Source organism: Anolis sagrei, chromosome 12 (assembly GCF_037176765.1).
Source record: "Anolis sagrei isolate rAnoSag1 chromosome 12, rAnoSag1.mat, whole genome shotgun sequence".
Lineage (NCBI taxonomy): Eukaryota > Metazoa > Chordata > Lepidosauria > Squamata > Dactyloidae > Anolis > Anolis sagrei.
The window spans coordinates 7,722,883-8,292,702 of NC_090032.1; the positions used below are offsets into that span (position 1 = coordinate 7,722,883).

At 44.1% G+C, this 569,820-nt stretch overlaps 18 protein-coding genes across 30 annotated transcripts; 6 read left to right on the forward strand and 12 right to left on the reverse strand.

Moving 5' to 3' along the window:
* Window positions 1-9,043: 9,043 nt before the first annotated feature.
* On the reverse strand, window positions 9,044-13,828 carry LOC137097751 (trichohyalin-like). Its single transcript, XM_067472668.1, has 4 exons — window positions 13,460-13,828; window positions 12,115-13,185; window positions 10,587-11,837; window positions 9,044-10,309 (listed from the first exon to the last, which is right to left on the reverse strand). The coding sequence occupies exons 1-4, from the start codon at window positions 13,826-13,828 to the stop codon at window positions 9,044-9,046; spliced, it is 3,957 nt and encodes a 1,318-aa protein (XP_067328769.1).
* An 8,810-nt stretch (window positions 13,829-22,638) lies between these two features.
* On the reverse strand, window positions 22,639-33,579 carry LOC132764236 (complexin-3-like). The gene is made up of 4 exons (XM_060758137.2): window positions 33,338-33,579; window positions 28,726-28,878; window positions 26,705-26,792; window positions 22,639-23,355 (listed from the first exon to the last, which is right to left on the reverse strand). The coding sequence occupies exons 2-4, from the start codon at window positions 28,863-28,865 to the stop codon at window positions 23,149-23,151; spliced, it is 435 nt and encodes a 144-aa protein (XP_060614120.1). The 5' UTR covers window positions 28,866-28,878; window positions 33,338-33,579; the 3' UTR covers window positions 22,639-23,148.
* Window positions 33,580-36,387: 2,808 nt separating this feature from the next.
* On the reverse strand, window positions 36,388-60,506 carry CLK2 (CDC like kinase 2). Of its 3 annotated transcripts, none has more exons than XM_060758140.2 (13): window positions 60,411-60,506; window positions 57,454-57,617; window positions 54,674-54,902; window positions 52,082-52,172; window positions 51,646-51,712; window positions 49,103-49,219; window positions 48,599-48,765; window positions 46,209-46,303; window positions 44,715-44,844; window positions 44,536-44,618; window positions 41,669-41,748; window positions 40,774-40,864; window positions 36,388-37,034 (listed from the first exon to the last, which is right to left on the reverse strand). In XM_060758140.2, the coding sequence occupies exons 2-13, from the start codon at window positions 57,615-57,617 to the stop codon at window positions 36,846-36,848; spliced, it is 1,503 nt and encodes a 500-aa protein (XP_060614123.1). In that variant the 5' UTR covers window positions 60,411-60,506; the 3' UTR covers window positions 36,388-36,845. The 3 variants fall into 3 exon arrangements, with proteins under 3 accessions (XP_060614123.1, XP_060614122.1, XP_060614121.1); XM_060758139.2 differs by having other exon boundaries at window positions 44,715-44,841; window positions 52,082-52,175; XM_060758138.2 differs by having other exon boundaries at window positions 52,082-52,175.
* A 9,022-nt stretch (window positions 60,507-69,528) lies between these two features.
* On the forward strand, window positions 69,529-93,112 carry HCN3 (hyperpolarization activated cyclic nucleotide gated potassium channel 3). Of its 2 annotated transcripts, XM_067472386.1 has the most exons (9): window positions 69,941-69,977; window positions 77,362-77,402; window positions 80,609-81,038; window positions 82,682-82,843; window positions 83,183-83,401; window positions 85,233-85,379; window positions 85,479-85,719; window positions 87,516-87,680; window positions 91,219-93,112. In XM_067472386.1, the coding sequence occupies exons 3-9, from the start codon at window positions 80,628-80,630 to the stop codon at window positions 92,313-92,315; spliced, it is 2,442 nt and encodes an 813-aa protein (XP_067328487.1). In that variant the 5' UTR covers window positions 69,941-69,977; window positions 77,362-77,402; window positions 80,609-80,627; the 3' UTR covers window positions 92,316-93,112. The 2 variants fall into 2 exon arrangements, with proteins under 2 accessions (XP_067328486.1, XP_067328487.1); XM_067472385.1 differs by lacking the exon at window positions 77,362-77,402 and having other exon boundaries at window positions 69,529-69,977.
* A 22,456-nt stretch (window positions 93,113-115,568) lies between these two features.
* Window positions 115,569-137,915, forward strand: PKLR (pyruvate kinase L/R). Of its 3 annotated transcripts, none has more exons than XM_067472387.1 (11): window positions 115,569-115,734; window positions 122,455-122,637; window positions 127,561-127,652; window positions 128,010-128,141; window positions 129,559-129,745; window positions 129,924-130,194; window positions 131,678-131,828; window positions 131,962-132,114; window positions 135,177-135,343; window positions 135,534-135,715; window positions 137,654-137,915. In XM_067472387.1, exons 1-11 carry the CDS (start codon window positions 115,593-115,595, stop codon window positions 137,758-137,760), a joined length of 1,767 nt encoding a protein of 588 aa, XP_067328488.1. In that variant the 5' UTR covers window positions 115,569-115,592; the 3' UTR covers window positions 137,761-137,915. The 3 variants fall into 3 exon arrangements, with proteins under 3 accessions (XP_067328488.1, XP_067328489.1, XP_060614132.2); XM_067472388.1 differs by having other exon boundaries at window positions 115,643-115,730; window positions 137,654-137,914; XM_060758149.2 differs by lacking the exon at window positions 115,569-115,734 and adding an exon at window positions 121,185-121,250.
* A 5,964-nt stretch (window positions 137,916-143,879) lies between these two features.
* On the forward strand, window positions 143,880-164,571 carry FDPS (farnesyl diphosphate synthase). Its single transcript, XM_060758147.2, has 10 exons — window positions 143,880-143,987; window positions 148,692-148,857; window positions 150,275-150,415; window positions 152,362-152,442; window positions 153,481-153,603; window positions 155,234-155,316; window positions 156,562-156,634; window positions 158,870-158,947; window positions 160,692-160,826; window positions 161,575-164,571. The coding sequence occupies exons 2-10, from the start codon at window positions 148,717-148,719 to the stop codon at window positions 161,773-161,775; spliced, it is 1,056 nt and encodes a 351-aa protein (XP_060614130.2). The 5' UTR covers window positions 143,880-143,987; window positions 148,692-148,716; the 3' UTR covers window positions 161,776-164,571.
* A 1,971-nt stretch (window positions 164,572-166,542) lies between these two features.
* Window positions 166,543-205,549, forward strand: RUSC1 (RUN and SH3 domain containing 1). 4 transcript variants are annotated; one of them, XM_067472389.1, is made up of 11 exons: window positions 166,543-166,667; window positions 175,119-176,705; window positions 182,795-183,331; window positions 185,668-185,766; window positions 186,371-186,447; window positions 187,696-187,870; window positions 189,825-189,930; window positions 192,962-193,008; window positions 196,028-196,892; window positions 198,836-198,967; window positions 201,752-205,549. In XM_067472389.1, exons 2-11 carry the CDS (start codon window positions 175,190-175,192, stop codon window positions 201,918-201,920), a joined length of 3,723 nt encoding a protein of 1,240 aa, XP_067328490.1. In that variant the 5' UTR covers window positions 166,543-166,667; window positions 175,119-175,189; the 3' UTR covers window positions 201,921-205,549. The 4 variants fall into 4 exon arrangements, with proteins under 4 accessions (XP_067328490.1, XP_067328492.1, XP_067328491.1 ...); XM_067472391.1 differs by having other exon boundaries at window positions 198,839-198,967; XM_067472390.1 differs by having other exon boundaries at window positions 182,798-183,331.
* A 7,865-nt stretch (window positions 205,550-213,414) lies between these two features.
* ASH1L (ASH1 like histone lysine methyltransferase) lies at window positions 213,415-308,690 on the reverse strand. 2 transcript variants are annotated; one of them, XM_060758152.2, is made up of 29 exons: window positions 308,431-308,690; window positions 296,765-297,286; window positions 279,593-284,405; window positions 273,063-273,167; window positions 267,788-268,475; window positions 266,309-266,392; window positions 264,384-264,563; window positions 259,613-259,707; window positions 250,937-251,010; window positions 246,148-246,193; window positions 245,768-245,876; window positions 243,395-243,601; window positions 241,833-241,979; window positions 238,765-238,873; window positions 235,540-235,701; window positions 235,159-235,253; window positions 233,936-234,093; window positions 231,541-231,693; window positions 229,689-229,743; window positions 229,437-229,569; window positions 227,923-228,171; window positions 226,700-226,786; window positions 224,030-224,120; window positions 221,807-221,945; window positions 221,487-221,659; window positions 219,211-219,377; window positions 219,077-219,117; window positions 215,523-215,827; window positions 213,415-215,226 (listed from the first exon to the last, which is right to left on the reverse strand). In XM_060758152.2, the coding sequence occupies exons 2-29, from the start codon at window positions 297,179-297,181 to the stop codon at window positions 215,135-215,137; spliced, it is 9,174 nt and encodes a 3,057-aa protein (XP_060614135.2). In that variant the 5' UTR covers window positions 297,182-297,286; window positions 308,431-308,690; the 3' UTR covers window positions 213,415-215,134. The 2 variants fall into 2 exon arrangements, with proteins under 2 accessions (XP_060614135.2, XP_060614136.2); XM_060758153.2 differs by lacking the exon at window positions 266,309-266,392.
* A 140-nt stretch (window positions 308,691-308,830) lies between these two features.
* On the forward strand, window positions 308,831-339,508 carry DAP3 (death associated protein 3). Of its 2 annotated transcripts, none has more exons than XM_060758155.2 (13): window positions 308,831-309,005; window positions 313,178-313,224; window positions 315,067-315,177; window positions 324,992-325,093; window positions 326,968-327,076; window positions 329,541-329,633; window positions 331,204-331,334; window positions 331,962-332,042; window positions 333,593-333,751; window positions 335,148-335,207; window positions 336,978-337,067; window positions 337,608-337,725; window positions 339,349-339,508. In XM_060758155.2, exons 2-13 carry the CDS (start codon window positions 313,180-313,182, stop codon window positions 339,432-339,434), a joined length of 1,185 nt encoding a protein of 394 aa, XP_060614138.2. In that variant the 5' UTR covers window positions 308,831-309,005; window positions 313,178-313,179; the 3' UTR covers window positions 339,435-339,508. The 2 variants fall into 2 exon arrangements, with proteins under 2 accessions (XP_060614138.2, XP_060614137.2); XM_060758154.2 differs by having other exon boundaries at window positions 308,837-309,178.
* Window positions 339,509-344,847: 5,339 nt separating this feature from the next.
* Window positions 344,848-362,066, forward strand: MSTO1 (misato mitochondrial distribution and morphology regulator 1). Its single transcript, XM_067472392.1, has 14 exons — window positions 344,848-345,021; window positions 346,537-346,672; window positions 349,128-349,197; window positions 350,526-350,601; window positions 350,804-350,852; window positions 352,951-353,080; window positions 353,166-353,283; window positions 354,853-354,984; window positions 357,137-357,289; window positions 357,549-357,680; window positions 358,891-359,075; window positions 359,985-360,089; window positions 360,172-360,287; window positions 361,774-362,066. The coding sequence occupies exons 1-14, from the start codon at window positions 344,941-344,943 to the stop codon at window positions 362,004-362,006; spliced, it is 1,716 nt and encodes a 571-aa protein (XP_067328493.1). The 5' UTR covers window positions 344,848-344,940; the 3' UTR covers window positions 362,007-362,066.
* A 2,659-nt stretch (window positions 362,067-364,725) lies between these two features.
* Window positions 364,726-418,332, reverse strand: GON4L (gon-4 like). The gene is made up of 32 exons (XM_060758158.2): window positions 418,226-418,332; window positions 416,158-416,370; window positions 414,309-414,452; window positions 410,634-410,830; window positions 410,201-410,275; window positions 410,018-410,068; window positions 407,478-407,528; window positions 406,957-407,055; window positions 404,136-404,255; window positions 403,796-403,969; window positions 401,543-401,735; window positions 401,326-401,427; window positions 400,917-400,957; window positions 399,576-399,679; window positions 397,173-397,371; window positions 395,116-395,202; window positions 392,757-392,928; window positions 390,800-390,944; window positions 388,435-388,585; window positions 386,917-387,033; window positions 383,962-385,524; window positions 382,112-382,376; window positions 379,293-379,474; window positions 374,568-374,765; window positions 374,333-374,476; window positions 372,456-372,599; window positions 372,161-372,280; window positions 370,994-371,107; window positions 369,676-369,865; window positions 367,804-368,449; window positions 365,733-365,835; window positions 364,726-365,075 (listed from the first exon to the last, which is right to left on the reverse strand). Exons 2-32 carry the CDS (start codon window positions 416,318-416,320, stop codon window positions 364,917-364,919), a joined length of 6,213 nt encoding a protein of 2,070 aa, XP_060614141.2. The 5' UTR covers window positions 416,321-416,370; window positions 418,226-418,332; the 3' UTR covers window positions 364,726-364,916.
* Window positions 418,333-451,452: 33,120 nt separating this feature from the next.
* Window positions 451,453-458,991, reverse strand: LOC137097712 (C-reactive protein-like). 2 transcript variants are annotated; one of them, XM_067472394.1, is made up of 3 exons: window positions 458,905-458,991; window positions 456,005-456,730; window positions 451,453-452,151 (listed from the first exon to the last, which is right to left on the reverse strand). In XM_067472394.1, exons 2-3 carry the CDS (start codon window positions 456,066-456,068, stop codon window positions 451,514-451,516), a joined length of 702 nt encoding a protein of 233 aa, XP_067328495.1. In that variant the 5' UTR covers window positions 456,069-456,730; window positions 458,905-458,991; the 3' UTR covers window positions 451,453-451,513. The 2 variants fall into 2 exon arrangements, with proteins under 2 accessions (XP_067328495.1, XP_067328494.1); XM_067472393.1 differs by having other exon boundaries at window positions 456,005-456,738.
* Window positions 458,992-499,416: 40,425 nt separating this feature from the next.
* Window positions 499,417-504,996, reverse strand: LOC132764251 (C-reactive protein-like). The gene is made up of 2 exons (XM_067472395.1): window positions 504,844-504,996; window positions 499,417-501,859 (listed from the first exon to the last, which is right to left on the reverse strand). Exons 1-2 carry the CDS (start codon window positions 504,905-504,907, stop codon window positions 501,222-501,224), a joined length of 702 nt encoding a protein of 233 aa, XP_067328496.1. The 5' UTR covers window positions 504,908-504,996; the 3' UTR covers window positions 499,417-501,221.
* A 2,988-nt stretch (window positions 504,997-507,984) lies between these two features.
* LOC137097713 (mucosal pentraxin-like) lies at window positions 507,985-510,586 on the reverse strand. The gene is made up of 2 exons (XM_067472396.1): window positions 510,408-510,586; window positions 507,985-508,749 (listed from the first exon to the last, which is right to left on the reverse strand). The coding sequence occupies exons 1-2, from the start codon at window positions 510,469-510,471 to the stop codon at window positions 508,139-508,141; spliced, it is 675 nt and encodes a 224-aa protein (XP_067328497.1). The 5' UTR covers window positions 510,472-510,586; the 3' UTR covers window positions 507,985-508,138.
* A 1,549-nt stretch (window positions 510,587-512,135) lies between these two features.
* Window positions 512,136-521,429, reverse strand: LOC132764252 (C-reactive protein-like). 2 transcript variants are annotated; one of them, XM_060758163.2, is made up of 2 exons: window positions 521,194-521,429; window positions 512,136-512,900 (listed from the first exon to the last, which is right to left on the reverse strand). In XM_060758163.2, the coding sequence occupies exons 1-2, from the start codon at window positions 521,261-521,263 to the stop codon at window positions 512,290-512,292; spliced, it is 681 nt and encodes a 226-aa protein (XP_060614146.2). In that variant the 5' UTR covers window positions 521,264-521,429; the 3' UTR covers window positions 512,136-512,289. The 2 variants fall into 2 exon arrangements, with proteins under 2 accessions (XP_060614146.2, XP_060614145.2); XM_060758162.2 differs by lacking the exon at window positions 512,136-512,900 and adding an exon at window positions 516,656-517,638 and having other exon boundaries at window positions 521,194-521,419.
* A 3,839-nt stretch (window positions 521,430-525,268) lies between these two features.
* Window positions 525,269-530,611, reverse strand: LOC137097752 (C-reactive protein-like). The gene is made up of 2 exons (XM_067472669.1): window positions 530,551-530,611; window positions 525,269-525,894 (listed from the first exon to the last, which is right to left on the reverse strand). Exons 1-2 carry the CDS (start codon window positions 530,609-530,611, stop codon window positions 525,269-525,271), a joined length of 687 nt encoding a protein of 228 aa, XP_067328770.1.
* A 7,047-nt stretch (window positions 530,612-537,658) lies between these two features.
* On the reverse strand, window positions 537,659-539,967 carry LOC132764599 (serum amyloid P-component-like). The gene is made up of 2 exons (XM_060758624.2): window positions 539,904-539,967; window positions 537,659-538,362 (listed from the first exon to the last, which is right to left on the reverse strand). Exons 1-2 carry the CDS (start codon window positions 539,965-539,967, stop codon window positions 537,731-537,733), a joined length of 696 nt encoding a protein of 231 aa, XP_060614607.2. The 3' UTR covers window positions 537,659-537,730.
* A 7,487-nt stretch (window positions 539,968-547,454) lies between these two features.
* On the reverse strand, window positions 547,455-551,796 carry LOC132764504 (serum amyloid P-component-like). The gene is made up of 2 exons (XM_060758532.2): window positions 551,649-551,796; window positions 547,455-548,869 (listed from the first exon to the last, which is right to left on the reverse strand). Exons 1-2 carry the CDS (start codon window positions 551,710-551,712, stop codon window positions 548,265-548,267), a joined length of 669 nt encoding a protein of 222 aa, XP_060614515.2. The 5' UTR covers window positions 551,713-551,796; the 3' UTR covers window positions 547,455-548,264.
* Between the last annotated feature and the right edge of the window lie 18,024 nt (window positions 551,797-569,820).

The window sequence follows — 569,820 nt, forward strand, 5'->3', positions numbered from 1 at the left end:
CAAATGTACCTTTTGAATATGCCCGAGGAAGAATTAAAAAGAAAATTTGGAAAAATGTTGTTTTACACAGCAGTGGCGGCTAGAATAGTATATGCTAGATATTGGAAAAAAACCCAGAGATACCTCCTTTAGAAGAATGGGAAAAATATATTATAGATATGTTGATAATGGACAAAATAACTGTATTATTAAGAAGAGAAATATTAGACAACTTCGTTAATGAATGGCAACCAATGGCAACCAAGGAGGGCGACTAAAATGATCAAGGGTCTGGAGAACAAGCCCTATGAGGAGCGGCTTAGGGAACTGGGCATGTTTAGCCTGAAGAAGAGAAGGCTGAGAGGAGATATGATAGCCATGTATAAATATGTGAGAGGAAGCCACAGGGAGGAGGGAGCAAGCTTGTTTTCTGCTTCCTTGGAGACTAGGACGCGGAACAATGGCTTCAAACCACAAGAAAGGAGATTCCACTTGAACATGAGGAAGAACTTCCTGACTGTGAGAGCCGTTCAGCAGTGGAACTCTCTGCCCCGGAGTGTGGTGGAGGCTCCTTCTTTGGAAGCTTTTAAGCAGAGGCTGGATGGCCATCTGTCAGGGGTGATTTGAATGCAATATTCCTGCTTCTTGGCAGAATGGGGTTGGACTGGATGGCCCATGAGGTCTCTTCCAACTCTTTGATTCTATGATTCTATGATTCAACACCTTAATGTAAAGTTAAACTAAAAATGTATATAGAGGATCCTATAAGACTGTAGACAAGGAAGAAGTGGATGTAAAGTAAAAATCTATGGTATCTTTCTATGTATTATTTAGGTAGTAGACTGTGACCCCTTAATAGAAATATATTATGAGATAAATGATTATAGAAGATTAATAGATAGAAAGTATTGCACGATATGCAACAAACACTTGCAAATGTTTGTTTACTTAAATAAAATAAAAATAAAATTCAAAAAAAATTCCAAAAATTCCAAAAAAATGTAAAGATTTTCCCCTGACATTAAGTCCCGTTGTAGCGAATTTGTTACTCTATGTGAAATTTTAATGCATAGCTCTATGTTTGCAGGGGGCAGATAGGGAAGATTAGAGACAAGTAGGATAGCAACAGCGGACAAGATCATTTGCATATGGAGGCCGATTGGTCCTATGCAGATCAGTGCAGACAGTTGGGAAGAGCAGAGCTGAACATTCCAAAGGGGCGGAGTTAAGTTCAAAAAGGGAGTGAGAGGGAGAGTTTAAAAAATGACAGTTGGTTAGGGACTGCCGTTTGTGAAGTACAGTTAAATGTATTTATTTATTTATTTACTGCACTTGTAGACCGCCGTTCTCAGCCCTAGGGCGACTCACGGCGGTGTACAACATATAAAAACAAATTACAATAAAGGCAATATCATAAACAACAATAACAACATCACTATCAATAATACAATTTCACTAAATCATTCGCGACGTCTCATCCTAGAATCACAATCCAATCTCGTTATCCATGTTCCGTTCCAATCGTCATTGCCAATTGTTGTAGCACTTAGTCAAACGCCTTCTCAAACAACCACATCTTTAGTCTCTTGTGGAATGTCATAAGGGAGGGCGCCTGTCTGATGTCTACAGGGAGGGTGTTCCACAGCCGGGGGGCCACCACCGAGAAGGCCCTATCCCTCGTCCCCGCCAGGCGTGCCTGTGAGGCAGGCGGGATCGAGAGAAGGGCCTCCCCAGACGATCTCAAAGTCCTCGTGGGCTCATAGGCCGAGATGCTGTCAGACAGGTATTTTGGGCCGGAACCGTTTAGGGCTTTGTAGGCCAACACCAGCACCTTGAATTGGGCCCGGAAGCAGATCGGCAGCCAGTGGAGCTGGAACAACAAGGGCGTTGTATGCTCCCTGCGTCCTGCTCCCGTTAGTAACATGGCTGCCGCACGCTGGACTAGCTGGAGCTTCCGGGCCGTCTTCAAGGGCAGCCCCACGTAGAGAGCATTGCAGTAGTCAAGGCGGGATGTGACCAGAGCGTGTACTACCGTGGCCAAGTCAGACTTCCCGAGGTACGGGCGCAGCTGGCGCACGAGCCTGAGCTGTGCAAATGCTCCCCTGGTCACCGCTGAAACCTGGGGATCCAGGCTCAACGATGAATCCAGGATCACACCCAAGCTGCGAACCTGCACCTTCAAGGGGAGTGCGACCCCATCCAGCACAGGCTGTAACCCTATGCCCTGTTCGGCCTTGCGACTGACCAGGAGGACCTCTGTCTTGTCTGGATTCAATTTCAATTTGTTCGCCCTCATCCAGACCGTTACAGCGGCCAGGGACCGGTTCAGGACCTCGACAGCCTCCTTAGTAGCAGGTGGGAAGGAGTGACAGAGTTGGAAAAAGAATTGGAAACAGAGTCTGTCAGGAATAAGTACTTAAAGAAGAAGTTTTAGGAACTGCTGTTAGTGAAAAGCAGCTAGATAAATAGATCTTGAGTCTTAAGAAAAGTAAAAAAGGCCCGTGTTGCCTATTTTCTTTTCTTTTTTTGATAATTTTTATTGCTTTATAATGTGAGTACATAGAAAGTGGGGAAATAATTGTGGGGGAGATAGGAAAGAAGGAAATAATAATAAGCAAGAAATGGTCGGTGAAGGGAAAAGGGAGAGAAAAAGGAAAATTATCCAGAAAAATCGAAGAGTCCAATCAAGGAGAGAAGAAGAAAAAAAAAAACAAATCAAAAATCAAAATAATAATGAAAGTAAAAAATAAAAATTTGGGTGGACTTCCATCTGTTCTTTGAAGATCTTCTATATTTGTTTAAAAAACAAAAAAGGTGTGAAGTTAAAAAAGAGATAGTGAGAGCCGGGTAGGAAAAAACCAGCTTGCATTCTCAGTATTTTAGACTGCATTCCTGTGACACTGTTATTTGTCTTCTGACTTGTTACATATCAAGAAATGACCTCATAGAATCATAGAATCAAAGAGTTGGAAGAGACCTCATGGGCCATCCAGTCCAACCCCATTCTGCCGAAAACTGGGCGACTTGGAAGGCTCTGAACAGACTGCGCTCTGGCACCACGAGATGCAGAGCCAATCTTAAGAAATGGGGCTACAAAGTTGAATCCACGACATGCAAGTGTGGAGAAGAGCAAACCACTGACCACCTGCTGCAATGCACCCTGAGCCCTGCCACATGCACAATGGAGGACCTTCTTGCGGCAACACCAGAGGCACTCCAAGTGGCCAGATACAGGTCAAAGGACATTTAATAGAATACCAAGTATGCAAAATTTGTGTTTTTTTAATCTGTTTGTTTTGTTCTGTTAGAAATGTAATACAATGGTCTGGTTGCGGATGACACGATAAATAAAAGTACAATTAGAAACAATGGGCAAGAATCTACCATGCTTGTTTACATTGTTATAAATGCTTTGATTTGACATCTTCTTTGGACTCCTGATATCTTCTGAGATATCTTGGTTGGGAAGGCCTTCGATGGTGCCTTCCAGCATGGTAGAATGGAGTTGGACTGGATGACCTTTGTGGTCTCTTCCAACTCTATGATTCCCATAAACCCAGCCTTGGCCAACACAGCGACCCAAGTTAACTTTGCATTCATGCATTTACCTTCTGATTTCATGTCCACTGTCAATGCCTCCGACCTGCCACTGGCTACTTCGTGCAACTGTGAAGTAGGAGAATGAACAAATGCCCGCACCACACATTGGTACGTGCCCACATCCCCTGGCTGGGCCGCCTCTATTCGCAGCTGATAAAAGCCAGCAGGAGACTCCAACTTTTGTAAAGACACATGTCGGTTGCCCACGTTGCGGTTGGCATAGCTCTCGCCCAAGATGACCGCTCCGTCTACGCCAAGCTGGGCCACGAGACGTCCTTCCTCCGCAGGTCCCTTGCCCAGATGCCAGCTGACTGAGAGGGTAACATGAGGTAAAAGGACAGCCTCAATTCCTGAGATGTTGCAAAGGAGTTCCAGGGCTTCTCCGGAGCTGATCCCAACTCTGGGAGGGCTTGCGGACACTGCTAGCCGGCTAGCTGGAAGCAGAAAACAAAAGGACAGACAATGGCAATATTAAATGGAGATTCATAGAATCATAGAATCAAAGAGTTGGAAGAGACCTCATGGGCCATCCAGTCCAACCCCTTGCCAAGAAGCAGGAATATTGCATTCAAATCACCCCTGACAAATGGCCATCAAGCCTCTGCTTAAAAGCTTCCAAAGAAGGAGCCTCCACCACAGCTCCTGTAATCTGCTGCCATGCCATGCAGGAAAGTACAACCAAAGAACAACGATTCTGTGATCTGAACTGGTGTGTCTGTCTGTCTTTCTTCTGTCTTTGCCATCTGCTTCTCTGACCCTGGAACTCTACAAAAAAGCTCCTGAGAGAAGCTGCCACGCAGAATAGTAACACATCTGGGCAACGTCTTTGTAGACAGCCGATTCTCTCACATCAGAAGCGACTTGCAGTATTTAATATTACTATTATTATATTACATTATTGTTATATATTCTATTGTATTATTATTGCATTACATTATAACCTTATTGTCAATATTATATCTATATCTATATATAAATGCTCATAAATGTGTACCTTAAAATATAAATGTGTACCTTAAAAACAAAAGAACCAATGAACAAATGAACAATGAACCAATGAACAAAATCACACCAAATTTGGCAACAAAACGTCTCACAACACAAGGAGTGACCATTACTCAAAAAATTACAATTTTGTCATTTGGGAGTTGTAATTTCTGGGATTTATAGTTCACCCATAATCAAAGAGCATTCTGAACTCCACCAACGATGGAATTGAACCAAACTTGGGTCACAGAGCTCCCATGACCAACAGAAAATACTAGAAGGGTTTGGTGGGCATTGACCTTGGGTTTTGGAGTTGTAGTGGACCTACATCTAGAGAGCACTGATGTATCTGGACCAAACTTGGCATGAATACTCAATATGCCTAAATGTGGACACTGGTGCAGTTTGGGGAAGATAGAAATTGACATTTGGGAGTTGTAGTGGCTGGGATTTATAGTTCACCTACAATATCAAAGAGCATTCTGAACTCCACCAACGATGGAATTGAACCAAACTTGGGTCACAGAGCTCCCATGACCAACAGAAAATACTAAAAGGGTTTGGTGGGCATTGACCTTGGGTTTTGGAGTTGTAGTTGACCTACATCTAGAGAGCCCTGATGTATCTGGACCAAACTTGGCATGAATACTCAATATGCCTAAATGTGGACACTGGTGCAGTTTGGGGAGGATAGAAATTGACATTTGGGAGTTGTAGTGGCTGGGATTTATAGTTCACCTATAATCAAAGAGCATTCTGAACTCCACCAGTGATAGAATTGGGCCAAACTTCCCACATGGAACCCCCATGACCAACAGAAAATACTGTGTTTTCTGACTGTTTTTGGCGACCCCTCTGACACCCCCAGGGGTCCCGACCCCCAGGTTGAGAAACACTGTAATAGAAGAATTCAAATCTTATTATATGCTGATGATATGGTCCTCTTGTCAACTACACAAATAGGGCTCAGGAGACTCTTGAGGACACTAAGTAGAATCTATGATCAAGAGACGTTGAGCATTAACTATTCTAAAACCAAAGTGATGGTATTCTCCAAGAGGAAGCAGATACATAAATAACAACTTGATGGCCACTCAATAGAACAGTGTCACAGTTTTAAATGCTGGTTGCTACAAATGCGGCTACAAAGTGGAATCCACAACATGCGAGTGTGGAGAAGAGCAAACCACTGACCACCTGCTGCAATACACCCTGAGCCCTGCCACATGCACAAGCGAGGACCTTCTTGCAGCAACACCAAAGGCACTCCAAGTGGCCAGATACTGCTCAAAGGACATTTAATCAACTACCAGATTCATAAATTTTGTATTTTGTCTGTTTGTTTGCTTTGTTCTGTTAGAAATGTAATATAATCGACTGGTTGCCCAGACACGACAAATAAATAAACAGCTTTAAATATCTGGGCATCCACTTCTCATACAATGGTAACTGGAAAAGTCATATAGAGGCAGCCAAACTATCTGCCTGGAGGTCAGGAAAATCAGTCCTAGCCTTTGGGAAAACAAAGGGGGGTTCCTTGGTATGTCCCACAATTAAGATCTTTGCTGCTAAAATTCTACCACAATTTTTATATAGAGCAGAAATATGGGGACAGGGCAACACAAAGCAGATTGAATATATCCAGAATAAGTTTGTAAGAGCCCTCTTAGCCCTTCCCCCTGGAACACCACCTGCCTTGTTAAGGCTTGAATTGGATCTTCCCTCACTTTTTTTTATTTTTATTAACCACAAAAGAAATGCTATATACATAGAATCATAGAATCATAGAATCAAAGAGTTGGAAGAGACCTCATGGGCCATCCAGTCCAACCCCCTGCCAAGAAACAGGAATATTGCATTCAAATCACCCCTGACAGATGGCCATCCAGCCTCTGCTTAAAAGCTTCCAAAGAAGGAGCCTCCACCACACTCCGGGGCAGAGAGTTCCACTGCTGAACGGCTCTCACAGTCAGGAAGTTCTTCCTAATGTTCAGATGGAATCTCCTCTCTTGTAGTTTGAAGCCATTGTTCCATTGCGTCCTAGTCTCCAAGGAAGCAGAACACAAGCTTGCTCCCTCCTCCCTGTGGCTTCCTCTCACATATTTATACATGGCTATCATATCTCCTCTCAGCCTTCTCTTCTTCAGGCTAAACATGCCCAGTTCCCTAAGCCGCTCCTCATAGGGCTTGTTCTCCAGACCCTTGATCATTTTAGTCGCCCTCCTCTGGACACATTCCAGCTTGTCAATATCTCTCTTGAATTGTGGTGCCCAAAATTGGACACAATATTCCAGATGTGGTCTAACCAAAGCAGAATAGAGGGGTAGCATTACTTCCTTAGATCTAGACACTATGCTCCTATTGATGCAGGCCAAAATCCCATTGGTTTTTTTTGCCGCCACATCACATTGTTGGCTCATGTTTAACTTGTTGTCCACGAGGACTCCAAGATCTTTTTCACACGTACTGCTCTCGAGCCAGGCGTCCCCCATTCTGTATCTTTGCATTTCATTTTTTCTGCCAAAGTGGAGTATCTTGCATTTGTCACTGTTGAACTTCATTTTGTTAGTTTTGGCCCATCTCTCTAATCTGTCAAGAGGTGGAACAATATAGTGAAAGAAAAGTAGGAAATAAAGATGTATAAGTCTTAACAAAAACTACTTCATTCTTTTCTTTAAGCCAGATTCTTTACAGCGATTCAACTTGTTCTCTTTTTTTTTTTTCTAAACACCTAATAATTTTTGTTGCATTTATATTCATTTCATTACAAAAACAATCTCTATAATTCATAGAATTACTTTTTTCCCTTTCCCCAGTTGTGCTACCCCTTGTGCTCCCCATCTCCGGAGTTCTTCTTTTCTTTATACTCCCACCAGAACCTCATTTCTTCTGGTGGGGGTTGGCTCCCATCTTCTTCCTTTCTGCTTTGTTGGTTCTCTTCGTGGAAGCTTGGCTTCCTCGACGCGATTGGTCCTCCGGAATTGGCAGCCTCGCAGGAGGTACAAGGAAACAGACATGACCTAAGCCTCTTCCATATTCCTTTCCGCTTTGTGGGTGCTCTTCGTGGAAGCTTGGCTTCCTCGACGCGGTTGGTCCTCCGGAAGCGGAGCTTCCATCGCTACAAGGCTGTAAGAACAACAAGAACCGACATAGCAAGTGTTATATGGTGTATGAATTAAAACAAAGAACGATTTCCAAATCTATTTTTGTCTTCTTCTCTACCCAATGCCCAAAGGCGAGGCTCCATTTGTTAACACACCCCTCATCGTTCCTTCCCCTTAAAAACAATAGAACCATAAGACACAAATCCCTCCACAATATATAGACAAACTCCTATTCCTCACTACAACAGCAGCAAGAATATGCTATGCCAGAAACTGGAGGAAAGAAGAGACACCCAGCATACTCATCTATATTATAATCTGTCGGAGGAGATCGTCAAGTTCCTCCACTGTCACTTCCTCCTTCTTTTCCTCTTCTTCCTCCTCTTTCTCCTCTTATTCCTCCTCTTCCTCTAACTGTCGGAGGATATCGTCAAGTTCCTCCTCCAATGTCACTTCTTCTTTTCCTCTTCTTCCTCCTCTTTCTCCTCTTTCTTCTCCTCTTCCTCCTCTTCCTCTAACTGTCGGAGGAGATAGTCAAGTTCCTCCTCCTCTGTCATTTCCTCCTCGTTTTCCTCTTCCTCCACCTCCTCTTCCTCCTCTATGTCTACCTCCTCTTCTACCTCCTTCTCTTCCTCCTCCCTGATGGTGGGGAGGGACAGAGGAAGACTGGCCAGCTCCCTCTTTGGGCTGGATCCGGTGGGCTCTTCCAGGATCCCTTCTTCCTCCCTGATGGTTGGGAGGGACGGAGGCTGACTGGCCCACGTTCTCCTCCGGCGCCTCGGAGGGGCCACCACATCCCTCCTCCTTGGCCAAGAAAGGACACTCCTCAGCCTCTTCCAGATGGTTCTCCTTTCTCGTTGGGGACTTCTTCGAATGTTCTCCTCCTCAACTCTTTCTTTCCAGCTGGCCATCCGCCTCCTCCGGTGCCTGGAGGGGGGCACCACATCCTTCCTGGTGGGACTTTCAGGACTGGCAGCCTCGCAGGAGGTACATGGAAACAGACATGATCGAAGCCTCTTCCATATTCCTTTCCACTTCGTTGATGTCTGTGGAAGCTTGGCCTCCTTGATGCGGTTAGTCCTCCAGAAGGGGAGCCTCCATCGCGGCATGGCTGTAAGAACAACAAGAACAGAGTTAGCAAGTGTTATATGGTATATGAATTAAAACAAAGAACGATTTCCAAATCTATTTTTGTCTTCTTCTCTACCCAATGCCCAAAGGCGAGGCTCCATTTGTTAACACACCCCTCATCGTTCCTTCCCCTTAAAAACAATAGAACCACAAGACACAAATCCCTAAGGCCATCCAGCTCCCCCTTAAATAATAATAATAGGACACCATCTAATCCCTCCCAACAGATGGCCATCCAGACCTTATCTTATCTCCTCTTGCGGCTGGCGGATCTTCTTCTTAGTCCTTGTGCTTGGCTCTTCCTTTTGGGCACGTGTAGGCTCATCCTCTTCAAGTTCCTCCTCCACTGTCATTTCCTCCTCCTTTTCCTCTTCTTTGGTTGGGAGGGACGGAGGCCGACTAGCCAGCCTCCTCCTCTGGCACTTCGGACGGGCCACCACATCCCTCCTCCTTGGGCTTTCAGCATTGGCGAAGATGCAAGAAAATACATTCCTCAGCCTCTTCCAGGTGGTTCTCCTTTCTGGTGGCGCACTTCCTAGAATGTTCTCCTCCTCACCTTTCATGTCTCCTTCTTCCCAACTGGCCAGCCACCTCCTCCGGTGCCTGGAAGGGGGCACCACATCCCTCCACCTTGGGCTTTCAGCATTGGCGAAGATACAAGAAAATACACTCCTCAACCTCTTCCAGGTGGTTCTCCTTTCTGGTGGCGCACTTCCTAGAATGTTCTCCTCCTCAACTTTCATGTCTCCTTCTTCCATACTGGCCAGATGCCTCCTCCGGTGCCTGGAAGGGGCCACCACATCCCTCCTCCTTGGGCTTTCAGCATGGGCAAAGATGCAAGAAAATACACTCCTCAGCCTCTTCCAGGTGGTTCTCCTTTCTGGTGGCGCACTTCCTAGAATGTTCTCCTCCTCACCTTTCATGTCTCCTTCTTCCCAACTGGCCAGCCACCTCCTCCGGTGCCTGGAAGGGGGCACCACATCCCTCCACCTTGGGCTTTCAGCATTGGCGAAGATACAAGAAAATACACTCCTCAACCTCTTCCAGGTGGTTCTCCTTTCTGGTGGCGCACTTCCTAGAATGTTCTCCTCCTCAACTTTCATGTCTCCTTCTTCCATACTGGCCAGATGCCTCCTCCGGTGCCTGGAAGGGGCCACCACATCCCTCCTCCTTGGGCTTTCAGCATGGGCAAAGATGCAAGAAAATACACTCCTCAGCCTCTTCCAGGTGGTTCTCCTTTCTGGTGGCGCACTTCCTAGAATGTTCTCCTCCTCAACTTTCATGTCTCCTTCTTCCCAACTGGCCAGCCGCCTCCTCCGGCGCCTGGAGGGGGGCACCACGTCCTTCCTGGTGGCGCTTTCCACATTGTCCCTCGCAGGAGGTACAAGGAAACAGACATGACCTAAGCCTCTTCCATATTCCTTTCCGCTTTGTTGGTGGTCTTTGTGGAAGCTTGGCTTCCTCGACGCGGTTGGTCCTCCAGAAGGGGAGCTTCCATCGCGACAAGGCTGTAAGAACAACAAGAACCGACATAGCAAGTGTTATATGGTGTATGAATTAAAACAAAGAACGATTTTCTAATCTATTTTTGTCTTCTTCTCTACCCAATGCCCAAAGGCGAGGCTCCATTTGTTAACCCACCCCACATCGTTCCTTCCCCTTAAAAACAATAGAACCAGAAGACACAAATCCTTAAGTCCATCCAGCTCCCCCTTAAATAATAATAATAGGACACCATCCAAGCCCTCCCAACAGATGGCCATCCAGACCTTATCTTATCGCCACTTTCGGCTTTCGGAACATCTTCTTAGTCCTTGTACTTGGCTCTTCCTTTTGGGCATGTGTAGGCTCACCCTCTTCAAGTTCCTCCTCCACTGTCATTTCCTCCTCCTTTTCCTCTTCTTTGGTTGGGAGGGACGGAGGCCGACTAGCCAGCCTCCTCCTCTGGCACTTCAGACGGGCCACCACATCCCTCCTCCTTGGGCTTTCAGCATTGGCGAAGATGCAAGAAAATACATTCCTCAGCCTCTTCCAGGTGGTTCTCCTTTCTGGTGGCGCACTTCCTAGAATGTTCTCCTCCTCACCTTTCATGTCTCCTTCTTCCCAACTGGCCAGCCACCTCCTCCGGTGCCTGGAAGGGGGCACCACATCCCTCCACCTTGGGCTTTCAGCATTGGCGAAGATACAAGAAAATACACTCCTCAACCTCTTCCAGGTGGTTCTCCTTTCTGGTGGCGCACTTCCTAGAATGTTCTCCTCCTCAACTTTCATGTCTCCTTCTTCCATACTGGCCAGATGCCTCCTCCGGTGCCTGGAAGGGGCCACCACATCCCTCCTCCTTGGGCTTTCAGCATGGGCAAAGATGCAAGAAAATACACTCCTCAGCCTCTTCCAGGTGGTTCTCCTTTCTGGTGGCGCACTTCCTAGAATGTTCTCCTCCTCACCTTTCATGTCTCCTTCTTCCCAACTGGCCAGCCACCTCCTCCGGTGCCTGGAAGGGGGCACCACATCCCTCCACCTTGGGCTTTCAGCATTGGCGAAGATACAAGAAAATACACTCCTCAACCTCTTCCAGGTGGTTCTCCTTTCTGGTGGCGCACTTCCTAGAATGTTCTCCTCCTCAACTTTCATGTCTCCTTCTTCCATACTGGCCAGATGCCTCCTCCGGTGCCTGGAAGGGGCCACCACATCCCTCCTCCTTGGGCTTTCAGCATGGGCAAAGATGCAAGAAAATACACTCCTCAGCCTCTTCCAGGTGGTTCTCCTTTCTGGTGGCGCACTTCCTAGAATGTTCTCCTCCTCAACTTTCATGTCTCCTTCTTCCCAACTGGCCAGCCGCCTCCTCCGGCGCCTGGAGGGGGGCACCACGTCCTTCCTGGTGGCGCTTTCCACATTGTCCCTCGCAGGAGGTACAAGGAAACAGACATGACCTAAGCCTCTTCCATATTCCTTTCCGCTTTGTTGGTGGTCTTTGTGGAAGCTTGGCTTCCTCGACGCGGTTGGTCCTCCAGAAGGGGAGCTTCCATCGCGACAAGGCTGTAAGAACAACAAGAACCGACATAGCAAGTGTTATATGGTGTATGAATTAAAACAAAGAACGATTTCCTAATCTATTTTTGTCTTCTTCTCTACCCAATGCCCAAAGGCGAGGCTCCATTTGTTAACCCACCCCACATCGTTCCTTCCCCTTAAAAACAATAGAACCAGAAGACACAAATCCTTAAGGCCATCCAGCTCCCCCTTAAATAATAATAATAGGACACCATCCAAGCCCTCCCAACAGATGGCCATCCAGACCTTATCTTATCGCCACTTTCGGCTTTCGGAACATCTTCTTAGTCCTTGTACTTGGCTCTTCCTTTTGGGCATGTGTAGGCTCACCCTCTTCAAGTTCCTCCTCCACTGTCATTTCCTCCTCCTTTTCCTCTTCTTTGGTTGGGAGGGACGGAGGCCGACTAGCCAGCCTCCTCCTCTGGCACTTCAGACGGGCCACCACATCCCTCCTCCTTGGGCTTTCAGCATTGGCGAAGATGCAAGAAAATACATTCCTCAGCCTCTTCCAGGTGGTTCTCCTTTCTGGTGGCGCACTTCCTAGAATGTTCTCCTCCTCAACTTTCATGTCTCCTTCTTCCCAACTGGCCAGCCACCTCCTCCGGTGCCTGGAGGGGGGCATGACATCCCTCCTCCTTGGGTTTTCAGCATTGGCGAAGATGCAAGAAAATACACTCCTCAGCCTCTTCCAGGTGGTTCTCCTTTCTGGTGGCGCACTTCCTAGAATGTTCTCCTCCTCAACTTTCATGTCCCCTTCTTCCCAACTGGCCAGCCACCTCCTCCGGTGCCTGGAGGGGGGCATGACATCCCTCCTCCTTGGGCTTTCAGCATTGGCGAAGATGCAAGAAAATACACTCCTCAACCTCTTCCAGGTGGTTCTCCTTTCTGGTGGCGCACTTCCTAGAATGTTCTCCTCCTCAACTTTCATGTCTCCTTCTTCCATACTGGCCAGCTGCCTCCTCCGGTGCCTGGAAGGGGCCACCACATCCCTCCTCCTTGGGCTTTCAGCATGGGCAAAGATGCAAGAAAATACACTCCTCAGCCTCTTCCAGGTGGTTCTCCTTTCTGGTGGCGCACTTCCTAGAATGTTCTCCTCCTCAACTTTCATGTCTCCTTCTTCCCAACTGGCCAGCCGCCTCCTCCGGCGCCTGGAGGGGGGCACCACGTCCTTCCTGGTGGCGCTTTCCACATTGTCCCTCGCAGGAGGTACAAGGAAACAGACATGACCTAAGTCTCTTCCATATTCCTTTCCGCTTTGTTGGTGGTCTTTGTGGAAGCTTGGCTTCCTCGACGCGGTTGGTCCTCCAGAAGGGGAGCTTCCATCGCGACAAGGCTGTAAGAACAACAAGAACCGACATAGCAAGTGTTATATGGTGTATGAATTAAAACAAAGAACGATTTCCTAATCTATTTTTGTCTTCTTCTCTACCCAATGCCCAAAGGCGAGGCTCCATTTGTTAACCCACCCCACATCGTTCCTTCCCCTTAAAAACAATAGAACCAGAAGACACAAATCCTTAAGGCCATCCAGCTCCCCCTTAAATAATAATAATAGGACACCATCCAATCCCTCCCAACAGATGGCCATCCAGACCTTATCTTATCGCCGCTTTCGGCTTTCGGAACATCTTCTTAGTCCTTGTACTTGGCTCTTCCTTTTGGGCATGTGTAGGCTCATCCTCTTCAAGTTCCTCCTCCACTGTCATTTCCTCCTCCTTTTCCTCTTCTTTGGTTGGGAGGGACGGAGGCCGACTAGCCAGCCTCCTCCTCTGGCACTTCGGACGGGCCACCACATCCCTCCTCCTTGGGCTTTCAGCATTGGCGAAGATGCAAGAAAATACATTCCTCAGCCTCTTCCAGGTGGTTCTCCTTTCTGGTGGCGCACTTCCTAGAATGTTCTCCTCCTCAACTTTCATGTCTCCTTCTTCCAAACTGGCCAGCCGTCTCCTCCGGCGCCTTGAGATGGAAGACCACATTCTTCCTGGTGGGGCTTTCAGCATTGGCGAAGATGCAAGAAAATACACTCCTCAGCCTCTTCCAGGTGGTTCTCCTTTCTGGTGGCGCACTTCCTAGAATGTTCTCCTCCTCAACTTTCATGTCTCCTTCTTCCCAACTGGCCAGCCACCTCCTCCGGTGCCTGGAGGGAGGCACCACATCCCTCCACCTTGGGCTTTCAGCATTGGCGAAAATGCAAAAAAATACACTCCTCAACCTCTTCCAGGTGGTTCTCCTTTCTGGTGGCGCACTTCCTAGAATGCTCTCCTCCTCAACTTTCATGTATCCTTCTTCCAAACTGGCCAGCCGCCTCCTCCGGTGTCTGGAAGGGGCCACCACATCCCTCCTCCTTGGGCTTTCAGCATTGACGAAGATGCAAGAAAATACATTCCTCAACCTCTTCCAGGTGGTTCTCCTTTCTGTTGGCGCACTTCCTAGAATGCTCTTCTCCTCAACTTTCAGGTCTCCTTCTTCCCAACTGGCCAGCCGCTTCCTCCGGTGCCTGGAGGGGGGCACCACATCCCTTCTCCTTGGGCTTTCCACATTGTACCTCGCAGGAGGTACAAGGAAACAGACATGACCTAAGCCTCTTCCATATTCCTTTCCGCTTTGTTGGTGGTCTTTGTGGAAGCTTGGCTTCCTCGACGCGGTTGGTCCTCCAGAAGGGGAGCTTCCATCGCGACATGGCTATAAAACAACAAGCACAGACTTAGCAAGTGTTATATGGTATATGAATTAAAACAAAGAACAATTTCCAAATCTATTTTTGTCTTCTTCTCTACCCAATGCCCAAAGGCAAGGCTCCATTTGTTAACACACCCCTCATCGTTCCTTCCCCTTAAAAACAATAGAACCATAAGAAGAGACACCCAGCATACTCATCTATATTATAATCTGTCGGAGGAGATCGTCAAGTTCCTCCACTGTCACTTCCTCCTTCTTTTCCTCTTCTTCCTCCTCTTTCTCCTCCTATTCCTCCTCTTCCTCTAACTGTCGGAGGATATCGTCAAGTTCCTCCTCCAATGTCACTTCCTCCTTCTTTTCCTCTTCTTCCTCCTCTTTCTCCTCTTTCTTCTCCTCTTCCTCCTCTTCCTCTAACTGTCGGAGGAGATAGTCAAGTTCCTCCTCCTCTGTCATTTCCTCCTCGTTTTCCTCTTCCTCTTCTTCCTCCTCTTTCTCCTCCTCTATGTCTACCTCCTCTTCTACCTCCTTCTCTTCCTCCTCCCTGATGGTGGGGAGGGACAGAGGAAGACTGGCCAGCTCCCTCTTTGGGCTGGATCCGGTGGGCTCTTCCAGGATCCCTTCTTCCTCCCTGATGGTTGGGAGGGACGGAGGCTGACTGGCCCACGTTCTCCTCCGGCGCCTCGGAGAGGCCACCACATCCCTCCTCCTTGGCCAAGAAAGGACACTCTTCAGCCTCTTCCAGATGGTTCTCCTTTCTCGTTGGGCACTTCTTCGAATGTTCTCCTCCTCAACTCTTTCTTTCCAGCTGGCCATCCGCCTCCTCCGGCGCCTGGAGGGGGGCACCACATCCTTTCTGGTGGGATTTTCAGGACTGGCAGCCTCGCAGGAGGTACATGGAAACAGACATGATCGAAGCCTCTTCCATATTCCTTTCCACTTCATTGATGTCTGTGGAAGCTTGGCCTCCTCGATGCGGTTAGTCCTCCAGAAGGGGAGCCTCCATCGCGGCATGGCTGTAAGAACAACAAGAACAGAGTTAGCAAGTGTTATATGGTATATGAATTAAAACAAAGAACGATTTCCAAATCTATTTTTGTCTTCTTCTCTACCCAATGCCCAAAGGCGAGGCTCCATTTGTTAACACACGCCTCATCGTTCCTTCCCCTTAAAAACAATAGAACCATAAGACACAAATCCCTAAGGCCATCCAGCTCCCCCTTAAATAATAATAATAGGACACCATCTAATCCCTCCCAACAGATGGCCATCCAGACCTTATCTTATCTCCTCTTGCGGCTGGCGGATCTTCTTCTTAGTCCTTGTGCTTGGCTCTTCCTTTTGGGCACGTGTAGGCTCATCCTCTTCAAGTTCCTCCTCCACTGTCATTTCCTCCTCCTTTTCCTCTTCTTCCTCCTCTTCCTCCTCTTTCTCCTCCTCTTCCTCCTCTACGTCTTCCTCCTCTTTGTCCTCCTCCCTGATGGTGGGGAGGGACAGAAGAAGACTGGCTAGCTCCCTCTTTGGGCTGGATCTGGTGGGTTATTCCAGGATCCTTTACTCCTCCCTGATGGTTGGGAGGGACGGAGGCCGACTGGCCAGCTTCCTCCTCTGGCGCCTCGGAGGGGCCACCACATCCCTCCTCCTTGGGCTTTCAGCATTGGCAAAGATGCAAGAATACACTCCTCAGCCTCTTCCAGGTTGTTCTCCTTTCTGGTGGCGCACTTCCTAGAATGTTCTCCTCCTCAACTTTCATGTCTCCTTCTTCCAAACTGGCCAGCCGCCTCCTCCAGCGCCTGGAGGGGGGCACCACATCCTTCCTGGTGGGGCTTTCCACATTGTACCACGCAGGAGGTACAAGGAGACAGACATGACCTAAGCCTCTTCCATATTCCTTTCCGCTTTGTTGGTGCTCTTCGTGGAAGCTTGGCTTCCTCGACGCGGTTGGTCCCCCGGAAGCGGAGCTTCCATCGCGACAAGGCTGTAAGAACAACAAGAACCGACTTAGCAAGTGTTATATGGTATATGAATTAAAACAAAGAACGATTTCCAAATCTATTTTTGTCTTCTTCTCTACCCAATGCCCAAAGGCGAGGCTCCATTTGTTAACACACCCCACATCGTTCCTTCCCCTTAAAAACAATAGAACCACAAGACACAAGTCCTCAGCGTCTCATTACTAAAATCATTTTTCCGTCGCATCGTCCAATCGTTCCGTTGATCTAAATTAGTTAATCTGTTACACCCTTGTTCATGCATGATGCATCAGAACATGCCCACAAGACTCATTCAAAAACCAAGGAACATTTTCAGCTGAATCAACCTCTGAGACCTAATTTCAACAGCAACACCGCATGTCTCCTTCTTCTCAACTGGCCAGCCGCCTCCTCCGGCGCCTGGAGGGGGGCACCACATCCCTCCTCCTTGGGCTTTCAGCATTGGCGAAGATGCAAGAAAATACACTCCTCAGCCTCTTCCAGGTGGTTCTCTTATCTGGTAGCGCACTTCCTAGAATGTTCTCCTCCTCAATTCTCATGTCTCCTTCCACCCAACTGGCCAGCCGCCTCCTCCGGCGCCTGGAGGGGGACGCCACATCCTTCCTCCTTGGGCTTTCAGCATTGGCAAAGATGCAAGAAAATACACTCCTCAGCCTCTTCCAGGTGGTTCTCCTTTCTGGTGGTGCACTTCCTAGAGTGTTCTCCTCCTCAGCTTTCATGTCTCCTTCTTCCCACTGGCCAGCCGCCTCCTCCGGCGCCTGGAGGGGGACGCCACATCCTTCCTCCTTGGGCTTTCAGCATTGGCGAAGATGCAAGAAAATACAATCCTCAGCCTCTTCCAGGTGGTTCTCCTTTCTGGTGGCGCACTTCCCAGAATGTTCTCCTCCTCAACTTTCATGTCTCCTTCTTCCCAACTGGCCAGCCGCCTCTTCCGGCGCCTGGAGGGGAGCACCACATACTTCCTGGTGGGGCTTTCCACATTGGCAGCCTCGCAGGAGGTACAAGGAATCAGACATGACCTAAACCTCTTCCATATTCCTTTCCGCTTTGTTGGTGCTCTTCGTGGAAGCTTGGCCAATTTATTTACTAGCCGCCCTCTGCCATGCGTTGCTGTGGCCCACTCTGGTGGTCATGTTGGTTCTGTGTGGGAGGTTTGGCCCAATTCTATCGTTGGTGTGGTTCAGAATGCTCTTTGATTGTAGGTGAACTATAAATCCCAGCAACTACAACTCCCAAATGACAAAATCAATTTTTTTGAGTGAAGGACATACATTGGGTTATTAGGTGTGTCCAAATTTGATGTTAATTCGTCCAGTGGTTTTGGAGTTCTATTAATCCCACAAACGAACGTTACATTTTTATTTATATAGATTATTATTATTACCGCTCCAGCGGGAAGGTAACGGCGCTCCTTGCAGACATGCTGGCCACATGCGGCCTCACAGCAAACACCATTCAGTGCCATCATAATGATAAGAACAATTAACAAATTCATTAAAACAAAACATGAAATAAACAGTTGTTAAAACACGCCAATTAAAATCCGGGTCCGGGTCAATTCATTGTCACTTCGAAATTGCTTATGTCTTCTTCATACAAGCCGCTGTTCAATGGTCAAATGCAAGGTCCCACAGCCAAGTCTTGAGTTTCCTTCTAAAGGACAGGAGGGAGGGGGCCACTCTGATGTCTTTGGGGAGGGAATTCCACAGACGGGGGAAACCACTGTTGAGAAGGCCCTGTCTCTTGTCTCCACCAATCACGTTTGCGACGGTGGTGGGATCGAGAGCAGGGCCTCTCCAGATGATCTTAAACTTCGTGATGATTCGTAGTAGGAGATACGTTTAGACATGTAGTCTGGGCCAGAACCGTTTAGAGCTTTAAAGGTTAAAACCAGCACTTTGAATTGTGCTCGGAAACAGATCAGCAACCAGTGGAGCTGGCGTAAGAGAGGAGTTGTATGCTTCCTGTACGCCACTCCGGTGAGCAACCTGGCTGCTGATCATTGGACTAATTGAAGCTTCCGGGCAGTCTTCAAAGGCAGCCCCACGTAGAGCGCATTGCAGTAGTCTAATCGGGATGTAACAAGAGCGTGGACCACCGTGGCCAAGTCAGACTTCCCAAGGTACAGGTGCAGCTGGTGCACAAGTTTGAATTGTGCAAAAGCCCGCCTGGCCGCCCTCGAGACCTGGGCCTCCAGGCTCAGCGATGAGTCCAGGATCACTCCCAAGCGAACCTGCGTCTTCAGCAGGAGTGTCACCCCATCCAACACAGGCTGCAACCCTATGCCCTGCTCAGCCTTGCAACTGACCAGGAGGACCTCTGTCTTGTTTGGATGCAGTTTCAATTTGTTCGCCCTCATATATGTTCCACCATGTCTCCTATGTTATCACTTGGGAGCCCCTCCCCCAGGAACAATATACTAATACATAATATTAATATTGGGTTGTGCTAATAATATAATACACATTTTAGACACATTAATCTGCTGTGCTAAAGCCAACCTTATAAAAGGTAAAAGTTTCCCCTGACATTACGTCTAAGCCGGCGCTGTCCGTAGACGCCTTCAAGGTCATGAGGCCAGCATGACTGGATGGCACGCCATTACCTCCCCGCAGAAGCAGTCCCTATTGATCTACTCACATATGCATGTTTTTGAACTGCTAGGTTGAAAGGAGCTGAGCCTAAATAGCAGGAGCTCACCCCACTCCCTGGATTTGAACCACCATACTTTTCTTAAACTTTTTATTCTCAATAGCTCCCGCTATTAAGCCCAGCTCCTGCCAACCTAGCAGTTTAAAAACATGCAAATATGAGTAGATCAATAGAGACCGCTTCTGTTGGAAGGTAATGGCGTACCATCCAGTCATGCTGGCCTCATGACCTTGAAGGTGTCTATGGACAGCGCCGGCTCTTCGGTTTAGAAATGGAGATGAGCACCACCCCCCAGAGTCAGACACAATTGGACCTAATATCAGGGGGAAACCTTTACACACACACAAACACACACACACGCCTTCTGGTGGCACAGTGGGTTAAGATCAATGCCCACCAAACCCTTCCAGTATTTTCTGTTGGTCATGGGAGTTCTGTGTGCCAAGTTTGGTTCAATTCCATCATTAATGGAGTTCAGAGTGCTCTTTGATTATAGGTGAACTATAAATCCCAGCAACTACAACTCCCAAATGACAAAATCATAATTTTTTGAGTGATGGTCACTCCTTGTGTTGTGAGACGTTTTGTTGCCAAGTTTGGTGTGATTTTGTTCATTGGTTCTTTTGTTTTTAAGGTACTCATTATGCACTGAGCATTTATATATATATAGACTAGCGGTCCCCTGCCACGCGTTGCTGTGGCCCAGTCTGGTGATCTGGAAAATAAAGTAATGAGAAAGTGTTGGTTTCTAATATATGTAAAGTCTTTATGCTTGTGGGTAAACAGTATTTCTTGCTGTTTCTTTGCCAGTGTTGATGTGGAGATTGTCAGATTTGCCCACTCTGGAACATGCAATATATAATTGTCCTTCTTTAGGGGTCCCTTTCAAATCTTTGATACTACATCTGTCATATACATGTGTGTGTGTGTGTGTGTGTGTGTGAATGGCTGGATGGCCCTTTGTCAGGAGAGCTTTGATTATGTTTTCTTGTCCCGGTGAAGGGAGTTGGACTGGATGGCCTTCAGTCACCAAAGAGCACCAGAGAATAGTATTTTCTGTTGGTCATGAGGGTTCTGTGTGGGAAGTTTACCTCAATTCTGTCGTTGGTGGGGTTCAGAATGCTCCTTGATTGTAGGGGAACTATAAGTCCCAGTAACTACAACTCTCAAATGTCAAGGTTTATTTCCCCCAAACTCCATCTGTGTTTATATTTGGGTATATTGAGTAATCGTGCCAAGTTTGATCCAGATCCAGCATTATTTGAGTCCACAGTACTCTCTGGATGTAGGTGAACTACAACTCCCAAACTCAAGGTCAATGCCCACCAAACCCTTCTAGTGTTTTCTGTTGGTCAAGGGAGTCCTGTGTGGCAACTTTGGTTCAATTCCATCATTGGTGGAGTTCAGAATGCTCTTTGATTATGGGTGAACTATAAATCCCAGAAACTACAACTCCCAAATGACAAAATCGTAATTTTTTGAGTGATGGTCACTCCTTGTGTTCTGAGACGTTTGTTGCCAAATTTGGTGTGATTTTGTTCATTGGTTCTTTGGTTTTTAAGGTACTCATTATGCACTGAGCATTTATATATATATATATATATATATATATATATATATATAATATTGACAATAATGTTATAATGTAATGCAATAATAATACAATAGAATATATAACAATAATGTAATATAATAATACTAATATTAAATACTGCAAGTCGCTTCTGATGTGAGAGAATCGGCTGTCTACAAAGACGTTGCCCAGATGTGTTACTATTCTGCGTGGCAGCTTCTCTCAGGAGCTTTTCCAGGGTCAGAGAAGCAGATGGCAAAGACAGTAGAATGACAGACACACCAGTTCAGTTCACAGAATCGTTGTTCTTTGGTTGTACTTTCCTGCATGGCATGGCAGCAGATTACAGGAGCTGTCATCAGTTTACAATACTCTAAATCATTGCCTTCTCCTGAGAAAAAAATTATAATATCACAAAGGAATACCACCTCACCCGCTTCACATAGGAAACCTGCTACAAAACAGGAGCTTTTTTGTTGAGTTCCAGGGCCAGAGAAGCAGATGGCGGAAACAGAAGAACGGCCTGCCTCAGGGGAGCATGCTTGCTCCATCCATGTTTAACATTTACACAAATGACCAGCCACTGCCAGAAGGGACAGGGAGTTTCATCTATGATGACGATTGTGCCATCACTGCTCAATCAGGGAGCTTTGAGATGGTTGAACAGCAGCTTTCCGAAGCTCTAGGTGCTCTTACTGCCTATTACAGGGAAAACCAGCTGATCCCTCATCCATCTAAAACACAGACATGTGCTTTTCACCTTAAGGACAGACAAGCATCCCGAGCTCTGAGGATGACCTGGGAAGGAATCCCACTGGAGCATTGCAGCGCACCCAAAGACCTCGGAGTCACTCTGGACCATGCTCTGTCTCACAAGAAGCACTGCCTGAATATCAAGCAAAAAGTGGGCGCTAGAAGTAATATCATATGAAAGCTGACTGGCACAACCTGGGGATCACAACCAGACACAGTGAAGACATCTGTCCTTGTGCTATGCTACTCTGCTGCTGAGTATGCATTCCCAGTGTGGAACACATTTCACCACGCTAAAACAGTGGATGTGGCTCTTAATGAGACATGCCACATTATCAAGAGGTGTATGCGTCCTACACCACTGGAGAAATTACACTGTTTAGCTGGCATTGCACCACGTGACATCTGCCGGGAAGTAGCAACCAATAGTGAAAGGACCAAGGCAGTGACATCTCTGGCCCATCCCCTGTTTGGGTATCAGCCAGCACGTCAACGACTTAAATCAATAAATAGTTTTCTAAGATCTACAGAGACACTCGCTGGAACACTTCAGCAAGCAAGAGACCAAAATTGGCAGGCTCAAACCCAGAATCTCAATCAATGGCTGATACCCAATGAGAGACTCCCCCCCTGGGCACACAGAAAACTGGGCGACTTGGAAGGCGCTGAACAGAGATGCAGAGCCAACCTTAAGAAATGGGGCCACAAAGTGGAATCCACAACATGTGAGTGTGGAGAGGAGCAAACCACAGACCACCTGCTGCAATGCAACCTGAGCCCTGCTACATGCACAATGGAGGACCTCCTTGCGGCAACACCAGAGGCACTCCAAGTGGCCAGATACTGGTCAAAGGACATTTAATCAATTACCAAGCTTGCAAACTCTGTGTCTTTTGTATATGTGTTTGTTTGTTATGCCAAAAATGTAATACAACTGTTCGGTTGCCTGACACGATAAATAAAAATACTTCTGACACGATAGATAGATAAATAAATAAATAAATACATTTCTTGGAATTTTTTTGCCAGTTGCTTGAGTTCTGGATAACAGAGAGTCTGCTGTGATACTATCCCCCCATGCGATACTATTCCATAATGATTTGTAATGAAATGCAGTCATTAAAGACAAAAGACAAAGTTAATGTAACACGATTTTAGTATATTATAAAATCAGTTTTGTGATTTCAGGATTAGTTCTTGGATTTTCTGCTAGTGGCTGAAATGCCCCCCAGCTCCCTAAACCGCTCCTCCTAGGTCTTGGCTTCCAGACCTTTGGCCATTTTGCTTGCCTTTCTCTGGACACTGTCCATCTTGTCCATCTCGTCCTTGTGTTTTGGTGCCCAGATTCCAGGTGAGGTCTCACCCAAGCAGAAGAGAGTGGGATTATGATTCCCCTCCATTTCTAGACCATATTTTCCTATTGATGCAGCTTAGAATCGCATTGGCCTTTGTTGCTGCTGCATCCCACTGTTGGCTCATGTTCAGTTTGACTTCTAAATCCCTTTCACAACTTGGTCAAGACTTCGAGAACCAGGGCAGCGTGGAGGGCATTGTCAACCGCTTGGCCTGCTGAACTCAACCTTCATCACACTGAAAAACTGTTATTTTATTCTGCAATCAGAGAAGTTTGTATCTCGGGACGGATCTTTCACATCACAGGGCATTGCACAGGCCGCTTGAGGGACTCCACTGCGCTTTCTGCCGTGATCCTCAAGGAGCTGAAATCCAACCCGGCCCAAGCAGAGAAGATGGAGCCGGGCTCCGAAGTGTCCTTAGGCTTCACAATTGCCAGGAGGTCTTGGGGGAGTTTCGTCTTTCCCCCGGCCGCTTCCAGTTGCTTCCTATCTGTCCGGTTCTGTGGGGAGGAAAGCAAGAGGAACAAGAACAGAATTAATATTGAGAAAAGATTGTGTCAACAGGACACAAGACTGGTCTCAACAGGAACGTTGTGTAGTTTAAGTTTCCTCACCATTATATATCCCCACAGGCCAGAAGCAATCCTTTCTATCTTTATCCTACCATCCTGTGATTGCATCTGAGCACTGCGTACCTACATCATTAGAGGCCAGTAGCTGACCCTTTCTATATACAGTCCTTTTGTGCTTGCATCTGAACAATGCACACATAATTAGAGGCCAGCAGCTAAATCTATTTATGTATCTACTGCCCTCTTGTGGCTGTATCTGAGTGCTGCATTGCATACATACATAGAAAAGATTAGCCACGCCGCCTTCTTGTGGTTGCATCTGGGCACTGCATACATACATGCCTATAGGGCAGCAACTAATCCTTTCTATCTATATGCTTCCCTCTTGTGGTTGCATCCGAGCACTGCATACAGACATACCTATAGACCAGTGTTTCTCAACCTGGGGGTCGGGACCCCTGGAGGGGTCGCGAGGGAGTGTCAGAGGGGTCACCAAAGACCACCAGAAAACACAGTATGTTCTGTTGGTCATGGGGGTTCTGTGTGGGAAGTTTGGCCCAGTTCAATCGTTGGTGGGGTTCAGAATGCTCTTTGATTGTAGGTGAACTATAAATCCCAGTAACTACAACTCCCAAATGTCAAGGTCTATTTTCCCCAAACTCTACCAGTGTTCATATTTGGACATATTGAGAATTCGTGCCAAGTTTGGTCCAGATCCATCATTGTTAGAGTCCACAGCGCTCTCTGGATGTAGGTGAACGACAGCTCCCAAACTCAAGGTCAATGCTCACCAAATCCTTCTAGTGTTTTCCGTTGGTCATGGGAGTTCTGTGTGGCAAGTTTGGTCCTGCAACTGGGCACCTATCCTCCTGCTTCTACTCTAGAGAAAGGAGCCCCTGGTGGCGCAATGGGTTAAACCCCTGTGCCGGCAGGACTGAAGACCGACAGGTCGCAGGTTCGAATTGGGAGTTGGACTGGATGGCCTTAAGTATTTTTTGTTGGTCATGGGGGTTCTGTGTGGGAAGTTTGCCCCAAATCTGTTGTTTGTGGGGTTCAGAATGCTCTTTGATTGTAGGTGAACTGTGAATCCCAGTGACTACAACTCCCAAATGTCAAGGTCTATTTCCCCCAAACTCCACCAGTTCATATTTGGGCATATTGAGAATTCGTGCCAAGTTTGGTCCAGATCCATCATTGTTTGAGTCCACAGTGCTCTCTGGATGTAGGTGAACTACAACTCCCAAAACTCAAGGTCAATGCCCACCAAACCCTTCCAGTATTTTTTGTTGGTCATGGGAGTTATGTGTGCCAAGTTTGATTCAATTCCATTGTTGGTGGAATTCAGAATGCTCTTTGATTGTAGGTGAACTATAAATCCCAGCAACTACAACTCCCACAGGACAAAATCAATACCCCCCCCCCCCCCAATCCCACCGGTATTCAAATTTGGGCATATTGGGTATTTGTGCCAAATTTGGTCCAGTGTATGAAAATACACCCTGCATATCAGATATTTACATTACTATTCATAACAGCAGCAAAATGACAGTTATGAAGTAGCCACGAAACTAATTGTATGGTTGGGGGTCACCATAACATGAGGAAGCGTATTACAGGGCCGTGGCATTAGGAAGGTTGAGAACCACTGCTATAGACCAATAGCTAATCCTTTCTATATACTCCCCTCTTGTGGTTGCATCCGAGCACTGCATATGGACATACATAGACCAATAGCTAATAATAATAATAATAAACCTTTATTTATACCCCGCTACCATCTCCCACAGGACTCGGTGCAGCTTACAAAAGGCCGGGCCCAAATACATCATAAAACAAACAATAACAAAACAACAATACATAACTCATAAAAAGCAAAACAATACAATAATATGACACATTTTAAAAACGTGGCAGGGCCAAATGTAACGAATTAAAAAATTTAAAATGCTGAGCAAGTCCAAGGGAAATAGGAGGAATGTTTTGGGATAGGTGGACGTGCAGACAGTTCTAAGTCTCTCATAAAGTGCATTAAGGACATATTGCTTAGGATTCCTTATTCTGGGAAGGCACACTGGAACATCCACATTAAGCTCCTCCTAAAGACTGCCAACGTTGGGGCCTGCCTGATGTCCTTGGGGAGGGAGTTCCAGTCGTGGGGCCACCACCGAGAAGGCCCTTTCTATATACTCCCCTCTTGTGGTTGCATCTGAGCACTGCATGCATACATGCCTTTAGGACAGCTGCTAATCTTTTCTATTTATATGCTGCCCTCTTGTGGTTGTATTTGAGCACTGCATTCCAACATGCCTATAGGGCACCAACTAATCCAGTGGTTCTCAACCTGGGGTCCCCAGATGTTTTTGGCCTTCAACTCCCAGAAACCCCAACAGCTGGTAAACTGGCTGGGATTTCTGGGAGTTGTAGGCCAAAAACATCTGGGGACCCCAGGTTGAGAACCACTGAACTAATCCTTTCTATCTATATACTGCCCTCTTGTGGTTGCATCTGAGTATTGAATACAGACAAAACTATATAGACCAATAGCTAATCCTTTCTATCTATATACTCCCCTCTTGTGGTTGCATCTTAGCACTGCATACATACATACATGCCTATAGAGCAGCAGCGAATATTTTCTATCTATATGCTGCCCTCTTGTGGTTGTATTTGAGCACTGCATACCAACATGCTTATAGGGCACGAGCTAATCCTTTCTATCTATATGCTTCCCTCTTGTGGTTGCATCTGAGCACTGCATACAGACATACCTATAGACCAATAGCTAATCCTTTCTATCTATATACTCCCCTCTTATAGTTGCATCTGAGCATTGCATACAGACATACCTATATAGACCAATAGCTAATCCTTTCTATCTTTATGCTGCCCTCTTGTGGTTTCATTTGAATACTGCATACCTGTAACCTAGAGGCCAGTAGCTGATCCTTTCTATCATATACTCCCCTCTCGTGGTTGCATCTGAGTACTGCATACCTATAGGCCAATAGCTAATCCTTTCTATATACTGTCATTTTTATTCTTTTGGGGGTCCTTGCCTTCAAATTTTGTAGTTGAAACCCTGCCATTAGTTGAAGTTGGGCAACGAAAGGCCTGTGTGCGAGTTTGCTCCAGATCCATCAAGCCTTGTAGGAGCCTTCTTGATACAAACCAACAAACCAACATAAATACTTTGATGTTCATATATACAGGTATATGTGTGTGTGTGTGTGTGTTTATATATACAGGTACATATTCATTGGGGAGAAGGGAGTCCCACCTTGGGTAGCTGATATTTCTCCCGGAGGTGAGCCCTCATGGAGGCACGCTCGGCTTTCCGTTGAGCAAAGGCAGATTCCCGTTTGGTCCTGCAATCGGGAGGTAAGAACAGTGTATGGGAAATGAGACACTTATGGGATTGAAATGTCCATAATCAATCAAGCCAATAACTGTAAATAAAGAACAACACTCAAACACAGGGGAACTCCAGACAAGAAACAATCAGGGCCAGCTAATCACCTCTCAAAAAAAGATTCTCCCTAAAAACTGTCAGGCCATGAAATGGTAATCAAGGTGGCCAATTGAAACATTCATACCTACCTCCAAAAGACAAGAGTTCTTTCTCCCACCCTGGATCTTCCACAATTATCCTAGTGGAGCCAGTGTTGTCCATAGACACCTCCAAGGTCATGTGACTGCATGGAGCGCCGGGGAAGCCTCACTTGGCTGGCTCAAGCTGCCCATCGGGCATGAGAGAGAGAGTGAGCCAGCCAAGGGAGGAGCACACCGCGTGACCTACCCTCGTGTAAAGCACCTCACAAGGTGCTTTATGCGAGAGTAGACCGCACGAAGCAACTGCCCTTGGCTGGCTCATGCTGCTCATCGGGCTGATGGGCAGTGTGAGCCAGCCAGGGAAGGGGCACTGTGGGGGGGGGGGCGCTCCTCCTCCACGGGCCGGATAAGTGCCCTTGGTGGGCCAGAAGTGGCCCGCGGGCCTTAGTTTGGGGACACCTGCTGTAAAAGATAGTTCAAAATTAGGGAATTAATAGTTTTGCTAAGGACATCAGGCTGGAATGATCCCATAATCCCCTATCTCTCCCCAATGTGGGAACCTAAGGCTTCTTCCATGGCCCCACATGGCAACGCCCCTGTAATCCAAACTAGTATCTAACCAATTTGGCTATTATTTATTTATTGGATTCCTTTTTTTATTGAATGAAACTCCTGTTTTATGAATGGACTCTGGCTACTCAGTGCTCCTAGGGCAGTGATGGGCAACCTTTTGAGCTTGGTGTGTCAAAGTTCGCCAAAAAGCAAGCATTACTTGGGTGGGGTGTCACTTCAAGGGAAAAAAAACTATAATTTTGCGATATTTATAGTTTAAATAACAAAAATGTATAATAATAATAATAATAATAATAATAATAATAATATATGGCAGGAAATTGCACCCGTAACTCAGACTCTCGCCTCTCCCAGCTTGTGAAAATCTTCATCTTTACTTTTACATTGTTGTTCATTCGTTCAGTCGTCTCCGACTCTTCGTGACCTCATGGACCAGCCCACACCAGAGCTCCCTATCGGCAGTTACCACCCCCAGCTCCCTCAAGGTCAGTCCAGTCACTTCAAGGATGCCATCCATCCATCTTGCCCTTGGTCGGCCCCTCTTCCTTTTGCCTTCCACTTTCCCCAGCATAATTGTCTTCTCTAGGCTTTCCTGTCTCCTCATGATGTGGCCAAAGTACTTCAACTTTGTCTCTAGTATCTTTCCCTCCAGTGAGCAGTCGGGCTTTATTTCCTGGAGGATGGACTGGTTGGATCTTCTCGCAGTCCAAGGCACTCTCAGCACTTTCCTCCAACACCACAGCTCAAAAGCATCGATCTTCCTTCGCTCAGCCTTCCCTAAGGTCCAGCTCTCACATCCGTAGGTTACTACAGGGAATACCATGGCTTTGACTATGCGGATCTTTGTTGCCAGTCTGATGTCTCTACTCTTGACTATTTTATCGAGATTGGACATTGCTCTCCTCCCAAGAAGTAAGCGTCTTTTACTTTTACATAGGAACCACTATACCATGCAGCAGTGTCCAAGTCTACATAGGGACCACCAAACGCAGCACCCAAACACAAATCAAGGAACAAGAATGCAGGTGAAACGTCAGGAGAGAATGCTTCTGGAACATGGCCATACAGCTCGGAAAACTCACAGCAACCCTGTTAAGAAGTGCTTTGCTCACCCGAAGCTTAATATTTCATGATTTTCTGACCAACGTTTCCAAAAATAAACCAAGGGGCTCTTACTGCTGTTTCTGGGATCCCTGGAACGTTCGGTTACAGCTAAAGTATTTTGGCGCATCCGTCTCTCTCTCTCTGGGAACGTCTTTTGAGATGCAACACAGCAGTTGCTTGGCAGGAGCTCCGAATTTCACTGTCGATCCCATTATTGCAAGAAATCTGGAACACACAACATGCAACGATAAGAAAGGTGACAAAACGGCCTTAAATTTGAACAAGAATACAATACAATCTCTCCAAAATGTTTTGAAATATTTTTAATAATAATAATAATAATAATAATAATAATAACTAGAAAGCATTACTTGTCAGACCAACAAAGCAACTTTGTTCCCTGTGGTTAATTACACCAGTTAATTACAACTGAGACAATGGTGGCGAAATGGATTAAACCCTTGTGTCAGCAGGACTGAAGACCGACAGGTCGTAGGTTCAAATCTGGGGACAGCGCAGATGAGCTCCTTCTGTCAGCTCCAGCTCCCCATGAGGAGACATGAGAGAAGCCTCCCAACAAGGATGGTAAAGCATCAAAAATATCCAGGCGTCCTCTGGGTAACATCCTTGCAGACAGCCAATTCTCTCACACCAAAAGCGACTTGCAGTTTCTCAAGTCGCTCCTGACACACACAAAAACACAATGTAACACACTTTACATTGTCTGGAGAACAAGCCCTATGAGGAGCGGCTTAAAGAGCTGGGCATGTTTAGCCTGAAGAAGAGAAGGCTGAGAGGAGATATGATAGCCATGTATAAATATGTGAGAGGAAGTCACAGGGAGGAGGGAGCAAGCTTGTTTTCTGCTTCCCTGGAGACTAGGACGCAAGGGAACAATGGCTTCAAACTACAAGAGAGGAGATTCCATCTGAACATGAGGAAGAACTTCCCGACTGTGAGAGCCGTTCAGCAGTGGAACTCTCTGCCCCGGCGTGTGGTGGAGGCTCTTTCTTTAGAAGCTTTTGAACAGGAGCTGGATGGCCATCTGTCAGGGGTGATTTGAATGCAATATTCCTGCTTCTTGGCAGAATGGGGTTGGACTGGATGGCCCATGAGGTATCTTCCAACTCTTTGATTCTATGATTCTATGAATTTTGGTTCCTGGGTTATAAATGTCATTTCCTAATTGGGTCTGTCATAAAAAACATGGAAAAACTTTAGTAAACTGCTGAAACTTTGCTGCAGTTTGCACATCAAAAGGTTAAACATTGCATATTTTCATTAAGGAAAATTACTTATTATTGTTATTATTAATATTAATGCTTATTTATGCTTTATTGTAATGTTGGTTTTATTGTTTATGATCAATTTGTATTGTTTTAAGATGTTGTGAGCTGCTTTGGGTCCCGTTTAGGGAGAAAAGTGGGATACAAATAAAGAATTATTATTATTATTATTATTATAAGTTGAAACACAACAAGATGAGTCCACAGCAGAGACTCTGCTGGCTGTTGAATTGGATCACTCATCGGACACTTCCCAAGTGTCTAGGACTGTGTAATGTCTTATTATTATTAATATTATTATTATTTATTTGAAACACAAGATGAGTCCACAGCAGACACTCTGCTGGCTGTTGTATTAGATCTCACGTCGGACACTTCCCAAGCATCTAGGACTGTGTAATGTATTATTATTATTATTATTATTATTATTATTATTATTATTATTATTTGAAACACAACAAGATGAGTCCACAGCAGACACTCTGCTGGCTGTTGTATTGGATCACACAACGGACACTTCCCAAGCATCTTGGACTGTGTGATGTATCAGCGAATAATGTGTGCAGATCCCAGTAAAGCACCCTTCTGTAGCTGGCAGGTGGTGATTTGGTCAGCGCCGATTGTGTTTAAGTCCAGGCCAAGGTCTTTAGGCACTGCACCCAGTGTGCCGATCACCACTGGGACCACCTTGACTGGCTTGTGCCAGAGTCTTTGCACTTCAGTCCTTAAATCCTCATATCGTTCCAGCTTTTCCAATTGTGTTATTATTATTATTAGTATTATTATTATCATTATTATTATTATTCAAAACGAAGTGCCGAGATCAAAGAAAATAATACTACTACCCTCCACCACCATATATATATATATATATATATATATATATATATATATATATACATACATACACACACACACACACACACACACACACACACACACGCTCGTTTCAAAGTAAGTATTGCACAATTTAACAGGAAATAACACTTTCAAACCAGGAACAGAATTTTTTCAACTCTTTTCAACTGTTTTTCAACATAGTGTTATTAGTACTAATAGTAGTATTTATACCCCACTTTTTCTCTGGCAAAGGAGTCTCAAGGCAACTAATATTCAAAACCATAGCAATCTAAGACCTAACACATATAAACATCAACACAGAATTAAACTATTACTCTCTCTTGAAGTCAATAAGGCATAATATCATTACACAAAACTCAGGTGCTGCTTTTAAACTCCCCAAATCCCATGTCAGTTGGCAGGGAATGATGGGAGTTGCATTCTAAAAGGAAATCACAGTTTCTGAGCCCTGAAATGTTGAATCAATACTGTGTTTCCTTGATTATAAGACACACGTTTCTCTCATATAAACATCTGTAAAAATAGAATGCGTCAGAATCGTGGGTTCTCTCTCTCTATATATATATATATCCCATCAATTTTCCTCCTCCATCGCCTGCTAGTCTCTTCCCCTTTTCTAAATAGTTAGCCTTCAACATACCCCTGTTTTCTAGCCTTTTAGATTTCAATGTACAACACTTTAATGAGACTATAACCCTCTCTCCTTATGCTGGTTTATGACCGTAATAAATATTTGTTTGTGTATTTATTTATTTATGTATGCATGCATATGTGTGTGTGTGTGTGTGTGTGTGCGTGCAGCCCTTAAGGGTCTTTTTTCAGGCCCTCCTTTCTCTCACCATTGTATTCTTCCTTCATTCCCTTTTTCCTCCCTCCTTCCTTTCTTCCCTTTTGTCTTTCCTTCTGTCTCTCCTTCCTCCATCCCTTCCTTCCCTCCCTCTTTCTCCCTCCCTCCATTCCTTTCCATCTTTTTGTCCTTTCTTCCTTCTCTCTTTCCTTCCTCCTTCTTACCATCCTTCTCTTCCTCCTTTTCTTCCTTCCTTCTCTTCTCCCTTCCTCCTTCCCTTCCACCCCTTTGTCCTTCCTTCTTCTCTCTTTGCTTCCTCCTTACCTCTCTCCTTCCTTTCTTCTTTCTTCTTCCATTCTTCTCTTCTTCCCTTTTTTCCTTCTCCTTCCCCTTCCACCCTTTTGTCCTTCCTTCCTTCCTTCCTTCCTTCCTTCCTTCCTTCCTTCCTTCCTTCTTGTCTTTTACTTCCTTCTCTTTTTCCTTCCTCCTTACCTCCTTTCCTCCTTCCCTTCCCTCTCTTCCTCTTTCTCCTTCCATCTTTCCCTTCCTCCCTTTTGTCTTTCCTTCCTCCTTCCCTTCTTGCTTCTCTTCCCTCTCTTTTTCCTTCCATCTTTCCTTTCTTCCCTTTTGTCTTTCCTTTCTCCTTCCCTTCCTCCTTCCCTTTCCTCTCTTCCTCTTTCTCCTTCCATCTTTCCCTTCCACCCTTTTGTCCTTCCTTCCTTCCTTCCTTCCTTCCTTCCTTCCTTCTTGTCTTTTACTTCCTTCTCTTTTTCCTTCCTCCTTACCTCCCTTCCTCCTTCCCTTCCTTCTCTTCCTCTTTCTCCTTCCATCTTTCCCTTCCTCCCTTTTGTCTTTCCTTCCTCCTTCCCTTCCTCCTTCCCTTCCCTTCCCTCTCCTCCTCTTTCTCCTTCCATCATTCCCTTCCTCCCTTTTGTCTTTCCTTCCTCCTTCCCTTGCTCCTTCCCTTCCCTTTCTTCCTCTTTCTCCTTCCATCATTTCCTTCCTCCCTTTTGTCTTCCCTTCCTCCTTCCCTTCCTCCTTCCCTTCCTTCTCTTCCTCTTTCTTCTTCCATCTTTCCCTTTCACCCGTTTGTCCTTCCTTCCTTCCTTCCTTCCTTCCCTTCCCTTCCCTTCCCTTCCCTTCCCTTCCCTTCCCTTCCCTTCCCTTCCCTTCCCTTCCCTTCCCTTCCCTCTCTTCCTCTTTCTCCTTTCATCTTTCCCTTCCTCCCTTTTGTCCTACCTTCTTTCTCTCTTTCCTTCTTCCTTCCCTTTCCTTCCTTCCATCACCGGGAAGCCAGTCCTCTTAGCAGGGAGTGCTAGCATGTGGCCCCCAAGTTAGAAAGTTTGCCCATGCCTGATCTATCTATCTATCTATCTATCTATCTATCTATCTATCTATCTATCTATCTATCTGTGGCATTGAAATGAGCGTGCAACTTGCAATCGATGCCATCGAACAATTGATTCAATTTAATCATGACAAAAGAGGGAAAGCCAACATAATCTCCATTCAGATTAACTTCAGATTCAAGCGGAAACATAGAACAGGAAAGCTTTGTGATATAGTGGAGAGAGAGAAAAAACCACAAAAATGGTCCCATCTTAGGAAAGAATACAAGAAAAGCCAATGTATTCTCTACTTTATCCCATTGCCATTCCAGAGGGAATTGTACACCAATATATAATGTCTAGAAGAGAGACTAAACTTTCTGCCCAAGGAATCGGAAACAACCAGAGCCCGTTCTACTCACCTGTGTGGGAACCTTTGGGTTTTCGGCCTCTTCCGTGGGCAGACGTGGCCCGTGTGCTCCCTTCGAATGTCCCGTGAGGATGATTAAGGCTCTTGCCAGCTCAAGGTCTTTAAAGTCAGATCAGGAGCAGCGCAGACTCCTGGGGTGACCCCGGGCTTTCCTTGATCCCGATGGGCGACAGCTGGGCAGATGGCACCTTGTGCGAGGGATGACACCCATCTGCCCGTCATTGGGACGTGCTGCTCACCTGAGACACATTGCCCCAGTTGTAAGGGAACTCGAGGCTCTTGGAACAAAAATAGCAAACTCCTTGTCCTCGGGATTTATTCCAAACACATGCGGTGCCCGTGTTGTGCATTTTTAACTACAAATACTCATTGTTAGTGTTATGCTTTTACTAGCGTATTTACCCAGCGTTGCCTTTATCTTCCTTCCTTTCCTACCTTCCCTGCTTTCTTCCCCATATCTTCTTTCTTCCCTTCATTCCTCTTTCCTTCTTTTTTTCCTCCCCTCAAACCTTTTCCCTTTCTCTTTTTCAGTAAGGCCTTCGACAAGGTCCCCCATGACCTTCTGGAAAACAAACTAGTCCAATATGGGCTAGGCAAAACTACGGTAAGGTGGATCTGTAATTGGTTAAATGGACGAACCCAGAGGGTGCTCACCAATGCTTCCTCTTCATCCTGGAAAGAAGTGACGAGTGGAGTGCCATCACGAGGGTTCCGTCCTGATCAGGATCTTCATTCATGGCTAGATGAAGGGTTAGAAGGCAGGATCATCAAGTTTGCAGACAGGACCAAATTGGGAGGGAGAGCCAATACTCCAGAGGACAGGAGCAGAATTCAAAATGATCTTGTCAGATTAGAGAGATGGGCCAAAACTAACAAAATGAAGTTCAACAGGGACAAATGCAAGAGACTCCACTCTGGCAGGAAAAACGAAATGCAAAGATACAGAATGGGGGACAATGCCTGGCTCGAGAGCAGGACATGTGAAAAAAATCTTGGAGTCCTCGTGGACAACAAGCTAAACATGAGCCAACAATGTGATGTGGCGGCAAAAAAAGCCAATGGGATTTTGGCCTGCGTCAATAGGAGCCTAGTGTCTAGATCTAGGGAAGTCATGCTCCCCATGCTCTATTCCGCTTTGGTTAAGACCACACCTGGAATATTGTGTCCAATTCTGGGCACCACAATTCAAGAGAGATATTGATAAGCTGGAATGTGTCCAGAGGAGGGTGTCTAAAATGATCTTGTAAGCCACTCTGAGTCCCCTTCGGGGTGAGAAGGGCGGCATATAAATGTCATGAATAAATAATAAATAAATACAAATAAATGTCCCCATTCAGCCATTCTCTACCCACCTACTCCCAATATATAGGCCATGTCTAGTATTGTCTCCCACGAATTGGAGCATTTACCAAGGATTTTGCTGTCCAAAGCAATCGATCACAGGAGCGCTTCAGAGGGGCTTAGAGAGGGCTTAGATGGCCGTAAGCGTGAGCCACGGGACTCTCAGGCCAAGGGCAAACAATGGCAGGTGGTACTCTGGCCTCAGTCTTAAGCCTCTTACAGCAAAAGAAGTAGGGGAGGGGGGCAGGCAAGAAATGGGCTGACAGCAATACTCTGAAAGGTTGGTTACACCTGGGTGCTAACTCCACACAGTCTCCCTTCTCTAGCTTGTCTATATCTTGTCCGTCCATTGATTTGCACATGTGGAGTTGCACTCTTCCAAAACAACAACACTGTGATAAAACCAGAGAATTTCAGGTCGATCCCCAACTAAGTTCCAGAAAGCACCAAGAGTATTTGACACAAGCTGCCCTTCCCAATGTTCTTTCCCCCTTTTTAACAAGGATGATGAAGGTGGCATCCTTGAAGTCTGCTGGAATTTCCTCGGTCACCCACACTTTTTCAGTGAGCTGGTGGAGTTGCTGTGTCAGCTCAGGTCCACCCGCTTTAATTTTTTTTGCAGGGATCCCATCAGGTCCGCTGGCTTTGTTTTTGTTTTGTTTTTTTGACTGATAGCATTGTTAACTTCCTCCAGACAAGCTCATCCGTGGTTTGTTGTTGTTGGATTTGCAAGATAATCTCTTTGGCCACATTGGAGTTGTGATTCAAGAGGTTGTAGCAGTGCTCTTTCCAACATAGTGTGATTTTTTTGTCCTTCAGAAGTTTGGTTCCATCTGATGAGCATAGAGCAAATGGATCTCAACCTGTCTTCTGTGTGCCCAGGAGGGAGTTTCTCATCTGGTATCAGCCACTGACTGAGGTGCTGAATTTTAGCCTGCCACTTTTGGGCTCTCGCTTGCTGACGTATTCTTCTGTAGATCTTAGGAAGCTGTTTATTGATTTAAGGTGTTGGCATGCTGGCTGATATCCGAACAGAGGATGGGCTGGATATCCCGCTGCCTTGACCTTTTCATTATTGGCTGTTACTTCCCAGCGGATGTCAGGTTCTGCAATACCGGCTAAATAGCGAAATTTCTTCAGTGGTGTAGGACGTGGACATCCTGTGATAATGAACACCTTCGACATCACCCTCTATGCCAGTGGTTCTCAACCTGTGGGTCCCCAGGTGTGTTGGGTTACAACTCCCAGAAATCCCAGCCAGTTTACCAGCTGTTAGGATTTCTGGGAGCTGAAGGCCAAAACATCTGGGAACCCACAGGTTGAGAACCACTGGCGTAGAGGGTGTTGTCGAAGGTGTTCATGGCTGGTATCACTGGGTTGCTGTGAGTTTTCCAGGCTGTCTGGCCTGGAAAACTCACGTTCCAGAAGCATTATCTCCTGATGTTTCGCCCACATGTTCCAGAAGCATTCTCTCCTGATGTTTCACCCACATCTATGGGCGGCGTCCTCAGAGGTTTTGAGGTGTGTTGAAAACTAGGCAAGTGAATAGTTTATTTGCTGGGATTGTGTCTTCTTGCATGGCAGAATGGGGTTGGACTGAATGATGTAAACTTCTTGAGGCAGAGGAACTTTAAGGCCGCAGATTCTAACTGGGATCCCACGAGACCAGGCAGGAGCAATTCAAAAGGCAGAGCCATGGCATTAATTCACATATTTATTTTTACACAAAGCCTGTACAAAACCCATATAAAACTCTGGCATCGGAAGGGGGCGATGGTGATTATCCAAAAATAACGCCCAAAGGGGATTTTAAATTACAGCGGTAGGGAATGGAGCTATCTGCAAGAGGAATGGAGGGAGATATGAACCCAGAGGGACTTCTATTTACACAGCATGGGAAGGGTTGCCATAGGGTTTTCCTGTATGTTATTATATATACATTATTTCACATATAAACAAGCTTTACATGATTTTTAAAAAAAAGGAAACCCGGAGTGTCGGGGGAGAGAGGGTCGGGTCAGGATTTCCTCAGTATTGTCTCTTGAAAAGCACCAAAATGGACCCGTGCGCATCCCGCCGCACCAGCCTCCACAGGGGCCAATTGTGCGAAGGAGCGCCTTGCATGCGAAGGGGAAGGGAGGCTTGGGAAGGCGCATCAGTCACCGGCTGATGTCTCGGCTGGCGTCCCAAGGCTTGGGGCCCGGCGGCTGTGGGGGTTTGAGGGAGTCAAAGAAGGGGTGCTTCACGGCCTCGGCCAAAGTGAGCCGCTTGGCCGGCTCGTACTCCAGCATGCCCTCAATGAGGTCAAAGAGCTGGTGGTGCTCCTCCGCTTCGGACGCCAGGTATCTCTGCAAAGGAGAGGACACATGTGTTTATTGATTTGTACAGAGTTTGTCCGAGTTTCACTACACCAAAGAAAGAGAATCTGATGATAAGAGCTATTCAGCAATTAAATATTTGGCAATGGAATGGGGTTATTTTATTTATAAATAGCTGTACCCACCACGCGTTGCTGTGGCCAACCTTCCCTCCCTCTTTCCTTCTTTCCCTCTTTTTCTTTCCCTTCTTCTTTCTTCCTTCTCTACCTTGTTTCTTTTCTTGCTTCCTTTGCTCTTTGGTTCTATCCTTCCTTGACTCTTTCCTTCCTTCCCTCTCTCTTTCGTTCCTTCACACTTTCCTTCCCTCTTTCACTTTTTTATTTCATTCCCTCCCTCCTTCTCTACCCTTCTTTCTCTCCTTCCCTCCTTCTTTCCCTTCTTCTCTCCCCCTTTCTCTCCCTCCTTCCTTCTCTACTTTTCTTTCTTTCCTTCTTTCTCTCCTTCCCTCCTTCTTTCCCTCCCTCCTTCTCTCCTTCCTTCCTCCTCTACCTTTCTTTCCTTCTCTCCTTCTTTTCCTCTTTCTCTCCTTCCTTCCTTCTCTACCCTTTCTTTCCTTTATCTCCTTCCCTCCGTCTTTCCCTTCTCTCCGTCCTTCCTTCCCTACCCTTCTTTCTTTCCTTTCTTCTCTCCATCCTTCCTTCTCTACCCTTCTCTTTTTCCTTCCTTCTCTCCTTCCCTCCTTCTTTCCCTTCTTCTCTCACCCTTTCTCTCCCTCCTTCCTTCTCTACCTTTCTTTCCTTCCTTCTTTCTCTCCTTTCCTCCTTCTTTCCCTTCTTCTTTCCCTCTTTCTCTCCCTCCTTCTCTCCTTCCTTCCTTCTCTACCTTTCTTTCTTTCCTTCTTTCCCTCTTTCTCTCCTTCCTTCCTTCCTTCTCTACCCTTTCTTTCCTCCTTCTTTCCCTCCTCTCCTACAAGGGATATTTTTTAAGTAAGGTCCGTTTTGTTGTAGACACTAGTAGTTCGCGCGCATACCGCAACGAGCATGTGCCTCGTGTACCGGCGTGCCTCGTGTACCGGGATGCCTCGGGAACAACTGTGCTCACTTTCCGCTCAGTAGCTAAACTGTACAGTTCTGTTCTGTGCTTTAAAAATGTTTAAGACTATCAACTCACCCTCCGCATGTGAGGTTTGCTCAGTGATACGTTTTTTGTCAGCAAGGAACCTGCCTGCTGCAGAAATTCATCGACTGATTTGTGAAGTGTACGGTGATACTGTTATGAGTGAAAGCAAAGTGCGTAAGTGGGTACGACAATTCAAAGATGGCTGTGACAACGTCCATGATGAGGACCGCTCCGGTCGCCCTTCGACAACGTGAAAACGGCAGTGAACTCGGTTATCGGAGCAGGCGGCAAGTTTTTATGAAGAGGGTATTTTAAAATTGGTTCAGAGGTATGATAAGTGTTTGAACAAACTTGGCAACTATGTCGAAAGATAGAGTGAAGTATGTACTTTCTGAAAAGAAATTTGCTTTTTTGAAATAAACTTTCGTTGTGTACTTATGTTCAAACGGACCTTACTTAAAAAATACCCCTCGTAAATACTGTAAATAAATAAAATAATTGGCCAACCACACAGATTGGAACACTATATTATAATGCTAATGCTAAAAATTAGAATAAATTGCTATATATAGAGAGAGAGAGAGAGGGAGAGAGAGATCAGTTTCAGATCTGGTTCAGGACAACAAGCAATTTGTATTCAAATAATAAACTTCCAACAAGTTTTAGTATTAAATCCTTCCATTTCAAAGCTCCCTGCTTGAGCAATGATGGCACGATTATCAGCATGTGAAGTCTGGAGATTTTCAAAGTAGAGGCTGGATGGTCATCTGTCAGGAGAGCTTTGATAGTGTCTCTCTGCATGGCAGAAGGGAATTAAACTGGATGGTCCTTGGAGTTTCTTCCAACTCAAGTGGAATATAGAATAAGGGCTCTCCTTCTCTGGAATTCTTTAAGCAGAGGCTGGGTGGCCATGTGTTGGGAAGGCTTGAATTGTGTATTACTGCCTGGCAGAAGGGAGTAGGACTGGATGGCTACTTGTCAAAAAGACTTTGAAGGTATGAAAGGATTGAGTGGCCCTTAGGGTCTCTTCTAACTCTATCATTCTATGATTCGGATATCCCAGGTTGATTTTCACTATTTGAACACACTTTTTGGAAAAATATCTGGAGGAAAGCCTTCTCTTTTAATTAGTTTGGGACGTCTTCCGAACTTTGGAAGGACTTGGCACCTCATCACTCCAAAGGCTGGAAAGCATGTCTGCCTGTGAAACAGTGCCACCTGCAGTAGGCAGAGAATCTTTTGGCCTTCCTGATATACCAGAGCACAATATTAAAACACCGCTTTACCAACTTCAAGGCCCGCAAGCCAAATCCGACCCGTTGTGTCATTTCATGCAATCCTGTATTCCTCACTATTTTATTATTCTGGTTATTTAATATTGAATGTTTATTTTACTTCAGTGATATTTGTCTTTACCGTTCACAAATCCTATGTAAAATCATACCACGTATTTTTGACATTAATATTGAAATCTGAAATATATACAGAAAGTCTGCGATGCAGTAAAATCTGGGAGGCTGCTGTTTGTTCTGTTTAGTCAGGAGAGTGGGCTTTGGATTTAGATGCAAGGCTTATGGAAACGAATCCTGACTTTAAAATGCCCATCAACCTTTCCCCAACCTCAGAGACAAAAGGGTAGTTGGATTGCAATTCCCATTATTCCCAGTCAACATGGTGGATCACTAAAAGTGTATGGGAGCTGTTATTCAATAATATCTGGGGACCCAAGCTGGGTAAAAACTAAATAGCACAAACCACTATGTAAATATATACATATATATACACATTCACACACACACACACACACCGTATATACTTGAGTATAAGCCGACCCGAATATAAACCGAGGCGCCTAATTTTACCACAAAAATCTGGGAAAATGGATTGACTCGAATATAAGCCGAGGGTGAGAAATGCAGCAGCTATGGGTAAATTTCAAAATAAAAATAGATACCAATAAAATTATATTAATTTAGGCATCAGTAGGTTAATTGTTTTTGAATATTTACATAAAAATGTAATTCAAGATAAGACTCTCCAACCTTAATTAAACCATTATTCTAACCTTCTTCAATGTAAATATGCTTACATGTCCTCCAATAATAATAGAGTAAAATAATAATAATAATAATAATAATAATAATAGAGTAAAATAATGGAATGTAATAATAACAATACAGTAAAATAATAAATGTAACAATAACAATAATAAATAGAGTAAAATAATAAATGTAATAATAACAATAATAAAATAATAACTGTAATAATAATAACAACAAAGTAAAATAATAAATAACATTGACTCAAGTATAAGCTGGGGAGACTTTTTCAGCCTAAAAAAACGACTGAAAAACTAGGCTTATACTCAAGTATATACAGTATGTGTATGTATGTATATGTATATATGTATGTGTATATTTATGTGTGTATATATATATGTGTGTGTGTGTTATATATATATCCCTCTGTATCCACAGATTCTCCTTCCATTCATTCAACGGCCCTTTGAAGGCAACCATAAGGCTGATGTGGCCCTCCATGACATAGTTTGGATGACATCACCTAAGCTGCCCTGTCTATCCTTTTTCCCGGAACCTAAACACCTTTCAGATCAATCTTTCTTTCGTATGAAGCAGTAATACCAGCTTACCCGCAGTGGCTTGCAGTTCTCCCGCACATAGCGCCCTGCGGAAGTGTTCTCATCCCAATCTAGGCGGCCATGATAGAAATATTTCTGCTTCCTGGGGAGGAATGCGACATGCCAAGGGTGGTCAGTTACTCAAAAAGTCACAGTGGCATAAATACAGATACAGTAGAAGTCAAACACATACATTAAAAGATGCAAATAACTTATTTCCTTGATATAACCCCTTCATTGGATTGCTGTGAGTTTTCCTGGCTGTATGGCCATGTTCCTGACATTTTGCCTACATCTATGGCAGGCTTCCCCAGAGGTTGTGAGGTCTGTTGGAAACTAGGCAAGTGGGGTTGATATATCTGTGGACTGATGTCCAGGGTGGGAGGAAGAAATCTTGTCTGTTGGAGGCAAGTGTGAATGTTGCAATTTGCTAGTGAAATGTCAGGAGAGAATGCTTCTGGAACATGGCCAGACAGCCCGGAAAACTCACAGCAACCCAGTGATTCCAGTCATGAAAGCCTTCGACAACACATAACTCATAATTTATTTAATATTCTATCTATCCCACCCAACTGAGACTCATAGGGGGGTTTTTTTGGGGAGGGGGGGGATCTCACCAAACTAGATAAACTACACATTGTCACTTATAGCATCTTGTTCCTTTCTCAAGTACAAGTAGTTGTGCCTCCATGTTATGCCACAGTTCTCTTTCTAGCCACAAAGCAAGGCATCTGCTCTTAATAATCATAATCATCATAATAATCATAATCATCATCATCATCATCATCATTATCATCTTTATTTATACCCTGCCACCATCTCGGAGCGGCTTACATGAGGCCAAGCCCAAACAACAAATTAATATACCCCATCTTCCCCAATTCCAAAAGTAACGGGTGTCACTCACCTGGTCTTCCGGGTCATACGGGACGGGATGGGACCCAGGATCCGCTCCATCATGGCCAGATGTTCCCGGTTGTCGTGGGTCTGGATAAACACATTTAGAAGGACAATGGGGAAGAATGATACCTTTCACAGCCTTAAAAGGTTCAACTATTTGATCTCAGTGTTTATCACTGCTATTTAAAGACACAAATATTTAATATTTTTTTAACTCTGCTTTTAAAAATTGTATTTGGATGCCTAAATTTGCATTTTACTTATCTTACAGCTGTTTAAGGCTGGTCATGGAAATAAAATATCCATTCAGGCATGATCGCACCATAGCATCTAATAATAATAATAATAATAATAATAATAATAATAATAATAACAATACTTTATTTATACCCCACCACCATCTCCCCAAGGGACTCGGAGCAGCTTACATGAGGCCAAGCCCAACAACGCATCAATAAAACAGGAAAGCAACAAACAAAACAATACAAATTAGTATAAATCACATATAAACAATAGCACACAAGGATTTAATCTTATAGTTAGAAGAGACCCCAAAGGCCATCCAGTCCAACCCCATCCTGCCAGGCAGGAAAAGCACAATCAAAGTGCCCCCAAGAGATGGCCATCCAGCCTCTGTTTAACAAAGGAGCCCCCACCGGACTTCGAGGCAGAGAGTTCCACTGTTGAACTGCTCTTCTTATGGTGAGGATATTATTCCTAATGTTCGGTTGGAATCTCCTTTCCGGTCATTTGAACTCATGGCTCCACTGAGTCCTAATCTTTCTTATTTTGACTCAGGTCCAAGCATTCTTTGCAAGAATCCCAGAAACTATATTAAGGAGACTGGCAGAACCTGGTTATATTACAATCCAGTTGTGAGATAGATTAGTCAAGCCACCTAATTTTCTTATTTATTTATTTATTTACCGTATTTATATTCCGCCCTTCTCATCCTGGGTGGATTACAATGTACACATATATGGCAAACATTCAATGCCAAAGACACACAACAGATATAGACAGACAGTCTGAAGCTATTTAACTTTTCTGGCCACCAGGGGAGCTGTTGTTTTCATCGTCCATCTGCGCCAATGATGAAGTACTTCCGCATTCCCCGCATGCTTTGTGGGCCTCTTTTTTATGGCCTCGTAAATTAGTTAAATTAGCCTCCCCACACCTAGGTGGTACCTAATTTTCCTACTTGACAGATATAACTGTCTTTTGGGTTGCAAAGGTCGACAACAAGCTACACAATTAGTCGGAAGCTCACTCCGACCCGGGCTGGCTTCAAACTCATAACCTTTTGGTCAGAAGTGATCTGACCACAAAAAACTGGGGAAACGTATTGACTCTAATATAAGCCAAGGATGGGAAATACAGCAGCTGTTGGTCAATTTCAAAAGAAACATACCAATAAAATTACATTAATTGAGGTATCAGTAGGTTAAAAGATTTTGACTATTTACATAAAACTGTAATTTAAGATAAGTCTGTCCAACTTTGATCAAACCATGGTTTTAACCTTCTGCAATGTAAATGTGCTTACATATCCTTCCAATAATAATAGAGTAGAATAATAAATGTAATAAAAATGATAATAAGTAAAATAATGGAAATGTAATAATAACAGTAATAATAGAGTCAAATAATAAATGTAACAAAAATAGAGTAAAATAATAGATGTAATAAAAATAGAGCAAAATAATAATGTAATAATAATAATAGAGTAAAATAATAAATGTAAGAAAATAATAGAGTAAAATAATAAATATAATACAAATATTAATAGAGTAAAATCTATAAAAATAAAAATGTAATGTTCGTTTGTGGGATTAACAGAACTCAAAAACCACTGGACGAATTGACACCAAATTTGGACACAAGACACCTAACAGTCCAATCTATGTCCTTCACTCAAAAAATTGATTTTGTCATTTGGGAGTTGTAGTTACTGGGATTTATAGTTCACCTACAATCAAAGAGCATTCTGAACCCCACCAACGATGGAATTGGGCCAAACCTCCCACACAGAGCCCCCATGTGGGCCACAGCAACACGTGGTAGGGACGGCTAGTAACCTATATAAATAAAAATGTAATGTTCGCTTATGAGATTAACATAACTCAAAAACCACTAGACGTATTGACGCTAAATTTGGACACAATACACCTATCAGGCCAACGAGTGACCATCACTCATAAAAACACTGAAAAACACTGCAGAAGAGAAGTCAACAAATAAAAAATACATTACAACGCATGTGCAAAACCACATATATAAGCAAACAGACATATGTACACATATACACAAATATTCACACACACATATACACTGAAATACACACACAAAACACATATACACAGACTGGGGCACAACAATGCATGGCAGAGGACTGATAGTGTAAATGTAATAATATTAATAAATACAGTAAAATAATAAATGTAACACAAATAATAAGAGTAAAAATGTAAATGTAATAATAAGAGAGTAAAATCATAAATGTAATAATAATATTAGAGTACAATAATAAATGTCATAATAATAATAGAATAAAATTAATGTAATAATAAAAATAATAAATAGAGTAAAGTAATAAATACAAATAATAATAGAATAAAATAATAAATGTAATAAAAATAATAATAACAATAGAGTAAAATAATAAATAACTTTGACTCGAGTATAAGCCAATGGGGGTTTTTTAAGCCTAAAAAAAGGACTGAAAAACTCAGCTTATCCTCGAGCATATACAGTAAGTCTTTTTTTGGACTATCATTCCCAGTATGACTGAAGTCCAATCCCAAAACAGTTCAAGGGGCATCAGGTTGCCTATTCCATCAAGACGCAAATCTGCCTTGCACTTGGTACACTCACCTGAAACAAGGTGAAACCCATGTAGTATTCAAAGATGATGCATCCGGTGCTCCAGACGTCACAGGGCTGGGCCCAACCAAGCTCTGCAGAGATTATGGGAAATGTGATCTCATTGAGCACTAATCCAACCGAAGCACTGCAAACACACACTCAGAACCCAACAGCCCCGTCATGCTGACCTAGAATGACCTCTGGAGCCCGATAGTGCCGCGTAGAGACAATGGTGCTGTGATGCTCATGGTCGAAAGTGGCGCTGCCAAAATCAACCACCCGGACTGCTGTGTTCTTGACACTTCGCTCATCTCGCTTCTTGTGGGGAAGGCAGGGAAAGCGGGATGGGGGAGAAACAGTGGTTAAGGGTACAGAAAAGAGACATCTTTAGTTTCCCCTGCTTGGCTCCCAGTCCATCTGATCTTCTGACTGGCGCTAATACAGCAGGGCATGGGCAAACTTAGGCCCTCCAGGTGTTTTGGACTTCAACTCCCACCATTCCTAACAGCTTCAGGCCCTTTCCTCCCCCCCACCCCATCTCCCAAGGGACTCGGTGCGGCTTTCATGAGACCGAGCCCAAACACAACAATACAGGCAATAATCACAATACAAGCAATTAAAATAAAACATAAGACGATAAACATATAACATTATCAATAAGATGATATACAATTAAAAACTATGGGAAGGCCAAAAGTAAAAATTAAAATTGGAAATAGTGCTGAGGCATGGACAAAAAGGTGATAGTGGCGTTTGTGGAAGACATATGAGCAGACCTAAAAATATAAAGTGCTATGGGATCATTATTCCGGGAAGGCACACTGGAACAACCACGTTTTCAAGCTCCTCCTAAAGACTGCCAGGGTTGGGGCCTGCCTGATGTCTTTGGGAAGTGAGTTCCAGAGTCGGGGGGCCACCACTGAGAAGGCCCTGTCCCTTGTCCCCACCATTTGCGCCTGCGAAGGAGGTGGGATCGAGAGCAGGGCCTCTCCAGATGAACAAGGAGATTGTGTGGGTTCGTACACAGAAATGCGGTCACGCAGGTAGGCGGGTCCCAAACCATTCAGGGCTTTGAAGGTAAGAACCTGCACCTTGAATTGGGTCCGGTAAATGAATGGCAGCCAGTGGAGCTCCTTGAACAGGAGGGTTGACCATGCCCTGTAAGGAGCCCCAGTTAACAACCTGGCTGCCGCCCGTTGGATCATCTGAAATTTCCGGGCCGTTTTCAAGGGCAGCCCCACGTAGAGTGCATTGCAGTAATCTAGTCTAGAGGTGACCAAGGCATGGACCACCCTGGCCAGATCCGCCTTCCCAAGGTATAGTCACAGTTGGCGCACGAGTCTTAATTGTGCAAAGGTCCTCCTGGCCACCACCGAAGCCTGAGCCTCAAACGTAAGTGAAGAATCCAGGAGGACCCCCAAACTGTGGACCTGTGATTTCAGGGGGGAGTGCAACCCCGTCCAGCACAGGTTGCCACCCTGGGGCCTCATCCGGGATTGTAGCGGCTGAGAGGGGGAAAAGGAAAGGGCCTGAGGCTGTTAGGAATGGTGGGAATTGGAGCGCCCAAGTTGCCCCATGCCTGCAATACAGCACGGGAGAGGGGGGGGATTACTCTTAGGATTGTGCCCATTTCTGTGTGATTAGGACAATGCAAAACCGATTTCTCCAAACCATGCGCTCACCTTTTCCAGGTTGTAAGTCATTTCATAATCTGAATTGACAAAGAGGATGTTTTCCGGTTTGAGGTCTGTATGAGTGAGCTTGTTTTCATGCAAAACTGCAAGGGGGTGGGAGATACAGAAGAGGGGAAAAATACTTCGTTTTTAGAATTAAGAATGGAACGTAAGTTAATAAACACAGCTTCTTAAATTGTGAAACCCGACTCCATTTAGCTCTATGATGGGGTCACATGTGGCAACTGTTAAAAGTGTCTGAATGCCACCTGTTCACATAAATCTGTTAGCAACACCATGCAATGTTTACAGTGGACTCTGCAGAAGCTTCAGCCGTGCTTCATAAAAAAGGAATATACTCGAGTATAAATAATATAAATGTAATAATAATAATAATAGAGTAAAATAATAAAAGTAATAAGACTAAAAATGTAAATGTAATAATAATATAGTAAAATAATAAATGTAAGAATAATAATAGAGTAAAATAATAAATGTAAGAATAATGGAATAAAAATCAATGTAATCATAACAATAATAAATAGAGTAACATAACAAAAGTAATAAAAATAATAAGGCTAAAAATGTAAATGTAATAATAATAGAGTAAAATAATAAATGTAAGAATAATAATAAATGGAATAATAATGGAATAAAAATCAATGTAATCATCACAATAATAAATAGAGTAAAATAATAAAAGTAATAAAAATAATAGGGCTAAAAATGTAAATGTAATAATAATAGAGTAAAATAATAAATGTAAGAATAATAATAGAGTACAATAATAAATGGAATAATAACGGAATAAAAATCAATGTAATCATAACAATAATAAATAGAGTAAAATAATAAATGTAAATAATAATAATATAATAAAATAATATAAGCCGAGTATAAGCCGAGGGTGGGAAATGCAGCAGCTACTGGTACATTTCAAAATAAAAATTGATACCAATAAAATCGCATTAATTGGGGCATAAGTAGGTTAAATGTTTTTGAATATTTACATAAAATTGTAATTTAAGGTAAGACTGTCCAACTCTGATTAAACCATTATTCTAACCTTCTTCAGTACAAATGTGCTGACGTATCCGTCCAATTATAAGAAAGAAAAATAATAAATATAATAATAACAATAATAGAGTAAAATAATACATGTAAATAATAGAGTAAATAATGTAAATGTAATAATAATAAGAGTAAAATAATAAATGGAATACTAATGGAATAAAAAATAATGTAATAATAACAATAATAAATAGAGTAACATAAAAAATGTAGAAATAATAATAAGAGTAAAATAATAAATGTAAGAATAATAATTGGAGTAAAGTATTAAATGTAAGAATAATAAATAATAAATGGAATAATAATGGAATAAAAACTAATGTAATAACAACAATAATAAATAGAGTAAAATAATAAATGAAAATAATAATAACAGAATAAAATAACACATGGAATAAAAATAATAAGAGTAAAAATGTAAATGTAATAATAACAATAGAGTAAAATAATAAATGTAATAATTATTAGAGTAAAATAATAAATGTAAGAATAATAGAGTACAGTGATAAATGTAATACTAATGGAATAAAAATTAATGTAATAATAACAACAATAAATAGAGTAAAATAATAAATGTAAAAAATAATAACAGAATAAAATAAAACATGGAATAAAAACAATAAGAGTAAAAATGTAAATGTAATAATAACAATAGGGTAAAATAATAAATGTAATAATAATAATTAGAGTAAAATAATAAATGTAAGAATAATAATAGAGTACAATAATAAATGGAATAATAATGGAATAAAAATTAATGTAATAATGACACAAATAAATAAGAGTAAAATAATAAATGTAAATAATAAAAAGCAGAATAAAATAACACATGGAATAAAAAAATAAGAGTAAAAATATAAATGTAATCATAACAATAGAGTCAAATAATAAATGTAATAATAATAATTAGAGTAAAATAATAAATGTAAGAGTAATAGAGTACAATTATAAATGTAATACTAATGGGAAAAAATTAATGTAATAATAACAACAATAGAGTAAAATAATAAATGTAAATAATAAGAATAAAATAATAAATGGAATAAAAATAATAACAACAGAGTAAAATAATAAATAACGTTGACTCGAGTATGAGGTGAGAGGGGCTTTTTCAGCCTACAAAAGGGCTGAAAAACTCAGTTTATACTTGAGTATATACAGGATCTACAATCCCAGGGTCATGTAAAAAATGCTCAGGCAGAAAGTGAGTGAGAACAGTTTAAGAAGCCCTGATTTAAAAAGGAATAGTTCTTTTAAACCCACTTTTTACCAATGATACACCCCTTCTTGGCTCTCATGCTCCTTGTGCCCACTCCTAATATACTCACATTTGACAGCCTGGCACACTTGGTAGGCCATATGCCTGATCTGATGGAGCGGGTAAGGCAGGTAGTTGTTGTCCTTCAGGAAGTCAAAGGTGCTGAGCCCCAGAAGCTCAAAGGAAATGCACATGTGACCGTGGTAGTCAAACCAATCGTACATCTGGACACATAGGCTGGAAAGGAAAATGGAAAACAAGATACAAATGAATGAAAAATATAATGGGGATGCACTAAGTCTTCTATTGGAGGCATTCAGGAAGATATATGTTAACAACAAGGACGAAAGGCTGAAAATACAGTAATAAGTTGGTTCTGGTATTTCATATAAAACATTAAATAGTTGCATTGGCCATCCAGTCCAACCCCCTTCTGCCCGGCGGGAAAAGTACAATCAAAGCACTCCAGACAGATGGCCACCCAGCCTCTGTTTAAAAGCCTCCAAAAGAGCTTTCACTACAAGGCAACCCCTCCCGCAATTTCCTCAGGACCCTGTCTGGCAAAACTACTCACTTTTTGTTTTCCGGATCTTTCTCGTTAATCTTCTCAAGGACATTGATCTCCAAACGAGCTGCCTCTTTGTACTTTTCCACATTCTTTATTATTTTGAGAGCCACGCGAGTGTTGCCCCTGCAGAGTGGAATTTATATTATTTTTAATGTGTTTTTATTATTAGGTTTTGTTTATTTTATGATGCTCTTATTTTATTTTTATTTCTTTTTTCATTTTGCAGTTTTAAAATTATGTGTCGTTATTTGTTTACAGTTAAGTTGTTTATATTGTCTAATGCAGGGGTCCTCAAACTTTCTAAACAGAGGGCCAGGTCACAGTCCCTCAAACTGTTGGAGGGCCTGATTATAATTTGAAAAAAACATGAATGGATTCCTATGCACACTGCATATATCTTATTTGTCGTGCAAAGGACACTTAAAAACAATACAATAATTAAAATGAAGAACAATTTTAACAAACATAAACTTATTAGTATTTTAATGGGAAGTGTGGGCCTACTTTTGGCTGATGAGATAGGGTTGTTGTTGTTATTGTGTGCTTTCAAGTCATTTCAGACTTAGGTTGACCCTGAGTGAGGGCCGGGTAAGTGACCTTGGGGGGCCGTATCCGGCCCTCGGGCCTTAGTTTGAGGACCCCTGGTCTAATGCGCCTTGTCTGGATGTAAACCGTTGTATGGTTTTCTTTAGGCACTGAATGGTTATTATTATTATTATTATTATTAACTTTATTTATACCCCGCAAAATCTCCCGAAGGACTCGATGCGGCTTACAAAGGCCAAGGCCGCCGACAACAACAACATACAATACACAATAAACTCATAAGCAAATAATAAAACATCAAGCAAAACAATAAGACAATAAAACAATGACACCGTGACGCAATTAAAACCAAAGGCCGGGACAAAATTTAAAAAGTGCTGAACTTGACAGGTAATATGTAGAGGTATTTGGAGGTAGGTGCAATGTGCAGATAATCCTGAATCTCTAGCAAGGTGCATTTGGGACTTGAAGCCAGGAGTTTCCTATACTGGAAAGGCACACTGGAACAGCCAGTTCTTCAGGCTCTTCCTAAAGACAGCCAACGTTAGGGCTTGTCTGATGTCCTTGGGGAGAGAGTTCCAGAGTTGGGGGGCTACCACAGAGAAGGCCCTGTCCCTCGTCCCCACCAAACGCACCTGCGACGCAGGTGGGATCGTGAGCAGGGCCTCTCCAGATGATCGGGGGGAGCGTGCGGGTTCATAAACGGAGATGCGGTTGCCATATCTTAGAAACCACCCTGAGTCCCTTCGGGGAGATAGGGCAGTCTATAAACAAAAATTTATATTATTTATTATATGTATATTTTGTATTCTATGGGAGTGGTTTTTGCTTCATTTTTCTTAGTTCTCGTAATTTACTTTAATTTTTTTTGCCGTGTCAGGAGTGACTTGAGAAACTGCAAGTCGCTTCTGGTGTGAGAGAATTGGCCGTCTGCAAGGACGTTGCCCAGGGGACACCTGGATGTTTTGATGTTTTTATAATCCTTGTGGGAGGCTTCTCTCATAGAATCATAGAATCAAAGTCTTGGAAGAGACTTCATGGGCCATCCAGTCCAACTCCATTCTGCCAAGAAGCAGGAATATTGCATTCAAATCACCCCTGACAGATGGCCATCCAGCCTCTGTTGAAAAGCTTCCAAAGGAGGAGCCTCCACCACACTCCGGGGCAGAGAGTTCCACTGCTAAACGGCTCTCACAGTCAGGAAGTTCTTCCTCATGTTCAGATGGAATCTCCTTTCTTGTAGTTTGAAGCCATTGTTCCGCGTCCTGGTCTCCAGGGAAGCGGAAAACAAGCTTGCTCCCTCCTCCCTGTGGCTTCCTCCCACATATTTATACATGGCTATCATATCTCCTCTCAGCCTTCTCTTCTTCAGGCTAAACATGCCCAGCTCCTTAAGCCGCTCCTCATAGGGCTTGTTCTCCAGACCCTTGATCATTTTAGTCGCCCTCCTCTGGACACATTCCAGCTTGTCAATATCTCCCTTGAATTGTGGTGCCCAGAATTGAACACAATATTCCAGGTGTGGTCTAACCAGAACAGAATAGAGGGGTAGCATTACTTCCCTAGATCTAGTTTTTTATGCTCCTATTGATGCAGGACAAAATCCCATTGGCTTTTTTTGCCGCCACATCACATTCCTGGCTCATGTTTAACATGTTGTCCACGAGGACTCCAAGATCTTTTTCACACGTACAAATTAACTGATTTATGAGGCCATAAAGAAGACTCCAGCAAAGCATTCCAGCGGGGAAGCATGCGGGGAATGCGGAAATGCTTCATCAGCGTCGCAGATGGACGATGAAAGCGACAGCTCCCCTGGTGGCCAGAAAAAGTTAAATAGCCTCTGTGTATGTCTGTATATGTTTGTATGTCAAAGGTTGGCACTGAATGTTTGCCATATATGTGTACAGTGTAATCCGCCCTGAGTCCCCTGCGGGGTGAGAAGGGCGGAATATAAAAGCTGTAAATAAATAATAAATAAATACTCAAACCGGTCCTCTTACCTGCGGTGATCCACGCACTGAACGACCCTTCCAAAAGTGCCCTCTCCAAGGGTACTAATAATCTCATCTAAGAAGAGAGAGAAAGAAAGAGAAAGAGAGAAGGAAGGGGAAAGAAAGAAGGCGGCATGAGATAGGAAAGGGTGTCCAGATGAAGCATACAAACACATCACCGCAAAGACTTCCTTTGCCAGCTCAAGGAGCCGGCCTCTGAGCAAGCTAAGAAAAATCCCTAACGTATCGGCATACGTGGTTAACAATATGGAAAGAAAATGGAGGAAGGGGAAATAAAAAGGAGCATTTTTTAAAGAAAAACAAAAAGGGCTGCTTGCTTAACAAAACATAACAAGGGAACAGGAGGGGAAAGCTAAGAGAACAACTGTGTGACTGTGAGGGGGAGCTTAACTAGAGACTAGATTATGTTACGATTTGGCTGTACATCTTTCTTGGAGCCAGTCGCCGATGCGATAGATGAGGTGGCCTTCGTCGTCGTCTTCCACGCTCTTGGCTCTCCGGCCGCTTGGTTGACTCTGCTGCGGGGGGCCCCCCAAAAGCGCAGACCCAGGTGGCGGAGGGTGGGGAGGGTTTTCGTTTCATGTGTCATTCATTCATTTCACCCGTTTGTCCACACCAGCGGAGGGGCCAAGCCACGCGTCGCCCAAGGACAAGGTCAGCCCGTGGCAGGTTTGGTGGTGGTGGTGGTGGAGGAAGGAGGAGGAGGGACGATTCCCAGGCCAATTCATACGGCACAGAGGCGCATATATATGTATAAAAACGATAAGGGATATTGCAAGGGAGAAAAAAACGTCAAGATAACACAGACTCGCTCAGGCTTTCGTTATATATATATATATGTATATATAAAAAAATCACTAAATATATATATATCAAATAAGAAGAAAATGGTCATGCGAGAATACGTCCTGTAAACAGACCCACCCAAGTCAGCACCAAAAGAGAACAGGGCAGAAGAAAGATGAGCCTCACATCCTAGGATCCAAAAATGCTCCAAGAATATAGAAACTGGGTCACACCACTTATAAACCACAGAAAAGGGGAGGGCGACCATCTGAAACACGCACCAGCTCTCAACCCATTCCTCCACAAAACTGTGGAATGACCTGCCGCAAGGGAGTCGACAGCTAAATCAGATGTCAGACTGTAAGGCACAACTGAAGACCTAGTTGGGCAGATAATCTGACAGCGTGGTTCCTTGTTGCCAGCCAGCCATTGAGATTTATCCGGAAGCCAGCAGAACACCCAGTGAAAGTACCATATATACTCGAGTATAAGTCAAGTTTTCAGCCCTTTTTTAGGCTTATACGCTAGTCGAAGTTATTTATTGTTTTGTTCTGTTATTATTACTATTTTTATTACAATTATTATTTTACTCTATTATTATTATTATTATTATTATTATTGATACAAAAGCACAGTATGTCACAGCAAACGAGATCTATATGCTGGATTTCGTATCACAAAATCACAAGTCGAACTATTATTATTATTATTATTATTACATTAATATTATTTTACTCTATTAGGCTGTATGATCAAATCTGACTTGGCCATGGTGCTCCACGCTCTGGTTACATCCTGTATAGACTACTGCAATGCTCTCTACGTGGGGTTGCCTTTGAAGACTGTTTGGAAGCTTCAAATGGTCCAACAGGAGGCAGCCAGGTTGCTAACAGGAGCGGCGCCCAGGGAGCATACAACTCCTCTGTTGTGCCAGCTCCACTGGCTGCCAATCTGCTACTGAGCACAATTCAAAGTGCTGACCTTAGCCTATAAAGCCCTAAACGGTTCTGGCCCTGCTTATCTGTCCGAACATATATCTCCTTACGAACCCTCTAGGAATTTAAGATCTGGGGAGGTCCTGCTCTCGGTCCTGCCATCTTCACAGGTTCGACTGGCAGGGATGAGAGACAGGGCCTTCTCAGCGGAGGCCCCTCGGTTGTGGAATGCCCTCCCCAGGGACATTAGAAAGAACCCCACCCTCTTAATGTTTCGCAAAAAAGTCAAAACCTGGCTATATGAGCAGGCTTTCCCAAACGCAGTGTAGCTGTTAAACTCTGATCTTGGAACGGTTGGACAACACGACTGGATAATGATTGCTAATGAAATGCGGAGGACTTAACGGTTTTTATTATGCTTTATTGATGTTATTACAATAATATAATATATTGTATATACATATAATATTTATATTATTATAATGCAATATAATAATAATATATTTTAATTATATATTTATATTACATGTAGTATTACTAATAATGTTACGATACAGTGGTATGGTGCAATATAGCAATGTTTCATGCTAATATTGTACTATGCTAATAATATAATATATTGTATGTAATATATACCTTGTAAGCTGCTCTGAGTCCCCTTCGGGGTGAGAAGGGCGGCAGATAAATGTTGTAAATAAACAAATAAATAATGTTATTTGTAATGAATGTTTATCTATGTTAAATGTTTTTAATGTTTAATTATCTTTGTATTGCTGTGGGCATCGAATTGTGCCGTTTTGTAAACCGCCATGAGTCGCCCTTGGGCTGAGAATGGCGGTATAGAAATATTGTAAATAAATAAATAAATCTTGGGAAACTCAGCACAATTTGAGCTATATCTCCCAGAATCCCCGGTCAGGATTCGTTTTGCAACATTCAGAGATTTGATATGGCAGAAACAAGAAACGATGGCAACACATAAGCTACCAAATAAAAGCCGCACGGGCTTTCTAAGGAATCCAGTTGGCCTCCATTGGTCCATTCCGGAAAGGGCTCTCCTTATGTTCTAAGCACAACAGGGCCACTAAAAAGGGGGCCATTCCAATATAGGAAAATCCATCAAAAAAAGGATTTTTGCCCAACTCAAAAAGACCATGAGGATCAGCAAAAGTGTACATTAGTGGTCATCAAAACATCCAAACTACAGATGTATTTCCTCATGTCAACATAAGGTGGCCTTTAGGGGCTTGGCAGTTGCACCTCACATGATACTGTGGCAGCCAAGAAGTACTCACCGATGAAGACTGGCTAAAGGAGCGGCTATGACGGCGTCTCCGCCTCCGCTTTCGCCGACTGCTCTTGCAGCTGCGGTAGCTGTCATCGTGGGAGCGCTGGTACTCATAGGAGTTGTGGTACTCAGCCTCGTAGTAGGCGTCGCCTCGCTCGCGACTGTAGCCCTCTCGCCGGTAGCCATCACAGTATCGTCGGTCATAGGCTCGTCGATCAGATGAGTGGTCGTCGTAACTGAGAGAAGCCCAGGGAGCAGAGAAAAAATAGAATCAAATCCAAGAGCAGAGGTAAAGGTTAAGGCCAGTTGAATTCTTGGCTGGGGCACTTTCACCCTTGCGACTTGTGGGAACGAGAGAGAGGGCCTACTCTGTGGTGGCTCCCTGGCTCGGGAACTCACCCCAGAGATATTAGGCAAGCCCCCACACTGTCAATCTTCAGGAGGAACCTGAAAACCTGGTTATTCCAATGTGCCTTCAAAGATTGAATGTAGGACACTCCCTGACCAAAATGACCTCAGAAGCACTTTATTTTATGGGTTGTTGTAGGTTTTTTCGGGCTATATGGCCATGGTCTAGAATCTCCCATTCTCTGCCCCTCTGCCGTCTTGACGATGATTGGCTGACGCTCTACAGCTGGGAGGAGGCTTTGCCACCTCCTGAGCGCCTGGGCCAATCGCTGGGCTTCTGCTGCCTCGGCGTCCTGACGAATCAGGAGAGAGGGAGGTGGGACGAGAGGGAAACAATGGATTCTTGAGAGGATTATGGAAATTCAGGAAATGTCCAAGGGGCTGGCGAGTCCTACAAGCTGGCGAGTCTCCAAGCTAGCCTTCTATTGGGTTGTTGTAGGTTTTTTTCGGGCTATATGGCCATATTCTAGAGGCATTCTCTCCTGACGTTTTGCCTGCATCTACGGCAAGCATCCTCAGAGGTAGTTAGGTTTGTTGGAACTAGGAAAAAGGGTTTATTATTATTATTATTATTATTATTAAACTTTATTTGTACCCCGCTAGCATCTCCCGAAGGATTCGATGAGGCTTACACAGGCCGAGGCCTCAACACACAAACATAACAATACAATCTAACCAAATCAAACAATTAAAAACAAAGTAAAGCAAAATAAACAACGGTAAAATACACTAAAACACAATAAAACTGGGCCGGGCCAGAGTAATGGGTACAAAGATTAAAAGTGCTGATGTGACAGGGGTGTAAATAAGGCTTCTAGGGCAAGTGCGATGTGCGATGTGCAGCAATCATTGGTTCTGGTAAGGTGCTTATGGGACTTGGTAGTGGAGATTTCCTAATCTGGGAAGGCGCATCGGAAAAGCCAGGTCTTCAAGTTCTTTCTGAAGACAGCCAATGTAGGGGCCTGTCTAAGGTCTTTGGGGAGGGTGTTCCAGAGTCGGGGGGCCACCACGGAAAAGGCCCTGTCCCGCGTCCCCACCAAGCGCTCTTGCGACGAAGGTGGGATCACGAGCAGGGCCTCTCCAGATGACCGAAGTGAGTGTGTGGGTTCATAGATGGAAATGCGGAAATGGGGCTGCGTCCCAAACCGTTCAGGGCTTTGTAGGTAAGCACCTGCACCTTAAATTGGGCTTGGAATATAAACGGCAGCCAGTGGAGCTCCTTGAACAGGAGAGTTGACCTCTCTTTGTAATGGGCCCCAGTTAACATCCTGGCTGCTGATCGTTGGACCAGTTGGAGCTTCCGAGCCGTCTTCAAGGGCAGCCCCACGTAGAGCGCATTGCAGTAGTCCAATCTGGAGGTGACCAAGGCATGGACCACTCCGGCCAGACTCCGGTTTATATATCTGTGGAATGACCAGGGTGAGACAAAGGACTCTTGTCTGCTGGAGCTAGGTGTGAATGTTTCAACTGACCACCTTGATAAGCAAATAATGGCCTGACTATGCCTAGAGCAAACTTTTGTTGAGAGGTGATTAGATGTCCTTGTTTGTTTCCTCCCTGTTGTTGTGCTGTTGTAATTTTAGAGGGTTTTTTTAAAATACTGGTAGCCAGATTTTGTTCATTTTCATGGTTTTCAACACTTTCTCATTACTTTATTTTCCAGATCACAAGACTGGGCCACAGCAACGTGTGGCAGGAGACGGCTAGTGTGCGTGTGTGTATAACATGTAATGCAAACATTCAATTGCCAGAAAGAAACCATACAGACAATCACATCAAGATAAACAAATTCAACAATATAACACAACCTAACTAAACTTGACAGACAAAATAACAACTGAAAGCATCATAAAATGCAAAATAAATTCTACTGAAACTCACTAAAGATAAAAATATATATAAAAAAAAACATTTCATTGCAGCTCCATCAGTAGAGGTTAAACAAAACCAATGGCCAGGGCTTTGTAGGTCATAACCAATGGCCAATGGTTTAGGGTTTTGTAGGTCATAACCTGCACCTTGAATTGGAATGTACACATACGTATCATATACATCCTTCCAGATATTGTTAGACTTCAGCTACCCAATGCATATTCATCTACTGAAACCAGTAGATCCAAAATATCTGAAAGACCAAAGATTATACAGTCTCTTGTTTACCAAACTCTGAGGCTTTTCCCCCTAATGCATGAGTAGTAAAATGTGTGATCATTATATGTCTTGGCCTTAACTCTCATGGCTCCCTAGCCATGCTCGGGGAAGCTACTGGTGTCCAAACAACTTGAACTTATCCCTGGCCAAGCATGTCAAAAGGCCTTAAGAAGTATACAGTTCTGACTTTGGCCAATATAGTTGCCAATAGCCCCTGTTCGCACTCACCTTCGGGATCGGACATGGTAGCTGTCTTCCCTGCGATGTCGGCGCTCGCTGCTGCTTGACCGAGAGCGGCTCCGCCTCCGCTTGTGCTTGCGGCTTCTGTAACGTTCGTAGTAGCTTCCCCGGCTGCTGCGTTCCGACGAGCGGAACCTTCTGGAATGAGGCATCTGCAAATATGGAGACGAGTCTAAGTTCACAGGCATACACTTTCAAACTCAAAGTGGCCATTATTTTTTTTATTTATTTACGGCATTTATGTGCCTCCCTTCTCACCCCGAAGGGGACTCAGAGCGGCTTACAAGATATGTTTTCATACAATATATTATATTATTAGCATAGTACAATATCAGTATTAGATATTACTATATTGCACTATACCAGTGGTCCTCAACCTTCCTAATGCCGCGACCCCTTAATAGAATTACTCATGTCGTGGTGATCCCCAACCATAACATTATTTTCATTGCTATTTCATAACTGTCATTTTGCTACTGCTTTGAATTGTAATGTAAATATCAGATATGCAGGATGTATTTTCATTCGCTGGACTAAATTTGGCACAAATATCCGATACTCCCAAATTTGAATACTGGTGGATTTTTGGGGTGTTGATTTTGTCATTTGGGAGTTGTAGTTGCTGGGATTTGTAGTTCACCTACAATCAAAGAGTATTCTGAACTCCACCAACAATGGAATTGAACCAAACTTGGCACACAGAAGTCCCATGACCAATGGAAAATACTGGAAGGGGGACAACGGCCACTAGAATTGTCTTTGCGAAATTCTGGAAGCAGAAAGAATTACCAGACAAACTCCACTGGATAAAGAAGCTGAAGGAAATTAAGGACATGGATACATCAACTTTTTTATTAAAAAAGAATACAGGTAATCCACCCAAACAGACAGATTGGTCAATAATTGACTACCATATCGAAACTAGATATAAGAACTCATAATTGTGCTGAAGATATAATGAAGAGATAAATTGGAACATATATAAGATATGAACTAAAAGAAGTGACTATACGGGCAGAATTGGAAGGAAGTCCAATTTTTGTTTTTGTGATTTTTTCTCTTTTTTCTTTTCTCTTTGATTTTCGGTTTTGGGATTTGTGTGACTTTGTTAGTTTAGTCTTATGGTTCCTAAAATTTCCTACTTTTCTATCCTCTTGAATTATTCCCCCTCTTTTGCTGTATTTTAGAAAACTCAATAAAATATTATTTTTTAAAAAAAAGAAAATACTGGAAGGGTTTGCTGGGCATCGACCTTGAGTTTTGGAGTTGTAGTTCACCTACATCCAGAGAGCACTGTGGACTCAAAAAATGATGGATCTGGACCAAACTTGACACAAAAATTCCATATGCCCAAAGGTGAACACTGGTGGAGTTTGGGTAAAATAGACCTTGACTTTTGAGAGTTCCCCCAGGCACTGCCAGGCCATCAAATGCTAATCAAGGTGGTCAGTTGAAACATTCACTCCTAGCTCCAGCAGACAAGAGTCCTTTGTCCCGCCCTGGTCATTCCACAGATATATAAACCCGTTTTCCTACTTCCAACAGACCTCACTACCTCTGAGGATGCTTGCCATAGATGCAGGCGAAATGTCAGGAGAAAATGCCTCTAGAACATGGCCATACAACCCATTACAATAATGCATTAATTGGTTACCTGCCTTTCCTAAGGGTTCAACAAGTCTCTATACTGACCACATAACGCAGATTCAAACAATATTATATGGCAGTGTAGATGGGGCCTACATCTGTCTTCCAAAAGGCCTGGTTAGGTTACTCATCTCCATTTGCAAGTGTATTTTCCCTGATTTTCCATAGTGCTCTCTGGATGTAGGTGAACTACAACTCCAAAATTCAAGGCCAATGCCAAACCCTTTTCTGTTGGTCATGGGTATTTTGTGTGGAAAGTATGTCCCAATTCTCTCTCTGGTGGAGTTCAGACTGCTCTTTGATTGTAGGTGAACTATAAATCCCAGCAACCCTAACCCCAAAATCTACCCCCCCCCCCCCAATCCAACCAGTATTCAAATGTGGGCGTATCGGGCATGTGTGTCAAATTTGGTCCAGTGAATGAAAATACATTCTGCGTATGAGATGTTTACACTATGATTCATTACAGTAGCAAAATTATAGTTATGAAGTAGCAATGTAAATAATGTTATGGTTGGGCATCACCTCAATATGAGGAACTGTATCAAGGGGTCACAGCATTAAGAAGGTTGAGAACCACTGACATAAGGTATGGGACAATTTCAACAGAAAGGAGGAAACCACGAAAATGAGCAAAATCTGGCTGCCAGTATGAAAAAACTCTAAAATTACAACAGCTAAACAACAGAGAGGAAACAATCTGGGACAGCTAATCACCTCTCAACAAAAGATTCCCCCAGGCACTGCCAAGCCATCAAATGCTAATCAAGGTGCTCAGTTGAAACATTCACACTTAGCTCCAACAGACAAGAGTCCTTTGTCCCACCCTGGTCATTCCACAGATATATAAACCCATTTTCCTAGTTCCAACAGACCTCACTACCTCTGAGGATGCTTGCCATAGATGCAGGCGAAACGTCAGGAGAAAATGCCTCTAGAACATGGCCATATAGCCCGAAAAAACCTACAACGACCCATTATAATAATGCATTAATTGGTTCCCTGCCTTTCCTAACCATATAACTGACCATATAACGCAGATTCAAACAATATTATATGGCAGTGTAGATGGGGCCTACACCTCCTGTCTTCCAAAAGGCCTGGTTAGGTTACTCATCTCCATTTGCAAGTTAATTTCCCCAGATTAGATCTCTACTATAGTTCTTTTGCACCCAAGCACAGAGGAGACTACCACTTAGATGCCACCAATGAAAAGAAGCCAAGAGGCATGGGAAGGGGGGGATGGGCCCAACTCCAGGGGGTCCCCTCTTCTCCGCCGCGCATGCGCACTCCCGCACCCTCTTGGCCGCCAGCCCTGTCCGCTTGTCCCACAAGAAGTCCGTCTTGGCGGCGGCTGCAGTGGCGGCCACGGCGGCCACGTCTCCTCCGCTCCTCTCCGGCCTCCTCCTCCGCCACCGTAGCCTTTCTTTTGCTCCCCCTCCTCAAACCCAGAGACGGCTGCTCTGAAGGAGCGGGTGGGGGGGAATGGAAGGACAAAGCGCATGCGCAGCAAACGCTCACGTACGGGGCGAACGACGCCACGTAGGGGCCGGCGTAAGAATGCGCCGTGACGTCACGGGAGAAGGCGGAGCGAGCGGTGAAGATAGGAGGGTATTGGGCTTGTGGACATAGAGCGATGCAAAGCTGACTAAACGCCTGTCCGAACTTGCGGGACTATTTCTAACTTTCTCTCAAAGGCTACATATTCTGCAGCTTCAAATATGTTAAGCCAGACATGGACTGCAACTACAAAATACCTGGAGAGCTAGAGTTTGCCCATGTCTATGTCAGGCATATATTTTATTTATTTACTTACTTACTTTATTTATATACAATAGCAAAATTCAGTGCTCAACTTCATAAAAATACCAGGAAAACCAACACTCTGATTAAAAACTCCTCAATAAACATACGACAACAGCTATGTAAATCGGAAGCCCATCCACCCAGGCTTTATGGACTCCCAAAAATCCATAAGGACTCCACCCCACTCAGACCCATCGTGAGTGCCATTGGATCCCCCACATACGACCTAGCAAAATTTCTTGCGGCACAGTTACAAAGCCATATTGGGCTCACTACACACTACATCAAGGACTCAGCCCACTTCATAGAAAGAAAAAAAATCAGCAATCTCAAGCTAAATACCAAGGACAAACTGATCAGCTTCGACGTGGTATCTCTATTCACCATGGTCCCGGTAGCAGACACCATGGCACTCATCAACCAGAGGTTCCCAGAAGACATCACGGCTCTGTTTCACCATTGCCTCACCACCAGTTACTTTCAGTGGGACAATGAATTCTACGAACAGAAAGATGGAGTAGCTATGGGGAGCCCTCTCAGCCCGGTCATAGCTAACTTCTACATGGAACACTTTGAAAAACAAGCCCTGGAGACAGCAACCAAAAAGCCCACGATATGGTTCAGATATGTGGATGACACCTTCACCATTTGGAGCCATGGAGGAGAAGAACTCAACAGGTTCCTGGACCATCTTAACAGCATCCATCCTAACATCCAGTTCACCATGGAAAAGGAAAATGAAGGAAGACTGCCTTTTCTAGATGTCCTAGTTATCCGCAAACCAGATCAACAATTGGGTCACACCGTCTACAGAAAACCCACACACACAGATAGATATCTAGATAAAAACTCCAACCATCACCCAAGTCAAAAAAGAAGCACCATTATTTATTATTTATTTATTTATTTGATGCATTTGTTAACCGCCATTCTCAGCCCTTTAGGGCGACTCATGGCGGTGTACAACACATATAAAAAGGCAATTTACAAAAAGGCAATTACAACAACATCTTAACAATATAACAATTACAAAGTTACACTAAATAATCCGCTTCGTCTCATAGTAGAATCATAACCAATCTCATATTCCTTGTTCCATTCCAGTCATCTTTACCACATTGTTATAGCACTTAATTAAATGCCTTCTCGAACAGCCAGGTCTTAAGGCTTTTTCGGAAGGACATAAGGGAGGGCGCCTGTCTGATGCCTGCAGGGAGAGTGTTCCACAGCCGGGGGGCCACCACCGAGAAGGCCCTCTCTCTCGTCCCCGCCAGACGTGCCTGTGAGGCAGGCGGGATAGAGAGAAGGGCCTCCCCAGACGATCTCAAGGTCCTCGTGGGCTCGTAGGCCAAGATGGGTCCGAAAGGTATTTTGGGCCGGAGCCGTTTAGGGCTTTGTAGGCCAAAACCAGCACCTTAAATTGGGTCCGGTAGCAAATCGGCAGCCAGTGGAGCTTCATTAAAGCCTTGGCAGACCGTGCAAAAAGAATCTGCGAAGCCCACCTTCTCCTCCAAGATGAACTGAACCACCTCAACTGGGCTCTCCAGGCCAATGGAGACTCCACCTCAGACATCAGAAGAGCTGCAAGACAACTGAGAAGAAGCCACAAGAGTCAAGACGAAGATCCACCCAGAGGAAAAGTGTTCCTGCCATACATCAAGGGAACCACTGACCGCATAGGGAAGCTGATGAGGAAACACAACATACAAACAATCTACAAACCCACCAAGAAAATCCAACAAATGCTACGTTCAGCAAAGGACAAGAGGGATCCTCTCACCTCTGCAGGAGTCTACCGTACACCATGCAGCTGTGGACAAGTCTACAGAGGGACCACCAAACGCAGCATTGCCCAGACACGAATCAAGGAACGTGAAAGGCATGACAGACTACTTCAACCAGAGAAGTCAGCCATAGCAGAGCACCTGATGAACCAGCCTGGACACAGCATATTATTTGAGAACACAGAAATGCTGGACCACACCAACAACCACCATGTCAGACTACACAGAGAAGCCATTGAAATCCACAAGCATGTGGACAATTTCAACAGAAAGGAAGAGACCATGAAAATGAACAAAATCTGGCTACCAGTATTAAAAAAAACTCTAAAATTACAACAGCAAAACAACAGAGAGGAAACAACCAGGCACAGATTAACACCTCCCAGCAAGAGATTTTCCCAGGCTCAGGCAGGCCTTCAAATGCTAATGAAGGTAATCAGCTGAAACATTCACACTTAACTGCAGCAGGGAAGAGCTCCTTGCCCCACCCCGGCCATTCCACAGATATATAAACCCATTGTCCTAATTCCAACAGACCTCACTACCTCTGAGGATGCTTGCCATAGATGCAGGCGAAACGTCAGGAGAAATGCCTCTAGAACATGGCTCTATAGCCCGAAAAAACCCACAAGAACCTAGTGATTCCAGCCATGAAAGCCTTCGACAATTCATAAAAATAGTTTAAAAACACTTTAAAAAATGACATAATAAACAATCAATTAAACATAACTATAACATCTCATTAGCGTCTCATAGGTAGAATCAAGATCCAATCTCATAATCCATTGTTCCATATTCCTATATTCAATACACTATTCAAATGCCTGCTTGAATAACCAGGTCTTCACTTTCCTCCGAAATGCTAATAGGGAGGGGGGCCAATCTAATTTCTGTAGGAAGGGTGTTCCACAGCTGAGGGGCCACCACTGAGAAGGCCCTGTCTCTCATACTTGTGACGCAGGCAGGACCGAGAGCAGGGCCTCCCCAGATGATCATAACACCCTAGCTGGTTCATAGGAGGGGATGCGTTCGGACAGGTAAGTTGTATTTTAGATTATTTTTAATGTTAATGTTTATCTTTTCTTGATATTTTTATGCCTTCAGATACCCAAGAATAGGTAAAGGTAAAGGTTTTCTTTGACAGTGTGGATCATAATAAATTGTAGAAAGTTCTTGGTGGTATACAGCCTCCTTAGTAGCAGGTGGGAAGGAGTGATAGAGTTGAACATCATTTGCATACAGGTGACATTACACCCCAAAACAAAACAAAATGTATCCAAATTGTCTGGTGATTATGTGGAAAAGTGAATAGTGGTAGTTAAAGAGCACATTCTCAGGATTATTTTTGAGTTTGATTTATTAAAATATTCCCATCCAAACTCAGGTAACAAAGGGTTGTTGTAGGTTTTTTCGGGCTAACAAAGCTGGAGGCATTACTTTTCATTCAACCCTCATCTTTATTTACTGGTGTGATCATTTCATTTCCATCCTACTTTTCTCCCCAAATGAAATTCGAGGCAGCTTTGGACCATGTTCCCACCACCATTTCCATCCTTGAGATGGGGTCTACACTGTTAAATAAATATACTTATTTTCCATACTTTTGGGGGTAAGTCCTTCGAGAACTATTCACCAAGAGGGCCAGCAGATGGAGCTTGCCTCCCAATATTATGACAGTCTTTCAAATGAGTTCTTTCTTATGGCGGCTCTTAGAGACATTGGTGACTACTCTCATCTTCAGAAAACTTGTACATCATTGGCAGAAATGTATCCAATTGTCTGGTGATTATGTGGAAAAGTGAATAGTGGTAATTAAAGAGCACATTCTCAGGATTATTTCTGCATTTGATTTATTAAAATACTAGCTTGGGGACCCGGCTGTGCCCGGGTTATTTGAGAAAGGCATTGTGTGCCAAGGTTGGTCTATATCAGTTATTTATGTGTTTCGCAGTGCTCTCAGGAAATCAGTGAAGGTACTGCGAGTCCCATTGTCCATGGTCCATCCTCTTCCAAACTGCACCAGAATGTTGAGTGGGTCACGGAGGCTCTGTGTGCCAAGTCTGGTCTTGATCAGTCATTGGATGAGGGTCACAGCAGTCTCAGGATGTGAGTGGAGGTACTTCAAGTCCCATCATCCATGGTCCGTCCTCCTCAAAACTGCACCAGGATGTAGAATGGGTCGTGGGGGTTATGTGTGCCAAGTTTGGTCTTATGAGGGTCACAGGTCTTGGGGAGTGAGTGAAGGTACTTCAAGTCCCATCATCCGTGGTCCATCCTCCTCCAAAGTGCACCAGGATGTAGAGTGGGTCATGGGGGCTCTGTGTGCCAAGTTTGGTCTTTATTGGTCTTTGTTGGGGGCTGCAGTGGTCTTTGGGAAGTGAAGGTTTTGAAAGTTCTACAAATCTCATCTTCTTTTGTCCGTCCTCTCCCAATCCTCACCAGGACGTAAAGGGGGTCATGGGGGTTATGTGTGCCAAGTTTGGTCCAGGTCCATCACCCGTGCTGGATGCAGTGGTCTGTGATAGTGGGAGCCAATCAGAAAGCTGCCACATACACTGCCGCATACATACAAACATACATACATACAAACATTCACTTTTATTATATACTAGCCATCCGTTGCCACGCGTTGCTGTGGCCCAGTCTAGTGATCTGGAAAATAAAGTAATGAGAGTGTTGGTTTCTAACATATGTAATGTCTTTATGCTTTCTGTTTCCTTGTCAGTGTTGATGTGGAGAGTGTCTGGTTTGCCCACACTGGAACATGCAACATATAATTGTCCTTCTTTAGGGATCCCATTCAAATCTATGATACTATATCTGTGTGTGTGTGTGAATCATATATATCTATATCTATGGCTGGATGGCTGTTTGTTGGGAGGGCTTTGATTACGTTTTCTTGCCTTGGTGAAGGGAGTTGGACTGGATGGCCTTAAGTATGGGAGTTCTGTGTGGGAAGTTTGCCCCAATTCCATCATTGGTGGAGTTCAGAATGCTCTTTGATTGCAGGTGAGCTATAAACCCCAATAACTACAATTCCCAAATGTCAAGATCTATTTCCCCCAAAGTACATCTGTGTTCACATTTGGGCATATTGAATATTCGTGCCAAGTTTGGTCCAGATCCATCATTGGAGAGAAAGAAGGAAAATAAATAAAAGGGGGGGGGGAGGAAAGAGAGAAGGAAAGGAAAAAAAGGAAGGAACAAAGGAAAGAGGGAGAGAAGGAAGAAAGGAGAGAGAGAAAGAGGGATGGAAGATTGGCCACAGCACCTACTAACCCAAGGAGTGACCATCACTCAAAAAATTGAGTTTGTTATTTGGGAGTTGTAGTTCCTGGGATTTATAGTTCCCCTACAATCAAAGAGCATTCTGAACTCCACCAATGATGGAATTGAACCAATCTTGGCACACAGGACTCCCATGACAAACAGAAAACACTAGAAGGGTTTGGTGGGCATTGACCTTGAGTTTGGGAGTTGTAGTTCACCTACATTCAGAGAGCACTGTGGACTCAAACAATGATGGATCTGGACCAAACTTGGCATGAATGTTCCATAAGCCCAAATATGGACACAGATGGAGTTTGGGGGACATTGACATTTGGGAGTTGTAGTTACTGGGATTTTTAGTTCACCTATAATCAAAGATCATTCTGAACCCCACCAACGACAGAATTGGGGCAAACTTCCCACACAGAACCCCCATACTGAAGGCCATGCAGTCCAACTCCCTCCACCAGGGCACGACAACGTAATCAAAGCCCTCCTGACAAAGAGCCATCCAGCCATAGATTAGATAGACAGAAATGATTCACACACAGAGAGATATAGTATAGATTTGAAAGGGACCCCTAAAGAAGGACAATTTCCATGTTGCATGTTCCAGAGTATTTATTATTTATTTATTTATTTAAAAGTTTTATATACTGGCCTTCTCACCTCCCTTGAGGAACTCAGGCCAGTTTCCAACCATAATATCACAGACAATCAATAAAACATCAGAATTCATATTACAGTAAAACATTAAAACAGCAATTACAATCAATAACTATAATGGTCAGTCGTCACACTAAAATCGTTGTTCATCATCCTCCTTCCATATCTCAGGATGTTGACTCACTCGTTGAATGCCTGTCTCCATAGTCTTCACCTGTTTCCTAAACGTCAGGATAGAAGGGGCGGTTCTGATCTCCAGTGGGAGGGAGTTCCAGAGCCGAGGGGCCACCACTGAGAAGGCCCTGTCCCTCGTCCCCACCAGACGCGCTTGCGAGGCCGGTGGGACCGAGAGCAGGGACTCTCCAGACGATCTTAATAATCTTGATGGTTCATAGGGGAGAATACGTTCGGAGAGGTAAACAGGGCCAGAGTCGTTTAGGGCTTTATAGGTTAACACCAGCACTTTGAATTGTGCTCGGAAGCTAATTGGCAGCCAGTGGAGCTGGTGTAACAGCGGAGTGGTGTGCTCCCTGTACCCAGCACCCGTTAGTAATCTGGCTGCCGAGCGTTGGACTAGCTGCAGCTTCCAGGCAGTCTTTAGAGGCAACCCCACGTAGAGAGCGTTGCAGTAGTCTAAACGGGATGTAACCAAAGCGTGGATCACCGTGGCCAAGTCAGACTTCCCAAGGTACGGGCGCAGCTGGCGCACAAGTTTTAATTGTGCAAAAGCTCCCCTGACCACCGCCGAAACCTGGGGCTCCAGGCTCAGCGATGAATCTAGAACTCCCAAACTGCGAACCTGTGCCTTCAGGGGGAGTGTAACCCCGTCCAGCACAGGCTGTAACCCTAGGCAAACCAGACCATCTCCACATCAACACTGACAAAGAAACAGCAAGAAATACCCACAAGCATCAAGACATTGCATATATTAGAAACCAGCATTTTCTCGTTACTTGATTTTTCAGGTCACCAGACTGGGCCACAGCAACGCGTGGCAGGGGACCGCTAGTAAATAAATAAATATTCAACCCTTGTCAGTAGGGGTGGTTTTCTAAGATCTACAGAGACACTCGCTGGAACACCTCAGCAAGCGAGAGTCCAAAAGTGGCAGGCTTAAACCCAGAAGCTCAACCAATGGCTGATACCAAATGAGAGACTCCCCTCTGGGCACACAGAGGACTGGGCGACTTGGAAGGCGCTGAACAGACTGAGCTCTGGCACCACGAGATGCAGAGCCAACCTCAAGAAATGGGGCTACAAAGTGGAATCGACGACATGCAAGTGTGGAGAGGAGCAAACCACAGACCACCTGCTGCAATGTACCCTGAGCCCTGCCACATGCACAATGGAGGACCTTCTTGCGGCAACACCAGAGGCACTCCAAGTGGCCAAGTACTGGTCAAAGGACATTTAATAGAATACCAAGTTTGCAAACTTTGTGTTTTGTTTGTTTTGTTCTGTTAGAAATGTAACAGTTGCCCCTGACACGATAGATAGATAGTGTCCAATTTTGGGCACCACAATTCAAGAGAGATATTGACAAGCTGGAATATGTCCAGAGGAGGGTGACTAAAATGATCAAGCATCTGGAGAACAAGCCCTATGAGGAGTGGCTTAAGTAGCTGGGCATGTTTAGCCTGAAGAAGAGAAGGCTGAGAGGAGATATGATAGCCATGTATAAATATGTGAGAGGAAGCCACAGGGAGGAGGGAGCAAGCTTGTTTTCTGCTTCCCTGGAGACTAGGACGCGGAACAATGGCTTCAAACTACAAGAAAGGAGATTCCATCTGAACATGAGGAAGAACTTCCTGACTGTGAGAGCCGTTCAGCAGTGGAACTCTCTGCCCCGGAGTGTGGTGGAGGCTCCTTCTTTGGAAGCTTTTAAACAGAGGCTGGATGGCCATCTGTCAGGGGTGATTTGAATGCAATATTCCTGCTTCTTGGCAGGGGGTTGGACTGGATGGCCCATGAGGTCTCTTCCAACTCTCTGATTCTATGATTCTATGATAGATAGATAGATAGATAGATAGATAGTAAAGGTAGGTAAAGGTTGTCCCCTGACATTAAGTCCAGTCATGTCTGACTCTGGGGGTGTTGTTCATCTCCATTCCTAAGCTGAAGAGCCAGCTTTGTCCATAGACACCTCCAAGGTCATGTGGCCGGCATGACTGAATGGAGCGCCGTTACCTTCCTGCCGGAGCAGTACCTATTGATCTACCCACATTTGCGTGTTTTCGAGCTAGGGCTGACACACCGCTCCCTGGAATCGAACCTGCGACCGTTTGGTCAACAAGCTCAGCAGCTCAGTGCTTTAACCCACTGTGCCATCAGGGGCCCCCGATAGATAGATAGAGAGAGAGAGAGAGAGAGAGATAAAGAGAGAGAGAGAGACAGAGAGAGAGATAGATAGATAGAGAGAGAGAGAGATAAAGAGAGAGAGAGAGCCAGAGAGAGAGAGAGAGAGAGAGAGAGAGAGAGAGAGAAAGACAGAGATAGAGAGAGAGAGAAAGAGAGAGATAGAAAGAGATAGAGAGAGAGATAGAGACAGAGAGAGAGATAGAGAGAGAGATAGAGAGAGAGAGAAATAGAGATAGAGAGAGAGAGATAGAGAGAGAGATAGAAAGAGAGAGAGAGATACAGAGATAGAGAGAGAGAGAGAAAGAGATAAAGAGAGAGAGAGATAAAGAGAGAGAGAGAGAGAGAGAGAGACAGAGAGAGAGTGAGAGACACAGAGAGAGAGAGAGAGAGAGATAGGGGTGGTGTGGATCCTGCATCAGCCGCTAGGTGGCGCTCCCTGGCTGAATTGTTTCCCGGGTCCTCCACGCATGCGCAGACGCACGTTCATGCACTGGCTCCCCCCCCCCCCCACTTCCCGCCTCGCGCCGGTTGCCTCTGAGCGCATGCGCGGCCCCGCGTGAGGCGGCGCGCGCGGGGCAACCTGCCCTGCCCACGACGCGGCTCTGAGGGGGATGAGGGCCTCCTCCTGACGAGGAAGAAGAGGGAGACCTCCGCCTCCGCCACTGCCGCCGCCATGGAGCCCCTCAGCGGGAAGGCGGCTGTGGACGGCGAGGCCCCGGGGCGGGCCAGCGAAGGCGGCGGCGGCGGGGCCAGCGTGGCCGAGCAGATCGTGGCCGCCGACCTGGCCTCGGCCGCCGCCGCCGCCGCCGAGCCCCTCCCGCCCGGGGGCACCTTCGTCCAGCGCCAGCTCGGGGCCCTGCTCCAGCCCGCCGTCAACAAGTTCTCCCTCCGCATGTTCGGGAGCCACAAGGCCGTCGAGATCGAGCAGCAGCGCGTCAAGTCCGCCGGCACCTGGATCATCCACCCCTACAGCGACTTCCGGTGCGTCCCCCGAGAAGGGGAAGGAAGGAAGGCCTCGACCAGCCAGGGACACGCTGGGGCCTCCCTCCAGGGGGGTGGGCTTCCACTCCCACCATTCCTAACAGCCTCACAGCCTCAGGCCCCTTCCTTTCCCCCCTCAGCCGCTTAAGCGGCTGAGGGGGGAAAGGAAAGGGCCTGAGGCTGTGAGGCTGTTAGGAATGGTGGGAGTGGAAGTCCAACCCCCCTGGAGGGCAGGCCCAAGTTTGCCTAGGCCTTCTCTATCCATCTCTCTCTACCTATTCCATCCCTAATCTAGTCAGTCATGTTGGAATTAGGACAATGGGTTTATATATCTGTGGAATGGCTGGGGTGGGGCAAGGAGCTCTTCCCTGCTGGAGTAGGTGTGAATGTTTCAACTGACCACCTTCATTAGCATTTGAAGGCCTGCCTGAGCCTGGGAAAATCCCCTGTTGAGAGGTGTTAAGATGTGCCTGGTTGTTTCCTCTCTGCTGTTTTGCTGTTGTAATTTTAGAGTTTTTTAATACTGGTAGCCAGATCTTGTTAATTTTCGTGGTTTCCTCCTTTCTGTTGAAATTGTCCACATGGTTGTGGATTTCAATGGCTTCTCTGTGTAGCCTGACATAGTGGTTGTGAGAGTGGTCCAGCATTTCTGTGTTCTCAGATAATATGCTGTGTCCAGGTTGGTTCATCAGGTGCTCTGCTATGGCTGACTTCTCTGGTTGAAGTAGTCTGCAGTGTCTTTCATATTCCTTGATTCGTATTTGGGCAATGCTGTGTTTGGTGGTCCCTCTGTAGACTTGTCCACAGCTGCATGGTACACGGTAGACTCCTGCAGAAGTGAGAGGATCCCTCTTGTCCTTTGCTGAACGTAGCATTTGTTGGATTTTCTTGGTGGTGTTCTGGTGTTTCAACAGATTAGCATTTCATGGCCTGGCAGTTTTTTGGTGTGGCTTGTTAGTGCCTGGGGGAATCTTTTCTTGAGAGGTGATTAGCTGTCCCTGATTGTTTCCTCTCTGTTGTAATTTTAGAGTTTTTTAATACAGGCAGCCAAATTTTGCTCATTTTTGTGGTTTCCTCCTTTCTGTTGAAATTGTCCACATGCTATCCGTAATCTATCCATGTCTGTCTATTATCATCACTCTCTATAGATATATCTATCTATTCTCATATCTATATCTTTCTAAATCTATTTGTAATCACCCTCTCTATACATATGTTTATATCTATTGCCTTCTATCAGTAATCTATCCATATGTCTATATCTATTATCATCTTTCTCTATAGCAATATCTATTATCATTTCTCTATATAGCTATTGTCATCTTTGTACATTTGTCTGTTTTCATCTCTTATCCTCTCTATACAGTACACATATCTATATCTGTTCGCAATCAGCATCTATGTATCTATATTATCATCTCTCTATAGCTATATCTATCTATTATCATATCTCTATTTATCTATTCTCTTTATTTCTATTTCTATTATCTCTATGTCTGTTATCATCCTCTCTATACGTATGTCAGCATCATCTATTTATGTATTTATAGCTATCTTCACCTACCTACCTACCTACCTACCTGTCATCTGTCATCATCTCTCTCTCTCTTACCTATCTATCATTACCATCATCTATCTATTTATCTTCACTATTATCTTTTTCTCTTTCTCTCAAATGTTTAAGTCAAAGGGCCTTGGAGAGGCAATGAATTCTAGGGTGATGTGTTTAAGAGATTTTACACTTGTATTTCCTGGTCTTCATTCTGCTTTAACTTGCTAGCGCCTCTTATTCTTAAGATCACCCTGTTTACCTGTCTACAGTATCTACCTATCTACCTACCTACCTACCTACCATCTTTCCTTCTGTCATCTATCCATTAATCATCCTCTATTTATGTCTTATAATCTGTTAGTAAGCGGTGATTTTCTTCTTTATTCTTTTGAAGGGCCTTGGAGAGACAGTGATTTTTAGGTGATGTATTAAGGTGATTTTACACTTGGATTTCCTGGTCTCCTTTCCCCTCTTACTGTTAAGACCACCATATTTACCTATCTCTCGATAGTATCTCTCTCAATTTGTGGGTGAACAATGCTTCAACCACTGCCTTCCTCTCAACTCCACTCGCATCCTCCCTCTGCTGAGCCTCTGGGTTTCTGGCGCTGTCTTTGGTCCTGAATGCCGTCTGCTGTGAGATTTAAGTGCTTCCAGGCCTGCCAGTGCAGTCTGTTCCTTTTGCTGCTTTGGAGGTTGCCCCAGGGCAGGGACCAATCAGATTGGGAGATTGCAAGAACAGACGGTGGACTCCCCCTCCCATTGAAGGGTGCAGAGGCCCAACCCAAGAAGGACAGCAATGGAGTTGAGAGGAAGATGGCAACAGGGATGTGTTCAGCAGAAGCATCCCACCAGGGATGAGACAGTCCTTAGGACAATGGTTCTCAACCTGTGGGTTCCTAGAAGTTTTGGCCTTCAACTCCCAGAAATCCTAACAGCTGGTAAACTGGCTGGGATTTCTGGGAGTTGCAAGCCAAAACACTTGGGAACCCACAGGTTGAGAACCACTGCCTTACGATCTTCTCTTCCAAAAGGCAGAAGGTGATTGAGAAGACTTCCTCCCCTTTTGCCCAAGATCTTGGTTCAAAATCTGCTATCAGTAACCAGATGAATGAGGAGACTGAAGCTCCCCGCCCCCAATGTTCATAGTTGTCTTTGTCCTGGGAACGTATCTCCTTCTATGTCCCACCACGGAGTTTAAGATCTTCTGGGGAGGCCCTGCTCTCGGCCCCACCTTTATCACAAGTGAGACTGGTGGGGACGAGGGACAGGGCCTTCTCAGTGGTGGCCCCTCGCCTGTGGAATTCACTCCCCGGGGAAATCAGGTCATCAACATCCCTCCTCTACTTTAGAAGGAAGCTGAAGACATGGATATGGGACCAGGCATTTGGGTAATCTGGCAGATCAAAAAGGTAATGATGACTAGAGTTGGAAAGGACTATGGTAATGCTAAATGGATTGACGGATTTTAGAACTCAATGAACGTGGGCTATAGAGCAGTTTTAGTTGATTATGTATTAATTGTATGTTTTTAACTATTGTGTTATTGTTATTGCATTTTATTGTAATTGTTGGCATTGAATTGTGCCGGATGTAAGCCGCCCTGAGTCCCCCCTAGAGGGTGAGAAGGGCGGGGTAGAAATGCCCGCAATAAATAAATAGGACAACCCTACAACCCTTTTCCAGCTTCCATCTTGCTCTGTTATGACCAAAGTGTGAATGCATTCTGGTTCTGGGATGCTCATTTGACCAAGAGGCTATGGCAACCGAGGAAGAAAGAAGGCAAACACATTTTTAAGTGCTTTGGAATCTGGCTCACAAAGTATAAGATTTAGAAAGTGAGCATTCAGTGTGTGTTGTCAAAAGCTTTCATGGCCGGAATCACTGGGTTGCTGTGAGTTCTCCGGGGTGTCTGGCCATGTCCCAGAGGCATTATCTCCTGACATTTTGCCCACAGGCTTTGAAGCTGCAAGGCTATTCAATGCTAATCAAGCTGGCCAATTGCAACATTCACACCTGCCTCAAACTTAAGAGTTATTTCTCTCACCCAGGACATTCCACACATGTGGGCAAAACATCAGGAGAGAATGTCTCTGGAACATGGCCCTACAGCCCGGAAAACTCACAGCAACCAAGTGAATGTTGTTTTTATTTTAAAGAGAGAAATTGTCAAACAAAATCTCAGCAGATTTTCAACCAGAATGAATGGCCATCTTGTGTTGGCATAACAAATCTGGGGACATATTCAACATGGCACACTTTCTCGTGGGTTTGTTGCTGCTCTTGTATCTCAAATAGCTGGAGGTTTCCATTGCAGTTCACTTCCTGAGCAACATATGCTGCCTTTATCTCCATGAGGATGAAGATCTGAATTTGCACAGGAGAGTTTCTAATTTTGTAAAGAGGTTCCCTGATTTGTTTTTAAAAGTACATGAACTACAAGCATATTAGGAGCAACTGTACATATATTTCTGTTCTGCCTAGAGAGGTGGTTGAAGGATTGGGACTGTTTAGTTGGATTGCCTGCATTGAGCAAGGGGTCAGACTCAGTGACTCATGAAGCCCCCCCCCCCCTCCCAAATGCTATGATTCTATGACTATCTGATTGAGCAGGAAGCTTAGAGTCAAAGTCTTGGCACCATACAAACTGTTTAAGGCAGGGATCCTCAGACTAAGGCCCCCGGATACGGCCCTCCAAGGTCATTTACCCAGCCCTCGCTCAGGGTCAACCTACGTCTGAAACTACTTGAAAGCACACAACAACAACAACAATCCTATCTCATCAGCCAAAAGTAGGCCCACACGCCCCCTTTGAAATGAGTTTATATTTGTTAAAATTGTTCTTCATTTTAATTATTGTACTGTTTTAAAGTGGGTTTTTTTTTGCACTACAAATAAGCTATGTGCACTGTGCATAGGAATTCATTCATGTTTTTTTTTTCAAATTATAATCCAGCCCTCCAACAGTTTGAGGGACTGTGACCTGGCCCTTTGTTTAAAAAGTTTGAGGACCCCTAGTTTAAGGAAACCATTTGAATATCAATGATACAATTAACCAGAGGCAATTGTATCATTGATTCCTTGGTATGGCGGCACCTTGGAGAAGAAAAGATGCATTCATCACAACGTGGTGAATATGGAGAATTGGTGTGGAGTGGCGGTTTCGGTGTTGAATTTTAAAGCAAGGTGATCCAGGTTCCAGACTTACCGAATAATTTTTATTCCATCTAAACCAGTGCTTACCAACCTGTGGGTCCCCAGATGTTTTGGCCTTCAACCCCCAGAAATCCTAACAGCTGGTAAGTTGGGATTTCTGGGAGTTGTTGGCCAAAACACCTGGGGATCCAGAGGTTGAGAAGCACTGGTCTAAACCTACCTCACAGGGCTGTAGTGTTGCATCACACCAAATATTACGTCTTCCAGTTCTTTTAATACCTTTGGATATACTTTGTTCATCTTCGCTAGAGACTTTAATTCATTTAAAATAGCCAGATATTTATTTACTGCCTCTTTACGTTTTGTATGCTGCATTTCCCCTACTGTTGTAGTTCAGCCTTTGATTGTGTCTGCACCTGATCTTTCTGGGATTTCTGAGCCTGTTAGTCAACCAGTTGACACAAGGGATTCTGGGCCTTTTAGTCAGCCTGTTGACACAGGGGATTCTGGGTCTGCAGGAAAGTCAGCAGGAGCATTTTTGAGACTGAAAATGAGCAGTCTCTGTCTGAAGGCCACATTCCAACAGAAGAGGATGATAGTGAAAGTCCAGGTGGTCAGACTAATGAGCAATTAGATGGAAGATTTATGTTTCGTCAACATAGACTTTCACATGAAAAACTCCCAAGGTCAAGTTGCTTGTTAGCAAGGAAGTCTGTATCAGTTTCCCAAGGGAAAAGACACACTTTTCTCTCTATATTAGCTAGGCCAACTGAACCTTTAGTCAGTGGAAGCAACCGTTGAAGATTGAAGATAGAAGTCAAGTCAAGGGAATTTCTAGTGCCATGTTCATGTTTTCCTGTTTGTTCCTGTTTCATGTTTCCAAGTGTTGAGGACTGTCCTGAATTTCATGTTTAGGATTTATTCGGCTCTTGTATTCATGGATTTTGGATGCTGCTCATTTACCTTGTTTTTTGTGGATTATCTCTGATTTTTGGACTTTGGTTTGTGATGTTGTTTTGCTGAATTGCTTTTTATATATTGGTCAATAAACTTATTACTATTTTACCTTGGATTGGTGTGTGTATTAACTGCTGAGGTGCTTCCCAGCTTTGGAGTACAACACCTACTGCATCATCTACTCTTGTTATCTCTAATTTCAGCACTGTTTTCCTTTCGGGAGAAGACTAAGGCAAAGAAAGTTTTGAGAAGGAACCGTTTGGCCTGTCTCTTGGAAACCTTTGCTCCTAATGCTCTGTATGCCTCTGACTTTTCTTTTTTTTCCCTTTAGGACTCGTACATTGATCCCTGACAGATGGCATGTTATGCTGCACTGGCTTTTGACCTTCTCTTTAGGTTCAGATGTAAAATACGATTAAGCATTGTTGATCGCATAACGATCTTGAGTCAATAAACAAACAGCTTTGCTGTGTATTAATTCTTTGAGCTCTGACCCACCCCAGGACTAAACAAGCAACTCGCAAATGGATTGCGATGCCATTCACAAGGAAAGTTCTTTTGAGATAAATTTTGGTGACAATCACAGACCTTCTCTCAGTTTTGTAACTGGCCAAGCGGTTTTCTCCCCTCCCTTACAGGATAGGGTTATTCTGTTTCTTGGATTATCTTGGTTTTTAATCATGCCCAATGCCTGTGACTCAAAGGAGATAACAGTTAAGGGTTTTAAAAGAAAGGGAAAGCATTTGACTGAAACACTGAGAGCTGGGGAATAGTGTAGGAAACATGAATTGGAGTAGTGAAGGCGGAGTACCTTTCTATTGACTAACCAGCTTCTATTGACTAACCAGCTGTCTCCAAACTTTCTATTGACTAACCAGTTGTCTCCAAACTTTTTTTTTCAATCTCTCAGTCCAGATCCTACCCTCTATATTTAATAATCACTCTAACACAGGGTTTCTCAACCTAAGGATTGGGACCCCTGGGGGGGGGTCATGAGCGGGTGTCAGAGGGGTTGCCAATGACCATCAGAAAACACAGTATTTTCTGTTGGCCATGGGGGTTCTGTGTGGGACGTTTGGCCCAATTTTATCCTTGGTAGGGTTTGGAATACTCTTTGAGTGTAGATGAACTATAAATCCTAGCAACTACAACTCCCAAATGTCAAGGTCTGTTTCCCCCAAACTTCACCAGTGTTCACATTTGGGCATATTGAGTATCAAACTATGATGGATTTGATCCAGATCCATCATTGTTTGAGCCCACAGTGCTCTCTGGATGGAGGTGAACTGCAACTCCAACACTCAAGGTCAATGGGAGATCTGTGTGCCAAGTCTGGTTCAGTTCCATCATTGGCGGAGTTCAGAATGCTCTTTGATTCTAGGTTAACTATAGATCTCCGCAATCCCATCCGAATGACAAAATCAATCCTCTCCCAACCTTTCCAGTATTCAAATCTGGGTGTATTGCGTATTTGTGCCAAATTTGGTCCAGTGAATGAAAATGCATCCTGCATATCAGATATTTACATTGTGATTCATAATAGTAGCAAAATTACAGTTATGAAATAGCAACGAAAATAATGTTATGGTTGGGGTCACCACAACATGAGGAACTGTATTAAGGGGTTGCGGCATTCAGGAGGTTGAGAAACACTGTTCTAACAGGTATAAGGTATCTCAAATGGGCGTTCACAGCACCTCTTAACCATCTTTCCTCCAGACTAAATAAAGGCCGGGATCGTGTTGGTATCTTACGCAGGCGTAAGTCCCCCTCCAGAAGCGAATGGATATGTTTGGAAGTGCGGCACTCAGCTCCAGGTTCCCGAAGTGGAGTGGCGCATGGAGTGCCAATTGCGCATGGGTGCCATTGCGCACGGCCCATGGGTTGTGTTGCATTTTGTGCATGGGATGCGCATGGATGTGCATGCATTGCTCTGCATGCAGATATTGAAGGGCTCGTTCAGACTGGCAAGAAGGACTTATGCAACCAGCTATCTTTCATGTTGCTTTCTCTGCTTCCTAGCACTTTTTCCAAAAAATAAAATTAAAATGCATGATCTCATTAGTTGTTGCACTGATTGAGATCACCCTGTATGTCCACACTAAACGCACACAAGAGACTCTTCTGGCATCTTAAATTGAACAGGGACTTCTCACAATCTCAATCCCTTACCCCGTTTTCTTCTTTCCACCACTGCTCTCCTTCCCAACAGAACAATTTTCCAAAATAGTGGAAGGAGAGAGGATATATATCATTATATACAGAAGCAGGGTAAAGGGAACAGAAGTTCAACCAGAAAGTATTTTATTTTTTAAAAATCCATACCTCTGATAGTGGAGGCTTCTTCTTTGGAGGCTTTGAAACAGAGGCTGGATGGCCATCTGTCGGGGGTGCTTTGAATGCAATTTTCTTGCTTCTTTGCAGGGGGTTGGATTTGATGGCCCATGAGGTCTCTTCCAACTCAATGATTCTGTTTCTATAATAGGAACAAAAGGACTTGGGAAAGGAGGGGGGAAAGCCCTAAAGGTCCTGGAATTATCTGTACAGTCTTTGGATCTTGGAAGCAGAAGTCCTAATTGCGGGCCTAAAAAATATAATATATCAGGCCAGTCTGGATGAGCCCTTACTCTATGCAGCCCTGGAATGGGATCTCAGCCAGTCTCAGAACTCTCTCTAGGATTTTTTTCCAGGTTGACTCCTCATGTGCTTATTTGGTTTCTTCTTTCTTTCTTTTTTACTCAATTTGGTTGGATTTTGCATAGATTGCACATCTCTTTTATTATATCATACCCCCTTGTCCTGGTTTCTTATTTGCACCCATCTCTTTATTGGATTGTTTTTTGAATTGCTGCATTTATAGATCGCTGCCGTCTGTTAATGTATTGTTATTTTGTTCTCAAAATACCTGTATTTCTTTGATTCTTAGAAACCATCGAGTATTAGACACACACTGATTTCAGTACCAATAACAGTTCTATATCAGGGGCCATGGTGGCACAGTGGTTTAAACCGCTAAGATGCAGAACTTGCTGACTGGAAGGTCGGTGGTTCAAATCTGTGGGACGGGGTGAGCTCCTGCTGTTAGCCCCAGCTTCTGCTAATCTAGCAGTTTGAAAACATGCAAATGTGAGTAGATCAATAGGTACCACTTCCATGGGAAGGTAACAGCGCTCCATGCAGTCACACCAGCTACATGGCCTTGGAGGTGACCACGGCCAACGCCAGCTCTTCGGCTTAGAAATGGAAATGAGACCAACCTCCCAGAGTTGGACTCGACTAGACTTAATGTCAAGGGGAAACCTTTACCTTTACCTTTTAACAGCTCTATCTGTATGTATAAAAAAGCACCCGGGATTCTAAGGCACACCCAGTTTTTAGAGACGTTTATATGAAGGGGGAAGTGCATCTTGGAATTGAAGAAATATGGTAGTTGAACAGTGCCCTAGACCGGTACTTTTAATCCAGTTGATGTATTAGGACTATCAGATCATTTTCTCCAAGGTTCAGCTCTAAATTTATACCCACTGACTTCAACTTTCTTAGAAACTCTCTAAAGACTCCTGTGAATAGCACTGACCTAGGGTGTATCTACATTATACAACTGATACCACTTTAATTGTCAGGCTTTGGAATCCTGGGAGTTGTAATTTGGTGAGGCTCCATGGTGGCGCAGCGGGTTAAACCGCTGAGCTGCTGAACTTGCTGATTGAAAGGTTGGCGGTTCTAATCTGGGGAGCGGGGTGAGCGCCTGCTGTTAGCCCCAGCTTCTGCTAACCTAGCAGTTTGAAAGCATGAAAATGTGAGTAGATCAATAGGTACCACTCCAGCAGGAAGGTAACGGCGCTCCATGCAGTCATGTTGGCCACATGACCTTAGAGGCGTCTATGGACAACACCAGCTCTTTGGCTTAGAAATGGAGATGAGCACCACCCCCCAGAGTCCGACACAACTAGACTTACTGTCAGGGGAAACATTTATCTTTGCTTTTTACAGCATGATTTAGCAGAGAAGGTGAAGACCTTGAAAAACAACAGCTGTCATGACTCCATAGCATTGAGCCATGGTAGATAAAGTGATTTCTGGAAGCACCCTTTCTCCCTACTACAAAGATCATGAATCAAAGAATGAATCAGATTTTTACTTTAGGTACCAACATTTTATATATATATAGTGAAAATGAAAAGAAGTTGAGATTTTTGTGGGGCGGGGGACAGAAAGTGGGAGAAATTGAAATGAACAGATCTGTGCGTATACGTTCAGAACTTTGAATGGCTCGTCTCACAAAGTCCGGCTTTGAATCTGTGCGTTTTCTGTTTGTGTTGCTGAATTACATTGCCACCTATCTTTTTTTTTCCTTTTTCAAAAATCTTTGTTTTTCACCAAGAGGCTCCTCATATTTGACACCTATATAGCAATTAGAGACAATGCAATGGTCCTCTCCATGCTGGGAATAATTATACCTACTAAATGTAGCTGTCGCAAATGGGGGTGATTTTTTTTTCCAGTTGATTTTTAAAGAGTTGACCAAATCTCACATTTCTTCCTACCTGGGAAAGAGTAATTTTAAAAAAATCAAAATATGGTTTTTAAAATTATTATTATTATTATTATTATTATTATTATTATTCGCTTTTTTCCTCTTAAAGAGACACAAGCAATGAACAGTGGTTAAAAAAGTACAAGTAGGAAGAAGCTGAGTGTTAAAGTAAATACCAAAGGGAATGCGTATTCTCTGTTTTTCCTCCCACAATGGGATGTCCTCAGATATGTGCCTCAGAAATCAGACTTTGCAAATCAAACCCTCCAGTGACCAGTCAGAAAACAAAGCATGGTAATGCAAGATACATTGTTGAGGAAATGCATTATGCTGTGATAAACAAATGTCTTTTGCAGTTTCCCTGAAAAATAAAAAAATATATATCTAAGTCTGGTTTTCACATTCATTCCTCTTTTGCTTCTTTTGCAGGTTCTACTGGGACTTGATCATGTTGCTGCTGATGGTGGGGAATTTGATCATCTTGCCAGTCGGTATCACCTTTTTCAAAGACGAGAACACCCCGCCTTGGATCGTCTTTAACGTCCTCTCTGACACCTTCTTCCTGGCCGATCTGGTCCTGAATTTCCGTACTGGCATTGTGGTGGAAGACAACACTGAGATCATCTTGGATCCGCACACCATCAAGATGAAGTATCTTAAGACCTGGTTCCTGGTGGACTTTGTTTCCTCCATCCCGGTGGACTACATCTTCCTTGTTGTAGACCTGGAGACCCAGGTGGATTCCGATGTCTACAAGACTGCGCGGGCCCTGCGCATCGTCCGCTTCACCAAGATCCTCAGCCTGCTACGTCTCCTCCGGCTCTCCCGTCTCATCCGTTACATCCATCAGTGGGAAGAGGTGGGTCTGGCACCGGCCCCATCTTGGAAATCTTTTAAAAAGTGATTAGTTACCATTGTAATTCCAGGGCTTCAAAGTGGCTGTACAATTTTGAAAGGAACTATTTTAATTAATGTTAGTTATTTTCTGACGTATGGCATAAATACTTTTTGAACCTTAAAAATGTCCTTTAATTCATTTTCTTTGGGTCAGAATGTTAGATACTTTCAGAGAAAGAAGTAGACACACAGACTCCAATATTGATTTTAATAATAGACTAGCTTGGGTACCCATCATTGCCTGGGTTATTTGAAAATTGTACAAAATGCATAAGGTTGTGGGTGAACTAAAACTCCCATCATGCCAGGTTAACCTCAAAATACTCCTTCAATACTTAAAATTTGTTATGTTAGGCAAGTATGCTCTAGATGCATCATCAGTGTGCTCTCTGGCTATAAGGTAAACTACAACTCCCAAGCATCTAGGACTGTGTGATGTATTTTCAAATGATGCGCGCAGATCCAAGTAAGGTGGCCTTTTGCAGTTGACAGATCGTGATTTTGTTGATATTTATTGTTTCCAAATGCCGGCTGAGATCTTTTGCCACGGCACCCAGTGCGCCAATGACCACTGGGACCACCTGTACTGGTTTATGCCAGAGCCTTTGCAGTTTGATTTTGAGGTCTTGATAGCAGCTGAGTTTTTCCAGTTGTTTTTCCTCAATGTGACTGTCACCTGGTATGGCAACATCAATAATCCAGACTTTTTCCTTTTCCACAATCATGATGTCTGGTGTATTGTGTTCCAAAACTTTGTCAGTCTGGATTCGAAAGTCTGGATTCGAAAGTCTCACAGTATTATTGCATGTTCATTTTCCACGACCTTTACAGGTTTATGATCCCACCAGTTCTTTGCTGCTGGCAGGTGGTACTTGTGCCATAAGTTCCAGCGAATCATCTGGGCCACTGAATTGTGTCTTCGTTTGTAGTCCGTTTGTGCAATTTTCTTGCAACAGCTGAGGATATGGTCCATTATTATTATTGGTTATGATGGCTTGCTCTTCAGGGTTCCATTCGTAAGCCATAACCAGGTCTTCTCCTTGTCAACTTTTCCTTCAGTCTTCTCAAGGAACTTCCCATGCAATGCCTTGTTGTACCAGCTGTCAGCTCTGGTTTGGAGTGCAGTTTTCTTGTACTGACTCTTTGTCTGCTGTGCTTTGAGAAGTTTCCGATTATTGACTTCAGTTAAAGCAGGTTTTTGGCTTTCCTTGACATACTCTGCCAGGGCATCGTGTTTTTCTTCTTCGACTGCTGGTTTTACTTGTAAAAGTCCTCTGCCACCAGACTTTCTAGGTAGATAGAGCCGGTCAACATCACTGCGAGGATGTAATAAATTATGAATGGTCATGAGTTTTCTAGTTTTTCTGTCCAAATTGTCCAGTTCTGCCTACTTCCAGTTAATGATGCCAACAGTATATCTTATGGCAGGTATGGCCCAGGTGTTTATGGCCTTGATAGTATTGCCTCCATTGAGCTTGCTTTTGAGAATTTTTCTGACCTTTTGAATGTATTCTTTAATAATAATAATAATAATAATAATAATAATTTTATTTAGTGGTATTATTATTATCACTAACTACCTCACCTTGCACTCCATTGATCCAGATTTTCCACATGACTTATGACCTGGCCAGTGCCGTGGTGCGAATCTTCAACCTTATTGGAATGATGCTTCTGTTGTGCCACTGGGATGGGTGCTTGCAGTTCCTGGTGCCCATGTTGCAGGACTTCCCCGAGGACTGCTGGGTCTCCATCAATCACATGGTGGTAAGTGTGCGGATGAGAGAGCGATGCTTTTGCTTCTCGATGGGTTGGTGTGCATCAACATTATTACAAATATTGTGTATAAAATGGCTTTCATTGCATATAACGTATATATAAAACATAAATGTGTTTGGGCTAGTGTCCCATCTTCATGATGTATACATACATAAATCCATTCCAAGATCTGAAATCCAAAACACTTGTCTGAAGATAATTTCTAACCATTATCAATAACTTTTTGTTGTTGTTGTTGTGTCAGGAGTCACTTGACATAGACACATGCATGAATATTCTGTTCACACGACTGTTTTGAGCTGAATCCGCTCTTTCTCCTCCCTATAGAATGACTCTTGGGGAAAGCAGTACTCACATGCCTTGTTCAAGGCCATGAGCCACATGCTGTGCATTGGATATGGACAGCAGGCACCGGAGGGCATGACTGATGTCTGGCTGACCATGCTGAGCATGATTGTGGGTGCCACTTGCTACGCCATGTTCATTGGCCATGCCACAGCGCTCATCCAATCACTGGACTCCTCTCGGCGGCAGTACCAAGAGAAGGTGAGCGGGGAGCCATGGGGTTGCCCAGTTCTCAGCACAGAGCAGCAACTGTCTTGTTAAGCAAAGCAAATCCAGCTTTGGTTAGGCCTGCAGCAGTGTCAGTTTTTATGCACATGAGAATGGAAGAATTGCCATGCTAGACCACAAGCTTTTGTTATTGTTATGTTATATTATCATCATCATCATCATCAAGAATTCTGAGAATTCTAGTTTGAGGTGGAGACTGTTTCCTGGGTTTTTAACCCTGGTTTCAAAGAAATATTAATGCTGTAACAACTTAACTTTGTGGTGAGAGCCACTTTGAGGACATTTCCTTGGGCTAGAATGTATAACATAGCCTCCTCCTCCTCCTCCTCCTCCTTATTAACCTAAAGAATCCTGAGTGTTATAGTTGGAGGTGGAGACTGTTTCCTGGGTTTTTAACCCTGGTTTCAAAAAATATTAATGCTGTAATGACATAACTTTGTTGAGAGCCACTTTGAGGACATTTGCTTGGCTAGAATGTATAACGTAGCCTAATTATTTCCATTATTATTTTTAACCTAAATAATCCAGAGAGTTATAGTTTGAGGTAAAGACTGTTTCCTGGTTTTTAACCCTGGTTTCAAAGAAATATTAACGCTGTAACAACTTAACTTTGTTGAGAGCCACTTTGAGGACATTTGCTTGGGCTGGAATGTGTAACGTACCCTCATTTAATTTGTGTAACGTCTTCCTTCTAATGTTTCTGCCTGCACAGGTGGTTTATAATAACCAAAACCATTTTTTAAAGCAATTAAATATAAGAAATGTGTCACTTAGTAAAGGTAAAGGTTTCCCCTGATATTAAGTCTACTCGTGCCTGACTTTGCGTGGTAGTGTTCCTCTCAATTTCTAAGCCAAAGAGCCAGTGTTGTCCATAACAACTACTACTACTACTACTTTATTTTTATACCCCGCCTCCATCTCCCCGAAGGGACCTGGGGCAGCTTACAAAGAGACATGCCCAACAAAACAGGTTAAAATAAGCATTCAAAAACAAGCAATATCAAACATCAATAAACATAAAATCAGACATTATAAAAACAATTAAAACCAATATCATGTGGCTGGCATGAAAGCATGGAGCACCATAACCTTCCCACAGAAGCAGTACCTATTGATCTATTCACACTTTTATGTGTCACTTAGTTGTATATTTATTGTGTACTAGCTGTCCCCTGCCATGCGTTGTTGCTGTGGCCCACTCTGGTGGTCATGGGGGTTCTGTGTGGGAGGTTTGGCCCAATTCTATCGTTGGTGGGGTTCAAAATGCTCTGTGATTGTAGGTGAACTACAAATCCCAGCAACTACAACTCCCAAATGTCAATATTCTATTTTCCCCAAACTCCACCAGTGTTCACATTTGGTCATATTGAGTATTTGTGCAGAATTTGGTCCAGATCCATCATTTTTTTGAGTCCACAGTACTCTCTGGATGTAGGTGAACTCCAAAACCAAAGGACACAGCCCACCAAACCCTTCCAGTATTTTCTGTTGGTCATGGGAGAACTGTGTGCCAAGTTTGGTTCAGTTCCATCGTTGGTGGGGTTCAGAATGCTCCTTGATTGTAGGTGAACTATAAATCTCAGCAACTACAACTCCCAAATGACAAAATCTTTTTTTTAGTGAAGGACATACATTGGGTTGTTAGGTGTCTTGTGTCCAAATCTGGTGTCAATTCAGTGGTTTTTGAGTTCTGTTAATCCCACAAACGAACATGACATTATTATTTATATAGATGGGCTTATTATTAACTGTTGAGTCGCCAGCTCTTTACCATTAATCGCTACTTCTTTGTCCCCCTTTCTAGTACAAACAAGTGGAGCAATACATGTCCTTCCACAAATTGCCAGGAGACACTCGCCAACGGATCCATGAGTACTATGAACACCGGTACCAAGGGAAGATGTTTGATGAGGAGAACATCCTGGGGGAGTTGAGTGAGCCCCTCAAAGAGGTACGAGTCTGGGAAAGAGCCCAATCTTTCCACAAATACACACATACAAACACTGTCCACTCATATTGACTGATTCCCTTCCCTGTCATATTCCTGTAGGAGATAATCAACTTCAACTGCCGCAACCTAGTGGCCAACATGCCCCTTTTCGCCAATGCGGATCCCAACTTTGTGACGGCTATGTTGACCAAGCTGCGCTTTGAGGTCTTCCAGCCGGGGGACTTCATCATCCGAGAGGGCACCGTGGGCAAGAAGATGTTCTTCATCCAACACGGCGTGGTCAGCATTCTCACCCGTGGCTCCAAGGAAATGAAGCTCTCCGATGGCTCCTACTTTGGGGGTAGGTTTTGATAACAGAAAGAACACTGGGGTGGCATTTCAAGGTTTCAGTGTGGCCTTATGGATTTCATCAGCAGTCTGTCCAGAAAAGGGAGGGAGATCTGCATAGCTCCAATTCAGAAAGGAGGAGGATATTCACCTTACCACTTTATAGGGTTCTATGTTGCAGGGCAATTTGTAGGAGTGGAGATAGTAATAATAATTTGTTTTTATATGTTGGGTTGCCAATTTTTGTTATTATAGGTGTATTGTTGTTGTGTTCGGGCATTGGATGTTTGCCTTTTATGTCTGGAATCCTCCCTGAGTCCCCCCGGGGAGATAGGATGGAACATAAATAAAGTTTACTACTCCAGGGGATTAAAACACTGATCGTTGGCGTCTACAGCCCTACAGTAGCTGTATCAAAATTTTTATCAACAAAATTTCTTAAGAAAACATGATATTGCTGGGAGATTGGAATGGAGTGATGTCACCAAAATGGCACAGACTTTCTGAGGGGAAAAAATCAAAAGAGACCTAAGGCAAATTTCCTAAATCCCTTTTTAAAAAATTAATGGACAATCTTACACTCCAAGATGTCTGGAGATACAAAATGGCTAAGCAAAAGAATATTCACCTTTCTCATCAAGACATAATTCATTTTCTAGGATTTAGATGGTTCTGATATCTAAATCTGTGAGTCATAACATTAAAAGTATGTCGACATCGAGTTGCTGTGAGTTTTTGGGCTGTATGTCCATGTTCGAGTAATATTCTCTCCTGACATTTCACCTGCATCTGTGGCTGGCATCTTCAGAGGTTCTGTTGGCAATGAAGCAAGTGGAGTGTGTGTATGTGTGTGTATATATATATATATCTGTGGAATATCCAGGGTTGGAGAAAGAACCCTTTTCCACTGAAGCAAGCGTGAATGTTGAAATTAGCGAGCTTGAATAGCATCAAGTATCCATGAAGCTGCAAAGTCAGTCAGTGAGGGTATCTGCATAAAGTTTAGCCTGGGCTTTGTTGCCTGGAGGTATCCTCTGTTTTGGGTGGTGTTAACTGGCACTTGATTGTTTCCTGTCTGGAGTTCTCCGGTTTCTGAATGTTGTTCTTTATTTACTGTCTTGGTTCTGGTGTTTTTTAAAATACTGGTAACCAGATTTTGTTCATTATCATGGTCAACATGTCAACATTCTTCCTCCACAATTTTGGATCACAATCCAGTTGAGTTAGTACTATCTATTGATCATGTCAGAAGTGAGTTGAGGGTACAGTTAAAATGCATTTTAAAACACAAACAAAGTTTTAAAAACTTGGCATTATGCTAAATGTCCTTTGACCAGAAGCTGGCCACTTGGGAGCGCCTCTGGTGTTGCTGTGAGAAGGTCCTCCATTGTGCATGTGGCAGGGCTCAGATTGCATTGTAGTAGGTGGTCTGTGGTTTCTTCTTTGCACTCGCATGTTGTGGACTCCACTTTGTAGCCCCATTTCTTAAGGTTTGCTCTGCATCTCGAGGTGCCAGAGCAGCCTGTTCAGTGTCTTCCAGGTTGTTCACTCTTCTGTGTGCCTAGGACGGAGTTTCTTATCCTGTCTCAGCCACTGATTGAGGTGCTGGGTTTTAGCCCTTAGCCGAGTTACAGAAAGAATTGAAGCCAGTAAAATGTCTTTCTGAACAAATCTTGCCCATAATTGGTATTGTCATAAATTGGAAATGATTCAAAAGTAGCTTTTGGTTGCTTGTGGTGTTTAGAGCAGACTTCCGGAGCCTTACCAAAATAGAGACTGTGATAATCTTCTCTCCATTTGCTCCCACAGAGATCTGCCTCTTGACCCGTGGCCGGCGCACAGCCAGTGTGCGTGCTGACACCTATTGCCGCCTCTATTCGCTTTCAGTGGACAACTTCAATGAAGTCTTGGAGGAGTACCCTATGATGCGCCGGGCTTTTGAAACTGTGGCCATGGACCGACTTGACCGTATAGGTGAGGAATGGAGTGAGGGAATAGGGGGAAGGAAATGTGGCATTGAGAGAGTGCGGCATCAGGTGCCACACAAATTCACCCACTGGAACCAGGCTGAAAATAGTATGGGTTGCATAGGTGAAAATAGTGATAACTAGGAAGTAATTAGATGCATAATTGAAGGGAATAAGGCCACAACAGAATGCATGAGATGAAAAATTAGTCCAACATCATTGCCGATCTCCCAGTAGGAAGAGCTTAGTTAACATCACTGGACAATCTGAGGTCCATATTTCTCCATCAGTCTTCGAACCGTCTTAGACTCCTGCCAAAATAAAAGTGTATCTTGTCAGCAAAACAAAACAAGTTTCAGTCTTAGCTACTGAGAGCAAGGCAGCCTCAAGCCTCTTGGGTTCCCAATCCAGCTCCCTGGGCTTCTCCACCTTTCCTATTAAGCCACTATTTTTGAATGAGATTATGATTGGTATTTTGTTATTATCACTATACTAGCTTGGGTACCTGGCATTGCCCGGGTTATTTGAAAAAGTCATTTTTAAAAATGGTACAAAATGCATAAGGTTGTGAGTAAACTACAACTCACATAATGCCAGGTTAACCCCGAGAAACACCATCAGTCCTTAAAGTTTGTTATGAAGGGCAAATTTGCTCTAGATGCATCATCGGTGGGGTTCAGTGTGCTTTCTAGCTATAGGGTGAACTACAACTCCCACCATGGTGAGTCAGTCCCCTCAAACTCCTCCAGTAGTTTGAGCTACATGGGGGTTCTGTGTGCCAAATTTGGTACAGGTCCATCATGGGTGGTGGTCACAGTTTCTTTGATTGTGTGTGAACTACAACTCCCAGAAAGAAAGCTCAGTCCGTCCCCCCCCCAAAGCCCTCCAGTAATCAAATTTCAGCATATCAGGTATGTGTGCCAAGTTTGGTCTAGATCTATCAGTTTTTGGGTTCATGGTGCTCTTTGGATGTAGCTGAACTACAGCTCTCCCAAATCAAGGTGAATTTCCCCCAAAGACTTCCAGTATTTTTTGCTGGTCATGGGGTCTCTGTGTGCCAAGTGTGGTCCAATTCTGTCTGTGGTGGAGTTCAGAGTTCTCATTGATTGCAGGTGAACTATATATCCCAGTACCTTAAACTCCAAAATGTCCAGGCCAATTCCCCTCAAAACCCACCAATATTCAAATTTGGACATGCCAAGTTTGATCCAGATCCATCATTGCTAGGGTTCATAGTGTGCTCTGGATGTAAGTGAATGACAACTCCTATCAGTCCCTCCAAAGACCTCCAGTATTTTTGTTGATCATGGGGCTTCTGTGTGTCAAGTTAGTTCCAGGTCCATCATTCGTGGAGTTGAGTGCTCTTAGATTGCAGGTAAACGATACATCTCAGTACCTGCAATTCATGGTGAATTCTGCCCAAACCTCTCTTGTATGTTCAGTTGCTGATCAATTCCTCTGTTTGCTGTGTGCCATAGAAAAGAATCGGAAAGGGTTAAGGGAGAGGCAGTGGATGAGATCATTCCACGCCAACTGAGTCAGAAACAGTGGGATGTCCGTGGTGGAGGAATTTTATGTATGTTATATGCTTTTAACTGTTTTTATATTATTGTGGCATCAAATTGTGCCATTTTGTAAATTGCCCTGAGTTGCCCTCAGGCTGAGAAGGACGGTATAGAAATATAATAAATAAATAAACAGAAGAGTTCCCTGCTCTCAGGATGACAGTTGAGAAAGCAGTTACTACCTATTGGGAATTACTGTATATACTCGAGTATAAGCCTAATTTTTCAGCCCCCTTTTTAGGCTGAAAAAGCTCCCCTCGGCTTATACTTGAGCCAAGGTTATTTATTATTTTACTCTGTTATTAGTATTATTTTTATTATATTTATATTATTACTCTATTATTGTATTGTCGAAGGCTTTCATGGCCGGAATCCATGGGTTGTTGTAGGTTTTTCCGGGCTATATGGCCATGTTCTGGAGGCAATTTTTCTCCTGACGTTTCGCCTGCATCTATGGCAAGCATCCTCAGAGGTAATGAGGTCTGTTGGAACTGGGGAAAATGGGTTTATATATCTGTGGACTGACCAGGGTGAGACAAAGGACTTTTGTTTGCTGGGGCTAGCTGTTAATGTTTCAGCTGATCACCTTGATTAGCATTCAATGGCTTGGAAGCGCCTGGGGGAAATCTTTTGTTGAGAGTGATTTCATGTTTGTTTCCCCTCTGTTGTTTTGCTGCTGTAATTTTTGAGTTTTTTAATACTTGTAGCCAGATTTTATTCATTTTCATGGTTTCTTCCTTTCTGTTGAATACTCTATTATTATTTTATTACATTTATTATTTTACTCTATTATTATTGATATTATTACATTTACATTATTTTACTCATTGTTTTTATTACATTTATTATTTTACTCTATTTATTATTGTTCAAGGAGCTCCACTGGCTGCCATTCATCTACTGGACCCAATTCAAGGTGCAGGTTCTTACCTACAAAGCCCTGAACGGTTTGGGACCCGCCTACCTGCGTGACCGCATCTCCATATATGAACCCACACGATCCCTTCAATCATCCGGAGAGGCCCTGCTCTCGATCCCACCAGCATCGCAGGCACGATTGGTGGGGACGAGAGAGAGGGCCTTTTTGGTGGTGGCCCCTCGACTCTGGAACACACTCCCTAACGACATCAGACAGGCTCCTACTTTGGCAGTCTTCAGGAGGAGCTTGAAGACGTGGCTGTTCCAGTGTGCCTTCCCAGAATAATAATCCCATAGCACTTTGTCCTCCGAAGCACTTTACATTTCTCTAGATCTACTTGTATGCCCTTTCACAAACACCACTATTTCCTTTCATCCATGTCCCAACATTATTTCCAATTTTAACTTTACATTTGGCCTTCCCACTGTTTTTAATTGTGTGTTGTCTTATTGATAAGGTTGTATATTTTTATTGTCTGTGTCTTTATTTTTTAATTGCTTGTATTGTTGATTATTGCCCGTATTGTATTTGGGCTCGGCCTCATGTAAGCCGCACCAAGTCCCTTGGGGAGATGGTAGCGGGGTACAAATAAAGTATTATTATTATTAGTGTTATTGTTATTAAATGTATTATTTTGCTCTCTTTATTATTATTATTGGAAGGATACGTAAGCACATTTACATTGAAGAAGGCTAGAATAATGGTTTCAGCAGAGCTGGACAGTCTTACATTACAGTTTTATGTAAATATTCAAAAACATTTAACTACTGGTACCTCAATTAATATAATTTTATTGGTATCTAGTTTTATTTTGAAATGGTATCTAGTTTTATTTTGACCAGTAGCTGCTGCGTTTCCCACTCTCAGCTTGTATTCGAGTGAATACATTTTCCCAGTTTTTGTGGTAAAATTAGGTGCCCCGGCTTATATTCGGGTTGGCTTATACTCGAGTATATACGGTAGTTACTTACAGCCAGTCCTGTGTTTCTGTAGAATCCCACAGACTCCTCTGTTCTTCTGTGCGAGGTCTCCTTTTTAATTCTCTTTCCCCCTTCCTGCAGGTAAGAAGAACTCCATCCTGTTGCGGAAGCGTGCTGAGCACAGCTCCAGCACCATCAACAATGAAATCATCCAGCAGATAGTCAAGCACGACCAGGACACGGCCCACAACATCCAGGACCTCCCACCGGTGATAACAGGGCGAGAACTCAGTGGAAAGCCTGTGATCTGGGAGCCCTTGGTCCACGCTCCACTCCAGACGGCCGCTGCCACCACCAATGTGGCCATTGCCTTGACGCACCAGCAGAGCCTTGCGGCTCACATCTTCCTGCCCCCTTCCTCTGTCTCCAGTCCTCTCTCGCCGGACGCCGTCCTCATCCCTCGCCACCCCCGGCGTTCCCAACCAAGCCTCGGTGGCTCCCGGCCTTCCTCGGTCAGCTCTCCTCTCTCGGGGGCCCCGTCCCATTTACAGACACCGGCAGCTGGGTCCCCGTCCTCTCCCATGGTCCAGTCTGGGTCGCCCTTGGAAAGCACTGGGCCCAGGGGAGGCCCTTTGGGCGCGGCCATCCCTCGGCCGGTCCAGAAGGGAGATCCCCCAGTCCCAGGGGCCAGCCAGCCTCAGCTGTCCAAGTCCCGCGGCACTTCGGTCTCCACTTCGCTGCTGCAGCAGACGGCCACTGGCACCTCCTCAGTCCCACCTGGCCGGACTCTCCATTACAGCCTCTCTCGGGCCACCGGATCCCACATCTCCTTGTTTTTGCAGCCCCAGCAGCTGGTGAGGCACCGGAGCACGCAAGGTCTTCCAGTAGGCTGCCTCACCCAAGATGCGCGGGTGCTTTCGGCCTCCCAGCCCTCCTTGCCGAACCGGCTCATGCAGCAGACAGACATGGGCTGCCCACAGCCAGCCAGGAAGTCCGCTGGGAACCTGACGCACCGCTCCTCCCCTTCGGTCCCAGGACTCTTGGCCAGGCCTCCTTCCGGCACTCCTGTTCCACCGCAGCCCGCGCCCTCGGGTTCCAGCCGCTCCATGAGTGGGGCCAGCACCCCGCAATCCCCGGCTTCCACTCCCCGACATCCCACTGCCCCATCCCGCAAGGGCTCTGTGGTATTCAGCCCTGATGTAGACATTGGGAAGCCTAAGCTCCCGTCCAACATGTGAGGCCACTGCCAGGCAGGCCTGCAGCTCCACATGTAGGAGGGAGAAACGCCAACCAGTCGGAAAAACAGGCCAGAAATGAGGACTGAGACATAGAGCAGCACTGGCCCAGAAAGGGGGAGGAATGGGTCTCCAGTGGAAAAGGGGCAAAAGCCATTTCCCTACAGAAAGCGCTGAACGCCCCTTCCTTTCCAGCCACCCCACTGCATTAAATGCATCCTCCAAAGGCTGGAGGGGAGCCACGCTACCATCCCTTGTATCATCCTGATGGGAGGAATCTGCCCTTGTGTGGTAGTAGCCTCTGCTTCCGAAGAATGCGTCTGAGTTCCCCCAGGGCAACCTGCTTTTGGTGAAAGGGCAACAAGAAGGGAATGGCAAAGGGATAGATCTCCCAAAGGGAACCTAGAAAATTGAGCTGCTGTCGAACCCTTCTCCTTTGGAACAGCCTCTGTTGAAAACCCAACCCAGAAGCTGCCATCAATGTGATCAAAGGAGCCCGTGGTTCAGCGACAAAGTGCACCATGACTTCCAGCAAATGACTTTGAGGACACTCCTGGACAAGTGCTCCCACTATCTCCCCTTTCCCCTTTAGGAATATTTTGAACGAGAAATATTGTTTAGAGATATTTCTCTCTCTCTCTGATCCGGAATTTGTGCAATATGCATCTCCAGATGTCTTGTGTGAATGTGTGTAACAGTAGAAACCCTGGTTCAATGGGAGAAGGAAGAGAGCATCTGTTCATCCCCCAAAAGATATATATACGAGGGTTATCTGGAAAGTAAGGTTACAAGATTTTTAATTTTTTTTTTCAAAGAATGAATATATTTTAATAAAACGAACATGGATTGTAGCATAGGCATTACATTATTTTTCCACATAGTCACCATTCAGTTCAATACATTTTGTCATCCGTGGGATGAGTTTTTGATGCCTGTGTTATAGAAGTTTCCCTCCACATTTTTCAGCCGGTTCGTCACTTCGATTTTCATCTCATCGTCGTCGGAAAAGTGTTTTCCACCCAGACGTTCCTTCAATTGAATGGACAGATGATAGTCAATGGGTGCAAGATGGGGGCTGTGAGAGGGGTGGATTAAAACATCCCAACCAAATGAAGTCAATAGCGCATGTGCAAATGCGCATTGTCATGAAGGAGGCAGACTTCCGCCGTCAGCATCCCACGAAGTTTTTATTTATTTATTTATTTATTTATTTATTTACAGTATTTATCTTCCTCCCTTCTCACCCCGCAGGGGACTCAGGGCGGATTACAGTGTACACATATATGGCAAACATTTAATGCCAAGACACACAACAGATAGAGACAAACAGTCAGAGGCTATTTAACTTTTTCTGGCCACCGGGGGAGCTGTTGCTTTCATTGTCCATCTGTGACACTGATGAAGTACTTCCGCATTCCCCGCATGCTTTTTGCTGGAGTCTTTTTTATGACCTCGTAAATTTTGTTAAATTAGCCTCCCCACACATAGGTGGTACCTAATTTTCCTACTTGACAGATGCAACTGTCTTTCGGGTTGCAAAGGTCGACAACAAGCTACACAATTAGTCGGAAGCTCGCTCCGACCCAGGCTGGCTTCGAACTCATGACCTTGTGGTCAGAAGTGATCTTAATGCAGCTGACACTCAGACAGCTGTGCCACAGTCCCGGTTTTGGATGGCTCTTTGAAGTTTCTTCATTGTCTCACAATATATTCCGTACCCATTTTGCCACATGCCGTCTTGACATTACGTCCTCTCCATCAACTGAAATGATTTCATGATGAATTGCAGCAGCATTCATTCCCTTAGCATTTAGATAGTATATTACGGTCCGAACTTTGCACTTGGAGGGAAACAGACTGAGGACACTCATCTCTAACCTTCAGCACAACGCCAGTCAATGAGCTACTGACGACTGGCACTGCTCGTTTGCTTCCACTGGCTTCCCGCTACACGGCAGTGATACAAACTTTCCTCAAGAAAATTCCCTGCGAGAGCTACGTGCCTTGTGACCTTACTTTCCGGATAACCCTCGTTATATATATTTATATTAGGTCTCTTATTCCCGGAGAAGTTGGGTCAATCAGACAAACTTGATCTTGCTACTACTGCCATATATCCAACTTCTCTGCTAGGTTGGGGACATAGGGAATATTCCTCCTTCTTCCCAACCCTGGCTCAGTAAAAGCTGGTCTGCAGATTCCCCAAGGTGGACAAGGATGTCCTCTATCAGAATTATGTGTTTATGGGCATTGTGCAATTATAAAGGATCGTCAACAAAAGGGTGGTGACTTCCCTTGGATTGATGAAGCCAAGCAGTATGAAAATGCTATAACCTTGGATATGTCCCCTGTTTCCTTTTGTATCTGATAGGAGTCCCTTTTGCAGAGGAAAAGAGGGGAAAATTAGTCTAGACTCACTCCCTGTCCTTACTGCCAATCCAGTGTGGGTCCTTACTAGACAATGCCCATCACCAGCAACAAAGGGTCATAACAGGGTAGCCAAATTCCCTCTGTCCAATCCCCTACTTGTGCCTAAACACTGCCATGTTGGTAAAGGGGTGTCTTTTGGGGTCCGGGACAGCCCTCTATCTAGGAAAAGCCAGCACCCCTTTTCCCCTATGGAAGACCTAGCATCCTGCTCATATTCTCCACGAACCAGTAGTTTGCGACGTGCATTCGGTGTGGGCAATTTCATGTGAAAAAGGTGTTGCTTTCTGTTTTAGCCATGTTACCAATTTAGGGCAGATTAGCTGCCTGGGGCCTTCTCCCTTTCTGGACTCTCTTTTCCTTCCAATGGCTCTGCCACTGCACTGTAAAATGCTTTTCTCCCCACGTCTAGAGCCTTTTGGGGAGAGGGAAGCAAGGCATCTGGTCTAGAAAGGAAACAGTTGGCATTAGGACCAGCCTCCCCTTCCTTTTGAGTTGCTGCTAGACTCCCCGACATAGAAGTAGGCAATCTATTCGTCACTTTGTTTTGCTTGCTGGTTTTGGGGACATCTTTAAGGTCAAACGAGCCTCTGGTAGCTCAGATGACCTATCAAGGCATCCCTATGAGATGCAGTGGAAAGAGAAAAGCCAGCACTGCCTTGATGCTTTCCCCTCTTCCCTAAACCTTTGAAGCTCCTCCGGCAGGAGCGCCTCATCCATCATGCACATAAGTTCAAAAACATTCCAAAACTTCAGTCAAGTAGAGGCATCCATAGCTGTCACTCCCATATAGACATGCTGTTGGAAGATATTTGGAAACATAGCCTTGGGGGACTCCTAGACTGGCATATCTGTGTAGAAGCTGGCCCATCTTCAGTTCAAAGCCTTGGTGGCAGAGTTGTGCTTACGGTTCGTTGAGTTCTGTTCGATTTTTCTTCAATACAAGGTTTGCATTACAAAAACTACGTGCGGCCTCACACAGCCTTCAGCTGGTTCTAGACTGGCCATATAACCGCATTCTAGGTCTACATCAGAGTTTTGTTGTGTCAGGGACATGCTTTTTACGAGGGGTATTTTTTAAGTCGAGTCCGTTTTGTTGTAGACGCTAGTAGTTTGTGCGCATACCGCAACGAGCGCGTGCATCGTGTACCGGCATGCCTCGGGAACAATTGTGCTCAGTTTCCGCTCTGTAGCTAACCTATACGGTTCTGTTCTGTGCTTTAAAAATGTTTAAGACTATCAACTCACCCGCCGCATGTGATACTGTTTTTGTCAGCAAGGAACCTGAGCGGTTCTCATCATGGACGTTGTCACGGCTATCTTTGAATTGTCGTACCCACTTACGCACTTTGCTTTCACTCATAACAGTATCACCGTACACTTCACAAATCTGTTGATGGATTTTTGCAGCAGGCAGGGTCCTTGCTGACAAAAACCGTATCACTGAGCGAACCTCACATGCGGCGGGTGAGTTGATAGTCTTAAACATTTTTAAAGCACAGAACAGAACCGTACAGGTTAGCTACAGAGCGGAAACTGAGCACAGTTGTTCCTGAGGCATGCCGGTACACGACGCACGCGCTTGTTGCAGTATGCGTGCGAACTACTAGTGTCTACAACAAAATGGACCTTACTTAAAAAATACCCCTCGTAGATATGTGTCATTTTGCAGCACAGTCAATTCAGTTTTACTAGCAAACCGAACATCAAGCCAACCTCTTATGAAAGACACAGATACATACATTTTTTTAATTTATTTATTTATTTATTTATTTATTTACAGCATTTATATTCTGCCCTTCTCACCCCAAAGGGTTCTCAGGGCGGATCAAAGAACACATAAACGGAAAACATTCAGGACAGACAACAGATAGATGCATGTGTCGGCATTTCCCCCAACTTTGGTGTCATGGAGGTTGTGCTCAATTCTGGCCACAGGGGGGTGCTATCACTTTATCTTCTATAACAAAGAGCCCTTGATCACAGGCTTCCTCCTTTCTTTGATCTCTGGTACTTCCTTTTTATGGTGCCGTAAAATACCCTCCCTTAAGCGGGTAATTTTTCTACTCACAACTCACAGCTGTTTTTGAACTGTTTAGGTGGACAATGAGCTGGGTTGAAGGTCAGGTGCTCACCCCGACCCTGGATTTGAATTGCCAACCTTTCAATTGGTATGCGATTAACCAGCTGTGCTAAAGCCCAGCCCATAAATAAATTATAATGTAAGGTGCCACAACATATCTCATGAAAACCTTACATTAATTTTTGTTAAAAAAATATACATGATTTATTGCTTATTTCATATAGATGCAGAGGTTTCTCCTTATATTCGTGCAACACACTAATGCAGGAATATGTTGCAACATAGTTTGGCAAGCTCTGGTCTACACCGATGTGTAACGCTGTTCAGACTGCATTGTATGACAGTGTAGATCCAGCCTCAGAACCCACAGTCAGGTTGAGTTGGGGGATTATGGGAGTTGGTGCCTCCAAAAGTAATGTCTCCAAATGTTGAGCGGGCCCTGTTTGGATAGCTATGGCCTTTCCTCCTACCGTTGCCAACCCCACTGCCAAAAGCAATGTTTCCTAGTCACCAGAGGTAGTGGTGGCATCCAGCCTTGCCCGAAGGATACCCACACGTCTCCCAATTCATGTGGCAACCAAAATGGAGTCCGTCCTCCCTCTCCCTTTCCTCAATCTGTGCTGGTATATAGGGGACCCGCACTCACATATATCAAGAGAGGAGTGGTCTTTGTGCAATTTAGCCTCTGTGCGGGGAAACCTCAAGCGTCTGCCACAGCAAGGGTGGTGACCTCTGCAAGTAGGATTTGTACGTGTGTGTTTGCGTGTCTCTTTGTCGTGCGAGAGGTGGGCACAAGTGTGTGTGCAAGTGTGTGTGCCTGTAAGTGTGCAATCTAGTCACCAAAGACCATGATTCATCACCTTTGCACTCAGCGTTGCTCAGTGTACGGAGCTTGTAGATTTCATATCACAAGGAGGTTTTAAAGCTGCTCTCTCTCTTTCTTTTTTTTAAGAAATTGATTTCATTTTATTTTGGTCATTGTACCTAATGGGTTTCGATAATAAAGAGAGACTTAGAGATGTGCCTGTTGATCTGTGATCATGTTACTTATGGTGCGGGTGGGTGTTTGGCAAAGAAACCTCAGGGGCCATCCAGTCCAACCTCCTTCTGCCAGGCAGAAAGGCACCATCAAAGCCCTCCTTACAGATGACCATCCAGGCTCTGTTTAAAAACCTCTATTGGAAGAGATGGAATGAAAGGAGAGGTTGTTAAACCTCAAATGAAAACAAAGCGGATTTCTCTTAGAGGATACAAAAGCACCTTTCTCACCGCCGCATTACTTTGTGTTGCCCAAACAAACATTTCCTTCATACTGGATTATCTTTTAATCGTTCTTGTTTGCCTTCTCTTTTTAATCAGGAAAGGTAGGCAGCAGCAGTGAACTCGGACTGCGGTTCGGACTTCGGGCATTACGGGATTAAATCAAGGTCAGGCAATGGACAGAATGGACGGGGACCCAGTTTCTCGTAAGTGAGCGTGAGGCCCGGCAGGCCCTTTCTCTGTTAGGAATAACTTTAATAATAATAATAATAATAATAATAATAATAATAATAATAACTTTATTTTTATACCCCGCAAACCATCTCCCCTTGGGGACTGGGTGGCTTACGAGGGACATGCACAAGATTACAATTAAAACACACATGTAAAACATTTTAACCAATTAAAACATCAGATAAAACAAATAACAACACAATTGAAAGCAATATAAAAACAATATGGCTGAAAGAAACATAGCTGAGGTACAGATTTAATGAGTGCAATACATTTTTTCAGGAGCGCAGGAAAGTGCAATAATATGGTAAACTGGGCAGGAAATCCTGTCATAACATGTTGAGGTAGAACATATGCCAGTGTAAAGTGCGGAACTTCAAGTAGGGAAAAGAAAGTTACTGGTGACCTGCTTAGTCAAAAGCGCACCAGGACATCCAGGTTTTTAGTTGACTACGAAAGGAGGACAAGGTGGGAGCCTGTCTGATCTACCGAGGGAGGGAGTTCCAGAGCCAGGGGGCCACCACCGAGAAGGCTCTCTCTCTTGTCTCCACCAACCGTGCATGTGATGGGGGGGGGGGGGAGAGCAGTGCTTCCCCAGAAGGTCTCAAGGTACGCACTGGTTCATAGGGGAAGATGCGATCGCGAAGATAAGCAGGTCCCAAACCAAACATTTCAGTAACTTTAAAGCATAGGTTCTTTTTATTGCAATTTTCCAGTATGAGAAAGAGTATCAGAACGTTTATACTTTCACAAAGAACGACATTAGAGACACAGATGTACAGATTCTATATAACTACATTGCAGCCACAACCAACCTAGTTACATTGGCTAACAAACAAATTACATTTCTATTCCCCATTCACATGACACATATACATTCATCCTCATGCATAATACGAGGAGCGTTAATTAAAGATTTTCCCTGACTCATTTCTATATATCACAAGATGCTGAAACTGCATATTTGTAATCATATAAGACTTTATAGGTTACGCTTCAAATTACAACTCAGAACTGATAACAGTCTTGATGTTACAGGTGCTGAAGTGGAGTGAGGTTTGAGAATGGACTCAGTGGAATACAGAGAAGGCATCAAGTTCCTTTCCTTGAAAGGCCGCACACCAAAGGAGACATTTGATGAGATGAAAGAGGTTTCTGGTGAGGATTCCCCATCATATGATGGAGTCAAGAACTGGCAACATCAATTCCAATGTGGTCGGAATTGGAAACAGTTCCAATTCCAGGGCGACTCCACTCTGCTATTGATGAATACATCATCCAGCAAGTGGAGGCCACCATTTTGGAAAATCACCATGTAACCATTCACCACCTAGCCCAAAATGTTAAGATTAGTGTGGGGTCCATGGAAAAAAATCACCCAAGATCATATTCACATGCATAAGGTATCCGCTGGTTGGGTCCCCTGGCTGTTCACACCTTTCCAGAAGCAGAAATGAGTCGAATTCTCTTAGGCTCTATTGACAATGATGTGCCATGGAAACCAGGAGGACTTTTTCAACAGACTTATGATACAGGATGAAAGCTATGTCCATCACGATGATCCTGAGACTAAAGTCCAGTTGATACAATGGAAGCATCATGACTCACCGCCTCCAAAGAAGGCACATGCCCAATTCTCAGCAGGCAAGGTCATGCTCACAGTATTTTGGGATCAACACGGAGTAGTGTTAATGGATTTCCTAGCAAAGGGTACCATGATCACTGAGGCATACTAAGTTTCACTGCTGTGTAAATTGCAGGAGGCCATCAAAACAAGACAATGTAGCATGCTCCCCAAAGGTGTCCACCTGCAAGGCCATGCACCTGTTTACAATTCACCTGTTGCTCAAATGGAAGCATGCTCCAGTGGCTTTCTCTGCACCATCGGACCTTCACCTCTTTCGAACAAGAAAATTATTTTTGTAGGGCAAGCATTTTTCAGATGAGACTCTGATTTCTGAAGTCACAACGTGGCTTTTGGAGCAACCTGACGGCTTCTACAAGCAAGGTGTTTACAGTTGCTTAAAAAGATGGGAGAAGTGTGTGTCCCTAGGTGGCACCGATGGAGAGAAGGACTCAGAACTGTGCCAAGTTTTTGTTGAAGGCTTTCATGGCTGGAATCACTGGGATGTTGTAGGTTTGTTGGGCTATATGGCTATGTTCTACAAGCATTATCTCCTGATGTTTCTCCTGTATCTACAGCAAGCATCCTCTGAGGATGTTTGCCATAGATGCAGGTGAAACATCAGGAGAGAATGCTTTTAGAACATGGCCATATAGGCCGGAAACCCTACAACAACCCTGTGCCAAGTTTCTTTGCTCTTAATCCACAGGAAGTGGGTCAGGGAAAATCTTTAATGAATGCCCCTTGTATTACCGTATTCTTTCTACTTCCGTGGAGAATCACCTTAAGCCAGACCCTGCTTTCTCTGCAGGATGGCAACACACCGTTCCAAAACTTCCAGAATGCGTCCTCTTTCCCTAAGAACAATGCCAAGGATCAGATCTCTGTTTTCCCTACAGCAGAAACAGACGCTCTGCAACCGTGTCATGACTCCAAAATCACACTCCTTTCTCTTTCCTTGAGAAAAGGAGCAAGTGACCAGACTGTGTTCCATTGCAGAGCTGCCGTTCCCAAAGGTACACCATCTCTTTCCTTCCCAAGGAGAAGTGTGTTGGGTGACTAGCACCACTGTCTGTTGCACCAGAGAATTATTACATTGAGTTTTTATAGGAATATTCTGCTGATGTTGTTCCAAAGTTGTAAATGAATGATAGATTTTTCCTGCCTGAAACATCCTGCCCCACCAGTTCCTGGCAGATATTGACTGTCACGATTCCAGGGCTCTGTTGGCATGAAGGCAGAGGTGAACCAAACACCCAGCTTGTGTCAAACGGTTTAATTAAAGCAGCACTTACTGTCTGACTGTTTTCATAGTCCAAATGTAAAACATGAAGATAGCACTCAGCCACAGAATATAAAACAAAGACTAGTCACAGGTTTAAGCGACTGGGGGAAATTCAGGAATTGTGGGAATTGAAGTTCAAAACACCTGGAGGGCCCAAATTTGCCCATGGCTGAGCTAGACGTTGTCCATAGAAAGGTGACCAAAATGTAGCAGTTTAGAGAGCTGGGCATGTTTAGCCTGGAGAAAAGGTGGATAAGAACCATATTGAAATAGTTGAAAGGTTGTCCCATTGAGGAAAGAGCAGGCTTGTTGCTGTTCCAAAGACTAGAACATAGCAATAGATTCAAATGGCAGGAAAAGAGATTCCACCTAAACATTAGAAAGAACCTCTTCACGCTTGGAACTGTTTGGGAGTGGGATACGAATTCATGCTAATTGAGCTCGACAGTTTACTTTTGGTATCCCCATTGTGAGCAGTATGTAGTTTAACCACATTGTACTGTCATGCGCTGGGCCTATAGCAATTTGCTTTTGAACAGGATGTGCTCTTTGTGCCCAATGGGAAGCTGGGGTGCCTCGACTGAGAGGCCCTAAGGATTTTCCTATACAGAGTCTTTACAAGCTTGAAAGGTTTAACAAAGTCTTTTATTATTGCTTAAGTCTTCAACAAACAATCAAATACTTCTTAGATCTTCAACAAATTAAACATATGCTTCTTAACTTGTCCACAAAGGACAGGTACCTTGCTTGGAGAACTATTTCTTTCTTTAACAAGGAAAACCCTTTTTGACCCCTCCCAGGCAATCTGCTTTAAGGCTCTGCTGGTGTGGGCTCTACTCCCGGCTCCCGTTGCTTCTGGTTACCCGAGTAGACCTACCAGTCAAGACTTTGTAGATTTTCCAGCTGGAGTCCTTTTGGATTTTCTCCACGAATGGTGTGTATCTGTATCTTTAACCCCAACAAGGGTTGTGCTGTCAAACTGTTTTCCTTAGAAGCTTTAGGACTGTTTCCTCCAGATGTTGTGAGAAACGAAGCTTCTTTACAGGTGGGGAAAGCTGACGTCCTGTAACTGGGCTTCCAAACTAAAAGACTGCCTGAAGTCTTTCTTTTCCCTCCCAGAGCCCTGGGGAAAGGGGCGGAACTAAAGAACATAATGATGATTGACGGGTCATTGGCCCTATAATTGCAGAGCAAGGGAAACCACCTTATTGCAAAATGCATGGAACGCTGGAATACATGCAAATGCTCAATAGAAAGAAAATGAAGTAGGAGCTCCTGGTACAGCCGTACCAGCACACACATTCTCATTTATTCAATAGGAATTGACTGAAAGTTGTGGAAGTATGTGAAATACACACTTTAAAAATCGAATCAGTGGAGAAGCGGTGATCTTTGCTATCAGCCTGGATGCAAAATGGAACAGGCTGGTTAGTTCCCAGCTGCCCAGTGCTATGTGGCACGCTATTTACTGGTGCAAGGATCAGATGCGATTAACAGGTTTCTGTTTAATTTGATTAAATAGGATTAACAGGGGAACTGATCTGATTACCTTGTTGAGAAGTGAGAGGGCAGGATGGACTCGGTTTGGACCAAAGGCTTGCCAAGTCTTTTATTTATTTATTTATTTATTTATTTATTTTATTTCGCACATTTCTACCCCATCCTTCTCAACCCCCGAAGGGCGACTCAGGGTGGCTTACAAAAGGTACAATTCGATGCCAACACAAACAATAGGATAAAACATATATAAACAGCAATTATAAAACAATTTTAAAAAATCAATTATACATCACAATCAATAAAACCAATCTAATGCTCAACGTTCGCCAGCTCAGAATCTGTAAGTTTATTCCACAATGTCAAATCCTAACAATTCTAGTCGTTGTCCTTTGTCTATCTGCCAGACTACCCAAAGGCCTGGTCCCATATCCATGTTTTTAGTTTCCTTCTAAAAGAGAGGAGGGATGTCGATGACCTGATTTCCCCGGGGAGTGAATTCCACAGGTGAGGGGTCACCACTGAGAAGGCCCTGCTCCTCGTCCCCACCAATCTCACTTGTGATAGAAGTGGGGCCGAGAGCAGGGCCTCCCCAGAAGATCTTAAACTCTGAGGTGGGACATAGAAGGAGATAGGTTCGGACAGGTACGCTGGGTTTTATAGGTCAAAACCAGCACTTTGAATTGTGCTCGGAACTGGATCGGCAGCCAGTGGAGCTGATATAAACTCCGAGGTGGGACGTAGAAGGAGATGCGTTTGGACAGATATGCTGGGCCAGAGCTGTATAGGGTTTTGTAGGTCAGAACCAGCACTTTGAATTGTGCTCGGAACTGGATCGGCAGCCAGTGGAGCTGACATAACAGAGGGATGGTATGCTCCCTGTATGACGCTCCAGTGAGTAATCTGGCTGCCGCCCGCTGGACTAATTGAAGTTTCCGAACAGTCTTCAAAGGCAACCCCCACGTAGAGTGCGTTGCAGTAATCTATTCGGGATGTAACAAGAGCGTGGACCACTGTGGCCAGATCTGACTTCCCAAGGTACGGGCGCAACTGGCGCACAAGTTTTAATTGTGCAAAAGCTCTCCCGGCCACCGCTGAGACCTGGGGTTCCAGGCTCAGCGATGAGTCCAGGATCACTCCCAGTCTGCGAACCTGCATCTTCAGGGGGAGTGTCTAACACAGGCTGTAACCCTATGCCCTGTTCGGCCTTATGACTGACCAGTAGGACCTCTGTCTTGTCTGGATTAAATTTCGATTTGTTAGCTCTCATCCAGTCCGACACAGCAGCCAAGCACCGGTTCAAGGTCTGGACAGCCTCCTTGGTGACAGGTGAGAAGGAGTGACAGATTTGGACATCATCTGCGTAGAGATAACACCTCATTCTGAAACTCCAAATGATCTCCCCCAGCGGCTTCATGTAGATGTTAAACAACATCGGGGACAGAATTGAGCCCTGTGGGACTCCACACAACAATGGTTGTGGGGCTGAACAGGTGTTCCCTCAAGAAAGGACTGGAGCCACTGCAAAGCAGTGCCCCCAAGTCCCATATCTGTCAGGCGTCTCAGAAGGATACCATGGTCGACGGTATTGAAGGCCGCTGAGAGGTCCAGCAGAACTAACAGGGACACACTCCCCCTGTCCAGCTCCCGGCGAAGATCATCTACCAAGACGACCAAGGTTGTCTCAGTTCCATGTCCCGGCCTAAAACCAGACTGTGTCTACCTCTTTGCATCTTGGGATACAAATTCTTATTATTCCGAAGCTGTCCCAAAGTGAAACACAAGCTGCCAGATCTCGGAGAGGAGCAAACATCTGGGATCCTTCCACAATCCCAGGCCTTCCAAGTTCCTTCCTGCATCTGAACCAGCAGTTGCAATCCCAAGTTGTAAGGAAATTGTTTTTTCAAAGAGTATCTGGGCCATTAGTGCTTAGAAACCACATGTTTCTAACCCCAAACACATGTGCTTTTGTCATAGACTCCTTTCTTCCTGCATCAATGTATGAGACCTCATAACCTCTGAGGATGTCTGCCATAGAGAATGCTTCTGGAACATGGCCAGACAGCCCGGAAAACTCGCAGCAACTCTATGCCAACATTGTCAACAACACCCCGCATCAGATTTTAAAATACAGTACTATTATTTTGCTGTCTTTAAAGGAGAATATGTAAGCCAAGGAAGACAGTGATGGAGCATCTCTGCAATCCTTTTCATTTCTACAGTTTGTTCCATAACATCACAAGAGTGCCGTTCTGCTAACTAATATTGTACGAGTGTTCGTAAAAAAAAAAAATCAAGAATGTAAACATATACGTGTGTGTGTGTGTGTGTGTGTGTGTATCCATATACCTGGCATCACCCAGGTTTGCATTTTGTTCGTGGCTCCTTCTTCTGTTTTCCTCATTCACCTTCTCCTCTCTTCTTTCTTTTTTTCCTTCCTTCCTTTGCCCCTTCTTTCTTCCCTATCTTTCCTCCTTTTCCTTCCCTTCTCTTTTCCTCTTTCTTCTTTTCTTTCCTCCTTTATCTTTTTTTGTTTTCTTCCTTTTCTCCTTCTCTTTTCCTATCTTTCCCTTTTTCTTTCTTTCTTCTCTTCTTTTCTTTCTTTCTTTGTCCCTTCCTCCCTTTCTTTCTTTCCTCCATTCCTTTTCCTTCCCTCATAACTTTCCATCTTTCCTTTCTTTTTCTTCCTTCCTCCCCCCTTGTCTTTCTCATTTTTTCTCATTTCCTTTCTTCCCTTCCATTTCATTTCCTTTCCCTCCCTTTCTCTTTTTCTTTGCCTTTCTTTCTTCCCTTTCTTCCTCTTCTTTCCTTTCTTTCCTCCCTTTCCTTCTCTTCCTTCATAACTTTTCCTCTTTCCTTTCTTTTGACCTTACCTCCTTTAGCATTCTTCTTCCTTTGCTTCCTTGCTTGGTTGCTTCACTTTTCCATTCCCTTCTTTTTTATTTTCTCTCCCTTCCTTTGTCCCTTCTTTCTCCCCTTTCTTTATTTACTCCCTTCCCTTTACTTCTCTCATAACTTTTCATCTTTCCTTTCTTTTCCTTCCTTCCTTCTTTCCTTCTTTCCTCCTTTGCTTTGCCCCTTCTTTCATCCCTGTCTTTCTCTTCCTTTCTTTCCTTCCTTTCCTTTCCTCATAACTTTTCCTCTTTCCTTTCTTCTTCCTTCCCTCCTTTATCTTCTTCCTTCGCCTTTCCTTCCTTCCTTCCTTCCTTCCTTTCTTTCTTTCTTTCTTTCTTTCTTCTCTCCCTTCTTTTTCCCTTTCTTTCTTTCCTCCCTTCTCTTTCCTTCCCTCATCACTCTTCATCTTACCTTTCTTTTTCTTCTTCCCCTTCTTTTACTTTCTCCTTCCTTCCTTCTCATTTCCTTTCCCTTCTTTTTCTTTCTTTCCCTCCATCCTTCCTTCCTCCCTTCCATTCATACATGTCACCTTTATTTCACAGTGACCTCACATAGAGCCACTTCACCTAGCAACAGCCTTTCTGGTACAAACTGGCAAAACGTACATACGCCCATCCGTATATATTTTGGCTTCTATAGAGAGAGTTCCTTGTTGTTCTTTCTGTTGAAAATGCAAATTTCCGTGATTAAAAGGCCCTGATCCCACCACAACATCAGTGGGAAGCCCACAGTTCTTCCTTCATAAGATACACAAGAAAGAGCTCAGAGCCGCTGTCAGCCGAATGCTGCAAGGCCCTCAGTAGTTGCAAAGACGGATTAATGGCTGCACTTCTGGAACTGATTAAAGAAGGTTTAGATGGGATTATGGGATCATGGCGGATCGGGAACAGATTGGCAATCAAGCGAGGGAGGGACTCTGGGCCAGAGTGCATGTAGAGTCAGTACGTTTGATGGAGAGGGATCGGAAGCAGGCAGCAGCACCTTCCCAAAGTGGAAGATGGTGGTGGGATGAGCAGGCGGAGGCAGGAAGGAGGAAGAAGCAGAAGGGACCTCAAAGGTCATCTGGTCTGACCTCCATCATGGAAGGATACACCGTTACAGAACTGGGAGGTGTCTCGGACCCGCCTCAAGCTAGACACCAGTTTAAATACAGTGCCAGAGGAGGTGACCAAGGCATCTGCCTGTCTGGTTTTGTGGGATTCTTTCCGGCTTGGTCATCCTGATGATGTGGAGCGGGTCCTTGGGGCTCTGAGGGCGACCACGTCGGCTCTGGACCCTTGCCCTTCTTGGCTAATTAAATCGGCTAGAGGTGGGTTGATTGATTGGTTTGTGTTGATCATTAATGCTTCGTTGGAGCAGGGGACATTTCGATCTGGTCTGAAACAGGCCGTGGTTAGACCACTCCTGAAAAAAAGCCTCCCTTGGCTCTACGGTCCTGAGCAATTACAGACCAATCTCCAACCTCCCTTTTTTGGGCAAGGTGCTGGAGTGGGTGGTCGCCTCTCAGCTCCAGGGATTCCTGGATGACATCGACTACCTGGACCAGTCATAGTCTGGCTTTAGGCCTGGTCACGGTACCGAGATGGCTTTGGTCGACTTGGTGGATGACCTCCGCAGGGAGCTGGACAGGGGGAGTGTGACTCTGCTGGTTCTCTTGGACATCTCAGCGGCTTTCAATACCATCGACCATGGTATCCTTCTGGGACAGCTCTCCGGGATGGGTCTTGGGGGCACGGCCTTGTTGTGGCTCCGGTCCTTTCTGGAGGGTCGCTCCCAGATGGTGAAGCTGGGGGACACCTGCTCAGACCCCTGGCCTTTGACCTGTGGGGTCCTGCAAGGTTCCATTCTGTCTCCCATGCTTTTTAACATCTACATGAAACTGCTGGGAGAGGTCATCCAAGGTTTTGGAGTTGGGTGCCACCTCTACGCAGATGACACCCAACTCTACTACTTTCCACCAAATTCCAAGGAAGCCCCTCGGGTGCTGGACGAGTACCTGGCCACTGTGACTGTCTGTATGAGGATGAATAAGCTGAGGATCAATCCTGACAAGACAGAGGTCCTCCTGGTCTATCGTAAGCCGGATTGGGGTATAGGGTGGCAACCTGTGCTGGACGGGGTTGCATTCCCCATGAAGTCACAGGTGGCCTCCTGGACTCATCGCTAACACTTGAAGCCCAGGCGTCGATGGTAGCTGGGAGGGCCTTCGCACAATTAAGACTCATGTGCCAGCTGCAACTGTACCTTGTGAAGTCGGATCTGGCCAGGGTGGTCCACGCCTTAGTCACCTCCAGATTGGATTACTGTAATGCACTCTACGTGGGGCTGCCCTAGAAGACGGCTCGGAAATTCCAATTGGTACAACTAGGCGAGTGCTAGACGGGGTTGCACTCCCCCTGAAGTCACAGGTCCACAGTCTGGGGGTCCTCCTGGATTCTTCACTTACGTTTGAGGCTCAGGCGTCGGTGGTGGCAGGGAGGGCCTTTGCACAATTACGACTTGTGCGCCAGCTGCAACCATACCTCATGAAGTCAGATCTGGCCATGGTGTTCCACGCCTTAGTCACCTCCAGATTGGATTACTGTAATGCACTCTACGTGGGGCTGCCCTTGAAGGCGGCTCAGAAATTTCAATTGGTCCAGCGGGCGGCAGCCAGGTTACTAACTGGAGTGACTTACAGGGAGCGGTCTACCCCCTGTTTAAGGAGCTCCACTGGCTGCTGTTCATCTTCCGGTCTCAATTCAAGGTACAGGTTCTTACCTACAAAGCCCTGAACGGTTTGGGACCCGCCTACCTGCGTGACCGCATTTCTTTGTACGAACCCACGCGATCTTGTCGATCATCTGGAGAGGCCTTGCTCTTGCTTCCGCCCCCTTTGCAGGCGCGATTGGTGGGGACAAGGGAGAGGGCCTTCTCTATGCTACCCCCCCCCCCCCCCGACTCTGGAACTCACTTCCCAGGAATATTAGGCAAGTCCCCACATTGGCAGGCTTTAATAGGAGCCTGAAAACGTGGCTGTTCCAGTGTGCCTTCCCTGAATAAAGGTAACAATTCCCTTCAAAATGTCCTCAGAAGCACTTTAACTACCCGTTGGGTTGCTCCCCCTACATTTCTTTTAAAACCCTCCTAGATACATACTACTTCTGCTCATGTTTGCTCAGCGTTTATTTTTAAAATTTTCAACTATTACATTTGGCCCAGCCATAGGTTTTTTAAACTTTGCGTGTTATTGTCTGTATGTGAGTTATATTATTTGTATTGTCTTATTTGCTTATAGCTTTGTTGTTTTTACTGATGTGTTGTTGGGCTTGGCCTCATGTAAGCCGCCCCGAGTCCCCTTGGGGAGATGGTGGCAGGGTATAAATAAAGTATTATTATTATTATTATTATTATTATTATTATTATCTTTCCAAAAATTATTTACTTTTTTACAAGTCCACCAGATGTGGGAATAAGAGGCTATTTGATCTCCACATTTCCAGCAGCTGTTATGTAATGTATTGTCAAAGGCTTTCATGGCCGGAATCACTGGGTTGTTGTAGGTTTTTTCGGGCTATATGGCCATGGTCTAGAGGCATTCTTTCCTGACATTTCGCCTGCATCTATGGCAAGCATCCTCAGAGGTAGTCTGAGGATGCTTGCCATAGATGCAGGCGAAACGTCAGGAGAGAATGCCTCTAGACCTTGGCCATATAGCCCGAAAAAACCTACAACAACCCTGCTGTTATTTAAATTTTTATAATATTTAGCCAGCTGTTGTGGTGTTAAGTGCTAGCGGAAAAACATTTTTTACCAATTATCTATTATGTTTATCTTGAGTACTTTAACTTTTTCTTCCATATCTCTTCCCATAAAAGTTCATAAAGTTTGACAAGAGTTTATAGAAGTTCCTATAAAGTTCATGAAAGTTCATAAGAACTCATAAGAGTTCATGGGGTGTGTGCACAGAAGCTCAGGGGAGCACTGAGTAGTCGGAATCCATTCATAAAAGCAGGAGTAGAGATAGGGGATTATGGGATCAATTCAGCCTGGTGTCCTTGGCAAAACTATGAATTCCCTGATTTTAATCAATCTTTTACAGAGCCATCACACATTTTTTAAATGGCTATGGCCCTGCCTAGGCTGCATCAATGTGAGTGTAGTGTCAGGATTGAGGGGAGCTGTAGTCCCACTTGGTCAGGCCTCACCTGGAATAATAACCCTGGGCAAAGCAATTCAAGAAGGATATGGATAAGATGGGTCCAGAGGAGGGAGGCCAGAATGGTCCAAGATTTGGAGGCCAAGCCTTGCGAGGAACAGGTTAAGAGAAGAGAAGGCTGCTTATTTATTTATTATTTATTTAAAACATTTATATTCCGCCCTTCTCACCCCGAAGGGGACTCAGGGCAGAGCACAGCCTATACACGGCAAACATTCAATGCCGGGACACAGATTCACAAAGAATACATAAACATTAAAAAAACATTTATCAACATATTAAAATACACCATTTAAAATCGTCCTAGCCATCCACATCAAATCTAATTGGCCTGGTTATCTTTCCTATTGCTGCTTTATTGTCCTGTCCCGAAAGCTTGGCCCCACAGCCAAGTTTTTACCATCCTTCTAAAGGAGAGGAGGGAGGGGGCTGACCTGATCTCACCAGGAAGGGAGTTCCATAGCCGGGGAGCAATCACCGAGAAGGCCCTGTCTCTCGTCCCCACAATGGCGGGATGGAAAGCAGGGCCTCCCCGGAGGATCTTAATCTCCGTGATGGTTCATAAGGGGAGATGAGTTCAGGCAAGTAATTTGGGCCAGGTTCGTTTAGGGCTTTATAAGCCAGCACTTTGAATTGTGCCCGGTAGCAAACTGGCAGCCAGTGGAGCTGGCGTAACATGGGAGTTGTATGCTCCCTGTATGCCGCCCCAGTTATTAACCTGGCTGGCTCTCGTTGGACTATTTGAAGCTTCTGAGCAGTCTTCAAAGGCAACCCCACGTAGAGTGTGTTGCAGTAGTCTATCCTAGATGTAATGAGAGTGTGGACCACCGTGGCCAAGTCTGACTTCCCAAGGTACGGGCACAGCTGGCTGGCTTCTCAAGTTACCATTGTGGAATACTGTTTTGACAAACTGTATAGCACAGGTATGGGGAAACTTGGGACTTCATCTCCCACCATTCCTGACAGCCTCAGGCCCTTTCCATTTACCCCTCAGCCACTTAAGTTTGCCCCTGCCTGACTCAGATGACAGTCTATCAGGGATCAGTGCACAGGGCTGAGCTCTAACTGTTACACAAGGGTGCCCTCTTGTGGCTGAGTCGTGTACAGGCCAAACCCAATCAGCAAGGGTCAACCTAAGACTGAAATAACTTGAAAGCACACAACAACAACAAGAATTTTGTTCCTGGGTTAAAGAAGAGGAGGAGGAGGAGCTTTATTTTTCTACCCCACCTCCATCTCGCCAAAGGGACTCGGGGCGGCTTACATGGGGCCAAGCCCAAGGCAACATACAATTTAAAACAGAACAATAACATATTAAAATAGCATTAAAACAGCATAAACAAGCATCAAAAGCAACAACAGACTCATTCTTGGAGGGGAGGGAGGGGGCCAATATGCGAAACTAGTTAAAGGATAGCATGGTCAATAAGTTGGATAGAAACGTATAGTGGCATAGGAATAATAGCATAGAAATAGTCAAGGTCTATTTCCCCCAAACTCCACCAGCATTCACATTTGGGCATATTGAGTATCTTTGCCAAGTTTGGTCCAGATCCATCATAGTTTGAGTCCACAATGCTCTCTGGATGTAGGTGAACTACAACTCCAAAACTCAAGGTCAATACCCACTAGACCCTTCCAGTATTTTCTGTTGGTCATGGGAGTTTTATGCACCAAGTTTGGGTTCATTTCCATCAATGGAGTTTGGAATGCTCTGTGATTGTAGGTGAACTATAAATCCGAGCAATTACAACTCCCAAATGTCAAGGTCTATTTCCCCCAAACTCCACCAGCATTAACATTTGGGCATATTGAGTATCTGTGCCAAGTTTGGTCCAGATCCATCGTTGTTTGAGTCCACAGTGCTCTCTGGATGTAGGTGAACTACAACTCCAAAACTCAAGGTCAATACCCACTAGACCCTTCCAGTATTTTCTGTTGGTCATGGGAGTTCTATGTGCCAAGTTTGGGTTCAGTTCCATTGTTGATGGAGTTTGGAATACACTTTGATTGTAGGTGAGTTATTAATCCCAGCAACTACAACTCCCAAATGTCAAAGTCTATTTTCCCCAAACTCCATCAGCATTCACATTTGGGCATATTGAGTATCTTTGCCAAGTTTGGTCCAGATCCATCATTGTTTGAGTCCACATTGCTCTCTGGTTGTAGGTGAACTACAACTCCAAAACTCAAGGTCAATAGCCACTAGACCCTTCCAGTATTTTCTGTTGGTCGTGGGAGTTCTATGCACCAAGTTTGGGTTCATTTCCATCAATGGAGTTCAGAATGCTCTGTGATTGTAGGTGAACTATAAATCTGAGCAACTACAACTTCCAAATGTCAAAGTCTATTTTCCCCAAACTCCATCAGCATTCACACTTGGGCATATTGAGTATCTATGCCAAGTTTGGTCCAGATCCATCGTTGTTTGGTTCAGATCCATCATTGTTTGAGTCCACAGCACACTCTGGATGTAGATGAACTACAACTCCAAAACTCATCAATATCCACTAGACCCTTCCAATATTTTCTGTTGGTCATGGGAGTTCTATGCGCCAAGCTTGGGTTCAGTTCCATCGATGCAGTTCGGAATGCACTTTGATTGTAGGTGAACTATTAATCCCAGCAACTACAACTCCCAAATGTCAAGGTCTACTTTCCCCAAACTCCACCAGCATTCACATTTGGGAATATTGAGTATCTGTGCCAAGTTTGGTCCAGATCCATCGTTTGGTCCAGATCCATCATTGTTTGAGTCCACATTGCTCTCTGGTTGTAGGTGAACTACAACTCCAAAACTCAAGGTCAATAGCCACTAGACCCTTCCAGTATTTTCTGTTGGTCGTGGGAGTTCTATGCACCAAGTTTGGGTTCATTTCCATCAATGGAGTTCAGAATGCTCTGTGATTGTAGGTGAACTATAAATCTGAGCAACTACAACTTCCAAATGTCAAAGTCTATTTTCCCCAAACTCCATCAGCATTCACACTTGGGCATATTGAGTATCTATGCCAAGTTTGGTCCAGATCCATCGTTGTTTGGTTCAGATCCATCATTGTTTGAGTCCACAGCACACTCTGGATGTAGATGAACTACAACTCCAAAACTCATCAATATCCACTAGACCCTTCCAATATTTTCTGTTGGTCATGGGAGTTCTATGCGCCAAGCTTGGGTTCAGTTCCATCGATGCAGTTCGGAATGCACTTTGATTGTAGGTGAACTATTAATCCCAGCAACTACAACTCCCAAATGTCAAGGTCTACTTTCCCCAAACTCCACCAGCATTCACATTTGGGAATATTGAGTATCTGTGCCAAGTTTGGTCCAGATCCATCGTTTGGTCCAGATCCATCATTGTTCTCTGGTTGTAGGTGTACTACAAATCCCAAACTGAAGGTCAATACTCACCAAACCCTTCCGGTATTTGCTGTTGGTCATGGGAGTTCTGTGTGCCGAGTTTGGGTTCAGTTCCAGCATTGGTGGAGTTCAGAATGCTCTTTGATTGCAGGTGAACTATAAATCCCAGCAACTACAACTCCCAAATGGAAAATCAATTCCCCCAACCCCAATAAGTATTCAAATTTGTGCCAGATTTGTCCAGTGAATGAAAATACATCCTACGTATCAGATATTTGCATTTCATTTCGTAACAGTAGCAAAATTAGAGTTACGAAGTAGCAACGAAAATAATGTTATGGTTGGGAGTCACCACAACATGAGGAACTGTATTAAGAGGTTGCGGCATTAGGAAAGTTGAGAACCACAGATATACAGCTAATTGGAAATTGTTTTTGTACTCTGGCTCTGTTGGTCCGGTTAGCCTTGTTGACATCATTGGCAATATAATTAATTTTAAAATTGCAAATGAACCTTGGGTGGTTTCTGTGAATTGAGGTTCATGTTGTAATGGAGACAATGCTCGGCTCTGACTCTGGACCATCCAGTCCAACCCCCTGCCAAGCAGCAGGAATATTGCATTCAAATCATCCCTGACAGATGGCCATCCAGCCTCTGTTTAAAAGCTTCCAAAGAAGGAGCCTCCACTACACTCTGGGGCAGAGAGTTCCACTGCTGAATGGCTCTCACAGTCAGGAAGTTCTTCCTCGTGTTCAGATGGAATCTCCTCTCTTGTAGTTTGAAGCCATCGTTTCACATCCTAGTCTCCAGGGAAGCAGTAAACAAGCTTGCTCCCTCCTCCCTGTGGCTTCCTCTCACATATTTATACATGGCTATCATATCTCCTCTCAGCCTTCTCTTCTTCAGGCTAAACATGCCTAGCTCCTTAAGCCGCTCCTCATAGGGCTTGTTCTCCAGACCCTTGATCATTTTAGTCGCCCTCCTCTGGACACAATTTGAATACTAGTGGGGTTGGGGAGATTTATTAACAGAACTCAAAAACCACTAGATGAATTGACACCAAATTTGGACACGATACCCCTAACAACCCAATCTATGTCCTTCACTCAGAAAAAATGATTTTGTCATTTGGGAGTTGTAGTTGCTGGGATTTATAGTTCACCTACATCAGAGAGTATTCTGAACTCCACCAACGATGGAATTGAACCAAACTTGGTTCACAGAACTCCCATGGCCAACAAAAAATACTGGAACGGTTTGCGGGCATTGACTTTAATTTGGGAGTTGTAGTTCACCACATCCAGAGAGCACTTTGGACTCAAACAATGATGGATCTGGACCAAACCTGGCATGAATACTCAATATGCCCAAATGTGAAGACAGATGAAGTTTGGGGAAAATCAATCTCGACATTTGGGAATTGTAGGTGCTAAGACTTATAGTTCGCCTACAATCAAAGAGCATTCTGAACCCCATCAATGATTGAATTGGGCCAAACTTCCCACACAGAACCCCCATTTTTTATTTGTCGTGTCAGGGCGACCAGTCAATTGTATTACATTTCTAACAGAACAAAACAAACAGACAAAACACAAAATTTGCAAGCTTGGTAGTTGATTAAATGTCCTTTGACCAGTATCTGGCCACTTGGAGTGCTTCTGGTGTTGCTGCAAGAAGGTCGTCCATTGTGCATGTGGCAGGGCTCAGGGTGCATTGCAGCAGATGGTCAGTGGTTTGCTCTCCTCTAAACTCGCATGTCATGGATTCCACTTTGTGGCCCCATTTCTTGAGGTTGGCTCTGCATATTGTGGTGCCAGAGCGCAGTCTGTTCAGCGCCTTCCAAGTCGCCCAGTCTTCTGTGTGCCCAGGGGGGAGTCTCTCATTTGGTATCAATGGGTTTGAGCCTGCCACTTTTGGACTCTCGCTTGCTGAGGTGTTCCAGCGAGTGTCTCTGTAGATCTTAGAAAACTATTTCTAGATTTAAGTTGTTGACGTGCTGGCTGATACCCAAACAAGGGATGAGCTGGAGATGTCTCTGCCTTGGTCTTTTCACTATTTGCTGCTACTTCCTGGCGGATGTCAGGTGGTGCAATACGGCTAAGCAGTGTCATTTCTCCAGTGGTGTAGGGCGCAGACACCCCGCAGAACCCCCATGAACAACAGAAAATAGTGTTTTCTGGTGGTTTTTGGCGACCCCTCTGAAACCCCCTCGCGACCCCCCCAGAGGTCCCGACCCCCAGGTTGAGAAATGCTGCTCCAGAGCTTTATAAAGATGGCACAAGGACATTTGGTCTACAGTTTGGTTCTATTGCCTAAGTGACTCTTTTATTTCTCCCTGTTGAATAATACTAGCTGTCTTCCGGCCGCTTGAGGCCTGGAGGAAAGCCTGGGTGTGGCTGACAGCTTTGGCCGCTGGGATGGAAGTTTCCGTAGGCGGCAAGGGGCAGGCTCTCCGGAGAAACCCTGCCTGCCTTCTTCCTTCCTCCTTCCTGCAGCTCCACCAAACTAGAGCAAAGCCGAAGAGGAGGAGAAAGAAGACCAGAGAAGAACAACAGGTAGGTATGCCACCTTCCTCCCTCCCTTTCCTCCTTCCCTTCTTCCTGGCTTCAAGTCCAAAAGGCACCTCTTTCTGTTGGCAAGGGACCAAAGGAAATGCTTTCAAGGAGTCAGGGCCTTCCAAGTGAATTGCAGCCTGAAGCAAAGCTCACAGTCCTATGGGTAGTTTGATATCAACAGTTCCCCTCTTGACACTGCCGAGCAATGAAGTTATATTCTATCTTCATGGATAGATAGATAGATAGATAGATAGATAGATAGATAGATAGATAGATGACATTTTTGAGGCCTGCTTGCAGATCTCTTCTGCAAGCCCTCTCAACAGATAGCCACCCAGCCTCTGCTTAAAAACCTCTAAAAATGGAAATATTAGCAGAAAACTTGGTGCTGCGAATTTGCGCAGCACTTTACAGACAAAGTTGCTCAGATACGTCTTGAGCTGGACTCCAGTTTGAGCGCAGTTCCAAGAGAGGTGACCGAGGCATCTGCTTGTCCAGTTTTGTGGGATTCCTTCCGGCTTGTTCGTCCTGAGGACGTGGAGGTGGCCCTTGGGGCATTGAGAGCCACTACATCAGCTCTGGACCCTTGCCTGTCTTGGCTAATTAAATCGGCCAAGGATGGTCTGATTGATTGGTTTATGTTAATCATTAATACATCGTTGGAGCAAGGAATTTTTCCATCTGGGCTAAAATAGGCTGTGGTAGACCACTCCTAAAAAAGACCTCCTTTGACTCTATGGTCTTGAATAACTATAGATCAATCTCAAACCTCCCTTTTCTGGGCAAGGTGCTGGAGCGGGTGGTCGCTGCTCAGCTCAAGGGTTCCCTGGATGACATCAACTACCTGGATCAGTCACAGTCTGGCTTCAGGCCTGGCCATGGCACCGAGACGGCTTGGTCTCCTTGGTGAATGACCTCCGCAGGGAGCTGGACAGGGGGAGTGTGATCCTGTTGGCTCTCTTGGACATCTCAGCGGCTTTCAATACCATTGATCATGGTATCCTTCTGGGACGCCTCTCCGGGATGGGCCTTGGAGGCATGGCACTGGCATGGCTCCGGTCCTTCCTGGAGGATCGATCCCAGATGGTGAAGCTAGGAGACACCTGCTCGGACCCCTGGCCTTTGACCTTTGGGGTCCCGCAAGGTTCCATTTTGTCTCCCATGCTTTTTAACATCTACATGAAACCACTGGGAGAGGTCATCTGGAGTTTTGGAGTTGGGTGCCATCTCTATGCAGATGACACACAACTCTACTACTTTATACCTAACTCCAAGGAAGCCCCTCGAGTGCTAGACGAGCGCCTGACTGCTGTAGCTGTCTGGATGAGGAGGAACAAGCTGAAGATTAATCCCGACAAGACAGAGGTTCTTCTGGTCGATCGTAAACCAGACCGGGGTATAGGGTGGCAACCTTTGCTGGACGGGGTTGCACTCCCCCTAAAGTCACAGGTTCGCAGTTTGGGGGTCTTCCTGGATTCTTCACTTATGTTTGAGACTCAGGCGTCGGTGGTGGCCGGGAGGGCCTTTGCACAATTAAGACTCGTGCGTCAACTGCGACCGTACCTCGGGAAGGCAGATCTGGCCAAAATGGTCCACGCCTTAGTCACCTCTAGACTGGATTACTGCAATGCACTCTACGTGGGGCTGCCCTTGAAAACAGCCCGGAAATTCCAGATGATCCAACAGGCGGCAGCCGGGTTGTTAACTGGGGCACCTTACAGGGAGCGGTCAACCCTCCTGTTCAAGGAGCTCCACTGGCTGCCATTCATTTTCTGGACCCAATTCAAGGTGCAAGTTCTTACCTTCAAAGCCCTGAATGGTTTGGGACCCGCCTACCTGCGTGACCGCATCTCCATATACGAACCCACACGATCCCTTCAATCATCCGGGGAGGCCCTGCTCTCAATCCCACCAGCATTGCAGGCGCGATTGGTGGGACGAGAGAGAGGGCCTTTTCGGTGGTGGCCCCTCGACTCTGGAACTCACTCCCTAAAGACATCAGACAGGCCCCAACCTTGGCAGTCTTCAGGAGGAGCTTGAAGACATGGCTGTTCCAGTGTGCATTCCCGGAATAATGATCCCATAGCTCTTTGTCCTCCAAAGCACTTTACATTTCTTTAGGTCTGCTCGTATGCCCTTCCACAAACACCATTATCACCTTTTTGTCCATGTCCCAGCATTACTTCCAATTCTAACCTTACATTTGGCCTTCCCACTGTTTTTAACTATGTGTTATCTTATTGATAATGTTGTATATTTTATTGTCTATTTTTATTGCTTGTATTGTTTTATTGCTTGTATTGTTGTATTTGGGCTCATCCTCATGTAAGGCGCACCGAGTCTCTTAGGGAGATGGTAGCGAGGTACAAATAAAGTGTTGTTGTTATTATTATTATTATTATTATTATTATTATTATTACTCCCAGGCAACATATTCCATTGTCGAACAGTTAGGATGCTCTTCCTAATATTCCAGTGGAACTCTTTCCCTGCCATTTCAATCCATGGCTCCGTTGTGTCCTGGTCTCCAAGCTTGCCCCCTTCTCCTCAATGGGACATCTTTGCATCATTTCGTGTCCCCTCTCCACCTTCTCCAAGCTAAACATACTATTCTCCCCAAGCCATTCCTCATAGAGCTCGACTTCCAGACCTTGGCCCTTGGACTTCTCTGAACCGCTTCCTTCTTGTCCATCTCCTTGAATTGCTTTGTCTAGAGCTGGACACAGACAGGGTTATTCCGGGTCAGGTTTAGTCAAAGCAGAAAAGAGTGGGGCTAAGACTTCCCTTGATCTAGACCAGGCATGAGCAAACTTGGGCCCTCCAGTTGTTTTGGACTACAACTCCCACAATTCCTAACAGCCTATCAGCTGTTAGGAATTGTGGGAGTTGGAGTTCAGAACACCTGGAAGGCCCAAGTTTGCCCAGCCTTATCTAGACACTAGATTCCTATTGATGAAAGACACCTATGCAGTGGTGAAGGTGGTGATGGTTATTTTAGAGCCAGTAAATTCTACTTTTAGAAACAGTAACTTTCCTAAGGTTTAATTGTGAAACTTTGAATCTAAAAGTAGAAACTATTCCATGGCCTGAAATAATAATAATGCTATTCTATTAATAATAATAATAATAATAATAATAATAATAATAATACTAATGTTACTGTTCTTATTCCAGAACATGGAATAGTTTTTGTTGTAATAGTAATAGTAGTAATAATAATACTGCTAATAATAATAATAATAATAATAATAATAATAATAATAATATAGTACTAGTAGCAGTAGTAATAGTAGTAATAGTAGTAATAGTAGTAGGAGCCCCCGGTGGCACAGTGGGTTAAAGCACTGAGCTGCTGAGCTTGTTGATCGAAAGGTCACAGGTTCGATTCCGGGAAGCGGCATGAGCTTCCGCTGTCAGCCCTAGCTTCTGCCAACCTAGCAGTTCGAAAACATGCAAATGTGAGTAGATCAATAGGTACCGCTCCGGTGGGAAGGTAACAGCGCCCCATGCAGTCACGCTGGCCACATGACCTTGGAGGTGTCTACAGACAACGCTCGCTCTTCGGCTTAGAAATGGAGATGAGCACCACACCTCAGAGTCAGACATGACTGGACAATGTCAGGGGACTACCTTTACCTTTACCTAGCAGTAGTAATAATAATAATGTTATTGTTCTTCCTCCAGGGCATAGAATTGTTTTCATGGTCTGGAATTCTATTCTTATTCTATGATTATTACTATCTATACTACTACTAATATTGTATTATTATCAATATATTAGTACTAATTAATAAGAATAATAGAAATCTAAACAATTGAACTGTTTTGTAATAATAATAATGATGATGATGATGATGATGATGATGATGATATTATTCCAGACCATGGAATACTTTTGTTGTAATAATAATTATAGCATTAGAATAGTAATAGTGCTATTTTATTATTGTTGTTGTTGTTACTATTAATAATAGTAGTAGTAATGGAGCCCCTGGTGGCGCAGTGTGTTAAACCGCTGAGCTGCTGAACTTGCTGACCGAAAGGTAAGCGGTTCGAATTTGGGGAGTGGAGTGAGCTCCTGCTGTTAGCCCTAGCTTCTGCCAACCTAGCAGTTTGAAAACATGCAAAAGTGAGTAGATCAATATGTACCGCTCCAGCAGGAAAGTAACGGCGCTCCTTGCAGTCATGTCGGCCACATGATCTTGGAGGCGTCTACGGACAATGCCGGCTCTCCAGCTTAGAAATGGAGATGAGCACCACACCCAGAGTCAGACACAACTGGACTCAATGTCAAGAGAAATCCTTGACTATTATTATTATTATTACTACTACTACTAATACTATTATTATACTAACTATGAGCCCGAACCCTGGTTATCAGAATCTGTGCCATGACTCCATACTTACCACCCACATAATAATAATAATAATAATAATAATATATTAATATTATTAATATATTAATATTAATAGTAGTAGTAGTAACAGTAATAATAATATGGTTATCGTTATTATTCCAGACCATAGATCTTTTTCCAGCTTAGAAATGGAGATGGGCACCACCCCCAGAGTCGGACACAACTGGACTCAAATGTCAAAGGGAATCCTAGACCATTATTATTATTATTATTATTATTATTATTACTATTACTATTATTATTATACTAACTATGAACCTGAGCCCTGGTTATCAGAATCTGTGCCACGACTCCATACTTACCACCCACATAATAATAATAATAATAATAATAATAATAATAATAATAATAATATAGGTGGGCTGTTGTAGGTTTTTTCGGGTTATATGGCCATGGTCTAGAGGCATTCTCTCCTTTTAATATATTAATAGTAGTAGTAATAATAATATGGTTATTCCAGACCATAGCTCTGTTTACAGCTTAGAAATGGAGATGAACACCACCCCCAGAGTCGGACACAACTGGACTCAAATGTCAAAGGGAATCCTTGACCATTATTAATATTATTATTATTATTATTACTACTACTATTATTATACTATGAGCCCGAGCCCTGATTATTGGAATCTGTGCCACGACTCTATACTTACCACCCACATAATAATAATAATAATAATAATAATAATAATAATAATAATATATTAATAGTAGTAGTAGTAACAGTAACAATAATATGGTTATTGTTATTATTCCAGACCATGTTTCTGTAGCAATCATAATCATAATGCTATTTGCTTTGGATTCCCTTTGGTGAGATAAAGCGGGGTATAAATAATAATAATAATAATAATAATAATAATAATAATTCTGTTACTATTCCTACTAGTACTATTCTGGTTGCTAGTCATCATTACTGTTACTATTTGACTCTAGTGAGTTAACCAGGCAGGAGCAGCAAGCTTCATGCATTACCTTTCTGCTGAATATTGTGGACTTAGAGTCTCGTTGGTCAATATTTAACCCTGCAAGGAGTGGGTGGGTTGGAAGCCTGGCGGAGGGAGCAGAGTCATTTGCAGAAGGGCTGAAGGAGGCAAGATGGAAGGTGCGTCTTTCCTGTCCCCAGACTGAGACAACCTGGCTTGGGTTCTACCGACAGGTGGAAGGGAGGGCAGGGAAGGGGAAGGAAGGACGTGTCCATGCACACATGCTTGGCTCATGAGCCCGAGCCGTGATTATTGGGAGCTGTGCTACGACTCCATATTTACCACCTGAAGGTGCCGATAGTCATTCTAGAGCCTCAAAACACTATTTTTAGAGCTATAGCCCCAGTGGCTGTGGGATTCCAAGACTGGATCTAGCAAAGGAATAATTCCATGCTCCGGATTACTTACTTACTTACTTAGGAGATCCCTCGTTGGCCGAGTTGGATAGTCTTCCAGGATTAGTATTCTGGTGGGTGCATAGGTGACTGTGGAGCCCTATTCTTGATCTTCTCTCGCAGTGAGGGCATTGGTTTCCAGATGGAAGGCAGTCCCGGTCAGGGTTGGCTTGATGCACCTTCCTCTTGGCACATTTCTCTCTTTCACCCTCCATTCGTGCCTCTTCAAATTCTGCAGCACTGCTGGTCACAGCTGACCTCCAGCTGGAGCGCTCAAGGGCCAGGGCTTCCCAGTTCTCAGTGTCTATGCCAGAGTTTTTAAGGTTGGCTTTGAGCCCATCTTTCAATCTGTTTTCCTGCCCACCAACATTCCATTTTCCATTCTTGAGTTCAGAGTAGAGCAACTGCTTTGGGAGACGGTGGTCAGGCATCCGGACAACGTGGCTGGTCCAGCGGAGTTTATGGCGGAGGACCATCGCTCCAATGCTTGTGGTCTTTGCTTCTTCCAGGACACCTGTTTTCCCAAGAGATTTGCGGCATTTTCCGGAGGCAGCACTGATGGAATCGTTCCAAGAGTTGCATGTGACGTCTGTAGACAGTCCACGTTTCGCAGGCATATAGCAGGGTTGGAAGGACAATAGCTTTATAAACAGGCACCTTGGTATCCTTATGGATGTCCCGGTCCTCAAACACTCTCTGCTTCATTTGGAAAAATGCTGCACTCGCAGAGCTCAGGCGGTGTTGTATTTCGGTGTCAATGTTGACTTTGGTAGAGAGGTGCCTGCCAAGGTAGCGGAAATGGTCAACATTTTAGTAACGACAATAATTGGGGCTGTTAGTTGTTCATCCAGGGCTTTCGCGACACATCGGTGTGTCACGCAAAGGTAAGGCTAGCTCTTGTAATCCTTGCTCTCCCATTTCCTCGCAGCCGGAAGCACCTTCATCCTGCCGGACGATATGGCCACCTTGACCCAAGAGCTGGGCACCGCTTTCTTCCAACGGCAGCAGTTGCCGGCTTCTATGGCTGACACCTTTTTGGAGCATCTATGCCTGCTGGACATCGACTCGGAGCCCATCGCCGCACGGACCACGGGCATCGTCTGCACCATTGGTAGGTTGACCCTCTGGTCTGATATCCAAAGGGATTGCGGTGTGTTCTGGAGTTAGGTGAACTACAACTCTTATAAATCTCTCCAAAGACCTCCAGTATGTTTTGTTGCTCATGGAGGTTCTGTGTGCCAAGTTAGTTTGTGCAGTTCTTCGATTGCAGGTGAACTATACATCCCAGTACCTTCAACTCATCTAAATCATAGTGAATTTTCCCCAAATCTCTTTAGTATGTTCCGTTGCTGATCAATTCCTCTGTTTGCTGTGTGCCATAGAAAAGAGTAGGAAAGGGTTAAGGGAGAGGCAGTGGGCGGTGTCATGCAAATTCCACACCAATGGAGAGAGTCAGGAACACTGGGATGTGTGCCAGTGGAGGAAAAACAGAAAATCTAGGATGAAACTGTGCCTTCACTTGGGTGGTGGGTAGTTTGGTGTTGGTGAACGACACTGGCAGGCGTTGCGCATGTTCACGGTGCTCGCTATAACCTGCAATGTCATTGGAGGGAGAGCCTTTGGTGGCTCCTCATAGGTGGGGATCATAGCTCTTTGTAGGAGTGGGAGCAGAAGACATTTCCATCTTGTCTTTACTAATAATATAATATAGTATATTGTATATACATATAATATTTATAATATTATGATGTAATAAAATATAATACTAGTAATAATAATAATACAATATTTTAATTATAATTATACATTTGCATTACATGCAATATTACTAATAATATTACAATACAATGATATAGTGCAATATAGTAATATATAATACTGATATTGTACTATGTAATAATGTAATATACTAGCCATCCTCTGCCACACGTTGCTGTGGCCCAGTCTGGTGATCTAGAAAAAAAAGTAATGAGAAAGTATTGATTTCTAATATAGGCAATGCTTGTGGATAAACAGTATTTATTGCTGTTTCTTTGTCACTGTTGATGTGGAGATTGCCTAGTTTGCCTTCTCTGGAACAGGTAACATATCATTGTCCTTCTTTAGGGTTTCCTTTCAAAGCTATGACAGTATATGTGTGTGTGTGCGCGAATCATATCTCTCTATCTGTATCGATGGCTGGATGGCTCTTTGTCACGAGCCCCCGGTGGTGCAGTGGGTTAAACCTCTGAGCCGGCATGACTGAAAACCGACAGGTCGCAGGTTCGAATCCAGGGAGAGGCGGATGAGCTCCCTCTATCAGCTCCAGCTATCAGCTCCAGCTCCTCAAACGGGGGCATGAGAGAAGCCTCCCACAAGGATGATAAAAACATCAAATCATCCGGGCGTCCCCTGGGCAACGTCCTTGCAGACAGCCAATTCTCTCACACAGGAAGCTCCTGACACGACAAAAAAAAAAGGAGGGCTTTGATTATGTTTTCTTGCCCTGGTGAAGGGAGCTGGACTGGATGGCCTTAAGTATTTTCTGTTGGTCATGGGGGTTCTGTGTGGGAAGTTTGCCCCAATTCTATCATTGGTGGGGTTCAGAATGCTCTTTGATTGTAGGCCAACTATACATCCCAATAACTACAACTCCCCAATGTCAAGATCCATTCCCCCCAAACTCCATCTGTGTTCATATTTAGGCATATGGAATATTAATGCCAAGTTTGGTGCAGATCCATCATTGTTTGAGTCCAAAGTGCTCTCTGGAGGTAGGTGAACTACAACTCCCAAACTCAAGGTCAATGCCCACCAAACCCTTCTAGTGTTTTCTGTTGGTCATGGGAGTTCTGTGTTCCAAGATTGGTTTAATTCCATTATTGGTAGAGTTCACAATGCTCTTTGATTGTAGATGAACCATAAATCCCAGCAACTACAACTCCCAAATGACAAAATCAGTTTTTTGAGTGAAGGACATACATTGGGTAGTTCAGTGTATTGTGTCCAAAAGGTGTCAATTGGTCCAGTGGTTTTTGAGTTCTGTTAATCCCACAAATGAACATTACATTTTTATTTATATAGATTGTATGAAAATATATCTTGTAAGCCACTCTGAGTCCCCTACGGGCTAAGAAGGGCGGCATAGAAATGGCGCAAATAAATAAATAAATAAATAAATAAAGTGGGCACCCCAGCAACATACACACTTTTATTATGTGTATAGATTGTGGTATTGCAAAACGAAATTGCATGCCTTCCCCCGCACACACCATACCATGATGATGATGATGATGATGATGATGATGATGATGATGATGATGATACACAAATAAAATACAAGGCAAAAAGGAGAGGACAGCAGCTGACCTTCTATTTACAGTCAGATTATGATGATGATGATTCTAGAATTCTAGAGTTGGAAGAGACCACCAGCCCAACCCCCTACCATGCGGGAAAATCCAATCCCTCCTGAGAGATGGCCATCCAGCCTCTGCTTACAAACTTCCTGACTGCGAGGCAGCATATTCCACTGTCAAATAGCTCTTACCATCAGAAGTTCATCCTAAGCTTTAGGTGGAGTCTTTTTCCCTTGTCATTTGAATCCATTGCTCCATGTTCTAGCCTCCAAAGCAGCCGAAAACAGGCTTGTCCACTCTGTCCTTTTCAATATGTAAACATGGCTCCCATGTGCCTGTCTCTCAGCCTTCTCTTCTTCAAGCGAAACATCCCCAGCTCCCGAAGCCACTCCTTGTAGGGCTTGGCTTCCAAACCTTTGATCGTTCTGTGTCATTTCTCATTGTGTGCCAATGAGACGGAGGGCAAGGTATAATAAGTACTGCAATAACTGAAAATAACCTTCCATGAGACATTGGAGGAGACCATCTACTTGGCCCAGACTTTTGGGGGAAGGACTGGGCAATCTGTGCAGACACTGTTAGACTCAATTTCCATTATTATTATTATTATTATTATTATTATTATTATTATTATTAGCCTTGCCTGCCACATGTTGCTGTGGCGCACTCTGGTGGTCATGGGGGTTCTGTGTGGGAGGTTTGGCCCAATTCTATCATTGGTGGGATTCACAATACTCTGTGATTGTAGGTGAACTATAAATCCCAGCAACGACAACTCCCAATTGTCAAGATTCTATTTCCCCCAAACTCCACCAGTGTTCAAATTTGGGCACATTGAGTATTCGTGTAGAGTTTGGTCCAGATGTATCATCGTTTGAGTCCACAGTGATCTCTGGATGTAGGTGAACTACAACTCCAAAACCAAAGGACACTGCCCACCAAACCCTTCCAGTATTTTCCGTGGTCATGGAGAACTGTGTGCCAAGTTTGGTTCAATTCCATCATTGGTAGGGTTCAGAATGCTCTTTGATTGGAGGTGAACTATAAATCCCAGAAACTACAACTCCCAAATGACAAAATCAATTTTTTGTGTGTGAATCATAGAATCATAGAATCAAAGAGTTGGAAGAGACCTCATGGGCCATCCAGTCCAACCCCCTGCCAAGAAGCAGGAATATTGCATTCAAATCACCCCTGACAGATGGCCATCCAGCCTCTGTTTAAAAGCTTCCAAAGAAGGAGCCTCCACCACACTCCGGGGCAGAGAGTTCCACTGCTGAATGGCTCTCACAGTCAAGAAATTCTTCCTCATGTTCAGATGGAATCTCCTCTCTTGTAGTTTGAAGCCATTGTTCCGCGTCCTAGTCTCCAAGGAAGCAGAAAACAAGCTTGCTCCCTCCTCCTCCCTGTGGCTTCCTCTCACATATTTATACATGGCTATCATATCCCCTCTCAGCCTTCTCTTCTTCAGGCTAAACATGCCCAGCTCCTTAAGCCGCTCCTCATAAGGCTTGTTCTCCAGACCCTTGATCATTTTAGTCGCCCTCCTCTGGACACATTCCCGCTTGTCAATATCTCTCTTGAATTGTGGTGCCCAGAATTGGACACAATATTCCAGGTGTGGTCTAACCAAAGCGGAATAGAGGGGTAGCATTACTTCCCTAGATCTAGACATACATTGGGTTGTTAGGTGTCTTGTGTCCAAATTTGGTGTCAATTCGTCCAGGGGTTTTTGAGCCCCCATAATCAAGAAAAAATACTTGAGGTCTTTGGAGGGATGTATGGGAGTCGTAGTTCACCTACATCCAGAGTGCACTATGAACCCAAACAATGGTGGATCTGCACCAAACTTGGCATGCCTACCCATTATGCCCAAATTTGAATACTGGTGGGTTTTGAGGGGAATTGGCCTGGACATTTTGGAGTTGAAGGTACTGGGATTTATAGTTTGTCTGCAATCAATGAGTACTCTGAACTCCACTAGAGTGCACTATAAACCCAAACAATGATGGATCTAGGCCAAACTTGGCATGCATACCCAATATGCCCAAATTTGAATACTGGTGAGTTTTGAGGGGAATTTGCCATTTTGGAGTTGTTGGTACTGAGATTTATAGTTCACCTGCAATCTATGAGCACTCTGAACTCCACCAAATGTGGAATTGGACCAAACTTGGCACACAGAGTCCCCATGACCAGCAAAAGATACTAGAGGTCTTTGGGGAAAATTCACCTTGATTTGGGAGAGTTGTAGTTCACTGACATCCAGAGATCACTGTGAACCCAAACACCAATGGATCTGGACCAAACTAGGAACACATACCTGATATGCCGAAATTTGATTACTGGAGGGGTTTGGGGGAAAGTGACCTTCCTTTCTGGAAGTTGTAGTTCACCCACAACTAGAGAAACTGTGAACTCCACCGACGATGGAGCTGGACCAAACTTGGCACACAGAACCCCCTACTGGAGGGGTTTGAGGGGACTGTCTCACCATAGTGGGAGTTGTAGTTTACCTTACGGCCAGAGAGCACACAGAATCCGCCGATGGTGGATCTAGAGCAAACTTGCCCAACATAAGAAACTTTAAATACTGATGGAGTTTTGGGGGGGGGGGGGGGGGTTAACCTGGCATGATGGGAGTTGTAATTCACCCACAACCTATTTCAAAAGAGTAAAAGACCCTCCTCTTCCAGGTCCTGCTTCCCGCTCTGTGGAAATGCTGCGTGAGATGATCAAGGCTGGGATGAACATTGCGCGGCTGAACTTCTCCCATGGCTCTCATGAGGTGCGCATCTCTTTAGTTCATGCTTTGCTTATGATTATTCATCTATGCACATTCCTTCGCTCCCTCCCTGTATGTTTTAACATTCCCTGAAGAAAGCCACACACCCTGGATGGATTGTAATGCATATAAATACATATAAATGAAGGGCAGGACTTAGAAATACTCTCAAAGCCAATGGCATCCGAAATGGGTCAACGTTCATCTCACCTCTGTTTTGCTTTGGGTATATTTTCTTGCATAAATTGGGTCTCTTTGGGGGATTCTTTGGCTGGGATGGATCCCACAGGAGGGACTTATGAACTATAACTCCCATCATCCTGCACCACCAATATTTTTTCCCTCCCACCTCGCTTTCAGTACCATGCAGGCTCCATTGTGAATATCCGAGAAGCCACCGAAAGCTTTGCCTCCAACCCACTCTTCTATAGACCGATCGCCATTGCGCTGGACACCAAAGGCCCCGAGATCCGCACCGGCTTAGTCAAAGGGGTAAGGTCAATATGGAGATCTAACACCATCTAGTGTATGGCTAGCAGCTCTTGTTATCTATCTATCTATCTATCTATCTATCTATCTATCTATTTATCTATCTTTGTGTTTGTATGTATGTATGTTCTATACCATCTAGTGTATGGCTAGCAGCTCTTGTTATCTATCTCTAACTGTCTTTGCGTTTGTATGTGTATATGTTCTATAAGGGCTCCTACACGGCTTGATGGATCTGCACTATACTTCGTACACATACTCTTCATGATCCAGTTTAAAAATACTGTTCAGGTTTCAACTCAAAATCTACCCCATTTGGGTGTAGGGCCCCAAAAACGGAAAAATAGGTCTGTATGTATGCAGTACTCAGATGCAACCACAAGAGGGTGGTATAGAGCTAGAAATGATAAGCTCCTGGCCTATAGGGATGTGTGTATGCAGTGCTCACGGGCATCCACAAGAGGGTAGTATATAGATAGAAACATTAGCTACTGGTCCATAGGGATGTATGTATGCAGTGCTCATGTACAGCCACAAGGGGGTGGTGTATAGATAGAAATGCTTTGCTACTGGCCTATAGGGATGTATGTACGCAGTGCCCAGGGGCAACCACAAGAGGGCAGTGTATAGATAGAAATGATTAACTAGAGGCCTATAGGGATGTATGTACACAATGCCCAGGGGCAGCCACAAGAGGGCAGTGTACAGATAGAAATAATTTGCTACTGGCCTATAGGGATGTGTGTATGCAGTGTCCAGGAACAACCACAAGAGGACAGTATATAGATAGAAATGATTAGCTATTGGCCCAAAGGGATTTATATATGCAGTTCTCAGGTACAGCCACAAGAGGGCAGTGTATAGATACGAGGGTTGAATGAAAAGTAATGCCTCCACCTTCGTAACTCCTCAACATATGGCAGTACTGGTATGCGGCAGGTACTGGCTTTTTCAGTAGACTCTCCTCTACAGTTCCATTTTGGTGGGAAGCCTTAGCATTGAACAAGTTGTGTTGTTAAAGTGCAAAGTATGGAACTCTGCACAGACGGTGGGTCAATGTGATTTAAGCAATGTGCAGTCATTGAATTCTTGACAGCAGAAGGTGTCACCCCAAAGGAGATTCATCAGAGAATGCAAACTGTTTATGGGGATTGTGTTGATGTGAATACTGTGCATCATTGGGCAAGTAAGTTTAAAGATGTTGAGTGTCGACTTCTTCCGTGACAGCTTCAGAAAACTTGTTCATAATATGTATGTAGTGCTCAGGTGTAGCCACAAGAGGGTGTTATATAGATAGAAATGATTAGCTACTGGCCTATAGGTATGTATTCATGCTAGCCTAGTTCCTGTGCTATGAAAAGTATGTTTCCTGAACTGAGTCAGATTGTACACGACACACAATTGGCTTTTAATTCTACAGGGCGAGAATAAAGAAGTGGAACTGACAAAAGGATCACAGCTGATTGTTACTACCGACCCAGCGTTCAAGGAACTGTGTGATCAGAAGACGATCTGGATGGATTATGCCAACTTGCCCAAAGTGGTCAAGGTGGGCGGGCGGATCTTCATTGACGACGGACTCATCTCCTTACTCGTCAAGGAAATCCGTACGTACCTCCTCTTCCTCAGCTTAGGGATTCCTTGTAGCCAGATCTTAGGATCCTGGAGTTGCAGGAAACCCCAAGAGTCATCCAGTCCAACTCCATGCCAAGCAGGGAAGTTCAACCAAAGAACAATGTTTCTGTGATCTGAACCAGTGTGTCTGTCTTCTTCCAAACCCTCCAGGCACAGATAGCGTTGTGGTGGAAGTGGAGAACGGTGGGATGCTGTGTAGCCGCAAAGGAGTCAACCTCCCAGGAGCCGAGGTGGACCTCCCAGCTGTGTCAAAGCGGGACATCCAGGACCTTCAGTTTGGTCTGGAGCAAGGGGTGGACATCGTCTTTGCCTCCTTCATCCGCAAGGCCAGCGACGTGGAAGCCATCCGACAGGTGCTGGGAGAACGTGGCCAGAACATCAAGATCATCAGCAAGATCGAGAACCACGAGGGTGTCAAAAAGTAATTGCCCACTTCTTTCTCTGCATGTGTTTCATCCTCAATGGAGGAATTGTCCATCACTGCACTTGATTCTTCCTTATCCAGTCCAATGAACAAAATCTGACCCAAGGAACTCAACCCAATGGACACAATTCAACAGTTAACTCAACCCAACCCAATGAACCCAGTCCAATCCAATGAACCCAACCATTCCAATCCAACTCAATGGCCCCAATCCAACAAACTCAGTCCCAACCCAATGAACCCAACCCAACACAATGAACTCAACCCCAATCCAATAAACCCAACCCTAATCCAATGAACCCACCACAATCCAACACAACTCAACCCAACACAATGAACCCAATCCAACACAATGAACTCAACCCCAATCCAATAAACCCAACCCCAATCCAACGAACCCACCACAACACAATGAACTCAACCCAACACAATGAACCAATCCCAATCCAATGAACCCACCCCAACACAATGAACCCAACACAATACAATGAACGCAACCCAGCACAACTCAACGCAACACAATGAACCCAATCCAATCCAATGAACCCAACCATTCCAATCCAACACAATACAATGAACTCAACCCAACACAACTCAGTCCCAACCCAATGAACCCAACCCAGCACAATGAACTCAACCCAACACAATGAACCCAATCCCAATCCAGTGAACCCACCCCAACACAATGCACTCAACCCAACACAATGAACCCAATCCAATCCGATGAACCCAACCATTCCAATCCAACCCAATGACACCAATCCAACAAACTCTGTCCCAACCCAATGAACCCAACACAACACAATGAACTCAACTCCAATCCAATGAACCCAACCCCAATCCAATGAACCCACCACAACACAATGAACTCAACCCAACACAGTGAACCCAATCCCAATCCAATGAACCCACCCGAACACAATGAAAACTCAACCCAACACAATGAATTCAACTACAAGCCAATGAACCCAATACAGTGAACTCAACCCAAATCCAACAATACAATGAACTCAACCCAACACAATGAACTCAACCACAATCCAAAAAATCCAATCCCGATCCAACAAACCCACTCTCAATGCAGTGAACTCAACCCAACACAATGAATTCAAATGCAGTCCAATGAATTTAATCCCAATCCAATGAACCCAACCCAACAAACCCAACACAATGAATCCCAGTAAAAATAACAATCCAGCCATAGGGTTGTTGTAGGTTTTTCGGGCTATATTGCCATGTTCAGAAGCATTCTCTCCTGTTTCGCCTGCATCTATGGCAAGCATCCTCAGAGGACCTCACAACCTCTGAGGATGCTTGCCATAGATGCAGGTGAAACATCAGGAGAGAATGCTTCTAGAACATGGCCATATAGCCTGAAAAACCTACAACAACCCAGTGATTCCAGCCATGAAAGCCTTCAACAATACATTAATCCAGCCATATTTTGACTTTGGTGCCAATACTTTCTTCCTTCTGCCAGGTTTGATGAGATCCTTGAGGCTAGCGACGGCATCATGGTGGCTCGTGGAGACCTGGGCATTGAGATCCCAGCTGAAAAGGTCTTCCTGGCTCAAAAGATGATGATCGGCCGCTGTAACCGTGCTGGCAAGCCAGTTATCTGTGCCACCCAGGTAAGCAGCAGAAAAGAGCACGGTGCAGCAGGTAGAACATATGTTGGTCTCAGGAGACTCGGTCTCAAGGTCCTCACAGGAGTTAAGGACAAGGACCAGAGTTGATCGTCTTGCTCTATGTCTCTTCTGACAGATGCTGGAGAGCATGGTGAAGAAGCCTCGTCCCACAAGAGCGGAGAGCAGCGACGTGGCCAACGCAGTCTTGGACGGTGCTGACTGCATCATGCTGTCTGGGGAGACCGCCAAGGGGGTTTATCCGGTGGAGGCAGTGCGGATGCAACATGCGGTACGTCTCCACTATAGTTAGATGGTAGATTGTGCAAGTGTGAGATATTTCAAAGGATGTCATAGCGAAGGTGCCATCAAAGCAGCCAACCTCCTTTCTGCTGTTTCAGCATGGCCATTATGTTCTCTCTTAGCTTTCCTTCAACCAAGCTAAATCTATATGTATAAACCAGGCATGGGCAAACTTCAGCCCTCCAGGTTTTTGGGAGTTGAAGTCCAAAACACCTGGAGGGCAGAAGTTGGCCCATGCCTGGTCTAGACATTGTACATGTATTCAGGTCATGAACCGGTGCTTGGCCGCTGTCTCGGACTGGGTGAGGGACAACAGATTGAAACTAAATCCAGACAAGACAGAGGTACTCCTGGTCAGTCGTAAGACCGAACAGGGTACGGGGTTACAGCCTGTGCTGGACGGGGTCACACTCCCCCTGAAAGCTCAGGTACGCAGTCTGGGAGTTCTCCTGGATTCATCGCTGAGCCTGGAACCCCAGGTCTCAGCGGTGGTCAGGGGAGCATTTGCACAATTAAAACTTGTGCGCCAGCTGCGTCCATACCTTGAGAGGGCTGACTTGGCCACGGTAGTACACGCTTTTGTTACATCCCGCTTAGACTACTGCAACGCTCTCTACGTGGGGTTGCCTTTGAAGACTGCCCGGAAGCTGCAGCAAGTCCAACGCGCGGCAGCCAGATTACTAACGGGGGCTGGGTACAGGGAGCACACCACTCCGCTGTTACGCCAGCTCCACTGGCTGCCAATTAGCTTCCGAGCACAATTCAAAGTGCTGGTGTTGACCTATAAAGCCCTAAACGACTCCGGCCCTGTTTACCTCTCCGAACGTATTCTCCCCTATGAACCATCAAGATTATTAAGATCATCTGGAGAGGCCCTGCTCTCAGTCCCACCGGCCTCGCAAGCGCGCCTGATGGGGACAAGGGACAGGGCCTTCTCGGTGGTGGCCCCGCGACTCTGGAACTCTCTCCCTCTGGAGGCCAGAACCGCCCCATCCATCATAACATTTAGGAAACGGGTGAAGACGTGGCTGTGGAGTCAGGCCTTCGATGAATGAGACAACACCATAGGACCCTGGATGGAAGTTGATGTCGATCCATCTTAATAGGACGACTGACCACTGTAGTTTTATATATAGTGTTTTTAAAGTTGTTTTTGTAATTGTGATATATGATATTTTAATGAGTGTATATGTTTTTTATGGCTGGAAACAGGGCTGAGTCCCTCAATGAGGTTGAGAAGCTCGGTATAGAAAACTGTGAAATATATAAATAAAATAAATACATTGTTGGTTCTGCTAGACCTCTCAGCGGCCTTCGATACCATCGTTCACGGTATCCTTTTGGGATGCCTCAGGGCCATGGGACTTGGGGGTACTGTTCTGCAGTGGCTCCAATCCTTCCTTGAGGGATGGTCCCAGAAGATGTTGCTGGGGGATACTTGCTCGTCCTCACAACCATTGACTTTTGGGGTCCCTCGGGGATCAGTACTGTCCCCCATGTTGTTTAACATTTACATGAAGCCACTGGGAGAGATCATCCGGAGTTTTGGGGTCAGATGTCATCTGTACGCAGATGATGTCCAAATCTGTCACTCCTTCTCACCTGTCACCAAGGAGGCCGTCCAGACCTTGAACCGGTGCTGGATGAGGGCGAACAGATTGAAACTTAATCCAGACAAGACAGAGGCACTCCTGGTCAGTCAAAAGGCTGAACAGGGGATAAGATTACAGCCTGTGTTAGACGGGGTTACACTCCCCTTGAAGACACAGGTTCTCAGTTTGGCAGTGATCCTGTACTCATCACTGAGCCTGGAACCCCAGGTCTCAGCAGTGGCCGGGAAAGCTTTTGCACAATTAAAACTTGTGTGCCAGCTGCACCCATTCCTTGAGAAGCCTGACTTGGCCACGGTGGCCCATGCTCTTGTTACATCCCGAATAGACTACTGCAATGCACTCTATGTGGAGCTGCCTTTGAAGACTGCCCAGAAGCTTCAACTAGTCCAACAGTCGGCAGTCAGGTTGCTCAACGGAGTGACGTACAGGGAACATACAATTTCTTTGTTATGCCAACTCCATTAGCTACCAATCAGCTTCCGAGCACAATTCAAAGTGCTGGTTTTAAGCTTTAAAGCCCTAAACGGTTCTGGCCCAGACTACCTGTCCGAACGTATCTCCTGCCACAAACCATCATGAAGATCTTCAGGAGAAGCTCTGCTCTCAATCCCACCCCTATCGCAAACACAGTTGATGGGGATGAGAGACAGGGCCTTCTCAGCAGTGGCCCCCTGCCTATGGAACACCCTTCCTAGAGATATCAGATTGGCCACCTCCTTCTTGTCTCTTAGAAGGAAAATCAAGACTGGTTATAGGACCAAGCGTTTGATCAGTGAGCAGCAAGTGGAAGAAGATCACACAAATTATGGCAATGAATTGACCCGGACTGGTTTTTGGATATCGATTTTAATGGATGTGTCTTAATTACTTGTTTTAATTTTTAATATTTTGATTGTACTGTGGTTGTTTTTATGATGGTTTTGTCAGGCCGCCCAGAGTCCCCCTTTTGGGGGGAGAAGGGCGGGGTATAAATATAGGAAATAAATAAATAAATACTCCTATTATATCATAAGACATTATTGGGAGACAATACACGTTTCTTGGTATCTGAAGGCATTATATTATGGAGGAGAATTAGAGTCTCTGTTTTGCATGCAGTGTAATGACCTTATTTGCTGGTTTTGTGTGAAACCAGGACATTCGGCCATGCCTTAGATCTGGCCTGTGTACATTTGAAACAAGAATGAAGGTTGCCATGGAAAAGGGAGGGGCCAGTGTGAAGGATAGGAAGTGTGAGGGAAATAAACTGGCAGTTGGAATTTTGTCGCATTCCTTAATGCATGCTTTTGAATTAAAGTTTTCCAATGTTGTTTGTGAGGTCATTATTTCACCAGAAAGCTACAGATCCGGACATGCAGAATGTTCCGACTTCAATTCTATCTGCCCCGTCGCCTCCCATCTCAACTAAAGCATCCTCCCAATCTCTCTCTATGCCCAGATCGCCCGAGAGGCCGAGGCAGCCATGTATCACCAGCAGCTCTTCCAAGAGTTGCGTCGCCTGACCCCGCTGAGCCAGGACCCTACAGAGGTGACGGCTATTGGGGCCGTGGAGGCCTCATTCAAGTGCTGTGCGGCTGCCATTATCGTCCTCACAACCTCTGGCAGGTAAGGACAGGGTTGTTTGGCATCTCCTCGTTTCTAGTACCTGATTGGAAATAGGTGCTAGAGCAGGCATGGGCAAGCGGTTGAGGGGGGAAAGGAAAGGGCCTGACGTCAGGAATTGTGGAAGTCCAAAACACTGGAGGGCCAAAGTTTGCCCATGCTGGAGATATTTGAACACTTTGCCTTGATTCAGGTCCGCCCGGCTGCTCTCCCGGTACCGGCCGCGGGCCCTCATCATTGCCGTGACCCGCAACGAGCAGGTGGCCCGCCAAGCCCACCTCAGCCGTGGCATCTTCCCCGTCCTGTGGCGAGGGGCCAAGCAGGAGGTCTGGGCGGACGACGTGGACCGTCGGGTACAGTTTGGCATCGAGATCGGTGAGTCTGCAGAGCTGCCCGCTCTGTGCCCGTCTGGTACGAGAGTTCACCTGCCTCTTTAGGACCGCTTCCCTTTTCATTACCCCAAGGGCAGGCAGGTATCCCATGTTAGGGAAAACTACCCAAAATACACAGCAGAGCATCCAAAAACAAACGGGATACTAAATGTTTGAGCGTCAACTCATAGCAAGTAAAGCGTGAAGTGCCATGTGATGTGGCTGTAAAGCTTGCACATATAAAGCAGAGCATTCAAAATAGATAGCAGAGCATCCAATATATAGTGCAAGCATCCAAAATATATAGCAGAGCATCCAAAAACAAACAGGATACTAAACGTTTGAGCGTCAACTCATAGCAAGCAAAGCATAAAGTGCCATGTGATGTGGCTGTAAAGGTTGCCCATATAGAGCAGAGCATCCAAAATAGATAGCAGAGCATCCAAAAACAAACAGGATACGAAACATTTGAGCGTCAACTCACAGCAAGCAAAGCGTAAAGTGCCATGTGATATATATATATCCAATATATCCAATATATCCAATATATAGAGCAGAGCATCCAAAATATATAGCAGAGCATCCAAAAACAAACAGGATACTAAACGTTTGAGCATCAACTCATAGCAAGCAAAGCATAAAGTGCCATGTGATGTGGCTGTAAAGTTTGCCCATATAGAGCAGAGTATTCAAAATAGATAGCAGAGCACCCAGTATATAGAGCAGAGCATTCAAAATAGATAGCAGAGCATCCAAAAACAAACAGGATACGAAACATTTGAGCGTCAACTCACAGCAAGCAAAGCAAAAGTGCCATGTGATATATATATATATCCAATATATCCAATATATAGAGCAGAGCATCCAAAATATATAGAAGAGCATCCAAAAACAAACAGGATACTAAACGTTTGAGCGTCAACTCATAGCAAGCAAAGCGTAAAGTGCCATGTGATGTGGCTGTAAAGTTTGCCCATATAGAGCAGAGCATTCAAAATAGATAGCAGAGCATCCAATATATAGTGCAAGCATCCAAAATATATAGCACAGCATCCAAAAACAAACAGGATACAAAAGTTGAGCATTTAGAGCTTAGGAGAGTCCAATCCTTAAAAAAAATCACAAAAGGTTTATTTATAATAACAAGAAATAACTGCATTTTCTCCTTGGAATTCATTTCCTTGGGAGATCAGCTCCTTAAATATTCTGTGATCTGGAAGGAAGTCACATCACATGGGCCATCCAGTCCAACCCCCTTCTGCCAGGCAGGAAGACACCACCAAACCCCTCCCAACAGATGGCCATCCAGCATCTGTTTCAAAACCTCCAGGGAAGGAGACTCGCTTAGACTCCCACTCAGTCTATTTGGCATTTGAGTTGGAGGGGACCCTAAAGATCATGCAGTCTAACTCCCTTCTGCCAGACAGATAGACACCACCAAAACCCTCCTGACAGATGGCCATCCAACATTTATTTTGAGTGATGGTCACTCCTTGGGTGAGTAGGTGTCTTGTGGCCAAATTTGGCAGCAATTTGTCCAGTGGTTTTTGAGTTAATTAACGAACATTACATTTTTATTTATATAAGATGATATTATATGATGATGATGATAATAATAATAATAATAATAATAATAATACATTGGAAAGCTGTAAGAAGTTCTTCCGAATGTATAGGTGGTCTCTTTCCCCATTTCTCTCTTGTGTCCTGGTCTCCAGACCATCAGAAAACAAGCTGGCCCCTTTTCTCACTGTGATGTCCATTCAAATATGTAAACATGACCCTTCTCAGCATCCTTTCCTCCAAGCTCCCAAAGCCGTTCCTCATAGGGATTGGCTTCCAGACCGTTGACCATGTGGGTCACCTTTCTCTGGATGCCTTCCACCATGCCCATCTTCTCCTTGGTGATGCTCTTTCCCGTCCCTTGTCTCTCTCCTTACAGGCCGGATGCGCGGCTTCCTCCGCTCCGAGGAAGTGGTCATTGTGGTAACCGGATGGCGGCCAGGGGCCGGCTATACCAACATCATGAGAGTCCAGCAAGTCCCATGAACAAAGCGGGAGAGGATCTCTTGCGGCCAGAAGCATCCCTTCGTAGAATCTCATTGCTTAGAATCAGAGACTTACTTTGCAAGGCCTTAGGGCAGGTATGGGCAAAGTTGGGTCCTGCAGGTGTTTTGGACTTGAACTCCCATCATTCCTAACAGCCTCAGGCCCCTTCCTTTTCACCCTCAGCCGCTTAAGCGGCTGAGGGTGAAAAGGAAAGGGCCTGAGGCTGTTAGGAATAATGGGAGTTCAAGTCCAAAACACCTGCAGGACCCAACTTTGCCCATACCTGCCCTAGAATCAATCTGTAAGCTCAGGCAAAAGCAAACTCCTGTGCGTTCTTCCATATTGACCATTGTTTTCCCTCTTGGCCACACTCTGTTTTCGTCTATGCAAATAGCGGAGGATGCTACGGTTTTTGTGCCTTATTAATGGGCATGCTCTTCCTTGTGTTATTATTCTTGTTTAACATAAAGTGGAGAGAGAGAAAAAAACACATTTCCGTCCTTCTGTGTCTCCAGTTCATTACATATTTCAGAGATTGATAGTGTGGGAAATACCTTCACATTATCATTATTATTACAAAAGAGAGGAAACAAACAAGGACATCTAATCACCTCTCACCAAAAGTTTGCTCAAGGCACTGTCAGGCCATTATATGCTAATCAAGGTGGTCAGTTGAAACATTAACACCTAGCTCCAACAGACAAGAGTTCTTTGTCCCACCCTGGTCATTCCACAGATATATAAACCCTTTTTCCTAGTTCCAACAGAGCTCACTACCTCTGAGGATGCTTGCCATAGATGCAGGCGAAACGTCAGGAGGGAATGCTTCTAGAACATGGCCATAAAGCCCGAAAAAACCTACAACAACCCAGTGATTCCAGCCATGAAAGCCTTCGACAATACATTATGATGATGATGTTGAAGTGTTTTGTGGCCGGAATTACTGGATTGTTGTGTTTTTAAACAGTAGCAATTCCTATTGTGTCCAGTGGAGGGCAGCAGAGGGGCGCCAAGGAGCAGGCACTACAGTTAAGCAAAGGGAAATACATTCTTGAACGGATGCAATGCCCATTGTGTCCACAGGAGGGCAGCGGAGTGGCGCTAAGAAGCGGGCGCTACAGCCCAGCAATGGGAAATACATTCTTAAATGCTTGCAATGCCCATTGTGTCCACAGGAGGGCAGCGGAGTGGCGCTAAGAAGCGGGTGGTACAGCCCAGCAATGGGAAATACATTCTTAAATGCTTGCAATGCCCATTGTGTCCACAGGAGGGCAGCGGAGTGGCGCTAAGGAGCGGGCGCTACAGCCCAGCAATGGGAAATACATTCTTAAATGCTTGCAATGCCCATTGTGTCCACAGGAGGGCAGCGGAGTGGCGCTAAGAAGCGGGCACTACAGCCCAGCAATGGGAAATACATTCTTAAATGCTTGCAATGCCCATTGTGTCCACAGGAGGGCAGCGGAGTGGCGCTAAGAAGCGGGCACTACAGCCCAGCAATGGGAAATACATTCTTAAATGCTTGCAATGCCCATTGTGTCCACAGGAGGGCAGCGGAGTGGCGCTAAGGAGCGGGCACTACAGCCCAGCAATGGGAAATACATTCTTAAATGCTTGCAATTCCCATTGTGTCCACTGGAGGGCAGCAGAGTGGCGCTAAGGAGCAGGCGCGACAGCTCAAAGGGAATACATTTTAAAAGGCTGCAATCCCCATTGTGTCCACTCGAGGGCAGCAGAGTGGCGCTAAGGGGCAGGCGCTACAGCTCAGCCAAGGGAAATACATTTTAAGAGGCTGCAATCCCCATTGTGTCCACTCGAGGGCAGCAGAGTGGCGCTAAGGGGCAGGCGCTACAGCTCAGCCAAGGGAAATACATTTTAAGAGGCTGCAATCCCCATTGTGTCCACTCGAGGGCAGCAGAGTGGCGCTAAGGGGCAGGCGCTACAGCTCAGCCAAGGGAAATACATTTTAAGAGGCTGCAATCCCCATTGTGTCCACTCGAGGGCAGCAGAGTGGCGCTAAGGGGCAGGCGCTACAGCTCAGCCAAGGGAAATACATTTTAAGAGGCTGCAATCCCCATTGTGTCCACTCGAGGGCAGCAGAGTGGCGCTAAGGGGCAGGCGCTACAGCTCAGCCAAGGGAAATACATTTTAAGAGGCTGCAATCCCCATTGTGTCCACTCGAGGGCAGCAGAGTGGCGCTAAGGGGCAGGCGCTACAGCTCAGCCAAGGGAAATACATTTTAAGAGGCTGCAATCCCCATTGTGTCCACTCGAGGGCAGCAGAGTGGCGCTAAGGGGCAGGCGCTACAGATCAGCAAAGGGAAATACATTTTAAGAGGCTGCAATCCCCATTGTGTCCACTCGAGGGCAGCAGAGTGGCGCTAAGGGGCAGGCGCTACAGCTCAGCCAAGGGAAATACATTTTAAGAGGCTGCAATCCCCATTGTGTCCACTCGAGGGCAGCAGAGTGGCGCTAAGGGGCAGGCGCTACAGCTCAGCCAAGGGAAATACATTTTAAGAGGCTGCAATCCCCATTGTGTCCACTCGAGGGCAGCAGAGTGGCGCTAAGGGGCAGGCGCTACAGATCAGCAAAGGGAAATACATTTTAAGAGGCTGCAATCCCCATTGTGTCCACTCGAGGGCAGCAGAGTGGCGCTAAGGGGCAGGCGCTACAGATCAGCAAAGGGAAATACATTTTAAGAGGCTGCAATCCCCATTGTGTCCACTCGAGGGCAGCAGAGTGGCGCTAAGGGGCAGGCGCTACAGCTCAGCCAAGGGAAATACATTTTAAGAGGCTGCAATCCCCATTGTGTCCACTCGAGGGCAGCAGAGTGGCGCTAAGGGGCAGGCGCTACAGATCAGCAAAGGGAAATACATTTTAAGAGGCTGCAATCCCCATTGTGTCCACTCGAGGGCAGCAGAGTGGCGCTAAGGGGCAGGCGCTACAGCTCAGCCAAGGGAAATACATTTTAAGAGGCTGCAATCCCCATTGTGTCCACTCGAGGGCAGCAGAGTGGCGCTAAGGGGCAGGCGCTACAGATCAGCCAAGGGAAATACATTTTAAGAGGCTGCAATCCCCATTGTGTCCACTCGAGGGCAGCAGAGTGGCGCTAAGGGGCAGGCGCTACAGCTCAGCCAAGGGAAATACATTTTAAGAGGCTGCAATCCCCATTGTGTCCACTCGAGGGCAGCAGAGTGGCGCTAAGGGGCAGGCGCTACAGATCAGCAAAGGGAAATACATTTTAAGAGGCTGCAATCCCCATTGTGTCCACTCGAGGGCAGCAGAGTGGCGCTAAGGGGCAGGCGCTACAGCTCAGCCAAGGGAAATACATTTTAAGAGGCTGCAATCCCCATTGTGTCCACTCGAGGGCAGCAGAGTGGCGCTAAGGGGCAGGCGCTACAGATCAGCAAAGGGAAATACATTTTAAGAGGCTGCAATCCCCATTGTGTCCACTCGAGGGCAGCAGAGTGGCGCTAAGGGGCAGGCGCTACAGATCAGCAAAGGGAAATACATTTTAAGAGGCTGCAATCCCCATTGTGTCCACTCGAGGGCAGCAGAGTGGCGCTAAGGGGCAGGCGCTACAGATCAGCAAAGGGAAATACATTTTAAGAGGCTGCAATCCCCATTGTGTCCACTCGAGGGCAGCAGAGTGGCGCTAAGGGGCAGGCGCTACAGCTCAGCCAAGGGAAATACATTTTAAGAGGCTGCAATCCCCATTGTGTCCACTCGAGGGCGGCAGAGTGGCGCTAAGGGGCAGGCGCTACAGCTCAGCCAAGGGAAATACATTTCAAGAGGCTGCAATCCCCATTGTGTCCACTCGAGGGCAGCAGAGTGGCGCTAAGGGGCAGGCGCTACAGCTCAGCCAAGGGAAATACATTTTAAGAGGCTGCAATCCCCATTGTGTCCACTCGAGGGCGGCAGAGTGGCGCTAAGGGGCAGGCGCTACAGCTCAGCCAAGGGAAATACATTTTAAGAGGCTGCAATCCCCATTGTGTCCACTCGAGGGCAGCAGAGTGGCGCTAAGGGGCAGGCGCTACAGATCAGCAAAGGGAAATACATTTTAAGAGGCTGCAATCCCCATTGTGTCCACTCGAGGGCAGCAGAGTGGCGCTAAGGGGCAGGCGCTACAGCTCAGCCAAGGGAAATACATTTTAAGAGGCTGCAATCCCCATTGTGTCCACTCGAGGGCAGCAGAGTGGCGCTAAGGGGCAGGCGCTACAGATCAGCAAAGGGAAATACATTTTAAGAGGCTGCAATCCCCATTGTGTCCACTCGAGGGCAGCAGAGTGGCGCTAAGGGGCAGGCGCTACAGATCAGCAAAGGGAAATACATTTTAAGAGGCTGCAATCCCCATTGTGTCCACTCGAGGGCAGCAGAGTGGCGCTAAGGGGCAGGCGCTACAGCTCAGCCAAGGGAAATACATTTTAAGAGGCTGCAATCCCCATTGTGTCCACTCGAGGGCGGCAGAGTGGCGCTAAGGGGCAGGCGCTACAGCTCAGCCAAGGGAAATACATTTTAAGAGGCTGCAATCCCCATTGTGTCCACTCGAGGGCGGCAGAGTGGCGCTAAGGGGCAGGCGCTACAGCTCAGCCAAGGGAAATACATTTCAAGAGGCTGCAATCCCCATTGTGTCCACTCGAGGGCAGCAGAGTGGCGCTAAGGGGCAGGCGCTACAGCTCAGCAAAGGGAAATACATTTCAAGAGGCTGCAATCCTCATTGTGTCCACTCGAGGGCAGCAGAGTGGCGCTAAGGAGCAGGCGCTACCGCCCAAAGCGAATACATTTTTAAAAGGCTGCAATTCTGATTGTGTCCGCAGGAGGGCAGCAAAGTGGCGCTAAAGAGCAGGCGCTACAGCCCAGCAATGAAAAATACATTTTTAAAAGGTTGCAATCCCCATTATGTCCACTGGAGAGCAGCAGAGTGGCGCTAAGGAGCAGGCGCGATGGCACAGCAAAGGAAAATACATTTTAAAGGTAGCAATTTCAATTGTGTCCGCTGGAGGGCAGCAAAGAGGCGATAAGGAGCGGGCGCTACAGCTCAGCAAAGGGAAATACATTTTTAAAAGGTACCAATCCCCATTGTGTCCACTGGAGGGCAGCAGAGTGGTGCTAAGGAGCAGGCGCTACAGCCTAGCAATGGGATGTTAAAAGGTTACAATTCCCATTGTGTCCACTGGAGGGCAGCAGAGTGGTGCTAAGGAGCAGACGCGGCAGCCCAGCAATGGGAAATACATTTTAAAGGTTGCAATCCCCTTTGTGTCCACTGGAGAGCAGCAGAGTGGCGCTAAGGAGCAGGCGCCACAGTTCAAAGGGAATACATTTTTAAAAGGCTGCAATTCCCATTGTGTCCGCTCGAGGGCAGCAAAGTGGCGCTAAGGAGCAGACGCGGCAGCCCAGCAATGGGAAATACATTTTAAAGGTTGCAATCCCCTTTGTGTCCGCTCGAGGGCAGCAAAGTGGCGCTAAGGGGCAGGCGCTACAGCTCAGCAAAGGGAAATACATTCTCAAACGGTTGCAATCCCCATTGTGTCCACTCGAGGGCAGCAGAGTGGCACTAAAGAGCAGGCGCGATAGCCTAGCAATGGGATGTTAAAAGGTTGCAATTCCCATTGTGTCCACTGGAGGGCAGGAAAGAGGCGCTAAAGAGCAGGCGCTACCGCCCAGCAAAGGGAAATACATTCTTAAACGCTTGCAATCCCCATTGTGCCCACCGGAGGGCAGCGGAGTGGCGCTAAGGAGCGGGCTCTACTGCTCAGCAAAGGAAAATACAGTTTTAAAAGGCTGCAATTCTGATTGTGTCCACTCGAGGGCAGCAAAGCATACCTTGAGTTCACGGAATATCGAGGGTTGCAATTTAGGAAATGTCCACTGGGGGGCGGATATCGGACGAGTCAATTGCCTCACCCCTTAAGTCCCGCCTCTTTCCCCTATTAGCCAATAGGCAATTCCTCCCCTTTCGCCTGATTGGTTATACTCTCCATGGTCCGTCCTCATGCGATGGAGAGAACCAATCCCGGCAGTGGCGCTGCCATGGTCTTTTCTGACCATGTCTCACCTTGCTCGCTACGCACCCTGGGAAGTGTAGGCCGGGATTGGAAGACTCAAAGGGGCGTCGGCGGGGCTCTGACAGCGCGAGGACTACGTGTCCCGAGATGCACTTGGGCACGGCCGGCTTTGTATACTGGAGCGTGGAGGCGGCGCTGTGTTACAGCCGGAGAGGCCGCAGGAGAGGTAAGAGGCTCCTTTGGAACTGCAGGGGAACTGGGTCTGATACTATTCTATGGGAAAATAGAGTCCTGAGACTGAGTCTGGCCCTTTGGGCTATTTAAAGGGCCAGCACATTAGAAAAGAACTCAAGAAATTAACCTAGGAATGGGCTATATGGCCATGTTCTAGAGGCATTCTCTCCTGACGTTTCGCCTGCACTTTGGCAAGCATCCTCAGAGGTAGTGAGGTCTGTTGGAACTAGGAAAAAGGTTTTATATATCTGTGGAATGACCAGGGTGGGACAAAGGACTCTTGTCTGCTGGAGCTAGGTGTGAATGTTTCAACTGACCACCTTGATTAGCATTTAATGGCCTGGCAGTGCCTGGAGCAATCTTTTGTTGAGAGGTGATTAGATGTCCTTGTTTGTTTCCTCTCTATATATTGCCGAAGGCTTTCATGGCCAGAATCACCGGGTTGTTGTAGGTTTTTTCAGGCTATATGGACATGTTCTAGGGGCATTCTCTCCTGACGTCTCCCCTCCATCTATGGCAAGCATCCTCAGAGGTAGTGAGGTCTGTTGGAACTAGGAAAAAGGGTTTATATATCTGTGGAAAAACCAGGGTGGGACAAAGGACTCTTGTCTGCTGGAGCTAGGTGTGAATGTTTCAACTGACCACCTTGATTAGCATTTGAAGGCCTGGCAGTGCCTGGGGGAATCTTTTGTTGAGAGGTAATTAGATGTCCTTGTTTGTTTCCTCTCTGTTGTTGTGCTGTTCTAATTTTAGAGCTTTTTTAACACTGGTAGCCTGATTTTGTTCATTTTCATTTGTTTCCTCCTTTCTGTTGAAATTGTCCACATTTATTTATTTATTTATTTTATATACCGCTTTTCTCAGCCCTCAGGCGACTCAAAGCGGTGAACAACATCAATACAAAACATCACAAACAAGTATAGGGCAGTGTATTGTCGAAGGCTTTCATGGCTGGAATCACTAGGTTCTTGGGGTTTTTTCAGGCTATAGGGCCATGGTCTAGAGGCATTCTCTCCTGACGTTTCGCCTGCATCTATGGCAAGCACCTCACTACCTCTGAGGATGTATAATAAAATAAATAAATCCTCAATAAAATAAAAATAAATCCACAATAAAATAAATAAATCCTCAAAGTAAAGTAAACAGTGCAAAATAACATCATGGAAAATCAAACACAGTGGGCGGGTCAGATGTAGGTGATCTGTGGTTTGCTCTTTTTCCACACTCGTTTGTTGTGGACTCCACTTTCTTAAGGTTGGTTCTGCATCTCGTGGTGCCAGAGCGCAGTCTGTTCAGTGCCTTCCAATCTCCCAGGAGGGAGTCTCTGAACCAGTCTCCGCCACTGATTGAGATTCTGGGTTTTAGCCTGCCACTTTTGTACTCTTGCTTGCTGAGGTGTTCCTGTGAGTGCAGTGTTCCCTCGCCGCTTCATGGTTCGCTTTATGCAGACTTGCCATATTGCGGTTTTTTCCTCTCCCCCCACAGTGACTTTTATTGCAATTATCTAATAAAATGTAATATATTATATGTAAGCTTGTTATTTTTCCTATGTATGGGTCACCCTGTATATAAATTCTAACCTCATTTCCAAACAACTGGAGCAGCTGGAGAGACCCATCGAGAAAACATACAAATATTTCCTAAGTGCAACAGGTGTTCAGTGCAATCCCAATGCGTTTCAACATTGCCTCTTCCCAGCAGCCAATAGATAAGAAAGTAGCCACTCCTTTGTAGGTGGAAGAAGAAAAAGTCGGGGCTTCAAAGCATCTTTTGAAATATTTGTGCGTCCCCTTTCCTAATCCTGCCTTGCCCAAAACCTTTGTGTGCAATAGTTTTCAGATTTGTGATATGGTTTTATATCATCTCCTTTGAAGCAATAATATTTTTACAAGTGTAGTTTTATCAAAGGCTTTCATGGCTGGAATCATTGGGTTGCTGTGAGTTTTCTGGAATGTCTAATCATGTTCCAGAAGCATTCTCTCCTGAGGTTTCTCCCACATCTATGGAAGGCATCCTCAGAGGTTATGAGGACCTCACAACCTCTGAGGATGCTTGCCATAGATGTGGGAGGAACGTCAGGAGAGAATGCTTCCAGAACATGGCCAGACTGTCCGGAAAACTCACAGTAACCTAATAATAATAATAATAATAATAATTTAATTTTTTTTTGTCGTGTCAGGAGTGATTGCAAGTCACTTCTGGTGTGAGAGAATTGGCCGTCTGCAAGGACGTTGCCCAGGGGATGCCTGGATGATTTGATGTTTTTATCATCCTTGTGGGAGGCTTCTCTCATGTCCCCGCATGAGGAGCTGGAGCTGATAGAGGGAGCTCATCCACCTCTCCCCAGATTCAAACCTGTGACCTGTCAGTCTTCAGTCCTGCCAGCACAGGGGTTTAACCCACTGCGCCATCAGGGGCTCCTAATAATAATAATAATAATAATAATGACAACTGCAAAAGGCCACCTTACTTGGATCTGCACGCATCATTCGAAAATACGTCACACAGTCCTAGACGCTTGGGAAGTGTTCGACTTGTGATTTTGTGATACGACATCCAGGATCTAGATATCATTTGCTGTGACATAATGTGCTTTTGTGTCAGTAAAATAATAATAATAATAATAATAATGTAAGTTCACATGATGTGTGCAAAATCGCATTTTGTAAATGGCATCCAATATCATGTTATACAGCATTATATAGAGGAAATAACTTTACATGTGCAATTCCAAATCCTGTAATTACTTACTTAGGCGATCCCTCGTAGTCCGAGGATGATGGTCCTCCAAGTGTAGTGTCCTGGCGGTGAGTCCGTAGGTGACCGTGGAGCCCAATTCTTGATCTAAATCTTCTCCTGCAGTGAGGGCATCGGTTTCCAGGGAGAAGACAGTCCCGTTCGGGGTTGGCTTGACACGCCTTCCTCTTGGCACCTTTCTCTCTTTCACCCTCCATTCATGCCTCTTCCAATTCTGCAGCACTGCTGGTCATAGCTGACCTCCAACTGGAATGCTCAAGGGCCAGGGCTTCCCAGTTCTCAGTGTCTATGCCAGAGTTTTTAAGGTTGGCTTTGAGCCCATATTTAAATCTCTTTTCCTGCCCAGACATTCTGCTTTCCGTTCTTGAGTTCGGAGTAGAGCAACTGCTTTGGGAGACGGTGGACGGGCAACCGGACAATATGGCTGGTCCAGCGGAGTTGATGGTGGAGGACCATCGCTTCAGTGCTGGTGGTCTTTGCTTCTTCCCGCATGCTGACATTTGTCTGCTTGTCTTCCCAAGAGATTTGCAGGATTTTCCGGATGCAGCGCTGATGGAATCGTTCCAGGAGTTGCATGTGACGTCTGTAGACAGTCCACGTTTCACAGGCGTATAGCAGGATTGGGAGGACAATAGCTTTATAGACAAGCACTTTGGTATCCCTACAGATGTCCTGGTCCTCAAACACTCTCTGCTTCATTGGGAAAAATGCTGCACTTGCAGAGCTCAGGCGGTGTTGTATTTCAGTGTCAATGTTGACATCTGTAGACACTCCACGTTTCGCAGGTGTATAGCAGGTTGGGAGGACAATATCTTTATAAACAAGCACCTTGGTCTCCCTACGGATGTCCCGGTCCTCAAACATGTCGTAGGCTTCTGCGAAGGTGTTTAGAGTGGCTTGTAGGTCTTCTTCTGAATGCGCACAGATGACGTTGTCATCAGCATACTGGAGTTCTATAACAGATGTTGTTGTAACCTCGGTTTTGGCTTTCAGTCTGCTGTAAATAGACCGAAATAGCATCCAATACCATTGTAAATAGCGTCCGGTACCATTGTGAATAGCTTGATGTATGATGTATGTTTAAATGCAATGTTATGTTATAGGATCGTGATTGTAATAGATTGTAATAGAATTGTATTGCCAGGATGTATGTTTACACAAAAGAGCTGTGAGAAAGTGACCCTGAGTTTCTTGCTGTGTGAAGAATTAGGGAGTGTCAGAGATAACTCCTTTCCAATAGCAGTTTGTCTTTAGTGCCTATCTCTTTCGCTTTGTGTTCTTCACGTCTGTTCGCTGACGGTGTGTGTTGGATTTATGAACTGCTCAAGTAAAGCTGAAACCTGCTTTTTACCGGTGACTCCAGAGTCCATTATTCAGTGCTTCCGCGATTCTTCTTCTAGCTCTAACAAAACACTCTCTGCTTCATTCGGAAAAATGCTGCGCTCGCAGAGCTCAGGCGGTGTTGAATTTCAGTGTCAATGTTGACTTTGGTGGAGAGATGGCTGCCAAGGGAGTGGAAATGGCATTGGAGAGGGACTGGCTGGTGATTGCTGGAAGAGAACTTTGGTTTTCTCGATGTTTAATGACAGGCCGAGCTTCTCGTAGGCTTCTGCGAAGGTGTTTAGAGTGGCTTGTAGGTCTTCTTCTGAATGCGCACAGATGACGTTGTCATCAGCATACTGGAGTTCTATAACAGATGTTGTTGTAACCTCGGTTTTGGCTTTCAGTCTGCTGTAAATAGACCGAAATAGCATCCAATACCATTGTAAATAGCGTCCGGTACCATTGTGAATAGCTTCCAATACCATTGTAAATAGCGTCCAATACCATTGCATGATATACACTATATATAGGTCCCACTTTGGACATGGTACATTGTATGTCCCTACATTAAGAAGGCGACTTTCAGTCTCAAGGCTGTGATATGGCTTTCTTTCAGTTTGTTCTGTGTCCCAGTTGGAAGGATGACTTGCAATGGGAATCACGCCGCAGGAGCCACAGACCGGGAGCGCTTTGTGGCATTTTTCCCCCAAATTGTGAAGGATCTGATCGAGGATGAGCTGCACCAGAAGGACGTATCGGAGGCCGTGTCCCGCCTGAAAGAGGTAAGGAAGGGCTAGCGGAGGAGGCACTCAGGGTTTTCCCTCAACGAGAGACCAGGAGTGGAGGCGTTTAATGACTTCTCACTAGATTGAGTAACTTCTGTTGCAACTGCCATTGTCCTCACTATTGGCAATGATATCATCTATCTCTAGATCTAAAAATGCAAATATGTGCTTAGGTTTGTTCCGCAAAGGCTTCTCAGTGGTTTGATGGATCTGGACCTAATTTGGGACACAGACCCTTTGTAAGGCCCCGTAGTGTTAAACTGCTCAGCTGCTGCATTTGCTGACCAAAAGGTCAGCAGTTCGAATCCGGGGAGCAGGGTGAGCGCCCACTGTTAGCCCCAGCTTCTCCCAACCTAGCAGTTTGAAGACATGCAAATGTGAGTAGATCAATAAGTACCGCTTCTGCAGCAAGGTAAACGGCGCTCCATGCAGTCATGCTGGCCACATGACCTTGGAGGTGTCTATGGACAACGCCAGCTCTTTGGCTTTGAAATGGAGATGAGCACCAACTCCCAGAGTCAGACACGACTGGACTTGATGTCAGGGGAAACCTTGGCCTTATTATGTTCCATAGCTACCATTGATTGTCAAAAGACACAGCAAGGAACAGCATCAGTATCACATGCACACATATTAGAAAATATTTTTGTATGTTTGTTCCACAAAGGCTCGTGCATGGCTTGATTGATCTAACTCAAACTTGGGACATATATCCTTCATAATCCAACTTAAAATACTTTTGGCCGTTCCATTAAATATCCACCTGATTCAGGGTTAGGGCCCCCAAAACAAACATACACGTAAATAAATTATGTCTTCCTGCAGTGCCAAGATGCAGACACAAGAGGGCACTCTATAGAATGAAAGGCTCCCTCAGAGGGAAAGACGATGAATGAAAGAGGGTTAATGCACTGCCATGATGAGGGTCCAGGAGAAGGCTGGGCAAATGATGGACTTACTTACTTACTTAGGCGATCCCTCGTAGTCCGAGGATGATGGTCCTCCAAGTGTAGTATCCTCGCAATGGGTCCGTAGGTGACCGTGGAGCCCTATTCTTGATCTACATCTTCTCCCACAATAAGGTTTCCAGGTGGAAGGCGGTCCTGGTTGGGGTTCCTCTTGGCACGTTTCTTTCGTCCTCCATTCGTGCCTCTTCAAATTCTGCAGCACTGCTGGTCACAGCTGGCCTCCAACTGGAGCGCTCAAGGGCCAGGGCTTCCCAATTCTCAGACAAACGATGGAAGCGAGCTGGAGAAGGGAGAAAGAAGACCTTCAGACATCTTTCTTATCTTGCTTCTGCATCAGTGGGAGGCCTTGGGCATTGTCAAGGGAGGGAGGGAAGGCTGCATAGGTTGTTTACGGTCCATAATTTACAACATCATGGCAAAAATTTCCATGTTGGTTTCCCCTACAGGTGGTGGAATACAATGCTGTTGGCGGGAAGTACAACCGGGGCCTGACGGTGGTGTCTGCCTTCAGGGAACTGGCCGGGCCTGAACAGCAGGATCCAAAGAGCTTCCAGCGTGCAATGGTTGTGGGCTGGTGCATTGAGCTGGTGAGTCTCTTCCTCCAAAATGGTGCAATCTCAGGACAGGCGTAGCCTAAGGCCGCTTTAGTCCATAATCAGGCTGTTTCCTTATTTCCAAAATTCCCAACAACAATGTGAGCCAGGTCCAGAAAACTGCCCTTTATCTGTTGCCTTGTGCTTTGTTTGATCAGAGAATAATAATAATAATAATAATAATAATAATAATAATCTTTATTTATACCCTGCCACCATCTCCCCCAACGGGGACTCGGAGCAGCTTACATGAGGCCAAGCCCAAACAACAAATTACAATAAAATAAACAACATAGCATTAAAGTATAAAACATATAAACAATATACAAAAAATATATAAAAGAGAGAGAAATAGAGACTGCCAAGATTCTGGGACTATTTCTATTACACTTTTGCACAAAGAATGACGGATGGGCCAGACTCCTCCAGTCTGCCACAATTTTTGGATTGTAATGAGGTCTCTTATATAGCAATACTTCTTGCTGATGTTCATCTTCCATTCACTAACAACATCAGCAAGAAGTATTGCTATATAAGAGACCTCATTACAATCCAAAAATTGTGGCAGACTGGAGGAGTCTGGAAAAGAGCGGCGGGTGGGCCAGACTCCTCCAGTCTGCCACAATCTGCCACAATTTTTAGATTGTAATGAGGTCTCTTATATAGCAACACTTCTTGCTGATGTTCATCTTTCATTCACTTACAACATCAGCAAGAAGTATTGCTATTTATTTATTTATTTATTATTTATTTCGGACACTTCTACCCCGCCCTTCTCAACCCCCCAGGGGGGACTCAGGGCGGCTTACAACCGACACAATTCGATGCCAACAATTCAACAGATAAAATACATAACAGCAATAACCACAATAGTTAAAACATTCAATTAATACAGTAACAACTAAAAGCCAGTCTAGTGGCCAACGTTCACCGAGTTCTAAAATCCGTAAGTCCATTCAGCATTACCATAGTCCTTTCCAGATTCTGGTCGTCATTACCTTGTCAGTCTGCTAGATTACCCAAAGGCCTGGTCCCATATCTTCAGAAGGAAGTTTTCTGAAGGAGAGGAGGGATGTTGATGACCTAATTTCCCCCGGGAATGATGTCCACAGGTGAGGGGCCACCACTGAGAAGGCCCTGTCCCTCATCCCCACCAGCCTCACTTGTGATAGAGGTGGGGCCGAGAGCAGGGCCTCCCCAGAAGATCTTAAACTCCGAGGTGGGACATAGAAGGAGATACGTTCGGACAGGTACGCTGGGCCAGAGCTGTATAGGGTTTTATAGGTCAAAACCAGCACTTTGAATTGTGCTCGGAACTGGATCGGCAGCCAGTGGAGCTGACATAACAGAGGGGTGGTATGCTCCCTGTATGACGCTCCGGTGAGTAATCTAGCTGCCGCCCGTTGAACTAACTGAAGTTTCTGAACAGTCTTCAAAGGCAACCCCACGTAGAGCGTGTTGAGGTAATATTTTCGGGATGTAACAAGAGCGTGGACCACTGTGGCCAGATCAGACTTCCCAAAGAACGGTATATAAGAGACCTCATTACAATCCAAAAATTGTGGCAGACTGGAGGAGTCTGGCCCACCCGCCGCTCTTTTCCTTGGGAAGGAGACAGATGGTGTACCTTTTCTAGCCTGGCAGATATTGACTTTGCTGAATTGGTGTTGGTAAACGTAAGGAGCCTTGTGTTGACTTCCTTCTTAATGTAAGGAACCTTGTAAACATTTCCTTAAAGGGCCATTGTCTCTGATAATGTAAACACATTGCTTTTCCCCCAAAAGCTGTCTATCTCTTTCCCTTTTATCAAATGTGACATTTCTGTTGTTTCTAGCACTTTCCCGCTTGTATGCCATTGTGTTTCATGTCACTACATTGAATATATCACAAAAGTTATTTAAAAAATACTGTTTTGACAACGTTGCTGGATTTGGTTGCAGCTCCAGGCCTTTTTCTTGGTGGCTGACGACATCATGGACTACTCCCTGACACGACGGGGGCAACCTTGCTGGTATAAAAAGGTATTTATTTATCATGTCATCAGCAACCAGACATTTGTATTACATTTTTAACAAAAACAAACAAACAAACAGACAAAAAACAGAATTTGCAAGCTTGGTAGTTGACTAAATGTCCTTTGACCAGTATCTGGCCACTTGGAGTGCCTCTGGTGTTACCGCAAGAAGGTCCTCCATTGTGCATGTGGCAGGGCTCAGGTTGCATTGCAGAAGGTGATCTGTAGTTTGCTCTTCTCCACACTCGCATGTCGAGGATTCCACTTTCTGGCCCCATTTCTTGAGGTTGGCTCTTCATCTCGTGGTGCCAGAGCGCAGTCTGTTCAGCGCCTTCCAAGTTGCCCAGTCTTCTGTGTGCCCAGGGGGGAGTCTCTCATTTGGTATCAGCCATTGATTGGGTTCTGGGTTTGAGCCTGCCACTTTTGGACTCTCGCTTGCTGGGGTGTTCCAGCGCGTGTCTCTGTAGATTTCAGAAAACTATTGTTTTCACGCGTTGACATGATGACTGATTTCTGAACAGAGGGTGGGCTGGAGATGTCAATCATAGAATCATAGAGTTGGAAGAGACCTCATGGGCCATCCAGTCCAACCCCCTGCCAAGAAGCAGGAATATTGCATTCAAATCACCCCTGACAGATGGCCATCCAGCCTCTGTTTAAAAGCTTCCAAAGAAGAAGCCTCTACCACACTCCGGGGCAGAGAGTTCCACTGCTGAACGGCTCTCACAGTCAGGAAGTTTTTCCTAATGTTCAGATGGAATCTCCTTTCTTGTAGTTCCACTGTGTCCTAGTCTCCAGGGCAGCAGAAAACAAGTTCGCTCCCTCCTCCCTGTGGCTTCCTCTCACATATTTATACATGGCTATCATATCTCCTCTCAGCCTTCTCTTCTTCAGGCTAAACATGCCCAGCTCTTTCAGCCACTCCTCATAGGGCTTGTTCTCCAGACTCTATTACATTATATATTACATTATAACAGATATTGTATTATCCAAAACACCTTTATACATACATAGGAATATACTGTCATTTTTCTCATCTCCGCAGGAAGGAGTTGGCTTGGCAGCAGTGAACGACTCCTTTTTGCTGGAGTCGAGCATCTACCGGTTGCTGAAGCGACACTGCCGCAGTCAGCCGTATTACCTGAACCTATTGGAGCTGTTCCTTCAGGTGGGTTTCCTCAAGATCCAGCGTGCCTCGAGGGCTTGGACTTGGAACACTTCCGTGGGAATTGGATATCCTCCTCCTCTACTTCTCTCCTAGATTGGCAAAGTCTCATCCCAACTCAGTGCAATGATTACCTTCTCTCTGTATTTAAACTTAAGAAAGGAGGGAAGGAGGGAGGACATAGGAAGGAAAGAGGAAGACGGAAGAAAAGGAAGAAGAACATAGGAAGTAAGAAGAAAGGGAAGGAGGGAAGGAGAATATAGGAAGGAATGAGGAAGAAGAAGAAGGAAGGAAGGAGGTAGGGAGAACATAGCAAGGAAGGAGGAAGGAAGGGAGGGAGAACAGGAAGGAAAGAGAAAGAAGAAGAAGGAAGGAAGGAAGTAGGGAGCACATGGTAAGGAAGGAGGAAGGAAGAAAGGGAGGGAGAACAGGAAGGAGGAACAGAGGGAGGAAGAACAGGAAGGAAGGAGGGAGGGAGAACATAGGAAGGAAAGAGGAAGAAAGGGAAGGAACAGGAAGGAAGGAGAAAGAAGGAGGGAGGGAGAATATAGAAAGGAAACAGGGAGAAGAAAAAGAAAGGTAGGTGGGAGGAAGAAATAAAGGGAGGGAGAACATAGGAAGGAAGAAGACTAAAAAGGAAGGAAAGAAGGAAGGAGGGAGAACATGAAGGAAGGAAGGAAGGAAGGAGAAAGAGGATAGAAAGGCAGGAAGGAAGGTGAACATAGGAAAGAGAGACGGAAGGAGAAGGAGAACATAGGAAGGAGGAAAAGGAGGGAGGGAGAATATAGGAAGGAAAGAGTAAGAAGAAAGAAGGAGTTATGGAGAACATAGCAAGGAAGGAGAAAGGAAGAAAGGGAGGGAGAACAGAAGGGAGGGAGAACAGGAAGGAAAGAGGAAGAAGAAGAAAGGAAGGAAGTAGGGAGAACATAGCAAGGAAGAAGGAAGAAAGGGAGGGGGAGAAAAGGAGGGAAGGAGAAAGAGGGAGGGGGAATATAGAAAGGAAACAGGGAGAAGAAAAAGAAAGGAAAGTGGGAGGAAGAAATAAAGGGAGAACATAGGAAGGAAGATAACTAAAAAAGGAGGGAGGGAGGAGAAAGATGATAGAAAGGCAGGAAGGAGGGTGAACATAGGAAAGAGGGATGGAAGGAGAGGGAGAACATAGGAAGGAAGGAGGAAAAGGAAGGAGGGAGGGAGAACATAGGAAGGAAAGAGGAAGGAAGGAGTTAGGGAGAACATAGCAAGGAAGGAGAAAGGAAGAAAGGGAGGGAGAACAGAGAGAAAGGAGGAAGAATATAGGAAGGAAACGGAGAAGAAAAAGAAAGGAAGGCGGGAGGAAGAAATAAAGGGAGGAACAACATAGGAAGGAAGAAGGAAGACAGTAGGAGGAGGGAGAACATAAGAAGGAAGGATGGATAATGATGATAGAAAGACAGGAAGGAGGGTGAACATAGGAAGAACGGAAGAAGAGGGAGGGAGGGAGAACCTAGGAAGGAGGGCGGGAGAAGAGAGGAAGGGGGGGAATCTTGCCTTAGGATGGAAACACATCTGTTGGGCGACGTATCTTTGATTTCTATTTTTTTCCCTTGTTGTGAATTCCTCCCAATGTGCCCTCCGCTCTTCCTTTTCTCCCCAGACAACCTATCAGACGGAACTGGGCCAAACTCTTGACCTCATCAGCGCCCCTCCAGTAGATCTGGACAGCTTCACAGAAGAGAGGTAAGAATCGATTGGCGATGTCTTCAACGATGACTCTCATCCTCTCTGCCTTTGGAGCTGGGACTGAAGGAGACATTCCTATCTTCTTCGAGGGCCTTGTTTCCTGATTCACTCCAGCCCAAGAGACAGGTTGAGATATGATTTGAGAGCTAAGATGCCACATTTTGGATTCACAAAAAACAAGATGCTCAGGGAGATAGAGCGGTATAGTTTTATTTATTACTAGCATTCCCTGCTATGCGTTGCTGTTGCTCACATGGGGGTTCTGTGTGGGAGGTTTGGCCAAATTCTATCGTTGGTGGGGTTCAGAATGCTCCGTAATTGTAGGTGAACTATAAATCCCAACAACTACAACTCCCAAATGTCAAGATTCTATTTTCCCCAAACTCCACCAGTGTTCACATTTGGGCATATTGAGTATTCGTGTAGAGTTTGGTCCAGATCCATCATTGTTTGTGTCCACAGTGTTCTCTGGATGTAGGTGAACTCCAACTCCGAAACTCAACATCAATGTCCAACAAACCCTTCTAGAGTTTTCTGTTGGTCATGAGAGAACTGTGTGCCAAGTTTGGTTCAATTCCATCGTTGGTGGGGTTCAGAATGTTCTTTGATTGTATGTGAACTATAAATCCCAGCAACTACAACTACCAAGTGTCAAGGTCTATTTCCCCCAAACTCTACCAGTGTTCACATTTGGGCATATTGAATATTCGTGCCAAGTTTGGTCCATCATTGTGTTCATATTTGGGCGTACTGAGTGCTTGTGCCAAGTTTGGTCCAGCTCCATCATTGTTTGAGTCCACAGTGCTCTCTGGATGGAGGTGAACTAAAACTCCAACACTCAAGGTCAATGCCCACCAAACCCTTCTAGTGTTTTCTGTTGGTCAGGGGAGTTCTGTGTGCCACGTTTGGTTCAATTCATCGTTGGTGGAGTTCTGAATGCTCTTTGATTGTAGGTGAACTATAAATCCCAGCAACTACAACTCCCAAATGTCAAGATTCTATTTTCCCCAAACTCCACCAGTGTTCACATTTGGACATATTGAATATTCGTGCCAAGTTTGGACCATCATTGTTTGAGTCCACAGTGCTCTCTTTGGGATATTGTAATCCAAACTAGTAACTTTCCCAACTTCTTGAACTGGAACGGAGTATCACAGAGAAGGGTTGAAGCTTTTGTGAGAGGTTACAAAGCGAAGGGAGCTTTTTATCTAAACCGTCTTTGGTGCTGATTTGCTTTGACAGATACAAGGCAATTGTAAAATACAAGACGGCGTTCTACTCCTTCTACCTCCCAGTGGCAGCTGCTATGTACATGGTGAGTAAGGGCTCCCTCCATCGTTGGGGATTTCTTTCTTGGGGGGCTTTGGACTTTGTGTTATTGTGTTATTGTGATAGTCTGAGAGCTTGATCCCCTCTTTATTGAACACAGAATGGCTTTAACGTATCCAGTCTAAGAAGATAACTCTGCTAGGGTTATGTATCTCTATCTGGAATGGGTATGTCGGTAGCTGTGGAATCTTGCAGGCGCACATTTTTGTTAAGCGGCTTATGCACACGTCCTGCCAAAACGGCAAAAGGTAACAGGATTATCGTCAAAGTCAGGTGTGTTTCAAAAGCAAAGATCAACAGAAGCCCCAAGGTTTTAAGAAGATTAAAGATTATTTCTGAAATGCCTTTTGACACCAAACAAGACCTTGTTCAACTGCTGAAAGGTGCTAAGCGGAATGGTAATGATGCTCTAGAAGCATTACTATGATGATGATGATGATGACCCAAATACCTGGGAGCCACTCTGGACCATGCTCTGACCTACGAGAAGCACTGCCTGAACATCAAGCAAAAAGTGGGCGCTAGAAACAATATCATACGAAAGCTGACTGGCACAACTTGGGGATCACAACCAGACACAGTGAAGACATCTGCCCTTGCGCTATGCTACTCTGCTGCTGAGTATGCATGCCCAGTGTGGAACACATCTCACCACGCTAAAACAGTGGATGTGGCTCTTAATGAGACATGCCGCATTATCACGGGGTGTCTGCGCCCTACACCACTGGAGAAATTACACTGCTTAGCTGGTATTGCACCACCTGACATCCGCCGGGAAGTAGCAGCCAATAGTGAAAAGACCAAGGCAGAGACATCTCCAGCTCATCCCTTGTTCGGGTATCAGCCAACTTGTGAACGACTTAAATCTAGAAATAGTTTTCTAAGATCTACAGAGACACTCGCTGGAACACCTCAGCAAGCGAGAGTCCAAAAGTGGCAGGCTCAAATCTAGCACCTCAATCCGTGGGTGATACCAGATGAGAGACTCCCTCCTGGGCACACAGAAGACTGGGCGACTTGGAAGGCGCTGAACAGACTGCGCTCTGGCACCACGAGATGCAGAGCCAATCTTAAGAAATGGGGTACAAAGTGGAATCCACGACATGCGAGTGTGGAGAGGAGCAAACCACTGACCACCTGCTGCAATGCAACCTGAGCCCTGCCACATGCACGATGGAGGACCTTCTTGCAGCAACACCGGAAGCACTCCAAGTGGCCAGATACTGGTCAAAGGACATTTAACCAACTACCAAACTCACAAGTTTTGCATTTGTCTGTTTGTTTGCTTTGCTGTTAGAAATGTAATATAATGGACTGGTTGCTCTGACACGACAAAAAAATAATAATTCTGTGTGCCCAGGGGGAGTCTCTCATTTGGTATCAATGGGTTTGAGCCTGCCACTTTTGGACTCTCGCTTGCTGAGGTGTTCCAGCGAGTGTCTCTGTAGATCTTAGAAAACTATTTCTAGATTTAAATCGTTGACGTGCTGGCTGATACCCAAACAAGGGATGAGCTGGAGATGTCTCTGCCTTGGTCCTTTCACTATTGGCTGCTACTTCCCAGCGGATGTCAGGTGGTGCAATACTGGCTAAGTAGTGTAATTTCTCCAGTGATGTAGGGTGCAGACACCCCGTGATAATGCGGCATGTCTCATTAAGAGCAATAGATAACCAAGTTGTTCGTGGGAAACGAAAGCTATGGAACTGTTAACATCAAGAGAGGAATTTTTCAGGACGACTCATCATTGCAATGATCCCTCTGTCAGTCATTCTACAGAAAACAAACCTGGGCTACCAAACAGCACGAAATTCACCAAAAATGTCCCACTTGCTGTACATGGATGATCTCAAGCTTTACAGAAAATCAGAAACAGAAACCCAGTCACTGACCAACACAGTCAGAATCTTCAGCACTGACATCATTATGGAGTTCGGTCTAGACAAATGTGCCACAGTGGCATTAAAGAAAGGGAAAATTACTCACAGTGAGGGCATAGAGATGCCAAACGGACAAACCATAAAATGCAGACTGAAGCCTATAAATATCTGGGCATACTACAGTTGGGCACTATCAAGCATGGGCATGTGAAAAAGGCGGTCAGTAAAGAATATATCCAAAGAGTGATTTTACGTAACTGAAGCAATGCATGTTGCCATTGAAAGCAACTGAGTGAGGCTGGGAGTGCCAGCCATTGTTTACGTGTTGCTTTTCCTTTTCTAGGTTGGCATCGATAGTGAGGAAGAACATTCCCATGCCAGGACCATCTTACTAGAAATGGGGGAATTCTTCCAGATCCAGGTATATCTTCTCCCTCTTCTTTGTTTGCCAAGGGATGGGAACAGAGCGTATATGTATTTATTGATTTTAACTGATTTTTTAAATATGTATTTGTGGATTCTAAATTGCACTAAAATGCTTTTAATGTGGGGAGAAAAAGCGAGGTATAAATAAATAAATATAATAATTATTTTTAGCCCCTGGTGGCACAGTGGGTTAAACCACTGAGCTGCTAAGCTTGTTGACCAAAAAGTCACAAATTTGAATCTGGGGAGAGGCGTGAGCTTCCACTGTTAGCCCCAGCTTCTGCCAACCTAGCAGTTCGAAAACATGCAAATGTGAGTAGATTTATAGGTACCGCTCCGGCGGGAAGGTACCACTCACCTGCATCCAGAGATCACTGTGGACTCAAACAATGATGGATCTAGACCAAACTTGGCACAAGCACTCAAATATGAACACAGATGGTGTTTGGGGAAAATAGACCTTGACATTTGGAAGTTGTAGTCACTGGGATTCACAGTTCACCTACAATCAAAGAGCATTCTGAACCCCATGAATGACAGAATCGGGGCAAACTTCCCACACAGAACCCCCATGACTAACAGAAAATACTTAAGGCCATCCAATCCAGCTCCCTTCATCGGAGCAAGAAAACGTAATCAAAGTCTTCCTGACAAAGAGCCAACCAGCCATAGATATAGATGGATAGATAGATAGATAGATATGATTCACACACAGAGATATAGTATCATGGATTTGAAAGGGACCCTTAAAGAAGGACAATGATATGTTGCATGTTCCAGGGTGGGCAAACCAGACACTCTCCACATCAACACTGACAAAGAAACAGCAAGAAATACTGTTTACCCGCAAGCATAAAGAAATTACATATATTTCTCATTACTTTATTTTCCATATCAACAGACTGGGCCACAGCAACACGTGGCAGGGGACAGCTTATATATAAATAAATACAGAAAATCTAGGGTGACATTGTCCCTGTATGAAAGTTTTGACTTGGGTGGTGGGCAGTCTTGTGTTTGTGGAGGACTGTCAGATTGTAGGATCTATATAGCAATATTAAATAACTACTCACAAGCCGGTTTTGCTTTGAAATGGATATATTGCTTGTATCTCTGCAGCAAAGAAAGACACTTCTGACTTTTCCCCACCACCACTTCCTTTTATACACCTTTCCTGCCCATCTCCCCGCTCTTCTCAGTTTCCTTCTTAGATCTTGTTGCTTCACAAGTTCCAATACAAGGTTTACAGTGCCCTCAGCTGGCTTGAAAATGTCACAGAGAGAGAACTGATTCAGCCAGGATGATTCAGTCAGAATGTCACGGAGGGAATTTGTGATATCTTCATACCATCAGAAATTGACTCCTGACAAGGACATTGGCAGGGCCTTTGGACATGTTCACGGCACTCACTATAGGAAAGGGTTAAGGGAGAGGAAGTGGGCGGGGTCATGGACTGGTATTCATACCAGTCCAACCCCCTACCAAGAAGCAGGACAATCACATTCAAAGCACCCCTGACAGATGGCCATCCAGACTCTGTTTAAAGGCATTCCAAACCTACAGAACTTATCTATATTCATACCTCAGGAGTTGTCTGTACTTCCATTTCTCATTTGCTTCGTTCTGGCTCGGCTCTCTAACCGATGAAGGTCCTGTCCTCCGGGGTGTTAGCCATCCCTCACAATTTTGGTGTTGCCTGCAAATGTGAGAAGCAAGCTCTCTGTTCCTTCTTCCCGCAGGACGATTTCCTGGACTGCTTTGGTGACCCAGCTGTAACGGGGAAGGTTGGGACAGACATCGAGGACAACAAGTGCAGTTGGCTGGTGGTGCAGTGCTTGAAGCGAGTCTCGGCAGAACAGAAGCAGGTTCTCGAGGTAAAATAATTAAATATATTGTATGTATATTTACTATATTGTATGTATATGAAATCGTTAAAGAGGGAGGACCTGAGCTGACACAACAATGTTGGTGACCGAGAAAATCCCAGCAGATTTCAAGGACGCCACCATCATCACCCTCTTCAAAAAAGGGGAAAGAACGGACTGCGGAAACTATCGAGGTATCTCCCTTCTAACCTCCGCTGGGAAAATCCTCGCAAGAATCCTTGCAAACCGCCTTCTGCCCCTCTCAGAAGACACCCTCCCAGAATCCCAGAATGGCTTCGGCCCCTCCAGAGGAATTGTGGACATGATCTTCACTGCACGACAGCTCCAAGAAAAATGCAGGGAACAAAATCAACCTCTGTACATGGCATTCATCGACCTTGCAAAGGCATTCGACACAGTGAATGGCAGCGCTCTCTGGACCATCCTCCAAAAAATCGGGTGCCCTGACAAATTTGTGAACATCCTGCGGCTCCTCCATGATGACATGATGGCAACAGTCTTGGACAGCAATGGCTCCCAAAGTGACCCATTTAAGGTGGAATCAGGTGTCAAACAGGGATGTGTTATTGCCCCAACTTTATTCTCCATCTTCATCGCTTGTGTTTTGAAGGATTTGAAGCAAAAGGACAAGGCAAAGTTTGTCAAGTTTGGTCTAATCTCTGCCTTGTCCTTTTCCTTGTCCTTTCCAAAGTTTGTCAAGTTTGGTCTAATCTCCAAATTCTCTTTGTCTTCCCAGGCCAATTATGGACAGAAAGACCCGGAGAAGGTGGAACGGGTCAAACAGCTCTATGAGGAGTTGGACCTGAAAACGGTGTACCAGAACTACGAGGAGAGCAGCTACCAGCGCTTGTTGGGCCTCATTTCCCAGCACGCCATCCGCCTGCCCGGCCAGATCTTCCTTGGCCTTGCCCAGTTGATCTACAAGAGGCAGAAATGACCGGCTGGCCGTCGGAAAGAAAGCCGGTCCGTAGTTGTCTGTGTGGTTTTGTTTTCTGCAGGACTTTAGTTGCCAGTTAACAGGAGTCTTTGGATATTTCGGGCTCGTGAAAAAGGGGCTGGTGGAAGCTGAGCAATGGCCCAAAACGGTTCTCGGGATGCAGCTCTTGCTTTCTTTCGGGTTGCTTCCTGGTTCAATCTGTGTGAGTTTTCGAAAAGTATTTTACACCACAAAGGTTTAAAGAGCCTGTTTTGCTCCCATAACTTCCCCAAGGCCAAGTAACCTTGGGCTTGGCATGTTACAAACTCCTAGCGTTCTTTAAGAATTCACAATTCAAACCAGTTATTATTATTATTATTATTATTATTATTTACTGTATTATTTACTTTCACTGTTGCATTCATGATGATGATTATGATGATTGAATAATTTGATATTTGCCATCAGGTTCCTTTGGGTTTGCCTTCTTGCCATTCACATCCTTTCAAAATATTTTTTAAACCTCACCCAAGGAGAACGACTTTTAATAATAATAATAATAATAATAATAATAATAATAATACTTTATTTATATTCGACTTTTCTCTTAGAGTTTAGAAAAGAAACAAATAACTACAACTAACAGTTAATGTGTTGTCGAAGGCTTTGATAGCCGGAATCACTGGGTTGCTATGAGTTTTCTGGGATGTATAGCACGTTCTGGAAGCATTCTCTCCTGACATTTCACCCACATCTGTGAGGTCTGTTGGAAACTAGGCAAGTGAGGTTTATATATCTGTGGAATAACGTCCAGGGTGGGAGAAAGAACTCTTGTCTGTCTGAGACAAGTGGAAAAGTTGCAATTGGCCATCTGGATTAGCATTTAATGGCTTTGCAGCTTCAAAGCCTGGCTGATTTACTTATTTACTGTATTCATATACCACCTTTCTCACTTCTGGGGGAACTCAAGGCAGATTACAACATACTAATGGCAAAGATTAAGTGCCGACATACAGTACATACAAAAAGTATAATAACTATTTAAAAAAATAAAAATACAATAATTACTACATGAACATAGTTATAAGTTTATAGTACATATAACTATGAACTTAAAATCTATCAAAAACCATTAAACATAAGACATATATAAAGTTTAAACATTCAGACAAGCATAAAATTATAAATTATCCTAGTATAAACATTAAAATCTCATGATCGAGAAATTGAATACCATAGCCATTCTGAATTGTAATTGTGCATGTTGCTGCCTGGGGGAATCCTTTGTTGGGAGACATTAGCTAAACTCTAAGATCAGGACAGTAAATGAAGAGCAACACAGGGGAACTCTAGACAAGAATCAATCAGGGCTAGCTAACACCTCCCAGCAAGGGATTCCCCCAGGCAACAACCAGCTACAAAGCCTGGGGGAATACTTTGTTGGGAAGTGTTAGCTAAACTCTAAAATCAGGACAGTAAATGAAGAGCAACACAGGGGAACTCTAGACAAGAATCAATCAGGGCTAGCTAAAATCTCCCAGCAAAGGATTCCCCCAGACAACAACCAGCTGCAAAGTCTGGTTGCTTCCTGCCTGTGGGAATCCTTTGTTGGGAGATGTTACCTAAACTCTAAAATCAGGAGAGTAAGTAAAGAGCAACACAGGGGAACTCTAGACAATAATCAATCTGGGCTAGCTAACACCTCCCAGCAAAGGATTACCCCAGACAACAACCAGCTACAAAGCCTGGTTACTTCCTTCCTGGGGGAATCCTTTGTTGGGAGATGTTAGCTAAACTCTAATATCAGGAGAGTAAATAAAGAACAACACTCAGAAATCAGGGGAATTCCACACAGGAAGCAATCAGAGAAGGTCCAGGTGGGAGAAAGGACTCTTGTCTATGTGAATGTTGTAATGGATCACCCTTAGCACTTAATAGCCTTGTAGCTTCAAAGCCTGGCTGGTTGCTGCCTGGGGGAATCCTTTGTTGGGAGGTGTTAGCTAAACTCTAAAATCAGGACAGTAAATAAATAGCAACACAGGGGGACTCTAGACAAGAATCAATCAGGGCTAGCTAACATCTCCCAGCAAAGGATTCCCCCAGGCAACAACCAGCTACAAAGCCTGGGGGAATCCTTTGTTGGGAAGTGTTAGCTGGCCCTGATTGATTCTTGTCTGGAATTAAATGCTTCTCAAGGTGGCCAATTGCAACAGTCACAAGAATTCTTTCTCCCACTCTAGACATTCCACAGATAATATAAACCCCACTTGCCTAATTTCCAACAGAGACCTCTCAATCTCTGAGGATGCCTGCCATAGATGTGGGTGAAATGTCAGGAGAGAATGCTTCTGGAACACAGCGGCCAGACAGCCTGGAAAAATCACGGCAACCCAACTTACAGTTGGTTAGAGGAGTCTATGAGTTGCAGTCCAAAAACATAACTTTCCCAAGTCCTGTTTTTCTGCATTGTAAATGGAGAGTATTTTAGTAGTACTATGATGAGAAGTGCATCTCTGTTAGGGGATTCGTGCCTTCTCTCATTCACGCACAATACATCTTAGGAAAAGAACGAGTTTGGTAGAGTTTCTCTTCTTTTTTGTCCGATGCAAACGGAAGAAGCTGGCGGACCTCCAGAAATCAATATGGTTGTGCCAACCTACCTCACCCCCATCTTTCACAGGTTTAAGTGGGAATGTGTATGTAAGGTGAAACCATGGCATGTCTCGGGTCTGTATGTCTCTGGTAAACAATGCGCCACAACTGAATGTATTCGGAATAGAAGACAAGAAGCAGGAGCAATAAATTATTTCAAAACCAGTCCCTGTGTGTAGTGATAGGTGTTACATGAGAGTAGGAAGTGCTAAGACAGTCTGGATGAGGGCGAACAAACTGAAGTTGAATCCTGACAAGACAGAGGTCCTCCTGGTCAGTTGCAAGGCCAAACACAGGGTATTATGGCCCGTGCTGGATGGGGTTACGCTCCCCCCTGAAGATGGAGGTTCGCAACTTGGACTCATCGCTGAGCATGGATCCAACTGTTAGTTGGGTTGCTGTGATTTTTTTCAGGCTGTCTGGCCGCGCTCCAGAAGCATTCTCTCCTGACATTTCACCCACATCTATGGCAGGCATCCTCAGAGATTGAGAGGTCTCTGTTGTGCACCAGCTGCGCTCGACAATACATTGAGAGGTCTCTGTTGTGCACCAGCTGCGCCCGCTCCTTGGGAAGTCAGGCTTGGCCACTTGTTACATCCAGGATAGACTACTGCAACGCGCTCTACATGGGGCTGCCTTTGGAGACCGTTCGGAAGCTTCAAATACTCCGACGAGAGGCAGCCAGGTTAATAATATACAGGGAGCATACAATTCCCACGTTACGCCAGCTCCACTGGCTGCCAGTTTGCTACCGGGCACAATTCAAAGTGCTGGTTTTGGCCTATAAAGCTCTAAACGGCACTGGCCCAGTTTACCTGTCTGAACGCATCTCCCTTTACGATCCACTGCGGAAACAAAGATCTTTTAGGGAGGCTCTGCTCTCAGTCCTGCCACCATCACAAGCGCGTTTGGCAGGGGGTTGGACTGGATGACCCACGAGGTCTCTGTTTACCTGTCTGAACGGATCTCCCTTTACGATGCACTGCAAAAGCAAAGATCTTCTGGGGAGGCCCTGCTCTCGGTCCCGCCACCATCACAGGCGCATTTGGCGGAGGGTTGGACTGGATGACCCATGAGGTCTCTTCCGATTCTATGATTCTATAAGCAACAACATAGGTCCCTCTAATCTCATTTTTGGGGGCAGGGGATCAATATGCAAAACACGTTAAAGGATAGATTGGTCAAATGCACTTTGATGGTAGGTGAACTATAAATCCCAGCAACTACAACTCTCAAATGTCAAGGTCTATTTTCCCCTAACTCCACCAGTGTTCACAATTGGACATATTGAGTATCCGTTCCAAGTTTGGTCCAAATCCATCATTGTTTGAGTCCACAGTGCTCTCTGGATGTAGGTGAACTACAACTCCCAAACTCAAGGTCAATGCCCACCAAACCCTCCCAAGTATTTTCTGTTGGCCATGGGAGGTCTGTGTGCCAAGTTCGGTTCAATTCCATTGCTGGCGGAGTTCAGAATGCTCTTTGATAGTAGGCAAACTACAAATCCCGGCAACTAGTGTCTAGATCCAGGGAAGTCATGCTCCCCATGCTCTATTCTGCCTTGGTTTGAATGCAATTTTCCTGCTTCTTGGAAGGGGGTTGGACTGGATAGCCCATGAGGTCTCATCCAACTCTATGATTCTATGATTCTATGAACTACAACTCCCAAATGACAAAATCAATCCCACCCATCCCCATCAGTATTCAAATATGGGCATATCGGGCATTTGTGCCAAATTGGGTCCAGTGAATGAAAATCCATCCTGCAGATCAGGTATTTACATGACGATTCATAACAGTAGCAAAATGACAGTTGTGAAGTAGCAATGAAAATAATATTGTGGTTGGGTTGTTTTTAGGGCTATATGGCCATGGTCTAGAGGCATTTCCTCCTGACGTTTCGCCTGCATGTATGCCAAGCATCCAATGTTATGGTTGGGGGGTCACCACAACCCGAGGAACTGTATTAAGGGGTCGTGGCATGAGGAAGGTTGAGAACCCCTGCCATGGAGGATCTAAGCCAGCCTTTTTGACCTTCAAAGCGCAGCCCCAGCTCTGTCAAACCCCAATGTTTTCCATGTTGGCACGGCAAGGGTTAAAGAGGGGGGGCTTGGCATCTGTGCCTGCCAGCTCCTCCTCCTTGCCTGGGCTTGGTCCCCCCCCCCCTGCTTTCCTGGCTGCAGCACCAGCTGGGCAAGCAGACCAAGCCCTGCAGCAAAGCCAACAGAGAAGGAGAGACTGAGGCAGAAGAAGATAAACAGGTGAGTCCCTTGGTCATCTTGGGCTGGGCTTGGGGAAGGGTCCTTGCCATCTCTATTGCCTCATTCTCTACCAACATTGGAGGGATGGCATGCCCCTAGATGGTCTTTCCAATCCATCCCCTTTTTGTTTTCCTTCTGAACCCAGACCCTCTGCTCTTGTTTACATCAATATGATGTCTTTGCCCGCTCCATGCTCCAATATAGGGAACATCAGGAGAAACACCAACCCTTGGGTTCCTCTCCCCTTTCCTTCCCTGCCCGCAGCCTCCGCAGTGCTTTGGCCGGATGCCTGCAAAAGGGCTGGGCCTCCCGGGCGGCCATTGGGCAGAAAGGATGGAGAAGGGCATCCCTCCATCTGCATCCTTGGGTACCAAAGAGCGCCAAGGTGCCCCCTCTCCTCCCATCTGGCCTCAAAGGCCCTTTGCTTTCCCCCCAAGGCCCCATCTTACACTACGGTGCGGCTTTATAGAATCCTAGAGTTGGAAGGGACCTCCAAGGGCCATCCAGTCCAACCCCATTTCGCCACAATCAGAGCCCTTCTGTCAGATGGCCATCCAACCTTCAGAGAAGGAGACTTCGCCGCTCTCCAAAACGGCATCTTCCACTGTTGAACGGCTCTCACCATCAAGTTCTTTCTAATGTTTGGGTGGGATCTTTGAATCCAGAGAAGCAGAAAATAAGCTGTTGTCGAAGGTTTTCATGGCTGGAATCACTAGGTTGTCTGGCCTGAAGCATTCTCTCCTGATATTTAGCCTACATCTATGGTAGACATCCTCAGTGATTGTGAGGTCTGTTGGGCATACTGAGCAAACAGTATTTTGCCCCCCACCCAATCACTCATATATATATTCTGTTCGTCATGGGAGTTCTGTGTGCCGTATTTGGTTCAATTCCATCATTGGTGGAGTTCAGAATGCTCTTTGATTTTAGGTGAACTATAAATCCCAGTAACTACAACTCACATCTGTTCGTCATGGGAGTTCTGTGTGCCATATTTGGTTCAATTCCATCATTGATGGAGTTCAGAATGCTCTTTGATTTTAGGTGAACTATACATCCCAGTAACTACAACTCACATCTGTTCGTCATGGGAGTTCTGTGTGCCATATTTGGTTCAATTCCATCATTGATGGAGTTCAGAATGCTCTTTGATTTTAGGTGAACTATACATCCCAGTAACTACAACTCACATCTGTTCGTCATGGGAGTTCTGTGTGCCATATTTGGTTCAATTCCATCATTGATGGAGTTCAGAATGCTCTTTGATTTTAGGTGAACTATACATCCCAGTAACTACAACTCGCATATGTCAAAATCTATTTTCCCCCAAGAGCGCCCCAGGGCAAATCAAGTATACTGCAAATGCTTACTTTGCGTAATGGTTGAGCCGCCCCTGTCTGTTGGAAACTAGGCAAGTGGGGTTTATATATCTGTGGAAGTTGCTGGGATTTATAGTTCACCTGATTGCTTCCTGGAAGGGTTTGGTGGGCTTTGGCCTTGTGTTTTGGAGTTGTAGTTCACCCACATCCAGAGAGAACTGTGGACTGACTCAAACAATGATGGATGTGGATCAAAGACACGGAGATCTTCCATCACCAACAGAAAATACTGGAAGGGTTTGGTGGGCATTGACCTTGAGTTTTGGAGTTGTAGTTCACCTACATTCAGAGAGCACTGTGGACTCAAACAATGATGGATCTGGACCAAACTTGGTATGGATACTCAATATGCACAAATGTGAACACCGGTAGAGTTTGGGGAAAATAGACATGACATTTGGGAGTTGTAGTTGCTGGGATTTATAGTTCACCTGATTGCTTCCTGTCTGGCATTCCTCTATTTTCTGAGTATTGTTCTTTATTTGCTGACCTGATTTTAGAGCTTTTAAATAAGTCAACCAGAGAAATCAGCCATAGCAAAGCACTTGATGAACCAACCTGGATACAGAAATGATGGACCGCTCCGACAACCACCATGTCAGACGACACGGAGAAGGCACTGAAATCCACATGAAACATGTGGACAATTTCAACAGGAAGGAGGGAACCATGAAAATGAACAAAATCTAGCTACCAGTATTAAAAAAATCTCTAAAATCAGGACAGTGAATAAAGAGCAACACTCAGAAAACAGGGGAATTCCGCACAGGAAACCATCAGGGAAGGTCCAGGGTGGGAGCAAGGACTCTTGTCTGTGTGAATGTTGTAATGGACCACCTTGATTAGCATTTAATAGCCTTGTAGCCTCAAAGCCTGGCTGGTTGCTGCTTGGGGGAATCCTTTGTTGGGAGATGTTAGCTAAACTCTAAAATCAGGACAGTAAATAAAGAGCAACATTCAGAAATCAGGGGAATTCCGCACAGGAAACCATCAGGGAAGGTCCAGGGTGGGAGAATGGACTCTTGTCTGTGTGAATGTTGTAATGGACCACCTTGTTTAGTATTTAATAGCCTTGTAGCTTCAAAGCCTGGCTGGTTGCTGCCTGGGGGAATCCTTTCTTGGGAGGTGTTAGGACAGTAAATAAGGAGCAACAATCAAAAAATGGGAATTGCAGACAGTAATCAATCAGGGCCAGCTAATACCACCCAACAAAGGATTCCCCTAGGCAGCAATCAGCCAGGCTTTGTAGCTGAAAGGCTATTAAATGCTAATCAAGGTGGCCATTTGCAACATTCACACTTGCCTCCAACAGACAAGAGTTCTATCTCCCACCTTTGACATTATTCCAGATATATAAACACCACTTGCCTAGTTTCCAACAAACCTCACAACCTCTGAGGATGCCTGCCATAGGTGTGGGTGAAACGTCAGGAGAGAATGCTTCTGGAACATGGCCAGACAGCCCAGAAAACTCACAGCAACCCAGAAAACAAGCTCTCTCCTGCCACAATGTGACTTCCTTTGACATATGTAAACATGGCTTTCATGTCCCCCTCATGGGATCAGTACAGATGGGCCTATAGAGCAAACCAAGCTTGTATGTATGTGTGTGTGTGTGTGTGTGTATATATATATACATATAATATACAAGAGGAAAGAAGTAATTTTTTTGCCCCTTTGCTCATCTGCTGAGAAGAGAAAGAGGCAAAAGGCCAACCCATCCAGTATAACGGCTCCGTTGTCATGAGAACTTGCTTTCTCATTCCCTGAATTATTGATGGCCAAATGATGTATTGCTGAAATATCCTAAAGGCACCAGATCCAGGGTCAGGCCTGGTTGAACGGCATTTATGTGGCCAGTGTAGACCAGGAATGGTAAACCCAGGCCCTTGGGCTTTTTTATCTGAGCCTCCTCCCTCTCACCACCCTATCCTTCCTTCTCTCTTTCCTTCCTCCCTCCTTCCCTCCCTCTCTTCTCTCCCTCCATTCCCTTCCACCCTCCCTCCCTTCCTTCCTTCTTTCCTTCCTTCCTTCCTTCCATCCTCCTCTTCCTTCGTTCTTGAGAAACTGTCTTGAGAAACTGCAAGTTGTTTCCAGTGGGTAATATTTATTATTATTATTATTATTATTATTATTATTATTATTATTATTATTTTATCATGTCAGAAGCGACCTGAGAAACTGCAAGTCGCTTCTAGTGTAAGAGAATCGGCCACTGCAAGGACGTTGCCCAGGGGACGCCCAGATGTTTTACCATCCTATGGGAGGCTTTTTTCATGTCCCTGCATGAAAAGCTGGAGCTGACAGCTCACCCCACTCTCCGGATTCGAACCGCTGACCTTTTGGTCAGCAGTTCAGCCAGCACAAGGGAAATTGCACCACCTGGGGGATGCACCACCTGGGGGATGTTTAGATGGGAGAAGAGAAGGTAGAGAGGGAACATGAGAACCATGTTTCAAGATGTAAAAAGGTGTCCCATTGGGAGCGGGAACTGACTTTCTGCTGCTCTAGAGACATGGGAGCAATGGGTTCAAATGGCAGGAAAAGAGATTCGACTGAAAATATTAGGAAGAACTTCCTGTAGAGTGGCATATGCTTCTCTGGAGGCTTTTCTGCAGAGGTTGTCTATCAGGACTGCTTTGATTGTGCCTTTTTGCATGGCAGGGGGTTGGACTGGATGGCCCTTGGGGGTCTCTTCCAGCTCTAATATCAGGAGTAGGCAATACGGAGTCTAATGGATACACTTTTTTCTTTCCCATCCACCTCATCCTGACCAAGGACAATCCTTTCAGGATCCAAACATTTCCCGTCTTTATGGGAGCTCACCCAAGGAGTGGGGTGAGCTCCCACTGTTAGCCCCAGCTTCTGCCAACTTAGCATTCGAAAACATGCAAATGTGAGTAGATCAATAGGTACGCAGTGGGTTAAAGTACTGAGCTGCTGAGTTTGTTGACCGAAAGGTCGCAGGTTCGATTCCTGGGAGCGGCGTGAGCTTCCGCTGTCAGCCGTAGCTTCTGCCAACCTAGCAGTTCGAAAATATGCAAATGTGAGTAGATCAATAGGTACCGCTCCAGCGGGAAGGTCTAATGGATACAGTTTTTCTCTCCCATCCACCTTCTCATCCTGACCAAGGGCAATCCTTTCAGGATCCAGACATTTCCCGTCTTTATGGGAGCTGACCCAAGGAGCGGGGTGAGCTCCCACTGTTAGCCCCAGCTTCTGCCAACCTAGCAGTTCGAAAACATGCAAATGCGAGTATATCAATAGGTACGCAGTGGGTTAAAGCACTGAGCTGCTGAGCTTGTTGACCGAAAGGTTGCAGGTTCGATTCCTGGGGAGGGCGTGAGCTTCCGCTGTCTGCCCTAGCTTCTGCCAACCTAGCAGTTCGAAAACATGCAAATGTGAGTAGATCAATAGGTACGCAGTGGGTTAAAGCACTGAGCGGCTGAGCTTGTTGACCGAAAGGTCGCAGGTTCGATTCCTGGGAGCGGCGTGAGCTTCCGCTGTCAGCCCTAGCTTCTGCCAACCTAGCAGTTTGAAAACATGCAAATGTGAGTAGATCAATAGGTACGCAGTGGGTTAAAGCACTGAGCTGCTGAGCTTGTTGACCGAAAGGTCGCAGGTTCGATTCCGGGGAGCAGCGTGAGCTTCCGCTGTCAGCCCTAGCTTCTGCTAACCTAGCAGTTCGAAAATATGCAAATGTGAGTAGATCAATAGGTACGCAGTGGGTTAAAGCACTGAGCGGCTGAGCTTGTTGAGCGAAAGGTCGCAGGTTCGATTCCTGGGAGCGGCGTGAGCTTCCGCTGTCAGCGCTAGCTTCTGCCAACCTAGCAGTTCGAAAACATGAAAATGTGAGTAGATCAATAGGTACGCAGTGGGTTAAAGCACTGAGCTGCTGAGCTTGTTGACCGAAAGGTCGCAGGTTCGATTCCGGGGAGCGGCGTGAGCTTCCGCTGTCAGCGCTAGCTTCTGCCAACCTAGCAGTTCGAAAACATGCAAATGTGAGTAGATCAATAGGTATGCAGTGGGTTAAAGCACTGAGCTGCTGAGTTTGTTGACCGAAAGGTCGCAGGTTCGATTCCGGGGAGCGGCGTGAGCTTCCGCTGTCAGCCCTAGCTTCTGCCAACCTAGGAGTTCGATAACATGCAAATGTGAGTAGATCAATAGGTACCGCTCTGGCGGGAAGGTAATGGCGCTCCATGCAGTCATGCCGGCCACATGACCTTGGAGGTGTCTATGGTCAATGCCGGCTCTTCGGCTTAGAAATAGAGATGAGCACCAACCCCTGGAATCGGACACAACTAGACTTAATGTCAAGGGGAAACTTTTACCTTTCCCTGCCAAAGAGTGCTGGTGCGCCAACAAACTACAACTCCCGGGATCCCATAGCTTTGGGCCATGGCAGTTCAAGTGAGGCGAACCTGCATTAATTCCATGGAATTCCAAAGGATTCTGGGATTTGACGTTCAAGTGAAGCCTGGAGGATTCTTCCTTCGGAGATTGCCTCGTAGATCTACCTTTCTCAAGGTTCCCTGGGGGAGAAGGAAGAATGACGGAGACTGATTTGCAATATATGGCGATGTGCCATGTCTTCTGAGTCTTTCTTTCCGCCTGCTTCGTTGTGACACGAGAACATCAGAAGAGCTGTTTCACTGAATTGCTCTTGATAGATCTGACACAAAACTTCCAAATTGGTAACAAGTCGGAGGATTTCGCTATAATCTTGCGACTCCATCACTACATAACACAGAATTTAAATATAATTTCACTAGTATATATATCCGTCAGTACTTCTTTGTGGCTCTTTCTTTCATAGAGTTAGAAGAGATTACAAAGGTTATCCAGTTTGTTGTCAAAGGCTTTCATGGCCAGAATGACTGGGTTGCTGTATGGTTACGTTCCAGAAGCATTCTCTCCTGACGTTTCGCCCACATCTATGTCAGGCATCCTCAGAGGTTGTGAGGTCTGTTGGAAACTAAGCAAGGGAGGTTTATATATCTGTGGAATAATGTCCAGGGTGTGAAAAAGAACTCTTGCCTGTTGGAGGCAAGTGTGAATGTTGTAATTGGGTTGTTGTAGGTTTTTCGGGCTATATGGCCATGTTCTAGAGCAGCGTTTCTCAACCCTGGGGGGGGGGGTCTCCAGGGGGTGTCAGAGGGATCATCAAAGACCATCAGAAAACACAGTATTTTCTTTCAGTCAAAGGGGTTCTGTGTGGGAAGTCTGACCCAATTCTATCTTGGTGAGGTTCAGAATGATCTTTGATTGTAGGTGAACTATAAATCCCAGTAACGACAACTCCCAAATTTCAAGGTCTATTTTCCCCAAACTCCACCAGTGCACACAATTGGGCATATTGAGTATTTGTGCCAAGTTTGGTCCAGATCTATCATTGTTTGAGTCCACAGTGCTCTCTGGATATAGGTGAACTACAACTCCCAAAACTCAAGGTCAACGCCCACCAAGCCCTTCTAGTATTTTCTGTTGGTCATGGGAGTTCTGTATGCCAATTTTGGTTCAATTCAATTGTTGGTGGAGTTCAGAATGCTCTTTGATTGTAGGCAAACTATAAATCCCAGAAACTACAACTCCCAAATGACAAAATCTACCCACCCCCCACCCCCACCCCCCAAACCGCACCAGTATTAAAATTTGGGCATATCGGATATTCGTGCCAAATTTGGTCCAGTGAATGAAAAGACATCTTGTATATCAGATATTTACATTTTGATTCATTACATTAACAAAAGTACAGTTATGAAGTTGAAACAAAAATAATTTTATGGTTGGGGGTCACCATAACATGAGGAACTGTATTAAGGGGTCGCGGCATTAGGAAGGTTGAGAAACCTTGTTCTAGAGGCATTTTCTCCTGACGTTTCGCCTGCATCTATGGCAAGCATCCTCAGAGGTAGTGATTGCAATTAATGTTGTAATTAATCACCTTGATTAACATTGCAAAGCCTTGTAGCTTCAAGGCCTGGCTGATTTCTGCCTGGGGAATCCTTTGTTGGGAGGTGTTAGCTGGTCCTGATTGTTTCATGTTTGGAATTCCCCTGTTTTCTGAGTGTTCTTCTTTACTTACTGTCCTGATTTTAGAGCTTTTTTTAAATACCAGTAGCCAGATTTTGTTCATTTTCATGGTTTCCTCCTTTCTGTTGACATTGTCCACTCGCTTGTGGATTTCAGTTGCGTCTTTGTGTAGTCTGACATTGTGGTTGTGACATGACATGAAACAATCAGGGCCAGCTAACACTTCCCAACAAGGTATTCCCCCCGGCAGGAATCAGCCAGGCCTTGAAACTGCAAGGCTTTGCAATGCTAACCCAGGCGATTTATTGCAACATTCACACTTGCCTCCAACAGGCAAGAGTTCTTTCTCCCAACCTGGACATTATTCCACAGATGTATAAACCTCCCTTGTTTCCAATATACCGCAAAGCCTCTGAGCATGCCTGCCATAGATATGGGGTTTGTGTGTGTGTGTGTGTGAGGAGCGACTTGGGAAACTGCAAGTCGCTTCTAGTGTGAGAGAATTGGCCGTCTGCAAGGACGTTGGCCAGATGTTTTTAATGTTTTACCATCCTTGTGGGAGGCTTCTCTCATGTCCCTGCATGGGGAGCTGGAGCTGACAGAGGGAACTCATCCGAGTCCTCCCTTGATTCGAACCTCTGATCTGTTGGTCTTCAGTCCTGCCAGCACAAGAGTTTAACCCATTGTGCCATCTCCGAGGTGATGTGGGTGAAATGTTAGGAGAGAATGCTTCTGGAACATGGCCATACAGCCCGGAAAACTCACAAAAACCCAGCTATCCAGTTTAATCATATTCTGCCATGCAGGAAACCCTCCAGACAGATGGCCATCCAGCCTCTGCTATAAAGCAATATATTTTACTATTAGACAGCTCTTACCATCACAAAGTTCTTCCTAATGTTTAGGTGGAATCTCTTTTCTTGCCATCTGAATCCATTAAGAGAATGATGCAGGAACTCGCTCACGCCAGTGTTCTTCCATTTGTGATGAATTGCTCTTGTTGTTCTTCCCCCTTCCCTGGATTTTCTCCAACATTCAGGAGCTGTGTTTCGCTGAGGACGGATCGTTCTAAGCCAGCCTGGCTGTTTTGATTCCCATGTCTAAGTAGCCATGCAGTCGCCCAAGAAAGGCCTGCTCTGCAACCTCAACCACGTCCACCTGCAGCACATCTCCTTGGGCCTCCATCTGTCTCGCCACCCAGAACTTCAGGAGGAGTCCCACACCTTGGCCCCACCAAGGAAGGGAACAGCGGGCCAGGACTACAGAGAACAGAGCCATGTCTCGGCGCTGGTGGACGCCAACTCCAATGACCCGTCCTTGACGTGCCAGTGTTGCGACGAACACCCTCTGCATTCGGATATCAAACGGGACCTCCAGAATCTGCAAAGCTTGCCTAGATCTCCTGTTTCGAACCACGAAGAAGAGGAGGAGGAGGAGGATTCGCCTTTGGACCCGGCCTCCTCTTCCGTCAGCAGCTGCTCCGATCTCAGCTTGGACGACACTCCTGTCTCCGTCTACTGGAAGGAGTTCCCGACGGAAGAGGTGGCCCAAAGTCCGGAGAACCAGCCCAACATTGTCCCTTTGGATGAGGCTCACAATGTGGCCAGCCCTGAAGAGAGGAGCTTGAACCTCAACATCCGAGGTGACCGCCCCATAACCCGTGTCTGGGACAGTCCTGATAGCCTCGGCAGCAACAGCTCGTTGGAGTCCACACCTTCTCCAAGCTCAAAGCCCCAATCGGAGTCACCGTTGAACGGCTCTCCGACGGTGCCACCTCCAGTCCGTCCTTGTCGTGCACCCCCTGCTGTGCCAGTCCGCCGCGTCGCTCCAGGACTGGATTCGAACTGCAATGCTCTTCCGGTCCAGGAACCCAAGCCGGTGACCTTCTCTCCAGGACAGGTGGACGTCAACTTAAACTGGTCTGGTCCACCAAAGCCTCGTGTTGTGGGTCCCCCACCTCCCGTGCCTCCGAGGACAAAGCGAGGACTTCAAGGGATACGACGGCGTGAGCCAGAGAAGCCAAGCTCTGACGCATCGTCAGAGCCGAGTGTCCAACAGAGAGAGGTCACCAAGAACATCACCTCCTTCCATGAGTTGGCCCAGAAGCGGAAGAAGGTGGCGGTCTCACCACCGACCAGGAAAGACCAAAGCGACTGGCTCATCGTTTTTTCTCCCGACACCGAGTTGCCCCCTTGTCACGAGGCCACGTGGGGCACCATCCCCAATCAGGAGATAGTTGAGCCACAAACAACGCCCCCAGAGCCGGCAAAAGTGGCCAACTGCCCGCAGAAGGAGGTCACTACATTCAAAGAACTGCGCTGCCGCAAGCAGAAAAGTCACCTGCCCGCACAGGTTGGCTCCCAACAGGTGAAAGCGGGCAAGCTGATGCCAGAAGGCAGTGACCCTTTGCAGGAGAGTGACCCACCAAAGGGGCATTTCCGAGGCCCAAAGGAGAACCCGCTCCGGAAGAAGAAGTCCCGCCCTGGGCTGCAACCCATCATGGAAGGGGGCTTCGAAGAAGGCGAGGATGGAGCATCGGATAGACGCTCAGAGGGCAAGCCGAATGGACAAAGGGACCCCTGGATGCCCGGGAAAGAGGAAAGAGGAGACGGGCGTTTTGTGGAGGGTAAGGTTTGAATGCTTCACCTTCGCCCTAGCTGGTGAGCCCAGGCCTCATCTACACTGATCATTTGATAATGGAACTCCCGGTGGCACAATGAGTTAAACCCTTGTGCCAGCAGGACTGAAGAATGACAGGTCATAGGTTTGAATCCAGGGAGAGTGTGGATGAGCTCCCTCTGTCAGCTCTGGGACATGAGAGAAGCTTCCCACAAGGATAGTAAACATCAGAAACATCCGGGCGTTCTCTGGGCAACGTCCTTGCAGAAGGCCAATTCTCTCATACCAGAAGCGACCTGCAGTTTCACAGAATAATAATAATGTGGTCGATAACTTTAGTCAATTTCCAGTCTCCGCCATCATTCTGGGAATGCCTCGTTCCATAGCCAGGATTTCACTAGCTTCCTGAAGTTCAGGAGGAACGGGGCAGATCTGATCTCAATCGGGAGAGAGTTCCATAGCCGGGGGGGCCACCACAGAAAAGGCCCTGTCTCTCATCCCCACCAGACGTGATTGCGAGGGTGGTGGAACCGAGATCAGGGCCCCTCCAGAAGATCTTAACAGCCTTGATGGTAGGTGAACTATAAATCCATCATTGTATTGTCGAAGGCTTTCATGGCTGGAATCACTAGGTTCTTGTGAGTTTTTTCGGGCTATAGGGCCATGTTCTAAACGTCAGGAGAAATGCCTCTAGAACATGGCCCTATAGCCCGAAAAAACCCACAAGAACCTAGAAATCTATCATTGTTTGAGTCCACAGTGCTCTCTGGATATAGGTGAACTACAATTCCAAAACTCAAGGTCAGTGCCCACCAAAACCTTCCAGTATCTTATGTTGGTCATGGGAAGTCAGTGTGCCAAGTTTGGTTCAATTCCATCATTGGTGGAGTTCAGAACGCTTTTTGGTTGCAGATGAACTATAAATCTCAGCAACTACAACTCCCAAATGACAAAATCAATCCCCCCAACCCCACCAGTAATCAGATTAGGGCGTATCGAGTATTTGTGCCAAATTTGGTCCGGTGAATGAGAACACATCCTGCAGATCAGATATTTACATGACTATTCGTAACAGTAGCAAAATGACTGTTAGGAAGTAGCAATGTAAATAATGTTATGGTTGGAGGTCACCACAACCTGAGTCACGGCATTAGGAAGGTTGAGAAACGCTGCTCTAATTGGTTATCTTTGCTGGAAAAGTCCCGCCTCCCCCTTCCTTCCCCAGCCCCCTTCACCAATTGTTTAACAGAGGAAGCAGGAAGAGAAAAACCATTTTCTTTTTTAGTTTTTCTGGCCAGCAGCCTTTTTTATGTGCAGGCAGATTGTCTCTCGGTGTACTTTCCATTTTTTTCTAAAACAGCCGGAATGTGGGTGGATTCCCAGATGGCTGCCTTTTTTGAACTTGGGAAAAAGAGCCACGGGGCTTAAAAGGACAGGTAATGTAATTCTGGCAGCACACTTGGAGGCTGGAAGGGAGATAGGTAATTTTGGATTTTGGGTCAAGAAAGTCTCCGCTAAAATTATTACTTTGCTTTTGGTGAGTCGGCTGTTCTGTTGAAACTGCTTTTAGGGTCATTTCCTTTTCAATTCTATTGAGCGGAAGACTGCCAGTCTATCCCTAAGTCCTCCAGTGCTGACATTATTATTATTATTATTATTATTTTTATTATTAGAAACACAACAAGATGAGTCCACAGCAGACACTCTGCTGGCTGTTGAATTGGATCACACGTCAGACACTTCCCAAGTGTCTAGGACTGTGTGATGTATTATTATTATTATTACTATTACTATTATTATTATTATTATTATTATTAGAAACACAACAAGATGAGTCCACAGCAGACACTCTGCTGGCTGTTGAATTGGATCACACGTCAGACACTTCCCAAGTGTCTAGGACTGTGTGATGTATTATTATTATTATTACTATTACTATTGTTATTATTATTATTATTAGAAACACAGCAAGATGAGTCCACAGCAGACTCTCTGCTGGCTGTTGAATTGGATCACATGTCGGACACTTCCCAAGTGTCTAGGACTGTGTGATGTATTATTAATATTATTACTATTATAATTGTTATTATTAGTAGTAGTAATACAACAAGATGAGTCCACAGCAGACACTCTGCTGGCTGTTGAATTGGATCACACGTCGGACACTTCCCAAGTGTCTAGGACTGTGTGATGTATTATTAATATTATTACTGTTATTATTGTTATTATTATTATTAGAAACACAACAAGATGAGTCCACAGCAGACACTCTGCTGGCTGTTGAATTGGATCACACGTCAGACACTTCCAGTATTTTCCGATGGTCATGGGAGTTCTGTGTGCCAAGTTTGGTTCAATTCCATCATTGGTGGAGTTCAAAATGCTCTTTGATTGGAGGTGAACTATAAATCCCAGCAACTACAACTCCCAAATGTCAAGGTCTGTTTCTCCCAAACTCCACCAGTATTCACATTTGGGCATCTTGAGTATCCATATCAAGTTTGGTCCAGATCCATCTCTGAGTACACAGTGTTCTCTAGATGTAGGTGAACTAGAACTCCAAAATTCAAGGTCAGTGCCCACCAAATCCTTCCAGTATTTTCCGATGGTCATGGGAGTTCTGTGTGCCAAGTTTGGTTCAATTCCATCATTGGTGGAGTTCAGAATGCTCTTTGATCGTAGGTGAACTATAAATCCCAGCAACTACAACTCCCAAATGACAAAGTCAATCTGACCCCAACCCCACCAGTATTCAAATTTGGATGTATTGGGTATTTGTGCGAAATTTGTTCCAGTGAATGAAAACACATCCCACATATCAGATATTTACATTACAATTCATAACAGTAGCAAAATGACAGTTGTGAAATAGCAACAAAAATAATGTTATGGTTGAGGGTCACCACAACATGAGGAACTGTATTAAGGGGTCGCGGCATTAGGAAGGTAGAGAACCACTGCCTTAGTCTATTCCAGGGGTCCTCAAACTTTTTAAACCGGGGGCCAGTTCACTGTCCCTCAGACAATAAAAAAATTCCTATGCACATTGCGCATATCTTATTTTGCTGTGTGGAAGGGCCCTTAGAGGGGGTTCTTTCTAGCCCTCTTTAGGCAGTAATTCCAGGAGCAGAGAATGGGAAATCTTCCTATTTCTAGTCTGAACAAAATCTGGCTACCAGGATTAAAAAAAAAACCCTCTAAAATTATAACTGTAAATAAAGAACAACACTCAAACACAGGAGAACTCCAGACAAGAAACAATCAGGGCCAGCTAATCACCTCTCAACAAAGAATTCTCCCTAAAAACTGTCAGGCTATGAAATGGCAATCAAGGTGGCCAATTGAAACATTCATACCTACCTCCAACAGACAAGAGTTCTTTCCCCCACCCTGGATCTTCCACAGTTTTCCTAGTTAAAGGTTTTCCTCTGACATGAAGTCCAGTCGTGTCTGACTCTGGGGTGTGGTGCTCATCTGCATTTCTAAGTCGAAGAGCCGGCGTTGTCTGTAGACACCTCCAAGGTCATGTGGCCGGCATGACTGCATGGAGCGCTGGGGCAGCCTCCCTTGGCTGGCTCACGCTGCCCATCGGGCCTGACGGATAGCATGAGCTTGCCAAGGGAGGAGCAGCCCTGTGTGGCCTACTCTCACGTAAAGGACCTTGCTAGGTGCTTTACGCGCGAGTAGGCCACGCAGAGCAGCTGCCCTTGGCTGGCTCATGCTATCCGTCAGGCCTGATGGGCAGTGTGAGCCAGCAAGGGGGGTGCTCCTCCTCCGTGGGCCAGATAAGTGCCCTTGGCGGGCCAGAAGTGGCCCGCAGGCCGTAGTTTGGGGACCCCTGGTCTATTCTAAACCAACTAAACTGTTCCTCATTGAGTATGTGAGACTTGGGCAGTGCGGGGGTTGAATTCCAACATGAAACACCCGGAGGGCCCAAGTTTGCCCATGAGTGTATTCGTACTTTCGGATCAAAATTAGGAATAGAAAATATATTTTGGTTCCAAAACTGGATCAAGCTGAAATCCCTGCCTTTTCCCACATTCACTTAACTGCCATCAATTTGTCATCAATGTATAAATGAGAAACCTCAAAGCCACCCTATGAGTAGCCCTACTCCAGTCTTACAAACTCAGGCCAACCGTGGCTTCCTTGACCGAATCCACCCATCCGTCATAGAGTTCTCCTCTTTTCCTACTACCGTCTACATTACCAAACATGATTGTCTTTTCTAATGTGTAGTCCTGTCTTCTCGTGATATGTCCAAAGTATGACAACCTTGGTTTAGTCATCTAGGCCTGACCTAGAAAGGATGGGATGAAGATAAATGGGGAGATGAATCACAGAGAGTCATTATTCAGATAGAAAGATCCAGGTTCAAGTTCTCACTTGCCCATGATTGGGGAACCGTGGGCTTGTCACTCTCAGTGTATCCAGTCCAACTTGACTGATGGTATCAAGATTCCTGACCATCAAACAGGCCAGAGGGTTTTGGAAGAGGAGCGTTATGTGCCTTTGCAGTTTGGCGTGTCTCATGCTCATTCTGTATGTATTTGCATTTTTTGTTTTACTGTCTGCTGTGGCATCCGGAATTAACATTCTTTTTTTTCATATTCTCTCCTCCCTCCCTTTCCTCCTCTCCCCTATTCCCAAATCCTTTTCCTTGTTCTGCCTGGGCACCTTTCTTGCTCTCATGTCCATACGGCTGGGCTGTTGCTTGTCTCTGTGACCTTTCCCTGTTGTCTCTTCCCTCTGATCCTACAATGTCACACAATTCCCTCCTTCCATCAATACCTGCCATCACCTCCCTTTCTCTGTGACCTTTCCTCATTGTCTCTTCCCTCTGATCCTTCAATGTCACACTTCACTCCTTCCATCACTGTCCTCTATCACCTTCCTTTCTCTTTGTCCTTTCCTGTGTCTCTTCCCTCTGATCTTTCAATGTCACACACTTTATTCCTTCCATCAATACTCTCACACCTTCCCTCCTTCCATCAATACCCTCCATTATTTTCCTTTCTCTCTATCATCTTTCCCTCTATCTCTTCCCTCTGATCCTTTGCAATCTTGTCATGTACTTCCCTGCTTCCATCAATGCCCTCTATCACCTCCCTTTGTGATCTTTTCCCACGTCTCTTCCCTCTGATCTTCAATGTCGTACACTTCTCCCTTTCCATCAATGTGTTCCATCATTTTCTGTTTCGCTGTCTCTTCCCTCTGATCTTCAATGTTGTACACTTCACCCTTTCCATCAATACCTTCCATCACTTCCCTTTCCCCCATCTTTCTTCCCTTTGATCTTCAATGCTGAACACTTCTCTTGTTGCTGTGTCTCTTCCCTCTGATCTTCAATGTTACACACTGCTCTCCTTCCATCAATACCTTCCATCACTTCCCTTTTCCCCATCTTTCTTCCCTTTGATCTTCAATGTTGAACACTTCTCTGTGTCCATCAATACCTTCCATCACTTCCCTTGTTGTTATGTCTCTTCCCTCTGATCTTCAATGTTGCACACTGCTCTCCTTCCATCAATACCTTCCATCACTTCCCCTTTCCCCAACTTTCTTCCCTTTGATCTTCAATGTTGCACACTTCTCTCTGTCCACCAATACCTTCCATCACTTCCCTTTCCCCCGTCTTTCTTCCCTTTGATCTTCAATTTTGCACACTTCGCTCTGTCCATCAATACCTTCCATCACTTCCCTTGTTGCTGTGTCTCTTCCCTCTGATCTTCAATGTTGCACACTTCTCTCTCTCTATCAATACCTTCCATTACTTCCCTTTTCCCCGTCTTTCTTCCCTTTGATCTTCAATGTTGCACACTTCTCTCTCTATATCAATACCTTCCATCACTTCCCTTGTTGCTGTGTCTCTTCCCTCTGATCTTCAATGTCGCACACTGCTCTCCTTCCATCAATACCTTCCATCACTTCCCTTTCCCCCATGTCTCTCCTCTCTGATCTTCACTGTCACATGCTTCCCTCCTTCTATCAATACCCTCAAACACTTCCCTCCTTCCATCCATGCTCTCCATTACCTCCCTTTGCTCTGATATGGCTCCTCACCACCCCTTGCTTTCTCCTGGCTGTGCTGCCTAGCAGCCAGTGCACCCCCTGTGCACTCTTCCCAGCCACAGCACCTGTCCTTCCAGCCTCTTCTGCTCCATTTCTCTGTGGTGGATGGCCAGGCTGCGGACCCCTTGTCCTCCTCCTCCTCTATTGGCCCTGGTTTGGAGAGCGTGGAGCTGACCTCCCCAGAGCTTTCTGGCCGGGCCTTCTGCCCAAGGCTCAAGGCCTTGTCCTGTGAAGAGGTCTGCCTCCTGGCTGACCGGCAGGGGCAGATTTTCGGCACCCTCTCCCCTGAGGAGCTGCTCCCCATCCGCCTCTCGCCCGTCGGGGCCTACTCCCCACCTTCACGGAGCGTCCTCCCTTTCCTGGAGAGCCCTGACCTGGCTGTGCTCTTCTCCCCGCTCTTCCCCCGCAGCAGAACCTACCCCACCTTAGCTTTCCCAACCCGCCAGGTACCCGAGCCGCCGTTCAGAGCACGGGTCCCCCTTGACAGCCAGGCTGGAGCGGGGTCTGGGAGACTGCCTTGGGACAGTATGGCAGCCAAGGAGCCGGGAGTCCCTGAGCAACGTAAGCCATCCCCCAACATTTCCCCCTTGTCTTCCATCTCCCTCCCTCTGTCATACCGTGGGCCATAATGGAGAATCACAGAATCACTGAGTTGGAAGAGACCCCAAGAGCCATCCAACCCCCTTAATCCATGCATGAACACTCAACCCAAGCCCTCCTGACAGATGGCCATCCAACTTCTGCTTAAAAACCTCCAGAGAAGAAGAGTCCACCAGTCTCTGAGGCCGCATATCTCTTACCATCAGGAAGTGCTTCCTAATATAGCCATTCCCAGTCCAACATCCTCAAAATTGATTGGACTTTGGTTCTCATAATCCTCAGCTGGCATAGTCAACAAATAACCAAAAGAAAGAGTGAGAAAGTGGGGTTGTTTGGGAATGTTTTGATGTGCTGGCTATGAGATGTGTATAAACTAAGGGCAGGTTTTGGGACCAAACTTATATGACCTGAGGATAACTCAGGAGTAATTTGCATATGTTAAGGTATAGTACTTACACTGACCTGTAAATAAGTATACCCAGTCTTTTGGAGTTGATTTTTTAACTAAAATGTCTAGCTTTGAACATGTATACATTAATTGTTGCTGAACTTTGCTCTTTCGCCATCTGGTGTGTATTCCATCTCTTCTGCCATTCTAGGCATGAAGAATATGTGGCCGTTGGGTCTTTTTAGTATTCTTATTCACTGGCTATGCTGGCTAAGGCTGATCCAGAAGTGAAACATCTGGAGAGAAACATCGGGAAGCTCACACCGGTTCGTAGAAAGAGATGCGGTCACAAAGATAGGTTGGACTCAAAGAGTATAGGGCTTTATAGGTAATAACTTGCACCTTGAATTGATAAGATGTGGTGGAAGGTAAGGCCCAAATACTCGAAGTGTCTAATGTGCTCTAGAGAAAATTTTTCAGTGACCCATTTATATTTTCCAAAACCAGAACTTATGATTTGCTGAAATGTATGTGTAGCTCGTTTGTTTTGTAATTTTCTGTAAAGTTCCCAAGTTGGTGTGTGAGCCCTGGTCTAGACCTGGAGAGGATGGCTGTATCATCTACATACAGCAAGATGGGGACTCTCCTTTGACCCAATCTGGGTAGGTGACCTTGTGGGTCCATCATGGCTTCCTCAAGATCATCCAGGAATAAGTTAAACAGAGTAGGAGCGAAGATACAGCCTTGCCTTACCCCTCGGGTCGTTTAAATTGGCCCTGAAATTTGGCCATGGGGGCCACATCTAACCTGTAAGCTACTATCTCTGTAAAGTTCTTTAATGAGAAACAGCAGCCTTTTATTGGTTAGGTAATTATCTAATTAGATACTTATCTAATTGGCTCTCATAGTGGCAAAATTCCTCACAGTGGTAACAAGGCGGAGAAAGCAACTAATTTCTGATAGGAGTATTACTTGAAACCCTGTACAATGGACTTCTCCTGATATTGGAGAATTTATACGAGGAGTATTTTTTAAGTAAGGTCCGTTTGAACATAAGTACACAACGAAAGTTTATTTCAAAAAAGTAAATTTATTTTCAGAAAGTACATATTTCACTCTATTTTTCGACATAGTTGCCAAGTTTGTTCAAACACTTCTCATACTTCTGAACCAATTTTAAAATACCCTCTTCATAAAAATTTGCCGCCTGCTCCGATAACCAAGAGTTCACTGCCGTTTTCACGTCGTCGAAGGGCGACCGGAGCGGTCCTCATCATGGACGTTGTCACGGCCATCTTTGAATTGTCGTACCCACTTACGCACTTTGCTTTCACTCATAACAGTATCACCGTACACTTCACAAATCTGTTGATGGATTTCTGCAGCAGGCAGGGTCCTTGCTGACAAAGACCGTATCACTGAGCGAACCTCACATGCGGCGCATGAGTTGATAGTCTTAGACATTTTTAAAGCACAGAACAGAACCGTACAGGTTAGCTACTGAGCGGAAAGTGAGCACAGTTGTTCCCGAGGCATGCCGGTACACGACGCACATGCTCGTTGCGATATGCGCGCAAACTACTAGTGTCTACAACAAAACGGACCTTACTTAAAAAATAACCCTTGTAATCACTGTTGGTCTGTGGACCGTAATAAATGTTGTTGTTGTTGTTCTTGTTGTTGAAAGGAGTTTGATTTCTGAAATCCACCTCAATTAGAACTTAATTGTGGGTTAGTCTGGCTTTATGTTGTGCTGTATGATTTTTCACATCACGGCCTCTCCCCGGAGGCTTCCAAATGAATTTAAGTATATATTTTGGTGTCCATAGAGAGAGAGAGAGAGAGAGAGAAATCCCATGAACCTTGTATGTATTTCAACTTATTCACCCTGCTTGCTCTTTTTTTGCAGTCCAACACTCTCAGTCCTTTGGAGGGATTGCAAGTAACGGTCATCTGTGGAGGGACGATGTGGACCGGCTGTCTGCACAACTGCGAGAACAAAAGAAAGGTAAGAGGTTTTCTTGTGTGATTTTATTTTAAATGTATTTTTAAAGCAGTGGTTCTCGACCTGGGGGTCGCGACCCCCAGAGGGGTCACTTGGCAATTCTGGAGGGGTCGCAGCATGGTCTCCTTAGGCCTCACTTCCTCCTGCAAGCCCCATGTGCCCTCAAGAGCATGCCAAAGAGAACACCGAGGCCTTCGGAGAAGCTGCTGGGAGAGGGACGATGGCAAGCAGAGGCTGTGCACCTTCCACCGGCCCCTGGGTGCATGCTCCCTGCATGAGGCCTCTTACTCTATGCGCTTGGCAACACCGGAGCATGCCCCTCTCCTGACGTTGGCAAGCATGCGGGGAAGAGGACCTGGGAGCATGTATCCAGGAGCCGTAGCCAAGCCAGACTTCCCAAGGTATGGGCACAGCTGGTGCACAAGTCTTTGGTTTGGATTGTGACTTTCTGCCTGGCAGAAGGGGGTTGAATTGGATGGCCTTTGGGGTCTCTTCCAACTCAATGGCTCTAGGAAAGGAGCCCTTTCATAGAAACCTTGGCAGCAATCCGAGGAGAAACAAAATGCCTGTCCTTCACGATCTGACCTTTTCTCTGCTTCCTCTGCAGCTTTGCTTGTGGCAGTCAGCGCTTCAGTGGACAAGATCGTGGCCCATTTCAGCACAGCAAGAAACCTCGTGCAAAAGGTTTGTTCCTCGTAATGGTCAAACATAAAAGACAGAACACCATTATACTGATACTAGCGGTCTCCTGCCACGCATTGCTGTGGCCCTGTTTGGTGATCTGGAAAATGAAGCAATGAGAAAGTGTTGGTTTCTATATATGTAATTTCTTTCTGGTTGTGGGTAAACAGTATTTCTTTCTGTTTCTTTGTCAGTGTGGATGTGGAGAGTGTCTGGTTTGCCTACTTTGGAACATGCAACATATCATTGTCCTTCTTTAGGGGTCCCTTTCAAATCTGTCATATACATATATGTGTGTGTGTGAATGGCTGGTTGGTCCTTTGTCAGGAGGGCTTTGATTATGTTTTCTTGCCCTGGCAAAGGGAGTTGGACTGGATGGCCTTAAGGCAGCATATTTCAACCGGGGAAGTCAAGACCCAGGGGGTGGGGGTCACCATGGGGGTCACCAAAGGGTCACCAAAGACCACCAGAAAACACAGTATTTTCTGTTGGTCATGAGGGTTCTGTGTGGGATGTTTGGCCCAATTCCATCAATGATGCGGGTTCGGAATGCTCCTTGATTGTAGGTGAACTATAAATCCCAGTATCTACAACTCCCAAATGTCAAGGTCTATTTCCCCCAAACTCCATCTGTGTTTATATTTGGGCATATTGAGTATTCGTGCCAAGTTTGGTCTGGATCCATCATTGTTTGAGTCCACAGTGCTCTCTAGATGTAGGTCAACTACAACTCCCAAACTCAAGGTCAATGCCCACCAAACCCTTCTAGTGTTTTCTGTTGGTCAGGGGAGTCCTGTGTGCCTTGGTTGAATTCCATCATTGGTGGAGTTCAGAATGCTCTTTGATTATAGGTGAACTATAAATCCCAGCAACTACAACTCCCAAATGACAAAATCATAATTTTTGAGTGATGGTCACTCCTTGTGTTGTGAGACGTTTTGTTGCCAAATTTGGTGTGATTTCGTTCATTGGTTCTTTTGTTTTTAGGGTACTCATTACGCACAGAACATTTTTATAGATATAGATAGTCTTGCTGCCAGGGCATTCTTTCTAATGTGGAATCTCTTCTCCTGCAATTTGAATCCATTGTTCTGTCTCTAGAGCAGCAGCCACGACTCTTCTGCTTCTGTTGCAGTTGGGGGTGGGGAGAACTAATTAGCAAACACTAATTACCAATCAACCAAGGGGAAGGGAGGCTGTCTCTTTCATTCCTGGCTGCTGAAAGAATGTGACTCTTTCCCTCCCGATCAGGCCCAGCTAGGAGACAGCCGACTCAGCCCTGATGTGGGCTACCTGGTCTTGAACACCCTTTGCCCGGCGCTTTGGGCCCTGGTTGGCGACGGCCTGAAACCCTTTCAAAAGGACGTGATCACAGGCCAGAGGCCCAGTTCTCCGTGGAGCGTTGTGGAAGCATCTGTCAAGCCCGGTAAGTGGCATTGGATGTTTTGGAAACAGAATTTGCAATATTGCTGAGGCTTCAGGGAGTTGAAGTCCAAATAACCTGGGAAAAGCAATCCAAGTTTGGGATGAGTGGTTTAAGATACTGTATATACTTGAGTATAAGCCTTTTTTTAGGTTGAAAAAGCACCCCCGTGGCTTATAGTCAATTATTATTATTATTATTATTATTATTATTATTATTATTATTTACAGCTTTTATATTACGTCCTTCTCACCCCGCAGGGGACTCAGGGCGGATTACAGTGTACACATATATGGCAAACATTCAATGCCAATGTTTGACATACAAACATATACAGACATACACAGAGGCTATTTAACTTTTTTTTCCCCCTGGCCGCCAGGGGAGCTGTCACTTTCATCGTCCATCTGCGACGCTGATGAAGCACTTCCGCATTCCCCGCATGCTTTCCCACTGGAATGCTTTGCGGGAGTCTTCTTTATGGCCTCATAAATCAGTTAATTTAGCCTCCCCACACTTTTAAGGTGGTACCTAATTTTCCTAGTTGACAGATGCAACTGTCTTTCGGGTTGCAAAGGTTGACAACAGGCTACACACAATTGGTTGGAAGCCCACTCCAACCCGGGCTGGCTTCGAACTCATGACCTTTTGGTCAGAGTGATCTTAATGCAGCTGACACTCAGCCAGCTGCGCCACAATCCCGGTGGCGCAGCTGGCTGAGTCAAAGTTATTAATTATTTTACTCTATTGTTATTATTATTATTATTATTATTATTACATTCACTTATTATTTTACACTATTTATTATTAATACATTTTTATCTAGCTGTCCCCTGCGTTGCTGTGGCCTTCATGGGGGTTCTGTGTTGGAAGTTTGGCCCAATTCTATCATTGATGGGGTTCAGAATGCTCTGTGATTGTAGGTGAACTATAAATCCCAGCAAGTACAACTCCCAAATGTCAAGATTCTATTTTCCCCAAACTCTACCAGTGTTCACATTTGGGCATATTGAGTATTCAGGTAGAGTTTGGTCCAGATCCATCATTGTTTGAGTCCACAGTGATCCCTGAATGTAGGTGAACTAAAACTCCAAAACCAAAGGACACTGCCCACCAAACCCTTTCAGTATTTTGTGTTGGTAATGGGAGAACTGTGTGCCAAGTTTCGTCCAATTCCATCGTTGGTGGGGTTCAGAATGCTCTTTGATTGTAGGTGAAATACAAATCCCAGCAACTACAACTCCCAAATAACAAAATCAATTTTTTTGAGTGAAGGACATACATTGAGTTGTTAGGTGTCTTGTGTCCAAAATTGGTGTCAATTCGTCCAGTGGTTTTTGAGTTCTGTTAATCCCACAAACGAACATTACATTTTTATTTATATATCGATTACTACATTTATTATTGTACTCTATTATTACTGTTATTATTACATTTCCAATATTTTACTCTATTATTACAATGTTTTTTTTATTTTTATTACATTTATTATTTTACTGTATTATTACTGGAAGCATACGTAAGTACATTTGCATTAGAGAAGGTTAGAATAATGGTTTAATCAGAGTTGGACTGTCTTATTTTAAATTACAGTTTTATGTAAATATTAAAAAAAATTAAACCACAGATGTCTCCATTAATATTATTTTATTGCTATCTATTTTTATTTTGAAATTTACCAGGAGCTGCTGCATTTCCCATCCTCATCTTATACTTGAGTCAATACAAGTATATACAAGTCAATACGGCTTATATTTGGGTTGGCTTATACTTGAGTATGCAGACGTATGCAGATTTCTGGCTCATGTTTTTTGCCTACATGGATTTCACACATCTTTTGATTATGGTTTCCCAAAAGTGGGAAAAAAACACGCCTCTGTTGTTGATAGTTTGTGCTTCCTGTTTGTGAACCGAAATGCCCACTGTTACCATTTTTGTCCTGCTCTTCTCTGCCCAGGACCCCAGACCCGCTCCCTGAATGCCCTGTATTGGCGGGTGTCTCGGCTGGCACCCCTCCGCAGCAGCCAGCAGCGCTTCCATGCTTTTATCCTCGGCCTCCTGAAGTGAGTATTCTGGGTAGATGGACAAACAGGGCGCTAGAGGGAGCTTGGTTTAACATGGCTGGGCCCTTTGTGGCCCAGAGGATGTGTTCCCCAAAATCTTGGGTCTATCCATTCCAAACTCCGCCAGTATTCACAGTATCTTGGGTCTGTGTGCCAAATTTGGTCCAGATCTGTTGTCTGCTGCGTTCGGTATTCTCTGAATACAGGTGAACTATAACTCCCTGATGCCAATGTAAATCACCCTAAAAACTCTGCCAGTATGCACAGTTGGCCATGTTGAGTCTGTGTGCCAAGTTTGGTCCAGATCTGACGTCGGCTGCGTTCAGTGCTCTCTTGACGCGAGTGAACTACAACTCCCATATACTAAGGTCAATCACCCCCAAAGCCCACCTGTATGCACAGTTGGTCATGTTGTATCTGTGTGCCAAGTTTGATCCAAATCTGACATCAGCTGCGTTCAGTGTGCTCTTGATGTAGGTGAACTACAACTCCCATATACTATAGTCAATACCTCCAAACCCTGCCTATATACACAGTTGGGCATGTTGAGTCTGTGTACGGAGTTTGATGCAGATCAGTTGTTGGCTGGGTTCAGTGCTCTCTCGGTGCAGGTGAACTACAACTCCCATATGCCGAGGTCAATCACCCCCAAAGTCCACCTGTATGTACAGTTGGCCATGTTGGGTCTGTATGCCAAGTTTGGTCCAGATCTGACATCAGCTGCGTTCAGTGCGCTCTTGATGCGGGTGAACTACAACTCCCATATACTATGGTCAATCACCTCCAAACCCCGTCTATATACACAGTTGGGCTTGTTGGGTCTGTGTACCAAGTTTGATGCAGATCCGTTGTTGGCTGGGTTCAGTGCTTTCTGGGTGCAGGCGAACTACAACTCCCATATGTTAAGTTCAATCACCTCCAAGCCCTGCCTGTATGCACAGTTGGGCATGTTGGGTCTCTGTACCAAATTAGGTGCAGATCCATCATCTGCTGGGTTCAGTGCTCTCTGAATATGGGTGAACTATAACTCACAGACTTCAAGGTCAATCACCCCCAAATTCCACTTGTATTCAAAGTTGGCCATGTTGGGTCTGTGTGCCAAGTTTGGTCCAGATCCATCATTGGCTGGGTTCAGTGCTTTTTGGATGCAGGTGAACTGTAACTCCTGGATGCCAAGTTCATCCAAACCTCTCTTTCTAGTATGTTCAGTTGCTGTATGCCATCGAAAATAGGAAAGGGTTGGGGGAGAGGCAGTGGGCGGGGTCATGCAAATTCCACACCAATGGAGAGAGTTAGAAACACTGGGATGAGGTGTTCACTGTAACCTGCAATGCCAGTGGAGGGAAGGCTTTGGTGGCTCCTGGACCCCAGCACATAAATGCGGAGATACGTTGTTAGAGACCCTAAATCGGGTCTCCAATACTTAAGGTTCAGGTCATGGGAGCACTTAAGGAAGGAGACAGTCCCAAAAAGATCAAAACAAGGTTTTATTATCATAGCCACGAGGAAGTCGGACAGTCACGTTAAGTGCACACAGGCTCCAATGTTTGCAAATGACTGCCGTCCCCTCCTCTGTTTTTGCAAACTTTTATATACCCTCAGGTAAACAAGAATATTTTTGTCATGGAAAGTACCTGGGAGGGGGACAGGGAGGGGGACGGAAAAGTACCTCTTCCTGTCCCCCTCCCATCAACCTCTTGATGGAAAGTACCATCTTGCACTTGCTGACTTTGCGCTTAACCACAAACCAATTTCCTATGTAAGCTCGCTAATATAGCAACTTTTCAAAAAGCCAAAACCTTAAACTTTGTATGACCTCTGTACTAACAGGAGTTGATTATAAATTGTATGATTTTAACTGTATTTGTGTTTAGATTGGCTGCAGTAATGCTGGAGCGGCCTAAGTCAGAGGAGTCCTCCATGTGTGTTGCCATGGAGACCGATGCAGGAGAGAGGAAAGTGGGAGGAGCTTAGAGGGGAGAGTTTTAAAAAACGACAGTTAAAGATCAGTGAGGGTTTAGGTTTAGAGGAGTGAGCAGTCCGGGTTTAGGTTCAGAGGAGTGAGGAGTTAGGTTCAGAGGAGTGAGGAGTTAGGAGTTGGGAGAGAAGGAAAGGAAAGGTGGCAGAGTGACTTGTGAAGCGAAGCTTTGAAGCTTTGAAAAGCTGGGTTTGGCTATTGGAAGTTTCTCAGGCTAGTGCAGCCGAATGGTGAAACATAGCTGGTATTCTTTTAGTCTAAGGAGAGGCTAAAGAATAGTTTACTTAGTATTTGATCTAGGGAGGATCAAATAAGGGAAACATCCCTGTATTGAAACTTTGTCTGAAACAAGTGCTCTACGTCAGAAAGATACTGTGTTCTTGAAAGAATGAACTGTTAAAGTTACAAGTATTATTCCAAGTGCAACAAGGAAAAGTTACGTCTTGCAACCACACGCTGGGTACTTAATAAAATTGTTAACTTTTATTTGAAGATTGCCTCAGCTCCGTCTATTCTGTGTCCAAAGTGCCATTTCTCACAATATTACAACTTACCTCACGTGGTGGCAGAAACGCAGGGAAAACTAACCAAATAAATCTACATTCTTCTCTCCAGTCACGCTACAGTATATACAGTGTAATTACTACCAAGTTATTACTTTCTTAATAAAGGAGGAGGTGCAATTGAACTTGAGGTGCCCTTCTAACTTGATGGTAAATTTGGTTCCTAATCGGCAACCTCCATTGCAAATCGGCTAGTTCTTTTTAAAATTGGGAACTGGGGAAAAATTTCCTGAATACTGGTTCCTTTCAAATTGGTGGCAACAATAAATCATCCCTCAGCTCCCCTGCTTCTTTTCACATTTCGGTTTAAGCTTTTAATTTTTAATATTTCTTAGGCTTATGCCTCCTTCAACGTGACCCTTGAAAAAATGTCCCCTCATTTATTGTGAAACATAAATGAGGAGGCTGGGTGGTGTCTGATCTGATGGTGGACCCCCCTACCTCCAGGACCAAGGGGCTAATGCTTTCTCTTTCATTCTCTCCTCCTCAGCCTAAAGCAGCTGGAACAGTGGTTTGCCCACTTGCAGCAGAACTCAGGTATGTTTGAGGAACTCCTTCCTGTTTAGGGCTAGGGGTTTAGGGGGGGGGGGGTTAGGGGTTCAAACCCTCCCCGAACTGTTTCAGATTTTTTTAAAAAAACTTGGATTACTCATGAATTTTAACTGGTTAACCAAATCCCCATGCTAAGTCTATGAGATGCCAAAAATTAAGAGTCCCTCCAGAACTGCAAGCACTGTCTCAAACAAGTATTGGCAATTTATTCACACTGTCATTACTTGCAGCAATAGCCGATGTAGTTTTTCTGGTACAGCTGTACCAGGAGCTCCAACTTTATTTGCTTTGTATTGAATGTTTGCTTGCAGTCCTAGGTTTCAGGGACTCTGCAGATAGGTGGCTTCTTTGGTTGCAGTCATAGGGCAAGTCACCTGTCCATCATTGTTAAGTTTTGGTCCCGCCCCTTACTCAGGGTAATTGGGAAGGGAGCCATTTTTAGTTAGTCTCAGCAAGGTAAACTTATGTATAGGATGTGTGCAAGCTTCCCCTGTACAAAAGCTTCAACCCTTAAGACCTTCCGGGGGAGAAAGGTCTTAAGTCTCCAAAGAATTTCTAGGAAAACAGCCCTAAAGACCAAAGAACACCAGCTGGAGAACATCTACTGCCTTGCTGGTAGGTCCACTCAGCGTTCGAGACGCAGTTCGACCCGGTAGCGGAGCCCACCTCAGTAAGGGTTAGATTACAGTCAGCCTGGGAGAAGTTAAAACGGGGATTTTCCTTTAAAGAAGAAGTTATTGAAGACAGTTGCCTGTTCTTCGTGGGCAAGATTAGGAATTCACCAGTTGCCTAAAAGCTTGGAATCATTTGCTTAACTTTACTGAAGACAAGAGAAGTTTCTGTTTGATTGTTCATTAATAAAAGACTTTGTTGTACTTCTCAAGCCATCTGAAGACTGTTTGTGGTGGAAACCTCTGAGAACTTCTCTTTAGCCCCCCTGGCTTCCCGCTGGGCAAAGGTTGCACATCCTGTTCTAAAGACAATTATTTACAGGCCCAGCGCGCGACAGAACAGTAGTGATGCAACCAAGTTGGGGTGGGGGATATTGAATGCTCTCATTAAGGAGGCCAGACTTGGTGGAGGTGGTTGACAAGAGTGGAGCTGCAGTCTATTGAAGGCTGCTCTGCCCCCTGCTGTGCTCTTTGCTTCAGCGTGAGCTAGGAGGCAGGTTTCAACCCCCCCCCCGTGAAATTTTCAACCCCCCCCCAAATTTCAACCCCTCCCGAATTTTTTTTCTGGCTACGGCCCTGGAGCCTGGCCTGGGTCTAAAGCAGTTTCCTATAGTTGTTAGGAGCCCACGGCATTTTAAAAGACCATTTGCATGAAAGAGAACAGACTTGCATGGACTGTTGAACTTTCTTTTCTACAGTTCTGTATTTCACTGGGTTGTGCCGAGCTGCCTTTTTGTTTTTGCCTAATTTATGCTAGCTGTGCTAATTAGGAATCCAGGACAGTGCTTCCCAACCCAAATGGGGCTGCAAAGGGTTTTCTGTGGTGTTGCCAGGCAGTCATGAGCTACGAAAATTTACAAAAAGGGAAAACAAAAAAAAACACATAATCATGTCGTGCACAGCGATTTGTTTACATATATGTGTATTCTTTTGTTCATCGTGTTAGCTTGTTGTGAGGTCCAAATTCATGCATAAAATAAAGGTAGATTTATTTATTTATTTATTTAATTTATTTGCACCCTTCTCACCCCGCAGGGGACTCAGGGCGGATTACAGTGTACACATATATGGCAAACATTCAATGCCAATTTTTGACATACAAACATATACAGAGGCTATTTAACTTTTTCTGGCTGCCAGGGGAGCTGTCGCTTTCATCGTCCATCTGCGACGCTGATGAAGCACTTCCGCATTCCCCGCATGCTTCCCGGCTGGAATGCTTTGCTGGAATCTTCTTTATGGCCTAATAAATCAGTTAATTTAGCCTCTCCACACTTTTAAGGTGGTACCTAATTTTCCTAGTTGACAGATGCAACTGTCTTTCGGGTTGCAAAGGTCGACAACAGGCTACACACAATTGGTTGGAAACCCACTCCAACCCGGGCTGGCTTCGAACTCATGACCTTTTTGGTCAGAGTGATCTTAATGCAGCTGACACTCAGCCAGCTGCGCCACAATCCCGGTTTCCCCTTGAGATTAAGTCTAGTCGTGTCCGACTCTGGGGTAGTACTCATCTCCATTTTTAAGCCGAAGAGCTGGCATTGTCCATAGACGCTTCTAAGGTCATGTGACCAGCATGACTGTATGGAGCGTCGTTGCCTTCCTGCTGAAGTGGTACCTATTGATCTACTCACATTTTGCATGTTTTCGAATTGCTAGGTTGCCAGAAGCTGGGGCTATCAGCGGGAGCTCACTCCTCTCCCCAGATTTGAACTGCCGACTTTTTGGTCAGCGTGTTCAGTATGTTCAGCGGTTTAATCCACTCTGCCATTGGGGGTCCAATAATGTGTAGTTAACATTATTTTGAATTATATTATACTGAAAATGTATTTTCGGTGTGTTTTCATTTACCCTATTAAAAAGCCCATTTTAATGTATCAGGGTCACGGGCCACTTTGCCTCTATAAAATGGGGTTGCAACTTGAAAAAGGTTGGGAATTGCTGATCCAGAAGAAAGCTGTGAAGACCCTTAAATGTTTGAATCAAGTGGTCTGCCATTATCTATAAGCTGTACAGAACTGCAGCTTTCTGGAGAAGAACAGAGTGGGAAGGCTTTATTTCTGAAAGCATACAGTGTGGTACAAAACAAAATTCCAACTGACAGTTTCTATCCCTCACCCTAGCCCCTCACTTTCATTGCTCCTATTTCCATGCACAAGCCAGGGCAGGCTAAGGCATGATATAATTTCCTGGTTCTACACAACACCAGGAAAGAAGGTCATGACATAAGGTTATTTTTGATGCCATGCAAACACAGCTTCTAAGAAGTCATGAAGTGACCGTTGACCATTTCTCTGTCGTTCTGACCCACTTGTGTCTCCTTCTGTCCACAGAGCTGATCTTAGCACTTTACGTGCCCACGGCCTTCCTAGTGCTGAGCCAGGGGCTTTGCCGTTGCTGGACTGAAGAGCTCCTCCTCCTGCTCCAACCACTATCCATGCTGACCTTCCAGCTGGACCTTCTCTTTGAGCACCACCATCTGCCATTCAATGTCCGGCCAATGCCTCGCCGTGCTATCACGCCAACAGAGCCGCTCACTGGTTCCTCGAAGGCCGGTGGGCTTCGATGGCTAGATTTACCTCCATCCAAGCAGGCTGAAGGTCCCTTGGTCCATCACAATCCCATCCATGAGTCCCAAACGGAGGTCCCTCTTCGAGAGAGACTCCTCCAGTGGGGGGACCGGCTAACTTACACCCTGATAGGCAACGAAGCCTCTTCCAAAACAGAATTGGGTCCTCAAACCATCCATAAGGAGATGGAAGAGAAGCAACAGAGCTGGTGGCAACAGCTAACTTTGTCCTCGGGCATCTATGCCAACTCCACCTCTGTCTCAAAGCAAGAGAGTTTCCCTTACACACAATGGGCCAAGTTACGGGTGGCCGTGGGGGGAGCCATCAAAGAGGCACGGATCAGCATGGCGGAAGCCGCAGGGAGTTCCACCACTGGCCCTGGAGAAAGCGGCTCCCTTCCTGCCACTGAGACGGCAGGGAACTCACCCAAAGTTGAAGCTGCCAAGAAGCTGGAAATGATGCCACCCAATGCCAGGGAATCCTCAATCGCAGATTCCCAGGAGGGCAACAATCATCCTGAGGCCATGGATTCTCCGGGAAGCGGGAAGGGGAAACGTTTAGGATGGCTGTTTGGAGCAAATTGCCCAGGAGCGCCCAGCGAGCCAGATCAGAGTCTGCCAAAATCCAGGTAAGTGAAGTTGTGTCAAACAGACTTGAAGAAGCCAGCTAATGCCAAATGCTCTTGGAGAGCTACATGTCCAGACTGTGGTCTTTTCCTTGCTTTAGGTAATTTGTCATATTTTCTAGAAACTGACCAATGACTTTCCTGGTGAACCCCAGACAGGGATTCTCTGGAGGGCCATGCCTTCTTCCCTTAGCAATCTTTCCCGTTTTGAACAATATATCCTCTCTAAAGAGTGGGAAAGCCTCTCCTTATTTATTTATCGTTCCAGGCAACCGAACAGTTGTATTACATTTTTGACAGAACAAACAAACAATCATACAAAAGACACAGAGTTTGCAAGCTTGGTAGTTGATTAAATGTCCTTTGACCAGTATCTGGCCACTTGGAGTGCCCCTGGTGTTGCCGCAAGGAGGTCCTCCATTGTGTATGTAGCAGGGCTCAGGTTGCATTGCAGCAGGTGGTCTGTAGTTTGCTCTTTTCCACACTCGCATGTCGTGGATTCCACTTTGTGGCCCCATTTCTGAAGGTTGTCTCTGCATCTCGTGGTGCCAGAGCGCAGTCTGTTCAGCGCCTTCCAAGTTGCCCAGTTTTCTGTATGCCCAGGGAGGTCTCTCTCATTTGGTATCAGCCATTGATTGAGGCTCTGGGTTTGAGCCTGCCACTTTTGGACTCTCGCTTGCTGAGGTGTTCCAGCGAGTGTCTCTGTAGATCTTAGAAAACTATTTCTTGATTTAAGTCGTTGGCATGCTGGCTGATACCCAAACAAGGGATGAGCTGGAGATGTCTCTGCCTTGGTCCTTTCACTATTGGCTGCTACTTTCTAGAGAGATTACGGTAGGTTAGTTCCATCTCTCCAAGTTTTCTGATCCAGTCTTAAAACATGGCTTTTAAAACACATCTTGAGTAGATTTTAAGGGTTAGTTTGAGGAGTTAGTGGTTGCTTCACTTTGGCATTTGGCCTCATACATTGAAATAATAATAATAATAATAATAATAATCATCATCATCATCATCATCATCATCATAAAAACTTTATTTATACCCCGCCACCATTTCCCCAATGGGGACACGGGGTGGCTAACATGAACAATTACAACAAATCAGTCAAAATACATACAATAAATAATAACATCAAATGAAATGTAGACAATTTAATACAAAATCAATACAAAAACAAAGTAAAAGTAAAAGAAAAAAAAATAAAATGTGTCCAGTGGGCTAGAAGTCGAATAAAATGTAAAAGCCCTGGGTGAGGTGGATGGATAGGGTAGTGGGGGATAAAACAATGTTTTAACTGCAGTCACATGTTTTATGAATTTTAATATTTATTATGTGATATTTTATGTGTGTTTGTGGTTGTAATCTCACGTTATTATCGTTTTTATGTCTATGTTTTGTTTTATTTTGTGTACCGCACTTTGGAGTGATTGTGAGCTGCCCAGAGTCCCTTTGGGGAGATGGTGGCAGGGTAAAAATAAAGATTGTTGTCGTTGTTGCCTTTGTCCTATGATTGGATGAGGCACCTCCACATTTTCTCTGTGCTGATGACGTAGAACTCTCCATTGTGAATCAAAAGGTGCTCTAGGTAAGGAATGTTTAGCTCAACCTTCTTTCCACATTTTCCTGTAAGACAGTGGTTCTCAACCTGTGGGTCCCCAGGTGTTTTGGCCTACAACTCCCAGAAATCTCAGCCAGTTTACCAGCTGTTAGGATTTCTGGGAGTTGAAGGCCAAAACATCTGGGGACCCACAGGTTGAGAACTACTGCTCTAAGACATAGTGCAGGATTTGAGAACAGGATTTGAAGTCCAAACTCCAGTCTGCTTTGGACTGCTAACCAAACTTTGACTCTTCTCTCGAGATTTCCAAAATGCTTGGTATTAAAAATCACAAGATTTCCTTACATAACAGTTTTTGGGTTATTGATTCTTGATTCCCCAATCCCAGCAGACGGCCCTCAAGCTGGCTCCCCCCTACTATGAACGTCCTGGCTTTGGTGATGAAGACGGTGCCAGCGGAGAAGAGTTGGCAGAAGGAATCGTGGGAAGATGTCTCCCCAGACCCATTGCAGACTTACAGGTAATAATAAGGTCGCCTTATTTGGATGTTGTTGTTGTTCATTCATTCAGTCGTTTCCTTCATTCGTGACCTCATGGACCAGCCCATGCCAAAGCTCCCTGTCGGCCATCACCACCCCCAGCTCCTTCAAGGTCAAGCCAGTCACTATTTGGATCTGCATGCAATATTCGCCGATACATCACATAGTCCTAGACACTTGGGAAGTGTCCGACGTGTGATCAAATACAAAATCCAGAATATGGAAATCAGATAACATTGGATCAAAATGTCCCAGCATGGCCTTCTCGTGCTGTAATGGAGCTTGGGTTAATAGGATAGAAGTGCCAAGCTAAAAGGTTTGGATAGATTGCTCTTCTCGACAGAAGAGAAGGAAGAACAGGAAGGAGGGAAGCAAGGAGGGAGGGAGGGAAGGAAGGAAGGAAGGAAGGAAGGAAGGGAAGAAGGGATGGCACTGAGTGGGGGAGGAAGGAAGGAAGGGAGGGAGAGAGAGAGGAAGGAAAGAAAACGAGGGAGAAAAGAAGGCAGCAAGTAAGGAAGGAAGGAGTGAAAGAAGGAAGGAAGGAGGCAAGGAAGAAAGGGAGGAAGGGATGGGACTGAGGGAGGGAGGAAGGGGAGAGAGAGAGAGGGGGGGAAGGGAAGGAAGAAATGAGGAAGGAAAGAAGGAAGGGAGCAAGGAAAGAAGAAGAGAGAAAAGGAAGAAAGGGTGGAAGGGATGGCACTGAGGGAGGTAGTAAGGAAGGGAGAGAGAGAGAGGAAGGAAAGGAAATGAGGATAGAAAGAAGGGAGCAAGCAAGGAAGGAAGGAGGGAAAGAAGGAAGAAAAGAAGGAAGGAGGGAGGCAAGGAAGAAAGAAAGGGAGAAAGGGATGGGACTGAGGGAGGGAGGAAGGGAGAGAGAGAGAGAGGAAGAAGGAAGGGAGCAAGCAAGCAAGAAAGGAAGGAAGGAGGCAAGGAAGAAAGGGAGGAAGGGATGGCACTGAGGGAGGAAGGAAGAGAGCAAGAGAGGAAGGAAAGGAAATGAGGAAGGAAAGAAGGAAGAGAGCAAGCAAGGGAGGAAGGAGGGAAAGAAGGAAGAAAAGAAAGAAGGAGGGAAACAAGGAATGAGGCAAGGAAGAAAGAAGGGAGAAAGGAATGGGACTGAGGGAGGAAGGGAGAGAGAGGAAGGGAAGGAAGAAACAAGGAAGGAAAGAAGGAAGGGAGCAAGCAAGGAAGGAAGGAGGGACAGAAGGAAGAAAAGAAGGAAGGAGGGAAGCAAGGAGGGAGGCAAGGGAGAAAGGGATGGGACTGAGGGAGGGAAGGAGGAAGGGAGAGAGAGAAGGGAATGAAACAAGGAAGGAAAGAAGGAAAGGCACAAAGAAGGAAGGAGGGAGGGAAGCAGGGAGGGAGCAAGGAAGGAAGAGGAAGGGATGGTACCAAGGGATGGAAGGAGGGAGAGAAAGAGAGAGCAAAGGAGGAAGGAAAGAAGGAAGGAAGGAAGGAAGGAAGGAAGGAAGGAAGGAAGGAGGAAGGAAGGAAGGAAGGAAGGAAGGAAGGAAGGAAGGAAGGGGGGCGGTGGAGGATGGGGCCAAGGAAGGAAGAGGAAGGGATGGTACCAAGGGATGGAAGGAGGGAGAGAAAGAGGGAGCAAAGGAGGAAGGAAGGAAGGAAGGAAGGAAGGAAGGAAGGAAGGAAGGAAGGAAGGAAGGGGGGCGGTGGAGGATGGGGCCAAGGAAGGAAGAGGAAGGGGTGGTACCAAGGGATGGAAGGAGAGAAAGAGGGAGCAAAGGAGGAAGGAAAAAAGGAAGGAAGGAAGAAGGAAGGAAGGGGGGCGGCGGAGGATGGGGCCAAGGAAGGAAGAGGAAGGGATGGTACCAAGGGATGGAAGGAGGGAGAGAAAGAGGGAACAAAGAGGAAGGAAAGAAGGAAGGAAGCAAGGGGGGGAGGGCAGAGGATGAGGCCAAGGTAAGAAAAGGGATGATAATAAGGGATGGAAGGGGGGAGAGAAAGTAGGAGCGAAGGAGGAAGGAAGGAAAGAAGGAAGGAAGGAAGGAAGGAAGGAAGGAAGGAAGGAAGGAAGGAAGGAAGGAAGGAAGGAAGGGGGGGTGCGGAGGATGGGGCCAAGGAAGGAAGAGGAAGGGATGGTACCAAGGGATGGAGGGAGAGAGAGAAAGAGGGAGGGAAGGAGGGAGGGAAGGAGCAAGGAAGAAAGGAAAGAAGGAAGCAAGGGGGGCAGAGGATGGGACCAAGGAAGGAAGGAGAGAAGGAAGTAAGGAAGGAGGGCTGGAGGGAGAAAAGGAACGAGGGAAGGAAAGAAGGAGTGGAGGGTGGGAAGAAAAGAAGGAAGGAGGGTAGGAAGGAAAGAAAGTAAGAAGGAGGGAAGGCAACGGGCTGTGCGCCATCCTTTTCCATCTCCAGTATTTTGCAGAGGCGCGCCATGAGTTCAGGCAGGAAGAGGCAGGCTCTGGGCAAAGGGCTCCTTCTCCTCTTCCTCTTTTTTTCTGCTCCTCCTTCTGGCTCTTTACCCTTCCCGGCTTTCCTGGCATGGAGTTGCTATTGGCTTTACTCTAAAAGTCAGCCATGGCAAACCAGGATACGTTTTGCTTTGAAAACTCAGGTTCCATCGACATTATGAAATTGAACTGCCCAGGCTCAGTGCGATACAAGGCCTTAGCTTCGCAGACCATATTTTAGTTCTCATGGACCACTGATCTCTTTAGGTTCCTTTCAGTATTGCTATATCTTGTGTACAACTCCCTGCTTCCTACGATCTCATGGATCAAGTGTGGTGCCTTCCTCTCTCCCTTCAGGGCTGTGCGCGCTCTCTGCGACCATGTTGGGAATGAGGACAACCAGCTGAGCTTCTGCAAAGGGGACATCTTGCAGGTCTTGGACACCGTGGATGAAGACTGGCTCCAGTGCTGCCGAGGAGATCGCAAAGGTCTGGTCCCCGTTGGCTATACTTCCCTCATCCTCTGAAATGGGGCAGCCAAGAGGAAAGGGGATGCCAAAGGCAGCTTCCAACACACATCAAATATGGTGCGAGCACTAAGAAGAAGCCGCATGTGCACAAACGCCTACCATTCTCAACTGCGCACTAGTTGTACGACCACAAAGAGTTGTTTGTAAACGGAGCAGACTCTGCGGCCTGCACCTCGATCGCAACAGGCTTGCCGTTTTCTCTTTCCAATCTGCTCCGCCTGTCCTGACGGTGCTTGGATGTCTCAGCCCATGCAGAAGTCCCTCACACATCCCTCCTTGTGGTTGCTGCTCTCCAAGACTATGCATCCTCACGCCAAAAGATGGTTCTCTTTTGTGTATTTATATAACATATATCTTGTGTATATATATAGATCATAGAGTCGTATGTTGAGTTGGAAGGGGCCTCCTGAGCTATCAAGTCCAACCTCTGCTCAATGCAGGACCTCCAGTTAAAACATCCCCAGCTTCTTGTCGACAGTGTAGTGGTTTGAGCTTTGGACGAAGATTATGGAGACCACAATCTTGGCATGGAAACCTATTGCGTGATCTTGGACAGACCACACTTTCTCAGAGTGAGCAGGACCCATTTGGAGGGTTTTCTAGCACATGCTGAAAACCTTTATGCCAAGGCTTAAATTACTTTCCTGGTGTTAGACACACACTAGGTCATTAAATTGGATAGGGTGCTCAAAGGGTTTTGTGTAGTCTCCAGCGCTTTAACCACCTCCTCAATATGCCTCTTCCAATAAATGCCATGTAGTAAGTGCTTCTTGAAATGTTAGTTTCAAAGTGCATCGTGTGTGCTGTGGAAACCTGACAGCGGGGTCCTCCCTAATATAATATCCTTGAGTCTTTGGATACCGCCTGTGGAGTTTGGGTATGTTTTTAGGTCTGAATCATGGCCTTGTAGGTTTGGTCAACAGTACTCTGCATCAGCCAGGGGCAAGAGGATGATGGGAATTGCAGACTTCACATATGAAAGCGATATCTGGGTTGTTGTAGGTTTTTTCGGGCTATATGGCCATGGTCTAGAGGCATTCTCGCCTGCATCTATGGCAAGCATCCTCAGAGGTAGTGAGGTAGTGAAGGCTATATCTCTTTATCCTAGTGTTAAATCCTGTGAGCGTATATATTCTCCTTTGGGCATGAAGCTCTTAGATTTCCTTTCTAGGACCTGACTCATGTAAATCTAGGAGGCTCGCTTGAAATAATTCAACCTGTTACCTCCTTTTTCTAGAATGTCTAAGCAATCAACCTCCAATGGATATCTTTCCTCATGTACAAGTGAGGTCTTGTAGTCAAAAGAGAGTATGGAAAAGTTACAAAAAGGTATGGCTGGGTGAACCTGAGGGATATACAGTAGTTTCTTGCTTATCCGACCTTCGCCTATCTGACATTCTGTCTTATCCGACGCTCTTATCGGACACTCTCCGTTTCCTCCAGAATTTCCCCTTCAATTAATGGAGCGCTCCCCAACTCTCTCTCCATCTATATAAATAAACATGTAATGTTCGTTTGTGGGATTAACAGAACTCAAAAACCACTAGATGAATTGACACCAAATTTGGACACAAGACACCCAACAACCCAATCTATGTCCTTCACTCATAAAAATGATTTTGCCATTTGGGAGTTGTAGTTGCTGGGATTTATAGTTCACCTACAATCAAAGAGCATTCTGAACTCCACCAATGATGGAATTGAATCAAACTTGGCACACAGGACTCCCATGACCAACAGAAAACACTAGAAGGCATTGATGTTGAGTTTGGTGGGCATTGATGTTGAGTTTGGGAGTTGTAGTTCACCTACATCCAGAGGGCACTGTGGACACAAACAATGATGGATCTGGACCAAACTCTACACGAATACTCAATATGCCCAAATGTGAACACTGGTGGAGTTTGGGAAAAATAGAATCTTGACATTTGGGAGTTGTAATTGCTGGGATTTATAGTTCACCTACAATCACAGAGCATTCTGAACCCCACCAACGATAGAATTGGGCCAGACCTCCCACACAGGACCCCCATGACCACCAGAGTGGGCCATAGCAACGCATGGCAGAGGACGGCTAGTTCCCAATAAATGAAAAAGGTAAGACAAGGAGGGGGAGGAGGAGGAGGAAGGAAAGGGGGAGAAGAAGCAGGACTGGAAGCGGAACCGTCCTCCTTCCTTCCCTCTGTGATTTCCACACTCCTCTTCTGCATCCAGGCACTTCCTGCTGGGGCGCTCTAGCCCAGAAGCGTAGCCTTGCCTTAACTCTTTAAGTCCTTGCTAGTATTCTAGGTGTCTAGCGCCGCGTCAGACAGGTAACAGTGGGAAACTCTGTTTTATCCGACATTTTTGTTCATCCGACGTTCTGCCAGCCTGTTTACGTCAGATAAGCGAGACTACTGTAGTCCCAAAAGTAGCTTTTCCAAGTGTTGAGTCAGCTACTAGAAGACATAAAAGAGTGATTGTTCACATGAGTCGTTACATTGGTAACTCCTTGGTTGCCAAACAGTTTTTCAAGAAGATGGAATGACAAAAGGGTCCATTTACAGCAGTGGTTCCCAACCTGTGGTCCGTAGACCACCAGTGGTCCAAAAGAATGAAAATATAGTCCGTGGCCTCACTGTTACTACATCATTGCCTCAAAACCACGCAGCAACGAGAGCGACTATTCTCGCGAAACCCTCTTATAGTGCCGAGGCAATGGGTATGTCGGGAGGGGAGAGAGTGACTACTCAGAAATTATTACTACTAGCACATCAGCTCTAGATTATTAAATATGGTTTTCTGTGGGTGAGCAGAAGGTGACTACTGGATGGCATATGTTCTGTATCAGAAACTAGAGCTGATGTGGTCTATCCAATGCAATTTTCTGAATCAGCATCCCAAATAACCAAACCGAATCTAAAGTTGACCAAAAATTAATTCGTAACCCTTTTGGTACTAATGTTGGAGAGTGGTCCTCGGTCAAAAAAAGGTTGGAAACCACTGGTTTACTGGGATTGCAATGCACCAGCTTTAAAAGTAAAAATCAAGATGTATTGTCGAAGGCTTTCATGGCCAGAATCACTGGGTTGTTGTAGGTTTTTCTGGGCTATATGGCCATGTTCTAGAGGCATTTTCTCCTGACATTTCGCCTGCATCTATGGCAAGCATCCTCAGAGGTAGTGAAAAAATCAAGATTTTTTTCAAGCTCCTCCGCAGCCAAAGAGACTCCTTCACGTGATCAATTATTGCACCTTGATAGCTGCCATGATGGTATCCGACAGAATCCTGGGATTTGTATTTTTGTCGAGGTGTGAAGGGCATCTCACCAAGAATCCAAAGTACCTAACAAAACTGTAAATCGCACGATTCAAAATGACAGGAGCCATGGTTACTGCGTTCTGTGAATCCGATCAAGGTGATAAAATATCTGCGTTAACAGCTATGCTTTTGGACACAGTTCATAGCATGTGCTTGCCCTCTGTCTGTATGTTGTGTTGAACTTATGCTCTCTGTAACAGTTCTGTCCTGCACCACATACAAACCGAACACGATACTAATCCTTCAGAATGATGGATCGGAAAGAAGAAACTGTAGTCCAGTGTGTGGCCAATTGGATCTGAATAAATCATGTAAGCCGTGAGAAACTGGAGTCTGTTTTATGTGGTAAAAGCTTGGGAAACTATCAGCAGGGTGATCAGAGGCGCTGTAAAAACACCAACTTCCAAGCACTGATGACACACTAATGTGCGGACATGCATGCATGCCCATGAGGATGACAATGCATCTCCTCTTGCAGCCTATCACAGCTGCTGGAGGTTGTGTCGGAGTGGGCCTTGAGGTTCCCCAGGCTTATCGTTTTGGGGGATTTCAGTGTCCATGCTGATGCAGGCTCCTTTTCCTCAGCAGCTGAAGACCTAGTGTCGACCATGGCGACACTAGGACTCTCACTTTATAATACTGGGCCTATACATCAAGCAGGACACACACTAGATTTGATCTTCGGAGTTGGAATCCAAGTGACCCTAACTTCCGTTCTGGAGGTTCCACGGTTGGACTACTGTGCCCTAGGAATCCGTATAGAACATACCACCTCATCCGGTCTGGGCGCCGAACCTATTTGGGTTCGCCCGAAGAGACTTATGGAACCGGCCAGGTTCCTGAATGCTCCGAAGGCTATGGAACCTGTCAGCCGACTCACTGGAGGTGCAAGTGGATATATGGAACACCAATTTGTCCAAGGCAGTTGATGAGATCGCCCCTAGACGCCCTCACAAGAATCGGTCTCCTTGGTTTACCGAGGAGCTCCGTGCGATGAAACGGGAGAAGAGACGGCTAGAGGTTGTGTGGCGGGAACTCCGTGACGAGGAATCGAGATCAGCTTATAAGAATTTCAGAGAGTCTTATGAGCATGCTATCACTGAGGCCAAAAAATCTCATTATGCTTCCTTGATAGTGTCTGCGAGCTCACACCCAGCACAATTATTTAAGATTATTAGATCTCTGACAACAATCCCTTCCGTCCCAAACAATAATGATCTGGCACCTTCTGCTGAGGTTTTTCAGAGCTACTTCACAGACAAGATCTCGATTCTCTGCCGGGATCTCCCTGCCACAATTGATACAGTAAGTGAACTTGAGACTCCGTGGCCACTCGCTGGGCCCATCCTCGACTGGTTTACCCCGCTGGATGCAGAGGCTGTTGATAGGATCATGACTGCAGCTAGGCTGACCACCTGCTCCCTCGATCCGTGTCCCTCCTGGCTAGTAAAATCTATCTAGGATCCTATCTAGGAATGACCTGGCTGCGGTGATCCAGGCAACCGTCATCTCTAGGCTTAACTACTGTAACGCCCTCTACATTGGCCTTCCTTTGTCAGTGATCCGGAAACTGAAGCTGGTGCAAAATGCGGCGGCTCGTCTTCTCGCCGGGGTGCCGGCGAGGTGTCGTATCACCCCAATTCAACAGCTGCACTGGCTTCCGATTGAGTACCGGATTACTTTCAAGGTGCTGGTATTAACCTTTAAGGCCTTACATGGTCTGGGGCCGGCGTACCTGAGGGCCCGCTTATCCCCCTACCAACCGCTGAGATTACTCCGGTCTGAAGACCAAAATTTGCTTGAAGTCCCCAACATCCGGACTTATTATCTGTCCTCTACTAGGCAGAGCCTTCTCGATTGTAGCCCCTTATTTATGGAATGCCTTGCCGGTTGAAACTCGAACCATCCGAGACCTACTTGCTTTTCGGAAAGCCTGTAAAACTTTTCTTTTCCAACAAGCTTTTGATGGGTGAACAACTTGGGGCTATGTCCGTCCTTGCTGCTTATTGCTATATTAAAGCTAATTGTATTGTTTTAATCTGCTTCTGTAAACCGCTCCAAGTCAAATTGGGAGTAGCGGTATACAAGTTAAATAAATAAATAAATAAATAAATAAATAAATAAATAAATATATCGGGATCAAGGGGATGAATTCCTGTGCCTTTGCGCCCTCCCTACACAATTACAGCACAATGATGCCACTTTAGCCTATGTAATCTTGAAGGTGGCTGTTTAGGAAGTGGCTTTTAATCTTCTCAGCTAGAGAGCTCTAGTACATCCTCAAAGCACAAGCCACACAATTCCACAGGGCACAAGCTGGTAAAACTGGAATCAGTTATTTTAACTATGCAGTAGAATATGGCAATATACAACCTACACTTTAATTATTACACTGCTTGCAGAATTTTGGGGGCAGACACTGATAGGGTGCTTCGTAAACTTTTGAGATTTAAACATTCCAAAAAAGCCAATTGTGCCTAATGTTTTGCTCCAAAATCGGTGTCAAAGCTTTGCCATTTGTTTGCAGAAATCCATGAACTGAGATACAGATACATTAATGTGTTGTCGAAAGCTTTCACGGCTGGAATCACTAGGTTGCTGTGTTTTCTGGGTTGTATGACCATGTTCCAGAAGCATTCTCTCCTGACGTTTAGCCCACATCTATGGCAGGCTTCCTCAGAGGTTATGTGCCTTTCATGCTCCTTGATTCATGTTGCGTTTGGTGGTCTCAGTGCTGCATGGTATACAGTGCTTTTCATGGTATATGAAAGGCACTGCAGACTAATTCAACCTGAGAAGTCAGCCATAGTAGAGCACCTGATGAACCAACCTGGACACAGCATATTGAAAAGACAGAAATGCCAAACCACTTCAACAACCACCATTTCAGGCTACACAGAGAAGCTACTGAAATCCACAAGCATGTGGACAATTTCAACAGAAAAGCATGAAAATGAACAAAACCTGGCTATCAATATTTAAAAAAACCTCTATAATCAGGACAGTAAATAACTTACTTAGGTAATCCCTCGTTGTCCAAATAGGATAATCCTCCAGGGTGGGTCCGTAGGTGACTATGGAGCCCTATTGTTGATCTGCATCGTCTCCCACAGTGAGGGCATTGGCTTCCAGGTGGAAGGCGGTCTCGGTCGGGGTTGGCTTGATGTGCCTTCCTCTTCGCACATTTCTCTCTTTCGCCCTCCATTCGTGCCTCTTCAAATTCTGCAGCACTGCTGGTCACAGCTGACCTCCAGATGGAGCGCTCAAGGGCCAGGGCTTCAGTTCTCAGTGTCTATACCAGAGTTCTTAAGGTTGGCTTTGAGCCCATCTTTAAATCTCATTTCCTGCCCACCCACATCCCATTTTCCATTCTTGAGTTTGGAGTAGAGCAACTGCTTTGGGAGATGGTGGTCAGGCATCCGGAAACATGGCCGATCCAGCAGAGTTGATGGCGGAGGACCATCGCTTCAATGCTGGTGGTCTTTGCTTCTTCCAGCATGCTGACATTTGTCCACTTGTCTTCCCAAGAGATTTGCAGGGTTTTCCAGAGGTAACGCTGATGGAATCGTTCTAAGAGTCAAACTACAAGAAAGGAGATTCCATCTGAACATGAGGAAGAACTTCCTGACTGTGAGAGCCATTCAGCAGTGGAACTCTCTGCCCCAGAGTGTGGTGGAGGCTCCTTCTTTGGAAGCTTTTAAACAGAGGCTGGATGGCCATCTGTCAGGGGTGATTTGAATGCAATATTCCTGCTTCTTGGCGGGGGTTGGACTGGATGGCCCATGAGGTCTCTTCCAACTCTTTGATTCTATGATTCTATGTATGTGACGTCTATAGACAGTCCACGTTTGGCAGGCATATAGCAGAGTTGGGAGGACAATAGCTTTATAAACAAGCACCTTGGTCTCCCTACGGATGTCCCATTCCTCAAACACTCTCTGCTTCATTTGGAAAAATGCTGCACTCGCAGAGCTCAGGTGGTGTTGAGTTTTGGTGTCGATGTGGACAGTAAATAAATGGCAACATTAAAAAAACAGGGGCATTCCTGACGTGAATCAATCAGGGCTAGGTAGCGCCCCCCAACAAAGGATTCCCCCCAGGCAGCAACCAGCCAGGCTCTGAAGTTGCAAGGCCACTAAATGCTAATGAAAGTGGCCAATTACAACATTCCCACTGGCCTCAAGCAGACAAGAGTTATTTCTCCCACCCTATAGACATTCCACACACATATAAACCCACTTGCCTAGTTTCCAACAGACCTCACAACCTCTGAGGATGCCGGCTATAGACATGGGCAAAGCATCAGGACAGAATGCTTCTGGACCATGGCCATACAGCTTGGAAAACTCACAGCAACTCACAGATACATCAGTTCGCATTGTCCGAAGACTTGCAACTGGGTGTTCGCAAAATGAGAGGATAGTCTTAGGGATGTAACCATTGTCTGATAATGCCTCCCAAAGAAGCTTAGACTTAGAAAAGATGCAGTATCTACAGGGCTAAACCTCTGGGTCTTTGAAGGAAACCCTCTGAAGGAAATCTCACTATCTAAAGTAGTGTTTTTCACTGTGGAACAGCGCTTACCTTTCTCCCGTTTTGCTTAAGGTTAAGCCGAAATCTGCATCAGTTCAATTTCCATCTGTGAGGTCTTACTTCTGTCCTCCTGTGCAACATAGCCCTTAAGATATCTGAAGATAGCTGTTCAGATTCTCTTTAGCTGCAAATGACACATACTCATCTTATTAGTCCATTACTCATAGTATGTGTTCTCCAACCCTTCACCATCCTTGGTCTCTGTGTGGCTTAAACCTACACTTGTTGATAGACTCTATAGGTTAGTGGGCATCAATGTGCGATAGTGAGAGAAATAAGGCTGAACAGTGTGAAAGCCACCCACTGCATGGCTACCAGCCCCCTCCAAGTAGACTTAAATCGAGGAAAAATCATGAGAACCACAAGTCCTTCTAATGTTCCCACAGCAACAGCAAGAATATCCCTCTGGGCAGGAAAATCGGGCAATTTCAACTCGATGGCCTCCCATGAGGGTCTTCTGCCAAGGGCAAACCAAGAATGGGCAACTTCGAAGTCTCTGAACAGACTCAGAAGTGGAGTGGGCAGATTAAAAGACAACTTGGCAAAATGGCCCAACCTAGAACAGTGGTTCTTAATCTGTGGGATGCAGACCACCAGTGGACCATGAGGATGAAAATCTGGTCTGCAAGATTTCCTTGTTATTTTTTTAATTTCAACTCCTTTCGCGTCGCCTGCTACTCCTTCCATGATGCTGACCATGGCATATGTTCTGTATCAGAAACTAGAGCTGTTGTGGTCTCTCCAATGTAATTTTCTGAATCAGCACCTCAAATAACCAAACTGAATTTGAAGTTGACCAACAACTGATTCGTAACCCTTTTGGTAAAATAATGTTGGAGAGTGGTCCTTGGTCCAAGTAGTCCCTGGTCAAAAAAAGGTTAGGAACCACAAACCTAGAAGACTCCTCCACCTTGTGCGATTGTGGAGCAGTACAAACAATTTATTTATTTACAACATTTATATGCTGCCCTTCTCACCCCGAAGGGGACTCAGAGAGGCTTACAAGTAAAAAGTAAATACAATATGGGTTGTTGTAGGTTTTTTTGGGCTATATGGCCATGTTCTAGAGGCATTCTCTCCTGACGTTTTGCCTGCATCTATGGCAAGCATCCTCAGAGGTAGTGAGTTCTGTTGGAACTAGGAAAATGGGTTTATATATCTATGGAATGACCAAGGTGGGACAAAGAACTCTTTTCTGCTGGAGCTAGGTGTGACTGTTTCAACTGACCACCTTGATTAGCATTTGATGGCCTGGCAGTGCCTGGGGCAATCTTTTGTTGAGAGGTATATTATATTTTTATCATAGCACATTAATATTATGTATTATATTGTACTATAACATTATACTGTAATATTAGTAATATTACATTTAATATAAAATATATAATTATATTATTAGTAGCATATTGTATCACATTATATAATCAATATTATTTGTATATACAATATATTATATTATATTATAAGCACAGTGCAGGAGACAAGATGGAACTGCCTTCATGGCCCCTCTCTTCATTCTTCAATTCAGCATCGGTATGCTTGCCCACAATGCCCTACCTCATGTACAGAGCTACAGAAAGCTACAGTTGCTGATGCCCGTTTTTGGTCTACAACTATCTAGCAGCTTGTGATCCCTTTATCAGTTTTAGATAAACTATTTTTTGCAATGCTTTTGACACAAAATAAATAAATAAATAAATAACCATCCTTGGCATTTTAACACAGTGGTTCCCAACCTTTTTTTTTTTGACCAGAGATCATTTGACCAAGGACTATTTTGACCAGGGACCACTCTCCCACATTAGTACCAAAAAGATTACGAATCAGTTTTCAGTTAACGTTAGATTCAGATTAGTTATTTGGGACGCTGATTCAGAAAATTGCATTGGATAGACAGCATCAATTCTAGTTTGTGATACAGAACATATGCCATCCAGTAGTTGCCATCTGCTTGCCCACAGAAAGTCATATTTAATAAGCCTATCTCCATGATCACATCTCCTTCTATGAACCAGCACGAACTCTTAAGATCTTCCGGGGAGGCCCTCCTCTCGGTCCCACTACTGTCTCAAGCGCGGTTGGTAAGGACGAGAGATAGGGCCTTCTCAGTGGTGGCCCCTGCATCTGGAACGCCCTTCCAAGGGAAATAAGACAGGCTCCACCCCTTCCCTCCTTTCATAAGAGCTTGAAGACCTGGTGGTTTCAACAAGCCTTTGAAAATGATCAGTTCTAACTCAGCGCTACACATTGTTGAATATGGACTTATTCTTCCTACCAATTACCCAGATTCTTTCCTCTAATCGGCCCTGGAATGAACAGCCACAGACCCGTACCTAATATTGTTGCCTGCCATAGCATTGCACTTAATTCCTGGGGGCCCTAGAATTATTATTATTATTATCATTATTATTGGCACTATAAGAGGGTTTCATGCGACTAGTCGCTTTCGATGCAACGGTGTAGTAACAGTGAGGCCACAGACCATATTTAGTTCTTGCGGACCACTGGTGGTCCACAGACCACAGATTGGGAACCACTGTTTTAACAGCATTGTAATATGGCAAACACAAATCCATTAAAAAACGGACAGATCGAGGCAACATCTTTGTGTGTGAGAGGAAGAAAATGGGAGAAGCAAAGAAGCCGACAAGAAAAAACCCCAAAGCCACTGGATAGGAAACATGGTTTTTTTATCCCATTTAATACTAGAATCTCTTGGTATTTGAGATGCAGGCCTTTTTATGCAATTACATCCAATGTTAAAATTGGTAATACATAATTTACAAAGATTAACATCAAAACAATGGTCTATTTAGATATGCTCTTGTAAAAAGGAAATATATTAGCAGCATTTCTTCTCAGCAACCACACGGCCTATCCCCATGCAGACTAAAAAGAGTTCGTATCTATATTTTGCAACAAACGTAGTGCTTCTTTTTTCTCCTCCTCTTCCTCCTGGGCTTCCATCAGCGATCGGGTGAAACGCTGCCAGTCATCCTCAGTTAATACAAAATCACCCCTTCCCCGACCCCCTGGTTTGTTTTTTATTTTAAAAAGTCAGTAATTTTCTACACCAGTAAGAAAACAAAACCAAAAAAAATTAAGAAAAACAAAACAACCCAACGCAAATTCTTTTCGCACTTACCTAGAATTTGATTGTCTAAAAAACATCGTTTTTAGTCTTTCAAGAAACGAAAGATAAAATGGCAGAGCTAGTGTCTCACTTCTGGGCAAGCTTTTCATCATCATCATCATCATCATCATCATCATCATCATTTTCTTTTAAAAGGACTTTAATTTTGTTTTTCTCTCTTTCTCTATTTTTGTTTAGTGTTTAACACCATTCTGAGACAATTTCCCCGTTCGGAACTAAATGGAGTGACTTAAAAAGATTTTGCGGACATGCGTTTTTTCCCACCCTGCCCTCCCCATTTTTCCTACAACACGAACGAGTATTTTATACTCAGGGATCTCCTGTACAAGGCTTTTTTTTCTACAGTAAGAAAATATTCCAAACTATTTTCTTATTTGTCTTATTTTTTTTAATAAAATATTTTTTTCCTCAAAGGGCTCCCCCTTTTTATTCCCCCCCCCCCCCATCCCACCCATCCCTTCTCCGTTCCCAACCCTTTCTTAACTTCTTAAATCATCAGGAAAGAAAAGAAAAATCCGAATGGAATGGAGCCTTTTGTTTGTTTGTTCCAAACTAATAAAAGAGTAATATAGTCAACGACAATGTACAGTCGGGACAAAGCTTGGTCCATCGGGGAAGGGACACAGAGAGAGCGCTACCATATTGTTTTACAACCACGCAGCAAAAAAGAAGAAAAAAAAAGGGTTCTTGATATATATATATACAACTTGGCACATTGAGAAACAGGATTCGTTTTTTTTTTATAAGGACACCTAAAACAGGACCATAATATGCGTAGGGACGCCAAAAAGAGACAGAGCAAAGCCACGTTAAAGGGCCAGTGTATGCCGAACTGCCGGCTCCCTATGGCCAATAAACCACGGCATGTTCTCCTTCTGGTACGGCACTAAATGTCAGCAATGGTTGGAAACCGTTTTTGTGTTAAGCAAGGAAACCGTTCCTTTCCAATGAGTTAACACCTTTTTTTTGTTTTGTTTTAATCCCTCCCCAGTTTAAGGGCAAAGAGAGGCGGGAGCGTAAAATACACTGTCTCTTTAAGAGACGGATGCTTTTAAGCTGTACATATTTTTTTTCTTTTCCTAAAAAACAAAATCAAAACACAAGGAGTAGTGTTATCCATGAATAATAATAAGTCTACAGTTTCACGACAAATACTTGCTCAGAAATACTGCTCGACGGTTCATGTAGTGGAAGGGCTTTGCTGTTTGGACAGGGCTGGGATATATTTTTTTGTCTTTTTTTAGTAAAAAAAATATATGTTCACAATACACGGGACACACAAGAACAACAGCTTACTACAAAATTAAACAAGGGGGGGGGGGAAACAACGGGATGGCGTTAGGATTCGACTTGCTTTATAAAATTTCCTCTGCAGCAAAAAAACCCCAAATGAAAGTGTTTTTAAAAAACTTGCCCTCCCTGCCCACCCCTAAGTTGCAGAACGTGGGAAAACAAGTGCTTCGGAGTCGGAGGGCTTTGGCCGCGGCTTCCACGCCGACGGGGGCTCGAAAATGTCCCACGTGCCTTCCGCGCTCAATGCGTCGCTCTGACTCCGCTGTGTCCTGAGCAAACCAAAGGCCTTCCGTGCCCCTCGAGCCCCTCTCTTGGGGTTTGGGACGTTTCCCCGGCGCCTCCGACCCCATTCGGCCACCTCCAGCTTGAGCTGTTTAACGGTGACAGGTCTCCTATGGAAGGAAAATCAGTTCTGAACCAGCTTACCTCCCCATATGCCTCTGTCCATCTCCCTCCTCCTGCCCCCTTTTCTCCTTCCTCCGACCTGGAGCAAGAGCATGTATGTTTGGGTGTGTGTCGGGAGGGGGGGGGGGGAATAAATAAAAAATTAAAACCAGACTGTCTTGGACAAACAACCACAAGGTTTTTCTGAGTACCTTAACGCCGACCACAAGGCACGCCCCACACCACACAAGTCGTAAGAGTACTGCTGAGTGGGGCCGCTTGCCTACCCAAACGCATCGTCTAAGTGCTACCGAACCGTTTTTTGTCCGTTTCCTTCTTCTACCTCCTTGGCCGCCGCCCACCCCACCCCACCCTAAACGCACTGCGGGGCACAGGAAAGCGGGCCAAAGCCTTGCCCATCCATCCAACAGTCTCATGTGCGGAACGCCAGGCGCAGCCTCTGTCTCAGCGGGAGGAGCGTCACGTGTCACTTCCTGAAGCTGCTCTCTGGGAGAGCCAGAGTGCGCCGCCGCAGCTTCCGCCCCGAACCTTCCTCTAACAGGTAGGTGACGTCAATGGCTGTGTGCGAGAGAGAAACGCAGACAGATACACTTCAGTAAAGCACCTCAGAGAGCAAACTAAGTATGATGGAAGGGAAGGTATGATAGAAGGGAAGGGAAGGAAGGGAGGGAGGGAGGGAGGGAGGAAGGAAGGAAAAAAAGAAAGGAAGAAAGAGAAAGATGGGATGAAAGCAGAGGTCAGCAGCCCTCTGACAACTGGGCAAAGCCAGGTATATGCCCTAGGTGTTATATTAAAAAGGAAACGTGTGGACTTTGTGGGAAGGGAGGGAGAGAAAAAAACTGTTGTTCTCTTACCATTTTTCCCTGGGATTTTCTCTAGGAGGGTAAGGAGGATTTGGTTGAGCCTCTCGCGCTGCATGTGCCGGCGTTCCTCTGGAGTGCAAGGCCGCCTGGGGATGGGGCTGCTCTCTTCCTCCTTCTTCTCCATCTCATCGCTTTCTTGGGAAGGGGCCTCCTTCTCTGGCTCTTCCAGGCGGGGCACCTGCTCGCTGGAGGCCGGCTCCTGGCTCACAATCATGTCTTCCATGAGAGGAAGGGGGTCTTCCTCCTGGCACAGATCTTTGCTCTGTGACTTGGCACGGTCAGACTTCCAGGCTGACCTGGGAAAGATAACAGGAGCCATTCAATGGCATGAGGAGTCTCAGACAGAAGGAAACACTGCATGGCCGGCTGTGCAAGCCACATTGCTACAGAAGGACTGCCTCATGCAAAGACTCGGAAGAATGTTCTCAGTATCAGCATGGCCAGCCTAACCAAGGCCCCATCTACACTTGCCATACAATGAAGTTTGAAACTTCACTGTGGTCTCTTGAGTAAAAGTGTTCATGCAGAGTGCCCCCTTATCTATCGCTAGTATACTTAGTTTAGGAAATCTCCAATACCAAGTCCCAGAAGCACTTTATTAGAATTTAAGACTGCCGCACTCTGCACACTGCACTTGCCCTATAATATCACCTGTCACATCAGCACTTTTTAATCCTGTACCCTTTACTCTGGCTTGGCCCAGTTTTATCTTGTTGATGTATTGTTTATTGCTTGTGGTTTTGTTGTTTTTAATACTGCTTTAATTGTTTTTAATTTGCTTTGAGTGTATTGTTGTGTTGTGTATTGAGGCCTTGGCCTTTGTAAGCCACATCGAGTCCTTCGGGAGATGCTAGCGGGGTACAAATAAAGTTTAATAATAATAATAATAATAATAATAATAGTCATGTGCATTCGGCTCAGCCATCTCCTTGAAGATGGCCTGGAAATTACAACTCGTCCAAGGTGCAGCAGCCAGATTAATAACTGGGGCAAATGATAGGAAAAGGTCAACTCCCCTGTTTAAGGAGCTTCATTGGCTGCCGTTTGTCTTCCGGTCCTAATTCAAGGTGCAGGTCATCACCTACAAAGCTCTAAATCAGGGGTCCTCAAACTACGGCCCGCGGGCCACTTCCAGCTCGCCAAGGGCACTTATCCGGCCCGTGGAGGAGGAGCGCCCCCCCCATAGTGCCCCTCCCTTGGCTGGCTCACGCTATCCGTCAGGCCCAGTGGGCATCGTGAGCCAGCCAAGGGCAGCTGCTCCGTGTGGCCTACTCGCGCGTAAAGCATCTTGGCGTTTAGAAGGTTGGTGAAGACCTGGCTTTGGAATCTGGCATTTGATGAGTGAGGCAATGGGCTTTTGACCACATGGACGGATGGGGATGAATAGCGATTTTTATGTTAACGACTGTACTTTATATAATTATATGATAGTAGTTTAATGTGTTTATATTAGTGTATTATTGATGTGGTGTTTTTAAAATTATTGCGTATGAACCCCGTGTTGTAAACCGGCCTGAGTCCCTTGTTCGAGGTGAGAAGACCGGTATATAAAAGTTCTAAATAAATAAATAAATAAATATTATCATCTCCCCAGGTATTGCCTGACCAATCAGCTTCATGCATCTTATTTTGCAGCTGATACACACACACACACTGATTCCTCGCATGTTCAAACACCACTCCTTGTGTTAACAGAAAAATAAGCCTTTACATTTATACAATACAATCAAAAATACACAAATCATTCAATACTGCTAAATGTTTTTGAACACTCAACAGTTTGGTTATCACATCTGCCAGGTTCAAGTTAGTACTGCAGAAAATCAAATCAATCTCACCATTCTTTATTACATCCCTAGCACAATTCTACTTTATGTCCACATGCTTGCTCCTTTGTTTTAACCTGGCTTGGGTAGCCATGTGTATGCATGTCTGGTTGCCCTCGTAAATTGTTGTGGTGTCCTCAACCGGACTCTGCAAGTCCTTCAGTAACTGCTTTATTATACAGATCTCTGTGTATGCTATGCTCCGAGCCCCGATCTCTGCCTCACTTGAGCTCAGTGCAACATGAGTTGGTCTTCTTCCCCCTCCAATCTCTTGAGGTCAACCTCATCTTTCTCAACCTCTTACACAGATCTGCACCCTCTGCCTTAGCAACGCCTTAGTTATCTTATCTATATTCTTTTCTCCTTTCTGCACATTTTCCCAGTCTCAAAACAAGTATGTTTCAGGAGCTATATGAGGCAGGTAAGCTTTATAAATATATAAATATGATATATAAACAAGATGCAGAGCTAACCTTAAGAAATAGGGCCACAAAGTGGAGTCCATGACATGTGAGTGTGGAGAAGAGCAAACTACAGACCACCTACTACAATGCAATCTGAGCCCTGCCACATGTACAATGGAGGACCTTCTCACAGCGATACCAGAGGCACTCCAAGTGGCGGGCTACTGGTCAAAGGATATTCAACATAATGCCAAGTTTTTTTTTTTAAAAAAACCACCATGTGTTTTTGAATGCATTTTAACTGCACCCTCAACTTGTTTCTGACACGATAAATTTATTTATTTACTAGCTGTCCCCTGCCACGCGTTGCTACATGTGTTTTGTGTGTGTATATGTGTGTGTGTGTATGTGTATTTGTGTTTATATGTGTACATGCATATTGTGTATGTGTGCAAGTGTATACGTATATGTGTGTATATGTATATTTGTGTGTGCATGTATATATGTATATAGAATCATAGAATCATAGAGTTGGAAGAGACTTCGTGGGCCATCCAGTCCAACCTCCTGCCAAGAAGCAGGAAAATTGAATTCAAAGCACCCCCGACAGATGGCCAACCAGCCTCTGTTCCAAAGCCTCCAAAGGAGGAGCCTCCACCACACTCCGGGGCAGAGAGTTCCACTGTTGAATGGCTCTCACAGTTAGGAAGTTCTTCCTAATGTTCAGATGGAATCTCCTTTCTTGTAGTTTGAAGCCATTGTTCCATGTCCTAGTCTCCAGGGTAGCAGGAAGGAAGCTTGCTCCCACCTCCCTGTGACTTTCATTTGTGTTTATGTATATGTATGTGTGTATTTGTGTGTGTTTTTGCATATATATATATATACACACACACACATACATGTGTATGAATGTATGCATGTTTATATGTATATGAGCATATGTGTATCTGTATATACTATGTATTTTGGGTTTTTTTAAAGCCTATTCCGCTGGGGTTTTGTCTGTGTGTGTGTGTTTAGGGGTGATGGACACTCGTTGGACTGTTAGGTATATTGTCTCCAAATTTCGTGTCAATTGTGGTTTTGTGGTTATGTTAATCCCCCAAATGAACATTACATTTTTATTTATATAGATTTATTTATTTATTTATTTGCTATATTTATATACTGCTCCTCTCAGCCCGAAGGAGACTCGGAGCGGTTTACAAATGGCAACTAATAAATAACATGATTGTTTAGTTTAGTCTAAAAATGTAATTCCCCTCTCTGCCAAAACATTTTCCCCAAATGAATGCAGAGCGATGAAGGGACTCACCTGCCTCCATTCCTTTTGTAATTGTCTGGAATATAATGAGGCTGGAAGAGATAAAGAAAAGCAGAGTGAAAGTTCATATTCTGACACTTAATGCCAACACAGAATGTGGAGAATTGATTACTGAACTGGCTTACAGAGAAGTCTCTCTTCGGTGTCAGCCTTTTGGGGAAGTGGTCAAAGGCATAGGTCTTGGTGCAGACTGGATAGCGGTTTCGGTGGATCTTGTAAAAGAGGTGGGCTGATTTATCGAGGCGGTAATCGCAGATGTACACATCCGGTTCCTTCGTACCCTTTGGCCTTCCTGTGGGCAAAACACCCAGAGGGACGGTCAGATGAATGATTTCAAAAAGTCTTGTCTCTATAATTGAGAATCTGCAGCTCAGCAAAAAGGCTATGAGTCGATTCTGTATTCTGTTCCCCACTAAAGCACTTTCAAAACAAATCTCAAATTAAAGCTTCACAAACTTAGTAGTCCTTTGGAAATAGCAAGACTGCTGCTTTCGTTGTAATAGACTAATATGCTTATTCCCGATACCAGGGGTCCTCAAACTAAGGCCCGGGGGCCGAATGTGACCCTCCAAAGTCATTTACCCAGCCCTCGCTTAGGGTCAACCTAAGTCTGTAATGACTTGAAAGAACACAACAACAACAACAACAACAATCTTATCTCATCAGCCAAAAGAAGGCCAACACTTCCCATTGAAGTACTAATAAATTTGTTTTAATAGAGTAATATGCTTATTCCCTATACTATTATCAGTGTATTGAAGCCACAGTGGTTGCGCCACCTCTGAGCACAAGTAATTCCATTGTGTATGTGCTCTGTAAGTAGTGGACTGACTCAAATGGACTTGGAACAGAGTAGAATACTCCCTTCAGAATAACTACCTTCATGGAAGCAGCTATGCTAGGTTTACTGAAAACTTTATTTATTCAGTCATGATATTGCTTTAAATTGTTTGTATAATGTCGTCTGATTTTATGTTTATTAATATTGCATATTGCTTGCTTTTCAATGCTTATTTTAACCTGTTTTGTTGGGCATGTCCCTTTGTAAGCCACCCCGAGTCCCTTTGGGGGGATGGAGGCGGGGTATAAAAATACAGTTGTTGTTGTTATTATTATTTTACTGACACAAAACCACACTATGTCACAGCCAATGAGATCTCTATTTCATATCACAAAATCACAAGTCGAACACTTCCCAAGCGTCTAGGACTGTGTGATGTATTTTCGAAAGATGCGTGCAGATCCAAGTCAGGTGGCCTTTTGCAGTTGACAGATCGTGATTTTGTCGATGTTTATTGTTTCCAAATGCCGGCTGAGATCTTTCGGCATGGCACCCAGTGTGGCAATGACCACTGGGATCACCTGTTTAAGCCAGAGCCATTGTTGTTGTTATTATTGTTGTTATTGTTATTATTATTATTATTAGGAATGTGAGACACCATCCCCTGTCATGCTGGACTGAATTTTGTGGTGGACAATTCCATACATTAATTATATATTTGTAAAAGAAGAACGTTGCTTGTTCTGTTTAGAATTTATCATCAATCTATTTCTATGCACAATCACCAAGTCTTGTGGGAGGGAAAACCATTCATTCATCCCCTTGGGGAGATAGAGTAGAATATAAATAAAGTCTTATTACTATACTAGCTGTCCCCTGCCACGCATTGCTGTGGCCCACATGGGGGTTCTGTGTGGGAGGTTTGGCCCAATTCTATCATTGGTGGGGTTCAGAATGCTTTGTGATTGTAGGTGAACTATAAATCCCAGTAACTACAACTCCCAAATGTCAAGATTCTATTTTCCCCAAACTCCACCAATGTTCACATTTGGACATATTGAGTATTCGTAGAGTTTGGTCCAGATCCATCATTGTTTGAGTCCACAGAGATCTCTGGATGTAGGTGAACTATAACTCCAAAACCAAAGGACACTGCCCATCAAACCCAGTATTTTCTCTTGGTCATGGGAGAACTGTGTGCCAAGTTTGGTTCAATTCCATCGTTGGTGGGATTCAGAATGATCTTTGATTGTAGGTGAACTATAAATCCCTGCAACTACAACTCCCAAATGACAAAAATCAAATTTTTGAGTGAAGGACATACATTGGGTTGTTAGGTGTCTTGTGTCCAAATTTGGTGTCATTTCCCCCAGTGGTTTTTGAGTTCTGTTAATCCCACAAACGGACATTACATTTTTATTTATATAGATTATCCATTGGCATAACCTTCTGCCATGATGAAAGCCTCAAAGTTTGTAGAGTTTTCTCACAGCAAAGGCATTCCAATGCTTCCCAAATTATTTAGGCTGCAGCCTCTTGAAGTTCTATGGTTTGGAGCAAGGAGGAGGATACAATCTTGAGAACTAAGAGCTGGTTTGGCACCCAGCGACATGGCCTTGCCTTTGCAATAGGTGTAAAGGTCCAGCACGCAGCAGGTCCCCACCACGGCCTCCAAGGGGATGATCTCGTAGAGAGGCACTCGGAACAGTTCGTTGTGGTAGAACTTTCTGGAAGGGGAGTGGTGTGTTTCGTGGGGACGGAAATAGTGGTGTCCAAAGGCAAATCGTTCTCCCCTGAGGGAAAGGAAGAAGAGAGTTTAGATTTCATCCTGCATTGGAGATTTACGTATAGCACGAGTGTACACATTTACAAATGTTGTTGGAGTGAAACTCTTGCAAATGGCAGTTTTGTGTAAGCCAGAAGAGAGGATTGAGACTTACTTTTCATTCTTCCAGAGCTTTTCAATGCGGAAAATATCAAGCCGCTCTCGATTGATGTGGGACAGCAGGCGGTACGACTGTCGAACGGGATGCCCATCCGGAGTCCTTCGGCTGTCTCGCATCAGGTACACGCAGTCACCTGTCAAGAGGAAAAGGTATCAGAACTGCCTCTTTGCACCTTGGATTGGGACCTGTTCATCACATTTTCACAGCCTTTATCTACTGTGGAATTCATGAATCAGCTGAGTTCTGCCCAAAGTAGAAGAGTGGTGATGCTGTTATTTAAGGGAAACCAAAAGAGTTGGAATTTTGTAGTTCTTTTAAAAATAGTTGTTTAATTGGAGTAAAAGACTTCTCTGGAATTTGTCCAATCCCATTCCTTTAAAGCAGTGGTTCCCAACTCGGGCCCTGGCCCACTGGTGGGCTGCGAGAACTAAAATAAGGAAGAGATGGAAGGAAGGAAGGAGACACCAGTGGGTTGCCCTCACTTGTGCTTTCTTGGGCGGCAGAGAAGACTCACCTGGTGGCACGCACGAGGGGGCAAGAGAGAGGAGAGGGAGAAAAGGAAGGAAGGAGGGCTGTAGCGCTCGCCAGCACTTTCTCGACCTTGGGAGGCTTCCCAGGCCAGGGCGGAGAAGACTCACCCAGTGGCAGGAGCGAGGAAGTGAGACAGAGAAGGAGATTCCCCCAAAATAATAATAATAATAATCATCATCATCGTCGTCGTCGTCGTCGTCGTCATCATCATCATCATCATCAGTCGATGACAAAAAATCAGCGGATGACCCAAAATGTAGACTGTGCAAGGAAGATGATGAAATCATGGACCATATCCTCAGTTGTTGCAAGAAAATTGCAGACGGACTACAAACAGAGGCACAACTCTGTGGCCCAAATGATTCATTGGAACTTATGTCACAAGTACCACCTGCCAGCAGTAAAGAACTGGTGGGATTATAAACCCTCAAAGGTCGTAGAAAATGAACATGCAAAAATACTGTGGGACTTTTGAATCCAGACTGACAAAGTTTTGGAACACAATACACCAGACATCACGATTGTGGAAAAGAAAAAAGTCTGGATTATGGATGTTGCCATTCCAGGTGACAGTCGCATTGAGGAAAAACATCAGGAAAAACTCAGCCGCTATCAAGACCTCAAAATTGAACTGTAAAGGCTCTGGCATCAACCAGTATAGGTGGTCCCAGTGGCCGTGCCAAAAGATCTCAGCCGGCATTTGGAAACAATAAACATTGACAAAATCACGATCTGTCAACTGCAAAAGGCCATCTTACTTGGATCTGCACGCATCATTCGAAAATACATCAGACAGTCCAAGACGCTTGGGAAGTGTTCGACTTGTGATTTTGTGATACGAAATCCAGCATAGAGATGATGATGATTATTATTATCTCCCACTGCCACACATCAGTTGTAATGGGAAAGCAGCCCTTTGTAAGACCCTGTTTGCTCTCTCAAAGTAGTAGTAGTAGTAGTAGTAGTAGTAAAATATTATTAAAGCCATTTATATTATTATTAAAGGTATTATTTCAGCATCAGCCCCCTTCTTTTTTTTTTTATTTACATGAATGTTAACTACGGATAATAACACATCCCAACCAAAAATGTTTTTGTTTTTTGTTTTTTCATGTTTAGGCCTGTTCCTGGGGTTATTTGGGATGCTGATTCAGAAAATTGTATTGGATAGAGCACAGACCATGGTTTTCTGTGGGCGAGCAGATAGTAACTACAGGATGGCATATGTTCTGTATCAGAAACTAGAGCTGATGTGGTCTATCCAATGCAATTTCCTGAATCAGCTCCCTAAATAACCAAATCAAATCTGAAGTTGACCAAAAACCAATTTGTAATCCTTTTGGTTCCTGGTCAAAAAAAAAAAGATTGGGAATCACTGCTTTAAAGTCAACTGACTTATCTATCTATCTATCTATCTATCTATCTATCCATCTATCTATCTATCTATCTATCTATTTATGGCATTTCTTGCCCGCCTTTCTCAGCCCTAAGGCAACTCTGGAAGAGTCAGTGCCAGTCACAGAAAGGATAGCAGTTATTAGGAGAATTAATATTTGAGGATTTGCTATTAAGATATCATGATATGCACCTGTATTTTGAACCCTTCACCAAGCATTTACTTTGTCAAACTGGACAGATAGGTACAAGATTCCCAAAGGTTGACTCCCAGAGAAGACAGACACTCACCTTGGCGTAGCAAGAGATCGTCCCGTAACAGACAGATGAAGTAAACACAGCCAGACTGGGCATAATGAGGACGAGGAATCATAGGCACCTCCTAACGAAAGACAAGAAAAAAGAGCAAAAGAAGTGCAATGTAGCTCAACTTTCTGGGACTCACTTTTATCACTCACAAAATTAAAGATCTTCACATTAGCTTTTCAAATGAGTTCCAAAGTGATTCACAAAAGATCACAGAGATATGTTTGTTAAAAGGGAATTAAACTGTAAGGCAACTAAAAGAGTTGGGAGTACGGAGTGGGAATGACTAAAAACAGCCCTGTAGTTTCATAGTCTTTCTAAAATTAGTGTTTCTTTAACATTTTCCCACTCATGACCCTTATCCACCTGAGAAATTTTTATGTGACCTTAGGGATATAAAATAGGCACAAAAACAAAACCTTTACTGATAATAAATCAGCATTTGTGAGACTTGCTAAATAGGCTGATTTTCCTTTTTTATGAAGGGCAGCTGAAACATCTTCTGCAGAGTCTACTGTCACCTTACATGTTGTTGATAACAGATTTGTGTAAATGGGTGCTGCTCAGAAACCAAATTTCTCGTGTCCCCAGGTGTCCGGACTCACAGTTTAGAGAGCTCTGATTTAGATAAGGGGGCATTAGACTCTACTGGCATAGCGCTGGGTGACCTGCGTTAGATTAAAATCCATTTCTGATTTCTAAAAGTATGCCAGACTAAATTAGTTTGCAGAATGAAATGAGGAACCTAAAAATGGATTGCATGAGGAAAAGACCTGGGAACTTGGTTCTGGTAGTAATAATAATTCCCTGGATTGAGCATATCCTCTGAGGCATCATTTAATTATTATATTATTATACTAGCTGTCCCCTGCCATGCGTTGCTGTGGCACAGTCTGTGTATATGTATTTTGTGTGTGTATATGTGCGTGTATATATGTGTACCTGCATATATGAGTGGTTTTGTGCATGTGTTGAAATGTATTTTTTATTTTTTGGCTTTTTAAGTTTCTTCTGCAGTGTTTTCCAGTGTTTTTATGAGTGATGGTCACTCGTTGGCCTGAGAGGTGTATTGTGTCCAAATTTGGTGTCAATTCGCCCAGTAGTTTTTATGTTAATCCCTCACCGTCTCCCAAAGCAGTTGCTCTACTCCGAACTCAAGAATGGAAAACGGAATGTTCGTGGACAGGAAGAGATGTAAAGATGGGCTCAAAGCCAACCTTAACTGGGAAGCCCTCGCCCTTGAATGCTCCGGCTGGAGGTCAGCTGTGACCAGCAGTGCTGCAGAATTTGAAGAGGCATGAATGGAGGGCAAAAGGGAGAAGCGTGCCAAGAGGAAAGCGCATCAAGCCAACCCCGACCGAGACTGCCTCCCACCTGGAAACCAATGCCCTCACTGCGGAAGATGCAGAGCAAGAATAGGGCTCCACAGCCACATACACACCCACAAGAATACTGGAAGACAATCATCCTCGGAAAACGAGGGATCGCCTAAGTAAGTAATGTTAATCCCACAAACGAATATTACATCTTTATTTATATAGATACTAGCCATCCCCTGCCACGCGTTGCTGTGGCCCAGTCTGGTGATCTAGAAAATAAAGTAATGAGAAAATGTCTGTTTCTAATATATGTAATTTCTCTATGCTTGTGGGTAAACAGTTCGTGGGGTTCAGAATGCTCTCTGTAGGTGAACTGTAAATCACAGTAACTACAACTCCTAAATGTCAAGGTTTATTTCCCCTAAACTCTATCTGTGTTCACATTTGGGCATATTGAGTATTCCTGCCAAGTTTGGTCCAGATCCATCATTGTTTGAATCCACACCGCTCTCTGGGTATAGGTGAACTACAACTCCCAAAGTCAAGGTCAATGCCCACCAAACCCTTATAATGTTTTCTGTTGGTCATGGGAGTTCTGTGTGTCAAGTTTGGTTCAATTCCATCATTGGTTGAGTTCAGAATGCTCTTTGATTGTAGGTGAACTATAAATCCCAGCAACTACAACTCCCAAATGACAAAATCAATTTTTTTGAGTGATGGTCACTCCTTGGGTTTGTAGGTGTCTTGTGGCCAAATTTGGTGTCAATTCACCCAGTTGTTTTTGAGTTATGTTAATCCCACAAGCGAACATTACATTTTTATTTATATAGATATATTTATAGGAGCCCATGGTGACACAACGGGTTAAAGTAACCCTTGTGCCGGTAGGACTGCTGACTGAAGGTCGGCAGTTCAAATACGGGGAGCGGGGTGAGCTCCTATCTGTCAGCTCCAACTTCTCATGCGGAGACATGAGCGAAGCCTCTCACAGGATGGTAAAACATCCAGGCTTCACCTGGACAACATTTTTGCAGACAGGCAATTCGCTCAAACCAGAAGCAACTTGCAGTTTCTCAAGTCATTCCCTACACCAAAAAATTATATATTTTCTCCTCCGAAGGGAATTCAATTCTTTGTCTGATTGCCCACCTGACCCATTGTCTGGCACCTAAAACTAGCTGAAAGGTCATAAGCGTCTAACAAAATAAAACCAAGAAGAAAACAAACAAAATGCCATTTGTTTGCTTCTAGTGGCAGATAAAAGTTGCTTGACATTACTTTATACAGGTAAAGCGATTGTGGAGTCGGCTTAAGTAAGCAGCAGATGGAGACTTACTCTATCCACTGCGCGAAGGTCGCACTGTTCACACAGGTAGTGTTCAACGTCTGAGTTCACCCCCATGCAGTCACAGTGCTGCCAAACCTGCAGGACAAAATGAATGGATCAGCGAAAAAAACTGAATTGGATTTCCGCCTTTCCTGACCTCTCGTCCCAATCCGCTTCCAATCTGTTGCAGATTTTCAGTGCAATGGAGAAAACCACTCTGGCTTGGCTCAGAAAATGTTTTGGACCTAACTCCACTGGGTTGTGCTGACTAACAAGTCAGTATTACTTGCTGGAAGGGGCCCAGAGCCTCAAAATACCCCCCCCCCCTCAAAATGAGAAAAAGTTACTTCTAATCAAAACAGGTAACAGAACCCTAAACAGACCAGCAGAATTATAAGCTGTTAAGGGTATATACCATATATATTAGAGTATATGTTTAGTTTTTCAACCCTTTTTTGTCCTGAAAAGCCCCCCTTGGCTTATACGCGAGGCAAAGTTATTTATTATTTTAATCAGTTATTATTATTTTATTACATTTATAATTTTACTTTAGTATTATTATTATTATTACATTTACATTATTTTACTCAATTATTATTTTTATTACATTTACTAGCCATCCCCTGCCACACGTTGCTGTGGCCCACATGGGGGGTTCTGTGTGGGAGGTTTGGCCCAATTCTATCGTTGGTGGGGTTCAGAATACTATGTGATTGCAGGCGAACTATAAATCCCAACAACTACAACTCCCAAATGTCAAGATTCTATTTTCCCCAAACTCCACCCGTGTTCACATTTGGGCATATTGAGTATTCGTGTAGAGTTTGGTCCAGATCCATCATTGTTTGAGTCCACAGTGATCTCTGGATGGAGGTGAACTACAACTCCAAAACCAAAGGACACTGCCCACCAAACCCTTCCAGTATTTTCTGTTCATGGGAGAACTGTGTGCCAAGTTTGGTTCAATTCCATCGTTGGTGGGGTTCAGAGTGCTCTGATTGTAGGTGAACTATAAATCCCAGCAACTACAACTCCCAAATGACAAAATCAATTTTTGAATGGACATATATTGGATTGTTAGGTGTCTTGTGTTGAAATTTGGTGTCAATTCGTCCAGTGGTTTTTGAGTTCTGTTAATCCCACAAATGAACATTACATTTTTATTTATATAGATTATTCCACTCTATTATTGTTATTATTTTACTATATTTATTATTATTGCATGCCCTCACCATGCACTTGTCACACTGGATCATGAGCCCTTCGTCTTTGAACAGGCCGCAGATGCAGCGGATCACGTCCTCATCTTTCTCGTGGCCGTTCTCCTTCTCGCACATAGACGTCTCACTGCTGTCCGCCTCGCTTGCCGTCTCTCCCACAATCTCATCAATTTGGGCAGCCGCCTCGTGACGCGCGTTGTAGTATGCTTTCCGCAACCGACAGACGTCCCGCCCAATGGGAGATTTCCTGCCGTAGTATTTCTGAGCACAAAAACAGAAGAAACTCATTTTTATCATGAAGGGGCAACCTATCGGGAAAATTACCATATATATTCGAGTATAAGCCGACCCGAATGTAAGCCGAGGCACCAAATTTTACCACAAAAAACTGGGAAAACATATAGACTCAAGTATAAGCCGAGAGTGGGAAATGCAGCAGCTACTGGTCAATTTCAAAATAAAAATAGATACCAATAAAATTACAATAACTGAGGCATCAGTAGCTTAACTGTTTTCGAATATTTACATAAAACTGTAATTTAAGGTAAGACTGCCCAACTCTGATTAAACCATTATTCTAACCTTCTTCAATGTAAATGTGCTTCCGTGTCCTTCCAATAATAATAAGGAGTCTATAATAATAATAATAGAGTAAAATAATGGAAATATAATAATAACAGTAATAATAAAGTTAGATTATAAATGTAATAATAGAGTAAAACAGTACATGTAATAATAATAATAATAGAGTAAAATAATGGAGATGTAATAATAACAGTAATAATGAAGTTAAATTATAAATATAATAATAGAGTAAAATAATACATGTAATAATAATAATAGAGTAAAATAATGGAGATGTAATAATAACATCCAATAATAAAGTTAAATTTAAAATATAATAATAATAGCGTAAAACAATACATGTAATAATAATAATAATAATAATAGAGTAAAATAATGGAGATGTAATAATAACAGTAATAATAAAGTTAAATTATAAATGTAATAATAAAAATGATACATGTAATAATAATAATAATAATAATAGAGTAAAATAATGGAGATGTAATAATAACAGTAAAAATAAAGTTAAATTATAAATGTAATAATAATAGAGTAAAATAATACATGTAATAATAATAATAATAGAGTAAAATAATAAATAACCTTGACTTGAGTATAAGCCAAGGGGGGGGGGGGGGGCTTTTCAGCCTAAAAAAGGGCTGAAAAACTAGGATTATACTCAAGTATATACAGTAAATCATTCAGACGCTGTTTCTCGGGGTCGAGGAACTGGCAAGAAGCATCTGCTAGAGCAGGCATGGGCAAACTTCAGCCCTCCGGTTATTTAGACTTCAACTCTCACAACTCCTAACAACCTCAGGCCCTTTCCTTTTTCCCCTCAGCCGCTTAAGCAGGAAGGAGCCTGAGGCAGTTAGGAATTGTGGGAGTTGAAGTCCAAAACACCAGGAGGGCACAAGTTTGCCCATCCCTGTGCTAGAGCCAAATGCCCTCCAACTCACCTCCGCATTACGAAACACCTTCAACATGTCACCGTCAAAAGCTTCCACAGTTTTGTAATATCCGATCAGGATCTGCTTCTCAATGGTGGTGAGGTCCAGGGGGTCGGATATCTTCTCGTAGTAATCTGCGTTCCTAAGACACACGGAGCAGAAAAGATATCACATTACAACGAGCCCTTATTTCAAAACAGGTCCTGGTTCTGTTTGAATCACAGACCCTTTGACTACCTTCGCGAAAATACAAGAACTTACTTCTTCTTTGGGGGGAGATTCAGCAAAGGAGCTGCAAGGGCCTGCCTGGAGGAATCTGGAATGGAGGCAGAGAAAAAGTTTGTTTACAATACATAGAATCCTAGAGCTTGACGAGACCCCCAAGGGCCATCCAGTCCAACCACCTCTGATGCAGGAAAAGCACAATCAAAGCGGATGGCCAATAGCTTCTGTTTAAAAACCTCCAAAAAAGGGGCTTCCATGACACTTTGAGGCAGTGAGTTAAACTGTTGAACAGCTCTTAGAGTCAGGAAGTTCTTCCTAATGTTTAGGTGGAATTTCCTTTCTTGTCATTTGAACCAATTCCTTCACGGAGCCCTAGTTTCCAGGGCAGCAGAAAACAAGTCTAATCCCTCTTCCTTATGTTTCAATCCTATACATTTTGAGCATCTTCTTTGAGGGGAAGAAGAGATTTGTATGCAGAAAAGAAATCTGGTTCAAAATAATAATAATAATAATAATAATAATAATAATAATAATAATAGTTTATTTATATACCGCTCTATCTCCCCAAGGAGACTCAGAGTGGTTCCCAGGTAACATCACAAAACATTCAAAGTAAAAAACGACATAACAATAAGATTAACAAAACAAAATATAAGCATAAAAATTGTCGCCATAACACACATATATTAAAAATAATCCTTCCTGTTCAAGGCAATTAAACATTTAAAAGGCCGGGCCAAGATTTGTGCAAGCCCAAAAATTCTAGGGGGCCCAGGAATTAAATGCAATGCTATGGCAGGCAACAATAATATTAGGAACGGGTCTGTGGCTGTTCATTCCGGGGTCAATTAGAGGAAAGAATCTGGGTAACTGGTAGGAAGAATAAGGCCGTATTCGACCATGTGTGGGGCTGAGTTAGAACTGGTCATTTTCAAAGGCTTGTTGAAACCACCAGGTCTTCATGCTCTTACAAAAGGAGGGGAGGGATGGGGCCTGTCTTATTTCCTTTGGAAAGGTGTGCCAAAGACGGGGGGCAACCAACGAGAAGGCCCTCTCTCTCGTCCCCACCAACCGCGCTTGAGACGGTAGTGGGACTGAGAGGAGGGTCTCCCCAGAAGATCTTAGAACTCGTGCTGGTTCATAGGAGATGAGATCGCAGAGATAGGCATGGCCCGAACCATTTAGGGCTTTATAGGTCATGATCTACACCTTGAATTTGGCTCGGCAACTTATTGGCAGCCAATGAAGCTGTTTTAATAGGGGTGTTGTATGCTCCCTATAGTTTGCTCCAGTAAGAAGCCTGGCCGCCGCCCGTTGTACCAGTTCAAACTTCTGGCCCGTCTTCAAGGGCAGCCCCACGTAGAGCGCATTGCAATACTCCAGTTTGGATGTACCCAAGGCGTATTCTCCACCTCAGGCCTCTCTAGATACTGAGGGACTACATTGGTCCAACCAGAACACCCAACTGTCAAGGTTTTTTTTTTTTTGGTCATGTCAAGAGCGACTTGAGAAACTGCAAGTCGATTCTGGGGTGAGAGAATTGGCCGGCTGCAAGGATGTTGCCCAGGGGACGTCCGGATGTTTTTGATGTTTTATCATCCTTGTGGGAAGCTTCTCTCATGTCCCCGCATGAGGAGTTGGAGCTGATAGAGGGAGCTCATCCGTGTTCTCCCTGGATTCGAACCTGTCGGTCTTCAGTCCTGACGGCACAGGATTTAACCCACTGCACCACTGGGGGTTCCACTAATAGTTGTAGTCCACCTTCTGATGGGACTTGGGTTGGGAAAGACTGGAACCCACAGTTAGAGGAAAATCAGCAACTTGGAACAGCCAAACAGACAGATGAGAAAAGGGGAAAAAAATATTCCTGGCCCCAGGCTGCCATCACCTTTGTACGAGATGATACCATCGCAGATTTCCTTGAAGATCTGTGCAAGGCGTGCCGCACGTGCCACTTCGAGGTTCTCCTCAGCTGCGGCCAACCTCCGCGTCCGAACTGAGCGAGCCGTCTGCAGGGCAGAGAACTGCGTCATGAAGACATCTGAAAGAGAAGGGGAGATAAGAGAATTTTTTGTTTGTTGTAGAAATGGATGCAAAGGAGATATGGTCCTCCATGGTCTCTATCAGGGACTAAGGCCGTCCACCGTTGCCCATTACTGCTTTGGATGGTTGCTGTTGAGTTTTCCAGGCTGTCTGGCCATGTTCCAGAAGCATTCTCTCCTGACATTTTGTCCACACCCATGGCAGCGTTTTCAGAGGTTGTGAAATGTGTTGGAAACTAGGCAAGTGAGGTTTATATATCTGTGGAATAATGTCCAGTGTGGGAGAAAGAAATCTTGTCTGTTTGAGATAAGAGTGAATGTTGCCATTGCCCAGCTTGAATAGCCTTGCAGCTTCAAAGCCTGGCTTCTTCCTGTCTGGGGGAATCCTTTGTTGGGAGGTGTTAGCCGGCCTTGATTGTTCCCTGACTGCAATTCACCTGTTTTGAGTGTTGCTCTTTATTTACTGTCCTGATTCTAGAGGTTTTTTTAAACTACTGGTAGCCAGATTTTGTTCATTTTCATGCTTTCTTCCTTTCTGCTGAAATTGTCCACGTGCTTGTGGATTTCAATGGCTTCACTGCCCTGGTTTTGAACAGACCTCACAACCTCTGAAGATGTCTGCCATAGATGTGGGCAAAACATCAGGAGAAAATGCTTCTGGAACATGGCTAAACAGCCCGGAAAACTCACAGCAACCCAGTGATTCTGGCCATTTTAATTTTTTGTCATGTCAGGAGTGACTTGAGAAACTAAAATTCGCTTCTGGTGTGAGAGAATTAACTATCTGCAAGGACGTTGCCCAGGGGATGCCCAGATGTTTTACTGTTTTACCACCCTTGTGGGAGGCTTCTCTCATGTCCCTGTATGGAGAGCTGGAGCTGACAGAGGGAGCCCATCCGCACTCTCCCTGGATTCAAACCTTCGAATGTCGGTCTTCAGTCCTGCCGGCACAGGGGTTTAACCCACTGTGCCACTGGGGTCTCCTGAAAGCCTTCGACAACACACTGCTCTTCTTGTTTGTGTTTGAAATAATAATAATAATAATAATAATAACTTTATTTATACCCCGCTACCATCTCTCCAAGGGACTCGGTGCGGCTTACATGAGGCCGAGCCCACAATACAACAATAATAAAGCAATAGCAACAAACAATACAAAACAGCTAAAATATAACTCATAAGCAAAAATAAAAATAAGCAATACAGTAACACAACAAGCATTTAAAAACCTATGGCTGGGCCAAATGTAAAATTAAAATTTAAAATAATGCTGGGCATGAGCAAGGTAGGAGATAACTGGGATAGAAATTTCGGAAATCAATCCTAAATCAATAATAAAGTGCATTTTGACGACATATTGCTGAGAGTTTCATTTATTCTGGAAAGGCACACTGGGACAACCACGTTTTCAGGCTCCTCCTAAAGATGAAATGTGTTGATAAAAATAAAGTTCTATGGGAACCACAAATTAAGCCTGAACCTTCTCTGCCAAAACTGAGACTATCGTATCATGAGATGACACAATTTATTAGAAAACATAGCAATGCTTGGTAAAGATAGAGGAAGTTAGCAAAAAGGAAAGATAATCTTAAAATTCTACCTAGCTATAGATTCCATTGTAAAAGTAACAGCTTAAGAAAATTAAGTATGGAACTATTCGTTTACTTTACTTACAGTATTTACATTCTACCCTTCTCACCCTGAAGGGGACTCAGGGTGGATTACAAAACACGTATACGACAAATATTCAATGCCATATACACTGAAAAGACAGACAACTGTACATAGATAGAGGTATATATAGGCTTTCCTATCTTCAGCATCTTGGAGGCTGTGCTCGGTTCCGGCCACAGGAGGGTGCTGTCACCACTTTCCCTGCCAAAGAGCTTTGTTCGTAAACTTCCTCCTTGATTGAACTGCCAACATTTTTTTGGCATTTCCTTACGGGTGTCTTAAATATCTCCCCGCTTAAGCAGTACCTACTGATCTACTCAGAAGTTGGGCTAAAGGCCAGGAACTCACCCTGACCCGGACTTTTGATCAGTTAGATTTACTGCAGCTGGTGGATAACCTGCTGTGCTAAAGCCCGGCTCTATTTGTCATGAATAGAGGTAGTATTTATATCAATAGAGGCCAGGGAGGTTAGAAGGAGAGGCACGTAAGATATAAAATTATCATTATCATCATCATCATCATCATCATCATCATCATCATTATTATTATTAAACCTGCAGTCCTTACCAGATTTTATGTTGCCATCGTCCCGGCACATCCCATTCCAGCGGGTATATAATGAAGCAGAGTGGATGTTGTCACTGGCGTGTTTCACTTCCTCTTGCTTCTGCCGGATCTTCTCCCAGTTGCGCACCAGGAAAACATGGTGTTTTAGCACAAAATTCCTGTGGGAAGAAACAGAAGGAGCAGAGGTATGGTATTATTTCTCCGAGATGCAGGAGCAGGGGCTTTACCTCCCTTCATCACTACCTTATTCTGCTTTTAACACCTCAAAAGACACAGCTCTCTGATTTATTTATTTATTTGTCATGTCAGGAGCGACTTGAGAAACTGCAAGTCGCTTCTGGTGTGAGAGAATTGGCCGTCTGCAAGGACATTGCCCAGGGGATGCCCGGATGTTTTGATGTTTTATCATCCTTGTGGGAGGCTTCTCTCATGTCCCCGCATGAGGAGCTGGAGCTGATAGAGGGAGCTCATCCACGCTCTCCCCGGAATCGAACCTGTGACTTTTCAGTCTTCAGTTCTGCCGGTACAGGGGTTTAACCCACTGCGCCACCAGGGGCTCCAGCTCTGTGATAAAATGACTTTTAACGTTAATGAAGAAGTCTGTGAGGGTCAAGAGCTTGCATAACGTGTTTTGGTCAACCTGATAAAGATATCATTTGCAATATATTATTTTGGATTGTGCTATATACACACACATACTAGCCATCCCCTGCCACGCGTTGCTGTGGCCCAGTCTGTGTATATATGTTTTGTGTGTATAAATATATGTGTATATGTGTGTGTATATTTGTGTATATGTGGTTTTGCGCATTAGTTGTAATGTTTTTTTTTTTTTTTTGCTTTCTAAGCCCCTTCTGCTATGTTTTTCAGTGTTTTTATGAGTGTTGATCACTCGTTGGCCTGATAGGTGTTTTGTGTCCAAATTTGGTGTCAATTCACACAGTGGTTTTTGAGTTATGTTAATCCCACAAACGAATATTACATTTTTATTTATATAGATATATATGTACATGTATAGAGTTACTGACACTGCATCATTTCACCAGATCACAATAATGTGTTTTTCTGCTGATATCAAAGGATTCCCCATCTGAGACGAGACTTGAAAGAGGGCTCAAAAATGGGAAGGGGATACTGTTTTATTGTGTCAGATGGCTACTATAAATCACTTGATACTGAACTGTTGGAAAGAAACAAGCAAGAAGAAGCAGACGTTCATCTACCTTTCCCTGTTGGACATAGGCTTCATTTGCAGTTGGGGAGTCAACCGAGTTGGGGTGCTTGAGCTTTCACTGGGCTCCTCAGAGACATGGCCCTTCTATAAGACAGAAAAAAATCCCTTTCAAAAGCGAACCGAGGAAAACAATGTTAGCAGACATACACAGAGGGAGGATTCCACATTTCTCTTGACATCTCTTGGTTGGGATATTCGGAGAGTTTGTAGCTAAGAGTGGTTCTTTCAAGCTCTGAATCAAACTTCTAAGATTGGGAGGAGTGAAGGACAGCACATGGGCCACGCGTGAGCCTCAAGACCACCCCTGACCCAAACTCAAATGAAATAGTGCCCATCAAAAAGGGCAAGTGGGCTGCCGGTACTCACTCACCCGCTTCTTCAGCTTGTGCTTTGATTTCCTCTTCTCTTTGGACCGGCTCGGCCTTCTCTGAGCAGACACCAGTTGGTTGCTTTTGCTCAGAAGGCCGTTCATGCGTTGGCTCTTGCCCCCAATGATCCCCCTGCACTTCTCAAAGCCGCATTTGCAGAGTTGCTGGGAAGACAAAAGATAGCATGTCACACTCTGCAGAAAAGAATCCTGGGAAAGGGGGCCAGAGTGGTGCCTGCCCTATGTCGATTTCAACTGACACACAAAAACTCAAAATCATAGCGATTAATCACTATAATTTTGGGCTGCTTTGAGTTTTTCAGGCTGTCTGGCCATGTTCCAGAAGCATTATTATTACTATTATTACTATTATTATTATTATTATTATTATTATTATTATCTTTATTTATACCCCGCTAACATCTCCCGAAGGACTCGGTGTGGCTTACAAAAGGCCAAGGCCCCCAATAAAATAGCAGCATAACAAATACAACAGTAAAACAAACAAAAAATTAAAGCAATAACAATAAACATTAAAAAAAAAGTAACACCACAACACATTTAAAACTAAGGCCGGGCCAAATGTAATGAATAAAATTTAAAAGTTCTGGACATGACAGGTGACATGTATAGGTTTTTAGAGGTAGTGCTGTGTGCAGACAATCTTAAATCTCTAATAAAGTGCATTTGGGACATGATGCTAGGAGCTTCCTATTCTGGAAAGGCACACCGGAACAGCCACGTCTTCAAGCTCTTCCTGAAGACTGCCAGCGTTGGGGCTTGTCTAATGTCCTTGGGGAGAGAGTTCCAAAGTCGGGGGGCTACCACAGAGAAGGCCTTGTCCCTCATCCCCACCAACCGCGCTTGCGACGCAGGTGGGATCGTGAGCAGGGCCTCTCCAGATGATCGGTGAGATCGTGTGGGTTCATATATGGAGGTAGGCGGGTCCCAAACCGTTTAGGGCTTTGTAGGTGAGCACCTGCACCTTGAATTGAGACCGGAAAATGAACGGCAGCCAATGGAGCTCCTTAAACAGGAGGGTTGACCTCTCTCTGTAAGGAGCACCAGTTAACAACCTGGCCACCGCCCGTTGGACCAGTTGGAATTTCCGGGCTGTTTTCAAGGGCAGCCCCACGTAGAGCACATTGCAGTAGTCCAATCTGGACTACTCTCCTGACATTTCGCCCACATCTATGGCAGGCATCTTCAGAGGTTGACGGGTCTGTTGGAATCAATCTTCCTAATGTCGCGACCCCTTAATACAGTTCCTCATGTTGTGGTGACGCCCAACCATAACATTATATTAGTTGCGACTTCATAACGGTAATTTTGATACTGTGATTAATCGTAATGTAAATTATCTAATATGCAGGATGTATTTTCATTCACAGGACCAAATTTGGCACAAATAGCCAATATGCCCAAATTTCAATATTGGTGGGGTTGGAGGGGATTGATTTTGTCATTTGGAAGTTGTAGTTGCTGGGATTTATAGTTCACCTACAATCAAAGAGCATTCTGAACCCCACCAACGATGGAATTGAACCAAACTTGGCACACTGACCTCCTATGGCCAACATAAGACACTGGAAGGTTTTGGTGGGCACTGATCTTGAGTTTTGGAATTGTAGTTCACCTACATCTAGAAAGCACTGTGGACTCAAACAATGATGGATCTGGACCAAACTTGGCAGGAATACTTTATATGCCCAAATGTGAACACTGGTGGAGTTTGGGGAAAACAGACCTTGACATCTGGGAGTTGTAGTTGCTCGGATTTATAGTTCACCTACCATCAACAAGCATTCTAAACCCCACCAACTATAGAATTGGGCCAGACTTCCCATACAGAACTCTCATGACCAACAGAAAATACTGTTTTTTCTTATGGCCTTTGGCGACCTCTCTGACATCCCCTCACGACCCCTCCAGGGGTCCCAACCCCCAGGTTGAGAAATGCTGCCCTAAAGTAATACCATTTGGACTGCATCTCCTGTCCAAAACATTATCAGAAGTCATTAATGTAGGGAACTAGAGCCCCCAAAAGAGAAATTTTCATCCTCCCAAATAGCCCCAATTTTTCAATTGCCAACCACTAACCGTAGTCCAAATAAGCAAAGCTTTGGTCACACAATTATTTTGGACTTCATCTCCCATAAGCCTAGGCAGCATGGTCAACATTATCCTACTTTAATGTTTGTATGTGATAGCTTTCAATGCACATAGTTTTTATCGTTAGCCATTTTGTGTCTCCTTTGGCAGAGAAAAAGTGGGCTATAAATACAGAAGAAGAGAAGAAGGAAAAGGAAGAAGAGGAGGACCGGAACTAAAAAAGCATCTGGAAGGGTAAGGATCATAGAATCCTAGAGTTGGAAGAGACCTCAGGGGCCATCTAGTCCAACCCCATTCTGCCAAGAAGCAGGAAAACTGCATTCAAAGCACCCCCGACAGATGGCCATCCAGCCTCTGTTTAAGCAAGTGAGATTTATATAACTGTGGAATGTCCAGGGTGGAAGAAAGAACTCTTTTCCGCTTGAGGCAAGTGTGAAAGTTGCAATTGGCCACCTTGATTAGCACTGAATGGCCTTGCAGTTTCAAAACCTGGCTGCTTCCTGCCTGGGGGAATGAGGGCCAGCTAACACCTCCCAACAAAGGATTCCCCTAGGCAGCAAGCAGCCAGGCTTTGAAGCTGGAAGTCCATTCAATATTAATCAAAGGTTTTTTCCCCTTGGGTCAGGATCGACTTGAGAATGAATGCCCTTGCAGCTTCAAAGCCTGGCTGGTTGAATGCCCTTGCAGCTTCAAAGCCTGTCTTGTTGCTGCCTGGGAGAATCCTTTGTTAGGAGGAGTTAGCTGGTCATGATTGATTCTTGTCTGGAATCCCCCTGTTTTTTGAATGTTGCTCTTTATTTATTGTACTAATTTTAGAGTTTTTTAATACTGGTAGCAAGACTGATTATTTTCATAGTTTTCTCCTTTTTGTTGATATTGTCCACGTGCTTGTGGTTTTCAATGGCTTCTCTGTGTATTTCTGTGTTCTCAAATAATATGCTGCATCACTATAATTTCCCCATCAAAATCTAGGTACACATAGGTACACCTATGAAATGTCTAATTCCACCCAATATCTTTACCTGGTAAGTCCATGGAAACTAGTTCCTGAAAATACTGGTTCAAAACACAGAATTATTCCCATGATTCCCCTGTATCGGAGCTTACAACCCTCACCTGCTTTTCCACATTGAATGAGTGGAAGTTGTAGTCATAAGTCAGCTCAGTGCCAGCAGGCATATCCTTCAGCGCATACAGGCCAATCCTGTAGACTCCATTGACGGACCTGTCAAACAAAGGAGTGCAAGTTACAGTCATGAGAAGGGAAAGTCTTTCATAGAATCACAGAATCCTGGAGTTGGAAGAGACCTCATGGGCCATTCAGTCCAACCCCATTCTGCCAAGAAGCAAGAAAATTGCATTCAAAGCACCACTGACAGATGGCCATCCAGCTTCTGTTTCAAAGCCTCCAAAGGAGGAGCCTCCATCACACTCCGGGGCAGAGAGTTCCACTGCTGAACAGCTCTCACAGTCAGGAAGGTCTTCCTAATGTTGAGGTGGAATCTCCTTTCTTGTCGTTTGAAGCCATTGCGTCCTAGTCTCCAGGGCAGCTCCCTCCTCCCTATGACTTCCCCTCCCATCTTGATCCATGCCCCTCATCATGTCTCCTCTCATCCTTCTCTTCTGCAGTGGATTTATTATTTCTAAATAATAAATGTTGTTTAACACTTTCATAAATGAAGGGGAAATTACTAATTTGGAGAAGAGAAGGCTGAGAAATGATATGACTGCTATCGTTAGCTATATTAAGGGATGCCAGTTAGAAAGTGAAGCAAGCTTGTTTTGTGCTTCTCCCAAGACTAGCCTTGAGCATTTTGGAGTAGTAACAAATAATTTATTTATTTATTTATTTGCAGCTTTTATATTCCGCCCTTCTCACCCCGCAGGGCACTCAGGGCGGATTACAGTGTACACATATATGGCAAACAATCAATGCCAATTTTTAACATACCAACATATACAGACATAGACAGAGGCTATTTAACTTTTTCTGGCCGCCAGGGGAGCTGTCGCTTTCATCGTCCATTTGCGACGCTGATGAAGCACTTCCGCATTCCCCGCATGCTTCCCCGCTGGAATGCTTTGCTGGAGTCTTCTTTATGGTCTCATAAATCAGTTAATTTAGCCTCCCCACACTTTTACGGTGGTACCTTATTTTCCTACTTGACAGATGCAACTGTCTTTCGGGTTGCAAAGGTAGACAACAGGCTACACACAATTGGTTGGAAACCCACTCCAACCCGGGCTGGCTTTGAACTCATGACCTTTTTGGTCAGAGTGATCTTAATGCAGCTGACGCTCAGCCAGCTGCGCCACAATCCCGGTGCACTTATTATTATTATTATTATTATTATTATTATTATTATTATTATTTGAAACACAACACGATGAGTCCACAGCAGACACTCTCCTGGCTGTTGAATTCGATCACATGTTGAACACTTCCCAAGTGTCTAGGACTGTGAGATGTATCGGCGAATAATGCGTGCAAATCCCAGTAAGGTGGCCTTCTGCAGCTGGTAATTTTGTCAGTGCTGATTGTGTTTAAGTGCAGGCCAAGGTCTTTAGGCACTGCACCATGTGTGCTGATCACCACTGGGACCACCTTGACTGGCTTGTGCCAAAGTCTTTGGAGTTTGATCTTTAAATCCTCATATCGTGTCAGCTTTTCCAGTTGTTTCTCTGCAATCCTGCTGTCATCTGTGACTGCAACATCGACGATCCATACTTTGTTTTTTAACACGATTGTAAGGTCAGGAGTATTATGCTCTAAAACTCTGTCTGTCTGAATCCGGAAGTCCCAGAAGAGTTTGACGTGTTCATTCTCTGTAACTTTTTCCGGCTTGTGATCTCACCCGTTCTTTGTCGCAGACAGATGATATTTGTAGCACAAGTTCCAATGAATCATCTGAGCAACGGTGTTGTGCCTCTGCTTGTAGTCTGTCTGCTCAATCTTCTTCTTCTTCTTCTTGATTATTATTATTATTATTATTATCATTATTGAACCAATTGAAAATGTTGTGTATGTGTATGTCCATACACACACACACACAAAAGAACCAATTACCCATATATACTCGAGTATAAACTGACTTGAATGTAAGTCAAGGCACCTAATTTTGCCACAAAAAAATGAAAAAATGTATTGACTTGAGTATAAGATGAGGGTGGGAAATGCAGTAGCTACTGGTACATTTCAAAATAAAAATAGATACCAATAAAATTACATTAATTGAGCCATCAGAAGGTTAAATGTTTTTGAATGTTTACATAAAACTGTAATTTAAGACTGTCCAATTCTGATTAAACCATTATTCGACAATCCATACTTCGTTTTTTAACACGATCGTGAGGTCAGGAGTTCTGTGCTCCAAAACTCTGTCTGTCTGAATCCGGAAGTTCCAGAGCATATTTATTTATTTATTTATTTCTAGGTTTTATATACCGACCCTCTCACCTTCAAAGAGGGATTCGGACCGGTTCACAACATGTGTTAACATACAAAAAGTATACAATAACAACACAATGCCACTTAATTACACGATTAAAATATCAGCACCATACACATTAAAACATTATCATCCCAGTTAAAAGAGCCAAATCGTCCGACACCATCACAATCCCATTCATCATCCTCCTTTCATGTGGGCAAAGAATTAAATCATATTATTATTATTATTATTGAAAAGAATAAATGTAATAGTAATAATAATAGTATTGTTAAATAATAATAATAATAATAATAAATGTAATAAAAATAATAACAGAGTAAAATAATAAATAATCTTGACTCAAGTATAAGCCGAGGGGAGCTTTTTCAGCCTAAAAAAGAGGCTGGAAAGCCCATTTTATACTCGAGAATATACTGTAGTTCCAACTACAAGAAAAGAGATCCCACCTAAACATTAGGCAGAACTTCATTTATATTAGAGAGATTAGACAATGGAATTGAGTGTTTTGAGCAGTAGACTCGCCTTCTTGGAAGTATTTAAACAGAAGCTGGATATCTTTTAGGAGTTCTTTAGTTTTATACTCTGTCATGGCATGGAGCTGGACTTGATGGCCCTTCTATTTTATCTGGGAAGAGTGCATGTTTGAGGTTAGGTCATGAGATTATAAATGTGCCACTAGAACCTTTGGGTCGCTTACGCTTATTATCTCACAGACACACACAATAGCCTTACCATTTCTGCATCTCACAATTTGGATTGCAGCTGTGGTTGATGAAGCGTGCCTCATTGCCCATGCGGTAGCTGTCAATCACCATCCCGCTATCGAGGTTGAGGCAATAGTGGTCGCTGTGGTTGTGGTATTGCTCAATCATTCGGTTTCTGGGGAAAAGAATGGCGAAGGGATTTATAAATTGTCTGCGGGAGGCAAATAATTCCCCCTTGCTCTTCTGAACAAGATCTGGAATACATTTCCACCTTGTCTTTACTAATAATATAATATAGTATATTGTATATACATATAATATTTATAATATTATAATGTAATACAATATAATACTAGTTATAATAATACAATATTATAATTATATATTTACATTACATGTAATATTATTAATAATATTGCAATATAATGGTATCGTACAATATAATAATATATAATACTAATATTGTACTATGCTAATAATATAATATATTGTATGAAAATATATCTTGTAAGCCGCTCTGAGTCCCCTTCGGGGTGAGAAGGGCAGCATATAAATGCCATAAATAAATACATAATAAATGCAGCAAAATATTGGAAAAGTGAGAAGATACCGTTAAAAGAACAATGGCTCGAGAAAGCAGTGGAGATAAAGGACATGGACAAATTAACTTTCTTTTTAAGGCAAAATACAGGAAGATTTATAAAACAAACAGAATGGAAACTTTTTGAAGAATATCTTAAAAATGAATTGAAAGATGAATGAGTTGGAATTGGGGGGAAAAAACCAAAATCAAGGGACAGAAAAAAAGAAAGATGCCACTCTATAAAAAGAGAGAAAAGTTTTATATATATAATTATAATTATATATTTACATTACATGTAACATTACTAATAATATTACAATATAATGGTGTGTGTGTGTGTGTGTGTGTGTGTGTATATATATATATATATATATATATATATAAAATGATGAACTGCTATGAACAAGAATGGAAGTCAAATCTACACTTTTTTTCCTTTTTCTAATTTTTTTAAACTTTATTTTATGGCATATATGCATATATATATATATATATAATATTTTAATCTATATATGTAATATATCTATCTATCTATCTATCTATCTATTTCTCTTCCTTTTTTCCTACTATCCTATCAGTGCACTGTTCTCCCACTTTCCATGGTTTTTTTTTTTGTCGTGTCAGGAGCAACTTGAAAAACTGCAAGTCGCTCCTGGTGTGAGAGAATTGGCCGTCTGCAAGGACGTTGCCCAGGGGATGCCTGGATGATTTGATGTTTTTTATCATCCTTGTGGGAGGCTTCTCTCATGTCCCCGCATGAGGAACTGGAGCTGATAGAGGGAGCTCATCCGCCTCTCCCCGGATTCGAACCTGCGACCTGTCGGTCTTCGTTCCTGCCGGCACAAGGGTTTAACCCACTGCTAACCTTCTATACATTTTTTTCCTTCTCTCTAACTATTTTAATTTTTCCTGTTCATATTAATCAATAAAAATTATTCCCAATAATAAATAAATAATAAATAAATATGCCTTGAGTGCTTCTCCATCCCTTTTTCTCGGCTTCTCACCTGAACTCCTGTTCACTGACAACTTCTCCCAGGTACTCGATGATGAACTGCCCGGCTTTCAGGGACTCCTTTGTGCGGATACCCCACCCTTTCTCCTCGGCCCGAAAGCGCTCCAAGCACTGCACCCACTCGTGCCTCTGAATCCGCTGGTTGCAGCACTGCTCTCCGCAAGGGCAGGTATTTGGGGAGCACTCGGCAAAGATCATCCTGAATGGAGAGGATGGAACAGAATGAAGTTTAGTTTGAGAAAGGCTGCCTTTCTAGCAAAACATGGATTCTGCTATAGGACGCTTCTGTTGTGCAAATAGTCCTGCCCTGATTGCTTCCTGTCTGAAATTCCTCTGGAGTGTTGAGTGAGAACAACACTCAGAAGATGGGGAATTCCAGACAAGAAACAATCAGGGCCAGTTATTTTATTATTTATTTACAGTATTTATATCCCGCTTTTCTCACCCTGAGGGGGACTCAAAGAGGTTTACACATAGATAATGGCAAAAATGCACTGCCTTACAACTACAATAGTAAAATCACACTTTAAACATAAATCATATTAAAAACAGTACATTACCAAATATCAAAACAGTTATTAAAACTATAAAATAATCTTATCAGTCAAGTCGCCGTTCCAGTTCGTGTCCCACTAAAAGCTGCATACATCTATTGTCTGAAGACCTGGTCCCAGAACCATGATTCTAATTTTTTTCTAAAGGTCAGGAGCAAGGGAGCAGATCAGCACAGATGCGCCTTGCAGGGACAAAAGACAGGGCCTTCTCGGCTGTGGCCCCCCGCCTATGGAACATACTCCCAAATGAGGTAAGATCTGCTCCCTTCCTCCTGGCTTTTAGAAAAAAATAAAAATCATGGTTTTGGGACCAGGCCTTTGGGCAGTAGAAGTAAGTGTATGCAGCATTTCGGAAAGACAATGACTGGAACGGCGATTCGACGGACGAAACTGTTTTATTGTTTTAATGATTGTTTTATTTCTCATTTATGTATTTTTTAAATTTAATTTATGTCTAATTGTGGTGTATCATTGTAATTGTTTGTACTGGCATTGAATGTTTGCCATTACTTATGTGTAAACCGCTTTGAGTCCTCCTCGGGGTGAGAAAAGTGGTATACAAATACCGGGATTGTGGCGCAGCTGGCTGAGTGTCAGCTGCATTAAGATCACTCTGACCAAAAGGTCATGAGTTCGAAGTCAGCCCGGTTTGGAGTGGGTTTCCAACCAATTTTGTGTAGCCTATTGTCGACCTTTGCAACCCGAAAGACAGTTGCATCTGTCAAGTAGGAAAATAAGGTACCACCTTAAAGTGTGGGGAGGCTAAATTAACTAATTTATGAGGCCATAAAGAGCATTCCAGCGAGGAAGCATGCGGGGAATGTGGAAGTAATTCACCAGCGTCGCAGATGGACGATGAAAGCAACAGCTCCCCTGGCAGCCAAAAAAAGTTAAATGTTTTAATGTGTATAGTGCTGATATTTTAATCGTGTTGTGAAGTGGCATTGTGTTGTTATTGTATATTCTTTGTATGTTAACACATGTTGTGAACCGGTCCGAATCCCTCTTTGAAGGTGAGAGGGTCGGTATATAAAACCTCAAAATAAGTAAATAAATAAATAAATAGCCTCTGTGTATGTCTGTATATGTTTGTATGTCAAAAATTGGCATTGAATGTTTGTCATATATGTGTACATTGTAATCTGCCCTGAGTCCCCTGCGGGGTGAGAAGGGCGGAATACAAAAGCTGTAAATAAATAAATAAATAAATAATCAATAATCTTACCTCCTTTGGGAGTATGTTCCATAGGTGGGGGCCCACAGCCGAGAAGGCCCCGTCTCTTGCCCCTGCCAGTTGCATTTGTGCTGTTGACGGGAGCGAGAGCAGGGCCTCCCCGGATGATCTTAAATTGCGAGGTGGGACGTAGGGGCAGATGCGTTCGGACAAGTAAGCTGGGCCTGAACCGTATAGAGCTTTATAGGTCAAAACCAGCACTTTGAATTGTGCTCGGAGATGGACTGGCAGCCAGTGGAGCTGGCATAACAGGGGGTGGTATGCTCCCTGTATGCCGCCCCAGTTAGTAATCTGGCTGCCGCCCATTGAACTAACTGAAGTTTCCGAACTGTCTTCAAGGGCAGCCCCACGTAGAGCGCGTTGCAGTAATCTATTCGGGATGTAACCAGAGCGTGGACCACCGTGGCCAGATCAGACTTCCCAAGGTATGGGCGCAGCTGGTGCACAAGTTTTAACTGTGCAAAAGCTCCTCTGGCCACTGCCGAAACCTGGGGTTCCAGGCTCAGTGATGAATCCATACAGCCTGGAAAACTCACAGCAACCCATTTCTTTACACTGATTATGATCTATGTTTTACCTGTTCAAGCAGTCATCCGTGCAGCCTTTTTTGTTGCTATCCTCGGGTTTCTTACAGTTACAAGTGGTAGCCTCATAACCAGAAAGAGGTTTCACATCCACATAAACATCTGCAAATAAAAGCAAAGGGGGGTAATATACCTTTCCCTTAGCAATCCAAACACTTCATTTTGCTCCGAGAATATTCCGAAGGGATTGAAAAAGTACCCCTTCTCTAACCCCACAATCTCAGCCTATAAAAAGGCAGAGGAAGGCACCCAATGAATGGGGCAACTGTCACAAGGAGAAAAGAAAGTGCAGCCAAGTGAAGATAGATGGCTGGCAGACTCCACTAACGTGAGATCCATAAAAGTCGGGCTATATAAACACAAGGTTACTTACTAGAACGGATTTTTTTATAGAGCGGGACATCTGGCTTTTTATATAACTGAAAAGAGAAAAAAAAAGAATAGAGTCTTTTTATTACATTGCGACATGACATCCAAAGCAGAGAAGCAATGCTGTTTAATTTTCCCTTCCATGAGGGCAGAGTTCCTTTCTCCCAAAAAGAGGGCTGATAGACTTAAAACAGTAAATGCAACAAGCAATTAAATATGTGTTGGTCTGGATCCAAAGAAATACAAGTCTTAGTACTATATTGTGCTTTTTTTTTTTTACTTTGGACACTTGTGGAAATAGAACCGAGCTCAATATAATTATATATATATTGCCAACTCAATATAAACCTGCACCAGTTATGGAGCAAGAGCTTGGCCTTTTCCTATCACTATCATGGCTATTAGGGGCTGCAGTGGCACTATGGGTTAAATGTGCTGGCTCAACTGCTGACCTGAAGGTCAGCAGTTTGAATCCAAGACAGAGTGAGCAAATTGCTTGTTAAACAGGCTGATTCTCATTTTTAGGAAGTATGGCTGAAGTTTCTTCTGCAGAATTCACTTTTTTTTCACTTAGGAGCAACTTGAGAAACTATTCCTGACTGTGGGAGCTGTTCAGGAGTGTGGTGGAGGCTCCTTCTTTGGAAGCTTTTAAACAGAGGCTGGATAGCCATCTGTTGGGGGTGATTTGAATGCAATATTCCTGCTTCTTGGCAGAATGGGGTTGGACTGGATGGCCCATGAGGTCTCTTCCAACTCTTTGATTCTATGATTCTATGATTCTACATGGGTTAAATCCTTATGCTGGCAGGACTGCTGACCAAAAGGTCGCTGGTTCAAATCTGGGGAGCAGGGTGAGCTCCAGTCTGTCAGCCCCAGCTTCCCATGTGGGGGACATGAGAGAAGCCTCCCACATTACAGCATCCCCAGGGCAAAGTCCTTGCAGATGACCAATTCTCTCACACCAGAAGTGACTTGCAGTTATCTCAAAAAAAAATCATGGCTATTTAACTCAAGTTAGGTAGAAGAGGAAGGGAGCAATTCAATTTCTCCTCCGCTGTTTTCCCTCCCATTAACCTGTATGAAATGTATCCATGGCCACGATGCAAAACGTTTAATACACGTCTAATTCTATACTAACAAAAGAAATGCTTATGTTAATCCTGGGTTACGCTTGGCTCCCAGTAGTATCCATTATGAGGGAGCAACCAGCTCTCCTCGGCCTTGTGCCAGCCATGCTGAGAATCAGGAGGTCCCTGACTGCAACAAAGGCCCTCCTAACTCTGTTGTCCACAGTGGAACATTTTCCCTTGGAACATATCAAGAGATCTGAAATAACGAAAGCAGTTACTCTATAATTACTATTAATGTGGGGGAGGCAAACTAAGAAGTCTCCTACAGTACAGAAAGTGGTGGGTTAGGAATAACAAAATCCTTCCTTTTATAGAATACTGCAAAACTGTGGAACATGAAAAATGTGCTCTTAGTTATCACAAGGATACAGCTTTCTAGTCTTCCAAAGGGTGGCACGTCCGTGATTTGAACTGAAAATATGGTCCGTGGCCTCACTAATACTATATAGTTTCCTCAAAACCATGCAGCAACGAGAGCAACGGTCTCGTAAAACCCTCTTATAGCACCAAGGCAATGGGAATGTTGGGAGGGGAGAGGCTGAAAGATTATTACTGCCACATCAGCTCTAGATTATTAAATATGTTTTTTGTGGGCAAGCAAATGGTGACGACTGGATGGCATATGTTCTGTATCAGAAACTAGAGCTGATGTGGTCTATCCAATGCAATTTTCTGGATGAGCACCCCAAATAATGAAACTGAATCTAAAGTTGACCGAAACTCTTTTGGTACTAATGTTGGAGAGTGGTCCCTGGTCAAAATGGTCCCAGGTCAACAAAAGGTTGAGAACTACTGCCCTATATGGTACCAGATGTTGCCTACTTGTTTGTCAGGTTGGGTGTCTAGACTGAACATGCTTCACCTGTACAGTGTTCTGGACAGTGACAACGAAAGCAAGAAGATGACTGAAGCTACCTAATAGGGGAATCTGATAGCAACTGAGTGGGGAGAGTCCATTAAAAAAAACAAAACCAAAATCCTTGAATATCGTATTGTGGTCCCTAGTCAAAGTGGTCCCTGGTTCAAAGACAGGTGGTGCGTGGTCAAAGTGGTCCATGGTCAAATAGCCCCTGGTCAAAATGGTCCCAGGTCAACAAAAGGTTGAGAACTACTGCCCTATATGGTACCAGATGTTGCCTACTTGTTTGTCAGGTTGGGTGTCTAGACTGAACATGCTTCACCTGTACAGTGTTCTGGACAGTGACAACGAAAGCAAGAAGATGACTGAAGCTACCTAATAGGGGAATCTGATAGCAACTGAGTGGGGAGAGTCCATTAAAAAAAACAAAACCAAAATCCTTGAATATCGTATTGTGGTCCCTAGTCAAAGTGGTCCCTGGTTCAAAGACAGGTGGTGCGTGGTCAAAGTGGTCCATGGTCAAATAGCCCCTGGTCAAAATGGTCCCAGGTCAACAAAAGGTTGAGAACTACTGCCCTATATGGTACCAGATGTTGCCTACTTGTTTGTCAGGTTGGGTGTCTAGACTGAACATGCTTCACCTGTACAGTGTTCTGGACAGTGACAACGAAAGCAAGAAGATGACTGAAGCTACCTAATAGGGGAATCTGATAGCAACTGAGTGGGGAGAGTCCATTAAAAAAAACAAAACCAAAATCCTTGAATATCGTATTGTGGTCCCTAGTCAAAGTGGTCCCTGGTTCAAAGACAGGTGGTGCGTGGTCAAAGTGGTCCATGGTCAAATAGCCCCTGGTCAAAATGGCCCCTAATCAAAGTAGTGGGTCCAAAGACAAGTGGTCCCTGGTCAAAGTGGTCCCTGGTTCAAAGACAGGTGGTGCGTGGTCAAAGTGGTCCATGGTCAAGTAGCCCCTGGTCAAAATGGCCCCTAATCAAAGTGGTGAGTCCAAAGACAAGTGGTCCCTGGTCAAGTAGTCCCTAATCAAAGTGGTCCCTGGTCAAGTGGTCACTGGACAACGTGGTTCCTGGTCAACGTGGTCCCTGGTCAAGAAGCCCCTGGTCAAAGTGATCCCTAGTCAAAGTTGTCCAAAGACACGTGGTCTGTGATCAAAGTGTTCCATGATCAAAGTGGCCCCTGGTTAAGTGGTCCCTGGTCAAGTAGTCCCTGGTCAAAGTGGTTCCTGGTCAAAGTGGTCCAAAGACAAGTGGTCTGTGGTCAAAGTAGTCTGTGGTCAAAGTGTTCCGTGATCAAAGTGGTCCCTTGTCAAAGTGGCCCCTGGTCAAAGTGGTCCCTGGTCAAAATGGCCCCTAATCAAAGTGGTCCAAAGACAAGTGGTCCCTGGTCAAGTAGTCCCTAATGAAAGTGGTCCCTGGTCAAGTGGTCACTGGTCATAGTGGTCCCTGATCAAGTAGCCCCTGATCAAAGTGGTTCAAAGGCAAGTGGTCTGTGGTCAAAGTGTTCCGTGATCAAAGTGGTCTGTGGTCAAAGTGGCCCCTGGTTAAGTGGTCCCTGGTCAAGTAGTCCCTGGTCAAAGTGGTCCCTGGTCAAGTAGCCCCTGGTCAACGTGGTTCCTGGTCAAAGTGGTCCCTAGTCAAAGTGGTCCAAAGACAAGTGGTCTGTGGTCAAAGTGTTCTATAATCAAAGTGGCCCCTGGTCAAAGTGGTCCTTGGTCAATTTGGTTACTGGTCAAGTAGCCCCTGGTCGAAGTGGTCCCTAGTCAAAGTGGTCCAAAGACAAATGGTCTGTGGTCAAAGTAGTCCCTGGTCAAAGTGATCCCTGGTCAAAGCGTTCTGTGGTCAAAGTGGTCCCTGGTCAAAGTGGTTCCTGGTCAAAAAAACGTTGGGAACCACTGGTCTAACGACTGGACTTTGCATATTCTGCATTCAAAAGGACATGCTCTACCATCGGCTTATGGCAAAGGACAGACACAAGTGACTGGAGGACACAGCTGGAAGGGTTAACAGGGCGAAAGGGGACAGGAGTCTCCTTAAAATATACCTTTTTAAAAAGCAGAGGTGGCCTTCTAAAGAACAAAAACTCTCAACTGCAAGATTTCTAGTGTAAAGCTTTTGTCAGGAGGAGACACCACCCTATTTTTAGTGGACAAACGAAAGCTTTTTCGAGAGAACGCAGGAGGGGCCGGGCTGTTTGATGCATTCCTCTCCATCTGAGAATGAAATGGAATATATATATATACACACACACACACACACACACACACAGAAAAAAATAATAAAAACCTCCACTCTGTTTGGGACTGCGTCCAAGGAAAATAAAGGTCTGAGATTTTTCAGCGCTGTTGGCAGAACATCTGAATTCTCCAGAGGCGTGTCGGAAAAAAAACACAAGATCCCTGCAGAAGAAGTCAAGCGCTTTCAGAATAAAAGTCCTCAGCAGGATGAAAGTAGGACGCTTCGGGAGACAAAAAACGGCTGCTATTTTGCATTTGGAGGAACAATGGGGGTTGGGAGGCAGGGAAGTAATAGAATCTGTCTGCCACATACATACATTCAAGGATATATATATATATTCAAGGATATATTCAAGGATTTCTGTTTTTTGCTTTTTTACAAAAAATAAATCCTCCTCACTCAGTTGCTGACTTCAGCAGAAGACTCCTGAATGTACAGCTAATATCAGGGCAGCCACAGCAAAAAAAAAAAAAAAAAAAAAAACATTTCTTTTTCATAGTTATCTTGGAAAGCAACCTTGGCATCTTGTGACATTTTTCTGAAAAGTCCCCCACCTGATTATGTTTCCACTGCCAGAGAATGTCATATGGCAACTGGAAGTCGATTCGCTTTTGGCGTAGGTATTTTCCTGAAATGAGAGAGAGCAAAATAAGTATTAAAGTCTCATTTTTTTGCATGCATCCTCTGGTGGCAGCAATTTTAATAAATAACTACATTTGATATTAATAGATGCTTCATTTGGTCTAGTACAGTGTTTCTCAACCTGGGGGTCGGGACCCCTGAGGGGGTCGTGAGAGGGTGTCAAAGGGGTCGCCAAAGACTATCAGAAAACATTGTATTTTCTGTTGATCATTGGGATTCTGTGTGGGAAGTTTGACCCAATTCTATTGTTGGTCGAGTTCAGAATGCTCTTTGATTGTAGGTGAACTATAAATCCCGAAAACTACAACTCCGAAATGTCAAGGTCTATTTTCTCCAGACTCCACCAGTGTTCACATTTGGGCATATGGAGTATTCGTGCTATGTTTGGTCCAGATCCATCGTTGCATGAATCCACAGCACTCCTCTGGATATAGGTGAACTACAGCTCCCAAACTCAAGGTCAATGCCCACAAAACCCTTCCAGTGTTTTCTGTTGGTCATGGGAGTTCTGTGTGCCAAGTTCGGTTTAAATCCATTGCTAGTGGACTTCACAATGCTCTTTGATTATAGGTGAACTATAAATCCCAGCAATTACAACTCCCAAATTACAAAATCAATCCTCCCCCCCCCCCCAACTCCACTAGCATTCACATTTGGGCATATTGGGCATTTGTGCTCTATTTAGTCCAGTGAATGAAAATACATGCTGCATATCAGATATTTACATTACAGTTCATAACAATAGTAAAATGACAGGTATCAAGTAGCAAGAAAAACAATATTACGGTTGGGGGTCACCATAACATATGGAACTGCATTAAGGGGTCACGGCATTAGCAAGGTTGAGAACCACTGGTCTAGTAGTTTCATTGGATAAACGATGTTATTGGAAGAGAGGTATGAATAACTTTTTTTTTTCTCTGCGTTTTCAATATTGTGCCATTTTGCAACAATCTGTCACATCCTTTCCTTCAAAGTTGATCTTCTCCTTAAAGTTAAAAGTATCTCTTGTGTTATAGAAACATGGGCTTTAAAGAAGAGCAGAACACATCTCCAAACAGTAACTTTCCCCCCCAAAAGCCAGCACTAACATTTTGCATTGTCTCCAATCAAGAGGCCTAGATGTGGACTATCAAACTACAGGCACTCAAAAGACTTCTAAGTCTGCCAGCACACAGAACACTACAGAGCTGTGGTCCTACAAAATTTGAGACTCCAAATCCCAGAAGTCCTAGTCAGTTTGTCCAATGGTCAGGAATTCTGGGAGCTGAAGTCCAAAACACCTGAAGGACCAAAAACTGGAAACCACTGCTACAGAATTAGCCTACAATGATCTATAAGAAGAGAATAATAATAATAATAACAACAACAACAACAACAACAACACAGAGCAGAAGAGAAAACTGGCAAAAAAGGCTCTCCTCCTCTTCAACAACAACAACAATAACAACAACAACACAGAGCAGAAGACAAAACTGGCAAAAAAGGCTCCCAACAACAACAACAACAACAACAACACAGAGCAGAAGACAAAACTGGCAAAAAAGGCTCTCCTCCTCCTCAACAACAACAACAACAACACAGAGCAGAAGAGAAAACTGGCAAAAAAGGCTCTCCTCCTCCTCAACAACAACAATAACAACAACACAGAGCAGAAGACAAAACTGGCAAAAATGCTCCCAATAACAACAACAACAACAACAACAACACAGAGCAGAAGACAAAACTGGCAAAAAAGGCTCTCCTCCTCCTCAACAACAACAACAACAACACAGAGCAGAAGAGAAAACTGGCAAAAAAAGGCTCTCTTCCTCCTCAACAACAACAATAACAACAACACAGAGCAGAAGACAAAACTGGCAAAAATGCTCCCAATAACAACAACAACAACAACAACAACAACAACACAGAGCAGAAGACAAAACTGGCAAAAAAAGGCTCTCCATGGACTGTTCCTGGGAAAACTTGAGAGCCAAATTGACAAAAAACATGGATGCGGCTCACAAATGGAACTTTGAAAAAGGAGACAAAGGAGGGCCTGATTCTGGCAGCCCAAGAACAAGCCATTGGAACACATGCCATCAAAGCCAGAATTGAAAAGTCGACGACAGATCCCAAGGAAACAGATGAAACAATAGATCACATCCTCAGCTGCTGCAAGAAGATCACACAGACAGACTACAAACAGAGGCACAACACCGTGGCTCAGATGATTCATTGGAACTTGTGCCACAAATACCATCTGCCTGCGACAACTAACTGGTGGATCACAAGCTGGAAGAAGTTACGGAAAATGAAGACGTCAAACTACTCTGGGACTTCCGGATTCACACTCCTGGCCTCACGATTGTGTTAAAAAACGAAGTATGGATTGTTGATGTTGCAATCCCAGGTGACAGCAGGATTGAAGAGAAACAACTGGAAAGCGACACAATATGAGGATTTAAGGATAGAATTCCAAAGACTCTGACACAAGCCAGTCAAAGTGATCCCAGTGATGATCAGCACACTAGGTGCAGTGCCTAAAGACCTTGGACTGCACTTAAAAACAATCGGCGCTTACCAGCTGGCAGCTGTATAAGGCCACCTTACTGGGATCTGCACGCATTATTCGCTGACGCATCACACAGTCCTAGACACTTGGGAAGTGTCTGATGTGTGATCCAATACAACAGCGAGCAGAGTGATCTTTTCTGCTGTGGACTCATCTTGTTGTGTTTCTAATAATAATAATAATAATAATAATAATAATAATTTATTTATACCCCACCACCACCTCCCAAAGGGACTCAGGGCAGCTCACCACGCACTCAAAGGTGCAAACACACATCTAAAAAAAGTGGAAAGACAATAACACAAAGCAATAACTACTAACATAAACATAATTTTAAAAACCCCTGGCTAAGATCAATAAAATGCACTAATAGCTGCTGAATAAAACAAACTGCAATCAAGCACATCAATGTGGAGCAAGGCGAGTCAAGGAAAAGCCCTTGCGACATCAGCCAACACAACCAATAAAGTGATCAGTATTTATTTAAAACTTTTATATCCCCATCTTCTCTACCTCAGTAGAGGGACTCAGACTGGCTCTTGGCAAGGCTTGCTTGTTAAACAGTCTGATTCTCATTTTTCAAGAAGCCTCTTCTGCAGAATTCACTGTAAACACTGCACAACAGATTCTGTACATGCTTAAAACAGCCACTAGGTGGCATCCAGCAAACTTTTTTGTTGCCAAATTTTGCAAACCCCATCAATTTTTTTTTCATTTGTGGTTTAAGAAGCAATGGTCTAGAGCAGGGGTTCTCAAACTAAGGTCCAGTGGCCAGATACGGCCCTCCAAGGCCATTTACCTGGCCCTTGCTCAGGGTCAACCTAAATCTGAAATGACTTGAAAGCACACAACAACAACAATCCTATCTCATCAGCCAAAAGCAGGGCCACACTTCTCATTAAAATACTAATAATTTTATATTTCTTAAAATTGTTCTTCATTTTAATTATTGTATTGTTTTAAAGTGTTTTTTGCACTACAAATAGGAATTCATTCATGATTTTTTTCAGATTATAATCCGGCCCTCCAACAGTTTGAGGGACTGTGACCTGGCCCTCTGTTTAAAAAGTTCGAGGACCCCTGGTCTAGAGAGTCCACCTGGGCAAACCTTCCTGTGGCTGATTATTGAGATTGTGTACTTGAACTGAAAGCTGGTGGGGCCAAGGGAAATTAAGCAGGCAAGACAGAAGAACACTAGTCTGTTATTTATTTATGACAAGCCCGGTAAACTGTCAGAAAGGACAGAGTTTCACCTATGTTGACAACTGTGCCATTACAACCCAAGCAGGAAGCAGTGAAATGGTTCAACAGAAGCTCTCTGAAGCTTGAGGTGGTCTTACTGCCTGTTACAGAGAAAACCAGCTGATTCCCAATCCATCTAAAATGCAAATGTGTGCTTTTCACCTTAAGAACAGGCAAGCATCTCGAGCTCTGAGGATGACCTGGGAAGGAATCCTACTGGAGCATTGCAGCACACCAAAATGCCTGGGAATCACTCAGGACCATGCTGTGACTTATAAGAAGCACTGATTGGATTGAATATCAAGAAAAAGGTGGGTACTAGAAATGATATCATACAAAAGCTGACTGGCACAACCTGGGAATCACAATCAGACACAGTGGAGACATCTGTCCTTGAGCTTTGCTACTCTACTGCTGAGTACACATGTCCAGTGTGGAATGCATCTCACCACGTTAAAACAGAGAATGTGGCTCTTAATGAGACATGTTCCATTATAACAGGATGTCTACATCCTACAGTCAGAGAAATTATACCGTTTAGCCAGTATTGCACCACCTGATATTTGTCAGGAAGTAGCAGCTTGTAATGAAAGGACCAAGGCCCATTCGTGTGGATATCAGCCAGCACGCCAATAACTTAAATCAAGAAATAGCTTCCTAAGATCTACAGAGATACTCGGAGGAACACCTCAGTAAGCGAGAGTCCAAAAGTGGCAGGCAGCAGACTAAAACCCGGAATCTCAATCAGTGGCAGATACTTAGATGAGAGACTATCTCCTAGGCACACAGAAGATTGGGCGACCTGGAAGGCGCTGAACAGGCTGCGCTCTAGCACCATGAGATGCAGAGCTAACCTTAAGAAATGGGGCTACTTAATGGGAGTCCACAACATGCGAGTATTATTATTATTTACAGTATTTATATACCGCTTTTCTCACCCCTAGGGGGGGCTCAAAGCGGTTTACACATAACTGGCAAAAATTCAATGCCTTACATTGGACACTGACGCGATGCCAATCCATAACAATTACAATAATAAAACCACAATTAAGCATAAATAATCATTAGACAGTACATAAGCAATCATTAAAACAATAAATAATAAAAACAGTCTCCCCAGTCATATTGTCATTCTAGTCCATGCCCTTTAAACTACATACATCTACTGTCCGAAGGCCTGGTCCCAAAGCCATAATTTTAATTTCTTTCTAAAAGCTAGGAGAGAGGGAGCAGATCTTACCTCATTTGGGAGTTTGTTCCATAGGCGAGGGGCCACCGTCGAGAAGGCCCTGTCTCTCGTCCCCGCCAGGCGCATTTGCGCAATTGACGGGAGTGAGAGCAGGGCCTCCCCGGATGATCTTAGATTATGAGATGGGACATAGGAGAGGATGCATTCGGACAAGTAAGCTGAGCCAGAACCGTATAGAGCAGTGGTTTTCAACCTGGGGTCCCCAGATGTTTTTGGCCTCCAACTCCCAGAAATCTTAATACCTGGTAAACTGGCTAGGATTTTTGGGAGTTGTAGGCCTAAAACACCTGAGGACCCCAGATTGAGAACCACTAGTATAGAGTTTTATAGGTCAAAACCAGCACTTTGAATTGGATCAGAGATGGACTGGCAGCCAGTGGAGCTGGCACAACAGAGGGGTGGTATGCTCCCTGTATGTCGCCCCAGTTAGTAATCTGGCTGCTGCCCGTTGGACTAGCTGAAGTTTCCAAACTGCCTTCAAAGGCAGCCCCAGGTAGAGCGAAGAACAAACCACGGACCACCTACTACAATACAACCTGAGCCGTGCCACATGTACAATGGTATCACAGCGACACCAGAGACACAATAAGTCAAAGGACATTTAGTACAATGCCAAGTTTTTAACTTGGTCTGTGTTTTTAAATACATTATAACTGTACCTTCAATTCGCTTCTGACACAATAAATAAATAAGCCCAGTCAAACCATACGTTTCACATTGCCCATATGCCCTTATTCAATTTTCTGCAGTCCTTGAAGAGGGCTGTTAAAGCTTTTGCTGGGAGAGTCTAAGGCCTGGCCCTGTGCCCAAAACCCACCGCTTGCCAAGTCTCACTTTCAAGGATATGTAGAGTAAGGGCTCTGAATATGTTAACTGGAAGTCTCAGCAGAGCTACACCCTGAGCATTTTCCAGTGAAGAGAGTCTATTTTGACAGCAAAGAGTTTAACTTCTAGCAATGTCTTGGTAAGAGTGTAAATAGGCTCTAAACTTGGGGCCCTACTGAAAGGCAACACATCCTGTCTGCTCTTGGAAGCTAAAGAAGGGAATCGTCAATGTGGGAGACTTATTTCAGAGGAAGGGATTCACAGACCCATCTCTGAAGAGTCCTTGTCTAAGAAAACCTTATGGAATCTATAGGGCTCCTATAAAGGGAAGGGCAACTTGAAAGCCAATACACAGAGATAAAAAACCCTCCAGCCTCTATTGTGATACAGGCAAGGGAAATGAATGAGGACAAAAGAGGGGTAGGCGGAATACCCTTGATGGCCTTGGTGTTATTCAGATATGCACACACACAAGGGGGAACGGCAGAACAGCTGTCATGTTGCCTTTACTAGTTGCTCTTAAAATTTGTTCTTATTTTTCAAAGCCTGGAGTTGTGCTTGGCAAGTTCCAGGAAGCAGCAAATTCCGCTGGGAATCTGTTTTCACTTCTATGACCTCACTGGGTAAAACAAAAGGCTCTTTCAAGGGCCTGGCAGGCGGCCCAGCAAGTAGGGAGCACTCCCCTCCCTCCCTCTCTTCTTCGCCTTTAATGAAAGAGGCACCCAGACAAGTTAGCTTTAGCCGGGTAGAGAAATAATCCCCCGTAATGGGATTCAGGGAGGTGAGACTGCTAGGGCCGCCGTTTTGCCAGGCAGAGTCATTAAAGCTGCCTATCTTTATAGTAGCCGCTTGTTTGGCTCTTCTGGCGCAAATAAACTCGCAGGCTATGGCCTGGCAAGGGAAAGAGAAACAAGGAGCACAATTCAGCACACAAGCCTCAATTCCCAAAGCTCCTTGGCTTCTTGAACTGGGTTGCAAACATGGTTCCGAAGCATGTGCGTGTATGTCTCTTCAAGTCGTACGCTGTACAGCAGGGGTCCTCAAACTACGGCCCGGGGGCCAGATACAGCCCTCCAAGGTCATTTACCTGGCCCTCACTCAGGGTCAACCTAAGTCTGAAACGACTTAAAGCACACAACAACAACAGACTTCCCATTAAAATACTAATAAGTTTATATTTGTTAAAATTGTTCATTTCAATTATTGTATTGTTTTTAAGTGTTTTTTGCACTACAAATAAGATATGCGCAATGCGCATAGGAATACATCCATGCTTTTTTCAAATTATAACCCGCCCCTCCAACAGTTTGAGGGACTGTGACCTGGCCCTCTGTTTAAAAAGTTTGAGGACCCCTGCTGTAGAGGGTCCAAATAAGGATCTCAACTAGTCATGTGCATTCAGAGTAAACTTTGATCTGTTTCATGTCCCAGCTTTCTGTGGAGGCCCTGATCTGTTTTGACTGAGCCTCTTGATATCGCGACAGCAGATACTTGTTTTTCATCTTCTTTCAGCCAAATATTGGGGTGGGGGGGTGGGTTGTGTGGACGGACTTCACCTGTAGGTCCAAAGGAGCGCTCCTTACTCGGTGCTTGGCTGCAGGCCCTGCCAGGTGCATAGGCCCAAAGTCTGCACCCATAGGCCCAAAGCGCTGGAGTGCCTACAGCCGAGCGCCAACTAAGGTGTGCTCCTTACTTGGCGTTCAGTTTCAGGCCCTGCCAGGCCCTGGCACATAGGCACAAAGCGCCCAGGCCTACGGTTGCAGATGTTGGGCCTACGTGCCCAGACTTTGCAGGGTCTGCAGCAGAGCACTGAGTAAGGAGCACTCTACTACTACTACTAATAATAATATGACATTATAATTATATATTTTATATTAAATGTAATATTACTAATAATATTACAGTATAATGTTATAGTACAATGTAATATAGAATATTAATATTGTGCTATGGTAATAATATAATAAATTATATTTACTTTTAACTTGTAAGCCGTTCTGAGTCCCCTTCGGGGTGAGAAGGGTGGCATAGAAATGTCGTAAATAAATAAATAGTGCTTGGAAGCTGATCGGCAACCAGTGGAGTTGGCGTAACAAAAGAGTTGTATGTTCCCTGTACACTTCTCTGGTGAGCAACCTGACTGCCAGCCGTTGGACTAGTTGAAGCTTCCGGGCAGTCTTCAAAGGCAGCCCCACGTAGAGTGCGTTGCAGTAGTCTATTCAGGATGTAACAAGTAGGTGGACCACCGTGGCCAAGTCAGACTTCCAAAGGAACGGGCACAGCTGGGGTACAAGTTTTAATTGTGTAAAAGCTCTCCCGGCCACCGCTGAGACCTGGCTCAGCGATGAGTCCAGGGTCACTCCCAAACTGCGAATCTGCGTCTTCAGAAAGAACACTTCATGAAATTTCCTTCTCTTATAATCCTTTTGGATAAGAGCAGCCTCACACCTCTTAAGAACATGGATCTGGCCAACCAATTGTGTTCTCCTTAACCTCTCTCCTGCCAGAACATGAACAGCTATGAATTATGTGGATATTGTTCCTCAAACAAAACTGGGAAATGATTAGTGGCTCTCCACTGTCCAGAGCCGAGGCTCTCAACATCTCCAGACCCACAACATTATCAACCACTTTGGAAAAGATAATCTCTGCTTCACCCCCGAGAAGTCCAATGCCAGGCCCTTCATAGTATGCAACGTTCACAAAGATGTCACTCACCCACGTGAATAGGTGCCGGGAACAAGCCGTACTCATGCTCTCCAGGAGTGTATTCCAGCTTCTCTTTCTTCAACTGGATCAGTCGGCTTTTGGGGCTGGGAAGAAACGGAGAAAAAGGGAAGAAGAATGAGCACAAGCCCTTTGGAACTCCCTTGGTCGCTGTAGGACCCAACTAAGAATTAACTTGAATTGTGTAAATCTATATACCGAATCTATATTTTATATTCTATATTCCATAGACAGGCTCCCACTTCCACAAACAGCTTTAACCCACAGTGCTGAGGAACCACCAAAAACCCTCCCTCCAATGACATTACAGGTTATAGTGAGCACCATAAACATGTAGCCCAACTCCTGCCAATGTCCTCCCCAAACACCATACTGCCCACCACCCAAGGAATGCTTTCATTCAGGGACTATTTCATCCTAGATTTTACATGTTTCCTCCAACAGAGTTTCTTACTCTCTCCACTGATGTGGAATTTGCGTAATCCCACCCACTGCCTCTCCCTTAACCCTTTCTTACTATTTTCAACTCTGTCTGATTAACAAACAGAGCAGAACTAATCAGCAACTAAACATACTGGAAGAGTTTGGGGGATTGACTCCAGATGATGGAAGTTGTAGTTCACCCTGCATCAAGTCAGAGCATTGTGACCCCCACTGACAATGGACCTGGACCACATTTGGCACACAGAACCCCCATGACCAAAAAAAAAATATTGGAGAGGTTTCGGGGGAATTCGGGAATTCACCCTAATTTGTAGCCATTGTAGGTACTGGGATTTATAGTTCACCTGCAATCAACGAGCACTCTGAACCCCACCAACCCAGAGAGCACAGTGAATGCAAAAAACGATGGATCTCCACCAAATTTGGCACACATGCCTGATAGGCCAAAATCTGATTAATGGTGGGTTTGGGTGGAATTGGTCTTGTCATTTGTAAGTTGTAGGTACTGGGATTTTTAGTTGACTTGCAATCAAAGAGCACTCCGAACCCCACCGATGAGGGACCTGGACCTAACTTGGAACACAGAATCCCCATGACCAACTGAACATACTGGAGGGATTTGTAATTCATTCTGCGGCTGGAGAGCATACTGGACCCCACCAATGATGCATCTAGAGCAGTGGGTCCCCAGATATTTTGGCCTTCAACTCCCAGAAATCCTAACAGCTGATAAACTGGCTGGGATTTCTGAGAGTTGTAGGCCAAAACACCTGGGGACTCAAAGGCTGAGAACCAGTGATCTAGAGCAAACTTGCCCAACATGACAAACTTTAAGTATTGATGGAGTTTCAGGGAGTTGTAGTATGCATTTTGTAAAATAAACAAATGACTTCTAATAACCCGGGCAACACCAGGTACCCAAGCTACTTAACAATTAGAGGAGGAGGCTCATGAGGACTTCAGCATGGAAGGAAGTTACATCTGTGATAAAAGGCCTAAATGCACCAGGTTATATCTGATCTTGGGAACTAAGCAGGGTCAGGCCTGGTCAGTCCTTAGACAAAAGACTGCCAACAAATGTCAGGTGCTGTACGTGATATTTCAGAGGACGTAATTGGCAAAGCGACCTCTGAATATTCCTTGCCTAAGACGCTCTTTTGAAATTCATGGGGCTGCCATATGTTGTTATACGATCTGAAGAGAAACCAGAGTATGTTGCCATATGTTGTTGTAATTCTTATTCTTGTTATTGTTAAAACAACACCCCACTTTATTTACACCCAATCTTTCTCCCCATGGGGATTCAAGGTGGCACACAATCTAATGACAATTTAAAACAAAGCAAATACCCAAAAAAGAAAGTATTTAAATATCAATGTACTAGGCGTCCCCTGCCAAGAATTGCTGTGGCCCAGTCTGGTGATCTGGAAAATAAAGTAATGAAAAGTGTTGGTTTCTAATATATGTAATTTCTTTCTGCTTGTGGGTAAACAGTATTTCTTGCTTTTTCTTGGTCAGTGTAGATTGTCTGGTTTGCCTACTCTGGAACATGCAACATGTAACTGTCCTTCTTTAGGGGTCCTTTTCAAATCTATCATACTATATCTCTCTCTGTGTGTATCATATCTATCTATATCTATGGTTGGATGGCTCTTTGTCAGGAGGGCTTTGATTACATTTTCTTGCTCTGGTGAAGGGAGTTGGACTGGATGCCCTTAAGTATTTTCTGTTGGTCACGGGGATTCTGTGTAGGAAGTTTGCCCCAATTCTGTTGTTGGTGGGGTTCAGAATGCTTTCTGGTTGTAGGTGAACTGTAAATCCCAGTAACTACAACTCCCAAATGTCAAGGACTATTTTTCCCAAACTTCATCTGTGTTCATATTTGGGCATATGGAATATTCGTGCCAAGTTTGGCCCAGATCCATCATTGTCTTGAGACCACAGTGCTCTCTGGATGTAGGTGAACTATATCTCCCAAAGTCAAGGTCAATGCCCACCAAGCCCTTCCAATGTTTTCTGCTGGTGACAGGAGTTCTGTGTGCCATGTTTGATTCAATTCCATCATTGGTGGAGTTCAGAGTGTTCTTTGATTGTAGGTGAACTATAAATCCCAGCAACTACAACTCCCAAATGACAAAATAAATTTTTTTGTGTGTGTGATGGTCACTCCTGTGATGGTTAGTAGGTATCTTGCGGCCAAAATTGGCCTTTGTCAGCTTCACCGAGTCCTTCAGGAGATGTTAGCGGGGTACAAATAAAGTTAATAATAATAATAATAATAATAATTTAAAAAAATTGGCAGCAATTCATCCAGTGGTTTTTGAGTTATGTTAATTCCACAAACGATCATTACATTTTTATTTATACAGATGGATATAAAGTTAAAATATAATTAAAATACAATGTATGCAATTAAATTACATGTAAATACTGTGTGTTGACAGTTGACTTGAAGTATATCTTCACATTAAGCACCAATACACACACATACAGAGTTGCAATATCACGGCAAATCTCAATGATTGCCTCCTTGGACTGCAGAAGAAATAGAAAGCATACACATTTCCCTTGTGTATTAAAATGTGGGATTTTAAATTTGTATTTTAATGAACGCGAGAGTCTATAAAATTCCAATTTGCATCACGGTCTTGTTAAGAGCAATGCATTTTGCAATGAATTCAATATCTTCTGCGCTCTGGTTCACTTCACTTTGCAAAACATGGAAGACCTTCTTCCATGAAAAAAAAAGATCTTACTACTGTTAAGAGCAACCAGGAGTCAAATGGTAAGTGTTTTCCCTACTCGGGGAAAGTTATTTATGAGCTGCACTGGTAATGAGACTGAAAAGCTCCCTGGGTTTAAAGAAGAGGTTTCTGATCTCTCCTTTAAGGAAAACAGAATAGGAAATGCTCATGAGTCACTCGTCTTGTGAGCAAAAGTATTCTTTACCTTGGAAGCCATTCAAGAATTTTGCGTGTGGGCTCTGGATAGAATAAGTTGCATGCGAGTGCTTCTCAGAGTAAGAGCAAGTCTGCTCTAGAAGCCTCCCTTGGGCGAACACAGGCTTGAAAAAGTCTCACCAGCATTGTCTGTGCAGAGCAACAGATGCAAGTGGCAGCAATTTGTACTGTATTTGTGTCAAGTGTTCTAGCTTGGAAATGCGAATGATATGAGGGTTGTACTGAAAACAATGCTTGTGTGCCATTTTCTATGAAACTGTTAGTCTAAATCCCCCCAAAGTACAGTGAGCTCTCTGTATCCGCTGAGGTTTTCTTCCAAGAGAAACTCCAAAACTCCATGAATGCTCAGGTCCTATTATATATAACTAGCCGTCCCCTGCCACGCATTGCTGTGGCCCACATGGGGGTTCTGTGTGGGAGGTTTGGCCCAATTCTATTGTTGGTGGGGTTCAGAATGCTCGATGATTGTAGGTGAACTATAAATCCCAGCAACTACAACTCCCAAATGTCGAGATTCTATTTCCCCCAAACTCCACCAGTGTTCACATTTGGGCATATTGAGTATTCTTTCCAAGTTTGGTCCAGATCCATCACTGTTTGAGTCCACAGTGATCTCTGGATGTAGGTGAACTACTACTCCAAAACCAAAGGACACTGCCCACCAAACCCTTCCAGTATTTTCCGTTGGTTATGGGAGAACTGTGTGCCAAGTTTGGTTCAATTCCATCATTGGTGGGGTTCAGAATGTTCTTTGATTGTAGGTGAACTATAAATCCCAGCAACTACAACTCCCAAATGACAAAATCAATTTTTTTTAGTGAAGGACATACATTGGGTTGTTAGGTGTCTTGTGTCCAAACTTGGTGTCAATTCGTCCAGTGGTTTTTGAGTTCTGTTAATCCCACAAACGAACATTACATTTTTGTTTATATAGATATGTGAGTTTTATTAATTATATTGTTTATTTGAATATTGCTTTGTTGTTTATTGATGTGTTGTTGGGCTTGGTCTCATGTAAGCCACCACGAGTCCCCTTGGGGAGATTGTGGCGGGGTATAAATAAAATTTTATTTTATTATTATTATTATTGCTAAAAAAGTGTTTAGACATTTCAATATACTTTAAAAATTCTAACATTCAAGCCTGCAGCTGATGATCTTGCATCTGTTAAAGTGTTCTTTCAGGCCTGAAAAAGCACAATAATAATAATAATAATAATAATAATAATAATAATTTAGTTATATTTGTGCTATCTCCCCGAGGGGACTCTGCATTTCAATGTCAGATTTTCAATTTCTAATTCAGAGAAATGAGAAACAGACTTAACAAGCCTGTAACAGAATAATAATCCAGCTTACTCAGTGGTTTTGTATACGTCGGAGTATAGCCCAGCCTTCTGGTACTTTTTCTTTGGGGGTCGCGGAGCTTTCTTTTCCCGCTGGACAGGAGAAATCAGCGGCTGCTCAAGGGTTTCCAGCTCACGTGGTTTCACTATCACTTCCTCACAAGTAGTGGACTCAGTTGCCATTTCAGAAAAGCTAGAAGGAGAAAAGCCAGAGAAAATAAGCATGTATGCAGCAGAAACATTAAAAGGACAATAACATGCAGGGAGAGACTCATTGCTTTGTATATTATTCCCAAACAGAGGAGAAAAGACTGGGATAGACAAGAAAGCTGCTTCAGCCTACTTTTTATGTTCTGATATCAGAGAAAAGGCCTTCACGTGATTATGATGAAATATTGCTAATTACTGTGGTGGTGTGTATATACATGTTTAATGATACGTATTTCATTATACATGCCACAACAATAAACAATAATAATAATGATCTGATCCATCTAATGATAACTAGCTTGGGTGCCCCGGCGTTGCCCAGGTTGTGGGTGAACTACAACTCACATCCTGCCAGGTTAGCCTCGAAAAGCTCCATCATTACTTAAAATTTGTTTTGTCTGGCAAGTTTGCTCTGGATGCATCCTCGGTGGGCTCTCTGGCTGTCAGGTAAACTACAACTCCCACTATGGTGAGTCAGTTGCCTCAAACCCCATCCAGTAGATTGAGTTGGTCATGGGGGTTTTGTGTGCCAAGTTTGGTGCGGGTCCATCATAAGTAGAAGTCAGTTGTGGGTGAACTACAACTCCCAGAAAGGAAGGTCAGTCCCCCCCCCCCCCAAAGCCCTTCAGGAGTCAATTTTCAGCATATCAGGTATGTGTGCCAAGTTTGGTCCAGATCCATCAATGTTTGGGTTCACACTGCTCTCTGACTGCAGGTGTACTATAACTCCTCAAGATGAATTTTCCCCAAAGACCTCCAGTATTTTTTGTTGGTCATGGAGGCTTCGTGTGCCAAGTTAGGTCAAGGTCCTTCTTATTGGTGGAGTTCAGGGTGTTCACTGATTTCAGGTGAACTATAATTCCCAGGACTTACAACTCCAAAATGTCCCGGCCAATTCCCCCCAAAACCCACCAGTATTCAAATTTGGGCACAATGAGTATGCATGCCAAGTTTGGTTTGGATCCATCACTGTCTGGGTTCATAGTGCACTCTGGATGTAGGTGAACTACAACTTCTATAAATCCCTCCAGTATATTTTGTTGGTCATGGGGCTTCTGTGTGCCAAGTTAGTTCCAGGTCCATCACTGGTGGAGTTCAGAGTACAATTCTTACATTGCAGGTGAACATCTCAGTACCTACAACTCCTATAAATTATGGTGAATTCTTCCCAAACCTCTCTAGTATGTTCAGTTGCTGATCACTTCCTCTGTTTACTGTGTGTCACAGAAAAGAATAGGAAATAGTTAAGGGAGAGTCAGTGGGCGGGGTCATGCAAATTCCATACCAATGGAGAGAGTAAGAAACACTAAGATATCTGTGGTGGGGGAAAAACATAAAATCTAGGATGAAATTGTCCCCATATGAAAGCCTTCACTTGGTGGTGAGCAGTATTGTGTTGGTAGAGTACATTGGCAGGTGTCTTGTACATGTTTCATGGCGCTCACTATAGCATGCAATGTCATTGGAGGGAGGGCCATTGGTGTCTCCTGAGTAGTGAGAGCTATAGTTGTTTGTGGAGGCAGGAGATGGTCTGTGTCAGTGGACAGCTCAGCCACATGCACACATACATATTTTCACTTGTATTATGTGTATAGATGATATTGCCATTTGTTGTGGTGTGTGTATACATGTTTAATGATACATGCCACAACAATACGTAATAATAATGATCTCAGTCATGCAGTTATTGCTATTATAATTATTATTAAATATAAATGTATTACCCACCTCTCCTTGTGGGTATTGTTATTATCATCACCATCATTGTTATTTCTATGACATCTTTTCCATATTTCAGGACTCAAAAACAGCCTATAACAAATTAAAAATATATCTGAATCAACAAGATACAAAAGTTAAAATGATATCAAGCAATCAAAACATTAAAACCAAACTGAAACATGTATCATTAAACATGTATACCTGCAAAACCACAACAATGGTGATCTAGCAAGATCTAGCATATTGCTTAAGTGAGGCTTTATCCAGCCGGCCATCAAATGCGTAACAAAACAGAAACACCTTTACTTGTCTGCAAAAAGAAAGTAGGAAGGATTCCAGTCTAACTTCTCTGGGAAGGGACTTCCAGATCCTGGGGGAAGCGACGGAAAAGGCCTTGTTCTGTGATATATCACTGAGGTTGATCTGACAGAGAAGGGCAGATCCTTTACAAGCACAGGTTGACTTGTAAAGGAGACAACGGCCTTTCATATAACCTATGTCTGAACCATATATGGCTTAGGAGGTCAAAGTCAGTACTTTGAATTAGAGCTGCAGCTCATAAAATTCCCAGCCAGCATGGCCAATAATAAGAAATGATGGGAAGTAAAGTTCAAAGCAACTGTACCACAATAGATATACTCTGGTACAAACTGGTAGTAAAGGTAAAGGTAAAGTTTTTCCCCTGACATTGTCTAGTTGTGTCCAACTCTGGGTGTTGGTGCTCATCTCCATTTCTAAGCCAAAGAGCTGGTGTTGTCTGTAGACACCTCCAAGGTCATGTGGTTGGCATTAATGCATGGAGCGCATTACCTTCCTGCCGGAGTGGTACCTACTGATCTACTCACATTTGCATGTTTTCAAACTACTAGGTTGGCAGAAGCTGGGGCTAACAGTCGGAGCTCACTCTGCTCCCCAGATTCGAACAGTCAGAAAATTCAGCAGCTAACTGAGCATATTCGGATGTTAAGATCATCTGGGGAGGCTCTGATCTCGACTCCATCTGAGTCACAAATACGTTTGACGGGGCCTTCTCAGTGGTGGCCCCTCAGCTATGGAACGCTCTTCCTAGGGACATTAAATCAGCCCCTCCCTTCTGATTTTCCGAAAAAAAGTCAAAACCTGGCTATTCGAGCAGGCCTTTGAAAAGGCAGTGTAATCAGACATAGGATTATGGAACAATTAGACTATGAGATTGGATTATGTTTTTTATCTAGGAGACGAAATGATAGTTTTTACTACCTTCATAGTTTTTAATTGATGTGTTAATGCTTTTTAATGTTTTTATGATATTGTTGGCATTGAATTGTTGCCTTGTGAACCGCCTCGAGTCGCCTACGGACCGAGAGGGCCGGTATACAAATGTAGCAAATAAATAAATAAATAAATAAATAAATATTCATTTATTTATCTTGCTGTTCCTGAGCTAGAAGCTTCCTTTATCCCATCTATCTATAGGATAGCAGTCTCAAAACACAAAGGGATTACCTTTTATTGCTCTCCTCTTCATCCTCCGGCAGAGCCTTCTGCCTTTTCCTGGCCTGTTCCTCTTCCTGCCACCTCTTCCTCTTCCAGCCCTTCACATTCACTCCCTGAACCACGGATTCTATGGCATCTTTGACAGTATCAGGGCCACGGTGGAGCAAGTAGCCTTGGTCTGCGCTTTCCAGCTCTTGGCTGAGAAACCGGTTCATTTGAAGGACATGTGATGAAACTACCGAGGGCAAGGGATACTTCCTAGGCCGACCAGGCCGACGCTTGACAAAGTTATTGCCAGTCCGCGCTTGCCGCTGTAATTTCTTGGCTTTGAGGATTTTGTTCACGTGGTCCAGGTTTCTCTTAGTGGCCAAAATCTTGTCGTAATTGTACATTTTCCTCGCCTGGCACTGCATGGCTTCCACCACACTCCTCTTGAAATGATGGGGAGAGTAACTACTTGACAAGCGGTCGGAAAGGAGTGAGAGGCCATCGTTGCCGGAGTCCCCTGGCATTTTCTCCCGGCTGGGGCTCTGACAGGGGCTCCCCGAGGGCGCTGCAGGGACACTCGCCATAACGGTCTCAAAGGTCTTCTCCAGCACACTCTGGCTTTCATGCTGAGCCATGCGCTGCAACAGATTATCCACAGGATCCTCCACTGCCGGGCCTAGCTTTGTGTTTCGCGCAGGAACCCCAGTCACTGGAAAGACAGAAAATGCAATGTAAAGATGTCTAGCTTTTAGTTATTTATGCATATTTATATTTTTTTCAAAGGCCTATGCTCTGACATATGATTAAAAATGATCAGCAAATGGGGAGGGCAGGCTTCTGCAATGGTGGCATACTTGAAGCAACCCCATCTCTCACAGTCATTTGCTGAAACAATACTAGCAAAGGGACATGAAACAGGATACCGATCTGGCTCAACGGGAGAAAGCCATTCTGAAGGCAATCTGATCGCATAGCCTTTAGAGGAGCAAAAAGAGCTACCTCTTGAACTGAGCTTGAAAAGAATGACGTAAGCAGAGGAAATGACAATCTATTTTAGTGTTTACATGTCTTAGGTTTTAAATTATACATTCTATTGGTTTTATTTATATCCTAGCTGTCTCCTGCCACACGTTGTGGCCCAGTCTGGTGATCTGGAAAATAAAGTAATGAGAAAGTGTTGGTTTCTAATATACGTAATGTCTTTATGCTTGTGGGTAAACAGTATTTCTTGTTGTTTCTTTGTCAGTGTTGATGTAGAGATTGTCTGGTTCGCCTATTCTGGAACATGCAACATATAATTGTCCTTCTTTAGGGGTCCTTTTCAAATCTATGATACTATATCTGTCATATGATACTATACCTGTCATTTTAAACAGAGGCTGGATGGCCATCTGTCAGGGGTGCTTTGAATGCAATATTCCTGCTTCTAGGCAGGGGGTTGGACTGGATGGCCCATGAGATCTCTTCCAACTCTATGATTCTATATCCATATATGTGAGTGTGTGAATCATCTCTCTCTCTCTCTCTCTCTCTGGCTGGATGGCTCTTTGTCAGGAGGGCTTTGATTATGTTTTCTTGCCTGGATGAAGGGAGTTGGAGTGGTTGGCCTTAAGGCAGCATTTCTCAACCTGGGAGGCATGACCCCTGGGGGGTCGTGAGGGGATGTGAGAAGGGTAATCAAAGACCACCAGAAAACACAGTATTTTCTTTTGGTTATGAGGATTCTGTATGGGAAGTTTGGCCCAATTCTATCGTTGGTTGGGTTCGGAATGCTCTTTGAATGTATGTGAACTTTAAATCCCAGTATCTACAAGTCCCAAGGGTCAAGGTCTATTTCTCCCAAACTCCATCTGTGTTCACATTTGGGCATATTGTGTATTCGTGCCATGTTTGGTCCAGATTCATCATTGTTGAGTTCATAATGCTCTCTGGATGTAGGTGAACTACAACTCCAAAACCCAAGATCAATGCCCACCAAACCCTTCCAGCCTTTTCTGTTGGTCATGTGAGTTCTGTGTGGCAAGTTTGGTTCAATTCCATCATTGTTGGAGTTCAGAATGCTCTTTGATTGCAGGTGAACTATAAATCTCAGCAACTACAACTCCCAAAAGACAAATTCATTTTTTTAAGAGCTATCTAAACAGCTGCACAAATTACAAGCTTTGGAGAAAAGGGAGGATGCCATGTCTTGATGGCCCACCCTTGAACCAGCACTCCCATGTTTGGGAAAGGCCAAAGAAGATCAGGAAACAAGGGCAGGAGGCTGACCTTCCTACCTCTGAGGATGCTTGCCATAGATGCAGGCAAAACGTCAGGAGAGAATGCCTCGAGACCATGGCAATAGCTCGAAAAAGCCTATAATAACCCAGTGATTCCGGCCATGAAAGCCTTCAACAATCAAATTTTTTTGGTGTGATTGTCACTCCTTGGGTTAGTAGGTGTTTTGTGTCCAAATTTGGTGTCAATTTGTCCAGTAGTTTTTGAGTTATGATAATCCCACAAATGAACATTACATTTTTATTTATATAGATTTACCACATTTATAGCCCGCCCTCCTCACCTCAAAGGGAACTCAGAGCAACCTCACAGTAGGCAGCTATTTGATGCTGCACAAATACATACATATTTTTAGTGGGTTTTTTTAGGATTGTGTACAGCTAACCTCTCATAGCCCTCTTTGAGAGGCAAGTGAATTTTTCTGGGATTCCTTGTGGCCCACCACCTGCTAAGGAAATAAGAGCTATCTAAACAGCTGCACAAATTACAAGCTTTGGAGAAAAGGGAGGATACCATGTCTTGATGGTCCACCCTTGAACCATGTTTGGGAAAGGCCAAAGAAGATCAGAGAGCAAGGGCAGGAGGCTGGTGACAGCTGCAGCATTGGCCAGGCATCACTGGAGAGCAATCCATTTGCAGAGGAAGGCTCCCATTCTGAGCCCTTCCCATCCTCACTCTTCCACAAGATAACCTTGCTAACTAAGGGCAACTATATATGTACCATTCAATATTGCTCTGATCTGTCGTGCGTGGTATCTACCACTGCTATGCCACCTGCTGCTTTCTCTCCAGCTGTGGCCCAGCTTCTCTTTGTACCATTAGCCAATTGTCAACCAATTGCATCAGCTACACAATGGCACCTTTAGAAGACTGGAGTAGAAGATCTCTGTGCTTCACTGCCACTCATTTTTCATATAATTTGCATAATTAGGGATGGAACAACAGACTGGAGTGCAAGCAAGAAAGAAACAGTACATTGGCATAAAAATGCTTTTCTGCAGCAACCACAAATTCTGCACCTGTATTTATTACTATTACTGCTATTGTCCCAAGCAAATTAAACTTAATGTAATAGAAGTGGGAAAATCTTATTTCCCTGTACATTGATATCTTTGCATTCTGAATGTTGCCTCTTGGATATAGAATCATAGAATCAAAGAGTTGGAAGAGACCTCATGGGCCATCCAGCCCAACCCCCTGCCAAGAAGCAGGAATACTGCATTCAAATCACCCCTGACAAATGGCCATCCAGCCTCTGTTTAAAAGCTTCCAAAGAAGGAGCCTCCACCACACTCCGGGGTAGAGAGTTCCACTGCTGAATGGCTCTCACAGTCAAGAAGTTCTTCCTCGTGTGCAGATGGAATCTCCTTTCTTGTAGCTTGAAGCCATTGTTTCGTGTCCTAGTCTCCAAGGAAGCAGAAAACAAGCTTGCTCCCTCCTCCCTGTGGCTTCCTCTCACATATTTATACATGGCTATCATATCTCCTCTCAGCCTTCTCTTCTTCAGACTTAACATGCCCAGCTCCTTAAGCCGCTCCTCATAGGGCTTGTTCTCCAGACCCTTGATCATTTGAGTCGCCCTCCTCTGGACACATTCCAGCTTGTCAATATCTCTCTTCAATTCTGGGCACCACAATATTCTAGATGTGGTCTAACCAAAGCGGAATAGAGGGGTAGCATGACTTCCCTGGATCTAGACACGTACTGCTCTCGAGCCAGGCATCATCCCTCATTCTGTATCTTTGCATTTTGTTTTTCCTGCCAAAGTGGAGTATATTTGGTAACTAACTGGAAAGACGACATTGTCATCAGCATACTGGAGTTCTATAATAGATGTTGTTGTAACCTTGGTTCCGGCTTTCAGTCTGCTGAGGTTAAACAGCTTGCGCATTCAGAAGACCTACAAGCCACTCTAAACACCTTTGCAGAATTATACTAGAGGCTCGAACTGTCATTGAACATCAAGAAAACCAAAATGCTCTTCCAGCAGTCACCAGCCAATCCCTCTCCAATGCCAGAGATACAGCTTAATGATGTAACATTAGAAAATGTTGATCACTTCCACTCCCTTGGCAGCCACCTCTCCAACAAAGTCAACATCGACACTGAAATACAACACCGCCTGAGCTTTGCAAGTGCAGCATTTTTCCAAATGAAGCAGAGAGCCTTCGACAATACACTGAAGCAGAGCTCAATTGAAGCCTTCGACAATACATTGAAGCAGAGAGTGTTTGAGGACTGGGACATCCGCAGGGATACCAAGGGGCTTGCTTATAAAGTTATTGTCCTCCCAACCTTGCTATACGCCTGCGAAACGTGGACTGTCTACATGCAACTCCTGGAACGATTCCATCAGCGCTGCCTCCGGAAAATCCTGCAAATCCCTTGGGAAGACAGGCGGACAAACGTCAGCGTGCTGGAAGAAGCAAAGACCACCAGCATTGAAGTGATGGTCCTCCACCATCAACTTCGTTGGACCGGCCACGTTGTCCAGATGCCCGACCACCGTCTCCCAAAGCAGTTGCTCTACTCGGAACTCAAGAACGGAAAACAGAATGTTGGAAGACAGGAAAAGAGATTGAAAAATGGGCTCAAAGCCAACCTTAAAAACTGTGGCATAGATACTGAGAACTGGGAAGCCCTGGCCCTTGAACACTCCAGCTGGAGGTCAGCTGTGACCAGCAGTGCTGCAGAATTTGAAGAGGCACGAATGGAAGGTGAAAGGGAGAAACGTGCCAAGAAGAAGGCGCGTCAAGCCAACCCCGACCAAGACCGCCTTCCACCTGGAAACCAATGCCCTCATTGTGGGAGAAGATGCAGATCAAGAATAGGGCTCCACTGTCACCTACGGACACACCAGAATACTGATCCTGGAAGACTATCCTACTCAGCCAACGAGGGATCGCCTAAGTAAGTAAGTAAGTAACTGGAAAGGCCAAACCAGGATCAGTAGGTCGATCTGCTGGATTATCTCTAAGTAGAAAGACAACAGACTTTCAGAAAGAGAAACATTATTTACCTGTAGAAGATGTGCTTTCAGACAAAGACCTTTTTCTGGAAGGGCTAGAGCTTGTGCCCTCTGTTGACCTCTGCAAGGGTTTGTCCTGTGCTGGAAGGATTCCCGCTGAAGAGCAAAAACAAGGTCAGAAAGAAATCTGGATGCACAGATGTCACTGAAGGTGAAAGTAACATTACAGCAGAAGTGTGGTACTCCTATGCTTATCTATAGAATCCCCCTAAAGAAGGATAGATGCCACCTTTGGATTTCAACATTACCTAACTTTAGGATCAGCCTCAACTTTAGAATCCTAGAATCTTAGAGTTGGAAGACACCTCGCAGGCCATTCAGTCCAACCCATGGCCAAGAAGCAGGAAAATCACATTCAAAGCACCCCTGACAGATGGCCATCCAGCCTCTGTTTAAAAGCCCCCAAAGAAAGAGCCTCCACTCATAGAATCCTAGAGTTGGAAGAGACTTCTTGGGCCATCCAGTCCAACCCACCACCAAGAAGCAGGAAAATCACATTCAAAGCACCCCTGACAGATGGCCATCCAGCCTCTGTTTAAAAGCCCCCAAAGAAAGAGCCTCCACTCATAGAATCCTAGAGTTGGAAGAGACTTCTTGGGCCATCCATTCCAACCCACCACCAAGAAGCAGGAAAATCACATTCAAAGCACCCGTGACAGATGGCCATCCAGCCTCTGTTTAAAAGCCTTCAAAGAAAGAGCCTCCACTCATAGAATCCTAGAGTTGGAAGAGACTTTGTGGGCCATCCAGTCCAACCCACCACCAAGAAGCAGGAAAATCACATTCAAAGCACCTGACAGATGGCCATCCAGCCTCTGCTTAAAAGCCTCCAAAGAAGGAGTCTCCACCACACCCCGGGGCAGAGAGTTCCACTGCTGAAAAGCTCTCACAGTCAGAAAGTTCTTCCTAATGTTCAGGTGGAATCTCCTTTCCTGCAATTTGAAGCCATTGTTCCACATCCTAGTCTCCAGGGCACCAGAAAACAAGCTTGCTCCCTTCTCCATGTGACTTCCCCTCACATCTTTATCCATGGCCCTCACCATGTGTCCTTCCAGCCTTCTCTTCAGCTCTTTAAGCCACTCCTCATAGGGCTTGTTCTCCTGACCCTTGATCATTTTAGTTGCCCTCCTCTGGACAAATTCCAGATAGTCAACATCTCCCTTAAATTGTGGTGCTCAGAATTGGACACAGTATTTCAGGTGTGGTCTGACCAAGGCAGAATAGAAGGGTAACATGATTTCCCTGGATCTAGACTCTATGCTCTTATTTATGCAGGCAGACTAACTCATCAATTGGCTTTTTAAGCTGCCGCAACACATTGTTAGATCATGTTCACCTTCCTGTCCTCTAGGACTCCAGGATATTTTTCACATGTACTGCTGTTGAGCAAGACGTCCCCCATTCTGTCTCTTTGTTTCTCATTTTTCTGCCTAAGTGGAGTATCCTGCAATTGTCATTGTTGAACTTCATTCTGTTGGCCCATCTTTCTAATTTAAGATCAATTTGTTTCTGTATTCTGGATTATTAGCTATCCCTCCAATTTGACGTCATCTGCAAACTTGATGATCATGCCTTCTAACCCTTCATCTAAGTCATTGATAAAGAAGTTGAACAGAACTAGGCCCAGGGCAGAAACCTGCTTATGGCCTTCCACTCGTCACTTCTTTCCACTTTGATTTCCTCTACTTTTCTAGGAAGTCAGTTGCTCAGCCTCAGAACAAGCCGCAGACACACACACACACGTACTTCAAAATATAATCTTCATTAAATGGATTACTTCCTAATGGGGTGGACTGTGGCCTTCAAGGCTGTGTTGTAGGCTTTTCTATCTATAGACTGTCTCTTGTGGTTGCATCAAAGCACTGCATACACACATACATACCTATAGGCTGGTAGCTAATCCTTTCTAACTATATACTGGCTTTTTTTTTTTTACTTTTGGGAGTCCTTATCACAAAACAAGGTTGATTTTGTAGTTGAAACCCTACCATTATTTTATGTTGCGTACTGAAGGGTATGTGTGCCAAGTTTGGTCCACATTCATCAAGACATGAAGAGGCCTTTGTGGTACAAACCAACATACACAAGTACTATGAGGTTTAGAGAGATTTAAAAAACAAAGAATATGTTCAATGTGTTGTTGAAGGCTTTCATGGCTGGAATCACTGGGTTGCTGAGAGTTTTTTGGGCAGTACGGGCATGTTCCAGAAGCATTTCTCCTGACTTTTGCCCACATCTACGTCAAGCATCCTCAGAAGTTGTGAGGTATATTGGAAACTATATACCTCAAGACCTGGCTGAATCAAGGAATATGAAAGGCACTACAGACTAACTCAGCCAGAGAAGAGAGCCACAGCAGAGCACTTGATGAACCTACCTGGACACAGCATATTATTTGAGAACACAGAAATGCTGGACCACTCTAACAACCAGCATGTCAGACGACACCAAGAAGCTACTGAAATCCACAAGCAAGGGGACAATTTCAACAGAAAGGAGGAAACAAAATCTGACTACCAGTATTTAAAAACTCTAAAATTAGGACAGTAAATAAAGAACAACACTCTGAAAACTGGGGAATTCCAGACATGAAACAATCAGGGCCAGCTAACACCTCCCAACAAAGGATTCCTCCAGGCAGGAAGTAGCCAGGCCTTGCATTTATTTATTTATTTATTTATTTATTTATTTATTTATTTATATCGCGCATTTCTACCCTGCCCTTCTCAACCCCCGAGGGGGGGGGGGCTCAGGGCGGCTTACAAAAGGCACAATTCGATGCCAACACAACAATAAGATAAAAACATATATCAACAGCAGTTATAAAACAATTAAAACAGTCAATTATACATCACAATCAATAAAACCAATCTAATGCTCAACGTTCGCCAGCTCAGAATCCGTAAATTCATTCCACATTGTCTAATCCTATCAATTCTAGTCGTCATTGTCCTTTGTCTATCTGCCAGATTACCCAAAAGCCTGGTCCCATATCCATGTTTTTAGTTTCCTTCTAAAAGAGAGGGATGTTGATGACCTAATTTCCCCAGGAAATGAATTCCACAGGCGAGGGGCCACCACCAAGAAGGCCCTGCTCCTCGTCCCCACCAATCTCACTTGTGATAGAGGTGGGGCCGAGAGCAGGGCCTCCCCAGAAGATCTTAAACTCCGAGGCGGGACGTAGAAGGAGATGTGTTCAGATAGATACGCTGGGCCGGAACCGTATAGGGTTTTGTAGGTCAAAACCAGCACTTTGAATTGTGCTCGGAACTGGATTGGCAGTCAGTAGAGCTGACATAACAGAGGGGTGATATGCTTCCTGTATGACGCTCCGGTGAGTAATCTGGCTGCCGCCTGCTGGACTAATTGAAGTTTCCGAACAATCTTCAAAGGCAACCCCATGTAGAGTGTGTTGCAGTAATCTATTCGGGATGTAACAAGAGAGTGGACCACTGTGGCCAGATCTGACTTCCCAAGGTACGGGTGCAACTGACGCACAAGTTTTAATTGTGCAAAAGCTCTCCCGGCCACCGCTGAGACCTGGGGTTCCAGGCTCAGCGATGAGTCCAGGATCACACCCAAGCTGCGAACCTGTGTCTTCAGGGGGAGTGTAACCCCATCTAACACAGGCTGTAACCCTATGCCCTGTTTGGCCTTACGACTGACCAGTAAGACCTCGGTCTTGTCTGGATTCAATTTCAATTTGTTAACTCTCATCCAGTCCGACATAAAAGCCAAGCACCGGTTCAAGGTTTGGACAGCCTCCTTGGTGACAGGTGAGAAGAAGTGACAGATTTGGACATCATCTGCGTAGAGATAACACCTCATTCCGAAACTCCGGATGATTTCCCCCAGCGGCTTCATGTAGATGTTAAATAACATCGGGGACAGAATTGAGCCCTGTGGGACTCCACACAACAACGGTTGTGGGGCCGAACAGGTGTCACCCAGTAACACCTTCTGGGACTGTCCCTCAAGAAAGGACCGGAGCCACTGCAAAGCAGTACCCCCAAGTTGCAAGGCTTTGCAATGCTAATCAAGGTGATTAATTGCAACATTCACACTTGCCTCCAACACACAAAGAGTTCTTTCTCCCACCCTGGACATCATTCCACAGATGTATAAACCTCACTTGCCTCGTTTCCACAAGACCTCACAACCTCTGAGGGTGCCTGCCATAGAGGTAGGTGAAATGTCAGGTGAGAATGCTTCTGAAACATGGTCATACAGCCTGGAAAACTCACAGCAACGCAATTATTCCGACCATAAAAGCCTTCGACAACACAAGAAATTTGTCGATGTAAATAAACACCAAACCTGAAGTTATGGTTCACTTCACACATTACAGAGGCACGTTGGTGAAAGAACTGAGCACACACTTGGTGGGCAGCTTGCACTGACCTTTACCTAATGTGTGAAAAGGATCTAACAAGGCCAGCTCCACAGGCTTTGATCTCATTGTACCTTAGATATAGCCCTTCGGACCCCTTTGCTTGACATACCTGAGATGTGGCAGAAAACTGTGAATGCACCAACTGAGGTCAAAGCAACTTCTACAAAGAAAACAGCTGGTTCCAATTGTTGGAAACGCACTTACTGAAAGTGATACATTTTCATCTGACTCACCAATTAAATGCACTAGCAGAGATGCAATGATTCAGAGATGGCACACGATGGGCTGGCCGAAAAACGTCTCTGTTTTCCTCCTAATTAAGGCTGTTTCTCATCAAATCCAAGTCAGTTCACTCATGCTAATGGAATTCCTCAGGAAATTCCCAGAACTGCACTAACCAAGACAACCTGTTTTCTCCCCCCATTTTTCAAACTTAACCCATTGAAGGTGTTGTATTCAGCTCCACTGCTCTTGCAAAAAGGAAGATAAGCTTGCCCCAAATACCCTGGGGCCTTTGAGCTGTGATTAAGACCACCTTCATGTATTGACATACTTTTCCTCCCTGTCAGACTGGCAACCTGAGGCCTCCATTTGGATTTCATATCATGTATTATGACAAGACATTCCTCGGACCTGGCTTACATCTAGATTCGTACAGAATTGCTCTTGATCACAATGTAGTCTTGGAGTGCGCTTTCCAACCTGCTTTTGTACACAACAACAACTACAACCAGACCGACAAGAGTTTTGGAGCACAATACTCCTGACCTCAAAATCATGGAAAAAAACAAGTATGGATTGTCGATGGTGCAATCCCAGGCGACAGCAGGATTGGCAAGAAGCAACTGGAAAAGCTTACACGATATGTGGATTTAAAGATAGACCTGCAAAGACTTTGGCACAAGCCAGTGGTGATCGGCACACTGGGTGCAGTGCCTAAAGACCTTGGACTGCACTTAAAAACAATTGGCACTGACAAAATTACCATCTGTCAGCTGCAAAAAGCCACCCTACTTGGATCTGCACATATTATGTGCCAATACACTTGGGAAGTGTCCAACGTCTGATCAAATACAAAAGCCAGCATATTATTTGAGAACACAGAAATGCTGGACCACTCTAACCACCACCATGTCAGGCTACACAGAGAAGCCATTGAAATCCACAAGCATGTGGACAATTTCAACAGAAAGGAGGAAACCATGAAAATGAACAAAATCTGGCTACAAGTATTAAAAAAACCTCTAAAATCACAACAGCAAAACAATAGAGAGGAAACACTAGGTTGTTGTAGGTTTTTTGGGGCTATATGGCCATGTTCTAGAGGCATTCTCTCCTGACGTTTCACCTGCATCTATGGCAAGCATCCTCACTACCTTTGAGGATGCTTGCCATAGATGCAGGTGAAACGTCAGGAGAGAATGCCTCTAGAACATGGCCATATAGCCCCAAAAAACCTACAACAACCCAGTGATTCCGCCATGAAAGCCTTCGACAATACATAGAGAGGAAACAATCAGGCACATCTAATCACCTTTTAACAAAAGATTGCTCCAGGCACTGCCAGGCCATCAAATGCTAATCAAGGTGGTCAGTTGAAACATTCACACCTAGCTCCAACAGACAAGAGTTCTTTGCCCCACCCTGGTCATTCCACAGATATATAAACCCATTTTCCTAGTTCCAACAGACCTCACTACCTCCGAGGATGCTTGCCATAGATGCAGGCGAAACATCAGGAGAAAATGCCTCTACAACATGGCCATATAGCCCAAAAAAACCCTACAACAACCCATAGTGATCTTGTTTGCTGTGTACAAATCTTGTTATGTATCAAATAATAATAATCTTTATTTATATCCCACCCCCTCTCTAAACATGACTCAGGGTGGCTTACAGGAAATAAAAACACAGTACAAGAATACAAAAACAAAATCTAATTTATAAGCAAAGTGTCTCAAAGGATTCCAAGGGCCTCAAAGGATTCAAAGGTCCCCAGAGGTCCGGTGGATCCCCAGATCTCTTTGGTGCTACTTGCACAAGGTTTTACTTGCACACAGAAAACAGAACACAAGAGAAACATTTTATATCACATTTAGGAACAAGTTAAACAAAAGTGGTCTCTTACCTGAAAGGACTGGAACTGCCTTTTCCCCAGGGGGTAACGTTTCCTTTCGAAGGACCCGGCCAAGTGACGTTTCTTGGGGACCGAAGAGGCCTGTGACATCAGACATTTTTTTACGTCCGCTAGAACTAGCAGAGCCGGCAACCCGGCAGCTGCCTATTGCACTGGTAAAAAGGTTTGTATGTTCATCACTGCTGGCTGGCTCAGAACTTGGTGTGAACCTGCCCAAGGGAAGGCTGGGTGGGACATCCGAGCACTCGATCTGCAAAGGTGTCTGCAATCCCAGAGCGAGGGAGTTTGACTCCGCTGGCTCCCTCCGGACCCACTGTTCCTCCCTGCCTAGCAGGCCTTTTGAAGGGGACAGGTGTGGGCAAGCCATGTGACATCGGTGCTTGTCCTTATGCTTGTACCTCTCGCCAACGCCTTCTTTCCCAAACCGGTAGCGTTTCAAGGACTCCAGGACAGTCCTCGAAGGGCCGTTGGGCGCCAAGCTGTCTATGGAAACCTGCTGTTGCTCGGAGGAGCGGTGTTCACGGTGCTTGTGGCGGTGGCGGTGCTTGTGTTCCAACATCCAGCCATACGCCATCTCTGGTGGGACACTGGGGTGGTAGGTGCTCATTGAGAGGAGAGGCGCTCGGCTGGCGGTAAGGAAGGCTTCCTGGCGGAGCAGCTTATGCTTCTTTTTGTGGTACTTGGCGGGGTTGAGGAGCAAGTGGCCAGTATGCATATAGGACGGAGGCGGCAGCGGGGTTGTAAATGAAGGAGAAGGTGGTGGAGGATAAAGGGTTGGCGGGTAGCGCCCGTAATAGCCCAAGCCAATGGGAGCGGCGGCAAGGGGAGAAGGAGAATAAGGCATACCGTAGGAGGGGTAGAATCCAGTACTGGAAAGAGGGAAGCTGAGGCTATGCATGAAAGGCATTTCTGCCATCGCCTCCCGCATTTTGGGGGGCCGGCCTCTTTTCTTCTTCAAGTCCGGCTTTCGGATGTAGTGCAAAGGGTCCAAGGGAAAGGTGGGGTGGGTGTAGAAGCTGTTGAAATTGATACGGAAAATGGTGGGCAGCAAATCCCGGGGGATGAAATGGTGGCTCCGGTGGGTAATCCGTATTTCACTCAAGCGATTGATCAACTCCTCCAGTTCGGCCAAGAAATCGGGATCTTGCCTGCCCCGCAGCTGTGGATATTTCTTCTTCCTCTTCCGCTTCTGCCTCTTTATTTTGTCGTAGGCCAGATAGTCATGGCTCCGGCGCTTACATTTGTGCTTGTGTTTCTCCTTTAAGCTGCTCAAGACCGTGGAAGTCTCCGGGGGCACGAGAGAGACGTGGTCGAAGGAGTGCCGCCGTTTCTTTGGGCCACAGAACTTCTCTGCCCTGTCAGAGGTGCTGTTATTGTCAGTCCCAATCCCACTGTCACTGGGAATAGTCTCATCGCTGTGGGACTCACTAATGGGTGATGGTGTCGCTTCCTTCAATGAACCGAGCTCACTCATGTGGGATGGGGAGTTTGGCAGGAGAGTAGGAGGAGAGAGCCTCCTTCTGGCTCTTGAGGCCTTTCGCATGGCGAGAGTCTGGACCATACTCCCCTGCCGGGAGTGGAGGTGCAGGTACGGCACTGAGTTGGGCTCCACAAAACTCATGTCGCTGCTGATGGGGCTTTGACCCCCGCTTACCCCGGACGACTGAGAACAAACAGGTGAAGGAAGAACCTCAGGATTACTGTTACTAGACACCGAAGGAAGCAATGGAAGAATCGCCGGGCCTAGGGTGGTCCCAGATGCCTGCTGGGCAGACTTTTCAAACACAATTAAGCCGCCAGAATTTCCAGCCAGGATGTCGTTCAGGACAGCTTTTGGCTTCCTGCCTCGCCGCTTTCCTATGTAGATCGTTCCTTTCTTGCTTACATTGATCTGTTGGCCTAGTTTGGAGCCAAAGGTGGCAGCTAGTGTCGATACTGTCGTTTGGAGCTTTGATTGCACTTTCCCTTTATTTGGTTCGGCTGCAGAGGACGAGAGGATTTGATTCAAGAGCTTTTTCCGCTTTAGCGTCTTCATCTTGTTGATTTTCCTTATGATGGTTTTCATGAGCTGGCCATTGTTGCGCTTAGTCTCCTTCCGATCCGGTTCTTCCTCAAGGTCACTCGTGCTGCAGGCACTCGTTTTTCCAAGCTCCTCAGAACCTCCTAATGGATTCGCCTCTTCAAAGAAATCCCCACTCGGCTGCTGCTCCTCACTATCCGACTCCAACTTGTCGGAACTCTCTGTGGTGACAAAAGGAGCCACGGAGAGGACTGGAGGTTGCATTTTGATTCCTGACCTCATCTGCCTTTTAGGGCGACCTCTCTTCTTTGGAAAAGGGTCTTCCACGAGGCTCTGCCGAAAAGAGGTAATTTCTACCTCTGGATGCAACACTGGCGGCTCTTGCTCTTCCTTTGACTGCACTGAAAAAACCTTTGAGGCAGGGATCTTCAGAGTCCGCTTTGGGGGGCCTTCCAAGTGGGGCATCTCTTTAGATTTTGACCTACTCCTTTTGGACTTATACATTTCAGGCAGCAAGTCATCAGAAATGCACTCCACAGACGCCTGCATATGGGCACTGTAGTATTTACTGGGTTCTTTCTCAACACTGTTTAACAAAGCGAGAGACTGCATGCTGCTGGCTTTGCTCAGCTTCGGGAAATGATGCTTGGCAAAGTCACGTTCTGCATAGGAAAGAGGGCCTGTACTTTTAAATAGCTTGGTCTGGTCCAGACTACTGTTTGACAGTGAGCTGCAAGAAATGTTACTGAAAAGTTCAGGCCTTCCTAGCTCTAGCCCTTTGGAAGGTTGGCAGGTGCTTCGAGAGACGACTTTGGTCCAGCGGGGCTTCCTCCCTTTCCTTTTTTTAAATGGCTTTGTCTGTGGGCTACAACCACTGCTCAGGGACTCCACACCTTGACACGGTTTCCCTGACGCAGTCATGGCTCCCATCTTGAGAAAGGGCTTATTGTTAAATAAGCTGGAGAAGCTCACTACTGAAGGGGCAACAGTGGCACGGACGCTTGAGTCAGTCGCCAGGCTGGGTTTTTTGCCTAAGCTTGGGCTTGGTTTAGGATCATCTCTGTGAATGGAACCAGAACTGTTTAACTCCCGCACAAACCCTTTGCTGGTAGCTTGTGAGCTAGGACTCGACAGCCTGTTCATACTTGAGCGTGCACTATCGGAGGCAAACGGGGTCTTGCTAATCTGCTCAGAAATTCCTTCTAAGAAATCAGGAGTGCTATTTAAATGCAATGGGCTGGAAGCTAGCTGAGCCAAGGTTGTGTTGGGGCTCCGGATTAAAGTTGTAACAGACGCAGCCGGGGACGGAGAGGGGAGGCCTCCCTCTCCTACCGCGCTGAATGGGGATTTGGTTGTAGAGACATCCGAAGCGCCTCCGGTTGTTCTGAAGTCAGGAGAAGTGCAATACACTGGCACTTGTTTGTCATGCTTAGGTGTTTCAGAAGGGACTTTTTCGCTGGACAGAGAGCCATCCTGCTGACTGTTGCTGCTCCCTTCTTTGCTTCCACTTGAGACCTCGTTTTGAATTGGCAACTTTTCTGGGGTGCTCTCCTTACTTGGCCTTGCAATGTGCTTTTCAAACGGCTTACTGCCAACATTGTCCTTTAAAAATCCAGGACTTTCCATGTTCAAGAGGTTTGCACCACAACACCGTTTGTAGGGCTCTGAGGAAGAGCTAGCCAGATCCGTTTTCAATGACCCCGAGTCTTTATTAGCCAACATGCAGGGACTGCTGGTTCCCGCCAATCTCTTCCCAGAGTCCTTACCACTCAAGGTGGTTGGACCACTAACCCCCAATGGCTTCCTTCCAGACTCTTTGGAGACCACCCCACTAGCCCCCAAGAGTTTCTTTCCAGAGTCTTTGTTAACTAACCCACTTGTTGTACTGAACCCTGACAGCTTTTTCCCAGACTCCTTGCTAATCAATCCAATTGGGCCGTCTGACCCTGAATGTTTCTTCTCAGAATTCTTATTAAACAGTCCAACCGGATTGCCAGGCCCTGGAAGCTTCTTTCCAGGGTCTTTATTAACCAGGGGAGGAGGAGGAGGACTAACAGAATTCAGCAGCCTTTTTGCAGGATCCTTGTTGACCAACCCAACTGGGCTGCTTGCTCCCAGCAGTCTTTTCCCAGGCTCCTTGCTGATCAACCCAAGCGGCATGCCTGTTGCTAATGATGTTCTTCCGCTCTCCTTGCTGACCAGTCCAACCGGAGAACTAAGGATCGGTATCTTCCTCCCACAGTCTTTGCTAGCAAACCCCACCATATTGGGACAAATGCCCGGTTGTTTTTTGCCCCCAGAATCCTTATTGATTAACCCAATGCCAACAGTAGTCCCTGGTGATTTCTTTGCAAACTCCTTATTACCCGAAACAACGCCCACATTGCTATTTCCAGGTTGTTTCTTTACAAAGTCCTTGATGGCCGAAGCTGATGGGGCCACCACAACGGGCAGTTTCTTTCCAGAGTCTTTTGCAAATCCTGTAGCAATCCCCATGGACGACTTCTTCTGTTTTGTTTTGGAAGACTTTGAAGGAGGGCAAGTTGCAATCAGCTGAGCCAGTTTTTCCGTGACCGTTGGTGTTCCGTTGAGCCTGTCTTTTGAATCTGGATCGTGATTACTGATTGGAGTAGAAAGCGCTGACTTCCCATAATCTATCACTTCAGAACGCAGTGGTGACAGTTTTCTTGAAAGCAAGCTGCTTTCTCTCAGTCTGCCTTCAGCCGTGGAGCCTTCAACTATTGGTGTGGCTTCTCCGCCTTTCTTGTACAACTTGGCTGGATCCTACAAATTGAAAAAAAAGAAAAAAAAGGCTTAAGCATCCAATGAACAAATGATTTCTTATTTTGTTGACATGTAATGGAAGGACTAAGGAAAAATATTTCTAACTACCCACCATGCGTTGCTGTGGCCAACCTTCCCTCCCTCTTTCCTCCTTTTTTTCTTTATCTCTTTCCTTCCCTTTTTTCCCTTTTTTCCCTTCCTTCTCTCCTTCCTTCCTTTTCTTCCTCTTCCCTTCCCCCCCCTTTCTTTCTTTTCCTCTTTCTCCCTTTTCTTCCTTCTCTCCCTATTCTTAGACTGCAACTCCCAGCACCCCTCCTGATTGATCTACCTACCTACCTCTAATCTATCTATCTGGAGGATTGGTGAGAGTAGCAGTCCAGGAATAGAAAATTGGAAATATGCAGGGTTTGGAATGCTCTCATAGAGATCCAAGGAGAAGAAAGCTTGCATCTTGGAAGCAGTGCATTTGGATCATCCTCGTCTCCTAAAGGGCCTGGTCTAGGGGATGGTGGGAGCTGTAATCCAGAAGAGAGTGTGGATGTGCTATTGTGGTTTGTTGCCGGGGGGGGGTCGTTTTTGTGCATGGGCTGCAGCATGTTTTTGCTTTTTTGGATTTTTAAGTCTCTTCTGTTGTGTTTTTCAGTGTTTTTATGATTGATGGTCACTTATTGGTCTGATAGGTGTAGTGTCCAAATTTGGTGTCAATTTTTCCAGTGGTTTTTGAATTATGTTAATCCCACAAACTAACATTACATTTTTATTTATTTAAATTCTGAAAGTACCAGGATTAAAGTTGTGTGTTCCATACACTGGCAGTGAGAACAAATGACTTTATGTCATTTGTATTAAAAGTGGGAAGCAGGATCTAAGGGAAAATAGGCACTGGAGGAACAGCATGGGAAGGAGTGAACTGGAAAAAACTGCACTAACAGTAAATCTGGAGTTTGCTCATTTGTTTCCAAATTAATCCCTTGCACTTAAAAAAAATTCTAAGTGGGAAAACACCTAGCAATGTTTCTCAGTGATCTCTGAACAAGTTGGGGAAAAATAACATAGAAATTCCACGCTGTAATACATATAAAACAGTGGTTCCCAACCTATGGTCTGTGGACCACCAATGGTCCGCAAGAACTAAAATATGGTCCGCGGTTACTACACCATTGCAATGAGAGTGACTGGTCTCGCGAAACCCTCTTGTAGTGCCGAGGCTTATTAAATATGGTTTTGTGGGGAAGCAGATGGCGATTACCGGATGATATAAGTTCTGTATTAGAAACTAAAGCTGATGTGTTCTATCCAATACAATTTTCTGAATCAGCACCCCAAATAACCAAACTAAATCTAAAGTTGACCAAAAACGTATTTGTAACCCCTTTGGTACTAATGTTGTAGAGTGGTCCCTGATCAAAGTGGTCCCTGGTCAAAAAAAGATTGGACACCACTGATATAAAATAATTGACATACTACTAAGGTTTCTATGTGTTAGCACCAAAGGTTTTAGAATGGGGAACTGTAATTGCAGCCCCCTGCACCAAATCTGTTGTCAGCTGACAAACAGGGAAACAGATTGAGAAGAGAAAAACTATTTCAAGCAGTAGGAAAAATATTAGGGGATGGGACGAAAACTCTTAGCATCCCGCAGCTATCTTAGGCCATATACCCACTGGAGAATTCTTAAAACTAACCCATTCCAGCCCTGGTTGGGTGGGTGTTTTATAGGTAGGGTTTGGACCCTTGGCCTGCTCTTGCACTCAATAATAATATTTATTTATTTATTTATTTATTTATTTATTTACTGCATTTGTAAACCACCTTTCTCAGCCAATCGGCAACTCAAGGCGGTTTCCAACAAATCAGTACACATAAAAACAGAATATAGATTAAAAAATTAAACAGTATAAGACACCACAAAAGTAATAAAAGCAACATCATTAGCATCTCATTATTATCAAGCATTGTCCCGTTCCATTGTCAATTCATTCGATTTCCTATATTAGCTACTCTGCATTTGTAAACGCATCCTCGAACAGCCATATTTTAACTTGCCTCCGAAATGTTACGAGGGAGGGAGCAGATCTGATCTCCCTAGGGAGGGTGTTCCATAGCCGAGGGGCCACCACTGAGAAGGCCCTGTCTCTCGTCCCCGCCAAACGTACTTGTGACGAAGGTGGGACCGAGAGCAGGGCCTCCCCAGACGATCTTAAAGTCCTTGATGGTTAGTAAGGGGAGATACATTCGGACAGGTAAGTTGGGCCAGAACCGTTTAGGGCTTTATAGGCCAAAGCCAGCACTTTGAATTGGGCCCGGTAGCAAACCAGCAGCCACTGGAGCTGGCGCAACAAGAGGTTGTATGCTCCCTGAGCGCCGCTCCTATTAGCAACCTGGCTGCTGTTCGTGGATTAGACCATCTTCAAAGGCAACCCCATGTAGAGAGCATTGCAGTAGTCTATACAGGATGTAACCAGAGTATGGACTACCGTAGCCAAGTCAGACTTCCCAAGGTACAGGTGCAGCTGCCGCACAAGTTTTAACTGTGCAAAAGCTCCCCTGGGTACCGCCGAAACCTGAGATTACAGGCTCAGCGATGAATCCAGGATCACACCCAAGCTGCGAAGCTGCAGCTTTATTATTATTAATAATAAAACAACTTTATTTCTATTCCGCCCTGTCTTCCTGAAAGGACTCAAGGTGGATTCCAACATACAGCTGCATACATTCAATGCTTTCATAAAACAGATAAACGACATAATATCCCAGAAAGACCCAACATATGAAAACAGCGTTAAAAACCTAACATCAGTGAGTTAAACATGACATCAATAAATTAAACTAATATAGTCAGACAAGAGTTAAATAGTGACATAAAATCTAAATAATCATCCACAGTAATTTACAAAGCCAACTGAAGTTCAACAAAGTTGGTGGGTTGGATTATGTGGCCTATGGTTGTAAATTGGGCTGACATAGACTAGTCTTCCTACAAAACTAGCTGGTGACTAAAGGTTTGGAAAGCCAGGAAACCCAGGTTCTTGGGATTTTTCCAAGGCTAGTGAAAGACAATTTCCATGCCCTTGTCTCTTTTCCAAATTCCTTTCACTCTTTGAGAACACACCCATATCCTATTACTAAGACTGTACAATCTCTACCGCAAAGGAATTCTTTCATTCATACATTTCAGTAATTAATATTTTATTCACAGCACCTCAAACAAGCCAAGGGACTTTTTTTCAAGGCTGGCAAAAAGAGGGAAACAGTTCCTTCTCTGCCAAGAAGCTTGGAGATATAATTTAGTATACATAATGTGCAAAGAAAGGAAGTCGGGATTGCCTACTACTATAATTGGGCTGTTGATGTGCTCTGAACAACATCAACATCTTACCAGTATGCCTCAGAAATGTATTAGAAGTTATAGAGGATGGGCAGGCAAATACAAGCCAACTATAAAAAGGAACACAGTTCTGTTAAAACAATGCCAAAAACATGTGACTCAGGAAAACAGACCTCTTAAATTAATGATTGATAGAATAAACTTTGTGTTTTTGCTCAAAATGTTTATTCTAAACCTCTAAGAACAGCTTGTAAGAATTAATAAAATGATATGCTAAAATGGCAAACTTGTTTTTTTAAGGGAGGAGTTCCAGCAATAAAAAAGCAAAGAAGTAAAAGGGAACTGGGAACTCATTTGTTAGGTTAAGTTATGAGAAACAGAAATGTTTTCATCAAGTAACTATAAATGTAAATGGAAGAGTGAGAGTCAGTGATACACCAGAAAAGGCAAACCCAATTTAAGGCAACTGAATATTAGAATACAGGCCCCATCATAGAAACAGCGTGGTCAATGCAAAACATCTTGGAAACTCAAGATAAGGAAAATCAAGGTCTTATTCTGCCTTATTTATAGATCTCTGGTGAGAATTAAAATAAGACCACCATCTGAAAGTTTGGTTTCATGTTGCAACCTGGGGATCACAACCAGACACAGTGAAGACATCTGCCCTTGTGCTTTGCTACTCTGCTGCTGAATGCACATGCCCAGTGTGGAAAACATCTCACCATGTTAAAACAGTGGATGTGGCTCTTAATGAGACATGCTGCATTATGACAGGATGTCTACGCCCCCCATGACTGGAGAAATTACACTGTTTAGCTGTATCACACCACCTGACATCTGCTGGGAAGTAGCAATCAAAGGACCAAGGACATCTTCGGCCCATTCTCTATTCAGATATCAGCCAGCATGCCTTAAATCAAGAAACAGCTTCCCAAGATCTACAGCAGTGGTTCTCAACTTGTGGGTCTACAACTCCCAGAAATCCCAGTCAGTTTACCAGCTGTTAGGATTTCTGGGAGCTGAAAGCCAAAACATCTGGTGTCCCACAAGTTGAGAACCACTAATCTACAGAGATACTTACAGGAGCACCTCAGCAAGTGGGAGTCCAAAAGTGGCAGGCTAAAACCCAGCACCTCAATCAGTGACTGAGACCAGATGAGAAACTCCCTCCTGGCCACACAGAAGACTGGACAACCTGGAAGGCGCTGAACAGGCTGCCCTCTGGAACCACGAGATGCAGAGCCAACCTTAAGAAATGGGGCTACGAAGTGGAGTCCATGACATGCGAGTGCAGAGAAGAGCAAACCACAAACCACTTACTACAATGTAGCATGAGCCCTGCCACGTGCACAATGGAGGACCTTCTCACAGCGACAGTAGAGCCATTCCAAATGGCCAGCTTCTGATCAGAGGACATTTAGCATAATGCCAAGTTTTAAAAAACTTTGTTTGAGTTTTTAAATGCATTTTAACTGTACCCTCAATTTGCTTCTGACACGATAAATAAATAAAATCCATCTAAAAATGTTGGTCTACAATTGACATCATCTACATGGCAAACAGAACTATTCTCAAGCTTCTTTTCTCGTTGTCAACTGTTTGTCCTGTACCCTACGCAGGATCAGTCACTACTTTAGGTCCTGCTGTGACAAGGAGACAGGATTAGACGCCTCTGGATCCCACCCGGTGTTTACTCTGAAAGCTGCTGGCACTAAAAGGATTCTGTGGGAGGAGGAAGAGCTTGGCATTGAGCCTAGTTTGTACACAGCCACTCCAATAGTATGTAAATTCTCGTTCAAGGCCTATGGTTGCAAGGAGAAGAGAAGTTCAGCTTTCATCGAATGTACACACAGGAAAAGGCAAGCACAATTTTGCCATGCACTGGAGTAGCAATAAAAGGTCTCATCTCATTTCCAAAATAGCCAATGATTGTACTTGGGTACCCTGACATGGCAAAAGTCACATACCTTGGAGATTGCAGCTTTATGTACACCAAACACAGCATGCTCTCCAAGTACATTAATTAATTAATTAATTAATTAATTAATTTAAAGCATTTATATTCTGCCCTTCTCACCTAGAAGGGGACTCAGGGCTGAGCACAACATATAAACGGCAAACATTCAATGCCGAAACATATTAGACCACACACATATAAAAGCATTAAAATCACATATCTCGACGTTAAAATCCACTAATTAAAACTGTCTCAACAACCATATTGAATTTGGTTGGCATACTAAGGGTTCCTATCGCTGCCTCATTGCGCAGTCCCAAAGGCTCGGTCCCACAGCCATGTTTTTATCATCCTTCTAAAGGACAAGAGAGTGGGGGCTGACCTGATCTGATTAGGAAGGGAGTTCCATAGCCAAGGGGCCATTACTGAGAAGGCCCTGTCTCTTGTCCCTGCCAAACATGCCTGTGATGGTGGTGGGATCGAGAGCAGGACCTCCCCAGAAGATCTTAATCTCCGTGGTAGTTCGGGCAGGTAAATTGGGCCAGGGCCGTTTAAACACTGTAAACACTATAAACACTACCCTACGCAAATGGAAGGTCACCTCTTCAATGCACAGCATGTTGTGAGGTTAATTCTTTGCACAAGTTGTCTATGGCCTGTCTTCTCATTCAACCATCAAACTGGAAGTGAAACATATACTACATGTACATCACTTCTAACATATCTGTGGTTACATCTTGTGATTATACTTTGGAAAAACTGATTTCCAGAATATGCTGCTTTCCATTGCAGTTAGAAAAGACAGAGCAGGGAAGGATGTTTTGGCAAATTGCTCAAAGCATGCTGCAGATGAACTGATGGTGGAAAGTCTTCTGCAGCATTCACCTGCAAAGCCAAGGACGCTGCAAGGAATGGAAGGATACCTGTGCTCAGCAGTTTCTCGGGGAAACAGGGAGCTCTAAGAGATCAGAAGCAGGTTCCATCTTGTTTCCTCATCTCAACTGCATCATGTTACAGCTGTCAGTGCAGAGCTTGTTGCTGTCACCTTTGTGCCTCCACATCATCCTCGAGACTGGAATAGTCTCAAAGCTGTTCGGCTATAAATAGGTGGAATATTCCAGTGGCTGCGTTCGCCCATCTGCGCCTCAGGCAATGAACTGCTCTGCTGTTGCAGTTCCTGGATGCTGATTTCCCAGGAAAGCAAACCAATACCTACTGAATAGCCGAGCATATTGCAAATGAAGACAAAGGAGAAAAAAACCTGGGAAGCCTTAGAAAGGTGCATCAGTACACAGACAAAAAGCAGTTTAAGGGAATTGTAATAAAAGTCCAGCCAGGACTGAGGAAATGTACAATATGGAGCAGATCTTGATGCTCTGAAAATTGGCAATATATCCTCTTGTTTGGGATTCTAGGCAGTTTGAAATAATTTTTAAAGATACAATTAAACAATTATTTGCCAATTATTGCATGCTTTAAAAAGCATGCTTCTAGCCCTTGCTCATAGCTAAAGGAATTGAATGACTTGTCAATATTTGTAAATTATTTTAAAGGAAACAATTCCCTGCAAAATGTCCTGAGAAGCACTTTACTCGCTGGGTTGCTCTCCCTACATTTCGTTTAAAACCCTCCTACTAGATACATCCTACCTCTGTTCATGCCCAGCGTTTATTTTTAAAATTTTAACGATTACATTTGGCCCGGCCATAGGTTTTTAAACCTTTGTGTGTTATGGTCTATATGTGAGTTATGTTAATTGTATTGTTTATTTGCTTATTGCTTGTTTTTACTGATGTGTTGTTGTTTTTACTGATGTGTTGGGATTGGCCTTATGTAAGCCGCTCCAAGTCCCCTTGGGGAGATGGTGGAGGGGTATAAATAAAGTATTATTATTATTATTATTATTATTATTATTATTATTATTTACTTGGCATTTCTTAAGTGCTAACAAGGTTAATACCTCTGGCCTGGACTTCAAATACCTGCTTCACCATGGAAACCCATGGGGTGACCTTGGGCAAGTGACATTCTCTCAACCTCAGAGGAAGGCAAGGGCAAAACCCTTCTGAATAAATGTTGCAAAAAGAAAAAAAAACCCCGTTATGGCCACTATAAGTCAGAAATCACTTTAAAACACCCAGCAACAATTCCTGAATGTATACAGAGTACATGTCTTTCCCAACAAGGAACGTTGGGCAGCCATATATAAACAAATATAAGCTGACAAGCATATAAGCCAAGGCACCTAATTTTACCACAAAAAAACAGGAGAAACATATTGATTGAGTATACGATGAGGGTGGGAAATGCAGCAGCTACTGGTAAATTTCAAACTAAACATAGATACCAATAAAATTATATTAATTGAGGCATTAGTAGGTTCAATGTTTCTGTTTGCAGAAAACTGTAATTTAAAATAAGACTGTCCAACTCTGATTAAATCATTATTCTAACCTTCTTCAATGTAAATGTGCTTACGTATCTTAATAGAGTAAAATAACCAATGTAAAAATAATAATTGTAATAATAGAGTAAAATAATAATTGTAATAATAATGATAGAGTGAAATATTTATTATTATTATTTTCTGTACTTATAATAAATGTAATAATAATGGAGTAAAATAAAATAATAGATCAAAATAATAAATGCAATAATATTAAGAGTAAAATAATAAATATAATAATAATAATAATAACAAATAGAGAACTACCCTAAGTTCGGGGTTGAGAAGGACAGTATACAAATATTGTAAATAAATACAAATATTAAATGTAGTAATAATAATAATAATAATAATAATAATAATAAAATAAATTTAACAATAATAGAGTAAATTAATGTAATTGTAATAATAATGATAACAGAGTAAAATAATAATAATAATCTTAATTTTTTTGTCATGTCAGGAGCATCCTGTTGTGAAAGAATTGGCCGTCTGCAAAGATGTTGCCCAGGGGATGCCCGGATTATTTTTGATATTTTATCATCCTTGTGGGAGGCTTCTCTCATGTCCCCGCATGAGGAGCTGGAGCTAATAGAGGGAGCTCATCCGCCTCTCCCTGGATTCGAACCTGCAACCTGTCGGTCTTCAGTCCTGCCGGCACAGGGGTTTAACCCACTGCGCCACCGGGGGCTCCGATAATAATAATAATAACCCAGTAAAACAATAAATAACTTTGACTCGTGTATAAGGCATGGGGAGGCTGAAACACTTTACATTCTTGGTTTCTACTCATGTATACATGGTATACATCCGTGTCTTCGGCACACAATTTGAACAGCAGAAAGGTGTGGCCCTGAACAAAACCTAAAACTTATTAGCTACCAGTTAGAAATTAAAAAATTAATTAATTTAAAAGACTGGTCTAGCTGATTGTGAAGAAAAAGGGTCCCTCGACAATGAGAGACTGCTGGCAACTCATGAATTATTATAGAGTTATTATCTGCAAGAATCAAAGCTAAAAAGAAACATTTATCAGTATACATAAAAGGTTAACAAGAACCACTAATTACAGCTATCAGCCTAGAATACACCAAACCTCTGAAACAACCTTGGCTTTTCTGAATGATGTAATGGAGCCCTCAAACTCTGGATGTTCCTTGACCTACTTTTTGAAATAACAGTTTTAGCAACATCCATGGTATTTCCTTGGTCTACCAGCTCCATTCCATTTTGGCACTTTCCTATCCTTATCAAAGTTTACATACTATGGTCAACATTATCAAAAGCAGCCACCCATCAATGAAACCGCATGCAATAGCTAAAAGATTACAACAGCAATTACATAAAAAGTAGGTACATGTTAGTTCACACATTTTTCCACCTCTCTGAGAGGCCAGACTTGATACTTTTTGCTTTATCAGATTTCAGTCGCATTTTTCCTCAAGGAAGACACACCTTCAAAAATGAAAGAGGGCTGTGTAAGAAACTTTTGCAATACACAAACCCGGGCTGAAACATTCTATATACTCATTACCATACTCCACCTCAAAGCCTGAGCCAGAAAATTCAAAGGGTGCCCCCAGGATAAATAATAATACCAACTAAACAACCTAACAACTTCCTGACTTTTTATTACACCTAGAATGTGCAGCCGAAGGTATCTACCTGACCTTTTCTTCACTGTAAAGTTGGCCCAACATTTCCCTCACTTTTCAACCTATTCTAGGAAACTATTTTTTCTTAAGAATTAAAAAAAGAGAAGAAAGAATCTGCCCATGATTTTAAGACTGACTTATTTTAGCATCGGATGTAATAGATCTTCAGATGATATGCACTGCATCAGAAAAAGTGACCTGAAATAGATGATATGCAGATATAGTAGTATTTGTCTTTTCTACCTTGGAGCTGGAAAAGACAAATACTACTAAAGTTCCATTATATGCTAATCAAGGCCATTATATGCTAATCAAGGTGATCAGTTGAAACATTCACACCTAGCTCCAGCAGACAAGAGTCCTTTGTCCCACCCTGGTCATTCCACAGATATATAAACCCCTTTTCCTAGTTCCAACAGACCTCATTACCTCTGAGGATGCTTGCCATAGATGCAGGCGAAATGTCAGGAGAGAATGCCTCTAGACCATGGCCATATAGCCCAAAAAAACCTACAACAACCCAGTGATTCCGGCCATGAAAGCCTTCGACAATACATTAAAGTTCTTTAGTTTTTATAGAACTCTCGACCATGATACATATGGCCCCTGGGTCTGACAAGACTGAAGACTACTAAAACAATCTTTTTTTCTTCAAGGAACCAGATTTTACTGTTGGCAAATTGCACTCTATGTATTTTATCTCATATCAATACAGCATTAATACCTACAAAAGAACCAGTTTCTAGGGCAGTGTTTCTCAACCTGGGGGTCAGGACCCCTGGGGGGGTTGTGAGAGGGAGTAAGAGGGGTCACCAAAGACCATCAGAAAACACAGTATTTTCTGTTGGTCTTGGCGGTTCTGTGTAAGTTTGACTCAATTCTATTGTAGGTGGGGTTCAGAATGCTCTTTGATTGAGGTGAACTATAAATCCCAGCAACTACAACTCCCAAATGTCAACATCTAGTTTCTCCAAGCTCCACCAGTATTCACATATGGGCATAGTGAGTATCTGTGCCAAGTTTGGTCCAGATCCATTATTGTTTGAGTCCATAGTTCTCTCTGGATGTAGGTGAACTACAACTCCCAAACTCAAGGTCAATGTCCACCAAACCCTTTCAGTATTTTCTGTTGATCATGGGAGCTCTGTGTGCCAAGTCTGGTTCAATTCCATTATTGGTGGAGTTCAGAATGCTCTTTGATGGTAGGTGAACTATCAATCCCAGCAACTAAAACTCCCAAATGACAACATCAATCTCCCCTGCCCTCCGAACCCCACCAGTATTCAAATTTGGGTGTATCAGGTATTTGTACCAAATTTGGTCCAGTGAATGAAAATACAACCTGCATATCAGACATTTACATTACGATTCGTAACAGTAGCAAAATTACAGTTATGAAGTACCAACGAAAATAATGTTATAGTTGGGGGTCACTACAACATGAGGAACTGTATTGAGGGGTCGAGGCATTAGGAAGGTTGAGAAACACTGTTCTAGGGGTTAGTCTGGCTTTATAAAATCAGATCAGCTAACCCATTTACCAAATTACAGTTTCATTCTCAAAACAACTAGATTCTCAAATACAACTGTTAAAGTAAAAGGTAAAGGTTTCCCCTTGACAGTTAATTGTCAATTGTGCTAACGAGCACAATTCAAAGTGCTGGCTTTAGCCTATTAAGCTCTGAATGGTTCTGGCCCAGCTTACCTGTCTGAACATATCTCCTGCTCTGAATCATCACAAAGTCTTACGATCGATGGGAGAGGCCCTGCTCTCTGTCCCATCATCCTCGCAAATGTGACTGGTGGAGGGGAGAGAAAGGGCCTTCAGTGGTGGCCCCTCACCTGTGGAACTCTCTACCAAGTGATATTAGGTTGCCCCCCTCCCTCTTGTCCTTTAGAATGAAACTCTAAACTTGGGTATGGGACCAAGCGTTCGAACAGTAGAGGCAGCAATTTTGAATGAGACCCAATTTTTGCAAATGACAACGGACTGACCTGGACTATGATTTCAAACCTGCATGATTTAAACAATTATAAAGCATTAATGAATTGTTTAATCGATTTTTAATCATTTATACTGTTGTTGGCATTGAATGAATGTCTGTTGTGAAGCCACCCTGAGTTGGGGGTGAGAAGAACAGCCTACAAATATGAAAAATAAATAAATAAATAAGATCTAGTTGTGGAGCCCCCGGTTGTACAGTGGGTTAAAGCGCTGAGCTGCTGAGCCTGTTGACTCAAAGGTCCCAGGTTCAAATCCGGGGAGCAGCATGAGCTTCCACTGTCAGCCTCAGCTTCTGGCAACATGCAAATGTGAGTAGATCAATAGCTACCGCTCCGGTGGGAAGGTAACGGCGCTCCATGCAGTCATGCCAGCCACATGACCTTGGAGGTGTCTACCGACAACGCCGGCTCTTCAGCTTAGAAATGGAAATGAACACCACACCCAGAATCAGACACAACTGTCAGGGGAAAGCCTTTACTTTTACCTAGTTGTGTCTGACTCTTGGGGGTGCTAATCTCCATTTCTAAGTCAAAGAGCTGGCGTTGTCCGTAGACACCTCCTAGATCATGTGGCCAGCATGACTGCATGGAGTACCGTTACCCATGGAACACTGTGATCTTTCCACAGGAATGGTACCTATCGATCTATTCACATTTGTATGTTTTTGAACTGCTAAGTTGGCAGAAGCTGGGGCTGACTTTGGGCGCTCACCCCGCTGACCTTTTAGTCAACAAATTTAGCAGCTCAGTGGTTTAACCCACTGTGCCACCAAGGGGCCCAATAATTAGTTATTGAAAAAACAAAAACCCTGTAGCATTCTATAAAAATACTATCACAAGACTGACCCTTGAGTTTCCGTTTAATACAACCCTTTCATTTTGCTTCCCATCCTTTATAGTTTTCCCTTCTCCACCCACAATGGCATGATCTGGGAACCGGAAAGATGCAGCATAAACATGACTCACTTGTTTTATTGGACCAGGGTCATTCTTCTCTTCAGGCATCTTCCCAACCTTCTGCACCCTCCTGGTAGTGGTGGTCTTTATGGCAGGCCGACAGACATAATTTTCCAGGTTCTTGGGAGGCTTTTTAGTTCTCTTAGCTTGGAGGCCTATTTTCAGTTTTAAATTGCCCTCTGAAAAATTAGTTTCCTTCACAGAAAATTGTTGCTGGGCATCCGTCACACATTCATTTTTGCCAGCTTTGTCACCAGCAGTTCCCTCACAGCTCCTGTTGTCCTCTTCGTCTTCCTTAGTGCTACCATCGAGTTCCACCTCTCTCTTCCCTCCTGCTGTACCTGTGGCAACTGCGGACGGGCTTTTCCCAGAAAACCCTTCAGAACCAGAACCCAACCCTAGCATAGCAGTATTTTGAGAGTCCATCACAGTATGTACTGCTGCAATTTTTGAAATTTTATTTTTTAAAGCAGAGCGGGCACATGGTCCATCAGTAGATCTTCAAAGAAACTTGCAGTCAACATCTTCTCCCTGTGGAAGAAATGCAAAATATACAATCAGAAAAGGATTGTTTAAGGATGCATAAGAGAACAGATCTTCAAAATTCTTTGTTGTGAAGCAGAACTGAATAAAAGGTGAACATGTTATTCAAGCTCTTCCACAAAGTTACTAAAGTACTTTTACAGATCAACACTTGTTTACCATAATGAAGGAAAATGAACCATTAGTCTTCCTAACTAGACATAGTTCTTATTCTCAACACATGATCAGGTAAAAGGTTAACAAGAATGTGGTAAACACAAAAACCACTACCTAGAATCATAGAGTTGGAAGAGACCTTGTTGGCCATCCAGTCCAAGCTTCTATCAAGAAGCAGGAAAATCACATTCAAAGCACCCCCAACAGATGGTCATCCAGCCTCTGTTTTAAAGCCTCCAAAGAAGGAGCCTCCACCACACTCTGGGGCATAGAGTTCCACTGCTGAACAGCTCTCAAAGTCAGAAAGTTTTTCCTAATGTTCAGGTGGAATCTCCTTTCCTGTAGTTTGAAGCCATTGTTCTGTGTTCTAGTCTCCAGGGCAGCAGAAAACAAGCTCGCTCCCTCCTCCCTATGACTTCCCCTCACATCTTTATCCATGGCCCTCTTCATGTCTCCTCTCAGCCCTCTCTTCTGCAGGTTAAACATGCCCAGCTCTTTAAGCCGCTCCTCACAGGACTTGTTCTCCAGGCCTTTGATCACTTTAGTCGCCCTTCTCTGGACACATTCCAGCTTGTCAACATCTCTCTTAAACTGCAGTGCCCAGTACTGGATGATATGATTCTAGATGTGGTCTGACTAAAGCAGAATAGAGGGGTAGCATGACTTCCCTGGATCTAGACACCGTACTCCTATTTATGTAGGCCAAAATCCCATTGCCTTTTAAAGCTGCTGCATGACATTGTTTGCTCATGTTTAACTCGCTGTCCACAAGGACTCCAAGATCTTTTTCACACATACTGCTATTAAACCAGGTACACACACACACACCCATTCTGTATCTTTGCATTTCATTTTTTCTACCTAAGTGGAGTATCTTGCATTTGTCTCTGTCCATGATACTATGTTTTCCATATGTTCCAACATATTTTATCAATTCCATGAGAGACTCTTCTTGGATGGCTCTTCAGTATGATGTTGTTGTTCATTCGTTCAGTCGTCTCCGACTCTTCGTGACCTCGTGGACCAGCCCACGCCAGAGCTCCCTGTCGGCCGTCACCACCACCAGCTCCTTCAAGGTCAGTCCAGTCACTTCAAGGATGCCATCCATCCATCTTGCCCTAGGTCGGCCCCTCTTCCTTTTGCCTTCCACTTTCCCCAGCATAATTGTTTTCTCTAGGCTTTGCTGTCTCCTCATGATGTGACCAAAGTACTTCAACTTTGCTTCAGTATGATATACCTAGTTTATTCAGAGGTTTTTGCATGTTACTGTTTATATGTGAGTTATATTAATTGTATTGTTTTTTGCTTATTGTTTTTTGTTTTATTGATGTGTTGTTGGGCTTGGCCTCATGTAAGCCACTCCGATTCCCTTGGGGAGATGGTGGCGGGGTATAAATAAAGTTTTATTATTATTATTATTATTTCTTAATGAACCAAGTATAAACATGTACTGTCACCTAAATTCATTCCTGCTAGTTTGTAGTTTTTTCTTTCCCTCAAGACTATAGGAAAAATGCATTTCTCCAGCAATAAAACACATTGAATGCAAAATTCTACTGTGTATGCTTTTTCTGAGCAAGGGTTCAAAGTTTTTCAACAGATTTTTCAAATGGTCTGTGACTTTAAAAAGAAGCATTGATGTATAATGTGAAAAGCTCCTGGCTGGTAACCATGTAAGGGCTGTAACTGCAATGCTGTTTTCTAGGATTTGCGATAATAGTTATATTTAAGGACTTGCTACTAAACCCACTTTCATTCACCCAGACAGAGAACTGGTTTACAAATCTTGCTTATGCCCTCTAGCGGTGTCCTCCTGTACCTCGGCGTCTCTTTGGGCGAGCCCAAAAAAGGAGTTTTGCATTCCCAATAGGACAGGCCTATGGAGTTAGAGCTGCACATCCAAATGCAAGGCACTGTCGCTGTCCCTTCTCCAATTTCAAGAATGTTTTCTTGATCTGCACATTCCTGCACTTCACCTTCTTCTACACATAGGCATATTAACGTCTTTCAGCAATACATCTGAATGTTTACCGTAATTCTCGTATTATCCTACTCCAAACCCTTACAAGACGGATGGGAATTGTGCAGCCTTCTGGATGTTGCTGAACTGCAATGCCCAGAATTCCTTACAACTGGCTATGCTGGCCACAGTACAACTTTAAAAACTGGTTCGTGAAGGTCACCGTGTGAGAGGAATGTTTTGAATTGGAGACATTCCAATTCATGGATCATTTTTTTTAAACCAGTGTTTCTCAACCTTCCAATGCTGTGACCCCTTAATAGAGTTGTGGTGACCCCCAACCATAACATTATTTTTGTTGCTACTTCATAACTGTCATTTTGCTACTGTTATGAATCGTCATGTAAATATCTGATATGCAGGATGTATTTTCAAATCCCAAATACCCGATATGCCCAAATTTGAATACTGGTGGGGTTGGGGGTGATTGATTTTGTCATTTGGTAGTGCTGGAGTTGCTGAGATTTATAGTTAATCTAAAATCAAAGAGCCTTCTGAACTTCACCAATGATGGAATTGAATCAAACTTGGCACACAGAATCCCCATGGCCAAGAGAAAATACTGGGAGGGCCTGGTGGACATTGACCTTGAGTTTTTGGAGTTGTAGTTCACCTACACCCAGAGAATACTGTGGACTCAAACAATGGTGGATTTTGGACCAAACTTGGCACAAATACTCAATATGCCCAAATGTGAACACTGGTGGAGTTTGGGGGAAATAGATCTTGACATTTAGGAGTTGTAGTTGTTGGGATCTATAGTTCACCCAGTGAAATAGCATTCTGAACCCCACCAATGATAGAATTGGACCAAACTTCCCACACAGAACCCCCACGACCAACAGAAAATACTATGTTTTCTGATGGTCTTTTGGCGACCCCTCTGACACCCCCTCGTGACCCCCCCAGGTTGAGAAACACTTTTTTAAACCTTTGCTCCATACCAACTGTACACCACAACTTCTCTGTATGCCCCAGTCAAAGTGTTCTTCCTTCTGTGCTCTACTTCTCCTAAGATACTGTTGCCTCACCTCTTGGATTCTTTTGGGATGATGGGAATATAAATCCACATACACAAAAATGGCAGGGTGCCATGTAAGTTGATTGGGAGGAAGATACTTCCATAGAGCAACACTTTTATTTGGACCAATTCAAGAGTCACTAAGCGTCTCATATTTTAAAAACTCTAGAGAAATTAAAAACATTCACTTCTTTGTGTGATATGTTACCACTTCTCATTATGATGCTGTCATTAATTTGGGATTCAGATTTCCTGGGGCTAAACCCACCCTGCAGAGCTAAATAAACATCTCAAACTACTAACAACTAGTGACAAATGTGTAAAGCCCTGAGGAAGGAGGCACCTGCATTCCTCCCTCAAACCTTCAATCCTTGGCTCTCTGCCCCAGTATAGGTAAGAAGTGCTTCATTTGGAAGTACTGATTAAATGCTTTTAATTTAAACATTTGAGTTTAATACTGCTGTAGCAGACCACTTTGAATCCCATTCTGTCAAAAAGTGGGATATGAAAGAAGCAAATAAATAAACACTTCATTACACATGCCCAGTAGGGACATCTGTGTCTAATTCTATTCACAACACAGTGATATTTATAAAATGGCAATCCTGAGCATACTTTCCTCAAAAATATAACCACTAATTGAAGCTTTTTAAAATGCCATTCACTGTCTCTGAGTGAGTGAAAGTGCATGGTCTGTACAAGCTGGAAGATGATGAAGGATTTACCTACACCCAAGCTGGTGAGCCAGAAACAAATATAGATATTATCTGACTTACTCTTTACATGCATTTCCTTGACAATTTCAGAAGTTAGCCCTTTTAGATCTCTTGTGCAAATACCAACACAAGTTAGAAGAGACTGTTGATATTATGCTGGCCACCAGTGAGACAAAAACGCCAGTATCACTGATACAAAAATATATGAATTTTTGAGTCACGCCGAATTCTACCTTCAGTCATTCAAAAGTCTACCTAACAGCTCACAAAGGGAGAATGCATTCAGCTGCAAACAAGACAGACACATAAAACTATGCCAACACTTATCGTAGAACTCTCACCCACTCCATTTTTGACCAGGTAAGAAACTCTAAAGGCACCAGGTCTTGGAAGCTGAACAACCGTGGTAGTACTTGGATGAGAGACCATCAATCAATATCAAAACCATCTCTGAGAATAGTTTGTCTAAGAAGACCCTTTGAAATTCATGGAGCAGTTGTAAGTCAGCAATCAACTTGAAGATACATGCAGACAAGAAACCACAATACTCCTTTCTAAGGAGCAAAACAATGGTTTTCTTCACTCCCCACATAAATTGAAGTAGACTGCCCATTTCTCTATGGGTGCAACTACACGCTCAAACGCATTTTGACACCACTTTAACTGTGGAATCCTGGGATTTATAGTTTAGTGAGGTACCAGCATTCTTTGGCAGAGTAGGCTAAAGACCTTGTAAAATTTCCCAGAATAATAATAATATTTCTATTATTCCACAGAATAATAGAAATAATAAAGTTAGAAGAGACCACATGGGTCATCTAGTCCAACAGGAAAAGCACAATCAAAGTACTCCTGACAGATGGTCATTCAGCCTCTGTTTAAAATCTTCCAAGGAAGGAGCTTCCATCACACTACGAGGCAGAGAGTTACAAGTTGAACAGCTAGTACAGTTAGGAAGTTCTTCCTATTGTTCAGGTGGAATCTCCTTTCCTGTCATTTGAACCCACTGATCCAAGTCCTAGTTTCCAGGGCAGCAAAAAAAAGTTTGATCCCTCTTCCTTATGACACCGTTCCACATATTTATATATAACTATCATGTTTCCTCTCAACTTTTCTTCTGAAGGCTAGACAGACCCGGTTCTTTAAGACGCTCCTAACAGGGCATAGTCTCTAGACCTTCGATCATTTTAGTTGCCTTCCTCTAAACACCTTCCAGCTTGTCAATATCTCTTTTAACTGTGGTGCCTAGAATTAAACACAGTACTTAAGGTGAGGTCTAACCAAAGCAGAATAGAGAGGCACAATGACTTATAACAATAATAAAACTTTATATTCCACTCTATCTACATGAAGGAACACAGGGCACATTCCAAGCACAAAAAGGCAAACATTCAATGCTTGAATACAACAATCAATACACACATAATAATGAAAACTAATAACCCAACATATAAAAACAATTTGTAACTTAACAACTAAAACTGAAATTGAACATAACCTACCAAATACATTGTACCAACCTAAAACATAGCATCAAACAGAAGCATCAATTTCCCAGAGCCAACAGAGTTCCTTGGGGGTAAATAAGTTGATTATTGCCCAAGATGTTAACTGAGCTAGCGGGGTAAACAAGGCTTGGATACAGATGGCAGATATTAATCAGAAGTATAATAGCAGTATCTATTCCTCCTCCTTCCCTCAATCTAGACACTAGACTCCTTTTGATGCAGCCCAAAATCCCATTGGCTTTTTAAGCTGCTGCATCACTCTGTTGTCTCATGTTCAACACGTCGTCCACAAAGACTCCAATTATCTTTTTCACATGAACTGTTGTCGAACCAGGCATTGCCCATTATGTATTTTTGCATTTCATTTTTTTCCTGCTTAAATGTAGCAGCTTACATTTGTCCTTGTTGAAATTCATTTTGTTAGTTTTGGCCATTCAGCCCTCTAATCTGTTAAGGTCATTTTAAATTCTGATCCTGTGCTCTAGAATATTAGTTATACCTCCTAATTTGGTGTCATCTGCAAACTTGATAAGCTTGCTCTCTAAACCTTCATCCAAGTCATTAATAAAGATGTTGAAGAGTGAGTGAGTACCCTTTGGGTTTGGTTGCTTAACCAATGACAGATCTATATAACAGTAGCCTTGCCTGGCCCACACTTGACTAGTCTGCATTGAAGAAGGTCATGGGGGATTTGTCTAAGACCTTGCTGAAATCAAGATATACTACATCCACCACATTCCCTGCATCTACCAAGCTTGTAACCCTCCCATGGCAGTTAAGGTGCTGTCAAACTGCATTAAATCAACAATGTCAAGTAGATGCACTCTCAATCTGAAGTCCTCTGTACATGCTAGAATTGCAGTAGCAACCACAAATACCAACTGACTATTAAATTAAGACAACACTTGTGGGCCCCTACTACTCTATCTCCAAAAAAACAACAAAAAAAAAAAACAGGTATTATCAAGGGCTGCACCTATGCTGTAAAATTAATGCAGTTTGACAACAATTTACCAACCCTGGCTCAATGCTGTGGAATCATGAAAGTTGTAGCTTTACAAGGTCTTCAGCCTTATTTTCCAAAGGATACTGGTGCCTCACCAAACTACAACTCCCATGATTCCGGTTCACAGACAGAATATTTCTAAATGTACTAGGAAAGATCCTGTTCAGAAACGTTTACGGTCTTAAGTTTTGACATAGGAATAGCATTTGGTGAAGTAGTGAAAATACAAAATGCAGTTACACATAACTCAGTTTCAATGCATTTCATTTCAGAAACCGGGAGTGAGGAACAAGGGACTAAGCCATATTGCACAGGACCACTCTCTAAGACAGTTCATCTATTTTCAAAGTGTAGTTATGGATGAGTACCACAGATTTTAAGCATTCTACATCATGACAGGAATCAAATAAAGAATCACATCTACCTCCTCAAATCTGATTGACCTCTCCTCATTTTAACTCCCATCTACAGAGGTCTCTAGTTGATAGGGATTACCTAGATCAATTCTATCTTCTTTCAAGTCTGGTTACGGAACAGAGAATGCTTTGGCTGCACTGATGAATAATTGACATTGAGAACCGAGCCAGAGTTGGTTCTACTGGACTTTTTTTTTTTTTGCAGCTTTCTATACTATCAGTCACAGTGTCCTTCTAAGGCAACTTTTTGGGATGGATCTTCTTGGTAGCTGCACCGAATTCCTGGATCTACCTTCCTAGAAAAGTGTTCTCCTTGCTGTTCTTTTGAAGGTGGATAATGTTTTTTTTATCTTGACAGGCCCTTGAAAACTGATTATGCAAGCACCTATCCCCTGACCAATGTGCTGTTTTATTGTTTTCTTTTTCATTGTAATGTTTTAAATATTTTAATTTTATTGGCTGCCTAAACTAAACTTTAAACTTAAGTATATTTGTCTTAATGTTTCTAACCTGTACTGTAATAGGTTATGAATAAATGACCTTGATGGTACTCCATAACTGTCAAGGAACACTCTTCTGCCTCATAGCAACCAATGGCTAGCTCAAAAAAGTTTTCAACAATTACTATATGGGACAAATTTAGGCTGTTATGTGTAATGATCTACTGCCATGTGTTAAAACTCTGAGAAGCTGTGATTGACTATGGGTTTTCCAAGTCACAGTCAATCACAGAACACACACAAGTGAATATATATATATCAGATCATTATACATGATGCTCTGTCCCACAAATGAAATATTTCCTGTGCAGAAAGATGTAGCATCTCTAAGATGGCCCTTGGCATCAAAGAATTTATCTTTCTCTTGCATATAACCACACATCTCAGACAAATCGAAGTATTTTCCTAAAGACCAATCTCATCCAATCAGTTAAGGATGTTAAGAACCCATCCGCAAGGATGCCTCTACTAGGATTCTCATTTTATCCATCCAACAGAATTCCTTTCCACTGTCAACAAAACTGCCAGAACCATGCACATGGACATAAACCCCTACAAAAAGAATCTATAACCTTCCTTAAAAATGAAAAAAATATTTCCTTCATCACCATATAAAGTGTACCAAGGGTGCTACATATCAGCATAGCAAACCTTAACCACACACCAGTGAAACATCAAGCTCACCTGCCCCCAACCGAAGCTGCAAGCCTCGCAAGTGTAACTACCTGGCAAGACCAATCTGCAAAAATTCCTAGAAATAAACCTTCTCTAACAAAGCAACAAGAACTCCAAAAAGAGCGATCTGTTGGGAGTTTTTTGATTGTGCATTCCTGAACGGCAGAAGGGTTTGGAATGGATGGCCCTTGAAGACCCTTCCAACACAATGATTCTATGAAAATGTATCTACACAAATTAAACACATAGCCCGATGAGATACAAATACACATGCTAGTCTACACCCCCTCTCCAATGAAGCTGAAAGATCCAAAAGAAAAAATAAAAGAATGCAAGAATACTTTATGTTCGTATATGAGTATAGAGTTGGAAGATACTCCAAGGGCCATCCGTTCCAACCCCCTTCTGCCAGGCAGGAAATACAATCATGTCTCTTTAAGAGAGAAAAAGTGGCATATAAAAAAAGATCATCATCATCAAAGCATTCCTGACAGATGACCATCCAGCCTCTGCTTAAAATCTTTGAGAGAAGGCAATTCCAACATGTGTATGGAATTCTTGTAGTGTTGTTTTGTGGTTCTGGCGTGCATGAGGATCAGGTGCAAAAACAAGCGAAACAAGAGACTTTGGCAGGTGAAAGGCAAACATCTTCAAAACTATTGCAAGGAGGCATGGATACAAATTGTGGGAAAAGATATTCCAATTAAACATTAGGAAGAACTTCCTGGTGGAATATGGTGGTGTCTCCCTCTCTAAAGATTTTTAAGCAGAGGCTGGATAACCATCTATCAGGAGGGCTTGGATTTTGTCTTCCTGCCTGGGAGAAGGGTTTTGGACTAGATGGCATTTAGGGTCTTTTCCAACTCTAGGGTTCTATGAGGCAGGACAGCCAACTGTTGAGTGAGCTCGAATTGTGCCTGCTATGGCAGAACGGGTTTGGACTGGGTGACCTTTGAGATCTCTTCTAATGCTAGGATTCTATAATAATATTCATCATCTTTAATAATGATGATGATGGAGTCTCCTGTGTCCATCTGTTGGGAGGGTTTTGATGGTGTCTTGCTTTACGGCACAAAGTGGTTGGAATGGATGACCATTGTGGTCTCTTCCAACTAGGTTCTATATATTGATGATGATGATGATGATGGTCTCCTTCTCTGGAGGCTTTTAAATAGAAGGTGGATAGCCCATTGGGTCTGTTCCAACTCTGGAATTCTATTTTTCAGGGGGTGGATGGCCATCTGCCGGGATGGTTTCAATTGTGCCTCCCTGCCTGGCAGAATGGAGTTGGACTGATTGACTCTACAGTCTATTCCAACACTAGAATCTGATCATTCAGGGGCTGGATGGACATCTGCCAGGAGGGATTTGATTGTGTCCTCCTTTGATGGCAGATGGGAGCTGGACTGGATGGCCCTTGGCGTCTGTTCCAACTCTGGGATTCTCTGATTCAGAGGATGGCCATCTGCCGGGAGGGTTTTGATTGTGCCTCCCTGCCTGGCAGAATGGGGTTGGACTGGATGGCCCTTGGGGTTGGACTGAATGATCTGTTCCAGCTTTAGGATTCTATGATTGAGAGCAGGTATAGGCAAACTTCGGCCCTCCAGGTGTTTTGGATTCCAACTTTCACCATTCCAAATTGTGGAAGTTGAAATCCAAAACACCTAGAGGGCTGAAGTTTGCCCGTCCCCAATTGGGCAAACTGGTTGGGGTTGGATTGGTTGGCCCTATGGGTCTATTCCAACACTAAAAACTTGTTTATTTGGGGGCTGGATAAAATGTGTCCTCCTTTATGGCAGGAGGGGGCAGGACTAGAAGGCCCCTAGGGTCTACTCCAACTCTGGGATTCTATGGTTCAGAGGTTGGATGGCCATCTGCTGGGAAGGTTTTGATTGTGCCTCCCTGCTTGGCAGAATGGGGTTGGACCGGAAGGCCCTTGGGGTCTGTTCCAACTCTGGGATTCTATGACTCAGAGGTTGGATGGCCATCTGCTGGGAGGGTTTTGATTGTGCCTCCCTGCCTGGCAGAAGGGGTTGGACTGGATGGCCCTTGGGGTCTGTTCCAACTCTGGGATTCTATGATTCTGAGATTGGATGGCCATCTGCCGGGAGGGTTTCGATTGTGCCTCCCTGCCTGGTAGAATGGAGTTGGAATGATTAACCCTAAAGTCTGTTCCAATGCTAGGATCCAATCATTCTGAGGCTGGATGGACATCTGCCAGGAGGGATTTGATAGTGTCCTCCTTTGATGGCAGTTGGGGGCTGGACTGGATGGATTTTCTATTATGCAGAGGATGGCCATCTGTTGGGAGGGTTTTGATTGTGCCTCCCTGCCTGGCAGAACGGGGTTGGACTGGATGGCCCTTGGCGTCTGTTCCAACTCTGGGATTCTATGATTCAGAGGTTGGATGGCCATCTGTTGGGAGGGATTTGATTGTGCCTCCCTGCCTGGCAGAATGGGGTTGGACTGGTTGGCCCTAAGGGTCTATTCCAACACTGGAATCCTGTTTATTTGGGGGCTGGATAAAATGTGTCCTCCTTAATGGTAGGAGGGGGTAGGACTGGACGGCCCTTAGGGTCTGTTCCAACTCTGGGATTCTCTGATTCAGAGGTTGGATGGCCATCTGCCGGGAAGTTTTTGATTGTGCCTCCCTGCCTGGCAGAATGGGGTTGGACTGGATGTCCCTTGGGGTCTGTTCCAACTCTGGCATTCTCTGATTCAGAACTTGGATGGCCATCTGCTGGGAGGGTTTTGATTGTGCCTCCCCGCCTGGCAGAATGGGCTTGGACTGGCTGGCCCTACGGATCTATTCCAACACTGTTTATTTGGAGGGTGGATAAACGGTGCCTTCTTCCTTTCTGGCAGGAGGGGGCAGGGCTGGATGGCCTTTGGGGTTCCCTTTCCAGGGTGTCCACACCCCTCGCGGCCAAATCCCCGCCAGAAGGCAGCCACACACGCCCCGCGAGGGGTTCCACCCCCGGAGGAGAGGCTGGGCCTGCCTCCAGTGAGCGACTCCGGCTGTCAGGCTCCGCCAAGGCCCCGAGGCCTAGCTGTCACAGGGTCCCCGCTCTCTCCTCTCGCTCAGGCCTGGCCGACCCCCGCCTCGCCACTCACCGAACGGCAGCAGCGAGGCATCCTCCTCCTCCTCCTCCTCCGCGCCGCCTCATCCTCCAGGCCGCGAGCGGGGCCACCTGCCTGAGGCGGAGACAAGGCCCGAGCCAGGCCCGAGGCGCGGCAAACTCGGCTCCGGCGGGCCAAACAGCCCCGCGCTCTCTCTGGCTGGGCGCTGAGGGCGGCCGCAGATCCAAAATGGCGGCAACGGTGTAGTAAGCCGCGGCCGTAAGGCAGGCAAGGCAGGCAGGCGGGGAAGCCTCCTTACCTCAGCCAGCGCGCGCGCGCCTCCTGCGTCGCGTGCGCGGGACACGCTCGAGCCGCCGCCGCCGCCGCCTCGCGCACTCTCCCCGCCAACGCGCGTGCGCCAGGGAGCGCGCCTTGGCCACGCCCACCACTCTCCCCCCCCCTCTCTCTCTGCTTGGTTGTAACGACCTTCTCCTCTTTCTGTCAATCAACCGCCCCGCCGGCCAATCACATCTCCCTCCCTTTCGCGCGCGCCCTTCTGCCTGCCTTCGCCTTGACCATCACACTACCCACACACGCCTCAACCTGCCAACCAAGCTTCACAGACCCAAGCAAGTATTCAAATACGTATTTTTTTTTTGGAGGAAGGAAGTATGTCCCTTCAGGCTTTCCGTAGGTAAAGCAAGGAAAGGGATGCTTTGCTCACGCCGTCGAGCAGTAAAGATGGCGGCGCCCAGGAGAGCAAAGTTATAGCGTTCTGGAGGGAGATCTTTTGGCCAAGCAGGTAGGTGGCTCCTCATAGTACTCAGGCTATTTATTATTTATGTGTTTAGTTTACTAGCCGTCCCCTGCCACGGGTTGCTGTTGAGCTCTGTGAGTGCAACATTTTTTTCCGAATGAAGCAGAGAGTATTTGAGGACATCTGAAGGGATACCAAGATGCTTGTTTATAAAGGTTCTTGTGGGTTTTTTCGGGCTATAGGGCCATGTGCTAGAGGCATTTCTCCTGACGTTTCGCCTACATCTATGGCATCTATGGCAAGCATCCTCAGAGGTAGTGAGGTCAACAGACCTCACTACTTCTGAGGATGCTTGCCATAGATGCAGGTGAAACGTCAGGAGAAATGCCTCTAGAACATGGCCCTATAGCCCGAAAAAAACCCACAAGAACCTAGTGATTCCAGCCACGAAAGCCTTCGACAATACCTTGTTTATAAAGCTACTAGCCGTGCCCTGCCACGAGTTGCTGTGGCCCACATGGGGGTTCTGTGTGGGAGGTTTGGACCAATTCTATCGGTGGGGTTCAGGATGCTCTGTGATTGTAGGTGAACTATAAATCCCAGCAACTACAACTCCCAAATGTCAAGGTTCTATTTTCCCCAAACTCCACCAGTGTTCACATTTGGGCATATTGAGTATTCTTGTAGAGTTTGGTCCAGATCCATCATTGTTTGAGCCCACAGTGCTCTCTGGATGTAGGTGAACTACAACTCCAAAACCAAAGAACACTGCCCACCAAACCCTTCCAGTATTTCTGTTGGTCAGGGGAGAACTGTGTGCCAAGTTTGGTTCAATTCCATCGTTGGTAGGGTTCAGAATGCTCTTTGATCATGTTGTTCATTCGTTCCGACTCTTCGTGACGTCATGGACCAGCCCACGCCAGAGCTCCCTGTCGGCCGTCACCACCCCCAGCTCCTTCAAGGTCAGTCCAGTCACTTCAAGGATGCCATCCATCCATCTTGCCCTTGGTCGGCCCCTCTTCCTTTTGCCTTCCACTTTCCCCAGCATCATTGTCTTCTCTAGGCTTTGCTGTCTCCTCATGATGTGGCCAAAGTACTTCAACTTTGTCTCTAGTCTCCTTCCCTCCAGTGAGCAGCCGGGCTTTATTTCCTGGAGGATGGACTGGTTGGATCTTCTCGCAGTCCAAGGCACTCTCAGAACTTTCCTCCAACACCAGAGTTCAAAAGCATCTATCTTTCTTCGTTCAGCCTTCCCTAAGGTCCAGCTCTCACATCCGTAGGTTACTACAGGGAATACCATGGCTTTGACTAGGCGGATCTTTGATCATAGGTGAACTATAAATCCCGGCAACTACAACTCCCAAATATCAAGATTCTATTTTCCCCAAACTCCACCAGTGTTCACATTTGGGCATATTGAGTATTCTTGGAGAGTTTGGTCCAGATCCATCATTGTTTGAGTCCACAGTGCTCTCTGGATGTAGGTGAACTACAACTCCAAAACCAAAGAACACTGCCCACCAAACCCTTCCAGTATTTCTGTTGGTCAGGGGAGAACTGTGTGCCAAGTTTGGTTCAATTCCATCGTTGGTAGGGTTCAGAATGCTCTTTGATCATGTTGTTCATTCGTTCCGACTCTTCGTGACCTCATGGACCAGCCCACGCCAGAGCTCCCTGTCGGCCGTCACCACCCCCAGCTCCTTCAAGGTCAGTCCAGTCACTTCAAGGATGCCATCCATCCATCTTGCCCTTGGTCGGCCCCTCTTCCTTTTGCCTTCCACTTTCCCCAGCATCATTGTCTTCTCTAGGCTTTGCTGTCTCCTCATGATGTGGCCAAAGTACTTCAACTTTGTCTCTAGTCTCCTTCCCTCCAGTGAGCAGCCGGGCTTTATTTCCTGGAGGATGGACTGGTTGGATCTTCTCGCAGTCCAAGGCACTCTCAGAACTTTCCTCCAACACCAGAGTTCAAAAGCATCTATCTTTCTTCGTTCAGCCTTCCCTAAGGTCCAGCTCTCACATCCGTAGGTTACTACAGGGAATACCATGGCTTTGACTAGGCGGATCTTTGATCATAGGTGAACTATAAATCCCGGCAACTACAACTCCCAAATATCAAGATTCTATTTTCCCCAAACTCCACCAGTGTTCACATTTGGGCATATTGAGTATTCGTGTCGAGTTTGGTCCAGATCCATCATTGTTTGAGTCCACAGTGTTCTCTGGATGTAGGTGAATTACAACTCCAAAACCAAAGGACACTGCTCACCAAAGAGTTGGAAATGTTCAGCCTGCAGAAGAGAAGGTTGAGAGGAGACATGAGATCCAGGTTTAAATATTTGAAAGGATGTCATAAGGTTTGTTCAACAGTGAGAGATGGGATTGCTTCAGGTATGCCCACGTTGTGGAAGCATGCCCTCCCCAATTGCTGATCATTTTTAATGGTATGTCAGAGCATAGGCCTTTGAGAATTACTTTTTATACCAAATAAATGAAAATATACACAAATACCGTATATACTCAAGTATAAGCCAACCCAAATATAAGCCGAGGCACCTAATTTTACCACAAAAAACTGAGGAAGCGTATTGACTCGAGTAAAAGCTGAGGGCGGGAAATGCAACAGCTACTGGTAAATTTCAAAATAAAAATAGATTCCAATAAAATTACATTAATTGAGGCATCCGTAGGTTCAATGTTTTGGAATATTTTCATAAAACTGTAATTTAAGATAAAACTCTCCAACTACAATTAAACCATTATTCTAACCTCCTTCAATGCAAAGGATATCTAATTTGGACCATATGTCCAACTTAGATATCCTTCTAATAATAATAGAGTAGAATAACAAATGTAATAATAATAATAATAGAGTAAAATAATGGAAATGTAATAATAGTGATCCCCCCGGTGGCACAGTGGGCTAAACCGCTGAGCTGCTGAACTTACGACTGAAAGGTCACAGGTTCAAATCCGAGGAGCGGGGTGAGCTCCTGCTGTTAGCCCTAGCTTCTGCCAACCAAGCAGTTCGAAAGTATGCAAATGTGAGTTACCTTCCCGCTTCTACAGGAAGGTAACCATGCTCCATGAAGTCATGTTGGCCACATGACTTTGGAGTTGTTTATGTACAACACCGGCTCTTCGGCTTAGAAATGGAGATGAGCACCACCCCCTCCCCCAGAGTTGGACACAACTAGACTTAATGTCAAGGGAAACATTTACCTTTACACTACTCTGCTGCTGAATACGCATGTCCAATGTGGAACATATCTCACCATGTTAAAAAATGAGACATGCTGCATTATCACAGGGTATCTATGCCCCAAACTGCTGGAGAAATAATACTATTTAACTGGTATTGCACCACTTGATTTATGCTGGGAAGTAGCAGCCTGTAATGGAAGGACCAAGGCAATGACAACTCTGGCCTGTCCTCTGTTCCAATATCAGCCATCATGCCAACACCTTAAATCAAGAAACAGCTTCCTATGATCAACAGAGATACTTGCAGAAATACCTCAGCAAGTGAGAATCCAAAACTGGCAGCTAAAACCCGGAAGCTCAATCCATGGCTGAGACTTGATGAGAGACTCCCTCCTGGGCACACAGAAGAATGGGCGACTTGGAAGACACTGAACAGACTGCGCTCTGGCACCACGGGATGCAGAGCCAATCTTCAGAAATGGGGCTACAAAGTGGAGTCCATGACATGTGAGTGCGGAGGAGAACAAACCACAAACCAATGACTACAATGCAGCCTAAGCCCTAAGAATGGAGGACCTTCTTTTGAAGCAGCCAGCTTCTAGTGACAGGAAATCTAGTACGATGCCAAGTTTTTAACTTTATTTGTGGGTTTTTAAAATACATTATGACTGTATTCTCAATTTGTTTCTGACACAATAAAGAAATAGCTTCACAGAGAAAAGGGGACTTCTGGTTTATTTTGGCAAGACAGTTTTTGCCTTGTTTGTTATTGGAGGTGCAGAGATTTTAGATGTGTCAAATATATCGCAATTTGTGAATGAATTCTGTTGTTTTTATTGGCAGGGATGATGCTGAGGAACCTGAGGAGACTCTTGAGTCAGGGACGGATGGTGAGTTGCCTTGTCTCATTCTGTGAATGTAGAACCCAAAGATATAGATAGCCCTTTGGGGTCAATAGGCAAACACGACACCCTTTTGGAGGACTCATTCGCTTTTTAGAGATATAGCAGATATATATATATATATATATATATATATATGCACACACACACATTTTCATATGTGTATTTATGATATTTTTACAATATTTATGTGTTTTAATTATTGTGTAACCTGCCTTGAGCCCAAGGAGAAGCGGGTAAGAAATAAAATTATTATTATTATTATTATTATTATTTTACTGACACAAAAGCACAGCATGTCACAGCAAATGAGATCTCTATGCTGGATTTCGTATCACAAAATCACAAGTCGAACACTTCCCAAGCGTCTAGGACTGTGTGATGTATTTTCGAATGATGTGCGCAGAGCCAAGTAAGGTGGCCTTTTGCAGTTGACAGATCGTGATTTTGTCGATGTTTATTGTTTCCAAATGCCGGCTGAGATATTTTGGCACAGCACCCAGTGCACCAATGACCACTGGGACCACCTCTCCTTGTTTATGCCAGAGCCTTATTATTATTATTATTATTATTATTATTATTATTATTATTTATTGTACCAAGTGTTCTATTTTGTCATTTAAAATATTAGTCACCGAACACCAGGGATGAGGGACTCTGTTCCATCTCCCAGGAGCCTGATTTGCCTTACTTTATAGTTGTTTGAGGTTGCTTCCTCTTGCATTTTCTCCCAGGGCTGCTGCAGCTTTGCAAGAGTCCTAAAAGTTAATAGTATCAGTCTGCAGGACTCTTCGCAACTATTGGCTTAGAGAGCAGCTCTTTGGGTTTAGGGACCGCCTTTTCTCCCAGGGAAAGATCTCCATTTTAGATTCTCCCCTGCCTTTTCAGTTTGAGGAAATACCTCAGATGTGCTGATGGCTAGGCAGTTAGCTCTGGGAAAACCATTGCAAAAACTAAACTGAGTAAGCTATATTGAGTTAATATAGATAGTATATTGTGTATTGAGCTGTATTGAGATATTATAGACAGATAAGCTTAATTGAGAAGATTGAGTTATATAGTTATATAGAGAGAGTCTTGACTGCTTTGTCTCCAGAACTAACCTTAAGTTATAGATAGGGAAAAACGTGCCTTTTTCTAAACCACAACAGTTTAAGGTTAGGGTGTTAAGATTCCAGGATCTTATCTGCCATCTGGAGAAAGGGTTACCTCTGTAAACTAAAGAAAGGAAAGAATATTTTTTGTAGTTTCATCTATTGACTGTTTGTTTGCAACTTTGATGAACTGTGCCAAGTCTTCAAGGACTTTGAATAAATAAATATCCTTTTTGTTGTTTAAACCAGTAATAGTCTCAGTTGCTGAGTATCTCAAGCTTCTCAATATAGACACCTACAGTTCGCTCAGGCATAGAGAGAAGCACGTTGCAGTTTTATTTTTTATATTGTCTGGGTGGACGGCACAGACCCTCTTCAAAGACGTTTGAGAAAGAAACAGTGCGCCAATGACCACTGGGACCACCTGTACTGGTTTATGCCAGAGCCTTATTATTATTATTATTATTATTATTATTATTATTTTGCCAAGTGTTCTATTTTTTCATTTAAAATATTAGTTGCAGAACACCAGGGATGAGGGACTCTCTACAAAGAAACAAATCAATAAAGCATTCACCAGAGCATTCAAAGCCAAAGTCATTGCAGTTCCCGAAAACTCACAGACCACCCTCTTTGTGGTTCCTTCCCACCTTGCAGTGTAGAGAGGAGCATGCTATTATTGCAGGAGGCTAGCCTTTTCTGGAAATGTGGACTAAGCTGCTGCTTCTCTCCTCAGCTGAAGCACAATAGCTTTCTTCACACAAATTGCAGCCTTTGGCAAATCCAGGATGCTGCAATCCTGCCAGAAAAGCCCCGAGTGATCTTCCGCACCAGTGAGAGCGACCCGGTAAGTGTGTGTAACCCATCTATGGAATGAAACTTCCAAACTGGTGTCAAATAACGGTCATGAACTGGAGTATAGATTATTATCATCGCATGTGGTGGCTCTCTTCATGCAAGAGAGAAAGAGAACTCGGGGAGGGATATGTCTTGCTCCAGACAAGATCATGTTTTTGTTGACGGATTAAGTATAACCTGGTTGTGTTTCCAATTGAAGGTGACACTGCTTAATGGCATATTTTAGACCAGGGGCCCTCAAACTAAGGCCCAGGGGCTGGATATGGCCCCTTAAGGTCATTTACCCAGCCCTTGCTCAGGGTCAACCTAAGTCTGAAATGACTTTGAAAGCACACAACAACAACAACAGCAACAACAACATTCCTATCTCATCAGCCGAAAGCAGGCCCACACTTCCTATTGAAATACTAATAAGTTTATATTTTTTAAAATTGTTCTTCATTTTAATTATTGTATTGTTTTAAAGATTTTTTTGCACTACAAATAAGATACATGCAGTGTGCATGGAAATTCATTCATATATTTTTTTTTCAAATTATAATCGAGCCCTCCAACAGTTTGCGGGACTGTGATCTGGCCCTCTGATTAAGAAGTTTGAAGACCCCTGTTTTAGACAATAGCCTAGAAGGGGAATCTTCATTGTCTTTCCTGGTAATGAACCTCTGTTGAATATAATAAATAGCTCCCTTGAGCAAGGAGTTTTTCCAGAGGGTTTAAAAGAGGCGATGGTATCTCCGCTGCTGAAGAAACCAGACTTAAATCGTTCGGTTCCCTCTAGCTACTGCCCAGTCTCGAACCTTCCGTTTCTGGGCAAGGTGGTTGAGAGGGCAGCAGCGGAACAGTTGCAGCAGTTCCTAAATGACACAGCCAGACTCGATCCTTTCCAGTCCGGCTTCTGTAGGGGGCACGGGATGGAGACTGTCCTAGTTGTCATCACAGATCAGCTCCGCTGTCAGATGGATCAAGGCGGATCAGCGCTGCTCGTGTTATTGGACCTCACAGCAGCATTTGATTCGGTTGATCACAACCTATTAATCCACCGCCTAGCCATGACTGGGGTGAGGGGGATAACCCTTAAGTTGGTGTCCTCCTTCCTCCAGAATCGGGGACAGTGTGTGGTGAGGGGAGGGATGGTTTCCGAGAGGTATCCGCTAGTATGCGGGGTCCCACAAGGAGCTATTCTCTCCCCTCTATTATTTAACATCGATATGCGACCGCTTGTCCGACTGGTGCAAAGCTTTGGGCTTGAGTGCCAACAGTACGCTGACGACATTCAGCTCATTCTGAGGATGGAGAGCCGGCCAGACTCCGTACCCGAAAATTTCCATCAGTGCCTTGAGGCTGTTACTGGATGGTTGCGTGCCAGCAGGTTGAGGGTGAACCCAGCGAAGACGGAGATCGTTTGGCTGGGCCGTCCGGGTGGGAGGGAGACCCAGCTGCCTACCCTGGATGGCGAGACACTACGTCCGTCACCTTCTGTAAAAAGCCTTGGTGTCTTATTGGACCCTCTGCTCACAATGGAGGCCCAGGTCTCTGCTGTGAGCAGATCTGCGTTTTTCCATTTGCGTCAGGCTAGGCGACTGGCTCCCTACCTATCTAGGAACGACCTGGCTACAGTGATTCAGGTGACGGTCATCTCGAGGCTTGACTACTAACGCCCTCTACATTGGCCTTCCTTTGTCAGTGATCCAGAAATGGAAGCTGGTGCAAAATGCGGCGGCTCGTCTTCTCACCGGGGTGCCGGCGAGGTGTCGTATCACCCCAATCCTCCAACAGCTGCACTGGCTACCGATTGAGTACCGGATTACTTTCAAGGTGTTGGTACTAACCTTTAAGGCCTTATATGGTCTGGGGCCAGCGTACCTGAGGGCCCGCTTATCCCCTACCAACCCCAGAGATTACTCCGGTCTGAAGACCAAGGATTGCTTGCAGTCCCTAACATCCGGACTTACCATTTGTCATCTACTAGGCAGAGAGCTTTCTCGATCGTGGCCCCTTATTTATTGAATGCCTTGCCGGTTGAAACTCGAACCATCCGAGACCTACTTGCTTTTCGGAAAGCCTGTAAAACCTTTCTTTTCCTGCAAGCTTTTGATGGGTGAACAACCCGGACTATGCCTGATCTCGCCGCCTATTGTTTTGCTATTGTTATTTTTTAAAGCTAATTGTATTGTTTTAATCTGCTTTTGTAAACCACTCCGAGCCAAATGGGGAGTAGCAGTATACAAGATAAATAAATAAATAAATGATAGATGGATCAAAGGTATGGAAACCATGAATCCCTATGAGGAGGGGCTTAAAGAGTTGGACATGTTTAGCCTGCAGAAGAGAATGTTGAGAGGAGACTTGAGTACAATGTAATATATAATATTAATATTGTGCTATGGTAATAATATAATATATTGTATTTACTTTTTATATGTAAGCCGCTCTGAGTCTCTTCGGGGTGAGAAGGGTGGCATATAAATGTCATAAATAAATAAATGAGAGCAAGGTTTAAATATTTGAAAGGATGTCATAAGGTTTGTTTTCTGCTGCCTTGAAGACAAGGCCTCAGTGGAGCCATGTGTTCAAATTACAGGAAAGGAGATTCCACCTGAACAATAGGAAGAAATTCCTAATCGTAAGAACAGTTCAACAGTGGAACTCATTGCCTCAGAACATGGTGAAAGCTTCTTCTTTGGAGGCTTTTAAACAGAAGCTAGATGGCCATCTGTAGGGTGCTTTGATTGTGCTTCTCCTGCCTGGCAAAGTGGGGTTGGACTGGGTGGCTCATGTGATCTCTTCCAATTCTATGATTCTATGACTACTGCAGTTTGTATTTCACAGAGCTTGTCTTAAAAGCTGTTCACACTGCTACATGTGGACAATGTCAACAGAAAGGAGGAAACCATGAAAATGAACAAAATCTGGCTACCAGCATAAAAAAAACTCTAAAATCAGGACAGTAAATAAAAAGCAACACTCAAAAACAGGGGAATTCCAGACATGAAACAATCAGGGCAGCTAAGACCTCCCAAATAATAATAATAATAATAATAATAATAATAATAGTAATATTTTTTTAAAAATTATACCCTGCCACCATCTTCCCAAGGGGACTTGAGGTGGCTTACATGAGGCCAAGCCCAAACAACACATCAGTAAAACAAAGCAAAAATTTATTTATTTATTTATTTATTATTTTTTGCTTCATTTATATACTGCTTTTCTTAGCCCTCAGGTGACTCAAAGCGGTTAACAACAGCAAAATTCAATGCAAAAACATCACAAAACGAATATGGGAAAGTTAAAAACAGTAGCATCATCAACGTTTAAACATCAATATAACAATCATTCGCGTCTCATCAGTAAAATCAGAATCCAATCTCATCATCCATTATTCCGTATTCCTATATTCAATTACACTGCTTAATGGAATGCTTGTTCGAACAGCCAGGTCTTCACTTTCCTCCAAAACGCCAACAGGGAGGGGGCCGATCTGATATCTGTAGGAAGGGTGTTCCACAGCTGAGGGGCCACCACTGAGAAGGCCCTTTAAAACAATACAATAATTAAAACGAAGAACCATTTTAACAAATATAATATTATTAGTGTTTTCCCTCTTTTGTTTTGCTGTTGTAATTTTAGAGTTTTTTAATACTGGTAGCCAGATTTTGTTCATTTTCATGGTTTCCTCCTTTCTGTTGAAATTGTCCACATGCTTGTGTATTTCAATGGCTTCCACCCTTAACAACCACCATGTCAAACTACATAGAGAAGAACAATCAGGGACATCCAATCACCCTCAACAAAAGATTGCCCCAGGCACTGCCAGGCCATCAAATGCTAATCAAGGTGGTCAGCTGAAACATTCACACCTAGCTCCAGCAGACAAGAGTTCTTTGTCCTACCCTGGTCATTCCGTAGATATATAAACCCATTTTCCTAGTTCCAACAGACCTCACTATCTCTGAGGATGCCTGCCATAGATGTGGGCAAAACGTCAGGAGAAAATGCTTCTGGAGCATGGCCAGATAGCCCTGAAAACTCACAACAACACAATCATATATTTTAAATAATTATTTATTTATCATGTGAGGAGCAAACCAAACAGTTGTATTGCATTTTTTAACAAACAAACAAGCAAACAAACAAAACACAAAGTTTGCAAGCTTGGTAGTTGATTAGATGTCCTTTGACCAGTATGAGAGTAGCCTCCTCGCAGGATTGCAAGACATCCGGGCATCCCCTGGGCAATGTCTTTGTAGGCGGCTGATTCTTTCACTCCAGAAGCGACCAGAATGGATGTCCAAAGAACTTCTAACTGTGCTAAAACACAAAAGAGACATGCACAAGAAGTGGAGAAAGGGAGAAATCACCAAAGAAGAATTCAAACAAATAGCCAACACCTGTAGGGAAAGGTCCGCAAGGCTAAAGCACAAAATGAGCTCAGGCTTGCCAGGGACATTAAAAACAATAAAAAGGGCTTCTTTTCTTGTGTCAGTAGAAAAAGGAAAAACAAGGAGGCGATAGGGGCTCTTCGAAGAGAAGATGGGACAATGCTGACAGGGGGTAGGGAAAAGGCAGAACTGCTTAATGCCGTCTTTGCCTCGGTCTCACAAAAAGAAAGTCATCTTCAACCTCAGCAAGATGGAGTGGATGAGGGATTAGAGGACATCCAACCCCAAATTGGGAAACAAGTCGTACAGGAATACCTGGCCGCTCTAAATGAGTTCAAGTCCCCAGGGCCAGATCAACTACACCCAAGAGTATTGAAGGAACGAGCGGAAGTCATTTCGGAACCATTGGCAATCATCTTTGAGAGTTCTTGGAGAACGGGAGAAGTTCCAGCAGATTGGAGGAGGGCCAATGTGGTCCCAATCTTCAAGAAGGGGAAAATGGATGACCCAAACAATTACCGTCCGGTCAGCCTCACGTCGATACCAGGCAACATTCTGGAAAAGATTGTTAAGGAAGTGGTCTGCAAACACTTAGAAACAAATGTGGTCATTGCTAATAGTCAACATAGATTTATCAAAAACAAGTCATGCCAGACTCATCTGATCTCTTTTTTCGATAGAGTTACAAGCTGGATAGATGCAGGGAATGCCGTGGATATAGCGTACCTGGATTTCAGGAAGGCCTTTGACAAGGTCCCCCATGACCTTCTGGCAAGGAAACTAGTCCAATGTGGGCGAGGCAAAACTTCGGTGAGGTGGATCTGGAATTGGTTCAGTGGACGAACCCAGAGGGTGATTCTCCCCAAGGCTTCCTCTTCATCTTGGAAAGAAGTGACGAGCGGAGTGCCACAAGCAGGTTTCCCTCCTGGGCCCGGTCCTGTTCAACATCTTTATTAATGACTTAGATGAAGGGCTAGAAGGCAGGATCATCAAGTTTGCAGACGACACCAAATTGGGAGGGAGAGATAATACTCCAGAGGACAGGAGCAGGATTCAAAACGATCTTGACAGGTTAGAGAGATGAATGGCCGAAACTAACAAAATGAAGTTCAACAGTGACAAATGCAAGATACTCCACTTAGGCAGGAAAAACGAAATGCAAAGATACAGAATCGGGGATGATGCCTGGCTCGAGAGCACTACGTGTGAAGAAGATCTTGGAGTCATCGTGGACAGCAAGTTAAACATGAGCCAACAATGTGATGTGGTGGCAAAAAAAAGCCAATGGGATTTTGGCCTGCATCAAGAGGAGCATAGTGTCTACATTTAGGGAAGTCATGCTACCCCTCTATTCCGCTTTGGTTAGACCACACCTGGAATATTGTGTCTAATTCTGGGCACCACAATTCAAGAGAGATATTGACAAGCTGGAATGTGTCCAGAGGAGGGCGACTCAAATGATCAAGGGTCTGGAGAACAAGCCCTATGAAGAGTGGCTTAAGGAGCTGGGCATGTTTAGCCTGAAGAAGAGAAGGCTGAGAGGAGATATGATAGCTATGTATAAATATATGAGGGGAAGCCACAGGGAGGAGGGAGCAAGCTTGTTTTCTGCTTCTCCGGAGTCTACGATGTGGAACAATGGCTTCAAACTACAAGAGAGGAGATTCCATCTGAACATGAGGAAGAACTTCCTAACGGTGAGAGCCGTTCAGCAGTGGAACTCTCTGCCCCGGAGTGTGGTGGAGGCTCCTTCTTTGGAAGCTTTTAAACAGAGGCTGGATGGCCATCTGTCAGGGGTGATTTGAATGCAATATTCCTGCTTCTTGGCAGAATGGGGTTGGACTGGATGGCCCATGAGGTCTCTTCCAACTCTTTGATTCTAGGATTCTATGACCAGAAGCAACTTGCAGCATGCAAACAAACAAGCCAAACAACCAACGGACCTTTCCAGGACCAACCATATCTTTAAGTGATTCTCAGTTAAAGACGGCAGCCCTCATTATTGTCCTTTGTGTTGTATCTTTGTCTGCATATGTGTCGTCAATACCAGTTTGTAATGGCATTCGGTGGTTGGTGTAGATGTGCCGATAATGACTCAGGTGTATAATTAAATGCGCAAATTTTGCAAAATCTATATTTGTTGAATGTTTAGAAAGCAGTTGTGTCGCTCAGTTTCAGATCTTGCCTCTTTCATAGATTTTGATGTAACCGAGCAGGTAGCATGCACACCGCTGGTTGTATAACTATGGAGGAAAAAACCTGCAAGAATGGCCCTGGTATTAAGGAGAGAATTAAAGCCCTGTTTTAGGAACCTTTGCATTTTTGATCCACCTCTGTCGGAGGCAGCGATGCAAAAAATGTGGAGAAATGTGTCAGATCAAGCCGCCTGGGGAGGGGCCTTTTGATGCTGGTTTGGGGGGTTTTGGGGGTTTTTTTTTTTGGAAGGGGTCTTTTTGCTGCCAATTCTTCTGGGGTTTCCATGGTAACAGCAACAGGCAGAGGGATGCTGTCACGTGGCCTCTTCCTCCGGAGGAGCATCTCCAGTGGCAGAGCAGAAGTGCCCAGATGGCAAAGGGACGGCCTCTGCTGCCATCCCAGGTCTTCGTTGGCGTTGCCAGGCAACTGGCCTCTCCGTACATCGTTCTCGAACAAATAATAAGCCCAACTGGTTCCAGGCAGCAGGAGCTGCTGAAAACAGGCGGAAGAATGCTTCCAAAGGAGAAAAGGTGGCGGGTTCTGTGCCATCTTTTCCGAGAGAGAAAGAACACGTGGCTCCCCAAATGTTTTTGCACCATTCCCCAAAAATCCCATCTTATTAATCACTAGCCGTCCCCTGCCACGCATTGCTGTGGCCCAGTCTGGTGACCCGGAAAATAAAGTAATGAGAAAGTGTTGGTTTTTAATATATTTAATTCATAGAATCATAGAATCAAAGAGTTGGAAGAGACCTCATGGGCCATCCAGTCCAACCCCCTGCCAAGAAGCAGGAATATTGCATTCTAATCACCCCTGACAGATGGCCATCCAGCCTCTGCTTAAAAGCTTCCAAAGAAGGAGCCTCCACCACACTCCGGGACAGAGAGTTCCACTGCTGAACGGCTCTCACAGTCAGGAAGTTCTTCCTAATGTTCAGATGGAATCTCCTCTCTTGTAGTTTGAAGCCATTGTTCCGCATCCTAGTCTCCAAGGAAGCAGAAAACAAGCTTGCTCCCTCCTCCCTGTGGCTTCCTCTCACATATTTATACATGGCTATCATATCTCCTCTCAGCCTTCTCTTCTTCAGGCTAAACATGCCCAGCTCCTTAAGCCGCTCCTCATAGGGCTTGTTCTCCAGACCCTTGATCATTTTAGTCGCCCTCCTCTGGACACATTCCAGCTTGTCAATATCTCTCTTGAATTGTGGTGCCCAGAATTGGACACAATATTCCAGATGTGGTCTAACCAAAGCAGAATAGAGGGGTAGCGTTGCTTCCTTAGATCTAGACACTATGCTCCTCTTGATGCAGGCCAAAATCCCATTGGCTTTTTTTGCCGCCACATCACATTGTTGGCTCATGTTTAACTTGTTGTCCACGAGGACTCCAAGATCTTTTTCACACGTACTGCTCTCGAGCCAGGCGTCACCCATTCTGTATCTTTGCATTTCATTTTTTCTGCTAAAGTGGAGTATCTTGCATTTGTCACTGTTGAACTTCATTTTGTTAGTTTTGGCCCATCTCTCTAATCTGTCAAGATCGTTTTGTGGGTAAACCTTGTGGGTGTTAACCTATAAAACCCTAAACGACTCCGGCCCTGTTTACCTCTCCGAACGTATTTTCCCCTATGAACCATCAAGATTATTAAGATCGTCTGGAGACGCCCTGCTCTCGGTCCCACCGGCCTCGCAAGCGCGTCTGGTGGGGACAAGGGACAGGGTCTTCTCGGTGGTGGCCCCTCGACTCTGGAACTCTCTCTCATTGGAGATCAGAACCGCCCCGTCTATCCTGACATTTAGGAAACAGGTGAAGACTTGGTTATGGAGACAGGTATTCGACGAGTGAGCCAACACCCTGAGATATGGATGGAGGATGATGAGCAACGATTTTAGTGTGACGACTGACCATTATAGTTATTGATTGTAATTGCTGTTTTAATGTTTTACTGTAATATGTATTATAATGTTTTATTGATTGTATGTGATATTATGGTTGGAAACCGGTCTGAGTCCCTCAAGAGAGGTGAGAAGGCCGGTATACAAAACTTTTAAATAAATAAATAAACAAACAGTATTTCTTGCTGTTTCTTTGTCAGTGTTGATGTGGAATTTGTCTGGTTTGCCTACTCTGGAACGTGCAACATATAATTGTCCTTCTTTCAAATCTATTATACTATATCTCTCTCTGTGTGAATCATATCTATCTATATCTGTGGCTGGATGGCTCTTTGTCAGGAAGGCTTTGATTATGTTTTCTTGCCCTGGTGAAAGGAGTTGGACTAGATGGCCTTAAGTATTTTCTGTTGGTCATGGGGGTTCTGTGTGGGAAGTTTGGCCCAATTCTGTCGTTGGTGGGGTTCAAAATGCTCTTTGATTGTAGGTGAACTATAAATCCCAGCAACTACAACTCCCAATTGTCAAGGTCTATTTCCCCCAAACTCCATTTGTTTGCATATATGGGCATATGGAATATTTGTGCCAAGTTTGGTCCAGATCCATCATTGTTTGAGTCCAAAGTGCTCTCTGGATGTTGGTGAACTACAACTCTCAAACTCAATGCAAATGCCCACCAAACCCTCCCAGTATTTTCTGTTGGTCATGGGAGAACTGTATGCCAAGTTTGGTTCAATTCCATCGTTGGTTGGGTTCAGAATGCTCTTTGATTGTAGGTGAACTATAAATCCCAGAAACTACAATTCCCAAATGACAAAATCAATTTTTTGAGTGAAGGACATACATTGGGTTGTTTCTATTTATTTATTTATTTACGACATTTATATGCTGCCCTTTTCACCCTGAAGGGGACCCAGAGCAGCTTACAAGGTGTATATACATACAATACATAATTAGCATAGTACAGTATCAGAATTAAACATTGGAATATTGCACCATACCCCTATATCATAATATTATTAATAATATTACATGTAATATAAATATATAATTATAATATCATATTATTAGTAATAGTCTTATATTGCATCATATTATAAATATTATATGCATATACAATATATTATATTATTATAATATAATATAATATGTTGTATATGCATATAATATTTATAATAGGGCTTGGCTTCCAAACCTTTGATCATATGTATGAAAATATCGACTGGGTTGCACTCTGAAGATGAAGCACAATCTGAAACAAGTGTAGATGCAACTACATAACAGGCAGATAATTGATGTGATTCTACATGATGTCTGCTTTTCCAATCCCACAGGCCGATCACACGGAAGAACACGTGGGCCAATATTACAGCCTTCCCCGACAAGAAGTGGAGGTGATCTTTCCTCACGGACTACCAGCACGCTTCAAGTTACAGGTACTCTGTCTGGCATAAATATCTGTAAATGGAAATAGTGGGCAGCAATACAGCTTTGTGCAGTACTTCCAACTTTTTGGTCTCCCAGATTTTAGGGATTTTACCTCCCAGAATCTTTTCTTGTGACCGGAAACCATGTGTTTACATTTTATTGATGGCATTTACCATCCTAACAGTAGCTACCTAGCTTGGTTGTGATTTTATCGATTGCTGTCTGGTTTTACATTTGTAAACCTCACTTACTTCTTTCTCTCATACACTTATATTAATGGGAAATGTTTAATATGTGTTTTTTTCTCTTTCTAAGAAGGAAACAAATGTTTTAAATGTGACCAACTAGACCTGGAATTGGAAAAGTTTCTAACTTAGGGGCCACATGTTAGCACTCCCTGCTAGAAGGACTAGTTTCCTAGTAATATATGGAAGGAAAGAGAGAAGGAAGGAAGGAGAAAGAGGGAGAGAGGGGAGGAGAGAAGAAAGGATGAAACAGTGAAAGGGAAGGTTGGGAAGGAGGAAAGAAAAAGAGAAGGGAGGAAGGGAAGGGGAGATAAAGGAAAGAGAAGGAAGAGAAAGAGGGAGGAAAGAAGGAAGGAACGATGGAACAGTTGAATGGAAGGAAGGGAAGGAGGAAGGAAAAATAGAAGGAAAGAAGAACAAAAAGGATGGGAAGGATGGAAGGAGAAAGAGGGAGAGAGCGAAGGAGGGAGGAAAAAAGGAAGGAAGGGAGGAGGAAGGAAAAAGAGAAGGGAGCAAAAGAAGGAAGGGAAGGTAAAGGAAAGAGAGAAGGAAGGAAGGAAAAAAGAGAGGGAAGGAGGGAGGAAAGAGGGAAGGAAGGAATGAAAGGTGGAATGATGAAAGGAAGGGAAGGAAAAAGAGAAGGAAAGAATGAAAGGGAGGATGGGATGGAAGGAGAAACAGGAAGAGAGGGAAGGAGGGAGGGAAGGAAGGAACGAAAGATGGAACGATGGAAGGAAGGGAAGGAAAAAGAGAAGGAAAGAAGAATGAAAGTGAGGATGGGATGGAAGGAGAAAGAGGGAGAGAGGGAAGGAAGGAGGAAAGAGGGAAGGGAGGAACGGAAGATGGAACGATGGAAGGAAGGGAAGGAAAAAGAGAAGGAAAGAAGAATGAAAGGGAGGATGGGATGGAAGGAGAAAGAGGGAGGGAGGAGAGAGGGAAGAAAGGATGAAACTGGAAGGGAAGGAAGGGAAGGAGGAAGGAAAAAGAGAAAGGAGGAAGGAGAAAGAGGGAGAGAGGGAAGGAGGAAGGAAGGAAAAAAGAAGTGAGCAAGAGGAGGGAAGGTAAAGGAAAGAGAGGTAAAGGAAAGGAGGGAGGAAAGAAGGAAGGAATGAGGAAGGAAAAAGAGAAGGGAGCAAGAGAAGGAAGGGAATGTAAAGGAAAGAGAGAAGGAAGGAAGGAGAAAGAGGGAGAGAGGGAAGGAGGGAGGAAAGAGGGAAGCAAGGAACGAAAGATGGAACGGTGGAAGGGAAGGATGGAAGGAAGGGAAGGAGGAAGGAAAAGAAGGAAAGAAGAATGAAAGGGAGGATGGAATGAAAAGAAAGAGGGAGAGAGGGAAGGAGGGAGGAGAGAGGGAAGAAAGTATGAAACAGGAAGGAAGGGAGGAAGGGGAGGAGGAAGGAAAAAGAGAAGGAAGAAGAAAGAGAGAGAGAGGGAAGGAGGAAGGAAAGAGAAAGAGAAGTGAGCAAGGGAAGGGAAGGTAAAGGAAAGAGAGAGGGAAGGAAAGGATGACGAGAAGAGGAGGGCCTGAGAAAAGAGCCCAAGGGGCCACATCCAAGGGGCCTAGGTTTGCCCATACCTGAACTAGATGAATCCTTTCCAAAGTGTGGGTGCTCTCTGCCTTCTTTTTGTCCTAACAGAGGAAAACCTTCAATGAAACCTGCTTTATGGTGCGGGAGCCAGCCCTCGAACTCATTACCTACTTAAAACACACCAACTTTTCTCATCCAGCCATCCGATACGTCATCTGTATCCTAATGAGTAAAGCTTATGTAGTCTTTGCCTTTTATGTTAGTCTTTCATTTCCTCATGAGCCTCGGAGCATCATTGGGGAGGTGTGTTAAGCAGCCGAGGTTTTCAAGGAATACTTGAAATTGCAAGACACATTATTTCTGGGGGAAAAATGTGATTTCAAGGCAAGATATGGCCATGAAAGACTCAAATAAACATTCAAGGAGTGACCATTTTGAGAGTTAGTCGGAAAAGTATGATGACGTCAGTGTTTTGAGCATTCCACATTAACGTCTTCTCACTCGACGACCTAGAAACTGACAATAACCTGCTCAATGATAGTGAGTTTATTTAAGAATTGGGATGCAGTGCCATCGCCAGGAAACTCTGGGAATTGCTTCATCTGTATAAATAAAAATGTAAGGTTCGTTCATGGGATTAACATAACTCAAAAACCACTGGACGAATTGACACCAAATTTGGAGACAAGGCACCTAACAGTCCAACGAGTGTCCATCACCCATAAACACACATGTGCGCACACGCGCGCACACACAAAACCTCAGCAGAGTAGACTTAAAACCCCCAAAATACACCATCTATACACATACACTCATATACATATGTACATGCACACATTCATACACTTTCACTTCGCCTCTTCACATAGGCAATCCCTCGTTTTCCGAGGATGATTGTCTTCCAGTGTTCTTGTGGGTCCGTACGTGACTGCAGAGCCCTATTCTTGCTCTGCATCTTCTTCCGCAGTGAGGGCATTGGTTTCCAGGTGGAAGGTGGTCTCGGTCGGGATTGGCTTGACGCACCTTCCTCTTGGCACGCTTCACCCTTTCGCCCTCCATTTGTGCCTCTTCAAATTCTGCAGCACTGCTGGTCACAGCTGACCTCCAGCTGGAGCAGTCAAGGGCCAGGGCTTCCCAGTTCTCAGTGTCTATGCCAGAGATTTTGAGGTTGGCTTTGAGCCCATCTTTAAATCTCTTTTCCTGCCCTGTGATATTATACATTTTATTCAGTAGGAGGTGGTGGTTCACAGTATCATAAGCCGCTGACAGGTCTATGAAGACAGCTCCTGTGATCTGCTGCCTTTCAATGCCATCTTCTATGTGCTGAGTCAGGTTCAGCACTTGCGATGTGCAGCTTTTGCCTTTCCTGAAGCCAGCTTGCTGTGGAATCAGACATGGGTCTATTTTTTCCATAATTCTATGCAAAGTAAGTCTCTCCAGAACTTTGTAAAGGTGGCACAACAGGGAGATTGGTCTGTAGCTTTTTGGATCATTACGGTATTTGTCTGGCTTCAAGATGGCGATGACTCTTGCTTTCCTCCAGATTTTGGGGATCTGACAGGATGCAGTGCAGGCTGATGAGATAGGATTGTTGTTGTTGTTGTTGTTGTTGTTGTTTGCATTCAAGTAGTTTCCGACTTAGGTTGACCCTAAGCGAGGGCCAAGTAAATGACCTTGGAGGGCTGTATTAGGCCCTCGGGCCGTATTTTGAGGATCCCTGGTTTACAGTATCATAAGCTGCTGACAGGTCTCTGAAGACAGCTCCTGTGATCTGCCTTCCAAAATCATTGGGGTTGAGTCAAGTTCAAAACTTGGCTCAGTCTTTGTGCATTTTTTTCCTTTCCTTTTTCCCTTTTCTTGGAACCAGCTTGCTGTGGAATCATACATGGGTCTATTTTTTCCATAAGTCTATACCAGGGATCCTCAAACTAAGGCCCAAGGGCCGAATACGGCCCTCCAAGGTCATTTACCCGGCCCTCGCTCAGGGTCAACCATAGTGTGAAACGACTTGAAAGCACACAACAACAACAATAACAATCCTATCTCATCAGCCAAAAGTAGGCCCACACTTCCCATTGAAATACTAATAAGTTTATATTTGTTAAAGTTGTTCTTCATTTTAATTATTATATTGTTTTAAAGTGTTTTTTGCACTACAAATAAGATATGTGCAGTGTGTATAGGAATTCGTTCATGTTTTTTCAAATTATAATTCGGTCCTCCAACAGTTTGAGGAACTGTGATCTGGCCCTCTGTTTAAAAAGTTTGAGGACCCCTGGTCTGTACAAAATAAGTCTCTCCAGAACTTTGTAAAGACGGCACAAGGAGATTGGTCTATAGCTTTTTGGGTCATTACGGACTTTGCCTGGTTTCAAAATGTCTATGAGACTTGCTTTCCTCCAAATTTTAGGGATCTGACAGAATGCAGTGCAGTTGTTCATCAGCTTCAGCAGCCAGCACCTTGCTTTTGGCGTAAAGTTCTTAATTTGTTCTGGGATGCAATTAACACAAGGATTTGAACCCCGAGATAGCAGAGTACCACTTGGGAGAATTAAGAGGTGTTTGATGGTGGAGCAAACCGCTTTTGGGGATAACAGGCTCTCCTTCACGGAAAGTGTTTAAGAAGCATCAGGAAAGCCATCCCTCTGCAGTTCCATTTCCTTAACAGCATTTCCTTGAAGATGGTGAGAAGTCCACGGGGAAGACCATGACCCTTTGCCATGTCATCCATTACTGTGCCAGGCAGAACTGGCTCATCCTACACATTCCAGATGGTAAGGAGATTTGTATAGTCTCTTGGGCCGGCAGGTCCTTTGGCTTTGAGTCAAGGGCTCTTAGGCCCTTTCGAAGCACAGCACAGCAATGCTTAGCGTTTGTATTTCCTATTTTGCTTAGTTGCCATTATCTTTTTGTGATGTTAGGTTTCTCATTGCTTAAGAAACCTGTTGCCAAGCAAGGGTAGAACTCCTTTAAACAATTTGAAAGGGTTTAATTTGTTTATTCTCAACAACAAGCCACTCTAAGTCCCCTTCGGGCTGAGAACATTTATATAAATAAAAATGTAATGTTCGTTTGTGTAAATATTCGTTTGTGGGATTAACAGAACTCAAAAACCAGTGGGCGAATTGACACCAAATTTGGACACAATACACTTATCAGGCCAACAAGTGACCATCACTCATAAAAACACTGAAAAACACAGCGGAAAGGACTTAAAATGCCAAAAAAGCAAAAAAAAAATATGCTGCAGCGCATGTGCAAAAATGACTCCTTCACTCAAAAATTTTTATTTTGTCATTTGGGAGTTGTAGTTGCTGGGATTTATAGTTCACCTACCATCAAAGAGCATTCTGAACTCCAATGATGGAATTGAACCAAAGGTGACAACAGGACCAAAGACTAGAAGAGTTTGGTGGGCGTTGACCTTGGGTTTGAGAGTTGTAGTTCACTTACATCCAGAGACCACTGTGGACTCAAACAATGATGGATCTGAACCAAACTTGGCACAAATATTCCATATGCCCAAATATGAACACAGATGGAGTTTGGGGGAAATAGACCTTGATATTTGGGAGTTGCCGTTCTTGAGATTTATAGTTCACCTACAATCAAAGAGCATTCTGAACTCCACCAACGATGGAATTGAACCAAAGGTGACACACAGGACTTCCATGCCCAACAGAAAAGACTAGAAGGGTTTGGTGGGCGTTGACCTTGAGTTTTGGAGTTGTAGTTCACCTACATCCAGAGACCACCGTGCACTCAAACAATGATGGATCTGGACCAAACTTGGCACAAATATTCCATATGCCCAAATATGAACACAGATGCAGTTTAGGGGAAATAGACCTTGACATTTGGGAGTTGTAGTTCTTGGGATTTATAATTCACCTACAATCAAAGAACATTCTGAACTCCACCAATGATGGAACTGAACCAAAGGTGACACACAGGACTCCCATGACCAACAGAAAAGACTAGAAGGGTTTGGTGGACGTTGAATTTGGGAGTTGTAGTTCACCTACATCCTGGCCTCCTTACCCTGCAGGGGACTCAGGGCAGATTACAATGTACATATACTTGGCAAACATTCTATACCATAGACACACAACATATATAGACAGACACACAGAGGCTATTTAACATTCCAGCTTTTTCATGAGGGTATTCTGGCCACCAGGGGAGCTGTTGCTTCACCGTCCATTTGTGACACTGATGAAGCACTTAAAGCTGGCTGAAATGCTCTCTAGATAGAACCGAACTGTGCTCAGGGATCATTTGTTTCCTGGATGTCAACTTCCTCCCTACGTCATAGCACTGTCTCTCTTTCTCTTTTCGCTGCAGCTCACTTGTGGGTAAAGAATTGTAAACAACTGCTACCTTCTACTTATAACAACGAGCGCTTTGACCAACCTCTGGAAGCCTCAACCTGGCTGAAGAATTTCAAAACCACCAATGAGCGTTTCTTGAAAGAGGTCAGTAGATGCTGTTGTTGCCAACAGGTCCTTTTAGTACACTCCATCCTTTTGAATTTGTGCGGTACTTTTTTGCATGTTTTCGTGAAAGGATAGCTATTGGTGGAAAGAAAGTATATCTTTGTCTTAAACGGATAATAATAATAATAATAATAATAATAATAATAATAGCAGCATATTACATCCGTTTACATCCCGTTTAGACTACTGGAATGCTCTCTACGTGGGGTTGCCTTTGAAGACTGTTTGGAAGCTGCAATTAGTCCAACGCTCGGCAGCCAGGCTCCTAATGTGAGCGAGGTACAGGGAGCGCACAATTCCCTTATTGTGCCAGCTCCACTGGCTGCCAATTAGCTTCCGAGCACTATTCAAAGTGCTGATCTTAACCTACAAAACCCTACACTGTTCCGGCCCAGTTTACCTGTCTGAAAATATTCTCCCCTATGAACCATCAAGAGTGTTAAGAACGTCTTGAGGGGCCCTGCTCTTGGTCCCACCACCTTCACAGTCGAGTCTGGTGGGAACGAGAGACAGGGCTTTATCTGTGGTAGCCCCCCCGCTATGAAATGCTAGATGGATTTTTGGTCTGACCCAGTTCTTTCCTTCTTACTCTTTTCCATTTTGCAGATCAAAACACAACAAAGCTATGTGTGGAGCAAGCGAGAGAGCACCGCGGAAGGCAGCCCCCTGGGAGCAGTGGTAGAGCAGGTGAAGTATCCATTGGGAGTGCTAGAAAACTGTGAACTCTATTTGGGATTTGGGGGTATTTTAGGAGAGTAGCTTGACAAGCTGGAGGCTGACTAAAATGATCAAAGGTGTGAAAACCATTAATCCCTATGAGGAGTGGCTTAAAGATCTGTGTAATCTTCAGAAGAGATGTTTGAAAGGAAACTTGAGAGCCGTGTTTCAATATTGTTTCAATATTGTTATAAATTTTGTTTTTAATCTATTGGAGTGGTTCTCAACCTTCCTAATGCCACACCCCCTTAATACGCTTCCTCATGTTAAGGTGACCCCCAACCATAAAATTAGTTTCATTGCTACTTCATAACTGTCATTTTGCTGCTGTTATGAATAGTAATGTAAATATCTGATATGCAGGGTGTATTTTACTAATTACTAATAATATTACAATATAATGGTATAGCACAATATAGTAATATATAATACTGATATTGTACTATGTTAATAATATAATATATTGTATGTATATATATCTTGTAAGCTGCTCTGAGTCCCCTTCGGGGTGAGAAAGGCGGCATAGAAATGTCGTAAATAAATCTTCAGGTCAGCAGCTCAGCCAGCACAATGGTATACTAATATATAATACTGATATTGTACTATGCTAATAATATAATATATTGTATGTATATATATCTTGTAAGCCGCCGTGAGTCACCTTTGGGGTGAGAAAGGAGGCATAGAAATGTCGTAAATAAATAAATAAAACAAATAAACCAGGTCAGCAGCTCAGCCAGCACAATGGTGTAGTGCAATATAGTAATATATAATACTGATATTGTACTATGCTAATAATATAATATATTGCATGTATATATATGTTGTAAGCCGCTCTGAGTCCCCTTCTGGGTGAGAAGCGCGGCATAGAAATGCCGTAAATAAATAAAGAAAAAAAATAAACCTTCAAGTCAGCAGCTCAGCCAGCACAATGGTATAGTACAATATAGTAATATATAATACTGGTATTGTACTATGCTAATAATATAATATATTGTATGTGTGTTGTGAGACGAGGGAGAGAGACTATTTCCTCTTTAAAAACCTCTTTACTGCGTTATACTGATTCAGTTTCTTTTATATTGGCTGGGACTTTCTGTATGCTGTTAAACCTTTGTACTTTATATCACAGGCAATGAAACACTCTTGTGTATAACAAAGTAACATGGTTTATTTATAACTTCTGGCTCCCTTGCTTGTGGTTACATTTGTGTTTTGTTGCAATCTTGAGGCTTACAGTCAGTATCATTTGCTTGGTTAACTTTTCTGAATAACTATCATGTTTCACATTCACAAACATGTTACTTGCTTTACACACACTTGGCTGAATTATATTCTGAACTGAGGCAACACTAGCCTTCTTTATGTTCCTTAAAAACTCGAGGTCTATTTAACTAACTGCTTCTCTATATCAGAAGTCTTTAACACATCTTCATAACTGCTTATTTCTATCAGGCAGCATATAAATGTCATAAACAAATAAATAAAATTTCTCTTCTCTCCTCTCTCTAACCCTATAGGGTTTGACTCGAGTGAAGAATGCCAGCGATGCCGTCGGGGTGATCATGAAAGAGCTGAAGCGGCAATGCCCTCAAGGGCCTTTCCGCCTTTTAGTGGCCGTGGATGGAGTCAATTCTCTTTGGGGACAGACGACGCTGAAGAAACAGGACAAGAGCGAAGTATGGGGCCCTGCAGTGTGTGTGGGGAGAGCATATGGCCCGCTCCTCTAGTGTTGGTTGCCATGCATCTTTAGTTCTGTGCCAGAAGTTCTTTGAAAATGAGTATACATAAGCCCTGTAGTGCCATTTAGAATTTGGAATGATCATTCCAGAGAGCTCTCAAGTGGCTTTCCGTTCTTGCCCAAACACAGTTGCAGGTCTGCTTGCTTTCAATAGTAAAACAGCATTCCTCACCTTCAAATAATTCTCTGGCCATTGCCATCCTGATATTGCATGACCTATTTAGCATATTCTCAAAGGGGAGAATCATAATTAATATGTAGAGTGCTTTTTAGCATTGTTATTGGGTTGTTGTAGGTTTTTTCGGGCTATATGGCCATGGTCTAGAGGCATTCTCTCCTGACGTTTCGCCTGCATCTATGGCAAGCATCCTCAGAGGTAGTGAGGTCTGTTGGAACTAGGAAAAAGTGGTTTATATATCTGTGGAATGACAAGGGTGAGACAAAGGACTCTTGTCTGCTGGAGCTAGGTGTGAATGTTTCAACTGATCACCTTGATTAGTATTTGATTGCCTGGCAGTGCCTGGAACAAACTTTTGTTATTACTCCTTCCTTCTCTCTTTCCTTCTTTCCTTCCCTCCCTCTTTCTCTCCTTCTTTCCCTCCTTCCTTTGCTCCCTTTCCTTCCTTCCCTTTCCTTCTTTCCTTCCTTCTTTTTCTTTTCCTTCTTTTTCTCCTTTCTTCCTTCTCTACCTTTTTCCTTCCTTCCTTCTCTCTTTCCTTACTCCCCCCCTTTTCTTTCCCTCCCTCTTTCTCTCCTTCCTTCCTTCTCTCTTTCCTTTTTTCCTTCCCTCCCTCTTTCTCTCCTTCTTTCCCTCCTTCCTTCGCTCCCTTTCCTTCCTTCCCTTCTTTCCTTCCCCCTTTTTCTTTTCCTTCTTCTTTTTCTACTTTCTTCCTTCTGTACCTTTTTCCTTCCTTCCTTCCTTCCTTCCTTCCTTCCTTCCTTCCTTTCCTTCCTTCCTTCCTCCCTCCCTTCCTTCCTTCCTTCCTTCCTTCTCTCTTTCTTTCATTCTTTCTTTCTTTCCTTCTTTCTCCCTCCTCCTTTTTTCTGTATTGTCATTTAGGTTTTTGGTTTTTTAAGTCCTTTCCACTGTTTATTTGGGGGGGGGGGGTGGTATGAGTGATGGCCACTCGTTGGCCTGATAGGTGTATTTGTGTCCAAATTTGGTGTCCATTCGTCCAGTCGTTTTTGAGTTATGTTAATCCTACAAACAAACCTTACATTTTTATTTATATAGATGATTCTATCAAGGTCCTTGATGCTAGTATAGGAGCTTCTCTTTTGGCATGGGGAGAATGGAAATATAGCATAACCACAGCTTCTGTTTTTCTTTTTAGGTAGTCGTAGAGGAATTGACGCTGGTCCACAACTTGAGGAAGATGCTGGCCAATGACTGGGTGAGGAGGTTGGAGATTCATAACTTTTCCTAACCAAGCTAATGCCAATGCATCCTTAAAATGAACTATTTGAGGGACTTGACCAACCCATTTAAATCAGTGTTTCTTAACCTGGGGGTCGCGAGGGGGTTTCAGAGGGTCACTAAAGACCAGCAGAAAATAGGTTTTTCTGTTGGTCATTGGGGTTCTGTGTGGGAAGTTTGGCCCAATTCTGTCGTTGGTGGCATTCAGAATGCTCTTTGATTGTAGGTGAACTATAAATCCCAGCAACTACAACCCGCAAATGTCAAGGTCTATTTTCCCCAAACTCCACCAGTGTTCACATTTGGGCATATCGAGGATTCGTGCCAAGTTTGGTCCAGATCCATCATTGTTTGAGTCCACAGTGCTCTCTGGATGTAGGTGAACTACAATGTCCAAACTCAAAGTCAATGCCCACCAAACCCTTCCAGTATTTTATGTTGGTCATGGGAGTTCTGTGTGCCAAAATTGGTTCAATTCCATCGTTGGTGGCGTTCAGAATGCTCTTTGATTGTAGGTGAACTATAAATCCCTTGCAACTACAACCCGCAAATGTCAAGATTCTATTTTCCCCAAACTCCACCAGTGTTCACATTTGGGCATATTGAGGATTCGTGCCAAGGTTGGTCCAGATCCATCATTGTTTGAGTCCACAGTGCTCTCTGAATATAGGTGAACTACAACGTCCAGACTCAGAGTCAATGCCTATCAAACCCTTCCAGTATTTTCTGTTGGTCATGGGAGTTCTGTGTGCCAAGTTTGGTTCAATTCCATCGTTGGTGGCATTCAGAATGCTCTTTGATTGAAGGTGAACTATAAATCCCATATCCCTGTTTTTAATTTCCTTCTCAAAGAGAGGAGGGATGACGATGATCTAATTTCCCCGGGGAGTGAATTCCACAGGCGGGGGGCCACCACCAAGAAGGCCCTGTACCTCGTCTAGTTTGTGACAAGGGTGGGGCCGAGATCTTAAATTCCTAGGCGGGATGTAGAAGGAGATACGTTCGGATAGGTACGCTGGGCCGGAGCCATTTATAGGTCAAGACCAGCACTTTGAATTGTGCTTGGAACTGGATCGGCAGCCAGTGGAACTGACATAGCAGAGGGGTGGTATGCTCCCTGCATGACGCTCCGGTGAGTAGTCTAGCTGCTGCCCGTTGGACTAGTTGAAGTTTCCGAACAGTCTTCAAAGGCAACCCCACATAGAGCGTGTTGCAGTAATCTATTCGGGATGTAACAAGAGCGTAGACCACTGTGGCCACATCTGACTTCGCAAGGTATGGGGTGTGGGGTATTTGTTCCAAATTTGGTCCAGTGAATGAAAACACATCCTTGCATATTTACATGACAGTAGCAAAATTACGTTTATGAAGTCGCAACGAAAATAATGTTATGGTTGTGGGTCACCACAACGTGAGGAAGGTTGAGAAACACTGCTCTAGCATAAGGAAAGAGTTGCTCTGCAATTGTCTCCGTGTCTGATGGCTGAAGCATTCCAAGAAAACAGTGATGGAACTGTTTATTTCGTTACGTTATGTATATATTATTTTGATGGTATTTTGCTTCTTTGTATTTTATTTTGCTGTATTTGTATGAAATTTTGGTCTTGGCCTCATGTTAACTGCCCCGAGTCCCCTTTGGGGAGATGGTGGCGAGGTATAAATAAAGTTTATTATTATTTATTATTATTTTGATGCACAGAACAGAGGGAATTTTCTCTCTGATATGCCATTCTCTTTGTATTTCCAGACTGGAGGAGCCATTGTGACCACCCTCAGCCAAACAGGCTCTATCTTGAAGCCCCGCAAGGCGTACTTACCTCACGAATTACTAGGAAAGGTGAGCCTGAAGTTAAGGTGCAGGTATTATTATTATTATTATTATTATTATTATTACATTACCACAAAATAATAATAAGTGCAATAAAAGCCCCAAGCTTCCATTTCAACATAAATGAATGTGTCTTCCAAGATGCAAGCTTTCTTCTCCTTGGATTTCTTTAAGAGCATCCCAGTCCCTGCATGTTTCCAATTTCCTATTCCTGGGCTGCAATTCCCAGCAATCCTCCAGATAGATAGTTTAGATGGAGATAGGTAGGTAGATAGATGAATTGTTCAGGAGGACTGCTGGGAATTGCAATCCAAGAATAGGTAGAGAAGGAAGAAAAGGGAGAAATGGGAAGGGAAAGAAAAGGGGGGAGGAAGAAAAGAGGAAGAGAAGGAAGGAAGGAGAGAAGGAAAGAAAAAAAAGGAAGGAATTGAAGAGGGGAAAGGAGGAGAGAAAGAGGAAGGCTGGCCACAGCATCGCGTGGCGGGTACAAGAAAAATGTCTATGACGTTCGTTCACCGTAACTCTTTCTATTCATTCCTGCTCTCTCAGAAGGGTTTCGATGCCCTGGATCCCTTCGTCCCGATTCAGGTCCACAACTACACAGACCGGGAATTTGAGAGCTGCTACCAGTACTACTTGGAACAGAAGTGGCTTCAGCATGAGAAAGGTGAGAGCAGTCAAGAAGTAGTATATACACTGTGTTGTCAAAATCTTTCACTGGGTTGCTGTGAGTTTTCCGGGCTGTCTGACCATGTTCCAGAAGCATTCCCTTCTGACGTTTCACCTACATCTATGGCAGTCACCCTCAGAGATTGTAATGTCTGTTGAAAACTAGGCAAATGAGGTTTGTGGAGTGTCCAGGGTGGGAGAAAGAACTATCTGTTGGAGGTAAGTGTGAATGTTGTAATTGACCACCTTGATTACCCAGGGAGAGCGCAGATGAGCTCCCTCTGTCAGCTCCAGCTCCCCATGGGAGGACATGAGATAAGCCTCCCATAATCATAGAATCAAAGAGTTGGAAGAGACCTCATGGGCCATCCAGTCCAACCCCCTGCCAAGAAGCAGGAATATTGCATTCAAATCACCCCTGACAGATGGCCATCCAGCCTCTGTTTAAAAGTTGCCAAAGAAGGAGCCTCCACCACACTCCAGGGCAGAGAGTTCCACTGCTGAACGGCTCTCACAGGAAGTTCTTCCTCGTGTTCAGGTGGGATCTCCACTCTTGTAGTTTGAAGCCATTGTTCCGTGTCCTAATCTCCATGGAAGCAGTAAACAAGCTTGCTCCCTCCTCCCTGTGGCTTCCTCTCACATATTTATACATGGCTATCATATCTCCTCTCAGCCTTCTCTTCTTCAGGCTAAACATGCCCAGCTCCTTAAGCCGCTCCTCATAGGGCTTTGTCTCCAGACCCTTGATCATTTTAGTCGCCCTCTTCTGGACACATTCCAGCTTGTCAATATCTCTCTTGAATTGTGGTGCCCAGAATTGGACACAATATTCCAGGTGTGGTCTAACCAAAGCGGAATAGAGCATGGGGAGCAGGACTTCCCTAGATCTAGACACTAGGCTGCTATTGATGCAGGCAAAAATCCCATTGGCTTTTTTGCCACCACATCACGTTGGCTCATGTTTAACATAAGGATGGTAAAACATCAAAACATCTGGGCGTCCCCTGGGCAACATCCTTGCAGATGGCCAATTCTCTCACACCAGAAGTGACTTGCAGTTTCTCAAGTCGATCCTGACACAAGGGGAAAAAACCCTTGATTAGCATTGAATGGACTTCCAGCTTCAAAGCCTGGCTGTTTGCTGCCTGGGGGAATCCTCTGTTGGGAGGTGTTAGCTGGCCCTCATTCCCCCAGGCAGGAAGCAGACAGGTTTTGAAACTGCAAGGCCATTCAGTGTTAATCACGGTGACTGAACAAAGGATTCCCCCAGGCAGGAAGTAGCCAGGCCTTGAAACTGCAAGGCCATTCAGTGCTAATCAAGGTGATTAATTGCAACAGTCACACTTGCCTCAAGCAGGCAAGAGTTCTTTCTCCCACCCTGGACATCATTCCACAGATACATAAACCTCACTTGTCTAGTTTCCAACAACCCTCACAATCTCTGTCTCCATAGATGTGGGTGAAGCTTCAGGAGAGAATGCTTCTGAAACATGGCCATACAGCCTGCAAAACTCACCGCAACCCAGTATATGCACTGCTTATGTATCTATAGCCAGTCATTCTGTACTCTTCATCATACCTTCCTATTTCCCTTCCTTTTAAAAAAATATTGTGACCTCAGCAAGTACCAACGAAGGCCGGATGGAGCTCCGTTTCCTCACTGGATGCAATCCTGGACAGTTTGACCGGATCAGCTCTCACTTGTGATTTTGTGCCCTATTTCATCATGACTGCAAAACACAAACGGATTTCTCCCAATTAAAGACAACATCACCACTTTAGCAGGATGTCTCTGGATTTATTCAAGGGGATATTAAAGTGGGAGGGAGACTGGTGCAAGGCGGATGGATGGCCCTCGGAGTCTCTGGTTGGGCGAGTAAACATTAGAAACCTCCACCTATAGAATGAACAATTACACTATGTAAGACGATTTTTGTTCCTGGGTTATAAATGTCATTTCTTAATTGGTTCTATCACAGACATGGGCGAACTTCGGCCCTCCAGCTGTTTTGGACTTCAACTCCCACAATTCCTAACAGCCTCAGGCCCTTTCCTTTTCCCCCTCAGCCGCTTAACTGTTGATCATGGGGAATCTGTGTACCAAATTTGATCCAGGTCCATCATTTGTGTGGGTTGTAGTGGTCTGTGGAAGTTGGAGCCTAATCCCATAATCCGTGGACTTACTTACTTACTTAGGCAATCCCTCGTTGGCCGAGTAGGATAGTCTTCCAGGATCAGTATTCTGGTGGGTCCGTAAGTGACTGTGGAGCCCTATTCTTGATCTGCATCTTCTCCCACAGTGAGGGCATTGGTTTCCAGGTGGAAGGCGGTCCTGGTCGGGGTTGGCTTGATGCACCTTCCTCTTGGCACATTTCTCTCTTTCACCCTCCATTCATGCCTCTTCAAATTCTGCAGCACTGCAGGTCACAGCTGACCTCCAACTGGAGCGCTCAAGGGCCAGGGCTTCCCAGTTCTCAGTGTCTATGCCAGAGTTTTTAAAGTTGGCTTGGAGCCCATCTTTCAATCTCTTTTCCTGCCCACCAATGTTCGGTTTTCCGTTCTTGAGTTTGGAGTAGAGCAACTGCTTTGGGAGACGGTAGTCAGGCATCCGGACGTGGCCGGTCCAGTGGAGTTGATGGCGGAGGACCATCGCTTCAATGCTGGTGGTCTTTGCTTCTTCCAGCACACTGACATTTGTCCGCCTGTCTTCCCAAGAGGATTTTCCGGGGCAATACTGATGGAATTGTTCCAGAAGTTGCATGTGACATCTGTAGACAGTACACGTCTCGCAGGCGTATAGCAGGGTTCGGAGGACAACAGCTTTATAAATAAGCACCTTGGTATCCCTACGGATGTCCCGGTCCTCAAACATTCTCTGCTTCATTCGGAAAAATGCTGTCCCATCATCCATGGACTATCCTCCCCCAAATTGCACCGGGACTTACAGTAGGTCAAGGGGGGGTCTGTGTGCCAAGGATGATCCAGGTCCATCGTTCATGGGGGTTGCAGTGGTCTCTAGAAGTGAGTGAAGGTACTGCAAATCCCATCATCCATGGTAATTTTGGTCGAGATCCATCGTTGCTTGGATTCTCTGGAAGTAGAACTACGACTCCTATAAATGAAGGTCAGTTCCCTCCAAACCTGGTAATTGGGGTTCTGTGTGCCAATTGTGGTCCAGGTCCATTGTTGGTAGGGGTCAGGGGGCTCTGTCTTGATGCAGCGCGAACTACAACTTCCAGCAAGTGAAGTCAGTCCCCCAACCCCCTACAGTATGTTTAGTTGCTGATCCATGGCTCTGTTTGCTGTGTGCCAAAGGAAAGGGTTAAGGGTGAGGCATTGGGTAGGGTCATGCAAATCGAGAGAGAAAGGAACACTGGGATGTGGTGCTCACTTCGCAGACACAGTCACTTTGATCCATTCTGGCCTGAACTCCATGTTAACGGCAGTCTCTGTGGATGTAACACGAGCACCTGCTTATCCGATTTTGATGGATTCACTTCAGTTGGTGAAACCCGAGGATGTAGTGGTCTGTGGAAGTTGGAGCCTAATCCCATAATCCGTGGACTTACTTACTTACTTAGGCGATCCCAGTCCCAGCCAAAACCAAGGTTACAACATCTGTGATAGAACTTCAGTATGCTGATGACGTTGTCTGTGCGCATTCAGAAGAAGATCTGCAAGCCACTCTAAACACCTTTGCAGAAGCATACGAGAAGCTCGGCCTGTCATTGAACATTGAAAAAACCAAGGTGCTGCTCCAGCAGACACCAGCCAACCCCTCTCCAATGCCAGCGATACAGCTTAATGGTGTAACATTTGAAAATGCTGATCATTGGCAACTACCTTGGCAGCCACCTCTCCACCAAAGTCAACATCGACACCGAAATACAACACCACCTGAGCTCTGCGAGTGCAGAATTTTTCCGAATGAAGCAGAGAGTGTTAGAGGACTGGGACATCCGTATGGATACCAAGGTGCTTGTTTATAGAGCTATTGTCCTCCCAACCCTGCTATATGCCTGCGAAACGTGGGCTGTCTACAGACGTCACATGGAACTCCTGGAACGATTCCATCAGCGCCGCCTCCGGAAAATCCTGCAAATTTCTTGGGAAGACAGATGGACAAACGTCAGCGTGCTGGAAGAAGCAAAGACCACCAGCATTGAAGCGATGGTCCTCCGCCATCAACTCTGCTGGACCGGTCACGTTGTCTGGATGCCCGACCACCGTCTCCTAAAGCAGTTGCTCTACTCCGAACTCAAGAACGGAAAACGGAATGTTGGTGGACAGGAAAAGAGATTGAAAGATGGGCTCAAAGCCAACCTTTAAAACTCTGGCATAGACACTGAGAACTGGGAAGCCCTGGCCCTTGAGCGCCCCAGGTGGAGGTCAGCTGTGACCAGCAGTGCTGCAGAATTTGAAGAGGCACGAATGGAGGGCGAAAGGGAGAAATGTGCCATTTATTTATTTATCGTGTCACCCGTAACCAGAATATTGTATTACATTTCTAACAGAACAAAACAAACAAACAGATAAAAAAAACAATACACAAATTTTGCAAACTTGGTAGCTGATTAAATGTCCTTTGAGCAGTATCTGGCCACTTGGAATGCCTCTGGTGTTGCTGCAAGAAGGTCCTCCATCGTGCATGTGGCAGGGCTCAGGTTGCATTGCAGCAGGTGGTCAGTGGTTTGCTCTTCTCCACACTCGCATGTCGTGGATTCCACTTTGTAGCCCCATTTCTGAAGGGTGGCTCTGCATCTCGTGGTGCCAGAGCGCAGTCTGTTCAGCGCCTTCCTCGTGTGCCCAGGAGGGAGTCTCTCATCTGGTATTGATATCAAGCTGCTTTTGTGGAGGGTCTTCCCAGTAAGGGAGATCCCTGAGGACCATGCCAAAAGGGTCCTTAAAAACCTTGGTGAAGCCAGGCGAAACCAATTTCAGCGATTAAAAATATTAAAAATAATAATACTTCACCAAAGTGGAAGAAGTTCCAAGCAATCGAGGTGTTTTATTAGCGATTCAGCTGAGATCGGATGCATTGCAGGGATCATTCCACCACAAGCATAAAGCTAGGCATGTTACAAGCATTTTTATAGATGAAAATTCAAAGGAAAAGGTTTCAAAATTCCCGCCCGCCCCCTTGCCGGCCAGCTTTTTTTCTGATTGGCTGATGGCCGAACAGCTGGGAGGAGGCTTGGCAGCCCGTCCCGCTTCCGAGCCAATCAGCGCGCTTCTCCGCCTCTAGAGGGCCAATCAGCGCATTCCTCTCGCTCCTAGAAATGGACGAATCAGGAGAGGGGAGGCGGGACAATCTCAAAACAATGAGGAAATGATGGGATTACAGATAGCTGGCCGGCCGGAATATGAAGTATTGTCCTTGGCTGGCAGAATGTGAGGGTAGCAAACAAAGATTTCCTGTTCCTGATGGGCTTTTGGGGGGAGAATCAACAAGATCGGGCTTCGGACCTCAAAGGATCAACGTTGCCCTTTGCGATTTCTTAATTATTTTCTTTTCCAAAATCCCATGGAATTACTTATCTGGCTAGCCGGCTCGGAAGACGAGACAAGGGTTGGTGACTATTGTGTTGTGTAGGTGAATCAATCAACAATCTGGGTTTCGAGGGAGATAGGAATCTTCCTCGAGCCTAGCAGCAGTTTCTGATCACTTTGTGGGGCAAAAGTCAAAAAGAAAGATGGAAAACAGAATACAATTCATACAGCATTATTTTAGACAGGATCATACAAAAAGAATCCCCTTACCACCCCACATCTTCATTTTTATTAAAATGTGAAGCTTTTATTTAAAAGAGAAAAAAGGAAACTAGAAATCCCATGCCCCAGCAGAAGGTTTGTGGAAACGGGGGCGGCAAGTGGCCAAAATCATGCAGCAAAGAGTCCCTTTTTAACAGGCAGAAGCCAACAGATGGGTGCTGAGTTGAAAAGAGCACCAAAGTCCATCACTCGGTCCTTGGAAACTACAGCTCCCGCAAAGGGCAGAAGTCCCAAGATCCAGCCATTTCCCAAAAAGCCTCGTGGGGTCCTTGTTGTTAGTGCCTTGGCAATGTGACCAAGACTTAACCCTTGTTGTGTAGTCTGGTGCCCTTGCCCTTTGCAGAACTATGTCACTATCCCTTATTTTTTTGGGGGGGGGTGTGTGCTTGACATCAGTATCACCCACGGATTGAGGTGCTGGGTTTGAGCCTGCCACTTTTGAACTCTCGCTTGCTGAGGTGTTCCAGCGAGTGTCTCTGTAGATCTAAGAAAACTATTTCTTGATTTAAGTCGTTGACATGCTGGCTGATACCCAAAGAAGGGATGAGCTGGAGATGTCTCTGCCTTGGTCGTTTCACTCTTGGCTGCTACATCCCGGCGGATGTCAGGTGGTGCAATACCGGCTAAGCAGTGCAATTTCTACAGTGGTGTGGGGCGCAGACACCCCGTGATAATGCGGCATGTCTCATTAAGAGCCACATCCACTGTTTTAGCGTGGTGAGATGTGTTCCACACTACACATGCATACTCTGCAGCAGAGTAGCATAGCGCAAGGGCAGATGTCTTCACTGTGTCTGGTTGTGATCCCCAGGTTGTGCCAGTCAGCTTTCGTATGATATTGTTTCTAGCACCCACTTTTTGCTTGATGCTCAGGCAGTGCTTCTTGTAGGTTAGAGCTCGGTCCAGAGTGACTCCCAGGTATTTGGGTGTGCTGCAATGCTCCAGTGGGATTCCTTCTCACAGAAACAGATTTTTTTCTGAAACTCCTTGCCTTTCTCCATTATGTAGCATTTGGATACTGGCAATTTGGTCTCTGGTTCCTCTGCCTTTTCTAAACCCAGCTTGTGCATCTGGCCACTCTCTCTCCATGTCTGGCTGGAGTCTTCCTTGCAGAGTTTCATCCTGGCCCAAAATGGCGCCTGTGCCATTACAGGAGAACAGCTTCTCCTGGATGTAAACACAGGAACTTCCGCTTTCCGAACTTCCGGCAGAGAATGAGGAAAGAAACGCCCTTTTCTCCCCGCCCCCTAGTGGCGAAAGCGTGAAATCAACAGAAGGAAAAAAACGCGAGCCTTCTCGGGATTGGTCGGCTGCCTCAGCCAATGGGAGCCAAGCTTTCCGTTTCAGTCCTCGAAGCCAAGCGCGGCGAGAGGGCGGTTTGCGCCTGCGCAGTGCCACCCTCCTGCTTGGTCCTCCTTTCCAACGGCCCATTGGGACTGGGATGGCCGGGGCCCGAGAGGTGCTGACGCTCCAGCTGGGGCCCTACGCGGGCTGCGTGGGTGCCCACTGGTGGGGACTGCAGGTGAAAGGCCAGGGCCCGGGAAAGGCCAGGGTTCGAATCTGAAGGGTGTTAAAACTGAGGCTGAGTGGCCATCTGTCAGGAAGGCTTTGATGGTGTTCCTGCCTGGCGGAATGGGGTTGGGCTGGGTGTCCCATCTGGTCTCTCCCGACTCTAGAATTCTGTAATCACCTCTGATAGTACTCATGATGCAGTCTCCTTCTCTGGAGGCATTTAAGCAGAGGCAGGATGGCCATCTGTCAAGAGGGCTTTGATGGTGCCTTCCTTTACATTGAATTGGGTTGCATCTGATGGCCTTTGGGTTCCCTTCCTTCCTTTGGATTCTATTTAGTAATAGTAATGACAATGGAGTCTCCTTCTCTGGAGGCTTTTAAGCAGAGGCAAGATGGCCATCTGTCAGGAGGGCTTTGATGGTGCCTTCCTTTACATTGAATTAGGTTGCATCTGATGGTCTTTGGGTTCCCTTCCTTCCTTTGGATTCTATTTAGTAATAGTAATGACAATGGAGTCTCCTCCTCTGGAGGCTTTTAAGCAGAATGGCCATCTGTCAAGAGGGCTTTGATGGTACCTTCCTTTACATTGAATTGGGTTGCATCTGATGGCCTTTGGGTTCCTTTCCTTAGGATTCTATTTAGTAATAGTAATGCCGATGGAGTCTCCTTCTCTGGAGGTTTTTAAGCAGAATGGTCATCTGTCAAGAGGGCTTTGATGGTGCCTCCCTTTACATTGAATTGGGTTGCATCTGATGGCCTTTGGGTTTCCTTCCTTAGGAATCTATTTAGTAATAGTAATCTTTGATAGTAATGATGATGGAGTCTCCTTCTCTGGAGGCTTTTAAGCAGAGGCAGGATGGCCATCTGTCAGGAGGGCTTTTGACGTTGCCTTCCTTTATGGAAGAACTGGGTTGCATCTGATGGCCTTTGGGTTCCCTTCCTTAGGATTCTATTTAGTAATAGTAATCTTTGATAGTAATAATGATGGAGTCGCACCTAGTGGGAACGAGAGACGGGGCCTTCTCTGTGGTGGCCCCCCAGCTATGGAACTCTCTCCCGAATGAGGTTAGGTCTGCCCCCTCTTTCCTGACCTTCAGGAAGCAATTGACATCCTGGTTTTGGAATCAGGCATTCACAGAGTGACGGCTGACACCAGTAAAGACTAAGAATTATTGGACCACAATGTTTGGATTGAGTTGGATGATGTCTTTAACTTGGCGAATGGTTTTATATGTATTTGAATTTATATGTATTTTTAACCTATTGTATTATGTACGTTGTTTTGAAATGTTATTTATTGTCTTGCATTGAATTTTTGCTGTTAGCCGTTCTGAGTCCCTCCACATGGAGATCCATCCCTGGGGATGGCCATCTGTTGGGAGGGCTTTGATGGCATCCACCATTATGGCTGAACTGGGTTGGACTGGATGGTCCTTTCCAAGGATTCTTTGAAGTGTTCCATTGCTTAAATAGCCAGATCATTAGCTGTGTATGAAGCCTTTGCGTCCTCCTCTCCCTTCCTCAGGAATCTTCATACATCTCTGATTCCGCGACTGCAAGATCCGACGAGACCCTTCACCACAATGTGCTCTTCCGGCCGGGAAGATCCTCCCAAGGGCAGGAGACGTACACCCCCCGCCTCATCCTCATGGACCTCAAAGGTTGGCCTTCTCTTCCTGGTTTGAAAGTGTTATTTCCTGTTTAATTGTGCAGTCCTTGCTTTCAAAGTAGTTGTCATACTCCAGAAACTTTGTTTTTGTGGCTAGATTGAATTGGTTGAGACTCAATGAGAGATTCATTGAAAAACTAGAGCAAAATCTGCTGCAGGATGTTCACTTTCTTGTTTCTCCCCTTCCTTCCATTCTCTTCCTTCCTTTCCTTCCCTTAGACCAGTGTTTCTCAACCTGGGGGTCAGGAGCCCTGGGAGGGTCACGAGGGAGTGTCAAAGGGGTCACCAAAAACAATTTGTGTGAAAATGGTCACCAAAAAAAAAAAAGACTCCATCTTGACTTTACTAATAATATAATATATAATATTTATAATATTATAATGTAATGCAATATACTAGTAATAATAATGCAATATTATAATTATAATTATATATTTACATTATACTAGCCGTCCCCTGCCACGCGTTGCTGTGGCCCACTTTGGTGGTCATGGGGGTTCTGTGTGGAAGGTTTGGCCCAATTCTATCGTTGGTGGGGTTCAGAATGCTCTGTGATCGTAGGTGAACAATAAATCCCAGCAACTACAACTCCCAAATGTCAAGAGTCTATTTTCCCCAAACTCCATCAGTGTTCACATTTGGGCATGTTGAGTATCAGTGCCAAGATACTGGTCAAAGGACATTTAATCAGCCACCAAGTTTGCAAAATTTGTGTGTGTTTTTTTTATCTGTTTGTTTGTTTTGTTCTGTTAGAAATGTAATACAATGTTCTGGTTGCGGATGACATGATAAATAAATAAATAAATAGTGCCAAGTTTGGTCCAGATACATCATTGTTTAAGTCCACAGTGCTCTCTGGATGTAGGTGAACTACAACCCCAAAAATTAAGGTCAGTGCCCACCAAACCCTTCCGGTATTTTCTCCTGGTCATGGGAGTTCTGTGTGCCAAATTTGGTTCAATTCCATCGTTGGTAGCGTTAAGAATGCTCTTTGATTGTAGATGAACTATAAATCCCAGCAACTACAACTCCCAAATGTCAAGGTCTGTTTTCCCCAAACTCCACTAGTGTTCACATTTGGACATATTGGATATCTGTGCCAAATTTGGTCCAGATCCATCATTATGTTGTCCCTGGATGTATGTGAACTACAACTCCAAAACTCAAGGTCAATGGCCACCAAACCCTTCCGGTATTTTCTCCTGGTCATGGGAGTTCTGTGTGCCAAATTTGGTTCAATTCCATCGTTGGTGGCATTAAGAATGCGCTTTGATTGTAGGTGAACTATAAATCCCAACAACTACAACTCCCAAATATCAAGGTCTGTTTTCCCCAAACTCCACCAGTGTTCACATTTGGGCATATTGGATATCTGTGCCAAGTTTGGTCTGGATTCCTTAATTGTCTGAGTCCAGAGTGCTCTCTGGATGTAGGTGAACTATAACTCCAAAACTCAAGGTCAATGCCTACCAAACCCTTCCACTATTTTCTGTTGGTCATGAGAGTTCTATGTACCAAGTTTGGTTCGATTCCATCATTGGTGGAATTCAGAATGCTTTTTGATTGCAGGTGAACCCCAGCAACTACAACTCCCAAGTGACAAAATACCCCCCCCCCCCACGCCACCAGTATTCAAATGTGGGTGTATTGGGTATTTGTGCCCAATTTGGTCCAGTGAATGAAAATAAATCCTGCATATCAGATATTTACATGACGATTCATAACACTAGCAAAAATAGTTATGTGGGGGTCACCACGACATGAGGAATTGTATTAAGGGATCGCGGCGTTCGAAAGGTTGGGAAATGCTACCTTAGACTTCTCCCCCTTTCATTTCTCTTCCCTCTTTCCATCCCTCCCTCCTTTCCTTTTCTTCCCCCTTCCTTCCTTCTTTCCTTCTCCTTTCCCCTTAAACAAATGTCACCTAGTAGCAACCTATCCGCTTCATTCGGTTTCGTTTACCGTCACATCACAGAGGGCCACTTCACCTGTCCACAGTCAATCCATTTCGTTCCTTTTTCTTTCTCCAAGCCCAAAAGGGGTGTTGCTTTATAGTTCAAATCCCTCTATTCTTTCAGTTTGGATAATGAAGGGTCTGTGTATCAGGTATGGTCCAGATCCATCAAGCCTAAAGATCGACAATTCGGATCCTGGGAGCGGGGTGAGCTCCCACTGTCAGCCCCAGCTTCTGCCAACCTAGTATTTTGAAAACATGCAAATGTGAGAAGATCAGTTATTACTATCAAAGGTTACTATTAATAAATAGAATCCTAAGGAACCCATATTCTATAATCAAATATTGGGAGACCCCTCCCCTCCCAATCACGTAATCCCTCCCAACAGATGGCCAACAAGCTTCTGCTTTAAAACTTCCAGAGAATGTGATGTCACCAGACTCTGAAGGTAGTCGTGTGTCGAAATGATGGGTGTACTTTGCTCCTGTACAGGGAACATGGGCTCTTTGAAGCAGGAGGGAACCTTGTACCACGATACCAATACTGACACCCCCGTGGCATGGTAAGTCTTCTCTCCATCTCTATTGCAGTGTGAGCTGTTTTGTTTGTTTTGAATTGATTTTAATTGTTAATTTTCTAATAGTACTGCTTTAATTAATTCTATTTTAATGTGTATAGTTTTAAATTGTCTCTTGTATTGGTTTTATCACAGTTCAGCCCTTTGAGTCTCTTTTAGAAGAAAAAGGAAGTGGCATACAACAACAATAATAATAATAATAATAATAATAATAATAATGCTTCCAAAATCCATCATATTCCAGATGCAAGCTGGCATATAAGCAAGCAAGAAGTGGCATAGGATAATATTCGTTCCTAAATAATGCTTCCTAAATCCATCATATGTCAGGTGCAAGCTGGCATATAATAATAATAATAATAATAATAATGGTTCCTAAATAAAACTTCCTAAATCCATCGTATTCCAGATGCAAGCTGGCATATAAGCAAGCAAGAAGTGGCATATAATAATAATAATAATAATAATAATGGTTCGTACATAAAACTTCCTAGATCCATTGTATTCCAGATGCAAGCTGGCATATAACAAGCAAGATAATATAATAATAATAATATTAACAAGCATATAATAATAATAATAATAATAATGATGATGATTCCTAAATAAAACTTCCTAAATCCATCGTATTCCAGATGCAAGCTGGCATATAAGCAAGCAAGAAGTGGCATATAATAATAATAATAATAATAATAATAATGGTTCGTACATAAAACTTCCTAGATCCATTGTATTCCAGATGCAAGCTGGCATATAACAAGCAAGATAATATAATAATAATAATATTAACAAGCATATAATAATAATAATAATAATAATGATGATGATTCCTAAATAAAACTTCCTAAATCCATCGTATTCCAGATGCAAGCTGGCATATAAGCAAGCAAGAAGTGGCATATAATAATAATAATAATAATAATAATAATAATAATAATAATAATACTGGTTCCTAAATAAAGCTTCGGAAATCCATCATATTCTAGGTGCAAGCAGGCATATAAGCAAGCAAGAAGTGGCATATAACAACAACAACAACAACAACAGTAATGGTTCCTAAATAAAGCTTCGGAAATCCATCGTATTCTAGATGCAAGCTGGCATATAAGAAGCAAGAAGTGGCATATAATAATAATAATAGTAATGGTTCCTAAATAAAACTTCCTAAATCCATCGTAATCCAGATGCAAGCTTTCGTATTCCAGATGCAAGCTTTCGGCTCTATATGAATGTATAAAGGTAGTGTACGTACAGTGTACCTATTACTACTTTTCTGTTGAGAACCATATGATATAAAACCCTAAATTTTTCAGGAAGGGGACTCTGACGACTCACCGAGAAGATCCGTCTCCTGTTCACCCCTTCCTAAAAGGCCTTGGCAGGTCAGAGGTAAGATCGCAGTCTCCTTTTGGCTTATAAAGCAGGGTTTATAAGTCCAGAGAGGCATAAAATGGGAGCAAGCGGTGCTCAGAGCTCTGGAAAACCTGACAGCTTTCAAAACAGATGCTTCTGAGTAGAACATTTGTGTAAGTCTATGTCTGTGGTATATGCCTGAAGTCTACATCTCTCTCTATCTCTCTTGTTGTTTCAGGATAACAGGTCTTCTGGCAGCGGCTTTTCTCCTAGGACCCTTCCCGGTGGTAAAGATGTGTGTGTGCTTTGCATGCATGGCTCTTTTATTTTAAAAAATGGGAGGGGGGGGGGAGGTTAATGTTTGTGAAAGTTATTTTAAGGACAATCTTCAGGCCATTTGTATGTTAGATTGGGTTCCCGGCGTTGCCCAGGTTATTTGAAAAAGTCATTTTTTAAAATTTTACAAAATGCATAAAGTTGTGGGTGAACAACAACTCTCATCATGCCAGGTTAACCCCCTATTTATTTTATTTTTCATCATGTCAGGGCAACCAGTCAATTGTATTACATTTCTAACAGAACAAAGCAAACAAACAGACGAAATACAAAATTTGCAAGCTTGGTAGTTGATTAAATGTCCTTTGACCAGTATCTGGCCAATTGGAGTGCCTCTGGTGTTGCCTCAAGGAGGTCCTCCATTGTGCATGTGGCAGGGCTCAGGTTGCATTGCAGTAGGTGGTCAGTGGTTTGCTCTTCTCCACACTCGCATGTCGTGGATTCCACTGTGTGGCCCCATTTCTTAAGATTGGCTCTGCATCTCGTGGTGCCAGAGCGCAGTCTGTTCAGCGCCTTCCAAGTTGCCCAGTTTTCTGTGTGCCCAGGGGGGAGTCCCTCATTTGGTATCAGCCATTGGTTGAGGTTCTGGGTTTGAGCCTGCCACTTTTGGACTCTCGCTTGCTGAGGTGTTCCAGCAAGTGTCTCTGTAGATCTTAGAAAACTATTTCTTGATTTAAGTCGTTGACGTGCTGGCTGATGCCCAAACAGGGGTTGAGCTGGAGATGTCACTCCCTTGGTCCTTTCACTATTGGCTGCTACTTCCCGGCGGATGTCAGGTGGTGTAATACCGGCTAAACAGTGTAATTTCTCCAATGGTGTAGGGCGCAGACACCCCGTGATAATGTGGCATGTCTCATTAAGAGCCACATCCACTGTTTTAGTGTGGTGAGATGTGTTCCACACTGGGCATGCATACTCAGCAGCAGAGTAGCATAGCGCAAGGGCGGATGCCTTCACTGTGTCTGGTTGTGATCCCCAGGTTGTGCCAGTCAGCTTTCATATGATATTGTTTCTAGCACCCACTTTTTGCTTGATGTTCAGGCAGTGCTTCTTGTAGGTCAGGGCACGGTCCAGAGTGACTCCCAGGTATTTGGGTGCTCTGCAGTGCCCCAGTGGGATTCCTTCCCAGGTAATAATCCTCAGAGCTCAGGATGCTTGTCTGTTCTTAAGGTGAAAGGCACATGTCTTTGTTTAAGATGGGTTGGGGATCTAGCGGGTTTTCCCTGTAAGAGGCCGTAAGAGCACCTAGAGCTTCGGAGAGCTTCTGTTCTACCATTTGAAAGCTCCCTGCTTGAGCGGTGATGGCATAATCATCAGCACAGATGAAACTCTCTGTCCCTTCTGGCAGTGGCTGGTCATTTGTGTAGATGTTGAACATGGATGGAGCAAGCACGCTCCCCTGAGGCAGGCCGTTCTTCTGTTTCCGCCATCTGCTTCTCTGGCCCTGGAACTCAACAAAAAAGCTCCTGTTTTGTAGCAGGTTTCCTATGAGGCGGATAAGGTGGTCATCCTTTGTGATATTATACATTTTTCTCAGGTGGAGGCGGTGGTTCACAGTATTATAGGCTGCTGACAGGTCTATGAAGACAGCTCTTGTGATCTGCTGCCTTTCAAAGGTTAACCCCCTGACACCCCGTCAGTGCTTACCGTTTGTCATGTTGGGCAAGTTTGCTGTAGATGCATCTCTGGCTGTATGATAAACTATAGCTCCCATCATGGTGGGTCAGTCCCCTCAAATCCCTCCAGTAGGTTCAGTTGGTCATGGGGGGTTCTGTGTGCCAAGTTTGGTCTAGATCCGTCATTGGTGCTGGTCACAGTGTCTCTAGATCAGTGGTTCTCCACCTGTGAGTCTCCGGGTGTTTTGGCCTACAATTCCAGAAATCCCAGTCAGTTTACCAGCTGTTAGGATTTCTGGGAGTTGAAAGCCAAAATAAATAAATAATAAATAAAATTTGCTGGAAATTAAGGGCCATTCCCTTGATAATGGAGACAAATAAAGGGAAGGAGATGATGACTACACTCATCTCATGGCTGCAGTCTTGCTTCCAGATGCTGAGCGGCAGCATGAGACTCCAGAGACGCTTCCCTCGGAGGCAATGGCACATGTTTGGTCGGATTTCCTCCGGACATCTCTGCACCCCCGGAGCACATTAGCCATCCAACAGTACAGTCACGAAGGGTAAGGATCTGTTCTCTGTACACATTGCAGATTTTTCCATCTCACATAACAAAAATAATCTCCAGAATTATGTTGCCTCTTGCAGGGATTCGAGTCAACTCGAGGCCTTTGGGCAAGGAGAAAAGCTGCTGCAAAGCGCTGCATATGCCGAGGAGCTGGAAGACAGGCTGCACTTCTATGTGGAAGAATGTGACTACCTGCAGGTCAGCACTGCTCTTCAGGCATTCAGTATGAATAGCTGTGTTTGAAATGTGGGACCGCTTGGTTTCCTATGTATTTGCAAATGTCATGGGCCCCATTCGTCACCCAAATCTGACTGGTTGGGTTTGATGCTCTGAATTTTTCGAGATGTTACACAGGACAGATTAAAATAAATAATGGTTCCCATCGTGATCCCTGTGAATCGCACATATGGTAGTTTCTGCGCCTGAGCAGATAGCTTCGGAACCTTCTAGATAGATTTGAAAAAACTTTGGTGGTTGGCCCCGCCCACTCTCCCCTTGCAAGTATAAGTAGCAGATGGGTGAAGCCACCGCCTCAGTTCTTTTTATCCGCCGCTCTGTCAGCAGCTAAGAACCTTCAGCGCGTGACTAGCTTATCGGACTGCCAAAAATGTCTGACTGGACTTTTTATTCTTTGTCATTGTTCTCCTGGCGTGACCCGAACTGACGTTAGTATACCCTCTTATGTGTATACCCAAACTACCATATGTGCGAATTCACAGGTGATCACTCGGGAAACTACGGTTACATGTAAGCAACCTATATTTCTGTAATTTCCGTCTTAAGCATTTAGCAAGAAAGAGTTTCCTGCCACTTTTGGACTCTTCCTTGCTGAGGTGTTCCTGCGAGGATCTCTGCAGATTTTAGGAAGCTATTTCTTGATTTAAGCCACTCTTTTGTTGGCTGATATCTGAACAGAGTATGGGCCAGAAATGCCCATGCCTTGGTCCTTTCATTGCTGGCTGCTACTTCCCACCGTATGTCAGGTGGGAATACCAGCTGAAACAGTGTAATTTCTCCAGTGGAATTGGGCGTAAACATCCTGTGATAATGCAGCATGTCTCATTATGAGCCATATCCACTGCTTTAACGTGGTGAGATGTGTTCAATCTGGGCATGCGTATTCAGCAGCAGAGTAGCAAAGAACAAGGGCAGGTGTCTTCACTGTATCTGGTTGCGATCCCCAGGTTGTGCCAGTCTGCTTTATTTCGTATGATATTATTTCTATCGCCCACTTTTTGCTTGAGAGTCAAGCAGTGCTTCTTGTAAGTCAGAGCACAGTCCAGAGTGACTCCCAGGTATTTTTGTGTGCTGCAATGCTCCAGTGGGATTCCTTCCCAGGTAATTCTCAGAACGCAAGATGCTTGTCCGTTCATCGGGTGAAAAGCACAGATCTGCGTTTTAGATGGATTAGGAATCAGCTGGTTTCCCTTGTAATAGGCAGTAAGAGCACCTAAAGCTTTGGAGAGCTATTCAACCATCTCAAAGCTCGCTGCTTGAGCGGTGATGGCAAGATTGTCTGCATAGATGAAACTCTCTGTCCTGTCTGGCAGAAATTATGAGAATATGCCACAACCCAAATGTGTTTGGCCTTACTTGATAAGATCATGGGCATCATCACTGTCGTTTCCTGTTTAAGTATCCTTGCAGGGTATTTGTGATGCAGCAGGATAGGATAGTAAACTGAGATTTAGCAAGAGCTTGGAAGTGCCACTCCTGCAATGGCACTTTGATATGGCAGAGTATAATCATCATGCGCTTCTTACATAGGGTTTCCAAGTCCTCTGCGACCTGCACAGCGGTTTTTCAGGCATTGGGGCGAAGGTTACTGAGCTACTTCAAGACGAGTATGCTGGGAAAGGAGTCCTGACGTGGGGGCTGGCTCCAATGCACAAGTCTGCGGTATGAAAGAGTTCATTCACTATATTACACCTAAACATTAGGACAGCAAGAGCTATTTGGCAGTGAAATATCGTCAATCATAGGCCGGATTGAGGTATAGGATGGCAACCTGTGCTAGATGGGGTTGCACTCCCCCTGAAATCACAGAGCCTCAGCTTGAGAGTCCTCCTAGATTTAGCGCTGACGCTTGAAGCCCAGGCATCGGAGGTGGCTAGGAGGGCCTTCGCACAATTGAAGTTCGTGCGCCAGCTGCGACCATACCTCGTGAAGTCAGATTTGGCCACAGTGGTCCACGCCTTAGTTACCTCTAGATTGGACTATTGCAATGCGCTCTACGTGGGGCTGCCCTTGAAAACGACCGGAAATTCCAATTGGTCCAACGGGCAGCAACCAGATTACTAACTGGTGCAAATTACAGAGAGCGGTCAATTCCCGTTTAAGGAGCTCCACTGGCTGCCATTTATTTTCCGGGCCCAATTCAAGGTGCAGGTTTTGACCTGCAAAGCCCTGAACGGTTTGGGACCTGCCTACCTGCGTGACCGCATTTCTATCTACGAACCCACACGACCTCTTCGATCTTCTCTCACTCCCGCCCACATTGCAAGTGCGACTTGTGGGGACGAGAGAAAGGGCCTTCTCTGTGGTGGCCCCCCGGCTCTGGAATTCACTCCCCAGAGATATTAGGCAAGCCCCCATGCTGGCAGTCTTCAGGAAGAACCTGAAAACCTGGTTATTCCAATGTGCCTTCAATGACTGAAAGTAAGATACTCCCTGACCAAACTTTGCATAAAATGGCCTCAGAAGCACTTTATTTTATGGTTTGTGCAATTAAACTTTTCTTATCCTCGGATCCTCCTCCCCGACAATTTATATTGTCCTATCTCCCTGTGTTTTAAAATTTTATCATTGAATTTGGCCCTGCCCAGTCTAATCCTCTGATTTTAATGTTTTGATTTGATTTTGCTGTGTTACTTATTATATTGGCTTTGTATTTTATGTATTTTTTTTTTGGTTTTGTTATGCATTTGTGTTATATTGTGTTTACTGTATTGATGGCTGTGGCCTCATGTAAGCTGCACCATGTCCCCCTGAGGAGATGGAGCGGGGTATAAATAAAGTTATTATTATTATTATTATTATTATTATTATTAAATATGCTGCTTCGGGAGTCCAGTGGAGTCTCCTCCTCTGGAGGTCTTTAAGCAGAGGCTGGATGGCCATCTTTCGGGAGGTCTTTGATGGTGTCTTCCTTTTATTTTATATGCTTTTATGCTTTTTAACTTATAGAGTTAATATTGTTTAATATTTATTTATTTACATATTAACTTTATTTGTACCCCGCTAGCATCTCCCGAAGGACTCGATGCGGCTTACACAGGCCGAAGCCTCAGAACACAATACAGTAGAAACATAACACAACAATAAACAAAGCAAAACAAATAATTAAGCAAAATAACAGCAACAGTGACAATACATCAAGACACTATTAAAAATGGGCCGGCCGGTGCAATGGGGTACAGGGTTAAAAGTGCTGAAATGGCAGGAGGAACGTAGGATTAAAAAAGTGCGGTGTGCAGCAATATTGGTTGTACTAAAGTGCTTCTAGGACTTGGGATGGGGGATTCCTAATTTGAGAAGGCACATCGGAACAGCCAAGTTTTTAGGTTCTTTCTGAAAACTGCTAAAGTGGGGGCTTGTCGAAGATCTTTTGGAAGGGCATTCCAAAGTCGGGGGGCCGCCACAGAAAAGGCCCTGTCCCGTGTCCCCACCAAGCGCGCTTGCGACGTGGGTGGGATCACGAGCAGGGCCTCCCCAGATGACCAGAGCGAGCGTGTGGGTTCGTAGATGGAGATGCGGTCACATTATATTTTAAGTTGTACTGAAATGCTTTTATTTGTGAGCTGAATTGAGTCTCTGTATAGAGCGAGAAAACAGGATATAAATAAACATAACAACAACATACAACCCATTTCATGAATAACAACAAAGCATTTGGGAAAGATGATGATATATTTATAGCAGAATGGGGTCAGACTGGATGGCCCTATGGGTCTCGTCCAACTCCAGGATTTGACAAACTAGACAACTACATGGAGGGCATCTATTCCTAGAAATGAGAATATCTGATGATAGCTCTTCTCCCATCCTAAAGGTTCCACAGAAGAATTTCTATCGGCTCATGAACACCGTCCTGGGGATTGTCAGCCTCTCCAGCCGCAGTTCACTCCTCTGTCCCTTGTCGCTAAATGGGAGCCTGGGCCTCCGGACAGAGCCTCCGGTCACACTGCCACACCTGCACTACGATGTGAGTGCCCACGCATGGCTACAGAAGCAATGTGCTATGCTGTAGTATGTACTGTTGCAGGCTGGTGGCTCAGGAACAAAAAAAGAAGAGGCGCAAGGCATTGGTTGTTGATTGTAAAGGAATAAGTTGCGTGGTGTGACAAAACAAGAGAACGTAAATCTCCAAAACCAGCTGTGTATCTGTGACAAGGCATAGTGTGCCCCACTCTCTAGAATGTCTAGATCTCCAACAACAGAGTAACCTCTTGCCTTTATAACAGGCCTCTCTGGACTACCACACCAGTGCCATCTTGGCCACAGCACTAGAGACGCTCACCGTTCCCTACCGACTCCAGGCCTCGACCATTTCCATGGCAAATCTTGCTGAGGCCCTGAATTTCTCGGGGAGGAAGGTACCGCATCATCCTTTCTTTGCCTCTCACTGCCCCTGACAACCCTGACTTTCCCACAAGGTGAAATGAAAACAATTATTTGTCCCCCATGCTTTTTAATATCTACATGAAACCACTGGGTGAGGTTATCCGGAGTTTTGGAGCTGGGTGCCATCTGTACGCAGATGACACCCAACTCTACTACTAATGTCCACCGAATTCCAAGGAAGCCTCCCAGACCTTGAACCAGTGTCTGACAGCTGTGATGGACTGGATGAGGGCTAACAGGTTGAAGCTTAATCCAGACAAGACAGAGGTCCTCCTGGTCAGTCGCGGGGCCGACTGGGGTATTGGGTGGCAACCCGTGCTCGACGGGGTTACACTCAGGTCCGTAGCTTGGGGGTCCTCCTGGACTCAGCACTGTTGCTTGATGCTCAGGTGTCAGCGGTGGCCGGGAGGGCCTTTGCACAACTCAAACTTGTGCGCCAGCTGTGACCATACCTCGTGAAGTCTGACTTGGCCAAGGTGGTCCATGCCTTGGTTACATCCAAACTGGACTACTGCAGTGCACTCTCCATGGGGCTGCCTTTGAAGACGGCCCGGAAGTTTCAACTGGTACAACGGGTGGCAGCCAGGCTCCTTACTGGAGCAAACTATAGGGAGCATACAACACCCCAATTAAAACAGCTTCATTGGCTGCCGAAAAGTTGCCGAGCCAAATTCAAGGTGCAGGTCATGACCTACATCAAATCAAATCATTTATTTCGGTCATAGACTAGCACAGGAAATAGAAATCACATTTTCATACAAACTTGGTACGTTTAGTACATTAAAAATAGAAATATAACTACTGAAGCACAATGTGGGTGAAGGCTTTTAGGACTTTATAGGCTTTTAGGACTTTATAGGTCAAGCCTTAAACGGTTCAGGCCCTGCCTATCTCTGCAATTGCATCTCCTTCTATGAACCAGCACGAACTCTCAAGATCTTTTGGGGAGGCCCTCCTCTTGGTCCCACCTCCATCTCAAGCACGGTTGGTGGGGAAGAGAGAGAGGGCCTTCTCAGTGGTGGCCCCCCGCCTCTGGAACGCCCTTCTAAGGAAAATAAGACTTCCCTGATTTTGGCCCAGAGTGGTCTGGATGAGGAGGAGGGTTAACATATTGGGCCCTCTACAGGATGAGCAGAAAGGAAGCTGCCCTTCCATTCCTGCCCTCCTCTTTCCCTTTACCAGGTAGCAGCTGCAATGGCCGCCATACCGTTTCCTGTGATGCAGGGACAATCCCTTCCTGACGCTTTGTGCAGCCAGCAGCCTGCCGTGCCTTGGAGCACCATGTCTTCGTGCCGAGAACAAAGCGACAGCCACTGTTTTGCGCAGTCCGTTGTGCTGAGAGGAATCAGCAAGGAATACCAAGTCAGGTAACGTGTGTGGATAAATAGTTTCCCACTTGCCTGCTATGTAATTGGCCTGACTTTTCGGTCTGCTTTGTGTTGGAGTTCAGCCTTTGTGTGAACCTGAACATGATTCTCTGATTGTATTTCCTGATGCCAATGAAGATGTTGATTCTGAAGGCAATGTAGAAGATGAGGGTTTGCGTAGTGAAACTCCTGCAGCCTTGGAAAGTTAAAGTCCAAATTCCCATGAGAATATTTCAGAGCCAAGCGGTGAACTTTCCCTCCCTTTTCCTCCCACTCTTAGCTCTCCAGAGAATCTGGCACCTGGTTTCTCTAATGACGATAGGAGAGGGCAGATTTGGCAAAGCAGGGGAGAATCTCAAAGTTTACGAAGGTCAGCTAGACTGAGAGAAATGCAAACAAAGCTGGCAGGCGTGTCACATAACAGATTTCTCGGCCTTAAGAACCTCGCGCCTGGATGCATCTTCAGACCAGGCATCGTTCCAGATTCAAGCATCATCCTTGGCAGGTCTCCTGATTCGAGTGGCTTTATTCCTAAGAGGCTTCCTAGTTGCTTCAAGTATGGTTAGTGGATTGCTAACAGGTTCCAGGATTTAGCAGTGTTACTGTGGGTTTTTGATCTTGTTCATGGACATTTCTTGTTGCTGATTTTTACTGTGGCTTTTTACCTTGCATATTTCCTCTATTTTTGTACTCCTCTTTCTTCAATAAAAAAGGATTGTTTTTCCTGAAGTCAAGTGTGGTGGATTGTGGTCTGAGGGTCCAGTTTCCTGCTCTGGGTTGCAACACTTTGTTCTGGTCTTGCTTCCTTGTTTTTGGTCCTGTGTGTACTTTACTTAGCCTTTAGCACAGATAGTTTACTTCCTTGGATCTTCCCATGACCTGAATCTAACTTTCCTGTTTCTCTTACAGCCGCCCGCTATCAGGCACCGAACCCAAGTCTGTCCTGCACATGTGTGACACCGGGCAGGAGGTCCTGGCCCGCTACTTGTACATGGCATCCCCCAGAACCTTCAGGTGGGTGAAACGGGTGGTGGAATTGTGGGAAGAAAAGGTGATCGAGGCAGCAGGGTAATTCCATTCGGTTCTCTTCCAACAGCACCTCACATTTGCTGCAAAGTCCTACGAAGCTGTCAGCCCCATATCCGCAGTATTTCTCCCCTCTCCTGAACAAGCAGGGATTCCTCTTGGAGAAGCTGCCCCACACCTCTGCAGGTAAACAGCCTGGATTTGAAGAATCTGAAATAGGGGAAGCAGGAGATCATAGAACCATATAGTTGGAAGAGATCCCAAGGGGCATGCAGTCCAACCCTATTCTGCCAAGTAGGAAGACACAATCAAATCCCTCCCAACAGATGGCCAGCCAGCCTCTGCTTAAGTCTCCAGAGGATACTCCAGCATCATTTATTTATTTATTTCCTGTCGTGGTCAGCTGTGAATCGCACATATGGTTTATTCCTGCGCTCGCGCTGGCAGCATCGGAAATGCTCGAGACCAATTTGACCATTGGAGTAGCCCCGCCCACCCCCTGAAGGGGTCTCAGGGCGGCCTAACCAAAGCATCATAGGATGCTAGCATCATAAAAACAACCACAGTACAATCAAAATATTAAAAATTAAGACAACAATTAAAACAATTAATTAAGACACATCCGTTAAAATCGAAATCCAAAAACCAGTTCGGGTCAATTCATTGCCATACGTTGTGTGATCTTCTACTTGCTGCTCACAGTCCCATAACCAGGTCTTGAATTTCCTTCTAAAAGACAAGAGGGAGGTGGCCAATCTGATAGGGAGGGCGTTCCATAAGTGGGGGGCCACTGCTGAGAAGGCCCTGTCTCTCATCCCCATCAACCATGTTTGCGATAGTGGTGGGATCGAGAGCAGGGCATCTCCTGAAGATCTTAAACTTCATGATGGTTCGTGGCAGGAGATATGTTGCCATCAATGTTGATAGAATCATAGTTGGAAGAGATCCCCAGGGCCCCATTCTGCCAAGCAGGAAGACATCACCTAAGTTCTCCCAACAGATGGCCATCCAGCCAGGAAGGAAAATCCATCACAATTGTCAAAGATTATTATTATTATTATTATTATTATTATTATTATTATTATAGAATTCAAGGGTCATCCAGTCCATCCGCATTTTGCCATTAAAAAACACCATCGAAGGCAAGCCCTCTCAACAGATGGCCACCCAGTCTCACAGAATCCGAGAATTGGAAGAGGCCACAAGGGCCATCCAGTCCAACCCCATTTCTGTCAGCAGGAAAACTCCACCAAAGCCCTCTCTACAGATGGCTATGTGCTTAAAAACCTCCAGGAAGCTCCAACACAATACCAGGTAGCATATTCCACTGCCCATCAGCTTTTACCATTAAGAAGTTCTTCATAATGTTTAGGCGGAATCCTTTTAGGTCGTTAGTTTTGTCCGCTCATCTTAGTTGCAAACTGATTCACTTGGTCTAACTCCCAACTGGAATATGATACCACGATGTGCTTACAAGGTTAGAAATCTTGCAATCTTGGATAATATGTCATGTCTGGAAAGCCCCAACTTCCAACTTGAGTGTAAGGGATTGTGGGAGCTATAATCTACAACATTTGAAAGGTGAAAAGATCCTCCGTCCCCAACCTAAGTAACGCACTCTTTGTTATGATAATGACACTTTGTTTTCACACTTTACCGTTCTCTGCTCCAGCCGTTGAAAGCATTCCCGTCTTCACCGCCCTCCAGTCGTCTGCCGTCCTGCGACGAACACTTAGGAACTTTTACGACGAGTTGCATCAAGTGGATGTCCGGCGCTGGGCCAGCTTTTTTTCGGCGGGTGTTGAAACAGATGACTTCCAGGAAGCCTTGGAGGAGCTGAGGACACTGTCCCACTGTTACAAGCAGAGCGATTCGGCAGAAGATTCAGAGGATGATATAGACTGATGGCTTTCCATGGTGCCTTCCACAGACATTTCGGAATAATAATAAACACACTAAAGCACCTGTTTTTCTCCTGAAGTACTGTTAATTATTTAATGGGGTGTTGTGTGGTTTCTGGACTGTATGGATGTGTTCTAGCAGCATTTTCTCCTGACATTTCACCTGCATTTGTGGCTGATACCTTCAGAGGATGTGATGGTAGTCAAGCAAGTGGTGTATATATACCTGTGGATTTCCTGTCGTAGTCAACTGTGAATACGCAGATATGGTATCTCTGCGCCTGCGCAGTACAGCTTTCGGAACCTTCTAGAAGATAAAATAGCCATTTTAGTCCCCGGCTAAGAACCATTGTCTATTATACAAGCGTAAAGGGTGCTGTGCTGTCACACCCAAGCTGCCTTAAATATCTCTTTAGCATTAACGTGTCTTAACTTTCTGTCAGCTTGGGGGATACTGGATTGCCTTCCTGTTTGAGCGAGGAACTCCACAGAATCAATGTCCATGCTGTGACTTTGAGGAAATGGTAACAATTTATTCACTGATCTTGGGTCTGGTCTATCTCCACCGAATCACTAACTTGATTTCCCCTCAACAAGTCCATATTTAAAATTTGAAATGTAACTAATTGTTATTGAAGCTGCCAGTTGTGGATAATTTCTGAGAATAGCTGACAGTTTTCTGAGGAGAATAGACGACAGTTTTCTGAGGCGACTAAACGACAGTTTTCTGAGGAGAATAGACGACAGTTTTCTGAGGCGAATAGATGACAGTTTTCTGAGGAGAATAGACGAGTTTTCTGAGGCGACTAGACGAGTTTTCTGAGGCGAATAGACTACAGTTTTCTGAGGCAAATAGATGACAGTTTTCTGAGGCAAATAGACAACAGTTTTCTGAGGTGACTAGAAGACACTTTTCTGAGGCGAATAGATGACAGTTTTCTGAGGCGACTAGACAACAGTTTTCTGAGGCAACTAGACAACAGTTTTCTGAGGCAAATAGAAGACAGTTTTCTGAGGCGAATAGAAGACAGTTCTCTGAGGAGAATAGACAACAGTTTCCTGAGGCAAATAGACGAGTTTTCTGAGGCGAATAGACAGTTTTCTGAGGCAAATAGATGACAGTTTATTATTGGTTTAGAAAATTGACCTGAAATGGCTTGTCCAAGCCTGGATCTCACAGGGACCAACTTGTTTCCAAGATTCCCTGGTGGTCTCTGATCTAAAATGGTTCCCTTTCCTCAGGCAAAGGGGCAGACAAAATGGCCGACACAAATCAGGAAGGGTTTTCTTAAACACCACCCGCACAATATATATATATATATATATATATATATATATATATATATATATATATATATAAATAAATATAATATAAAAATATAATTCTAGTGTTTTTCAAAACCGGTAGCCAAATTTTGTTCATTTTCATGGGGTTTTTTTTGTAGAAATTGTCCGTGTGCTTGTGGATTCCAATGGTTTTTCTGTGTAGTCTGACATAATGGCTATCAGAGTGGTGTTGAAGAACACGGACATTCTGGACCACTCTGGGGATACCAACTCACCTTTTCTGTCTCCTGAGGAGTCTGTATAATGACCAAGTAGCAATGGTAAGAGCAGACTACGGAATAACAAACTGGTTCAAGATTGGAACAGGAGTACGACGGCTGTCTACTCACCCCTGAACTATTCAACTTGTAGGCAGAACACATCATTGATGTCCGCGGCTTGATGGAGTGAAAGGGTGGAGTGAAAATTGCAGGAAGAAACATTAAGAACTATAGATATGCAGATGATACCACTTTGATGACTGAAAGCGAGGAGGTGCAGAGGAGCCTTCTAACCAAGGTGAAAGAAGAAACATCAAAAAACCAAGATGGTGGCAATCTGATGGGTTGAGAACTTGCAAATAGAGGGAGAAAATGTGGAGCCAGTGACAGACTTTGTATTCCCCGTAGCGACCTATGGGTGTGAGAGCTGGACCATAAGGAAGGCTGAGCAAAGGAAGAGAGACGCTTTTGAACTATGGTGTTGGAGGAAAATTCTGAGAGTGCTTTGGACCGCGAGAAGATCCAACCAGTCCATACTTCAGGAAAGACAGCCCAGCTGCTCACTGGAGGGAAGGATATTAGGGGTAAAGTTGAAGTACTCCGGCCACAAAATAAGAAGACAGGAAAATTTGGAGAAGATAATGATGCTGGCAAAAAAGAAAGGAAAAAGGAAGAGGGGCTGAGCAAGGGCAAGATGGATGGCTTGATTTTGAAGGAGTTGTGGGTGGCCATGGCAGACAGGGAGCTCTGGCATGGGCTGGTCCATGAAGTCACGAAGAATCAGAAGCGATGGAACAAATAAACAACAAACCGACAACCACTATATATATTTCACTTTCTTGACTACCATCAGCTCCTCTGAAGATGCCAGCCACAGATGCAGGCGAAACATCAGGACAAAATGCTGCTTGAACACAACCATGCAGCCTAGGAATCATATAACAGCCCAGTGATTCCATCCGTGACAATACATTAAGTATTTAATTTTTCCAGCGTGGTCAGCTGTGAATCACACATTTGGTATATTCCTGCGCTCGCGCAGGCAGCAACCGACATTTTCGAGACTGTTTTTTAGTAGCCCCACCCATTCTCCCCGTCAGTATAAATAGCCCAATAACGGGGCTACTGCCACATTGGAATGGCATTTATTCCTTAAATAAATATTCATCCAAAACATCACTAAAGACCATTTATTCATTTCCCTACCACTGAAATATTTACATCAATTGTTCTCTGCAGAACTTCCTTCCCTCCTCACCGTTTTAAAAAAGGGACAAGGAGGGGAATGTCTTTGAAGGCGGCTTCAAGTGTGCTTTACAAGAGACAACAATCTCTCTTTCTCCAAAGATCTCTTGCTCTTTCGGTGCCTAAAAGCCCGGTTCCTCCTGCTCCTCCTCAGAGAGGACCGGATCTTTATCTGACAGCTGGTCTGTGTTGGTAGCACTCACGCCGTCGTCCTCGTCCTCGGAGCTGATGTCGCAGGCCGTGTGGAAGAGAGCCATCAACTCCCTGAACCGGTGGGCAACCTGAGCAAATAGCACGGCAGGTTAGAGACACACACACAAACCACAGAGCTACTCCTGGAGGGATTTCTGGAACAGTATCTCCAACTCTGGACTACTGATAACATCACTGGAACCGATGCCTGTCTACTTTCTCCCTTCTCCAGGTCTAAGAGGGCCTACCTCACAATGTCTCCATAGCAACATGGCTCCTTTTGTGCCCTTCTTTCCTACATTTCCCTCATATACCACCTCCAACTCTTATTTCTTTCCTTCCTTTCCATCATACCTCTTCCCCTTCTTCTTTCTTCCCTTATTTTCTCTTCTTTTGCTTTCTTCCCTCCCCTCATACCTATCCCTTGTCTCTTCTTTTCCTTCCCTCCTTTTTCTCCCTTTCCTTCCTTTTCCCTTCTTTTTCTCTTTACTCCATTTCCTCTATATCTATGTAAATAAAAATGTAATGTTCGTTTATGGGATTAACGTAACTCAAAACCAACTGGACGAATTGACACCGAATTTGGACACAATACACCTATCAGGCCACCCCTCAAAACACACAAAAAACCAGCAGAACGGACTTAAAACCCCCCAAAATAAATTATATATACATATACACATATACATATACACATGCACACATGCATTCTCCTCCTGCCCATCCCATTTGCCACAAAGACATGCCTCTTCTGCTGTTTTGTTGCCCAGTTGCTGTGAGATGGCCCCGAAGGTGTCCGGCGTGGCTCCTCGCTCCTGGCAAGTGGTCAGAATGACCCGGTCGGCTTCTCTATATAAAAGAGAAAGAGGAAAGAAGCTTTCGGTGAGAGAGAATTCTTGATTGCGAAAGCCCCCCCACCTTACAGTCTGCAATAAGCAAAAACTGATCATATTTGTTTCAAGAAGAACTAAAACTATGAATAGATTTCTTAACCATGCATCCCAGGGATCCGGGAGATAAGGTAAGAGTTCATTGCACAAACCAGAGAATGAAGTGCTTCTGAGGACATTTTATGCAGACTTTAGTAAGGGATTATCACACATTCAGTCATTGAAGGCACATTGGAAGAGCCAAGTTTTCAGGCTCCTCCTAAAGATTTCCAGGGTGGGAGCTTACCTAATATCTCGGGAGCGAATTCCAGAGCCAAGGGGCCACCACAGAGAAGGCCCTCTCTCTCGTCCCCACAAGTCAAGCTTGCAATGAGGGTGGGAGCGAGAGAAAAGCCTCTCCGGAAGACTGAAGAGGTCGCGTGAATTCGTTGACGGAAATGCGGTCACGCAGGTAGGTGGGTCCCAAACCATTTAGGGCTTTGTAGGTCAAAACCTGCACCTTGAATTGGGCCCAGAAAATACATAGCAGCCAGTGGAGCTCCTTAAACAGGGGGGTTGACCGCTCCCTGTAGCTCGCACCAGTTAGTAGTCTGGCTGCTGCTCGTTGGACCAGTTGGAATTTCCGGGCCGTCTTCAAGGGCAGCCCCATGTAGAGCTCAATGCAACAATCCAATTTAGAGGTAACTAAGGTGTGGACTACCGTGGCCAATACCCTTCGATCATCTGGAGAGGCCCTGCTCGCACTCCCGCCTCCGTCGCAAGCACGACTGGTGGGGTCGAGGGACGGGGCCTTCTCGGTGGTGGCCCATCGACTCTGGAACTCACTCCCCAGGGACATCAGGCATGCTCCATCTCTGGCAGTCTTTAGGAGGAGCCTGAAAACGTGGTTGTTCCAGTGTGCCTTTCCAGAATAAGGAAACACCCAGCAATATGTCCCTAAATGCACTTTTTAATGATCTAGGATTGTCTACATGTTCTATCCCTCTCCAAAATTTCTATCCTGTTTATACGTCACCTGGTCACGCCCAGCATTATTTTTTAAATTTTAATTCGTACATTGGCCCTGCCATAAGTTTTTAAACGTTGCTGTGTTATTGTTAATGTTTATTGCTATTTTCTGTTATGAGTTTATTTATTGTTTGTATTATTTATTTATTTACTTTACTTTACTTTACTTATATACTGCTGTTCTCAGCCCGAAGGCGACACACAGTGGTTCACAACAAGTAAGAACAGCAAAAATTCAATGCTATAGTGTAAAAAACAATTAACAACCTAACATATTACATAATTAATAAACAATTACTACAATAACCATTCACTATCGTCTCATTATCAAAAACATGATCCAGATTCGTCATTCATTATTCCGTTCCAATGTTCATTAACCAGTCATTGCACTAATTATTCGAATGCCTGCTCAAACAGCCAGGTCTTCACTTTTCTGCGGAATACCATTAGAGATGGTGCTAGTCTGATGTCCGTAGGAAGGGCGTTCCACAGCCGAGGAGCCACCACCGAGAAGGCCCTATCTCTCGTCCCCGCCAGCCGTGCTTGAGAAGCAGGCGGGATCGAGAGCAGGGCCTCCCCGGAAGATCTCAAAGTCCTGGTGGGTTCTTAGGCAGAGATTACTATTACTATTGTTTTTGTTGTTGTATTGTGGACTCGGCCTCATGTAAGCCGCACCGAGTCCCTTGGGGAGATGGTAGCGGGGTACAAATAAAGTATTATTATTATTATTATTATAGTCAATACCACAAAACCTTCCTGTCCACATTTATGACATGACTTCTGAGGAGCCGTGACATTAGAGGAGATAAAGAAATTCTAAAAGTAAGTGCCTACTCAAGAGCTGGCATCCATGATGTCTCCCAGCATTATTACGATTAGTATTAGCTTTGGGACAACAAGGCAGAGTGGTGCCTACCTGGTCCATAGGACAACCTTCTCTCCGGTGGAGCTGACCTTGATGTTCTTGGCACAGACCGTGGCTTCGACCGCTCTCTGCAACAAGGTGGAGCCTTCTCTACTTCCGGCTGTTGGCGAAAGCTCCTGTGAGCAGCCACTTGCACCCAATCCCACAGTAGATCCTTCTGCTTGAGCCTGCAAGCCACCATTTGTGCCCACTGAGGGGTCTTCAGAGTGCGAAGCCTTCATCTCCAGAGAGGAAGGCTGGCTCTCCATCTCAATGTCCTGGAGAAGTGCCCGAGAGGAAGGGATGGGTTCCTCTGTCCGTTTTTTGTCGAGTGGAAAACTTGGCTGCGGACTTGTGGCTCCGCATGTCGCAGGCTCCGAAATGTCTCTGCAAAGGCCCAAGGAGGCCTCTCCACTCCTCAGGCTGACTTTAACTTCACTTTCCACTCCGGTGGAGCTATTTTTGGGTTGGGGTGCTCTCAGTGGGGAGGTGGAGGTAGCAATCGTAGTAGCGGGCTGCTTGCCTACATCGCCGGCCTTCTTTAAATTGGGAGGGGGGTCTGGCACAGAGCACAGCTCAGAAGCCTGGACACAAGGCAGGGTCTTCCCTTCCAAAGGGATTTCTTTGCAAGAGGATGGTTTTCCTTCCATACGAGGCCCTGGGAAAGAAGAGAAAAGGGCCCCAAAACACATGATTCTCATTACCCACAAGAGAAAATATTTATTTATTTATTTAAAACGTTTATATTCTGCCCTTCTCACCCCGAAGGGGACTCAGGGTGGAGCACAGCATATACACGGCAAACGTTCAATACTGTTGGAATTTCCGGGCCGTCTTCAAGGGCAGCCCCACGTAGAATGCATTGCAGTAGTCCAATCTAGAGGTAACTAAGGCTTGGACCACCATGGCCAATGCCATAGTCAATACTACACAATTTCCCTGTTCACATTTATGACATGCTGGGACACAAATTCTTACATTAAAAAACATTTATCTCAATATTAAAATATACCATTTGAAACCGTCCTAGTCATCCGCGTCAAATCTAATTGGCCTGGTCATCTTTCCTATTGCTGCTTTATTGCCCTGTCTCAAAAGCTTGGTCCCACAGCCAAGTTGTGACCATCCTTCTAAAGGACAGAAGGGAGGGGGCCAAACTGATCTCACCAGGAAGGGAGTTCCATCGCCGGGGAGCAATCACCGAGATGGCCCTGTCTCTCGTCCCCACCAATCGCGCCTGTGACAATGGCGGGACGGAAAGCAGGGCCTCCCCGGAGGATCTTAATCTCCGTGATGGTTCATAGGGGGAGATGCGTTTAGACAGGTAATTTGGGCCGGGGCCATTTAGGGCTTTATATCTGAATTGTGCCCAGTAGCAAACTGGCAGCCAGTGGAGCTGGCGTAACATGGGAGTTGTATGCTCCCTGTATGCCACTCCAGTTATTAACCTGGCTGCCTCTCGTTGGACTATTTGGAGCTTCCGAGCAGTCTTCAAAAGCAGCCCCATGTAGAGTGCATTGCAGTAGTCTATCCTAGATGTAATGAGAGCATGGACCACTGTGGCCAAGTCTGACTTCCCAAGGTACTGGCGCAGCTGGCGCACAAGTTTAAATTGTGCGAACGCTCCCCTGGCCACTGTTGCAATCTGGGATTCCAGGCTCAGTGATGAGTCCAGGAGGACCCCGAAACTGCAAACCACCAACCTTTCAGTCAGCAAGTTCAGCAGCTTTTTTAGTTTAATCCCCTCCATTCTTTTGAAGTTGGATCATGCCAAGTTTGGTCCAGATCTATCAAGCCACGTGGGACCTTTGGGGTATAAACAAACAAGAAAATACACATACATGCCTACTTTTGGCTTTTCTATGCCTTTAATCCCCCACAAACCTGCTCCAGAAGGATCTGCTCTCCTGGCCGCCGATCTCATCCTGTTCTGGGGAAGCTCCCCATCTTCTCTCAGCTCCAATCTCTCCTCCACAGGATCCTTCCCTTCGGGGCAGAGACTCACGTCCTGTGGGCCAAGGCCATCTGCAAGCTCCTGGGGATCTTTGTGTTTGAAGAATTTGCCATCCGCTGCCTGCAGACCAAGTAGACAGGTCAACAAGATCTTGTGCAAAAGCTTCAGCTCCCAACCCTCACGTGTTTCCTGTGCCGAAAATCCTACTGAAGCTGGGGCTAATAGCAGAAGCTCACCCCCTTATTTATTTATTTATTTACAGTATTTATATTCCTCCCTTCTCACCCCGCAGGGGACTCTGGGCGGATCACAATGTACATATACATGGCAGACATTCAATGCCATAGACACACAATATATATGGACAAACACAGAGGCAATTTAATATTCCAGCTTTTCTTGAGGGTATTCTGGCCACCAGGGGAGCTGTCCCTTCACCGACCATTTGTGACACTGATGAAGTACTTCCTCGTTATTTGCATGCTTGCTGGAGATTTTTATGGCCTCGTAAATTAGTTAAATTAGCCTCCCCGCATAAGCGGTATCAAAATTTCCTTTTTGACAGATGCAATTGTTCTTTAGGCTGCAAAGGTCGACAGCAAGCTACACAAATGGGTCAGAAGCTCACTCTGACCCGATCCTTGGCTCTTTCCATCTTTCAGCTCCACTGCCTGAACCCACCCCTCCCTAAAGCTGCAGGGATTGCATTGTTGAAGTCTTTCAGAGCCGGAATCGCTGGGTTGCTGTGAGTTTTTTGGGCTACATGGCCACATTCCAGTAGCACTCTCTCCCGACATTTCTCCTGCATCTGTGACAGGCATTCTTAGAGGTTGTATTCAAGTGTGCATTCATGCATAGATTACTTACATGCTGCCTGTTGAAATATCTTCCCAGGCAGCTAACAACACCCCTAAAATATGTACAATATAATCTCAATAACTAAGAGGTCTGAACAAGGTTTGAACTGTTGTAAATGAGGCAAGTGGGGTATATATAATAGACCTGTGGAATAATGTCCAGGATGGGAGAAAGAATCAATGCCTGCCCAAAGCAAGTGCGAATACTGCAACCAGCAGAATACTGCGACCCTTCCCTGGATTCGAACTGCCAACCTTTCGGTCAGCAAGTTCAGCAGCTCAGCAGTTTAACATGCTGCGCCACTGCGGCCTCTATTGCTAGGGAAGGTAGCTAGTGCTTATCAGCTCCTTAGTCCCTTCCCCCTTGTTTGTGCTTCTTTTCAGGACCTACCTTGTTGCTGCAATGGCTGCAACCCCTTCGCTTGCTCCGTTTCATCCGGAGGTCGCTGGTGCCCTCATGGCATGAGCAGAAGCATTCCTTCGTCCCCTCGGCCCACTCAGGCTCCTAAAAGAAAGCAATACAGAAGACATCGACATGAGCTGAGAAAAGAGAACTGGGTGGTAAATGGGAGATTATTCTCTCTCTTGTAGCTATGCCTCCTGATGTAAGATTGTGCCATAACCCCGAAGTTTGGGGGCTTGAATTCAAACATTAAGTAATTACTTTTGAGATTCTCCACATAGACAGAAAAAACGAAATGCAAAGATACAGAATGGGGGACACCGGGCTCGAGAACAGTACATATGAAAGAGATCTTGGAGTCCTCGTGGACAGCAAGTTAAACATGAGCCAGGAATGTGATGTGGCGGCAAAAAAAGCCAATGGGATTTTGGCCTGCATCAACAGGAGCATAGTGTCTAGATCTAGGGAAGTAATGCTCCCCATGCTCTATTCCGCCTTGGTTAGACCACACCTGGAATATTGTGTCCAATCCTAGGCACCACAATTGAAGAGTGATATTGAGAAGCTGGAATGTGTCCAGAGTGATCAAGGGATCAAGAACAAGCCCAATGAAGAGTGGCTTAAAGAGTTGGGCATATTTAGCCTGAAGAAAAGAAGGCTGAGAAGAGATATGATAGTCATGTATAAATATGTGAGAGGAAGTCACAGGGAGGAGGGAGCCAGCTTATTTTCTGCTTCCCTGGAGACTAGGACGTGGAACAATGGCTTCAAACTACAAGAAAGGAGATTCCAGTCACAGGGAGGAGGGAGCAAGATTGTTTTCTGCTGCCCTGGAGACACAATGGGACAATGGCTTCAAACTATAAGAAAGGAGATTCCATCTGAACATGAGAAAGAAGAGACTGTGAGAGCTGTTCAGCAGTGGAACTCTCTGCCCCGGAGTGTGTTGGAGGCTCCTTCTTTGGAGGCTTTTAAGCACAGGCTGGGTGGCCATCTGTTGGGGGTGCTTTGAATGCAATATTCCTGCTTCTTGGCAGAATGGGGTTGGACTGGATGGCCCATGAGGTCTCTTCCAACTCTATGATTGTGAATCTATCAGCACAATGCCAATTCTGGAGAGTTTACTAACAGGCCTTCCTAGTGTTCTCCACTCACCTTGTCAGTGTTCTGGCCTCCGAGTTCCTTCCTCCTCTTATTTTTTGAGGCCGTGTGCATTTTAGGGGGTTCCTCCTCTTCTTCTATCTCTGGCAAGGAGACTTCTTCGAACCCATCAAACTAGGAGGAGGACAGGAACGGTGTTAAGCAGCAGAGCCCATTTCAGTCCGATCTATTTCTACACACCAAGAGTAGGGGACCAGTAGCCCTTCAGATGCTGCTGGACTCCAACTCCCATCAGGATCAGTCAACATGGCCAGAGAGGGAGAAAAGCGTTTCCCCAATAAGTCCCCACCTCATATTCCTTTTCCTCTGTCCAGTTAATCTCCTCAAAGTCTCCCAAGCGGCTGGCTGAAGGGCGCAAGTGATCAAAGAAAACCGAGAATTCGTCCTGCAGGTGATCGTGACCTTTCAGCAGCTGCCACATCTGGGTCTTCAGCTAACCAGAAGGACAGAGGGAAAAAAAGGCAGACAAGAAGAGAAAGGAAAGAGGGGAAAAGGAGACGGGAGATTAGTATTGTGTTGCCGAAGGTTTTCATGGCCGGAATCACTGGGTTGCTATGAGCCTTCTAAGTTGTCTGGCCATGTTCCTTTATTTTTCGTCCACATCTATGGCAGGCATCCATAGGTTGTGAGGTTAGTTGGAAACAAGGCAAGTTCCTTGACCACCTCAACAGCATCCACCCAATCATCCAATTCACCACGGAAAAAGAAAATGTACTTATTTTTATATTTACGACATATTTACGAAGGGGACTCAGAGCCAATTTTGGACACAATACACCTACTACCCCAAGGAGTGACCATCACTCAAAAAACATGGATTTCGTCATTTGGGAGTTGTAGTTGCTGGGATTCACAGTTCAACTACAATAAAGAGCATTCTGAACCCAACCAACGATGGAATTGAACCAAACTTGGCACATAGGACTCCCACAATCAACAGGAAATTCTGGAAGACAATGGCTTCAAACTACAAGAGAGGAGATTCCATCTGAACGTGAGGAAGAACTTCCTGACTGTGAGAGCCGTTCAGCAGTGGAACTCTCTGCCCCGGAGTGTGGTGGAGGCTCCTTCTTTGAAAGCTTTTAAACAGAGGCTGGATGGCCATCTGTCAGGGGTGATTTGAATGCAATATTCCTGCTTCTTGGCAGAGGGTTGGACTGGATGGCCCATGAGGTCTCTTCCAACTCTTTGATTCTATGATTCTATGATTCATTGACCTTGAGATGGGGAGTTGTAGTTCACCTACATCTGGAGATCACTGTGGATTCAATTAATGATGGATCCGGACCAAACTTGGCACAAATACTTCATATACCCAAATGTGAACACAGGTGGAGTTTGGGGGAAATACACCTTGACATTAGGGAGTTATAGTTACTTGGATTTATAGTTCAACTACAATCAAAGAGCATTCTGAACGGTTCCGGCCCAAGATACCTATCTGACCGCATCTCGGCCTATGAGCCCACGAGTACTTTGAGATCGTCCGGGGAGGCCCTGCTCTCGATCCTGCCTGACTCACAGGCACGCCTGGCGGGGACGAGAGATAGGGCCTTCTCGGTGGTGGCGCCTTGGCTGTGGAACACCCTTCCCGTGGACATCAGATTGGCCCCTTCCCTGGTGATATTCCGCAGGGAATTAAAAACGTGGCTGTTCAAGAAGGCATTCGAACAAGAAATGCAATAATTGGTAATGACGACAGGAATGGAACAACGGAATATGATACTGGATTGTGGTTTAACGATGAGACGATGCGAATGGCTTTTTGTATTATTGATATTGATATTGTTGATGTTGTTGATGACGATGCTTTTGTTATTGCTGGATTGATTTTAGATTGTGTCTTGTAATTTGTACCCTGTCTTCTCCATGTTGTACACCGCTGTGAGTCGCCCCCGGGCTGAGAACAGCGGTATATAAGCACAGTAAATAAATAAATAAATAAACCCCACCAACAATGGAATTGGGGCAAAGTTCCTACACAGAACCCCCATGACCAACAGAAAATACTTAAGGCCACCCAGTCCAACTCCCTTCACAAGGGCAAGAAAACACAATCAAAGCCCTCCTGACAAAGAGCCATCCAGGGATAGATATAGATAGATATTATTCACACCCATACACATAGTATGATAGATGGGAAAGAAACCCGCATTGGCTTTTTACCTCCATAATCTCCTGAGGCAGGCACTCCGCACAGCCCTGCAGGACCTTGATGATCTTCTGGTGGTGAGAAGGGTTCTCAGCAAAGCAGATCTCCAGCTGCCGAAGGAACTTCCGACTCTTCTCAAAAGCTTGCTGCTCCTCAAACTGCACAGGGAAAAAGAGAAAAGAACCCTGAGTTTGCCCCTCTCTGAATCCAGCCATGACACAGATTCATATCCTACTCCATCCTACGCACCAGGCCGCACTCCAGGGCTTGCTCGGGGAGGAGGAAGGCTGCAAAGTCTGTGAGCAGCTGGGGACATTCCTGCAGCACACTCCGCAGCCGTGCATAGAGGTCGACGGCCGTCTGCTTCTGAGCATTGTTCTCAAACTCATAAATGATGCGGAGAAACTCTTCGTACTTCCCCGGCACACTCCGCAAGGCCTCACGCACCTGGAGAAACGGGGACATCTCTTTGTTAGAGGGAAAAGGTATACACCAAACGTTGCATCTAAATAAACTGCAAATTGTTGCAACCAGTTCATTCCAGTCCAGACTGGGTCTACCATGATCAAAGAGTTGGAAGAGACCTCATGGGCCATCCAGTCCAACCCCATTCTGCCAAGAAGCAGGAATATTGCATTCAAATCACCCCTGACAGATGGCCATCCAGCCTCTGTTTAAAAGCTTCCAAAGAAGGAGCCTCCACCACACTCCGGGGCAGAGAGTTCCACTGCTGAACGGCTCTCACAGTCAGGAAGTTCTTCCATGTTCAGATGGAATCTCCTCTCTTGTAGTTTGAAGCCATTGCTCCGCGTCCTAGTCTCCAGGGAAGCAGAAAACAAGCTTGCTCCCTCCTCCCTGTGGCTTCCCCTCACATATGTATACATGGCTATCATATCTCCTCTCAGCCTTCTCTTCTAACATGCCCATCTCCTTAAGGCGTTCCTCATAGGGCTTGTTCTCCAGACCCTTGATCATTTTAGTCGCCCTCCTTTGGACACATTCCAGCTTGTCAATATCTCTCTTGAATTGTGGTGCCCAGAATTGGACACAATATTCCAGTTGTGGTCTAACTAAAGTGGAATAGAGGGGTAGCATGACTTCCCTAGATCTAGACACTATGCTCCTATTGATGCAGGCCAAAATCCCATTGGCTTTTTTTGCCGCCACATCACATTGTTGGCTCATGTTTAACTTGTTGTCCACAAGGACTCCAAGATCTTTTTCACACGTACTGCTCTTGAGCCAGGTATTGTCCCCCATTCTGCATCTTTGCATTTTGTTTTTTCTGCCTAATTGGAATATCTTGCATTTGTCACTGTTGAACTTCATTTTGTTAGTTTTGGCCAATCATCTCTCTAATCTGTCAAGATCGTATTGAATCCTGCTCCTGTCCTCTGGAGCATTGGCTATCCCTCCCAATTTGGTGTCGTCTGCAAACTTGATGATCATGCCTTCTAGCCCTTCATGAACCAGGGACACCACAAAAGGGAAGGGAAAGAGGCTGTGAACGTCCGGATCTATGGCTTTCTGACAAAAAATTACCACACAAATGAAGTGGGAAAGCTTTATTTCTCTAAAAGCATACATTAGGGTACGAAACAAAATTCCAACTGCCAGTTTATTTCCCTCATGCCTCCTATTCCTCACACTGGTCCCTCCCCTTCATTGCGCCCATTTCCATGGCAACCCTCGCCCTTGTTTCAAATATACACAGGCCAGATCTAAGGTTTAGTAGAGGCAAAGATGAAGTAATCTGGCCACATCATGAGAAGACAGGAAAGTTTAGAGAAGACAATGATGCTGGGGGAAATGGAAGGAAAAAAGAAGAGGGAAAGATGTATTGTCGAAGGCTTTCATGGCTGGAATCACTAGGTTCTTGCGGGTTTTTTCGGGCTATAGAGCCATGTTCTAGAGGCATTTCTCCTGACGTTTCGCCTGCATCTATGGCAAGCATCCTCAGAGGTAGTGAGCATCCTCACTACCTCTGAAGATGCTTGCCATAGATGCAGGCGAAACGTCAGGAGAAATGCCTCTAGAACATGGCTCTATAGCCCGAAAAAACCCGCAAGAACCTAGAGGGCAAGATGGATGAATGGCATCCTTGAAGTGACTGAATTGATCTTGAAGGAGCTGGGGGTGGTGACAGCCAACAGGGAGCTCTGGCCTGGGCTGATACATGAGGTCACAAAGAATCGGAAATGACTGAACGAATGAACAACAACAAAAACTCTGTCCTGGTCTTGGCTTCTTTATTGTAGACCCGGTCTAAAAAGCGCCACCTTGTGGTAGGGGATCTAAGGCATGGCCTAATTTCCTGGTTTCACACAAAACCAGGAAATAAGGTCATGACAGTGAATCCATGTCATGGGGTGGTCCATGCCTTAGTCACCTCTAGGTTGAATTACCGTAATGCGCTCTACGTGGGGCTGCCCTTGAAAATGGCTCGGAAATTCCAACTGGTTCAACGGGCGGCGGCCAGGATGTTAACCGGCGCCCCTTACAGAGAGAGGTCAACCCTCCTGTTTAAGGAGCTCCATTGGCTGCCGTTTACCTACCAAGCTCAATTCAAGGTGCAGGTGCTTACCTACAAAGCCCTAAACGGTTTGGGACCTGCCTACCTGCGTGACTGCATCTCCGTATATGAACCCGCACGCTCCCTCCGTTCATCTGGAGAGGCCCTACTCGCGATCCCACCTGCGTCGCAGGCTCGTTTGGTGGGGACGAGGGACAGGGCCTTCTCTGTGGTTGCCCCCTGACTTTGGAACACCCTCCCCAAAGACATTAGACTAGCACCCACGTTGGCAGTCTTTAGGAAGAACTTGAAGACCTGGCTATTTCGATGTGCCTTTCCTGAATAGGATAACCTCCAGCACTCCGTCCCAGAAGCACTTTATTAGAGCTTAAGACTCTCTGCACATTGCACTTGCCTAGAATCCCAACATATCACCTCTTACACCCAGCACTTTTAAACTGTACCCTTCATTGGCCCGGCCCTGGTTGTATTGCGTAACAGTGTAATATTTTGTTTTTGTTATTGCTTATGTTTTTAATTTGCTTGCTTTGAATTGTTATTGTCTGTTGTTGTTGGTTGAGGCCTTGGCCTTTGTAAGCCGCATCGAGTCCTTCGGGAGATGCTAGCGGGGTACAAATAAAGTTTAATAATAATAATAATAATCTCTTGGGAAGCGAAGAGATTGGCGGAAGCATTAATAATAATAATAAACTTTATTTATACCCCGCCACCATCTCCCCAGTGGGGACTCGGAGCGGTTTACATGGGGCCAAGCCCGGACAACATAATAATAATTATTTATTATTATTATTAACTTTATTTGTACCCCGCTAAAATCTCCCGAAGGACTCGGTGCGGCCCTCAATAAAAAAACAGCATAGCAAATACAACAATTAAACTCATAAAGCAAACCAATAAACATTAAAGCAATAACAGTAAAACAATAAACAATACATCATGACACAATTAAAACTAAGGGCCGGGCCAAATGTAATGAATAAATTAAAAGTGCTGGACATTACAGGTGAAATGTAAGGATTTTAGGGTAGGAGCGATGTGCAGACAATCTTAAATCTCTGGTAAAGTGCATTTGGGACATGATGCTCGGAGTTTCCTATTCTGGAAAGGCACACTGGAACAGCCAGGTCTTCAAGCTCTTCCTAAAGACTGCCAACGTTGGGGCTTGTCTGATGTCCTTGGGGAGAGAGTTCCAGAGTCGGGGGGCTACCACTGAGAAGGCCCTGTCCCTCGTCCCCACCAAATGCGTTTGCGACGCAGGTGGGATCGTGAGCAGGGCCTCTCCAGATGAACGGAGGGATCGTGTGGGTTCATATATGGAGATGCGGTCACGCAGGTAGGAGCGTCCCAAAACGTTTAGGGCTTTGTAGGTGAGCACCTGCACCTTGAATTGGGACCGGAAAATGAACGGCAGCCAATGGAGCTCCTTGAACAGGAGGGTTGACCTCTCAGCAAAATAGAAGCAAAGCATAAACAACAAACAACATCATCAAAATTACATAGAAAAAAAAAACAAAGCAGTATAACATTCCAATAAACACAATCATGATAACAATGGGCAGGCCACATGTACAAGATAAAACGATTAAAATCTAATGAGATAAAAAATAGGAGCAGGTTATTTGCAGGGAACTCATAAAAACAAGCAGAATTATGAAGCTAAACTTCCCATTTTGAGGGCGTGTACTCCAGTGGCAAAAGCGTTGAGGGGTGCAGTAATGTCATGTAGTGCACCTACTCGCCAAAGGCGCAGCGGAAGAGCCAGGTTTTAAGGTCCTTTTTTAACATTTCAAGGGTAGGGACTTTCCTGATCTCTCCAGGTAATGAGTTCCAAAGTCAGGGAGCCACAGAGGAGAAGGCTCTCTCCCTCGTGCCCACAAGACGAGATTGTGAGATTGGTAGGGGTGAAAGGAGGGCCTCCCCCAAATATCGAAGGGCCTGGGTTGGTACGTGGAGAGAGATACAGTCATGAAGGTAGGCGGGTCCCAAACTGTTTAGGGCTTTCTTTAAAGCCCATCACACAGTTCTCAAAAGGGAGTGCAGCCAGTTTCAATTTAACATTATTGGATTGAAAGACAACACTGGAGCCAGGGTCAGAATATCTGAGTCTGTGTCAAATTGGGATTTGCCAAACTGGTAATCTAAGGTAGGTTCTGGGAGTTGCAGTCAAAGGATCTGGAAGCCCAAAAGCCTTGAGTCATAGCTACAACATAGCCTTGTAGGGCAAGTCCTCCAGCTTCTTATATTCACCAAACACTCGATTCTCAAACCTTTGCCTTCCCTAAAAGACCTTATTTATGTTCGGTTTGAAGGCCACGAACTTGTTTCCTGTTGGATGAGTGGGCTTATTAACAAAAGACCCTCTCTATTGCATCCATTTAATGCTTTCATTGATTGACCTAGTCAATTTGTAATTTTTCTGACATTTCCCAGGGTCTCCTTACCCGACTGAGGTAGGCCTGTGCAAAGGCTAAGTCCTTCTGCTCCCGCAAAGGATCTCGCTCCAGGATGTCTTCATCATAGAGAAGCAGCAGTTTGGAGGTGTCCTTGCTGGCGCGAGACCGGCCTCGCTTGGCCCGACTTCGATATGAGTTCCGGCTTTTCCCAGGCGCTTTGGCATTTTCCCCTAGAAGAAACCAATCAGAGAAATAGAAAAATGATTTTTTTACAGCATTTATATTTTAGCCTTCTCACCCCAAAGACAGCAGATCACAGGAGCTGTCTTCATAGACCTGTCAGCAGCTTATGAGACTGTGAACTGCTGCCTCCTCCTGAGAAAAATGTATAGTATCACAAAGGACGACCACCTCACCCGCCTCATAGGAAACCTGCTACAAAACAGGAGCTTTTTTGTTGAGTTCCAGGGCCAGAGAAGCAGATGGTGGAAACAGAAGAACGGCCTGCCTCAGGGGAGCATGTTCAGCATTTACACAAATGACCAGCCACTGCCAGAAGGGACAGAGAGTTTCATCTATGCAGATGATCGTGCCATCACCGCTCAAGCAGGATTGAACAGAAGCTCTCCGAAGCTCTAGGTGCTCTTACTGCCTATTACAGGAAAAACCAGCTGATCCCTAAACACAGACATGTGATTTTCACCTTAAGAACAGACAAGCATCCCAAGCTCTGAGGATTACCTGGGAAGGAATTCCACTGGAGCATTGCAGCGCACCCAAATACCTGGGAGTCACTCTGGACCGTGCTCTGACCTACAAGAAGCACTGCCTGAATATCAAGCAAAAAGTGGGCGCTAGAAACAATGTCATACGAAAGCTGACTGGCACAACTTGGGGATCACAACCAGACACAGTGAAGACATCTGCCCTTGCGCTATGCTACTCTGCTGCTGAGTATGCATGCCCAATGTGGAACACATCTCACCACGCTAAAACAGTGGATGTGGCTCTTAATGAGACATGCCGCATTATCACGGGATGTCTACGCCCTACACCACTGGAGAAATTACACTGCTTAGCCGGTATTGCACCACCTGACATCCGCTGGGAAGTAGCAGCCAATAGTGAAAGGACCAAGGCAGATACATCCCTTGTTTAGGTATCAGCCAGCATGTCAACGACTTAAATCAAGAAATAGTTTCCTAAGATCTACAGAGACACTCGCTGGAACACCTCAGCACGCGAGAGTCCAAAAGTGGCAGGCTCAAACCCAGAATCTCAATCAATGGCTGATACCAAATGAGAGACTCCCCCCTTGGCACACAGAAGACTGGGCAACTTGGAAGGCGCTGGACAGACTGCGCTTGGCACCACGAGATGCAGAGCCAACCTTCAGAAATGGGGCCACAAAGTGGAATCCACAACATGCGAGTGTGGAGAAGAGCAAACTACAGACCACTTGCTGCAATGCAACCTGAGCCCTGCCGCATGCACAAGGGAGGATCTTCTTATACAGTAACACCAGAGGCACTCCAACTGGCCAGATACTGGTCAAAGGACATTTAATCAGCTACCAAGCTCGCAAACTTTGTGCTTTGTTTGTTTGTTAAAAAATGCAATACAACTGTTTGGTTTGCTCCTGACACGATAAATAAATAAAACCCCGAAGGGGACTCGGGGCATATCACAGAACACATGCATGACAAACATTCAATGCTGTCAAACAGATGGGACAAACAACAGATAGAGGTATATGTTGGCACTTTCCCCAAACTGTGGCGTCCTGGAGGTTGTGCTTGATTCTGGCCCCAGGGGGGTGCTGTCACTCTTCATCCTCTAGGATGAAGAGCCCTTGATCAAAGACTTTCCTCCTTTCTTTGATCGTTGACATTTTTTGGTACTTCCTTTTTATGGTGCCATAAAATGCCTCCCTGCTCAAGCGGTGCCTAAATATCTACTCACAGCTCACAGCTGTTTTCGAACTGCTTAGGTGGACAGTGAGCTGGGCTGAAGGTTAGATGCTCACCCCGACCCAGGCTTTGAACTGCCAACCTTTTGATTGGTGTGATCTATTGCTGCTGGTGATCAAAAGCCTGGCACAGCTGTGCTAAAGCCCAGCCAATAGCTCCTTGTTCATGCAGGATGCGGGAATACAAAGACCACTAAGGCAAAGCTGTCACCTCTTCCCTAATAGACCAAAATAGAGCATTTATTTATTGATTTATTTAAAACATTTATATTCCGTCCTTCTCACCCCGAAGGGCAGAGCACAGTATATATACGGCAAGCATTCCATGCCAAATTCTTATATACATACATAAACATTAAAAACATTTACCAAAATATTAAAATACACCATCTAAAACCGTCCTAGTCATCCACGTCAAATCTATTTGGCCTGGTCATCTTTCCTATTGCTGCTTTATTGCCCTGTCCCGAAAGCTTGGTCCCACAGTCAAGTTTTACCATCCTTCTAAAGGACAGGAGACAAGGGGCTGACCTGATCTCACCAGGAAGGGAGTTCCATAACCAGGGAGCAATCACCGAGAAGGCCCTGTCTCTCGTCCCCACCAATCGCGCCTGTGACAATGGCGGGACGGAAAGCATGGCCTCCCCAGAGGATCTTAATCTCCGCGATGGTTCATAGGGGGAGATGTGTTCGGACAGGTAATTTGAGGCGGGGCCGTTTAGGGTTTTATAGGCCAAAGCCAGCACTTTGAAGAAATTTTGGTAGATTTTGTACAAGGATTACTTAGTTTAGGAAAGTGGATCTGGTAAGCTTGCCTTGATGCTGATCCATGGCAACTGTACCATCTCACATCTGCTATTTGAGAGGATTCTCACTTTAGCAGAGGGGTCATGCTCACCTGGTGGAGAGCGACTGGGCTCCACTTCTGGGACAGTGCAGGTCAAGGTAAGAGACAACGCAGGCCTGTCTGCGGAATTGGTCACTTCATCCGTCATTTCATCCTCCTTCTGCAGACTCTCCAGGTTCTCCCCTTCTCCTTCTTCTTCCTCCTCCTCCTCTTCCTCAGGCTCAGAGTTCTCCTCCTGGGAATTCTCTTCCTCTGAGTCACCCTCTTGGCTCAGGCGCCTCTCAGATGCAAGCCAGGTCAGCTTCTCCATTGTTTCCTTTAACCCACAAAAACACAGCATCAGAGGAATAGTCTGGTTCCATGTCCAAGCCAGTCAGTCCAGCATCCTGTTTCTCACCGGTGAGAGGTGGGGCACTTGCCATGAACAGAAGATGATATAGTGCGAAGGTGGGGATTGCATAGCTCACAAAGATCCCCACTGGCATCTCTGCAAATCATTTTACATTTTACATTTACTGAAAAACTGCAAAACAGTGAGTCCGCGAAAAGCGAACCGTGAAGTAGCGAGGGACCACTGTAGCTCACCTGCAATCTAAGAGAACTCTAAAGTCCACCAATGACGGACCTGGAACTAAACTGGTACACAGAACCCCCATTATCAACAAAAAATACTGGATGTCTTTGGAGGGATTTATAGGAGTTGTAGTTCACCTACACCCAGAGCACACAATGAACGCAAACCATGATGGATCTGGAACAAACTTGGCATGCATACCCAATATGCCCAAGTTTGAATACTGGTGGGTTTGGAGGGGAATTGACCTGGGCGTTTTGGAGTTGTAGGTAATAATAATAATATAATAAACCTTTATTTATACCCCGCTAACATCTCCTGAAGGACTCGGTGCAGCTTACAAGAGGCCGAGGCCCAACACACCAATAAAACAACAGCATAACAAATACAACAATATATTTTTTTGTCGTGTCAGGAGTGACTCATAAATAAATAAACTCATAAAATAAATAAACAAACTCATAAAACAAGCAATAAATATTAGACAATAATAGTGGGATTTATAGTTCATCTGCAATTAATGAGCACTCTGAATTCCACCAAAGATAGACTTGGACCAAACTTGGCACACAAAGCCCCCATGACCAGCAAAAAATACAGTATGAAGTACGAGGGGTATTTTTTAAGTAAGGTCCGTTTTGTTGTAGACACTAGTAGTTCGCGCTCATACCGCAACGAGCGTGTGCGTCGTGTACCGGCGTGCCTCGTGTACCGGGATGCCTCGGGAACAACTGTGCTCAGTTTCCGCTCTGGTGCTAACCTGTACGGTTCTGTTCTGTGCTTTAAAAATGTTTAAGACTCTCAACTCACCCTCCGCATGTGAGGTTTGCTCAGTGATACGGTTTTTGTCAGCAAGGAACCTGCCTGCTGCAGAAATTCATCGACAGATTTGTGAAGTGTACGGTGATACTGTTATGAGTGAAAGCGAAGTGCGTAAGTGGGTACGACCATTCAAAGATGGCCGTGACAACGTCCATGATGTGTACCGCTCCGGTCACCCTTCTTTGATTACAGTGAACTCTTGGTTATCGGAGCAGGCGGCAAGTTTTTATGAAGAGGGTATTTTAAAATTGGTTCAGAGGTATGATAAGTGTTTGAACAAACTTGGCAACTATGTCAAAAAATAGAGTGAAGTATGTACTTTCTGAAAATAAATTTACTTTTTTGAAATAAACTTTCGTTGTGTACTTATGTTCAAACGGACCTTACTTAAAAAATACCACTCATAATTTTATGGTTGGGGGATCACCACAACATGAGGAACTGCATTAAGGGGTTGCAGCATTAGGAAGATTGAGAACCACTGCCTTAGGAGATAAAGATTTACCTGAAGTTCCGGCACGGAAAGCACAGACTCCTCTGAAGCCGAGGACATCTCCTCATCTTCCTCATCATGGATGTAATCGTCAAAGTCCTCCTCTTCCTCCTCCTCCGGTCCGTCTTTCTCCCCGGACGCCTCTTGGCTGACTGGCAGACTGGATCCACCTTCTGGCTTTGATCGGGAGGATACAGACTCAGTAGTGCTGCAGGTATCTTTGGAAGAAGCAGTTCTTTCTTTGCTCGCAGGGAGTGGCTCAGGGGAGCCTAGATCTCCCTTCCCTTTCTCGCTGGAGCCTTGCTTCTTTGGATTCTCCTTGGGCTCCTCGGCAGACTCAGGCGGAGGCTCAATGTCCAGCTCCTGCCCAAGATCCAGCACCACGTCTTCTTTCGGCAGAGGGACCAAAGAGCTTAGTATCTCTGGAACAAGGACAGCTTCACGAGGGGCATCACCAGCGTTGTCTTTGACCTTTTCTATCTCTCCTCCCGTTGTCAAAAGGGAGAAATGACCTGAGGCTGCTTTCTCTTCTGTCATCTCCACTGAGGTCTGGACAGGACCCTCTTTGTTGGGGTCAGAGGACCAGCGTCCATTGTCCTCCTTGGATGAGACTGCAGTACAAGGGGATGGTTCTTGCGGCTCTGCTTTCGGTTCCACCAGAATGGGACCCGCCACTGGTGCCATGACATTGGCTACTGTCACGGCTGTGGAGGCGATGGGAGACGCCGAGGTAGGCGCGACCACTAAAGAAGGAGCGGAAGGGACTGCAAGTGGTTGGTTCAGCGGGCAAGGGAAAGGGGCAGGGTTGACCAGCAGAGTGGTGATGGGAATGGGTTGCGGAGACCTCCCTGTTGGGGTTGCAGCCAACACATTGCAACCATTGGCAATCCCAACCACGTTGACGGCCCCGGTCGGGACGGTGAAGATGACAGGCGTCGGCTGGAGCAACGGAGCAGGCTTGAGCAATGGGGCGGCTCGGAGGGGGGCCTTCTTCTTCTGATATCCCCTGGCGGGTCCCGGCTTCCGGACTCTCAGCACCGGGAGCATCATTTTAGGCTGAAAGGTGACGGGGAGAGTGGGAATTATGTTCTGAGCCACGTCGGGAGCCAGGCATGCCCCGGGATTCGGATGCCGAGCAGGAAGAAGACCCTGGAGCTCAAAGTTTGCGCCATTCCCTAGGGCAGGCTGCAGGTTTAAGGGCAAAGGTTGCAGAAAGGGTGCAGGCTGGATCAAGCGGGGGACGCGGCCAGAGCCTTTGCTGGGAGGAGCTTCCGGCTGGGGGTGCCTGGCGGACATTTTGGAAAAGTTGTTGCTGCCGGCGGGAGGAAAGCAAAGGCCCGTCCGGACAGGGAGGGGCTTGGCAGCGGCCGGCCGTTGCCGCCTCCAGGTTTTCCGAAATAAGCAGCTGTTCAGGGGCCTGAGCATCCATTGCAGCCCCTCTGGCATGTGCAGGGGATACTTGTGACCCTGCCCTGGCTCCGCGGGCTCACTTCCTGTCTTGAGAGGTTCACATCCTGGAGCAGAGGCTTCCCTCGCCAGTTTCTCCAGCTCCTCTTGGATGGATGGTAAGCTGGCCTGGACAGGAGATTTATTTATTATTGAGTTATTTACGACATTTCTCACCCCGGGAGGCTTTACATACATGCAATGCCTTAAAACACAATGTACACTTAAATATATATTAAATTAGAATTGAAATATATATTAAAATATATATATAAAAATAGAATTGAAAATTACGTTAAAACAATTAAAATATTGAAAAACAATACATTAAGAGTTAAACGCATAATCCACGAGCGTAATCCGGGCCGTTCCAATGGTCATTGTTCCAAGTCTATCTATTGCAAGGGTCCTCAAACTAAGGCCTGTGGGCCGGATACGGTCCTCCAAGGTCATTTACCCGTCCCTTGCTCAGGGTCAACCTAAGTCTGAAATGACTTGAAAGCACACAACAACAATAACAACAACTGGGTTGTTGTAGTTTTTTCGGGTTATATGGCCATGGTCTAGAAGCATTCTCTCCTGACATTTCGCCTGCATCTATGGCAAGCATCCTCAGACCTTACTACCTCTGAGGATGCTTGCCATAGATGCAGGCGAAACGTCAGGAGAGAATGCCTCTAGACCATGGCCATATAACCCGAAAAAACTACAACAACCCAGTGATTCTGGCCATGAAAGCCTTCGACAACAACAACAACCCTATCTCATCAGCCAAAAGCAGGCCCACACTTCCCCCTGAAATACTAATAAGTTTATTTTTGTTAAAAATTGTTCTTCATTTTAATTATTGTATTGTTTTTAGTGGTTTTTGCACTACAAATAAGATATGTGCAGTGTGCATAGGAATTCATTCATGTTTTTTTCAAATTATAATCCGGCCCTCCAACAGTTTGAGGGATTGTGACCTGGCTCTCCTCACAACCTCTGAGGACGCTCTGCCATAGGTGCAGGCAAAATGTCAGGAGAACATGCTTCTGGAACGTGGCCATACAGCCCTGAAAATGCACAACCCACAAAAGTCTTCAACAATAATCTGATCACAGTTCAAAAGAAAACAAGTACAAAAAATTAGAAAACAATTAAATAGTACTGTGTGGATATAAAGTTCAAATACAATTAAGATACAATAAATATACACAAAATTACATTCAAAAGCCTCAATTTAGATGTTTTACAGACCCCCGATGGTGCAATGGGCTAAACCCTTGTGCTGGCAGGAGGTTGGCAGTTCGAATCCAGGGAGCAGGGTGAGCTCCTGATTGTCAGCTCCAGCTTCTCATGCAGGGATATGAGAGAAGCCTCCCAAAGGATGTGGACTCGACAGATAGCAGCTCTCCAGGGTCTTTCCCAACCCTACTGAAGACATCCAACCTGGGACTATCTGCACTGCAAAATGGCCAAGTTACAGTTCCTTCTCTAAAAGCCAAGTTACAGTTCCTTCTATAGAAAAACAGAAAATACCTTCAACCAAAAGGGCAAACGGTGTTCTTCGTGTTCAAGGGGGGGCTTCCAATCGTTGGGCTGGACCTCCTCGCAGAGCCTGGACAGGACAGGCAATTGCTTGGTCGTCTTGTAATACTGAAGGCCAAACAAAGAGAATTCGGTCGTCCATATTTCAGCGATCCTGTGACAACTCTGCCCTTTGGCTCAGCTCTCACATTATGATTCTTCTCTTTTGTGAAGTATTCAGAGTAGCTATTTAGGAGATAGCTAGAATACTGTGTTGTGGAGAAGTACCCCGTTAGTGGTCTGTTCAATTCCTAAGGAAGTCTAGTTCAGGGTATTTTTGGCTAGATTCCTAAGCGGCATTTTTGGGAGTTACTTTCAGAGATTAATGTCCTGAAGTAATTTTCTGTGGTGGAACTTTGAAGACTTGTAACCCAGAAGACTTGTAACCCAGAAGTTTTTAAGATTTTGACTCTAACGCAACCACAAGCTTTTTATGTCAGTATTTTACTGAAACCATTAAGCATTTGTACCTGAATTACTTCAAGCTTGTTCAATAAACATTCTTGTTATTTTATTAACTTATACCAGCCTCAGTGTGTATACCTTTGTGGTCAATGTATTACTAAAAGTCAGCTTCACAGCAGCCTTCTAAGAAACTATAGTGGCACAGTGTGTGTTACAGAACAAACTCTCAATATTACCTCAGCCTGATTAATGTTAGAATGGTGGCAGCAGAATTCTTTTGAAGAAACATATTAAGTCTCTCAGTTCCAGTGTTTCCCAGTTCCTACCTTTTTAAAATACCAAGTGTCTCACCCCCTTCTCTGCTTTAATCTCCCCTGATATTGGTATAATCAGTAGGATATATTTCAACAATTCAAACGAAGAGATATTTAAATATACAGTTGGTTCAGCAACCATACTCTTCCTTTTAATGATTTTATATTTTTGAGTGAACAGCACGTTCATATATTTTTAGGTGGGGCCTGTGTGTTATGTGATGGTGATGTACGTTATAATTTTGGTGGAGCAGCATTGGAATTATTTTATATATGTTCCCCACTATAAAATTAATTAAATTTCTCTCTATTCGTTATACAAGGACATTCAATGCTAATCAAGCTGGCCAATTGCAATATTGACACTTGTCTCGAGCAGAAAATAGCTCTTTCTCCCACCCTGGACATATACCACAGATATATAAACCTCACTTGCCTAGTTTCCGATAAATCTCACAACCTCTGAGGATGCCTGCCAGAGATGTGGGAGAAACATCAGGAGAGAATGCTTTTGGATTCTCATACAACCCAGTGATTCCGGCCCTGAAAGCCTTTGACAACACACTAAAAATTCTCTTTTTTTAATTAAGTCACTTTTAGACTCACAGCCAACTTTCATTTCAGGGGAGAAATGCTTAAAAATAAAATACACAATCAGTACATTGCAACAGAGGTGATGAGAAAAGGCCTCAACCAAAATGGCTCAGGAAGACCGAATGGGGAAAGAAAAATAAATTCAGACTCCACTCACTTTGAGGATATTGTCAGGGACCCGGTTCAGGTTGAGATTCTTGATCCGCACCGTCAGCTGGTGGGCTGTCTTTGTGGTCAGGAGGTATTTGCTGATGAGAGGTTTGGGGAACTCCGTCCCTTCAAAATGCTTCAGTCCTAATGCTAAGAGGCTGCGAAAAAGAGGCAAAATACATGCTTTTATTTAATCACTGAGTTCAAGGTGGCCATCAAGAGTTCATTCTTCTGTACTTCATCCCCGCAACAACCCTGTAAATATGTGAAATGATGAAACAAGACCTCACAACCTCTAAGGATGCCTGCCAAAATGTGGGTGAAACATCAGGAGGGAATGCTTCTGGAACATGGGCATAGAACCCAGAAAACTCACAGCAACCCTATGAAACAAGAAATGGCTCAGGCTCACACAGTGAGTTTCATGACTCAAAGTTGAAATTTCATCAGACTTCCAAATCTCAATGCAATGTTCCCAAATCTATATACTTATCTATATCTACGAGGGGTATTTTTTAAGTAAGGTCCGTTTTGTTGTAGACACTAGTAGTTCGCGCGCATACTGCAACGAGCGCGTGTGTCGTGTACCGGCATGCCTTGGGAACAACTGTGCTCTGTAGCTAACCTGTACGGTTCTGTTCTGTGCTTTAAACATGTTTAAGACTATCAACTCACCCTCCGCATGTGAGGTTCGCTCAGTGATACAGTTTTTGTCAGCAAGGAACCTGCCTGCTGCAGAAATTCATCGACAGATTTGTGAAGTGTACGGTGATACTGTTATGAGTGAAAGCAAAGTGTGTAAGTGGGTACGACAATTCAAAGATGGCCGTGACAACGTCCATGATGAGGACCGCTTCTTTGATTACAGACGATTTGGTGGCTTCAGTTGAAGTGAATTTTTATGAAGAGGGTATTTTAAAATTGGTTCAGAGGTATGATAAGTGTTTGAACAAACTTGGCAACTATGTCAAAAAATAGAGCAAAGTATGTAGTTTCTGAAAATAAATTTACTTTTTTGAAATAAACTTTCGTTGTGTACTTATGTTCCAACGGATCTTACTTAAAAAATAACCCTCGTATATACTTAATAATATATAATAATAATAATAATAATAATAATAATAATGCCATCAAAGCCAGAATTGAAAAATCAACAACAGATCCCAAGTGCAAACTCTGCAAGGAAGCAGATGAAACAATCGATCCCATCCTCAGCTGCTGCAAGAAGATTGCGCAAACAGACTACAAGCAGAGGCACAACACTGTTGCTCAGATGATTCATTGGAACTTGAGCCACAAACACCATCTGCCTACGACAAAGAACTGGTGGGATCACAAGCTGGAAAAAGTTACAGAAAATGAACGAGCCAAACTCTTCTGGGACTTCCGAATTCAGACAGAAAGAGTTTTGGAGCATAATACTCATGACCTCATAATCGTGTTAAAAACAAAGTATGGACTGTCGATGTCGCAATCCCAGGTGACAGCAGGATTGCTGAGAAACAACTGGAAAAGCTGACATGACATGAGGATTTAAAGTTGCAAAGACTCTGGTACAAGCCAGTCAAGGTGGTCCCAGTGGGAATCGGCACACTGGGTGCAGTGGAAGAAGCAAAGACCACCAGCATTGAAGCGATGGTCCTCTGCCATCAACTCTGCTGGACCGGCCACGTTGTCCGGATGCCTGACCACCGTCTCCCAAAGCAGTTGCTCTACTCCGAACTCAAGAACAGAAAACGGAATGTTGGTGGGCAGGAAAAGAGATTGAAAGATGGACTCAAAGCCAACCTTGAAAACTCTGGCATGGACACTGAGAACTGGGAAGCCCTGGCCTTTGAGTGCTCCAGCTGGAGGTCAGCTGTGACCAGCAGTGCTGCAGAATTTGAAGAGGCATGAATGGAGGGTGAAAGGGAGAAACGTGCCAAGAGGAAGGCGTGTCAAGTCAACCCCGAGTGGGTCCACCTTCCATTTGGAAACCAATGCCCTCACTGCGGGAACCAATGCAGAATAGGGCTCCATAGTCACCTACGGACCCACCCTGGAGGATTATCCTACTCGGACAATGAGGGATCACCTAAGTAAGTATGTAAGTAAGTAAGTGTCCCTGCATGGTAAAATGGGTTTGGACTGGATGACCCTTGCAAACTGTGGTTTCATCCTGATTTTCAGTTGCCTTGCAAACCAGACTCTGCCACTTGAAAGGAACTGTTACACGATGGTTTGACTGAAACCAAGACTACATTACATGCAAGGGAAAGAGGTACAGGAACCTCAGTCTGAACAAGCCTAACACATCCTTGCTGACAAGTCACTCAGAGAGTATTCTGATCCTGCTGAGGCCCTGCTTTCCCCCGTTCGTCCCCAGCACTTACTTGTCTTCCCCTTTTGTGAAGACGATCTTGTCCCGTGGTGTTTTGGCCTTCAAGGAGCAGGTGGGCAGCAACTCTGGGTACATGAAGACCCTCCTGGTGGCCAAGATCCATGCAATTTGCTTTGGCAGGGGAGCAAAGTCATTCACTGCAGGAAAGAACCAGAGGGAGAAAAGGCAGCAGTGAAGACTGAACCTGTTGCACTCCAGGTCAATAAGCCCTCTGACTTTTAAACACAGAACACGAAAAGTGAAGAAACAAATCTTCTTTTATTGAAGCTTAGTAAATAGCCAGAAGAAATAAATGTTTGTAAGTAAATAAGAAGGTTCCAAAAAGTAATAAGTCCATAAAAGGCAGTTGCACAAAGCAATGTCCACACAAGAAATAAAAGTAATCCAAGACAGCATTAATCCAGACAGGAATCAACAGGATACAAAGTAAAGAGCCAGAAGAAATAAATGCTTGTAAGTAAATAAGAAGGTTCCAAAAAGTAATAAGTCCATAAAAGACAGTTGCACAAAGCAATGTCCACACAAGAAATAAAAGCAATCCAAGACAGCATTAATCCAGACAGGAATCAACAGGATGCAAAGTAAATAGCCAGAAGAAATAAATGCTTGTAAGTAAATAAGAAGGTTCCAAAAAGTAATAAGTCCATAAAAGGCAGTTGCAATGTCCACATAAGAAATAAAAGCAATCTAAGACAGCGTTAATCTAGACAGGAATCAACAGGATGCAAAGATAATCCAAAAGGCTAAAAAACTCCACAGGAACAAGATCCCTTTAACAGGATTTCCATGGCACATGAACTTGGTTTCCAAATGATGCCTAATCTAACAGGTTTCCCCTTGAGGCAAACCTTATATTCCAAAACTCAGAAATTGGTTTCGCTTTCCCCCACATTTTCCCCTTATCAGACGTAAACACTGAGTTTGCTGTCGATCCTGGCTAATCTCCAGCCACCTATTCTTCAGCTCCCTATCTGGCTGATCATTAAAATTCCCAGGTGTCAGATTGTTTTCCAAACCCAAATCTTGAGAGCTCACAGAGAGAGGGAGTGAACCATCATTGGTAGGCCCAGCAGGAATATTCTCATGAGAAACTGCCCTTTGCACTGGGGCCTCTCTGGCATTGTTTGCCTGAAAATCATTGACCAAACCATCTCCATCTTGTACCTCAGCCTCGGCACCATCATTTCCCTCATCATTTCCCACATCAGGATCCTGAAACACAAACACAAGCTGATTCCCAACAGAACCTGACTGACCGATATAGTCAAACCCAGTTTGGCTCTGGGAACTGTATTAGTGGAAGGAAATCAGGTGTCCATTTTTTGGGAGGGCTTTGATTGCATTTTTCCACATGGCTGGGGGTTGGACTGGATGGTCATTAGGGTCTCTTCGAGCTCTAGGATTTTATGATTCAGCGGTTGAATGACCATCTGTCAGGAGGGTTTGGATAGTGTCTTTCTACGTGGGCTTGGACTGGAGGGCACTTGCATCTCTTACAACTCTAGGATTCTATTTAAACTGCAAGACTTTTAGGTTGTTGTGAGTTTTTCAGTCTGTATGGCCATGTTTCAGAAGCATTCTCTTCTGACGTTTCATCTGCATCTATGGCAGGCATCCTCTGAGGATGCCTGCCATAGATGCAGGTGAAACATCAGGAGAGAATGCTTCCGGAACATGGCCATGCAGCCCAAAAAACTCACAATGACCAAGTGATTCCGGCCATGAAAGCCTTCATCAATACACTGCAAGATTTTTGTTTTTGCAGACAGAGAGAGATGAAGAGAATCCCAATCTCTGCAACAATTAAGAAAAAAAATCTTAAATTTCAGAAAAGTACACAGGTCTTCGCAAAACACATGGCCTTAAACTGGAGCCATGGGAAGTGATGGTTCTCAAAGCAGGAAGAAGAAATAAATACACAGAAACAAAGGTAGACGAATGCAACCCACCATTCTTTTTAATGGCTTTGCGGGGGCTCCAGTCAATGTTGATGTTCGAATGGAAGTCTGTGATGAGATGCAGGGCTTCCTTCAGGTTGCACGGCTGGAAGGCAGTTTGGAATTTGTGGCCTAGAGGCTGAGCGAGGAGTGTGGCGCTCTGAGCAAAGCTGTCCAGTTCAGTCTACACATCGAAAGAGAGAGATGGTAACTCTTCTTTAGCTCATGGTCAGCTAACACTTCTAGATCTGGGTTTTCTGGGCTGTCTGGCCATGTTCCAGAAGCATTCTCCCCTGACGTTTCGCCCACAGCAGCTTAAATTATCCACCTTGCCTCCTGTGCTATTCTAATATAATATAATGTAATGTAATATAATATATTGTATATGCATATATTTATAATACTATAATGCAATGCAATATAATACTAATAATATATTATAATTATATATTTATATTACATGTAATATTACTAATAATATTACAATATAATGGTATAGTACAGTATAGTAATATTTAATACTGATATTGTACTATGCTAATAATATAATATATTGTATGTATATATATACAATATATACACATACTAGCTGTGCCCTGCCACACGTTGCTGTGGTCTATTGTAAGAATTTTCAAAGTAGAGGTAGATATCTGGACTATTATGAAAGAGAGGTACCTACCTATTCCTTCCCCCGTTTTTCTTCCCCTTCCCCCTTCTGCTCCTTTCTTCCTTCTCTACCTCTTTCTTTCATTCCTTCTTTCGCTCTTTGGTTTCATCCTTCCTCCTCTGTTTCCTTCCTTCCTTCCCTCCCCCTTTCTCTACTTCTTCGTCTCCTTTCTTGCCTCCCTGTTTTCTTCCTTCTTTCACTTTTTATTTCCTTTTCTCCTTCCTTCCTTCTTTACCTCTTTCCTTCCTTCCCTTCCCTTTTTCTTTCCTTTCTATTTTCTCTTCTTCCTTCCTTCGGTACCTCTTTCTTTCCTTCTCTCCTTCCTTCCCTCTTTCCCTCATTCATTCCTTTCCTTTTTCCCTCCCTCCTTTCTTCTCCCCTTCCTTCCTGTCTGTACTCCTCCAATACCATGGTAGAGTTCCTTCTAACTCTATTCTATGAGTCTATTCAATATAGTAATATATAGTAGCAATATTATATTATATAGTAGTATATATAAAAATAATATATATAATATATCTGTATTATATAGCAATATATATAATAGTAATATATAAAGTATTGTTTTTATATCACCAACCAGTGATCCAACATCCATCCATATATGTGTGTGTGCATGCGTGCGCGTGTGTGTATGTGTCTACACTGCCATATAATCCAGTCCTAAGTAGATAATCTGGATTTGACATGGCAGTGTGGAAGGGTTGGCTTTGGGTGCATCTACACTGTAGATTTAATAAAGGAGGATAAAGCTGGTGAGGGGAGGAGAAAAAGGAAGGAAGGAAGGAAAGAAAGGGAGGGAAGGGAGGGAAGGAGAAGGAAGAGAAGTAGAGAAAGGGAGAGAGGGAAGGGGGTTGGACCGGATGGCCTTTAGGGCTCCCTTCCAACTGGTTGGCCATCTGTTGTGATTGTGTCTTCCTTTACTGCCAAATGAGGTTGGGCTGGATGGTCTTTGGGGCTCCTTTCCAAGCAATGTCAGTTTTGTGTGTCCCTATTACCCCCATTATTGCACTTTCCTCCTTCCCTTGTGCTGTGGGAGTGTGTGTGTGTGTGTGTGTGTGGGAGACAGAGAGTCAGAGTGTGTGCACAGAATGTGGTCTTTTCCTTCCCCTTCTCTCTTTCCTCCCCCTCCTTCTCCTCAGCCTCTGCCCTTTGATCCCTTGCCTTAGTGTTAGTTAGGGGCTGAGAGACATGCAGGGAGCAGCAACCATTCAGAACCCTCATTTTGTGTCCTCAGCATGGGGGGGGGGGGGGGGGGGTTAAGGGAGGTGTGTTGTCTTCTTCTTCTTTTTTTAATTTAAAGGTGTTTTTGTGGGGTTTTTTTTCAGTGATGGTCACTCCTTGGATTGTGAGGAGTTTTGTTGTCAAATTTGAGGTTATTTGGCCCCATAGGTTTTTTTGTTTTTAAGGTACTCATTATGCACAGAGATATATATTATACACACACACACATTCTGAGTCCCCTATGGGATGAGAAGGGCGGCATATAAATGTAGTAAATAACTAACTAACTAAATAAATAAATGCCTGCCATAGATGTGGGTGAAACATCAGGAGGGAATGCTTCTGGAACATGGCCAGGCAACCCGGAAAACTCACAGCAACCCAGTGATTTCAGCCATGAAAGCCCAACAACATACTTCAAGCTCTCTTTCACATGAGCTATTATGACGCCATCCTATATCTGTGTAATTCAAGCCTTACCAGGAAGAGGCGGGTGGTGTTGGCCTCTGAGCCCAGGTTAGGGTTGGTGCTGCTCAGGAGATAGATCTGCATCAGGAGCTGCACATGCTGTAAGGTCAAAAGGAGAAATAATTTAAGCTGCTGTCCATCAAACGAGGAAATGTTCTTTAAAGACTAAGGACTGCACAGAAATAATAGTGGAGGAAGTGCAGCCTCCGCTGCTCATGGACCTTTGTGGCTAACCTTCGTAATATAATATTTTAGCTACACTTTTATTTTTAAATTATTGATAACCACCTTGGGTCCCTAGAGTCCCACAAGAGAAAGCTCTAGCTCCTCATGCGGGGACATGAGAGAAGCCTCCCACAAGAATGATAAAACATCTGGGGCGTCCCTTGAGCAACGTCCTTGCAGACGGCCAATTCTCTCACACTGGAAGCGACTTGCAGTTTCTCAAGTCGCTCCTGACACAACCAAAAAAGGATGGAAAACATTTCACATACATTTACAATTTTGGGACAACATCCGCAAAATATTGCTATATAAGAGACCTTATTACAATCCAAAAAATGTGACCGACAGTGATGCTGTTTACCCACCATGCTCTATGGAGATGGTGTATTTTAGGCGTGTCAGATTTGCAATGGAACGCAGTCTGGACACTTGCCTCTCTTCAAGGGAAAAGAAAGGAGTACGTTTTGGAGTCATGTTCGTAGGGAAGTCTTGGCATTCTTTTAAGTTTTTGAAGTTTTGAAACTATGCATTGGCAGGCTACAGAGAAAAGCAGGGTCTGGCTTAAGCAGATGCTTCTCCAAGGAGGGAGAAAAGGATATGGTAATATTTGGATGCATGAAGATGACTGAAGGTGTATGTGGTAATGTGAATCTATATAAATAAAAATGTAATGCTAGTTTGTAGGATTAACGTAAGTCAAAAACCACTGGACGAATTGCTGTCAAATTTGGCCACAAAACACCTATTAACCCAAGGAATGACCACCACTCAAAAAAATTGAGTTTGTCATTTGGGACTTGTAGTTGTTGGGATTTATAGTTAACCTACAATCAACGAGCATTCTGAACTCCACCAAGGATGGAATTGAACCAAACGTGGCACACAGGACTCCCATGACCAATAGAAAATACTAGAAGGGTTTGGTGGGCATTGATCTTGAGTTTGGGAGTTGTAGTACTCCTACATCCAGAGAGCACTGTGGACTCAAACAATGATGGATCTGGACCAAACTTGGCAGGAATATTCCATATGTCCAACTAGGAACACAGATGGAGCTTGGGGGAAGTAGACCTTGACATTTAGGAGTTGTAGTTACTGGGATTTATAGTTCAACTACAATCAAAGTGCATTCTGAACCCCATGAATGAGAGAATTGGGGCAAACTTCCCACACAGAACCCCCATGACCAACAGAAAATACTTAAGGCCATCCAGTCCAACTCCCTTCACAAGGGTAAGAAAATGTAATCAAAGCCCTCCTGACAAAGAGCCATCCAGCTATAGATATAGATAAGATATATATGATTCACACACAGAGAGATATAGTATCATAGATTCGAAAGGGACCCCTAAAGAAGGACAATGACATGTTGCATGTTCCAGAGTAGGCAAACCAGACAATCTCCACATCAACACTGACAAAGAAACAGCAAGAAATACTGTTTGCCCACAAGCATCAAGAAATTACATCTATTAGAAACCAACACTTTCTAATTACTTCTTTTTCTAGATCACCAGACTGGGCCACAGCAACGTGTGGCAGGGGATGGCTAGTAATGAATAAAAATGTAATTCCCTTTTGTTTGTTTGTTCGCCAATGTAACTGTCGGTTGTTTGCGAATCCAACATAGAATTTGTATGTCTAAATGTTGTTCTATAAATGTCCTGATATACCCTCTCACACTCAAATTGCAATAAAGGAACCTTTGTTTAAAAAGTATTCTTGACGAAGTTTGCTCATGGCTGAGTTAAACAGTCTGTCCATTAAAATCAAGAATGTGGAAAGAAAGATGGAAAATCAGAAGGAAGTCAAAACACAAAAAAGAGGACATTTCCAAGATGTACCTGCTGCATCTGTTGCTGGAGCCTCTTCCTCTGCCCGGCGTCCAGGGTCAGAGCCTGCAGCGGCTTCTCACTGCGCAGCTTGGACTTCTCCAACTCCTGAGGCATCTTGGCTGCAGACTTCTTCATGCGCAGCTGCTCCAACTGCTCCTTCACCGTCCGGTGCTGTTCGTTCAGCAAGTTGGCCAGGGGCTCTTCAAACCTGAATGCAGGAACAAGGAATAAGGCCCATACTGTGGCCTGGAGTGTCTTTCAGCCTTGTTCTCTTAACTCAAATAATGAGGACCTCTGTTCTGGAATCTAAATGCTGTCACAGTGTCCCCGTCATGGGAAATTGAGGGAGCTTTTCTACTGCTAAAATTATCCAACTTTGGGTTTGGTTTCCTTAATGACTTAGATGAAGGGTTAGAAGGCAGGATCATCAAGTTTGCAGACGACACCAAATTGGGAGGGAGAGCCAATACTCCAGAGGACAGGAGCAGAATTCAAAACGATCTTGACAGATTAGAGAGATAATTGGCCAAAACTAACAAAATGAAGTTCAACAGGGACAAATGCCAGATACTCCACTTTGGCAGGAAAAACGAAATGCAAAGATACAGAATGGGGGACGATGATGCCTGGCTTGAGAGCAGGACGTGTGAAAAAGATCTTGGAGTCCTCATGGACAACAAGTTAAACATGAGCCAACAATGTGATGTGGCGGCAAAAAAAGCCAATGGGATTTTGGCCTGCATCAATAGGAACATAGTGTCTAGATCTAAGGAAGTAATGCTACCCCTCTATTCCGCTTTGGTTAGACCAAACCTGGAATATTGTGTCCAATTCTGGGCACCACAATTCAAGAGAGATATTGACAAGCTGGAATGTGTCCAGAAGAGGGCGACTAAAACGATCAAGGGTCTGGAGAACAAGCCCTATGAGGAGTGGCTTAAGGAGCTGGGCATGTTTAGCCTGAAGAAGAGAAGGCTGAGAGGAGATATGATAGCCATGTATAAATATGTGAGAGGAAGCCACAGGGAGGAGGGAGCAAGCTTGTTTTCTGCTTCCCTGGAGACTAGGACGCAGAACAATAGCTTCAAACTACAAGAAAGGAGATTCCATCTGAACATGAGGAAGAACTTCCTGACTGTGAGAGCCATTCAGCAGTGGAACTCTCTGCCCCGGAGTGTGGTGGAGGCTCCTTCTTTGGAAGCTTTTAAACAGAGGCTGGATGGCCATCTGTCAGGGGTGCTTTGAATGCAATATTCCTGCTTCTTGGCAGAATGGGGTTGGACTGGATGGTCCATGAGGTCTCTTCCAACTCTTTGATTCTATGGTTTTCATTTTTTTTAATTTCTAAAAACTCTGCAAAAAAGGTAGTGCATTTAAAAAAAATGAACTTCACAACGATTTTAAAGTAAGTCTACTTGATAATATAATTGATCTCAAGTTGTGTAAACTAATAAATTTATGTTACAGTCACTGAAGTAGTAATCTTTTGCACACAGCGATTTCGTGTTATTATGCAAAGTAGTTGGGCAACCAGTTCTTTTAGTTTTGAAAGTTTTTGAAGCATATACTTTTGTGCAGGTAAAAACAAGAGTAGGCCATGTTGATGTACAGTTTCTGAAATTGTTTTACAAGACTTTGATAATAAAACCCTTAAATATTAAAAAAAAAACATGTTTCATGTATTGTCGAAGGCTTTCATGGCTGGAATCACTAAGTTCTTGTGGGTTTTTTCGGGCTATATGGCCATGTTCTAGAGGCATTTCTCCTGACGTTTCGCCTGCATCTATGGCAAGCATCCTCAGAGGTGAGGACCTCACCTCTGAGGATGCTTGCCATAGATGCAGGCGAAACGTCAGGAGAAATGTCTCTAGAACATGGCCATATAGCCCGAAAAAACCCACAAGAACTTAGTAATACATGTTCCACAATGACAGCTCTAGGAACAGGATAGAAGCTTTGCCTGTGAAAAGGCACAGGTCACCACAGAAATATGAATGACTGAACCTAGAACCTTCTGCTTGAAAAAATACTTCAAAAATTGAAGCAGAAGCTTTCTCAAAATAATCCCAGAAGCTTTAGACAGAAAGACTCTTTCTCACATATTCGCGAATGCCGCAGAGGGTTCAGATTGTAGCTAGGCAAAGATGCTTTCGCCGTTCCCTTCCAGGACTGCTCAACCCAGAAAGAAAGGCTGCGGCCCAGCAGTTCCTCTGCCTCCCTTCCCAAACAGAGACGGCTTTCCTTTGAGCCGCCCTGCCCCATATTCAAGGAGACTCGACCAAAGAGGCTTCGCAAATATTAGGAATCATCAATAAGATGGAATTTCTTTTTTCCCCCTCACCCATGGATCCATCAGCCTTCCATGCATCTGCTTTCCCTTTTGAGCAAAATCCTGCCTTCATTCAATCTTACCTGAGCACCTGTGGAGTGTTAAAATTAGGCCGGGCCTCAGCAGCACTATCCTCATCCTCCGGCCCCTCGTCCTCCACATTGGACAAGCCCATCTCATCCTGAAACTGAATAAACGGATAAAGGACCTGTGTTTGATTTATTTATCTATATATATATATAAATGCTCTGTGCATAATGAGTACCTTAAAAACAAAATAACCAATGAATGAAATCACACCAAATTTGGCAACAAAAGTCTCACAACACAAAGAGTGACCATCACTCAAAAAAATTATGATGTTGTTATTTGGGAGTTGTAATTGCTGGGATTTATAGTTCACCTACAATCAAAGAGCATTCTGAACTCCATCAACAATGGAATTGAACCAAACTTGGTGTACGGAACTCCCGTGACCAACAGAAAATACTGGAAGGGTTTGGTGGGCATTGACCTAGAGTTTGGGAGTTGTAGTTCACCGACATCTAGAGAGCACTGTGGACTCAAACAATGATGGATCTGGACCAAACTTGGCACAAACACTCAATACGGGCAAATATGAACACAGATGGAGTTTGGGGAAAATAGACCTTGACATTTGGGAATTGTAGTCACTGGGATTCACAGTTCATCTATAATCAAAGAGCGTTCTGAACCCTACGAGTGACAGAATCGGGCAAACTTCCCACACAGAACCCCCATGACCAACAAAAAATACTTAAGGCCATCAATCCAACTCCCTCCATCAGGGCAAGAAAATGTAATCAAAGTCCTCCCCCCCCCCCCCCCCCGTCTGTGGAACTCTCTCCCCAGGGACATCAGGTTGGCCACCTCCCTCCTGTCCGTTAGGAGACAAGTGAAGACTTGGCTCTGGGACCAAGTGTTTGATTAATCAAATAGCGGCAATTGGAAAAAAATTTAGGATATTTACAACATTTAATCTGTCTAGACTTGGATTTGGTTTTACCAACATGTATAATCTACTTGTTAATGAATTATATAATGCGTCTTAATGATTTTTAATGTTTTAATGGTTTCCAATGCTTTAATTCTACTTTGAATTGACAGCATCATATGGTGCTTGCGTGAGGCCGCCCTGAGTCCCCCTTCGGGGGGAGAAGGGCGGGGTCAAAGTGCACGAAATAAATAAGTAAATAAATAAAGCCTATGAAATGTTAAGGTATAAATAACTGTATAACCAAATCTGATTGTTTATATGTTTAATGAGCACTGAATATTCACTCTTTTGTAAATCTTTTGCATATTTTTTCTTTTTTCATTTTTTTCTTTTTTCATTTGTTTTGTTGTCTACATGCACTATAAAACAATAAAAAATAAAATAAATAAAATAAATAAAGCGTTACCGTCTCAAACAGTTCCTCCATCAATTCATTCACTTCCTTCTCTGCAAAATAAACAAAAATACATGACTGCGGTTTCTAATAACCACCAGAACAAACTCTATTGTTTGAAGAAGAATAAAAAAGAAGAAGAGGACTTCTTGTACAGACTATTTCTGTTCCTGATGTAAAGCAGAATGGAAAAGAGATGCCTAGAGTTTATTTTAAAACATTTAGGAGGATTGGGGCCTTCTGTAGCTACTAACTTGACTCTATCTCCTAGAATCCCATGCTGGTTGGGGCAATCTGGGATCTGAAAACCCATGTGTATCAGTTTTGAGAAGCCCAGACTTACAGTTGCTCAAGGGGAAAAGATGAGATGCTTGTCAAAAGAGACAGCCACAAAGAAGCAAAAGAACTTAAGAGAACGTACTTGTGATCCTAACAGCTCGGTCGTTCCTGAAGTCCTCTGTGTCTGGCTCATCCATATCCTCCAAGAAGTTGTACTCAGGATCATCATCATCATCAGCCTCATCTGGAAGGTAAAATATTTCACCAATGAGGCAAACAATCTGTGCTTCGGAGGCATTGGAACGGTGATGCCCTTCACCAAAGACTTCCTTCAGAAGACATGTTGGGCTTTGATATACCTTCATTCTCCACATCATCAGTCATAAGGCTCCCAAGCCAATGTTTCCACTCTTCATCGTCGGCTGTGTTGGGGTCGTACATATCTGGGGTGATGTCCGGAGCATGGAGCTCGGCCTCCAACTGACCGAGGGGGACGTCCTTCAAGGGCCGCTTTGATCGTGTGCGGAAGGCAATCAAGCTGTCTTCCAAGGGCTGAGAAGCAAAAGGAGAGCGCCTGCTTAACTCTTTAGAGCTCACTGGGATGAGTTGAGTTGTAAATCCCATCACTCACAGCCAGAATAATGGCAGGGGGGATACTGAGAATTAATAATAATAATAATAATAATAATAATAATAATAATAATAACACTTAATTTGTACCCTGCTACCATCTCCCCAAGGGACTCGGTGCAGCTTACATGAGGCTGAGCCTGAATACAACAATACAAGTAAAACAACAACAGTACAAGCAATTAAAATAAAAACATAGACAATAAAATATACAACATTATCAATAAGACAACACGCAGTTAAAAACAGTGGGAAGGCCAAATGTAAAGTTAAAATGGAAATAATGCTGGGACATGGACGAAAGGTGATAGTGGCATTTCTGGGAAGGCATACGAGCAGATCTAAAAAATGTAAAGTGCTTTGGAGGACAAAGTGCTATGGGATCATTATTCCGGGAAGGCACACTGGAACAGCCACATCTTAAAGCTCCTCCTAAATACTGCCAGAGTTGGGGCCTGTCTGATGTCTTTAGGGAGTGAGTTCCAGAGTCGAGGGGCCACCACCAAAAAGGCCCTCTATCCCGTCCCCACCCATCGCGCCTGCGATGCTGGTGGGATCGAGAGCAGGGCCTCCCCGGATGATTGAAGGGATTGTGTGGGTTCATATATGGAGATGCGATCACGCAGGTAGGAGGGTCCCAAACCATTCAGGGCTTTGTAGGTAAGAACCTGCACCTTGAATTGGGTCCGGTAGATGAATGGCAGCCACTGGAGTTCCTTGAACAGGAGAGTTGACCGCTCCCAGTAAGGCGCCCCAGTTAGCAACCTGGCCACCACCCGTTGGATCATCTGAAATTTCCGGGCCGTTTTCAAGGGCAGCCCCATGTAGAGTGCATTGCAGTAATCCAGTCTAGAGGTGACTAAGGCATGGACCACTTTGGCCAGATCCGCCTTCCTGAGGTACGGTCGCAGCTGGCGCACGGGTTTTAGTTGTGCAAAGGCCCTGAATGTACAATACTAGAATTATACAGTCAATGAGTGGGAAGAGACTCTCTGGGATCATCCAGTCCAAGTCTATTCTGCCAGGCAAGAAAAGCAAAATCAAAGCACCATTGACAGATGCCTATTCACCCTCTGTTTAAAAGATATGTGAGCTTTTATACAGGTAAATAATTGAGAAAACTTAAAAAAAAGAGATACCAATTAAATGAAATTAATTGCGGCATCAGTAGGTTAAACATATTTGAATGTTTACATAAAACTATAATTAAAGATAAGATTGTCCAACTCTGATTAAACCATTATTCTAACCTTCTTCAATGTAAATGGTCTTACGTATCCTTCCAATAATAATAAACAGAGTAAAATAATAAATGTAAGAATAATAGTAACAATAATAGAGTAAAATAATAAATGTAATAATAACAATAATAGAGTAAAATCATATATGTAATGACAATAAACAGAGTAAAATAATAAATGTAATAATAACAATAATAGAGTAAAATCATATATGTAATGACAATAAACAGAGTAAAATAATAAATGTAATAATAACAATAATAGAGTAAAATAATATATGCAATAATAACAATAATAAATATTAAAATAATATATGTAATAATCATAGAGTAGAATAATAAATGTAATAATAATAATAGAGTAAAATAATATATGCAATAATAACAATAATAAACATTAAAATAATATATGTAATAATCATAGAGTAAAATAATAAATGTAATAACAATAAACAGAGTAAAATAATAATACAGTAAAATAATAAATGTAATGACAATAGAGTAAAATAATAAATGTAATAACAATAAACAGAGTAAAATAATAAATGTCATAAAAATAATAATAACCCACTAAAATAATAAATAACTTTGACTCAAGTATAAGCCGAGGGAGGCTTTTTGTAGCCTAAAAAAAGGGCGGAAAAACTCAGCTAATTCTCTAGTATATACATTATGTCTTCTTTTTGCACCCAGCAATTTTTAAATGGAAGATGCCATTCAGCAGGGGCAAGGGCAACATTACCTGGTAGGAATCCATACACATCGGACTGGATGCCAGCTCCTCATCCACCGCATGCAGTTTCTCCATAAAGGTGCTGTCCTTGCTCTGCCGGGGTTTGGGGGGCGGAGGGGGCCCCATCGGCACAACCTCAGCGCTAATGTGCCGCTGAAGGGGAGGAGTGCCCTCTTTCTCGACCTGGGAAAAAAAGAAGCTTCAGCCTAACCAATTTAATTTCTACTGTTTTTTTTTTAATGCTGTTCCAGTCCAAAACTCAGACAACTTATCACAGTTCCCGCAATCCCTCTTGGCCATCCCTCTTGGCTCCCTAGAAGCTGTCCTGTTTCAAATACCCGCATTTCACCTCCAAAGGTGCAGTGCCTTCCTCATCCGTCTCTACCATGTCCGAAGACTGCCTTGTTCGTGACCTCTTGATGCCACGGGGTGAGGAGGAGGTACTCTCCACATCACTCTCCAGCAGGCTCTAGAGAAGAACAAAAAGCAAAAAGAAACTTCCTGTCAGGCAAACTAGGGCTGCTGTTTACATTGAGTCTCCCTTATTCAAAATGCTTGCAGTTTGTGGTTGTTTATTTTTTGTTTTTTTTTAATACAGGCAATCCTCAAGTTAAGAACCAGATATGTTCGGTAAGTTTGTTCTTAAGTTGAATTTGTACATAAGTCAGAGCAAGGCCATTTTTAAAGTATAACCCCAGTCAAAATATATATTTTAGTTCAGAATGGCATGGAAAAGGGTTAATACCCTTGGTAACATTTCCTTAGTAGTAGTAGTAGTAGTAGTAGTACTTACTTACTTCGGCGATCCTTCGTAGTCCGAGGATGATGGTCCTCCAAGTGTAGTATACTGATGGTGGGTCCATAGGTGACTGTGGAGCCCTGAGCTGCATCTTCTCCCGCAGTGAGGGCATTGGTTTCCAGGTGGAAGGCGGTCCCAGTCGGGGTTGGCTTGATACGCCTTCCTCTTGGCATGTTTCTCTCTTTCACCCTCCATTTGTACCTCTTCAAATTCTACAGCACTGCTGGTCACAGCTGACCTCCAGCTGGAGTGGTCAAGGGCCAGGGCTTCCCAGTTCTCAGTGTCTATGCCAGAGTTTTTAAGGTTGGCTTTGAGCCTGTTTTTAAATCTCTTTTCCTGCCCACCAACATTCCGCTTTCCGTTCTTGAGTTCGGAGTAGAGCAACTGCTTTGGGAGACGGTGGTCGGGCATCCAGACAACATGGCCGGTCAAGCGGAGTTTATGGTGGAGGACCATCGCTTCAATGCCGGTGGTCTTTGCTTCTTCCAACACGCTGATATTTGTCCGCCTGTCTTCCCAAAAGATTTGCAGGATTTTTCGAAGGCAGCACTGATGGAATCGTTCCAGGAGTTGCATGTGACGTCTTAGACAGTCCACCTTTCGCAGGCGTATAGCAGGGTTGGGAGGACAATAGCTTTATAAACAAGCACCTTGGTATCATCATCATCATCATCATCATCATCATCATTTAATAACTTATTAATCGCCTTCCATCCGAGAATGCTCCAGGCGATTTACAGCTAAATTACAAAAGATAAAATACATACATACAAAAATTAAAAATCAACAGAGATCGAATGCTCTAGTAAAAAGCCAGGTCTTAAGTGCTAGAGTAAAAGGCCCTAAGTCACGCATGGCTCTCATGTAGGGCGGCAAGGAATTCCACAAGGCAGGGGCAGAAATAGAAAAAGCCCATCTGCGCCTGGTCCTTTCCAAGTACACTTCTCTAGGACCTGGTATACGGAGTAAGTCACATTGGGCTGGTCGTTGCGACCTCCGATGATGGGAGAAGGAGAGACGGTCCCTAAGGTATGATGGACCCTGGCCATAAAGAGTTTTAGAGGTCAGAACTAGCATCTTATACAGGCCACGGTACTCAGTTGGAAGCCAATGTAAATGTTGCAGCACTGGTGTTATATGGCATTTCATGGGCGTTCTTGGGAGTAACCTGGCTGCCGCATTCTGAACAATACAGAGCTTTCGGGTTGTAGACATCGGAAGGCCCATATACAGGGCGTTGCAATAGTCCAGCCTAGACGTGACCGTGGCATGGATGACATCCCTACAGATGTCCCGGTCCTCAAACACTCCCTGCTTCATTCAAAAAAATTCTGCACTCGTAGAGCTCAGGCGGTGTTGAATTTCAGTGTCAATGTTGACTTTTGCAGAGAGGTGGCTGCCAAGGGAGCAGAAATGGTCAACGTTTTCTAATGTTACACCATTAAGCTATATCTCTGGCATTGGAGAGGGATTGGGTGGTGACTGCTGGAAGAGCACTTTGGTTTTCCCGATGTTTAATGACAGGCCAAGCTTCTCATATGCTTCTGCAAAAGTGTTTAGAGTGGTTTGTAGGGCTTCTTCTGAATGCGCACAGATGACATTGCCATCAGCATATTGGAGTTCTATAATGTAACCTTGGTTTTGGCTTTCAGTCTGCTGAGGTTAAACAGCTTGCCATCCGTCCGAGAGATGATTTCCACTCCGGTGGGAAGTTTCCCATCAACAAGATGAAGTATCATAGCGATGAAGATGGAGAATAAGGTTGGGGCAATAACACATCCCTGTTTGACACCGGATTCCACCTTAAATGGGTCACTTTGGGAGCCATTGCTGTCCAAGACTGTTGCCATCATGTCATCGTGGAGGAGCCGCAGGATGTTCACAAATTTGTCAGGGCACCCCATTTTTTGGAGGATGGTCCAGAGAGCGCTGCGATTCACTGTGTCGAATGCCTTTGCAAGGTCAATAAATGCCATGTACAGTGGTAGTACAGTACAGTAGTAGTACAATAATAATAATTTCCTATCTATACACACAATAAAAGTGAAAATATGTATGTCTCTCCACTTACAGAGACAAGATCCTGCCTCCTCAAATAGCTACAGCTCGCACTATGCAGGAGACACCAATGGCCCTCCCTCCAATGATATTTCAGGTTATAGAAATCGCCGTAAACATGTAGCCCAAGCCCTGCCAACCCTCCTATGGCTTAATTTACACAAATTAAAATTCAGACATAACAGAGGGGAAAGTCCAAATGTATCCAATCATGTGAGTTGGTGGCTGGGGAGCGATGCAAATTGCAGTCCAATTCATCTATAGTGCAACTAGATAGTGTTTTCTAATAGCACTAACTGGCCATGTGAAATACCTCTTCCGCCGTCTCGTCTTCCTCCTCCTCCTCTGGCTGGTACTCCTCATCTGAGGAGTCATCTTCCTCCAAGGGAATGTCCACAAACTGTGGGGGCTGCTGCAGGGACACAGAACAACCCAAATCAGGAAACAAAACCAAACAGCAAAGGCAAAATTGAAGGAATCAACAGATGAAAATACATTTTCTTTTCTTTCTAATATCAATTTTTATTAAATGAGACAAACATACAAAAAATAAAACAAATAAATATGCAGCGAAACAAATACATTGAATATACAAAGCAAGCATTTTTCTTAAACCCCCTCCACTAACAAAACTACTACCATATATACTCAAATATAAGCAAAGTTTTTCGCCAAAGTCAGCCTTAGGAGTAAAGCCTCTCTCGCTGTTATCTATATACCTTGAGGCTGGAATTATGCGCTGAATCAGACTCACTCAAACACAGAACCTAACAAGCTAAAGAAAAACTCCCTCACTCTTGGCACGACCATGACAGGACCTAACCAGATACTAACCTTCATTTCATTGGCCTTCTTGATAGGAGAGATATTCCAGGTAGGAATTACCTTTAAAAAAACCCCCAAAATCATTAGTTGTAAACATCTCCAGAAAAAAAACACAAACTTTATAATTGTTCCTGATTTCCATTTAATTATTTTATTTTATTTATTTATGATATTTCTATCCCGCCTTTCTCAAACTTGAAGGTGACTCAAGGCAGCTTACAAACTGGCAGCAATTCGGTGCAATAACAATCCACAATATACAATTAAAAAACATTAAAGCCATTAAAACATAACAGAACCAATGCCAATCTCATTGTCCAGTAGCATTATCTGAACCGTTCCATGTTGCAGTCTTATATAGTTTTGTGTTTGTGTATTGCACTGCATTTCCAAAGGCTTGTTCAAAAAGCCAAGTTTTTACTTTTTTTTTTTTGGAAGGTCAAGAGGGCGGAGGTGAATCTAATATCCCTAGGGAGGGAGTTCCACGGCCGAGGGGCCACCACTGAGAAGGCCCTGTTTCTCATCCCCGCCAGACGCGCCTGCAAAGAAGGAGGGATCGAGAGGAGGGTCTCCCCAGCCAATCTTAAGCTCCTAGATCAGCCTTTCTCAACCTGGGGTCAGGACCCTTGGGAGAGTCATGAGAGTCAGAGGGGTCGCCAAAGATCATAAAAACCAAAGTATTTTTTGTTGGTCATGGGGTTCTGTGTGGGAAGCTTGGCCCAATTCTATTTTGGTGGGGTTCGGAATGCTCTTTGATTGTAGGTGAACTATTAATCCCAGTAACTACAACTCCCAAATGTCAAGGTGTATTTTCCCCAAACTCCACTAGTGTTCACATTTGGGCATATTGAGTATTTGTGCCAAGTTTGGTCCTGATCCACCATTGAGTCCACAATGCTCTCTGGAAATAGGTGAACTACAACTCTAAAACTCAAGCTCAATACCCACTAAACCCTTCCAATTGGCCATGGGAGTTCTGCATGCCAAGTTAGGTTCAATTCCATCTTTGGTTGAGTTCACAATGCTCATTGATTGTAGGTGAACTATAAATCCCAGCAACTACAACTCCCAAATGACAAAATTGTGCCAAGTTTGGTCCTGATCCATCATTGAGTCCACAGTGCTCTCTGGATTTAGATGAACTACAATCCTCCCCAACCCCAACAGTATTCAAATTTAGGCATATCGGGTCTTTGTGCCAAATTTGGTCCAATGAATGAAAATACACCTGCATGTCAAGTATTTACATTACAATTCACAACAGTAGCAAAAGTACAGTTATGAAGTAGCAATGAAAATAATTTTATGGTTTGGGGTTACCACAACATGAGGAACTGTATTCATTTTTAATCTACATCTGGCCCTGCCATAATGTTTTTAAATCTTTTGTGTGTTACTGCTTATATGTTCAATAGTATTATTTGTATTGTTTTATTTCCTTGCTTGTTGTGGATTTATTGTTGCATTTGTATTTGACGGGCTTGGCCTCTTGTAAGCCGCCCCAAGTCCCTTCGGGGAGATGGTGGCAGGGTATAAATAAATAAATATTATTATTATCCTTTTCTAAAACAACACTTTATTTATATTCTGTTCTATCTCCTTGCGGGGACTCAGAGCGGATTATAACATACACAGATTGGCCAACCTTCAATGCCTTTAATACAGTAGAATAACAAATGACATACAAATGTAAAGGCTTCCCCTTTCATCTCTGGCTTTCTGGAGGCGATGCTCAACTCTGGCCATGAGGAGGTGCTCTTGTTCTATTTCCAGACCTAGGAGCCTGTTGTCCATATACATCTCCTGGTCATGTTACCGGTATGCGTTCATGGGTGCCTTTATTACTTCCCCCAAAGTGTTACCTATTGATTTACTTGCATCTGCATGTTTTTGAACTGCTAGGTTGGCAGGAGCTAGAGCTAATAATAATAATACTTTATTTATACCCCGCCACCATCTCCCCAACGGACTCGGAGCGGCTTACATGAGGCCAAGCCCAACAACACATCAAAAAAACAGGCAATAATAAAATAACAAGCAATAAACAATACAATTAACATGACTCACAAGTAGACAATAACACACAAGAATTTAAAAACCTATGGCTGGGCCAAATGTAATAGTTAAAACTTTAAAAATAAATGCTGGGCAAGAACAGAGGGTGTATATGTTTGGAGGGTTTTAAATCAAAAGTAAAGAGCAACCCAATGGGTAATTAAAGTGCTTCTCAGAGTATCTACAGGAGATTGTTTCCTTTATTCAGGGAAGACACACTGGAACAGCCACATTTTCAGGCTCCTTCTAAAGACTGCCAATGTGGGGGCTTGTCTGATATCCTTGGGGAGTGAGTTCCAGAGTTGAGGGGCAACCATGGATAGAGCTAACAGCGGGAGCTCAACCCAACCCACGGCTTTGAACCGCCAACCTTTAGGTCAGCATATTCAACGGTTTAAGCCCCTTTACTAAGTTTTGACCCACATAAAACATAAATATGAAGAAATTCTACCAAACTAACAAGGCCAAGGGGAAATATATATGCATGAACTCACCACTCCTTTTTCCACCACTTCCTTCAGTTTGGAGCGAGTCATTTTCGGCTCCTAAGAAAGAGAAAAATGAGGAATAGAGACTAATCAACTGATTCTTTTTCTTCTCAAGGGGCAAACTGGTTTCCAGTTTTCCTACAGCAGCCCCTGGTTCCATCCCAAAAGTATACAGAGGGAGAGACTTACAAACATGGGAATGTCTTCTGTCTCGCTGATTGCAGCCTTCATCATGGCCACAACGTGCTCATTTGTGATCACTTCCTGCAGGCCCAAACACAGAAAGAATGCTTTATTGCAACACAGAGAAACATCAGTCATCAACTTATGAGTGGGAGGTCTTGTTGGAAAGACAGGAGATGAAAAAGTGGGGTCCAAAGGGCCACATCAAAACTTGCACATTTCCGTCACTACCTCTGAGGATGCTTGCCATAGATGCAGGCGAAACGTCAGGAGAGAATGTCTCTAGAACATGGCCATATAGCCCGAAAAAACCTACAACTACAAAATACCTACAAAAACCCAAACTTTAAGCTGTTTGTGTGGCTACTGATTTCAGCTTTTCAGGATCACCCTTAGCTGTTTTTCACCTGCATTCCCATTCTCCAGCCCCTTGACTTACATGCAAGATGTTTCGTACATTGACAGCTGTCAAGTTGTGTTGCTTTGCCCCATCTTCCAAAGTCTTGTCCAGTGTGTCATCTAGTTTGAGATCGCAATCCAAGGGCCGTCCTTCATTTTCCTCAAGGATTTTTCCTTCCCGTTTTCGCTTTGTGGCTTTCCGCTTCTTCCTCTTTCCTCCTCCTTCTTCTTGCTCTTCTGGAAATGAGAAGTAAACATGCATCTTATTTATTTATTTACAGTATTTGTAAACCGCTTTTCTCACCCTGAGGGGGACTGTTATTGATGTTTTGTTTGATATACTTTGGGCTTGGCCTCATGTAAGCCGCACCGAGTCCCTTGGGGAGATGGTAGTGGGGTACAAATAAATTATTATTATTATTATTATTAAGCTGTTTACACATAAGTAATGGCAAAATTCAATGCCAGTAGAAATAATTATGGAGCATCGAGATCAGCTTATGAGGCATTTAGGGAGTCCTATGAGCATGCTATCACCAAGGCAAAGCGAGTATATTATGCTTCTTCGATAGCGTCTGCTAGCTTACGCCCGGCAAAATTGTTCAAGATAATTCGATCTCTAACGACGGTCCCTACTGTCCCAAAAAGTGGTGATCAGGCCCCTTCAGCCGAGGTTTTTCAGAGCTATTTTGCAGACAAGATCTCGCTACTTCGCCAGGACCTCCCCCGCCACAATTGATATAGTGAGAGAACTTGAGACTCCGTGGCCACTTGCTGGGCCCATCCTCGACCGGTTCATCCAGCTGGACACAGAGGCTGTCAATAGGCTCATAGCTGCAGCTAGACTGACCACTTGCTCCCTCGATCCATGTCCCTCTTGGTTGGTGAAATCCTGCTTGGAGGGATTACGTGACCCTCTGTTGAAGATCATACACAGCTCCCTTGAGCAAGGAGTTTTTCCAGAGGGTTTAAAAGAGGCGGTGGTCTCTCCTTTGCTGAAGAAACCAGATTTAGATCCCTCAGTTCCCTCCAGTTACCGCCCAGTTTCGAATCTCTCGTTCCTGGGCAAGGTGATTGAGAGGGCAGCAGCGGAACAGTTGCAGCAATTCCTAGACGACACAACCGGACTAGATCCCTTCCAGTCCGGCTTCTGTGCGGGGCACGGGACAGAGACTGTCCTGGTCTCCATCACGGATCACCTTCGATGCCAGCTTGACCAGGGCGGGTCAGCGCTGCTTGTGTTATTGGATCTCACAGCAGCATTTGACACAGTTGACCACCATCTTTTGACCCACCGCCTTGCTGTTGCTGGAGTCAGGGGACAGCTTTAAACTGGCTGTCCTCCTTTCTTCACAACCGTGGACAGCGAGTGGAGAGGGGAGGCCTGGTCTCTGAGAGGTCCCCTCTATCTTGTGGGGTTCCTCAGGGGGCCACTCTCTCCCCTCTGTTGTTTAACATCTATATGCGACCACTTGTTCAGCTGGTTCAAGGTTTTGGGCTGGAGTGTTATCAGTATGCCGATGACACTCAGCCGGTGCTGAAGATGGAAGGCCGACCGGACTGTACCCGATTGTTTCCATCAGTGCCTCGAGGCCGTGACTGGATGCCAGCAGGTTGAGGGTGAATCCAGCAAAGACGGAGATCCTATGGCTGGGTCGACCGGGCAGTGGGGACATCCAGCTGCCTACCCTGGATGGTGAGGCACTACGCCCGTCATCACTGGTAAAGAATCTGGGAGTCCTTCTGGACCCTCTACTGATGATGGAGGCCCAGGTCTGTGCCGTGAGCAGAACCGCCTTTTTCCATCTGCGGCAGGCTAGATGGCTGGCCCCCTTCCTGTCCAGGGACGACCTAGCTACGGTGATCCAGGCCACGGTCATCTCAAGACTGGACTACTATAATGCCCTCTACATTGGCCTTCCTCTGTCGGTGATCCGGAAGCTCAAGTTGGTACAAAATGCAGCTGCTCGGCTTCTTGCGGGAATTCCGATGAGATGCCACATAACACCAATCTTATTACAGCTGCACTGGTTACCAATTGAGCCCCGGATCACTTTCAAAGTGATGGTACTCACCTTTAAGGCTTTGCATGGTCTGGGGCCGATGTATCTGAGGGACCGCCTCACCCCCTACCAACCCTAGAGATCCCTCCGTTCTGAGGACCAAGATCTATTGGAAGTCCCCAGTGTCAAGACCTTGCATCTAACAGCAACCAGACGCAGAGCCTTCACAGCAGTGGCACCATCACTCTGGAATACTCTGCCACCTGAAGTCCGTGCCTTGCGGGACTTATCAGCTTTCCGCAGGGCATGTAAGACATACCTGTTTCGACAGGCTTTTAATGTTTGATATTGCTGTTTTTAAATTGTTTTAAATTGCTTTTAAATTTTGTTAGATTTTAGCCATTCTTGTAAGCCTCTCTGAGCCCCAGGGGAATAGAGGCATATAAGTTCGAATAATAAATAAATAAATAAAAGTTCAAATAATAAATAAGTAAATAAGTAAATAAATACACTACAATTAAACATAAGTCAAGTTAAAATAGTACATCCACAAGCAATAAAGCAATCATTAAAACAATAAAACAGTCTTGTCCGTCGAATCGCCGTTCCAGTCATTGTCTTTCTGAAATGCTGCAGACATTTACTTCTACTGTCCCAAAACCATGATTTTAATTTTTTTCTAAAACCAAGGAGGGAGGGAGGGGATCTTACCTCATTTGGGAGTGTGTTCCATAGGCGAGGGGCCACAGCCGAGAAGTCCCTGTCTCTTGTCCCCATCAGACGCATCTGTGCTATTGATGGGAGCGAGAGCAGGGCCTCCCTGGATGATCTTAGATTACGAGGTGGGATGTAGGAGTGGTTGCGTTCAGACAAGTAAACTGGGCCAGAACAGTGCCATGATTTAATCCCTGATTTAATTCTGTTGTACCCAGCTTCAAACAGTTGTTGTTATTAGTATTATTATGGTGTGTCATTATTATTATTATTATTATTATTATTATCTTTATTTATACCCCACAAAATCTCCCGAAGGACTCGATGCGGCTTACAAAGGCCGAGGCCGCCAACAACAACAACATACAATACACAGGAAAACTCATAAGCAAATAATAAAACATCAAGCAAAACAATAGAACAGTAAAACAATGACACCGTGACGCAATTAAAAACCTAGGGGCCGGGCCAAATGTAATGGACAAAAATTAAAAGTGCTGAACCTGACAGGTAATATATAGAGGTATTTCGTGGTAGGTGCAATGTGCAGATAATCCTGAATCTCTAACAAAGTGCGTTTGGGACTTGAAGCCAGGAGTTTCCTATTCTGGGAAGGCACACTAGAACAGCCAGGTTTTCAGGCTCTTCCTAAAGACAGCCAACGTTGGGGCCTGTCTGATGTCCTTAGGGAGAGAGTTCCAGAGTTGTGGGGCCACTACAGAGAAGGCCCTGTCCCTCGTCCCCACCAAACTCGCCTGAGACGCAGGTAGGATCGTGAGCAGGGCCTCTCCAATGATCAGAGTAGAATGAAGGAGAGAAGCTGGGCCCTTAGAAGGAAGGAACCAGATAAAGTAATGTAAATGGTTCACAGAGTTGCTCTGCCGTTCTCTAAATGTTGCTCCAAGGCAACAAGTTCATAGCGTTCCCAGTCTGAAAATACAGCACATGTCAGAGGTGATCCTAAAGTGACGTTGGAGGTGCACCTTCCCAAGACTCACCCAGAGGGATGATGAGTCCCATCTCCTCAGCCTCCTCCTTGACCTCTTGGAGCGGCTCCACACTATGCACAGACTTCAGGCCTTTCCCATCCAGAGAATGGTCTCCCATCTCTCCTATCTCCATCTTCGGCAAAAGGCTGACAGCTGGAAGAAAAAGCATGGGAAAACACAGAAAATCAGACAAGAACCTGAAGAAAGCTCTGAGCAGAAGCCTAATCTTGAACTTCTGGAGACCTAATAATAATAATAATAATAATAATAATAATAACAACAACAATAATCTATATAAATAAAAATGTAATGTTCGTTTATTAATGGAACTCAAAAATCACTGGGGGAATTGACACCAAATTTGGACACAAGACACCTAACAACCCAATCTATGTCCTTCACTCAAAAAATTGCTTTTGTCATTTGGGAGTTGTACTTGCTGAGATTTATAGTTCACCTACAATCAAAGAGCATTCTGAACTCCACCAACGATAGAATTGAACCAAACTTGGCACACAAAACTCCCACTACCAACAGAAAATACTGGAAGGGTTTGGTGGGCATTGACCTTGAGTTTGGGAGTTGTAGTTCACCTACATACAGAGAGCACTGTGGACTCAAACAATTATGGATCTGGACCAAACTTGGCACAAGCACTCAATTCGCCCCAATATGAACACAGATGGAGTTTGGGGAAAATAGACCTTGACATCTGGGAGTTGTAGTTACTGGGATTTATAGTTCACCTACAATCAAAGAGCTTTCTGAACTCCACCAACAATGGAATTGAACCAAATTTGGCACACAGAACTCCCACGACCAACAGAAAATACTGGAAAGGTTTGGTGGGCATTGACCTTGAGTTTGGGAGTTGTAGTTCACCTACATCCAGAGAACACTGTGGACTCAAAAAATGATGGATCTGGACCAAACTTGGCACAAGCTCTCAATTCACCCAAATATGAACACAGATGGGAGTTGTAGTCACAGTTCACCCACAATCAAAGAGCAATCTGATCCCCATGAACAACAGAATTGGGGCAAACTTCCCACACAGAACCCCCATGACCATCAGAAAATCCAACTTCTTTTATCAGGGCAAGAAAACATAATCAAAATCCTCCTGACAAAGAGCCATCCAGCCATAGATAGATATAGATAGATAGATATGATTCACACACACACACGGATAGAGTATCACAGATTTGAAAGGGACCCCTAAAGAAGGACAATTATATGTTGCATGTTCCAGAGTAGGCAAACCAGACAATCTCGACATCAACACTGACAAAGAAACAGCAAGAAATACTGTTCACCCACAAGCATAAAGAAATTAAATATATTAGAAACCAACACTTTTTCATTACTTTATTTTCCAGATCACCAGACTGGGCCACAGCAATGTGTGGCAAGGATGGCTAGTCAAATAATAATAATAATAATAATAATAATAATAATAATAATAATAATTTCATTACCCACCTTCTCCCTGTGGCTTGGGGTACAACATCATTAAAACAAGAGATAAGACACTGTTTAAACACACACAAAACAGGTTAAAATCCATTGATGAAAAGCAGATAAAAATTCACAACTTAAAATTGACTGGAAGAGATGCGTCTTTAATTGCCAGCATGTCATTCCGAAGTCAAGATAATGGATAAGACAACAAAGAACTTTGCAAACCTGACTTTTCCTCCAAAATAACCTTTCTCATCCCATCCTATGTAGACATATCACAAAAGAAAGAAGGAAAGGAAGCAAAGGAAGAAGGAATCCAGTGATTTTAGATTCATGTGAGCAATCATATATATCAGTGTGAGAATTAATTATGAAATACAAATACTGCTAAATATACCTTCAGAGCTCGGTATTTCCTCTTTATTATCCCCAGGAAGCTCTATTGACGAAGATGCTTTTCTGTCCTGATGGCCTTCTGCTTGTTGCTCACAGACATCTGACTGCATCTTTTCACTTCCCGGTGAAACCTCGGCCATTTCTGGCCCGCTTTCCTGATCCATCTCTCCAAATGGGATCACAACAATCTTGACAACTTCATCGCCAGCAATGCCTGAGAAAGACAAGCCCCTGCAGTTATTACCTTGTTTCCCCAAATATAAGACCTAACCAGAAATAAGCCCTAGCATAATTTTAATATAAGCCCCTTTAGGTCCCATTTAGGGAGAAAAATGGGATATAATTAAAGATATTATTATTATTACCCCCAAAATGTCAGCCAGTCAGGAGCATTTAGTATGTTCATTGCAACACACGCTGAATGATTACATTGATAATCCGTATAAATAAAAATGTAATGTTCGTTTGTGGGATTAACATAACTCAAAAACCACTAGACAAATTGCCGCCAAGTTAGGCCACAAGGAGTGACCATCACTAAAAAAAATGATTTTGTCATTTGGGAGTTGTAGTTGCTGAGATTTATAGTTCACCTACAATCAAAGAGCATTCTGAACCCCACCAACGATGGAATTGAACCAAACATGACACACAGGACTCCCATGATCAACAGAAAACACTAGAAGGGATTGGTGGGTATTGACCTTGGGATTGGGAGTTGTAGTTCACCTACATCCAGAGAGCACTGTGGACTCAATGATGGATCTGGACCAAACTTGGCACAAGTTCTCACTTCGCCCGAATATGAACACAGCTGGAGTTTGGAGAAATAGACCTTGACATTTGGGAGTTGTAGTTACTGGGATTTATAGTTCACCTACAAAGAGCATGCTGAATCCCACCAACGACAGAATTGGGGCAAACTTCCCACACAGAATCCCCATACTTAAGGCCACCCAGTCCAACTTCCTCCACCAGGGCAAGAAAACGTAATCAAAGCCCTCCTGACAAAGAGCCATCCAGGTGATGTACTTCTCAGCCCTTAGGCGATTCAGAGCGGTTTACAACAGTTTCGGTATACACAATACAAAATCATTAGGCATTTAAAAGCAATAGCATCACAAATCATTAAACATCAATATCAATCCATTAGTACATCAATATAACGAATCCATCAGGTCTCATCAATGAAATCAGAATCCAAACTCGTTATCCATTATTCCGTGTTCCGATAGTCAGTCAATCAATCACACTGCTTAGTCGAATGCCTGTTCAAACAGCCAGGTCTTTACTTTCCTCCGGAATGCTAGCAAGGAGGGGGTCGATGTAATATCTGCAGGAAGGGCGTTCCACAGCCGAGGGGCCACCACTGAGAAGGCCCTGTCTCTCGTCCCCGCCAGGCGTGCTTGTGAAGCCGGTGGGATTGAGAGCAGGGCCTCCCCAGACAATCTTAATTCATCCAGTGAGTTCTGTCAATCCCACAAACGAACATTACATTTTTATTTATATAGATTTTTACCATTACTACAATTAGAAGAGACAATTACTATTTTTATTATAATTGTACCATTATTATTATAATATAATATAATAATTATATAATATTATTATTAATAATAATAATATTATATTATAATGGTATAATTATAATAAAATATATTTATTATATAATAATAATAATAATAATAATAATGGTATAATTATAATATAATATAGTCATATTATATTATAATAATAATGGAATAATTATAATATAATATAGTTATATTATAATAAGAATTGTATAACTATAATATAATATAATTATTATATTATATTATTATAATAATGGTATAATTATAATAAAATATAATTATTATATTATATTATAATTATACCATTATTATTATTATTATCGAGTTGGGGTCCCTCGAGTCCAACCCCCTTCTGCCAGGAAGGAAGGCACAATCAAAGCCCTCCCAACAGAGAGCCACTCAGCCTCTGCTTCAAAACCTCCAGAGAGGGCGGCCTATCCATGTCTTGAACCCGCAGCCTTTCCCTCGCTTTCCTTTCGCGGCCCACAAGCTCACCTCGCTCTCTTCCCCGGCTTCCTCACACCAAAGCCGCTCTCCTCAGCCATTTTTCAATCCGGAGCCTTCGCTCCGACAGTCCGGAAGCGGAAACTACGGCAAGCGGAGCGGGCCTGGCGGGCTTGGAAGCGCGTCCGGAAGGGTTGACGCCAGCGCCGCCCTGTTGCTTTTGGGCAAGGGTCGCCATTTTTGTGACTGGCACCAGAGGCATTCTCAAGGCCTGCTCTTCAAAGCTCTGAACTGAGACCTACTTTTTGGTCAATGGGGTTTTGAAAAACGTAGTTTTTATTAAATTGTGCACTTAAATCCAACAAATTGAGAATGACAACACAAATACAAATAAAGGGAAACAAGACCAACAACCACAAAAAGCAGTTTTCCCTTTTCTTTCTTTCCTTTCTCTTCCCTTGTTTCTCTTTATTTCTTCCCTTCCCCTCATACCTTTTATTCTTTCCTCATTCTTCCCTTTGTTGTTGTTCATTCGTTCAGTTGCTTCCGACTCTTCGTGACCTCATGGACCAGCCCACGCCAGAGCTCCCTGTCAACCGTCACCACCCCCAGCTCCTTCAAAGTCAATCACTTCGAGGATCCCATCCATCCACTTTGCCCTTGGTTGGCCCCTCTTCCTTTTTCCTTCCATTTTCCCCAGCATCATTGTCTTCTCTAGGTGACCTCGTGGACCAGCCCACGCCAGAGCTCCTTGTCGGCCGTCACCACCCCCAGCTCCTTCAAGGCCAATCCAGTCACTTCAAGAACACCATCCATCCTTTTCCTTCCATTTTCCCCAGCATCATTGTTTTCTCTAGGTGACCTCGTGGACCAGCCCACGCCAGAACTCCCTGTCGGCCCTCACCACCCCCAGCTCGTTCAAAGTCAATCCAGTCACTTTGAGAATGCCATCCATCCACCTTGCCCTTGGTCGGCCCCTCTTCCTTTTTCCTTCCTTTCCCCCCAGCAACATTGTCTTCTCTAGGTGACCTCATGGGCCAGCCCACGCCAGAGCTCCCTGTCGGCCATCACCACCCCCAGCTCCTTCAAGGTCAATCCAGTCACTTCAAGGATGCCATCCATCCACTTTGCCCTTGGTCGGCCCCTCTTCCTTTTTCCTTCCTTTCCCCCAGCATCATTGTCTTCTCTAGGTGACCTCGTGGACCAGCCCACACCACAGCTCCTTGTTGGCCGTCACCACCCCCAGTTCCTTCTAGGTCAATCCAGTCACTTCGAGGATGCCATCTATCCACATTGCCCTTGGTCGGCCCCTCTTCCTTTTTGCTTCCATTTCCCCCAGCATCATTGTCTTCTCTGGGTGACCTCATGGACCAGCCCATGCCAGAGCTCCCTGTCGGCCGTCACCATCCCCAGCTCCTTCAAGGTCAATCCAGTCACTTCGAGGATGCCATCCATCCACCTTGCCCTTGGTCGGCCCCTCTTCCTTTTTCCTTCCATTTCCCCCAGCATCATTGTTTTCTCTAGGTGACCTCATGGACCAGCCCACGCCAGGTCGCCTTGTCGGCCCTCACCACCCCCAGCTCGTTCAAAGTCAATCCAGTCACTTCAAGGATGCCATCCATCCACCTTGCCCTTGGTTGGCCCCTCTTCCTTTTTGCTTCCATTTTCCCCAGCATCATTGTCTTCTCTAGGTGACCTCATGGACCAGCCCATGCCAGAGCTCCCTGTCAGCCGTCACCACCCCCAGCTCCTTCAAGGTCAATCCAGTAACTTCAAGATTGCCATCCATCCACCTTGCCCTGTGTCGGCCCCTCTTCCATTTTCCTTCCATTTTCCCCAGCATCATTGTCTTCTCTAGGTGACCTCATGGACCAGCCCACGCCAGAGCTCCCTGTCAGCCGTCACCACCCCCAGCTCCTTCAAAGTCAATCCAGTCACTTCGAGGATGCCATCCATCCACATTGCCCTTGATCGGCCCTTCTTCCTTTTTCCCTTCCATTTTCCCCAGCATCATTGTCTCCTCTAAGCTTTCCTGTCTTCTCATGATGTGGCCAAAGGACTTCATCTTGGCCTCTGTTATCCTTCCCTCCAATAAGCAGTCGGGCTTTATTTCCTGACGTATGGACTGGTTAGATCTACTCGCGGTCCAAGGCACTCTCAGAACTTTCCTCCAGCACCACAGTTCAAAAGCATTTCTCTTCCTTTGCTAAGTCTTCCCTATGGTCCAGCTCTTACATCCGTAGGTCACTATGAGGAATACCATTGCCTCAACTATGCAGATCTTTGTTGCCAGTGTGATGCGAATCTTTGTTGCCAGTGGGATTACATTTGACTGGGGTCCAAATGGCTTCGGGGCACTCTGTGGTTGAAAGAAAAGGCTAGACATGCTCTGAGATGCTGCAACTCAATGTTTTGTATGGAAGGGATCTGCAATGGTTGAATCCAGGGAAAGTGAAGAGGCCGGGAACTCTCCAAGGTGCTGAATTCTCCACCCCTTGGTTATTGGGAGTTCTCCAGCTCTTCCAACTTTGGATCAACCATAGATGGTTCAGGAGAAAAGCATGACTTTGGTGGGCCTGTTTTGGGGCAGGAATCTGGGTCTCATTATTGTTGTAACCTAGAGCTTGGAAAAGTTACTTTCTTTGAGAACACAACCCCAGAACCTACCCACCCAGCTCTGTTATAATAATACTACTAATAATAATATTACTTTATTTGTACCCTGCTACCATCTCCCCAAGGGACTCGGTGCGGCTTACATGAGGCCGAGTCCACAATACAACAGTAAAAACAATAACAACAGTAGTACAAAACAATAAATAAAACGCATAAGCAGAAAATAAGCAATAAACATTAACAATAACACAACGGCATTTAAAAACCTATGGCTGGGCCAAATGTAATAATTAAAATTTTAAAATAATGCTGAGCATGACCAGGTGAAATATAACTAGGATATATTTCTGCCTTGCAAGAAAACACAATCAAACCACTCCTGGCAGATGGCCATTCAACTTCTGCTTAGGAAGAATTTCCTGACTGTGAGAGCCGTTCAGCAGTGGAACTCTCTGCCCCGGAGTGTGGTGGAGGCTCCTTCTTTGGAGGCTTTTAAGCAGAGGCTGGATGGCCATTTGTCAGGGGTGATTTGAATGCAATTTTCCTGCTTCTTGGCAGGGGGTTGGACTGGATGGCCCATGAGGTCTCTTCCAACTCTTTGATTCTATGATTCTATGATTCTATGCTTAAAAACCTCAGAGAAGGAGATAATAATAATAATAATAATAATAATAATAAGATTTTCTGTCCAGAGCTGGATGATCTCCAGGACAGCAGAAAGCAAGCTTGCTCCCTCCTCCCTATGACTTCCTCTCACATATTTATAAATGGCCCTCTCAGCCTTGTCTTCTTCAGGCTAAACATGCCCAGCTCTTTCAGCCGCTCCTCATAGGGCTTGTTCTCCAGACCCTTGATCATTTTAGTCGCCCTCCTTTGGACATATTCCACCTTGTCAATATCTCTCTTCAATTGTGGTGCCCAGAATTGGACATAGTATTCCAGAAGTGGTCTAACCAAGAAATAATAGAGCATGACTTCCTTGGATCTAGACACTAGACTCCTGTTGATGCAGGCCAATATGCAGTATAAATAATAATAACAATAATAGTATTAATGTATTGTTGAAGGCTTTCATGGCTGGAATCACTCAGTTCTTGTGGGTTTTTTCGGGCTATATGGCCATGTTCTAGAGGCATTTCTCCTGACGTTTCGCCTGCATCTATGGCAAGCATCCTCAGAGGTGAGGTCTGCTGGAACTGGGAAAAGGGGGTTTATATATCTGTGGAATGACCAGGGTGAGACAAAGGGCTTTTGTAAGTTGGGCTAGGTGGGAATCTTTCTACCAGTATTAAAAAATTCTAAAATTGCAACAGCAAAAACAGCAGAGAGAAAAACAGGCAGGGACATCTAATCACCTTTCAAGAAGAGTTTGCTCCAGGCACAGTCAGCCCATTGTATGCTAATCAAGGTGGTCAGTTGAAAGATTCACACCTAGCCCAACTTACAAAAGCCCTTTGTCTCACCCTGGTCATTCCACAGATATATAAACCCCTTTTTCCCAGTTCCAGCAGACCTCACCTCTGAGGATGCTTGCCATAGATGCAGGCGAAACGTCAGGAGAAATGCCTCTAGAACATGGCCATATACCCCGAAAAAACCCACAAGAACTGAATAATAGTATTTATTATTGTAATATAATATTTTATAATATAACATAACATTAGGTAGTATTGTAACTGTTTATGCATTGAATAAAATGCATAAATAAAATGCATAAATATTATGCATTTTAACTGTACCTTCAACCCACTTCTGATATGATAAATAAGTATATTATTTAACTATTATTATATATAGTATGATAATGATATAATACAATCATTATTATATATTCTTATATTATTGATATGATATCATTTTATATTGTAATATACTATTGTGTTATAATGCTATATATCATAATATAATTATATTAGTATTAGTATTTCTTATTATAATATAATATTTTATATTATATTATGTTATAATCGAATATATTATTATATATTATTTTATTATGCATTTTGGTTGCCCCTTCAACCGGCTTCAGGCACGATAAATCAATAAATGTAGTATTTCGTCCTGGGGGTGTCAGTTGGAACCTTCAGGGAGGAGCCATGGAGACCATTCTGATGCGTTGCTGTCAATCCAGGTAAAGGCAGTTGGCAGTTGGAATCTCACTTTTGACCGTTGGTGAGAGAGAGACAGGAGCTTCTTCTGTCTTTCGTTGTCCTCCGGTTTTGTTGTATTTCGAATTCGTTGGTTCCTGCTTCATTGCTGTGAATCCCTCTGGAATTCTGGTATGTTTTTCTTACTTTTTGTTGGGGGGGTGTGTGGTTTGTTGAACTGCTAGGTTGGCAGGAGCTGGGCCTAATAGCGGGAGCTCACCCCACTCCCTGGATCCGAAGCACCAACTTTTCGGCCAGCAAGTTCAGCAGCTCAGTGGTTTAACCCATTGTGCCACTAGAAGGCGTGTGTGTGTGTGTTTGTGTGTAAAGGTTGTCCCCTGATATTAAGTCCAATCATGTTCAAATCTGGGGGGTTGGTGCTCATCTCCATTTCTAAGAGCCGGTGCGGTCTGTAGACGTCTTCAAGATCATGTGGCCAGCATGACTGGACGCTCCGCCATTACCTTCCCGCAGAAGCGGAGGGATTTGAGGGGACTGACTCACCATGGTGGGAATTGTAGTTTACCCTACAGACAGAGGGCATACTGATCCCCCAGGCCACGTCAGATCTGAACCAAACTTGGCCCACGGACCCAACATGGCCAACTGTTCATACAGGTGGGATTAGGGCAGTGGTTCTCAACTTTCCTAATGCTGTGACCCCTTAGTACAGGTCCTCATGTTGTGGTGACCCCCAACCATAACGTTGTTTTCATTGCTACTTCATAACTGTCATTTTAGTACTGTTATGAATTGTAATGTAAATATCTGATATGCAGGATGTATTTTCACTCACTGGACCAAATTTGGCACAGATACCCGATACTCCCAAATTTGAATATTGGTGGGGTTGGGGGTGATTGATTTTGTCATTTGGTAATGCTGGAGTTGCTGGGATTTATAGTTCACCTAAAATCAAAGAGCCTTCTGAACTCCACCAATGATGGAATTGAATCAAACTTGGCACACAGAATTCCCATGGCCAAGAGAAAATACTGGGACGGTCTGGTGGACACTGACCTTGAGTTTTTGGAGTTGTAGTTCACCTATATCCAGAGAACACTGTGGACTCGAGCAATTATGAATCTGGATCAAACTTGGCATAAATATTCAATATGCCCAAATGTGAACACTGGTAGAGTTTGGAGAAAATAGACCTTGCCATTTGAGAGTTGTGGTTGTTGGGATTTATAGTTCACCCACAATGAAATAGCATTCTGAACCCCACCAATGATAGAATTGGACCAAATTTTCCACACAGAACCCTCATGACCAACAGAAAATACTATGTTTTCTGATGGTCTTTGGCAACCCCTCTGACACCCCCTCATGACCCCCACAGGGGTCCCGACCCCCAGGTTGAGAAACACTGGATTAGGGGGTGATTGATCTTGGATCTTGGAGTTGTAGGATATTTTTTTTTAAAAAACGTATTTTTATTGAGAATATAAAGTTCAAGAAAAGTAAGATAGAAAATGTCCTGGGGAAAGTAGGAAGAATGGAAGTCACACTAGGGTGATGGTTGTGGTTGTTTATGTTTTGTTGGGTTATGTTGTTGATGTGCTTTTTCTTGGTGGTGGAGGAACTATTTTCTTTTATGAATGAATGTTTTATTGTAAATTTTGGTGAAAACTAATAAAAATTATATTTAAAAAAAAAGAAAAAATTGGGTTTGGTGGGCAGTGTCCTTTGGTTTTGGAGTTGTAGTTCACCTCCAGAGATCACTGTGGACTCAAACAATGATGGATCTGGACCAAACTCTACGCGAATACTCAATATGCCCAAATGTGAACACTGGTGGAGTTTGGGGTCACCATCGGGCTGAGAGAGGTGGTATATAATATAGTAATAATAAATCAATAAATCAATAAATCAATAAGAGTTGTGCTTTATTTCACTCTCTCATCACACAAAGAACGTTCAAAATGAAACTGCAGAATTCAAGGGGCAGGACATGGTAAACATTGAAAGCTGACACGTGTATTATGGGATATCATATGTCAAAGTTTTAAAACTATATTTTATGTGTTGGAGGCGTGGATTGCCGATTGTAAGCTGCCTCAAGTCGCCATCGGGTTGGGAGAGGCTGTGTATAATATGGTAATAATAAATCAAAAAATCAATAAGAGTTGTGCTTTATTTCACTCTCATCTCCATTTCTAAGCCGAGGACATGTCTGAACATATCTCCTACTACGAATCATCATGAAGTTTAAGATCATCTGGAGAGGCCCTGCTCTCAATCCCACAAATGGCCGTCGCAAATGTGATTGGTGGAGACGAGAGACAGGGCCTTCTCAACAGTGGCTCCCCCCATCTGTGGAATTCCCTCCCCAAAGACATCAGAGTGCCCCCCTCCCTCCTGTCCTTTAGAAGGAAACTCAAGACTTGGCTGTGGGACCGTGCATTTGACCATTGAACAGTGGCTTGCATGAAGAAGACATAAGGCATTTCGAAGTGACAATGAATTGACCCAGACCCGGATTTTAATTGGCGTGTTTTAACAACTCTTTATTTAATGTTTTGTTTTAGTGAATTTGTTGGTTGTTCTTATCATTATGATGGCACTGAATGGTGTTTGCTGTGAGGCCGTCCTGAGTCCTCCCTCGGGGGTGAGAAGGGTGGGGGACAAGTCTATGAAATCTATACAAGTAAAAATGTAATGTTTGTTTGTGGGATTAATAGAACTCAAAAACCACTGGACGAATTGACACCAAATTTGGATAGAAGACACAAGACACCTAACAGCCCAATGTATGTCCTTCACTCAAAACAATTGATTTTGTCATTTAGGAGTTGTAGTTACTGGGATGTATAGTTCACCTACAATCAAAGAGCATTCTGAACCCCACCAATGATGGAATTGAACCAAACTTGGCACACAGTTCTTCCATGACCAACAGAAAATACTGGTGGGCAGTGTCCTTTGGTTTTGGAGTTGTAGTTCACCTACATCCACTGTGGACACAAACAATGATGGTTCTGGACTAAACTCTACATGAATACTTGACATTTGGGAGTTGTAGTTGCCGGGATTTATAGTTCACTTACAGCAGTGTTTCCTAACCTGGGGGTCGCGAGGGGGTGTCAGAGGGGTCACCAAAGACAATAAGAAAACATTTTCTGATGGTCATGGGGATTCCATGTGGGAAGTTTGGGCCAATTCTATCATTGGTGGAGTTCAGAATGTTCTTTGATTGTAATGAACTATAAATCCCAGCAACTACAACTCCCAAATGTCAAGATCTATTTTTCCCAGACTCCATCAGTGTTCACATTTGGGCATAATGAGTATTTGTGCCAAGTTTGGTCTGGATCCACCATTGCATGAGTCCACAGTGTTCTCTGGATATAGATGAACTACAACTCCCAAACTGAAGGTCAATGCCCATCAAACCCTTCCAGTGTTTTCCATTGGTCATGGGAGCCAAGTTTGGTTCAAATCCATCACTGGTGGAGTTCAGAATGCTCTTTGATTATAAGTGAACTATAAATCCCAGCAACTACAACTCCCAAATTACAAAATCAGCCCTCCCCCAACCCCACTACCATTCACATTTGGGCTTATTGGGTATTTGTGCCCAGTTTGGTCCAGTGAATGAAAATGCATCCTGCAGATCAGATATTTACATTATGATTTATAACAGTAGTAAAATGACTGTTATGAAGTAGCAACGAAAACAATATTATGGTTGGGGGTCACCACCACGTGAGGGACTGTATTAAGGGGTCACAGCATTAGGAAGGTTGAGGACCACTGACTTACAGTCACAGAGCATTCCGAACCCCACCAATGATAGAATTGGGCCAAACTCCCACACAGGACCAACATGACCACCAGAGTGGGCCACAGCAACGCGTGGCAGGGGACGGCTAGTAAATAAATACATTATACATATAGTTCACCCATATCCAGAGAGCACTGAATGCGGCCAACGATGGATCTGGACCAAGCTTGGCACACAGACCCAACATGGCCAACTGTTCAACTCCCTAACCCTGCCAGTATGAACAGTCTGCCATGTTGGGTCTGCGTGCCAAGTTTGGTCCAGATCCGTCATTGGCTGGGCTCAGTGCTCTCTGAATATGGGTGAACTACAACTCCAAGATCCAAGATCAAGATTGGTTTGACGAAAATGGCAAAGAGATCCAACAGTTAATTGATAAGGAAAGGAACGCCTTCCAAACAAGGCAGAGAGACACCAACTGTGCTGCTAAGAAAAAGATCTATGCTGGTGCAAAAGCCGAGGTCCAAAGAAGGAGCAGAGAACACAAGAACATCTGGCGGACAACGAAGGCGGAAGAAATCCAACACTTGGCAGATACCCAGGATGCTCGGGGATATTTGAAAGCCACAAAGGTCATCTACAGACCAAGAAATCATGGCATACACCCTCTACGCCCATCAGATGGAACCAGACTTCTGAAGGACAACAGATCCATTGCCCTACGTTAGACAGAGCACGACCACAACCTTCTGAATCGCAGCTCCAATGTGGCCGAAGAGGTTCTCTCACAAATCTCACAACAACAAACCAGGGATGGGCTGGCAGCACGGCCTAGTTTGGAAGAAGTCAGCACTGCCATCAGCCAACAAAAAAACAACAAAGCCAGCGGACCTGGTTTCAACATTGGAGTGTTGGGGAAAACAGCCAAGTCGATTCCCAATAAATAGAATTGAGATGCTCCCAATAGATCACAAAATGGAACAGACATATGGAAAAGCGAAAATAAATATGGGACAATGTGGAATAACAAAGATTGGGGACCTTTTAACTCTGAGGGATCAGTAAAATTGTTATTATATTATATTATTATATATTGTTTATTATTATTATTATTATTATTATTATTATTAGTCCACTTTCCGGCTGTAATCCTAAACCCATCGAGGACTTTCCCTTGTTTTGGGGGTTTGTTGCAGAAGGTTAATGCAATTATGTGATTGCATTTTGCTGTTACAACGTTTTAATTCAATATGTTATATGATGTCTTTAATGATTGTTTTGTGATTTTATTGTTGGAAACCGGCCCGAGTCCCCCGATAGAGGGGGAAGAAGACCGGTATACAAAATTGCGAAATAAATAAATAAATAAATAAATAGGTTCTTAGTAAATTGGCACTGCATTGTGTTTCTTGCTAATGAATGAATATTATGTACACATAATAAAAGTGACAATATGGATGTGTATATGTGGCTGGGGTGTCCACTTACATAGATTTCCAGGCTTCTTTATGGGGTCACTACTGTCTTTTCCAGACCTCTTTATGGGGTCCCTGCTGGCATTCCTAGCCCTCTTTATGGAGTCCCTGCTTGCAATCCCAGATCCCTTTATGGGGGCCCTGTTGGCATTTCTGGACCTCTTTATGATGTCCTGCTGGAATTTCCAATCCTCTTTATGGGGTTCTTGCTGGGGTTTCCAGGCCTCTTTATGGGGTCACTACTGTCTTTTCCAGGCCTCTTTATGGGGTTCATGATGTCAATCTGAGGCCTCTTTATCGGGTCCCTGCTGTTCGGTTGCTTGACACGATAAATAAATAACCTGCTTGCAATTAAGCATCCATCTTCCATCTTTCCAGGCCTCTTTATGGGGTTCCTGCAGGAATTTCCAGACCTCTTTAATGGGTCCTTGCTGGGATTTCCAATCCTCTTTATGAGGTTCTTGCTAGGTTTTCCAGGCCTCTTTATGGGGTCACTACTGACTTTTCCAGACCTCTTTATGGGGTCACTGCTGGCAATTCCATGCCTCTTTATGGGGTCCATGCTGGCAATCTGAGTCCTCTTTATGGGGTCACTGCTGGCAATTCCATGCCTCTTTATGGGGTCCATGCTGGCAATCTGAGGCCTCTTTATCAGGTTGCTGCTGGCTTTTCCCGACATCTTTATGGAGTCCATGCTGCCAATCTAAGGCCTCTTTATGGGGTCACTGCTGGCAATTCCATGCCTCTTTATGGGGTCCATGCTGGCAATCTGAGGCCTCTTTATCAGGTTGCTGCTGGCTTTTCCCGACATCTTTATGGAGTCCCTGTTGAGATTCCATGGCCTCTTTATGGGGTCCCTGCTGGCATTTCCAGGCCTCTTCTGAATCGCAGCTCCAATGTGGCCGAAGAGGTTCTCTCACAAATCCCACAACAACAAACCAGGGATGAGCTGGCAGCACGGCCTAGTTTGGAAGAAGTCAGCACTGCCATCAGCCAACAAAAAAACAACAACAAAGCCAGCAGACCTGGTTTCAACATTGGAGTGTTGGGGGAAACAGCCAAGTCGATTCCCAATAAATAGAATTGAGATGCTCCAATAGATTTCCAGACCTCTTCATAGGATCCCTTCCAGACCTCTTTATGGGGTCGCTGCTGGCAATTCCATGCCTCTTTATGGGGTCCATGCTGGCAATCTGAGGCCTCTTTATCAGGTTGCTGCTGGCTTTTCCCGACATCTTTATGGAGTCCCTGTTGAGATTCCATGGCCTCTTTATGGGGTCCATGCTGGTAATCTGAGGCCTCTTTATGGGGTTGCTGCTGGCTTTTCCAGACCTCTTTATGGGGTTGCTGCTTGCTTTTCCAGACCTCTTTATGGGGTTGCTGCTGGCTTTTCCAGACCTCTTTATGGAGTCCCTGTTGAGATTCCATGGCCTCTTTATGAGGTTCTTGCTGGGTTTTCCAGGTCTCTTTATGGGGTCACTACTGACTTTTCCAGACCTCTTTATGGGGTCCATGCTGCCAATCTGAGTCCTCTTTATGGGGTCGCTGCTGGCAATTCCATGCCTCTTTATGGGGTCCATGCTGCCAATCTGAGGCCTCTTTATGGGGTCACTGCTGGCAATTCCATGCCTCTTTATGGGGTCCATGCTGGCAATCTGAGGCCTCTTTATCAGGTTGCTGCTGGCTTTTCCCGACATCTTTATGGAGTCCCTGTTGAGATTCCATGGCCTCTTTATGGGGTCCCTGCTGGCATTTCCAGGCCTCTTCATGGGGTCCCTGCTTGCCACACTAGCCTCTTCAAGGGTTCCCTGCTGGCAGTCCTAGGCCCCTTAAAGGGGTACTACGTACTTCCACAGCACCCACTTGCATTAAGCATCCATCTTCTTGCCTGTTGGGAGGAAAGTCAAACAGTCAGTGTAGGGAACCCTCTCTTGCTTGGAGGGGTGCAGCATTTCTGTATTATATGTCAATGTTTTTAAACTATATTTTACGTGTCGGAGGCATTGATTGCCGATTGTAAACCACCTCGAGTCGCCTTTGAGCTGAGAGAGGCTGTATATAAAGATGGTAATAATAAAATCAATAAATCAATAAGAGTTGTGCTTTATTTCACTCTCTCATCACACAAAGAGTGTTCTACGGGAAACTTCAGAATTGAAGGGGCAGGACATTGTAAACATTGAAAACTGTCATGTGTATTATGGGATATCATATGTCAAAGTGTTTAAACTATATTTTATGTGTTGGAGGCATTGATTGCCGATTGTAAACCACCTCGAGTCGCCTTCGGGCTGAGAGAGGCGGTATATAAAGATGGTAATAAATAAATAATCAATGAATCAATAATCAATCAATAAGAGTCGTGCTTTATTTCACTCTCTCGTCACACCAAGAGTGTTCAAAACGAAACCACAGAATTGAAGGGGAAGGATATTGTAAACATTGAAAACTGACATGTGTATTATGGGATAGTGTCTGCATTTGCTCTTGTTGATGTAAATGACCATTGTCAATGACAGAATGATATTTCTTTTGGTTCTTTCTGCATTTATATACCCTAAAAATGTCCCAATTTGGCAGACCCGATTAATCCTTTGTTGTTCCACTCTGTTGTATGATTAACACCTAAATATGGAAAAAATGCACTTTATTTCTCTCTCTGTTCCACCTGAAAATAAAGGCTTTGTTCTCCTTTGCTCTTGATCTGTGGCAATGGGAGTAGGAGGGACTCCCAAATGTTAAGGTCTGTTTTTCCCAAACTCCACTAGTGTTCACATTTGGGCATATTGAGTATTTGTGCCAAGTTTGGTCCAGATGCATAATTGCTTGAGTCCACAGTACTCCTTGGATGCAGGTGAACTACAACTCCCAAATTCAAGGTCAATGCCCACCAAACCCTTCCAGCATTTTCTGTTGGTCATGGGAGTTCTGTGTGCTATATACCATATAACACTTGCTAAGTCTCCTCTTGTTGTTCTTACAGCCATGCCGCGATGGAGGCTCCCCTTCCAGAGGACTAACCACATCGAGGAGGCCAAGCTTCCACGAAGATCAACAAAGTGGAAAAGATTATGGAAGAGACTTCGATCATGTCTCTTTCCATGCACATCCTGCGAGGCTGCCCGTCCTGAAAGTCCCACCAGAAAGGATGTGGTGCCCCCCTCCAGGCGCCGGAGGAGGCGAATGGACAGCTGGAAACAAAGGGTTGAGGAGGAGAACCTTCGAAGAAGTGCCCAACGAGAAAGAAGAACGATCTGGAAGAGGCTGAGAAGTGTCTTTTCTTGGCCAAGGAGGAGGGATGTGGAGGCCCCTCCGAGGCGCCGGAGGAGAAGGTGGGCCAGTCAGCCTCCGTCCCTCCCAACCATCGGGGAGGAGGAAGGGATCCTGGAAGAGCCCACCGGATCCAACCCAAAGAGGGAGCTGGCCAGTCTTCCTCTGTCCCTCCCCACCATCAGGGAGGAAGAAGAGAAGGAGGTAGAAGAGGAGATAGACATAGAGGAGGAGAAAGAGGAGGAAGAAGAGGAAAGCGAGGAGGAAATAGAGGAGGAGGAACTTGACTATCTCCTCCGACAGTCAGAGGAAGAGGAGGAAGAGGAGAAGAAAGAGAAGAAAGAAGAGGAAGACGAGGAAAAGAAGGAGGAAGTGACATTGGAGGAGGAACTTGACGTTCTCCTCCGACAGTCAGAGGAAGAGGAGGAAGAGGAGAAGAAAGAGGAGAAAGAGGAGGAAGAAGAGGAAAAGAAGGAGGAAGTCACATTTGAGGAGGACCTTGATGATCTCCTCCGACAGTTAGATGAAGAGGAGGAAGAGGAGGAGAAAGAGGAGGAAGAGGAGGAAGAAGAGGAAAAGGAGGAAGTGACAGTGGAGGAACTCGACGATCTCCTCCGAGAGATTATAATATAGATGAGTATGCTGAGTGTCTCTTCTTTCCTCCAGTCTCTTCTTTCCTCCACTTTCTTGATCTCGTTCCATTTGGCTATGTAGTTGTCCTTTAGTAGGTGCATGTTCCTAGACGATAAAATAATTCCAAGAATCTGGTTAATCTTGTCTGGTTAATCTTGAAGTATTTTTTGATTGGAGACCAGTCCGTCCTGGCTATTGCTGTCGTCTGTTTGTTTTCCTATATATATAGATTTTTATTGAATTTTATAAAATAAAATACAGCGAAAGCGGGGGAATATTTTCCAAGAAGATAGTAAAGTAGGAAATTATAGTGACAAGATTCTAACTAAATGTAGAAAATTACGAAGACAAAAAAAAAGAAAAAAAGCGGTAAAAAGCAATGAAAAAAATGTAAAAAAACCCGAAAAAATGCTGAAAAGATACAAAAAGAGAAAAAAAATTGGATTTCCTTCTGGTTCTACCCGTATAAATTGTTTATCTATAGTCTTATATAATGCATCTATCCAATTTATTGTTACCTCAGTGCCAGTTATGTATCTTTGTACCCATTTTCAATATACTCATCAATTCTTGACCAATTTGTCTGTTTAATCGGCTTGCCAGTGTTCTTTTTAAGTAAAAAAGTTAATTTATCCATGTCCTTGATTTCATTTATCTTCTTTATCCAGTAAAATTTATCTGGTATTTCTTTCTGCTTCCAAAGTTTTGCAAAGACCATTCTGGCAGCTGTTGTCAGGTACATAAATAAAATATCTTCATTTGAGTCGAGGATTATTTCTCTGTCAGTAATTCCCAGTAGATAGTATTCGGCTTTTCTCGGGAATGTTTTTATTAAAAATTAACTGCATTTCTTTATGGATGTCTTTCCAATATTTCAGAGTTACCGGGCAACTCCACCATAAATGGAAGAAACTGCCCTCCTGTTCTAAACATTTCCAGCAAGTTTTTGATGTTTCTTTATACATGTGATGTAATTTAACAGGGGTCATGTACCACCTATGGAACATTTTCCACCAGTTCTCTTTTAGGTCAGTTGCGTAGGAATATTTAAGTTTTTTGTTCCACATTATTTCCCAGTCACATAATGCTATTGGTCTTTTAAAGTTCTCGGCCCATTTAATCATGCAGTCTGTTTGTTTTCCAAATGCCGTGTTAGAGAGTCCATATTTATTATATCTAGAAGTTTGATTATCCATTCCTCCACTGTTGGTAACTCTTTGTTCTTCCATTTTCTTGCTATTACAATTCTCGCTGCCGTCGCCATGTGGAAAAGTAACTTATCTTTATTTTTCTCAAGTTCAAAATCTAGTATTCCCAAAAGATAGTATTCAGCTTTCATTCCTGTTTTTATATTTATTTATTTATTTATTTGGTGCATTTATTAACCGCCGCTCTCAGCCCTGGGGCGACTCGTGGCGGTGTACAAACATATAAAGGACAATATACAATGAGCCAACATAATATACATCATCTAAATTACACTAAAAAATCCGCTTCGTCTTATCGTAGAATCATAATCCGTCTCGTAGTCATATTCCGTTCCAGTTGTCATTTCCAGTTACTGTAGCACTTAATTAAATGCCTTCTCGAATAGCCATGTCTTCAGGCTCTTACGGAAGGACATAAGGGAGGGCGCCTGTCTGATGTCAGCAGGGAGGGCGTTCCACAGCCAGGGGGCCACTACCGAGAAGGCCCTCTCTCTCGTTCCCGCCAGGCGTGCCTGTGAGGCAGGCGGGATCGAGAGAAGGGCCTCCCCAGACGATCTCAAGGTCCTCGTGGGCTCATAGGCCAAGATGCGGTCCAAAAGGTATTTTGGGCCGGAACCGTTTAGGGCTTTGTAGGATAAAACCAGCACCTTAAATTGGGCCCGGTAGCAGATCGGCAGCCAGTGGAGCTGGAACAACAAGGGCGTTGTATGCTCCCTGCGTCCTGCTCCTGTTAGTAACATGGCTGCCGCGCGCTGGACTAGCTGGAGCTTCCGGGCCGTCTTCAAGGGCAGCCCCACGTAGAGAGCGTTGCAGTAGTCAAGGCGGGATGTGACCAGAGCGTTGCAGTAGTCAAGGCGGGATGTGATCCAGTATCTTGTTTATTGTTTCGTGGATCTCTTTCCAGAATTTTTTTAATTTTTTCACATGTCCACCATAAGTGGAAAAAAGTGCCTTTTTTACTTTGGCATTTCCAACATGTCTCAGAGATGTTTCTGTAGCATTTCGCCAATATACTCGGTGTGATGTACATCATTTTTAACGAGTTTTCCCTCAGGTCGTAGGAATTTATCCACTTTAATTTGACTTTCCATATCTTTTCTCATTCTGTGGTTCCAATAGTGTGATCTAGGTTTGCTGTCCATTTTGAAATATAGTTTTTTATTCTGTTTTTCTCTGTTGTCCAGCTTAATATGATTTTATAAAGTTTAGTAATCCCCTTTTTGTCTCCAGTCATGATTTTATCCCAGTGATTTCCCCCTTTATCAAAACCTAGTTTTTTGTCTTTATTGTAAGCTTCAGTGAGCTGCCTATATTGGAATCATGATATCTCTCCAGATGAACTTCTTATCTCTTCCAGTGTCTTCATGGGAAAACCATCATTGTTCTTTTTAAAGAAGTCTTTGTACCTTGGCCATTTCTCCCAACCTAGTTCTCTTCTTTGTGTCGCTTCAAGGGGGGAGATCCAGAGAGGTGTTTTTTTGGTAAAATTTGGATTTATGTTTTTCCCATATTTTGATTAGTGAGGATCTAAGGAAGTGGTTGCCGAATGTTTTTCGATCTTTCCACGAGGTCTCTTCCAACTCCAGGATTCTATAGAGACTGCATTCAATCCAAGGCAGTAAACCCTCACTCATCTGAAAGCCCCTCCTAACCTCGCATGCATTTTTCTGACTTTGCTCAAAGAGCCCTACAATGCTGATGTTTTCAGTTAGGCTGTCCTCTTCTACAATTGTTGCCAACCTTCTGCTCCCTTTGTAGGAGATGGAAATGGCCCAACAGCATTTGCTATGATCGCTGAGCGCTGTTGCGGATGCAGCACCAACGGAAAACGCACTGCCTGACCCAGCTGGATGTCACCCGATGGCCACCCCGAGTCTGGAGCGAGCGTCCTTCTGTCTTCCCTGCCGTCCTCAGTGGTTCCTGAGCCTGGTAAGTATCTCCCATTCATCTGGGGAGCCTCCGTCTGCTCAGCTGTGCCACCTCCCCGTAAATGTACAACAGAGCCACTTAACAGCAGCAGCGTGACCCAGCACCAATAGTCCAAAGTGATAAAAAGAACAAAAACACACAGACCAATGTCATCTCTTCCATAGGAGGCTTTTCTTTCTAGCAAAATAATATGGGTGCACGATTTACAACAAGGTTTCCATAACAAAAAGGGGTTCTTTTCACTTCCTCCTTTGCTTCTATTTTGAACTTCTTTCTCATGCAAATAAACAACTTCACTCTCACACCGAAATTCCACAGGAGCTTCACATACTAGCTTTACACACAGCTCTACACACTAGGCCAGTGTTTCTCAACCTGGGGGTTGGGACCCCTGAGGGGGTAACAAGGGGGTGTCAAAGGGGTCGCCAAAGACCATCAGAAAACACAGTCTTTTCTGTTGGTCGTGGTGGTTCTATATGGGACGTTTGGGCCAATTCTATTGCTTGTGGGGTTCAGAATGCTCCTTGATCGTACTTGAACTATAAATCCCAGCAACTCCAACTTCTGAATGTCAAGGTCTGTTTTCCCCAAACTCCACCAGTGTTCACATTTGGGCATATTGAGTATTTGTGCCAAGTTTGGTCCAGATCCATCATTTTTTGATTCCACAGTTCTCTCTGGATGTAGGTGAACTACAACTCCAAAACTCAAGGTCAATGCCCGGCAAACCCTTGTAGTGTTTTCTGTTGCTCATGGGAGTCCTTTGTGCTAAGCTAGGCCCAGTTTCATCATTGGTGGGGTTCAGAATGCTCTGTGATTGTAGGTGAACTATAAATCCCAGCAACTACAACTCCCAAATGTCAAGAATCTATTTTCCCCAAACCACACCAGTTTTCACATTTGGGCATATTGAGTATTCGTGCCAAGTTTGGTCCAGATCCATTATTGTTTGAGTCCACAATCTGGATGTTGGTGAACTACAACTCCAAAACCAAAGGACGCTGCCCACCAAACCCTTCCAGCATTTTATATTGGTCATGAGAGTTCTTTGTGCCAAGTTTGGTTCAATACCATTGTTGGTGAAGTTCAGAATTCTCTTTGATTGTAGGTGAAATATAAATCCCAGCAACTACAACTCCCAGATGACAAAATCAATCTCCTCCCCAACCTAACCAGTATTCAGATTTGAGTGTATCGGGTATTAGTGCCAAATTCGGTCCAATAAATGAAAATACATCCTGCATATCATATATTTACATTATGATTCATAACAGTAGCAAAATTATAGTTATGATGTAGCAACGAAAATAATTTTCTCATTGGGGGTCACGACAACATGGAGAACTGTATTAAGGGGTCGCGGCATTAGGAAGGTTGAGGAACACTGCACTAGGCCTTCCACCTGCGGCTTCTTTCACCGAAGCTTCTCACACCAGGTTTTCTCACACAAGGCCTTCTCACAGAGTAAGGCCTAACTTACACTATGAGGCCTACCTCACACAGAGGCTTCTCTCACAGACTAAGGCCTACCTCACACTGTGAGGCCTTCTCACATACTGAGACCTTTCTCCCACTGAGGTTTACCTCAGACTAAGGGCTACTGAGCTACAGGCACACCTGCTTATATAGAACCGCAGCTTTTGCTGAGCTTTGCATCCATTTAACCCTTTCAGTGCTTGACTCACATTTTTGTAATTAAAAATACCTAGTTAATTTTTAATATTTCTGACAGTTGCCTGCTGTAAAGAAGCGCTAATCCCACTAGATGCCACCAAAATTATGTGAGGAAGTATTAATCTTCTTTAATGCCACCAATATTCTGTGAGGAACCTTCTTTTAAATATCAATTAAGCTGCCACCAATATGTTTAGAGACGCTGGTTTATGTCTCTGTTTATCTTTAGTTGTGTTGTGAGGTGACTTTGGTAGTGTGGAATGCACCAAGCATAAAAGCAATGGAGGAGGCAGGTTTGAAATACAAAGAGAACAAGTTTTATTGTTAACAGAACGTAATTGTTGCAGTTTTGAGAATCTGAGCTTGGCACAAGGCTTGATGTTACAAAATGGCTGGTTTGAGATACAATCAGGCTTCTGATGTTACAATTCTACAAACTCCTTCTTTAGTGAAGTGCTTATACTACTTCAGAGTTCCCTATTGTGAATATCCACACTGTTTGCCCTATACTCGGAACAAACCACTGATCACCAGTCTTTCCTTACTGGCGATCCTTTAAACCCCCTCTGTTAGATTCTTTTAACCTAAGTAATCTAACAAGGTAACACCTTCAGCTCTCTTGGTGAAGAAATATTCACAAACTCTAAGAACTACTGAATTCTCACAGCTTCACAACCCAGAGCCCTAACTGACTCTGAACCTCTTCCCCGGGTCTCATCCACCGGACTGAATATTAACTGACGCTTTCAAACCTTTTATTCCTTAAACTCCGCCCACCTCCTCTGAGGCTGTGTTACCATGGCAACCTATCCCTTACAGTTAGGCCATAGCAACGAATGTAAACCCTAAATTCAGTTTAAACACAGTACATTAAACACTCTATAATAAACATTTCTCTACACCTGCCTACAACTCTTCCCTCTGCTCTTTCTTGCCAGGCCAAGTCTCCCTTTTGGAAGAGAGCCCACAAATAAAGTGTTAGAAATTATGAACATGGATAGGCTTACCTACTGGCTTTCACCTCACCAAGGACTACCTAAAAACCACACTAACTGGGACCTTGCAAAAGACAACGGCCATTTTGGTCTATAAAGACAAGGAAAAATATATGGCAAGAACTCCAGAACAAGCCCAGAGAATGCTGGAAAAATTGGGTATCCCTCCAATACCAGAAGCAGAAAACTCTACAGAGAAAGAAGGAGAAGTAAGTGAGTCAGAGGAAGGAGAGGAAGATGAAGATCAGACTGTTACAGAAGGGGAACTACTAACTGGATTAACGAGAACTTCAAAGTGAACAAGGACTACAACGCCATCATAAGTACTAACTCTGCCTTGTGATTAAGGATGGGGGGAAGTAAGGTGAAAGTAGCTTTTGTTTTTTTCCTTTATTCTCCATGATTTCCATCGGAAGCTGTTTTGGGAACTTTTTTGGAAGACGATTGTCTGGTTGATGGGATGTTATATTCGTATAAGATAATTAGCATGTATGGAGGGAAAGGGGTTGAAGGCGGGGTCATACAAAGGGTAAAAACAATGAAGTAAGGAGACGGGTTGGAACACTGTTTCTCAACCTGGGGGTCGGGACCCCTGTGGGGGTCGTGAGGGGGTGTCAGAGGGGTCACCAAAAACCATCAGAAAACATAGTATTTTCTGTTGGTCATGGGGGTTGTATGTTGAAAGTTTGGTACAATTCTATCGGTGGGGTTCAGAATGTTGTTTCATTGTGGGTGAACTATAAATCCCAACAACTACAACTCCCACATGGCAAGTTCTATTTTCTCCAAACTCTCCCAGTGTTCACATTTGGGCATATTGAGTATTTGTGCCAAGTTTGATCCAGATCCATCTTCTCTGGATGTAGGTGAACTACAACTCCAAAAACTCAAGGTCAATGTCAACCAGGCCTTCCCAGTATTTTCTCTTGGTCATGGGAGTTCTGTGTGTCAAGTTTGATTCAATTTCATCATTGGTGGAATTCAGAATACTCTTTGATTGTAGGTGAACTATAAATCCCAGCACCTACAACCCCCAAATGACAAAATCAATCCCCGTCCAACCCCACCAGTATTCAAATTTGGGTGTATTGGGTATTGGTGCCAAATTTGGTCCAGTGAATGAAAATACATCTTGCATATCAGATATTTACATTACGATTCATAACAATAGCAAAATTTTAGTTGTGAAGTAGCAACAAAAGTGATTTTATGGTTGGGGGTCACCACGACATGAGGAACTGTATTAAGGGGTCGCGGCTTTAGGAAGGTTGAGAACCACTGGCTTGGAATGATAAATAAATCAATAAATAAACAGGAGATGGAAGAGGGGGCGCAATGCTGCAAGAAATCTCAAATGAAAGGAAAGATCGATTTCCTAAAAAAAACATTTGAGAAGGGGGAAGTGGCATGAATGACTTTTCAATGATTTTAAAGCATAGGTTCTTTTTATTGCAATTTCCAGTGTGAGAAGATAGTACATTTAGATTTTAATTATTTTAATTAATCGTTTGCACCAGGTTTGAAAGGCTTAGACTTGATTCCATCTCTCCAGCTCTCCTGTGATCAGTCAACTTAGATAAACAGACAGAAATAACAAAAGTTTACACTTCCTGATAAAGCTCCCAAAATGGTTGCAATAACAAAATTTTCAACCAATTTATTATATTTTCTAGGAAATTCAAATTATTTGGATTTCCAAACAAACTTTTGCCAAAATAACACAAAACCCCATTTACTAGGCTGATTCAAAACCCCATTTACTAGGCAGGTTGATCAGACTGCTGCCAAACCTAAATGCAACTGCTCTGCCTTTACCAATTTGCAAAATCATAATTCCAATTTACCTTGTTATTGAACCATAAAATACCCCCTCTAGATAATATAATCAGATTGTAACAAGCACCCCATTTTCCTTAGGTAGGCTTCCACCAAAAAAACCAACAACTTCGGAAAAGAAAACTCAGAATCTCTGTTCTTCCTCCTGCACATTTTCCTTAAAAATAACCAAGACTCCTCCTGTACCAAAACTTAACATTCATTTCAGACCTCCTTTTCTACATTTCAAGGGTCAAAAACGGCATCTTGCCCTAAATTGCAACTTCTACTACATAATTTACCTCTGACCTTTGACACAGAAGCCTCCTCTTCTGTCAATGTCTGTAAAAGCAACTCCAAATTCAAATGCTATCTTCCCTCATTGGAATTTTTCCCCCTCTAGATTCCTTTAAAAAAACCAACTTAAAACATCTTTAGCCCTTCCATGGCTTGAAACAACAACAACAACAACCAAAGTATTGTCGAAGGCTTTCATGGCTGGAATCACTAGGTTCTTGTGGGTTTTTTCGGTCTATAGAGCCATGTTCTAGAGGCATTTCTCCTGACGTTTCGCCTGCATCTATGGCAAGCATCCTCAGAGGTAGTGAGGTCTGTTGGAATTAGGACAATGGGTTTATATATCTGTGGAATGGCTGGGGTGGGGCAAGGAGCTCTTCTCTGCTGGAGATAGGTGTGAATATTTCAGCTGACTACCTTCATTAGCATTTGAAGGCCTGCCTGAGCCTGGGAAAATCTGTTGCTGGGAGGTGTTAATCTGTGCCTGGTTGTTTCCTCTCAGTTGTTTTGCTGTTGTAATTTTAGAGTTTTTTAATACTGGTAGCCAGATTTTGTTCATTTTCATGGTCTCTTCCTTTCTGTTGAAATTGTCCACATGCTTGTGGATTTCAGTGGCTTCTCTGTGTAGTCTGACATGGTGGTTGTTGGTGTGGTCCAGCATTTCTGTGTTCTCAAATAATATGCTGTGTCCAGGCTGGTCCACCTCAGCCATTCCACAGATATATAAACCCATTGTCCTAATTCCAACAGACCTCACCACCTCTGAGGATGCTTGCCATAGATGCAGGCGAAACATCAGGAGAAATGCCTCTAGAACATGGCCCTATAGCCTGAAAAAACCCACAAGAACCTAATAACAACCAAACTTCCCAAGCAAGTTTCTACCCCAAAGATCTTCTTTCCCCTTCTCCATATGGAAATTATGGGGATTCCAACCCATTTAAACGACTCCAGTACATTTACCTTTCAAAGAGTTAGGACTCCCATGTTCCCTCATCTTCTGCAATTCTTCAAGATGTTATGATCGAAACACTTTATTTCTCTAAAGCATGAAAAATCCTTCTCACTACTCCAAATTTCTTTTCTTTCACTAAAAAAAATCATATCCTACTCCAGAAACCAAAACTGTTAATTTGTTCTCTCCTACTGGAAAAGAATGCCAAATAACGCCAAATAATGTTATGAATAACTTTCCCACATTGGAAAAGAATATCCCACTCCTGACACCAATTATGGCATGAATGACTTTTCAATAACTTTGAAGCATAGGTTCTTTTTATTGCAATTTCCAGTGTGAGAAGGTACATCAGATTACAGAAAAACATTTAGACAAGGAATGACATTGGACATACAGACATACAGATTCTATGCAACTACATTGGATTCACAATTACATTGGTTAACAAACAAACAAAGGGGGATTGCATTTTCACTCAGCATTCACACACATTCATCCACATACATCCAAATGTTACCATATCCTTTACTCCCTCCTTGGAGAAGCACCTGTAAAACCAGACCCTGCTTTCCTGCAGCCTGCCAACGCATAGTTCCAACACTTCCATAACGCCATAACTTCAAAACGCTGAAATGCCAAAACTTCTTTCCCCAAGAACAGTGCCAAGGACCAGATCTCTGTTTTCCATACAGCTGCAGAATCTGACTCCCTGCACAAAATCCAAAACTCCAAAAGCGCACTTCTTCCTTTTCCCTTGAGAAAGAAGGCCAAAGTGACCAGACTGCTCCCGTGCAGATCTGCCACTATCTGAATACACCATCTCTCTCCTTCCATGGAGCAGAGCATGGCGGGTGGCACAGATTCCTCGGTCTGCCACGATTTGAGCATTATTAGACTGAGTCTTTTATAGGAATATTCTGTTGATGTAGTCCCAAAGTTGTAAATTAATGATAGACATCTTCCATCCTGGATCCATCTCAGTTTCCTGGCCAGATGTTGATCTTCTTGATTGGTGTTTATTTATTTATTTATTTATTTATTTGCTTTATTTCTATACCGCGTTTCTCAACCTAAATTAGGTGACTCAATGCGGTTTACACAGTATTAATTACCACAACAATAACAATTAAAACACAGCATACACAATAGCAAACACACAACATTCATACCAATGCCTCGATCACAAACAAGATCCAGTCTCATATCCTTAAGCCGTTCCTATGTTCAGTTTACCGTCATTCTGTGTTCAATTGCGCTGATTAGCCAAACGCTTGCTCAAAGAGCCAGGTTTTGAGCTTCTTCCTAAACGCCAGCAGCGAAGGGGCCTGTCTGATGTCGTTTGGTAGGGCATTCCATAGCCGAGGGGCCACCACCGAGAAGGCCCTGTCTCTCGTTCCCGCCAACCGTGCCTGTGACGCAGGCGGAACCGAGAGCAGGGCCTCTCCGGACGATCTTAATGTCCGTGTCGGTTCATAGGAGGAGATGCGTTCGGAGAGGTAGGTGGGGCCGGAACCGTTTAGGGCTTTGTAGGCTAACGCCAGCACCTTGAATTTTGCCCGGTAGGGAATTGGCAGCCAGTGGAGCTGGCTCAACAGAGGAGTGGTGTGCTCCCTGAGAGCTGCTCCTGTTAGCAACCTGGCTGCCGAGCGCTGGACCATCTGAAGCTTCCGGGCAGTCTTCAAGGGCAGCCCCACGTTGATCTTATATTGACTTTCTTCTTAACATAAGGAAGGTTGCAAACATTTCCTTTATCACCGTCCCATTCTTATCAGAGTTTACTCTTCAGATCTCATTAGCAAGTCCAGCAAGCAGGTAGTTAGTCATTGCAGGCCTTAATATTATACTGATGTTTCCAAAATTATTAGCTCCATTCATACAACCTTCCATTCTTCCATTCATTCCCACACATCATTTTAAATTCACATTTATCAAATTTGCACATTGAATTTCTTATTACATATTCCTCCTCTTGCATATAGATTTCATTTTTAAATCTATATGCAACATATAGTAAAATAACTTCTAAATTTCAGTTGTCTCACATCTCAATTTCTTTAACCAGAAATACATTTTCACAATTACAATTATAAGTAACCATATCATCATTACAATTGAATGAACAATTTTATATAAACTGAACTTTTGCATATAAACCTTCAAAACATTTGATCAATAAAAGAACCTTCCTTAATATGCACAACATCTAAAACCATGTTGTTCCCAAATGTTTCTTTCCTTCTTTGTCCATTTTCATGACATTTCCATAGCAAAACTTTATTTAACTTTATTTCTCATCAACAAACTTTCAAATATATATATATCACATTTCTTTTGACTTCCCATGTTTGTAACATATATAAACCTTCATTGTATTGTCGAAGGCTTTCATGGCTGGAATCACTAGGTTCTTGTGGGTTTTTTCGGGCTATAGAGCCATGTTCTAGAGGCATTTCTCCTGACGTTTCGCCTGCATCTATGGCAAGCATCCTCAGAGGTGTGAGGTCTGTTGGAAGTAGGAAAAATGGGTTTATATATCTGTGGAATGGCTGGGGTGGGGCAAGGAGCTCTTCCCTGCTGCAGTTAGGTGTGAATGTTTAGCTGATCACCTTCATTAGCATTTGAAGGCCTGCCTGAGTCTGGGAAAATCTGTTGCTGGGAGGTGTTAATCTGTGCCTGGTTTCTTCCTCTCTGTTGTTTAGCTGTTATAATTTTAGAGTTTTTTAATACTGGTAGCCAGATTTTGTTCATTTTCATGGTCTCTTCCTTTCTGTTGAAATTGTCCACATGCTTGTGGATTTCAATGGCTTCTCTGTGTAGTCTGACATGGTGGTTGTTGGTGTGGTCCAGCATTTCTGTGTTCTCAAATAATATGCTGTGTCCAGGCTGGTTCATCAGGTGCTCTGCTATGGCTGACTTCTCTGGTTGAAGTAGTCTGCAGTGCCTTTCATGTTCCTTGGTGCGTGTCTGGGCAATGCTGCGTTTGGTGGTCCCTATGTAGACTTGTCCACAGCTGCATGGTACACGGTAGACTCCTGCAGAGGTGAGAGGATCCCTCTTGTCCTTTGCTGAACGTAGCATTTGTTGGATTTTCTTGGTGGGTTTGTAGATTGTTTGTATGTTGTGTTTCCTCATCAGCTTCCCTCTGCGGTCAGTGGTTCCCTTGATGTATGGCAGGAACACTTTTCCTCTGGGTGGATCTTCATCTTGACTCTCGTGGCTTGTTCTTGGTCTTGCAGCTCTTCCGATGTCTGAGGTGGAGTCTCCATTGGCCTGGAGAGCCCAGTTGAGGTGGTTCAGTTCATCTTGGAGGAGAAGGTGGGCTTCGCAGATTCTTTTGGCACGGTCTGCCAAGGCTTTAATGATCGCATAGGGAAGCTGATCTCACCTTCATTGTTTTATTTCCTGTAAAAATCTATGTATCTCAACCCAAATTAAGGTATCCAAAATGTTTCATTTACTAAGCCGCCACTGTGGCTTAGTATTTCCATAAGTTATTTAATTAATAATTAATAATTAATTACATTTCCATAAGTTATTTAATTAAATCCATAAACAAACCACCTTTTCCCATGTGTATGTTTCCCCAACATCAATGTAACCTTTCAAATCTAAAACCTCTATTTAACAGTAGAACTTACTTCAACCTTAGATTAACCGTGTGTGTGTGTTTTGAACCCATTTCCCACTTCATCCTGCTGAAAAGCAATATTTGCAATTCCTTTCCCCCATAACATCAATTCTCTTTGAAATGAGCAAATTCTGTGACTCAACATCCCCAAATTCCCAAATTGCTTTGATGTTCCAGAAGTCTGAGACTTGTAGCTCTGGCCTCTGAAATAACTTGCAGCATTGCGTAACCCCATCAACACATTTAAGAAACTTTTAGCTGAATCATAGAATCATAGAATCAAAGAGTTGGAAGAGACCTCATGGGCCATCCAGTCCAACCCCATTCTGCCAAGAAGCAGGAATATTGCATTCAAATCACCCCTGACAAATGGCCATCCAGCCTCTGTTTAAAAGCTTCCAAAGAAGGAGCCTCCACCACACTCCGGGGCAGAGAGTTCCACTGCTGAACGGCTCTCACAGTCAGGAAGTTCTTCCTAATGTTCAGATGGAATCTCCTCTCTTGTAGTTTGAAGCCATTGTTCCGCGTCCTAGTCTCCAAGGAAGCAGAAAACAAGCTTGCTCCCTCCTCCTCCCTGTGGCTTCCTCTCACGTATTTATACATGGCTATCATATCTCCTCTCAGCCTTCTCTTCTTCAGGCTAAACATGCCCAGTTCCCTAAGCCGCTCCTCATAGGGCTTGTTCTCCAGACCCTTGATCATTTTAGTCGCCCTCCTCTGGACACATTCCAGCTTGTCAATATCTCTCTTGAATTGTGGCGCCCAGAATTGGACACAATATTCCAGGTGTGGTCTAACCAAAGCAGAATAGAGGGGTAGCATTACTTCCTTAGATCTAGACACTATGCTCCTATTGATGCAGGCCAAAATCCCATTGGCTTTTTTTGCCGCCACGTCACATTGTTGGCTCATGTTTAACTTGTTGTCCACGAGGACTCCAAGATCTTTTTCACACGTACTGCTCTCGAGCCAGGCGTCCCCCATTCTGTATCTTTGCATTTCGTTTTTTCTGCCAAAGTGGAGTATCTTGCATTTGTCGCTGTTGAACTTCATTTTGTTAGTTTTGGCCAATCATCTCTCTAATCTGTTTCTTTTCTGTTCCTCTTTAAACTCTTTAAACTTATAAATCACAACAATATATGCACACTGTTCAAAATTAATTTTGTCAAACTCATGGCAATTTCTTCATCAGGTCTTCTTTTGAATTGGTAGCTAGTACATTTAGACACAAAAACTTAAGGAAGAACTATTAGAAGGGATAAAAATTATTTCAAGGAAAATAGAGGCTCAGCAAGTACAGAAACAGTCTGGGATGCAGCAAAGGCGGTTATTAGGGGTTATTGCGTAGCAAAAGAAGTGGCAGTAAAGAAACGGCGAGATAAAGAAAGGAAAAGAAGGGTTAGAGAAGTAGAGGAAACACAAAAGTAAATACCAAGTGCAGGTGAAAGTAAAGTTGGAAAAATTAAAGAAACAATAGGAAGAAATGGATAATTTGAATTTATGGAGAAAGGAGATATTTGTTAAAAATAATTTTCAAAGACAAAATACAAATACAATGAAAAAAATGGCTAATTATTTGAAAAATGCAAAAGAGAAAGGAAGAGTCACCCAGTTAAAGAATAAATATAATAAAAAGGTAAATTCAAGTAAGGAAATAAGAGAGGAATTTGAAGATTTCTACCAAGGCTTATATACAAAAACAAATACACGAAGAAAGGATTATTGAAAATATACCAAAGATATTAGATAGAGAGGACAATAGGAAACTAGGAACTGAAATAACATTTCAAGAAATAGAGCAGGTGATTGACACATTGAAAAATGCAAAATCCCCGGGATGTGATGGTTACACTTCAGAGTTTTTCAAAGAAACAAAAGAAATAATACCGGAATTGAAGAATGTATTTAATAGTATAATGATAGGAGGGAAACACCCAGATACATGGAGAGAATCAGAGATAATGACAGTGGGAAAGATCCAGAAGACCCTAATTCACATAGATCTATTAGCCTCCTAAATCAGGATTATACAATTTTCATGAAAATATTAGTCAACAGAATAGAAGGGATTGTAATTAAAATAGTAAAGGATGATCAATACGGGTTTATAAAAGGTAGAAACATCGCACATCCTATAAGAAATGTATTAAACATTCTTAATCATAACAAAAAACGAAAATTTGCACTCTTAAAGTTAGATATATATAGATATATAGCTTTTGATTATCTGTTGCAATTAATGGGTAACTACGGATTTGAAAATGCATTTATTAAAATAATAAAAGAGTTATATAGTAACATGAAAGCAAGATTAGTAGAAATATACTGTGGTTGAGGAGGAAGGGAGAGGGAGGGAGGGAGGGAGGGAGAGAGGGAGAGAGAGGGAGGGAGATGGAGGGAGAGAAAGGGAGGAAGAGAGGGACGGAGAGGGAGGGAGAGAGGGAGGGAGAGGGAGGGAGGGAGGGAGGGGAAAATGTAATATACACCAATGTAAATTAGCATAATGTCTTTAATAAAATATGTTTTTTTTTAAAAAAAAAACTTTGTGAAGACTGTTCTCCTGTAGCAAATGCAGTCTTAAAGGCCTTATCTACGAACTGTTTGGAAAACACTTAAGCCAGTGTTTCTCAACCTGGGGGTCGGGACCCCTGTGGGGGTCGCAAGGGGGTGTCAGAGGGGTCGCCAAAGACCATCAGAAAACATTGTATTTTCTGTTGGTCATGGGTGTTCTGTGTGGGAAGTTTGGTCCAATTCTATCATTGGTGGGGTTCAGAATGCTATTTCATTGTGGGTGAACAATAAATCCCTACAACTACAACTCCCAAATGTCAAGGTCTATTTCTCCCAAACTCCACCAGTGTTCACATTTGGGCATATTGAGTATTTGTGCCAAGTTGTTCCAGATCCACCATTGTTTGAGTCCACAGTATTCTCTGGGTGTAGGTGAACTACAACTCCAAAAACTCAAGGTCAATGTCCACCAGACCCTCCCAGTATTTTCTCTTGGTCATGGGGGTTTTGTGTGCCAAGCTTGGTTCAATTCCATCATTGGTGGAATTCAGAAGGCTCTTTGATTGTAGGTGAACTATAAATCCCAGCAACTCCAACATTCCCAAATGACAAAAATCAATCACCCCCAACCCCACCAGTATTCAAATTTGGGTATATCGGGTATTTGGGATTTGAAAATACATCTTGCATATCAGATATTTAGATGACGATTCGTAATAGTAGCAAAATGACAGTTATGAAGTAGCAACAAAAATAATTTTATGGTTGGGGGTCACCACAACATGAGGAACTGTATTAAGGGGTCACAGCATTAGGAAGGTTGAGAAACACTGACCTAAGCCTTTATCAGGTTTATCAGGGAGGCGAAGATTACACTGTTTCAATCGATGTTTGTTTTATAACTGATTTCTCCCTGGTTAGTTGGAAGTGCTTGCAATACTTAACAGTGCTCAAGGTGCCCAATTTTTTGACTGTTTGTTTGTTTGGATTTTTTTTTTCTTTTTACTCTGGCTTCCATCTGGTGGCTGGCTGCTGCTCTGGAGTAGATACCTGGAAGCAGAGAATCCTCTACCTTGCAGAGCTGATGATTTGAGGAACACTCAATTAGCTGGATACACCTGAGAGCTCTCTTGAAATAAATCTCTGCTAAAGTAGTATGAATGGTAAGGGAACTGCTTGGAAACAAAACAGCAAGTGAATATGGACTATAAATAAAGGGTATCCGCCAGCACGTGTATGACTTAAATCAAGAAATAGTTTTCTAATATCTACAGAAACACTCGCAGGAACACATCAGCAAGCGAGAGTCCAAAAGTGGCAGGCTCAAACCCAGAACCTCAACCAATGGCTGATACCAAATGAGAGACTCCCCCCTGGGCACACAGAAAACTGGGCGACTTGGAAGGGGTTGAACAGACTGCGCCTTTGAATTTAGTGATAGGAATTCAAAGATGTTAGCCAAATCCACACAAAAAAAGAAAATGGAAGGTATAATAAGTATGATAAAAGATAAAACAGGTAAAATATGTAGATCTATGAAAGAAAAATTGAAGATTTTTGTAGAGTTTTACAATGAACTATACCAAACAAAAGCTAGCTCCATGGAAGCAATTAGGAAATATGTGAAGGAAAATTGGGAGAGTACGTTGGAGGAGAAAGACAAAGAATTATTGGAACAACCTATTAAGAAGACCGAAATAGATGAAGTTATTAAGAATTTAAAAGCTGGGAAAGCTCCAGGTCTGGATGGTGTGGGAACAGAGATTTGGAACATTAAACTAAAATATACAGTTGCCAGTGATCTGAAAGAGTTGTTGTTGTTCATTCGTTCAGTCGTCTCCGACTCTTCGTAATCTCATGGACCAACCCACGCCAGAGCTCCCTGTCGGCCGTCACCACCCCCAACTCCTTCAAGGTCAGTCCAGTCCCTTCAAGGATGCCATCCATCCATCTTGCTCTTGGTCGGCCCCTCTTCCTTTTCCCTTCCACTTTCCCCAGCATCATTGTCTGCTCTAGGCTTTGCTGTCTCCTCATAATGTGGCCAAAGTACTTCAACTTTGTCTCTAGTCTCCTTCCCTCCAGTGAGCAGCCGGGCTTTATTTCCTGGAGGATGGACTGGTTGGATCTTCTCGCAGTCCAAGGCACTCTCAGCACTTTCCTCCAAATGTTTTATAGATGGCACTATTCCCCAGAAAAAAAATCCAAATTTAATAGAACTATATCAAACAAATGTTGGAAATGCCAAAAAGAGACAGAGACGTACTTCCACCAATGGTGGACCTGTAAAAAAAATTAAGAAATACTGGAGAGAAATACATCTAGCAACACAATTTTTTTCCCTAAAAATCAACTTTCCATCATTACCAGAAATGTATCTTCTGGGCATTTCTTATCCAAAATTTAACGCAAACCAAGACAGGGTATTCTTCCTGTTAAGTACAGCCGCCAGGATAACTTTGGCCAAAGTATGGAAACAAAAAGACACTCCAACAATCAAAGACTGGATCTTAAAAATATTCGACATAATACAGATGGACTGCTTATCGCAACGATTGAATAACTCATAAAAAGAACGAACTGGGAGGGTTTCAAAGACTTTATTACAACACAAAAAAGAAGTTGACACTTATTATAGACATATCCAGCATTTGAAGAAGAACCAAACATCGAAGTAACGCCGGAAATGTAACCACAGAAGGGCAGATTTATCACCAATTGTAATACTAGTGTTGGGGTTCAGCCTGAGTTTGAACTTGAACCTGATTCTCTGTTTGTTCCTCCTGATGCTAATGAAAATATATTTACTGATGCTAGTGGAAATGTACCTCTTGATGCCAATGCTCCTGAAATTAGTGAGGAAGAAACTGCTGTAGGTTTGGAAAATGCCAATGTTCCTGAAATTAGTGAGGAAGGAACTTCTGTAGATTTGGAAAATGAAAGTACCAGTGTTCATGAGAATGTTTCAGAGGGAAGCCTTGAACTTTCCCTCCCTTCTGCACCTGTTAACTGTAATGACAACAGAAGGGGCCAAATTTGGCAAGATAGAAATAAATCACTCAGCTTGCGTCGATCCTCCCGAATTCAAGAATTAAAAACATTGGCTTCAAAGAAGAGGGGCAGTTCACGGAACCAATTCCTTCCGCCGGGCTGACTGTCTCAGTTCAGGCATCGTTACAGAATTGATGAAGACCTTGGCAGCTCTCCCGGTTCCCTGGCCATAGCTTGGGAAGATTTCTAGGATATCAAGTACGGTTAGTGAATCACTAAACAGGTTCCAGTATTTTGCAGTGTGGCTTTGGGTTTTGTTCTTATGCATTTAAATTCATGTTTGCTGATTTTGCTGTGGCTTTTGACTTGCATTTTTTCCTTTATTTTGTAACCATTTTTTCTTCAATAAAAAAGGATTGTTTTTCACAGTCAAGTGTGGTGGATAGTTATCTTAGGGCCTCATTCCCTGCTCTGGATTGCAACAACTAGACTCTTTGAAGACTATGGGAAGTCACGACACTGGTGGGGGGGGGGGGGGGGGGGAGGGATGGTCTGTTGATCTCTCTCTCTCTTTTTTCTTTCTTCTTTTTTCCTCTTTCTCTTTTTCTTTTCCTTTTCCTATCTGCCTTTACTTGTACATGTTTCTCAATCTTCTCTTTCCTCTTTTTTTTCACGTGTATTATTATGTAAAAAGAAAATTTGCACAATAAAAAGTATAAATCAAAAAAAAGAAAGAAAGAAAGAAAGAAAGAAAGGGAGGGAGGAAGGAAGGAAGGAAGGAAGGAAGGAAGGAAGGAAGGAAGGAAGGAAGGAAGGAAGAAAGGAAGGAATGAAGGAAGGAAGGAGAGGGAGGAAAGAAGGGGAGTGAGTGAGGGAGAGAAGGGAGGTACTTCACTCGAGCACCATCAACCTTCCTCACCTCCTCCTCCTTCCCTTCTTCCTTGCCTGGGGCTCCGCTGCTGCCACTCATCCACCCCTTCCTCTTCCAACAGAGAAAGGAGGAGGAGGAGACTGCCCTCCTGACATAGCAGGGAAAGAGAAGGGGCTCCATGCAGCAAACCTCCACCTCCACTCCCATGGTGGCCACTCTTGTTTGTGTGTGTGTGTATGTGTGTGGCTGTGCATGCGCGCCTGGCTCCTCATGCTTTAATGGCTGCTGAGGAGGGGATGTGGCCATATCTCTTTCTGGGTATGCAGTTTCTCCTTTGTGGACATGCAATTTGGAAGTCCTTCCTACTTTTTGTTTTCGTTGTTTTTTTTTTTTTGAGTGAAGGGCATTGGGTTGATAGATGTATCGTGTCCAAATTTGGTGGCAATTCCCCCAGTGGTTTTTGAGTTCTGTTAATCCCACAAACGAACATTACATTTTTTATTTATATAGAAAGATAGGTGGAAATGCACAAGGAATCAGGTGCTATTTTTTATTATTATTCGAACATTGCTGGTGAAGAAGAAGGCACATATATGACTATGACTGAACTCCGTATGGAGAAGGTGTTTGAGAAGGCTGAAGGACAACATAACCCTTTATTTCATAATTTAACGCTCTCCAGTTAATCAGAGAGTCAGAGAGAACGTAGTCACTCAAGACTAGGCCCACTTCGTCGGCATTCAGAACCCTGTTCCACATGTACACATCCTTCATCTCTCCTACAAAGGATTGGTTGGCAACAAAGCCACCTCCGAAGGAGTCTTGATCTTGCCCAAGTACAATAGACGCCTCGGGACTGATAGAGTAACCTTTCTGCAGCCCCATTCGGGGCAATGGCTCCCCATCCAACCACAATGCCACTAATCCTGTGGCAGACTCCCAGCTCATACAGATGTGCTCCCAACTGGGTTTAGAGTCCTTTTTTCCCGGAAGGATGAAGGTCACATAAACTGCTCCAAGCCAAAGCCTATATTGATTTGGTTTGGGCTTGAAGACCAGGAGTTGGTTGTCCAGTTTCCTCGTAGCGTAAGAGAAGAGGCCGTATTCACGGGTCAAGAGTGAGTAGTGTCTCAGGCATATGGTGAAGCCGGTCAGCGGTTGCGAGATCGGGGCCGTCAGAACCACAGCAGCACTGTTTGATTCGACTGGGAAAACAAACACCTTCTGCTGGAGATCTATGGAAAGGTGAGACATGACATAACATTATCAATGACTTGGATGACGGAATAGAAGGCATGTTTTATTATTTATTTATTATTCAAACTTATATGCCGCCACTCCCCTGGTGCTCGGAGCGGCTTACAAGAATGGCTAAAATCTAACACAATTTAAAATCAATTTATAACAATTTAAAAACAGCAATATCAAAAATCAAAGGCCTGTCGAAACACGTATGTCTGACATGCCCAGCGGAAAGCTGGTAAGTCCTGCAAGGCACGGATTTCAGGTGGCAGAGTATTCCAGAGCGATGGTGCCACTGCTGTGAAGGCTCTGCGTCTGGTTGCCGTTAGACGCAAGGTCTTGACACTGGGAATTTCCAATAGATCTTGGTCCTCAGAACGGAGGGATCTCTGGGGTTGGTAGGGGGTGAGGCGGTCTCTCAGGTACATCGGCCCCAGACCATGCAAGGCCTTAAAGGTGAGTACCATCACTTTGAAAGTGATCCGGTGCTCAATTGGTAACCAATGCAGCTGTAGTAAGATTGGGGTTATGTGGCATCTCATCGGAATTCCCGCAAGAAACCGAGCAGCTGCATTTTGTACCAACTTGAGCTTCCGGATCATCGACAGAGGAAGTCTAATGTAGAGGGTGTTACAGTAGTCCAGTCTTGAGATGACCGTAGCCTGGATCACCGTAGCAAGGTCATCCCTGGACAGGGAGGGGGCCAGCCGTCTAGCCTGCCGCAGATAAAAGAAGGCGGTTCTGCTAACGCCGGAGACCTGGGCCTCCATCGTCAGCAGAGGGTCCAAAAAGACTCCCAGACTCTTTACCAATGATGACGGGCGTAGGCATTTGGATATCCCCACTGCCCAGTCGACCCAGCCATAGGATCTCCGTCTTTGCTGGATTCACCCTCAACCTGCTGGCACGCAGCCATCCAGTAACGGCCTCGAGGCACTGATGGAAACAATCGGGTACAGAGTCCGGTCGGCCTTCCATCTTCAGCACAAGCCGATTGTCATCGGCGTACTGCTAACACTCAAGCCCAAAACCTTGAACCAGCTGAGCAAGTGGTCGCATATAGATGTTAAACAACAGAGGGGAGAGAATGGCCCCCTGAGGAACCCCACAAGATAGAGGGGACCTCTCAGAGACCAGGCCTCCCCTCTCCACTCGCTGTCCACGGTTGTGAAGAAAGGAGGACAGCCAGTTGATCACATTTGCATACATCACAAAATTGGGAGGGAGAGCTAATAGCCTAGAGGGCAGGATCGGGATCCAAAATGGCCATCACAAATTACAGAGCTGGCCTCATCTTAACAAAATGATTTTGTTGTGTCTAAAACCTTGTGTCTCTGTGTTATGCGTGTATATTTTTGGCATGAGCCGTACTTGCATCCTTTCTGGCTGAATCAAAATATTCTCTTATGCTCTTATTCACCTGGTGAGTGTGTTCTCTGATCTGAAACTTCAGGTTCTTAGCATAATGCTCACCAGGCACAGACCTTCCATATCCAAGGTCCTAGCTTTCAATTTGACCTCATGTGCAAAAGAGATCTAGGAGTCTAGGAAGGTAGATCTCAAGCTAAACATGAGTCAATCGTGCAGTGTTTCTCAACCTTCCTAATGCTGTGACCCCTCAATACAGTTCCTCATGTTGTGGTGACCCCCAATCATAAAATTATTTTCGTTGCTACTTCATAACTGTTGTTTTGCTACTGTTATGAATTGTAATGTAAATATCTGATATGGTCCACTGGTGGGTCACGAGACCTAAAATAAGGCCCATGGTCAGGGGTGCATGACGCCATTGGAGGACAGCAAGAGAGATGGTGGGAAGGAAAGAAGGAAGGAGGTAAAAGAGAGAGGGGGAAGGAGTGAGGGAAGAGGGAGGGAGGAAGGAAGGAAAAAAGGGAAAAAAGGAAGGAAGGGGGAAGGGAGAGAGGGGGGAAAGAGGGAAGGAAGGATAAAAGAGGGGAAGGGAAGGAAGAAAGGAAGGAGTGAGGAAAGAGGGAAGGAATGATGAAAGAGGGGAAGGGAAGGAAGGAAGGATAAATAGAGGGAAGGAGTGAGGAAAGAGGGAAGGAAGGATGAAAGAGGGGAAGGGAAAGGAAGGGAAGGGAAGGAAGAAAGGGAGGAAGGAAGGAGAAATAGAGAGAGGGAAGGAGGGAGGGAAGATAGGAAAAAAGGGGGAAAGGAAAGAAGAAAGTAAGGAAGCAAGGAAGGAAGGAAGAAAGAAGGGAGAGTGGAAAGGAGGGAGGAAAGAGGGAAGGGAAGGGAAGGGAAGGGAAGGGAAGGGAAGGGAAGGGAAGGGAAGGGAAGGGAAGGGAAGGGAAGGGAAGGGAAGGGAAGGGAAGGGAAGGGAAGGGAAGGGAAGGGAAGGGAGGGAGGGAGGAAGGAAGGAAGGAAGGAAGGAAGGAAGGAAGGAAGGAAGGGAGGGAGAGGGGACAAATTTGGCACAAATACCCAATTTGCCTAAATTTGAATAATGGTGGGGTAGGGAAGGGGGATTGATTTTGTCATTTGGGAGTTGCAGTTGCTGTGATTTATAGTTCACCTATAACCGAAAGAGCATTCTGAACTCCACCCATTATGGAATTGAACCAAACTGGGCACACAGAACTCCCAATATTTATTTATTTGATCAGTCATATGACCATTTCAAAATAGAACACGAGCAAAAAGCAAGGCAATAAGGTGAAGACAGCAGCCGACCTTCTATTTATAATCAGAATCTTATTTTCCTGGTTCTTCTTTCAGGAAATCTGCTCTTTTCTTAATAGCTTTCAGAATAAAAAGGCTTACTCTGATTACACTTGGGAAGTATCCAACGTGTGATCCAATACAACAACCAGCATAGTGAACTTGTTTGCTGTGTACTAATCTTGTTGTGTTTATAATAATAATAATAGTAATAATAATAATAATAATCTAATAATAATAATAATAATCTTATAATAATAATACTTATAATAATAATATTGGAGCCCCCCGGTGGCGCAGTGGGTTAATCCCCTGTGCCAGCAGGACTGAAGACCGACAGGTCGCAGGTTCGAATCCGGGGAGAGGCGAATGAGCTCCCTCTATCAGGTCCAGCTCCTCATGCGGGGACATGAGAGAAGCCTCCCACAAGGATGATAAAAACATCAAATCATCCAGGCGTCCCCTGGGCAATATCCTTGCAGACAGCCAATTCTCTCACACCAGAAGCGACTTGCAGTCACTCCTGACACGACAATAATAATAATAATGATAATAATACTTATTATTATTATTATTTGCAAATTCAAAATGTGGATCTCATTTTAAGAGTAACGTGGGAAATACATTTGATAGATAAATAAATAAAATACATAGATCTCATCTTCTTTTCAATCCGATTCCCCATCATCAGAAACATCTTCGTTTGTTTATTTCCTTCATTCCTTCATTGACTTCATTTGCTCTGGGTGGCACAATGGGTTAAACCCTTGTGCCGGCAGGACATGTTGGAGGTTTGACTCTGGGGAGAGCATGGATGAGCTCCCTCTGTCAGCTCCAGCTCCTTGTGCGGGGATGGGAGAGAAGCCTCCCACAAGGATGGTAAAACATCAAAACATCATGCATCCCCTGGGAAACATCCTTGCAGTCGGCCAATTCTCTCACACCAGAAGCAACTTGCGGTTTCTCAAGTCGCTCCTGACACACACAAAAATTCGCTCTGTGCTACAGAATGCTGGGATTTGTAAAGCACCAAAACTCTTTGACTGAGAAGGGTAAAGATGTCTTAAAACTACAACTCCTGTGGTTGCATAATATTGAGCCATGGCAGCTAAAGTGGTGTCAAACTGCATTACTTCTCCAGTGTAAACGCACTGCGGTACTCACCTTCCTGGGCGAGGGACCCCGAGAGACCAGCAAAGATGAGGAGAAAGAGATGAGGAGTCTCCATTCCGCTTCTAGGTCGAACAATCTGACTGGGAGCTTCAGCCTTTTATTGGTATCCGTTGACTTGTTTGCCAAATCCAAATGCTTTCCGCATTGCGAAACTTTGTAAAGTTTCTCTCAATTTATCATTCTTGTCCAGTCTTAGCAGCCCTCTTTCTGAGGAATTTCCTGCCCCTTCCCACTCATCTAGCTGACATGAAACAAACATGTAAACCTTCATGATCCAATCAAAACAGAGTTTTGGCAGATAGTTTGGGAAATGAATGCCCTGCTATCATTCAATGTTTGCATAAGACTTTGGTCAAGTAAGAAATATTTCCTTGTTTGGTCGTCCCACGGTGTTATATGCAGTAACCATTTCCTTGAAGGCCTTAGAGTGGTGTCAGTATAGGTTTTATGATTTATTTATCATGTCAGAAGAGAATTGAAAATACAGTTATAATGCATAAGAAACCACAAACAAACTTAAAAACTTGGCATGATGCTAAATTTCTTTGGGCCAGAAGCTGGTCACTCGGAGTGACTCTGGTGAGAAGGTCCTCCATTGTGCATGTGGTAGGGCACTGTAGGCTGCATTGTCGTCCATGGTCTGTGGCTTGCTCTTCTCCACACTCGCTTTATGATTTATCACTAGCTGTCCTCTGCCAAGCTTTGCTGTGGCCCAGTCTGTTGATCTGGAAAATAACGTAATGAGAAAGTGTTGGTTTCTAATATATGTACTGTCTTTCTGCTTCTGGGTAAACAGTATTTCTTGCTGTTTCTTTGTCAGTGTTGATGTGGAGAGTGTCTGGTTTGCCTACTCTGGAACATGCAAGATATCATTGTCCTTCTTTAAGGGTCCCTTTCAAATCTATGATACTATATCTCTGTGTGTGTGAATCAAATCTATCTATCTATCTATCTATCTAATCTATGGCTAGGTGGCTCTTTGTCAGGAGGACTTTGGTTACGTTTTCTTGCCCTGGTGAAGGGAGTTGGACTGGATGGCCTTGAGTATTTTCTGTTGGTCATGGAGGTTCTGTGTGGGCTTTCATGGCTGGAATCACTGGGTTGTTGTAGGTTTTTTCGGGCTATATGGTCATGTTCTAGAGGCATTCTCTCCTGACATTTCGCCTGCATCTATGGCAAGCATCCTCAGACGTAGTGAGGTAATCACTACCTCTGCAGGCGAAACATCAGGAGAGAATGCCTCTAGAACATGGCCCTATAGCCCGAAAAAACCCACAAGAACCTAATTTATTTATTTATTTATTTATCGTGTCATCTGTGGGGTTTTTTTTTTAAAATCTGTGTGTTTGTTTTGTTCTGTTAGAAATGTAATACAACGGTATGGTTGCTGATGACACGATAAATAAATAAATAAATAAGGTTCCTGTGGGTTTTTTCGGGCTATAGGGCCATGTTCTAGAGGCATTTCTACTGACGTTTCGCCTGCATCTATGGCAAGCATCCTCAGAGGTAGTGAGGTCTGTTGGAAATAGGAAACTGGGGTTTATATATCTGTGGAATGGCTGGGGTGGGGCAAAGAGCTCTTCTCTGCTGGAGCTAGGTGTGAATGTTTCAACTGACCACCTTCATTAGCATTTGAAGGCCTGGCTGAGCCTGGGAAAATCTTTTGTTGAGAGATGTTAAGATGGGCCTGGTTGTTTCCTCTCTGCTGTTTTGCTGTAATTTTTGAGTTTTTTAATACTGGTAGCCAGATTTTGTTCATTTTCATGGTCTCTCCCTTTCTGTTGAAATTGTCCACATGCTTGTGGATTTCAATGGCTTCTCTACTACTAAATTACCACTACTACAATTAGAAGAGACAATAACTATTTTTATTATAATTATAGCATTATTATATTATATTATAATATAGGTAAAGGTAAAGGTAGTCCCCTGACATTAAGTCCATTCATGTCTGACTCTGGGGTGTGGTGCTCATCTCCATTTCTAAGCCGAAGAGCCAGCGTTGTCCGTAGACACCTCCAAGGTCATGTGGCCGGCATGACTGCATGGAGCGCCGTTACCTTCCCGCTGGAGTGGTACCTATTGATCTACTCACATTTGCATGTTTTCGAACTGCTAGGTTGGCAGAAGCTAGGCTGACAGCGGAAGCTCATGCCGCTCCCAGGAATCGGACCTGCGACCTTTTGGTCAACAAGCTCAGCAGCTCAGTGCTTTAACCCACTGCGCCACCGGGGGCTCCTATATTATAATATAATAATTATTATATATTAATTATAATAATTATTATATAATATTATTATATTATATTATAATTATAATGGTATAATTACAATATACTATAATTAGTATATTATATTATAATAATGCTATAATTATAATATAATTATTATAATATAATATAATAATAATAATGGTATAAATATAATATAATAATTAATTATATTATAATTATAATGGTATAATTATAATATAATATAATTATTATATATTAAAATTATACCATTATTATTATTATATTATAATATAATAATTATATAATATTAATTACAATTATAATTATTATATAATATCATTATATTATATTATAATTATAATGGTATAATTATATTATATAATAATGGTATAATAATAATAATAATGGTATAATTATAATATAATATAACGATTATATTATATTATTATTATAACATTATTATTATTATTATTATTATTATGGAAATGGGGTCCCTCGAGTCCAACCCCCTTCTGCCAGGAAGGAAGGCACAATCAAAGCCCTCCCAACAGAGAGCCACTCAGCCTCTGCTTCAAAACCTCCAGAGAGGAGGGCCTATCCATGGCTGGAACCCGCAGCCTTTCCCTCGCTTTCCTTTCGCGGCCCACAAGCTCACCTCGCTCTCTTCCCCGGCTTCCTCACACCAAAGCCGCTCTCCTCAGCCATTTTTCAATCCGGAGCCTTCGCTTCGACAGTCCGGAAGCGGAAACTACGGCAAGCGGAGCGGGCCTGGCGGGCTTGGAAGCGCGTCCGGAAGGGTTGACGCCTGCGCCGCCATGTTGCTTTCTGGCAAGGGCCGCCATTTTTGTGACTGGCACCAGAGGCATTTTCCAGGCCTGCTCTGCAAAGCTCTGAACTGAGACCTCCTTTTGGCTTAATCGGGTTTTGAAAACGTCGTTTTTATTAAATTGTGGGCTTAAATCCAACAAATTGAGAATAACAACACAAATACAAATAAAGGAAAACAAGACCAGCAACCACAAAAAGCAGATTTCCCTTTTCCTTCTTTCCTTTCTCTTCCCTTATTTCTCTTTATTTCTTCCCTTTTCCTCATACCTTTTATTCTTTCCTCATTCTTCCCTTTGTTGTTGTTCATTCGTTCAGTTGCTTCCGAGTCTTCGTGACCTCATGGACCAGCCCACGCCAGAGCTCCCTATGAGCCGTCACCACCCCCAGCTCCTTCAAAGTCAATCACTTCCAGGATGCCATCCATCCACCTTGCCCTTGGTCGACCCTCTTCCTTTTTCCTTCCATTTTCCCCAGCATCATTGTCTTCTCTAGGTGACCTCGTGGACCAGCCCACGCCAGAGCTCCTTGTCGGCCGTCACCACTCCCAGCTCCTTCAAGGTCAATCCAGTCACTTCAAGAACGCCATCCATCCTTTTCCTTCCATTTTCCCCAGCATCATTGTCTTCTCTAGGTGACCTCATGGGCCAGCCCACGCCAGAGCTCCCTGTCGGCCATCACCACCCCCAGCTCCTTCAAGGTCCATCCAGTCACTTCAAGGATGCCATCCATCCACTTTGCCCTTGGTCGGCCCCTCTTCCTTTTTCCTTCCATTTTCCCCAGCATCATTGTCTTCTCTAGGTGACCTCGTGGACCAGCCCATGCCAGAGCTCCTTGTCGGCCGTCACCACCCCCAGCTCCTTCAAGGTCAATCCAGTCACTTCAAGGATCGTTTCCGACTCTTTGTGACATTCTGGATCATCCCACGCCAGAGCTCCTTGTCGGCCGTCACCACCCCCAGCTCCTCCAGAGTCAATCACTTCGAGGATGCCATCCATCCACCTTGCCCTTGGTTGGCCCTCTTCCTTTTTCCTTCCATTTTCCCCAGCATCATTGTTTTCTCTAGTTGACCTCATGGACCAGCCCATGCCAGAGCTCCTTGTTGGCTGTCACCACCCCCAGCTCCTTCAAGGTCAATCCAGTCACTTCAAGGATCGTTTCCGACTCTTTGTGACATTCTGGACCATCCTACGCCAGAACTCCCTGTCGGCCGTCACCACCCCCAGCTCCTTCAAGGTCGATCCAGTCACTTCAAGGATGCCATCCATCCACCTTGCACTTGGTGAGCCCCTTTTCCATTTTCCTTCCATTTTCCCCAGCATCATTGTTTTCTCTAGGTGACCTCATGGACCAGCCCACGCCAGAGCTCCCTGTCAGCCATCACCACCCCCAGCTCCTTCAAGGCCAATCCAGTCATTTCAAGGATGCCATCCATCCACCTTGCCCTTGGTCGGCCCCTCTTCCTTTTTCCTTCCATTTTCCCCAGCATCATTGTCTTCTCTAAGCTTTCCTGTCTTCTCATGATGTGGCCAAAGGACTTCATCTTGGCCTCTGTTATCTTTCCCTCGAATGAGCAGTCGGGCTTTATTTCCTGAAGTATGGACTGGTTAGATCTTCTCGCGGTCCAAGTCACTCTCAGAACTTTCCTCCAGCACCACAGTTCAAAAGCATTTCTCTTCCTTTGCTAAGTCTTCCCTATGGTCCAGCTCTCACATCCATAGGTCACTATGAGGAATACCATTGCCTTAACTATGAGGATCTTTGTTGCTAGTGTGATGCTGGCAGTGGGATTACATTTGACTGGGGTCCAAATGGCTTCGGGGCACTCTGTGGTTGAAAGAAAAGGCTAGACATGCTCTGAGATGCTGCAACTCAATGTTTTGTATGGGAGGGATCTGCAATGGTTGAATCCAGGGAAAGTGAAGAGGCCGGGATCTCTCCAAGGTGCTGAATCCTCCACCCCTTGGTTATTGGGAGTTCTCCAGCTCTTCCAACTTTGGATCAGCCATAGATGGTTCAGGAGAAAAGCATGACTTTGGTGGGCCTGTTTTGGGGCAGGAATCTGGGTCTCATTATTGTTGTAACCTAGAGCTTGGAAAAGTTACTTTCTTTGAGAACACAACCCCAGAACCTACCCACCCAGCTCTGTTATAATAATACTACTAATAATACTCTATTTGTACCCTGCTACCATCTCCCCAAGGGACTCGGTGCGGCTTACATGAGGCCGAGTCCACAATACAACAGTAAAAACAATAACAACAGTAGTACAAAACAATAAATAAAACTCATAAGCAGAAAATAAGCAATAAACATTAACAATAACACAACGGCGTTTAAAAACCTATGGCTGGGCCAAATGTAATAATTAAAATTTTAAAATAATGCTGAGCATGACCAGGTGAAATATAACTAGGATATATTTCTGCCTTGCAAGAAAACACAATCAAACCACTCCTGGCAGATGGCCATTCAACTTCTACTTAAAAACCTCAGAGAAGGAGATAATAGTAATAATAATAATAATAATAATAATTATTATTATTATTATTTTCTGTCCAGATGATCTCCAGGGTGGCAGAAAACAAGCTTGCTCCCTCCTCCCTATGACTTCCTCTCACATATTTATAAATGGCCCTCTCAGCATTCTCTTCTTCAGGCTAAACATGCCCAGCTCTTTCAGCCGCTCCTCATAGGGCTTGTTCTCCAGACCCTTGATCATTTTAGTCGCCCTCCTTTGGACATATTCCAGCTTGTCAATATCTCTCTTCAATTGTGGTGCCCAGAATTGGACATATTATTCCAGAAGTGGTCTAACCAAGAAATAATAGAGCATGACTTCCTTGGAACTAGACACTAGACTCCTGTTGATGCAGGCCAATATGCAGTATAAATAATAATAACAATAATAGTATTGATGTATTGTCGAAGGCTTTCATGGCTGGAATCACTCAGTTCTTGTGGGTTTTTTCGGGCTATATGGCCATGTTCTAGAGGCATTTCTCCTGACGTTTCGCCTGCATCTATGGCAAGCATCCTCAGAGGTGAGGTCTGCTGGAACTGGGAAAAAGGGGTTTATATATCTGTGGAATGACCAGGGTGAGACAAAGGACTCTTGTCTGCTGGAGCTAGGTGTGAATCTTTCTACCAATATTAAAAAATTCCAAAATTGCAACAGCAAAAACAGCAGAGAGAAAAACAGGCAGGGACATCTAATCACCTTTCAAGAAGAGTTTGCTCCAGGCACAGTCAGCCCATTGTATGCTAATCAAGGTGGTCAGTTGAAAGATTCACACCTAGCCCAACTTACAAAAGCCCTTTGTCTCACCCTGGTCATTCCACAGATATATAAACCCCTTTTCCCCGGTTCCAGCAGACCTCACCTCTGAGGATGCTTGCCATAGATGCAGGCGAAACGTCAGGAGAAATGCCTCTAGAACAGTGGTTCTCAACCTGGGGGTCGGGACCCCTGAGGGGGTTGCGAGGGGGTGTTAGAGGGGTCGCCAAACACCAACAGAAAACACAGTATGTTGTGTTGGTCATGGGGGTTCTGAGTGGGAAGTTTGGGCCAATTCTATCATTGATGGAGTTCAGAATGCTCTTTGATGGTAGGTGAACTATACATCCCAGCAACTACAGCTCCCAAATGTCACAATCTATTTTCTCCAAACGCCACATTTGGGCACACTGAGTATTTGTGCCAAGTTAGATCCAGATCCATCATTGTTTGAGTCCACAGTGCTCTCTGGATCTAGGTGAACTACAACTCCCAAACTCAAGGTCAGTGCCCACCAAACCCTTCCAGTACTTTCTGTTGGTCATGGGAGTGCTGTGTGCCAAATTTGGTTCAATTCCATTGTTGGCGGAGTTCAGAATGCTTTTTTTTTAGATGAACTATAAATCCCAGCAACTACAACTTCCAATTGACAAAATCAACCCTTCGCCAAACCCTACTAGTATTCAAATGTGGGTGTATTTGGTATTTGTGCCAAATTTGGTCCAGTGAATGAAAATACATCCTGCATATTGGATATTTACATTACAGTTAGTAATAGTAGCAAATTTACAGTTATGAAGCAACAACTAAAATAATATTATGGTTGTGGGTCACCACAACATGAGGATCTGTATTAAGGGGTCACGGCATCAGGAAGGTTGAGAAACATTGCTCTAGAACATGGCCATATCGCCCGAAAAAACCCACAAGAACTGAATAATAGTATTTATTATTGTAATATAATATTTTATAATATAACATAACATTAGGTAGTATTGTAACTGTTTATGCATTGAATAAAATGCATAAATAAAATGCATAAATATTATGCATTTTAACTGTACCTTCAACCCACTTCTGATATGATAAATAAGTATATTATTTAACTATTATTATATATAGTATGATAATGATATAATACAATTATTATTATATATTCTTATATTATTGATATGATATCATTTTATATTGTAATATACTATTGTATTATAATGCTATATATAATAATATAATTATATTAGTATTTGTTATTATAATATAATATTTTATATTATATTATGTTATAATCGAATATATTATTATATATTATTTTATTATGCATTTTGGTTGCCCCTTCAACCGGCTTCAGGCACGATAAATCAATAAATGGAGTATTTCGTCCTGGGGGTGTCAGTTGGAACCTTCAGGGAGGAGCCATGGAGACCATTCTGATGCGTTGCTGTCAATCCAGGTAAAGGCAGTTGGCAGTTGGAATCTCACTTTTGACCGTTGGTGAGAGAGAGACAGGAGCTTCTTCTGTCTTTCGTTGTCCTCCGGTTTTGTTGTATTTCGAATTCGTTGGTTCCTGCTTCATTGCTGTGAATCCCTCTGGAATTCTGGTATGTTTTTTTACTTTTTGTTGGGGGGGGGGGTGGTGGTGGTGGTTTGTTGAACTGCTAGGTTGGCAGGAGCTGGGCCTTATAGCGGGAGCTCACCCCACTCCCTGGATCCGAAGCACCAACTTTTCGGTCAGCAAGTTCAGCAGCTCAGTGGTTTAACCCACTGTGCCACTAGAAGGCGTGTGTGTGTGCTTGTGTGTAAAGGTTGTCCCCTGATATTAAGTCCAATCATGTCCAAATCTGGCGGGTTGGTGCTCATCTCCATTTCTAAGAGCCGGTGCGGTCTGTAGACGCCTTCAAGGTCATGTGGCCAGCATGACTTGGATGGTCCGCCATTACCTTCCCACAGAAGCGGAGGGATTTGAGGGGACTGACTCACCATGGTGGGAATTGTAGTTTACCCTACAGACAGAGGGCATACTGAACCCCCAGCCCACGTCAGATCTGAACCAAACTTGGCACACGGACCCAACATGGCCAACTGTTCATACAGGTGGGATTAGGGCAGTGGTTCTCAACTTTCCTAATGCTGTGACCCCTTAGTACAGGTCCTCATGTTGTGGTGACCCCCAACCATAACGTTGTTTTCATTGCTACTTCATAACTGTCATTTTAGTACTGTTATGAATTGTAATGTAAATATCTGATATGCAGGATGTATTTTCACTCACTGGACCAAATTTGGCACAAATACCCGATACCCCCAAATTTGAATATTGGTGGGGTTGGGGGTGATTGATTTTGTCATTTGGTAATGCTGGAGTTGCTGGGATTTATAGTTCACCTACAATCAAAGAGCCTTCTGAACTCCACCAATGATGGAATTGAATCAAACTTGGCACACAGAATTCCCATGACCAAGAGAAAATACTAGGACGGTCTGGTGGACACTGACCTTGAGTTTTTGGAGTTGTAGTTCACCTATATATACACCGTGGACTCGAGCAATTATGAATCTGGATCAAACTTGGCATAAATATTCAATATGCCCAAATGTGAACACTGGTAGAGTTTGGAGAAAATAGACCTTGCCATTTGAGAGTTGTGGTTGTTGGGATTTATAGTTCACCCACAATGAAATAGCATTCTGAACCCCACCAATGATAGAATTGGACCAAATTTTCCACACAGAACCCCCATGACCAACAGAAAATACTATGTTTTCTGATGGTCTTTGGCAACCCCTCTGACACCCCCTTGTGACCCCCACAGGGGTCCCGACCCCCAGGTTGAGAAACACTGGATTAGGGGGTGATTGATCTTGGATCTTGGAGTTGTAGGTTATTTTTTTTTTAAAAACTTATTTTTATTGAGAATATAAAGTTCAAGAAAAGTAAGATAGAAAATGTACTGGGGAAAGTAGGAAGAATGGAAGTCACACTAGGGTGATGGTTGTGGTTGTTTATGTTTTGTTGGGTTATGTTGTTGATGTGCTTTTTCTTGGTGGTGGTGGAACTATTTTCTTTTATGAATGAATGTTTTATTGTAAATTTTGGTGAAAACTAATAAAAATTATATTTAAAAAAAAAAGAAAAAATTGGGTTTGGTGGGCAGTGTCCTTTGGTTTTGGAGTTGTAGTTCACCTACATCCACTGTGGACTCAAACAATGATGGATCTGGACCAAACTCTACGCGAATACTCAATATGCCCAAATGTGAACACTGGTGGAGTTTGGGGTCACCATCGGGCTGAGAGAGGTGGTATATAATATAGTAATAATAAATCAATAAATCAATAAGAGTCGTGCTTTATTTCACTCTCTCATCACACAAAGAATGTTCAAAATGAAACTGCAGAATTCAAGGGGCAGGACATGGTAAACATTGAAAGCTGACATGTGTATTATGGGATATCATATGTCAAAGTTTTTAAACTATATTTTATGTGTTGGAGGTGTTGATTGCCGATTGTAAGCCGCCTCAAGTCGCCATCGGGTTGGGAGAGGCTGTGTATAATATGGTAATAATAAATCAAAAAATCAATAAGAGTTGTGCTTTATTTCACTCTCATCTCCATTTCTAAGCCGAGGACATGTCTGAACATATCTCCTACTACGAATCATCATGAAGTTTAAGATCATCTGGAGAGGCCCTGCTCTCGATCCCACCGCCGTCGCAAATGTGATTGGTGGAGACGAGAGACAGGGCCTTCTCAACAGTGGCTCCCCCCATCTGTCGAATTCCCTCCCCAAAGACATCAGACTGGCCCCCTCCCTCCCATACTTTAGAAGGAAACTCAAGACTTGGCTGTGGGACCTTGCACTTGACCATTGAACAGCGGCTTGCATGAAGAAGACATAAGCAATTTTGAAGTGACAATGAATTGACCCGGACCCGGATTTTAATTGGCGTGTTTTAACAACTCTTTATTGAATGTTTTGTTTTAATGAATTTGTTGATTGTTCTTATCATTATGATGGCACCGAATGGTGTTTACTGTGAGGCCGCCCTGAGTCCTCCCTCGGGGGTGAGAAGGGCGGGGGATAAGTCTATGAAATCTATACAAGTAAAAATGTAATGTTTGTTTGTGGAATTAATAGAACTCAAAAACCACTGGACGAATTGACACCAAATTTGGACACAAGACACCTAACAACCCAATGTATGTCCTTCACTCAAAACAATTGATTTTGTCATTTGGGAGTTGTAGTTGCTTTGATTTATAGTTCACCTCCAATCAAAGAGCATTCTGAACCCCACCAACGATGGAATTGAACCAAACTTGGCACACAGTTCTCCCATGACCAACAGAAAATACTGGTGGGAAGTGTCCTTTGGTTTTGGAGTTGTAGTTCACCTTCATCCACTGTGGACACAAACAGTGATGGTTCTGGACTAAACTCTACACGAATACTCAATATGCCCAAATGTGAACACTGGTGGAGTTTGGGGAAAATAGAATCTTGACATTTGGGAGTTGTAGTTGCCGGGATTTATAGTTCACCTACAGTCACAGAGCATTCTGAACCACATCAATGATAGAATTGGGCCAAACCTCCCACACAGGACCAACATGACCACCAGAGTGGGCCACAGCAACGCGTGGCAGGGGACAGCTAGTAACGCGGCCAACAATGGATCTGGACCAAGCTGTTCAATTCCCTAACCCTGCCAGTATGAACAGTCTGCCATGTTGGGTCTGCGTGCCAAGTTTGGTCCAGATCCTTTCACTATTGGCTGCTACTTCCTGGCGGATGTCAGGTGGTGCAACTCCGGCTAAGCAGTGTAATTTCTCCCGCAGACACCCCGTGATAATGCGGCATGTCTCATTAAGAGCCACATCCACTGTTTTAGTGTGGTGAGATGTGTTCCACACTGGGCATGCGTACTCAGCAGCGGAGTAGCACAGCGCAAGGGCAGATGTCTTCACTCTATCTGGTTGTGATCCCCAGGTTGTGCCAGTCAGCTTTCGTATGATATTGTTTCTAGCACCCACTTTTTGCTTGATGTTCAGGCAGTGCTTCTTGTAGGTCAGAGCACGGTCCAGAGTGACTCCCAGGTATTTGGGTGCGCTGCAATGCTCCAGTGGGATTCCTTCCCAGGTGATCTTCACAGCTCGGGATGCTTCTCTGTTCTTGAGATGAAAGGCACATGTCTGTGTTTTAGATGGTTTGGGGATCAGCTGGTTTTCCCTGTAATAGGCAGTAAGAGCACCTAGAGCTTCGGAAAGCTTCTGTTCTACCATCTCAAAGCTCCCTGCTTGAGCTCCCTGGCTTGTATGAAGTTCACCCATATCTAGAGAGCACTGAACGCGGCCAACGATGGATCTGGACCAAGCTTGGCACACAGACCCAACATGGCCAACTGTTCAACTCCCTAACCCTGCCAGTATGAACAGTCTGCCATGTTGGGTCTGCGTGCCAAGTTTGGTCCAGGTCCGTCATTGGTTGGGCTCAGTGCTCTCTGGATATGAGAGCTCCAAGATCCAAGATCCAAGATCAAGATTGGTTTGACGAAAATGGCAACGAGATCCAACAGTTAATTGATAAGGAAAGGAAACATGGCAGAGAGACACCAACTGTGCTGCTAAGAAAAAGATCTATGCTGGTGCAAAAGCCGAGGTCCAAAGAAGGAGCAGAGAACTCAAGAACATCTGGCAGACAACAAAGACGGAAGAAATCCAACACTTGGCAGATACCCAGGATGCTCGGGGATATTTGAAAGCCACAAAGGTCATCTACAGACCAAGAAATCATGGCATACACCCTCTACGCCCATCAGATGGAACCAGACTTCTGAAGGACAACAGATCCATTGCCCTACGTTAGACAGAGCACGACCACAACCTTCTGAATCGCAGCTCCAATGTGGCCGAAGAGGTTCTCTCACAAATCTCACAACAACAAACCAGGGATGAGCTGGCAGCACGGCCTAGTTTGGAAGAAGTCAGCACTGCCATCAGCCAACAAAACAACAACAAAGCCAGCGGACCTGGTTTCAACATTGGAGTGTTGGGGAAAACAGCCAAGTCGATTCTCAATAAATAGAATTGAGATGCTCCCAATAGATCACAAAATGGAACAGACATATGGAAAAGCGAAAATAAATATGGGACAATGTGGAATAACAAAGATTGGGGACCTTTTAACTCTGAGGGATCAGTAAAATTGTTATTATATTATATTATTATATATTGTTTATTATTATTATTATTATCATTATCATTAGTCCACTTTCCGGCTGTAATCCTAAACCCATTGAGGACTTTCCCTTGTTTTGGGGGTTTGTTGCAGAAGGTTAATGCAATTATGTGATTGCATTTTGCTGTTACAACGTTTTAATTGAATATGTTATATGATGTTTTTAATGATTGTTTTGTGATTTTATTGTTGGAAACCGGCCCGAGTCCCCCGATAGAGGGGGAAGAAGACCGGTATACAAAATTGCTAAATAAATAAATAAATAGGTTCTTAGTAAATTGGCACTGCATTGTGTTTCTTGCTAATGAATGAATATTATGTACACATAATAAAAGTGACAATATGGATGTGTATATGTGGCTGGGGTGTCCACTTACATAGATTTCCAGGCTTCTTTATGGGGTCACTACTGTCTTTTCCAGACCTCTTTATGGGGTCCCTGCTGGCATTCCTAGCCCTCTTTATGGAGTCCCTGCTTGCAATCCCAGATCCCTTTATGGGGGCCCTGTTGGCATTTCTGGACCTCTTTATGATGTCCTGCTGGAATTTCCAATCCTCTTTATGGGGTTCTTGCTGGGGTTTCCAGGCCTCTTTATGGGGTCACTACTGTCTTTTCCAGGCCTCTTTATGGGGTTCATGATGTCAATCTGAGGCCTCTTTATCGGGTCCCTGCTGTTCGGTTGCTTGACACGATAAATAAATAACCTGCTTGCAATTAAGCATTCATCTTCCATCTTTCCAGGCCTCTTTATGGGGTTCCTGCAGGAATTTCCAGACCTCTTTAATGGGTCCTTGCTGGGATTTCCAATCCTCTTTATGAGGTTCTTGCTAGGTTTTCCAGGCCTCTTTATGGGGTCACTACTGACTTTTCCAGACCTCTTTATGGGGTCCATGCCGGCAATCTGAGTCCTCTTTATGGGGTCACTGCTGGCAATTCCATGCCTCTTTATGGGGTCCATGCTGCCAATCTGAGGCCTCTTTATGGGGTCGCTGCTGGCTTTTCCAGACCTCTTTATGGGGTCACCGTTGAGATTTCCAGACCTCTTTATAGGATTCCTGCAGATATTTCCAGGCCTCTTTATGGAGTCCATGCTGCCAATCTGAGGCCTCTTTATGGGGTCACTGCTGGCAATTCCATGCCTCTTTATGGGGTCCATGCTGGCAATCTGAGTCCTCTTTATGGGGTCACTGCTGGCAATTCCATGCCTCTTTATGGGGTCCATGCTGGCTATCTGAGTCCTCTTTATGGAGTCGCTGCTGGCAATTCCATGCCTCTTTATGGGGTCCATGCTGGCAATCTGAGGCCTCTTTATGGGGTCACTGCTGGCAATTCCATGCCTCTTTATGGGGTCCATGCTGGCAATCTGAGGCTTCTTTATCAGGTTGCTGCTGGCTTTTCCCGACATTTTTATGGAGTCCCTGTTGAGATTCCATGGCCTCTCTATGGGGTCACTGCTGGCAATTCCATGCCTCTTTATAGGGTCCATGCTGGCAATCTGAGTCCTCTTTATGGGGTCGCTGCTGGCAATTCCATGCCTCTTTATGGAGTCCATGCTGCCAATCTGAGGCCTCTTTATGGGGTCACTACTGACTTTTCCAGACCTCTTTATGGGGTCCATGCTGCCAATCTGAGTCCTCTTTATGGGGTCACTGCTGGCAATTCCATGCCTCTTTATGGGGTCCATGCTGGCAATCTGAGGCCTCTTTATCAGGTTGCTGCTGGCTTTTCCCGACATCTTTATGGAGTCCCTGTTGAGATTCCATGGCCTCTTTATGGGGTCCCTGCTGGCATTTCCAGGCCTCTTCATGGGGTCCCTGCTTGCAACACTAGCCTCTTCATGGGTTCCCTGCTGGCAGTCCTAGGCCCCTTAAAGGGGTACTACGTACTTCCACAGCACCCACTTGCATTAAGGAGGAAAAGTCAAACAGTCAGTGCAGGGAACCCTCTCTTGCTTGGAGGGGTGCAGCATTTCTGTATTATATGTCAATGTTTTTAAACTATATTTTACTTGTCGGAGGCATTGATTGCCGATTGTAAACCACCTCGAGTCGCCTTTGAGCTGAGAGAGGCTGTATATAAATATGGTAATAATAAAATCAATAAATCAATAAGAGTTGTGCTTTATTTCACTCTCTCATCACACAAGGAGTGTTCTACGGGAAACTTCAGAATTGAAGGGGCAGGACATTGTAAACATTGAAAACTGTCATGTGTATTATGGGATATCATATGTCAAAGTGTTTAAACTATATTTTATGTGTTGGAGGCATTGATTGCCGATTGTAAACCACCTCGAGTCGCCTTCGGGCTGAGAGAGGCGGTATATAAAGATGGTAATAAATAAATAATCAATGAATCAATAATCAATCAATAAGAGTCGTGCTTTATTTCACTCTCTCGTCACACCAAGAGTGTTCAAAACGAAACCACAGAATTGAAGGGGAAGGATATTGTAAACATTGAAAACTGACATGTGTATTATGGGATAGTGTCTGCATTTGCTCTTGTTGATGTAAATGACCATTGTCAATGACAGAATGATATTTGTTTTGGTTCTTTCTGCATTTACATACCCTAAAAATGTCCCAATTTGGCAGACCCGATTAATCCTTTGTTGTTCCACTCTGTTGTATGATTAACACCTAAATATGGAAAAAATGCACTTTCTTTCTCTCTCTGTTCCACCTGAAAATAAAGGCTTTGTTCTCCTTTGCTCTTGATCTGTGGCAATGGGAGTAGGAGGGACTCCCAAATGTTAAGGTCTGTTTTTCCCAAACTCCACTAGTGTTCACATTTGGGCATATTGAGTATTTGTGCCAAGTTTGGTCCAGATGCATAATTGCTTGAGTCCACAGTACTCCTTGGATGCAGGTGAACTACAACTCCCAAACTCAAGGTCAATGTCCACCAAACCCTTCCAGTATTTTCTGTTGGTCATGGGAGTTCTGTGTGCCATATACCATATAACACTTGCTAAGTCTCCTCTTGTTGTTCTTACAGCCATGCCGCGATGGAGGCTCCCCTTCCAGAGGACTGACCACATCGAGGAGGCCAAGCTTCCACGAAGATCAACAAAGTGGAAAAGAATATGGAAGAGACTTCGATCATGTCTCTTTCCATGCACATCCTGCGAGGCTGCCCGTCCTGAAAGTCCCACCAGAAAGGATGTGGTGCGCCCCTCCAGGCGCCGGAGGAGGCGGATGGACAGCTGGAAAGAAAGAGTTGAGGAGAACCTTCGAAGAAGTCCCCAACCAGAAAGAAGAACGATCTGGAAGAGGCTGAGAAGTGTCTTTTCTTGGCCAAGGAGGAGGGATGTGGAGGCCCCTCCGAGGCGCCGGAGGAGAAGGTGGGCCAGTCAGCCTCCGTCCCTCCCAACCATCGGGGAGGAGGAAGGGATCCTGGAAGAGCCCACTGGATCCAACCCAAAGAGGGAGCTGGCCAGTCTTCCTCTGTCCCTCCCCACCATCAGGGAGGAAGAAGAGAAGGAGGTAGAAGAGGAGATAGACATAGAGGAGGAGAAAGAGGAGGAAGAAGAGGAAGAAGAGGAAAGCGAGGAGGAAATAGAGGAGGAGGAACTTGACTATCTCCTCCGACAGTCAGAGGAAGAGGAGGAAGAGGAGAAGAAAGAGAAGAAAGAAGAGGAAGACGAGGAAAAGAAGGAGGAAGTGACATTGGAGGAGGAACTTGACGTTCTCCTCCGACAGTCAGAGGAAGAGGAGGAAGAGGAGAAGAAAGAGGAGAAAGAGGAGGAAGAAGAGGAAAAGAAGGAGGAAGTGACATTTGAGGAGGACCTTGATGATCTCCTCCGACAGTTAGATGAAGAGGAGGAAGAGGAGGAGAAAGAGGAGGAAGAGGAGGAAGAAGAGGAAAAGGAGGAAGTGACAGTGGAGGAACTCGACGATCTCCTCCGAGAGATTATAATATAGATGAGTATGCTGAGTGTCTCTTCTTTCCTCCAGTCTCTTCTTTCCTCCACTTTCTTGATCTCGTTCCATTTGGCTATGTAGTTGTCCTTTAGTAGGTGCATGTTCCTAGACGATAAAATAATTCCAAGAATCTGGTTAATCTTGTCTGGTTAATCTTGAAGTATTTTTTGATTGGAGACCAGTCCGTCCTGGCTATTGCTGTCGTCTGTTTGTTTTCCTATATATATAGATTTTTATTGAATTTTATAAAATAAAATACAGCGAAAGCGGGGGAATATTTTCCAAGAAGATAGTAAAGTAGGAAATTATAGTGACAAGATTCTAACTAAATGTAGAAAATTACGAAGACAAAAAAAAAAAAGAAAAAAAGCGGTAAAAAGCAATGAAAAAAATGTTTAAAAAAAACGAAAAAATGCTGAAAAGATACAAAAAGAGAAAAAAATTGGATTTCCTTCTGGTTCTGCCCGTATAAATTCTGTTTATCTATAGTCTTATATAATGCATCTATCCAATTTATTGTTACCTCAGTGCCAGTTATGTATCTTTGTACCCATTTTCAATATACTCATCAATTCTTGACCAATTTGTCTGTTTAATCGGTTTGCCAGTGTTCTTTTTAAGTAAAAAAGTTAATTTATCCATGTCCTTGATTTCATTTATCTTCTTTATCCAGTAAAATTTATCTGGTATTTCTTTCTGCTTCCAAAGTTTTGCAAAGACCATTCTGGCAGCTGTTGTCAGGTACATAAATAAAATATCTTCATTTGAGTCGAGGATTATTTCTCTGTCAGTAATTCCCAGTAGATAGTATTCGGCTTTTCTCGGGAATTTTTTTATTAAAAATTAACTGCATTTCTTTATGGATGTCTTTCCAATATTTCAGAGTTACCGGGCAACTCCACCATAAATGGAAGAAACTGCCCTCCTGTTCTAAACATTTCCAGCAAGTTTTTGATGTTTCTTTATACATGTGATGTAATTTAACAGGGGTCATGTACAACCTATGGAACATATTCCACCAGTTCCCTTTTAGGTCAGTTGCGTAGGAATATTTAAGTTTTTTGTTCCACATTATTTCCCAGTCACATAATGCTATTGGTCTTTTAAAGTTCTCGGCACATTTAATCATGCAGTCTGTTTGTTTTCCAAATGCCGTGTTAGAGAGTCCATATTTATTATATCTAGAAGTTTGATTATCCATTCCTCCACTGTTGGTAACTCTTTATTCTTCCATTTTCTTGCTATTACCATTCTCGCTGCCGTCGCCATGTGGAAAAGTAGCTTATCTTTATTTTTCTCAAGTTCAAAATCTAGTATTCCCAAAAGATAGTATTCAGCTTTCATTCCTGTTTTTATATCCAGTATCTTGTTTATTATTTCGTGCATCTCTTTCGAGAATTTTTTTTATTTTTTCACATGTCCACCATAAGTGGAAAAAAGTGCCTTTTTTACTTTAGCATTTCCAACATGTCTCAGAGATGTTTCTGTAGCATTTTGCCAATATACTCAGTGTGATGTACATCATTTTTAATGAGTTTTCCCTCAGGTCGTAGGAATTTATCCACTTTAATTTGACTTTCCGTATCTTTTCTCATTCTGTGGTTCCAGTAGTGTGATCTAGGTTTGCTGTCCATTTTGAAATATAGTTTTTTATTCTGTTTTTCTCTGTTGTCCAGCTTAATATGATTTTATAAAGTTTAGTAATCCCTTTTTTGTCTCCAGTCATGATTTTATCCCAGTGATTTCCCCCTTTATCAAAACCTAGTTTTTTGTATTTATTGTAAGCTTCAGTGAGCTGCCTATATTGGAATCATGATATCTCTCCATATGAACTTCTTATCTCTTCCAGTGTCTTCATGGGAAAACCATCATTGTTCTTTTTAAAGATGTCTTTGTACCTTGGCCATTTCTCCCAACCTAATTCTCTTCTTTGTGTCGCTTCAAGCGGGGAGATCCAGAGAGGTGTTTTTTGGTAAAATTTTGATTTATGTTTTTCCCATATTTTGATTAGTGAGGATCTAATGAAATGGTTGCCGAATTTTTTAAATCTTTCTTTTGGCATACCACATATTATGCATGCCACCCTCTTCTAAGATCATGTCCTTCTAGAGCTAGATCTTTTGTTCTGTTGATATTAGCCCATTCTTTGCTCCAGTTTAGGCTGCAGGCATCGTGGTATGCTTGAAGATCTGGCAACCCTAGGCCACCCTTTTCCTTGCTTTCGATTAGGTTTATAAATTTTATCCTAGGTTTCTTCCTGGCCCAGATGAATTTTGTTATTTCTCTATTCCAGTTCCTGATTGTCTGTGTATTTCTTATGATAGGTAACACCTGGAATAGGAAGAGAAGTTTGGGCAAGACCATCATTTTTATGGCTGAGATTCTTCCTAGTAAAGACAGATTTAAAAACTTCCAATTAGCCATTTCTTTACTAATTTCTTTCCATTTTATATCATAATTATTTTTAAGAGGTGTAGATTTTTTGATGTTAGATTTATTCCCAAATATTTGATTTTGTCTACAACTTGTATACCACTTCTTCTCTCTAATAATTTTTGTCTTTCTTTCGTTATATTTTTCGTTAGTATTTTTGTTTTGTTTTTATTAAGCTTGAACCCTGCTCCAAAGTCTTCTATTTTCTTTATCCATTCTTCCAGATTATCCACTGAATCTTCAATCAGACAAATTATATCATCTGCAAAGGCCCTGAGTTCGGGGTTGGGAAAGAGAAAGGTAAAGTGCGGGGGGCGGGGGGGCGGTAGGTTGGCTTCCCAATCTTCTTCTCGACGTTCTAACCCTTTTCTTCTCTTTATTTTTTTCATTGTTCTTCTTGCGGCTCATCTTCCTAATAACTTTTCCCTCAATATATTAGATTTTCTTGTACTTCATTTATTTCCATTTTATCCAATTCCTCTTTTTTAGCTCTCAACCTTACATAAATCTGTGTATATCTCTCTTTATTACATATTCTTTTTCAAGCTCCTCTATTTCTTATCTTCTTATCTATTATTTCATTATTATTTACCTCTTCTTTCTTTTTTCTATTTTTTCATAGTCATAAAAATCTTGATAATTCCAATATCAGCATTTAACTATTTACTTAACATGTTTTTAGAAACAAAAATGTAATCTATTCTTGTATAAACTTTATGTACAGCCGAGTAGTATGTATATATTTTTTTTCATCTCCCTTTACCAATCTCCACATATCCTTTAATTGCCATTTATTCATCACTCTACTTAAGTCCGTTGTTTCACTATTTCTAATTTTTGACATTTGCGTAATTTTATCTTTTTTTGGTCCATATAACAATTACAGTCCCCTCCAAATATTACATATTATTGGTGATAGTTCTCTATCTGACCTAGTACTTTTTCATAAAATTCTTGCTGTTTTACATTTGGTGTGCATACATTTACTAATACATATGTATCCTTCCCTATTTCACCATACATTATTATATATCTACTTTCCTAATCTTTCAATACCTTGTTTATTACAAAGTTACATTTCTTTGCAATTATTATAGCTCCACCTCTTGATTTTGATAACCCAAAGGATTTTTCATAGCTTCTTATCCAACCCGATTTTAATTCATTCGAACCTGGTTTATTCTGGTGTGTTTCCTGTAAGAAGATAACATCCGCTGCGTCTTTCTTCAGTAGGGTTTCAATCCTCTTCCCTTTAATTACCATTCCTAAACACCTAGTGTTCAGTGTTGATATCCTTAATTTATTGGACATCATTTCCATTTCTGTTTAAAAACTTTTTTGTGGCTTGATCAATTGTGAAACCTTGTCCCTTATAATCCCCCCTCCCCCTCGTTCCCCCCTCCCTCCTGCTTCCTCTCCTCCCCTCATTCCCCCCTTCCTCCACTTCCATTCTTCGGGATGTCTAGTCACAGCCATGGCCCCCAGCCCAAGTGGGGAGGGGGGAATCATCCTGTGGCCCAGAGTCTCCTTCCCCCCGAGTGCTCTTTTTTTAAAAAAAAAGATTTTAATTGCAGTGCTTCTAAATTTCTTTTTACAGCCCAATTCCTCCGATGGCGCTGATTATTCCCTCCAATTCTCCTTCTTTCTCTGGTGTTCTTCCTCCCTCCGCTCCTTTCTGCTCCTCATCCTTTCTGTCTCTGTCTTGTTTCGTTATTATGCTGAGCTCCTTCAATAGTTGAAGTCCTTGTTCCAAAGAATCAATTCTGTATCTCTTGCCTCTCCATTGGAATTTGAGAAAAGTTGAGAGTCCCCAGGTATACAGTATTCCGGCCTTCATTAACTGAATCGTAATTGGCTTCATTATTTCTTCCAGCCGGAAGATGATGAACTCGTTCTAGATCCATTTCCATCCAGTTTAACATTGGTGTAATTTTTTGCAACCACTTCAAAATTTCAGTTTTCAAATCTTCTTTTCTGTTCCCTTCTGGAAATTTTTTAATTATAATATTATTCCTTCTCTGGTTATCTTGCATATACACAAACTTTTTTCCATGACTGAAAGTTTGTTATCACTTTGCTGAATTTGTTGTTTGAGTGCTTTTTGTTCTTGTTTGGTCTTTTCAGCTTCTGCTTTAATTGCTTGTATCTCTCTATGTATTATTTGTAGAGTTCTTTGTATAGTCTGAAATTTGTCATCTGAGATTTTTCTTTCAACGTCCAGTTGCTTCTTCATTTCTTTAACGTTAGCAGGATCTCCAGTTTCATAACTTGAATATCATTCTTTCTCTCTTGTTCCCTTCTCTCTCTTTCTTTTTCAAACATCAAATTCAACTCCCTTGTTTTCTTATCGCCCTCTTCTTTAATTAGTTCTGTTATTTTGCTTAACAACTGGCTATTATCCATTTCTTTCTTTTCAGTACTTCTTTCTACTCCTGTAATTAAGGACAGTAACGATGTGGAAGTGGATGTAGCAGAAGAAGGGGGCCTACGTTGTAGCTGATGTAGCTGTCTGCCCTTGGTTGCAGGGGGACTTCTCATTGTCAGTGAGGTCTCTGGGGTCATCCTTTCCAACCTAACAAATGCTCTGTCTGAAGGTTTTGTTCGTACCCAGAGGGGATTCCTGCTTGGGGGGCTTTCCTGCTCCTTTTCTTGTTTTTGTTTCTTCCTTCTCATTCAAACACCAGTGAAATTTGCCCCATCCAATTGTTTATAAAGCTTTAATTAACTGGTTTTACTCCACTCTGCATAGCCCAAAAGAAAGTCTTAATTATGTATGCTTATGCTGTGATTCCAGGGAGTTCCACTTGCATTCAATTTGTAGTTTTACATTTTTGGAGGAAAGCCTTCTCTCCTACTCTGCTTATTACTTCTCTCCGCTTGCTTCTTCTAAGGAGGGATCGAATGACCTACCGCCTTTTATAATCTGTTATAACATTCCAGTTTCAATTAGAGTTATACTTAAAGTCTTTTTTGTAATTATCTGGACATTTATCAACTTATTTGAGCTGCTAAGGTTGTTTTTCAGCTATGTTTGTATGCTCAGTCATGCTCAGTAATAGCAATTTCTCCTTCACTCTCCTTCACTTTCGTTTTCAGCCCTCCGAAGGCATTCATAGATCATGAGCTTATCATGAGCTTATCATTTTGAAGATTAGTTTCTGCTCATTAGGTCCTCCACCACTTCCCCCTTTCTTGCCAGTCCAAAAAAGATAACTTCAATTCTTTTTATTGGCTCATTTTTCACTGCATGTTTCTATTTTGCTCACGAGCGGCAAGGGATACGTCTTTACCCGGTCATGGATGACTCCTCCCCCCATTCCATCTTTCTGATTTCTTCATTTCTTCATGTTGTAGTTTTTATCTAACTTTGTTTCTAAAGTTGTTTCTCATTCCTACTGTTGTTATCATAATCATGAAAGAGAGTCCAATTAGTTCTTTTTATTACATTTCTGGTGTTCTTTCTTTTAAAAAAGGTAAGTTCGTCTATATCTTTTATGTAATATTAGGGAATATCAATTTTAATGCTTCATGTGACTTGATACTGGATGTATTTTTAACTATAATGTCTCTATAAATTGGCCAGGTCCTCCAACCCAGCAATCTTCTCTTATGAACTTCCACTGGGGAGACCCATAATGGAGTTTTATTATAAAAATATTTTTTATATTTTAAACAAAGTTCTTAATAGAGAAGCTCTGACAAAATGATTTCCAATTTTTTTCTTTAGTTCCCCTGTCATACCAGGCATATGCATGCCAGCCCACATGTAAATTGTTGCCTTCCAAATTCAAACAAGCTTCTTTTTAAAATGTCATCCATTCTCTTATCCATGATAAGGCTTCGCAGGCTTCGCAGTATATCTTTAAGTCAGGGAATCCTAGACCTCCTTTTGTTTTTTATCAATTAAATTTATAAATTTTATTCTTGGTCTTTTCCTATTTCAAACAAATTTCAACAAGTCTTTATTCCATTTTTTAAATATAGTCTGATTCCTAATTATTGATATATTCTGGAATAGGAACAATAGTTTTGGTAATATATTCATTTTTATTAAAGAAATGCAACCCAGTAGAGATCGCTTTAGATATTTCCAAGTTTGTACGTCCTTCTGAATTATTTTCCAAATACCTTCATAAGTATTTTTTTAAAAGCTGGCCATTTTTTGCCGATAACCAGATCCCTAAATATTTTAGTTTCTTTATGATTTCCAAACCTGTTTGCCTCTTAATCAAATCTTGCTTCTTTTTCTCCAGATTTTTGGTTGAAATTTTGGTTTTCGCCATATTCATTTTAAAACCCACCACTCTCCCAAAGTCATTAATTTTTTGAATTCATTTCTGTATATTATTACACGGATCCTCCACAATTCCTAGCAGATCGTCAGCAAATGCTCAGATTTTATATTCATGTTTTCTGATTTTGGCTCCTCTAATATTCTGATCCTCTCTTATATTTTTCATTAATAATTCTAATGTCATTATAAATATCAACTGTGATAGCGGACATCCCTGACGTGTTCCTTTTGTAATCTCAAATTCTTCTGTCACTTGACAGTTTACCATTAATTTTGCTTTTTGCGGGTTATAAATCACATTTATTGCATTATTAAATTTGGATCCCATATCTAATTCTTGTATCAACATCTTTTTAAAATCCCAATTCAAATTATCAAATGCCTTTTCTGCATCTATTGCTAATATAGCCAATTCTTTCTGGTGGTTTAGTTCATCAAATTCTATCAAATCCAAAACTGTGCGGATGTAATATTTCATGTTCTTATTTGGGAGAAAACCTGTTTGTTCTTCTCCAATCAATTCTGTCAAAAATTCCTTTAATCTGGTAGCTAATATATTTAGAAATATTTTATAATCCGTATTAAGGAGGGAGATTGGTCCCTCCTTAGTCTCTTCTGTGCCTTCTTTATATATCATAACGATTTGTGCTTCCTTTCATGTATCTGGTATCTTTTGATAAGTCATTGCCTCATTCAAAACTCTTCTTAGTAATGATAAATAAGACGTGTTTCATATTTTTATAAAAGCCTGCTGTAAACCCATCTGGTCCTGGTGCTTTATCTGAGTCCATTTTATTTATCGCTTTCTCTGTTTCCTCATCTGTAATTTCCTTGTTAAGTTTTTCTATGATCTCATCATTTATTTTTTGTAGCTTCAATTGTCCTATCTATTTCATCATCTCTTCTTTGTTGATCTGTTCTTGAGAATATTGTTTTTTTAATAAAAAAATCCTAAACTCTTCTAAAATCTCCTTATCCGTCTTATTTCTCTGTCATCTATTTTTATTTTAGTTATTTGTTACGCTTGTTTCTTTTTCCTAACTTGTCTCGCTAGCCACTTCCCTGATTTGCTAGCATTCTCAAACAATTGTTGTTTGAGAAATTTCATTTGTTTAGCCTGGAATTCTAATTCCAAATGAGATTTCTTTTGCTTTAATATTGTCAAGTCTCTATTCAAATGTTTGTCCTCCTTTTTTTCTTCAGTTCCGCTTCCTTTGCCGCTATTTTTGTCATTATGTCCTCAGTCTCCTTGTTTCTTTCTTTCTTTATCCTAGCCGAGTGCTATATCAAGTGTCCTCTCAGGACTGCTTTAAGAGCGTCCCGTGTTATTTGTGGTTTTGTCAATCCGGTATCATTTATTAGTAAGTAATCTTGGATTACCTTATTATAATACTTTTTATCTCCCTCAGTTTTAATTAGGTTTTAATTTAATTTCCATTTTCTATATTGGTTTCTATGGTTAATTATTATCTCTTTTTAAATATCTTTATTGATAGTTTTTCATTATACATCATGTATTACTTGCTGCTAAGGGGGGGAAGGGTAGGAAGGGCAGGAGGGGAGTGATTGGGAGTAGGAGTGGATGGTCTGGATTGGGGGAGGTGGTAGGTGAATCCATTTTAAAAAACAAAGTTGACTTCCAATCTAGTTTGGGGGGTTACCGAGATCCTGAACTTGCCATTGTGTGATTCTTGTCTTCCTTATCACTTTCGCTTCACTATTCTGGTAATAATATGTTTTTCCTTTCTTTTAGAAATGTTCTTAGCGGTTGCCAATCTGTCTTGTTTTTCTTGCTTTTGTCATATACTAAGTTTGCCAGAGTGTCATTTTCCATCAGGTCTCTTACTTTGAGCAGCCAGGTTTCTATTGTAGGTAATTCTTTCTTTTTCCACAAGCTCGCGATCAACATTCTTGCTGCAGCTGTCAGATGGTAGAGTAACTTGTCTTTATTTTTGTCTAAATTGAAGTCCAGCAGATGAAGGAAGTAGTACTCCGGCTTGAGTTCGAATTTAATCTGTAATATTCTTTGTACTTGTTTATGTATCTCAAGCCAGAAATTATTTTTTACACTGCCACCAAACATGGAAGTAGGTACCTAATTGGTTACCACATTTCCAGCAGTTATTGTTTATTCCTTTTTGGAATTTGGCGAGTTGTTGCGGCGTGATGTGCCAGCGGAGAAACATTTTTTTCCAGTTTTCCAGGTTTAGCAATTTTTTCTTTGTAAGGGTTGCCCAGTCCCTAATCCAAGATAAGGCACAGGCATCGTAGTATAGTTATAGGTTTGGTAAACCCAGGCCACCTCTTTCGACTGCGTCTGTTGCTATTTTAAATTTGACCCTTGCCTTTTTGCCTCCCCACACGTATTTTTGAATGTCTTTTTTCCACTGAGTAAAGCAGTGGGTGAAATAGAAAGATCATTTTCGGTAGGACGCTCATCTTGACGACAGAAATTCTGCCGAGGAGGATTAGTCTTAATTGGCTCCAACTTTCAAGCTTTTTCTGGATGTCTTTCCATGTTGTTTCAAAGTTATGCTTTACCAACTGCGAGTTACTGGCTGTCAGTTGTATTCCCAGATATTTTACTTTATTGGAGACTTCATATTGTGAAATTTCCTGTAGCTTTTCTCTCTTGGTTCTGTTCATGTTTTTGGTTAGAATTTTTGTCTTGGTTTTATTGATTCTTAGTCCTGCTACTCTTCTGTACTTTTCAATTTTATTCGTCCGTTTCTGTATGGTCTCCAGTGGGTTTTCTACTATACAGACAATGTCGTCCGCGAACGCCTTTAGCTTGTATTCTTCATTCCTTATTTTGGTGCCTTTTAAGTTGTCGTCTCTTCTTATTTCATCTAGAAGTATTTCGAGCGTCATAATGAAGAGTAGGGGGGACAATGGACATCCCTGTCTGGTGCCCCTCTTGATATCGATTTTTTCTGTGTCGTGTCCATTTATTCTGATTCTTGCACTCTGTTTAGAGTATATGGAGTTTACTGCGTTGGTAAAGTAGAATCACATATCCCTCTCCTTTATGATCTGCAGCATGAAGTTCCAATTGACGCAGTCGAATGCCTTTTCCGCGTCGACAAATAACAGGCCTAGTTCTTTTTGCGAATTCATTTCATAATATTCTATTATATTGAGTACTGTTCTGAGGTTTTCCCTCATCTGCCTATTCGGCAGGAAGCCTGTCTGATCTTCATTAATAATATAGCTTAAAAATGTTTTCATTCTATTTGCTATTATGCTAGAAAAGATCTTATAATCGTTGTTAAGTAGCGATATCGGTCTGTAGTTTTTCACGTTGTCTACCTCAGACCCCTCTTTGTGAATTAATGTAATGACCGCCTCTTGCCATGATTCCGGGATTTTCACATGGTGCAGGATATTATTGAATAACTCTCTCAGATGTGGGATAAGCTCTTCTTGAAATGTCTTATAGAATATTGTTGTTAGTCCATCCGGACCGGGTGCTTTGTTATTGGGGAGGTTTTTGATTGTTCTCTTTATCTCTTCATCATCTATCTGTTTATTAAGGTATTCTCTTCGTGCTTCCTTTATTTTTTCCAACTTGTGTTCTGACAGGAAACATACTATTTCTTCCATTTTTATTTTGTCCTTTTTGTATAGTTCTTTATAGAATGTCGTAAATTGTTTCCTGATCTCCTCTTCTGTGTGGTAACTATTCCCCTCTTTCGTTATCTTCGTTATATAATGTTGTTGTTTTCTTTTCGTTAATTTTTTAGCTAGAAGTTTCCCCAGTTTGTTTGTGTTGGTGAAGTAGTTTACCTTTGTGTATTTAAGATTTTTTGCTATTTGTTCTAGTTGGATCGAATTCATTTGTTTCTTTGTCAGATCAAGTTCCAGTTTGATTTTCTTGTTTCCCGGTCTTCTTTTTAATGTTGCTTCCAGTTCCTCTATTCTCTTCTTAAGTTCTGCCTGTTCTTCGTATCTTTTCTTGTTTCGGGATGCCCCCTGTTGGATGAAGTGCCCTCTCATCACTGGTTAATTATTATCTCCAAAGGGCAGTGATCAGATAGGTCTCTCGGAAGGATATTTAACTCAACAACTGTGTCTTGTTTCTCTGATAATTTCTTAATCTTCTTCATTAAGTTATCCATATTTATACTAGTGTCCAAAGAACCTCTCCTCATGTAAATACGTAAATCTCTTTCTTTATCTGGCTTTCCCTTGTATGTCATTTACAATTCTTAAATCTTTAAATGCGGGTTTAGCTCCCCTATAATTAATATTTATTAATTAAATTCTTTGGTTACTCAGTTGATTAGATTTTAATATAATATAAATAAATTCTTCTAAATTTGTTACTCAATTATTGCTTAATCTTCTTATCTGATTACTCACAGCTGATGTCTCAATAACTAATCTATTGGCCTATCCAATTAACTATCAAAACAATTTGTTACTAATTAATTGATTTATCTTAATTTGCCTTAATTGATCCCTTGTTTGTAACAGAGCTAAGCTGAGGGTCGTATCTCCTAAGATCAAATAGTTTTATCAGTTGGTATTTGAAACTTGAACTTTATTCTTCTTCTTCTGCTTTTTTGGATTTACTTTCCTCACTTCCATCTGCTTCTCATCCTCGCTCTTGCTTCATGGTCCATCTGCTTCTCGTCCTCATATTCCTTCTCGTCTGCTTCTCTTCCTAGTCCGCATCTACTTCTCGTCCTCATCCTCCTCTCAACCTCGTATTCCTTCCCGTCTGCTTCTCTTCCTAGTCCATGTTTGCTTCTCGTCCTCGCTCTCCTCTCAGACTGCTAGCATTTAATGTCCTAAGTCTTCTTAGTCTAATCTTATTCTTTAGTCTTTTTTATGTTGCTTTATAACCTTAATTTCTTTCCTTCTGGTTTTTATCAATCTGTAACATTATTTCTCTAAGGTATGTTCCCTTCTTCATACTTCTGCCCTTACTTTACATCTGCTTTATCTACCTTTAGTTCTGTGTCACTTCCGCCTTCTGTCAGTTTAGCCCTCCTCCTCCTACCCTCTAAGTCAAATCCTCTTCGTCATTTCCTCCCTTCTCTTCTTGTATGTTTATGAAGATAAGGAGTGGCTAGACACAACAATATGGCGTCAAGGTCGATCTTTAGCCTAGTTGTTGATTAATTAATTTTTGGTTCGTCCTTTAACTTAAATTTCAAATGATTAACGGATGTAGCAATCGATAGATATTAGTTAAGGGAGCAATTACACTTCCACACTTTATACTCCCAATTCTTATATTTATCAGTCCAATTATTAATTAATTGAATTCTTATATCAGCTCAAATATCTAAATCATTAATTACTTAAATTCATTAAACAGAGCACTGGATAGTTGTTGTATGGGTTCTCTTTCTTTTCCGCCTTGTCTCGGTCTTTTACCAATATCTTCCCTTCTTCTTATTTATTATTCCTTATTTCTTACTTCTTATTTTGGGGGGAAACCCCTTTTATCTATCAAAACATTGAGTTTTTCTTATGGAACTTATGCTCCTCTTAATCTTCTCCAGAGAGAATTTCTCAGTCTCTTTTTAAAAAATTGGTAGGCGGCGGTTTTACGAGCTGGTCAGCCCACTCCCTGTGGGGCAGCACATCTTCCCCGGTGTCGGTCGGACCCACTCAATTTCCCCTCCTTGAGGGAAGGGGGTTCTTTGGGGTCTACGAGCTCACCTCGGGTTCATGACACCTTCACACTTGATCCGGTGAAGGTGGGGAGCTAAAAAACTCTACCTAGTCACCACGAGAAAGGTCCTCCCTGTCGCCATATCCCACTGGAAGTCCATTTTTCAAATTATTTTTGTTGTGAAATTCTTTTAACTGTCTGTCTTGAAACCAGGATATGTTTTCATATATTTGGTTTATTTCCTCCTGGGTTTTTGAAATGTAATCTCTCTTGTTTTTTCAGTATCTCCTTATACGTAGGTCACTTTTCTCATCCGGAAGGTCTTCTTTGTGAAGCGTCCCATGGCGAAATCCACATCAAGTCCAAGACATGCGAATGTGGAGGAGAGAAAACCACAGACCACCTACTTCAATGCAATCTGAGTCCATAGGAACTCCATGTGCCAGCTACTAGACATTTAATAGAATGCCAAGTTTGCAAACTTTGTGTTTTTTTTAATGCAATACAACTGTTTGGTTCGTTCCTGACATGATCAATACATAAATAACATCTAGCGGCCTCCTCAATCACAGAACCTTCTCCATCGCAGAGCCCCCTTCATCGCAGAACCTCTTCCAACCAGAGGCCTCCTCTATCACTCAACTTGCTCCATCCAGAAGGCTCCACCATTGATGGCTACCCATCATCACTAGATCTCAACCACCATCGGCTCTTCAAAACTATCAGGACTTCCTGACATGATCAATCCATAAATAACATCTAGCGGCCTCCTCAATTACAGAACCACCTCCATCGCAGAGCCTCCTTCATCGCAGAACCTCTTCCAACCAGGGGCCTGCTCTATCACTCAGCTTGCTCCATCCAGAAGGCTCCACCATTGATGGCTACCCATCATCACTAGATCTCAACCACCATCGGCTCTTCAACACTACCAGAATCTCCTGACATGATCAACACATAAATTACATCTAGCGGCCTCCTCAGTCACAGAACCTCCTCCATCGTAGAGCCTCCTTCATTGCAGAACCTCTTCCAACCAGAGGCCTCCTCTATCACTCAGCTTGCTCCATCCAGAAGGCTCCACCATTGATGGCTACCCATCATCACTAGATCTCAACCACCATCGGGTCTTCAACACTACCAGAATCTCCTGACATGATCAACACATAAATTACATCTAGCGGCCTCCTCAGTCACAGAACCTCCTCCATCGTAGAGCCTCCTTCATTGCAGAACCTCTTCCAACCAGAGGCTTCCTCTATCACTCAGCTTGCTCCATCCAGAAGGCTCCACCATTGATGGCTACCCATCATCACTAGATCTCAACCACCATCGGGTCTTCAATACTATCAGGACCTCCTGACATGATCAACACATAAATTACATCTAGCGGCCTCCTCAATCGCAAAACATCCTCCATCGCAGAACCTCTTCCAACCAGAGGCCTCCTCTATCACTCAACTTGCTCCATCCAGAAGGCTCCACCATTGATGGCTACCCATCATCACTAGATCTCAACCACCATCGGCTCTTCAAAACTATCAGGACTTCCTGACATGATCAATCCATAAATAACATCTAGCGGCCTCCTCAATTACAGAACCACCTCCATCGCAGAGCCTCCTTCATCGCAGAACCTCTTCCAACCAGGGGCCTGCTCTATCACTCAGCTTGCTCCATCCAGAAGGCTCCACCATTGATGGCTACCCATCATCACTAGATCTCAACCACCATCGGCTCTTCAACACTACCAGAATCTCCTGACATGATCAACACATAAATTACATCTAGCGGCCTCCTCAGTCACAGAACCTCCTCCATCGTAGAGCCTCCTTCATTGCAGAACCTCTTCCAACCAGAGGCCTCCTCTATCACTCAGCTTGCTCCATCCAGAAGGCTCCACCATTGATGGCTACCCATCATCACTAGATCTCAACCACCATCGGCTCTTCAACACTACCAGAATCTCCTGACATGATCAACACATAAATTACATCTAGCGGCCTCCTCAGTCACAGAACCTCCTCCATCGTAGAGCCTCCTTCATTGCAGAACCTCTTCCAACCAGAGGCCTCCTCTATCACTCAGCTTGCTCCATCCAGAAGGCTCCACCATTGATGGCTACCCATCATCACTAGATCTCAACCACCATCGGGTCTTCAACACTACCAGAATCTCCTGACATGATCAACACATAAATTACATCTAGCGGCCTCCTCAGTCACAGAACCTCCTCCATCGTAGAGCCTCCTTCATTGCAGAACCTCTTCCAACCAGAGGCCTCCTCTATCACTCAGCTTGCTCCATCCAGAAGGCTCCACCATTGATGGCTACCCATCATCACTAGATCTCAACCACCATCGGGTCTTCAACAGTATCAGGACCTCCTGACATGATCAATACATAAATAACATCTAGCGGCCTCCTCAATCACAGAACCTCCTCCATCGCAGAGCCTCTTTCATCGCAGAACCTCTACCAACCAGAGGCCTTCACTATCACTCAGCTTGCTCCATCCAGAAGGCTCCACCATTGATGGCTACCCATCATCACTAGATCTCAACCACCATCGGGTCTTCAACACTACCAGAATCTCCTGACATGATCAACACATAAATTACATCTAGCGGCCTCCTCAGTCACAGAACCTCCTCCATCGTAGAGCCTCCTTCATTGCAGAACCTCTTCCAACCAGAGGCCTCCTCTATCACTCAGCTTGCTCCATCCAGAAGGCTCCACCATTGATGGCTACCCATCATCACTAGATCTCAACCACCATCGGGTCTTCAATACTATCAGGACCTCCTGACATGATCAAAACATAAATAACATCTAGCGGCCTCCTCAATCGCAGAACATCCTCCATCGCAGAACCTCCTTCATCGCAGAACCTCTTCCAACCAGAGGCCTCCTCTATCACTCAGCTTGCTCCATCCAGAAGGCTCCACCATTGATGGCTACCCATCATCACTAGATCTCAACCACCATCGGCTCTTCAACAGTATCAGGACCTCCTGACATGATCAATACATAAATAACATCTAGCGGCCTCCTCAATCACAGAACCTCCTCCATCGCAGAGCCTCTTTCATCGCAGAACCTCTACCAACCAGAGGCCTTCACTATCACTCAGCTTGCTCCATCCAGAAGGCTCCACCATTGATGGCTACCCATCATCACTAGATCTCAACCACCATCGGCTCTTCAACCCTATCAGGACCTTCTGACATGACCCTAAAAAACACACTAACTGGGACCTTGCAAAAGCAACTGCCATTTGGGTCTATAAAGACAAGGAAAAATATATGGCAAGAACTCCAGAACAAGCCCAAAGAATGCTGGAAAAATTGGGTATCCCTCCAATACCAGAAGCAGAAAACTCTACAGAGAAAGAAGGAGAAGGAAGTGAGTCGGAGGAAGGAGAGGAAGATGAAGATCAGACTGTTACAGAAGGGGAACTACTAACTGGATTAACGAGAACTTCAAATTGAACAAGGACTACAACGCCATCATAAGTACTAACTCTGCCTTGTGATTAAGTATGGGGGGAAGTAAGGTGAAAGTAGCTTTTGTTTTTTTCCTTTATTCTCCATGATTTCCATCAGAAGCTGTTTTTGGAACGTTTTTGGAAGACGATTGTAGGGTTGATGGGATGTTATATTCGTATAAGATAATTAGCAGGTCTGGAAGGAAAGGGGTTGAAGGCGGGGTCATACAAAGGGTAAAAAACAATGAAGTAAGGAGACGGCTTGGAATAGTGTTTCTCAACCTGGGGGTCGGGACCCCTGTGGGGGTCGTGAGGGGGTGTCAGAGGGGTCACCAAAGACCATCAGAAAACATAGTATTTTCCGTTGGTCATGGGGGTTCTATGTGGAAAGTTTGGTCCAATTCTATCAGTGGGGTTCAGAATGCTATTTCATTGTGGGTGAACTATAAATCCCAACAACTACAACTCCCAAATGGCAAGTTGGATTCACAATTACATTGGTTAACAAACAAACATAGGGGAATTACATTTTCACTCAGCATTCACACACATGTACATGCATTCATCCATATGAATCCAAATATTACCATATCCTTTTCTCCCTCCTTGGAGAAGCACCTGTTAGGCCAGAACCTGCTTTCCTGCAGCCTGCCAACGCATAGTTCCAACACTTCCATAACGCCATAACTTCAAAACGCTGAGATGCCAAAACTTCTTTCCCCAAGAACAGTGCCAAGGACCAGATCTCTGTTTTCCATACAGCTGCAGAATCTGACTCCCTGCACAAAATCCAAGACTCCAAAAGCACATTTCTTCCTCTTCCCTTGAGAAAGAAGGCCAAAATGACCAGACTGCTCCCGTGAAGATCTGCCACTATCTGAATACACCATCTCTCTCCTTCCATGGAGCAGAGCATGGCGGGTGGCACAGATTCCTCGGTCTGCCACAATTTGAGCATTATTAGACTGAGTCTTTTATAGGAATATTCTGTTGATGTAGTCCCAAAGTTGTAAATTAATGATAGACATCTTCCATCCTGGATCCATCTCAGTTTCCTGGCCAGATGTTGATCTTCTTGATTGGTGTTGATCTTATATTGACTTTCTTCTTAACATAAGGAAGGTTGCAAACATTTCCATTATCACCGTCCCAGTCTTATCAGAGTTTACTCTTCAGATCTCATTAGCAAGTCCAGCAAGTAGGTAGTTAGTCATTGCAGGCCTTAATATTATACTGAAGTTTCCAAAATGGTTAGCTCCATTCATACAACCTTAATTTCTTCCATTCATTCACACATATCATTTTATATTCACATTTATCAAATTTGCACATTGAATTTCTTATTACATATTCCTCCTCTTGCATATAGATTTCATTTTTAAATCTATATGCAACATATAGTAAAATAACTTCTAAATTTCAGTTGTCTCACATCTCAATTTCTTTAACCAGAAATACATTTTCACAATTACAATTATAAGTAACCATATCATCATTACAATTGAATGAACAATTTTACATAAACTGAACTTTTGCATATAAACCTTCAAAACATTTGATCAATAAAAGAACCTTCCTTAATATGCACAACATCTAAAACCATGTTGTTCCCAAATGTTTGTTTCCTTCTTTGTCCATTTTCATTACATTTCCATAGCAAAACTTTATTTAACTTTATTTCTCATCAACAAACTTTCAAATATATATATATCACATTTCTTTTGACTTCCCATGTTTGTAACATATATAAACCTTCATTGTATTGTCGAAGGCTTTCATGGCTGGAATCACTAGGTTCTTGTGGGTTTTTTCGGACTATAGAGCCATGTTCTAGAGGCATTTCTCCTGACGTTTCGCCTGCATCTATGGCAAGCATCCTCAGAGGTGTGAGGCCTGTTGGAAGTAGGAAAAATGGGTTTATATATCTGTGGAATGGCTGGAGTGGGGCAAGGAGCTCTTCCCTGCTGCAGTTAGGTGTGAATGTTTAGCTGATCACCTTCATTAGCATTTGAAGGCCTGCCTGAGTCTGGGAAAATCTGTTGCTGGGAGGTGTTAATCTGTGCCTGGTTTCTTCCTCTCTGTTGTTTAGCTGTTATAATTTTAGAGTTTTTTAATACTGGTAGCCAGATTTTGTTCATTTTCATGGTCTCTTCCTTTCTGTTGAAATTGTCCACATGCTTGTGGATTTCAATGGCTTCTCTGTGTAGTCTGACATGGTGGTTGTGAGAGTGGTCCAGCATTTCTGTGTTCTCAAATAATATGCTGTGTCCAGGCTGGTTCCTCAGGTGTTCTGCTATGGCTGACTTCTCTGGTTGAAGTAGTCTGCAGTGCCTTTCATGTTCCTTGATGCGTGTCTGGGCAATGCTGCGTTTGGTGGTCCCTATGTAGACTTGTCCACAGCTGCATGGTACACGGTAGACTCCTGCAGAGGTGAGAGGATCTCACCTTCATTGTTTTATTTCCTGTAAAAATCTATGTATCTGAACCCAAATTAAGGTATCCAAAATGTTTCATTTACTAAGCCGCCACTGTGGCTTAGTATTTCCATAAGTTATTTAATTAATAATTAATTACATTTCCATAAGTTATTTAATTAAATCCATAAACAAACCACATTTTCCCATGTGTATGTTTCCCCAACATCAATGTAACCTTTCAAATCTAAAACCTCTATTTAACAGTAGAACTTATTTCAACCTTAGATTAGCCGTGTGTGTGTGTGTGTGTGTTTTGAACCCATTTCCCACTTCATCCTGCTGAAAAGCAATATTTGCCATTCCTTTCCCCCATAACATCAATTCTCTTTGAAATGAGCAAATTCTGTGACTCAACATCCCCAAATTCCCAAATTGCTTTGTTGTTCCAGAAGTCTGAGACTTGTAGCTCTGGCCTCTGAAATAACTTGCAGCATTGCGTAACCCCATCAACACATTTAAGAAACTTTTAGCTGAATCATAGAATCATAGAATCAAAGAGTTGGAAGAGACCTCATGGGCCATCCAGTCCAACCCCCTGCCAAGAAGCAGGAATATTGCATTCAAATCACCCCTGACAGATGGCCATCCAGCCTCTGTTTAAAAGCTTCCAAAGAAGGAGCCTCCACCACACTCCGGGGCAGAGAGTTCCACTGCTGAACGGCTCTCACAGTCAGGAAGTTCTTCCTAATGTTCAGATGGAATCTCCTCTCTTGTAGTTTGAAGCCATTGTTCCGCGTCCTAGTCTCCAAGGAAGCAGAAAACAAGCTTGCTCCCTCCTCCCTGTGGCTTCCTCTCACATATTTATACATGGCTATCATATCTCCTCTCAGCCTTCTCTTCTTCAGGCTAAACATGCCCAGTTCCCTAAGCCGCTCCTCATAGGGCTTGTTCTCCAGACCCTTGATCATTTTAGTCGCCCTCCTCTGGACACATTCCAGCTTGTCAATATCTCTCTTGAATTGTGGCGCACAGAATTGGACACAATATTCCAGGTGTGGTCTAACCAAAGCAGAATAGAGGGGTAGCATTACTTCCTTAGATCTAGACACTATGCTCCTATTGATGCAGGCCAAAATCCCATTGGCTTTTTTTGCTGCCACATCACATTCCTGGCTCATGTTTAACTTCCTCCCCACGAGGACTCCAAGATCTTTTTCACACGTACTGCTCTCGAGCCAGGCGTCACCCATTCTGTATCTTTGCATTTCGTTTTTTCTGCCAAAGTGGAGTATCTTGCATTTGTCGCTGTTGAACTTCATTTTGTTAGTTTTGGCCAATCATCTCTCTAATCTGTTTCTTTTCTGTTCCTCTTTAAACTCTTTAAACTTATAAATCACAACAATATATGCACAGTGTTCAAAATTAATTTTGTCAAACTCATGGCAATTTCTTCATCAGGTCTTCTTTTGAATTGGTAGCTAGTACATTTAGACACAAAAACTTAAGGAAGAACTATTAGAAGGGATAAAAATTATTTCAAGGAAAATAGAGGCTCAGCAAGTACAGAAACAGTCTGGGATGCAGCAAAGGCGGTTATTAGGGGTTATTGCGTAGCAAAAGAAGTGGCAGTAAAGAAACGGCGAGATAAAGAAAGGAAAAGAAGGGTTAGAGAAGTAGAGGAAACACAAAAGTAAATACCAAGTGCAGGTGAAAGTAAAGTTGGAAAAATTAAAGAAACAATGAGAAGAAATCTAGAAGGCATGATCATCAAGTTTGCAGACGACACCAAATTGGGAGGGATAGCCAATAGTCCAGAGGACAGGAGCAGAATTCAAAACGATCTTGACAGATTAGAGAGATGGGCCAAAACTAACAAAATGAAGTTCAACAGTGACAAATGCAAGATACTCCACTTTGGCAGAAAAAATGAAATGCAAAGATACAGAATGGGGGACAATGCCTGGCTCGAGAGCAGTACGTGTGAAAAAGATCTTGGAGTCCTCGTGGACAACAAGTTAAACATGAGCCAACAATGTGATGTGGCGGCAAAAAAAGCCAATGGGATTTTGGCCTGCATCAATAGGAGCCTAGTGTCTAGATCTAAGGAAGTAATGCTACCCCTCTATTCTGCTTTGGTTAGACCACATCTGGAATATTGTGTCCAATTCTGGGCACCACAATTCAAGAGAGATATTGACAAGCTGGAATGTGTCCAGAGGAGAGCGACTCAAATGATCAAGGGTCTGGAGACCAAGCCCCATGAGGAGCGGCTTAGGGAACTGGGCATGTTTAGCCTGAAGAAGAGAAGGCTGAGAGGAGATATGATAGCCATGTATAAATATGTGAGAGGAAGCCACAGGGAGGAGGGAGCAAGCTTGTTTTCTGCTTCCTTGGAGACTAGGACGCGGAACAATGGCTTCAAACTACAAGAGAGGAGATTCCATCTGAACATTAGGAAGAACTTCCTGACTGTGAGAGCCGTTCAGCAGTGGAACTCTCTGCCCCGGAGTGTGGTGGAGGCTCCTTCTTTGGAAGCTTTTAAGCAGAGGCTGGATGGCCATCTGTCAGGGGTGATTTGAATGCAATATTCCTGCTTCTTGGCAGGGGGTTGGACTGGATGGCCCATGAGGTCTCTTCCAACTCTTTGATTCTATGATTCTATGATTCTATGAAATGGATAATTTGAATTTATGGAGAAAGGAGATATTTGTTAAAAATTATTTTCAAAGACAAAATACAAATACAATGAAAAAAATGGCGAATTATTTGAAAAATGCAAAAGAGAAAGGAAGAGTCACCCAGTTAAAGAATAAATATAATAAAAAGGTAAATTCAAGTAAGGAAATAAGAGAGGAATTTGAAGATTTCTACCAAGGCTTATATAAAAAGCAAATACATGAAGAAAGGATTATTGAAAATATACCAAACATATTAGATAGAGAGGACAATAGGAAACTAGGAGCTGAAATAACATATCAAGAAATAGAGCAGGGGATTGACATATTGAAAAATGCAAAATCCAACGGGATGTGATGGTTACACTTCAGAGTTTTTCAAAGAATCAAAAGAAATAATACCGGAATTGAAGAATGTATTTAATAGTATAATGATAGGAGGGAAACGCCCAGATACATGGAGAGAATCAGAGATAATGACAGTGGGAAAGAACCACAAGACCCTAATTCATATAGACCTATTAGCCTCCTAAATCAGGATTATACAATTTTCATGAAAATATTAGTCAACAGAATAGAAGGGATTGTAATTAAAATAGTAAAGGGAGATCAATACGGGTTTATAAAAGGTAGAAACATCGCACATCCTATAAGAAATGTATTAAATTCTTAAGCATAACAAAAAAAAAGAAGAAAATTTGCACTCTTAAAGTTAGATATAGTATATATATATATAGCTTTTGATTATCTGTTGCAATTAATGGGTAACTACGGATTTGAAAATTCATTTATTAAAATAATAGAAGAGTTATAGAGTAACATGAGAGCAAGATTAGTAGAAATATACTGTGGTTGAGGAGGAAGGGAGAGGGAGGGAAAGGGAGGGAGGGAGAGGGAGGGAGAGAGGGAGGGAGAGAGGGAGAGAGAGGGAGGGAGAGAAAGGGAGGAAGAGAGGGACGGAGAGGGAGGGAGAGGGAGGGAGAGGGAGGGAGGGAGAGGGAGGGAGAGAAAGGGAGGAAGAGAGGGAGGGAGAGGGAGGGAAAGGGATGGAGAGAGGGAGGGAGGGGAAAATGTAATATACACCAGTGTAAATTAGCATAATGTCTTTAATAAAATATGTTTTTTTTTAAAAAAAAAACTTTGTGAAGACTGTTCTCCTGTAGCAAATGCAGTCTTAAAGGCCTTATCTACGAACTGTTTGGAAAACACCTAAGCCAGTGTTTCTCAACGTGGGGGTCGGGACCCCTGTGGGGGTCGCAATGGGGTGTCAGAGGGGTCGCCAAAGACCATCAGAAAACATTGTATTTTCTGTTGGTCGTGGGTGTTCTGTGTGGGAAGTTTGGTCCAATTCTATCATTGGTGGGGTTCAGAATGCTATTTCATTGTGGGTGAACAATAAATCCCTACAACTACAACTCCCAAATGTCAAGGTCTATTTCCCCCAAACTCCACCAGTGTTCACATTTGGGCATATTGAGTATTTGTGCCAAGTTGGTCCAGATCCACCATTGTTTGAGTCCACAGTATTCTCTGGGTGTAGGTGAACTACAACTCCAAAAACTCAAGGTCAATGTCCACCAGACCCTCCCAGTATTTTCTCTTGGTCATGGGGGTTTTGTGTGCCAAGCTTGGTTCAATTCCATCATTGGTGGAATTCAGAAGGCTCTTTGATTTTAGGTGAACTATAAATCCCAGCAACTCCAACATTCCCAAATGACAAAAATCAATCACCCCCAACCCAACCGGTATTCAAATTTGGGTATATCGGGTATTTGGGATTTGAAAATACATCTTGCATATCAGATATTTAGATGACGATTCGTAATAGTAGCAAAATGACAGTTATGAAGTAGCAACAAAAATAATTTTATGGTTGGGGGTCACCACAACATGAGGAACTGTATTAAGGGGTCACAGCATTAGGAAGGTTGAGAAACACTGACCTAAGCCTTTATCAGGTTTATCAGGGAGGCGAAGATTACACTGTTTCAATCGATGTTTGTTTTATAACTGATTTCTCCTTGGTTAGTTGGAAGTGCTTGCAATACTTAACAGTGCTCAAGGTGCCCAATTTTTTGACTGTTTGTTTGTTTGGATTTTTTTTCTTTTTACTCTGGCATCCATCTGGTTGCTGGCTGCTACTCTGGAGTAGAGACCTGGAAGCAGAGAATCCTCTACCTTGCAGAGCTGATGATTTGAGGAACACTCAATTAGCTGGATACACCTGAGAGCTCTCTTGAAATAAATCTCTGCTAAAGTAGTATGAATGGTAAGGGAACTGCTTGGAAACAAAACAGCAAGTGAATATGGACTATAAATAAAGGGTATCCGCCAGCACGTGTATGACTTAAATCAAGAAATAGTTTTCTAAGATCTACAGAGACACTCGCAGGAACACATCAGCAAGCGAGAGTCCAAAAGTGGCAGGCTCAAACCCAGAACCTCAACCAATGGCTGATACCAAATGAGAGTCTCCCCCTTGGGCACACAGAAAACTGGGCGACTTGGAAGGCGCTGAACAGACTGCGCCTTTGAATTTAGTGATAGGAATTCAAAGATGTTAGCCAAATCCACACAAAAAAAGAAAATGGAAAGTATAATAAGTATGATAAAAGATAAAACAGGTAAAATATGTAGATCTATGAAAGAAAAATTGAAGATTTTTGTAGAGTTTTACAATGAACTATATCAAACAAAAGCTAGCTCCATGGAAGCAATTAGGAAATATGTGGAGAAAAATTGGGAGAGTACGTTGGAGGAGAAAGACAAAGAATTATTGGAACAACCTATTAAGAAGACAGAAATAGATGAAGTTATTAAGAATTTAAAAGCTGGGAAAGCTCCAGGTCTGGATGGTGTGGGAACAGAATATTATAAAAGCTTTAGAGAAGTATGGATTCCAAAATTATTAGAACTGTATAATGAAATAATGAAAGGAGATAAGATGCCAGAATCATGGAGGAAATCATTAATAATATTAATACCAAAACCTGATAAAGATTTAACAGACCTAGGGTCATATAGACCCATATCATTAGTTAACCAGGATGCAAAGATTTTATCTGCTATAATAGCCAATAGAATGAATAAATGCATGTACATTAAAAATGATCAGTTTGCTGTTAATCCCACAAACGAACAGAACATTTTTATTATATAGACTAGCTGTACCCGCCACGCATTGCTGTGGCCAACCTTCCCTCCCTCTTTCTCTCCTTCCTTCCCTCTTTCCTTCCTTTCTTCTTTTTCTTTCCCTATTTCTCTTCTTTCTTCCATCTCTACCTGTTTCTTTCCTCACTTTCTTTGTTCTTTGGTGACATCCTTCCTTCCTTCCTTCCTTCCTTCCTTCCTTCCTTCCTTCCTTCCTTCCTTCCTTCCTTCCTTCCCTATATTTCGTTCCTTCTCTCCTTCCTTCCCTCTCTTTTTCCTTTCACATTTTTATTTCCTCCTCTCCTTCCTTGCTTCTTTATGTTTCTTTCTTTCCTCCCTTCTTTCCCTCCCTCCTCCTCTCCTTTCTTTCTTCCTTCCCCCTTCCCTCCTTCATTCCTTCTCTCTTTCCCTCCTTCTCTCATTACTTCTTGAGTGTCCCATTTAATATTGCATTTATAACTTACATAGAAAGAAGGAAAGGAAGAAGGAAGGAAGGAGGGACAGGGAGGAAGGAAAAAGAAAGGGAGGGAAGTAAGGAGGGAAAGAAGGGAAGGAAAAGAAAGAAAGAGGGACGGGAAGGAAGAATGAAGGAAGAAGGAGGGAAAGGAAGGAGGTGATGAAGAGGGAGGGAAGGAAATGAAGGGGAAGGAAATAAAGGGAAAGAAGGAGGAAAGGAAGGGAGGAAGGAAGGAAAAGAAGGAAAGGAAGAAGGAAGGAGGCACAGGAAGGAAGGGAAGGACGGAAAGAAGGAAAGGAAAGAGAAGGAAGAAAAGGAAAGCAAGAAGCAAGACACAAAAGGGAATTAGGATGTGAAAATTGGCTATCATACAAATAAATCTTAAAAGTCACAGATGATAAAAAATTAACCATCAATAAAACAAATAAATCCCAAATTCACATGGTTACAGTATCACCAATTATATGAAAGCTTTAGAAAAGACAAAAGGCAGGGCTTTTGCCAGAAAAAGGGAATTTGGGAAACAATCATGCAAAAAGAAAGGAACCTAATTAAACGACTATATAAACAATTATTGGGCTGGGCAACAGAAGAAGAACGAATTAAGGAATGCCAGATTAAATGAGCAAAAGATATAGGACATAATATCCTACTGAAACAGTGGGAGGAGAGTTGGAACATTAAACTAAAATATACAGTTGCCAGTGATCTGAAAGAGTTATTGTTGTTCATTCGTTCAGTCGTCTCCGACTCTTCGTAACCTCATGGACCAGCCCACGCCAGAGCTCCCTGTCGGCCGTCACCACCCCCAGCTCCTTCAAGGTCAGTCCAGTCACTTCAAGGATGCCATCCATCCATCTTGCCCTTGGTCGGCCCCTCTTCCTTTTGCCTTCCACTTTCCCCAGCATCATTGTCTTCTCTAGGCTTTGCTGTCTCCTCATGATGTGGCCAAAGTACTTCAACTTTGTCTCTAGTCTCCTTCCCTCCAGTGAGCAGCCGGGCTTTATTTCCTGGAGGATGGACTGGTTGGACCTTCTCGCAGTCCAAGGCACTCTCAGCACTTTCCTCCAACACCACAGCTCAAAAGCATCGATCTTCCTTCGCTCAGCCTTCCCTAAGGTCCAGCTCTCACATCCGTAGGTTACTACAGGGAAGACCATGGCTTTGACTAGGCAATGGATCTTGGTTGCCAGTCTGATGTCTCTACTCTTCACGATTTTATCGAGACTGGACATTGCTCTCCTCCCAAGAAGGAAGTGTCTTCTGATTTCCTGGCCACAGTCTGCATCTGCAGTAATCTTTGCGCCTAGAAATACAAAGTCTGTCATGGCCTCCACATTTTCTCCCTCTATTTCCCAGTTGTCAATCATTCTTGTTGCCATAATCTTGTTTTTTTTAATGTTTAGCTGCAACCCGGCTTTTGTGCTTTCTTCTTTCACCTTGATTAGAAGGCTCCTCAGCTCCTCCTCGCTTTCGGCCATCAGAGTGGTGTCATCTGCATATCTGAGGTTGTTAATGTTTCTTCCAGCAATTTTCACCCCAGCTTTGCATTCATCCAGCCCCGCACATCCTCGCATGATGTGTTCTGCATACAAGTTAAAAAGGTTGGGTGAGAGGATGCAGCCTTGCCGGACGCCTTTCCCAATCTTGAACCAGTCTGTTGTTCCGTGGTCAGTTCTTACTGTTGCTCCTTGGTCTTTGTACAGATTCCTCAGGAGAGAGGAAAGGTGGCTTGGGATGCCCATCCTACCAAGAACTTGCCACCATTTATTATGATCCACACAGTCAAAGGCTTTAGAATAGTCAATGAAGCAGAAGTAGATGTTTTTCTGAAACTCCCTGCCTTTCTCCATTCTCCAGCGGATATTGGCAATCTGGTCTCTCGTTCCTCTGCCTTTTCTAAACCCAGCTTGAACATCTGAAAGAGAACTGGTATAAAATGTTTTATAGATGGCACTATTCCCCAGAAAAAAATTCCAAATTTAATTGAACTATATCAAACAAATCTTGGAAATGCCAAAAAGAGACAGGGACGTACTTCCACCAATGGTGGACCTGTAAAAAAATTAAGAAATACTGGAGAGAAATACATCTAGCAACACAAAAAAAAAAAAAATCCTAAAAATCAACTTTCCATCATTACCAGAAATGTATCTTCTGGGCATTTCTTATCCAAAATTTAACGCAAACCAAGACAGGGTACTCTTCCTGTTAAGTACAGCCGCCAGGATAACTTTGGCCAAAGTATGGAAACAAAAAGACACTCCAACAATCAAAGACTGGATCTTAAAAATATTCGACATAATACAGATGGACTGCTTATCGCAACGATTGAATAACTCATAAAAAAAAACGAACTGGGAGGGTTTCAAAGACTTTATTACAACAGAAAAAAGAAGTTGACACTTATTATAGACATATCCAGCATTTGAAGAAGAACCAAACATCGAAGTAACGCCGGAAATGTAACCACAGAAGGGCAGATTTATCACCAATTGTAATACTAGTGTTGGGGTTCAGCCTGAGTTTGAACTTGAACCTGATTCTCTGTTTGTTCCTCCTGATGCTAATGAAAATATATTTACTGATGCTAGTGGAAATGTACCTCTTGATGCCAATGCTCCTGAAATTAGTGAGGAAGAAACTGCTGTGGGTTGGGAAAATGCCAATGTTCCTGAAATTAGTGAGGAAGGAACTTCTGTAGATTTGGAAAATGAAAGTACCAGTGTTCATGAGAATGTTTCAGAGGGAAGCCTTGAACTTTCCCTCCTTTCTGCACCTGTTAACTGTAATGACAACAGAAGGGGCCAAATTTGGCAAGATAGAAATAAATCACTCAGCTTGCGTCGATCTTCCCGAATTCAAGAATTAAAAACATTGGCTTCAAAGAAGAGGGGCAGTTCACGGAACCCATTCTTGGGTTTTAATTGCCTTCCGCCGGGCTGACTGTCTCAGTTCAGGCATCGTTACAGAATTGATGAAGACCTTGGCAGCTCTCCCGGTTCCCTGGCCATAGCTTGGGAAGATTTCTAGGATATCAAGTACGGTTAGTGAATCACTAAACAGGTTCCAGTATTTTGCAGTGTGGCTTTGGGTTTTGTTCTTATGCATTTAAATTCATGTTTGCTGATTTTGCTGTGGCTTTTGACTTGCATTTTTCCTTTATTTTGTAACCATTTTTTCTTCAATAAAAAAGGATTGTTTTTCACAGTCAAGTGTGGTGGATAGTTATCTTAGGGCCTCGTTCCCTGCTCTGGATTGCAACAACTAGACTCTTTGAAGACTATGGGAAGTCACGACACTGGTGGGGGGGGGGGGGGGGGGGAGGGATGGTCTGTTGATCTCTCTCTCTCTTTTTTCTTTCTTCTTTTTTTCTCTTTTTCTTTTTCTTTTCCTGTCTGCCTTTACTTGTACATGTTTCTCAATCTTCTCTTTCCTCTTTTTTTTCACGTGTATTATTATGTAAAAAGAAAATTTGCACAATAAAAAGTATAAATCAAAAAAAAGAAAGAAAGAAAGAAAGGGAGGAAGGAAGGAAGGAAGGAGAGGGAGGAAAGAAGGGGAGGGAGTGAGGGAGAGAAGGGAGGTACTTCACTCGAGCACCATCAACCTTCCTCACCTCCTCCTCCTCCCCTTCTTCCTTGCCTGGGGCTCCGCTGCCGCCGCTGCCACCCATCCACCCCTTCCTCTTCCAACAGAGAAAGGAGGAGGAGGAGACTGCTCTCCTGACATAGCAGGGAAAGAGAAGGGGCTCCATGCAGCAAACCTCCACCTCCACTTCCATGGTGGCCACTCTTGTTTGTGTGTGTGTGTATGTGTGTGGCCGTGCATGCGCGCCTGGCTCCTCATGCTTTAATGGCTGCTGAGGAGGGGACGTGGCCATATCTCTTTCTGGGTATGCAGTTTCTCCTTTGTGGACATGCAATTTGGAAGTCCTTCCTACTTTTTGTTTTCGTTGTTTTTTTTTTTGAGTGAAGGGCATGCATTGGGTTGATAAATGTATCGTGTCCAAATTTGGTGGCAATTCCCCCAGTGGTTTTTGAGTTCTGTTAATCCCACAAACGAGCATTACATTTTTATTTATATAGAGTTGGAAATGCACAAGGAATCAGGTGCTATTTTTTATTACTGGAACATTGCTGGTGAAGAAGAAGGCACATATATGACTATGACTGAACTCCGTATGGAGAAGGTGTTTGAGAAGGCTGAAGGACAATATAACCCTTGATTTCATAATTTAACGCTCTCCAGTTAATCAGAGAGTCAGAGAGAACGTAGTCACTAAAGACTAGGCCCACTTCGTCAGCATTCAGAACCCTGTTCCACATGTACACATCCTTTATCTCTCCTACATAGGATTGGCTGACAACAAAGCCACCGCCGAAGGAGTCTTGATCTTGCCCAAGGACAATAGATGCCTCGGGACTGATAGAGTAACCTTTCTGCAGCCCCATTCGGGGCAAGGGCTCCCCATCCAACCACAATGCCACTAATCCTGTGGCAGACTCCCAGCTCATACAGATGTGCTCCCAACCGGGTTTAGAGTCCTTTTTTTCTGGAAGGATGAAGGTCACATAAACTGCTCCAAGGTAAAGCCTATATTGGTTCGGTTTGGGCTTGAAGACCAGGAGTTGGTTGTCCAGTTTCCTCGTAGCGTAAGAGAAGAGGCCATATTCACGGGTCAGGAGTGAGTAGTGTCTCAGGCATATGGTGAAGCCGGTCAGCGGTTGCGAGATCGGGGCCGTCAGAACCACAGCAGCACTGTTTGATTCGACTGGGAAAACAAACACCTTCTGCTGGAGATCTATGGAAAGGTGAGACAAGACATAACATTATCAATGACTTGGAATATTTATTTATTTATTTATTTCACAGTTTTCTATACCGAGCTTCTCAACCTCATTGAGGGACTCAGCCCGGTTTCCAGGCATAAAAACATATACACTCATTAAAATATCATATATCACAATTACAAAAACAACTTTAAAAACACTATATATAAAACTACAGTGGTCAGTCGTCCTATTAAGATGGATCGACATCAACTTCCATCCAGGGTCCTATGGTGTTGTCTCATTCATCAAAGGCCTGACTCCACAGCCACGTCTTCACCCGTTTCCTAAATGTTAGGATGGATGGGGCGGTTCTGGCCTCCAGAGGGAGAGAGTTCCAGAGTCGCGGGGCCACCACCGAGAAGGCCCTGTCCCTCGTCCCCACCAGGCGCGCTTGCGAGGCCGGTGGGACCGAGAGCAGGGCCTCTCCAGATGATCTTAATAATCTTGATGGTTCGTAGGGGAGAATACGTTCGGAGAGGTAAACAGGGCCGGAGTCGTTTAGGGCTTTATAGGTCAACACCAGCACTTTGAATTGTGCTCGGAAGCTAATTGGCAGCCAGTGGAGCTGGCGTAACAGCGGAGTGGTGTGCTCCCTGTACCCAGCCCCCGTTAGTAATCTGGCTGCCACGCGTTGGACTTGCTGCAGCTTCCGGGCAGTCTTCAAAGGCAACCTCACGTAGAGAGTGTTGCAGTAGTCTAAGCGGGATGTAACCAAAGCGTGTACTACCGTGGCCAAGTCAGCCCTCCCAAGGTACGGACGTTTTAATTGTGCAAATGCTCCCCTGACCACCGCTATGACCTGGGGTTCCAGGCTCAGCGATGAATCCAGGAGAACTCCCAGACTGCGTACCTGAGCTTTCAGGGGGAGTGTGACCCCGTCCAGCACAGGCTGTAACCCCGTACCCTGTTTGGTCTTACGACTGACCAGGAGTACCTCTGTCTTGTCTGGATTTAGTTTCAATCTGTTGTCCCTCACCCAGTCCGAGACAGCGGCCAAGCACTGGTTCATGACCTGAACAGCCTCCTTAGTGGCAGGTGGAATAGAAGGCATGCTGATCACATTTGCATACAACACCAACTTGGGAGGAGAGCTAATAGCCCAGAGGGCAGGATCAGGATCCAAAATGGCCTTCACAAATTACAGAGCTGGCCTCATCTTAACAAAATGATTTTTTGTGTGTCTAAAACCTTGTGTCTCTGTGTTACGCGTGTATATTTTTGGCATCAGCCGTACTTGCATCCTTTCTGGCTGAATCAAAATATTCTCTTACTAGCTGTACCCAGCCACGCGTTGCTGTGGCCCATTGTGGAGAAATGGGAAAGAAAGAAAAGAGGAAGAGCTGGTTTCTAAGCTATCAATACACAACTGAAGTGGCAAAATGTCGATCTAATACAAGCCCACTTCAGTCTCCTTGAGGCCAAAGGGTTATATGGATGTGTGGAAGGGCCCTGGGTTACCTGAGTCCACACTGCCATACAACCCAGTTCCAAAATGTTATATAGGTATTGTTGTCATTATAGAGATGGGCCAAAACTAACAAAATGAAGTTCAACAGTGACAAATGCAAGATACTCCACTTTGGCAGAAAAAAATGAAATGCAAAGATACAGAATGGGGGACGCCTGGCTCGAGAGCAGTACGTGTGAAAAAGATCTTGGAGTCCTCGTGGACTCCAACAATGTGATGTGGCAGCAAAATAAGCCAATGGGATTTTGGCCTGCATCAATAGGAGCATAGTGTCTACATCTAAGGAAGTAATGCTACCCCTCTATTCTGCTTTGGTTAGACCACATCTGGAATATTGTGTCCAATTCTGGGCACCACAATTCAAGAGAGATATTGACAAGCTGGAATGTGTCCAGAGGAGGGCGACTAAAATGATCAAGGGTCTGGAGAACAAGCCCTATGAGGAGCGGCTTAGGGAACTGGGCATGTTTAGCCTGAAGAAGAGAAGGCTGAGAGGAGATATGATAGCCATGTATAAATATGTGAGAGGAAGCCACAGGGAGGAGGGAGCAAGCTTGTTTTCTGCTTCCTTGGAGACTAGGACGCGGAACAATGGCTTCAAACTACAAGAGAGGAGATTCCATCTGAACATGAGGAAGAACTTCCTGACTGTGAGAGCCGTTCAGCAGTGGAACTCTCTGCCCCGGAGTGTGGTGGAGGCTCCTTCTTTGGAAGCTTTTAAGCAGAGGCTGGATGGCCATTTGTCAGGGGTGATTTGAATGCAATATTCCTGCTTCTTGGCAGGGGGTTGGACTGGATGGCCCATGAGGTCTCTTCCAACTCTATGATTCTATGATTCTATATAGATATTATTATAGGCATATAAATATTATTATTATAGATACAAATATTATTATTAAAGCTATATAGGTATTAGTATTATAGATGTTATTTATTTATGAATTTTGTATCAAAAGCATTGCATAAATTAGTATAAAATTGATAAAAAATAGAAGGAGCATAGGGCTCAATATCTTTCGAGCAAAAACAGGCAACAGATGTATGGATATTATTACAGACCTATAGATATTATTATACACATATAGATGTTATTATTTTTATTGTTATTTTTATAGATATTATATAGCTATTATTATTATAGATGTATACATATTATTATACTGTATATAGATATTATTATCATTATTATTATTATTATTATTATAGATATAGATATTATAGGCATATAGGTATTTTTGACAGACAGATATTATAATTATAGACATATGGATATTATTGCGGTTTCTCAAGTCACTCCTGACACACACACAAATTCGCTCTGTGCTACAGAATGCTGGGATTTGTAAAGCACCAAAACTCTTGGACTGAAAAAGGTAAAGACGTTTTAAAACTACACCTCCCACGGTTGCATAATATTGAGCCATGGCAGCTAAAGTGGTGTCAAACTGCATTACTTCTCCAGCGTAAACGCACTGCGGTACTCACCTTCCTGGGCGAGGGACCCCGCGAGACCAGCAAAGATGAGGAGAAAGAGATGAAGAGCCTCCATTCTGCTTTTAGGTTGAACAATCTGACTGGGAGCTTCAGCCTTTTATTGGTATTCGTTGACTTGTTTGTCAAATCCAAATGCTTTCCGCATTGCGAAACTTTGTAAAGTTTCTCTCAATTTATCATTCTTGTCCAGTCTTATCAGCCCTCTTTCTGAGGAATTTCCTGCCCCTTCCCACTTATCTAGCTTATGTAGCATGTAAACCTTCATGATCTAATCAAAACAGAGTTTTGGCAGATAGTTTGGGAAATGAATGCCCTAGTATCATTCAATGTTTGCATAAGACTTTGGTCAAGTAAGAAATATTTCCTTATTTGGTCGTCCCACGGCGTTATATGCAGTAACCATTTCCTTGAAGGCCTTAGAGTGATGTCAACATAGGTTTTATGATTTATTTATCATGTCAGAAGAGAATTGAAAATACAGTTATAATGCATAAGAAACCACAAACAAAGTTAAAAACTTGGCATGATGCTAAATTTCTTTGGGCCAGAAGCTGGTCTCTCAGAGTGCTTCTGGTGTCGCTGTGAGAAGGTCCCCATTGTGCATGTGCATTTCCCCCAAACTCCACCAGTGTTCACATTTGGGCATATTGAGTATTTGTGCCAAGTTTGGTCCAGATCCATCATTGTTTCAGTCCACAGTGGTCTCCGGATGTAGGTGAACTACAACTCCAAAACTCGAGGTCAATGCCCACCAAACCCTTCTCGTATTTTCTGTTGCTCATGAGAGTTCTGTGTGCCAAGTTTGGTTCAATTCCTTCGTTGGTGGAGTTCAGAATACTCTTTGATTGTAGGTGACTATAAATCCCAGCAACTACAACTCCCAAATGTCAAGGTCTATTTCCCCCAAACTCCATCTGTGTTCATATTTGGGCATATGGAATATACGTGCCAAGTTTGGTCCAGATCCATCATTGTTTGTGTCCACAGTGGTCTCCAGATGTTGGTGAACTACAACTCCCAAACTCAAAGTCAAAACCCTTCTAGTGTTTTCTGTTGGTCATGGGAGTCCTTGGTCGTTGGTAGGGTTCAGAATGCTCTTTGATTCTAGGTGAACTATAAATCCCAGCAACTACAACTCCCAAATGTCAATGGCTAAGACGATGGAACGGTTGAGGAATTGAACAAGAAGACATAGTTTTTATAATTTTATTGTTTATTGCTTTTATGGTTTTTAAATGTATTTTGATGTGATTTTTTGCTTTTAACCGATGTATGTATTTTTATATATGGCATCTAATTTTTGCCGATTTGTATGCCGCCCTGAGTCACCTTTGGGTTGATATGGGCGGGATAGAAGTGACTTAAATAAACAAATAAATAAATAAATAAATAATATTTTCCCCAAACTCCATGTGTGTTCAGATTTGGGCAAATGGAATATTCGTGCCAAGTTTGGTCCAGATCCATCATTCTTTGAGTCCACAGTGCTCTCAGGATGTAGGTGAACTACAACTCCCAAACTCAAGGTCAATGCCCACCAAACCCTTCTCCTATTTTCTGTTGCTCATGAGAGTTCTGTGTGCCAAGTTTGGTTCAATTCCTTCGTTGGTGGAGTTCAGAATACTCTTTGATTGTAGGTGACTATAAATCCCAGCAACTACAACTCCCAAATGTCAAGGTCTATTTCCCCCAAACTCCATCTGTGTTCATATTTGGGCATATGGAATATATGTGCCAAGTTTGGTCCAGATCCATCATTGTTTGTGTCCACAGTGGTCTCCGGATGTTGGTGAACTACAACTCCCAAACTCAAAGTCAATGCCCACCAAACCCTTCTAGTGTTTTCTGTTGGTCATGGGAGTCCTTGGTCGTTGGTGGGGTTCAGAATGCTCTTTGATTCTAGGTGAACTATAAATCCCAGCAACTACAACTCCCAAATATCAATGGCTAAGACAATGGAACGGTTGACGAATTGAACAAGAAGACATCATTTTCATAATTTTATTGTTTATTGCTTTCATGGTTTTTAAATGTATTTTGATGTGATTTTTTGCTTTTAACCGATGTTTGTATTTTTATATATGGCATCTAATTTTTGCCGATTTGTACGCCAGCCTGAGTCACCTTTGGGTTGATATGGGTGGGATAGAAGTAACATAAATAAATAAATAAATAAATAAATAATATTTCCCCCAAACTCCATGTGTGTTCAGATTTGGGCAAATGGAATATTCATGCCAAGTTTGGTCCAGATCCACCATTCTTTGAGTCCACGGTGCTCTCAGGATGTAGGTGAACTACAACTCCCAAACTTTAGGTCAATGCCCACCAAACCCTTCCAGTATTTGCTGTTGGCCATGGGAGTTCTGTGTGCCAAGTTTGGTTCAATTCTATTGTTGGTGGAGTTCAGAATGCTCTTTGATTGTAGGTGAACTACAACTCTAAAACTCAAGGTCAATGCGCACCAAAACTTTCCAGTATTTCTGTTGGTCATGGGTGTCCTGTGTGCCAAGTTTGGTTCAATTCCATCATTGGTAGAGTTCAGAATACTCTTTGATTGTAGGTGAACTATAAATCCCAGCAACTACAACGCCCAAATGTCAAGGTCTATTTTCCCCAAAGTCCACCAGTGTTCACGTTTGGGAATATTGAGTACTTGTGCCAAGTTTGGTCCTGATCCATCATTGTTTGAGTGCTCATTGGATGTAGATGTACTACAATGAAAACTCAAGGTCAATGTGCACCAAAATTTTCCAGTATTTTCTGTTGCTCATGAGAGTTCTGTGTGCCAAGTTTGGTTCAGTTCCTTCATTGGTGGAGTTCAGAATACTCTTTGGTTGAAGCTGAACTATAAATCCCAGCAACTACAACTCCCAAATGACAAAATCAATCCCCCTCCAACCCTGCCAGTATTCCAATTTGTACATATCGGGTAATTGTGCCAAATTTGGTCCAGTGAATGAAAATCCGTCCTGCATATCAGATATTTACATTATGATTCATAACAGTAGCAAAATGATAGTTTTGAAGTAGAAACCAAAATAACGTTGCAGTTGGGGGTCAACACAACATGAGGAACTGCATTAGGAAGGTTCAGAACCACTGATATAACAAAGCAACTCCATCCAACGGTCATATATGAAGCCACTTTTATTGCATACAAGGCTTTCTCACACAAATGAGAGTGGAAACACTTGAGATGCCATCTCATTGGACTTGTTGGGTTGTGTATCAGAACCAAAAACAGAGACAGATTTCCTTCCAACTTCTTCCCGTCCTTTAGGTCTCATTGCAAGGCAGGCTCTATCACCACATAGCCTTTGATTTCAAAATCGAGTGCTGTCCAGTCTACTAAAGATGGCGGTACTGTGTCCTTCCTCATCCTCTGGAGCTGTTCTGGAGGCAACACTGTGTCCCACATGTACACTTTGGCCATTTCTCCAATGAAGCACTGGCCAGCATCCAAGGAGCCACCATAGGAATCCTGCTCCTGCCCCAGCATCGCCACCACATCGTTTGGGATCCATAAACCTTTGGCGATTCCTTTCCTAGGCAAGGGCTGACTGTCGATCCACAGCTGGATGATCCCCGTCATTCCCTCCCACGTCAGGCAGGCATTTTCCCAATGGCTCGTGGTCTGGTAAATGTTTCCAGGTATGTTGAACCTGATGCATTGTCCACGCACGCAGGTCTCATATTCATTCGGGTATTTCATCAAGAGGATCTCATTGTCCTGTTCCCTGGAAGCCACCGAGATGAGTGAGAAAGAGTTGGACAAGTCGGTGAAGAAACTGAGGCAGATGGTGAAACGCTGCAGCGGCTGCTTCAGGGCAGGTTTCAGGAGGACGTAGGAATTGTCTGAAGAGCTGGGGAAGACAAAGACTTTCCCATCCAAGCCTGTGGAAGGAAAATAAGACGGATCAGATGGGTAAGATAATATCCAACAACAACAACAACTCCGGCACAAGCCAGTCAAGGTTTATTTTTTTTTGTCGTGTCAGGAGCAACGTGAGAAACTGCAAGTCGCTTCTGGTGTGAGAGAATTGGCCGTCTGCAAGGACATTGCCCAGGGGATGCCCGGATGATTTGATATTTTTGTCATCCTTATAGGAGGCTTCTCTCATGTCCCCGTATGAGCTCCCGTGATAGAGGGAGCTCATCTGCCTCTCCCCGGATTCGAACCTGCGACCTGTTGGGCTTCAGTCCTGCCGGCACAGGGGTGTCAGCCAGGCCCGTAGCCAGGATTTCGTTTCGGGGGGGTGGGGGGGTGGGGGCTAATTTTTTTCAGGGGGGATTCGGGGGGGCTGAGTTTCGGGGGGGGGGCTGAGTCTGAGTGAAAGAAGGTCTAGCCTAGCAAACCTTTTGTATTATTACCCCAATACCCCCATGCATATGGGATATATTGAGCATGGTGATCAGATCATAATATGAATAAACATAACAGTTTAAATAATGCACCAGTAAGGCCTTTTCGCGAACCAGCATGAGAATTTCGGGGGGGGGGGGGGTTAAACCCTTGTGCCACCAGGACATGTTGGAGGTTCGAATCCGGGGAGAGTGTGGATGAGCTCCCTCTGTCAGCTCCAGCTCCTTGTGTGGGGATGGGAGAAAAGCCTCCCACAAGGATGGTAAAACATCAAAACATCATGCATCCCCTGGACAACATCCTTGCAGACGGCCAATTCTCTCACACCAGAAGTGACTTGCGGTTTCTCAAGTTGCTCCGGACACACACAAAAATTGGCTCTGTGCAGATGCAGCCCTAGGTAATTTTCAACAATAAGCAAACAGTATTTTGCCCCCACTCCCAACCCCCAACCAATCACTGATATATATTTTCTCTGGATGTAGGTGAACTACAACTCCAAAACTCAAGGTCAATGCCTACCAAACCTTTCCAGTGTTTTCTGTTGGTCATGGGAGTTCTGTTTACCAAGTTTGGTTCAATTCCTTCGTTGGTGGAGTTCAGAATACTCTTTGATTGTAGGTGAACTATAAATACCACCAACTACAATTCCCTAATGTCAAGGTCTATTTCCCCCAAATTCCACCAGTGTTCACGTTTGGGCATATTGAGTATCTGTGCCAAGTTTGGTTCAGATCCATCATTGTTTGAGTGCACAGTGCTCTCTGGATGTAGATGAACTACAACTCCAAAACTCAAGATCAATGCCCGCCAAACCCTTCTGGTATTTGCTGTTGGTCATGGGAGTTTTGTGGGCCAAGTTTGGTTCAATTCTATTGTTGGTGGAGTTCAGAATGCTCTTTGATTGTAGGTGAACTATACATCCCAGTAACTACAACTCGCATATGTCAAGGTCTATTTTCTCCCAAGAGCGCCTCAAGAGCGCCCCTGGGCAAAACCATACTTACTTTGCGTAATGGCTTGAGCCGCCCCTGGCTCTGTGCTACAGAAAGCACCAAAACTCTTGGACTGAAAAAGGTAAAGACGTTTTAAAACTATACCTCCCACGGTTGCATAATATTGAGCCATGGCAGCTAAAGTGGTGTCAAACTGCATTACTTCTCCAGCGTAAACGCACTGCGGTACTCACATTCCTGGGCGAGGGACCCCGCGAGACCAGCAAAGATGAGGAGAAAGTGATGAAGAGTCTCCATTCTGCTTTTAGGTTGAACAATCTGACTGGGAGCTTCAGCCTTTTATTGGTATTCGTTGACTTGTTTGTCAAATCCAAATGCTTTCCGCATTGCGAAACTTTGTAAAGTTTCTCTCAATTTATCATTCTTGTCCAGTCTTATCAGCCCTCTTTCTGAGGAATTTCCTGCCCCTTCCCACTTAGCCAGCTGACATGAAACAAACATGTAAACCTTCATGATTCAATCAAAACAGAGTTTTGGCAGATAGTTTGGGAAATGAATGCCCTAATATCATTCAATGTTTGCATAAGACTTTGGTCAAATAAGAAATATTTCCTTGTTTGGTCCTCCCACGGTGTTATATGCAGTAACCATTTCCTTGAAGGCCTTAGAGTGATGTCAACATAGGTTTTATGATTTATTTATCATGTCAGAAGAGAATTGAAAATACAGTTATAATGCATAAGAAACCACAAACAAAGTTAAAAACTTGCCATGATGCTAAATTTCTTTGGGCCAGAAGCTGGTCTCTCAGAGTGCTTCTGGTGTCGCTGTGAGAAGGTCCTCCATTGTGCATGTGCATTTTCCCCAAACTCCACCAGTGTTCACATTTGGGCATATTGAGTATTTGAGCCAAGTTTGGTCCAGATCCATCATTGTTTCAGTCCACAGTGGTCTCCAGATGTAGGTGAACTACAACTCCCAAACTCAAGGTCAATGCCCACCAAACCCTTCCAGTATTTTCTGTTCCTAACGAGAGTTCTCTGTGCCAAGTTTGGTTCAATTCCTTTGTTGGTGGATTTCAGAATACTCTTTGATTGTAGGTGAACTTTAAATCCCAGCAACTACAACTCCCAAATGTCAAGGTCTATTTTCCCCAAACCCCATCAGTGTTCACATTTGGGCATATTGATTATTCTTGCCATGTTTGGTCCATCATTGTTTGAGTGCACAGTGCTCTCTGGATATAGGTGAGCTACAACTCCAAAACTCTAGGTCAATGCCCACCAAACCGTTCTGGTATTTGCTGTTGGTCATGGGAGTTCTGTGTGCCTAGTTTGGTTCAATTCTATGATTTGTGGAGTTCAGAATGCTCTTTTGGTTGTAGGTGAACTATAAATCCCAGCAACTACAACTCCCAAATATCAAGGTCTATTTTCCCCAAAGTCCACCAGTGTTCGCGTTTGGGAATATTGAGTACTTGTGCCAAGTTTGGTCATTGTTTGAGTGCTCATTGGATGTAGGTGAACTACAACTCCAAAACTCAAGGTCAATGTGCACCAAACCCTTCCGGTATTTTCTGTTGCTCATGAGAGTTCTGTGTGCCAAGTTTGGTTCAATTCTATCATTGGTGGAGTTCAGAATACTCTTTGGTTGAAGGTGAACTATAAATCCCAGGAACTACAACTCCCAAATGACAAAATCAATCCCCCTCCAACCCCGCCAGTATTCCAATTTGGACATATAGGGTATTTGTGCCAAATTTGGTCCAGTGAATGAAAATCCGTCCTGCATATCAGATATTTACATTATGATTCATAACAGTAGCAAAATTACAGTTATGAAGTAGCAACCAAAATAATGTTATGGTTGGGGGTCAACACAACACGAGGAACTGTATTAAGGGGTTGCGGCATTAGGAAGGTTCAGAACCACTGATATAACAAAGCAACTCCATCCAACGGTCATATATGAAGCCACTTTTATTGCATACAGAGCTTTCTCACACAAATGAGAGTGGAAACACTTGAGATGCCATCTCATTGGACTTGTTGGGTTGTGTATCAGAACCAAAAACAGAGACAGATTTCCTTCCAACTTCTTCTCGTCCTTTAGGTCTCATTGCAAGGCAGGCTCTATCACCACATAGCCTTTGATTTCAAAATCGAGTGCTGTCCAGTCTACTAAAGGTGGCGGTACTGCGTCCTTCCTCATCCTCTGGAGCTGTTCTGGAGGCAACACTGTGTCCCACATGTACACTTTGGCCATTTCTCCAATGAAGCACTGGCCAGCATCCAGGGAGCCACCATAGGAATCCTGCTCCTGCCCCAGCATTGCCACCACATCGTTTGGGATCCATAAACCTTTGGCGATTCCCTTCCTAGGCAAGGGCTGACCGTCGATCCACAGCTGGATGATCCCCGTAGATGCCTCCCACGTCATGCAGGCATTTTCCCAATGGCTCGTGGTCCGGTAAATGTTTCCAGGTATGTTGAACCTGATGCATTGTCCACGCACGCAGGTCTCATATTCATTCAGGCATTTCATCAAGAGGATCTCGTTGTCCTGTTCCCTGGAAGCCACCGAGATGAGTGAGAAAGGGTTGGACAAGTCGGTGAAGAAACTGAGGCAGATGGTGAAACGCTGCAGCGGCTGCTTCAGGGCAGGTTTCAGGAGGACGTAGGAATTGTCTGAAGAGCTGGGGAAGACAAAGACTTTCCCATCCAAGCCTGTGGAAGGAAAATAAGACGGATCAGATGGGTAAGATAATATCCAACAACAACAACAACTCTGGCACAAGAATGGAGGACGCCTATCTCGAGAGCAGTACGTGTGAAAAAGATCTTGGAGTCCTCGTGGACAACAAGTTAAACATGAGCCAACAATGTGATGTGGCGGCAAAAAAAGCCAATGGGATTTTGGCCTGCATCAATAGGAGCATAGTGTCTAGATCTAGGGAAGTCATGCTACCCCTCTGTTTCGTTTTGGTTAAACCACACCTGGAATATTGTGTCCAATTCTGGGCACCACAATTCAAGAGAGATATTGACAAGCTAGAATGTGTCCAGAGGAGGGCGACTCAAATGATCAAGGGTCTGGAGAACAAGCCCTATGAGGAGCAGCTTAAGGAGCTGGGCCTATTTACCCTGAAGAAGAGAAGGCTGAGAGGAGATATGATAGCCATGTATAAATATGTGAGGGGAAGCCACAGGGAGGAGGGAGCGAGCTTGTTTTCTGCTTCCCTGGAGACTAGGGTGCAATGGAAGAATGGCTTCAAACTACAAGAAAGAAGATTCCATCTGAACATGAGGAAGAACTTCCTGACTGTGAGAGCCGTTCAGGAGTGGAACTCTCTGCCTTGTAGTGTGGTGGAGGCTCCTTCTTTGGAAGCTTTTAAACAGAGGCTGGATGGCCATCTGTCAGGGGTGCTTTGAATGCAATATTCCTGCTTCTTGGCAGGGGGTTGGACTGGATGGCCCATGAGGTCTCTTCCAACTCTTTGATTCTATGATTCTACAAGCCACTCAAGGTGGTCCCAGTGGTGATCGGCACACTGGGTGCCATGCCTAAAGATCTTGGGCTGCACTTAAACACAATTGGCGCTGACAAAATTACCATCTGTGAGCTGCAAAAGGCCACCCTACTGAGATCTGAAAGCATTATTCGCCGATACATCACACAGTCCTAGTGTCAGTGGTGTCTTTCTTTGCTGCAGAGATAAAAGCAATATATCCATTTCAAAGCAAGTCTGCTTGTGAGTGGTTATTTACCATTGCTACTTAGATCCTATGGAGCCCCCGGTGGCGCAGTGGGTTAAACCCCTGTGTGGGCAGGACTGAAGACTGATAGGTCGCAGGTTCGAATCTGGGGAGAGGTGGATGAGCTCCCTCTATCAGCTCCAGCTCCTCATGCAGGGACTTGAGAGAAGCTTCCCACAAGGATGGTAAAACATCAAATCATCCGGGCGTCCCCTGGGCAATGTCCTTGCAGACGGCCAATTCTCTCACACCAGAAGCGACTTGCAGTTTCTCAGGTTGCTCCTGACACGACAAAAAATCCCCCCAAAACAAAAAAACTTAAATACAGTTGGCACTGACAAAATTACCATCTGCCAGCTGCAAAAGGCCACCCTACTGAGATCTGCATGCATTATTCGCCGATACATCACACAGTCCTAGTGTCAGTAGTGTCTTTCTTTGCTGCAGAGATAAAAGCAATATATCCATTTCAAAGCAAGTCTGCTTGTGCGTGGTTATTTACTATTGCTACTTAGATCCTACACACTGACACCTAGACACTAGAGAAGTGTCCGACATGTGATCCAATACAACAACCAGTATAGTGATCTTGTTTGCTGTGTACTAATCTTGTTGTGTTTCAAATAATAATAATAACAATACTTTATTTATATTCTGCCATTTCTCCCCAGGGTGGATCACAGTACACAAAACAGCAAACATTTCAATGCCATTTGGACGGACAGGACAGAGAAAGGAGGTAAGTTGTGTTGACGTCCAGCTTTTTGGCACCTTGGAGATTGTGCAGAAGAAAAGGCTGAGTGGAGACCTGAGAGCCATGTATAAATATGTGAGAGGAAGCCATAGGGAGGAGGGAGCGAACTTGTTTTCTGCTGCTCTGGAGACTAGGACACAATGGAACAATGGCTTCAAATTACAAGAAAGGAGATTCCACTGAACATGAGGAAGAACTTCCTGATTGTGCGAGCTGTTCAGCAGTGGAACTCTCTGCCCCGGAGTGTGGTGGAGGCTCCTTCTTTGGAAGGTTTTAAACAGAGGCTGGATGGCCATCTGTCGGGTGTGCTTTGAATGCAATTTTCCTGCTTTCTTGGCAGAATGGGGTTGGACTGGATGACCCAAGAGGTCTCTTCCAATTCTATGATTCTATGATTCCTGGCCAGATGTTGACTCTTCTTGATTGGTGTTGACAAACACAAGGTTTGTGTTGACTTCCATCTTAACACAAGGAATGTTGCAAACATTTCCTTAACTTGAAAGAACCATTGTCACAGTTCTTGTCACAGTTTACCTTTCAATTCTCATTAGCAACTTTTAATTACAGTCCAGAAGGCAGGTAGTTAGACATTGCAGGCCTGGGTCTTTTACTGGTGTTTCCAAAATGATTAGCTCCTTTTTTGGAAGCTTTTAAACAGAGGCTGGATGGCCATCTGTCGGGTATGCTTTGAATGCAATTTTCCTGCTTTCTTGGCAGAATGGGGTTGGACTGGATGACCCACGAGGTCTCTTCCGATTCTATGATTCCTGGCCAGATGTTGACTCTTCTTGATTGGTGTTGACAAACGCAAGGCTTGTGTTGACTTCCATCTTAACACAAGGAATGTTGCAAACATTTCCTTGACTTGAAAAAACCATTGTCACAGTACTTATCACAGTTTACCTTTCAATTCTCATTAGCAACTTTTAATTACAGTCCAGCAGTGTGACGGCGCGAGTGGCGCCACCTATGTATAGAACTGTTAGTTGCAAGACTTAAACTGTTGTATCATGCTCAATCCTGCCCCTTTCTACACTGCTTATGTATAGTTGTATGGATTGGTCGCTTGTAGCTGTCAATCAGTACTGTTTGGCTCCACCTCTTCCTGCAAGAGGGAAGAACTTCCTTTTCCCTTTCATTCTGCCATCAGAGTTCCTGCCACATGGACGTGAGTAAGAGACCTGATTCTAAAGGACCCTGATTTAAGTTACCTCTTAGCACCAGTTCTGAGGTTTTTTACCCCTGGGATTCATGCTTTATGTCCAGATCGTCCTGGACAATTATTGAGGAGACCCAGGTGCCTTCAAGCCGGTTCTTTTGGCACCAAAGGAAGGTCCTGAATCTTCAAAACATAGGCCATCTGAACTGGGGTTGTGGTTTGCTCCGGCATTCACAGCCATTGAGGAAAGAAGAAACTTGGTGAGGCTTCTCAGCTTCAAACCCCTTGGACCCAGGACTAATTGAGACTGTAATGTATGTTTTCCTTCACCCCTCTAAAGTTTTCCAGCTCATTGCTTTGAAGAAATGACTTTGTGATAAATAGAACTTGTTTTGAGCTATTTACAGCATTTTGGGTTTTTGGGAGTTCCAGTTTCCTATAGGAGGGCAAGAAGCAATCTCCTGGGGGAAAGATGCCACGTCCACCCCTCCTTTATTGAGAATAATAGCCCCCAGGCGCGACGGCACAAGCAGGAAGGCAGTTAGTCATTGCAGGCCTAGGTTTTTTAACTGGGTTTCCAAAATTATTAGCTCCATACATCCTTCCATTCATTCCCACACATCATAATAAATCCACATTTCTCAAATCTGCATATTAAATTTTTGTGACATCACTGCGAAAGAATAGGTCTCTATAGTCACCTACAGACCCACTGCCAAGACGCTACACAGACACGAGAGATCGCCGATGATGATGTATCCCTCACAAATTCTTAAGCCTACTTTTTAAAAAAAAATGGAAATGCACAACGAATCAGATGCTATTTTTCTTTATTGGAACACTGTTGGGAAGAAGAAGGAACGCAGAGGTGGCCCTAGGTAATTTTCAATGGTAAGCAAACAGTATTTTGGTGCCCCCTCCAACCAATCACTGATATATTTTCTGTTCGTCATGGGAGTTCTGTGTGCCATATTTAGTTCAATTCCATCATTGGTGGAGTTCAGAATGCTCTTTGATTGTAAGTGAACTATACATCCCAGTAACTGCAACTTGCATATGTCAAGAGCGCCCCTCAAGAGCGCCCCTGGGCAAAATCAACTATACTGCAAATGCTTACTTTGCGTAATGGTTGAGCCGCCCCTGAAGGCACGTATATGACTATGACTGAACTCCGTATGGAGAAGGCGTTTGAGAAGGCTGAAGGACAACATAACCCTTGATGTCGTAATTTAACGCTCTCCAGTTAATCAGAGAGTCAGAAAGAACGTAGTCACTCAAGACTAGGCCCACTTCGTCGGCATTCAGAACCCTCTTCCACATGTACACATCCTTCATCTCTCCTACAAAGGATTGGCTGGCATCAAAGCCACCGCCGAAGGAGTCTTGATCTTGCCCAAGGACAATATTTGCCTCAGGATTGATACATTGGCTTTTCAGCAGCCCCATTCGTGGCAGTGGCTCCCCATCCAACCACAATTCCACTAATCCCGTGGCAGACTCCCAGCTCACACAGATGTGCTCCCAACCGGGTTTAGAGTCCTTTTTTTCCGGAAGGATGAAGGTCACAAAAACTGTCCCAAGATAAATTCTGTATTGGTTCGGACTGGGCTTAAGGACCAGGATTTGGTTGAACTGTTCCTTTGTAGCATAAGAGAAGAGGCTATATTCACGGGTCAGGAGTGTGTAGTATCTCAGGCACACGGTGAAGCTGGTCAGTGGCTCCTGAATCGAGGCCTGCACAACCACCATGGCACTGTCCGATTCTTCTGGGAAAACAAACACCTTCTGCTGGAGGTCTGAGGAAATACATAACATTATCAATGACTTGGATTATGAAATAGAAGGCATTCGGATCAGATTTAGAGGCAACAATAAATTGGGAGGGACAGCTAATAGCCCAGAAGGCAGGATTAGGATCCAAAATTAAAACTTGTGCACCAGCTGCGCCCATACCTTGGGAAGTCTGACTTGGCCACAGTAGTCCACGCTCTGGTTACATCCCGCATAGACTACTGCAACGCTCTCTACGTGGGGTTGCCTTTGAAGACTGCTCAGAAGCTTCAAATGGTCCAGCGCTCGGCAGCCAGGTTGCTAACAGGAGCGGCACTCAGGGAGCATACTACTCCTCTGTTGCGCCAGCTCCACTGGCTACCAGTTTGCTACCAGGCACAATTCAAAGTGCTGGCTTTAGCCTATAAAGCCCTAAACGGTTCTGGCCCTACTTACCTCTCCGAACGCATCTCCTCCTATGAACCGACTAGGACACTAAGATCATCTGGGGAGGCCCTGCTCTCGGTCCCGCACTTGGCGGGGACGAGAGACAGGGCCTTCTCAGTGGTGGCCCCTTGGCTGTGGAACGCCCTGCCTGCAGATATCAGATCGTCCCCCTCCCTGCTGGCGTTTCGGAGGAAAGTGAAGACCTGGCTGTTCGAACAAGCATTGGATTAAACAGTGTAATTGAACATAGGAATACAGAATAATGGATGACGAGACTGGATTCTGATTTTACTGTTGAGGCGCTAATGACTGTTATACTGATGTTAATGATTTATGTGATAATTGTTTTTAATTGCCCTATTCTTGTTTTGTGATATTTTGTACTAATGTTGTTCACCGCTTTGAGTCGCCTGAGGGCTGAGAAAAGCGGTATAGAAATAAAGTAAATAAATAAATAAATAAAATGGCCTTCACAAAGAGCTAGTCCCACTCTAACAAAATGATTTTCAACAGGGAGAAATGGAAATTCACTGATTTTTTTTTCGTGTCAGAAGCAGCTATAGAAACTGCAAGTAGCTTCTGGTGTGAGAAAATTAGCTGTCTGCAAAAACGTTGCCCAGGGGATGTGTTACCATCCTGTGGGAGCAGAGGAGGCCCTAGGTAATTTTCAATGGTAAGCAAACAGTATATTGGTGCCCCCCCCCCAACCAATCACTGATATATATTTTCTGTTCGTCATGGGAGTTCTGTGTGCCATATTTGGTTCAATTCCATCATTGGTGGAGTTCAGAATGCTCTTTGATTATACATCCCAGTAACTACAACTTGCATATGTCAAGGTCTATTTCCCCCAAGAGCACCTCAAGAGCGCCCCTGGGCAAAATCAACTATACTGCAAATGCTTACTTTGCGTAATGGATTGAGCCGCCCCTGTGTGGGAGGCTTCTCTCATGTCCCACATGGGAAGCTGGGGCTGACAGACGGGAGCTCACTCCATCTATCACATTCGAACCGCCAACCTTCGGGTCAGTAGTTCCGCCGGCACAAGGGTTTAACCTAGTGTTTCTCAACCTGGGGCAAGGGAGGTGTCAGAGGGGTACTTTCAGTACTTTCTGTTGGTCATGGGGGTTCTGTGTGGGAAATTTGGCCCAATTCTATCGTTGGTGGGATTCAGAATGCTCTTTGATTGCAGGTGAACTATAAATTCCAGTAATGAAAACTACCAAATGTCAAGGTCTATTTCCCCCAAACTCCACCAGTGTTCACTGTTCTGTCATGTGCTGGGCCTGTAAAGAATTTCCTTTAGAACAGGACGTGCAAACTTTGCCCAGTGGGAAGCCAGGGGGCCCAAGGAGAAGTTCTCAGAGGTTTTCCACCACAATGATCTTTAGATGGCTTGTGAAGTATAACAAAGCCTTTTATTAATAAACAATCAAACAGAAACTTCTCTTGTCTTCAATAAAGCTAAACAAAAGTTTCCAAGCTTTATGCAACTGGTGACTTCCTAATCTTGCCCACGAAGGACAGGCAACTGTCTTCAATAACTTCTTCTTTACTTTAAATGGAAAATCCCCTTTTTAACTTCTCCCAGGCTGGCTGTAATCTAACCCTTACTGATGTGGGCTCCACTACCGAGTCGAACTGCGTCTCAAAGCACCGAGTGGACCTACCAGTAAAGGCTTAGATATTCTCCAGCTGGAGTTCTTTGGTCTTTAGGGCTGTTTTCCTGGAAATCTTTGGAGACTCTTAAGACTGTTTCCCCCCAGAAAGTCTTAAGAGTTGAAGCTTTTGTACAGGGGAAGCTTGCACACGTCCTGTACATTAGCTTTCCTTGCTGAGACTAACTAAAAATGGCTCCCTTCCCTTCCCAATTGCCCTGAGCAAGGGGCGGAACCAAAACTTAACTATGATGGACAGATGACTTCCTTATGACTGCAACCAAAAGAAGCCACCTATCTGCAGAGTCCCTGAAACCTGGGACTGCAAACAAACATTTAATACAAAGCAAATAAAGTTGGAGCTCCTGGTACAGCCGTACCAGCACATTCACATTTGGGTATATTGAGTATTTGTGCCAAGTTTGGTCCAGATCCATCATTTTTTGTGTCCACAGTGCTCTCTGGATGGAGGTGAACTACAACTTCCAAACTCAAGGTCAATGCCTACCTAACCCTTCCAGTATTTTTTGTTGGTCATGGGAGTTTTGGGTGCCATGTTTGGTCCAATTCCATCGTTGGTGGAGTTCAGAATGCTCTTTGATTGTAGGTGAACTACAAATCCCAGCAACTACAACTCCCAAATGACAAAATCAATCTCCCCCCCACAACCCCACCAGTATTCAAATTTGAGCGTATGGGGTATTTGTGCCAAAGTTGGTCCAGTGATCGAAAATCCATCCTGCATATCAGCTATTTACGTTACGATTCAGAACAGTAGCACAATGGCAGTTATGAAGTAGCAACGAAAATAATCTTATGGTTGGGGGTCACCACAACATGAGGAACTGTCTCAAGGGTTGAGAACCACTTTCATAAATCCTTGTTAAACCTTACAATGATCCAGCGATGGGCGCATCTACATAATTGCATTAAATCCGAGAAGGGCTTGAGTAGCTAAGCACTAATCTACTTCTCTTATACAATTTCATATATTGTCCAGAATTGGGCAAGGACAACACCCAATAATTCCCTGTTGCCTATCAGACTGCATTAATTCTCAGGTAAAGGTAGGTAAAGGTAGTTCCCTGACATGAAGTCCAGTCATGTCTGACTCTGGGGTGTGGTGCTCATCTCCATTTCTAAGCCGAAGAGCCAGCGTTGTCCGTAGACACCTCCAAGGTCATGTGGCCAGCATGACTGCATGGAGCGCTGTTACCTTCCCGCCAGAGGAAGTAGATCAAAATGTGAGTATTGATCTACTCACATTTGCATGTTTTCGAACTGCTAGGTTGGCAGAAGCTAGGGCTGACAGCGGAAGCTCACGCCGCTCCCCGGAATCGAACCTGCGACCTTTCAATCAACAAGCTCAGCAGCTCAGCGTTTTAACCCACTGCGCCACCGGGGGCTCCATTAATTAATTAATTAATTAATTCTCAGATGCGCCGAATATATTATATATATCCCCCCAATACTTACTTGTTTCAGACAGGACCCCTGAGAAGGAAATGAGTAACAGAAGCAAACTGGCTGGTGTTGGGTTCTTCATTGTATTTCAGAAACGTAGTCAAGAACAAGAGCAATAAAACCGGGATCAATCCAGATAACTTTTCCTCTAGCCTTTAAAGTGCCTATTCCTAACTGAAAGGAAGCGCCTTTTAGTATCTCTGCAAAGCTGGGTCAATAAATGATACAATTGTCCACAAATCAGATAAATGTGGTTTTAGCAGAAGACTTCAAAGTCCAGAAAGAAGTTAAAGAATAACTAGCTTGATTTAAGGTTGCTAAATTATAAGGAGTAGCTGTATCAGAACATGGACAATGTATTTGGCAGCACTTTAACTGCCATGGTTCAACATTATGGTGTAGTGGGAGTTGTAGTTTTGCAAAGCACCCACACTATTGGGCAGAGAATGCTGAAGAGGTAAAACTACCATTTCCAGCACCCCACAGCATTGTCATGGCAGTTATAATGGTTTCGAACTGCAAAAGGTCAGTGCCAACTTTGAATATGAAAAGTGAGCTTGAGGATTTTCAGAACATTATAGCAAATGAGGGCATCACAAGTCACACTCCTTAAAGCACACACGCCTGCATGTAGTGCCTCTCCTCTAGAGTAGAAAGAGGTGAGAAGCCTCCTTAAAGCACACATGCCTGCATGTAGTACCTCTCCTCTGGAGCAGAAACAGGTGAGAAGCCTTCTTAAAGCACACACACCTGCATGTAGTGCCTCTCCTCTAGAGTAGAAAGAGATGAGAAGCCTCCTTAAAGCACACATGCCTGCATGTAGTGCCTCTCCTCTAGAGTAGAAAGAGGTGAGAAGCCTCCTTAAAGCACACATGCCTGCATGTAGTACCTCTCCTCTGGAGCAGAAACAGGTGAGAAGCCTTCTTAAAGCACACACACCTGCATGTAGTGCCTCTCCTCTAGAGTAGAAAGAGATGAGAAGCCTCCTTAAAGCACACATGCCTGCATGTAGTGCCTCTCCTCTAGAGTAGAAACAGGTGAGAAGCCTCCTTAAAGCACACACGCCTGCATGTAGTTCCTCTCCTCTAGAGTAGAAAGAGGTGAGAAGCCTCCTTAAAGCACACACACCTGCATGAAAGCACACATGCTTGCATGTAGTGCCTCTCCTCTAGAGTAGAAACAGGTGAGAAACCTCCTTAAAGCACACACGCCTGCATGTAATGCCTCCCCTCTAGAGTAGAAACAGGTGAGAAGCCTCCTTAAAGCACACATGTCAGCATGTAGTGCCTCTCGTCTGGAGCAGAAACAGGTGAGAAGCCTTTTTAAAGCTCACACACCTGCATGTAGTGCCTCTCCTCTGGAACAGAAACAGGTGAGAAGCCTCCTTAAAACACACACGCCTGCATGTAGCGCCTCTCCTCTAGAGTAGAAACAGGTGAGAAGCCTGCTTAAAGCACACACGCCTGCATGTAGTGCCTCTCCTCTAGAGTAGAAAGAGGTGAGAAGCCTCCTTAAAGCACACACGCCTCCATGTAGTGCCTCTCCTCTAGAGTAGAAAGAGGTGAGAAGCCTCCTTAAAGCACACACGCCTGCATATAGTGCCTCTCCTCTAGAGTAGAAAGAGGTGAGAAGCCTCCTTAAAGCATACACGCCTGCATGTAGTGCCTCTCCTCTAGAGTAGAAAGAGGTGAGAAGCCTCCTTAAAGCACACACGCCTGCATGTAGTGCCTCTCCTCTAGAGTAGAAAGAGGTGAGAAGCCTCCTTAAAGCACACACGTCTGCATGTAGTGCCTCCCCTCTAGAGTAGAAACAGCTTTAAGAAGCCTTGGGAAGAGTGTGTAGTGTGGGACAGATAATGTGCGTGCCTGCTTGTAGCACCTCCCAAGTAGAAACAGATTAAATGCCTAAAATGATGGGAAGAGGTGCCTGGGAAGCCCCCCACCTCTTAATTGGCTGGATTGAAAACCCAGAGAGAAAACAGATATCTACCCTCCTGAATTTGGGAAAGTCCCAAAAAATGGATCAGGGCACTCACCGAAATCCAGGAGACCGAAACGGATTGTGGTTTTCCTGGAATGCATAAGCCTACTTGCTATACTCTCCCTTTCCTGATTTGGCTTTATCTTTCCTATAAAAGAAAAACAAACTTATTCTGTCATTGTTTCCGTATCCCGTGCTTCCCTATCCATTGGAAACTATCCATCATTGTCTTGTTTCCTTTACTCTCTTTCTTCTTCTTCCTTGTCTCCAATGTCACCTCCGGATGACAATGTACACAGTGATATGGACATTTCTAAGCTAAAGTGGAAACCTTGACATTTCCAGCACTGGGAAACATTTCAGAGGCTTTAGGAGGAGAAAGATGGCTTTGTTACACATAACAGACACGGTTTATTTCAGATAATAGCCACTATCAGCCAAATGCAAGGTCTTTCCCTATAACATCCAGCTCACTTACCAGGTTTCCTTAGTCCCTAAACCACATCATTGTAGGAGGAACATGATTTGGGCTCTTGTACCATCTCTTTTCCCTCTAATATGTTTTACTGCCCAAGGCAAAGAACACCGGCCATCAGTTGATAAGACGGTTTCTTCCATCATGTCCGAGGCCTCCGCTTATCGCTTTAAGCAGGTATGCCACAATTACAGTCAGAGAGGATAACACCATCTATGGCTGGCACTTATTGCATGACATCATTCCTCTTTGTGGTTCTGTTGCTGGATACTGTATGGAGAACATTTCTTTCCTCACTCAATATAACCCATTTATTTTATTTATAATGTCAGAAGCCAACTGAGAATACAGTTATAATGCATACAAAACCACAAAGTTTAAAACTTGGCATTATACTAGATTTCCTTTGACCACTTGGAGTGCCCCTGGTGTCACTGTGAGAATGTCCTCCATTGTGCATGTGGCAGGGCTCACATGACATTTTAGTAGGTGGTCTGTGGTTTGCTCTCCTCCACCCTCGCATGTTGTGGACTCCACTTTGTGGCCCTATTTCTTAAGGTACAACTGTGCAGGTACAACTGAACCAGGAGCTCCAGTTTTGTTTGCTTTGCATTTAATGTTTGTTATAGTCCTAAGTTTCAGGGACTCTGCAGATAAGTGGCTTCTTTTGGCTGCAATCATAGGGCAAGTCACCTGTCAATCATAGTTAGGTTCCCTGGTCCCACCCCCTTTTTGGGTTTTGGAGGGAATAGGAGCCAGTTTGGGTTCAGTCCACACAGAGAAGCTTTCCATGCAGGACATAATACCAAAAGCTTCGTCTTCTACAGCTTGGTCGGGGAGATATACAGTCTACAGCTTGGCCGGGGTTATACAGTCCACAGCTTGGCCAAGGATCATACAGCTCCTTTGCTGAGGGACTTCAGTCAGCCATCACGGAAACCTGAATTCTTTTTCCCTGGAAGTCTACAAAGCTCTGCTTGGTAAGGGTCACTCGCGGTAGCCAGAAGCAGTTGGTACCGGGTGCAGGGGCTCCACACCTTCAGAGGCAAAGACAGACTGCCCAGATTAAAGTTAAGGATTTCCCCATTAGTTAGTATACAGTTATGAAGATAGTGCCTGTTCCCTGTGGACAAGATTGAGAGAGAGCCAATAGACTGTTAAGAAAGCCTTAAAGTACCTGTTTGTTTTCATCAATAATAAAGAACTTTGTTGAACCTTTAAGCAATCTAAAGACTCTGTTTTAAGGAAATCCAAGGCCTTTAATCTGAGGCAGCCCCGGCGTCCCGTTGGGCACACGGAATTTATGTCCTGTCTACAGTCTAATGCACAGGTCCAGCATGCGACAGCACACAAACATATATTGATACTTGGAAATCACAAGGTATGTGTCCTCACTAAGTGTCTTGTGAGGATTTTAAATAAGATTCAGCTTTTCTTCTGTTCCTTTTACAGGGAAGCCCACTTGGAAGCACCCGAAGCAAACCCATTTTGTATCTCCCACAGGTTCTTAAATCTATAATTTTATATGAGCATTACAAGAATGGAAATGCAAACGTAGTTCAGATTCTATTTTTGTTTACTGGGAAGTCATTGATAAAGAAGAAGGCATGGAGATCATTCTCACAGAACTCCTTAGCAAGTGGAATAACTCAGGGAAGGCTCGAGAATGACATAATTCTTGATTTCATAATTTAACGCTCTCCAGTTAATCAGATAGTCAGAAAAAACATAGTCACTCAAGACTAGACCCACTTCGTCGGTATTCAGAACCCTGTCCCACATGTACAGATCCTTCATCTCTCCGACAAAGGATTGGCTGGCATCAAAGCCACCACCGAAGGAGTCTTGATCTTGCCCAAGTACAATAGACGCCTCGGGACTGATAGAGTAACCTTTCTGCAGCCCCATTCGAGGCAATGGCTCCCCATCCAACCACAACGTCACTAATCCTGTGGCAGATGCCCAGCTCACACAGATGTGCTCCCAACCTGGCTTAGAGTCCTTTTTCTCCGGAAGGATGAAGGTCACATAAACTGGCCCAAGCCAAAGCCTATATTGGTTCTGACTGGGCTTGATGACCAGGATTTGGTTGAACTGTTCCTTTGTAGCATAAGAGAAGAGGCTATATTCACGGGTCAGGAGTGAGTAGTATTTCAGGCAAATGGTGAAGCTGGTTAGCGGTTGCGGGATTGAGACATTCAGAAACACAGCGGCACTGTCCGATTCAACTGGGAAAACAAACACCTTCTTCTGTAGATCTATGGAAAGGTGAGACATGACAAAACATTGTGAATGACTTGGATGATGGAACAGAAGACATGCCGATCAGATTTGGGTTGGGTTGCATTGCCATTATCCCCAGCCCACATGATAGATAACAAAAGTAGTCATTCAATAGCATATGGAAAAAAGTTTTAAGCCAGTTTCGAGCATGAATTTCAAACTCAACAATTTGTATTTCATAGAATCATAGAATCATAGATTTGGAAGAGACCTCATGGGCCATTCAGTCCAACCCCCTGCCAAGAAACAGGAATATTGCATTCAAATCACCCCCGACAGATGGCCATCCAGCCTTTGTTTAAAAGCTTCCAAAGAAGGAGCCTCCACCACACTCTGGGGCAGAGAGTTCCACTGCTGAACGGCTCTCACAGTCAGGAAATTCTTCCTAAGGTTCAGAGGGAATCTTCTTTCTTGTAGTTTGAAGCCATTGTTTCGTGTCCTAGTCTCCAAGGAAGCAGAAAACAAGCTTGCTCCCTCCTCCCTGTGGCTTCCCCTCACATATTTATACATGGCTATCATATCTCCTCTCAACCTTCTCTTCTTCAGGCTAAACATGCCCAGCTCCTTAAGCCGCTCCTCATAGGGCTTGTTCTCCAGACCCCTGATCATTTTAGTCGCCCTCCTCTGGACACATTCCAGCTTGTCAATGTTGTTGTTGTTCATTCGTTCAGTCGTGTCCGACTCTTTGTGTCCTCATGGACCAGTCCACGCCAGAGCTCCCTGTCGGCCGTCACCACCCCCAGCTCCTTCAAGGTCAGTCCAGTCACTTCAAAGATGCTTGTCAATACCTCTCTTGAATTGTGGTGCCCAGAATTGGACACAATATTCCAGGTGTGGTCTAACCAAGGCAGAATAAAGGGGTAGCATTACTTACCTAGATCTAGACAGCGTTTCTCAACCTGGGGGTCGGGACCCCTGTGGAGGTCGTGAGGGGGTTTCAGGGGGATCACCAAAGCACCATCAGAAAACATATATATCTGATGGTTTTAGGAAGCCCTAAAAGGCAGAGAAGGCTGATGATCTCTCTGCCTGTCCTTCTCTTCATTTTTGGAAACAGACAGCAAATCCTTCCACCGAAACCCCTCCTTCACTGTGATTGGCCGGCCTTTCAGCCAAGGGGAGAGCAGGCAGTCTTGGTGCATGGCAGTGTGGTGCACATGTGCAGATGAGGGAGAGCATGCAAGGCTGGAGGGAGGCTCGTTCTAGCGACTCCCTTCAAGGCATGGGGGTTCTGTGTGGGTTCGGAATGCTCTTTGATATTATGTGAACGATGCATCCCTGCAACTACAACTTCCAAATGTCAAGGTCTATTTTCCCCAAACTCCACCAGTGTTCACCTTTGGGCATATTGAGTATTTGTGCCAAATTCGGTCCAGATCTATCATTGTTTGAGTCCACAGTGCTCTCTGGATGTAGGTGAACTACAACTCCCAAACTCAAGGTCAATGCCCACCAAACCCTTCCAGTATTTTCTTTTGGTCATGGGAGTTCTGTAGGTCAAGTTTGGTTCAATTGTATCATTGGTGAAGTTCTAAATACTCTTTGTTTGTGTGTGCATGCTTAAAACTTTTGACTATAAAATACACTGAGTTGTGCCTCAGAAGGGCGGCACTTGTTGACCCGGCAGAGGGATTTGATCAAACAAACCTATTGTACCTGATTTTCTCACCCTCATAGTGTCTAATTGGATAGAGACCCTAGGGCAGCTTTTCTCAAACTGGGGGCCGGGACCCCTGTGGAGGTCGCAAGGGTTTTTTTGAAGTGTTGCCAAAGACCATTGGAAAACACATCTTTTTGATGGTCTTAGGAATCGCTTCGGCATTGTCGTTTAGGTTCACAGTTCTCTTCGGATGTAGGTGAACTACATCTCCCCTAAGTCACTGTCAATTCATCCCAAATCCATCCAGTATTTTCTGTTGCTCATGGGGATCTCTGTGTGGGAAGTTTAGCCCAATTATATCATTGGTGGGGTTCAGAATGCTCTTTGATTGTAGATGAACTATAAATCCCAGCAACTACAACTCTCAAATGTCAAGGCCTATTTTCTCCAAACTCCACTAGTGTCCACATTTGGCCATATTGATTATTTATGCCAGGTTTTGTCCAGATCCATCATTGTTTGAGTCCACAGTGCTCTCTGGATGTAGGTGAACTACAACTCCAAAACCTCAAAATCAATACCCACCAAACCCTCCAGTATTTACTATTGGTCGTGGGAGTTCTGTGTGCCAAGTTTGGTTCATTGGTGGAGTTCAGAATGCTCTTTGATTGTAGGCTAACTATAAATCCCAGCAACTACAACTCCCCAATGACAAAATCATTACCTTACCCAATCCCCACCAATATTCAAATTTGGGTGTATTGGGTATTTGTGCCAAATTTGGTACAGTGAATAAAAATTCATTTTGCATATCAGATATTTACATGACGATTCATAACAGTAGCAAAATCACAGTTATGAAGAAGCAATGAAAATAATGTTATGGTTGGGGGTCACCACAACATGAGGAACTGTATTAATAGGAAGGTTGAGAAACACTGTTCTAGTTCTTTGAACTCTTAGGAAGGGATTCTCCCTGTGCTTTAGTGCCATCTTGTGTCCAATAGAGATACAGGGCATTCAGGCAGGAAGAGTCTTAACAGGAACAGGCAGGGATAGAATGTGGGATCGGTTTTGGAGAAGAGATCATCGTCCGGTCAGCCTCACGTTGATACCAGGCAAGATTCTGGAAAAGATTGTTAAGGAAGTGGTCTGCAAACACTTAGAAACAAATGCGATCATCGCTAATAGTCAACATGGATTTATTAAACACAAGTCATGCCAGACTCATCTGATCTCTTTTTTCGATAGAGTTACAAGCTGGATAGATGCGGGGAATGCCGTGGATGGAGCGTACATGGATTTCAGGAAGGCTTTCGACAAGCTCCCCCATGACCTTCTGGCAAGGAAACTAGTCCAATGTGGGCTAGGCAAAACTACGGTGAGGTGGATCTGGAATTGGTTAAATGGACGAACCCAGAAGGTGATTCTCCCCAAGGCTTCCTCTTCATCCTGGAAAGAAGTGACAAGCGGAGGGTTCCGTCCTGGGCCCGGATCTGTCCAACATCTTTATTAATGACTTAGATGAAGGGTTAGAAGGCAGGATCATCAAGTTTGCAGATGACACCAAATTGGGAGGGAGAGCTAAGACTCCAGAGGACAGGAGCAGAATTCAAAACGATCTTGACAGATTAGAAAGATGAAGGTCCAAAACTAACAAAATGAAGTTCAACAGGGACAAATGCAAGATACTCCTCTTAGGCAGAAAAAACGAAATGCAAAGATACAGAATGGTGGACAATGCCTGGCTCGAGAGCAGGACGTGTGAAAAAGATCTTGGAGTCCTCGTGGACAACAAGTTAAACATGAGCCAACAATGTGATGTGGTGGCAAAAAAAGCCAATGGGATTTTGGCCTGCATCAATAGGAGCATAGTGTCTAGATCTAGGGAAGTCATGCTCCCCATGCTCTATTCCGCCTTGGTTAGACCACACCTGGAATATTGTGTCCAATTCTGGGCACCACAATTCAAGAGAGATATTGACAAGCTGAAATGTGTCCAGAGGAGGGCGACTCAAATGATCAAGGGTCTGGAGAACAAGCCCTATGAGGAGCGGCTTAAGGAGCTGGGCATGTTCAGCCTGAAGAAGAGAAGGATGAGAGGAGATATGATAGCCATGTATAAATATGTGAGAGGAAGCCACAGGGAGGAGGGAGCAAGCTTGATTTCTGCTTCCATGGAGACTAGGACACGGAACAATGGCTTCAAACTACAAGAGAGGAGATTCCATCTGAACATGAGGAAGAACTTCCTGACTGTGATAGCCGTTCAGCAGTGGTAGAGGCTCCTTCTTTGGAAGCTTTTAAACAGAGGCTGGATGGCCATCTGTCCGGGGTGCTTTGAATGCAATATTCCTGCTTCTTGGCAGGGGGTTAGACTGGATGGCCCAGGAGGTCTCTTCCAACTCTAGGATTCTATGATTCTATGATTCTAAGAGACCCTGAAGTATTAAAAAAATAGAATTATATTCCAAAAATAAACTCCATTAAAAATTAATCTGTTGTGTTTGTAAACAGTAGGCTTGGGTAACCACGGAAAAATTTGGTTCTAAACTCGTTTTGTTTTTAGGGGGCCCTTGCGTTTCGTTTTTTTAAAGAATTACGAAATTTTCCTTTTAAAAATTACGAAATTTACGAAATTTCGTATAATTATGAATCTATTCGTTAATGGTGGACGCGATTGCGCAATATGCTAAAAAAAACCCTCCAAATGGGACAGGGGGAACTTCTGAAGCTTCCCTCTCCCTCTGTTGTTGACTGTTGGTGTGATAAAACAAACAACAACTATAAATCTTGCACCAGACATGAGAAAATAATTATGAAATAATTATGAAATAATTACGAAATAATTACGAAATAAATTGGAAAAATTGTTTCGATTTTTAATTACTCCTCACACTATTCTTGCATGGCTCAATATTGGATCGTAAGCTAATTTAAATACGAATTGGTAACGAATTACGAAATTAACGAACGAAACCGCCCAAGCCTAGTAAACAGATTAACTTACAGAGTTCAAGACGTCACTTACCTTCCTGAGCAAGAGACTCCACGAGGCTGACCAGGAAGAGGAGACAGAGCATCACCTTCATAGTGGCTCGTTTGGATGTGCTGAAGTAGGATCGGACCGTTTTCAAATGATGAGCTGGATCCAATTTCTCTCAGAACTTATTTATAAGCAAGAGGACGGATCTTAACATCCTTACAATAAACCTTGGAAAAATGGGCGTTGAGGGGGAAACATAAGCAACAGAGCACACTAAAAGTGGGTGGCAGCCGAAACAAGCCCTTCTTTAGCAATGTGCAGTAGGGTTGTGTTTTGTTTTTTGTTTGCTCTATCACTAACTAGTGATTGCTGCTGGGTACGGGAGTCCTTTCTAACTGCAGTATTTTATTGCTTTATAGTTCTGTAATATTTTAGCTTTTATACTTTTATAGCTTTCCAGTTTTACAATTTCATAATTTTATATGATAACTCTATCGACGTTTGGGCAAAATCGTTGTGGTGGTTTGTACGACACAAAAAGCCATAAAGGATCCCAATAAACCGATGAGTACACAGCACAATGTGAACAGGACATCGGCTCAGAACACATAGTCACGTCTCAGGTTAACGCGGTGTGGTTTCGAGATGGTTTTGCAAATGTTGTTGTTCGACTGTGATTGCGAATTCCTTCTTTTTGTTATTTAGGGGCCACATCCTACTCACATAAACAAATTACATTACACACGATCCTTAAGAGATCTGAATGAATAGGGGCCTTGATCCATGTGACGGCGCGAGTGGTGCAACCTGTGTGTAGAACTTTAAAGTGTAACGGTTTAAACTGTATAACATGCCCAAACTTGCCTAGTTTGTAAATGTATAGTTGGATTGATTGGTTATTTATAGCTGTCAATCACTGTTGTTTGCACCAGTTATATTGCTTCCTCAGCTCAATTGCTTGGCTCCATCTCTTCCTGGAGGAGGGCAGAGCTTTTCCTTTTCCATTCTACCATCAAACTTTCTATCAGATAGACATGAAAAAAGAGACTTGGCTCTAAAGCCCTTAATTAAGTTACCTCTCATCACCAATTCTAAGGTTTTTACCCTTGGGACTCGTACTTCATGCCCAGATCGCCCTAGACAACATTGAGGAGACCCAAGTGCCTTCAAACCGGTCCTTTGGCATCAAAAGGAAGACTCTGTGCCTTCAACATAGGCCATTGGACTGGGGGTTGTGTTTGTTCCGACTTTGAGAAGAGAGGGAACAGAAAAAGCTTCTCAGCTGCGAAATCTCCTTGGACCCAAGACAACCAGAGACTGTAATGTATATTTCCTTTACCCCTTTGAAACTTCCAGCACCTTGAATTGGGACCGGAAAATGAACGGCAGCCAGTGGAGCTCCTTAAACAGGAGGGTTGACCGCTCCCTGTAAGAAGCACCGGTTACCCTTCCTTCTCGGAGCCCCGGTGGTACAGTGGGTTAAACCCCTGTGCCAGCAGGACTGAAGGTTCGAATCCAGGGAGAGAGTGGATGAGCTCCCTCTATCAGCTCCAGCTCCTCATGCAGGCACATGAGAGAAGTCTCCCATAAGGATGGTAGTCCACACTCTGGTCATATCCTGTATAGACTACTGCAACGCGCTCTACATGGAATAGCCTTTGAAGACTGTCCGGGAGCTTCAAATGGTCCAACGAACGGCAGCGAGATTGCTAACAGGAATGGCACTCAGGGAGTGTACAACTCCTCTGTTGCTAGTTTGCTACCGGGTACAATTCAAAGTGCTGGCCTTAACCTATAAAGCCCTAAACGGTTCTGGCCCAACTTACATGTCTGAACGCATCTCCCCTTACGAACCATCTAGGACCTTAAGATTGTCTGGGGAGGCCCTGCTCTCGTTACCGCCTTCGTCACAAGCGCGTTTGGCGGAGACAAGACAGGGGCTTCTCAGTGGTGGCCCCGCGGCTGGAATGCCCTCCCTATAGATATTAGATTGGCCACCTCCCTTTTAGCATTCCGGAAAAAAGTCAAGACATGGATTTTTGAACAAGCATTTCCAAATGCAGAGTAATTGACACAGGAAAATGGAATGACTAGACAGTGAGACAGGCATTCCAAGTGGCCAGCTTCTGTTCAAAGGACATTTAGTATCATGCCAAGTTTTTAACTTGTGTTTGTGGCTTTTGTATACATTATAGCTATATTCTGTATTTGCTTCTGACACGATAAATAAATAGTATCCTTCCTGACAAACAAGTCCAAAATCCATCAAATGCAACAATTTATTGACTAAGAAAATATTCACAATTGTCAGTGTGATCAAAAATTGATACGTTACCCCATTGTTAAGCTTTTATTACTTTGTGTATAACAATCAACAACATATGAGCACAACCTTTTTATTTGAAGTACATTGCGATGTATTCTCAGGCAGATGAATTTTGTCAGAATCAGAACTCATTTGGCAAAAAAAAAAGATTGACATGCCAGATACGACTCATTAAAAACCTATATAATTATTTAAAGGGCAATGTTGATTTTGCTTAGAACAGAGCTAGGCAACCTATTGGCTTTTGCAATGATTTGAACTACTGCTCCATTGACCCCAAATATTGGCCATTGAGTGGAGCGGAGAGACACTGAAGTCCTAAACAGTTTGGAGACAATTGGAACCTATCTCAGGACCCTTCCAGACAGGCCCTAAATCCCAGGATCTGAACCCAGCTCAGATTGGGATATAGAGCCTGTCTGGAAAGTCCCTTAGACTGAGATCGGAGATGAGAAATATGTGGCTCTACTAATGTTGCTAGACCCCAACTCCCATCATCCATCAACAACATGCAGTTCTGTATGTGAACACTGCCTGAACAATAACACTACATAACACGATTTTTGTTCCTGGGTTATAAATGTCATTTCCGTATTGATTCTATCATAAAAACATGGAAAAAGTGGATTAAACTGTTTTTGAGGGACATCCTTCAGCACATTTTGCTATAGTTTTTCAACGAATCTCTCCTCAAGTTTCAACCAATTCAACCTAGGTTGCTGTGAGTTTACCAAGCTGTTTGTCCATGCTCCAGAAGCATTCTCTCCTGAGGTTTTGCCTGCATCGATGACAGGCATCCTAAGAGGTTGTTAGGAAACTAGGAAAATTGGGTTTATATATCTGTGGAATAATGTCCAGGGTGGGAGAAAGAACTCTTGTTGTGATCGGAGGTGACCCCCTCCCCTCCCAGGACTCTGTAAAAGATAGTTCAAAATCAGGGGATTCATAGTTTTGTCAAGGACAGCAGGCTGGTATGATCCCATAATCCCTACCTCTCCCATGTGGGAACCTAAGGCTTCTTCCATGGCCCCACATGGCAAACTCCTGTTTTATGAATGGACTCCGGCTACTCAGTGCTCCTAGGGCCTTCTATACACCCCCATGAACTCTTATGGATTTTCCATGAACTTTCATGAACTTTATAGGAACTTTCATAAATTCTGGCAAAACTTTATGAACTTTGATGGACTGTCCTGCATGATTTCCCCCTCTCCCTATGAATTCCTTGTATGTTCCTTTGTCCCATTTCCCATTCTCTGTATGTATGTATGTTAGTATTTTAAAAATTGAAAGAGAAAGCCACCTTTTCATGAAACCAGCACCTAATGGCTCCTGGAAGTTCCCCAATTTTCTGGGCCAGTAAACCCCCCCAAAAAAGGACTCAACCAAACCCCATTTGCATGGACAATAAATAAGTGTATTGTCGAAGGCTTTCATGGCTGGAATCACTCAGTTCTTGTGGGTTTTTTCGGGCTATATGGCCATGTTCTAGAGGCATTTCTCCTGACATTTCGCCTGCATCTATGGCAAGCATCCTCAGGAGAAATGCCTCTAGAACATGGCCATATAGCCCGAAAAAACCCACAAGAACTGAATAAATAAATGGCTCTTCTCAGACCAGACCTCAGAGGGCTGAGCCAGGCCATCTGGAATGATAAGGTCTATGGACTTTAGAATCACTCAACACAAAGGGCAATTCTTTATCTGCGAGGAACCAGGGATTTCACCCCAGCCTCATCCACTGTGTCATATTCTGACCGGCCAAAACGACCATTAACTTCATCAGTAAACTCCGTATCCCAGGACAGTAAAACAAAGGACCTAGCCTCCCGGGGCTAGACGAAGATGCTGTTTCAAAAGATTAAAACAATAACTTTGGTCTGGCTTGAGGGCCTAAGCTATCGCTGGATTGTTGGGCAAACATTAGTCATTGTAATCCTGTCATCTTTCCATTCCTTTCATTGTTTCCCACCCGGCCCACCTCCTGCCTCATTGGCTGAGCAGCCAAAGCGGGGCTAGCGCTCTGATTGGATAGAGTGCAGCCTAGCTGACCGTGCCTCCCAGCTAGTTGATGACTCCAGACTTTATTTGGGAAAAATTAGGGAAAAATTCTTTTGGGTGCTTGCTGTCTCGCCAGGGTCCCGGATCCTCCTTTTTGGGTCTGGTCGGCCTCTGCTCTGTCGGGGCCTCCCAAATTCATGCTCGACCTCATTATCTTTTGGAGCTAGGTGTGAATGTTCCAATTGCCCACGTTTATTAGCATTGAATGTCCTAGAAGTTTCAAGGTCTGGCTTCTTTTTAAATCATAGCAGTATTTTAATCATAACCGTAAATAAATAACTACACTCAAAAACAGGGGAACTCCAGACAAGAAACAATCAGTGCCAGCTAATGACCTTGCAGCTTCAAAGCCTGGCTGTGCTCTGTCTGAGGGAATCCTTTGTTGGGAGGTGTTAGCTGTCTGGAATTCCTCTATTTTCTGAGAGTTGTTCCTTATTTGGCCATATACATGTGTGCGTGTCAACTTATCTCTCTCCTGAGGAATCTGTATAAGGACCAAGTAGCAACAGTAAGAACTGACCATGGAACAACAGACTGGTTCAAGATGGGGAAAGGAGTACGGCAGGGTTGTATCCTCTCCCCCAACCTATTCAACTTGAATGCAGAACACATCATGCGATGTGCGGGGCTTGAGGAATGCAAAAATTATTCTAAAATTACAACAGCACAACAACAAAGAGGAAACAAACAAGGACATCTAATCACCTCTCAACAAAAGTTTGCTCTAGGCACTGCCAGGCCATTATATGCTAATCAAGGTGGTCAGTTGAGATATTCACACCTAGCTCCAGCAGACAAGAGTCCTTTGTCCCACCCTGGTCTTTCCACAGATATATAAACCCTTTTTCCTAGTTCCAGCAGACCTCACTACCTCTGAGGATGCTTGCCATAGATGCAGGCGAAACGTCAGGAGAGAATGCCTCCTGACGTTGGCCATATAGCCCGAAAAAATGTACAACAACCTATTTGTTTGTTGAAGACCTACGCAATAGTAAAGGACTTTGTTAAATCTTTTAAGCTTCTAAAGACTCTGTGTAGGAAAATCCTTAGGGCCTCTCACTCGAGGCACCCCGGCTTCCTGCTGGGCACAAAGAGCATGTCCTGTTCGAAAGCCAACTGCTATAGGCCCAGCGGGTGACAGCACAGTGTGTGTGTGTATACTAACTAACTTTATTTGGTCATATACATATATATAATATGGCCATATAGCCCGGAAAACGTACAACAACCCAGTGATTCCAGCCATGAAAGCCTTTGACAATACATGCAAACAAAGTTTCTGGAGTATAACAACAACTTTCAAAGTAAATACTACACAATTAAACAGGAAATAACACTTTCAAACCAGGAACATATTTTTTTTCAATTTTTTTAAAAATAGGGTAATGTATGTATTAGGCTTGGGCGATCAAGAAAAAAATTGGTTCTAATCTCTTTCGTTTCTAGGGTGCACTAGCGTTTCTAAATTCTGAGGACTTCTGAAATTTAAGATTTCAAAATTTCGAAATTTCTGAAATTTCGTAAATTATGAATCGATTCGTTAATGGCGGACGCAATTGCGCAATATGCTAAAAAAACCTCCAAATGGGACAGGGGGAACTTCTGAAGCTTCCCTCTCCCTCTGTTGTTGACTGTTGGTGTGATAAAACTAACAACAACTATATTATATTATATTATTATAATATTATTATATTATATTGTTGTATATTATATTATAATATTATTATATTATATTATTGTATATTATATTATATTATTATATTATATATATATATAATATATATATTATATTATATTATATTATATTATTATAATATTATTATATTATAATATATATTATATTATATTATACAATTATAATATAATATAATAATATAGTAATAAAATATATAATAATATAATATATACAATACTATAATATAATAGTATTATAATAATATAATATAATATAATATATATATTATATTAGTATAATATTATTATATTATATTGTTGTATATTATATTATAATATTATTATATATTATTGTATATTATATATATATATATATTATATTATATTATATTATATTATATTATATTATTATAATATTATAATATATTATATTATATATAATATTATATTATACAATTATAATATAATATAATAATATAGTAATAAAATATAATATAATATATATATTATATTAGTATAATATTATTATATTATATTGTTGTATATTATATTATAATATTATTATATATTATTGTATATTATATATATATATATATTATATTATTATTATTATAATATTATAATATATTATATTATATATAATATTATATTATACAATTATAATATAATATAATAATATAGTAATAAAATATATAATAATATAATATAATATATACAATACTATAATATAATAGTATTATAATAATATAATATAATATATATATTATATTATTATAATATTATTATATATTATATTATATTATATTATAGTATTGTATATTAGAGTGAGGCAAGAAGAAGCATGAGGAAAGAGGAGGGAAGCAGCAGAGCAAAGGGACCAGAAGTGGGGTAAATGCGAGATTGTAAAACTTGCACCAGACATATGAAAATAATTACAAAATAATTACGAAATAATTACGAAAATTGGAAAATTTGTTTCGATTCTTAATTACGCCTCACACTATTCCTGCATGGTTCGATATTGGATCGTAAGCTACTTTAAATACGAATTAATAACGAATTACGAAATTAACGAACTGGATCACCCAAGCCTAGTATGTATGGTGTAACAACGTTCGGAAGGCCACATGTTCTCATCCCTGATTGAAACTATTGACTTGCAGTCTACCCAGCTCTGCAGACGGAAGACAGAGATGGCTTAAGGATGATATAATCTCTGATGACATAATTCAGTGCCTTCCAGTCAATCACAGGGCTGGGAGGAACAGAATTGCCCCATACCAGGCACATTTCATTCTCTGACAGCACCCGATCCCACATATATACATCTCTTATCTCCCCGACAAAGGATTGGTTAATATCAAACCCACTGCCAAAGGCATCCTGGTCCTGCCCAAGGACAATAGATGCCTCCGGACTTATCCGGTGCCCTTTCATCATGCCGTTCCGTGGAAGAGGTTGCCCATCCAACCAGAATTCGACCAGCCCGGTGCTGGACTCCCAACTCATACATATATGCTCCCATGAAGGCTTCGCGGTCATGTGTTCGGGGAAGATGAAGAGCACGTCGGACGTTCCAACATAAAGGCTGTATTCGTTGGGTTTGGATTTGAAGATGACGATTTCGTTGTCGTTTGTCTTGGTGGCGTAAGAGAAGAGGGTGTGGGCACGGGTCATGTCTGTGTAAGACCACAGGCAGATTGTGAAGCCGGTCAATGGCTGCGCAAGGCTGGGCTTCAACAGCACATGGCTAGTGTTGGACGACTCCGGGAAGATGAACACCTTCTTGTCAAGATCTGGAGATGTGGCGGGGAGAAGGAGGAAAAGAGCAAAGAGAAAGTCTTTCTATTGATGAATAATAATAATAATAATAATAATAATAATAATAATCACTTTATTTATATTCCACCCTATCTCTGGGCTGTGTTAGTAGCCAGCTGCATTAAATCACTACAGACCGTGAGGTCATGAGTTCGAATCCAGCCCGGGTCAGAGTGAGCTCCTGACCATTAATAGTCTAGCTTGCTGTCGACCAATGCAGCCCGAAAGATAGTTGCACTATGGACTCAAACCATGATGGATCTGGACCAAACTTGGCACGAATACTCAGTATGCCCAAATGTGAACACTAATGGGGTTTGGGGAAAATAGACCTTGACATTTGGGAGTTGTGGTTGCTGGGATTTATAGTTCACCTACAATCAAAGAGCCACTTGAACCTCACCAACAATAGAATTGGACCAAACTTCTCATACAGAACCACCATGCCTTGAAGGGACTTGCTGGCTCGAGCCTCCCTCCAGCCTCACATGCTCTCCCTCACCTGAACATGCGCACCATATTGCCATTGGAGTTTGGAGAAAATAGACCTTGGCATTTGGAAGTTTTAGTTTCTAGGATTTATTGTTCGCCTACAATCAAAGAGCATTCTGAACTCCATCAATGATGGAATTGAACCAAATTTGGCACACAGGACTCGCACGACCAACAGAAAATACTGGAAAGGTTTGGTGGGCATTGACCTTGAGTTTTGGAGTTGTAGTTCACCTACATCCCAAGAGCACCATGGACTCTAAAACAATGATGGATGTGGACCAAACTTGGCATGAAAATCAATTTGTCCAAATGTGAATTTTGGTGGAGTTTGGGGAAAATAGACTTGACATTGGGGAGTTGTAGTTGCTGGGATGTATAGTTCCAAAGAACATTCTGAACCCCACCAAGGTTAGAATTGGGCCAAACTTCCCACACATAACCCCCATGACCAACAGAAAAAATTTTTTGATGGTCTTTGGCGACCCCTCTGACACCCCCTCATGACCCTTCCAGGGGTCCCGACCCCCAGGTTGAGAAACACTGGTGTAAGTTATTATTATTATTGGAGCCCCCGGTGGTATAGTGGGTTAAAGCACTGAGCTGCTGAGCTTGTTAACGGAAAGGTCACAGATTCGAATTCAGGGAGCGGTGTGAGCTTCCGCTGTCAGCCCCAGCTCCTGCTAACCTAGCAGTTCGAAAACATGCAAATGTGAGTAGACCAATAGATACCGCTCTGCCGGGAAGGTAATGGCGCTCCATGAGGTCATGCCAGCCACATGACTTTGGAGGTGTCCACGAACAACGCCGGCTCTTCGGCTTAGAAATGGAGATAACCACCACACCCTAGAGTCGGACACAACTGGACTTCATGTCAGGGGAAAACCTTTACATTATTATTATTATTATTATTATTATTATTATTATTATTATTGGTAACAAAAGACACATGAACTACAAATCCCCTTTAAAGGTCTATGCCCATTACACCCCATGTTCTTTAACAGCTCAACATGATGCTCACCTTCTTGGGCAAGTGACTGCAAAAGGTTGACCAGAAGGAAGAGGAAGATGTGAAGAGTCTTCATGATGATGGAGGGTTATAAGACTCGTACGGAGGACTCTCGGATCTCTTTGGCTGCAAACTTCCTTCCTGGATGTACCCAATCTCCCAATATGAGTGAATGCACCCCTTTTTTCATATTTATACTCACAAGGTGAGGGATGAGCAAGGATTTTAGCCAGTACTTATGACACACTGCCAGGAAAATCATCCTTGAAATGGATAGAGAATTCCTTCCTGCTTCTAATCCTGGTATCAGCTACCAGTTGATTTCTTAACTGCCTGAAAGCCTGAAAGGGATCCTTCTCAATCCGTGGACTGAAAGAGACTGAACCTGGATTAATTTTGACTGCACAAAGAAGGCAAAGATAAAGAGCCATTGTCTGGAAAACCCAATCTGTGCTTCTCAAAGCTCACCGAAAATGAGGATAATCTGAAGGGCAATTTTCTGTCCCAAGGGGAAAGACGTTCCAAGATTTTAACGGCAACACGACACTATTCACCCGAGAGTAACCCCTACTGAACACAAGAAGATTTACACACTAAGTAGATAAGTGAAGGAGTCTTGTTGTCAAGGCTGTTGTCTCAGATGTGATGGAGGATAGCTTCCTAGGGAAACAACTTTTTTGGACTAAGAAAGAGTCCATTTGCCATAAACGTTAAGTTTTAAATTGTGACCGCGCAAGTGGTGCCACCTGATTTTGCCTTTTTACCCTGTAAATGTATAGTTGGATTGATTGGTTATTTATAGCTGTCAATCAATGTTGTTTGCACCAGTTAAATTGCTCCTCCTGCTCAATTGTTTGACCCCATCTCTTCCTAGAGAGCAGGACAGTGTTTCCTTTTCCATTCCACCATCAAAATTTCTATCAGATGGACGTGAGAGAGAGACTTGGCTCTGAAGCCCTTGATTAAGTTACCTCTCAGCACCAATTCTGAGGTTCTTACCCTTGAGACTTATGCTTCATGTTTAGATCAACCTGGACGACGTTGAGAAGTCTCAAGCACCTTCAAACCAGTTCTTTGGCACCAGCGGAAGGCTTTGTGCCTTCAAAATATAGGCCATTGGAATTGGGGTTGTGATTATTCCAATATTCACAGCGAAAGAGGGACCTGGAAAAGTTTCTCAGTTGCAAAACTCCTTGGACCCAAGACAACTAGAGACTGTCATGTATATTTTCCTTTACCCCTTTGAAACTTCCAGCCTATTGCCTTAAAGGGATAACTCTTTGTGAACAATAAAACCTATTTTGAGTTATCTACAGTGTTTTGGTCCTTGGGAGTTCCAGTTTTCCTAAAGGAGGGCAAGAAGCAATCCCCTGAGGGAAAGATGTCATGTCCATGCCTCTTTCACTAAGAGTTATAGCCCCCAGGCATGACGGCACACAAATAGCTGTAGTATTTTGTAAATTGTGTGTATTATTACAACACTAGTATCATTTATTATGAAACAGGAAATGTAACATTGGTGGACAGGAAAAGAGATTTAAAGATAGGGTTAAAGCCAACCTTAAAAATTGTGGATAGACACAGAGAACTGGGAAGCCCTGGCCCTTGAGTGTTCTAACTAGAGGTCAGCTGTGACCAGCAGTGCTGCAGAATTCGAAGAGGCATGCATGGAGGGTGAAAGGGGAAGGCACATCAAGCCAACCCTGACCGGGACTGCCTTCCATCTGGAAACCGATGTCTTCACTGTGGGAGAATATGCAGATCAAGAATAGTACCCCCGTGACTAACTCAACCTACTGGAGGGGTTTGAGTAGACTGACTTACCATTGTGGGAGTTGTAGTTTACCCTGCAGCCAGAGAGCATACAGAACCCCACCGATGAAGCATCTAGAGCAAACTTGCACAACATAACAAACTTTAAGTACTGATGGAGTTTCTTGGGGTTAACCTGGTATGATGGGAGTTGTAGTTCACCCACAATCTTATGCAATTTGTGCAATTAAAAATGACTTTTTCAATAACCCAGGCAACACTGGGTACCCAACATAGTATACACACACACTCACACACATATACATACATACACACATTATTAGTCTAATGTTACATTATTATTAGTGTTATTATTATTATTATTATTATTATTATTATTATTATTAATGCTGTGAACCTCTTTGAATTTGGGTCTAGAGATAAAAGTAGCCAATCATCATCATCATCATCATCATCGACCATGGTATCCTTCTGGAAAGACTCGCTGGGATGGGACTCAGGGGCACAATTTTACTGTGGCTCCGTTCTTTCTCCGGCTAAGCAGTGTAATTTCTCCAGTGGTGTAGGGCGCAGACACCCCGTGATAATGCGGCATGTCTCATTAAGAGCCACCTCCACTGTTTTAGTGTGGTGAGATGTGTTCCACACTGGGCATGCATATTCAGCAGCAGAGTAGCATAGCACAAGGGCAGATGTCTTCACTGTATCTGGTTGTGATCCCCAGGTTGTGCCAGTCAGCTTTTGTATGATATTGTTTCTAGCACCCACTTTTTGCTTGATGTTCAGGCAGTGCTTCTTGTAGGTAAGAGCACGGTCCAGAGTGACTCTCAGGTATTTGGGTGTGCTGCAATGCTCCAGTGGGATTCCTTCCCAGGTAATCCTCAGAGCTCGGGATGCTTGTCTGTTCTTAAGGTGAAAAGCACATGTCTGTGTTTTAGATGGGTTGGGGATCAGCTGGTTTTCCCTGTAATAGGCAGAAAGAGCACCTAGAGCTTCAGAGAGCTTCTGTTCAACCATCTTAAAGCTCCCTGCTTGAGCGGTGATGGCACGATCATCAGCATAGATGAAACTCTCTGCCCCTTCTGGCAGTGGCTGGTCATTTGTGTAGATGTTGAACATGGATGGAGCAAGCACGCTCCCCTGAGGCAGGCCGTTCTTCTGTTTCCGCCGTCTGCTTCTCTGGCCCTGGAACTCAACAAAAAAGCTCCTGTTTTGTAGCAGGTTTCCTATGAGGCGGGTGAGGTGGTCATCCTTTGTGATATTATACATGAAATTTTGATGATGTTGCTTGTTGTTTATGTTTTGGTTTTATTTTTGTTGTAGTATATTGTCTGGGCTTGGCCCCATGTAAGCTGCTCTGAGTCTCCATTGGGGAGATGGTTTATCATCATCATCATCATCATCATCATCATCATCATCACCACCATCATCATCATCAGGGCATTAAAGATCATAATGCAACATTAGACTAATAATTTATCTCCTTGCAAGTCCATTACATATTAAAGGGCGAAAAAATATTTATTCTGACAACTCCAACATTGATTGGAAACATATAAAGATATCTGACAACCTGTTTGGTATTAAATACCGTCTATATAACATCTTCTAAAGCCTTTGACTATTCTAAAGCCTTTGACTGTGTGGATCATAATAAATTGTGGCAAGTTCTTGGTGGGATGGGCATCCCAAGCCACCTTGTCTCCCTCCTGAGGAATCTGTACAAGGACCAAGGAGCAACAGTCAGAACTGACCACGGAACAACAGACAGGTTCAGGATTGGGAAAGGCGTCCGGCAAGGCTGCATCCTCTCACCCAACCTTTTTAACTTGTATGCAGAACACATCATGCGAGGATGTGCGGGGCTGGATGAATGCAAAGCTGGGGTGAAAATTGCTGGAAGAAACATTAACAACCTCAGATATGCAGATGACACCACTCTGATGGCCGAAAGCGAGGAGGAGCTGAGGAGCCTTCTAATCAAGGTGAAAGAAGAAAGCGCAAAAGCCGGGTTGCAGCTAAACGTCAAAAAAACCAAGATTATGGCAACAAGAATGATTGACAACTGGAAAATAGAGGGAGAAACCGTGGAGGCCGTGACAGACTTTGTATTTCTAGGTGCAAAGATTACTGCAGACGCGGACTGTGGCCAGGAAATCAGAAGATGCTTCCTTCTTGGGAGGAGAGCAATGTCCAGTCTCGATAAAATAGTAAAGAGTAGAGAAATCAGACTGGCAACAAAGATCCATTGCCTAGTCAAAGCCATGGTATTCCCTGTAGTCACCTACGGAGGTGAGAGCTGGACCTTAGGGAAGGCTGAGCGAAGGAAGATCGATGCTTTTGAGCTGTGGTGTTGGAGGAAAGTGCTGAGAGTGCCTTGGACTGCGAGAAGATCCAACCAGTCCATCCTCCAGGAAATAAAGCCCGACTGCTCACTGGAGGGAAAGATACTAGAGGCAAAGTTGAAGTACTTTGGCCACATCATGAGGAGACAGGAAAGCCTAGAGAAGACAATGATGCTGGGGAAAGTGGAAGGTAAAAGGAAGAGGGGCCGACCAAGGGCAAGATGGATGGATGGCATCCTTAAAGTGACTGGACTGACCTTGAGGGAGCTGAGGGTGGTAACGGCCGACAGGGAGCTCTGGCGTAGGCTGGTCCATGAGGTCACGAAGAGTCGGAGACGACTGAACGAATGAACAACAACAACATATAACATCTTAAATCACTCCAGATATCTTATAGGGAAAATAGATCACTGTTGCTAAGACAGCATTTTTTAAATGCGGATGATCGAGGGAGTAATCTATATGTTTAGCCATAAATCCATTCTGTTCTATTTACATATCATTCTGCAATAATGCATATTTATTTTTTCAGGCCCGGCATTGCCACTAAAGGCACTTAGAAGGTGTCTTCTTTCCTCAAATTACATATTTACACTTGCTGCGTACTTGCTTATTATTCTGTGCACATTTCTGCCTAGGCATCTTTTTTCTAACCTACCATTTTCTATACAACTTGGGCATTTTGGGCTCTCGGTTTCTCCAATGCATGCTTTTGTGTCGGTGTTTTAAGGCAAAGAAGAAGGTGGCAAAAAAAATTAAAAATAGAATAAAAAATAAAAATATAAACAAGCCCACTGGAAGATACCTTCAGTTTATTTATTTATCGTGTCATCAGCAACCATTGTATTACAATTCTAACAGAGCAAAACAAACACACAGATTAAAAAGAAAAAGGAAAAAAAAGGAAAAAAAAACACACACACAGATTTTGCAAATTTGGTATTTAGTTAAATATCCTTTGACTGGTATCTGGCCACTTGGAGTGCCTCTGGTGTTGCCGCAAGAAGGTCCTCCATTGTGCATGTGGCAGGGCTCAGGGTGCATTGCAGCAGGTGGTTTGCTCTTCTCCGCACTCGCATGCCAAGGATTCCACCCTGTAGCCCCATTTCTTAAGATTGGCTCTGCATCTCGTGGTGCCAGAGCGCAGTCTGTTCAGTGCCTTCCAAGTCGTCCAGTCCTCTGAGTGTCCAGGGGGGAGTCTCTCATCTGGTATCACCCATGAATTGAGGTGCTGGGTTTGGGCCTGCCACTTTTGGACTCTCGCTTGCTGGAGTGTTCCAGCGAGTGTCTCTGTAGATCTAAGAAAACTATGTCTTGATTTAAGTCGTTGACGTGCTGGGTGATACCCAAACAGGGGATGAGCTGGAGATGTCTCTGCCTTGGTCCTTTCACTATTGGCTGCTACTTCCTGGCAGATGTCAGGTGGTGCAATACCGGCTAAGCAGTGTAATTTCTCCAGTGGTGTGAGGCGCAGACACCCCGTGATAATGCGGCATGTCTCATTAAGAGCCACATCTACTGTTTTAGTGTGGTGAGATGTGTTCCACACTGGGCATGCATACTCAGCAGCGGAGTAGCATAGTGCAAGGGCAGATGTCTTCACTGTGTCTGGTTGTGATCCCCAGGTTGTGCCAGTCAGCTTTCGTATGATGTTGTTTCTAGCGTCCACTTTTTGTTTGATGTTCAGGCAATGCTTCTTGTAGGTCGGAGCACGGTTCCTTCTTTCCAACCATCAGTTGGAAAGAAGGAACACAAAGCAACACATTTGTGTTTTGCAGGTGGATTCTATAGCATTCCAGGATTCCATAACATTGAACCATAACATTGCTCTCTGGCTCCACCGAGTGGCCACATCTGAGCACTGCAGCATCAGTTTCCCATTGAAGCTTGTGGAAAACAACAACAACAATCCAGTAAGACCAGTGGTTCTCAACCTTCCTAATGCCGCGACCCCTTAATAGAGTTCCTCATGTTGTGGTGACCCCCAACCATAAAATTATTTTTGTTGCTACATCATAATTGTAAATTCGCTCCTATTATGAATTTTAATGTAAATATCTGAGATGCACAAATACCCGATACGCCCCAATTTGAATATTGGTGGAATTAGGGGTATTGAATTTGTCATTTGGGACCAAACTTGGCATGAATACTCACTACGCTCACATGTGAACACTGGTGGAGTTTGGGGCAAATTAGACCCTGACATTTGGGAGTTGTAGTTGCTGTGATTTATAGTTCACCTACAATCAAAGAGCATTCTGAATTCCACCAACGATGGAATTGAACCAAACTTGACACACAGATCTCACACGACCAACAGAAAATACTGGAAAGGTTTGGTGGGAATTGACCTTGAGTTTTAGAGTTCTAGTTCACCTACATCCAGAGAACACTGTGGACTCAAACAATGATGGATCTGGACCACACTTGGCGCGAATACTCAATATGCCCAAATGTGAACACTGGTGGAGTTTGGGGCAAATTAGACCCTGAGATTTGGGAGTTATAGTTGCTGGGATTTATAGTTCACCTACAATCAAAGAGCATTCTGAACTCCACCAATGATGGAATTGTACCAAACTTGGCACACAGAACTCCCATGACCAACAGAAAATACTGGAAGGGTTTGGTGAGCGTTGACCTTGAGTTTTGGAGTTGTAGTTCACCCAAAGAGCACTGTGGACTCAGACAATGATGGATCGGAACCAAATTTGGCACGAATCCTCAATATGCCCAAATGTGAATACCGGTGGAGTTTGGGGCAAATTAGACCCTGACATTTGGGAGTTGTAGTTGCTGAGATTTATAGTTCACCTACAATCAAAGAGCATTCTGAACTCCACCAACGATGGAATTGTACCAAACTTGGCACACAGAACTCCCATGACCAACAGAAAATACTGGAAGGGTTTGGTGAGCGTTGACCTTGAGTTTTGGAGTTGTAGTTCACCCTAAGAGCACTGTGGACTCAGACAATGATGGATCTGAACCAAATTTGGCACGAATCCTCAATATGCCCAAATTTTTTGGGGCAAATTAGACCCTGACATTTGGGAGTTGTAGTTGCTGAGTTTGGGGCAAATTAGACCCTGACATTTGGGAGTTGTAGTTGCTGAGATTTATAGTTCACCTACAATCAAAGAGCATTCTGAACTCCACCAACGATGGAATTGTACCAATTCCCATTCATAACTGTAGCAAAATGGCAGTTATGAAGCAGCAGTGAAAATAATGGTTGGGGGTCACCACAACATGAGGAACTGTATTATGGGGTCGCGGCATTAGGAAGGTTGAGAAACACTGCCCTTGGGGTTTTCTAGAAGGGACATAGTGGTGGCTCTCAACAATAGAGGTTGTGCGAATAGGTGACCCATACATTTTGGATCAGAACACTCATAACTCTATTCAATAAACCTTGTGCTGGTACGGCTGTACCAGGAGCTCCAACTTTATTTGCTTTTTATTAAATGTTTGCTTCCAGTCCAAGGTTTCAGGGGTTCTGCTGAAAGGTGGCTTCCTTTGGTTGCAGTCATAGGGCAAGTCATCTGTCCATCATCATTAAGTTTTGGTTCTGCCCCTTGTTCAGGGCAATTGGGAAGGGAAGGGAGCCATTTTTAGTTAGTCTCAGTAAGGAAAGCTAATGTAGAGGACGTGCACAAGTTTCTCCTGTACAAAAGCTTCAACCCTTAAGACTTTCCAGGGGAGAACAGTCTTAAGAGCATTCAAAGATTTCCAGGGAAGCAGCCCTAAAGCTTTGAGGAATTTTGGAGGGTAAACAGTTTGGAAGACCAAAGAACTCCAGCTGGAGAATCTACTGGCCTTACTGGTAGGTCCACTCGATGCTCGAGACGCAGTTCGACCCGGTAGCGGAGCCCACATCAGTAAGGCTTAGATTACAGTCAGCCTGGGAGGAGTTAAAAAGGGATTTTCCTTAAAGTAAAGAAACAGTTATTGAAGACAATTGCCTGTCCCTTGTGGACATGATTAGGAAGCCACCAGTTGCATAAAGGCCTGGAAGCATTTGTTTAACTTTATTGAAGACAAGAGAAATTTCTGTTTGATTGTTCATTAATAAAGGACTTTGTTATACTTCACAAGCCATCTAAAGACCATTTGTGGTGGAAAATCTTTGAGAACTTCTCTTCAGGGCCCCCTGGCTTCCCGCTGGGCTCAAGTTGCACGTCCTATTTTAAAAGCAATTCTTTACAGGCCCAGCGCGTGACAGAACAAACCTGGATTTAGGTGATTTCATTCATCTCAACCTGGCCTTCACTACCACGTCGCCCTTGATTTCATAATGCAGATTCTTCCAACCCAAAGTGCAACGGGGAAGCTGGAGATCCTGATAGGCGGACCTCATCTTGTGAGGCGAGAGGAGGAACTCCCACATGTAGACGTCGGTCAGTTCTCCGGAGAAGGAGTTGTAAGAGTCATAGGAACCTCCATAGTGGTCTTGCTCTTGGCCCAGGACAATGAAGGCGTCGGCGCCCACAACATGCCCTTTCTTCAACCCTTTCCTGGGCCAGGGCTTCCCATTCAGCCAAAACTCAGCAATGCCAGTGGCCGACTCCCACCCGAAGCAGACATGTTCCCAGTCGAGGGTGTCTTCGGGGACTTTGAAGGAGAGGTATTCTCCACCCACGTAGACTCGATACTCTCCCGATTTGGGCTTGAAGATCAGGATCTCATTGTCCTCCAACCTCGTTGCGTAAGAGAAGAGACCGTAGGGCCGAGTCAGGTCTGTGTAGGACCTCAAGCAGACGGTGAAGTTCTGAAGGGGCTCCTCTGGTTGGGGTTTGAGAACGACGTAAGCCTCGCTAGGCTCATTACGGAACACAAAAACCTTTCGAGTTAGATCTGGGAACAGATGATGAGAAAAGGGTCAAGTGGGGGGAAAGGGGAAATAATAATAATAATAATAATAATAATAATAATAATAATAATAATCCTTTATTTGTACCGCGCTACCATCTCCCGGAGGACTCGGTGTGGCTTACAAGAGGCCGAGCCCAAATACATCAGTACAACAACAACAACAATACAACAAAATGAAACCAAAATGAAGCAATAAACATTAACAAAACACCATGACGCATTAAAATCTATGGCAGGGCCAAATGTAATAGTTAAAATTAAAAATATGCTGGGCATGATCAGGTGAAAAGGGTGGGTATTTGGAGGGGAATGGGGCATGCAGAAATCCTGGGTCTCTAGTAAAGTGCATTTGGGGACATATTGCTTGGAGTTTCCTTATTCTGAGAAGACACACTGGAACAACCACGTTTTCAAGCTCCTCCTAAAAATTGCCAACAATGGGGCATGTCCTAAGAGAGAGAGTTCCAGAGTTGAGGGGCCACTACCGAGAAGGCCCTGTCCCTCGTCCCCACCAATCGCGCTTGTGATGCAGGTGGGATCGCGAGCAAGGCCTCTCCAGATGACCGAAGAGATTGTGTGGGTTCGTAAACAGAGATGCAGTCACGCAGGTAGGCGGGTCCCAAACCATTTAGGGCTTTATAGGTAAGAACCTGCACCTTGAATTGGGACCGGAAAATGAACTGCAGCCAGTGGAGTTCCTTAAACAGGAGGGTTGACCGCTCCCTGTAAGGAGCACCAGTTAACAACTTGGCCGCCCCCCGTTGGACCAATTTAAATTTCTGGGCCGTTTTCAAGAGCATCCCCACGTAGAGTGCGTTACAGTAGTCCAATCTGGAGGTGACTAAGGCATGGACCACCCTGGCCAGATCCGCCTCCACGAGGTATGGTCGCAGTTGGCACACAAGTCTTAGTTGTGCAAAGGCCCTCCCAGTCACCACCGACGTCTGAGCATCAAGCGTAAGTGATGACTCTAGGAGGACACCCAAACTGTGGACCTGTGACTTCAGGGGGAGTGTAACCCTGTCCAGCACAGGTTGCCACCCTATACCCTGATCTGGTTTACGATTGACCAGGAGGACCTCTGTCTTGTCGGGATTGATCTTCAGCTTCTTTCTCCTCATCCAGACAGCCACAGCGGTCAGACACTCGTCCAGCACCCAAGGGGCTTCCTTGGAGTTAGGTGGAAAAGAGTAGTAGAGTTGTGTGCCATTTGCGTAGAGATGGCACCCAACACCAAAACTCCAGATGACCTCTCACAGCGGTTTCATGTAGATGTTGAAAAGCATGGGAGACAGAATGGAACCTTGCGGGACCCCACAGGTCAAAGGCCAGGGGTCCGAGCAGGCGTCTCCCAGCTTCAGCATCTGGGAACGACCCTCCAGGAAGGATTGAAGTCATGGTAAAACCATGTCCCCAAGACCCATCCCAGAGAGTCGTCCCAGAAGGATACCATGATCGATGGTATCGAGAGCTGCTGAGATGTCCAAGAGAACCAACAGAGTCACACTCCCCCTGTCCAGCTCCCTGCGGAGGTCATCCACCAAGGCGACCAAAGCCATCTCGGTACCGTGACCAGGCCTAAAGCCAGACTGTGACTGGTCCAGGTAATTGATGTCATCCAGAAAGCCCTGGAGCTGAGAGGTGACCACCCGCTCCAGCACCTTGCCCAAAAAAGGGAGGTTGGAGATTGGTCTGTAGTTGTTCAGCACCGCGGAGTCAAGGGAAGGCTTTTTTAGGAGTGGTCGAACCACAGCCTGTTTTAGCCGAGATGGAAAATTTCCCTGCTCCAACGATGCATTAATGATCAACACAAACCAATCAACCAACCTATTCCTGGCCGATTTAATTAGCCAAGATGGGCAAGGGTCCCGAGCCGATGTAGTCACCCTCACAGCACCAAGGACCTCCTCCACGTCCTCAGGGTGAACAAGCCGAAAGGAATCCCACAAAATCAGACAAGCAGATGCCTCAGTCACCTCCTCTAGCACTGTAATTAAATTGGAGTCCAGCTCAAGGCATATCTGAGCAACATTATCCGCAAAATGGTGTGGATAAGAAAGGATGAAGGCCAATAATAATTTTTACATAGTAGTCCGTGCACTTTGGTTTCTCCCCAGTTTTGGTCCCCCGATTCTATGGAACAAAAATGCCCATCAGTTGTGATTATTCACTCTGCAGACTGGGGATAATGGGAATGGCAACCCAAATGCTATTGATCAAAAACATCCATTAGTTTTGATTATTCACCCTGCAGACTGGGGATAATGGGAATTGCAATCCAAATGCTGTTATCAAAAACGTCCATCAGTTTTGATTATTCACCCTGCAGACTGGGGATAATGGAATTGCAACCCAATAGCACTTGTGTCTGTGACATTGGGGAAAGGTGAAAGGACACTTTAAAGTCAGACATCATACCCACAAGTCTTGTGTCTGAATCCAAGTCCCATTCTCAAGGTCATTGTATCACAAGTCCCATGAGCTCTAGTCATGATGTCCTATTATGAGGAACATGGGATTTCAAGTCCAGCATCTTGAAGGCCATATGAACTTACATGGTTTGACACATGTGCTCTATCCTCTGGCCAGGAAATACATTTAATTTGCCAAGCCGACATGTGTGAGGTGGGCTTTGCAAGTGATAAAGTAAGTGTACTCTATCCATGTGCAGAGATGCTCTTTCATGGGACTCCAAAGCTTTTCCAATATGAAAAGAGATTCTGGGGTCAAACCCATCCCTGTCCCAATGAATTTTACTAACCTTCCTGGCAAGAGATCCCTGATAGGCTGCAAAAGACCAGGAGGCAAATCCAGACCGGCTCCATCTTCAACAACAACAACAACACCTAAACTAAAACTAAGTTCAGAAGGAAGTATGTCATGACAAGGGGAAGGCGCCGTCCCTACAAAGCTGCTTCTAGAACTGTTCCTCAAATAAACACCAACTCATGGGTTGCATCTAAATTTATCCCCACCGTGAGCTGGGCAAAGGAGAACCCAGTCACCCGAATGCCGCACTTGCAGTCAAGCGACTTCTCAGATTTCAAAAATCAGAGAGATGCAATCCCTTAACTCTTTCCTCAACACGATGAATCCCAGACTTGAAAACTTACTTTCTATTTCGACCGCTCAGAGTCATAGGCTATCTTTCTGTCTGTCTGTCTGTCTGTCTGTCTGTCTGTCATCTATCTATCTATCTATCTATCTATCTATCATCTATCTACCCTTTTATCTATCTATCCATCCATCCTTCCATCCATCCAGCCACCCACCCACTCACCCACCCAGCCATCCTTCTGTCTGTCTGTCTGTCTATCTATCTACCCTTTTATCTATCTATCCATCCATCCATCCAGCCACCCACTCACCCACCCACCCACCCACCCGTCCTTCTATCTATCTATCTATCTATCTATCTATCTATCTATCCTTTTATCTATCCATCCATCCTTCCATCTATCCTTCCATCCATCCATCCACCCATCCACCCACCCACCCACCCACCCACCAACCCATCCTTCTAGTATCTATCTATCTATCTATCTATCTATCTATCTATCTACCCTTTTACCCATCCATCCATCCATCCTTTGATCTCTCTCTCTCTTTATCTTTTTATCCATCCATCCTTCGATCCCCCCCACCCACTCATCCTTCTATCTATCTATCTATCTATCTATCTATCTATCTATCTATCCATTTATCTATCTACCCTTTTATCCATCCATCCATCCATCCATCCATCCATCCATCCATCCATCCATCCATCCTTTGATATCTATCTATCTATCTATCTATCTATCTATATCTATCTATCTATCTATCTATCTATCTATCTATCTATCTATCTATCCATCTATCTACCCTTTTATCCATCCATCCAGCCAGCCAGCCATCCTTTGATCTCTATCTATCTATCTATCTATCTATCTATCTATCTATCTATCCTTTTATCCATCTATCTACCCTTCTATCCATCCATCCATCCATCCACCAAAACTACCAGACTCAGCCTGCTCCCTGGGCATTGCCCAACCAATCAGCTTCGTGCATCTTATTTTACAGTTGATACACACATATTAACTGATTCCTTGCATGCTCCCACAAGGCGAAGAGAGGGTTCCTGAATCATAGAATCATAGAGTTGGAAGAGACCTCATGGGCCATCCAGCCCAACCCCATTCTGCCAAAAAGCAGGAATATTGCATTCAAAGCACCCCTGACAGATGGCCATCCAGCCTCTGTATAAAAGCTTCCAAAGAAGGAGCCTCCACCACACTCCGGGGCAGAGAGTTCCACAGCTCTCACAGTCAGGAAGTTCTGACTGATAGATGTTCAGATGGAATCTCCTCTCTTGTAGTTTGAAGCCATTGTTCCGCGTCCTAGTCTCCAGGGAAGCAGAGAACAAGCTTGCTCCCTCCTCCCTGTGACTTCCTCTCACATATTTGATATGATATACAGGGTTATCATATCACCTCTCAGCCTTCTCTTCTTCAGGCTAAACATGCCCAGTTCCCTAAGCCGCTCCTCATAGGGCTTGTTCTCCAGACCCTTGATCATTTTAGTCGCCCTCCTCTGGACACATTCCAGCTTAGAGTCAATATCTCTCTTGAATTGTGGTGCCCAGAATTGGACACAATATTCCAGGTGTGGTCTAACTAAGGCGGAATAGAGCATGGGGAGCATTACTTCCCTAGATCTGGACACTATGCTCCTATTGATGCAGGCCAAAATCCCATTGGCTTTTTTTGCCACCACATCACATGGTCACATGGTCAACCGCATTGATCAGATCCTCCGCATTTGTTAGGATGAGATCAAGAGTAGCTGACCCCCTTGTTGCCTCTTCTACCTTCTAGACCATGAAATTGTCTGCAAGGCAAGCAAGGAATTTGTTGGACCTTGTACACTTGGCTGTGTTTGTTTTCCAGCAAATATCGGGATAGTTGAAATCGCCCATGACTACTACATCTCTTCTCTGTGCTTGTTTGGTCAACTGTTGGCAGAAGACTTCATCAAGTTCTTCCTCCTGGCTTGAAGGGCTGTAGTAAACGCCTACAACATCTTTTTGAGTCCCCAGTTCCCCTGATTCTTATCCAGATGCTTTCAAGCTGGCTTCCCGGATTGCCGTCTTGCATCTCTTCTGCAGCATAACAGTTTTTGTCATATAAGGCTACTCTGCCTCCTCTCCCCTTTGTTCGGTTTCTGTGAAAGAGCTTATAGCCTTCCATGTCTACAATCCAGCGATAGGCATCACTAGGTTTCAGTGATCCTATGACATCATATTTGTGGTGGTGTGCTAAAAGTTGGAGTTCGTCTTGTTTATTTCCCATGCTCTGTGCATTAGTGTAAAGACATATGAGCCCCTGAGATTTTCCCCTGAGCTGTTTATTTCGGATCATTGTGCTTTTGGTACTTGGTCCTCATTGTGTTTGTGCAGCCCTCTGTTTAGACTTCTGGCGGTTCCCTGACATTGTGGGTAAAGTAGTGTTCACAAGGCTGTTGTCCCCCTCCCCTGGTGGACCTAGTTTAAAGTGTGCCTAATGAGGTTTGCGAGTCTGTGAGCAAAAAGGTGTTTTCCTACTTGTGTGAGATGCATCCCATCCCTTGCCAGTAGGCCATCCTCCTGGAAAAGCAGGCCATGGTCGAGGAAGCCAAAGCGTTCCTCCTGACACCATTTTCTAAGCCAGTCATTGACCTGTACTATTTTTCTGGCCTTTGTAGGACCGTGTCTTGCAACTGGGAGGAGGGATGAAAAGACCACCTGTACATTATATTGTTTAAGCTTTGTTTCAAGAGCTCAAAAATCATTCATGATCCTTTGAAAGGTATGCCTAGCAGTATCATTGGTTCCTACATGAATCAACATGAGGGGAGGATGGTGATGGGGCTTGAGGAGCCTGGTGAGCCTCTGAGTGATATGGTGTATTTTTGCCCCCGGTAGGCAGCATATTTCTCGAGCCATCCCATCTTGTCTGGAAATTACGGCTTCCGTTCCTCTAAGGAGGGAGTCGCCTACTACCAAGACCTGCTTACTTTCAGGATTGACAGGGTCCCTTTTGTGCAATGTAGTGTGTAGGTCCCCAGAAAAGTGATGTAGGTCCTGAGACCATCAGAAATATGTTTTTTCTCATGGTGTTTTGTGACGCTTCTGAAACCCCCCTCACGACCCCCCCCCCCAGGGGTCCTGACCCCTAGGCTGATGCATTGAATGTTGCATGATATCTATTGATGCAGATTATTGCATGGCTTTGATTGTATTTTTACCAACGATGCACCGTACTCGGAGACATTGAAGAGTGCCTGAAAACATGGGATTGGATTAGTGACATGAATAGGATTTTGATGTACGCGTTTTCCCTTAAAACGTAAACTGTTATGATCCATTTAGTGTAGATGAGGCCGCGGTGCAGGCAGGGGGTGAAGGAGAAGGCTAGGCAATGATCCCTGCGGCGATAATAAAGAGTGTTTGACGCGAGATTGTTATTTTCCCCCTTCACCTGTTCAAGGCTAGAGAATAAGTCACATCCACTTCATCTCTCTGTTTGGTTCCCCTTTTCTTTCTATGGATAATAACAGGTCTACTTTTTCACTTTGCTTTCTTACCTTCCGCCCCACTCCTTCCATGCGTATATCGTCTAGATGAGAACTGCAATACAAATGGGGATGGCTTAGAGTCCTCCGGTGCATGATTTAAGTTGCTGTGTTTCCCCCCACTAATAGCACGGAGAGTTTCTCCGACGTTGTTATTAACTTCTCTCTCTAATTTGGAAGCGAGAGGAGCATATGCTTCCTATTTCCTATTTCCCATCAATGGGTCCATGGGGAGCTCTAACCGCCTCAGTGACAGATCGGAGCACTGCAAATGAGGACCCTTGGCTCTGGAGTGGTGCTCGCTGGTAGAATATGCTGGCTCAGGGAGGTTTATGTTGAGAGAGTAATGCAGTCAGGTTGGACAAGGAAACATCCAGTGGCCCAATGGGTTAAACTCTTGTGCCGGCAGGACTGAAGACCAATAGGTCGGAAGTTCGAATCCGGGGACATTAGGAAGAACCGTGAGAGCTGTTCAGCAGTGGAACTCTCTGCCCTGTAGTGTGGTGGAGGCTTTTAAACAGAGGCTGGATGGCCATCTGTCGGGAGTGCTTTGAATGCAATTTTCCTGTTTCTTGGCAGAATGAGGTTAGACTGGATGGCCCATGAGGTCTCTTCCAACTCTAGGATTCTGAAGTCGATAGGAACTTTAGAAGGGTCTACCACAGGAGGAGAGATGGTGCGGCCCCACCAAAGAGGGATCGCTACATTGGTGAGCAAAGAGAAACCTAATTTTAAGCAATTTATTTTCTCTAGGTTCCCAAAAAGAATCTCACCAAAGTTGAAGAAAGCACCACTGAGATGATTTATTAGCGATTCAGCTGAAAAGGATGCAAAGTGGCAATAATTCACCAAGCTAAGCATGTACAGAAATAAATGCCATTTTTATAGAAAATACAGAATTGTGTGGTTCAAATCTCCCGGCTCGAAGGTGATTGGCTGGCGCGCAAACAACTGGGAGGAGGCTTGGCTGTCCCCCGCGCGTCTGGGCCAATCACAGGGCTTCCGCGGTGCACCAGAGCCAATCAGAAGGCTCCTGCCGCCTCTGTGCTCCAGCGAATCAGAAGGGAGGGAGGCGGGACGAAGGAATACAATGCATTCTTGAATGGATTATGGAGTTACAGGAAATGTCCAGGGGGCCTAACGAGTCTGAACCGGCCTTCAAGAAAACCCAATCTATTGTGTCGTGATTGATCTGAGATAGGCATTGATGTGAGCGATACTACTTAATCCGGGTTTTCCTCTTGCGGTCAGACAGGGGGACAAAGGGGGAAACTTTGGTGAATGTCTTCAATGGAAAGGCTCGAAAAGAAACAGGTCAGGAGGAAGAGGACTTTCCGAAGGTCTTCTTTCCTCCTATCGTAATGTGATTAAAAAGTCTGCCAAGTGATTATCCCCTTGATGGCCACCCTCCGAAGTCAAGGAGATATTTCTTTGTTATTTTTCCATGCAAGAAATGTCCTGAGATAAGGGTTTCCACAATCGCTAATTTCTTCTTCAGAGGCAGGGCAACTTCCTTATACATTTTTCCTCAAGGAGATGAGAAGGGGGCAAAAGGGTCAGGGCCAGGTCAAATACAAGAAGGGAAATATAGAAATACAGGAGAAAATATGAAAATATAGAAACCATAATACAGAGAGTAAACCCAACTATCCTCCCCCAGTGTCCATAGTTCATATTATTCATAGGAAGGTCCATAAAGGGAAATATCTCCATGAGGCGGAAAGAGAGTCCCTTGTTTGTGAGTTGGGGGGCCATCAGGAGCCCAGGTGTGTCTCAGATGGAAAAAGTCAAATACTTTTGTGACATGATCTTCAGTAATAAATTGGTTACCGTCTGCCATAAACATATGAAAATAGGGCATAAAGCCTTGATTAAATGATACACACACAAAATTGACCAAGGCTTAACCCTTATTATCCAGCCTGGTGTCCTTGCCCTTAGCAAAACTATGTTACTATCTCTTATTGGGGGGGAGGGGTCATGTTCGACTTCAATTCTATGATTCTATGAAAGGACAGATGAGCTCCCTCCATCAGCTCCAGCTCCCCATGCAGGGACATGAGAGAAGCCTCCCACAAGGATGGTAAAACATCAAAACATCTGACTGGTCGGACATTCGAATCCGGAGAGAGCGTGGATGAGCTCCCTCTGTCAGCTCCAGCTCCCCATGCAGGGACATGAGAGAAGCCTCCAAAAATAGTAAAACATCAAAACATCTGACAAGTTGGAGGTTCGAATCCACGGATGAGTTCCCTCTGTGAGCTCCAGCTCCCCATGCGGGGACATGAGAGAAGCCTCCCACAAGGATGGTAAAACATCACAACATCTGACAGGTTGGACGTTCGAATCTGGAGAGAGCACAGATGAGCTCCCTCTGTCAGCTCCAGCTCCCCATGCGGGGACATGAGAGAAGCCTCCCACAAGGATGGTAAAGCATCAAAACCTCCAACAGGTCGGAAGTTCAAATCTGGGGAGAGTGTGGATGAGCTCCCTCTGTGAACTCCATGCGGGGACATGAAAGAAGTTTCCCACAAGGATAGTAAAACCTCAAAACCTTCGACAGATCAGAGGTTCGAATCTGGGGAGATTGCGGGTGAGCTCCCTCTGTGAGCTCCAGCTCCCCATGCGAGGACACGAGAGAAGCCTCCCACAAGGATGGTAAAACATCAAAACATCTGACAGGTTGGACGTTCTAATCTGGAGAGAGTGTGGATGAGCTCCCTCTGTCAGCACCAGCTCCCCATGCAGGGACATGAGAGAAGCCTCCCACAAGGATGGTAAAACATCAAAACATCCGACAGGTTGGAGGTTCAAATCTGGAGAGAGCGCAGATGAGCTCTCTCTGTCAGCTCCAGCTCCCCATGCGGGGACATGAGAGAAGCCTCCCACAAGGATGGTAAAACATCAAAACATCCGACAGGTCGGACATTTGAATCCGGGGAGAGCGTGGATGAGCTCCCTCTGTCAACTCCAGCTCTCTATGCAGGGACATGAGAGAAGCCTCCCACAAGGATAGTAAAACATCAAAACCTCTGACAAGTCTGAGGTTCGAATCTGGAGAGAGCGCAGATGAGCTCCCTCTGTCAGCTCCAGCTCCCCATGCAGGGACATGAGAGAAGCTTCCCACAAGGATAGTAAAACATCAAAACCTCTGACAGGTCGGAGGTTCGAATCTGGGGAGACTGCGGATGAGTTCCCTCTGTGAGCTCCAGCTCCCTATGCAGGGACATGAGAGAAGCCTCCCACAAGGATAGTAAAACCTCAAAACCTCCGACAGATCAGAGGTTCGAATCTGGGGAGACTGCGGATGAGCTCCCTCTGTGAGCTCCACCTCCCCATGCAGGGACATGAGAGAAGCCTCCAAGGATAGTAAAACATCAAAACATCTGACAGCTCGGAGGTTCGAATCAAGGGAGAGTGTGGATGAGCTTCCTCTGTGAGCTCCATGCGGGGACATGAAAGAAGTCTCCCACAAGGATAGTAAAACATCAAAACCTCCGACAGGTCGGAGGTTTGAGTCCAGGGAGAGTGTGGATGAGCTCCCTCTGTCAGCTCCAGCTCCCCATGCGGGGACATGAGAGAAGCCTCCCACAAGGATGGCAAAACATCAAAACATCCGGGCAATGTCCCCTGGGCAGCGTCCTTGCAGATGGCCAATTCTCCCACACCAGAAGCGACTTGCAGTTTCTCAAGTCACTCCTGACACGAAAACAAAAAAGTTGGGACGAGCATTTCCAAGTGCGGCTTGTTAAGGAAAAGTCAGCTTTGCGTCATCCGTTGTGCTTCTCTGGCACTGACAACACTATTAAAATATTTAATATTGGGGAGCTCTAGCATCTTTCTTGGTGTCAACAATTGGGTCCTTTGCAGAGAGATCCACCTTTGCCATTGTGTCTCCACACCTTCCGATCTTCCTCCCGTCTCCGTCCTCCTTTTCGTTGCCAGCACATTTCACCACCGCTTGCTATTTCATGCCTGACAAGGCAGCTGACAAGTTATTAAAAGAGGACGCGTGTCGCCCGCCAGTTTGCAGCCCTCCTTGCCTGCACTTTTCAGTTACCTGTCATTAAAGGTAGGCTCCATCCCCAGGAAGGAGGAAGTGACACACGTATATATTGTCCGTAATCCTCCGCTGGTTGAGCCACTTGACAGGACGTTTATCTCTGCTTGTCAGGAAAGAAAGAGAGAGAATCAGAGAAAGAGCAAAATTCCTTTTTCACTTCATCTGTAGAGATAAATGGCCGAGCTGCGATCAGTCGCCACTGTGTCTTCGCCCTGTCTGATTTGAAAAAATAAGGATACAATCCGAAAGATTGTCTATACAGATGGACAGCTTTGGGGATACTATTATCCCATGCCTCAACTGTCAAAAGCGGAAAGACCACACTTTGGTCTTCCTTGCCCCTGTTTCATGCTTTTGCCCAAGCAGCATGTGCTAGACCAGTGTTTCTCAACCTGGGGGTCGCGACCACCGGAGGGGTCACGTGGAGACATCAGAGGGGTCACCAAAACCATCAGAAAACACAGTATTTTCTGTTGGTCATGGGGGTTCTGTGTGGAAAATTTGGCCCAATTCTCTCATTGGTGGGGTTTGTAGGTGATTGTAGGTGAACTATAAATCCCAACAACTACAACTCCCAAATGTCAAGGTCTTGTTGTTGTTGTTCATTCGTTCAGTCGTCTCCGACTCTTTGTGACCTCATGGACCAGCCCATGCCAGAGCTCTCTGTCAGCTGTCACCACCCCCAGCTCCTTCAAGGTCAGTCCAGTCACTTCAAGGATGCCATCCATCCATCTTGCCCTTGGTCGGCCCCTCTTCCTTTTTCCTTCCACTTTCCCCAGCATAATTGTCTTCTCTAGGCTTTGCTGTCTCCTCATGATGTGACCAAAGTACTTCAACTTTGTCTCTAGTCTCCTTCCCTCCAAGGAGCAGCCGGGCTTTATTTCCTGGAGGATGGACTGGTTGGATCTTCTCGCAGTCCAAGGCACTCTCAGCACTTTCCTCCAACACCACAGCTCAAAAGCATCGATCTTCCTTCGCTCAGCCTTCCCTAAGGTCCAGCTCTCACATCCGTAGGTGACTACAGGGAATACCATGGCTTTGACTAGGCGGATCTTTGTTGCCAGTCTGATGTCTCTACTCTTTACTATTTTATCGAGATTGGACATTGCTCTCCTCCCAAGAAGGAAGCATCTTATTTCCTGGCCACAGTCTGCATCTGCAGTCATCTTTGCACCTAGAAATACAAAGTCTGTCACGGCCTCCACATTTTCTCCCTCTATTTTCCAGTTGTCAATCATTCTTGTTGCCATTAGGTCTATTTCCCCCAAAACTTCACCAGTGTTCACATTTGGGCATATTGAGTATTTGTTCCAAGTTTGGTCCAGATCCATCATTGTTTTAATCCACAGTGCTCTCTGGATGTAGGTGAACTATAACTCCAAAACTCAAAATCAATGTCCAACCAATCTTTCCAATATTTTCTGTTGGTCATGGGAGTTCTGTGTGCCGAGATTGGTTCGATTCCATCGTTGGTGGAGTTCAGAATGCTCTTTAATTGTAGGTGAACTGTAAATCCCAGCAACTACGACTCCCAAATGTCAAGGTCTATTTCCCCCCAAAATCCACCAGTGTCTACATTTGGACATATTGAGTATTCGTTCCAAGTTTGGTCTAGATCCATCATTGTTTTAATCCACAGTGCTCTCTGGATGTAGGTGAACTACAACTCCAAAACTAAAGGTCAATGCCCACCAGACCCAGTATTTTCTGTTGGCCATGGGAGTTCTGTGTGCCGAGATTGGTTCGATTCCATCGTTGTTGGAGTTCAGAATGCTCTTTGTAGGTGAACTAGAAATCCCAGCAACTACGACTCCCAAATGTCAAGGTCTATTTCCCCCCAAAATCCACCAGTGTTTACATTTGGCCATCATTGTTTTAATCCACAGTGCTCTCGGGATGTAGGTGAACTACAACTCCAAAACTCAAGGTCAATGCCCACCAGAGCCTTCCAGTATTTTCTGTTGGCCATGGGAGTTCTGTGTGCCGAGATTGGTTCGATTCCATCGTTGGTGGAGTTCAGAATGCTCTTTGATTGTAGGTGAACTATAAATCCCAGCAACTACGACTCCCAAATGTCAAGGTCTATTTCCCCCAAAACTTTACCAGTGTTCACATTTGGGCATATTGAGTATTCGTTCCAAGTCTGTAGATCCTAGAAAAGTATTTCTTGATTTAAGTCGTTGACGTGCTGGCTGATACCCAAACAAGGGATGAGCTGGAGATGTCACTGCCTTGGTCCTTTCGCTATTGGCTGCTACTTCCCGGCGGATGTCAGGTGGTGCAATACTAGCTAGACAGTGTAATTTCTCCAGTGGTGTAGGGTGCAGACACCTCGTGATAATGCGGCATATCTCATTAACAGCCACATCCACTGTTTTAGCATGGTGAGATGTGTTCCACACTGTGCATGCATACTCAGCAGCAGAGTAGCATAGCGCAAGGAGCAGATGTCTTCACAGTGTCTGATTGTGATCCCCAGGTTGTGCCATTCAGCTTTGGTATGGTATTGTTTCTAGCACCCACCTTTTGCTTGATATTCAGGCAGTGCTTCTTGTAGGTCAGAGCACGGTCCAGAGTGACTCCCAGGTATTTGGGTGTGCAGCAACGCTCAGTGAGATTCCTTCCAATCGTCAGAGCTCGGGATGCTTGTCTGTTCTTAAGGTGAAAAGCACATGACTGTGTTTTAGATGGATTAGGGATCAGCTGGTCTTCCCTGTAATAGGTAGCAAGGACACCTAGAGCAGGGGTTCTCAACCTTTGGGTCCCCAGATGTTTTGGCCTTCAACTCCCAGAAACCCTAACAGCTGGTAACATGGCCAGGATTTCTGGGAGTTGTTGGCCAAAACACCTGGGGACCCACAGGTTGAGAACCACTGACCTAGAGCTTCGGAGAGCTTCTGTTCTACCATCTCAAAGCTCCCTGCTTGAGCAGTAATGGCACGATCATCAGCATAGATGAAGCTCTCTGTCCCTTCTGGCAGTGGCTGGTCATTTGTGTAGATGTTGAACATGGATGGAGCAAGCACACTCCCCTGAGGCAGACCGTTCTTCTGTTTCCGCCATCTGCTTCTCTGGCCCTGGAACTCAACGAAAAAGCTCCTGTTTTGTAGCAGGTTTCCTATGAGGCGGGTGAGGTGGTCGTCCTTTGTGATATGGTAGTCCTCTGGATCCGGCACAGTCTGGCTTTAGGCTGGGGCATGGTACCAAGACAGCCTTGGTTGCCTTAGTGGATGATCTGCGCCGGGAGCTCGACAGGGGGAGTGTGTCCCTGTTGGTGCTGCTGGACCTCTCAGCGGCCTTCGATACCGTCGACCACGGTATCCTTCTGGGACGCCTCGCGGGAATGGGTCTTGGAGGGACTGTTTTACAGTGGCTCCGCTCATTCCTCGAGGGCCGGTCTCAGAAGGTGTTACTGGGAGACTCCTGTTCAACCCCACAACCTTTGTCTTGTGGGGTTCCTCAGGGTTCAATACTGTCTCCCATGTTGTTTAACATCTACATGAAGCCGCTGGGTGAGATCATCCGGAGTTTCGGAGTGCGATGTCATCTGTACGCGGATGATGTCCAACTCTGTCACTCCTTTCCACCTGCTACTAAGGAGGCTGTCGAGGTCCTGAACCGGTGCTTGGCCGCTGTGACGGTCTGGATGAGGGCGAACAAATTGAAATTGAATCCAGACAAGACAGAGGTACTCCTGGTCAGTCGTAAGGCCGAACAGGGCATAGGGTTACAGCCTGTGTTGGATGGGGTCGCACTCCCCCTGAAGACACAGGTTCGCAGTTTGGGTGTGATCCTGGACTCATAGTTGAGCCTGGAACCCCAGGTTTCAGCGGTGACCAGGGGAGCATTCGCACAGTTAAAACTCGTGCGCCAACTGCGCCCGTACCTTGGGAAGTCTGACTTGGCCACGGTAGTCCACGCTCTGGTTACATCCCGTTTAGACTACTGCAATGCTCTCTACGTGGGGTTGCCTTTGAAGACGGCCCGGAAGCTCCAATTAGTCCAACACTCGGCAGCCATGATACTAACAGGAGCGGAGTGCAGGGAGCATACAACTCCTCTGCTGTACCAGCTCCACTGGCTGCCGATCTGCTACCGGGCTCAATTCAAAGTGCTGGCGTTGGCCTTTAAAGCCCTAAACAGTTCTGGCCCAATTTACCTATCCGAACCTATCCGAACGTATCTCGGCCTATCAGCCCACCAGGACCCTAAGATCTTCTGGGGGGGGGGGCCTGCTCTCTATCCCGCCTACTTCACAGGTGCGGCTGGCGGGGACGAGAGACAGGGCCTTTTCTGTGGTGGCCCCGCGGCTATGGAACGCCCTCCCCATGGAGGTAAGATCAGCCCCCTCATTGATGGTATTCCGGAAAAGACTAAAAACCTGGATGTTCGAGCAGGCGTTCGGTTAACCCAGTGCAATAAGTGTAATGATTGAAGGACTGGCAATTTGGACGACGAAACTGGATCACGATTTTAGTCAAGAGATGAATTGGATTGTTTATTGATATATGTATTGTGGGTTGTGTTTTTATGTTTTTAAACTGTATACTGTTGTTTGTTATAAGTTGTTGTAAACCGCGTTGAGTCGCCGGCTAGGCTGAGAAACGGCGGTATACAAGTATAGCAAATAAATAAATAAATAAATAAATAAATAAATAAATAAATATTATACATTTTTCTCAGGAGGAGGTGGTAATTCACAGTATCATAGGCTGCTGACAGGTCTATGAAGACAGCTCCTAAGCCTTGATTCAATGATAGACACCAAACTGATAGACTATCAAGCCTTGATTAAATGATAGACACCAAACTGACCAAGGCTTAACCCTTATTATCCAGCCTGGCGTCCCTGCCCTTAGCAAAACTATAAGTTACTATCTCTTATGGGGGGTGGGATCATGTTCGACTTCACTATCCCATGCCACTAAAACAGTGGTTCTCAACCTTCCTCATGCTGCGACCCCTTAATACGGTCCCTCATGTTGTGGTGACCCCCCCCCCCAAACATAACATTATTTTTGTTGCTACTTCATAACTGTCATTTTACTACTACTATAAATTGTAATGTAAATATCCGATATGCAGGATGTATTTCCATTCGCTGGATCAAATTTGGCACAAATACCCAATATGCCCAATTGTGAATACTGGTGAGGTTGGGGGGGGGGGGGTTGATTTTGGGAGTTGTAGTTGCTGGGATTTATATTTCACCTACAATTAAAAATCATTCCGAACTCCACCAGCAATGGAACTGAACCAAACTTGGTACACAGAACTCCCCTGACCAACAGAAAATACTGGGAGGGTTTGGTGGGCATTGACCGTGAGTTTGGAAGCTGTAGTTCACCTACATCCAGAGAGCACTGTGGACTCAAACAATGATAGATCTGGACCAAACTTGGCACAAATACTCGATATGCCCAAATGCGAACACTGGTGGAGTTTGGGGAAAATAGAGCTTCACATTTGGGATTTGTAGTTGCTGGGATTTATAGTTCACCTACAATCACAGAGCAATCTCAACTCCAGCAACAATAGAATTGGGCCAAACTTCCCACTAGGAATCCCTATGACCAGCAAAATGTGGAAGCAAAAAAAGCCAATGGGATTTTGGCCTGCATCAAGAGGAGCATAGTGTCTAGATCTAAGGAAGTAATGCTATCCCTCTATTCTGCTTTGGTTAGACCACATCTGGAATACTGTGTCCAATTCTGGGCACCACAATGCAAGAGAGATATTGACAAGCTGGAATGTGTCCAGAGGAGGGCGACTGGAATGATCAAGGGTCTGGAGAACAAGCCCTACGAGGAGCGGCTTGGGGAACTGGGCATGTTTAGCCTGAAGAAGAGAAGGCTGAGAGGAGATATGATAGCCATGTATAAATATGTGAGAGGAAGCCACAGGGAGCAAGCTTGTTTTCTGCTTCCTTGGAGACTAGGACGCGGAACAATGGCTTCAAACTACAAGAGAGGAGATTCCATCTGAACATTAGGAAGAACTTCCTGACTGTGAGAGCCGTTCAGCAGTGGAACTCTCTGCCCCAGAGTGTGGTGGAGGCTCCTTCTTTGGAAGCTTTTAAGCAGAGGCTGGATGGCCATTTGTCAGGGGTGATTTGAATGCAATATTCCTGCTTCTTGGCAGAATGGGGTTGGACTGGATGGCCCATGAGGTCTCTTCCAACTCTTTGATTCTATGATTCTATGAGTGCATTGCAATAGTCCAGTTTGGATGTAACCAAGGCGTGGACCACCCTGACCAAGTCATACACCTTCAGTCATCTTCATGCATCCAAATATTACCATATCCTTTTCTCCCTCCTTGGAGAAGCATCTGCTTAAGCCAGACCCTGGTTTTCTCTGATACCCCCTCATGATACCCCCTCATGACCCCCTCAGGGGTCCTGACCCCCAGGTTGAGAAACACTGCACTAAAAGGTAATGCAAACTATGCTCCTGGAAGACGGAACATTTTCTTTTCTGATTCAGGTTCCTCCTGGATTGACGTCAGACTAGGGTTGGCAGGTCCCTTATAATCCGCATTAGTTGCATCTCCACCAAGCGGAACTGACATACGAGTTCCGCTTGGTGGAGATGCAACTATATAAATGAAAATGTAGTGTGTTCCTGCTTCAAGAAGCTCATAAATAAACAGAGACCTGTGCAAACTGGAGGGAATCACCTCTCGTATGTTTTGCAGTGTCCACCAAGGACAGCAGAGAGCAGCACCGATTCAAGAATGCCACCAAGCACAGAGAGAAAAAGAGAGAGAGAGAATGCTCTTTGTTCTCCACTTTTAATAAGTGCATTTTAATTTGACGTGTATTTAAGTCCACTGAGCAATGGTTAAGAACGGCACGTCGGGAGCACAGGGGGACGGAATGTTTTAGAGCCACCATTCCCATTACGGAGGCTTCTTTTCATGCAGCCGGATTAATAATAAGGCTAATAAAAATGTTTGCGCGAGGGCAAATCAATCCTTGACTTAGGAGGCGAGCAAGGTTTTTCTTTCCCCAGGTGATGTGCTGAGAGCATCGATCGAAAGTGTTTCTAAGTGCATCAGGAAAGAAACCTGGAAAATGTGGAGTCATCAAAGCTAGGTTGATGGTGAAGGCCTGGAGGAAAGGGTTCCCATCGTTTATACGAGGGTTGAATGAAAAGTAATGCCTCCACCTTCGTTACTTGGGTATGGAGGTACGCCAGCTGCGCCCGTACCTCGGGAAGTCTGACTTGGCCACGGTGGTACACACTCTGGTCACATCCCGCCTTGACTACTGCAACGCTCTCTACGTGGGGCTGCCCTTGAAGACGGCCCGGAAGCTTCAGCTAGTCCAGCGCGCGGCAGCCATGTTACTAACAGGAGCGGGACGCAGGGAGCACACAACGCCCTTGTTGTCCCAGCTCCACTGGCTGCCGATCTGCTACCGGGCCCAATTTAAGGTGCTGGTGTTGGCCTACAAAGCCCTAAACGGTTCCGGCCCAAAATACCTTTCGGACCGCATCTCGGCCTATGAGCCCACGAGGGCCTTGAGATCGTCTGGGGAGGCCCTTCTCTCGATCCCGCCTGCTTCACAGGCACGTCTGGCGGGGACGAGAGAGAGGGCCTTCTCGGTGGTGGCCCCCCGGCTGTGGAACAACCTCCCTACAGACATCAGACAGGCGCCCTCCGTTATGTCTTTTCGTAAGAGCCTAAGGACATGGCTATTTGAGAAGGCGTTCAACTAAGTGCTACAATAATCTGGTAAAGACGACTGGAACGGAATATGGACTACGAGATTGGTTATGATTCTAAGATGAGACGGAGCGGATTATTTAGTGTAATTATAGTGTTGTTGTATTATTGATATGTTGATATGTCGGTATTGCTTTTGTAAATTGTTTTTTTTTATGTGTTGTGCACCGCCGTGAGTCGCCCTAGGGCTGAGAACGGCGGTCAATAAATGCAGCAAATAAATAAATAAATAAATAAATATTTTAATAAATCAAACACAGAAATAATCCTTAGGATGTGCTCTTGAACTACCACTATTCACTTTTCCACGTAATCACCAGACAACTGGATACATTTCTGCCAACAATGAACAAGTTTTCTGAAGCCGTCGCAGAAGAAGTCGACACTCTGTTTCCGCAAGCAGTGTCTCACAGTTTTCTCAGCATCTCCATCAGAAGCATAACGATGTCCCCGCAAATCTTCTTTCATACCGGATTGGGATATAGGGTGACAGCCTGTGTTGGACAAGGTTACACTCCACCTGAAGTCACAGGTCCGCAGAAGGTTCTTTAGAAGGTTCTTTAACTACCACTATTCACTTTTCCACGTAATCACCAGACAATTGGATACATTTCTGCCAATGATGAACAAGTTTTCTGAAGCCGTTGCGGAAGAAGTCGACACTCTGTTTCCACAACCAGCGTCTCACAGTTCTCTCGGAGCCCCCAGTGGTGCAGTGGGTTAAACCCCTCCAGGCAGGACTGAAGACCAACAGGTCGCAGGTTCGAATCCGGGGAGAGGTGGATGAGCTCCCTCTATCAGCTCCAGCTCCTCATACATGAGAGAAGCCTCCCACAAGGATGACAAAAACATCAAATCATCTGGGCGTCCCCTGGGCAACGTCCTTGCAGATGGCCAGTTCTCTCACACCAGGAGCGACTTGCAGTTTCTCAAGTTGCTCCTGACATGACAAAAAAAAAAACAGTTTTCTCAACGTACTCATCATGCACAGATCTTCCGATAGCCAAGCAAAGCAATACTGTGACACACATGCTCTTGTGAAATGCCGATTATGCTTGAAATTTCTCTCTGAGTGATACGACAATTGGGCTGAATCCATCTGTCAACCTTTTGCTTGTGAAACTCGGTGGTTGCTGTCACAGGACGTCCAATGGGTGGCAGCTAGATTACTCACCGGAGCGTCATACAGGGAGCATACCACCCCCCCTGTTGTGTCAGCTCCACTGGCTGCCGGTCCAATTCCAAGCACAGTTCAAAGTGCTGGTCTTGACCTATAAAACCCTATACGGCTCCGGTCCAGCGTACCTGTCCGAACGTGTCTCCTTCTACGTTCCACCTCGGAGCCTAAGATCTTCTGGGGAGGCGCTGCTCTTGGCCCCGCCTCTGTCTCAAACACGTTTGGTGGGGGTGAGGGACAGGGCCTTCTCGGTGGTATCCCCCCCCCCCCGTGGAATTTGCTTCCCGGGGAAATTAGGTCATCGTCATCCCTCCTCACCTTTAGAATCGTCGCAGATGGACGATGAAAGCGACAGCTCCCCTGGCGGCCAGAAAAGTTAAATAGCCTCTGACTGTCTGTCTATATCTGTTGTGTGTCTTTGGTATTGAATGTTTGCCATATATGTGTACATTGTAATCCGCCCTGAGTCCCCTGCAGGGTGAGAAGGGCGGGATATAAATACTGTAAATAAATAAATATTTTTTAATCAAAAACATTGCATAAATTAGTATAACACTGATAAAAAATAGGAGTGCAGGCGGCTAAATATCTTTTGACCAAAAACGGGCAACAGCAATGGCATTGTCTGTAGCCTCCAACAATTCTTCCTCTGTACATGAGGCAGGGCACAGTGGACAAGCATACAGATGCGGAGTTGTCTGTTCTGCTCCACAGTCACACAAGGTGTGGGATTCTTTTAGGTCGTGCCATTTTGCAAGGTTGTCGTTTGATCTGCCCACTCCACTTCTGAGTCTGTTCAGGAACTTCCAAGTTGCCCGTTCTTGGTTTGCCCCTGGAGGAAGACCCTCTCTTGTGGGGTGCCATCCAGTTGGGATTTCCTGATTTAGCTGCCCAGAGGGATACCCTTGCTGTTGCTGGGGGGACGCCAAGAGGAGTGGTAGTTCAATGCTGTGTTCATCTGCTTTGCACGGGCATACTTAAGCAGGAAGGTAACAGCGCTCCATGTAGTCATGCTGGCCACATGACCTTGGAGGTGTCTACGGACAACGCTGGCTCTTCAGCTTAGAAATGGAGATGAGCACTGTACAGGAGTTAATTATAAATTGTATGATTTTAACTGTATTTGTGTTTAGATTGGCTGCAGTAATGCTGGAGTGGCCTAAGTCAGAGGAGTCCTCCATGTGCGTTGCCATGGAGACCGATGCAGGAGAGAGGGAAGTGGGAGGAGCTTAGAGGGGAGAGTTTGAAAAAACGACAGTCAAAAATCAGTTAGGGTTTAGGTTTAGAGGAGTGAGCAGTCAGGAGTTAGGTTCAGAGGAGTGAGGAGTTAGGAGTTGGGAGAGAAGGAAAGGAAAGGTGGTGGAGTGACTT

What these genes read in the sequence shown, in the direction of transcription:
- LOC132764252 (XM_060758162.2), bottom strand. Translation starts at nt 521,263, where the DNA reads ATGAAGAACCCAACACCAGCCAGTTTGCTTCTGTTACTCATTTCCTTC. An exon ending in AGGGGTCCTGTCTGAAACAA is followed by an intron (nt 517,639 to 521,193) that starts GTAAGTATTGGG and finishes GTATTTCCTCAG; the next exon opens with ACCTCCAGCAGAAGGTGTTT.
- FDPS (XM_060758147.2), top strand. Translation starts at nt 148,717, where the DNA reads ATGACTTGCAATGGGAATCACGCCGCAGGAGCCACAGACCGGGAGCGC. An exon ending in AACCTTGCTGGTATAAAAAG is followed by an intron (nt 152,443 to 153,480) that starts GTATTTATTTAT and finishes TCATCTCCGCAG; the next exon opens with GAAGGAGTTGGCTTGGCAGC. An exon ending in GGGAATTCTTCCAGATCCAG is followed by an intron (nt 158,948 to 160,691) that starts GTATATCTTCTC and finishes TTCTTCCCGCAG; the next exon opens with GACGATTTCCTGGACTGCTT.
- GON4L (XM_060758158.2), bottom strand. Translation starts at nt 416,320, where the DNA reads ATGGATCAGGAAAGCGGGCCAGAAATGGCCGAGGTTTCACCGGGAAGT. An exon ending in GAGGCCAGAACACTGACAAG is followed by an intron (nt 371,108 to 372,160) that starts GTGAGTGGAGAA and finishes GCTTTCTTTTAG; the next exon opens with GAGCCTGAGTGGGCCGAGGG. An exon ending in AGCAGATCCTTCTGGAGCAG is followed by an intron (nt 368,450 to 369,675) that starts GTTTGTGGGGGA and finishes CTTCTTTCCCAG; the next exon opens with GGCCTCGTATGGAAGGAAAA.
- LOC132764504 (XM_060758532.2), bottom strand. Translation starts at nt 551,712, where the DNA reads ATGGAGCCGGTCTGGATTTGCCTCCTGGTCTTTTGCAGCCTATCAGGG. An exon ending in AGGGATCTCTTGCCAGGAAG is followed by an intron (nt 548,870 to 551,648) that starts GTTAGTAAAATT and finishes ATCTGTTCCCAG; the next exon opens with ATCTAACTCGAAAGGTTTTT.
- LOC132764236 (XM_060758137.2), bottom strand. Translation starts at nt 28,865, where the DNA reads ATGGGATCGACAGTGAAATTCGGAGCTCCTGCCAAGCAACTGCTGTGT. An exon ending in CAGGGATCCCAGAAACAGCA is followed by an intron (nt 26,793 to 28,725) that starts GTAAGAGCCCCT and finishes TCCCGATTGCAG; the next exon opens with GACCAAACGGGAATCTGCCT. An exon ending in AGAAATATCAGCTACCCAAG is followed by an intron (nt 23,356 to 26,704) that starts GTGGGACTCCCT and finishes TCCTCCCCACAG; the next exon opens with AACCGGACAGATAGGAAGCA.
- HCN3 (XM_067472385.1), top strand. Translation starts at nt 69,670, where the DNA reads ATGGAGCCCCTCAGCGGGAAGGCGGCTGTGGACGGCGAGGCCCCGGGG. An exon ending in TCTCCATCAATCACATGGTG is followed by an intron (nt 82,844 to 83,182) that starts GTAAGTGTGCGG and finishes TCCTCCCTATAG; the next exon opens with AATGACTCTTGGGGAAAGCA. An exon ending in GGACCGACTTGACCGTATAG is followed by an intron (nt 87,681 to 91,218) that starts GTGAGGAATGGA and finishes CCCTTCCTGCAG; the next exon opens with GTAAGAAGAACTCCATCCTG.
- ASH1L (XM_060758152.2), bottom strand. Translation starts at nt 297,181, where the DNA reads ATGGACTCTCAAAATACTGCTATGCTAGGGTTGGGTTCTGGTTCTGAA. An exon ending in CATTCAATGTGGAAAAGCAG is followed by an intron (nt 235,702 to 238,764) that starts GTGAGGGTTGTA and finishes TTGTCTTCCCAG; the next exon opens with CAACTCTGCAAATGCGGCTT. An exon ending in AATCTCCCCCCAAAGAAGAA is followed by an intron (nt 229,570 to 229,688) that starts GTAAGTTCTTGT and finishes CGTGTGTCTTAG; the next exon opens with GAACGCAGATTACTACGAGA.
- LOC137097713 (XM_067472396.1), bottom strand. Translation starts at nt 510,471, where the DNA reads ATGGAGACTCTTCATCACTTTCTCCTCATCTTTGCTGGTCTCGCGGGG. An exon ending in GGGGTCCCTCGCCCAGGAAT is followed by an intron (nt 508,750 to 510,407) that starts GTGAGTACCGCA and finishes TTCCTTCCACAG; the next exon opens with GCTTGGATGGGAAAGTCTTT.
- MSTO1 (XM_067472392.1), top strand. Translation starts at nt 344,941, where the DNA reads ATGGCCGGGGCCCGAGAGGTGCTGACGCTCCAGCTGGGGCCCTACGCG. An exon ending in CAACAGTACAGTCACGAAGG is followed by an intron (nt 353,081 to 353,165) that starts GTAAGGATCTGT and finishes TGCCTCTTGCAG; the next exon opens with GGATTCGAGTCAACTCGAGG. An exon ending in GCTGCCCCACACCTCTGCAG is followed by an intron (nt 360,288 to 361,773) that starts GTAAACAGCCTG and finishes TCTCTGCTCCAG; the next exon opens with CCGTTGAAAGCATTCCCGTC.
- LOC132764251 (XM_067472395.1), bottom strand. Translation starts at nt 504,907, where the DNA reads ATGGAGGCTCTTCATCTCTTTCTCCTCATCTTTGCTGGTCTCGCGGGG. An exon ending in GGGGTCCCTCGCCCAGGAAG is followed by an intron (nt 501,860 to 504,843) that starts GTGAGTACCGCA and finishes ACCTTTCCATAG; the next exon opens with ATCTCCAGCAGAAGGTGTTT.
- DAP3 (XM_060758155.2), top strand. Translation starts at nt 313,180, where the DNA reads ATGATGCTGAGGAACCTGAGGAGACTCTTGAGTCAGGGACGGATG. An exon ending in TGGGAGCAGTGGTAGAGCAG is followed by an intron (nt 332,043 to 333,592) that starts GTGAAGTATCCA and finishes CTAACCCTATAG; the next exon opens with GGTTTGACTCGAGTGAAGAA. An exon ending in AGATGCTGGCCAATGACTGG is followed by an intron (nt 335,208 to 336,977) that starts GTGAGGAGGTTG and finishes TTGTATTTCCAG; the next exon opens with ACTGGAGGAGCCATTGTGAC.
- CLK2 (XM_060758138.2), bottom strand. Translation starts at nt 57,617, where the DNA reads ATGCCTCATTCCAGAAGGTTCCGCTCGTCGGAACGCAGCAGCCGGGGA. An exon ending in CCTTTAGCCAGTCTTCATCG is followed by an intron (nt 52,176 to 54,673) that starts GTGAGTACTTCT and finishes GGCCCCCCGCAG; the next exon opens with CAGAGTCAACCAAGCGGCCG. An exon ending in GGCTCCAGAGGTCATTCTAG is followed by an intron (nt 44,619 to 44,714) that starts GTCAGCATGACG and finishes TAATCTCTGCAG; the next exon opens with AGCTTGGTTGGGCCCAGCCC.
- RUSC1 (XM_067472389.1), top strand. Translation starts at nt 175,190, where the DNA reads ATGCAGTCGCCCAAGAAAGGCCTGCTCTGCAACCTCAACCACGTCCAC. An exon ending in ACTGCGAGAACAAAAGAAAG is followed by an intron (nt 185,767 to 186,370) that starts GTAAGAGGTTTT and finishes CTTCCTCTGCAG; the next exon opens with CTTTGCTTGTGGCAGTCAGC. An exon ending in CAGAGTCTGCCAAAATCCAG is followed by an intron (nt 196,893 to 198,835) that starts GTAAGTGAAGTT and finishes CCCCAATCCCAG; the next exon opens with CAGACGGCCCTCAAGCTGGC.
- PKLR (XM_067472387.1), top strand. Translation starts at nt 115,593, where the DNA reads ATGGAAGTTTCCGTAGGCGGCAAGGGGCAGGCTCTCCGGAGAAACCCT. An exon ending in CAGAGAAGAACAACAGGTAG is followed by an intron (nt 115,735 to 122,454) that starts GTATGCCACCTT and finishes ATTTCCTCGCAG; the next exon opens with CCGGAAGCACCTTCATCCTG. An exon ending in CAGTTATCTGTGCCACCCAG is followed by an intron (nt 131,829 to 131,961) that starts GTAAGCAGCAGA and finishes CTCTTCTGACAG; the next exon opens with ATGCTGGAGAGCATGGTGAA.
- LOC137097751 (XM_067472668.1), bottom strand. Translation starts at nt 13,828, where the DNA reads ATGTGGTCTTCCATCTCAAGGCGCCGGAGGAGACGGCTGGCCAGTTTG. An exon ending in TGTTCCGAAAGCCGAAAGCG is followed by an intron (nt 13,186 to 13,459) that starts GCGATAAGATAA and finishes TTGTTCTTACAG; the next exon opens with CCTTGTCGCGATGGAAGCTC. An exon ending in AGATGTTCCGAAAGCCGAAA is followed by an intron (nt 10,310 to 10,586) that starts GTGGCGATAAGA and finishes TTGTTCTTACAG; the next exon opens with CCTTGTCGCGATGGAAGCTC.
- LOC137097752 (XM_067472669.1), bottom strand. Translation starts at nt 530,611, where the DNA reads ATGAAGGTGATGCTCTGTCTCCTCTTCCTGGTCAGCCTCGTGGAGTCT. An exon ending in GGAGTCTCTTGCTCAGGAAG is followed by an intron (nt 525,895 to 530,550) that starts GTAAGTGACGTC and finishes ACCTTTCCATAG; the next exon opens with ATCTACAGAAGAAGGTGTTT.
- LOC137097712 (XM_067472394.1), bottom strand. Translation starts at nt 456,068, where the DNA reads ATGGAGACTCCTCATCTCTTTCTCCTCATCTTTGCTGGTCTCTCGGGG. An exon ending in GGGGTCCCTCGCCCAGGAAG is followed by an intron (nt 452,152 to 456,004) that starts GTGAGTACCGCA and finishes ACCTTTCCATAG; the next exon opens with ATCTCCAGCAGAAGGTGTTT.
- LOC132764599 (XM_060758624.2), bottom strand. Translation starts at nt 539,967, where the DNA reads ATGAAGACTCTTCACATCTTCCTCTTCCTTCTGGTCAACCTTTTGCAG. An exon ending in GCAGTCACTTGCCCAAGAAG is followed by an intron (nt 538,363 to 539,903) that starts GTGAGCATCATG and finishes CCACATCTCCAG; the next exon opens with ATCTTGACAAGAAGGTGTTC.